Source organism: Bubalus bubalis, chromosome 2, assembly GCF_019923935.1.
Source record: "Bubalus bubalis isolate 160015118507 breed Murrah chromosome 2, NDDB_SH_1, whole genome shotgun sequence".
Classification (NCBI taxonomy): Eukaryota; Metazoa; Chordata; class Mammalia; order Artiodactyla; family Bovidae; genus Bubalus; species Bubalus bubalis.
This window is the reverse complement of record NC_059158.1, coordinates 181,681,594-182,243,315: the sequence shown is the minus strand read 5'-3', so window position 1 is coordinate 182,243,315 and position 561,722 is coordinate 181,681,594. Positions and strand designations below refer to the sequence as shown.

The window sequence follows — 561,722 nt, the reverse complement described above, 5'->3', positions numbered from 1 at the left end:
CCAGTCACGAAAGAATAAATAGTGTATGATGCCATTTACATGAGGCATCTAATGTAGTCAGATTCACAGAGACAGAAAATAGGGTATGGTTGCCAAGGGCTGGAGGGAGGGGGGAAGAGGGTTCCTGTTTAATGGGTACAGAGTTTCAGAGTTCTGGAGACAGATGGTGGCAATGGCTGCATGGCAATGTCACTGTGTTTAATGTCACTGAATCGCACACTTTAAAATGGTCAAAATGGTTAAAAAATTTTTGTTATGTATATGTTGCCATAGTTTAAAAAAGAAGAGTGGAGAACGCATTTGAGTCAGTTCTAATGAGGTTGATGAACCCAGAACCTATTATACAGGGTGAAGTAAGTCAGACAGAGAAAGATAAATATCGCATTCTAACCCATATATACGGAATCTAGAAAAAATGGTACTGAAGAATTTATTTACAGAGCAGCAGTGGAGAAACAGACATAAAGAATACACTTATGGACATGGGGAGGAGGGAGGAGAGGGTGAGATGTATGGAAAGAGTAACAGGGAAATTTACATTACCGTATATAAAATAGACAGCCAACGGGAATTTGCTGTGTGGCTCAGGAAACTCAAACAGGGGCTCTGTATCAACCTAGAGGGGTGGGGTGGGGACAGAGATGGAAGGGAGCTTCAAAAGGGAGGGGATATATTTATACCTATGGCTGACTCATGTTGAGGTTTGACAGAAAACAACAAAACTCTGTAAAGCAATTATCCTTCAATTAAAAAAATTAAATAAACGTTAAAGAAAAAGAAGAGTGGAGTCTCAAAAGTGGAAAGAGTTAGGAAAAGTGGTCAAGACAGAAGAAGCAGTGAGGACCCAGATTCTAACCCAAAACGGACTGTGGTGAAAGGCAGGCACAGCTGCCAGGCCATGCTCAGCCGCTTCTGAGCTGTGTGCTCTGAGCCTACTTTTTCCTATTTGCGAGGCAGAGACAATGCTGGTTATTTCTGTCTTCTTGCAGGGTAGTTGCAAGGGCCAAACGCAGTCATAATAACAGCTCTTCACTGAGCAATTACTGCATGCTCAGTACCAGGCGCTGAGTAAGCACTTTACACGTATTAACTTGTTGAGTTCTCGCAACAACCCTGTAAAGGTATGTTTTTATTGTCCCCATTTTACAGATGAGAAAACCAGAATGCCTGATTCACCTTACACAGCAGATGGAAGTAGAGGAACTGGGACTCAGACTGGAGTCGTGATGAGAGCCCAGAGTATCCAGAGGGAGCTACTGAGGCCTGCCCCCTTCCCCGCCCCTCCCCCGTCCATTTCCTCCCCCTCCCCCTCCCATTCCTCCTCTCCCCTCCTCCTCCTCCAAGAAAGTGTCCCAAGATTCCTGCACTGGGGTGACTTGTTTTACCCTCTGGGAGCTCCCACCTCCGGTATCTATACTCTCTGGCGCCTGATAAACCTCTTACTTTGGGAGTTATTTCCACGCCTGCCTCCCCACAACAGAATTTAAGCTCTCCAAAGGTGAATCTGATTATTTCTCATTTTAGAAACTCTGCAGCCCAGCCTAGACTACACAGAGCTGATGAAAGTCTGAGCAGTGCTAGAGAGTTCAGGTGGAGGACAGGACCCTGGACAGCTCAGTGGGCATAAGCGGAAAATGGTGCGGCCTGAAGGGTTCTTTGAGGGTGCTGTCATTGACAATGACAGCCTGAAAATGAAGAGGAGGAAGGTGATTCAGACTACGAGGCTAGCAACAATATTAACATCATATCATTCTGTGGCAGGCCCACCCTGTGCTGTATGCGCCAGGACAAGGCAGGCACACTAGAGGAACAACCCACACTTCAGCGTCTCGACAGCACCGAGGTTTACCCATTGCTCCTGCAAAGCTTGTCGTGGTCCAGATGATTCTCCAGGACAGGTGTCCTCCGTGCAGACTCTCAGTGAGCCAGGCCACTTGGACTCTGTGGCTCCAAGCATCGCAACACGAGGACTCCACAAGAGTGGCAGTGGGACAAGAGTGTGTTAGAGGCTTGCACCAGCAATGTCCCTTCTGCTCACATGTCACTGTACCGAACCGGTCCCAGATCCCACCCAACTGCTAGGATGAGGTCAGTTCAGTTCAGTTGCTCAGTCGTGTCTGAGACTTTGCGACCCCATGGACTGTAGCACGCCAGGGCTCCCTGTCCCTCACCAACTCCTGGAGTTTATCCAAACTCATGCCCATTGAGTCGGTGATGCCATCCAACCATCTTATCCTCTGTCGTCCCCTTCTCCTCCCACCTTCAATCTTTCCCAGCATCAGGGTCTTTTCCAATGAGTCAGTTCTTCGCATCAGGTGGCCAAAGTATTGGAGTTTCAGCTTCAACATCAGTCCTTCCAATGAATATTCAGGACTGATCTCCTTTAGGATGGACTGGTTGGATCTCCTTGCAGTCCAAGGGACTCTCAAGAGTCTTCTCCAGCACCACAGTTTAAAAGCATCAATTCTTCAGCACTCCATTTTCTTCATAGTCCAACTCTCACACCCATACATGACCACTGGAAATACCACAGCCTTGACTAGACGGACCTTTGTTGGCAAAGTAATGTCTCTGTTTTTTAATAAGCTGTCTAAGTTGGTCATAACTTTCCTTCCAAGGAGTAAGCATCTTTTATTTCATGGCTGCAGTCACCATCTGCAGTGATTTTGGTGCCCCCCAAAATAAAGTCAGCCACTGTTTCCACTGTTTCCCCATCTATTTGCCTTGAAGTGATGGGACCAGATGCCATGATCTTAGTTTTCTGAATGTTGAGCTTTAAGTCAACTTTTTCACTCTCCTCTTTCACTTTCATCAGGGGGCTCTTTAGTTCTTCTTCACTTTCTGCCATAAGGGTGGTGTTATCCGCATATCTGAGGTTATTGATATTTCTCCCAGCAATCTTGGGGAAGTGCAATTCCACATGTACAGAAGCCCTTAAATATCTCAGCGATATGTGACAAACATTTCACATATCACACCTCATATAACCCTCACGATGATTCCCGAGCACACACAACCCTGGGACAGTCAGTAGAGCCGAGCTCAAGGCCTTGGACTCTGGAGTAAGATCTGAGTTCAGATCCCAGTTCTACTGCCAAACAAGTGATGTCCTGGCTCCATAGGTGGTGAGCTCCCTGTCACACAAGGTATACAAGCAGAAACTGAAGGACCACCTTGATCATCATCATAATTGTACATTAATGTGAGATGTCTCCCAGAAGATACCTACATTTTATTTAATATAAAATTATGTTTTATGGAAATAAAATGTACATACAGTGAAATACACATAATTTAAATGAGCTATTTGGTGAGTTTTGACAAACACGTACACCTATGCCCCTGACACCCCAGTGTAGACATAAAACATTTCCATCACTCGGAAAATTTCCTCTTGCTCCCTCCCTGCTCCCCTCCAGAATCTCTTTGAAGGGTGAGGCTTAATTCTGAGAGAGGGCTTAACAAAGGTGGGGTCTCATCAGAGCCTGGATGAGGATGAGCTGAATCAAGTGCCCGGGGCGTGTTTAAGGTGGCGCTCACCCTCAGGGTCAGCTCTGCAATCACACCGTCTTGAGTGAATGCCTCCTTAAATTTTCTCCCACGAGGCCCTCACTCTCCTTACCCTAGTCCAGGTCCAGAATTTCAAGCAAGGCAGGGGCAATATTACACTGGCCAAAAAGTTCTCAAGATAGTTTTCAAAAACCCAAACGAACTTTTTGGCCAACCAAATAAGATACCTGGAAACAGAAGGGAAGGGCCATTCTTGAAGCCTTTCAAGTTACATGTCACAAGGCTGACTGCACCCCCTGAAAGGTAGACCAGGCACCCATGAGTCCCCCGAGGGGTCGTGGCCTTTACTCGGGAGCATGTGGCCCACATGGATCATGATGCTTTCTGATAAGAGTTCCCACTTGCTGAGCACCCAAGTGCCAGGCCAGGGTAGAGGCTTTATGTCTGTCCAGCTCTCCGTATGAGCTTGAAAAGTGTGTCTTTGTATCCCCATCTTTCAGTGAGAAAACTGAAGTTCAGAAAGGTTGGAGTGACTTGCCCGGGGTCACATGAGCAAGGACCAGTGGTGGATTCAAAGTCAGTCCTCCCAGAGCCTGTTTCTCCCTCTGCCTCCCCACAGAGCTCCAGACGCAAGGACTCAGGTGTGCAGGGGAGCCCCGAAGGCAAGGCCCCCACTCCTACGTTGACCCCTCCGATCTCCGTAAACTTGAGAGGCCAGGCCCCCCAGCAGCTGGGGGCAGCATCACCCGGTGCCTGTCCCTGCTTAGCAGCTGGGTGCCCCCGGCTCTGACAGCCTTTCCCTGGAGCCCGAGGGGTGGTTTACAAACTACCGATGTATTTGCATACTCCTTAGGAAAAGCCTGCTCTTTTCCCACCTGCAGCAAACTCCAGGCTGATTACTTTCTCCCCATGTTGGAGAGTTAATTACTCTCCCGTGTAGCCTGGGTGTTTATTTGTAATCAGCAGAGGGCTGGAAAGAGGGGGAGGGAACCGGCTGAAGCAGCTGTCATTTGCCCAGATTCCGAAGCCACCCCCCACAACAGACCCGCGCCCAGATCCCGGCTCTGCCTCCAGGCTTGACCCCCTGTTCAGGGAAAGGAGAAGGGAGATTGGACCTGAGGTATGGGAGTGGACAGTTGTGAGCTGCTGTGAGCGGCTGGTAGGACAGAGGCAGAGGCTCAGAACATCGCCATGAAGAAAGCAGTGTCTGGACCATAGGAGCAGGACATTGTCTACCCCAGACGCCTTCCAGGACTGCCTTAGGGTGAGGCTGGGGGACAGAATCCCACCCCCAGAGACCAGAGACTGAAGCAGCTCTGCTGGAAAAGTGAAAGTCGCTCAGTCGTGTGTCTGACTCTTTGCGACCCCATGGACTATAGTCCATGGGATTCTCCAGGCCAGAATACTGGAGTGGGTAGCCATTCCCTTCTCCAGGGGATCTTCCCAACCCAGGGATCAAACCCAGGTCTCCTGCATTGCAGGCAGATTCTTGAGCAGCTGAGCCACCAGGGAAGCTCTGCTGGGTGACACGGGAAACTGACTGCCCTCTCTGAGCCTCTGTCCGCCCATCAGCTCACTGGCGCTGACGACAGTAAGCTCACTGGTGCCCTGCTGGACAGTCATGTGACCCAGGCAGGCGCTGTGAAAAACACGCATCTCTACTCAGAGCTAAGAGATACTCCTGAAATCCCCAGGTTGGAAATGATCTCAGCTCGGGGGAGATTTGGTGATCTTCCCTCCCTCTCACCCTGGCCCAACCCAACAAACCTGGACTTTTCTCCTTTGTTCTCCTCTGATCGAGGTGTCTAGAGACCCTTCAGCACCTGATCCCCACGTGTCAGAAGCAGAAGACAGGCGCAGCCCACGTGTCAAGATGGGACAGACGCCCAGCTGCTGTCAGAGCTCCAGAAAGGGTCTGGACTGCTTGCCTCAGCTCATCCAAGGCACCTATGAAAACCACTGAATCTCTGGACCCCTCCCCAGAAATTCTGTTCAGGACATAGGAGTGCAACTTGAGTAATGGTCTCCTTAACCAGCTCCCCAATGGGACTCTGACCCAGGGAACTACTATTTTGGTTCAACTCCTCCCTCTTTTTTTTTTTTTTTTTTTTTTTTTTTTACAAATAGGGAAACTGAGGCCCAGAGGGGTGATCTGTCCAAGGACACCCACAGAGCTGGGAGTCCCCTGCCTCCAGCTCATAGTGGCCTTTCCTGATGAAAATCTAGGGCAGGAAGAGACGTGGTGATGAAGTGGGGAGGGGGGTCAGAGTGAGGGAACCTGACTGGGGTTCTTGGCTTGCCCACAGGAGCAGGGGTCTTGGAGACCCTAGATGGAGATGAAGGCGCCTCTTCCCCTTTGCCCTGGGAGGCAGACAGGTGCACACCTTCAGCCCACCCCTTCCTACCAAGACAGGCTTCCTTGTGAGCCGGGGAGTGGAGGGAGAACAGCCACTCAGGCTGCGTGGCCCCTGGAGGCTGCCAGATGAAGCGCAGGATGAATATGTATGTACTTAGTATAAGTATATCCTATGCATAGTGTTGTTTATCTGAAATCCAAACTGAACAGGCCATCCTGTGTTTTTGTTTGTTAAATCTGGCAATACTTTGGCCACCTGATGCGGAGAGCTGACTCATTGGAAAAGACCCTTATGCGGGGAAAAATTGAGGGCAAGAGAAGGGGGAGACAAAGGATGAGATGGTTGGGTGGCATCACTGACTCAATGGACATGAGTTTGAGCAAACTGCAGGAAATAGTGAAGGATCGGGAAGCCTGGCGTGCTGCAGTCCCTGGGGTCACAAAGAGTCAGACACAACTGAGCGATTGAACAACAAACAAAATCTGGCAAACCTAGACCCATGAGTCACTTAACCTCTCTGAGCCTTAGTTTCTTCATCTTGAAAAATGAGCCAATATACCACCCTGTAAGGACACTGTGTAAGTTAAGACGATATATGTAAAATACTTGGCACAGGGGAGGTATATTTGTGAAGCTGGCAAATCTTGCCTTCAGAGTCCCCATACCCAGCGTTTTCATCTCCACCATTCCTGTCTCCCTTCCAGAGTTCCTATTTTAGATCTGCAGGATTCCACTGAACATCTGCAGAAAGCTACCCGATGCAGTGGAAATTACCACCTTCTGGCTGTGTGACCTTGGGCGAGTTGCTTACCCTCTCTGAGCTTCATCTGTTAAAGGGTCTTTTCATAGTATTACCTCCTTAGGGTTGCAATGACTAAAGTGAAGTCGCTCGGTCGTATTTAACTCTTTGCGACCCCATGGACAGTAGCCTGCACCAGGCTCCTCCATCCAAGGGATTTTCTAGGCAAGAGTTCTGGAGTGGGTTGCCATTTCCTTCTCCAGGGAATCTTCCCGACCCAGGGATCGAACCCAGGTCTCCCGCACTGTAGACAGATGCTTTACTGTCTGAGCCACCAGGGAAGTCCTGACTAAATTAGTATATAAAACACTAGTCTTAAGTCTAGCAACCTTATAAATGCCCTAAGACACACCTTTAATTTTATCGTTTAACATAACATCCTTTATCCCTAGGAAAGAATGAGTCAAGGTGGAACTTCAGGCCCAGTGATAGGAAAACGAGGGAGATCGTTTCCACAGGGTGACTAGGGGTGAGGATCTAAAGGTGGGGTGGGGTGGAGGCTTTGCCCGGCCCCTCTCCTTGCAGCTGTGTGAACTTCTTGGAAGGTCGCATTAACCAGGCCTTCTGGGAGCCACATTCCCTGGATGTGGGATTGCGACATCCCTCAGGACCCCGACCCGGCCTCCACCAGGCAGAGGGGTGTCCTGGCTGGCTCCCACAGCCAGCACTATCTGTTTTCCAAACTCGCTCCTAATCCTCCTAATCTTTTTACATCTCACCTGCCTGCATGCCTGGTGGCTTCCATTAGCGCCTTTCCAGCCGGATCTGCAATCTCCATGCTGGGAACGTCTCCAAGAGCAGCTCCACCTGGCTCCCGGCTCGGCTTCTCCCTCCTGGGCAGCCAGGATGCTGGTCTCCAGCGGCAGCCAGCAGTTAGGGGAGCTTGTTCGCTTTTTAGCTTTTTTTCCTGTATTTTTCTTACTCTTCCCCACAAAATTATTTTTGCTGTGTTTGGTCTTCTTTTTACTTCCCCCCCACCAAACTTCTCAACTGGTCTCCTTGCATGGGCAGCCCTGAGTAGCAGGTGGGAATTTTGCTAAGTGCCTGCCATGCACCAGATTCAAACAGCACTGATCAGAAGCCTTATCCCAGTCCGAGGGGTCAATGTCATCCCCAAACACGGGCGTTCTTTCCTGCAAGAGCACAAGCAGCAGGAAGGGGGAAGATGCTGAATTTGAATCCACGCTGCCTCCATCTCCACAACAAATTATGTGTCGTTTTGCAAGCCCCTCCGTTTTTCATAAAACAATCCCCCGAAGCTCTTTTATCTGCTGAGAGAGGCAAAGAATAAAGTCCAGGCACTGAAGACGCGTGGCAGTTTCTGACAGTTCCCTCCCCAATTCCCAAACACTCCCCGCACTGAAAAAAGAAACCCTGATCTTACGGGTGGAGGGAAGGAGAATGGAAGGAGAGATTCTGAAGGCCCCCAGAGGAGGGGAAGGATTTCGCAAGAAAGCCAAGATTAAGACAATCTCCATAATAAAGAGCCAGCCAGGAGAAGGAGAAAAAGTGGATCGGGTAGAGAGTCTGGAGGTTTGTGTTTCTGATGGAGAGGGAGGTGCGGGGTAGCAGATGAGAGTGAAGGGGTGTCCATGTCAACGCCAGGTCCCCGTCTTGGGGTTCAGATAGTACCGTGGGGATTTGAACACATCCGTTCACAGGATGGCACGGGGAGGAGGATTGTATGAGAATGTTCTTAGTTTTTTTCATCATAACCGAAAATTTCCATGAAAAGGAGCGGGGCTACACGAAATGTGCTGCACGCACACCACGGAGTACTACTCAGCGATAAAACCGAACCGGCATGCAGCAAAAGCAAGGCTGACTCTCACGAGCATGTGAAATGAAAGAAGCCAGACACAAAAGACACTGAGTGATGCTATTTACGTGAAGTTTAAGAACAGGTAGAAGTAACCTGTGGTGAGAGAGGTCGAATCCCTGGGCTCTTTGCAGGTAGAAGGGAATACAGTCGTCCCTTGGTATCTGCAGGGGATTGGTGCCAGGACACCCCTGTATCCCCTTGGAGACCCAAGTCCAAGGATGCTCAAATCTCTTCTATAAAATGGCGCAGCATTTGCATATAACCTACACACATCCTCCTGTATACTTTTAATCCTTTCTAGATTACTTATAATACCTAATACAATGTAAATGCTATGTAAATAATTGTAAATACAATGCAAATGGTAGTAAATAGTTGCTGGGCGTGTGGCAAATTCAGGTTTTGCTTTTTGGGGAACTCGCTGGAATTCTTTTTCAAATATTTTTGATCAGTGGTTGGTGGGATCCGTGGATGCAGACACTGAGGACCAATGGTACAACAAGAGGCACGAGGCAAGCTGCTGGGGTGATGGGAATGTCCTGTGTTTTGATCTGGGTAAAGGGTGTCTTCATTTACATAAAAAGCCATTGAAAGGGGCATTTAAGTTTTGTGCGTTTTACTGTGTGTAAATAATACCTCTGTGTTTTTTAAATGCAATACAAGAACTTTAGAGTTAAATTATATACACATTTGGCTATCTGCGTTTTGCCTAATAAAATTCAGAGAGAAAGAACTAAAGATACCCATTAAAATACGGCAGGGGTTGCTGTCCATCCTTGCTGCTTCAGACCCTCAAGGAGCCTAATCTGTAGCGTGTACCTGTGGCCCCGGCCCCGACCCCACTACCTCCAATCCCCCCACCCCTAACTACTCCCCTCCACCCCGCACCACCCTTCCCCCAACCTCCTACCACCCGCTGCCTCAGATCCAGAGCCTCTTGTGGTCTAAACACCTCACCACTGAGTACAGCTCCAGTCTTTAAAGATTTAATTTTTTTAAAAGGGGGTATACATTAGCCAACTGATACTCCGCTGAAGGACTAGAAACCTGTTCTAATGTCAACGCTAAAAGTGACCACACAGAACTATCCCGAAACAGTAATAATGGTCTTCAACATGGTGCTTTCCTAAGAATTTTTTCCAGGGGTGATATTGACCATTGACAATTATTGCTTCATATGCTGATTTTGGAATGCAGCCCTTGAGTGGGAGGTGACGACTCCATCAGGAAGAATCTGAGTAATTTAGGAATTATTTCTCTGATTACCCCCAGACCCTCGACTGCTCTCTGGGATGGGGCTCCTGGATCCCAACCTCACAAGCATGACAAGGGATTTCCTCTCATCCCTCCACTCCCGCTTCCCCTCCAGGGACCTGAGCTCTGGAGAAAATGAAAAAGACACCCTCCTCTTCAGAGTGAAGGTGTCCCAGCTGTGACATTCATAGGGCTACTGCTGACCCATTACTTTTCACACTAATGATATGTTCATTATTATCGATGTCTTTCATTTCTTGGGAAGTGTTTATACTCTTGCAACAGCCTGATAAGTGAAATCATCTAACACTAGGAAATAAGGCAAATAGATAACTGGTGTCCTTTCAAAGTCAAATTAGAGTCATGTCTAACAAGCCCTCCTAAGGGTCACCTGACACTCCAGGGGAATGTCACTTTGCTTGACTTATTATTTACTATTGATTAGGGCCCAGGCTTTGTAAAGATAGCTGTTAGCTGGTAGAAAACTGATAAGTTGCCAATTATTTTTGTCTGGTAGAGATGCAAATGATTTCTTTCCAGTAGAGTAGATAACACCAACATGATGATTTTATTGCCCTAAAGAGCATTAACCAGTTTTGTAACTACCTTAGCAACCTATAAATATTCCAGAATTCTTGGCGGTTTTTTTGTTATAGCTATTTTCACTGAATCTCTCTCACCTTAATGAGGTATATATAATTTTTTTTCTCATATCCTTCATTGAACAAGCTTTGTTCCTTCGTTTATAAACTACAAAAGAAAACTAACACATGCTCCCTATGTATTTCTTTTAAAAAAAATATTTATGTATTTATTTGGCTGCATTGGGCCTTAGTTGCAGCACTTGGGATCTTTGATCTCAGTTGCGGCAGGTGGGATCTAGTTCCCTGACTGCTACTGAACCCAGACCCCCTGTATTGGGAGCATAGGGTCTCAGCCACTGGACTGCCAGGGGAGCCCCTCACTACATATTTCTGTATGAATTGTGCATTTAATATTTTGAAAGTTGTACTCTGAGAAGCCTTTCATAGTATTTGTTTTTTCCTCATGCCAACTCTGTCATTTACTATATGATCTTGGGAAAGTCTTTCTGTTTCTGATCTTCAGTTTCTTCATCTGTAAAATGGGAGCAATCGGGCTGACCATTCTGGCTCTGACACAGTATTTCTAACTCCTCTTGCAGGGAAGCAAGATTGACGCAATGCAGTCAAAGAAGACGATGCTGGAAGGGATGTTACAGACCAGCCTTCCTGCTTTCTCCCTCATCTTCTCCCACTTCTTGAGAAAGTGAGCTTAAGAGAGGTTAGGCAACTTGCCCAAGGTCACACAGATATTATTTATAACGATGACGTATTTTAATGTGGTATTTGACAGTATAAACTTCCTTATGTGTGTGCATGCATGGTAAGTCACTTCAGTCATGTCCAACTCATTGCAATCCTATGGACTGCAGCCTGCCAGGCTCCACTGTCCATGGGATTCTTCAGGCAAGAATACTGGAGTGGGTTGCCATGCCCAACTCAAGGGGCTCTTCCTGACCCAGGGATCAAACCCTCATCTCTTATGTCTCCTACATTGGTTGGCGGGTTCTTTACCACTAGCGCCACCTGGGAGACCCAAACTTCCTTATGTATTCATATAATCCCTTGGCAACCCACCAAAGGGACTGTATCCTTCCCATTTTACAAGTAAAGAAACTTGAGTCCAGAGAAGTGATGTCGCTTGCACAAGCTCATAGAGAGGCGCTAGAATCCTGAGGAGCAGGAAAGGGGCGGCGATAGGGGCTCTGGGGCCCCACCCTTAAGCCAGAGTATCCCCACCTGTACTTGTTGTGTGACATCGTCTGTCACACGAGGTTGCCAGAAAAAGGGAGTCCCAAAGGCTTGGAAACCCTGGTGCTAGACTGTCTTCTCCTGCCCAGGTGCAACAACCCTCCCTCTGCTCCTCCTCCTCCTCCTCGTCCTCTCCCCCTCCTTCTGGAAAAGGAAAGAAAGCAACAACAAGCAATGACAAAGCACGGCCATGGGAAGAAGCAGAAGGACGCGGCCAGCCCAGGCCTGAACACCCGGGCCTCCGCTCTGGGGGAGACAGAATCACTCAGTCTACAGAAAGGCGTTCTCGGGCTGCCACGACAAAGGGAGCTGGGCTGACAGGCAGTGGGCCCTGGTCGGTGGCCGCGAGCAAGGCTGGGCGATTCCTGCAAATGGTGGCAGCAGCTTTCTGGATGGGCGTTTATTGCTGATTTTTAGTTTTGATTTTTAAATGTTGATAAAAGCTGATTATTAAGTGTCCAGTGTTTTGTATGTGTATTATGTCACTAAAACTTTATACTGCAAAGTAGAATCTGTTGCGTCCAACTTATGAACGACAACCAAAAAAAGACTAAGGCCCCAGGAAGTTAAGTACAGTTCCAAGGACACGCAGCGAGGAAGTGGCAGTCTAGAAAGCTGATGACCGAGCCTCTCACCACTGCATCACTGTCCTTGTTTCTCTGTGCCTTTCTGTATTTCCAAGCTTCTGGCAATGAATACGTGCTGCTTCCGTGATCGTGAAAAAGTCTTACAAGTCACTGATTTGAGAGAAGTTTCCTTCTACCGTGCTGCTCTGTGCCTCCGGGAGTCTCACTGCGCTGCCGGGAACTCCTCCTCCGCCCCCATCCCGGCAGCCTCCCGCCTCGCTGTCCCTCTGCTTGCGCCAGCTGTGGCTGGGGTAGGATGTCCCGTGCTCCAGTCTTGCTGAGGTCTGCTCAAAATGTCCCTTGCTGGCCTCTGGCCCCTGGGGTGGTGCCAGGGAAGGAGAAGGAGAAGTGGGAAGGGATGTGAAACTTGGCCCCAGGCCAGCACCGCCCTGCTGGGTGTCCCACAGGGGTCCCCGCGTGAAGGGCCGGAGTATCCAGTGCATTGAAGACTGGACGCAGGTGAGGCCATGGCTGCATGGGGAAGGCGGCTGTGATGTTTAGCGAGCCAGGGGAGGTGGCCCAAGAGACTGGACTGGGCAGGGAGGAGGGAGAGTGCTGGTGGCTGGTTCTGTGCCAGGACAGGGCTGGGGGGCAGTGATCCAAGACCCAGAACAAGTAAATGGAGGGACCTTAACTCCAGAGGCTTGGGGGGAGGGTGGGAGGTAGCCACAGAGCCATCAGCTCTAACCAGAATTCCTGGATCCTGGCCCACCACCAAAACACAAGAGGCTGGGAAAAGGCTGAGGTGTCAGAGCCCAACAGAGGGGGCCCGCAGAGGGGGCCAGCAGGGGACAGTCAGCCATCTGTCCTCCAGTGGGTGCTAAGAGGGACCGCATGTGTGGGGGAATTGTGTGTTTGTGAATTCCAGTGTGGATGTACAACTCTGCCATCTGGGTGAGAGAGTGTTCATTAAACAGGGAGCGGACACTCAAAAAATATTTATTCAAAGGAACCGATCATCTGTAGGGAGCACATGACTGTGTGTCCATCGGAGTGTCCAGGGGTGTGTGGCGGACTTTTAAGTTTGCTTATTGTGTTGTGTAGGTGTGCAAGGGCTAGAAGCTGTGTTCGTGTGTCTGAGTGTGTAACCCTATGGGTATGGTCAGTTGTGTGTGTCAATCTGTGTGAGTTTGTGGTTCTGTGTGTATGCTGGGGGGTCCTTGGAGCTGGGTGGAGGGTGGACTTCAAAGGCCCTGGGTGGGGTATGTGTGCAATGGTCAGAGACATAAAGATGTCATGGTGGGGGGGTGGGGCGCTGTCCAAGCGTGTGAGTTGGGTGTGCACGAGTGTGTGACGTCCAGCCTGCCCAGGCCCTGCCCTTGTCTCCACAGTGGGACCATGGAAGCCCCCTGGGGCTGGCTGGTGATCAGTGTGCTGGCCATTTCCCTGGCCTCCTCCGTGACTGAGGACGTGTGCCGAGCCCCGGACGGGACACACGGGAGCGCAGGAATACCTGGCCGACCCGGACGGCCAGGTCTCAAGGGGGAGCGAGGGGAGCCGGGTAAGCCCTCCCTCAGGCCCCCGGCCCTGCATCCCTGGGCTGGGGCTGGATCCTGGAGGTGGTGGCTCAGGGTGGTGGTGAGAAACAGAGGAGTGACCTGGGCCCCCACATGAAGCCCCTCCAGTCTGTGCTTGGTCCCAGGGCCCAGCCTTCTCCCAGGGCTGTGTACACAGGCCCCCAGGGCCTCTCTGTATCCCCCTTAACTGCCACATCCTCTTTCTTTGGCCTTGCCGTCCCCCTCTGGAGAGTAGGCCACTTCAAGCAAGGCCTATGAAAGGTCCTAAAGCTGTGCCCAGCCTTGGTCTTTGTTCAATCACCAGAAAGACGAACGCCCTAGTCTCTAAATTTGAGAGCCCTGTCTTGCTGTTTGACCTTGAGTGAGTTACTCACCCTCTCTGAGCCTCAATTCCTCATCTGTAAAGGGAGAAAGACCCCACCTAGCATGTGGAGAAGAATCAATCCATAACAACTACCCTTTTTGCTTCCAGCTTCCCTGCAAGTCTGTCCCTGCTTCCCCCTTCCCTGCCCCTTCAGGCTTCAGAAACTCATATTCTAGAAAAAAGGCCAAGGGTGAAGGAGAAGGGAGGAGGGCAAGATCAGAGCTGGGAAAGATGGTCTCGTGTAATCGCCCTGAGGCTCCCAGTTCATAGACCACCAGAAAGATCTGCCTAGGCATTTGCAATGATCTGCACCCAGGCATCCTACAGGTAGTCCCTGAATCGGAAGAAGTCTAGGTCAATGGCCTGGCGGGGGACAGGGGAGGTGTGGAGTGCCCAGCTGTGGGCAGGAGTGCAGTGAAGCCAGGGGACTGCTTTTCCCAGAACCTGATCCTTCCCCCAGTGTCTGTTCAATTTCCCTTCATTTTTCAGACAAACAAGCTGGGGCTCAGAGAGGTTGAGACATTTGTCCAAGGTCACAGAGAACTAGCCAGGATCAATCAGGCCCAGACACTCCCCTACCGTCTTATCCCACAGCTATCTGGGGCCCCAGCCACCTGCCTGAGGTCTGGAGGATACCAGACTCTCACTCCCAACCTGACCTTTCTCCCCACAGGGGCCCCTGCCATCCAGACGGGCATCCGCGGCCTTAAAGGAGACCAGGGCAACCCTGGACCCCCTGGAAATCCAGGCAGAATGGGCTACCCAGGACCCTCTGGTCCCATGGGGCCCCCTGGCCTCCCAGGGTTGAAGGGCACCAAAGGCAGCCCCGGAAACATCAAGGACCAGCCACGGCCAGCCTTCTCGGCCGTGAGACCGAACTCTGTCTCGAGAGACAACGTGGTCATCTTCGGAAAGGTCATCACCAACCAGGAGAACGTGTACCAGAACAGCACGGGCAGGTTCCTCTGCTCTGTCCCAGGCTACTACTATTTCACCTTCCAAGTGGTGTCCAACTCGGACATCTGCCTGTCCATCAGGTCCTCTCGGAGGAACCAGATCCAGTCCTTGGGCTTCTGTGACTTCAACAGCAAGGGATTCTTCCAGGTGGTGTCTGGGGGCACGGTGCTGCATCTCCAGAAGGGAGACCAGGTCTGGATTGAAAAAGATCCCAGTAAGGGCCGCATTTACCATGGCTCAGAGGCCGATAGCATCTTCAGCGGCTTCCTCATCTTCCCATCTGCTTGAGCAGGGAAGACCCCCCTGCCCCCGGTCCCCACCGTGGCCTCTGCATCCTGTTGTGTGACCCTGGCCCACTCACTCCCCCTCTCTGGCCATCTCTGCTCTGCCCTACCAAGTGGGGGTTCTGTTGCTTTAGCTGCCTGAATGGAGATCATGTCTTGGAACTCTTCCTGGAATAAATATCTGAATCCACATCTGCTGAGCCTAAAGTTCACTGGTTACCTTGGGCACTGGGAGGGAGGCTGAAGAATGACAACAGTTATTTAAGTGCTTACAAGGCAGGCCCATATTTAGCATTTTACAGCATGTATTTAGGAGGTCCTGGGAGCCTCATCAGCCTGGACTCGAATCCTGGGCCACCATTTGCTTAAATACAATTATGTGCATTTTACGTTACTTTGGTGAATCTGTTTCCTGATCTGTAAAGTGGGAATACTGACAGCACCCACCTCAATGCATTGTTGAAGTGAAGTAAAGTGAAGTCGCTCAGTCATGTCCCACTCTGCGACCCCATGGACTGCAGCCTACCAGGCTCCTCTGTCCATGGGATTTTCCAGGCAAGAGTACTGGAGTGGGGTGCCATCTCATTCTCCAGGGGATCTTTCCAACTGTAGGATCGAACCCAGGTCTCCAGCATTGCGGGCAGATGCTTTACCATCTAAGCCACCAGGGAAGTGTTGTTGGGAGGATTAAATGACTTGATACATGAAAATTGCAGAGGAGTTCCTGGTGCATTAATAAGGGGCTTCCCAGGTGGCTCAGACTGTAAAGAATGTGCCTGCAATGTGGGAGACCTGGGTTCGATCCCTGGGTTGGGAAGATCCCCTGGAGGTGGGCATGGCAACCCACTCCAGTATTCTTGCCTGGAGAATCCCCATGAAGAGAGGAGCCTGGCAGGCTATAGTCCACAGGGGTCGCAAAGAGTCTGACACAACTGAGCGACTAAGCCCACACACATACGCTTTAGCCTTAATTGTATTTTGTTTAGTCTTTACAGTTGAACTCTGAGTTGGGTATTATGACTGACCCCATTTTACAGATAATGAAACTGAGTAAGTGTTAAGGAAAATTTAAAGCCCAAGGTTAGCTTGTAAGGCGGGGAAGGACACGGCAACCCGCCCCAGTATTCTTGCCTGGAGAAGCCCATGGACAGAGGAGCCTGGTGGGCTGCTGTCCATGGGGTTGCACAGAGTCAGACACAACTGAAGTGACTTAGCACGCATGCATGAATTGGAGAAGGAAATGGCAACCCACTCCATTATTCTTGCCTGGAGAATCCTAGGGATTGAGGAGCCTGGTGGGCTGCCGTCTGTGAAGTTGCAGAGTCAGACACGACTGAAGTGACTTAGCAGCAGCAGCAGCGTGTGAGGGGAGGGGGTGGGTTGACCCCAGGTCCTGCTGATGCCCAAACATGCGTGTTTACCTGTTCCCCTCACCAGCCTCCACAGCCACACGCCTGACACATGACACATGTCCCTTCCAAGGCTGAACCAGAAAGGCAGGGGCTCAGAGACAGGGAGCACTTGATCCAAGGGCATCCAAAAGTCCTCCCTGCCGGGTGTCCTGAGTCCAGCTCTGTACTTCTACCCTGGCAGGCGTGGAGGCTGGGCATACATCCCGCTTGCACTGGGGCCTTGGTGGGTCTGGAATGTTCCTGGTCCATTCCCAGGGCCCCACTTGGCCTGTCCAGGTGCTGCTGAGAAGCAAAAGCCCCATTGCGTCCTCTGTGCGTGAGAAGGATAAGGAGACCAGAAGTTCAGTCCTGGACATGCCCTGTGCTTTTCTCCAAAGGAAGCCAACTTTACCTTTGTGCTGCTCAAACTCTTGTGTAAACACATCACACACTCACACACACTTCCTGAGACGCACGTGGACCCACATTCCTGGACCAAGACTCATTCACTCCTCACCCACACAACCCACTCCCTGAGACCTGCAGGGCGCACCCCTGGACACACTACTTATGCCTTCAAACCCACAGACACACTAAGGGATACACACAGTCACACCCGGACGCCCCCACCGCCGATTCTCTGGGTGCTCCCATCGACCATCAGCAGTGCTCTCACTCACACGTGTCCCAGACGTAGCCCTAACACACAGGTGCACACTCACGCCTCACCCTCCCACGTGTGTGTGCCTTAGAAATGCCCTTGTTCTCTTGAGCGTTGACCTTGGAGTCCTCATGTACCCACAGCCCACCACCCCCCGCCTTCCCCACACACTTGGGACCCTCTGGGGGGCTGTCTGGCCCCATCAACCGTCTTGGGGAATCATGAAGAAGAGAGTGGGGCTGCAGAGGCTCTTCAGCGCCCCTCTGGCCTCCACTCTGCCCTGGTTTCCCCCCGAGCCCGGGACACACATACACATGGACTGGGAAGCAAAACAGATCTGTGAGCCCCTACTGTGTGCTGGACATCTCATAACCATCAATGCATTTAATCCCAGCAAAACAAATGAGGACCCTGAGGCTCAGAGGACGGAGGCATCTACCCAAGGCCCAGTGGCAGGAAGTGGCAGGGGCTGGATTTGAACTCTGCCTGACCCCAGACTGGAGGGCTTCGCTCATCGCAACAGGGCTCACAGACACCATCGTGGTGGAGGCCCCATAAGAAGCTGGAGACCTGGCTGTAAAAACGGTGGGTGCGGGGGAGTGCTACGTCACTGCCTTGTACCCTAAATTCCATCCACAGCCACCCCTCTTTGCTGAGGCAGATCATGGCCTCTCCAAGAGGAGGGGACCCAGCAGAGTCCAGCTGGCCAGGTGGGCGGGGTGAGGGAGGGCTGCGCGCGGGCAGAGGCTGCCACCTGCTGGACAAGCTGGACCAGGCGCAGAGGATGTGAGGGCCGAAGATGGGCAGGGGGCCTGGGCGCCCTCTGGTGGGTCCCCCACGCCCTCACGACGCTGCGGCTGTCCTTTCTGCTCTCCCCAGCCCTCCACCCTCCTGAGAATTCCAGGGCCAAGTGCCTTCACGTTCTCACTCTTGCTCCACACTCTGAAGCCCAGAGCCACAGGGTGGAGGGCCAGCTAGGGAGACAAGTCCTGAACGAGGCAGGGGCGGCCTTCCAAACTCAGCTCATGACTCGCACAGGGCTAGGCACGGCATGTGCATTAGCCCTACTCTGCATGGAAGCTCCTGGAAACCCACTTACAGAGCAGAAATTGACGCTTGGGGAGGTCAAACCACTCACCTACATGAGTGGCAGGCGCAGAGTCAGGGCTGGGACACTCTACTGCCCGTTACCTCCTTCTTCCCTGGAATTTCTCATGAGAAGGGGAGAATGGACCTCTCTCAGCTCTGCCAGCCTGGCCCCGAGTGGCAACCCCTCGCCAGCCATAATGGGCTCTGAGAGCAGAGGTGGGGTGCTGGGGATGGAGGTGAGGAAGGTGGAGCTGGCAGGGAAGGTAGGTTCACCTGGGGCCCAGCAGAGGAAGAAACGCCAGCACACAAAGCCTGGGCCTCCCCTCCCCCACCCCACCCCAATATACAGATGGGAAGACTGAGGCCTAGGGCCACCAGTGCTTTGCTGAAGGCCTTCAGGCAAGAGAGCAGCAGGGCTGAAGGGAGACCCCAGAGGAGTCTGTCCGCCACAGCAGGCTACCTTCTGTCAAAGCTCACCCCTTCTGAGTGCGCCCCCAAGTAGGGCAAATGGAAGGGGGCACATGGAAGACTGGGTTTCCCAGGTGGCACTTATGGTAAAGCACCTACCCGCCAATGCAAGAAGCATAAGGGACGTGGGTTCAGTCCCTGGGTCGGGAAGGCACGGCAACACACTCCAGTATTCTTGCCTGGAGAATCCTTGTGCATAGAGGAGCCTGGTGGGCTGCAGTCATGGGGTCGCAGAGTTGGACATGACTGAAGTGACTTAGCACGCACAGTATGGACGTTTCTAAGATAAGACCTGCCATTTGACAAGTGCATACAAGACTTGTTTCTGGGGTCAGGGCGAGGCTTTGGACCCAAGAAACCACTCACTTGTGCAGCTTTGGACAAGGGTTTCACCTTCCTCAGCCTCAGTTTCCTCATCTGTAAAGAGGAAGGTTATAGCTTCCTCCTGTGGATCTTGTGAAATAGCTGTCTCAGGCATAGTAAGTGGCAACAAACAGGGATGGGCATTCGCTGGGCTGAACTTGACTCTAGAAGCCTGCCCAGGCAGCTGAGGTTCATACACACACTGATACACACACACACACACACACACACACACACCCTTCACCAGATCCAAGGAAGTGGTCATTTCCTCATTTCAGACACTTAAGACCCAGGGGGCACACAGGGGTATCACTGTGGTCAGCCTAGCTCAGCACCCAGAATAAAGTATTGAGTCAGGGAAAATTATGGGAAAGGGGATGTGGTTTTGGGGGAAGGCAGGGAGGGGGCCGCCCAGTGTGCACCGGTCCTCCTGGCTGGGTCCACTCTGACACGGCGTACTCCGGCCTTGGAGAGGGGAAGCCGGTCCAAGGACTTCTCCGTGACCAGACCGGACACCTCCCACCTGTCCAGGTGAGGGCAGATGGCAGCTTTTCTCCGCTGCCACTTCCTGACACGTGGCCTCAGGGGCAGCCTGACTTGGGACAGGAAGGAGGGTCCTTGTCTCTGCTAAGCCGGGGGCCTGAGCTTGAAGCAGGTGCCCCACTCCCCATCCATCGGGCAGCCCCCAGAGGTGAGGGGCTGGGGAAGGGGAGTCGGCCGCCGAGGGCTGAGAAGGATGGTCTCCTGGGGAGAGAGAGGGTGAGGAGGGTGGGCCAGGGGCCAACTCAGCTCTCTCCCCATCTAGCTCCTTTCCCAGGTGGACATGGGGTCCGGCGCCTGGCCCCTCCTGGTACTAAACCTGCTGCTGCTCCTGCTGGCACGGCCACTCAGGGGCCAGATGGGCACATACTGCTATGGGATCCCCGGGATGCCGGGCCTGCCAGGGGCCCCCGGGAAGGATGGGTATGACGGACTGCCAGGGCCCAAGGGTGAACCAGGTGAGTCTTCCGGCCTGGCGGGGAGAGGTCACCTGGGGCCTGCGGGCAGGGCTTGAACTGTCCATCTGGGACCAACTCGGGGGAAGGTGGACAGCGGCTTGATGGTGAGGAGGGTGGTCCCTTTGGCCACACCAGCTCCCACGGCCGAGTTTTAACTCTTGTGGCAGGTCTGGCCCCCCTCCCCTCAGAGCCCAGGCCTCAAGTCTCCCTAATTCACCTCTTTGCCCCTCGGATTTCCCATCTGATATCAAGGAGAGACCTAGAGCGCCTGAGAAGGTGGCAGGAGGGTCCCGGGAGATAATCCAGGTGAAAGCTTTGGCAAACTTCTAAAACACTTTGCTATTGTTTTATTCCAACCTTTCCACCACTTGCCCTCTAACGTGGTTCCCAGTGACTGTAGCCCAGATGGTCAGGGTTCAAGTCCCAGCCCCCCTGCTTCCCTGCCCCCCACCCTCTGTGTGTACTTGCCCAACTTATGTAGCCTCCCAGTGCCTCAGTTTCCTCATCTGTAAAATGGGGAGATGGTAGCACTTGTTGCACAGGGGTGCTGTGATGATTGATAAGATTAAATAGAAAACAGATGTGGTAGGTATCTAAGTGCAAACTCTGATCATTGCTGCTCTTGTCATCCCTGTCTTTATCAGGGGTGTGTGCTCCCCTCCCTCCCTAGGGCTTTGGGTAGTTGGAGGGGTGAGGAGTGAGGAGTCAGGGTCGCACTCACAGAATCATCTGTCAGAGATTCGCAGGCAAGCCCCAGCATAAGTGAAGAGGGCTGAAGACATGAATGGGCGCTGGGTGCTGGGTGAGAGCTGGAGTCTGGGGGCACCTTGTCTGGCGGTGGGCACACATCTTGGGGGGTGGAGTGTGTCCAGAGTGGGTGTGAAGGAGACTGGGGCAGGGCTGGGCAGAGGTGATGGAAGTGGCAGAGGAATTGGGCGAGGGAGACCAGTGGAGACAGATGTCCTTAGGAATTTCACTGTCACTTGCCCTCCTGGAAAGAGAGTGGAATTATACCAACATTCCAGAAGGAATCCTCCAACTCAGCCTGAGTCAAAGGAAGCCCCCAGATCTGCCATTTTTCCAGGACCCTGAACTTCACCACTGCCTCTGGCTATCTCACTGCCCAGGGTGGTGGATGGGCACCAAGCTCCTAATTTGTGCCAGACATAGGTTCCAAGTGCTCTCCATAGATTCATCTTTCGGGACAGAAAAAACTAACTCTATTTTACAAATGAGAAAGCTGAGGCCAAAATCCTTTGAAGATGTGATTTACCCCCTTTTTACAAATGTCGAAGCTGAGGTTCTGGGAGATTGAGCCACTGGCCCGAAGTCACACACTGGGGTCCTGTTGGATTCCCGAGCCACACCCTCCACCACCACCGTCCACTGTCTCTCAAGCCTCCCTCCCAACGGGTGTGTCTGCCCCAACTGCCTGGAGAAGGAGGCACAGCCTTGCTCAGCATCGCTGACGGCCACCCCAGAGACCTGACATTACTGAGCACTACCTATGAGGTGCCCGGCACATGCATGCTCCCACCCCACTCTGCTAGCCACTCCGGGGGGATTATGCCTTTATCTCACCTGGGATAACAGAGGCTCTGGGAGGGGAGGTCACCTGCCCGGTATCACACAGCCTGAAGCCCAGGTCTGCTGGGTTCTGATTCTCTTCTCCTAACCTGGGATCTACACGGCTCACCAGTTGCAGGGAATTCTGTTACAGTGGGTCTCCACCAACACCCACTGTAAAGGCAGTCAGAGGGGGAAACAGCCACGAGGGCCAGCAGGGGTGGTCAGAGAGGGCTTCTTGGGAGAGGAGACTGGAGTCAGGCCCTGAAAGATGAGTATGGTTTGAACAAGGGGAGAAGAAGCTCACAGAAGCTCTGATAACCAGGGCGGCAACAAGCATCAGACACTCGGACTGGGACTCAGCCAGACTTGATTTTTTGAATCCTGACGCCACCTCCTACGGGTGGCATGGCCCTGGGCAGGTCTCTGGCCTCAGTTTCCCCATCCATAACTTGAAGGAAATTGAGTTGGGCCAGCTGTCAGAGGGGCTGAATTGGGCCGAGAGGGGGTGGAGGGGCTGGAGAGAGGCAGCCTGGAAGGCTCCATCTGGTGGACCCCATGTGCTAAGCTGGCCTGAGTAGTTCCAGCTCAGACATAGAAAGCAGTTTTGTGGAGCTCTGAATCTTATAAAATACCGAGGACCCTCTAAGAAAAATAGTACAAAATTAGGGATACATTTGATGCCAGGGATGGGGGGAAGGTTACACAAACCTCCATACACTACAAAACTGTGTTAGAACTGCACACACAAACCGTGCGTGTAAAAGAGGAGCTGTGGTCAATTTCTTGATTTTGATTTCATACTTTAGTTCTGCAAAATTGGGGAAAACTGGGTAAAGAATACACAAGGCTTCCTTATCCTTTTTTTTTTTTTTGCAACTTCCTGTGCATTTGTAATTATTTCAACATAAAAAGTTGAAAAACTTATATAAAATTACCCAAAGGACCTTGACAGGGTCAGTGCAAGTTAATAGGGCCTAAAGTTCAAGTTTTAGGAGCTTTCCAGAAAAATCTGCCTCTGACCCATCTTCTGATTTTTTTGTCAAGAAAAAGTAGGAACGTAGACTTTTAGGTGAGGAGGTATCTGAGGCTACGTGGTGTCCATGGGCTAACAGTCGTGGCCTCTGGCAAGCTCTCTGAGATCCAGCCCGGCTCTGACACCTCCTGAGCCGCCTGGTCGTACCCTCTCCATCACACTTGTGGGAAACGAGGCTGAGAGTTAGGGCCCAGCCTTAGCCAAGGTCAGAGGGCAAGACCAAGGGAAGGCAGGATTTGAACCAAAGTCTCCCTCCCCTCCTACTCCCTGCACAGTGCTCCCAGGTGGATAGGCAGCCATCTGGGGGAAGGAGAGTCCAGGGACGAAACCCTGGTGGGTGGCCCCTGGAGGACCATCGGGTCCCTCTTCCCATCCCCTGCCCCATCACTGCCTTCCCACCTGCTCTCTCCCCAGGAATCCCAGCTACCCCTGGGACCCGAGGACCCAAGGGCCAGAAGGGAGACCCCGGCACACCTGGCTATCCTGGGAAAAACGGTCCCATGGGGACCCCGGGGATTCCGGGGGCTCCCGGCACCATGGGCCCCCCCGGGGAGCCAGGTGTGGAGGGCAGGTACAAGCAGAAACACCAGTCAGTGTTCTCAGTCACACGGCAGACTGTCCAGTTCCCGGAGGCCAACAGCCTGGTCAAGTTCAACGAAGTCATCACCAACCCGCAGGGGCATTATGACAAGGACTCTGGCAAATTCACCTGCAAAGTCCCAGGCCTCTACTACTTTGTCTTCCACACGTCGCACACGTCCAACCTGTGCGTGCTGCTGTACCGCAGCGGCTTCAAGGTGGCCACCTTCTGCGACCACATGACCAGCGCCAAGCAGGTCAGCTCGGGCGGCGTGCTGCTGCGGCTGCAGGAAGGCCAGCAGGTGTGGCTGGCGGTCAACGACTACAACGGCATGGTGGGCACGCAAGGCTCTGACAGTGTCTTCTCCGGCTTCCTGCTCTTCCCTGACTAGGGTGGGCAGGTCTGCTCTGGTCCCCCGGGGGCCGCCCCATCTCCCTCAGCTTCCCCGCAAGAACCCGCTGTGCTGCATCCATGCTCCGGCCCCTCTTGCCACCGATGAACGCTGCCTCCTCCAGGAAGCCCACCCTGCCCTCCTGCCCTGAGTTCTCTCCCTTCTCCTCTGGTACTGTCGTTGGTGTTTTCCAAGTCCGGGAAGAGGCAGGAGGCACACAAATAAATAACTAAATCAACAGCTATGTGCGGCTCTGAATCCTCACTGCCAATTCCCTAAAAAGCGATTCCCTTCATCTCCCACTTTGCACCTGTCACAGCCATCTGTGGCCTCCGGATTCAGGCATCAGTACAGCTTGGTGCCAAGGTTGAGACGCTCGGCACCACTTGGCCATTTGAGAGAGAGCTGCTCAAATGTGGCCGAAAGGCTGCAAGGGGTCCCCAAGGGGGTGTCTGCTGTCACTTGTTCACGTGAGGGGCGCTACTGTCTTAAAGGTATCCATGCTCACAGGCGAAAGGGAAAGTGTTTGAATTCCCATCCTATGTTGACCCCTGTTGAATTTCTGGAGCACCCATCACAAGAGGGGTTTGGGGCTCAGGCGGGCGCAGCACAGACACAGACGAGATGTGCAGTGAATTTGTGCTGAATTAGTGAATGAGTTGGGGGTGAATGCATGAATGAACAGTGGGCAAATGAATGACTAAAAGCAGAGCGAGTGAGTGAGTCGCGAGAATCGTGATAGCTGACATCTATTGAACACTTACTGTGCACCAGGCGTGATGCTAACCCACCTATTAAACCATTTAACATCCATAACTATGCTCTGGGTGGGCATGGATGGGTGAGGGAGGATCTGACTCTTGGAGTCTGATTTCCCCTGAATAACTGAGACTCTGGGGGCCCCCAGGAGATCATCCAAAACCATAGCTTCCCGTAAGCCATCGGGGCCTCACTGTGAGATTCCTGAGGGTGGCCAGCTGGGTCGTCTTGTTGGAGAACCAGGAGGCTGGCCATGAACTGCTGCGCTTTCACTGTGCCGACCACAACGAGGGGTTGACAGCTCAGGTTCAAAAAGATAAAAAGTGTAACTTTCCTGCCCAGTCTGTGGCTCTGGCCTCAGAGCCCAGTGAGACCCGCGACTCACTCAGGCCAGGGAGAGCCAGTACAGCCCGGCTGGGGTCTCAGCTTGGTTCTGCGAGGCCCCGTGGAGCTCCCAGAGGCTCAAGACAAGCCATAACAGCAGAGGCTGGAGCCCAGCTTTCCACCCACCTCCATCCACATTGGCTCTTTGTTCCTGAAAGCTGCTGTCTCATACCTCCAGAGATTTACCCATGATGTTCCTTCATTCTGTAGAGCTCCTGCCCCACTCACACAATCCACTTAGATAATACACACTCAGCTGTCAGGAATCAACACAAGGATCACCTCCACCATGAAGCCTTCTCTGATTCTTCCCTTCATGTCCCCACAGCGTCCTCCGCCGACTTGGACCACAGACCCATGGCTTGTTAGAACCCAGGTTTCCAAATCTGGAGGTGCAACAAAATTACCCGCGGATTTATTTACAAAACAAAAAGCAGATCTCTGGAGTCAGACCTGTTATAGAAGTTTGAGAAGACTACTATTTCCAGCAAGTTCCAGGCTGTCTTGCATCTCAGGAGTGCGTCACAGAAGAGCTCTCGGAACCAGGTGAACCTGCATCGACCTGTTTCACCAATCAACCTATTCTGAAAAACTGAAAGCTACTCAAGGTTGATTCAAGGGCCACAGTGACTCCAGAGGCAGTAGCAGCAGTGTTGGGTTCCCGTGGAAGCGCTCCTAGGGGTGTTCTCCCGGGGGCAGTGGAGGCTCTCACCCCAGGGTCAGGACGGGTCAGGTTCAAGTTCTCATCATAGTGTGGGGACCCAGTTCAGTCCTTGTTAGCCCCCTGAGATCTCTCTCACCCTCCTCAGCATCGGAAAAATGGCTGAAGCTAGTAAGCCCGTGATGAAGAAAGCTTCACAATCTGTTCCTTTGGAGAGGGGTAAGAGAGAAAATGAACAATTCCGTAAACTCTTTATCGGTGACTTGAGCTCTGAGACCACAGAAGAAAGTCTGTGGAACTATTACCGGCAGTGGGGATATCTTACAGACTGTGTGTTAATAAGGGACCCTGCCAGCCAAAAATCAAGAAGATTTGGTTTCATCACATTTTCTTCCATGGCTGAGCTGGATGCCGCCATGGCGGCCAGACCTCATTTCATTGATGGGAAGATGGTTACGCCCAAACGCGCTGTCCCAAGAGAGGACCATGGAAAGCTGGGGGCTCTCATCACTGTGAAGAAGCTGTTTGTTGGTGGAATTACGGAAGACATGAATGAACATCATCTTAGAGATTACTTTGAGAAGTACGGAAAAATCAACGCCATTGAGATAGTTACTGATGGACAGTCTGGCAAGAAAAGAGGCTTCGGATTTATTACTTTTGAGGACCATGATCCTGTGGATAAGATCGTGTTGCAGAAAAATCATACCATCGATGGTCATCGTGCAGAAGTAAGAAAGGCCTTGTCTAGACAAGAGAGGCAAGAAGGCCAACATTTGAGAAGTCGAGGAGGAGGCGATGTTGGTTTGGGGTATTTTCATGGTGTTGGTGGAAATGTGGGAGCAGGACGAGGAAGGAACTTCAGAGGAGGAGCCAGTGGGTATGGAAGAGGGCGTCAGTTTGGGGATGGCTCTCACAGGTACGGAGGAAGAGCTGAAGGTGGCAGTTGGGGGGTTAGGCCTGGTTACGGGGGAGGACGAGGAGGATGTGGTGGTGGAGGGTTTTCAGACGGCTACCAGGATGAGGGCTTCAGAGCCCGTTATGACAACTATGGAGGAAGAAGTTACGCAAGTCGCAATGACAGCGATTCGGGCAATCAGAAGCAGAAACCTTCTAAGTACGATTTACTGAAGAGTGGAAAGTTGAGAGATAGCAGGAACATGGGCGGGTCATATACTGGAGGAAACCACGATCCAGGAGGCAGTAGAGGACGTGGGGGTTATGGAGAGACAAGACAGTGGGGGCCTTCTCAGTGGCCATGGGCTTGACGGTATACAGAGGAGGGAATTACCGCCCAGAGGGAAGAGAGGAGCTGCAGATGATCAAAATAACAGTGCCAAGGAAACTCTCACCTCAGTCATGCACAGACGCGCAGCGACACGGCAGAAGACCCCTGAGCCAGTACCGAGAGCCACTTTTTGAGTGGACTCAGTCATGTAGGAACACCATCTTCCTGTGGAGGAAAGACTTAAAGAAAATGCTTCTGAGATGGTTTTTAGCTTTTGAAATGTTTGTCTTTCTAGCGGTCTCTGGAAGAGTGTAGAATCATCCCTTCTTTGATAATGTCCCATTTCCAAGTTTCGGTTGACATGGGAAACCTTTTTCAAGATTTTTCTCGAAGATTTGAAAAACTGCTAGCCAGAATCAAGGGATAATAAGACATAATATCATTCTTCTTAAGAAATGTATTTCATGTGTAGACTTAAGAAGCTGTTGTACATTTAAGATTTAATAAAATAATTCTAAAAATAAAACAGTAGTGACTTGTCCTCTTTGAACGTTTTGCATTTTTACCTTTTAAATGTTTTCCTGTTTTAGGATATCAAAATTTGAAGTGTGCAGTGTAATGATATGACTTACATATATTATGAAATGATTACCAAAACAATTTTTTTTCTTATGATGATGAATATTCTTAGGACTTACTCCCTTAACAACTTTTGTAATATCCTACAGCTGTGCTGAGTTTGGTCACCATATCTTTTAAAATGTTGAATAACATGTCATGAACTTATTGGTCATTTGTATATATTTTTTGGATAAGTATCTATTCAGTTCCTTGGTCCATACCACAATTTGATATTTGCTATTGCGGTGTATGAGTTTTTGTTATACATTACATGTTTTGTGTTTATCTTATAACTGGAAGCTTGTACTTTTCAACAACCTTTATCCTGTATTTCCTTCCACCAGTTCTCTGCCCTTGGGAACCACAAACATGATTTTTTTTCTGAGTTTAATCTTTTTTTTTTTTTTTTTTTTTTGGATATCACAAATAAATATGGTCATACCAAAAGACAGGTTTAGGGAGGACAGAGATGTGGGTGGGCAGGCGGTTTGCCAGGTAAAGTCAACAGATATCATCCACCAGTTGGCTTTTATGCACTTATTTCCTTATAAGTCTGCCTCCCTACTGGACCATGAGCGTCCTAGAGGGCAGGTCCATTTGATACACACCTGGCTCATGCATAGGAGGGCATGCGAAATGGGTCGGATGAGAAGGAAAGAGAGAAGAAGACACACACATAAATAACAGAGGCCAGGGCCCAGGAACCCAGGCTGCTTCACAGGGTCTGAGAGCCTCTGGCAGGGACAAGGCGGAGGTCACCGGGCCAGTCCACTCACAGTGCACCTCCAGCAACCACTTAGCCATCTGCCCGGCAGTGCCTCAAGTGATACATCTTTCTTCTCGTTTCTCTTTTGTTTAAAAAATCAATACACCGTTCATGTAGGCCACGGTGTCAGATCAGAGACCTGTACTTTGGAAGCAACCATTTTGGTGCCATTTCTATTTTCCATAATTGTTTCCTTGTTGCTGTCTCTTTGTCAGGAGGGACTGGCCTTTGAAAAATGCCAGCTTGTCTGCTGGGCTTAGGGGAGCTGGTGAGGGCTTTCAAGGGCAGAGACAAGGGTGGGAGAGGAGCTGGAATGAGGCATCCCAGGGGGCAGGGGGCCTCTTTTAAGACCACGGGGTGTGGAGGGGTCTTAGGCTTCTTTTCCATCAATCCCTCTCTACCAGGGAGGAAAGTCAGTGATTTTTTTTAAAGATTTATTTATGTACTGGCTGTGCTAGGTCTTCTTTGCTGTGTGCGCGTTTGCTCTAGTTGCAGCGAGCGGGGTTACTCTCTAGTTGCAGTTAAGTGGGCTGCTCATTGCAATGGCTTCTCTTGGGCTCTAGGGCAGTGGGCTTCAGTAGTTTTGGTGCACAGGCTTAGTTGTCCTGCAGCACATGGGATCTTAGTTCCCAGAGCAGAGGCTGAACCCACGTCCCCCGCATCGGAAGGCAGGTTCTTAACCACTGCACCATCAGGGAAGTCCCAAAGTCAAAGACCAGCTGGGTTTCCCAGGTGGCAGTAGTGGTAAAGAATCTGCCTGCCAGTGCAGGAGACGTGAGATGCAGGTTCCATCCCTGGATCAGAAAGATCCCCTGGAGGAGGGCAAGACAACCCACTCCAGTATTCCTGGCCTTCCCTGGTGGCTTAGGCAGTAAAGAGTCTGTCTGCAATGCGGGAGACCTGGGTTCAAGCTCTGGGTTGGGAAGGCCCCTGGAGGGGGGCATGGCAACCCATTTCAGTATTCTTGCCTGGAGAATCCCCATGGACAGAGGAGCCCGGCAAGCTGCAGTCCATGGGGTCACAAAGAGTTGGACACAATTGAAGCAACTTAGCACGTATGCATACATGAGGCCAGCTGGCTCTCATTCAGGGGTCAAGGGTCCCCCTAGCCCCCGACTTCTAATCCAGGCATGGCTCCTGTGCATGCAGGCTCCAAGATTTCTGTCTTCTCTTCAGAGAAATGATACTACTCTCAACTTTGCATTGGTGCCTACCAAGGGCTGAGTGTTCAGCTAAGCCTTGACATGCAGGGCTACCTCAGTGGCCCCCAACAACCATTCCAGGAGGTAGGTACCCAGGTCCCTGGTTCATATGGGGGGAAGCTGCCTGAGGCCACATAGCTAGAAAGAGGTAGGCCTGGGATTCAAACTTGCAGGGGGCTGATTCCAACCCTCCTGGCCCCAAACCGTGCTGCTTCCTATTCTAGGCTCCTTCTGCGTCTACCTCAAGTTCAAGTTCACTTTTCCCATTGTCACCAGCCACCAAATTACTGGAGGGTCTATATTTGGTAGGGCCCTGAGACCCTTGGGTTTTATCAAATGGGTCTCTCACCCACTACAGTAAACACTTCATTTCCATCAAGCAGCATCCACAAGCAAAACGATTTTCTACCTCCAAGCACCGATGTCAAGAGAGCTCTCCTGACCTATGGCAGCTTCTGGGACTTGCTGGGCAAGCATCCCTGAGAGGGGCCTCACTGATGCAGCCTCAGTGAGAGGGCTTGCATCTCAGCACCAAGGATGCCTGGCTCTGAGTCCTGATCTGCCACGAACATGAGGCACGGGCTCCAGTAGCCACTTCTTGTGACATTCTTCACAGGAGCAATGAAACCATTGTGCCCCTTGATGTTTAATACCAGGGCTTCCCTGATAGCTCAGTTGGTAAAGAATCCACCTGCAATGCAGGAGATCCCAGTTTGATTCCTGGGTCAGGAAGATCCACTGGAGAAAGAATAGGCTACCCACTCCAGTATTCTTAGGCTTCTCTTGTGGCTCAGCTGGTAAAGAATCCTTCTGCAATGCAGGAGACTGGGTTTGATCCCTGGGTTGGGAAGATCCCCTGCAGAAGGGAAAGGCTACCCACTCCAGTATTCTGGCCTGGAGAATTCCATGGACTCTTTAGTCCACGGAGTTGCAAAAAGTTGGAGAGTCCCTTGGACTGCAAGGAGATCAAACCAGTTCATCCTAAAGGAAATCAGTCCTGAATATTCATTGGAAGGACTGATGCTGAAGCTGAAACTCCAACACTTTGGCCACCTGATGCAAAGAGCTAACTCATTTGAAAAGACTCTGATGCTGAGAAAGATTGAAGGTGGGAGCAGAAGGGGATGACAGAGGATGAGATGGTTCAATGGCATCACCAACTCAATGGACATGAGTTTGAATAAACTCCAGGAGTTGGTAATGGACAGGGAGGCCTGCCATGCTGCAGTCCATGGGATCACAAAGAGTTGGACATGACCGAGTGACTGAACTGAACTGATGTTTAATAGCAGTCTCCCCCGGTAGAGGAGACATTCCCTGGGGGCCAGACCCAGGGCTGATTTGCTTGTGGCTCCATCTCCAGTGTTCGTAGAGGCTTATGATAAATATTTGTTGAATGATAACTTTCTCCCCTCTGGGCGTCAGTTTCCTCATATATAACATGAACAGCAATGGGTGGGGTGACCTCCAAGTCCTGCTCTCCCGGAATCCTATGATGCCAGGACCAACAAGCAACAGGATCAGGTCCACTGGAAGAAGAGGGAGGGATATAAATAAATAATGACCACATTTAAAATTCACTTTTCATTATTAGATTACTTTCTGAGAATAGAAAAAGAGCAGGGCTGTAGAAGAGAAGCAAGGCAGAAGAGATGAGCCCAGAAAGGGGGGGCCTGGGACACAGTTTGATACTAACAATTAACATGTGCACTGCACTCCACAGTTAACCCTCCTCTTTCTCCTCCCCTATCCCATCTGAGCTCCACAGTGCCCTGTGCAACCTGGAAAGCAAGTGCAATTATGGTCCCGTTGCACAGCAGAGGAAATTGGGGCTCCCAAGGGTTCGCTGGTGGCTCAGTGGTAAAGAACCTGACTGCCAATGCAGGAGATGCAGGTTGGATCCTTGGGTCTTGCCTGGGAAATTCCATGGACAGAGGATCCTGGTGGGCTACAGTTCATGGGGTTACAAAGAGTCAGACACGACTTAGCAACTGAACAACAACAACAAAAAAAACTTATTTTTTTTGGAATCCTAATTCTGTAAATACAACCACTAAAATCCTCCTGCAATGCAGGAGATGCAGGTTTGATCCCTGGGTTGGGAAGATCTCCTGGAGAAGGAAATGGCAACCCACTCCAGTATTCTTGCCTGGAGAATCGCATGAACAGAGAAGCCTGGCGGGCTACAGTCCATAGGGTTGCAAAGAGTCAGACAGGACTGAGCAACTAAACAACAACAGATGTTTAGCTGCTAAGTGGCAGAGCCAGAATCTGAATCAGGGTTTCTGACTGCAAACCCAGCCCTCAGGCAGCAGGCCGGCCACATCTCCACTTCGTGGAGGAACACCGCAGTTCCTGCAGAAGTTCATGAGGTCAGGGCCCTTGGCAGGCTCTCCCCACCACCACTGTGGACATTCCCCTGGAACACCCTACTCCCCGCAACAGCTGCTGAGCTGGCGAAACCAAACTGGCCCCCCACCCATCCTATTTACAGTAAACCCCTCTCGATTGCAGAAGTGGGACCTGAAAGTGCCTGAGGACAGCAGAAAGCGTGAGAGTGGGGTCAACAGGGAAGGAGGCTGGCCTGCCGGGCCCGCGGAGGGTGCCGTCAGGGGCAGGCCCCTCTCTTCTCTGGGGCATGGAACTTCCGCTTTGGACGGAGAGCAGGAGGCTCCCAGCACCCGGTCCCACTCTGCCCAGCCCAGCGGCCTCAGAGGACACAGGCTCCCAGGTGAGGACGGGGCTTAGCAATAGGGGGACCGGCTGGCAGGACCAGTATGCCGGAGGGTGGTGTTTCCTGAGTAGAGGGCCCCACATCCTCTGTCTCTGAGCCACTTGGAGGGTTGGACTCTGAGGGTTCCTGCACCCCATCCCAGACCTCAGGAATCAATGCCTCTGGGGTGTCAGCTTGAGAGTCTGCTGCTACCTGGGGCCCCGGGTAATGGGGAGGCATCAGAGTAAAGGCTCTGGGGTCACCGAGACTGGAGCTGAGCCCCGCTGGCGATCTGGGCCCAGTGACATAACCTCTCTCAGCCTGGATCCTCTCGGGGGAAAACAGAACTTTTCAGGGGTGCTGTGAGCCCTAAAGGAGATCAGCTCAGCCTCTGCTTAGCACACTGCCTGGCTCAGGGTATGTCAGAAGTAGAGGTGAAACCAGAACCCAGAATCCCCTCCACCCACCCAGCCTTTCTCTGACACCTGCCTTCTCCTATTTCCTCGCAGTCTGGTGAGAAAGCTCTGCTAGCCTCTTTCAAGGAGGAGGTGGGATGATGGCAGGTGGAGTTGTGATGAGTTATTAGTTAGCGTTGACACAACTCAGCTATGCTTGTGCAGGTTAGAGGTCGGTCAGGCACCCTACTAGAGACAGAGCCCCTTCTGGGCTCCGTCTCATGTAATCCTCTGGCAGCCCTGTCAGGTGGAAATAAACTTTGCCAAAGGCTCAGGGAGGTTAACGTGCTTGCCTGAAGTCATGCAGCAAGGTAGCAGCAGAGGGGGAGTTCAAGGTCAAACTGGCCTGACTCCAAGTCAGGGCGAAAGGGGCTGTTGGAGCTGGAGGAAGATGGATGATGCCAGGAAAGATGTGAGGAGTGAGGCTGATGGTGGTGATGGATGCTGAAGGCAGAGGGTGGTCAGATCTGCTGAGGGTTAAGTCTTGGCCCAAGTCTAAGATTCAGTGGCCCCTGAAATAGGCCAGAACCCAGATCACCCCACTCCCCCACACCACCTCCAGCTTCCCCAAGAGACCTGAGTCTCATCATCAACCCCTACCCCACCCCACCGCCCTAGCAGCCAACCAGAGCTCCCCCCACTCCTGCGCTGCCTGCACGTGGGAGACCCCCTCCCTGAGCCCTGCCTCCCAAAGGGACCAAATTCTTTCTTTAGTCTTCCAAGCATCCTCTGCGGTGTCCTGAAACTTGGGGATTCCCGGATGATGGTGATAATTTAAAAATAGCTAATATTCATTACGCATCTCCAATACCCCAGGCTATTGTGAGCCCAACTCATCTGTCCTCCCACCAACCCCATCAGTCAGTGCTTAGCGCACTGCCTGGCTCAGGGTACATCAGAGGCAGAGCTGAAATCAGGACCCAGGACCCCCTCCACCCACCCAGCAATTTCTCTGACACCGGCCTTCTCTTATTTCCTCGCAGTCTGATGAGAAAGCTCAGCAGAGATCAGGCAGAGGTCAGGATTATCCGCATTTTACAGAAGGAGAAACTGTGGCCAGAGAGAAGCCACTTGCCTAAGGCCCGTAGCTAAGAAGGAGCAGAAGCCTGGTTTGGACCCTCTTGGGAGCAGTGTTCATCTCCTTGTGACCCTCCAGGCCTCTCACCTTTGGTGACACCCCCAACAACAGCAGCAGTAATAGTAATGATAATAACAGCCATCAGTGGGCACTGGCCCCACCGCCAGCACTGCGCTACGCACAGGCCGTGCTGTAGCTTCTTGTATCAGGCCGTTTGGCTCCAAAGCCTGGGTTTTAACCCCCAGGTAGAGAGGCCTCTGGGCTTCCCCAGTGGCTGAGCAGTAAAGAATCTGCCTACAATGCAAGAGCCACAGGAGATGCGGGTTCCATCCCTGGTTCGGGAGGATCCCCTGGAGGAAGGCATGGCAGCCCACTCCAGTATTCCTGCCTGGAGAATCCCATGGACAGAGGAGCCTGGCGGGCTACAGTCCACAGGGTCACAGAGAGTCAGTCGGACACGACTGAAGCAACTGAGCTTGCATGCAGAGAGGCCTCTTAATGTAACACCCCATGGGGTTTAGACCCTGCAGAAGTGGGTTTGAATCCCAGCCGCGTATGGCTGTGTGACCTTGATCAAGGTTCCCAGTCTCTCCACTGCCCAGTTTCTTCATCTGTGAAATGAAACAGCAGGGTGCTTTCTCAGGGGGCTGCTGTAAGGAGCAAATTAAATGAAAGGACGACCGGTAAAGCATTTGGCACAGAGCCTGGCACCTGCTAAGTGCCCAATGCATTGGTTATTAAGGTTGTCAAACTGTCATTTGTAAAACCTCAGGCAAGATAAATAGACTGTCAGCCTTTCTCAGGAGCATGACAGAGCCCAAGCTGGTCACTCATGGCCCTGGTCACATCCATCTTTGCAGTCCCTCTTTGCCTGGTACCCAGCACAGCTTCCGGCCTCACTCAGGAGTCTGAGCCATGAACTGATCAGGACCAGACCGAGGGGGCTGGGGCTGATTTTCTGCGCACACAAGCCCAAATCAGCAGGTTTTTCTGGTCTCAGGAAGGCCTCCAGGTGCCAAATCCTGTGTTAGCACAGGCACTGCAAGGCAAAGGAGACCACAGCCTGACCACAGCCCTGCCATTAACCAACTCACTGGGTGATTTAGGAAGGGTTGTTTCCTAATGTTTGCATCTCAGTGTCCTCATCTGCAAGATGGGAAAATAATCACAACCCACCTCTCCAGAGTGCTGTGAGGATCAGACAACAGCAGCTATGGGTCTGAACTAGAGCCCCCAAAGCCCGTGACTCTTTCCCAGCCATGGCCTTGCCTGGGTCCCCATGGTTATCCTGGGAGATGGCCTGGGACCACTCTGCTTGCCTCTCTAAGAGCAGGAGACTGCCCAGCTTTTGTGGGCTGAGCGGTAATGAGGGAAGGCTTCCTGGAAGAGAAAGGCTTTGACAGGAGCCTTGAAAGATGGGGAGAAATTGGATATGGGCAAAGGTGGAACGGGCTGCCTCGGAAGGTAATGAGCTTCCTATCACTGAGATGGTACAAACGTTGGATGGGAAGAGGCCTGGGCAGAGATGTTGTTGAGGAGACTTAACAGTAAGCTGAGGGTTCCTCAAGAAGTTAAACACAGGATTACCATAAGACCTAGTAATCCCACTAAGTATATACCCAAGAATTAAAAATAAGTATTCAGACAAATCCTTGTATGTGAATGCTCACAGCAGTGCTATTCACAATAAGCAAAAGGTGGTAACTTCCCAAATACCCATCAATAATAAATGGATTAACAAGATGTAATATGTCCATACAATGGAATATTATTCAGCCATTAAGAAGGAACGAGGTACTGATCCATGCTACAATGCAGATGAACCTCAGAAACATTATGCCAAATGAAATGTCAGACACAAAAGGTTACATAGTATATACAATTCTACTTCTATGAAATATCCGGAATAGGTAAATCCATAGAGTCAGAAAGCAGAGGAGTGGGTTCCCAGGGACCGAAGCAGGGAGGGGGATTTGGAGGTAACTGACTATTGAGAACAGAATGTTATTTGAGGGTTATTGAATTGATGGAAATAGTTTGGAACTGGACAGAGGAGAGGGTTATACAATACTGTGAATGTGCCAAACACCACTGAAATGCTCACTTTAAAAGGTTAAATTTGTGTTATGAGAATATCAACTCAATTTTTAAAAAGGAAGAATCCAAGGGTTGGACTAGAGAAGTTTTAAGGTCCCTTCTGTCCTGAGAAGTGATGCATGGGCATTGGCCATGGTGACAAGCTCAAGATGCCCCAGGGTTTCTGTCTCATTCCCCAGGATTCTCACCAGGGCCCAGAGCCTTTGGAGGGACCTGAGAATATTCTACCAGAAGAGGTGGCCTGCTATGCTGGCAAGGCCACTGGCTTCAGTGCCATGCAGGCCTGGGTTCAAGTCCTGGCTGCAGTCTTTCCTGTGTGACCCTGAGCAAGTGACTTGACCTCTCTGAACCTCAGTCTCCTCTTCAGTGTAGAAACATTGGTTCTTCTGTGCAGGGCTGCTCTGAGGATATAACTGTGGAAGAAACACAGGCAGCCCGAATTCAGAAGCTCTAATGACTGAGAACCCTTGGACCAAAATCTCAAACCACAGCAATCAAGACCCTGACCTCCCTGCCGGTTCTCAACACTCCAGACACTGTGCGGCCTCTGGGCCTTTGCCTTCTGTCTTTTCCTCCTGGAATATTCTTGCCCCAGCCCTGTCTGATCATTTGGGTCTCAGCCTAAACATCACTTCTCAGAGACGCCTCCCTTGTCTAGAAAACTTCCCTGGCAGGAGAACGCCCCTCACAAAACCAGCCCTCGGGGCCCCCTTTCATTTCATTTCAGCCAGAGCACTCCCCACAGCATATAACCAGTTCCATTGACTTGCATGTGACCTGTGTCTAGTCCCCCAGACCATCAGCTCCATGAAGGCAGGGACCATATCTGTCTTGTTCATCGTGGTATCCCCAGCACCCAGAACAGGGTCCAGGGTCTGGTGGATAAGACACTCAGGGAACACAGGAACAAGTGAAGGAATGAATGAACAGGTTGTGGCCATGACCAATCACAGCGTCTTGTCCCCCCACAGGGAACAGCTGAGACAGGGCCGTGATGAAGACCCCTCGGGGCAGCGTGTTGGTGCTGCTGCTCCTGAATCTGCTCCGTGTCTCCTGGGCCCAGAGCAACTGCATCAGGCCGTCCATCCCTGGCATCCCGGGCATTCCCGGGAAACCAGGCTCCGATGGCAAGCCTGGGACTCCAGGGACAAAGGGAGAGCAAGGTACTATGGATGCTGGGAACGCACGAGGGTCACTCCCCAAGGCCCTGTCACCCACCTCCCAAGTCAGCGGCCCTCCTTAGAGAGTGCAAAACACTTGCAAAGCCATCAGCTTGCTGAGCCCTTCACAATAACCTTGCAAGGAAGGGATTCTGATTCCCACTTTACAGGTGGGAAAACTGATGTCCAGAAAGGCTACTGACTTGCCCAAAGGAGCCCAGTAAATGTTGAAAGTGAAGTGTTAGTCTCTCAGTCGTGTCCTGACTCTTTGCGATCCTATGGACTGTAGCCCGCCAGGCTCCTCTGTCTATGGAATTTTCCAGGCAAGAATACTGGAGTGGGTTACCATTTCCTTCTCCAGGGGATCTTCCCCACCCAGGGACTGAACCCTGGTCTCCAGCATTGCAGGCAGACTTTTTTACTGTCTGAGCCACTGGGGAAGCCCAGTCAATGTTGAAGCCGAGGCCAAACCTTGGCTGTCTTACCACTAAATCCACTGTGGCCACAGAGTCCTGGGGTCCCTCCAGGGTTGGCGGCTTCAGCCCTCTGAACTGCTCTTTCCTCACCTGTAAAAGGAGGTCGGTGCTCCTTTGCAGAGTTGTCAGTGGATTTAAACGAAGCTGCCTGCCCCTCAACCCCTCCGTGAGATGTAGTTCACACGTCCATTTAACCACAGCCAACTGCTCTCATCGCACAATTTCATCGAATCCGCACGAGCCCACAAAATATCATCATTCCCATTTTCCAGATGAGGAAGCTGAGCCTTGTGGAACGTGAGTCAGTCAAGGGGACACGACTAAGAATGGCAAAGGTGATGTGAGAAACTCACCTGCCTGGCCCCTGAGCCCACGTTCACAGTAACCAGACTGCCGCTCTCCCGGAAGAGAAGGCTTTATATCTCGTGCCAAACCAAGGAGGGGTTTGGAGTGGTGGAGTGAGAAGGGTTCAAATGCCCACTTCCGGGTTCAGCAAGACACCACTCCCCACCCCAACGGCCCTCGGCCCCCATTACCACCAAGCACATCCCAGATGTGGAAAGCTGGGCTTTCTGGAAGGAGGCTCGCAGGCCTGCCCATTCTCGTGTTCACAGATGGGACACAGAGGCCCAGAGGGAAGCAGGGGCCTGTCTGAGGCTACCCAGTCAGGCTCCCTGCCTCCCAGCCCAGCTCCTTCCAGTCCCCAGCCATCTCTGGCCCCCTCATGTCTCTCATCTCTGCTTTTCCAGGGCTTCCAGGGCTCGTTAGCCAACTCAACGAGAATGGCGAGAAGGGAGACCCAGGGTTTCCTGGGATGCCCGGAAAAGTCGGCCCCAAGGGCCCCATTGGGCCCAAGGGTGTCCCAGGGCCTCCCGGAGCCCGCGGCCCCAAGGGTGAATCAGGAGACTACAAGGCCACGCAGAAAATCGCCTTCTCGGCCTCACGCACCATCAACCACCACCTGAGACAGGGCCAGCCCATCCGCTTCGACCATGTGATCACCAACGCCAACGAAAACTACCAGGCTCGGAGCAGCAAGTTCACGTGCCAGGTGCCCGGGCTCTACTTCTTCACCTACCATGCCAGCTCCCGAGGGCAGCTATGCGTGGACCTCATGCGGGGCCGGGTGGAGCCCCAGAAGGTGGTCACCTTCTGCGACTACGTCCAGAACACCTACCAGGTCACCACAGGCAGCATCGTGCTCAAGCTAGAGAAGGATGAGACAGTCTTCCTGCAGGCCACCGAAAAGAATGCCCTGGTGGGCATCGAAGGCGCCAACAGTATCTTCTCCGGGTTCATGCTCTTCCCTGATGCAGAAGCGTGACCTGTGGGGCCGATTCACCCCTGCCTCCACCAGCCAAGCTCTCTTTCTCCCCAACACCAACCCCCATATCCCGGCCAAAGCACACAGTAGGGCTCCACAGGCGTTGCTGAATGGATGAGTTAATAAAGTTTCGAAGGCCAAGGGACAGTGGTCTAATTCAACTCTGTGTCCCCACAAGTAGCACATAGTAGGTGCTTGGAAATGTTGCTTGAATGCTGGTTGAATGACGGAAAAATAAATGACCTCAGAAATGACCCTAAATGATTGAATAATAAATGACCTCTGAAAGCAGAGTGAGTGGAAGTTGCTCAGTCGTGTCAGACTCTGTGACCCCCTGGACCATACAGTCCATGGAGTTCTCCAGGCCAGAATACTGGAGTGGGTCACCTTTCCCTTCTCCAGGGGATCTTCCCAACCCAGGGATCAAACCCAGGTCTCCTGTATTGCAGGCAGATTCTTTACCAGCTGAGCCACAACAGAAACCCAAGACTACTGGAGTGGGTAGCCTATCCCTTCTCCAGCATATCTTCCCGACCCAGGGATCAAACTAGGGTCTCCAGCATTGCAGGCAGATTCTTTACCAACTGAGCTATCAGGGAAGCCTGAACTTCCCTTTCTGAGAGCAGAAACTCTATCTAATTGGTGGTGACTGGAGGGCCAGGCTTTGTGTCCAGCTCTGTGCCAGCCACACAATGGGAGATGGGGAGGGAACACCATCTGCTGAGCACCTATTGTGCTCCCAACACTGGACTAGATCCTTTCTTCCTTCTCTTGTTAATCCCCACACTCATCCTTGAAGACAGGCTAAATCATGCCCAATTCACAGAGGATAAAACTGAGGATTTGTAGGGGTAAAGGGATTGCTCTCAACCCCAGAGAAGCTGAGAGGCAGGTCTGTCCACTGATGACCTGAGACCTCTTTCAAGACAAGATATCTAGGCCCCTAAATGGGTTTTCTGCATGTAACGTTACAAACCTCCACCCAAAGAGTCAAAGAGCCTTTCTGTAGTCTTAACTGACCTTGGAATCACAATCCTTCCCCTTTTGATTCTCCTCACATGCTCTCCTTCCCAGTATCTTCCCAGCCTGACTCAGGCTCAGCCATCCAGTTAGAACACATAACATTCAATGGCTCCTCTGCTCAGTAACATTCAATGGCTCCCCACTGCCAACTGGACATAATGCCTGTCCATGAGCCTGGCATTCAAGCCTGTCTATGAATTGACCTTCTAGTCCCAATCTCACCTCTCCTGGACAAAGAATATCTTCACTCCAGACCAGCTGGGCCCTTTCTGTCCTCTAGGCAAGATGCAAGCTCTCCTGCTTCAATGCTCTTACATTCCCCGTTCACTCTACCTATCTAACCATCCTTTTAAACCTCATTCAAGTCACAGCTTCTCCCTAAAAGTGGACCATTTCAGCTCTCACAGCCCCTACTCGTCGGACCTCTCTAACCCCAGTTCTCAGTTGTTCAGGTCTGAGCACACACTGCCTTCATCTAGCCTTTACTCCTGCTCACCCCATCTCCCAGGCTAAGCTGTGAGCCCCTTACCCTGCTCATCACTGAACCCCTCCCAGCCCTGCACCTGCTGTCTACAGCCCCTCATACTAGCCCCACCCACCAAGATTCTCAACCAATCCTGTTGAGAGGTAGGAGGGATTTAAGGCACTTCAGTTCAGTTCAGTTCAGCTAAGTTCAGTCGCTCAGTCCTGTGTGACTCTCTACAACCCCACGGACTGCAGCATGCTAGGCCTCCCTGTCGATCACCAAGTCCCGGAGCTTGCTCAAACTCATGTCCATTGAGTTGGTGATGCCATCCAACAATCTCATCCTCTGTCATCCCCTTCTCCTCCTGCCTTCAATCTTTCCCAGCATCAGGGTCTTTTCCAATGACTTAGTTCTTCATATCAGGTGGCCAAAGTATTGGAGTTTCAGCTTCAGCATCAGTCCTTCCAGTGAATATTTAGGACTGATGTCCTTTAGGATGGACTGGTTGGATCTCCTTGCAGTCCAAGGGACTCTCAAGAGTCTTCTCCAACACCACAGTTCAAAAGCATCAATTCTTCAGCGCTCAGCTTTCTTTATAGCCCAACTCTCACATCCATGCATATGGTTTTCCACTGGAAAACCATAGCTTTGACTAGATGGACATTTGTTGGCAAAGTAATGTCTCTGCTTTTTAACATGCTGTCTGGGTTGGTCAGAGCTGTTCTTCCAAAGAGTAAGTGTCTTTTAATTTCATGGCTGCAGTCACCATCTGCAGTGATTTTGGAGCTCAAAAAAATTAAGTCTGTCACTGTTTCCACTGTTTCCCCATCTATTTCCCATGAAGTGATGAAACTGGATGCCATGATCTTAATTTTCTGAATGTTGAGCTTCAAGCCAACTTCTTCACTCTCCTCTTTGACTTTCATCAAGAGGCTCTTTAGTTCTTCTTCGCTTTCTGCCATAAGGGTGGTGTCATCTGCATATGTGAGGTTATTGATATTTCTCCCGGCAATCTTGATTCCAGATTGTGCTTCATCCAGACCAGCATTTCTCATGATGTACTCTGCATAGAAGTTAAATAAACAGGGAGACAATATACAGCTTTGACAGACTCCTTTTCCTATTTGGAACCAGTCTGTTGTTCCATGTCCAGTTCTAACTGCTGCTTCCTGACCTGCATACAGGTTTCTCAACAGGCAGGTCAGGTGGTCTGGTATTCCCATCTCTTGAAGAATTTTCCACAGTTTATTGTGATCCACACAGTCAAAGGCTTTGGCATAGTCAATAAAGCAGAAATAGATGATTTTCTGGAACGCTCTTGCTTTTTTGAGAATCCAATGGATGTTGGCAATTTGATCTCTGGTTTCTCTGCCTTTTCTAAAACCAGTTTGAACACCTGGAAGTTCACAGTACCCCTACTGTTGAAGCCTGGCATGGAGAATTTTGAGCATTACTTTACTAGCATGTGAGATGAGTGCAATTGTGCGGGAGTTTGAGCATTCTTTGGCATTGCCTTTCTTTGGGATTGGAATGAAAACTGACCTTTTCCAGTCCTGTGGCCACTGCTGAGTTTTCCAAATTTGCTGGCATATTGAGCGCAGCACTTTCACAGCATCATCTTTCAGGATTTGAAATACCTCAACTGGAATTCCATCACCTCCACTAGTTTCATTTGTAGAGATGCTTCCTAAGGCCCACTTGACTTCGCATTCCAGGATGTCTGGCTCTATGTTAGTAATCATACCATTGTGATTATCTGGGTTGTGAAGATTTTTTGTACAGTTCTTCTGTGTATTCTTGCCACTTCTTCTTAATATCTTCTGCTTCTGTTAGATTCATACCATTTCTGTCCTTTATTGTGCCTATATTTACATGAAATGTTCCCTTGGTATCTCTAATTTTCTTGAAGAGATCTCTAGTCTTTCCCATTCTATTGTTTTCCTCTATTTCTTTGCACTGATCACTGCAGAAGGCTTTCTTATCTCTCCTTGCTATTCTTTGGAACTCTACATTCAAATGGGTTTATCTTCCCTTTTCTCCTTTGCTTTTCACTTCTCTTCTTTTCACAGCTATTTGTAAGGCCTCCTCAGGCAGCCATTTTTCTTTTTTGCATTTCTGTTTCCTGGGGATGGTCTTGATCCCTGTCTCCTGTACAATGTCATGAACCTCTGTCCATAGTTCATCAGGCACTCTGTCTATCAGATCTAATCCCTTGAATCTATTTGTCACTTCCACTGTATAATTGTAAGGGATTTGATTTAGGTCATACCTGAATGATCTAGTGGTTTCCCCTACTTTCTTCAATTTAAGTCTGAATTTGGCAAAAAGGAGTTCATGATCTGAGCCACAGTCAGCTCCCGGTCTTGTTTTTGCTGACTGTATAGAGCTTCTCCATCTTTGGCTGCAAAGAATACAATCAATCTGATTTTGGTGTTGACCATCTGGTGATGTCCAGGTGTAGAGTCTTCTCTTGTGTTGTTGGAAAAGGGTGTTTGGTATGACCAGTGCATTTTCTTGGCAAAACTCTATTAGCCTTTGCCCTGCTTCATTCTGTACTCCAAGGCCAAATTTGCCTGTTATTCCAGGTGTTTCTTGACTTCATTCTTCTGCGTTCCTTTTCTGTAAAGAACCCAATAGGGATTACTTTAGGCTTGGGGGCTATGCAATCTCTACTGTACTTCTCAACTCTGCTCCGTAGCATGAAAACAGCCCACAGACAAGATAAAAACCAGTGAGCCCAACTCTGTTCCAATCAGTCATTAGGGACACTGGGATTCGAATTTTACATAATATTCATGTCACAAAATATTTTTCTTCTGATTTTTTTTTCAACCATTTAGAAATGTAAAAACCATTCTTAGCTAGCAAGCCACACCATCTCTGGGCTGGATTTGTCATTCTGCTTTAGCCCCAACTGTGTCTCTAGGCTTGGAAAGAGAAGAGCAGGAACTTGGACGCAGAGCTGCCTGATTCCCAAGCCAGTCCATATTCCATCAGGTTAGGTTCCTGCTAGGTTCCAACCTGAGGACATTGACAGAAAAACTCTCTGTGCCTCGTCGTCTTAGTAAAATGGACATTGCGGTTCCCACCCTGAGTGACCAAAGGCACTAACTGCCATGGGTGATGAAATCCCCTGGAAATGTGCTGGTGTCTAGCTCCCCCTCCTAGGGCTTCTGATTCCATATGACCTGGAGGCCCAGGAATCTACACTTTCCTCAAACACCCCAGGTGATTCCCGTGCAGGGGGCCCTCTGCCTCCACTGAGAAGGCTGAGCTGGTGGACACGAAAGCCGTGACCAGTAGCAGCCCAGCCTCCTCCCACAAGGATCCATGAGCCGTATGGGGTTGAGGGAAGAAGGGAAAAGGACATCTTTTTTAGGTGTTCTTAGCTCTAGAAGGTCTCGATACCCTGTCCTGTTGGAATTCCCTTCTGCAGTCTCCCAGCCTCTCACCTGAACACATCGGACCCCAGGCTCCATGTTCTCGAGCTTCTACCATTGGGTCTGTCTGCCCGTGGCCACACTTCACCCCAAGGGCAGATCTGGCTGCTGGCCATGCACGTTTAGGGCCCCCCAACCAGCCACAAGGATCCAGGCAAAATCAGCCATGGCCAAGGTAACAGCGGAGCTTGTCTCTGGTGCTGCCTCAGGCCGGCTGCCTCTCCTGCAAGACCCGCACTCCTCTGACTTCTAACCCATAAATCCTGACCCTGCCGCATTTCCTCCACCAGCCTCGGTGCAACAACAGCACTCTGAACAGTGCCCCTCTGGGCCTCCCTACCCAGATTCCAGACCCACCAGAAACCCGGGACTCTCACTGCGTGTTCAGCCATGCCCACTGCAATCAAACGTACCTTGCTTTACATAAGCAATGAATATATCGAAAGCCTTCACCTTTGTTATTGCTCTCTCCCACCCCCTGGGGAGGGTTCACTGCTTCAGCTCTCCAGGGAAACAGCTGAGGTTTCATCAAACAGGAACCAAAACCAAGTATAATGGGGAATTCTAGAGGTGACCCTAGATGGGTCTTGGGACTTCGCCTATTCCCTCACTGTCCGGACCTGCCTCTTCCCCTGTGCCCCTTCTCATGGGGGATGGGGTTGAAACTCAGATCTCCTGGATGGGCTAACGGTTGGGCAGGGGAAGGAAGGGAAGTGATCTCCTTGGGCCTGTGCGCCTTGACCTTCATGTAGCCACTTTGACCCTGACTCATAACCCTCGACATGCCAGAGTCCTTTTAGTTTCCAGGCTTCCAAGAAACCTCCTAGAAACAATAAGTAGAAAAGGATGGGCTTATCAGGAGAGGCCAGATTCCCCTACGGGAGCCAGGAGCAGGTGGGACAGCCCAGTCTCGGTGACATGGGAGCCTGACCTGGTTTTCCTCTGAGAGCTCGTGGATCTGAGCCTCTCTCTGCAGACTGGTCCTCTTAACTGTTAAGGCAAATGGAGAGAAATGCATGCCCCCAACGACAGCCTTGACTGCCAAGTCAGCCCGTACCCCTAGAGGAAGTAATACAGAGACTAACATCCCCAATCCCCAGTTCCCAGGAGAGGGGATAATCTGATTGACCTAGCTTGGAACAAGGACACTCCTTGCCCAATCAGCTGAGGCCAAGAAGGAGCAGGCCTATAATAGTGGTTCAGGGGACATCCCTGGGCGCCCAATGGCTAAGACTCCACATTCCCAACTCAGGGGGCCCGGGTTCAATCCCTGGTCAGGACACTAGGTCCTACATGTCACAACTAAGAGCTGGCACAGGCAAATAATAAATATTTTTCAGAAATAATAATAGTTCATGATTATTGACCTAAACGCCCAGCAAATATTCTCTCCTGCACTAGTTACAACAAGCCTAAGGAGCAAATCTTCTAATCCTATGGTTCTCAAACATCAGCAGGCATCACAATCACGGGGAGGGCTTCTTAGAACTGGCGTTTCCTGAGAGTTCCCACATGCTGCTGCTGCTACTGCCTGAGGACCACACTTAAAGAACCTAATTTAATTGTTCCCATTCTATAGATAAGAATGTTGAGGCTCACGGAGGGGATGTTATTTGCCCATGCCACACAGAAAATTTAGGACGTGGATCCAGGGAACCATGCGTTCCATGGAACCCAGGGAACCACGTGTTACACTCTGCGCCCTCCTACCCAGACTGCAGGGTGGGCAGGGCAGTTCCCAGCGTGGCATGGGTAGCCCTACCAGGTCTGCCACCTGGTAGGCACCTTGGTGCCCTATCCTTGCTTCTCCATGTCCACCCCAGTCCCTCTCAGGGACCCAAAATCTTTGAGCCACTTAAGGAAGGGAAAGGAGGGTAAAAGCAAAGAAGGAAGGTGAGGGCTTGATAAGCAATAATAATAACAGCTCACAGAGTGCCTGATGCTTGGTAAATTTTACAATCATGTCCCCATTTTACAGAGGGGGTCTTGGAGGCGTGGAGCAGAGGCGTGGCTTGCCTGACATAACACACTAGTGAGTAACACAACAAGGATTCAACACAGGGCCATTTGGCTGCAGAGTCACTGCTCCCCGGAGCTGGCAAGAGACCCTGGTGGGGCTGTGTGGGGTGGCAGCTGAGGCCACTGGCTCTCGAGTCAGACAGACTTAAGATCAAATCCTGCCTGAACATTTGTACCAGCTGTGCGAGCGTGTCAAGTGACTTCCCTGTTCTTCTGTGTTACCCCTTTACAGACAAATGATGCAGCGTACATCCTGGTATGCATCCGTGATTCTTCTCTTGAATTAAATTCCTAGAAGCGGACTCCCTGGGGAAAGGATATGTAAACTTTGAAATCTCTGAAATGTGTTTCCAAATGGAAGGATGGGCTGTCAAGGCTGAACAAGCCAGGCCAGCTCCAGGCTTGCTGCCACCAGGGGGGAGCAGACACCAGGAGAAGGACAGCTTGGAATAGGAGCTGGCGGGCGGCTGACATGGGACCTGAAGCTCCTGCCTTCTCCCTCTCTTCTCCCCAAGCGCATCCCACTCCCTGGGTGGGCTGTGAGCTTCTGGAGGGGGGCTGAGGGTCAGCTTTGAAGACCCAAGTTCCTCTAAACCAGGGTCCTTAAAGTGTGGTTCCAGCATCAGCATCAGCTGGGAGCTTGTTAGAAATACAGATTCTCAGTCCCCACCCCAGATTGAGTGAATCAGGAAGTCTGGGGATAGGGCCCTGCATTCTGTGTTTTTAAACAAGCCTTCCAGGTGATTATGATGCAGTTGAAGTCTGAGAATCACTGCTATGCACTGCTGCTGCTGCTGCTGCTAAGTCGCTTCAGTCGTGTCCAACTCTGTGCGACCCCATAGACGGCAGCCCACCAGGCTTCCCTGTCTCTGGGATTCTCCAGGCAAGAACACTGGAGTGGGTTGCCATTTCCTTCTCCAATGCATGAAAGTGAAAAGTGAAAGGGAAGTCGCTCAATCGTGTCCGACTCTTAGTGACCCCATGGACTGTAGCCTACCAGGCTCCTCCATCCATGGGATTTTCCAGGCAAAAGTACTGGATTTGGGTGCCATTGCCTTCTCTCTGCTATGCACGAGGGGCTGCCAAACCTTTTCTGTAAAGAACCCAATAGGGATTACTTTAGGCTTGGGGGCTATGCAATCTCTACTGTACTTTTCAACTCTGCTCCGTAGCATGAAAACAACCCACAGACAAGATAAAAACCAGTGAGCACAACTCTGTTCCAATCAGTCATTAGGGACACTGGGATTCGAATTTTACATAATATTCATGTCACAAAATATTTTTCTTCTGATTTTTTTTTCAACCATTTAGAAATATAAAAACCATTCTTAGCTAGCAAGCCAATCTCTGGGCTGGACTTGCCGTTCTGCTTTAGCCCCAACTGTGTCTCTAGGCTTGGAAAGAGAAGAGCAGGAACTTGGACGCAGAGCTGCCTGATTCCCAAGCCAGTCCACATTCCATCAGGTTAGGTTCCTGCTAGGTTCCAACCTGGGGACATTGACAGAAAAACTCTCTGTGCCTCGTCGTCTTAGTAAAATGGACATTGCGGTTCCCACCCTGAGTGACCAAAGGCACTAACTGCCATGGGTGATGAAATCCCCTGGAAATGTGCTGGTGTCTAGCTCCCCCTCCTAGGGCTTCTGATTCCGTATGACCTGGAGGCCCAGGAATCCACAGTTTCCTCAAACACCCCAGGTGATTCCCATGCAGGGGACCCTCTGCCTCCAGTGAGAAGGCTGAGCTGGTGGACACGAAAGCCATGACCAGTAGCAGCCCAGTCTCCTCCCACAAGAGTCCATGAGCCGTATGGGGTTGAGGGAAGAAGGGAAGACAAGCTTCTTGTCTGCTGGGACCTACACAAGAGAGAAACACAGTGAGCTCACCGATCGGAAGGACAGAGCAGCTGTATTCAGTTCCCACCCCACCACGCACAGGCTGTGTGTTCTCAGGCTGATCACTAAATTTACTGCTACCGTTGCTGCTACTCAATCTGTACCTGTTACTGTTACTGTTTCCTCAATCTGTACCACGAGGGTGATGATTGTAGACACCCTCGAAAGCTAATGGGGGCTAAATGGGATCCTATGGGCAGAGCCCCCGACACACACAAAGTTCTCCACAGGTATTGGCTATAGTTACTGCTGGTGAGTTGTCATTGGAACTGGGGTGCTGTGATGCTGCAAGACCGCTCAAACTCTCACGTGTTCAAACCCCACCCCAAGTCTTGATAAAATGCGTCTTCAAGAGCAGCAGGCCTGGGGTGGTGCCTGAGAGTCTGCTTTTCTAACAAGATCCCTGGGGAAGTTGATGCTGCTGGACTAGGGACCACCCTTTAAGCAACAGGGTTAGGGGCCCCGGTTCAGTCTGTTGATCCGCTGTCAACTGGAAGTCTCTTGACCACCAGTGGCAGTTAGTACAGGAGCTGGGAGCTGGCGAGCGCTCGGTGATGAATCTCGTACTGTTATTGTTGCCGTCATGGTGATGTGAAGATGTTCTGACGGTGATGCTGAGCGAGTTCACGGGCAGACACAGGCAAGCGCAAAGGACGGAGGGTCCATCTCCCTGACGCCGAGCACCCCTTGGCTCTGAGCACTGCGGGCCTAGCTCCTATCTCCACATGCCCGCCTTTCTGGTCTCCTGCTGACAACAGGCACCAGGGGCCCTTCCTTTACCCCCCTGCCCCCACGACCCAACACACACACACAAATACACGCCCTCCTCTCAGAGCAGGCTGAGAGCTGCATTTATTTTGCACGTAGCCAGGAGGGATTCTCATAGACAACCCTGTTGGCCAGATGTTCAAGAAATCCAGTAGGGCCCACCCAAGCAGGGACACCCACAGCGAGGGGACCTGGCAGAGCAGGAAGCACCCTGAGTGAGAAGTCAAGAGCTCCTAGCTCCATGCCAACCTCAGAATCCAACTCACTGTGTGACCTCAGACAAAGCGCTACCCCTCTCTGAGCCTCAGACTTCCCCACAGAAGGAAGGATTTGCACCAGATCAGCCGCATTAGCCTCACCTTGCGACAGAGATCTCAGGCCCTCCCCAAGTGTACTGATCAGGAATCTAGGAGGGCTTGTGTTCCCCATAGGGAAAGAAAGAAAATTTATTACCAGGTCACTGATCAGGGAGGATGCAAGTGTGCATATCCCCCGTCACACCTCACTTATCCAGTATCCTCACCTGTACAGACCGCAGCCAGGGCCCTAAGCCGTCCATGGGATTTTCCAGGCAAGAGTACTGGAGTGGGGTGCCATTGCCTTCTCCCCTAAGGGAACAAAGGAGGCTAGAAACAGACATGTCACAGGTCAGAGAGCCCGGGAGACTCATGCTTATCAGATGAATGAATGAAAGCAAATGTGTGTTTGTGAACAAATTAATCGGTAAATCTTTCTTACTCCAGAGAGTACAGGGTTTGGAGACAGATGCCCATAATACTAGGTCAGTAAATAGCTGTTGAATGGAAGGGAGAAAGGCAAGGTAGGAGGAATATCAGTATCAGGTCCTGCCCAGAATGAAAGGGAATGCGATGGTGTTTCCTAAGCCCATGGGACCATTTCCTTGGGAAGACCTGGCATGTCCAAGGGAAACAGACAGGAAGGTGGGAGAAACTTAGCTGAGATCATGAATGTCACACAGACACTGGCCCATTTAATGGGCTACCCGCCTCCCCAACCCCGATGTGGGCTTATCACCCTCACTCAGAGGTAATGAGACCAGGGCTTATTCCTCAATGACGCAAAGAGAGCTGAGCCCCTAGTGGCTCCCACGCAATGCACCAGAAGCGAGTGGGCACATCTGATGGAACATGTTTTCTTGGAAGCCTCCGTCCTCGCTTCCATTGCAGATCTTCCTGCCTCCCCACCCCACTTTCCCGTTGTCTTTTGCAGATTCTCCTCACCTGGGCCATCTTGCCACGTATTTGTCCCTACAAGCTCTTACAGCATCTGGGGGAGCAGGGAGAATGCAAACAAGCTGACGGCGAAAGAGGGCAGAAGGGGCACAGTCTACGGAGCACCTACAGGGCGTCAGGCACCGTGCCTGATGCTTTACGAGCCTTCCCTCATTGGCTTCTCACAAGAGCCCCACTTGGTCCCAGTCCAGCTTTGCCACATTCTGGCTGGGTGACCTTGGGGCAAGGAAGTCAGCTCGACCCTGAGCTTTTGTTTCCTCGGCTGCAAGACGGAGCTGTATCAGCTAGTATCGGTGCGCGTGCTAGATGAGCTAGTGCGTGTAAAATGCCCACCTGGTGTGCAGTATGCACACCACCAAGAGTGATTTGGGGGAAATTCCTTGGCAGTCCAGTGGTTAAAACTCCACCTTCCAACGCAGAAAGGGGTGCTCGTTCATTCCCCGGTGGGAAAGATCCCACACGCCTCCTGGCCAAAAAGCCAAAACATAAAACAGAGGCAATCTTGTAACAAATTCAATAAACCCTTTAAAAAGAGTCAACATTAAAAAATCTTTTTAGAAAAGAAGGGGGCACTCTCCATCCCCCTTCTGATGTCTTTGTCAGAAGCTTTCTCTGCCCCTTTTCACTGTAATAAAACTTCTGCCACACAAGAAAAAAAAAATCTTTTTAAAAAAGAGTGGTTTTTATCAAGAACCGCTTGCCACACCTGATACACAGTAGATCCACAACTATGAGCATCCTCATCTGAAAAATGAGATTGTCTGCTGTTGTGGGGTTCGGAGAACCTGCAAGAGGCAGACAAGCTTTGCACACAGAAGAGTCCTGAGCCCATCTTAGGACAAACTTCCATATCTGCCCCCAGCCTGGGTTTGCAGCGGGCATGTGGGCTGCCCCGCGGGGCGGGGTGGGCTACAGGCTCTGGTTCCTGAGTTCACACCTCTCTGGGCAGCCTTCCCCATAGGCACAGGTTTCCTTGGGAGAGACAGCTGGGCCCTCGTTAAAAAGTCGTGTGCAGACCTTGTTTGGAACACGTCAGCTAATGTGATTAAAGGCAGGACATAAATGTCAGCCTCGCCGGGACCGCCCCAGCTGGTTTCCGGAGAAGGAGATCTGAAAAACATGTCTTCATTCCTCCTGTTTCTCGGGGCTGGAAACCAGTACAGGGTCTGCAAGGGGTGGCGAGGGAGACAGTCTGCCCCCCGACCAGGCCAGTAAATGTGTGGCCTGGAGTCACCTAGGCCCTTTGAGCCTTTTTTTCTCACTTGCTAAAAAAAAACCAAAACCCATAATCTGAGTGCTGAGGGCTATTAAGAAGAAAAGGATAAAGCTTGTATGGTACCCAGCATAGACGACGGGGAATGGAGCTGCACACTTTGTCTGCAGAGATGCTCAAAGAATGTCCTGTGAATTGGATTCAAGCAGTAAGACTTTGAAATTCTTAGTGAAAGGACATTAAAGAGTTAATACGGGCAGAGTAGGATGAGGGTGTGCTGGCTCCAGAGTCACTGACTCACCGTGACCTCGGCTAAGTGACTCTACTCTTTGGGACTATAACAGGTGGTGGGGTGATCCCAGGCCTGGCCAGGCCCTACCTTCCAGAGCGCTGTCATGAGACACAAGCCTGCTGCCCAGGTCCTTGCTAGCCCTGCTGGTCAAGGCATAGAACTACGAGATTCTAGATGCTCCTGAGGCCTGGATTTCAGTCCCAGCCCCTCTCTGGACTGAGCACCAGTTATGGCCAGGCACTTCCAAAATCAAGTCGGTGCAGAGCAAGAGCCCTGGACAGGGAGCTAGAGACCTGGGTTCAAGTTCTGGCCTGAACAGCCATTTGTGTGTGGTCTCCCTCCTCCTTTTTTTTTTAAACTCTCCCTCTCACTTTTATTTTTTGGCTACACTGAGTCTTTGTTGCAACTTGAGACCTACTTGCCCCAAGGCTTGTGGGATCTTAGTTCCCAACCAGGGATCAAATCTGCACCCGCTGCATTGGAAGGCGGATTCTTAATCAATGGACCACCAGGGACGTCCCTGGCTTTCCCTCCCGAACCTCAGTTTACCCATCTGTAACATGAGAAGGGTTGGACCCAGGGAATCTCTGGGTCATCTCGGCTCGGGGACCTCGAAATCTCTTCCAGGAAGTGACAGAGTGGTTGGGACGGGGCTGTGGGAGAGGGGTGGTTTAATGATTAGCCAAAGGGCAGAGGTGTGGGGGGTTGACGCCCCTGGATGCTCTTGGAGTGCCCCAGCCAGGCTGAAGGAAAAACCCAGAGCAGGAAGCGAGCTCACCAGGCTGCAGCCCCAAACACCAAACAAAGATGGGACCCGCATGCCAGACCCAGGAATGGCAGGGTGAGGGGAGGGAAATGGAGACTCACTGACTGCTCCTTAACCTCAGAAGAAGAGAAGGATAGCAGCTGGCATTGGCTCTGCTCCTCCTTTATTCCAGGCTCCATTCCAAGCACTTTCTATATCTTAACGTGTATGAGCCCCATGAGGCACGTACTATTATTAAACCCATTTCATGGATATGGAAACTGAGGTACAGGGAGGTTACATAAGTTGGCTAAGACAGAGCTGGGACATGGACTATGCTAGCGTGGCCCTTGAGCTGTTCTCTTGAAGTATCAATGATGAAGAATCATTTAATGAGCAGCTAGCGTGTACCGGGCTCTCTGCTAGCTTCTGCACCACATGAACTCCCATTCATTGTTAACAGCCTCTTTACAAGGAAACTTTTTGGTTAATGTTTTGCAGATGAGGAAATAAAGGCCCAGAGTGATGAAGAGCTCCCCGCAAAGTGGCTGAACTGGGAATCTGACCCAGATCTGAGTCTAGGGCCTGCGGGCGCCCCTGCTAGGCCATCAGGCTGGACAGGACTCCTCCCCAGAAACCCCAAGGGGGTCCGAAAGCCGGTGTCTGAAGGAAGACACACCCATGGCGGTCTGGAATGTGACAAACGCCCTCCAGGCCCCACTCCGGGGCCAGAGAAGAGGGAGTCAGGGAGTCAGAAGCTAGCAGAGAGCCTGGAAACACCAGGTGCTCATTAAATGACTTTTCATCATTGACACTTCAAGAAAGCAGCTCAAGGGCCACGCTGTCTTAGTCCATGTCCCATGACCTAGTCAGGTAGGTCATGGGGACACCCCCTGAAAGGAGGCTTGGGAGCTCCAGAGAGCTGTTGTGAGCTTCACGGGGCATCGGAGTTGAGGGGAAAGGTCTCTTTATTGAGCACCTGCGGTGTCCCATGTACCACGCTGAATTCTTGTCTTTCTTGTCACCTGTGATGTAGGTTCCATCAATGATCATCCTCATTTTACAGATGAAGAAACTAAGGCTCAGACAGATGGAGTCACTGGTCCAGTGTGACTTGACTTAGGAGTCAAGTTCAGGTCCCTGGGTCTCAAAGCCAGTGTGTCTTCCACAGGGCGCACTCTCCCATCCGAGCTCAAGCGCTCAGCCCACAGCCATCCACGGAGGGCACACCCGGAGCAGAAGCCCGCCCCGTGCCCTCCTAGTTCGCTCCCGGGCCCTTAATGGGTTAACTTCCCTGAGGCCCTGAGCTGTCCCTGTCAGTCTCCCATCCTCTCCCGTGCATTATGAGGACCAGACCTGCTCCTTGCTCCGGGCAGCTGACGGGTTCTCTGCTCAGTGGTTCGTGCTCCAGATATTAAATTACTCATAAAATATTTGGCCTGTCCCCAAAGCGACTGCCGCCTCCTCCCCACGCCCGCTGCTTACCTCCCACTACAAGGTCAAGTTCTTCAGTGGAGGGTGGGGGTAGGGAGGAGGAGGCACTCAGAATATGAACCAAACTTCATCTGACATTAGCCTACAGTGGGTGTCAGAGAGCCCAGGAAAGAGGGCTGGATTTTCCAGAAAAAGGAAACCCATCTGTGACCACCCCCACATCATTCTGGGTTCCCCAGACCTGACCTGAGCCGCGGGACTGCTCCCCCAAACCCCGATCCTGCAGGCTATGAAGAATTTAGAATTCCTGACTTCCCCAAGGCCCTCAGGACAAGGCCAAGGGTGACCTGGAATAGGTTCCCATTGTTTGAGGGGCAAGTGGTCTCTCCTCGCCTCCTTCCCCCCCACCACTCGGTTGTCATGGCAACTGCAGTGGGGGGCGGGGGGCTGGACTGCTCAGCTCCTGGCCAGGCTACCCAGCATGCTCTGCTTTCACCCAGATTTCTCCCTCGCTGCCCTTCGGGTGGACAGGGGGGTGGGGCTGGCCTGCCCTGTCACTCGCCTGCCGAGGGTGCACATCCCAGGGCCCCCACCTCCAAGGTGGGAGGCTTTCCTGCACAGCTCTCAGGACTGGGACTTTCATGAAGATGGGTTTGACAGAGAATGATATGGGGCTCTTTCAGGAGCCCCCTGGAGTTAATGAAGTCAGTTAAGCCCTGGGATTAGAAGGTCGGGGTCATGGGTACAGCCCCTGTTTGCAGAGCATCTCACCCCACCCCTGTCTCCCACCAGCTGTTTCACAAATGCTGAATGCTGGTCGTCTAGGGAACTGGAGAAGCTGTGGGATGGGGTCTGGCAAGCCCCCTCCCAAGCACCCACAGTCACAGTCCTCAAGGACAGAGCCTGCAGGCTGGACTTTGGGAGCCTTGCCTCACTCCTTCCTGTCTAACAGAGGACACAGTTTCACAATTAGTAAGGCCTGTTTTAGCAAGCGCACATCACCCTGGCCTGGGGGTTCATAAATTCAGCACCCAAACAAACCGGGTGCGGCCTCTGTCACGGCTCCCCCTGTAGGCACAGTGCCGCCAGGTGGCAGCACGGAGAGCCCAGGTGCTTTTCCAGTTCGCATCCTTCTACCACAACCTATTAAATGTAATCTCTCTCTCTCTTTTTTTTACTTTTATATTAAGGTTACAGAAAATGAAAGTGTTAGTTACTCAGTTGTGTCCAACTCTTTGGAACCCCATGGACTGTAGACCGCCAGGCTCCTCTGTCCATGGGATTTCCCCAGGCAAGAATACTGGAGTGGGTTGCCATTTCCTTCTCCAGGGGACCTTCCTGCCCCAGGGATGGATCCCAGGTCCCTTGCATTGCAGGCAGACTCGTTACTATCTGAGCCACTAGGGAAGGTTACAGGGATTTATCAATAGCTGAAGTTCAGCAGACTTTAAACAAACTCTACATTTTGGCAGTAGATAGCACAGACTCTCAGAGAAGGCAATGGCACCCCACTCCAGTACTCTTGCCTGGAAAATCCATGGACGGAGGAGCCTGGTAGGCTGCAGTCCATGGGGTCGCTAAGAGTCGAACACGACTGAACGACTTCACTTTCACTTTTTACTTTCATGCATTGGAGAAGGAAATGGCAACCCACTCCACTATTCTTGCCTGGAGAATCCTAGGGACAGAGGAGCCTAATGGGCTGCTGTCTATGGGGTCGCACAGAGTCGGACACGACTGAAGCGACTTAGCAGCAGCAGCAGCAGCAGCAGCACAGACTCGGGGAGCACTAGACTGCCTGAATGCAAATCCTGGCTCGGCCACTCGCTTGCTGTATATCCTCAGGCAAGTTACTTACTCTCTCTGTACCTCAGTTTTTTCTCAGCAAAATGAAGATGGTAAAAATTATCTCCCTCATAAGGCTGTTTCGAGGGCTTAACGAGTTAACGCACACAAAGTGCTTAGAACAGTGCCTGGCACGGCATTAAGCTCTTAAAAAAATGTCGGTTATTAATATTTAAAGATGATGCATGAGAGCAAAGTTTCAAAAGTAATTTGCATCCTGAAATACACAGGCCTATCTTTCTCCGCTTGGTCTTTTATCTGCTGGCTCGTTTCAGGGCTGCCCTGCTTAGACACCCATAATCTGTCCTGACGCTGCCTCCAGCTCCCTCAGCCCTGCGTTCAAGCCCGTATCCTCATGTTTTACCTCCTAAGTGTCCATGGCAACCGTGTTCCCCCCACTCCAGCCTCCTGCCACCTTGATCTCACCCCTGCACCTCTCCAGCTGTCCCCCTGCTTCTCATTCTGCTCCCTGAGCGCCCAGTCTCCTCAGTGCAGCCACAGCGACTTTTCTAAAACAAGTCACCCCTGCTCACATGCCCTGTCTGGCTCCCCAGCACCTGCAGGTAAAGTCCAGCTCTTTATAACCGAGCCTTTCTCCGCCGCCTCTCGCTCGAGCCTCGTCTTCCTCCCCCCACCACCGTCAGAATGGGGTACTCTTGCCCTAGCAGAGCCCTAGCAGTGCCCCCAAAGCCTCGGGCGCTCTCAGGCTCCACCTCATCCCCCATCTCCTCCCCACCTGACCCCCACTCCTACCCACCCCCACCCTGTCTGCCTAGCTCCCGCCTGCTAAGACTCAAGATTTGGCTGCTGTCTCTCCTTCTCTGAGCAGCCCTTCCTGATGCCTCTGCAGCCTCCAGACAGGGTGGAGAAACTTCTTTGGATGCCCTGAACCCTTTGCATGCCGGACGGGGTCTCTTGCGGTCCATCAGTATCCCTAGAAGATGCCCCAATACAGCAGGTCCTCATGAACCTCTGCGGAACACATGCAGGATGGCTACTCTGTCCTAGTCAGCCTGCAAGGTCCTCTTCCGAGGTCCTCTTCTCCACCTTCTCTGTTCCAGCCCCTTCTATTCATCCTTTCAGGCCTGGCTAAATGCCACCTCCTCCAAGAGCCTTGGGTCACCCTGGCACCCCGTTTCAGCCCTGCATGAAATATTTCACTCCCTCCTCCAGCAGGCCATTGCTATGGGCCTGAACGCAACACCTAGAACACTAGGGCTGAACCCCCAGGCCCTAGAGCAGCATCCAGCACACACTCAGATCTCAAAACACATGTTGAAAGAAGAACAAACAGATGAGTGGGATTATAGTCTGGACCAGTGGTTCTCATCCAAGGTGATTTTGCCCCTGGAGGACTTTTGGCAATGTCTGGAAACATTTTTATTTGTCATAGCAGTGGGGAGGGGGTGCTAGTGCAGAGATAGGCCAAGGAAATGGTTAAACCAAGGAATTATATGTCCCAACATGTCAGTTTTGAGAGCCCCTTGGACAGCAAGGGAATCACACCAGTCAATCCTAAAGAAAATCAACACTGAATATTCCTTGGAAGGACTGATGCTGAAGCTCCAATCCTTTGGCCACCTGATGCAAAGAGCCGACTCATTGGAAAAGACCCTGATGCTGGGACAGACTGAAGACAAAAGGAGAAGGGGGCAGCAGAGGGTGAGATGGTTGGGTGGCATCACTGACTCAGTGGACATGAGTTTGAGCAAACTCTGGGATATAGTGAAGGACAGGGAAGCCTGGCGTGCTGCAGTCCCTGGGGCTGCAAAGAATCAACTACAACTGGGCAACTGAACGACAGTAAAGACACGTCAGTAGTGCCCAAACTGAGAAGCCCAGGTCTAGAACTTGTTACGTACAAATCTGTCCCCCATAAACCCTCAGAGCAGAATCTCAGCTTATTTCTGTCTGCTCAGCACCCACCAGAGAGGAGGCACTCAATCAACAATTTTTTAAATTGGTTAACTAATGTCTTTATTTGGTTGCACCTGGTCTGCATTGTGGCACATGGGATATTTCACTGCGGCATCCAAATTCTTAGTTGCAGCGTGTGGGATCTGGTTCCCTGACCTGGGATGGAACCTGGGCCCGCTGCACTGGGAACATGGAGTCTTAGCCAGTGGACCACCAGAGAAGCCCCAACAATTATCTTTTTAAGTAAACTCACTGGCAAGATCATTCCTGTCCTTTTCTCTGCCCAGCTACCACCTCTCACTTGTAGATGAGGCTATTCCTGGGTCTCCAGGCTTCAGTTTGCTACGTCCCGCCAGTTTCTCTTGGCCTCAGCCTTTCTTTTCTCGGGTCCTCCTGGTCCACACAGTCACTTGGAATAAGCAAGCAAGAAAGGAATGCCACATTTTTCAAGATCACAGGGAGTTTTGCCAGGCGATGGGAGTCCTGGAAGCAAAGCCTGGTTGGCCATCAAAATCTGGGCCTGGCCCCCTCACAGACTGCCTGAGGCATCTCCCCAGTTAGCCCCTGGGGTGCAGCCTGTAGCTCAGGACTTCCTGCCCTGCTTGGAGCCTGGGTGCTCCCAGCCCTCCTGCTCACACGGGGGTGCCATCGTCTCCAAGGGCGCCGTGGTGACCCCTGCTGCACCCCTAGAGGCGGCCAAACAAGCGGCCTTTGTGGTCCAGTGCGGGCCGCCGTGGGGAGCAGCACAAAGGGTGGGAAGAAAGGCGCCAATCCTCTTAGGACCCGCTGCGCGCTTTCCCACTGGGATCCATCTGCTCCCGGGGAGCCGGCAGAGCCGGCGCCTGGCCCGCCGCAGAAAGCAAGCAAAAGCTGCCGGGGAATGAAAGCCCGGCCAGGCCAGCCCAGATCCCCACAGCAAACACAGGCCTGGCCTGGGGCCTGGGAGGGGGCAAGGCTGATCCCAGGGGGAGAACACAGTTAAAAGTGCCGCCCCAGGAGGGGGACCCTGGGCTAATCCCCTCCTGCCCCTTGCCTTCCCTTCCCACACCCCTGCGCCTGGCTGGGATAAGGGATGGGCGGGGGAGGGACTGGGTCCTCTCCAGGGTCCTTTCTCCAGCTCCAGGCCCTCAGTGGACCCCTTTACATGCATCCCTTATCTTTTCCTTGCAGCACCCCATTTTTCTGAGTGGGCTCAGCTAGGCTAAGTCACCGAGCTGCTTCATGGCAGAGCTGGGATCTCAGCTCTGGGCTGAATCTAAACTCATTCACCCACGTGGCTCTGAAGTTTGCCGGGCCTCTCTGCACCAGGGCTCTATGACCATATCCATTTCTTACTGCAGCCCTTGGACATGTGGGGAAACTGCGGCCCGGAAGCAGGTGATTTACCCAAGGCCACAGCACAGGTAGAGCGTCCCTGGTGGCTCAGGTGGTAAAGAATCTGCCTTCAATGTGAGAGACCCAGATTCAATCCCTGAGTTGGGAAGATCCCCTGGAGAAAGGAACGGCTACCCACTCCATTCTTCTTGCCTGGAGAACTCCATGGACAGAGAAACCTGACAGGCTATAGTCCATGGGGTCTCAAAGATTTGAGCACAACTGAGCAGCTTTCATTTTAACTTAACCATCACAGACCAGTTAAAGTCCTAGCTCCACTCTGCTTTCTGGTCCCAACCCTCATAACTTTCTATGTGCGACCTTGGACAAATCAGCATCTATGAGCCTCAAGATCTTCATCTGGAAAATGGGCATAAGATTAACTACCTCATAGGGTTGTTGCAAGCATTCAGTTGATTAAGTCATAGTCATTTTTAAATTTATTTTCAAATATTTATTTATTTGGCTGCATCAGATCTTGGTTGCAGCATGTGGGATCTTTGTTCCATCATGTAGGATGTTTCTTTGAGGTCTACAGACTCTCCAGGTGCAGCAGGCTGGCCCAGTCAATCCATGGCATGTGGGATCCTAGTTCCCCAACCAGGAATCGAACCTGCATCCCCTGCATTGCAAGGCGGATTCTGGACCACCAGGGAAGTCCCGTTACAGTCGTTTAGAATGCCAAGTTCATGTTTACATGCTAACTTGTTTCAATCGTGTCCAACTCTTTGCAACACTTTGAACTGTAGCCCACCACGTTCCTCTGTCCATGAAATTTTCTAGGCAAGAATACTGGAGTAGGTTGCCATTTCCTCCTCCAGGGGACTTTCCCAGCCCAGGGATTGAAGACATGTCTCTTGCATCTCCTGCACTGCAGGTAGATTCTTTACTGCTGAGCCATCGGGGAAGCCCATTTCAAAGTGTAGACATAATATTTGTCCCATTTTACTTATAAAGAAATTGAGGTTCAGAGTGAAGAGGTGACTGGCTTAAGGATAATAGCTGAATGGGGACCTGAATTTACCTCTCTGACTGCTCATCCTGTAGTCCAGAGTTGGGGTGCTGCTGGGGAAGAGTGGGTCTTTAGACTCAGCAGGCCCGGCTCTGCCACCCTCTGGCTTCTAACCTCAGGCTCCTTACAACCTGACGTGGGCTGGCCACGTTACCCTTGGAGTCTTCCTTTCCTCCTCTTTAAATGGGCATCTGTGAAGAAGGTAATTCTGAGGGTTTGATAAGATAATCAATTAAAACTCGAGCTCAGGCCTGGCACATAGTAGGTGGCCAATTATGGTATTAGATAGCCCAGAGCAGAATGGACCCCAGAACAGGAAGAGGAGGAAACGGTGAGTTTCCGTCTATGAACAGCTGGCCCCAAACACTCATTTTTTCCATGGTTGGGGTTTGTCTGGCGGAGTGAGGAAGGGGCAGGGACCAGGGGGAGGGAGGCAGCAGCTGGGGCCTAGGTTGAACCCCTTCCAAGGAGGGGAACTACAAACCAGCTGCCCCTGTCCCCCATGCCCCATGTGAGGCCCAGAGCCTGGGTGTAGTGGAATTCAGAATATTAGAAAGCAGATGCTATCTCCTACACACACACACACACACACACACACACAGGCCAACTCTGACCACCTTACAGGTGCCTAAACTGAGGCTCAGGAAGGAGGCTGGGACCTCCCTGAAGATCACCCAGCCACTGATCGTAGCCCAGGCCCCAGACACCCTCTCCCCTCCCTCGAGGGGATCTGGCCCTGAATTCCCACCAGCCTCCCTCCCTGCCCTGCCCACCAAGGAGCCACGCGGAGTGCCAGGCGGCCTGAGTGAGCCCTCTGCCCCTTCTAATCCCCAGGATCCGGAAGCAGCAGACTCCTCTCAGAAGAGGTGAGTGAGCCCACGGTCTTCTCCTCTCTCTCCTCCAGCCTCCTACGCCCTCCCGTTTTTCTCCACTCACTCTCTGTTTCTCAGTCTCTTTTATTCTCTGAGCGTCTCTTTCTCATGCTCATACTATCTCTCTCTACATTGGCCTCCCTGGCCCAACCCGAGCCCTTGACACACTTTCCCCTCTGTGCGTCCCTCTCCATGCACCAGGGGCTCTCCTGGGGGCTTCCCCGTTGACAATCTCCCCGCTCTGGGGCACGGGGTGATGGTCAGGGCCAGCTCATCATCCGGGCTAGGTCCAGCTCTGTCACCGGGTCCAGGTGATCCCTGTCCCCCCGGGAGCCTCCGTCCCTCTCTGTGCGCACGCCCAGGGTGCAGGATGGACATGGCCCCATGCACGTTCCCGTCCCCAAGAACCGGAGTCACGGAGTGACTTGAGGAGCTTTATAAGAACTTTACTCACCTTTGAAAATGGTCCCTCCCCCAAATCTTGTCTCTCCCACCCCTCCCCCCTCAAACCTTCCCAGCCTTGAGCCCCCCAGCGACCCCTGTCTCAGCCCTCTGGTCAACCCTTGCCCAGACTCTCAGACTGCCCCCTGTAGAGCAGGGTGGGCCTGTGGATCCCTCTTCGGATTCACCCCAAGGGGTCATCAGATGACCACAGCGTTCATTCCTGGTTAACTTTTGGCCTTGAGGTCACCAGGAGTCAGACAACCTGGGTTCAAATCCCTCCTCTGTCCTGTAACTGGCTAAGGGTGCTGGGCATGTGACTTTTCTTCTCTAGGCCTTGTTTTTCTTCATCAGTGGGTGGAACATAAACTACGAATTTGTAGTTGAAATTTAAGAAAGGGACGTTAGTAAAGAAACCGGGGCTAGGGGGTCATGTGGCTGAATCTGTGGATTGCCTCATTTACATACAACAGAATGTTTGCTCTGCAAGGGCCCTTTGTACCTTTGGGGGAAACTGAGGCTGGGAGAAGGGAGACCACCTGCCAAAGGTCCGACAGCGAGAGGCAGGAGTGCGTGGGCTCGAATTCTGGCCTGGCTCTCAGCGGTTACTAGGTGCAGATTATCAAAGACAACCGATTCCAGAAGGGAGATCAAAGGCCTGCTTCTTTATTCACAAAGAGAAATCCTCATTAAAACATGGCCAACGGCTGAGGCAGCCAGGGAGACGGGCCACGTATGCACAAAAAGAGAATTAATGATCCCAGGCAGATGGCGCCGAGCGGCAAGGGAGCCATTCAGAGAGTCTGAGCTGGGGAGAGCTCGGGCCAGCACAGAGGTGGTCTGGGAGGGCTTCCTGCAGGAGGAAGGGACTCAGGCCAGCCCTGTGGGAAAAGACAGGATGTCCCAGGAGAGTTGACTACAGCTGCTACTCATTGAGCACTTACTGTGTTCCAGGCACCGAAAGGATGAGACTCCTATACCCATTTTCCAGAGGAGAAAACTGAGAGGTAAGGGGCCTAAGCGATGCCAAGGGCAAGCCAGGGCCAGATGTTAAACCATGTCTGGGCTCCCCACACCTCCAAGCTCATCACCACTGTGATGTGCTGCCCATGTTGGAATAGTATGTGTGCACGTGTGTCTCTGTGGATAAGAAGGGAATGAGGACATGGCCTGTCCCCAGAGCAATTTGTCAAAAGCCAAAAGTCTGGGAAGTGGGGGTGGAAGGGCCTGGCTAGAACAGCATATTAAGGCCAGTCTGAGACAAGGTGCTTTGAAAGTGCTGGTTGAAGTGTTCAGCAATTACCCATTCTTTGATTTGACCAAATATTTCATGAGCGTCTGCTATGCAACAGATATTGTTCCAAACGCTAGGGGCACAGCAGTGACAAAAATAGACAGTGCGTGGTCTCATGGAACTGATCCCTTGGGGGGAAGGATGGAGAATAAACACATAAATAAGTAAAATCATTTCAGATGTGTATTAGTCTCCCAGGGCAGCTGCAACAAACTGTCACAAACTGGGTGACTTCAGACAACAGAGATTTATCGTCTCGGAGTTCTGGAGGCCAGAAGCCTGAAATCAAAGTGTGGCAGGACGCTGAGTCTTCTGAAGACTCTAGGAAAGAATCCTTTCTTGTCTCTTCCAGCTCCTGGCAGCACCTGGCATTTCTTGGTTCAACACTGCATCAGTCTAATCTACCTCTGTCCTCATGTGACCCCTTCTCTGTGCCCTCTCGTCTTAATGATTCATCCCATTTTACAGAGGAGGAAACTGAGGCGCAGGGAAGAAAAAATAACTCACGGGAGGTCACCCAGCCAGGGGGTAAGGAGCCAAGTCCAACTGATCCCCAAGGGCTAATGTGGGGACCCCAACATTGTACTACATGTAGGGGGGCTTGGCACTCATTACTTCTATAGGAGGAAGGCTCTTAACTCCAGGGGTGTCCACACTGAGGGAAAGGGCTCTCACCTCTGTAAGGTCCAGCCCCTTCCTCTGGCAGCAGCCCCGTGCTTTTCCTTTGGGGACCCCCGGGTTCCTCACACTATCTGGGCAATTTGAGAGGGGCTCATCCATCCCACCTCCCACTCTAAGCTGTGGGTACGCATCAGGCCTGGCCAATCAACATAAGCCATTCTCCTTATGGCAGCAGTGATTGGTTCAAAAATGGGTGTGTGACTCATGTCAGGCCAATGAGAATCTACCCAGGAATTGCGTGGGTGTTTATGAGGGTAAAGGAGCCATCTTTCTACTGGGCTTGCTATCCAGGAAGCCATCTTGCCAACACGTGGACAGAGGACTTGGGGATCAAGTGCTTGAGGAGGAAAACAGAGGGAAGAGACCAGTGACTGACGGCGTAGTTGGAGGGCCTGGATCCAGCCCTGCCAGGGTGCTGCTAGCACATGCGCAGTGCTCACCCACCCGGTTGCCCGTGAAAGGACCAGAGCCGCCTGGGACTGGTGTTCCTGCAACCCAGATCAGACATAAGAGAACTCCCAGAACGGTATCAGAGCGCAGGACTGAGGTCCGGTCTGTGGCTTGATGTGCAAGAGCCCACATTTCAGTCCTCTGGCCTAGAACCTGCCTCTACTTGGCAGGCTGTCCAGATTGTCAAAACACAGCAGAGCATCTTTGGGTACCTTTCTTACTGAAGCCCTGAACGTGCCTCTCCCCTGAATCTCCCCCCATTGCCCCCCATCTGGGCATCTTGTGCACCCCCCTAGAACTCCCACCCAGCTCCTGGGCGTCCAGCCACCCGCTCCTCCCATGTCCCCAGTTCCCCTCTGGGCTGAGCCCTCGCTAAGCCTCTCCTTGGCTGCTCCTCCTTGGAGCTGGCTTGGATTACACTGTTTGCTCAGCAAGGCTGGGAGGAGACAGACTCCCACCCCCATCAGTTGGCTCCTGCCGGGCTAGTGCACAGCCTGCAGGCCACACACCCCTTCCCGGCTCTCTGTTGGTCTCACAGCAGTGGGGCGCGGGGGTCAGTGCTCCCACCTCGGGGATCTTCCCGGGTCCTAGCAGCCCTGTGCGCAGTGATAGTCTCCCTCCCTGACCAAGTCATCCCCTCCGCAGCCCAGGACCCAGTCTCTGGGTGCTGCACATGGGGTCCACATACATTTCACACTCAAGTAGTTCCAGACGTGATTTACCATCTCCTCCCCAAACTCTCCTCCACCAGAGCCTGGACTGGGCACTCAGGCACCTGAGTTGGGGCTGGAGCTGGAGCTGGAGCCTGCCTCCTAGCCCTGCAGCCAAAACCACGCCCATGGCCCCGCCTCTCAGCCCCACCAACACCCCTGGAGCCAGGCCCCAAGGCAGCTCAAAACCCAGCCTCCAGGGCCCACTCAGCCAGTTTACCCTCCTCACCGAGGGCTCTAGGGAGCCCCTTTCAGGGAGTTGGCGAGGTTGACATTTTTTTCATGAAAATAAGCCAGTCATAATGAGCAAAAGCAGAGACCTTACTTTGCCAACAAAGGTCCATCTAGTCAAAGCTATGGTTTTTCCAGTAGTCATGTATTGATGTGAGAGCTAGACTATAAAGAAAGCTGAACGCCAAAGAACTGATGCTTTTGAACTCTGGTGTTGGAGAAGACTCCTGAGAGTCCCTTGGACTGCAAGGAGATCAAACCAGTCCAACCTAAAAGAAATCAGTCCTGAATATTCACTGGAAGGACTGATGTTGAAGCTGAAACTCCAACAGTTTGGCCACGTGATGTGAAGCATTGAGTCATTGGAAAAGACCCTGATGCTGGGAAAGATTGAAGGTGGGAGGAGAAGGGGAAGACAGAGGATGAGATGGTTGGTTGGCATCACCAACTTGATGGATGTGAGTTTGAGTGAACTCCGGGAGTTGGTGATGGACAGGGAGGCCTGGCGTGCTTCAGTCCATGGGGTCATAAAGAGTCGGACACGACTGAGCGACTGAACTGAACTGAACTGAAAGAGATCTGTGGACTTCTCTGGTGGCACACTGGATAAGAATCTGCCTGCCACTGCAGAGGACAAGGGTTCGATCCCTGGCCCGGGAAGATTCCCTATGCCACGGAGCAAAGAGCCCTATGCGCCACATCTACTGAGCCCATGCTGTAGGGCCTGTGAGCCACGACTACTGTGAGCCTGTGTGATGCAAAAGACCAAGTGCCTAGAGCCTGTTTTCCACAACAGGAGAAGCCACCACAATGAGAAGCCCGAGCGCCACAGTGAAGAATAACCCCGGCTCGCTGCAACTAGAGAAAGCCCGCTTGAAGCAACGAAGATCCAGCACAGCCAAGAAATAAAATAAATAAAATTTTTTGAAAAAACAAAGACATCACAAGACAAAGAAAAAGAATTCTGCAAAAATGTAAAACAGTGACACTCTGCCCGCTAAATGTTTCTATTTTGGAAAATACAGTTATCTTTCATTAAAAAATGTATTATTTATTTTAACATGTGATGAGTTTATTACCATTACTTTGAAATGAAATAATAAATATTTTTTAAGTCTTCTCAGTCTGCTGGACTGAATCCAAACTGTGTTGCCTGTTCAAAGTTCCCTGAAGGTTGTGTTCCCTCTTTTGTCTCCAGATCTCTGCCCATGCTATTCCCCCTGCCCCAAATACCCTCTTTTTCCTCCTTAATCTATTGTCTCTTCAGGATCAGAGTCAGGTCTCACTTCCTCCAGGAAGCCTGCCCTGATGTCTGTAGTCTCCTCTGTGCTCCCACCACTCTCATGCTGCCCCCTTTCAGAGCTCCTTTCAGGTTTCCCTTGGTGCATCTCCCTTACCAGATTGCAAGCTTCTCCCTCATCTCTGTACACCCCACACCTGGCACAGAGCCTGGCACTTGGTAGATGCTTAGTGAATTTTGCAGCTAAGTGAAAAGCCTGTGGCAGATGGATAGATATTATTGGTGAGTTCAGAATCCCTACGTAGGACAAGTTTAAAGGTGGCTGTCTTGTCAGAAGGCATTTCCAAAGGTGGCTAAGGGGAGACCTGCAATGCAGGAGATGCAGGTTTGATTCCTGGGTCAGGAAGATCCCCTGGAGTAGGGCATGGCCACCCACTCCAGTATTCTTGCCTGGAGATCCCATGGAGAGAGGACCCTAGTGGACAACAGTCCATAGGGTGACAAAGAGTTGGACATGACTGAAGCGACTTAGCACGCATACATGCATGAGATGGTGTTAAAGACAAGACCTCCCCTCTATTTCACAGAAATGTTTTGTAAACCATAAGGGGCTATGCACATGTAAGATTTTCATTATAATTGTTAGAAATAGGAAGGAACTTGGAGATAGCAGGTAACCTTAATCTTAGAGCTGAGGAAGATCTAAGCAATTGACTCACTCAAGATCCTTAATTACAGGTGAGAAGACTGAGGTTTGGATGGGAGGACTTACTTGTTGTGGACAGGAGGGTCATCTTCTAATCTCCATTCCTAACCCTGAATCTCCCTCTGTCAATTCAAGGGGCCCCAGAATCATGGGAAACTTCCTCACCTGGACATCAACTACTTGCTTACCATTCTGGTCTGTCCCTAATTTGCTTGTGGAAGAAGCTCTTCCCCTGTTTTCATAGCTGTAAAAGTAAAGGGCTGGATAGACTAGCTCCAAAATACGTTTCAGTATAACTGATCAGTAAGGAAAACATGTCCAACATCTTACAAAGAAACACAAATTAAAACAACAAAATAAAAAGCAATAATACCCAGTGTCAGCAGGCATGAACTGAAATGAGCAATCTTGATACTTTTGAGGCACTGTTAGTACCGTCAAATCCTACAGACAAAGTATTTTAAATATGATATGCGTACCCTTTGGCCTAGAAAACTCCACTTCTAGGATTTTATTGTAAGGAAACAATGAAAACATTGAATGCTGTTCATTGTTTATAATAATGAGAGAAAGAGAGAGACAGGCAAAGATAGGTGTCAAAGGACACTGGCAATTACCAAAGATATACACAATGGAATAATTCTGTAACCACTCAAACTGATGATACACAGTGCATCTATGATGCAGAAAAATACTGACTAGGGAAGTTCAGTTCAGTTCAGTCGCTCAGTCGTGTCCAACTCTTCGTGACCCCATGAATCGCAGCACGCCAGGCCTCCCTGTCCATCACCAACTCCCGGAGTTCACTCAGACTCACGTCCATCGAGTCAGTGATGCCATCCAGCATCTCATCCTCTGTCGTCCCCTTCTCCTCCTGCCCCCAATCCCTCCCAGCATCAGAGTCTTTTCCAATGAGTCAACTCTTCGCGTGAGGTGGCCCAAGTACTGGAGTTTCAGCTTTAGCATCATTCCCTCCAAAGAAATTCCAGGGCTGATCTCCTTCAGAATGGACTGGTTGGATCTCCTTGCAGTCCAAGGGACTCTCAAGAGTCTTCTCCAACATCACAGTTCAAAAGCATCAATTCTTCGGCGCTCAGCCTTCTTCACAGTCCAACTCTCACATCCATACATGACCACTGGAAAAACCAAAGCCTTGACTAGACAGACCTTTGTTGGCAAAGTAATGTCTCTGCTTTTGAATATGCTATCTAGGTTGGTCATAACTTTCCTTCCAAGGAGTAAGCGTCTTTTAATTTCATGGCTGCAGTCACCATCTGCAGTGAGTTTGGAGCCCCCAAAAATAAAGTCTGACACTGTTTCCACTGTTTCCCCATCTATGTCCCATGAAGTGATGGGACCGGATGCCATGATCTTAGTTTTCTGAATGTTGAGCTTTAAGCCAACTTTTTCACTCTCCTCTTTCACTTTCATCAAGAGGCTTTTCAGTTCCTCTTCACTTTCTGCCATAAGGGTGGTGTCATCTGCATATCTGAGGTTATTGATATTTCTCCCGGCAATCTTGATTCCAGCTTGTGCTTCTTCCAGTCCAGCGTTTCTCATGATGTACTCTGCATATAAGTTAAATAAACAGGGTGATAATATACAGCCTTGACGTACTCCTTTTCCTATTTGGAACCAGTCTGTTGTTCCATGTCCAGTTCTAACTGTTGCTTCCTGACCTGCATATAGGTTTCTCAAGAGGCAGGTCAGGTGGTCTGGTATTTCCATCTCTTTCAGAATTTAAGCAGATGATAAACAATAGGTAGCGTATTCTTATTAGTGTTGTTGCTTTAAAATGTATGTTAAAAAACAAGCAAAATATTCACTAAATGTTAAAGATGGTTATTATTGGGTGCTGGGATTAAGGGTGATTCAAAAGCTTACATCCTTTTAGAGTTGTTTTGCAGTGAGGTTGCTGAGAGTCGGACAAGACTGAGCGACTTCACTTTCCCTTTTCACTTTCATGCATTGGAGAAGGAAATGGAAACCCACTCCAGTGTTCTTTCCTGGAGAATCCCAGGGACGGGGGAGCCTGGTGGGCTGCCGTCTATGGGGTCGCACAGAGTCAGACACGAATGAAGCGACTTAGCAGCAGCAGCAGCAGCAGCAGCATGTATTACTTATAAAATAGAATCCAGTTCCTTTCAGCTCTGGAATTCTAGAATACGGGGCCCCTCCCTGGTTGTGTCCCCATTAACATGAACTTGTCCCCCTCAGCCCTGGTGTGAATCATGGAAGACAAGAGTGACAGTCGACCAAAGAGGGACGGGGGTTAGATGTGGAAATGCTTTGGCCAGGAAAAGCCTTTGGCCAGGACATGAGAAATGGAAGTTGCCCGAGGGTGTCATCCATGAGAAGACCCTTCTGTGACTGCAGAGGCAGGAAACCCGGGGTCAGAGGAGACAAAATGTCCTCAGGGTGTGAAACGGGACTTGGAGCAGGGCCGGGGTGGGGACAGTGGGTGGCTGCCCAGCAGGACGGCCAGTCCCAACATGGAGAATTCCAACAACCAGAGCATTCCAGGGCAATGTGGCTGCAGAGCCTTCAGAGCATGGCTGCTTCATCATCCCTTTCTATCCTCAAGGAAATGGAGGTCCAGCAAAGCAAATCAGAAATGCCTTTAGGACCAAGTTCAACTACACATATTTGTTCCTATCTTTCCTCTACTTTCTTTACCTGACCATGTAAGCCAATAAAAACTGTATTTATGAAATCTATACAGAAAAATGTAAGATGAAGTGAGATAATAAAATAATCAACTGAATCCATAAAAAGCAAGACATGCCTTTAGAGACAACTGAGCAACTGCTCTCATACTATCTATTGCAGAAGACTGTTTGGCTTTTATAACTTCCAGTCCATTTCCAATCCATCGCAGACTGAACCTTTTATAAAAGACAGTAAAAATAAATTATTACTAGTAAGGTATCTAATTCATAAAAACAGAAAGTAGGAACTTCCCTGGTAGTCCAGTGATTAAGACTCCACCTTTCAATGAAAAGGATGCATGTTTGATCTGGGGTTAGGGAATAAGATCCCACACACCTCATGGCCAAAAGATCAAAACAAATACAGAAACAATATTGTAACACATTCAACAACGACTTTAAAAATGGTCCACATTAAAAAAAAAAAAAATCTCTAAAAAAAGAAAGAACTAGAAAGTAAAGGGTGGTTCCCAGGGGCTGAGGGTGGGACTCGGGGGATGAGGGGAGAGGGGGATGGGGAGTTGTTTAAAGGACACAGAGTTACCATTTTGCAAGATGAAAATCTACAAGAGATTTGTTTCACCACCCTGTGAATATACTTTACACTACTGAACTGTTCATTTAAAAACGGTTAAGATGGTAAATTTTATGTTATGATTTTTTTTACCACAATAAAAAAAGTCTCATAACTTGCAGGGCTATAGATGCCAATACATAAGGTTCTATTTTGAAGTGACAGTTGATGCTCCATAAAGCAACAGTGCTAAAACTGTGCAGGAAATGAGAGAAACATGCTGTATTTGTCTTAGAACATTTTATAAAATAATTACAAAAAGATGAATGACTCCGAAAATGAACATGAGATCGGATGCAGCAGCAATGCTGGATAGGGATGGAAGTTTGGCCACACCCTCCGTTTCTGCGCAACTCATGCACCAGCCGCGGTCCACCAGGCCGCACATGAGTCATCTGGAGGCCTGCGTGTCACAACGCAAACAATTCATTGAGGAAACCTGGAGCCTCGGTCAACCGTCGCAGCTCACTCCCGTGACCGTTTGGGCCCTGACCCTGTTCAGGCCCCAAGGAAGGAAGGGAAATGCTGTTCATCCTTTACTGCGTCCTCAACACAAAATTTGACTGCCTCCAAATGCCACCGAGGCTTGTGGAATGTATGGGTGCTGACATTGCTGATGCGCCCTGCTTTGGAGGACAGGGAGGCTTTGAGCAGTGCAGGAAGAGCCTTTGCTCAGGAACCTCCCTGGCGGTCCAGTGGCTGAGGCTCCCAATATAGGGGCCCAGGTCCAATCCCTGGTCAGGGACTAGATCCCACACGCTGCAGCTAAGAGCTCACATGCCACGGTGAAGATTCCAGGAGCTACAATGAAGGCTGAAGATTCCATGTGCCACAGCTAAGACCCAGTGCAGCCAAGTAAATAAATATATATATATATATATATTTTTTAATGAAAGAAAAGCCATTGCTCTTTGTTAAGAGAAAAGACAAATCAGTTGACTTGTTAGATCCTTCCTCTTAGCACAAAACCAGTAAATTCCCAGTGGTACCCAGGGTCCATTCCCTTGCCTCTTTTCATGTTCCAGTCTGTGCCTCCAGAGGTACTCAAAAAAAGCGCATATAATCCAAAAGAGTCGCACAGGGCAGCTGAGGAACATTTTGCAATATCAAATAATCCGTATTATTCTTAAGCTGGTATACATGTAGGTCCGGATGTAACAAGCTTAGAGCATGACACCGATCACTTACCTGAGTGTTAGATTTAGATATTGCTTTAAGAGACAGCAAAATTCAAGATACAGGTGATATGATTTATGTGAAGAACTTAAGAGAGTTTGTAATATTTTCCACAATAATCATAATTTATCATATGCAATCCCATTACCGCATTTAAGCTTGCTACGTGAAACTCACAGCTCATTTCCGAATCTAAATATTGCTTTTAGAGTGGTATTGACAATTTCTTCCTACATCCTCAACAGAGCAAGTGTTTGCCAATTAAAATTGATTAGAAACTATCTGAGAAATACAATGACTTGAGAAAGGTTGTCTAATTTCACATGACTAGAAACAGAATAGAAATTATAAGAAAACCTTGATTATCACAACACAATTATGGATTTTTGCCGAAATAAAGGCAGGGAAAACAAATTTGACAGAATGAATGTGTAATAACTTATGAACATGTCTGTCTTGATCGCTCACTCAAACATCATCGGCCCATCAAGAGACAACCGAGGCATGTGTGGTCATCGTTAATGCTTGGCTGACTTGCACTCATGTAAAAACCATCGCTTTAGACATATTTTGTATTTTGTTATAATGAACGTATAGTTGCCATAATTCACTTACTATTGATTAGCTTGATTCAAAACTTTAAAATATTTAGATATATAGTATGCAGAGCTCCTTTTGTATCTTGCCCTGTACCCCACAAATGTTTGGGTGGATTTGGCCAAGGGATCCGCCCAGGGCCACAAGTAATCCAAATGCTTTGTCTCTCCCATTCAAACATGCAGTTAATGAGCACCTATGGGGACTTCCCTGGTGATCTCCCGGCTGAGACTGCACGCTCCCAGTGCAGGGGCCACAGGTTCGATCCCTGGTGGGGGAACTAGATCCCACATGCTGCAACTAAGAGTTCAAGTGCCTCGACTAGAGATCCCACAAGCCGCAACGAGGATCGAAGATCTTGTGTGATACAACGCAGACCCAGCACAGCCGAATAAATAAATACATACATATAAATTAATCTTTTAAAATGAGCACCTACTGATTGCTAGGTGTGTGGATTCGGCCAAGCTATGTAATTTATAATCCCTGTTCTTGGGAGTGTACCAGCTCCTAGTGGAGCCAGAAAGACCTGTATCCAGTCATTGGATCACCTCTAGGATATGTCTGGCACATGGTTCCACACTGGCCAGTTAATTCAAATGGACTGGGACTGGGGTCTTGCTTGAGTCCACTGCATCCTTACTGAGTGGCCTTAGGCAAGTGTCATCTCCTAGCTGAGCCTTGGTTTTTTCCTCCGTAAGTGGGGATGATAACAATACCTACATCCTAATGTTATGAGAGTTAAATGAGATTATGTGTGTGTTTTAGTTATCTATTACTGTGTGACAAATTATCCACCAAACTTCATGGCTTAAAATAACAAGCACTTATTACCTCCCAGGGTCTGTGGGTCACTGGCATTGCTGGGTGGTTCTGGCTTAGGGTGTCTCGCCAGCCTGCAGTCAGAATGTTGGCAGGGGCTGCATTCGTCCAAAGGCTTGACTGGGGCTGGAGAATCTGCTTCCCAGCTGGCTCCTCCATGTGGCTGTTGGCAGCAGCCTCAGTCCCTTGCTGCCTACTTGCAGGAGGCCTTCACTCCTTATCACCTGGGCGTCCTGACACATACTTGAGTGTCCTCAACACATGGCAGCTAACTCTCCGCAGAGTGAGTGATCCAAGCATCTTGCTTGGAGAAAGCCACAGTGTTTTCTTTATGGCCAAGTCTTCGAAGACACGCATCATCACTTCTCCTTTATTGTATTAGTTAGAAGCAAGTCACTAAGCCCAGACCACCTTCAAGAGGAGGGAATTTGTCTCCACCTCCTGAAGGTAGGAGGAGCTTAGAATTTAGAGACATATTTCCAGACAGCATGAACCTGCTTAGCAGAGGATCTGGTAAGTAAGCGTTCATCGTGAGTGCCATGATTATTTCCCCTGTTTGTTCTTCGTTTGATGGTTAGCAGGGTTCTTTGCATTCTTTGCTGCATTTAATGTTCATAAGAACCCTGTGGTGTCATTATTCCCATCTTGCAGGTAAGGTAACAGGCTCAGAGAGAAGTGACTTACCTAGAGTCAAGCAGACGCTGGTGGCAGAGCAGGGCTGGAAGCCTGCCCACAGGCATGACAGCAACCAGCCTGGCTACCTCTCATATTGCTTCCACACAAGATGGGAGTTCAAGCTCTGCATTCAGCAGTACCGGGAAATCTGAGAAGCCATAGAAATCTAGCAGACCATGGCCAAGGGCGGCAACTCTTCCAGGAAGAGAGGGTGGGACAGGATGGGAGGGGTCTGGCAAGCACGCAGGAGACACAGGACGCGATGAGGTATGGCGGGCCTTCAAGCGCGAAGTGCTGGGCATGGGGGCAGGGGAGGGGTGACAGAGAGAGACTGGGCAGTGTCGACAGTACCAGAGGACAGACTGATGCAAGTGACCATGACTGGGGCTTTCTGGCAGGGTGACAGGGGACTGGATGGGCTTTGGGGTGGGATGGTGCAGCCAGTGTTAGCCTTGGAGTGGTTCCTAGGTGACAGTACCCCAGCCAAGGAGGCAGCAAATTTTGAGGACAAGTCTGGGGCTTGGAGACTTTCCGCTGTGGCCAAACTAAGTCTCTACCACCTCCAAGCTGTGTGCCACTGGGTGATCTCTAAACCTCTCTGAGTCTTTGTTTCCAGACACTAGTACCCACCGAAGTCCTTTTTGTGCCCCTGATACCTAGTATCAACACAGCTATCAGAATGCCTGTGGCACCCCGTGGGGCCTCATCGTCTTCATGGGGCAGAAAAGCATAATTGTCTGGAGCTGTGCTAGCCACTAGCCATATATGGTTGCTGTTCAGTCGCTCAGTCCTGTCCGACGCTTTGCAACCCCATGGACTGCAGCACACCAGGCTTCCCTGTTCTTTACCATCTCTTGGAACTTGCTCAAACTCATGTCCATTGAGTCGATGATGCCATCCAACCATCTCATCCTCTGTCGTCCGCTTCTCCTCCTACCTTCAATCTTTCCCAGCATCACGGTCTTTTTTAATGAGTTGGTTCTTCACATCAGGTGGCCAAACTATTGGAGTTTCAGCTTCAGCATCAGTCCCTCCAATGAATATTCAGGACTGATTTCCTTTAGGATTGACTGGCTGGATCTCTTTGCTGTCCATGGGACTCTCAAGAGTCTTCTCCAACACCGTAGTTCAAAAGCATCAGTTCCTCAGCACTCAGACTTCTCTATGGTCCAACTCTCACATCCATACATGACTACTGGAAAAACCATAGCTTTGACTAGACGGACCTTTGTTGGCAAAGTAATGTCTCTGCTTTTTAAATATGTGGTCCAGGTATGTAAATTCAAATATAAATTAAGTCAAATTAAAAATTCACTTTCTCAGTCACAATAGCCACATTTCAAGTTCTCCATCGCCACGTCGGACTTAGTGGCTACCCAACTGGACCAAGCAGGATGGAACACTTGTATCACTGAAGAAGGTTCTATTGGACAGCACTGATTTAGAGCAGCAGGTCCAATAGAGAGATAATACAAGTCATGTGTGTAATTTTAAATTCTCTGGCAGCTACTTTAAAGAAAAAGCAAAAATAAATAGATACATTAATTCTAACAAGATATTTTATTTAACCCAATATATCTTATTATTTTGACATATCACCAATTTAAAATATTAATAATTTGTATTCTTTTTCTTTTCTTACTAGGCCTTTGAAATCCAGTGTGAGTTTCACATTCAGGGCACATGTCAGTTCCCACTGGGCAGATTTCAAGTGCTGGTGGCCACGCATGGCTAGTGGCTAGCGCACTGAGCAGAGCAGTAGGAGAGCATGGACTCGGGGGCCGGCAGAGCTGGGATGAACACTCCCCCTTCACCTGCTGTAGTGCAGCATGACCTCGGGCAAGTCATTTAGCCTTCCTGAGCCTCAAGGTCCTTATCTGTAAAATGTCTGTGATTCTCTGTACGTAACATCATTATATAGGTGACACGACCATTTTCTATATGTAGAATTACTATATTACTAGATCACTATCTTCTATGTTATTATTATTATTATAGCAGCCAGTGCACTGACCACTGTGAAGATTCACAAAGAGACTGGGTACAAGCCTTTGGCATAATGAATACTGCGGGGTGAACTCCTGATGCAGGCCGCTTCAGCGCTGGTGGCGGTCACTGTCACAGGTCTGACTTCTGCACCAGACTGTGAGTTCCTGAAGGGCAGAGACCAGGGTCTGCTTATTCTCTGCCCTCGCCCCCAACCCTTTCCCCCACATCTGACCCAGAGCTTCCCTCTGACTGGGCCTCACTCTGTGGTCAGACAAGTACGAAGGCTGTTCAGCTTTCGAGTCAGCCCCTTCCCTCCAGGGCCGAGCTCAGAGCTCATGACTCAGGCTCAGCAAACATTTCAGCCCGTGAGGCAGTTGGTCGTTTAGAAATTCCCCCTTTGGTGAGTGGGGGCAAGGGGGTAAGAAAGCTCTGGGCTGAGAGAGAGGAGACCTGCTAATAACTCTCTCGGCAGTCTTGGGTGGGTGCAATTCCCTCTCCGGCCTCAGTTTCCCAACTGTAAAATGAGCAGATCAAACCTGATGAATGTCAGGGCCCTCCAGTGGCAGCTATACAGCTGGAAACAAGGCCCCTAACCAGCCAGGCTATGCTCAGAGGCAGCGTCCCTTCTGACACACACTCTCCTGGGGAACCCAGATCAGAATGCCCGGCCCCTACACTCTCAGGGAAAGTCAGGTCTGGCCCCCAGGTCTCCTGGCCCCAAGGTACCTACCAGCCTTCTCCCTCCACAGAGGAGGGTGAGGAGATGGCACAGCCCACACTCAGGAACCAGCTTGTCATCCTGGCTTGACCACTCAGAACTGTGTGACCTTCAGTAAGTTTCTTAACTTACCTCAGTTTCCTCATCCATAAAATGGGTATTGCTCCTTACCTCGTAGGGTTATGGTGAACCTTAAATGAACTGATGGGTATAAAGAGCTCGGAACAGTCCTCAGCTCTTGCAGGTTCTCTTCAAGTGTCAGTTACCTTATTTTTCACTGCTATATATACACAAGTGTGCGTGTGTGTGTGCATACATATAGTTTGATGTTACAGTATTATTTTATTACTGATACTATTATGTTACATGAACTATTGTGATAGTCATGCCACATGAAGCAGGTGGAAGAGGAGGCAGCACTGGCAGTATTGAGCCTTCCCGGTAGTTAGTAGACTTTAGTAGTTAGTAGACTTCTAGAGGGAGTCAGAAGGTAGGATTTCCCTACCTGAGAGGATCTTGGACTGGTCTCCGTATGGGAACTGAGCCATAGAAAGAAAATGTAAGTGAAAGTCATTCAATCATGTCTGACTCTTTGTGACCCCATGGACTGTATAGTCCATGGAATTCTCCAGGCCAGAATACTGGAGTGGGTAGCCTTTCCCTTCTCCAGGTTGAGATCTTCCCAACCCAAGGATAGAACCCAGGTCTCCCGCATTGCGGGTGGATTCTTTACCAGCTGAGCCACAAGGGAAGCCCGAGCTTAGTAGTAGTTAGTAGACTGCTCATTATTCAGTCCTTTTATCAGCTCCAAGAGGGTGCTCTCTGTGGCTCCATTTCACAGATGAGGAGACTGAGGCTTAGGGGTGAAACAACTTACCCAGGGTCACACAGCCAGCAAGCAACAGAGCAGGGATTTGAACTCAGTTCTGACTCCAAAGGCCTCAGCCTTTTTCCCATGCCTCTGTCTCCTTGGAGAAGAAGAACTAAGCTTGGACTTCCCTGGTGGTCCAGTGGTTAAGAATTTGCCTTCCATTGCAGGCATGTGGATCCGATCCCTGATCGGAGGTGTTCTGCCTGCCATGTGGTACAACCAAAAAAAAAAAAAAGGAAAAACCTAAGCTCTGGGTTCTATGGCTCGGGCTTCCCTTGTGGCTCAGCTGGTAAAGAATCCACCCGCAATGCGGGAGACCTGGGTTCTATCCTTGGGTTGGGAAGATCTCAATCTGGAGAAGGGAAAGGCTACCCACTCCAGTATTCTGGCCTGGAGAATTCCATGGACTATACAGTCCATGGGGTCACAAAGAGTCAGACATGATTGAATGACTTTCACTTACATTTTCTTTCTATGGCTCAGTTCCCATACGGAGACCAGTCCAAGATCCTCTCAGGTAGGAAAACCTACCTTCTGACTCCCTCTAGAAGTTCTGGCCCCCTGCTGGGCACTGATAAGTCAATTCAGTTCAGTTCTGTTGCTCAGTCATGTCAGACTCTTGTGACCCCATGGACTGCAGCACGCCAGGCTTCCCTGTCCATCACCAACTCCTGGAGCTTACTCAAACTCATGTCCATTGAGTTGGTGATGCCATCCAACCATCTCATCCTCTGTCATCCCCTTCTCCTCCTACCTTCAATCTTTCCCAGCATCAGGGTCTTTTCAAATGAGTCAGTTCTTCACATCAGGTGGCCAAAGTATTGGAGCTTCACCTTCAGCATCAGTCCTTCCAATGAATATTCAGGACTGATTTCCTTTAGGATGGACTGGTTGGATCTCCTTTCAGTCCAAGGGATTCTCAAGAGTCTTCTCCAACACCACAGTTACAAAAGCATCAATTCTTCAGTGCTCAGCTTTCTTCACAGTCCAACTCTCACATCCATACATGACCACTGGAAAAACCATAGCCTTGACTAGACAGACCTTTGTTGGCAAAGTAATGTCTCTGCTTTTTAATATGCTGTCTAGGGTCTGATAAGTCAGGGTGCCTCCAAATGCCTCCCCCATGGCCCTAGTCCCAGCCATGGCCTTGGGGGGTGTTTTCTTGACAGGACTTTACCGGAGATCAGAACAACCAGGGAGCTCAGAAATCTCCCCTTCCATGGCTTCATTTGCATAATCCCCACAAGCCAATGCAGACCCAGCTTCCCTTTGTGATATTAATTAAGTGGAGGAAAATGTCTTGGGTGAGGAAAACTGGCTCCTGATTTTCAGCCACATTCCCCCATGCCATCCATCCTGCTTGCCCCTCCCAAATAGATCAAGGGTATGGTGAGGAACTGGAACTCAGCGACAAGAGGTGTGAACCCGCTCTCTTGTGTCCCCTCATTCCTGCGTTCCCCTGGGCCTGCCTAAGCCCCCTGAGCCACTGGAGGAAGGAAGGCCTGGCCCCTGATCAGAGATCAGCCATCGGTGGATGTTAAGTGTTCAATTGTGTGATAAAACATGCCATTTGCATTTAAAAATTAATCCCAGAGGAAAATAATAGACTATTAGTTAATGGGTAGAATTGACAAGCTGGCTGCTTTCCAATGCCATCTCAGGCAGTTACAGTGCTGAGCTCCGCACAGCCTTCGAGATGGTCCAAGAAAGACGAAAACCACCTGCCCGGTCTCCTTGGACTCCCCTTGAGCCCGGTGTCCCAGCTCCATGGTTGGAAGTCTGAGGCCAGTTGCCAAGTCGGCTCTATAGCCCAGGGAATACCTCTCTGCTGTCACCCACTAACTGGCTGGCTGACCTTGAGTTAGTCACTTTCCTTCTCTGAGACTTGGTTTCTTCATTTATAAAAGGAGAGGGGTGCAGAAACTGACATCAGCCTCTTCCAAATTTAAAAGTTCTAGGGTCCCGGTCGTCACCAAAAGAGAACACTTGTACTGAGGCACGTCGTGTTGAAATCCTCTTCTCAGAAACAGTCTGTCCAAGAGAAGACTGAAAAGTTTGAGCCCACTACCGCCAGCCCCTTCTCCTTCCCTCTTCTTAGAACCTCTCCTGGACCCCAGACAGCTGTTCCCATCCAGGCACAGAGACAGAAAAGTGCCAGGAGACCTGAGTTCTCGTCCTGACACTGCCCCAACCCCCCCCACCCCAGGACCCTGGACAGAGCTGTTTCCTCTCCCATGAGACCCAAGAGCAGAGGATTTTGGCGTGACCAAGTGCCCATGGGGTGGTATGAGTGCTGTACCCATACCAGACTGAGATGCTGGCTGGACCAATCCCAGTCCCTCCCCCCCAAAGAGGCACACTACAGCCATCAAGGTGCACATGCAGAGCAGAGCAACCTGCAGAGAGAAGAAAGGGCATGGAAGCCTCATTCCAAGCATCCTGAGAGAATATCTCCAGGGGTGAATGAGACAACATTCATGAAATGTTCAGCACAGCCCCTGGCAGCCAATGTTATTACTATCATTATCTCAATGGTTAGAGATGCCTTCAGTTCAGTTCAGTCGCTCAGTCGTGTCCAACTCTTTGCGACCCCATGAACTGCAGCACGCCAGGCCTCCCTGTCCATCATTAACTCCCGGAGTCCACCCAAACCCATGTCCATTGTGTTGGTGATGCCATCCAACCATCTCATTCTCTGTCATCCCCTTTTCCTCCTGCCCTCAATCTTCCCCAGCATCAGGGTCTTTTCAAATGAGTCAGCTCTCCGCATCAGGTGGCCAAAGTATTGGAGTTTCAGCTTCAACATCAGTCCCTCCAATGAACACCCAGGACTGGTCTCCTTTAGGATGGACTGGTTGGATCTCCTTGCAGTCCAAGGGACTCTCAAGAGTCTTCTCCAACACCACAGTTTAAAAGCATCAATTCTTCAGCACTCAGCTTTCTTTATAGCCCAACTCTCACATCCATACATGACTACTGGAAAAACCATAGCCTTGACTAGACAGACTCTTGTTGGCAAAGTAATGTCTCTGCTTTTGAATATGCTGTCTAGGTTGGTCATAACTTTCCTTCCAAGGAGCAAGGGTCTTTTAATTTCATGGCTGCAGTCACCATCCGTAGTGATTTTGGAGCCCAGAAAAATAAAGTCAGCCACTGTTTCCACTGTTTCCCCATCTATTTGCCAGGAAGTGATGGGACCGGATGCCGTGATCTTAGTTTTCTGAATGTTGAGCTTTAAGCCAACTTTTTCACTCTCTTCTTTCACTTTCATCAAGAGGCTCTTTAGTTCTTCACTTTCTGCCATAAGAGATGCCTTAGATTCTGAATAATCACAGATCACGTTCAGGCCTCCTGAGGCTTTTGCTGAGTTCCATTAAGGCCTGATAATAGAGTAGAGCTTCCCATTTTTTGATTGCCAGGTGCGTCCTTCCAAAAACTCCTGAGTCCATGTCTTGTAATCCAGAGGGTTGTCACAGCTCGTATGTCACCACCACCTGGAAGCCTGCCTGCTTGTCTTCATCTTTCTTCCTCTCCATCCACCCAGCCACCCATTTGGCCAATGCCTCCGAAATACCTCCTTGGGCCTGGTCCTATGTAAATATGAAGCAGTTTTGGCAGGGCTTCGCTTCACTATTTGTCCTAATGGGGCTTCACTCTTATCCCAGAGTGCTCAGCTTTACTTGGTTCTATGACTTTTTCTTTTCATGGACAAGGGTCCTTAAGGAATGCCTTATCTTTCCATGGGTTTCCCCAACCCCAGCATCCATCCCACTTTAAGCTTCTTTGGAAGGAGGCAGCTCTCCTTGGCCTTTAATGCCTCCACACCCAGCTTACCAGCCCATCAACCCCACCCTGCTGCACCCCTGTTGCCAGGCACCTATCAAAACAGCTCTTTCAAACTCCGGGAGAGAGGCAAATTGGGAAACGGCCAGGCGGGTGAGCAGCCATAAAACCCCTGTGTACTCCCGGTGTGGTACAGAGATCAAAGCCTCATCTATCAGGCTCCAGAGTCAACTGTAACAACCTTTTACCTGGACATAACACTCCACAGTTTACAGAAGCAACTCCTATCTCCCGGCTCCTTTCAGCTCCCAACAGGGCCCCCTGCCACAAGGAAACTGAGAGTCAGGAAGTGACACAGCCGCTCAAAGCCCAGCAGAATGTCAACGGCGGCATTGGGATTTGAACTTGGTTCTCCTAAATCTAATGCCGCATCATATCTATAGTCTCAGAAGGGCCTTTATCTGGGGGTCAGGACCCCTGGCACCCAGCCCCACATTCGTGAGACTGTTACGTGACAAAGTTAGCAAAGTCTCTTCCCCTCTTCGGTGTTGTTTCCACCACAATAATACGGAGAGGGCCGCTAGGCTCACTAGACTCTTAGAAGGATCAAAGCAATCGTGGGTGTGAACAGGCTGTGGAAACAGGCTGCCCACTGCAAGCCAGAGGCCACCCGCAAACCTTCTAGGACCCTCAGCTAGGACAGGGATTATCCAAGCCCTCCCAGCTCCCAGGAAGAAGTGACTCTGGTTCTGGGTGGTAATTCCGATGGCTCACAGACACCGATAGCCTTTTACCGTGTGTTTCCAATACCAAGACATTTCTCCCTGCTGATGGCGGAGAAGTCTCAATTCACTAAAGCAAAGCACTTTTAGAGTACCCACGTGCCAGGCCCTCTGGGACTCCAAGGGGGACAGGATGCAGTCTGCCCCAGAGGGGCTTCCTGTCAGGTGGCAAGCGTTTTGTGTGTGTCCTGCCCTTCCACATTTACAACAAACCTGTAAGGATTAGGACCGTTTATACGGAAAAACAAAAAACAAAAAACAACTGAGGCTCCAAGTGGTTGAGTATGCTCCTTGCTCAAGAGCACACAGGATATGAACACATACCTCCCTTAGCCCCAAAGCCCAGACTCTCTCCATACCATGAGGCTCTTTACAAGAATCCAAGATGAAGGCAATTGACACATATGCCATTAGCATGCTGGGGAACTTTGGAAAGAGGACTAGGTCTATAGCAGGATTGCTGGAGGAGGTGGTATGTGATGAGGTCTTTGGAAGGTGGGGAGAATGTGGTCCATAGTGAAGCTGAGTATGAGAAGAATGCAGAGGTGGGAAATTGGAGGGAGCTCCTCGAGTCTCGGGCTTCCCAGTTGGCTCAGTGGTAAAGAGCCTGCAGGAGATGCAAGAGATGTGGGTTCAATCCCTGTGTTGGGAAGATCCCTTGGAGTAGGAAACGGTAACCCGCTCCAGTATTCTTGCCTGGAAAATTCCATGGATAGAGGAGCCTGCTGGGCTATAGACCATGAGGCCACAAAGAGGTAGACCCCGTTGAACACAGCACAGCACAGCACCTAAAGTCTTGAGGAAAACAGTTTGGCTGGAACAGAGGGGACCTAGAGGTAAACAATGGAAGATAAGACTGGGAAGGTGAGTTGGGCCCTGTTCTTGAGGGTCTTAAATGCCAGGCTAGGGCATCTGTATTAATATTTACTGCAAGGGAGCAGCCGGGAACCCCTGAAGACTTTTGAGCAGGAAATTGGCTCAACCGGAGATTTCAAGTTTCAGGAAAAGCTTCCAGGGGTTGGTTGGAAGGTTAGAAGCAGAGATCTAGAGAACGGGAATAAAACTAAAGAAGATCCACCCTCTATACTTTGCTTTTAGTTTCCATCTGACATCAAGGAGTTAAAAACATCCAGCATTTACTGTGGCCCAGCCTCAGAGCCAAGCATTTCACATACTATCTCATTTCAACTTTCCGACTCGATGAGACACACTCTATTATCATCCCATGTTACAAATGAGGAAACTGAGACACAGAAAGTGGACTGGCATCCCAAGGCCACGGGGCTCATAAGAGGTAGAGCTGGATTTGAACCTGGGCAGTCTTTCTCTCAAAGCTTCAGCCCTTCCGAATGAAAGCAGGCAGGAAATCCCTCTCCAGAATAAAAACTCAGATATCCTGCACTGTGGAAGGCTGGTCACAGAGTGACGCAGAGACCCAGCAGTCAAAAGTGGAAACCCAGGAGCCCAGCACCTCCTGCCATTGGCTCCCTGGGCGGTGCTGTGCTCCTGGAGGGTGCATCCCCTTCCTGGACCGCCAGGTGGCAGTGGGGAGACTGGCAACACGGAGCCACGGCCCAGCCCAGGCTTCTCCAAGTCACAAAAGCCCAGGGACTGGCAGTGAGGAAAGAGGTACAACGTGGCTTTCAGGGCACCTGGCCTTCTTGGTTGTTCCCCGCCCCAATCCCCACCCCCGCTGTGCTCCGCGGGGGCATTCAAAGCAGAGCTGGGCTTGCAGGCACCCTTAGGCGAGGCGGGAAGGCACAGAGGTTTCATGGCCAGTCCTCCCGTGGAACGCCCGCTTCCCTAGTGGCTCAGCCGGTAAAGAATCTGCCTGCAATGCAGGAGACCCGAGTTCGATCCCTGGGTGGGGAAGATCCCCTGGAGAAGGAAATGGCAAGCCACTCCAGTATTCTTGCCTGGAGACTCCCATAGACGGAGTTGCCTGGTGGGCTACCGTTCATGGGGTGGCAAAGAGTGGCCACCACTGAGCAATTAGCACTTTGTTCCCCCTGGAAGAGTACACAGCCTATAGCAGTACTGTTGCGTGAGGGTTTTGAACAACCCAGAGACATGTTAGCTCCACAGTGCTAGGTGGGGAAAAAAAGAAAAAAAAAGGATATAGCACTCTGCATACAGTAAGATTATAGTTGCATGCAAAATACTTGTGCCGGGGAAAATGCCTGCGAGGAAATGGGTAGGAACATTAACAATGTCTCTCAGGCTGGGGAAATTATGGGTTGGTTTTTGTTTCCCTTCTTAACTCTTCTATATCTACTTTATTTTTTACCAGTGAGTGTGTGCTACTTTTATCATGAGGTAGAAAATTTTTTCTTACGGGAGGTAGGGAAGATTTTACCCATCAATAAGATTTTTTTTTGTCTTTTAACTGTCACCTCCACCAGGAAGCCTTCCTTCCATATCTAGGAAGAGGTACTGACTTCCTTCTCTGTGCCCCTGGAAGGAATGAGCTGTCTTTACAAAAGGACGCTTTTCACTTCGTTGGGTAATTATTGATGTCAATGTCTGAATCTATGCTATTCAATATAGCAGCCAATTGCCACTTGCTACATGTGGTTATTGAGCATTCCAAATGTGGCTGGTGCAAACTGAGAGATGAAGACATATAAAATACACACCCAACTTCAAAGACTTAGTACAGAAAAAAAGGTAAAATAGTTATTAATTACATGTTGAAATGATAATATTTTGGATATATTGGGTTAAATAAATATATTAAAATTCATTTCACCTGTTTTTTTTAATTTTTTTAATGTGGCTGATGGAAAATTTTTAAATTGCATAACGGTCTTGTAGTGTATTCTACTGGACAGTGCTGAGCTTCATAAGCATAGATCTGTAACGTCCATTTCAGGCCCGGAGAGGGGAAGGATCCTGCTGAGGTCACACAGCAAACTAGCTCAAGAACTAGAACTTGAGGCAAGTCGACTACAAGTCTCTCCCGGCCTGGCAATGGCTGCAGGCGAGGTCTGAATCGTAACCGGCCACATGCGCTCATCAGCCCTGCACTTGAGCAGGCAAAGGGCATGGGATGGGAGTTGGAGACCTAGAAACACCGAGAGATGACCTCTAAGGTCTCTCCAGGCTGTCCCTCAGCATAGCACTTTCCTTCCAGAAGCCCTGCCTGAAGGCTTTTCCAGTTGGAAGGACTCATGGAAGGCTGAGCAGACCCAGAACGCAGTGGCATCCCTGGGCATGGCCGAGATGAGGACACAGGTCCTGCTGTCCCCACTAAACCCACAACATCAAGGGAGTCAGGGCTGAAAGTGGCCTCAGAGAAACCCCCATGGCCAGTGCCCTCATTTTCATTGGTGCCAAGTGGGGCCCAGTAGAGTGCCCTGCCAAGCTCACACAGAGTTAGGGGAGGCCTGGGACACACCCTGGAGTCTCAGTCTAGGGTATAGGGGCCGGGGAGCCCTCTAGACCAGGAGGATGGTGGCATGGATTGGCACCTGGGCTGCCCCCAGGCCCTGCTGAACCAGGCTCATACTTCTTCCTTTACCTCAGTGCATTCTCTACACATAACCCTTGATGGCTCCCCATTGCGCTTAAAATGCAATTATATTCCTCCCCCACCACATCATCCCCTCCACACTCCCATTGCTTGCCATGCTTCCGCTGCTGTTCCTAGAAGGTACCTTGTATATTCCCACCCCAGAGCCTTTGCATTTGCAGACCCTTCCACCTGGAACCCTTCCTCCGCACTTTTGCAGGCAGGACTCCCATCATCCAGCTTTCAGACAGGCCTTGTCTGATCCCCTTGGTTAGCATAGTCCCCTCCTCTCGGTCACTCACTGTCCCATCACCTTTGGTACTCTCTTCCTAGCATTCATCATAATTATCTTGTCCATGCATAGGTCTTACACAGCAGAATGTAGGTTCTAGAAGAGCAGAGTCTTGTCGGGCAGATCCACAGTTGGGTACCCTGCCTCCCCAGTAACTGGCATGTAGGAAGAGCCCAATGAATGTTTATTAATCAAATTTGACTGTAAGTGACATGCACAGATCACTTCACTGAAGCCTAGTTCTAGCTGCACCCCAAATTTGCCATATGTCCTTGGACAAGTACTTTTTTCGCCCTCTTTGAGCCCCGGTTTCCCCTTCTGAAAAATGGAGTTCCCACTACTGCCAGGCTGGCTGGCAGGATGGGCTGGTTGAATTAGCATCAGTCGAGTTGATGGGTGTGAATGCTGCTTTGTAAACTGTTAAAGCGTGATTGCAAATGCGAGTAGCTGTTGTCATTAGACAAATGAGGCTCAAAGCCGCCTCTTCCTCTGCTGAGGAGGGGACTGGGTCAGAGGTTCTCTGGGGCCTCCTGCCCTGAGTGCTTGTTGTTCAGAGCCCGGGCACTGCCTGCAGGCAGCTCCCAGTCTGAAGGGGTGGTAGAGACAAAATGCAGATCAGAAACAAACAAGCTGAGACACCAGTACTCGGCTGGCTGCGAGGGGCTGCCCATCTTTCAGGAAACAGATAACAGGTGCAAACAGTCTGAGGGGGGTGAGGCCAATGTCAATTAAAGCTCCTGGTGGGGGGCACGGGGCGGGGGCAAATCCAAGCCATTAGGGGGAGAGGGCAACCAGGTGGAGTGCATAGTTGGGACAAAGGCACAGCTGAAGGCAGTTGCCACAGAGACCAGTGAGGAGGGGCCTGGCCAGACTGCAAAACCCAGCCACCCTATGGGCTCCCAAACAGGGAGTAAGATAATGTGTAGGGAGGAGAAGATGAGAGAGAAAGGGGCTTTATTTTATTATTATCGCTATTTTTCTTTAGTCAGTTAAAGGCCCTGGACTGATCTCTAATTATACAGGGTTGCGGGAGTCACTTCCGTCTTTCAGACTCAGTTCTCTCTTCTGAGAAAAGGGAGGTGGGAAGTTGACAGATGACTCCCTGAATTCTTCGTGTCCATGAAAGGCACAAGGGGCAATCAGTGTTGGGGTTAGAAGGGCCTGGGGTTGAATTTAAACCCTGACTTGCTGTGTGACCTTGATCAAATCATCTGGTTTCCAATTTCATCACCTGAAAAGGTGAGCACCTACCTCATCGCGTTGAAAGATGAAGGTGAACACTGCATGAGCAGAGCTTAGCCCAGGGCCTGGTGTGCTCATCACATGCTCAGCTGCGTCCAACTCTGGTACCAGGTTCTTAATAAATACCACTGCTGTTTTTATTTGGCATCAGAGAAGGAGGTACCACTGGGGTGGGAAGATGGGGCAAGGGTCCCAGGGGCTAGAAACAGGCCAGAAGTGCTGAATCCCTCTTAGCACATAGCTTTCGTTGTTGTTCAGTCACTAAGTTTGTGTCCGACTCTTTGCGACCCCGCGGACTGCAGCACACCAGGCTTCCCTGTCCTTCACTATCTCCTGGAGTATGCTCAAATTCATGTCCATTGAGTTGGTGATGCTATCTAACCAGCACACAGTAGGTGCTCACAAAATATTTCTTGATTTGGGGAAGAGAGAGGGCTTCCCAGGTGGCGCTAGTGGTAAAGAACTCACCTGCCGATACAGGAGACTTAAGAGAGACGTGCTTCATCCCTGGGTCAGGAAGATCCCCTGGAGGGAGAGCATGGCACCCTGTTCTAGTATTCTTGCCTAGAGAATCCCACCGACAGAGGAACCTGGCAGGCTACGGTCCATAGGGTCACAGAGAGTCGGAAAGACTGAAGCTTAGCACACAGGCGCCTGGATGTTGACCCTGGCGAGGAGAGCAGCTTGGAGCCTCTTGCCCAGGAGAGGGAGTCTTGCCCCAGGATGGGCCAAGCTCAGGCTCTCTCAAACCCTGGGTCCCCTGCAAAGCTGAGAAGCAGGAACTAAAAATAAAAGCCAGCCACACCCCAGTGGATTTTGACCCTGGCCAAGGAGTCTGAAGCCTCCCAGGAGCAACCCCCCACCTCATTTCCTCTCTCTGCTCCCTTCGGCTTCGTCGCCTTCCCAGGCAGTCTCCGCCAGCCCTTCTGGCCTCCTTCCTCCTGGGGAACTTTCAGGATGAGTCCCATTTCAGTTGGACCCTGGAAGCCTCTGAAGATGACCCCACTTTTCCAAACCGTCAATGGGGTCTCTGAGTCTCTGGTGTCCTTTTCTTGGTATGAGCTGTAGGGTGCATCTGAAGGGAGGGGATCGCTGGGACATGCTGACCGTGCGTAGGACAAAGGGTTTGGAGAGGTCTGGATGCCTTCAGTCGAACTGAAACCCTGTGGCCTTCGCAGGGCCCTTACACGCACTCCACGGGGCAGGGAGCTCCTGGTGAAGTCTGGTTTTTCAGCAGTGTGGCTCCCAAAGGCCAGAGGCCCTGACTGGGTGATTCCTGACACCCCCCTGCAGCTCACCAACCATCCAGCCTCAGCAAAGCCCTTAATGATGATAGTGATGAAGGCTGTCAGAGCAGGGATGGAACCAGGGGTTGTGCCCTCCCTGAAGGGACACGCCACAGCACAAAACCACGGTGGCACGCGCAGGTCCATCCCACGGAGGGGTGGGGTGGTCTGCCCAGATACCCGCCCTCTGCACCACCCCTGAACTGCCCTGGGAACGAGATGAACAGAGAGGGAGAAATTCAGTGTATACAGACAGAAGGGTGTCCAGGGAGGGGCTCGCGGGCTTGCTCAGAACCAGGCAGGAAGAGTAGGCCTGGGGTCTGCCTGCCAGCGCCCGGCCCCCCGTGCCAGAGTGACCCCCACACCCCACCCACCCCAGGGCCCAGCGTCAGCGCCAAGGCCCGCTCTCCCAGGCGGAGGCCCCAGCCCAGCCCCAGCGCCTGGGAAAGCCGCCTGTTTTGTTCCCATCTCCACACACCCCCCCACCTCTTTTTTTTTTTTTTTCTCATTCATTGCAGTTCGGTCCCTTTCGGAGCTGCAGGGACCCGGGTTGCAGGGCTGAGGCGAGGGGGTGGCCCTCCCGGCCCTGACAGGTAGGGCCCGCCCCGCTTTGAGCAGCCCCTTCCCTCGCCCTCTCCCCCCACCCCTCCCCGGGTCCCCTCTCCCTGCCCCTGTCAGCCGCGCCAGACGCTCTCCGGCTTTGCAGCATTCAATAAAAATTCAGAAACATTTGGGCTGAAATCGCTGCTTTATCTGGAGGAGCCACAGCGCCGGGAGAGACCACTGCTGCGAGGGGGGAGCCCGGGGTCTCGGTGGCCGGGGCGCGGGGCGTCTCTGCGCTCCGGCGCGCGCGCGGCCCCCGGGTGACCCCCGCGGACGCCAGGGGCTGGGGGCTCCGGGGGCGCGCGCGGGCCGGTGGGGCTGCCGGGGCGCGCGCGGGGGCCCGCGGCCCGGCTGGGCTCCCCCCGCGCTCGCGGCTCAGGTGGGCCGCGCCCAGCGCTGGCGGAGCCCGGGTCCCCGTTCTGCCCGGGCTGGATGGCTCATTCTGCTGGCTGCGCGGTGGCGGCGGCTGTGTGTGTGCCGCGCCTCGCCGCTCCCCCCCGGCCCCCCGAGCCCGGGGCGCGCGCTCCCGCCCGGGCCGCCCGGGCCCCGCGGCGCCGCGGCCCGAGGCCTCGGGAAGCGCAGCCATGGCCCTGCGGAGGCTGGGGGCCGCGCTGCTGCTGTTGCCGCTGCTCGCCGCCGTGGAAGGTGAGCGGGCGGGCGGGCGGCCGGGCGATGGGGGCGGGGAGCGGCCGGGCACTGGCGGCCGCCGGCGCCCACCTCCGCCCCGCGGCCCCGCAAAGTTTGCCCCGGGGCTCGCGCCGGGCGCAGGTGGCCGCGGGGAGGTGTGTCCGGCCGCGCCGGGAGGCGCGGGCCCCGCGGGCGCCCGGGAGCGGCGGGCGCTGATTGACTGTGCCAGGAGGAGGCAAAGGGACCATCTTGCCGAGGCTTTGTAGCCAGCCCGGCGAGCGCCGCCCAGGGCCGGGGGGCTGCCCACGCGCGCTCGCCGCCCCCGGCCCGGGCACCCCCCTGCGCGCCGGCCTGGCCTTGCTCGGCACCGGGTAGAGGGGCGCCGGCCGGGGGGTGGGGAGGCCCGGAGTGCAGTCGGGGCTGGAAAGTTTGGCAGGGAGCGGAGGGAGGCAGGCACCGCGACTGGTCCGGGGTGGGGGTTCCCGGTCCGCGGCCCCGGGATGGGGTCGGAGCCCCGAAGAGGGGGGACTGGCAGAGTGGAAGTGAGCGCGGCAGCACCCCGCGCCGGTGCCTGCCCGTCGCCCGCGGCGTACAATGGGGTCCCCTCCCCTGGAGGACTGCGGGGGGGATGGGTCCGTGGGCATCTCTGGGCCGCGCGGGGTCTCCGGGCACCCCTGCCGGCCACCGCCCCGCTGGCGGCAGAGCTCAGCGTGGCTGCTGGAGCCCCGGGAACTCTCCAGCTGCCGCCAGGGCCGGACCAGATGCTCTTGCCATGTGTTGGCCTTGGCCAGGGTCGCTGGGCCCTCTCCCCCATGGCCTCGTGTGTCGGTCCCACCCGACCCCCAAGGAAACAGGGCGGCTGCCCAGACTCCCGAACCAGCTTGCTCTGGAGGGAAAGTTAGTGGGGTCTGGGTGTGTCCCCAGAAATGGCCGAGCCTGTGGGGCAAGAAATGAACGTGAATAATGGTTCTCATGTGTACCGCACTTTACAGCTTTCAACCCGCTTTACAGTTTATGAAGTACTTTGCACTATATGCAAAGTACTGTGGTTTACAACGTGCGGCACAGTTGACAAGGTGCTTGAAGCTTTACGAAGTGCTTTCCCACCCGCAATTTTGTTGGATTCCCCAAAATAAGCCTTCCAGGGAATCCAGATGGGTTAGAGTCTTAACTTCCTTTTACTAGGAAGGGAAATCAAGGCCCAGAAAAGCCAGTGCTTCACGCCTTGGCCCTTGGGTGATAAAAATAGAATGGGGGTCTGGAGTCTGGGAAGCTTGTGCTCTGTTCGTTTTGGTGGGTCTTCCCGTCCCTAAACAGGCTAACCCCTCCAGGATTCTGCCACCTTAGGCCCGAGGGGTACCCTCATCTTGGGCCATTTGGGGGTGATGCGAAGCACCTTTCCTTCTTGCAGCTCAAAAAAACCCAAAAAACCAAACCCCAAAATAACCCGATGGAACCAGGCATGGAGCCTGCAGACTCTGGGAAAGGACGGATGGGGGATCCCATGCGATAACTTTAGTTTCTGTCTCAGTAATGAGTGCTTTAGTGACCGCAGTTCAGGGGGTGGAGGGGGTGTCCCTGGATGGCAGCCATAGTTTCTGGCACGGAAGCAGCTGTCCCCAGGCTCCTGGAGGGTTTGACGGCTGCCTGAGGTTTCCCGGCGTGGGGCCCCTGGGGCACCAGGGTGCCACGAGCCCTGGGTGTGCAGGGCAGCCCTGAGACCTGGCTGCTGGCGGGAGCTCCCTGGAATAGGGCTGAGGTACCACTTATTAGCTCTGGCTTTGGGGAAATGACTCATGCATTGGCCCGCTATACGTTGGGATGTTTACAGTATTATGGGGAGCTTGGCATAAATATTGCTCTTTGGGTTGTAGTCAGCGGTGCTGGAGGGGAAGAAAATTGGCCCCTCTCGCGTTGGAAAAGGCCCTGGGTGTGTTTTTAATTACCGGGGTAGGGGGGGTAGATGGAAGGGCCACGTCTGTCCAGGCCTGGCCCTGGTGGGGGGCGGTCAGAATCTGGTGGGCTCTGGCCAGAGCGGACCCTGGGCCCTGGACACAGGGCTGATCAGCTGCTGACGTCCCAGGAGGGCGTGGCGGCGTGGGCTGCCACTTGGGGGCAGACTGGGAGGCGGGCTGCAGTGGGCATCCCGAACCTTGCTTCAGGCTCTTCCTTTGCTCCCTGGATACTCTGGAGTCTAGTCCATTAGGCGTTAAGAAGGAGCTGGCCTAACGGAGGGGGAGATGGTGTGAGGTGGAGGTCAGAGGCCTGGCTTCTCACTTACTCGGGGACCCCCAGACCAGCTCCCTGCCCTACAGGGAGCTCAGTTTCCCTGAGTCCAGAATGTTCGACCTAGCGTCCTAGGATTCACATGCACCCTCCTTGCCTTCCCTGAGCCTCAGTGTTCTCATCTGCCAAGTGAGGGTAATCATGCTGGTCCTGCCCGTCTCACAGGCATGTCTGTGAGATTCAGACCAGATAATGGATGGGAAGAAGTCACCTTGAAGATCTGTGTGGCCTCTGGGGGATGGAAGATGGGCAGTGCTGCTCGTGACACAACCCTGAAGAGACAGGAGCCTCCCGGGAGCAGGACAGTCTGTGGAAGCAGACCTGAGGCCCGGGGTGATGAGGGGGCAGCCCTCGGGTCTCCCAGTACCAAGACATGTGCAGCCGCCACTCCTGGCCCATCCCCCTCTTCCTACCCAGTAGTAACCATGCTGTCCTGAGTGTTAAGGTCTAGAAAATTCCCATCCTTTGAGAGAGGAGACAGGATGTGTGTAGTTTCTGGGGGTGGGGAGGGCGGCAGTAGTGGTAAAGAACCCGCCTGCCAATTCAGGAGACGTAAGAGACGCGGGTTTGATCCCTGGGTGGGGGAAGATGCCCTGGAGAAGGAAATGGCAACCCACTCCAGTGTTCTTGCCCGGAGAATCCCACAGACAGAGGAGCCTGGTGGGCTATGGTTCTTAGGGTCGCAAAGAGTCAAACACGACTGAAGTGACTTAGCACACAGCATGGGGGCTAGGTTAGGATGGCAAGCTTAGTATCTCCCCAAACCGTGAGACCCGCCCCCGCAAAGGAAACCTAAGTCTGGAGCATCTGGATGCTTTGAGGGGATGGTAGTGCCCCCGGGGTTGTGTCCAACAGAAGAGGCCAATGGTGGACCAGCTGCTAGTAAAAGTCGCTCAGTCGTGCCTGATTGTATAATCCATGGAATTCTCCAGGCCAGAATATTGGAGTGGGTATCCTTTCCCTCCTCCAGGGGGGTGTTCCCAACCCAGGGATCAAACCCAGGTCTCCCACATTGCAGGCGGATTCTTTACCAGCTGAGCCACCAGGGAGGTCTGGACCAGCCACTAGGTGGAATCCAAAAGTTGAAGTTTAGAGAAAATCCATCTCCTCTGTACATTTGTTCTTTTTTTTTTCCTGAAGATTTTTTAATATAGGCCACTTGTGAAGTCTTTATTGAATTGGTTACAGTATTGCTTCCACTGTACCTTTTGGTTTTCTGGCCATAAGGCACACGGGATCTTAGCTCTGCTCCCAGGGATCGAACTGGCACCACTTGCATTGGAAGGCAAAGTCTTAACCACTGGACTGCCAGGGAAGGCCCTGTACATTCATTCTTTTGGTTTCCAAATATTTATGGAGCGTGTTTTCTAGCTGGTGTGGTGCTGGGCCCTGGGGCGGGCAGGGAGACGGACAGACCGACAGGGAAGCTGTTGGCAAGGTGCAATGTGTAAGTGTGTCCCGGGTCCTGCCAGGAGGCAGTCATGTGCTGCCTGTGGGAGCAGCAGCCATGTAGGATGGAAGCCAGTTACTTTGTCATTTATAGCTTTATTCTTTGCCTCGTTTTCTTACTTCCCGTTCTCCCTGCCTCAAAACTTTCTCAGCCACCTGTCATATTAATGAACTGTGTTCCCAAAAAGCTAAGGAGGTTGACTTTGGGACTGAGAGGAGGCAAAGTCTTGGCCTGGAAGAAGGAACAGCGTGTGTAAAGACCTAGAGACACGATGATTGGTGTGAGATACTTGGGTGTATCTGAGGGAGACGGGTGTTAACGGCAGCAAGGGGGGATTAGGCTGAGAAGTTTGGGCTTGATGCTTAGGGCACTGGGGAGCCACTGAAGGTTCTTGAGCCACAGGGAACCTGGCCAGATTTGTTTTTGGAAAGATCACTGGCTTCCAGTGTGTGGGAATGTTCAGATGGGCTAGAACCTGTCCTGTACAGTAAAGAAAAGGCCAGCTTGTCTGTTCTTGGCTAGGCTGTGAGCTCCCTGAGGGAGCTCAGTTTTGTGTCCATGGTGGTAATAAAAAGAAAGTGAAGTCGCTCAGTCATGTCCAACTCTTTGCGACCCCATGGGCTGTAGCCCACCAGGCTCCTCTGTCTATGGAATTTTCCATGGTTGCCATTTCCTTCTCCAGGGGATCTTCCCAACCCAAGGATCAAACCCGGGTCTCCCGCATTGCAGGCAGATGCTTGACCATCTTAGCCACCAGGGAAGCCCAATAGTAGTAAAAAGATCTCTGTTCAAATGCTGCTCCCAGAAGCTTCCCTGATTACCTCCTCTAACACAGACTCAGTTCAGACACGTTCTATCCCTCCTGTTTTGTCGTACTTCAGAATACCCACTACCATCTGAAATGGTATCAGAGACTTGTTGCTTTCCTTGTTTAGTGTCCGTCTTGCCCACTAGACTGTAAACTCCAAGAGACGAGAGGGTTTTTCTAAATTTATTTTTTAAAATTTAAAAATTTAATTATTTTTTGGCTACACTAGACAGCCTACGGGATCTTTGTCTCCCCCACCAGGGATCAAACCCATGGCCCCCACAGTGGAAGCGTGAAGCCCTAACCTCTGGTCTGCCAGGGAAGTCCTGAGGTTTTTGTTTTCCCTGTTTGCTGAGGCAACTGGGTGCCCTGAACTGAACCCAGTCACCCGGTGCCCTGAACTGAAAGGAACTAAGGAACGCTGAATGAATGAATGAGTGCGGAGTGAACAAACGAATGAATACATTATATTGTGCTATACAGTAAGTGTCGGGAGAATGATACAGAGATGAAGGAGGGAGTCCCTCTGGCCGGGGAGATGAAGGAAATCTTCCCAGAGGGAGAAGCAGAGGGCAGATGTGAGCAGAGATACAGAATGCAGGAAGATGTGTGGGGATAATAACGAGATCAGTTCAGCCAGAGCTGAGGATTCAAATGGACCAGCGGCAGCTCTGTGCCAAGCAAGTCTGCTCCTTACAGGGGTCGAGGGAGACTGCCCGCCCCTTCCCCCCATACACGTCTTGTCTGTCCCACCCCCAGCCCAGCCCTCTGCTGGGCCCACCTCTCGGGCATTACCTATCTAAGATCCAGCGACCTTCAGTGGGATTAATTTAGAATTGGTTTTCCTTTTATGTTTATTTCTCCTGCTTCTCATTTTTAAAGGAGGCTGCTTTCATGTATTCGTCTTAGCCAGGAAATCAGGGCTTAGATTTAAAGCCCGAATGCTGTAGAATTCAAAAGCAAGTTGACTTAATTCATTTATTCCTCCATCCATCCATGTGTTTTAAAAGAGTCGCCAGGCACCCTCTTCATGTCAGGTGCTGGGTGGGGAGAAAGGATTCCGACTTCAGTGGGAAACAAGGGCGGCCAACTTCCAGGACCCTGTGGGGCAGAGAAAAGGCATGGCCTTTCTGGGCAATCAGACCTGGGTCCAAACCCCCCAGCCCTGCACAGTGTGTGTGCCCTGGGCAAGGAGCTGGACTCCCATTTCCTGAGGGGTTCCTGGGGACACCCACACAAAGTGTCAGGCACAGGACGGGGGAGGAAGAGGGGAAGGGATAGTGAGGGAGTTTGGGATGGACATGTACATGCTGCTTTGTTTAAAACGGATAACCGACCGACGAGGACCTACAGGGAGCTCTGTTCAATGTTACGTCACAGCCTGGATGGGAGGGGAGTTTGGGGGAGAATGGATACATGTGTATGTATGGCTGAGTCCCTTCGCTGTCCACCTGAAAGCATCACAACATTATTCATCAGCTATACCCCATATAAAATAGAGTCAAAAAAAAAAAGAAGTGTCAAGTACTTGTCTATGTAGAGGTTGTTCTCAGCCCCTCCAAAGTCCTTGTCTTTGGAGTGAGTGCCTGTGATCGGTGATAGCTGTGTCCTAATTCACTTCCCCTCTTTCTGGCATTTAGACTGTTCAGTCCACAAACCAAACTTCAGTGTCTCCCCCAACCCAGCACACAGACTCCCAACTGCTCCCGCCTTGGGATGGTGACCCCCCCAAGTGTGAGCAGGCCCAGAGCCCCATCTCTGCCTCTTTCTTCAGGGCTCTGTCAGGGGGAAATACTTGCTTCTTACCATGGCAGGGAATTGGAAGAGGGGCTCTCAATTGGGGTCCACAGGCCTTAGTTATGGGACCCTGGGATCACCCTGAAATTATAATAGAATGTTGGCTGTGACCATAGATTTTCCTAGGAAGCTGGGTCTTAGCTTTCAGAAGATTCTCAAAACAGTTGTGAAAACACAAGCCCGTACCCAGGCTCCCAGTGAGGGGGTTTGAATCCTTGGTTGGTCCTGAGACCCCACTGCCAGCTCCCTCTGCCCTGCCATGGCCCCAGACCCTCCCAGGGGGTGGGGGTTGTCCTTCCTAATGCCTTTGGCCTCCTCCACTTCATCAAGGTTTTGCATCAACCCCAAAGCCAGGGTGGGGGCAGGTTGTCTGGGCAGCTTGCTGGGGACTCCGCAAGGCCGAGGGTCACAGCTGGTCAGCTTGGCCTGCCCAGAGCTTACCTATGAGCTTAGGGTGGAGGTCAGACCCCTGCAGGCAGAGAGATCCATAAAGGAAGGGGCTGAGGATAGAACTGGCTGGTGACAGGAGGCCTGGGCTGGACAAGGGAAGGGGTACCCTGCTCCCTCTGAGGGTTGAGGGGTGAGACCAGGAGGGCCTCCTGGCAGTGGCGGACCCGGTCTGCACCTCTGACCAAAGCCCCATCCCATCCTGTGGCCTGGCCTGCTTGCCTGACTTTGCTGGAGATTTGATAGATCCAGCTGGAGCCCAGGGATCAGTAACTTTTAACTCACTTCCCAGGTCTTTCCGTTGGGCAGGTGGGGACTCCTGGGAAAGAGGAAGAGAAACCTCAGCAGGAAACTGGAAAAGGCCAAAATGAAGTGAAGTCAGTCTGAGTTAGTGCCCACCAGCCCAGGCCGCCAGCCTGCTGGTGAACGGAAGGAGGCTTGGTCGGGGGAGGGCAGGGCAGGGCAGGGCAGGGCAGGGCAGAATGTTTGCACACCTCTCAGGGATGGGGTGGGCCATTGATCTGACAGCACCTGGAAGCTTCCTGATTGGGATCAACTGTCTGATAAGGCTGCCTTGAAAGCATTTTAGGGTTTTAGGGCCTTTTAAAGCAGGTGCCTTCTGGAGGGTGGAGAGGAGACACCTGTCTCCCAGGTGCCTCTGTATCACCTGGAGCAAGGGGCTTGCTTAGACCACCTTAGCCTGGGCCGTGCTCAGTGAGCTTCCTGGAGCTATCTGGAGCCCTGCCGAAGCCCCCTCAGGATAGGGGTATCCTCAGGGAAGAGACCTTGTCTGCTCTGTGCCCTTGAGCAAGCGGTGTGCTGTCTGAGCCTCAGTTTGCTGATCCGTAAACTGGGGATACTGCCTGTCGGAGGCTCAGGGTGAGGGGTAAATGAGGTCCCGTATACAGCGGCCAGCAGAGCAGCCTGGTCTGCAGCCCTGCCGGTGTTTATGCATTGTCAGGACTGTGCAATGTCCACACCCTTGTTCCCCGCCGGACTACTTGCTCCTGTCTTTGAAATCCCGGAACCCTTTGGCCAAGCCCTGACCACTGTCTTGCTCTGTAAGCAGCAAAGCCTAGGGGTCACAAGGGTGTCTGGAGGCAGGCTGCCTGAGTGTCCTCTGGTCGCTTATTTAACCTCTCTGAGCCCTGCTTCCCTCACTTCTTTTTTTTTTTTAAGGGCACTTTCTATTTATTAAATAAATGCCTACCAAGCTCCATGCGTTTCACATACAGATATATCATTCAGTCCTCATGACTGCCCTGTGAGGTAGATCTTTTTGTCCCCATTTCACTGGAGCTTAGGTGATCCGCCCAAGCCCCCTCCCTTCTTAAGTAGTGAAGGATTTGATGTTGGGACTTCTGGAGTCCACTTGTCCCCTCTAGTTGAATTTAGGTGAGCTCTCAGAGAATATGTGTTTTCTTTTTTTTTTTTAGTATAAATTTATTTATTTTAATTGGAGGCTAATTACTTTATAATATTGTATTGGTTTTGCCATACATCAACATGAATCTGCCACGGGTGTACATGCGTTCCCCATCCTGAACCCTTCTCCCACCTCCCTCCCCATCCCATCCCTCTGGATCATCCCAGTGCACCAGCCCTGAGCGTCCTATATCATGCATGAACCTGGACTGGTGACTCATTTCATATATGATATTATACATGTTTCAATGCCATTCTCCCAAATCATCCCACCCTCGCCCTCTCCCACAGAGTCCAAAAGACTATTCTATACATCTGTGTCTCTTTTGCTGTCTTGCATACAGGATTATCGTTACCATCTTTCTAAATTCCATATATATGTGTTAGTATACTGATTGGTGTTTTTCTTTCTGGCCTACTTCACGCTGTATAATAGGCTCCGGTTTCATCCACCTCATTAGAACTGATTCAAATGTATTCTTTTTAATGGCTGAGTAATACTCCATTGTGTATATGTACCACAGCTTTCTTGTCCATTCATCTGCCAATGGACATCTAGGTTGCTTCCATGTCCTGGCTATTAGTTCTTGAGGTGGCTATGATGAATGAATGGGTTAGTCCATGAAAGATAAATCTGCATTTGTAACTGAATGTGTATCTTACATGTGATGAGTGCAGAGTAAATATTAACTGTGGCTGTTATTTCTCAAAACCAGTGGGAACCTGCATTCAGAGTAGGGGGGTGTGGTGCCGTTTTACTCGAGGACTCTGTCTGCAGCTCTCCCCCCATCCCTCTTCACTTCACCCCAGGAAAAAGCCAAAGATACAGAGTTGAGTTCTATCTGACTCTTGCTGAGTAGTTAAGAGCTCCCTCCAGCCTGCCTCTTTGCTTCCCATGCAGGTTTTGCACAAGAGCCCATCCCCCCTCCAAGTCAGCCTCCCTTAACCCCAGGAAAGGGACAGGATCTTCTATCGCTGCAACTTCATTCTTGACCCTTGGCCTCCCAGCCACCAACTTCCATGAAAAAGTGAAAATGTTAGTTGCTCAGTCGTGTCCAACTCTTTGCAACCCATGCACTGTAGCCCGCCAGGCTCCTCTGTCCATAGCATTCTCCAGGCCAAGAATACTGGAGTGGGTTGCCATTCCCTTCTCCAGCGGATCTTCCCAACCCAGGGATTGAACCTGGTCATTGTAAGAACCTGCATTGCAGGCAGATTCTTTACCACCTGAACTACCAGGGAATTCACACCAACGTCCATACATGATAATAAAAACAGCCAGATGCTCTGCTTAAAGACATTGTATTGGGTTGGCCAAAAAGTTTGTTTGGATTTTCCATTAAGAGGTTATGGAAAAACCCAAATGCACTTTTTAGCTAACCCCATATACGTCATCTCACACAACCACCTCAACAGCTGCCCTGGCGGTGTTATTATTGTGCCCGTTTTACAGATGTGGAAACTGAAACTCAGAAAGCAACTAGCCCAAGGAGGGAGCAGGAGGCAGGGATTCGAACCCAGGTCTGGAGGACTTTGAAGCTCCTGCTCTGCACCACCGCCTTCCAGCAGCCTCTGGAATGTACCTCTCAGCTCAGAGAAAAGGCTTGGCTCTGACGAGGGTCTCCAAGGCAGCCATCCAGCCTCTGACTCCATCAACATCCTGAGATAATGCAAGTGGGAGGGTTCTGGAACTCACAAACCTGCCATAAAAAAGCAATCGCTGTCATAATGGTCAGAATAATGTTGTTCTAACTTAGACAAATCAGGTGTTAACTCATTACATTGTGAGGGGTGCCTCCACAGAGAACAGAGTCTGTGGAACAGTCACAGGGCCATTTGTAGCTGATGTTTCTAAACCCATTAGCTCATTGGGTTTTCACAGCAACCCAATGAGTGGGCAGGAACCATGGGGCCCATTTTAGAGATGAGGAAACTGAGACCTGGGGGAATAAGGCGACTTGCTGGAGGGCAGTGGCCAGACCATGCCCAAAGCCCAAGGCAGGTCTCAATGGCTCAGAGATCCTCAATTCAATTTGAATTCCTAGCCAACATTTAAAAATCAGGAGAGTTTACAGAGAAATCCTGTTTCTGGCTTTGTGAGAAGTCAGACAATCTGGCTTCTCTAGGCCCACATTCCCACATGGCCACAGTTGGCTGGAGCCGAATAGTGACTGCCTCTTCAGACGAGCACGTGCACGTGGGCTGGGGGGCGGGGAGCTCTCCATCGGCTTGCGTCACACATTTGTGTTACTTGCCTGGGTCCTGCAGGGTTCAACTTTGCCTCCTAGATCTGCCCCGCCTCTCCTGTTGGTGGTGGTGGTGTTTAGCTTCTAGTCTCTCTTGCTATCAGGAGTAAATTGCTTCTCCTCCCCAGGCTTTGGCTACCTCTTCTCTCAAATGAGGGGGTAGGACTCAGTGGTTTCGGAGGCTCCTTCCAGCTCTGGGATTGCATGCCTGGTGGCAGGCTCCAGGCAAGGAGGGGAGAGCTAGACAAAGGCCAGGGCTCTGCCCCCAGGACGTGTATCAGTTATCCATTGCTGCCTAATAAGCCACCCCAAAACGTACTGTCTCAATACAACAGTGATGTATTATTCTTCCTGATTCAGTGGAGTGGCCGGGTGCAGCTGGGCATTTATTCTGCTCCATGTGGTGTCAGCTTGGATCACTCTTGAGCTTGCACTCAGCTGGGCTGTGCTGGAAGGTCTCCAGTGGCCTCTCCTACATCTCTGAGGCCCTGGTAGGGAGGGTGGGAAGGCCCCCCCGCCCCGCCCACACTCTTCAAGATTGCTCACCCGTCACTAGTCTAGACCGAGCTTTCCACAGCGGCTAGCTCCCAAGAGGGTAAAGAGGAAACCGGAAGACTCCTTGAGGCCTGGACTGTGATGTCACAAAACATCACCCCTGCAGTCAGAGCAAGTCACAGAGCCATCTCAGATGCATCCCAGGCCTCCTCATCCGGTTCAGAGACTGGGGGGAAATACGCTGGGCTCAATTTTCTGTTCAGTCTTTCAAAGGAAGCACCGTGTGCTGCGAACGGTTTAACACACAGCACTCGCCTGTGTGTTGCCCATGGTCCTCAGCGTGTCTTTGGAGGTGATGCTTGGCCCCCAAGCACCCCCTTCACCGTGTGCACACATCTCGTGTTCCGGGCCGACCTGTGGTCCAAACGTAGCTTCAGCAACCCCCTCCCTCCCTCTTTTTTTTTTTTGGCTACACTGGTCTTTGTTTTGGTGTGTGAGCTTTTCTCTAGTTGTGCTGTCCGGGCTCCCTAGTTACGGTGCACACACACTCTAGTTGAGACGCACGCGTCCTCTAGTGGTGATGTGCAGGCTCTCTAGTTAACGGCGTGCAGGTTCTCTAGTGGTGACGCTCAGGCTCTCTAGTTAACGGCGTGCAGGTTCTCTAGTGGTGACGCGCAGGCTCTCTAGTTAACGGCGTGCGGGTTCTCTAGTGGTGACGCGCAGGCTCTCTAGTTAACGGCGTGCGGGTTCTCTAGTGGTGACGCGCAGGCTCTCTAGTTAACGGCGTGCAGGTTCTCTAGTGGTGATGTGCCATCTGCTTGCGGTGTGCGGACTTAGTTGCCTGGTGGCATGTGGGATCTTAATTCCCTGAGCAGTGATCGAACCTGCGTCCCCTGCATTTGAAGGCAGATCCTTAACCACTGGACCCACCAGGGAAGTCCCTCAGCCCCTTAATGGGAGGCGGCTTTCTGTTTAGTGACAGCAGGTATAGGCCAGTAACCACACTGAGGGACAGTCCACCCCAGGGAGTTTCTAGTCCCACACAGGGTGTGGGTAACAGGGAGCCAGAAGCATCATGCCCTGCCTGCTCTCCGTCCTGTCCCACAGCTGCACTGACTTCCCATGCTGTCTGCCTCCCCTGAGAGGACAGGGACCCTCCACTTCACCATGTCCCCTGCCCAGCACAAGGCCTGGCTCATGATACGCACTGAATAGATGTTTGTGCCATAAAATGAAAGTGAAAGTCGCTCAGTTGTGTGTTCAGCTCTTTGCAACTCCATGGACTATACAGTCCATGGAATTATCCAGGCCTAGGGATACTGATACTGCAGTGGGTAGCCTTTCCCTTCTCCAGGGGAGTTTTCCCAACCCAGGGGTCGAACCCAGGTCTCCCGCATTGCAGGCGGATTCTTTACCAGCTGAGCCACAAGGGGAGCCATGGTAGCCCAAGTCATAGCTACTCAGGATCAGGCATGAGAAGGAGGCCCTGGGCTGGTAGGAATGAGTTTGGAGGATGGAGCTAAGATACCCCTGTGGCCTGGGGCAGGTCACTTCACCCCTCTGGGCCTCAGTTTTCTCATCAGTAAATAGGGGATCATGATTTAACCACCTCAGAAGGCCATGTCAAGGAGCACCTGTGTTCTTCATTCAACTATAAAAGAACAGGTAAACTAAGACCCTAGCAGCTGTGCAGTCCAAAGAAAAAAGAAATCCTTTGACACAATGCTGCAAGTCAACTATGCTTAAATAACATTTTATAAAGTGAAACAAACAAAAGAACCTGTAATGGGGTGACTGCGGTCTGTCACCCCCGCCCTGGCTGGGGGCCACTGCAGGAGCGGGGAAGCGCTGGAGAAAACCGAAATGTCTGAAGGCATTGGTTGGCCACTTGCTGTCAGACCTAAGTTGGGACCACAGGTTGGCACAGGGAGATATGTGCATGTGGTGAAGTGTTGAAGACCATAAGCAACACATAAGCGAGTTTTATTGTCAAACGGTTAAGCAGGAAATGGGGCTGCTGACTGAATAGGAATCAAGCCTACACATATAATACAGACACAGTCCTTCTGATACACCGTAGTCTCTCTTTTGTTTTTAGAAAAAGCTAAAAATGTGTTTGGCTACGTCTCTTGTTTGCACAAGGGAAGCTGAATTATTATTTGGGGCTCTAGTTTTGTTACTCAACGCCTAAGTCTTAGTCTTTTAATAAGTGAGTTAATCCTGCTCATGTTTATTGATGTAATGGATGTGTTGGGTCTCAACTCTGTTGTGATATTTTTGGGGGTTGGCCAGATGAACTTTTTGGCTGACCCAGTATGATGATATGTACTTTATTTGCTGCGCTTCTTTTTCTACAAGATGTGCATTCTTTACTCTGGTTTATTTAAATGTGCTTGGTATTTAGGAAGGTTCATGGTTTTGTTCCGGTGGTCACCTTTGTACTTATGCCTTCTTCCACAGTGTCTAATCTGCTGTTATAGCATCCAGTGTATTGTTTCTAGAATTTCCATTTATGTCTTTTTTATATAGCCCTTGTCTCTACTGACAGAGAAGGCAATGGCACCCAACCCCAGTACTCTTGCCTGGAAAATCCATGGACAGAGGAGCCTGGTAGGCTGCAGTCCATGGGGTTGCTAAGAGTCGGGCACAACTGAGCGACTTCCCTTTCCCTTTCCCTTGTCTCTACTGAGCAGATTCAGTCTTTTCCTTCTTGAACTTATTAAACAGAGTTATAGTAAAATAAATTAACAACCAACCAAATCCTAAGAGTCCTGGCCAGAGACCCTAGACTCTTGAGTTGGCCAGGTTGTTAATTGATATTTGACAGACAGCAGTGTGCCCAGGAGGGCACATATCTTGTCTAAAGAAAGCAAGTGGGACTTCCCTGGTGGTCCAGTGATTCGGATTCCACACTGCCACTGTAGTGGACATTGGTTCAATCCCTGGTCAGGGAACTAAGATCCTGCATGTCACGTGGCACAGCCAAAAATATAATAATAATAACATAAAGAAGGCAGATGCTACCCACTCTTGACCATCTTGCTGTGCGGGGATTGGGGCTCAGTTTTGCCAGAACTTCTGGTTTGCAAAGTTCTGATATTTATGGAAAAACTTGTTGTTAAATGTTTGCTCAACTCTAAAATACAGTCCTGGCCAATCTAAGTAATATTTGCTGGCTGAATTTGGCTCAGGAGCTGGCAGTTTCAAGCTCTAATTGAGGTGTTTTGGACAGAGAAATAGTAAGGGCATTGTTACCTCCATTTTACTGATGAAGAAGTTGAGGTTCAGAGAGCTGTAGTGACTTACCCAAGGCTACACAGCTGGTAGCCACAGGCTTCCCAGGTGGCGCAGTGGTAAAGAATCTGCCTGCCAATGCAGGAGATACAAGAGACGCAGTTTCGGCCCCTGGTTCGGGAAGATCCCCTGGAGGAAGAAATGGCAACCCACTCCAGTATTCTTGCCTGGAGAATCCCATGGACAGAGGAGCCTGGAGGGCTACAGTCCCATAGGGTCGCAAAGAGTCAGATATGACTTGGCGCGCACACACACACACACGCACACACACAGCTGGTAAGCAGTGGCATTGTCAGAAGTGCCTCTTAAACTGGAGAGTCTTCCTGGAACTTCCCTCCATGGCTTCTGTTTCCTGCCTTCCAGAACAATCCAGGAGCAGAAGCTCCTTCTGGCAGGCACCTACGCTATTTAAAAGCAGAGAGCATGTCTTCCTTCCATTTTCTTCTTCGTGGGCAGAGTTGGTACAGTGGGAGGTGTGTGTTCTTGAAGTAGAACCTCTGGCTCTAAAACTTACAAACAGCCTGACCTTGGCCCTTTTAGAAAAATTTAATTATTTTTGGGCGTGCTGGGTCTTTGTTGTAGTGTGGGGGCTCTCTCTAGCTGCACTGCACAGACTTCCGTTTGCGGTGGCTTCTCTTGCGGTGGATCACGCACTCTAGGCGTGCGGGCTTCCTTAGTCGCGGTCCACAGGCTCTAGAGTACATGGGCTTTGTTGCCCAGTGGCAGGTGGAATCTGAGTTCCCGGAACAGGGATTGAACCCACGTCCCCTCCAGTGGCAGGCGGATTCTTAACCACTGGACCTCCAGGCAAATCCCAGGCCTTGGCCCCTTTTAACTTAGTTACCTCTTTGTGCCTCAGTTTCTTCCGTGGTAAATTGGAGTTAGGCAAGTTTCATAGAAGGCGACTTCCACAATGCTTGTCGAGGAACAGCCAGGCGGAGAAGTGGCAAGGCAGGCAGGCATTCCGGGCAAACAGCAGGACAGCATCTGCAGAGATCCGAAGGGGAGGCCCCGGAGCGCGTGGTGTCTTTGGGAGCTGGAAAGAGGCCTGTGCGGCTGAGAACCGGGCACGCCAAGCACTGGGGCGGGGTGTAAGCTGCCTGGGCCCAGCAGGCAGAGAGCGTGGGGTCAACACCCCCATTATGGCGACGACATATGTCCACAGCACCAACTTGTCACTTGGCCTGAGTCCATGGGAAGCCGGAAGGACAAAAAGCATCTGAACGTGTAAGTGGGGAGAAAGCGGCTTAGCGCACAGTGGGATGCGTCCCGCCTGAATGGGGGCTTCTCCGCCTCTCGCGGGGAGGCAGAGCCTGGGAACAGCCCCGGCCAGAGCCTGCGGGGCCTTTCTGGAACCCACGAAAGGCCATGTGGCCCAGGGAGTCTGTTCGAGTCAGGGCCCCAGGGCGGGATGTCCTCGCGAGCCTGTCCCCGTCAGTGTCAGCTGTCACTCCCCACGGCTTCAAATGGCAGCTCCTGCCGCTCTCAGGAGAACAGTCGGACGCGCTCCCTAGATACCAAGGAGGCCCTGATGCTGGGTGTTCCGGGGCCGCCCCGAAGCTCAGCCCCACACCAGGAAAGCGCAGGGCTCCCTTCTGAATGGCCTCTGCTGGAGTTGAATGGGTTCCCATGAGGCCCGGCCCCTTTTGGCCTGGGTCCAGGGACGCAGGCGAGTCAGGAGATGCTGGGGTAAGATCCTGGACTCTGGAGATAGTCAGGCTGTCCCCATCCTGGCTCCTCCACTCACTAGCTGTGTCACCTTGGGTAGGTCATTTCCTGCTCAGCCTTGGCTTCTTATCTGGAAAATGAGGATAATATCACCTACTGCATCATGTTGTTTCAGAAATTAAAAAAAAAAAAAACAAAAAACAGGTGTTTTTGAAAAGCAAGTGTTTACCCAACCTCTCAGCCTCAGTTTCTCAGCAGTTCAATAATTGATAATAATAGCAGTAATTAAAACAGTGTTCAGTCGTGTCTGACTCTTTGCAGCCCCATGGGCTATAGCCCACCAGGCTCCTCTGTCCTTGGAATTTTCTAAGCAAGAATACTGGTGTGGGTTGCCATTTCCTACTCCAGGGGATCGTCCTGACCCAGGAACAGAACCCACATCTCCTGCATTGGCAGGTGAATTCTTTACCACTGAGCGACCAGGGAAGCCCATCCTTTACCTAGATTCAACAATGGTGAACATTTTGCCATGTTTGTACCCCTTTTTGTATGAGAGTACCTGTATGTGTGTGGTTTTTTTTTCTGAACCATTTGAACATAAATTGCTGATATGGGCAAAGAACTAATGCTGACTGAGAATAGATACATATAGGTCTAAGGCTGACTTTCTTAACCACCATCTTAGATCACTTTGCCTGGCACACAGTAGGACTTGAAAATTGGTAGCAGTTGGGAGGAATAGCTGGTATTACCTACAGCTGACCAGGGAATCCCCCTGCATTACCTCATTCAGTCCTCGCTGTAGCCTAGGAGGAAACTGTTAGCGGTGTCTTAATTCTCAAAAGAAGGAAGAGGGACTTCCTTTGTGGTCCAGTGGCTGAGGCTCTGCACTCCCAATGCAGGGTGCCCAGGTTCAATCCCTGGTCAGGGAACTAGATCCCACATGCCACAGCTAAGAGCTTGCATGCCGCAACTAAAGATCCTGCATGGTGCAGCAAAGATGCTACAGCGAACTTCAGAGATCCCACACGCTGCAACAAAGACCCAGCCCAGCTAGCTCGCTAAATAAATAAGACTCAATAAATAAATAAGACTCAAAAATTAAGTAACTTAGAGCAAAATGGGAGGTTGGGATTTACACCTGTGTCTGCTTGACAGCAGATCCTGCAGCACAAAACTTTAGGGACCCGCTTTCCTCCCATCAGGTCTGCCCTTATTGTAGCCACCAGGGCAGCACATGGCAACTTTGCTCCCAGTAGTAGATGAACACGGGCCTTTCTCTGTGGGAATCAAGAGGGCATTATTATAGAGGCATGTGGACTTGGAAAAACTGGGGACTGGCCCAGGGTCCACAGTTAACTAGGTAATTATGAGGACTCAGGCCTTGGGATTTCTAGAATCCAGCATATCTGTTGCTCCCTTGCCTGGATAACCTTTTCACCTTCTTTCTCTGGCTGCTTATTAAGACCAAGCTCGAGTGTCTCCTGTCTGAAGCCTGCTTTGACTTCTCTGACCCCTCCCCTGTCTATGTGTAGAGTTGAACTGTCCTTGTGTTCTCAGTGGCACCTTGATACATACCTCTTTTATATTGCCTCGGTTAGACTGTACAGGGCTTCCCTGGTGGCTCAGAGTTTAAAGCGTCTGCCTCCAATGTGGGAGACCCAGGTTCAATCCCTGGGTCGGGAAGATCCCCTGGAGAAGGAAATGGCAACCCACTCCAGTACTCTTGCCTGGAGAATCCCATGGACGGAGAAGCCTGGTAGGCTACAGTCCACAGGGTCGCAAAGAGTCGGACACGACTGAGCGACTTCACTTTAGACTGTACTGGGTACTGCGTCGGCATGTCTGGTTTACCGCCAACCGTCCTGGGAGATCCTCAGTCATACTGGTTGAGTAGAGTACAGTTGGAGAGGTAAATAGCTGAGCAGTTGGATAGGAGCTTGAGTGATTGATGGCTGGTTGGATAGAGGATGAGTGCATGGGTAATTGCATGGATTGGATGGTTGGGTCAGTAATGGGCACGTTGATAGATGGATCAAGAGAGAGAGTGCAAAGGATGGTTTTATGGCAGCTGAGTGGATTGGATGGGTGGAGAGATGGTGGGATGGGTGGAGGGGTTGGGATGGATGGATGGATGGATAATAGCAAAATTGTTGCACATTTTAGATAGTGGGTTGGATAAATGAATGGAAGAATGAACAAACCTGAAAACCCAGAGTGCATTTCTCCCCCTCAGACTCTCTTTGGCATCTAGATTGTGATATTTCCTTATTCTCCACTCTCGGGACTTAAAAAAAGAGCTGGCAAACTGCACACTCCCCAGGTTTGGAGGAACCTTCTGAGCCTTTGACTGTGGATTTGCCAACGTTTCTGCACTGGGGAGTTCCAAAGAAGTTGGCCCCCAAAGTGAATTTCTGTAAAATAAATCCTATTTTCCCATCGACTTGGCTCACACTTTTGGAGCTGTGTTCCTGCTGTCAGGGGCTGGTGCTCTTAGAGGCTGGTGACAGGTGGGGAAAGAGTTGGAACTCCCGGGGGCATCAGCTGCCCCAAGCTTCCACTTGCTCAACCTTGAGAGCAGCCTGATGCTGGCCAGGAGCACAGGAGCTTGGAGCCAGGGGAACAGATTTGGCATCTGTTCCCAGAAACCTCAGCTGCCAGTGGGATGCTGTGCTGCTAGACTTCTGGGAGAGCACGCTCAGTCTCCTCCAGGCTTATCTGTTTCCATTCATCTGTCCATACGTCCTTTCTTCTCACCCACAGTCCTAGCTTCTTTCCTTCTCCCCATCCATCCATCCTTTCATACTATCTGTTCATTCAGTAGTCATTTATGAAAGCCTCCAGTATGCTGGGACATAGAGAGGAATTAATCAGAACTGACATTCTCAGGCACTTCCCTGGTGGTCCAGTGGTTGGGGGCCCACTTAGCGGTGTGGAAGACGCGGGTTTAGTCCTTGGTCAAGGAGCTAAGATCCCGTATGCCCCAGTGAAAGATCTCGCACGATGCAGCTATGACTCGATACAATAAATAAAAATGTTTTTTAAAAAAAAAAAAAAAAGAACTGACATTCTCATGTCAAGGAGTGACATCCCAACAGAGGGATCGGTGACCTCTCCTTCCTATTCCTTCTTTTCCATCTTCTTTCCCTTCGCCTTCCCTTCTCTTTCTCTTCCGTCATCAGCATCGGGAGAAGGAAATGGCAACCCACTCCACTGTTCTTGCCTGGAGAATCCCAGGGATGGGGGAGCCTAGTGGGCTGCCGTCTATGGGGTCACACAGAGTTGGACACGACTGAAGCAACTTAGCAGCAGCAGCAGCATCATAGCAACTGCTCACCACTGAGTCCCTGTTGAGTACTAGGTACTATACTGGCTGCTCTTCTGACACATTCTTATTTATTCCCCTCAACAACCCTGGATCATAGTTATTAACACTGATTTTGCTGATAAAAAGGCAGGTTCAGAGATATTCAGTGATGTGATATATAGGGTGTGAGATGGAATATTGTTTACTGCAAAGGGGAAATGTCTTCCAGCCTGGGTTGGTGGAAGGCATGTTTAGCCCAGTAGGATTCGTGACACACAGTCAATGGAATGGAGAACATTCTTAGCAGAGGGGACAGCTTGAGCAGAGACCGAGAGGCTGGAGCAGGGCAGGTTTGTAGAAACCACGTGCTAAGCGCATGCTAAGTCGTTTCGGTTGTGTCCGACTCCTTGCAACATTGTGGACTGTCGCCTGCCAGGCTTCCTCTGTCCTTGGAGATTCTCCAGGCAAGAATACTGGAGTGGGTTGCCATGCCCTCCTCCAGGGGATCTTCCCGACCCAGGGATCAAACTCGAGTCTCTTATGTCTCCCACATTGACTGACAGGTGGGTTTTTTTTTTTTACCACTCACGCCACCTGGGAAGCCCTATAAAAACCAGTGAATGAAAATGTATAAAAGAAAGAAAAGGGAGAGGAAGCTCTGGGAGGAGGTTTGAGCCAGGGAAGCAGGGCCTCGAGTGACAAGCTGTGGTGTTTGAACTTGATACTGGAGGCAATAGGAAGCCATGGGAGGAAATCAAAAGCAGGGACGGGTTCAGGGGCCGTGGGGCTGATGTCGGGGACGATCGAGTACGGGAGCGGCGGGCAGGGAGGGGCTGCATGGGTCTGACCCGGAGGATTAAACCATACCCTGGGTGCAAGCGAATCTTGCCCAGCCAGCTCCTCTGGTTGTCCGAGGGGCCAGGATGTAAGGAACGCACTGGGAAGGGGGCCAGAATGGTGGGGCCCATGGCAGAGCGCGGGGCTTCCCTGGTAGCTCAGTTGGTGAAGAACCCGTCTGCAATGCAGGAGACCCCGGTTCAATTCCTGGGTCACAGAGATCCACTGGAGAAGGGATAGGCTCCCCACTCCAGTATTCTTGGGGTTCCCTTGCTGCTCGGCTGGTAAAGAATCTTCCTGCAATGCAGGAGATCTGGGTTCAATCCCTGGGTTGGGAAGATCCCCTGGAGAAGGGAAAGGCTACCCACTCCAGTATTCTGGCCTGGAGAATTCCATGGACTGTATAGTCCATGGGGTCACAAAGAGTCGGGCACGACTGAGTGACTTTCACTTCACTTCATGGCCGAGGGAACATGTCTGCCTGGCCCCTGCTCCCCTTCCAGAAGCCCTCCAGCTTCTCCAGAGAGCCGGTCCCAGCCCACCCACTTCACCCCTCAGTGCCAGGGAAGGGTTGTGGGCACCTTGCGAGGGCTCAGCAATCCCACAGAGCCTGTACAATCCAGGCAGCACACCAGGAGCCATCCCAGGATGCAAAATACTAGAGCCACACGTGGGGAAACTGAGGCCCAGAAGGGGCCTACCCTTGCCTGAGGTCTCAGTAGGCCCTTTGCAGGCCAGGAACTAGGTCTGTAGCCGCTAAAAGTCTTTCCAAGGGAGAGAAGACCTTTAAAGCCAGTGGTTCCCTTTTCTAGCTGTAGAGACTTGGATAAATTATTTAACATCTGCCTCTAGCCCTTCTGAGAATAACATGGGATAAAAATAAATAATGGACATCTAAAAAATGACTTAACCATTCCAGCCTTCAGCTTGCCCTTCTGTCAACTGGCAGGAATAATAAAGAGAAAAACAAAACATCATTTAGTCATTGTCCTCCTTGTAAGAATGTAAGCTTCATGAAGGCAGGATTTTTTTTTTAATTTTACGCAAATAATTTAAAAAATTTGTTACAGTGTTGTTGTGTTGGTTTCTGCCATAAAATGAAAGTCAGCCATAATTATACATACATCCCCTCCCTCTCGAGCCTCCGTCCCCTCCCCCATCCCATCCCTCCAATCATCTCAGAGCGCCTTAGTAGGTTCCCTGTGCGACTTTGGCTCTTGTTTGCAAGTACCCCCCATGCATCCTGGGAAATAGTGGTGCTTGGTAATGAATGAATGAATGAATGAATGAATGGAGGACTAGCCATCATGTATGAGCTTCCTACAATGCACCAGGCACATAGTCCTTTACATGTCAAATCCTGCTTAATCCTAACAACAACCCCATGGAGTGGGTGTGATTATCCCCACTCTACAGATGGGGAACTGAAGCTTATATGGGGGCTTCCCAGTGGCACTACACAACCACTGTAGGAGACAAAAGAGACGTGCGTTCCATCCCAGGGTCAGGAAGATCCCCTGGAGGAGGACATGGCAACCCATGCCAGGATTCTTGCCTGGAGAATCCCATGGACGGAGACTATAGTCCGTCAGTTCTGTTGCTCAGTTCCATCTGACTCTGTGTGACCCCATGGACTGCAGCACACCAGGCTTCCCTGTCCATCACGAACTCCCGGAGTTTACTCAAACTCACATCCATCGAGTTGGTGATGCCATCCAACCATCTCATCCTCTGCCATCCCCTTTTCCTCTTGTCTTCAATCTTTCCCAGCATCAGGGTCTTTTCCAATGAGTCAGTTTTTCGCATCAGGTGGTCAAAGTATTGGAGTTTCAGCTTCAGCATCAGTCCTTCCAATGAACACCCAGGACTGATCTCCTTTAGGATGGACTGGTTGGATCTCCTTGCAGTCCAAGGGATTCTCAAGAGTCTTCTCCAACACCACAGTTCAAAAGCATCAATTCTTCGGCACTCAGCATTCTTTATAGTCCAGCTCTCACATCCATACATGACTACTGGAAAAACCATAGCCTTGACTAGACGGACCTTTGTTGACAAAGTAATGTCTCTGCTTTTCAACATGCTGTCTAGGTTGGTCAGAGCTTTTCTTCCAAGGAGCAAGCGTCTTTTATTTTCATGGCTGCAGTCGCCATCTGAGGTGATTTTGGAGCCCCAAAATACGAAGTCTGTCTCTTTTTCCATTGTTTCCCCATCTATATGCCATGAAGTGATGGAACTGGATGCCATGATCTTAGTTTTTTGAATGTTGAGTTTTAAGCCAACTTTTTCACTCTCTTTCACTTTCATCAAGAGGGTCTTTAGCTCCTCTTCACTTTCTGCCATAAGGGTGGTGTCATCTGCATATCTGAGGTTATTGATATTTCCCCCAGCAATCTTGATTCCAGCTTGTGCTTCATCCAGCCCAGCATTTCTCATAATGTGCTCTGCAAATAAGTTAAATAAGCAGAGTGACAATATAGAGCCTTGACATACTCCTTTCCCAATTTGGAACCAGTCCATTGTTCCATGTCTGGTTCTAAGTGTTGCTTCTTGAGCTGCATACAGATTTCTCATGAGGCAGGTAGGATGGTCTGATATTCCCATCTCTTGAAGAATTTTCCATAGTTTGTTGCGATCCACACAGTCAAAAGCTTTGGCTTAGTCACTAAAGCAGAAGTAGGACTATAAAGAAAACTGAGCACCTAAGAATTGATGCTTTTGAACTGTGGTGTTGGAGAAGACTTGAGAGTCCCTTGGACTGCAAGGAGATCAAACCAGTCCATCCTAAAGGAGATCAGTCCTGAATATTCATTGGAAGGACTGATGCTGAAGCTGAAACTCCAATACTTTGGCCACCTGATGCGAAGAACTGACTCATTGAAAAAGACTCTGATGCTGGGAAAGATTGAAGGCAGGAGGAGAAGGGGACAATAGAGGATGAGATGGTTGGATGGCATCACCGACTCAATGGACATGAGTTTGAGTAAACTCCGGGGGTTGGTGATGGACAAGGAGGCCTGGCATGCTACAGTCCATGGGGTCACAAAGAGACGGACATGACTGAGTGACTGAACTGAACTGATCTGAACTGAGATGTTTTTCTGGAACTCTCTTGCCTTTTCGATGATCCAGCAGATGTTGGCAATTTGATCTCTGGTTCCTCTGCCTTTTCTAAATCCAGCAGGAACATCTGGAAGTTCTCGGTTCACATACTGTTGAAGCCTGGCTTGGAGAATTTTGAACATTACTTTGCTAGCATGTGAGATGAGTGCAATTGTGCAGTAGTTTGAGCATTCTTTGGCATTGCCTTTCTTTGGGATTGGAATGAAAACTGACCTTTTCCAGTCCTGTGGCCACTGCTGAGTTTTCCAAATTTGCTGGCATACTGAGTGCAGCGCTTTCACAGCATCACCTTTTAGGATTTGAAAGAACTCAGCTGGAATTCCATCACCTCCACTAGCTTTGTTCGTAGTGATGCTTCCTAAGGCCCACTTGACTTCGTATTTCAGGATGTCTGGCTCTAGGTTAGTGATCATACCATCGTGACTATCTGGGTTGTGAAGATCTTTTTTGTATAGTTTTTCTGTGTATTCTTGCCACCTCTTCTTAATATCTTCCATAGCTTTTCTGTCCTTTATTGTGCCCATCTTTGCTTGAAATATTCCCTTGGTATCTCTAATTTTCTTGAAGAGATCTCTAGTCTTTCCCATTCTATGGTTTTCCTCTATTTCTTTGCACTGATCACTGAGGAGGGCTTTCTTATTTCTCCTTGCTATTCTTTGGAACTCTGCATTCAAATGGGTATATCTTTCCTTTTCTCCTTTGCTTTTTGTTTCTCTTCTTTTCTCAGCTACTTGTAAGGCCTCCTCAGACAACCATTTTGTCCTTTTGCATTTCTTTTTCCTGGGGATGGTCTTTCTTTTTCCTGTCTCCTGTACAATGTCACGAACCTCCATCCATAGTTCTTCAGGCCCTCTATCAGGTCTAATCCCTTGAATCTGTTTGTCACTTCTACTATATAATCGTAAGGAATTTGATTTAGATCATACATGAATGGTCTAGTGGTTTTCCTTACTTTCTTTAACTTAAGTCTGAATTTTGCAATAAGGAGTTCATGATCTGAGTCACAGTTAGCTCCTGGTCTTGTTTTTGCTGACTTTATAGGGTTTCTCTATCTTTGACTGCAAAGAATATAATCAGTCTGATTTTAGTATTGACCATCTGGTGATGTACATGTGTAGAGTCATCTCTTGTATTGTTGGACCAGGGTGTTTGCAATGACCAGTGTGTTCTCTTGGCAAAACTCTATTAGCCTTTGCCCTGCTTCATTTTTGTACTCCAAGGCCAAACTTGCCTGTTACTCCAGGTATCTCTTGACTTCCTACTTTTGCATCCCAGTCCCCTATGATGAAAACAACATCTTTTTTTGGTGTTAGTTCTAGAAGGTCTTGTAGGTCATCATAGAACTGTTCAACTTCAGTGTTAGTGGTTGGGGCATAGACTTGGATTAGTATGATATTGAATGGTTTGCCTTGGAAATGAAGAGAGATCATTTTGTCATTTTTGAGATTGCATCCAAGTACTGCATTTCAGACTCTTTTGTTGACCATGATGGCTACTCCATTTCTTCTAAGGGATTCCTGCCCACAGATCAGATCAGATCAGATTAGATCAGTCACTCAGTCGTGTCTGACTCTTTGCGACCCCATGAATCGCAGCATGCCAGGCCTCCCTGTCCATCACCAACTCCCGGAGTTCACTCAGACTCACATCCATCGAGTCAGTGATGCCATCCAGCCATCTCATCCTCTGTCGTCCCCTTCTCCTCCCGCCCCCAATCCCTCCCAGCATCAGAGTCTTTTCCAATGAGTCAACTGTTCGCATGAGGTGGCCAAAGTACTGGAGTTTCAGCTTTAGCATCATTCCTTCCAAAGAAATCCCAGGGCTGATCTCCTTCAGAATGGACTGGTTGGATCTCCTTGCAGTCCAAGGGACTCTCAAGAGTCTTCTCCAACACCACGGTTCAAAAGCATCAATTCTTCGGCGCCCAGCCTTCCTCACAGTCCAACTCTCACATCCATACATGACCACAGGAAAAGCTATAGCCTTGACTAGACGAACCTTTGTTGGGAAAGTAATGTCTCTGCTTTTGAATATGCTGTCTAGGTTGGTCATAACTTTCCTTCCAAGGAGTAAGCGTCTTTTAATTTCATGGGTGCAGTCACCATCTGTAGTGATTTTGGAGCCCAGAAAAATAAAGTCTAACACTGTTTCCACTGTTTCCCCATCTATTTCCCATGAAGTGATGGGACCAGATGCCATGATCTTCGTTTCTGAATGTTGAGCTTTAAGCCAACTTTTTCACTCTCCTCTTTCACTTTCATCAAGAGGCTTTTGAGTTCCTCTTCACTTTCTGACATAAGGGTGGTGTCATCTGCATATCTGAGGTTATTGTTATTTCTCCCTGAAATCTTGATTCCATCTTGTGTTTCTTCCAGCCCACAGTAGTAGATATAATGGTCATCTGAGTTTAATTCTCCCATTCCAGTCCATTTTAGTTCACTGATTCCTAAAATGTCAATGTTCACTCTTGCCATCTCCTGTTTGACCACTTCCAATTTACCTTGATTCATGGACCTAACATTCCCAGTTCCTGTGCAGTATTGTCAGAGAAGGCAATGGCACCCCACTCCGGTACTCTTGCCTGGAAAATCCCACGGACAGAGGAGCCTGGTGGGCTGAAGTCCATGGGGTTGCTAGGAGTTGGACATGACTGAGCGACTTCACTTTCACTTTTCACTTTCATGCATTGGAGAAGGAAATGGAAATTCACTCCAGTGTTCTTGCCTGGAGAATCCCAGGGATGGGGGAGCCTGGTGGGCTGCCGTCTATGGGGTCGCACAGAGTCGGACACGACTGAAGCAACTTAGCAGCAGCAGCAGCAGCATGCAGTATTGTTCTTTATAGCATCGGACTACAGTCCATCGCAAAGAGTCGGACACAACTGAAGTGATTTAGTGCACACGCAAGAGGCTTATGTGACTTGCCCATGGTCACTGGGTTCCTGGGAGACAGAAGTGAGATTAAAGCTTTGCAGGCAGCAGGGCTGCACAGCTGCTGCAGAGCTGAGTGAATGCCGTGGTGTTTTGGGGACCTGTTTCAACAGCTGGCACAAAGCAGAGGTTTGCTGTACCGTGTCCCTCTCCCTGTTCTCCCCAGTCCCCTTCCCTGGACCTCCGTTCTCCTGTCTGGAAGCTCTGGATGTGGACTCTGACCTTCACAGGGTCCTTGCAACATGGACCACCTGCACTGAGGAGGATGCTCCCACAGTAAACAACTCTAGATTGTCCTATAGCGATCGTGACCAGTCCCCTCATCCCAAAGGGAAAAGACCTGGAGGTTTCTCCACGCTCCCTCCCCCTCCTGGGACTGTAGTGCCTCTGTGGTCTCTTGCACTAGCTTCCCAAGGGGCCCCAAAGTGGCGGCCAGACAGATCTGCCTGGATGGCATCACCCGGAGGCCTGCAGGGAGGGGCGTGTCCCCCATCCCCTGGCGGCTGTCCGTCCCAAGGTGTGAGGCTCCAGCTGCATGCGGCGGGCTGGGCTGCCGCTCTGTCTGGAGCACTACTCGGAGAAACAAACACAGCTGTGTTTATTCCAGAAATTACACATCCTGATAATCTGCTCACTCGGGGTAATGCCTCCCAGTTAGGATCACAGGGGGAGCCGTGCCGAGTTTCCTGAATTTCTGGGCAGATCTTCATTCTCTTAAACAACTGTGCTGTTGGGCAGACCTTAGCCAGTGGGTAGACCTCTGCCAGCAAGCACCTAGACACCATTGGAATGTTCAGTCCTGAGAATGGTCAGTGTTCTTACCTGGGCATGAGATGCTGGGAGGAGAGGACCTTTTGCCTTGGCATCTCCGAATTGGGAGACTTGAGCCCAACAGCCCACTACCCCTGGCCACACTGGGACAGAGAGACACATGGACCTCATTTAGGTGAGCATCACCTGTGACTGGATTTTGAATCTAATTATGCAATTTCTCTAAAACCTGTCCATGACTTCCTATTGCTTTAAGGATAGATCCCCCCTCCCCATAGGCCAGGGGCCCTGCTTAGGCTGGCTACTGCCAATTTTCTGACTCATCTCCATCACCCGCGTGGGTCTAGCAGTTCTACCCACTCCAGCCTTTCAATTCCTTATTCTCACTAGACTTCTTCCCAACACAGGGCCTTTGCACTGGCTGATTCCCCTGGACTGATTCCTTTGCTCGTCACCTGGATAACTCACCCATCCTCCACTCTTTTAGGGAACTTTTCCCTGAGCTCTCAACAGCTCCACTGGCTGATCTTTGACGGCATTTGTCAGTCATAATTGTAAAATTAATGTTGTTTCTTTGATCGTCTCTCTCTTTCTCTCCTACCTGATTATACTCTCCCTAAGAGCAGGAGCCATGATTCAATTGCTTCATCACTAGATTCCTGGGCCTGCTGTAAAGCCTGGTCCACTGTAGGTGCTCCGTAGCTGTGTACTGATTGGAAGAACAAGGGAAGGACGGAACGAATGAACAGTTCTCAGGATCAGTGAAAGGAGGATACGCTTCTGTTTGTTCTTTGGGGTGACAGTTGGCAGAGTGCTGTGACATCCGTCATCTCCCTTTAATTGAATAGACTGGTACTGAAGTCTGCGGGGGCTTGGCACAGGGCCAGGCAGGCCCCAGGGTGGGGGTGGGCTGGATTCCATTCGCTTGATTCCAGAGCGAATCAAGCATCACGGGTCTTGCCTTTGGGAGCTCTTACACTGGATCTGCACGGCCGCTTGGGAGGAAGGCCCAGTGGGATTGTTCTAGATGGTTGGATGAGGCTCTGATTCTCAGAGACGGGAAGTGGCTTCGTGGGGCCACTCAGTAAGTGGGGATGAATATACACTTATCTGGTGGACATCAAGTTGCTGACCCTTCCCCCACTTCTGTCTGGCACTCAAATGAGTAGTACCCTGGGGTCCTTGAATGGTCCAGGGGGCCGGCAGCCTGGTGCCTTGACATCCAAGCCTCTTAACCAGCCCTGTGATTGTGGACGAGTTCCAGTGGGCCATGCAAACTGCCCTGCCCTGTGGAGCTTTCCTTCCAGCGGGTGCAATATCTAGTGAGCAGGTTAGGTGTTGAGGATGTATAGGAGAAAAATGAAGTGTGGGGGCGGGGGTGGGGGGAGCGCGGGTGGACCATGGTCAGGACTTGGCTTCTGCCTCAAGCAGCATGGAAGCCACAGAGGGATTTGAGGAGGTGACAGGATCTGACCTGTGTTTGGAAAGCGTGACTCTGGCTGCAATGAAGGGAAGAGACTGTGGGGCACAGGCCACACAGGGGATGGGGCCAAACCCCTGCAGCACCCAGGCAGGTGGTGGTGCTGGGGCTGGGATGGTGGGAGGCTTTGGCTTGCTGGTTTGAGGGGAGAGGCAGGGGTGAGGAAGCTCCATGCCCGCCTTCTCACCCTGACCCTTCACCCCCTCCAGCCACCCAGGAGGCTCTGTTGGTGTTTGTGAGGTGGAAGCGTCTGTCTTTTTGTTTCTAACATAAAATAATAATTTATTGACAACTCCATATCCCGGCAGCCGTGTTGGCGACTGAGGCTGGATTGTTCTGGGGGCGGTGGCTTGAAGGAAAGGGGAAGGGCCTGGCCTGGGTCCAGGTCCAGTCTCGGTCAGGACCCTCTGGCTGACTTTGCACAAGTCCCTTCGCCTCCTCAGGTGATGGTTCATCCGTCTGTAGAATGGGGCGATGAGACCTGGCATCTTCTGCCCTGGCCACCATAACCTCCTGGTTGGATCTACATATATTAGGCTCCTGATGTGTGCAGAGTTCCTTAGAGCAATACAGAGAGGACGATGCCTTTTTGCCATCCTCAAGGAGGTCGGAGTCAAAGTAAGAAGACTGGGTTGAACAAAAGACGTGTATTGAGCCCAAGATGATTACATAATACATGACCAGAGGCAGTCGACCAAGGGGCTCTGCAAACACACTCGCTGGGTTCAAATCCTGGGGTCAGCTCTTACTAGATGTGAGCACCCTGGAGCCCCAGTTCCATATTTGTAAAATGGGTATAATAATCAGATCAGATCAGATCAGTCACTCAGTCGTGTCTGACTCTTCGCAACCCCATGAATTGCAGCATGCCAGGCCTCCCTGTCCATCACCAACTCCCGGAGTTCACTCAGACTCACATCCATCAAGTCAGTGATGCCATCCAGCCATCTCATCCTCTGTCATCCCCTTCTCCTCCCGCCCCCAATCCCTCCCAGCATCAGAGTCTTTTCCAGTGAGTCAACTCTTCCCATGAGGTGGCCAAAGTACCGGAGTTTCAGCTTTAGCATCCGTCCTTCCAAAGAAGTCCCATGGCTGATCTCCTTCAGAATGGACTGGTTGGATCTCCTTGCAGTTCAAGGGACTCTCAAGAGTCTTCTCCAACACCACGGTTCAAAAGCATCAATTCTTCGGCGCTCAACCTTCTTCACAGTCCAACTCTCACATCCATACATGACCACAGGAAAAACCATAGCCTTCACGAGACGGACCTTTGTTGGCAAAGTAATGTCTCTGCTTTTGAATATGCTATCTAGGTTGGTCATAACTTTCCTTCCAAGGAGTAAGCATCTTTTAATTTCATGGCTGCAGTCACCATCTGTAGTGAGTTTGGAGCCCCAAAAAATAAAGTCTGACACTGTTTCCACTGTTTCCCCATCTATTTCCCATGAAGTGATGGGACCGGATGCCATGATCTTCGTTTTCTGAATGTTGAGCTTTAAGCCAATTTTTTCATTCTCCACTTTCACTTTCATCAAGAGGCTTTTTAGTTCCTCTTCACTTTCTGCCATAAGGGTGGTGTCATCTGCATATCTGAGGTTATTGATATTTCTCCCGGCAATCTTGATTCCAGCTTGTGCTTCTTCCAGTCCAGCGTTTCTCATGATGTACTCTGCATAGAAGTTAAATAAGCAGGGTGACAATATACAGCCTTGACGTACTCCTTTTCCTATTTGGAACCAGTCTGTTGTTCCATGTCCAGTTCTAACTGTTGCTTCCTGACCTGCATACAGATTTCTCAAGAGGCAGGTCAGGTGGTCTGGTATTCCCATCTCTTTCAGAATTTTCCACCGTTGATTGTGATCCACACAGTCAAAGGCTTTGGCATAGTCAATAAAGCAGAAATAGATGTTTTTCTGGAACTCTCTTGCTTTTTCCATGATCCAGCGGATGTTGGCAATTTGATCTCTGGTTCCTCTGCCTTTTGTAAAATCAACTTGAATATCAGGAAGTTCACGGTTTACATGTTGCTAAAGCCTGGCTTGCAGAATTTTGAGCATTACTTTACTAGCGTGTGAGATGAGTGCAATTGTGCAGTAGTTTGAGCATTCTTTGGCATTGCTTTTCTTTGGGATTGGAATGAAAACTGACCTTTTCCAGTCCTGTGGCTACTGCTGAGTTTTCCAAATTTGCTGGCATATTGAGTGCAGCACCTTCACAGCATCATCTTTCAGGATTTGAAATAGCTCAACTGGAATTCTATCACCTCCACTAGCTTTGTTCGTAGTGAGGCTTTCTAAGGCCCACTTGACTTCACATTCCAGGATGTCTGGCTCTAGGTCAGTGATCACACCATCATGATTATCTGGGTCGTGAAGATCTTTTTTGTACAGTTCTTCTGTGTATTCTTGCCATCTCTTCTTAATATCTTCTGCTTCTGTTAGGGTTAGGGTATAATATAGGGTATAATATAATATAGGGTATAATAATATAATATAGGATATAATAATAGTCCTCACCTATTGACTTCCCTGGTGGCTCAGACAGTAAAAGCATCTGCCTACAATGCGGGAGACCCGGGTTCAATCGCTGGGTTGGGAAGATCCCCTGGAGAAGGAAATGGCCGCCCACTCCAGTATTGTTGCCTGGAAAATCCCATGGACAGAGGAGCCTGGCAGGCTGCAGTCCATGGGGTCGCAAACAGTCAGACATGACTGAGCGGCTTCACTTTCACTTTCTTTCACTTTTTCACCTATTGAGGTTGTGATGCATAGTAAGTGCTCAGGAAACGATCATCATAGTGTAGAGGACAGGCAGGAAAGGCAGAGCCGGGAATACCTTTTGTCCAGGCTGTGCCCTCAACCCACTCCCCACCAAGGAGAATTGGCCTGATCCTTGGTTCCAGCCGCCCTAGGATTCGCCCCTGGGCCTCAGGACCTACAGAGCCAGGCAGCAGTGGTCCCCGGGAGACAGTGCCCTCCAAAGGAAAGGACTCGACTCCAGGGCAGGACAGACCATTCCCAGGCTGTGTGACCTCAGGCTGGGGTCACAGCCTCTCTGAGCTCCAGAGATGATGAGTGTCCCCATCTGTGCCTCCCAGGGTTGCTTAGGGATAAATGAAGAAGCCATTTGGAAAGGGCTTGGAGGGTGGGACTCAGCAAGTTCTGGCTCCCTTCTACTCAGATGTGTGGGCCAGTTGCCTCCCAAGAGTGCAAGCCAAGAGCTGCAGGGGCCTGGGAAAGGTGCTGGGGTGTGGAGGGGGTGGTGAGCAGACCCCTGGAGGTGAAGGGCAGAAGGATTTGGAGGAGGGCCTGGGAGTAGCCAGAGGGCAGCTCTAACAGTTCTCTTTAATTTCTGAGAAAACCTTTCCCCCGTCTTCATATAATTAAGAGTATTTTTAAAATGCTGTGTTGAAACAAAAATAGCCCATTTCCATATGACCTCATTTCAGTCCACGCCCCCCCAACACACACACACGACTAGATTTTAAAGCTGTCTCTCGTGCCTCTTCTAAAGAGTTCTTATTTTTGTGTAACAGGTAAATAAGGGACCCCCCCCAACTCTAAATCTTCTGATTTGCAGCTGGAGGCCCTTTGGGGGCCTGTGAAAATAGCTGACACCGCAGCTCTTTGCAGGTTACCAGGCGTGTTCACTGGCACTATCTCTTGCTCCTCCAGCAGTCCTGTAAGAGGGGCTGCCCCCATGATCCACCACTGGAAGGTAGGACTATGGCAACTCCATGTTTTTAGCAGCAGCATCTGGCCCTGGACCTGGCACAGTCCGCATTCAAACCCAGCTGATGTCAATTGAATGCAGATGAAGGATCAGGCCCATTATACAGAGGAGGAAACTGAGGCTCAGAGTGGTGAACGGATTTGCCCAGGTGTATTTTTCTTCAGGTTTAAACCAGTACTGTCCTTCTTCTCTGTGTGTTCCCCTCCTCCGCTGTCTTTCTCATCAGCCCCATCATTTTGAGACTGGGAGACCAAGCCCCAAAGAGGCCAGATGGTCGCACAGGGATGATGCGACCCACAAAAAATGTTGACAAGGGGTTGACTTGACAAAGGAGGTTCCCATCCTAGTAATTCGCCTACTTGCGGCCTGACTCTGTGCTGATAATGTCGCCTTGTTGAATCTGTCACCGTGAAGCAGGACCATTAGCCCCGTTTGCCAGATAAGAGAATCTCTGAGAGGTTCAGTAACTTGCCCACGGCCACACAGCGAGGAAGTGGCAGGACTGGGGTTTGAATCCAGCACCTTCTGAGTCTGAAGCCCATGCTCCAGGCTACTACATCAGGCAGGCTGGACTTGGTGGGGACAGAGCCAGGAACCCAGGACGCTATAGACTCTTGGCCTCCTGGCCTCCAAAACCAGAATTACAAGCAAGAGGCCACCCCCATTGGGAGCTCCCGAGTTGGGAAAGACAGGGCCCCGCCCTGGGCCCCCCCCCGCACTCAGAGGCCAGCCTAGGGTGGGGTAAGGGGCTGGTGTCTCTCCCAAGTCCCTCGGTGAAGGGGCCTGGAGGCAGCTGACCCAGCTGCCCCTTTGGCAGGGTAAGATAGCCCTTCCCTCCCCAACGGCCACATACCCTTTCAGCTCCACAGTCCCACCTGAGCCTCACACCGTCCTCCTGAGACAGGCAGGGCCGGGGTCCCCAGTCTTCAGATGGAGAAACTGAGGCCCAGAGACGTGCACACCCCAAGAGAGGGCTCGAGAAACATCAGCTTTCTTTGGCTGTGGTTCTTCTTTGGGGTCATGAAGAGCCTGGAGAAGCTGACAAAAGCCGATGAACTCCCCACCTGCCAGAACACTGGCGACATGTGCACATGTGTAATTTCATATATAATTTCAAGGGGCTCACAGATTCAAGGGAGAAGGCAATGGCACCCCACTCCAGTACTCTTGCCTGGGAAATCCCATGGACTCCTGGAGGAGCCTGGTGGGCTGCCGTCGATGGGGTCGCACAGAGTCGGACACGACTGACGTGACTTAGCAGCAGCAGCAGCAGCACAGATTCAAAGCTTCCATGGTTTTGCTCTGGCAGGCCGATGATGGTGGTGACGACGTGCTACCCTGTGGCAGGCACGTGATGCTTCACATACATTATTTCACTGAATCCTCATCGCCTCCCTGCAAGGTGGTGAAACAGGCCCAGAGAGGGTAGTGCTCCCCAAGGCTGCAGCACAGCAGTGATCTGAAGGTTGTGCTCTTGCATCTCTGGCCTTGGGGGGCATGGTGTTGCGGCCTCCTTCGGAGGCTGTTACCCAGAACCTGGGACTCTGAGGAAGTTCAGAGTCCCTAGTGAGTTTCTGCCTCTGGGAAAGGGCCCGAGAGCCAAGAGAACCCCTGAGACCAGCTTTTCTAGCCCCTGGGAGCTCCTGCTTGGTTGCTTTCCTTCCATGTCCTAGGGCTTCCACTGGTGGACCTTGCAGGGAGCCCCTCTCTTGGTTGTAGGACTGGAAAAATCTGCAATTTAAACTGAACTCATTTGGCTTAAATTATAGGGAGTTTATCTTCCCCGAAACTGCCTCTCCCACCCGGGACAGCCCCATAATTGTCGTCGGGCACTCAGAGTTCTTTGGCAATGAGTCGGCCCTGAGGGCCAGGGGTTGATGAGGTCGCTGAACTTGGAGCAGCGCCTCTAGACCTGTTTGTCCTTCCCTAACGGCCTTGTGCGGTGTGAAGAGGTTGCTGGGCCCTGAGCTCTGGTGGACTTGGGTTTGAACCCTGGTTTTGCTGTTCACACGCTCTGTGACCTATAGGCCGCTTTCCCTCTCTGAGCTTCAGTTCACCATCAGTGGCCTGAAGATGATAAGACTGTCTGAAGACGCACGTTGCATGGTGCCGGGCACAGAGGAAGTGTTTGCTAAGGACAGCGATCACTGGGCATAGCAACTATTGCCGTAAGCCGGGTGTGTGTTTTTCAGGGAACACACTGCCCAGCCTCCGGAGGTGAGCCCCAGTGGGTCTGCAGGAGGCTGGCCAGGGCTTAGGCCTCTGTTTCCTTCTCGGCAAGACTGTACCTGGAGGGGGGTCAGGTGAGGAGCTTACAAACTTATGAGAGGTGGCGAGGTTGGGGGGAGGTTGGAGACAAGCAGGCCCCTCTTGCTTGGGCGGTGGGAGGAATGAGACCCCAGGGGCTGGGCCCAGGGGCACAAAAGCCTCTCCCCTTCAGCTTTCCTCCCAAATAATTCTGGAGGCTGGACAAAGAGCTCCTTGGGGCCCCTTCCCAGTGTACAAGCAAGGGCTCTATGGAGCTGCCCCCCACCCCACAGACCCGCCTTGGTCTCCATGCTGGCAGAACCTGATTCCTTGGGGGGTGGGAAGGGGCCTGGGAGCCTCAGCGAGGCCTGCAGGCCGCGGTCTGGTTCCCAGAGGCCCCGGGAGGAGGCCCCTTCACAGCGTCAGCGCCAGGCCCTTTGAGGGTGGGGGCGGCCTCTGCAGGCCGGCGTGTTTGTGCGGCTGACACTGCAGCAGGGTCACCGTGCATAAAGGCGCTGCCCAGACCCCGGGCCCAGCCTGGAAAGGGGCTTTCTTGTCAGAGAGGAGCTTTTCTTCCCAGCACACTGCGGGGCGGCGGCAGGGGGTCACCCGGCCCCGGAGGATAATGGAACTTCGTTGATGGAGACACAGGGCCCAGCCTGCCCCCCACCCCCACCCCGCAGCAGAGCCAGGGCTTGGGGGGTGGGAAGGGGAGGTTGGGGAAGCTGGTTGGCTCAGAAATCCTGGCTGCCACCTTGGCAATGGCTCTCTGGGTGGATTCCGAAGGGAAGACACAACGGAGAACTTGGGACTCCCCCCAGAGGCCTCCGGGTATCTGTGAATACAGCCGTAGGCTGCCTAGGAATCCTGGGCCAGTCATCCCGAGCTTCCGTCTCCTAGCCTGGCTGCCTTGTGGATGAGGGAAGAGGGCATCTTGGCCAGAGCCTGCGCAGTCCTTCTCATCTGTGCTTCCCTCTCTCCCTGGCCATTCCAACTGCTTCCTGACCTCTCGGCCTTCCCCTTCCTCTCCTGGACCATCTCGGTGACCTCTGACCTCACAGAGCATCACTACTGAGTCTTCAGGACTGCAGGTCAGATCATATTACTCCCCTGCTCAGACTCCTTGTCTGAGCTCCTTGTCATTTGAAAAATCAAAGTCAAACCCCTCCACCTGGTTTACTAACCCAGCTGCTTGGGGGCCCTGGCCCCCTGCAGACCTCCCTGCCTGTCCTTGTCATTCTCATCCATAAGCTTTAGGTTTCCTACATATGTGTCATAAACTCCTGTGCACCCAGACTTTTGTTCAGGCTCTAGTTGCTCCCTGGAGTGAACGCTCTTCTTTCACTTTTCAATCTAGTGAGCCCTTTTTTTTTTTCTTAAGCCTGACACATGTGGGATCTTAGTTCCCTGACCAGAGATCAAACCTGTGCCCCCTGTAGTGGAAGTGTAGGGTCTTCACCACTGGACAGAATTCTGAGTCTAGTGAACTCTTAATCATCCTTCATGGCCCAAATCAAATATCCCCTCCCTAGTACATTTTGCCTCCCCTAGTATATTTCCCTCACCCCTTTAGCAACAATTCTTTTGGGGGGGCTTCCCTCATAGCTCAATTGGTAAAGAATCCGCTTGCAATGCAGGAGACCCTGGTTCGATTCCTGGGTTCGGAAAATCTACTGGAGAAGGCATAGGTTACCCCCTCCAGTATTCTTGGGCTTCCCTTGTGGCTCAGCTGGTAAAGAATCTGCCTGCAATGCAGGTAGACCTGGGTTCGATCCCTGGGTTGGGAAGATTCCCTGGAGAAGGGAAAGGGTACCCACTCCAGTATTCTGGCCTGGAGAATTCCATGGACTCTATACTCCATGGAGTCACAAAGAGTCGGACACGACTGAGTGACTTTCACTTTCACTTTTAAAAAAAATATTGGGCTGCAGGGTCTCAGTTCCCTGACTAGGGATTGAACCCAGGTCCCAGGAGTGAAAGCATCGAGTCCTAACCACTGGGCCGCCAGGGAATTCCCCATTAGCTACAGTTCTTTTATAGATGACTTTAGAACATCAGGTATGGTTAATCTTGTCCGCATCAGCGTCCTCCACTAGACTGGAATGTGGACTTTCTGTTCTTACTCATTGCTGGGCTGCCAGTGCCTAGCTCAGGATCTGTTACCAGTAGGCTCTCAAACTGATGTTCAATGAATGAACGAATGAATGAATGCACTGTCTGCCCATAAAAATAACTTCTTCCGCTATCCTAGAGGCGTTTACAACTCAGCGTGACACCCTCTCAAGACCTTGGAAGTGGGAGGAAGTGATCGTAATGCACAGGCTGTTCTGATGCTTCTAAAACTGGGTTGAATCTGGAGAGAGAAGGGAGCTGGGTCTCGGGCCAGAACATGGTGGCTCTTTTATCGTCCCGCCTTGAAGCGATCTTTGAGTTCATGCCCTTGAGGCAGGCCCTAATGAAACTGTTTATAGGTGAAAAACACCAACTCATCTGAGATGAGAAATGCCCACTTCGGGGCTGGCAGGATTAGTGGGGGCCCAGCCTAGCTTTGGGGATGACTGATTCACTTGGGAGTTTGGTTTGAGCTTTGCTTTCTCTTTCCTTGATCATTTTCCTTATTCCTCAATATGCCTGGCTCTGTCCATGTCTGTCTTGACCATCTTTCCAAAGCCGGGAAACCTCAAATGTTCTTGGTCTCCAGCCCTCAAGTATCAGTTGTAAATAACAGTCATGGCCGTGAGAGGAAAGTCTCCATCTCTGGGCCTGCCCAAGTGCCAGGCGCTGTGCCAAGCTCACTTGGTACCTTAGCCTGTAACGTCTTCCTAACAACAACTCCTCGTGGTAGGTACGACCATTATCCCATATTGCACACGAGAAAACCAGGATCCCAGAAGCTAAGGAATTTTCCTGAAACTACACAGCTAATAAAAATGGCAGAACCAGGATTCAAATCTACTTATGAGTTTCTTATGCTTTCCTGTGCTAGGACTACTCTGCACCCATACATCCATTCATTTATTCATTCAGTAACCATTTATGGAATGCATATGCTGTTATTAGTTGTTTTGGTCATTTATTCATTCCTGGCATTCAATAAATGTCTGTTGAGGGCCCACTGTGTGCTAGGGCTCTGCTGTAGAGATGAGACTGGAGTTGGCACTTGCGGTTGGCCGAGAGGAAGAGAAGGGTTCTCAAGCTGTGACGGAGGAACCCCTAGGGCTCAGGTGCACCCACAGTCCTAGTAAGGTTGAACCTGTGGCTTAGAGGTCCTGCAGTCTGGCAGTTTGGGGTGATGGTGCCACGGGGGCATGGGCAATGAGCCGGCATGCTCAGGGGTCTTGGGCATATTGAGGCATGCTTGGGGTTTTGGAGCTTCTTGTCTTATCTGCCACGGTTCCCTTTCCACCACCTCATCACTCCCTGCACCTCATTTCTGAAGTGGCTGACCAGCCTCTAGCTCAGCTGGTTATCCCAAGGCCTCAAGGAGTTCATCTCTGTGGAGGGCCTGGCACGGTCGATCGGACCTAACCCCGTCTGGGCATTTCTGATGCCATGGGCAGATGACCCTTGAGTCCGAGTCAGCAGAAACTAGACTGAGCCCACCTGGCACAGCAGCCCAGCACCCGGAGCTGGGAGTGGAACTCGGGCCGCCCTCCCCCTTTCACCAGCCTGGCCCGGAATCAGACTCGGATTTGACGAGTGATTCATAACCTGACGCTGCAGAAAGTTGTGCCGGGCCGCAGAAGGGCTGCCCAGGGTTTGTGGTTTTGATTGCAGGGAAGAATTCCCTCGTCGGCTCAGGGTAGGATAACTTACTTGTTGAGAGAGACATTTTCACAAAATAAATCCTTAGAGAAACCAGGCGCTGAGGCAGGGAGGCCTGGGGAGGGATTATCTAAATAAACCCCAGTTTTGAAGCTTCAGGCCCTGATGAATTGCCTGAGCCTCTGGTTGCTTCCTGGCTCTTGAGGTCCCCAATGACCCTGAGCTCTTTTTCAGTGGCACCAGTGCAGCCAGGTCCTTTCCATCTGGGTGATGTCCCCACCATTTGGCCTCTAGAATTTTCTTCAGCTAGGGTCACTGGAGTATGTATGGGTCTTTTGCAGGCTGGGTGTCATGATTAGTCTAACCCAAGGGTCCCCAGCCTCCAGGACCTAATGCCTGATGATCTGAGGTGGAGCTGATGTAATAATAATACAAATAAAGTACACAACAAATGTAACACACTTGAATCATCCCGAAACCATCACCTCCCCGCTCCCCACCCCAGTCTATGGAAAACTATCTTCCACGAAACCGGTTCCTGGTGCCACAAAGGTTGGGAACCAACTCTAATCTGCCTTTATTTTTTTAAAACAAGATTGCTCGCTAGACTTTGCTCAGGATAATTCTGCCTTTTGTGGGACCGTCCTGCCCATTACAGAATGTCTAGTACTCTGGTCTCCTGCCCGTGGAATGCCAACAGCATCCCCCTCCCCCAAGGTCATTGTGCCACCCTGGTTCTCAGATGGTTGGATCCATGGCCCTGGGTTCCTGCGGCCCTGGGTTTCAGATGGCACTCCTGTGGTGTCAGCAAGGAGCAAGCTTGCCTGTGAGTCTCCATTGTCATGAAAATGATCAGAGTTGCCACTAGACATTTCTAAATGCCAACCCGGGCTTCCCCAGTGGCTCAGGGGTAAAGAATCCACCTGCCCGTGCAGGAGACACGGGTTCGATCCCTAATCCAGGAGGACCCCACGTGCCATGGAGCAACTAAGGCCAGGCACCACAACGACCGAGTCTGTGCTCTGGAGCCCGGGAGCCTCCTGAGCCCATGCTCTGCAGCAAGAGAAACCACCGCGATGAGAAGCCCACACACCCCTCCCCATTTACTTCTACTAGAGAAAGCCTGAGTCTAGCAATGCAGACCCAGTGCAGCCAAAAATGATAAATAAATAAAATTCTTTTTAACAAAGACCTCTCAAAAAGAATCAGTTTATGAGTGCCAGTGCGGCAGAGGGGCACGGTGCCGAGACCCACTGTCGTCACCGCCGCCTGTGTCTTCCACACCCAGTGTCTTTCCATTCCTTGCACGCACCCTGCTGCTTCTTCCTGACCTGCCTGCCTGCCTTTGCTCCTGCCATTCCCCAGCCTGGAGTGCCTTCCCCACCCCTCCATTCACTTCCCGAGACCCCACCCGTCTTAGTCCAAGAAGCCGTCTGTCAAGAGCAGGCGTCTCTATACTGGCTCCTCCAGCCTCACTGCTGTGGGGCCTTGGCCTGTTCCTGCAGCTCCCAGAGCCTCATTCATTCTCCTCATCGGTGAGATGAAGGCCAGGACAGAGCTTGCCTCCCCCCACAACCCCACCCTGTAGTAGCCTGGTTCCTGCAAAGCTCTTAACTTGGTGCTGGTCAAGGGCCTGCTGCGGCCAAGCCTTCCCCTTGTTCACCCCACTGCTCCGCACTGGCTCTGCTCCCAGGCCCTGGCCTCCCCTGCGGGGGTAAGGGGGTAGTCCCATCCTCCTGCTCAGCCACAGTGGCCTGGTCACACGGGCGAAGAGGCTGCCCTGGGGCTCAGTGGGGACTGGCTACAGGCAGACAGTGGAGACTGGCTCTGTCCTGGAAGACCCCTGCCCCACCCCCCCACTTCCCCACCAGTGTCTCCCAAGGACCTCCCTGCAGCGGCACCTCGGGAGACATCGCCTCTCTCCCCCTTGGGGCCGTTGGGACTTGTCTTCCTAACCTGACACCTCGATGTCCCCTCCGCTTTATCCTCCTTCTAAGTAAAACTCCCTGCGTTCCTGGAGCCGTCTGCGTTCCCTCCCTCCAGACACCTGGCTTTGCTCCCCCCCGTCCCATGACCGACCCTCCCACCCCAAGTCTCCCTCTTATCTAAATCCCAAGCCAGCTCCTCTCTTCTTGGGAGATAAGGGGATTCCCTTCCCCCGCCCCCACTGATACCGATGTCACCCCTTAGGTGCTCAGTGCCTGACATTTAAAGTAACTTCTGGCACATAGTAGGGTGCCTGAATACTTGTCAAGCAGGTGCCTGCACTATGTGGGCCGTCTGGTCCTCTTTGGGGGAGATTTAGAACGAAATCTAAAAGCCTGAGAGAAAGCAAGATGTATTTGCTCTGACAGCCTGGTTTTCTTTTCAGCAAGAAAACTCCATCTATTTCTCACATCCTCGGATCCATGCACTCTACCTTCCTTGAGCCTGCGTGAGCTCAAGGACCATAGTGGGCTTGCAAAACTCAGCTCTTGGTGTGGGCAAGTCACAGGGTGGCTGCCATCGAGACTGCCCGGCTGATCCAGGAGGGTGCCTGAGAGAGAGGCTGGAGTCAGACAGTGTTTCTGCAGCCAGGGTGGGCAAAGAAGTTCAACACCCAGGTTTGCTCGGGGGGGTCTTTTTTTTTTTTTTTGGCTATGCCACATGGCTTGCGGGATTTTAGTTCTCTAACCAGGGATTAAACCTACACCCCCATCTGGTAGTCCTAACCACTGAACTATCAGAGAATCCCCACGGGGTTGGGGAGCAGCTTATTCCTTTCCTGCTTTGACTATAGTTATATGCACTTGTCCAGGCTTCCCAGGTGGTTCTGGTGGTAAAAAAAAAAAAAAAGAATTCACCTGCCAATGCAGGAGACGTAAGAGACGCAGGTTCATCCCTGGGTCGGGAAGATCCCCGGAGGAGGGCATGGCAACCCTCTCCGGTATTCTTGCCTGGAGAATCCCATGGACGGAGGAGCCTGGCGGGCTACAGTCCACAGGGTCACAAAGAGTCAGACACGACTGAGGCAACTACGCATGCACGCGTGCACACTCTCTTGGCCATTCAGTTGCCAACAAGCCTCAACAGAGCACAGACGTTTTGCTGGGCACTGTACTTTTGGGGATGTGTTGGTTACTAATGATCACATCAACCCACAGCTCAGTAATGCCCGGGCCATTTCTCTGTCCTGATAGACTGCTGACCTCCAATACCAGGAGGCCACTCTGCATACACTTACTTATGTGAGACCCAGGCCGAGGCCTTTGCCTCTCTGAGCCTCAGTTTCCTCCTCTGTGAAATGGGATAGTCGTTACTGCTTCACAGTACCTTTGGGAGGATTAAAGGAGATGGGAAAAAAAAGCTCTGAGTACAGTACCTGGCACATAGTAGGCCTCTTCCTACACCTCCACAAATGATAATTATATCTGCTTCTGGACTGGGAGCCTGGTATCCATGTCACTTGTTAACAGAGCCACATTTATCTGAACCCCCAGATTGCCCATAGGAGATCTGACAAAGAGTTCATAATTGATTTGTGAATTTTTTTTTCTAATAGAAATCACCCAGTAATATTAAAAATAATCAAATCACATTTCATTATTAACACAATAAATTGCCTCCATCCAAAATATTAAAATCACCCCACATTATGATTTCCCTAAGAAAAGATTAGAGCAGTGACGTGAATAAAATCAGTCATATAACCCGTTTGGAAAACAATTTTGCAGTTTCTAATACAGCTAAACATATGCCTATCCCATGGCCCAGCAGTTCCACTCCCAGTTAAGTATGTACTTAAATGAAATGAGTACACATGTTCACTAAGGCAGGTACCAGACTAGAATGTTTACAGAAGCTCTGCTCAAAATAGCGCCAGACTGGAAAAGACCCAAATGCCCGTCAGCAAAGACCAGGCACATACATTGTGGTGAAGCCACACGATGGAATACCACACTGCAGTTAGAAAAAAAAAGCACAAACCAGGAACTTCCCTGGTGGTCCAGTGGTTAAGAATCTGCCTTCCAATACAGGGGACACCGGTTTGATCCCTGGTCAGGGAACTAAGATCCCACCGGCAGTGGGGTAGTTAAGCCCATGCACCCCAGCTTCTGAGCCCACTTACTCTGGAGCCCGTGCACCACAACTAGAGAAGCTAAACTTCACAGCAAAGACCCAGGCAGTCAAAAACTAAAAAAAAAAAAAACCACACACACACACACAAATTGCTGATAACACAAAGCATGATGGGTGAATCTCAAAATCATGGCACTGAGCAAGAGGCCAGGCACCAGAGAATCTGTACGGCATGGTTCTCTTTCCAAAACTTCAAAACCAGGCAGAACTCGTCAACGATGATGGAAGTCAGAACAGTGACTGCATGCGGTGAAGGGGGTCATTAATGAGGAAAGGATAGGAGGAACTTGCTGGGTGGCAGTTACTTGGGTCCATCCAGTTGAGAAATTCGCTGGACTGAACATGGATGGTTCTGTGCACTTTCGCTGTGTATACATTACACTTCAGTTAAAAAATGAAGAAATCCAGGGACTTCCCTGGCAGTCCAGTGGCTAAGACTCCAAGCTCCCAATGCAGAGGGCCCCGGTTTGATCCCTGGTCAGGAAAGTAGACCCCACACGCCGCAACTAAAAATCTCTCATGCTGCGACTAAAAGTAACCCCACATGCTGCAACAAAAATCAAAGATTCCGAGTGCTGCAACAGGACCTGGCGGAGCCAAATAACTAACTAAAACTACTATAAATAAGTGAAGAATCCAAAGCAGTCCCCGTCTCCAGTCTATAACAGTGTGACCTTGAGTGACCAACTTCACCTCTCGGAGCCTCAGTTTCCTTCATCTCTACAAGAGGGTGACCTTCCCCACATTATGGGGTTATGCGAAAGTAATGAGTAACTTCAGTCTGAGCAGGGCCTGGCGGGCAATGGGAGCCTATGTTGACATTGTCCAGAAGGGCCCCAGGCTGGGTCTCAGCTGGGTCAGCAGCTATGAGCATAGGAGGAGCCTGGTGTCTGTACCCACGGATGTGACCAGGGCGTCTAGCTGGCACTCATCTGGTTTCTGTGATAGTCTCTAGCTTATCTTCCAAAGTATATCTCCCCTTCTGCCCCCCACCCGCCACCCACAGCAAGCAGCCTGAAAGTGGTGATAAAGCGGGATCAATTTAAACTTCTCTGCAGTCTACCCAGGCTGGGAGAGAGAGACGACTAATCCTGTGATTGTCCACTCTGCTCTGATCAAAAATCTGGGAACGACCAAGTGCCTGCTAAGGGCTGGGCCACGGGCCAGAGTGGAGCCATGGGAAGACCACGCGAGGTGTCTGCCCTCAAGGAACCTGGAGGCTGGTTGCAGAACAGACAGTCGTCAAAGAACCTCACACACATGGGACCACCGCATGGACTCCAGCAGATTGGTAGGGAGGCCAGGGAAGGCTTACTGGAGGCAGTGACACACGGGGTGGCCTGAAAGATGAGTTGGGAGCTGACCTGGCTCAAAGGGAAAAGGAGGGTGCACCAAAGCAGGGGGATCAGCCAGGGCAAAGACCCAGCTGGAGTGTGGATAGCTGAAGGGACCTGGAGTGGCTGGAACTGAGAGGTAGGGAGGGCGAGGGGTGGCTGAGGCCACCCAGTACCTCCTCACACTTGGAGCCCCAGGAAACCCTCCCTTCCAGAGTTTTCTGCAGGGGAAAGATGAGACGGTGAAATAGGCCCTTTGCGAAGAAAAACAGAGCCATCTGACTGACTGCCCACCGAGGGCCGTATTCTGTGCTGGGCCCTCGGACCACGCTCCCGATCCTGACTGCCTCCTGCAAGGAACTCGCTCCCCGCTTTCAAGATGCAGAAGGAGGTCAGGGAGGTGTTAAGCGTTCTCTTCATGCGCTTAGAGCTGGGAGTGGAGGAGCTGGGATCCAAACCTAGCTCTGTGTGAGGCCGTGTACACACACTTCCCGTTGTGCCTTTCTGATCTACAACAGCCTCCGGGTGTGAGCCGACTTCCCTTCTCAGCCTCGCTTTCCTCATTTCCGAAAAGCTATTAGGGGCCAGCCCTGCCTGCCTCCTAGGGGGTGTTGCCAAGGCAGACGACATAAAGGATGAAGTGACACGTGGGCAGAGTGGGCAAGCCCCTGTGTCCAAGTCTCTCTCTGTGTCTCTCTTTTTTAATCCAAGCCTCTTAGAGAAGGGGAAACTGAGGCTCAGAGAGGAAGACTGGCTGGCCCCAGCTCACACAGCCGTTAGAGGCAGGGCTGGGATTGCAGCTCGGGTTTCTGCACCAGCTGCTGCGTACCAGGAACCCAGGTGGAGTGGCGGATGAGGCCTGTTGCTATGACCTCAGTCCCTGGGCCGGAGCCCCAGTAAGGCAGGCTCACGTCTGTCCATCGTGGTCAGAGCAGCTCTGGCCCACAGACAGGCCCAGGCCAGGTTAATTGTATTTTTGAGAGCTCACTTATTAAGCACGTTTTATGTGCCAGACACTGCACCCGGTGCTCTTATTGCCTTATATTATTTAGTCCTTGACATTGCCCCACTGCTGATAAAGTGACTCGCCCGAGATCAGGCTCAGTCAAGGTCTGTTGACTCCGGACCAACCAGGCTGTTCCAGGAACTCTCTGTTTTCCTGGCAGGACACGATGAGAGGGGCCTGGGGTCCTCCCAGTCCCATCTGTCCACACCTTCACACGGGCCCAGCAGAGGAGGGGTGGGGGTCTGAGATGACTCACCCATCCAGCGAAGCAGAGCAAACACCTCTGAGTGGCATGTGGCTGTGAGCTGGCATTGCCAGACCCCCAGTCATCAGGGACCTCTGCCAGCAGGGGCAGCCGCGGGAGAGTGGGCAGGCGGGCCGTCGGGATTCCACTGCCTTCGGGGAGCTCGGGCGTGGCTTGTCTCGTCCCCTGGAATGAACGCTTTGTTTCCTCTCGTCGGCGGCATGTGCTGTGGAGCCAAGCCTGTCTGCCAAGGGGAGGCGCGGGGAGGTTAGGCAGGCCCCTCTCGGCTATGTGACTTTGGGCAAGTCACCCCACCTCCCTGTGCCTCAGTTATGTGGCTGGGAGATGAAGGTAATAACACCACCTGGTAGACTGGCCTCCCTGGTGGTCCAGTGGCTAAGACTCCTCGCTCCCAAGGCAGGGGCCCGAGTTCGATCCCTGATCAGGGAACTAGATCCCACCTGCAGCCACTAAAGGCCCCCGCATACCATAACTAACACCTGGCACAGCCAAAAAGATAAATGTTAAAAAGAAGTCTACCTGGCAGAGTTGTGCAAAGCCAGCGAGAAAGCAGACCTTAAGGGCCCGGCAGAATGACATGATGGCTAAGCACTGGTATGGCTCGGGAGCCAAATTCCCTAGTTCAAATCCTGGCTTTACCGTTCTCTGGCCACTTGAGCAAGCAACTTGTCCTTTCTTGCCTCAGTTTCCTCATCTGTAAAATGGAGGCAGATAATCTTATCAGGGCTTCCCTGATGGCCCTGATACTTTGCGAACAAAAGTCCGTCCAGTCAAAGCTTTGTTTTTCCAGTAGTCATGTATGGATGCGAGAGTTGGACTATAAAGAAAGCTGAGTGCCAAAGAATTGATGCTTTTGAACTGTGGTGTTGGAGAAGAGTCTTGAGAGTCCCTTGGACAGTGAGGAGATCCAACCAGTCCATCCTAAAGGAGATCAGTCCTGAATATTCATTGGAAGGACTGATGCTGAAGCTGAAACTCCAGTACTTTGGCCACCTGAAGCAAAGATCTGACTCATTGGAAAAGACCCTGATGCTGGGAAAGATTGAAGGCGGGAGGAGAAGGGGATGACAGAAGATGAGAGGGTTGGATGGCATTACTGACTTGATGGACATGAATTTGAGTAAGCTCCAGGAGTTGGTGATGGACAAGGAAGCCTGGTGTACTGCAGTCCATGGGGTCGCAAAGAGTCGGACACGACTGAGCGACTGAACTGAACTGAACTGATAGCTCAGTTGGTAAAGAATCCGCCTGCAATGCAGGAGACCCCGGTTCAATTTCTGGGTCAGGAAGATCTGCTGGAGAAGGGATAGGCTTCCCAGTCTAGTATTCTTGGGCTTCCCTGTGGCTCAGTTGGTAAAGAATCCGCCTGCAGTGCGAGAGACCTGGGTTTGATCCCCAGGTTGGGAAGATCCCCTGAAGAAGGAAAAGGCTCCCCACTCCAGTATTCTGGCCTAGAAAATCCCATGGACTATATAGTCCATAGGGTCGCAAAGATTCAGACATGACTGAGCGATTTTCAACTCACTTCAATCTTATGTATTTTGCTGGGTTACTATGAACATTCAGTGTGTTTCCACACATAAAGCTCTTGATGCCCAGCTCAGAGTAAGCGTTCAGTAAGTTTTGCCTCTTGCTCTTATTTCCCTTCATCTTCCCATGTCAAGCTGCCTCTTTTCTCAATTAGGCTGCTGGGAAACTCAAAGCAAACGTGACGTACTGATTACAGTCTTTATCTCATCCCAGATTCATGGAACAGTTCTCCTTCCTTTACCTCTAAGGGCTTTCTGGATGTTCTTTTAACATAGGGCTTCCCTGGTGGCTCAGCAGTAAAGAATCTGCCTGCCAATGCAGGAGACTGTGGGTTTGATCCCTGGGTTGGGAAGAACCTCTGGAGAAGGGAATGGCCACCCACTCCAGTATTCTTGCCTGGAAAATCCCATGGACAGAGGAGCCTGGTGAGCCACAGTCCATGGGGTCACAAAGAGTCAATCACGACTTAGTAACTAAACAACAACAACAGCCTTTTACTTAGATGTAATTCAAATGTCACATATTTTTTAAAGTGATAAACTTCCCTGTAATTCTTTCTAGTAATAATACAGTATATGGTATTTTACAAGGAGGGCACGGCAACCCACTCCAATATTTTTGCCTGGAGAATCCCATGGACAGAGGAGTCTGGTGGGCTACACTCCATAGGGTTGCAAAGAGTTGGACACGACTGAAGTGACTTAGCATGCATGCACGTGGGATTTTATGAAAACCAGCAGGGGAAGTAACACACACGATCGAGCCTCTTCTCTGTGAGCCCCTGTCTTCATGCATTCCTTTGTACTCCTGACTTTGCTGGATATCAGCATCTATTGGTGCCCTGGAAAAAAAGGAAAGAAGAGCAGAGACTGAGGCGTGTGTGTTCCCTTCGGAATCTTCCTCCCTCTCACTGCCTAGCCCAGGGCTGGGCATGTCATAAACATCCAGCAGAGACCTCGTAGCTAACGGAGGAATTCAAGGTGTTCAGTTCAGTTCCACAGGTAACAACAGAAAGTGTTTTTTGGTTGTCTGTTATCACAGATCCAGGCTGGCATCAACTCCCACTGAGGAAAGCTGTCCCTCCTGGTTCCTCTTGGAAGGAAAGGAAGAGGAAGCTGAAGGGGTGGGGCCCCGGATGGAGAGGGGAAGGGACACTACTTCCTCCCCGTCTCAGGGTGCTTAGGTCCACCTGAGCCATTATTCCATTCATTCATTCAGTGAACACTTTTTCAGCCAGACCTCCGTGGGGCTCCATCCCTGCACAGGGGGCTGAGGGCGCTGACCAGAGTCAGAGTCCCTGCCCTCATGGAACCCTAAGAAAAGCAAACAGAAGGATGGGATGGGGAGAGAATGCGTGAAGTGGTCTAATTACTGTAATCAAGACACACAGCTTGACAAAGGACTTTTTTCTCAAAGTTTGAACTTATGTATAACAACAGCTCTCCTGTGTTAAGTGCTTGTTATGTGCCCAGAGCTGTAAGTAAGGAGTAAGTATTAGTTGCCCAGTCATGTCTGACTTTCTGCGACCCCCTAGACTGTAGCCCGCCAGGCTCCCCTGTCCATGGGATTCTCCAGGCAAGAATACTGGAGTGGGTTGCCATTTCTTTCTCTGGGGGATCTTCCCCACCAAGGGATCGAACCCGGCTCTTCTGCATTGCAGGCAGATTCTTTACCGTCTGAGCCACCAGGGAAGCCCAGAGCTGCGTGTGTTAAACCCTTAAGCTGCATTATCATGTTGACACGCTCACCAGCCCCCCACCCATTAGGTAGTTTTCTCCTTATTTGGCGGATGAAGAAAGGGAAGAGAGCAGGGATGTGACTTGCCCGAGGCAGGTCAGAAATGGAATGTGAGGTTCAGAATCCTTACTCTTAACCTTGACCGTGTACCACCTCCCAGTGCAGAGAAACAGAGTGGGATGGTTTAAATTGGAGCCAACAGAGCAAATCCAGGCCAGGTGGTGGCTGCGGCGGCGGGAGGACGGTTCTCAGCAGGTGGGGGAGAGGAGGACCGACCCTTCTGTGGCCTCAGAGCCCCGTTTCTTCCTGGAGCTCCAGGTCATCAGAGCCAGACTTTGGACGTGCTTCATCCCGTGCTCACCAGGGTGTCCAACAGGGCAGACTCTGGGGGGAACACGGAAATGGCATTAAATAACAGTGAATCACACGGTAAGAAAGTTCCCCTTCCCTTCCCCTCCATGCCTGCTGATTACTCACGGAGAAAGTCTCTGGTTCCTGCCAACATGTCTCTAACACCTCTCTGACAGCCCCTAATCTCCCTTTTCAATAGGAAAAAGCGGGCCTCAGGCTCAGCCCCGACCCGGGAGCTGGAATGCCGGGGCGCCATCTCACTTCACCGTGCCTGCTTTGTTTATGTATTTTTGTTTAACAAACACATGGACAGCCCTTACGGAGTGTCGGTGCTTTGCAGACACCAACTCCTTTCATCCTCATAATAACGTGATGAGCTCAGCATGGTTATTATCTTTGTCTTACTGATGAGTGAGCTGAGGCACAGAGAGGTTAAGTAACCTGCCTGAGGTCACACAGTTAGCAACGATTGGAGCAGAGACTGTGAACCCAGGCAGCTGGCTCCTTAGCCCCAGTTCTTAAACACTTCACCAGACTCTTTCTGGTAGAGGAATCAGTGCAACTTCCCTGGTAGCTCAGACAGTAGAGAATCTGCCTGCAATGTGGGAGACCCAGGTTCAATCCCTGGGTCAGGAAGGTTCCCTGGAGAAGGCAACCCACTCCAGTCTTCTTGCCTGGAGAACTCCATGGACAGCGGAGCCTGGTGGGTTACAGTTCATGGGGTCGCAGAGAGTCGGACACGACTGAGCGATTAACACTTTTTCACTTTCACAGTAGCAGCCTGATTTTTCCTTGACTAATGAATTTATTTCAGTAAAACTAGGTGAGTCCATTTAAAAATAAAAGGTATCAGTAGTTCAAGTGGTTATGTGCATATGGCCAAAGTCCTAAAAATCGTTCAGGAATAAGTGAAGTCTGAGGCACTCTGGTCAAGTCAGGGCCGTTTACATGCCAGATGGGAAGCTGAAGCCCAGAGAAGGACAGAACCAGCCCAGCATCACACAGCAAGTGAGTCTGTGAAGCACCTGGGCAGGTGGGGCTGTGTTGCCACCTGCAGCCCAGGCACGCCTCCTTCCTGCAGTCAGGGCTGATGGGTGCCAGATGGCTGGAGCCTGAGGGGTACTCACCTGGCCGGAGGTATCCAGAGCTGTAACAGGATTCCCATTATCTCTGCTGTTACCGACACAGGGAGACCGGAGCCCTGAGACCCAAGCCCACATCAGCATTTAGGTCATGGCTGAACTGACTGCCGTGACATTCTTTACCTTCTCTCTCAGGTCTAGTTACAGCCTGGGTGGGGAGCTGTCTTCTGCCTGCTCATTACCTTCATAACTTTCTAGAAAGTTCCACACCTCCACCATGCAGAGACAAGAGCTGTGCGTGCATGTGCTAAGTCACTCCAGTCATGTCTGACTCTGTGAACCTATGAACCGTAACCCACCAGGCTCCTCTGTCCATGGGATTTTTCAGGCAAGAATACTGGAGTGGGCTGCCATTTCCTCCTCCAGGGGATCTTCCTGACCCAGGGATCAAACCCAAGTCTCTATGTCTCCTGCATTGGCAGGCGGGTTCTTCACCACTAGAGCCACCTGGGAAGCCTGACATGAGCTTACCTGGGCTCAAATCCTGGCTCTGCCATGGACCCACCCTCAGCAGGACTGCCAGCCCCTCTGAGCTTTGCTGTCCCCGTATGTAAAGTGAGGATGAATGAGACCAGGGAGATGTTGGCTGGAGGATGCCTGAGGGGAGGTGTGCCTGCTGCACAGGAAGGCAGGCGCAGATACCTCTGCTCAGCTGCCCTTGGAGTCACCAGGCCACAGGGCCACCTCTGTGTCCTGGAGGAAGAAGAGTCCATTGAAGAGGAGAATGAGTTGGGGTTATCATGCATCACAGAGAGCAGAAAACTGAGATCCCACGTAGGGGGCCCAGCTTCTTCCAAAACCTGGCACTGCTCTGGAATTCCACCCCGTGGGCCATGGCTTCACTCCCAGGCTTTGGACGCTGGCTGACCACTGGCTCCGGTAGCCTTGGCTGGGTGGTTTCTCCTCTCTCAGCCTCAGTTTCCTCATTTGTCAAGTGAAGCCTACCATGCAGAGTTAATGTGAGACTTAAATGTGATGGATGTCGTTTGCAACGTCTGAGGCGCTCTCCAGATGTTATTTATGACTGGCTCTATTCCTTGTGTAGACAGGAAAATCACGGTACGACACTCCTACCGTGTAGACAGGACACGGAAGGGAAATAAAATCCCCTTTCTAGTGAGAGCCTCTGAGAGGGGCCTGGAGGAGCTGGATCTGGGGTCGTGTTTTATTTCCGATTCCTTCTTCCAGCCAACAATCTTTTCTCGCCCGCTACTGGGTATGGAAGACGGAGCAGGCGCTCCAAGGTGGGGTCGCCCTGGGTTTGCACCCTGGCTCCCCTACCTCCTGGCTGAGTGACCCTGGGCAAGTTGCTTCATGTCTCTGAGCCGTCAGGTTCCTCGACTATAAAATGGGAATGGCCTCTGCAGGTTGCACTGGGGATTAAAGGAGCCGATGCGTGTGAGATGCGTGGTGCACGTCCTGGCCCGTGGTGGGCACGTGAGACATAGTCGCCTGTCCATATCATACTGTCACCATACAATGGGCCCTCCCCCAGGCTCTCATGGCTGAGTCCTGTGGGTTCGGTGGGCATCCAGATGAGTTGGTCAGCCTCTGTCCTGGTGGAGGAGGCCTGGGGGCCATGCCCAGCCGGGGCAGTCAGAGTCAGGGAAGACTTTCCTGTGCAGGGTGTGGGGGAGACGGAGAAGACCCCCCTGGCAGACGGACCAGCTCGGGCGCAAGCTCAGGGTCCTGAGAGGGGCTGCACTTGGGCTGCGTGTTGGGCGGGGGGAGACGGGAGATGAGGTTGCTGAGTCGACGGGCCCCCCGGGGACGCTTTGTCGGGGAGCTTGACAAGGTTAAGGATCTTCCCCGAACATCCTTTCACTTCCCCTCAATAACCTGGCGCGGATCTATCATCCCTGTATTTATCTAAACCCTTGCTGGACCCATTTATATCTTCAGCCTCTTCGGCTTCACAGGGTAATGAGCTCCAGATGTGGGAAGGGGGGGCCTTCCCGAAACCTCTACCTTGGGCCCAGAGGGTGCCGGGATTGGGGGCCGAGGGGAAGGCCTCAGGGGCTGCTCCCCAAGCCTGGCTTCATCCTTCCATGGGCCTAAGACCCGAATTGAGGTGGGCATAGGGCCCCCTGGGGGGTTCCAGGCTACTGAGAGACCCCCCCAGTCCCAGGCCTGAGTGCTCTGCCTGCCAGGGCGTCTGTGGGCTCCTCTAGGGGCACCCACTCCAGGGGGGAGATGGCAGAGCCAGGAAGCTCTTTCTAGCCACAAGGAGAGCAGGAATGTCCCTAAACCAAACCAGAATGTTCGGGCTTTAAGGGGCTCAGAAACCTTTTGTCCTGTGGTTCCCACTTGTCAGTCCCAATTTCTGCTGTTCTCCACTTGTGGTCTCACTGTTCTTGAAATGACTCACTTTTCTCCTTACCGGAGTGAATGTATTAAGAAGGAAAGCCCGTCTTCCTGCCATAAATAAAACATCGATGTCTCTTGACACAAACAGAAGGTAACTGTGACTATAAATACAATAGAAGCAGCACGGGGTGATTACGGTCCATCTCGAGCCTGACACTTGCTGTCTTAGCTCGGCTCCTGCAGAAGGGAGAGGGGCCTGAGATGGGGCTCAGGGGGCCAGTGGGGCACAGGGGAGCAGGCAAAGGGGATGCAGGAGCAAGTAACGGGGCTGTCACTGCTGTGGGCCACTGGGGCTTGGTCTCACGGGGACCCGGTGTAGGATGGTGGAGACGGACCTCAGCCTCGCCAGCACCTTCACCAGCCAAGGTTACTCCTGGGGAGGTGTTTTCTCGCCCATCCCCGTTTGCTGTGTGCGAGGGGGTGAGGCCTCTGCAAACACCAGGGTGGAAGCGAGAGGGCTGGCAGGTGAGGAGAGGAGCAGGTGAGGAGTGAAAGCCTCCAAGGCAACTCTGCACCGGCCCCGAGCTGAGGCCCGCTCACCACTCTCGCTTAAACAGAGCAGCGTGTTTCACAGGGGCGTTGACGTCTCAGCAGCCCCCAGGTGAGACTGTCTCTTTGAGGGAGCAGGGGATTGGAGGGAGCTGACGAGGAGATGTTCTCCCTGCATAACGTCCTAGGATGCAGCCTCAGATCCCCCGAACGCCTCTCAGACTTGGCCACACAAGCGAACAAGCTCCCAGAGGAGAAGGGACTTGTCTAAGGCACGTCGGAGCTAGAAAGCTGGGTTCCCCTTTCCCTGCCCTGACCCGCCTTCCCTGAATTCATGTTCACTCACTTTTTTATATAACAGTTTTCTTCAAAGCAAACACCAGGAAATATTTTCAGACTGATACAAAAGAAGTGAAGTCACTCAGTCGTGTCCGACTCTTTGTGACCTCATGGACTGTAGCCTGCCAGGCTCCTCCATCCATGGGATTTTCCAGGCAAGAGTACTGGCATGGGTTGCCTTTCCCTTCTCCAGGGGATCTTTCCGACCAAGGGATCGAACCTGGGTCTCCAGCACTGCAGGCAGACTCTATTGTCTGAGCCACTAGGGAGTCCCGGTAGGTACAGGAGAGGGGATCCCCAAAACTAAATGGGCAGGAGGCTACTGTCAGCTAAACTGTGGTCTGTGGAAAGAACCAGAGCCTCAGAAAGGCCCGCTGTCCCAGCGGTCTCTCCTCCTCTTCACTGCCACCCCCACCCCAGCCCAGCGCCTTCAGGGTGATTTCTGACTTCCTGTCCTTAGAGAAATGACACAGGACAAAGAGGAGAGCTTTCTCTCTGGCTTCAAGAAGGCTTCCTGGGAAAGCTGGATGCATGGGGTTCAGATCTATCTTTCTGCTCCCAAATAGTCATGTGACCTTGAAAAATTACTTTCCTACTCCGGTCCTCAGTTTCCTCATCTGTAAAATGGGGGTAATACAACACCTATCTCATAGGAGTGTTTAGAAGATTATATCCGAGGATTCATGTAAACGCTAACTGTCCTGGCATAGCACTGCATGTGTTTGGTGATATTATTATTGTTATTAAGCACGAGAAGAAAGGAAGGAGACTAACATTTGTTTAGCCCTTTTGAAGGGTCAAGCACTGTGCCTGCGATTTGCATAGTTCATCCTCCACGATCCTCAGGATCATTCTAGGAAGGTAGTTCTTTGTCCGATGAGCAGAGAGCATAAGTGAGGTGCCCAGGGTCACACTGTTGTGGGGGTGCAGCCCGCATCTGTCTAGGTACCCGGATGTTCACTGCATGGACTCAGGCCAAGTGTGGACGTGGGGACCTGCAGTAAGAGGAGCTGAACTAGCATAGCAGGGGGCTCCAGGGTAGGGGTGGGAGACAGGCTGGACGAGGCAGCGGGGCTGGCTCAGGAATTCCTGGAGAAGCAGCTTGCACTCTCTCCCACGGGCGCTGAGGAGCCACCAGCAGGCCACAGGCAGGGAGTGACATGATAAAAGGGGTGTTCGGAAAGGCTCTGCGCCGCTGCGGTTTCAGGATGGATGGGCGGCAGAAGTGTCCAGAAGGGAGGCAGGAAGCCCAGGCTGGCGGCAGGACTGGAAAGGTCCCTGAGACGCTCACAAGGGACCCTTAGTCAGACTGACCCCGGGGGCCCTGGAGAAGGCCCAGCGAGGTCAGGGCTCGGGGCCAGAGAGGCTGACTGCGCCCCAGAGACTCAACCCTCCTTCCCTTTGCCAGTTTTTGGCTTTATCTGGGAGCCTCCGGAGGGCGTCCCAGCTGCCTGCAGATTTATGAGGTGTGGGGGAAGCTGGCGGGGGAGGCGGCATGGGAGACGGGCCAGAGGGGAGATCGGAGGATGCTCTCCAGCCTCTGACGTGCTTTGACCCCTCTGCCACCCCACCGCTCTGTCACCGTGACCGAGAGCCTGCCCTGGCCTGGGCCAGGCCCCGCGCCGGCACCTGCTGCCTCAGTTTCCCCTCACGGACACTCTGGGGTGGGGGTGAGTAGAGATGGACCACATATGAGAATCTTATTAGACGTGAGGAGGCTGGCCCAGCTAGATTCCCGAGCCGCCAGGAGGAAGCCGGAACCTTCTGTACCAGGGTCAGAAGATGTCTATGAAACATTAAGAGGAGGTTATAAACAGTATGTTGAGTATGATTCCGTTTGTGACTTTCAGGGGCATAAATATGCATTTGTGTCTCTCCGTATACATTTTATGCACAGCGAAATGTCTAAATGATATCTAATTGTGATTGCCTCCGGAGAAAGAGCGGCGACTTTTCACTTTCTACTCCTCTAAATATGATGTTTCACTGTCTTGTAATAAGCATGTATTTTTTTTTCCACTTAAAAACTGTGTTTTTAAAATTCAGAGTAATGGCGGGGGGCGGGGAGGGCGGTGAAGTCAGGGAGAAAAGGGAGGGGCTTCTCCGTGCTCATGGGTGGTGGGTGGCGTGTTCCATGCTCATTGCCAGGGCCTGAGGGTGCTCAGAGCTCAGGTCATTCTCTGCTGAAAACCCTGCGCCCCCTACTGCTAGAGACCCCACCCTCAGAGGGGAGACAGTGCTGATCCACGTGCGGACAGGTCCTTGGGAGTGTGGAGGTGAGTTGGGTCTGTTAAGAAGGGTGTCCCAGAGGCAGTAGACCTTGAAGTCTAATAAGATTTGACTAGATGGAAAAGAGAGCTGAGCCTCAGTTTTGTCATCTGTGTAATGGGAATGCTAAAGTTATTCAAAATCAGACTGTGCTCATTCAGTTCAGCTCAGTTGCTCAGTCGTGTCTGACTCTGCGACCCCATGAATCGCAGCATGCCAGGCCTCCCTGTCCATCACCAACTCCCAGAGTTTACCCAAACCCATGTCCATCGAGTCGGAGATGCCATCCAGCCATCTCATCCTCTGTCGTCCCCTTCTCCTCCTGCCCCCAGTCCCTCCCAGCATCAGGGTCTTTTCCAATGAGTCAATTCTTCGCATGAGATGGCCAAAGTATTGGAGTTTCAGCTTCAGCATCAGTCCTTCCAATGAATACCCAGGACTGATCTCCTTTAGGATAGACTGGTTGGATCTCCTTGCAGTCCAAGGGACTCTCAAGAGTCTTCTCCAACACCACAGTTCAAAAGCATCAATTCTTTGGTGCTCATCTTTCTTCACAGTCCAACTCTCACATCCATACATGACCACTGGAAAAACCATAGCCTTGACTAGACGGACCTTTGTTGGCAAAGTAATGTCTCTGCTTTTGAATATGCTATCTAGGTTGGTCATAACTTTCCTTCCAAGGAGTAAGCGTCTTTTAATTTCATGGCTGCAGTCACCATCTGCAGTGATTTTGGAGCCCCAAAAAATAAAGTCTGACACTGTCTCCACTGTTTCCCCATCTATTTGCCATGAAGTGATGGGACCAGATGCCATGATCTTCGTTTTCTGAATGTTGAGCTTTAAGCCAACTTTTTCACTCTCCCCTTTCACTTTCATCAAGAGGTTCTTTAGTTCCTCTAAACTTTCTGCCATAAGGGTGGTGTCATCTGCATATCTGAGGTTATTGATATTTCTCCCAGCAATTAGGTGTAAGCTATTATTTTTTAGGTGTAGAGGTCCCAAAAGCTGGGGGATGGCCCCAGAGATTTTAAAAGTACCCTGCCAGATATCTAGGACCCTGGCCTGAAAAGGCAGAGGGTTCAGGGAAGATTGTGTGAAGCAACATGCAGGGGAGGTGATTCCTCCTAGGAGGGGGCTTCCCAGGCACCTGGACAAGGGCAGGGAGACTGCAGCCCCTCATACGGGCACCAGGAAGCCCTTGGATCCAGGACCCCTCCCCCCCAAGGTCTGGGTTTCCAGGGGCAGCTGGCAGTCGTTTGCATGGGCACTGCCTCCCGAGTGGGGCTTGGGACATCCACAAAGCAGGCACCATGGTACCCATCCGCTGGTCGGGTAATGAGCAGAACAGAAGATGGACTCAGATAATGAATGAATGCTTGCTCTGCAGGGCCTTTGCACTTGCTCCTTCTTCTCTGTGGGACATTGTTACCTCCAGTTCTTTTCCTGGCTCACTTCCTCACCTGCCGCGAGGCCTCCCGAGGGACTCAGCACAGCCACTAATCACCTCGGGCCTTGAGCAAAACCCTCGGCCTCACTGAGCCCCAGTTACGTCGCCTAGAGATGACACCGATGCTGGTCTGCTTGCTGTGTGCCTCTGTGTGCCCCCTCGCCGCACCCCCTCCCCACCCCCCACACCTGTTACCTTTTACTGCACTTAGCGGTGGTCTGACTGCCCCTTCTTCTTCCTGTCCTCACAGGCCCCTCATTAGCTGCATTGCTCCGGGGCTGGATTTCCTTCCTCTGGCGTGAGGCCTCATATAGCACACGCTCAGCGAAAGCCTGATGAATGGAGGAAGGTCCCGGTTGCAGGATTGTTGTATGAAGGAGAAAGTGACATGCAGACTGTGAAGCACTGGGTTCTCATCTTCAAGGAACCTTGGCCCCTGTGGCCAGTGGCCACACCGGCCACACCCTCCACGGCTCTGTCTGGGTTGCCCTTCTGTGTGTCTCTGGGTCTTTGGGCAGAGGCTTCAAAGCAGTGCCCCCAGCCCTGCGCTGTGGGCTGTGGCAGTCTTGAGGGGAGGTGTGAGGGGTGTTGTTCTCACAAGCGGCGATCGGCTCACCTTCCTTGGTGACGGCAACTGGTGCTGGTGCTGGAGGGGTCCCCTCCCCATGGCCATGCTAGCCTGATGGTTCCTGCAGCCCACAGCCTACAAAGGTCATTCTGGGCCCAGCAGACAGCAGGTCTGCAGCTATGTGTGGGCAGGGAGCCTCCAAGGCCTGCCCCAAATCCCACCCATGCAACTCTCTCTCTCCAGCAGCCCAAGGCCTGTGCACTTTGTCATTCTCAAAATGCAGCCATATCCTCTAATTTGCTATACATGCCAAACCTCTGAGGCAGGTGAGACAGATAACACGACTACCCCATTTTACAGCTAGGAAGACTGAGGCTTAAAGACCTTCATGCTTGGTTTATTCAGACAGGGCATAATCTAACCCAACCCTGCCCTCCTAGACCCCACAGTTTGGTGGTGGGGGGGCACTCAGAAATAATCATATCCCGGGGAGGGGGTGGTGAAGGCTAGGGACACACAGAAAGGGGTGCTGAGGGAACCCAGGAGGTGACCTTTAAGCCAGGCCCTGGAGGCTGAGCAGAACTGGGGCAGGTAGGATGGGCTTCCCAGCTGGGTCCAGTAGTAAAGAATTCACCTTTACCACAGGAGATGCAAGTTCGATCCCTGGGTTGGGAAGATCCCTTGGAGAAGGCAATGGCAACCCACTCCAGTGTTCTCGCCTGAGAAATCCCATGGACAGAGGAGCCTGGCGGGCTACAGTCCATGGGGCTGCAAAGAGTCAGACACGACTTAGCAACTAAACAGCAATGGCAGGGGCGTGGAGAGGGGAGTGGGCAGGCTGTGGACCGAGACCATTTCTGGGCCTGGCCACCGGGGCTGGTTTTTAAGAACCAGAGGGGCTGGCGTGTGGACTAGGAGGGGCAGGCGGGAGTGAGCAAGGGAAGAGCAGGAGATGCATTCTGGAAGCCCGTCACAGTAAGCCCTGGAGGGAATGACCGTCAGTCTCGGTTGGACCTTCGCCTGTGGGTGGTGGGGCCATGCATGATTCTTGAGTGACAAGGTCTGACTTATGCGTGGAAACCTATCCCGGGGAGTCAGAGTCTTAATCAGCATCCACTGCGGTTTTGCTTCCCAAAGACCCTCCTGCCACACCTTGTGTCTTTTTTCCCAGGTGGCTCCTTCCTGTCCTCAGGGGGCAGCTCCTCACTCTTCCCAAAGCCCCCCCCAAGAATCTGCCTCCCGTCTCCCTGGCCTCGGGACCAGCAGGTGCCTGTGGTTCACGCATGCCCCGTGTCTCAGAGGGCAACTGGAACTGGGGCACGTGAGGCCGATGGAGACCAGGCCAGCTGAGCAAGGGGCCTGTGGTGCTCACTTCCCCCTTTATAACCCGCTTCCTCTCTTCTGGGGGCCCTCTCCACCGTACCAGCTGCGCCCCAGGAAAATGGCCTTAGGATCCTTATAATAGTGGCTTTGGGACAGTTATGATGACAGCCTTGGGAGGGTGGCAGCGTCTCAGGTGAGTGTAAAGTGTTACTTGGCCTTTTTCTCATTCAGTCCCTGGAATTCTCCAGGCCAGAATACTGCAGTGGGTAGCCATTCTCTTCTCCAGCGGATCTTCCCAACCCAGGGATAGAACCCAGGTCTCCCACATTGCAGGTGGATTCTTTACCAGCTGAGCCACCAGGGAAGCCCAAGAATACTGGAGTGGGTAGCCTATCCCTTCTCCAGCGGATCTTCCCGCCTCAGGAATCGAACCAGGGTCTCCTGCATTGCAGGCGGATTCTTTACCAACTGAGATATCAGGGAAGCCCTCATTCTCTTCACAACCCTACAAAAGAGCGTCCCATTTTTCCAGATGAGAAAACTGACGCTCAGAGAGGTAAATTCACTCACCCCAGGCCACACAGCTCAGCCTGTGGTCAAGCCAGGTGGCTCCAGCTGTCCCCGGGGTCTGGCCACGCACAGGTCTGTGGGCTGATCCAGGCTGGCTGCCTCGATGTCACCTGGAAATCTTGTAGAAAATGTAGATTCCCAGCTGCCACTTGCCAGCCCCCTCCCAAGACTCTGATTCTTCCCATCTTGTGGGGGAAGGGAGGCCAGGACGGGTGTTTTTAAAAGGCGCTTGAGTCCATTGTGATGCACAGCCAGCTGCTACCCCATGCCACCACCAAGCGGTATTAAAAGCATCACAAATTACATGAGGGAAAAAACAAAGAGCTGAAGGAGCATGCCAGCCAGAGCGTTAGCGTCGTCGTCATCATGTAGGGGTTAGGGGTGGCGGATGGTGGAGGTGGGGGACGGCGATTCTTTGGTACTTTCCTTCCTACTTTCCCACAGTTTCCAGATTGTCTTTAAAGAGCATGTATTGCTCTTACAGGGGCTTCCCAGGTGGCTCCGTGGTAAAGAATCTGCATGTGGGAGATGCGGGTTTGGTCGTTGGGTCGGGAAGACCCCCTGGAGGAGGAAATGGCAAACCACTCTAGTATTCTTGCCTATGGACAGAGGTGCCTGGCGGGCTACCATCCCTGGGGTTGCAAAGAGTCAGGACACGACTGAAGCGACTGAGCAGAAGCACAATGGCATTTATAATGAGGAAAATAAATAACAGCGTCAGGAGAGGAGCAGTTTGGAAAGGAGTGAGAAAGAGACTGTGTGCGCTTACACAGACCTAGTCAGTGGCCCAGCCCTGCGCCTTCTCTGCTACAGCACTCTCAGGCCGGGCATGAGATCTGCCGAGCCTCAGTTTCCTCATCTGTAAAACGGGAGCGCAAAAACCTTAAAGTGTGACCGGATGCGTTAAGTAAGATGATCTGCCCTCCCTCTCCTACGCTTCTCCCCCTGGCCGTGGTACCCCTTACCTGGCACATCTTTTCTGCCAGTGTCCAGTTGGAGCTGCGTCCCCTGGTCTGGTCTGGACCCTCATAGACTGTGGGGCTGGCAGAAACTCTGCAGGGTGGGGTTGGGGGGCGGGGGGTGGTGCAACCGCAGCGGATCCATTTTACAGCTGGGGAAACTGAGACTCAGAGCTGCCCCCGAGCTCGGCTGCCGCGCCAGCTCCCCCACCGCGGGAGAGGCATACACGTGCTCACTGCACATCTTTCTCCCTGTCGGCGCCTCGCTCAGTGTGTGTGAGGGGCAGCAAGTCACCATCTGTGTTTTCCAATAAAAGAAAATGAAAATTGAAGCACATTAAAAATAGCTCAATTGGGATTCCGAGCGGAGCTCTGAGGCCTGCTGTGGCAGAGACGCCCAGCCTGCCTCCTCCCACCTCCCAGCCTGGCAGCGATGCCACCGGGAAGTCATCTGAGGCGAATGTCTCCTGGGAAGGGGTCAGGGTGCAGACAGCATCACCCATAGCTCCAAGGGTCGTCAGGGACCCCCGGTTCTGATGTCCAGGCTCCCATCCTGCTCATGTCCAGAGGTCTTGGGGCCCTGCTGGAGGCTGCAGAAGATGGATTTAGAGCCATCAGGTGGGGGCTGAGGCCTCTGCCTCCCGAGGAGGTCTCACCAAGGGACGCCATGTGACTAAGAGGAGGGCGGACACTGGGGCCTGGAGACCTGGGTTCACCCCGCCCCCCACTACCCCTGCACTGACTTGCCAGCCCTTGAGCAAAACCCAGGAATCTCTAAGGGCTCGTCTCCTCCTCTGCTCAGTGAGGGTCTCAACAGGCTCAGAGGGTAGCCTGTGCCTGGGTTCCTAAACCCCAGTGGCTAGTTGGAGATGGGTCTGATTTAGGAGTTTCCTCCTGGGGATGCATGAGAGACCAGCAAGCTCTTAACTCAGTATGGAGGGGTCTCCATGAATGGCCACGATGACAGCTGTTCTCACTGTTTTCTGGGAAATGGGGTGTGATGGCAAGCTGTCGGAAGCCTGGGAGAGGTCATGCGGACGGCAGCGGGCTTGCTGTGCGCTGGCTGCAGCTGCTCACCACGAGGAAGGCCTGGCCTCCGTCCAGGAGCACTGGTTCCGTGATTCCCAGAGGCGCTCTTCCTTCTCCGAGAGGTCCAGCGCTCTCCAGGGCACCTGTAACCTCAGCTACTGTGCAGACCTCTGTGAGGCAGACAAGGAGGCTGGATCTTCACCCCCAAGGCCCAGAGAATGGGGGAGCAGGGGGTCATACCAGGTCCCCCAGCCCAGCCTGCAGCAGAGGTCCAGTGCCCACTAGGGCGGTCAGATTTGAGTGGCCTGGGGGCAGACAAAGCACTGAGAGGGGGCCAGAGCTGCCTGTGCTGGGCCTGTGCAAGCCAAAGCCAGACCACACCATGCTGCATAGCTTTGGGCAACTTGCTCTGAGCCTCAGTTTTTCCATCTGCAAAATGGGGCTGATAATAGTCCGCCTGCTTTGGGAAGACTGGATCCTGGGCAGTGCCTGGCACATGGTAAGCACTAGATAGATGGCGGCCCCAAGAGTAGCCCACCCGACCTGGTCTCTCATCTATCCAGAACAGAGCCTGTTGCTGGGCCCATGAGTCCCCAGTTACATGGGACCAGCACCTGCCCTGCCCGAGTCCCAAGCCTCTCCCAGCTCATGGGTCAGCAGAACCGGAAATGCTGGAGGAGAGGGGTCTCATCGACTGCAGCCCTGAACCCCCCAAACCCCCAACACTCCCCTCTCTCAGCACAGGGGCTTCTTCTCAGTGATAGGGAGTGAGCATGTTGCATTCTTGAGGGTGTGTGTGTTAGTCATTCAGTCATGTCTGACTCTGTGACCCTATATGGACTGTAGCCTGCCAGGATCCTCTGTCCATGGGGATTCTCCAGGCACGAATACTGGAATGGGTAGCCTTTCCCTTCTTCAGGGGATCTTCCCAACCCAGGGATTGAACCCGGGTCTCCTGCATGGCAGGCAGATTCTTTACCATCTGAGCCACCAGGGAAGCCAAACACATGCGTGCGTGCACACACACACACACACACACACGAGGCATGCTTGAAGGTGGAGTAATTGCTAGGGTGCAGGGAGTGATCACTTTTTTTCTGTTAAGGATGGTGTATCAGTTTCTGTTTGCTGCTGTGATGAATAACCACAAACTTCATGGCTTAAAACAGCACAATGCATTGTTTTCTTACAGTCCTGGAGGTCGGATGTCTGAAATGGGTGTCACTGGCTGACATCTGTGTGTTGGGGGCGGTGCCCTGTCTCTCTCTAGGAGAGAACCTGTCTCCTTGCCTTTCCCAGCTTCCCCCGGCTGACTGCATTCCTTGGCTTGGAGCCCCTCCCTCCGTCTTCAGAGGGCATCACTGCAACCTCTGCTCCCATCCTTGCATCTCTTCTCGTACTCTGACCCTCCTGCTTCTCTTAAAAGGATCCTCGTGAATACATTGGGCCCACTTGGATAATCCAGGATAATTGCCCCATCTCAAAAATCCTTACTTTAATCCCATTTGCAGAGTCCCTTGGCACCCCACTCCAGTACTCTTGCCTGGAAAATCCCATGGGCGGAGGAGCCTGGTAGGCTGCAGTCCATGGGGTCGCCAGAGTCGGACACAACTGAGCGACTTCACTTTCACTCTTCACTTTCATGCATTGGAGAAGGAAATGGCAACCCACTCCAGTGTTCTTGCCTGGAGAATCCCAGGGATGGGGAAGCCTGGTGGGCTGCTGTCTCTGGGGTCGCACAGAGTCGGACACGACTGAAGTGACTTAGCAGCAGCAGCAGCAGCAGAGTCCCTTTTGCTATGTAACATTCACAGGTTCTAGGGATTAGGATGTTGACAATTTCTGGGGTCATTGGTCTGTCTACCATGGATGGAAAAACTGGCATCTACCTCAACCTTGACCAGAGGGGCCTGGCTAATGTTGATAATAATAGCATCATAACCTCCATTTATTAACTGACTGAATGTGTTAGTCACTCAGCCGTGTCCAACTCTTTGTGACCCTGTGGACTGTACTCTGCCAGGTTCCTCTGGCCGTGGAATTCTCCAGGCAAGAATACTGGAGTGGGTTGTCATTCCCTTCTCCAGGGAATCTTCCTGACCCAGGGATCGAACCCAGGTTTCCTGCACTGAAGGCAGATTCTTTACCATCTGAGTCATCAGGGAACCCTATTTAGTGACTGCTTTGTGCCCAATTTGTATAGGAATTTGAGTTATAAGGACAGTCAGTATTGTACTGAGTGCTCTGTTTTGCCGAGCCCAGGGCCTGAGCAGAGCGCTTTCTGGGCATGCCCTCGTTAACCATCACCACCACCTGCAAGGCAGGTGCTAATGTGATTTCCCATTCTGCAGCTCATGGACCTGGGAAGTGTCCCCCCACCCCCGAGTCCCTGGGGTCAGGAAGTGGGGTTCAAATCAAGATGTAACTGCTGAGCCCATGCTCTCTGCTCCCCAGGATACACCTACGCTGCTTGCCTGGCATTTGGACCCAACCCCACCTGGGTTCCACCACCAGCACCCCCCACCCACCAGGCTCCCACTGTCCTGCCCAGTTCATCCCACCGCCAGCGTCTGCACCCCGCTCCAGCGGTGGCTGCTGGAACTGCTTGCTCGGTGTCACCCTGGCCAATCTGTGGTTTCCCAGCAGGGATCGTGGCTGCAGGCGCTCCATGAGCGAATGTGCTAAAATCAGAGCGGAGGAGGCGGGCAGGGGCGTTGAGGACTGTGTGTGGGACAGCAGAGTAGGCTCGCTATGCCTGAGTAATTCTGAGTCTGGGTGGGAGGTGGGGTACTGGGAGCCAGACAATCTGGACCCCAGTTCTGCCCACACTGCAGAGCGGCTGGTGCACCGCCAGAGCCCAGATCTCCTTTTCTGGGACTTTTCGCCTGTTGCCCTCTGTCCCCTGCAAGGCCTTCAGGAGGCACCAGCCCACTGAAAACCCCAGATCCACACCTGTGAGCACGATTACTCTCTACTGGGTCCCTTCACCATTTCCATCATTCTCCCTCTCAATGAGCTTTTGGGGGCCCTTCTCTAGGTCTGTGTCTAAGACCCCACACACTGCCACCTTGCCGTGGGATATTGGACCAATCCCCAGGATGCCTCAGTCTTCCCATCTTTACATTGGGCTCCATCTTTGTGCCTCGGCCCATGGTGTGATCCTTTTGCAGCCCCCGCCCACTGTGGCACAGCCCCTCTCAGCATCCCCCCACCCCAAGGCTGGCCTGGGCAGCTCCCCGGGCAGGGGCAGAGGGGAGAGAGGCTCAGGAAGGAAGAGACACGTGTCCTCCGTGCTCATTCAGTTTCAGGCTCAGGGAGGATCCCCTGGAAACTCCCCATTCCCGCCTTCTTCCGTCAGGGTCTTCCCTCATCCCCGGAGAGCTCAGTTGTAACCAGTGGGAAATGGGACAGATAATTGCAACTTTAAATAAGGCCAAGTGAGCGCTCCCTGCCAAGCCCAGCGCGGGGGCCTTCCTGAGCTTCCACGGAAGGCAGCAGGAAGCCCTCGACGATGACGCTGAGAAATCCCGGTGCTGCCACTAACTCCCTGGTGACTCCAGGCAAGTCACTGCCCTTCTCAGAGCCTCAGTTTCCTCACCTGTGAAATGGGGGCCAAATAGCACCGCCCATGAAAATGACCTATCACAGGGCCTGGCACAGGCAGTCGGAGGTGCCCAGCTGGAGGTCAGGATTCGGGTTATTAATTTTCCCAGTTTAAATGCAGCTGCCCAATCCTATCCCCCCACCCCACCAGAGGCTTCTCTGGGAGCTGTCCTCAGTCCCGTTGGCTTCTGGGTAGTGAAGGGTGATACTAACCTCTCCCGGGCTAAGCTGACTGTGCCAGGCCTGTGCGAGCCGTGCATCCCTACCTGCGTGTAAGCCTTGCTTAGTGCTCCCATTCTCCGGATGAGGTCATCGAGGCTGCAGACCTGGAGTGGGTCTGGGGAGGAGAGAAACAGGGCCAGCGGGGAAGGGGAACACCCATCATCATGAGGGCACAGGACCACCTACCACACACCTTAACCCCATCAGAGAAGCATCCTATCCCAGTGTGGCAAGATGCTTGAGGTTCCAGGTCCAATATCCTAATTAGAGCAGGAATTCCCGAGCCTGCTCCCAGCATCCACAGCTCTGTGGGGCCAACCCAGGCTGCAGCTATATGACCGTGGAATTCCTCAGGAGGAGGAGCCCTAGTGTGGGTGTGGGTAACTGAGGGCTGATCAGTCAGGGCAAGGAGATGGCCTGCCCACAGCCAGTGGTCCTGTGGTCTTCTCCAGCTCCCAGGTTCCCCAGCTGAGTGGCACAGCCCAGCCGCTTGAGGAGACTGCTCCTTGGCTCAGCTCTGAGGCAGGACCGGCCTATTGTGCTTGTGGTCTCAGCGCAGACCACCTGCTTGTCATCTGACATGGCCTCTGCTTATGCCGGGGGGAGCTGTGACCTCCTGGTCAGTGGACACCAGGGGCCACCACTTCCACTCAGCAGCCAGCAGGACAGGATTCCTGCCTCCATCCAAACACCAGGCTAGGAAAGGGCATCAGATACACTCTGCAGAATTGTTGCTCAGAGAAGGGGCGTCTAACCCAAGCTGAGAAAGTGGAGAGGTGTGGGTCAGGGAAGGCTTCCTGGAAGGAGAGATCCCTGAGCCAAGTGTTTAAGGGTAAAGAGGACTTTTCCAGGTGAGGAAGGTGAGCATCCCGGGTAGAGGAAGAGGCTTGGGCAGGAGCCACGAGGAGGTGTCGAATGTTGTCGGAACTCTTCTTTCCTGCCCTGGGTTTTGCTTCTGCTGCTCTGCCTGCCTGCCATGGCCCCATCTTTTCAGAGAAAGTGTTCCTGGCGGGGGTATAACCAAGAGCAAAAGCTTGACAGTGGAGTGAAGAGGGTGTGGACTCATAGTTAGCAGACTGGCCTGGGGTGGAGGGAGGTGCCGTCAGCATCAGAGGCCAGGGCAGCCCACAGAAGGCCTTCCAGGTCAGGCCAGTCTGGATCATCTCCCCAGGGCAGGAGATGGAAGAAGCTTCTCTGTCTAGCCCGCCGGCACCCGGAGGCCTGTAAAACCACAGGTTATCTGCCCTCCCGGGACTGTGGCTGACTCCCTGCTGGAAGCCTTCCGTGCTTTCATGGAATGATCTCTCGCACAGACAAGAAGTCTCCTCTGCTGTCCCCTCTGCCCTCCCCGGCACCGGAAACCCAGAAAAGCCCGTTGGCAGTCGATGTGACCGTCACAGCCCACCTCCTGGAGCTGGAAGTGCCCTCCTTCTGAAGATCTTCAGGCTACAAAGGACCGCCAGCCTGTGGTGGGAAGAGCTCAAGTCTGTAGCCTTGTCCCCTGCCCCCTGCCCCTCCCTGGGGGCAACCTCCCACCTCCGGATCAGATCATGCCTGCTCCCTGCGTCCATGCTGCCATGGAAGCCCCCCACCCCAACCCCAACTCCTTCCCGACCCCACCGCCTGCTTCAGTCCTCACCTGAGACTGTGGACTCCCAAAAGCCTTCTCAGGATTGTGGAAAGAGATGGGGTCATGCAGCCCAGAAAACAAACCCTGGCTTCCCCACCAACTTTCAGGGCCAGTTGGGCCCACTAACTTGTCCTCGTGTGTGTGTGTGTGTGTATATGTGTGTGTGTGTGTGTGTGCGTGTATGTGCGCACACACATGCACTTAGCCATGTCCAGCTTTTTGGGACCCCGTGGACTGTGGCCTGCCAGGCTCCTCTGTCCGTGGGATCCTCCAGGCCAGAATACTGGAGTGGGTTGCTGTTTCCTTCTCCAGACTTGTCCTCATTGAACCTCAGTTTACTAATCTGTAAAATGGAGACACTGTATGCCCCTTGGAGGATTTGGGGAGGCTCAGATGTGCTCCTGGATGTCCCTTGCATGGCTCAGTGCCTGGCGTAGCGTAGATGCTCAGTAAATGGTCTCCATGGTGATGGAGATGCAGGTGGCAGGGGTCTGTTCCCTCACCTCCTGGATAACCTCTTTCCTGACTCAGAGAGCCTCTTCCTCCATGTCTTCTCCATCCGAAGGGCCCCTCGTTTCAAGTCCTATCCCTTATCAGGCCTGTCCACTGTCAAGAACCTTCCATGCCATCATGTCACGAGCCCCAGTACTGGAAAGCTCTTGGACCCGCCTGGCTCCCTGTCAGAGGTCACCCCTCAGGGTGTTGGGGATGGTGGGGAATGAATGGTATGATGAGGGTGATGAACACGTGGAAGCTCCAGTCCTGGAGATGGTGATGGGGAGTACGGGCACAGGAGAAAATGCCCCAGCAGAGCTGCGTCTGCTTAACTGCCCGAGATGCCAGATGTGGTTGGCAAGTGGGCCCAGGGTGTCGGAGGGAGCAGGCGGAATCTTGCTGAGCGGAGATGGTGCCCCAGGGGTTCTGTCACTGCATGGCAGAACCACGAGGGCCACAGAGGCAGAGCTGGAGGCGGGTATTGGCACTGAGGGGGACACAGACTTTCTGTAAAAACAGCTCCTCTTGAGACAGAAGCTGCTTTCAGAATGAGCGGGGGCTTTGGAGCCATCACTCCTAGAGTGGAATCTTTGCTGTGCCCTTGACCAGCTTAACTGAGTGACCTGGGCCGCCCTCTGCACCTCTCTGATCCCTCGGCTGCAATGTCCATGCCTATAAAACGGATCAGTCACACCAGAGAATGCAGTGACAACTGAACCAGGCCACGCGCCTACGGCCTCGGGCTGGCCTGGGCCGACCGGCCTAACATTCAAGACTCTTGGTGGCGTCTGTTGTTCTCTTTCTCCCAAGACTTCCTCTTTCCTCGAGCAGCTCCCTGCAGGAGCTGTGCTCGTCCTCTCCTCCTGGCCTTTGCCCAGATTGCTCCTCCTGCCTGGAACACCCCCTTATCCTGCTCTCAGTTCTCCCTTTCTTTCCTTCCAGACTGGCTTGCCTCCCACTCGGAACCTTGGGGTTCAGGCCGGATGTCCCACATCTGAGAAGTCTCCACCGACTCCCCAGGCAGGGTTGGGGTCTCTCCTCTGCTCTGCAGTTTTCTCTTTACGCTCTGGCTCTCCTTCCAGACTGAGCTTCCCTGGTGGCTCAGTCAGTAAAGAATCTGCCTGGAATGCAGGAGACCAGGGTTCAATCCCTGGGTCAGGAAGATCCCCTGGAGAAGGAAATGGCAGCCCACTCCAGTATTCTTGCCTGGGGAATCCCATGGACAGAGGAGCCTAGCAGGCTATGGTCCATGGGGTCGCAAGAGTCGGACATGACTGACAGCAAAACCACCACCACCTCCTTCCAGACTGTGCAACAGGGGGTCGCAGTTGACGATGAGGCTGCATCTGGGCTCAAGTCCTCATTCATTGGCTCCTCTTTGGGGGTGGGAGAGGCCTCAGCCATATCCATGCCTGTTAGGATGGGGGAAGCCGGGTCTACAGACCAAAGGGGACCCCAGTGAAACAGGCTGCCTGGAGGCAGAGGGAAACCAGACTCAGAGGCAGCAGGGCAGAACTCAGGATGCAACCAAAGGGTGAGGGTTAGGGTTAGAGGGATGAATAAGTGAATAGATCAGCATGCAAATAGGTAAGCAGGGAGGTGAGTGGGTGGGTAGATGACAGGATAGTTTATGGATAATTTTGAAGACTGGGTGGTTGGAAAGAGATGGATGAGTGGGTGTGTGGGGTCAATGGGTGAATGAATGAGCAGGAGAATTCCATGTGACTAAATGTCTGACATCTTGCCCAGAAGCAGAGGGGTGTTCTGGATCCTGGGATTTGAGTTAATTGTCCTTCAGTGGAAGAAACCGGTGCCAATTAGGCAAATAGATCCAGTCCCAGCAGGTCTTGCAGCAGGCTTCCTAATTGACTCCAACCTGACAGACCCTAGCTTGGACTGACGCTGGCCTGTGCCTTATTGATCTGTAATTTACACTGTGTACACATCCAGAAGGATTTGAGGTGACTTGCAATACTAAACCTGCGTGCAACGGAACAGTTTGAAATGAAGAGAGAAAGTGAGAGGCCGCAGAGCAGAGTGGTTATCACCGTGTCCCCGGTTCAACCCCTGGATCTGCTGCCTGTTAGCTGTGTGATGTTGGGCAGGTGGTTTAACCTCTCTGAAGCTCCTTTCTCCCATCTATAGGAAGAAAAGGAGGAAGAAGTGAAAGAAGGAAAGAAAGTTGGTTTAATGGGGACAATGTATGCCTGATGACTGGATACTTAGGTGGGAAGCTTGATACCTGGGTGAGTGGATGAATAGGTGGTGGGTTATAGGGGGAGTGGAATGGTAGATGGATGGATGGGATAAGTGAGAGGGTGGATGGATGAATGGATAGCTGAATGGATGATGGGTGGATGGGTAAATGGGGACAATAATAATTCTACCTCATAGGGTGTTGTGAACTTCAAAGGAGCGACAGCACAGACGTGGGACTAAGTAAGTGCTTTGAATTATAGAGTGTGTGCTAAGTCGCTTCAGTCACGTCCAACTCTCTGTGATGCTATGGACTGTAGCCTGCCAGGCTCCTCTGTCCTTGAGATTCTCCAGGCAAAAATACTGGAGTGGGTTGCCCTTTCCTTCTCCAGAGAATCTTCCCAATCCAGGGATCGAACCCTTTCTTATGTCTTCTGCATTGGCAGGCCAGTTTTTTACCACTGGTGAAAGTGAAGTCGCTCAGTCATGTCCAACTCTTTGCGATTCCACGGACTGCAGCCTACCAGGCTCCTCCGTTCGTGGAATTTTCCAGGCAAGAGTACTGGAGTGGGTTGCCATTTCCTTCTCCAGGGTGCCACCTGGGAACTTCATAATACTGTATAATTCAGGGAAGCTTGAATTATATAGTATATGGAGCCATTTTGATAACAGTAACCGCCTTTCTTGGAGGCAAAGTCCAGGCACCCAGGTGGTATAAGTGGGAAAGGGCATTTGATGTCTGGATAGGCTGGAGGTGGGGGCAAGGTGCGGGTTCGATGGCTTTAACAGAAGCTGAGGGCTATGATGGTGATCCAGGCTTGGTCCTGCCCACAAGGTACTCACAACCCAGTTGGGCTGATGAGTAAAAGTCTCAGGGCAGGGTTACCAGGGTGACAATGAGAGGTACGCACAGGACCGTAGAAGCCCCAGTGCCAAGATCATGAGAAAAGGCTTCCAGGAGGGGGTGACTTTTGATACGGATCTTTTTTTTTGGCTGCGTTGGGTCTTAGCCGCAGCGTGCGGACCTTCACTGTGTCACGTGGGGTCTTTTGTTGTCGTGCACAGACCCTCTGGTTGAGGTGCTCGGGCTCCAGTAGTCGCAGCACATGGGCTCAGTTGCTCAGCAACATGTGAGATCCTAGTTCTCCGACCAGGGATAGAAACTGTGCCCCTTGCATTGCTAAGTGGATTCTTAACCACTGACCCACCAGGCAGATCCCTTGAAATGGAGCTTGGAGGATGCATATGAGTGTCCTAGGCAGGCTAAGAGGATGAGGATCGTTGCAGGGAGAAGGAACGCCTTGAGTGCCGAACTGCAGGGTGGGAGCTCTGTCCAGGGGGCTGAAGGGAGCTGAAAAAATGTTAAACAACCACTCAGAAGGGGTGCTGACTGTAAACAGCGGGGGTGGCTGAGCTCCTGCTTCCCTTAGCCAGCCCGAGACAGGTCCCAGAAGTAACTGCCTTCCTGAGTGTGCTTCCTCTTCTTTAAAATGGTTATCATGGGAACTTCCCTGGTGGACCAGTGGTTAAGAGTCCGTGCTTCCACTTCAGGGGACACAGGTTTGATCCCCGGTCAAGGAACTAAGATCCTGCATGCCTCATTGTGGCCAAAAGGAAAAAAAAAAAAAAAAGGTTGTGGCTAATGTTCCCAACTAAGCAGTCACTATCAGGGTCTCACCGGATAAAGCCAAAAAGTGCTCAGCACAGACCTGGCACATAGTAGGCACTCAGTAATGCCAGTCGCCGTCACTATATATATATTTTTTAACTTTGTACTTTATATTGGCGTATAGCCAATTATGTTGTGATACTTTCAGGTGGACCGCACAGGGCCTCAGCCACACATTTACATGTATCCATTCTCCCCCAGACGCCTGTCCCATCCAGGCTGCCACCCAACATTGAGCAGAGTTCCCTGTGCTATACAGAAGGACCTTGTTGGTTATCCATTTTAAATAGAGCAGTGCCATCCCTATGTTTTCATTAACTACTTAATAGGGGGGAATTGCCTATGGATTTATTTAAGTAAAAGGGCTTTAAAAATTTAAAACAGTGGACAAATGCTGGCTGTGAGAGGCAGCCTGGTGTGTCAGGAACGTCAAGGGCAATAGACTCGAGTTCAATTTCTGAGTTGCTGCGTGACTTGGGCCAAGTCGCCTCACCTCTCAGATCTTCATTTTTCTTTTGTTATAAAATGGGGCCAGCAAGAATACCGGGCGTCCCTCAGGGTTGTCCTGAAGACTGACAGGGCTCTTATGCGTGCAGGGCTATTCCCATCCCTGCCTCCCTTCTTCCCCTTCCCCAGCAGCCCTGGTGTTCATTTACCGCCCACCCCACCCCCAGCAACCCCTTCCCAGACCCCCATCCATCATCCTGTCCTTTGCGGAGGTTAAGTGGGTCCCCAAGCAGCGAATCCAAACTCTCCCGAAGCCCCGGCCGCACAATACGGCCCGCTGTTAGTGAGCACCCCGGCTGGCCCGGAGGATTGGATTTCAGCCGGGCGGCCGGCGCTGGCGGATGCCCAGGCCAGCGGCAGGCAGGCAGGAGGACAGAGCGGAGGAGCCCGGCGTCGCGGGGACTCCTCTGCCCGGGGCCTGAGAAAACAAGAACAGGCTCCAGGCAGGCAACCGAGGCAGAGGAGGGCCTCTGATGGCAAGAGGACAAGGAGGGGTGTGTGCTGGGAGAGTCGGCGGGCAGAAGGATTTTACATTAGCTGGGTCCTCTTTCCGTGAGCCTGAGGGCGGAGCGGGTGTGGGAGGGCCGAGCTGGAAAAACATCACACTGCCTCTTGGCACATTTCAGCCTGTGAGATCCACGGCCTGCCCGCAGCTGGCCCAGGGCTGCCCTGCTGGCATTGCCGCCTTCTACTTGGTTGCTTTGGACCAGCGACCCCAAGATGCCCTCAACTGATGCTTCTCGCCTGGTTTTCAGAGAAAGAGGCCACAGGAAACCCGGGGCTGTAGTTCAAATCCAGCATTGCTGCTGTGGGACTGTGTGGCTCCGGGCAGGTCTCTGAGCCTTTCGGAACCCAGGTTCCTCATCTGTACAATGAGGGTAATGTGCCAGCCTTGCAGGAGGTGTGGAGTGACGGCTCAAGGCTTGGCACCAAGAGCATGGTACCTGAACGCTCTGATTTTTTTCCCTCCCATTTGCAAATCAGCGTGACCTGGTGCCTTCTGGGGTCAGACCGAACACTCCCATCTGGCCTTGCCTCTTCTTGGCCATGTGGCCTCCGGGGAGTCCTCGATCTCTCCAAGCTTTGGCTTCTCCATTACTTGCTCTGAAGCGTCAGCAGGATGATGTCAGTGAAGCCCACACTGTGTCCTCCATGAGTGTCAGTGATTTTCGCTCTTGCTTCCGTAGGGCCCAGCCTTTGCACGTGATAAAGACCTTTTGCACCCAGTGCCTCCTTAGAGCCTCTCAGCAGCCCTGGGAGGTACATTGAGTGAGAATATTATGATCCCCATTTTATAGATGAAGAGACTAAGGCTCAGAGAGGTACAGTGAACTTTTCCAGATCACCTGGCTTATCCACGGCCTTGAACTTTATCTCCTGATCCTGACTGTTGCCTCCTCTTGGAATCCTATCATGGACCAGAGAAAGAATACTCTGACTCCCTGCAATGGCTAGCCCAGGTCTGGCCTCCAGACTGTGGCTAGCATCTGACCAGGCCGTGGCAGGGTAGATAGGCCTGTGTTCGAGTCACCTGAGCCCCATTAGCCCCAGCAGGGAGCAGCTAGAGCTGCTGGGAAGGGTTCGGAGTAGCATCTGCAGCTTGGGTCATGTGCCAGGCTGTTTGGTTGCCTGGGCTGAGGGCTGCTGGCCAATCTGGAGCAAAGATCCCAGGGAATCACTGCAAGATATCTGTCCATCTTGAGGACAGACCGTGTTCTCATGTCCATGTTCTTAAAATAGACCATATCACTACCGTCCTCAGGAACCCTCTATTGCCTCGTTTTGGATCTTCATGACAAGATCCAAACTCCTTAGCGCCATACTTGAGGCCCTACGGTCTGGCCCCATCCTGAGGTGACAGATTCATCCACAAAGCATCTTGCTCCCACCCCACGGCACAGACATGCCAGCCCAATGCAACGGTGAAGAACATGGGCTTTGGCGTGAGGCAGACGGAGCTCCACCGCTGCCTGGCCATGAAAACCTTGACCAATCTCTCCTAACTTTAGCTTTCCCATCTGTAAAGGGAGGTTCAGTAAAGTACCTACTTTATAAACAGTCACGATGAAATGAGATAACGAATGCTAAGCCTTTAGCCCAGAGCCCACCACCGAGACCCTCGGGTTTTACTGTGGCCCAGACTCCACTTTCACACCTCTGAGCCTTTGATTCTGCCATGCCCTTTATGTGGCATGCCCTTCCCCTCTCCTCCCAGCCCAAATGCTACCTCCTCTGAGACACCTTTGCTGATTTCCTGGTCACGGTTGATCCTTTCTTCCCCTGGGCTTCCAGGTTCGCAGCCCATATCAGCTGCTTCACTCTGCCTCTCTCTGTAGAGAGTTTACATCTTGGGCACTAGTCTGGAAAGCTCCTTGTGGGAAGGACTGGATCTGTTTTTTCATCCCCAGTGTTCAGCACAGGCCCTGACACACAAGAGGTAGAGACAAGTAGATGTTTGTTGAATCACCATGATCTTGTTTCTCAGACCGGGAGAATTCAGGGACAGCTGCCAGAAACTTAAGCTCCCTTGAGTTAAGTTTTGGAAGAGAAGTTAGCCAGGCTCCAAAGCTGGAAGGACATTCCAAGCAGAAAAATTGGGAACATTCAAGTTACCAAGGCCCAAGGAAACATAGCGCCTTCTGCACGCAGAAGGAAACTCAGGAAAGCTGGTCACGGCTGGAGGTAATTAAGCTGGCCTGCCTGACAGGGGCCTTGAATGGGTTGTTGAGGAGCTAGGACTTGACCTCGCTGGCAGTGGGAGTTCTGAAGGGCATTCGGTTCAGTTAAGACATGATCAGACATGGGCTTTAGAAACCTCACCCTTGTGTAAAATCAAATACATCTACTGTGTACCAGAATCATTTCTCAGTGCTAAAGTCACAGTGGTGAAGGAGGCAGACACAGAGCTCTCCCAGAATGAGGGCCTTCAGTTCAGTTCAGCCGCTCAGTCGTGTCCAACTCTTTTGACCCTGTGGACTGCCTTGGAGACTGCAGATCAACGGGACTCACCTATGTGATGCCACTTAATTCTCACATGACCCATTATACAGATGGGGAAACTGAGGTCCAGAGAGGAGCACAGGCTTGCCTACAGTCACTCACTAAAGGAGTGCCAGAGCCAAGGTTCCAGCCTGGACAATCTGTGCACTACTCCCCTGCTGCCCTCCCCTTTTTTTCCCCTCCCGTCCTTACACAGGCCCTTAAACAAAAAGAGCATAGCGTGTGAGTGTGTGGGGGTGTGTGTGTTTTAAGGCTATAGCTAGTCTCCTGAAAATAACACAGATGAAGAATGAGACAGATGGTGGTTCAAATCCCAGCCCTCCCTCTGAGTGCTTGTATAGGCCACTTCACCTCTCTGATGTCAACTTCCACATCTGTAAAGTGGGGCTGATGTACCCCACAGGTTGCCAGGAGCCTGAGTCCATGCTTAGAGCGCCCAACTCAATGCCTAGCACACAGTAGGCACTTAATAAATGCTTCTCCTCGTGTCTTTGGAACTCTCACCTGCTGTCATTAGCGCAGACGGTGTCTGTGGCCCTGGAGAAGTCTGATCCAAGAAGGGCTCAGATGGAGCTGACCAGGGCTGGGTCGGGGAGCAGAGGGTGACCCCCTCCACTCCAGCCTAAAAACAGGGCCCTGCACAGCCACCCTCCCGTCGGCCCAAACGCTAACGACTTCAGTGTGTCTCCTTTTTAGCGCAAATATTTCTGAAATGTGCACTGCTCATTCACACATAGCCAGAGGGGTCTTCGGGCCTCCCCAGCCTGTGCGATCAGGGCCTCCTGATTGCTTTCTTCTGTGCAGTCTCCAGGAAGCAGAGGGGGGTGTGTGGGAGCAGCGGGGCGAGGGCCAAAGCCACTCCCAGGGTCTGGACCCTGTTTTCCCCATCAAGTAAGGCACTCCGGGCTGGTGGCTGGGTGCTGAAAACCTTGTCCACGTACTCTCAGTTTCCCCATCTTTCCACTGGGATTTTTTTTTTTTAATGGTCACTTCAAACATCCAGGGATTGAGATCTGGACATTTCCAGGACTAACTGGAAGGTTGGGAGGGCCCAGAGGCGAGTGAAAGGGCAGTGGTTGGCAGGGCGGGGGTGGGTGGTACCAGGGGAGCCGGGAAAGATGTGGGCAGATGGGTGTGGTCCAGCAAGGGGGCCTTGGACAGTCGCTGGCCTTTGCTGGGCGGCCCCTGCTCTGGCTCTCCAGCTCAGCCCCCGGCCCCCGTCGGTCCCTGCTCCTCCCTCCCTCATGCCACACGCAAGCCATGCTGCTGTCACCTCCGTGCCTGTGCCTCTGTTGTCCCTTCTGCCTGGCGCACTCTCCCACTTAGCCTCCACGAGTCTCTCCTAACTCATCCTTCAAGCCCTTTATCTGTGTCGCTTCCTCCAGGAAGCCATCCCTGATTGTTTGTCTTCTTCCTCTCCTGCTGTACCCAGTGGCATCACGTACCGAACCCCCACACGCATTCCTGTTGTGGTTTTGTCTCATCATGTGGTGATTAATTATCTGTGTACAGTGAAAGTGGCTTCCCCTGCACGTGGGATTGTCATTGGCACGGCTGGCGGGGGTGGGGGGAGCGGGGCGGGGGAGTGGAGAGCACATTTCAAGCAATTGAGAGGCAGCTTGTAGAGCCTAGTGGTCCCCAAAGTGTGGGGAGTGAGATGATATTGGGTAGTTTGCAGGCAAACTTTTTAAATGGTAATAGTCTTATTTTGGTTTTCCTTCCTTTTATGGCAAGTGATATTGGTTTCCCATTTGTAATAATGATAACTTTTTCCTCTTTAAAATGCACTTGAGGAAAAAAAAAGAGTCGGAAGAAATTTTGTAATTATATAATAGTACAGGCTGTAGGTGGAAACAGACAAAGTCATGGGTGTTGTCCTGAAGGAGCAGAACACTGGCATGTTCGAGGCTTACAGTTTTAGGGAGGCAAGGGGAATGTAGCCTTTGACTGAAGACCTACTAAGTGCAAAGCCCTCTGCTGGGTCTTGGGGTAAGTAAATTACAGACGGGGTGGAAGGGGAGGAGATCAGGAGAACCAGTGTGCAAGACAGAGTACCAAACCGTGCGTGTAGCTGGAGCACAGCTTGTAAATGGAATAGTTGTGTGACCCCGGGCAAGTCCCTAAGCCTCTGTAAACCTCAGTTTTCTCATCTGTGAAATGGGACAGTATCAGTTATCTCTTGGCATCACTGTGAGAATGTTGGTGAGTTTTTCTGGCTCCTAATAGACAGGGTCTCTGGTCTTAGTGAACATGAGTTCTCTCCCTCTGTAGATTTTTGAGAACAGAGGGGCAAGGTCTGGGGTGTTATGGGGAGGAGGGAAGTGCTGGTGATGGAAATAGGGCATGGCTTGCTGAACCCACCCAGGTTCCCAGGGAAACTGAGCTTGAACTTCAGTACTTGGTTAAGAGGAACAAAGAGGAAACCAGGGCATTCCAGGAAAGCGGCATCAGACAGACCAGGAGGGGCTCCCTGGAGGCCTCAACCCTCGAACGAGAGGCTGATGTCCATCAGATGTTGGCAGGCGTGGTCTGGGGTGTGGGGGGAGCTGCTTGGACTCGCCTTCACTTGCAGGGGCCACCTGATGAGCCCAAAGGAAACGATGTGTGTACGCCAGCACAGGGTCAGCCAAAACGCACCATGCTGGATCTGAAAAAAGAATAGCCGCCACTTACTGATGATCTGCTTGGGCTGGGCTGCAAGCTAAGAACCCTCCCATCTCACTTAGCTCTCCTATTCTCCTCCACAAGGTATTATGGCCTTTCTGTAGGTGAGGAGACTGAAGCTTAGAAAGGTTGCAAGTCCAAGGTGGCAGAAAAGGTATTAGAATTGAAGTCTGACCTCCCAGTCCCAGTCCATCTGCTCTGCTTACCTGCCTTTTTTGCAGAGGGTGGAGGGTGATGTGGACATGGAAAGGCAAAGGCCAAGGGGAAGTTGTGGGGAAAGCACCCTGAGGGTTCCCTCCTGCCGTGGCTCCAGGGGGGTAACAGCCTTCCAGGCAGAGCCCAGGACCGGCTTGGTGAGAAAGGAGCGTAGGGGCCGCCTTCTGCGTCCTCCCCAGAGGACCTGCAAGCTGGCCCCTCCTCTTAGCCTCTTCCAGTCTATGACCAAACAGCCCGTTGACTTCCTTCTGAGATCCTCCCCTTGCTGGTTCCAGTTGTGGTGGGAGGCAGAGGAGAGGAACAGTGGAGCCCCAAACCTGAACTCCCTGGGAGCCCAGAGTTTGAGGACCAGCTTTTAGCGTGTGACTTTTGGCCAGTCCTTTGCACCTCTCTGGGCCCGAGTTTCCACCCAGGCGTGGAGGACGTCCGTTCGCAGTCCCTCCTCTGGGCTGTGGAATCCTCTAGCGCTTGGCCTCTGGGTCAGCCCAAGAATCCAGCCAAGGGGTGGGGCCACCTGCTTGGCGGGTTTGCCTCCCCCACCAACCCCTCTCTGGTCCCAAGCGCAGTCTCCTCTCTCCCTTGTTGCGCACAGCTCCCAGCAGCTGCTCCTCGGGCCCAGGCAGAGAGCCCGGCTTGGCGCGTCTCTGGCTGAGGCCGATGAGAGAAAACAGGTTAAAAGTTCAGCCCTTGTTCTCTCCAGGAAGAAAAATCTGTAGTATTCGGAGTGTGAAAAGGAACCCTTTTTTAAGCTCCAAAGCAGCACAATAGAACTTCCCTCCAGTTTGCCATCAAAAGGACGCCCTTGGCACTGGACTCCACCATCCCTGGCACCCTCCTCCCCGCCACCCACCAGCCCCCAGTGCAAAGGGACACAGTGACCGCAAACTCAAGCCACAGGCGGTCATGGGGACACTGCCGCATCCTCTCTTGTCAGCCCGCGGGTCTGACTGGGGTCACCTCTGGCTCAACACTTCCTTCTTTCCCACCCTCCCATCCGAAACGCCCCTGCCTGGTTCAAGACATTGTTCCTCCCATTTCGACCTTGACAGCAACCTGGACACTTCCCTCTGCCCCAACTCTCCTTGCCCTAGTTCATTCAACCCAGGTCATCAAACGAAGTGTCTAGAAGTTTACAGGGTAGGAGGCAGGGGACCCTCACCTCCCACTCTGCCACCAACTCCTGGGTGATCTTTAGGAAGCCTCTTCCCCTCTCTGTGCCTCAGTTGCCCTATTTCCAAAATGAGGCTGTTAGATTAGACCAGAGATAGGATCTCAGATGGTGGGTGGTGGTTTCCTGGAGCACTGTGGCGAGAAGCCCTGTGTACTCACAGAGTGTGGGCATTGATTAGTGATGTCTGTCCTGGGTGCAGGATGGGAGCTTAGCAGCAAGCATTGCCTCGCACTCACATTTGCTCACCTAGGGGGTGTGGAAGGTCCAGCTGTGATCCCCTAGGTCTCTCCGCCTACCCTCTGACAACTCTTTGTATTCACACCCTATCTCTGCCACCAGACTGTGAACTGCTCCCTTAGAAGGGCTTTGCTAGTCACCCTCAGGGTACCCTGAGTGCTTGGGTACATAATGTACATCAGGATATATTTGTGGATTGAATGCCCAAGCAATTTAAATCTACTCAGTGCATCACAGTTCAGTTCAAAAAGCATTTTGAATCCCCTGTGGCAGGAAAGGGGGGAGAGGGGAGGGGTGCTGAGCCCGATCAGGGAGTGAATGGAGATCTTTCTGGCCCTGTGGGTCTTCTTTGTCATTGACTGGATGGTTCCTTCCCTCCAGCTAGAATAATGGGAAGCAAGTAGGGCCCAGCTGGGTCAGAAGCTGATCTGAGTTTTCTGAACCCCCAGAGGGCAGGTGATGGGCTGGCCCCACTGGATGCGGTGTTCACCCCTGCCACCCCTCCATCCCCAGGGCCCTGTCCTTGGGACAGAGTTGGCTGAGCCCCGGGGGAGGGGGCCCAGGGATGAGGACACGATGGAGACTCCCAGTTCCTGGAGAAAGGGGAACGGTATCCCTGATGGGAGGCATGGGGCAGATGGCAAAATTGGGATAAATGAGACAGCTTGGCTGGGGCCCAAAGGAGGCCTCTATAAGGCCAGCATTCCAGTTGGTGAGAATTTGATGCACACAGAAAAGCAAACAGGACCCTCATTTTGAAGGAAAAATTTGAAATTTCTTGAGGACTCTCTGAAGCCCATCCAGGAGACCCCAGGTTAAGACCCTTCCCCAGTAAAGGAAGGTAATACCTAGATTGGAGGGATGTGATTGGCTGAGAGGGTGGGGCATGACCATGTGTAGAAGGGCTGGAGTTGGGTTTAAGGAGTGGAGTCTAGAGGAATAGACTCAGATGATTGGCTGGAGTGTGGGAGTGGGCGGGATCATGGAGTGAGAGGTAGGACCTCAAGGGAGGGTAGTCTACAGGGTTAGACCAAGTGCTTGTTTGGAGCAAGGAAGTAGGTGGCTCCTCTGTACAGACGGCCCTTAAGAGGGACGTTCTTGGTGATTGACCGTGCTTTGTAGGCAGCTCATGAGTGACTCTGCTGTCTCCACAGAAACACTGATGGATTCAACCACAGCGACGGCGGAGCTGGGCTGGATTGTGCATCCTCCATCGGGGGTAAGTCAGTGGTCCTCAAACCCTGCCTGGTCTCCAGGATACCTCCGGTTCTGCTGCGGGGCCTGGATGCCCTACCCCACCCCATTCGAGCCCCTTCCCCTCCTTCAGGTCCCAGGACCTGTGCTCTCATTGCCCCACCCTACTGGTCCCCTACCATTGATCCAGTACCAGTTACCGTGACAACAGGCTGGATGCTTTTAGCTCTTGTCCTATAGAATTCTAAGAGTGAGGCTGAGAAGTGGGTACTCACAACCCCTGTTTTACAGATAGGGAAAGTGAATGGTCAGTTCCTGAGTGTGCACTGGGTGTCATACTGTATCAAAGCACCTTTACACACATCATCTCCAGTCCTGTGGGAAGGAACCACCTCCATTTTACAGATGAGGAAACTGAAGCTCAGAGAGCTCTAGCCACCTGCCGGGGACCCTACAGCTAGTAAGTGATGAGAGCTCAGGTTTGTAACCAAGGCTGTGACCTAGTCCTCTGGGTTCCCACCACACTAGATTTCACCTTCCTGAGCTCCTACCATCACACTTCCTTGGGTCCTGTGGTCTGAGCCCATGTAGGCTATGAGCTTCCCAGGAACACAATCAGGCACAGGGACTTCCCTGGTGGTCCAATGGTTAAGACTCTGCTTCCACTGCAAGGGCACAGGTTCGATCCCTGGTCCAGGAGCTAAAATTCTACATGGCACGTGGCACATATGCCACCACCCCCCCCTCCCCTCCCCACCCCCCTGCCAAAAAAAAAAAAAGAATCCAGCGCAGTTTGAAATTCCTCTTTCTTCTCACAACAACCAGCCCAGCAGTTACCTATAGGCTATGGAGTCAGACTCCTGAAGAAAGAAAGTCTCTCAGTCGTGTCCGACTCTTTGCAACCTCATGGACTGTAGCCTACCAGGCTCCTCTGTCCATGGGATTTTCCAGGCAACAGTACTGGAGTGGGTTGCCATTTCCTTCCTCCAGGGGATCTTCCCGACCCAGGGATTGAACCCAGGTCTCCCACCTTGCTTCAACCACCTGAGCCCCCAGGGAAGCCATTCCAATTCTGCCACTTACCAGCTGTGTGACTGGGGGGCCAGTTCCTTAACCTGCCTGAGCTTTTAGCTTCCTCGTGTATCAAATGGTGGTGATCATGTCTTCCTCATAGAATTGTTGTGAGGTTTTTCTGCAAAGTATCCAGCATAGCGCCTGACGCAGAAGGGGCTCCCAGTGGCAAGTGGCTGTGGGAGCTGTCGCCGGCATCATCCTCATCACCATCCTTTCTGATATCAGCCCCTCCTCACCCCCCTGGTCTCTGGTGAGGGCTCGGGGCTTCCCCAGCCCCCGCTCCCCCATCCCAGCTCCTCCATGGGGACTCAGCTGCTACCCCAAGGAACTGCATCCTCCGCTACCCCCCTCAGGCCTGTGCTCTCAATAGGCAGGGCCCCAGGGTCAGGCCTCTTTCTGTGGCTCTTTCTTGTCACCAATTTTCCATCTGCGAAGGCGGCTGGGCCCACAGCCCCACCCTGCCAGTAATGAGGCCAGGCTGGGCTGCAGGGCCCCCGGACGCAATTATTTGGGGTGTTTAGGCTGCAGGGCCTCCGCATGTTAATTAGAGAGAGGGGAGAAAGGCAGAGTGCTCTAATTAAGTGCTCTAATTAAGTTCTGAAGAAGAGCAGTGATTGTAACAAGGGGCTGACTTTGTCACATGGTGCCACCAAAAAAAAAAAAATTAAATGCAATGTAGGGAGCTTCAGAGCCGCCACTGAAGGAGTGGCTGGGCCCGCTCGGCCTTGCTCACACATGCTCGCCCTTCACGGCAGCCACAGCCACCGCCCCGCCCCGCCCCGCGCAGGCTGGGCCCGGAGAATCTGAGGGAGGCAGAAAGACAAAGAGCACCCACGCAAGGGTGACGCCTCTCCGACTGCTTACCCTCCCCCCAACAGTCACTTCTGGCAGTTGGGGAAATAGAGGCCCAGAGCGGGGCAGTGACTTGCCTAAGGTCACACCCCAAGTTAGCAGAGCTGGAACAAAGCCCACTGCTGGGTCCTTGTGTTTCGAGGCAGTGTGGACAAGCATGCGCATATGTCTGAGTTTGGCTCTGTATGACCTGGGGTCAAGTGCCCGTGTGTGACTGCACGTCTCTGGTCTCTACTTGCTCATCTGTAAAATGGGGATAACTGTGCTTCCCACATGTGGTAATCATGACAAAGAAATGATATGCTATTACAGCGCCCACCCTGGGCTCGGCACGGGTTCACCCTGCTTGTTGGGGCCCTTTTTTGGGCCTGCCCCAGGTGAAGCCAACCCAGCACGAAAGAAGGGTGCAAGAGAAGGAGGGATCAGGGAACTGATCCCAGCAAGCTCTCAGACCCACTGGGGAAGACCAGACCAAGAGGGCTTGGGCGTGCCTGGCACTCATTTCAGCAGGCTGTCCCCAAAGGCCCAAGGGAGAGTTGGTGAACCTGGATACAGCGGCCGGAGGGAGACTCCGCTCCTGGAGGTTCCAGAAGGCTGGATAGAGAGGTGCTCGAGGGGGTGTGAAAGGGTGAACAAAGGCTCGGCCTGCGAGTGAGCATCTGTGCATGGAACACGGTCTTTGCCCTTCTGTTCCCAGCTTTCCTTGGCCCTGCCAAGCCCCCTCCAGCAGTGGGAGTGGGGAGCTCACAGCTGGGTGGGTAAGTGCCCAGGCCGGGGCCTGGTGAGGTGCCCAAGCAATGACCCCAGGCAGGAAGACGGGGAGGTCTCCCTCCAGTCTCTGTATTAACTACTCTCGCAGGGAAAAGGCCTCATGTTTCTGTTATGGGGGTGAGGGCTTATCGTCCGTTGGGCTGAGGATCCCCAAGGGCAAGGGCTGCGTCTGCCTGGTCAGACGGGGCGCTCCAGGCAGACAGAGCCCTGCCTCCTCCAGCAGACTGGTCGCTCCTCAAGCACATACCTCGTGCGCTTTCAGTCTCTCCCTGGTTTCCTTTCCGTTGGGAGCTTCCCAGGAACAGCGGGGGGGGGGGGGGGGGCGTGACTTCTTTACCAGGTTAGTTACCCCTGGGGGGTAAGGGTCACATCTCCCACGTGGATTAGGGGAATACCACCAAGAGCAGCATGTGTGCCCTTCCTGTCAGATTGGCGCATCTCCTGCGTAGAGCGGGGAATTCCTCAGGGCCAGAGCCAACTCTCCTGCTCAGTTTGGGGCTTTTCTGATGCTAGGCATCGTGTCTCCATCATCAAACTGGGAGATCCCTTAGGTAGAGTCTGTGCCTCCCCCTGTGAGATGAGGAGGCCCCTGATGGTAGGTGTCCTGCCTGCCGCCTTCACGGCTGGAGGATCCCCTAAGGAAAAGTCTGTGCCCTCCACCCTAGGATATTCCCTGGGGCTCAGCCCCTAGCTGCCCCACCTTACTGGCATTTCACCCACAGTGGGAAGAGGTGAGTGGCTACGATGAGAACATGAACACCATCCGCACGTACCAGGTATGCAATGTGTTTGAGTCGAGCCAGAACAACTGGCTACGGACCAAGTTCATCCGGCGCCGGGGCGCCCATCGCATCCACGTGGAGATGAAGTTCTCCGTGCGTGACTGCAGTAGCATCCCCAGCGTGCCCGGCTCCTGCAAGGAGACCTTCAACCTCTACTACTACGAGGCCGACTTTGACTCGGCCACCAAGACCTTCCCCACCTGGATGGAGAACCCGTGGGTGAAGGTGGACACCATTGCTGCCGACGAGAGCTTCTCCCAGGTGGACCTGGGCGGCCGGGTCATGAAGATCAACACCGAGGTGCGGAGTTTCGGGCCCGTGTCCCGCAGCGGCTTCTATCTGGCCTTCCAGGACTACGGCGGCTGCATGTCCCTCATTGCCGTGCGCGTCTTCTACCGGAAGTGCCCCCGCATCATCCAGAATGGCGCCGTCTTCCAGGAGACGCTGTCGGGGGCGGAGAGCACGTCGCTGGTGGCCGCCCGGGGCAGCTGCATCGCCAACGCAGAGGAGGTGGATGTGCCCATCAAGCTCTACTGCAACGGGGATGGCGAGTGGCTAGTGCCCATCGGGCGCTGCATGTGCAAGGCGGGCTTCGAGGCCGTGGAGAATGGCACGGTCTGCCGAGGTAAGGGCCGCGGTGGGACAGGTGCCCCCCACAAGCGCATGGGGCATTGGTATCGGCTGCAGCCTTGAGCCTGGCAGCTAGGAGGGCAGGCTGGTCAGGGCAGAGGCCTGGAGCTGAGCGGGAGGCCCTCTGCAGCCAGAGTTTCCGAATCTATAGCCACTTTTCAGCTTCTTGGAGGGAGGCGTTGAACACCGCTTCATGAATGGTGGTGCGTGCAGACACTGCAGGGGGTGTGCCCGCTGATTTTCGTTGGTATGAGGATAAATGTTTCTCATTTTAACTACTATGTGAATATTAATGATAGCAAGTGGTGCTTTGTTTCTTCATTCACAAAAGTGACGTGGTTTCCTTTTTAAGAAAACATGTACGCCGTAGTAAAAAACATCGATAAGATAATATGCATTGAACTTTTGTTGTGTCAGTCAATATAGGCCAAGCCATGCCGAAGTGACAAAGCAGTAAAAGTTTATATTGCGCTTAATGCCTCATGTCCACAAAGAGTCAGCTTGGGAAAATGTGTAAGTCGTAGTAAATGATATTGATAAGAGCACGTTCATTGAGCTTTTGCGGTATCAGTCAGTATAGGCCAAGCCATGCTGAAGTAACAAAACAATAAACGTTTATTTCCCACTTAATGCTGCATGTCCATCGTGAGTCAGCTTGGGATTCCTCCCTCTGGGAGCCAAGCAGATGGAGGAGCCGCTCTTTGGAATGTTGTGATCACCAGGCAGAGGGAAGGAGCAAGTAAGACAGATTGTATATAGGCTCTAAAGCACCCCCCACCCCCCAGAATGGCTCATATGTCATGCCTGTCCACATTTCAGTGGCCAAGTAATGTGATTACTTCCAATCCAGAGAAATGGGAAAGTACAGCCCCACTGTGAGCTATCTTTACTGTGTGCCGAGCACTTTACGTGTCGAACTCTTAATCCTCGCAACCACCCTGTGAAGGAACATCCCATCTTTTAGGAAGAAGTCAGAGCTCAGAGAGTTCATACAGGGAGTAAGCAGAGGCGGCCTGGGGGCTTACCAGGTCGTGTGATTCCAAACCACCCTTTTAACCACTGTGCCCTTTAAGTTAATTTAAGGAAAAATGTTAAGTCAACAATAGTACAGGTGGTATTTGATGACAGCCAAGAGTCGCAAAGCTGCTTTGCAAATGGAAGAAGTTGTAAAAGGTACTGTGTGGTGGTGAGAAGCCTATAAAGGTAGATAGAGCTGAGTACAAATCCCAGCCCTGCCAGTTACCAGCTGGATATCTTGAATCAAGTGTGAAACCCTCTCTCATAGAATAGTTGTGAGGATTCAAGACCTCAAAACATGTAAACCACTTATAATGACTTCTAGTAAAAACCTAATAAATGTTAACTAAATGGGATGCTACATATGAAGCCCAGCATGGCACAGATTCTCTGCACTGTGAGCTGTGGTGGTCGATGGTGACAGCATAGGAGACTTGAAGCCTACTTGCGCCAGTTCCTCTTGCCTTTCCAATTGGAATTGAATCCTGGAGTGTTCCACATGCTAGCCCAGGAGCCTTGAAAGTCAGTTAAAATTGAGCCTGGGGAAGCTATGGTGATCCTCACCCTTATGAAATTCTATCATATCCATCATCTCCGGGACACCTCCCTCCAGCCCTTGGAGGAAGCATGTTAAAGATCCCTGGGAGGAGAAGTGGGTCTGTGAGAGACAGGAGCAGTGGCCTCTGGGGAAGCTGCTGCAGTGATCTTAGGAGATGGTGACGCCTGACTGGGCATCCCCAGTGCTGGGGAAGAGGAGGAGTATAGTCGAAGGGTGTTTTGGCAGTGAACTGATGAGATGTGGAGACAAGTTGGAAAGAGAGCAGGGAGAGGACTCAGAGGAACCAGAAATTCCAGTTTACAGAGCCTTGATGATCTGGGGAAGGAAATGGGAAAATGGGGAGAAAAGGCTGATTTCTCGGGGAAGACAACGCATCTGGTTTTCTGTACTTGAGTGTGAAAACGCACCACCTTGGGAGATGGCGGGGGTGACAGGCCGTGGGGAACAGATTCAGTCCTCACTGTCCACCGGTTACTCACTCCTCCAACCTTCCCCGCCCCTCCTCTGTGTCAGACCTTGTGCTGAGCACCAGGTAAGACGGAAGAATCCAACTGTGGCCTTGCCTTCTAGGAGCTCATGATCTAGCAGAGAGGACCAGCTGTAAATGATCGAGAGTGAGACTGTGTCAGATTTGTTTTAATAGGAATAGTCCAGGCCATGATGGGCATCCAAAAAGGGAGGGCTTCTGAGAGGAGGTGGCATTGGAGCTGAGTCTTGGGAGAAGGAGGCATTGACCAGGTGGCCCCGACCTTCTGGAGGTTGGATTGCCATAAGTAAAGGCCGGAGGACATAAATCAGTGTGGCTCATTAGAGGGACTGGTCAGTTGTTTGGTGTGGCTATGGCTCAGGGCACAAGGAGGGAGGTAAGAAGAACCATGATTGGAGGGGTGCCTTGATGAGGAGGTATGTTAGTTATCGCTGCATAGCAAGTTACCCCCATATTTAGCTGCTTAAAGCAGAAAGCACGTGTTATCTCTCAGTTTCTTAGGGTCAGGAATCAGGCATGGATGGCTTGATGGATGGGTGCCTCTCGCTCAGGGTCTCTCCTGAGGTTGCATCTGGAGGTTTGACCAGGGAAGGATCTCCTTCCACGTTCCTGCCCATGTTTGTTGGCAGGCCTCAGCCCCTCCCACACGGGCCTCTCGCATGTGCAGCAGCTTCCCCAGAGTATGAGAGAGTACCCACGACAGAGGCCACAATCTTTTGATCCTCTCGCTTTCAGAAGGGACGTCTCATTACTTCTCCCAAGTTCTCTTCATTAAAAGTGAGTCACCCGATTCAGTCCTTGCTCCAGGGGAGAGAATTACATGGGGGTGTGAATGCCAGGAGGTAGGGTCCCTGGGGCCAAGGCAGAGGTTGCCTGTCACAGGATCATTCTGGGCTGCTTCTTGCAAGTGGTGGGGGCTCGAGGTAATACGAGGGCAGGGTGTGTCCAGGGCTGGCTTCCCCCTACCGCAACCCCCAGCCCAGGCCCAGCCTACCCCGCCGGCTGCTGGACGTGAGTGGAGGCCAGTCAGGGTGTGATTAATGAGCTCAGGGAGCCAGAAGGACACCAGCTGCTGCCATGGCCTGTGTGCAGCCACCCAGATGTGGGGCTGCTTCAGCCCAGGCCCCAGAGGCGCTGGCCCCACCAGCCCGAGACGTGTCGGAATGGTAATTACAGCTCCCATCCAAGTGGTCGGCAGAGTGCTCGCCCATCTCCAGCTCAGGGATTCTCCACCTTTTCTCTTCCTCCCTCCAGAACCATTGACAAGTCTCTTAAAATGCAGATTCCTGGGTCTGGTGCAAACTTCATCCCAGGTCTGGTTCTGTGCCTCGGAGCTGACGCCAAGAATCGGCATTTTTTAAAAACAAGCAGCCCTGATGCTTCTATAACAGGACTCTTAGCTCAGACATCGTGATGTGTTAACACATCCTTGGCCAGACCAAGCAGGACTCAAGGCCAGGCAATGACCACAGGCCCAGCCCCACCACCACCCCAGGGAGCATCCACCCTAAAGCGTGGGAGGGGACCTTAGCAGAATCTCTGGGAGGGTGTGGTTTGGAAAGATCCAGTTAAGGTTGAAGCATAATATGATGGGGAAATAATCTCTTGCTTTCTCAAAGAAATGCAAGTTAGAGAAAACTTGGCAGAGAAGGAGTAGATGAGTCCTCTTGGGGCGTGGCAGCGATCGCAGGGGTGGGCTGTGGTGAATAATGGTGGACTGGCTATTCTAATGCACTCAGTGGTTCCTGAAACTATGGGCTAAACTGATTCAATCAGACCAACTTGCTCTGGAGCCTATTGTGTGCCTGGCACAGTGGGGAGAGCAGGGGAGGGGCCCAGTTAACCCCTCAACCAGCATGTCCTGGGTACCTTCTGTGCACCAGTTAGCCTTCTAACAGGTATTTACTGAGTACCTTCTATGAGCCAGGCGTATGCCAGTCCTAGGGAACATCAAAGTGAACAAGAGGGCAAATTCACTACCCTCCCAGAGTTGTTGGCCCAGGTGGGTGGACAGAGGAAGATGGAGGAAATAAAGTAAATAAGCAAGTAAATAGTTACAAACTGTGAGGAGTGAAAAGAAAGATATAATGTGTAACAGTAGAGATTAAAAGGAGGATCTGCTTTAGCCGGGTGATTCAGAGAAGGCTTCTTGGACGAGGTGTGATTTGAGCTGACTAGGGCTGACCTGGGATGGTTGGAAGAGAGTGCCTGAGACTCAGGGTTTGGCCTCAAGTGGCTCCTGGGTGAGCAGAGGATTCAGACTCAAAGGAACAAGGCAGAGCATGGTCCTTCCAGAAATGAGATCTGTCCAGGCCAAGTACTTTGATGGAAGAAGGCCATCTTTTCTGATGGGACATCTGGGAGGGCTTCAAGGAGGAGGTGGCATTTGAAGTAGGCCTTCAGGAGTGAGTAGGATTTGGATGGGTGAAGGGAGGGAAGGAACTCGTGGTCAAGAAGCCTCATGAACAAAGGCCCATGGTGTGACAGTACAGGGCATGTTTGGTGAGTGTCCAGCACCCTACTGGGAGTGGGGCTTTCTCTCCTTGATTCATCTATTCATGGTTCGCTGAGTGCCGAATCTGAGCCTGCACTGGCCATAGCGATGGCGGGTGGGAGACTCCAGGGACTGTCTGCAGAAGCCTCTGCCTTCTCTGGCTTCCCTGGTCCCCAGCCCCCTTGGTAGCACAGTCCCCACTGGGGCCTGCCACCAGCGGATCTGCTGGGGCCGGGGTTCATGGGGCAGGAGGGTGACCCGGGAATCCGCCCCCCCAACCTCTTGCAGCAGCTGCTGCACCCCAACCCTGAGTCCATTCGCCTGACTCTTTCCAGATGTTGATGGGGTTGATTGGGAACGTGTCCCGGCCTCAGTTTCTCCAAGTTTTATCTTGGCCTCTCCTTCCCTAATGAAACTCCTACTTGCCCCTCCCTGCCCATGTGTGGGCACCCCCCCCTCCAGCCCAGAAACCACTGGGGACCCTGCCCTTCTCTCTCTCCCAATGGAAGACGTGCGTCTCGAAGGGGTCTGGAGAGAGTTCCACAGTGAGTGTGATCTCTGCGATGCTCTCAGGGTGTAATGGGATTTTTAATATTTAGCTTGGACAGGGAGAGGGGCTGTGAGCCAGTGGATTGCGGGGGGGTGGGGGGGGATGGTTGCACGCACATGTTGATCAGCTGGCTCCAGCTTAGACTTCCCAGCTCCCAGCTGCCCCGGGCTTCCCCTCTCAGCCTCTCCTTCTCCTCCCCCTGCCCTGCTTGGTAGCCCCTGGCCCTGCTCTCTCCCCCACCCGTGGCCTCTCCTTGACCTTGGTCTTGGAGACCTGGTTTCAAACCCCAGTCCTACCTCTTGCTAGCTGTGTGACCTTGGGCAAGCCATGGACCCTCTCCTGATCTTTGTTTTCTCATCTGCAAAACAGAATAAACAGATGGACTGCTGTGCAAAGTAAATGAGAAAATACCTAGAAAAGTGTCAGAAAAATAAGAACTTTTACAAACTTGCCTGAGAGCTTTTTTTTTTTTTCCTCCCAATGAGCTTTTTTTTTTTATTTTGAGGAAAAAATAACTTTTCCTTATCACAAAAGCAATACAGGTTATTTGCAGAATCTTTAGAAATTGCTGATAAGCCAAAAGGTGAAAATTAAAATAACACAGAGAGTAACCACTGTTAACAGACTGATGTGGATCCTTCGAGGTGTGTTTATGTGTATTTACACATATTGATTTTTTTTAAAAGAAAAAATAGATTCCTTTTGGGAATACATGAGAATTTTTGACTTACTAGTATTTTGTGGGCGTTTTTCAATGTCATGTTGGATCATGTGGGAAGGCTCTTAGAATTCCATAGGCTATCTGTACGATAATTTTTTTTTACCAATACTCTGGTGATCCACATGTAGATTGCTTAGTTTTTCACTATCTTAAATGCTGAGATGAATTTCATGGTCCCTCTGCCTTTCTGCACTGCTCCGGGTATTTGTGTAGGATATGTGTCCTGGTGTGGAATTGTGGGGTCAAAGGGTATGTACTTTTTTTTAGAGCTTTTGGCACACCCTCCAGAAACACTGGGCTGAGTTACCCTCCTGGCAGCAGCCTTCAGGAGTGTCTGTTCCCCACATACTCACCAGCATGGGATATTCTGCCTGTGGCTTTATTTTCTGTTTTAATTCTAGAATCCTGTGCTTCCCCAGCCAAGGTAGGGAGGGACCGGGGTCAGAGATCCTCTCTGGGCCCTCAGAGCTGGCTCCTGGGCCACCCTCAGGGTGGCCTCCTTCCCACCCTGCTCTCAGCTCCAGCCCTTCCCACAGAAGCTGGACCAGTGGCCCAGCTGTGTCTGGTGAGTCTGTGGGGGTGGGGTGCGGTCAGTCTCAGGGTGAAGAGGAGGCAGCGTTCAGCTGGCGAGGCCTGTGCTGGGAAAGGGGTGTGAGTGTTGGAATGCTGGGTGGGAGGAAAAGCCCAGAGCCCCTCCCACCCTGACAGAAAGTTCTGCAGCATCTCTTCAAGGGCAGGGTGGAGACACCCAGCTTGGGGAGGGGGAAGGGTCATAGATAACCCCTCCCGACCCCAGACTCAGGCCGGGGCTGAGACCACACACACCAGCCTTTGGGGAAGGGGATTGGATGGGAATCCTGGCCAATACACTCAAGCTATTCAAGTCTTTGCTTTTAAAAACTGGAAGTGCCTCCCTCTCCCCACATCCCCTTTCCTCTATGCTCTCAAAGCGTCTGTTTTTATTCACGACTTTCCATCCATCTCTCCATCCATTGATCTACCTGTTTCTCCACCTTCCCAGCCAGCCATCATCCATTCACTGAACTCCATTTTCTGATTTTTTTTTTTTTTTCCTTCTTGGAGAGTCTTTGTATAGAGGACCAAGAAGCTAACACACTAGTAAAATCACACTTCCCAGGTACCTGCTGTGTGCCCATCTCTGGATCAGGTATAGGGACTGCAGACACGAAGAAGGCCCTTCTCGCCCTCCTAACTTTCCAGTCTGGTATAGGGGATATGGCTCCATTTGTAACTATAGCCTTGGGGCACTCCAGAGAAAGTCAGGAGACAACTGGGCGGGGTGGTGGGGGGGTGGGGGGGGGCGGGGTGGTGGGGGGGTGGGGGGAGGCGGGGTGGGGAGGGGCGAGCTTCCTGGAGGAGGAGCCCTTTTCCCAGGGCTTTGGAGAATGGGAGGAGTCAGGGGCAGAGATTAGTCCAGAAAAAAGATAGTCAGAAATGATACTGATGTTTTTGTTTTTAACCCTGGTCTCCCACTGACCCTCAGCCTTCTGGGGGACAGGGGGCATGGGAGAAGTCTTCTTGGCCAAGGGAGAAGGCAGAGGGGCCGTCAGCACTTCAGTTTCGCTGTGTCCGAGGGCTGAACGAGGCAGAGGCTGAAAGGAGTCCAGAGGACTGGAGAGGGCCAGAGCTGAGGGTGAAAGGTGCCTCTGGGGTGCCCAGCTCTGTGCTATATGCCGGGCTCTATTGTCTCACTGAATCTTCGGTTGGTATGATGAGCTCCATTTGCAAATGAGACTGAGGTCCAGAGAGGCTCGGCAAGGCTTCCAAGGCCACACAGCCAGCAGCAAGAAGCAGAGGCAGACTGTGAGCCCAGCGTCCTCCAATTTGCTGGGACAACTGATTACCCGGGAGTGGGCGGATATCTGGAGGTACCCTTCCCTGCCCACCTTCCTGATTATCCAGGGGCCTCTGAGATGGCAGAAGTAAAAAGAGTTTGACAGATAACCAGCTTGGGGGTGGGGGTGGGGGTGGGGGTGGGGGGGTCACGCATGAGATTGTAAGACCTCATAGGAAAGAGAGGGCAGCTGAAGGGCTTCTAAGGGGAAGAGGGAAGCTCGTGGCTGGGCCGTGGAGGGCGAGTTGCTTTCACATCAAGAGGTGTTAGCAGGATGGAGCACACTCCCAGGGCAGAGGCTCAGGGATGGGGAAGCCCCCCATGGGCCTCCTCTCTTCATGCTGAGCCACGAAAGGGGCGCAGCCACCCCAGTTAACCGCTGGCCAGGGAGAAGGGGCCCCCACTGCCAGCCCCCACACAGCATTAACCAAGTGCTGTGTCGCGCTGCCTTCCTGCCTGTTACCTTCTGGAATCTCTCCATCAGATGAGGAAACCGAGACCGAGGGCCAGATCCCACCCCCTCGTAGGTGGCCGAGGCAGGTGTGCACTCTCGTGCTTCCTACTTCTGATATCCTCTGCTTCTTGGAGGTGTCAGAAAGGCTTGGTAGGGACTGCCCTGGTGGTCCAGTGGCTAAGACGCCACACTCCCAATGCAGGGGTCCCCGGGGTTCCATCTCTGGTCTGGGAACTAGACCCCACATGCCGCAACTAAACATCCTGAATGCTGCAACAAACAGCGAAGCTCCCAAGTGTTGCAGCTAAGACCCAGCACATCCAAGGATCTCCTGTGGACCAGGCAGCTCCCCACTGAGGATCTCACTGACTCCCAGTCACTGGTTTAGCATCCTCATCCCTGTTTTACAGAAGAGGAAACTGAGGCTCAAAGAGGTGAAGCAGCTTGTCCATGGTGACCCAGGAAGGGATCGGATTTGAACCCAGGTCATCTGACCCTGGAGCCCCAGCACTGCCCTCTCTCAGCCCCAGACTGACCCGGGACCCTGAAGGCATCAGGTTGACGGCTTTGGCCACAGGCTGCCCCAGAACACTCCAGCAGGACCATAAACAGCTGGGGGAAGTTCCCCTCCCTCCAGCGGCTGCCTTTTCATCTGGCTGGGCTTCGGGATCTGGCGAGAGGAGCCCGTTTATTGAGGAAGTTTATGCATTTAACAGTTTAAGCCTTTCTAAGCCTGTGGTACAACAGGATTTCAGAGCCGTTAACAATTCTGTGTGGTTAAGAGATTTTCATGGCTGTGCGGCAGCTGGCTCGGGCCCCACAGGCCCCGTTCTGGCCTCCACCCCTCGCCCTGCTGGGGCACCTCCTCTCTGGGGCCCTTTGTCCTCAGCCCCCACCCTGCCGCTTCTCCCTGCTCCCCTCACTCCTACTGCCTAGGGATGAACTTTGACCTCAGAGGGGAACTGAGGTCCAGAGAGGGGATGGGAGCTGCCCAAGGCCACACAGCAGGTGAGAGGCTTGAACTGAGTCCCTTCCCACACCCTGGACTGCCTTCCTTGGGTAGGGGAGTGTGGTGGGAGGATGGTCTATTGTTAATTCCCTACTGGCAGGACTTACAAACCGCCCCCCTCAAAACCAGCATCTGATCTCTACCAGGGCTTTGGGAACAGGGTGAGGGTGGGGAGACTTGCCCAGATTCACTCACCTTGTCAGCTATCGAGTTGGAATCAGAACTCAGGCCGAATGAGAATTCTTCACACAGTACAAAACGAGGTTTGTTATTTTGGTTTGTTTCCATTGCTTGTTGGGGGTGGGGAGGGAATGCCATTTGTAATTATAATGTATTACATATGTACAGTATTTATTTACTTACACTCTGCCTCATTCCAGAAAAAGATTAGAGGCTGCTTTTGTGTAGCATTTGGTCTCACCCTATGAGATACTTTGATCTGAATGATGCCCACATGAGAGAAACAAGGCGAAGATTATTAGCGCCATTTTAGAGGCAAGAAAATCTGAAACCCAAGAGAGGACCGGACTTTCCCAGGGTCACAGTGCCCTTGGTGGCAGAGACGGGACTTGAGCCCAGTGCTCCGGCCTCCTGGCCCAGGCTCTCATGGGAGCCCCTTGTTGTCCCGTGATGTCCTGTTAGATGGCCCCCACCCTTTACCTCCACCTCCGCAGGAACAAGACCCAGGGACCCCTGGAACCACAGGAGATCTTAGTCTCCACCCCACAAGAGAGGTACCCTGGCAGAGTTCCTCACGGCCCCTAGGACGCGTGGTTTATGTGAAGAGGAAGGTGTGGTGGGCCCCTGACAACCACACAGATAAAGGGGTCCCAGGGTCACCCTGAGGGGTGGACAGGCCTTCAGATTCCCACCCTCTCTGCTCCCTCGGGCTCTTTGCTCCTTCACCAGGCCTTCCCAGTCTTTCTCCGTGGAACCCCATCCGTGCAGGTTGGATGATACTGTTGTTTCCATCTCGAGGATTTATTTCCTGATCACGCTGACCCAGGAGAGGGTCACAAACTCACAAGGGCTCCCATGTCACTGGCACCCAGACGCAATACATGAACTTTGCCTGTTGCCCACTTGGCACCTCCTAAACAAAGGGGCCAAGGCAACTGCTCACCAGCTTTACGCTTATAAAAATGGAGGCCCCAAGACGTTAGAAAAAATGGCTTATCCAGAGACCTGGCAATCAAACTCAGGGTCCAGTCCCGCGCTCCCTATGCCTCCCATGGGGCCCTGATTGTAAATATCAGAGACAAGAGCCCAGGGAGGCAGGGAACATGCATTGGTTGAGCGCCCACTGTGTGCTAGGCCTTCTGCCTTAGGCTTGTGTAGAATTCTGGATCCCTGCAGTCCCTAGAAGTTGGGTACGGTTGTTATTTTCATTTTATAGAGGATGAAGCGGAGACTCAAAGAGGTTAAATAAATGAGCTCAGGATCACGCAGCTAATGAATGGTGGAGCCAGCACTGAAATCCAAAACCTGCTGTCTTCCCACTGGAGTATTTGTGCATTTCATTGTGAGTGAAATATTTTTGCAATCTTTATCTCATTTGATTCTTGACAGCCCTAGGGTGTAAGAGGGATCTTATCCCCGTTGTTGAGCTGAGGACATTAAGGCTCAACGAGGTGAGGTGCGCTGCCTGAGGCTCACCGCTAGGAAGGGTCAGGGCTGGGACTAGAGCTGGGTCACTGGGTTGGTTTGACTCTGATGCCCAGGCTGTGTGACCCTCCCAGCCTCTTGCTGATGACTTGCATGAGAGCTCTCATGAACACATTCATATCAGACCCCTGCCCCGTCGTTCCACTGAAACTGCTCATAATCAAGGCCATGTTGTTCTTGTTGTTCACTTGCTCAGTCGTGTCTGACTCTTTGTGACCCCATGGACTGCAGCACGCCAGGCTTCCCTGTCCCTCACTATCTCCTGGAGCTTGTTCAAACTCATGTCTATTGAGTTGGTGATGCCATCCAGCCATCTCATCCTTTGTCGTCCCCTTCTCTTCCCACCTTCAATCTTTCCCAGCATCAAGGTCTTGTCCAGTGAGTCGGCTCTTTGCATCAGGTGGCCAAGGTATTGGAGCTTCAGCTTCAGCATCAGTCCTTCCAGTGAATATTCAGGATTGATTTCCTTTAGAATGGACTGGTTGGATCTCCTTGCACTCCAAGGGACTCTCAAGAGTCTTCTCCAGCGCTACAGTTCAAAAGCATCAATTCTTCATCATAGAACCTTCTTTATGGTCCAACTCCCACATGAGTGACACCCATGTCACCAATCCATTGGTCAGTTCCCAGGTCTCAGCTTCCCCAGGGGCATCTGATAGAGAGACCACTGACTCCTGGTGTCCTTCCTGCTTTGCCAGGTGCTTTGTGGCCAGTTCCTGCTCACCTCCCACCTCTCTACCGCAGAGGACCTAGTGCTGAGTCCTTGGTCTCCTCTTCTCTCTCCCTCTCTCCAATTGATTTCATCCAGGCCCTCTCTGGCCAATCTCTAGCCTGGACCCCTTCTCTAATGTCCAGACTCACATACCCAACTACCAACTGGACATCTCCACCCATCCTCCTCCCTGCCCCCTAGTCTGTTCCCTGCCCTGAAGCTAGAGGTCCCTCTAAAACATAGGTCATGCCCTGCCTCTGCTCAGAACCCCCGAAGTCCCTCATCTGACGTAAAGCAAAAGCCAGAAGGGCCCATAGAGCCCTCCGTGATCTGTCCCTCGCCACCCCAGACAGATTCTCACTTCTTCTTGCCTCCTTCACTCCAGACCCACTCACTTCCATGGCAGTTTCATCTGCCTGGAATGTTCTTTCCTTGGGTGTCTACATTGATTGCCTTCTCATCTTCTTCAGGTCTCTCCCCACACTTCACCTTCTCACCAAGGTCCCCCATGGCCCTAGTTTCAAAAGGGTGCCCATGTGTTCACATGCACAAATGTGCAGTTACACACATGTGCACACAGCCTGTCCCTCTTCCCTCTTTATTTCTCTACATCACCCTTACTGCCACCTGACATGCTGTAGGCTCACTTCTTTATCTCTTAACTACTTGTCTCCCCAGCTGGAATGCAAACTCCAGGAGGGCAGATGTTTCTGTTTTATCCACTGCTGTCTCCAGCTTCTAGAGTGATATTTAACTCATAGAAAGTGTAAGTAGCGTTAGTTGATCAGTTGTGTCCGACTCTTTGCAACCCCATGGACTATAGCCCACCAGGCTTCTCTGTCCGTGGAATTGTCCAGGCAAGAATACTGGAGTGGGTGGCTGTTCCCTTCTCCAGGGGATCTTCCCGACCGAGGGATCAAACCTAGGTCTCCCACGTTGCAGGCAGATTCTTTGCCATCTAAGCCACCAGGGAAAACCTAGCTCATAGAAGCTACTCCATAAATGTTAGTTGCAGAGCCCCACTCACCCTAGTCTCACGCCCTGTACCCTCCCAACCCTGATGTGAGCAATGATGCTAACAAAGGCCCTTGGAGAGGCTGGGGGTTCTTTCTCCAGAGCAACCAGAGTGGCCAGGATGCCCAGCAGGTCTATCTGGGGTTGGGACAGGTGTTTCTAGACTTGGATTAAGGGTCCTTTTTCTTGACATGCAGTATTTCCTGTAAAAATCTTAAATCCTTCTTGGAGCTGGGCGCCTCAGAAAGCATCTCTCAGTATTCCTTGTGTCTTCACCATTAACAACCATAATTCCAGTTCTTGCTCCCTTGCCTGCACTGGCCTATGTGTTTAGACTCCACACATGGTGGTCCTTGACCAGGGCCTGCTGGGGGACCCATCTCTTAGCAGGAGCCTGCGGGAACCCACCAGGGGCCTGGGTCTGTACAGACACAGAGCCGGAGGAGGCGCCCAGCCCGCTGAGTCTCCAGCCTCAGGAGTCAGACCCCAGCCCCAGTGCCTGTCTCTCTTGAGGAAGTCTTTTCTGAGCCTCAGTTTCCTCATTGTTAAATGGGGCCTGTGGTCCCAGCCTCCCTGGGTTTAGAAGAGGCCCAGAGGAGTTATGGGAGCTCAGAAGATAGGCAAAGGATGGGGAGGGGAGGGGCGCCCCTGCTCCATCTGGGGAGGGGTGTTTCTCGGGTTGGGCACCAGGCAGTGCCCTGGCTGAGCGCCTGGAGGACAGAGCATGTGTACATCATTCAGGGGGCTGGCGGTTGCTGGTAATCCCCTCTCAATTACAAGCAAGCCTGAGTACACAGCAGGCGCTTAATACATGCTTGTGGCACAGATTGTTTTAGCCAGATTGAGCAGCGCAGGAGCAGCTCACAGATTCAGGGTGCCTGGGTCCGAATATGGGCTCTGTGCCCCCCACCCACTCACTCTAGAACCCTGGCAGAGTACCTCCCCCACCCCTCCCACCTCTGGGGTTCAGTGTGGCCACCTATAGAGCGACTCTTATGTACCAACAGCCTCTAGTTCTGTTCTTCCTGGTCCTCACAGTGCCGCCTGAGAGGCCAGCAGGGCAGCTGTGACCATTTGTGACCTGAGAATAGTGACCCCCTGTTACCTGCCACACCCTGGTGCCCTCAAGCAGGAAGGTTAAGGGGAAGAGCCTGCTGCTTTGATTCTCATACCGGTTCTGACATTTATGAGCTGTATGACTCCAGGCGTGTGATCACTTCCCAAAAACCTCAACCTCAACCTTCTCACCTAAATAATGGATGTAATATGAATGGAATGTTACAGGTGAGTTGTGAGGGTTCAATGCGATAATCAGAGTAAAGCACCAGGCACACGCCCAGCACGTGGCATGTGGTCAGTGCTGATCATAGCCTGGAACTAACTTATCTCAGTGCTCAAGGTTGTCATCATCCCCTTTCGCAGATGAGGAAACTGAGGTTCAGAGAGAGCGAGTGAGTTACTTGCTCCAGGCCACACAGCAAGTAAGGCCCCTTCACCCCTGTCCAGGCGAGCAAAAGCAGAGGCCTGGGTGGGACTTGAGGGCCAGTCGGAGCTATTTCCCGCCTCTGTCCCCTATGTCCCTGGCAAATTCTGGGCCCAGAGCCTCATGTTACCTTGGCTTCTTCCAGGGAACCAGACTCAGGCTTCATCCCTTAAAGGTGTCACCATCTGATTCAAAGCATTTTGAAGACCTGAGAATGGTCGCTCACCTTTTTAAGCTGCCTGGGCAGACCAGGCAGCCTCGGGGGCCCCACATCCATATCCCTGGCAACTGCAGCCCTGGGCTGCCTTGCCCCTACACCTGCCGTCAGCGCTGTCTGTCTGTGGGAACTCCCCGGAGTCCTGGGAGAGGTGTACACACACACGCGTGTGCTGGGTCAGTGCAGGGCGTCCCTAACATGGCTGCATGTATGTGTGCACGGGCCCTGGTAGACGTGGCAGAGTGTGCACGGGGCCTGATGGGAGTCTGTTTGTGTGCCTGTGTGTGTAGAAGCGTGCCCACTGACCCAGCATCCCTCCACATGTGCGATTGGAGCATCTCTGGACATAGGAACATGTGCGTACATTTCAGGGGCGGGCCTGTGCATGCCCTTGCCCACACGCTCACCCTGGGGCCCATCGCTAGTCACTGCTGCCCTTGTGCTCGTGTGTTCCTGTGTCCGCCTGACTTGTCCCAGTACATGTGTGTACAAGGAGGAGCATACTCACGCACATGCTGGCTCACTTGGACCAGTGCACGCAGAGGAACGTAGGTGCCACACAATGAGCGTGTGCACCCATCGTGGTGTGAGGGGATCCCTGTGCATGGGCATGTGTGTCCTGAGTCAAGTAGATGTGTGTATCTTTGTGAATATCCAACCACAAGGAAATCAAGCCCGAGTGTATATGTTCGTTTATATGTTGTATCAAACCACATGTACACATGCTTGGAAATGGGTATTTGTGTGCATGTGTGTTTCTGTGCGTGCAAGGGACCCCACTAGTGAAGTGTGTGTGTCAGGGAGGGATACACACACACACACACACACTTTCTGGGGGCCAGAATGTCAGGGTCATTGATTTTCTGTCTCTTAGAAGTTCCCTTTGAGGTCCTCTTCATGTCTCTTTCATGAACCAAACTCAGCAGTTCCAACGCCCTTAAAGCAAATCGGCCCGTTTTGCAGCAAGCCTCTGTCCCCGGCCTGCCAGCCTCCCCCGCTGGTTGTGTGCACAGCACATACACCCAGAATCTGCTTATGATTTACGGGAAAGCAGGAGGGCCCCTGGGGGGGCTTTGGTGACGGTGCTGGGCTGGGGTCAGCTCCTCACCAGGCTCTGCTGTTTTCTAGTCGGTGGTCTTGGGCATTCCCTCACTTCCTGGAGCTTCCAGTTTCTCAGCTGCCAAGGAGGCCTGAACGGTGGTACAGACTTGATGGCAAGGCCCCTGCCCAGGCTGGCTCGGTGTTTCTCTCACATTTGTGGGCTGTGTTTTGTTCACACAATGCTTCTGCCTTCTTCTCGGGGAGAGAGGCTGCATGTACATGAGGGCTGGTGGTGGACAGGCCGGCGGAGGAGCTGTCGTGCCTCCTGGAGGAAGGGGCAACTGTGTGCCGCCCCCCCCAATGCATCCCCACTGTGCTGTAAGCTGGCATCCCTTCACCCCGGCCTGCCCGCTGCCCTCTGTTACCCCCATTCCACAGAGGAGTAAACTGTGGCCAGAGAGCTGCAGGGGCCTGCCCGAACCTCACAGGAGGCAAGCCAGGATTGGGACCCAGATCCAGCTGACTCCAGGGCCTTCTCGAGCCTGCTAAGAACGCTTCCTAGAGCAGGCAGGAGAGAGAGATCAGGCCTCAAAGGACCTCCGTTCCCCAGAGCGCGGGCTGGAGGATATCCAAGCCCGAGGCGCCCCAGGAACAGAGGAGGGGAAGCCCCAGGCTGGAGGAAGGCAGGCCCTTCAGCCTCGGCCTCCTGCCCGTCGGCTCTCCGGGTCCCGGTCCCCTCCAGCTGGGCACCCCCTCGCTGGGGTCCCCTCCCATCTCTCGCGCTGCCGTCTTTGTGGCCCGGGAAGAATGCCTCTCTTTATCTCCCGGGCGCCCCTTCCCTTTGATTCTCCTCTCCCCAGCGTTTCTGCTGACCTCTGCGTGTTGGGAATCCAATTAGAGGCGCGGACAGGGAGAGTGACAGCCACGCTGAATCCCGCCTCGGCCCCTCCAAGCACGCCCGGCTGGAGCTTGCGGGCGATGCGGGGCCTGCTTGTCATGCCGGGCCCAGCGCGGGACTTTGTGGGGATTAGCGGCCCGGGCTGGGGTGGGGCCTCTCCACAGATGGGACCAGAAGTGCTGCTGGTGAATGTCACATCACGGGGAGAGTAAGGGATCCCCCCTCTGCTCTGTGGGGAAGCCAGCATGGGGAAGAAGCAGGGGGAAGGGGCAGGAGGCAGGATGGCCTTGGCATGGAGTGGGTCACCACCTTGGCCGATAGACAGGATGCTTGGGGAAGTGACGGCCCAGCCCATTGGGTTATGTGGTTCCAGAGCTAGATCCAAGCAGAGCTGGCAGCCAGCCTCAGGTCTGCCTGCGTAGGGGAGACGCTTGAATTTATTTCCACCTAGGAGGGGCATCGGGGGTTTAGGTGCTTGCAAGGGTGGGATATTATCTTGAAGCTTTATTCGTAAAACACTTTACTTATGACTGGGAGAGGCAACCCCCCAAATTGGAAAGGGGCGGCCACTTCATGATGGTGTCTGAAGACTTGCCCACCGCAACTACTCCTTGGCATGGCCACCAGCCTAAGGCCAAGACCCTGCCCTTCCCCACCCACCGCCAAGAAGTTATCCTCCTGGTTTACTGCCAAAGAAGATGAGGGTCCCAAGGACGGAAGGCCAGTCTGAGGCAGAGCTAGGATTCGTCTCCCCTCACCCCCTACTCCTATCCCAGTATCACCCTGACCCCGTCCCCCACCTCCTAAGTCAGGAGAGTCCCCGATGCCCCCTCCACAAGGAGGGATTTGGTGTGTGAAGAAGTGGATTTCTAGCCCTCAGGGAAAACCATCAGCCTCACCCCCAGCCCCAGGAGCAGCAGGCAGAATACGGGCCAACAAATGCCCCAGCCCCTCCAGAAACGGCTGGAGCCCACAGTGTACTGGGCCTGTCCTGGGCCCAAGCACCCAGGGAGATTTGGATCTGAGGTGGCTTCTGCCTCCAGGAGCTCACAGTGGTAGGTGTATAAAGGGGAAGCCCAGGACCTTGAGGACCCACAGGAGAAATGTGGATGGAGATGCGACCACACTTTAGGCTGGGAGTCCCAGAGGGCTTCCTGGAGGAAGCGGCACCTGAGCCGAGACTTGGAGGACAAGCCGAAATAGCTTGAGGAGGCCCCCCCACCCGAATATTCCAGGCATGAGAGGCAGGGCAGGTGTGGGGCTTCCCGGGGAGGGGCACCTGCCCACCCTCATCCCTGTCCTCATTCCGCAGCTGCCTGGGCTGGGCAGGGCTGACCCATCTCCTGTCCCAGCGCCCCAGCCAGGCTGCACAGCTGTGACTGCCTCCTGGGCCTGGAAGGGTTGGCAGCTTTGGATGCTCAGCATCTTCAGGAAGAATTGTCGCAGAGGTGGGACGGCAAAGGGCCGGAGAGCATGCGTTAGAGAACCGGGCCCCTTCCACATACCGCCTCTGTGGACCCCACATCAGCCCAAGAAGCAAGAAGTGCCACCCCATTTTACCAGTGAGAAAGTGGTTCAGGGAGGCAAAGGGGCTGCCCAGACTCAGCATGTTAATATATGGCCGCAGCATCTACACTCAGGACCCTCACAGGCCTTTCCTCCCGCTCTGGGCTCTCACAGCCAGTGCAGGTACGAGTTTATCGTCTTTATGTTTTAGGTTCTCCTGTCCCAGCTCAATGCCTGGCACACAGAAGGTGCTCAGTGGGTGAGTGGTAGACGGATGGATGGATGGATGGAGAAAAACAATCAATCGATTCCTTACCTTAAAAAAAAATAACAAAGTGGCATTTGTCCCCATCCTGCCAGCAAAGACCGTATTAATGATGGATTAATCTTTCAGCTCAGTTCTCATGAATACAAAACGGGAAGGTGTGTGTGTGTGGACCCAAGAGAGCCAGAAAAGACATCCTGGGCTGCTTCCCACACCTGTCTGGACCTAAAGACACACGCTCAGTCACCCAGACCCGCTCACACGTTCTCACCCACTCACACACTCTCGCACAGCCGACGCCCCCGCCAAGGGACCTCCACACCCCCTCACCCCTCCATCTCCCCAGTTCCGGGCAGAGGCCTCCATGGCCCTGCCCACAGGCACGCAGCCCCTTCCAGCCCCTCCCCTCCCTCTGAACCTGACTGCTCCTCCTCGCCTGCCTTCCTCGCCTCCTCCTTTCCTTCTTTTGTCTTCCCCTCCCATCCTCCTCCTCTGTTTCCTTTCTTCTTCCGTCTCTTGGTTTCTCTACCTTAATCGGGTTTCCGTCTTGGTTTCATCCTCCATTGTCTTGGCTTCATCCTCCACCTATCTGTCTGTCCATCCGCTGGGCACTTTCTCTTTGTCTCGCCCTTCCTCACCTATTCCCCTCAGATCTCCTCAGGCCTGAAGGAGACCCCTTGCCGCCCCCCACTGCACCCCGCATCCCGCACCCCGTCTTGGACTCATTTGGGGCCCAGGGGGAGCTGTGAACTGGAGAGTGAAGACTTTCTCCTCAACCCAGACACAGGGGTCAAGCTGGGGTCCAAAAGCAGCCCCCTTCCCTTCCGCCTCAGAAAGGGGCATGGTACATATACCTGGGGCGGCCGCCACAGTCTCCTCACCTGCTAACCCAGGGAGTCAGCGGGCCTGGCCATTGATTTGCTGCACACGTATCTACTGAGCCCCACCCCTGCGAGGTGGGGGAGAAGGCTGCAGACTCACACAGCCCAGGTCAGATTTTCTCCATGCCTCCGAGCCTCAGTTTTCTCATCTGTAAAAAGGGGACAGGAGACTTGCCCCGGAAGAGCTGTGTGAAGCTCGGATGTCCTGCCCGACACACAGCAGGCGCTCATGGGTGGCCTTGGAAGAGACAGGCTCTGCCCTCAGAGGACTCACTGCCCAGTGGAAGGCAGGTGGCCGGGAGAAGTCACCCCCCTCAGGCTCTGGGGAGCTGGTAGAACCATAATCAGAGGCTATTTGTCCTGGAGGTCAGTTTGAGGGGCCGGGGTCAGGAATCACAGGGAAGAGACAGGTCTCATCCTGAGTGATGCTGGACCACGTGCCTCAGTGGGAGCCATTGCCGGGAATTCAGCCTACGATCTGGCCGGCCTGGAGTTTGTCTGTCAGTCTAGGGGTTCTCAAGCACGCCTGGTTGGTCCCTCACCTTCTTACCAAGGCTAGAACCCTGCAGATTTGGGATGAGCCACCTACCTTCGCATCATCGACCCATCATCTCTCTCCCATGCTGGCCACAGGGGTCCTGGCTTGTTGATTTCCGAGAGACTTCGGTGGTGCCCCGGATTGGCGTGACCCCACTGTGCGTCCTTGAATCCCACTCATCCTCTCTTTGAGCCTCGGTTTCCTCATTAGGGCCCTTGAGGAACTTAGACAAGGGGCTGCAACCTCAGAGTGGGCGTGGGGTCACCATCTCTCAACCTCCCACCCAGGGTGCTCCCCATGCTGAAAATTCCAGACCTGCCCCACCCCTCGGGGGGCTCATCTCAGACCCTCCCTTTCAGGAACTGACCTCCCCTCCCACTGCCTGAGAAGTCTGGCCCCAGGACGCCTGCGCCCTCTGCCCCCTCCCCCCACCGCCCTGCGACCACCCAGCCCAGCCAGCTGCGAGGCAGGGGATCAGAGGCTGCGTGCTGCAATCCCCCTCCCACCCAGCCTGGACCCCGGGTCAGCAAGCCTTCGAGCGTGGGAGGGGATGGAGACCGAGGTTCTGCTGGGTGGGGGTGGGGTGGGGGCGGGGTGGGGGCTGGGTGGGGGCGGGGGTGAGCATAAGGCAGGTGCGTGTATGGGTGTGTGAGTGTGTGTGTGTGAGAGGGAGAGAGATCGCCAGTGCATATGTGCTGCTAGGGGGGCTACAGATGTGTCTGTGGACCTGGCAGGGTGAGCCCGGGGAGAGAAGACAAAAGAACGGCCTAAGCCGAAGAAGCCGCTGCTGCTGGGCGCGGGAGGCTGAGCCCGTTTGTATGCAGCAGGAGCGGGAGCCCAGCAAGGCCTGCTCTTCAGAAGAGCCTCCATTCCCAGGACACTGGAACAAGCAAGGCAGAGCCCCACCCTCACACACCATCCTGCCCAGCCCTCATTGTGCAGGTGGGGAAACCGAGGCTGGGGAGCCGCAGGGCAAGTAAAATGGCCACGCTGGGACTGGAACCCAGCCAGCCCCTCAGACCAGGGTTCTTCCATGTCTTGAGTGCCTCTGGGGCTGCAGCTGGGTCCAGAGTTGGACAAATGAAGGAATGAGTCACGACTGGCGATGTTTGTCAAATGCACTGGGCAAACCTTTGAGGCGAACTCAGCGAGCCTCACACAACCTCTAAAATATGTGCCGTTTTTATCATCCCCGTTTTACAGATGGGAACACTGAGGCCCAGAAAGGTAATTTGCTCCAGATCCTACAGCTCATAAGCAGCAGAGCCAGGGTTCAAGACCAGGCCAGCTGGTACCAGAGTCCATGCTTGCGGTCACTGTACCATGCAGCCTTTTTGAACATGGAGTTCTTGAAACATGGGGACCGTTAAGTCTCTGTCCTTCCAGTTCTGAGCACTGGCCTGGCACATAGCAAGTGCTCAGCGATGCTTGCTGAGTGGGTGAATGAGCAAGAGAGGACCTTCACCACGAAGACATCTTCCCAGGCCCCAGGAGCCCAGCTCTCGCAGCACAGTTCTACTGCATGTGCGTGGCCCCCGCCCCCGCCCCCAGCAGGCAGGTGTTGGCTGTGCCCTCCGCAGGGCCAGGCCCCACAGGGACAAAGCCGGGGGCGCGCCCGGGCGGCCCAGCCCCAGCGCAGGCTGAAGCTGTAACAGGCTGGAAATCTCTTTTGTCAAAGCCTGCGCTGCCTCCAACCTCCTTTAATTAAAGACAATTAGTGCTTTCAGCCCCTCTGCACAGCTCAGCTCCCCTGTTTGCAAACACACAGCTGCGGGAGCTTTGTGGGCGCCCCCCCCTCTGCCGCCACCGCCCCCAGTCCCGCTTCCCTAGAGACACACAGAGGTACCTTTATTATCAGCACCGAGGCTGCAGCACCAAGAGACAGGCGCCTCCGCTCAAGAAAGGGAAGGGAGCGCTTCCCAGCGAGGCTGGGGAGCGTGAAAAGCCAAGGATCCTGGGGTGGCCTGGCACATGTGGCCATGGGTCTTGCTTTTCGAGGAATCGCCTGTGGGTGCCAAGTCTAGTTGGGGCACCTAAGAGGGACTTGACACCTTCCTTTCTCCTCCTCTGCTTCTTAGAATTTGAGCCACCCATGTGTTTTCTCCCAGAACTCTGTGTCTGACCTGTGTCTGATCACAGATGCTGGCCCTGAGTACTCCCTTAAGAAGAAAGGAAAAGGGAGAAATGAGTTTTACTGAGCACCTGTTATATGCTGGGGCCCTGGCTAGACTCTAACTGCACAGCGTAATTCTATTATAGTAGACAGACGTGCCAAGGCTCAGAATGGCTCAGCAACTTGGCAAAGCACAGCTAGAAACTAGCAGAACCAGTAATCAAGACCAGGCCTTCTGAGCTGAGCGTACTGGTTGGATCCCAGCAAACTGGGAGCCCAGCCTCTTCTTAGACTTCAAACGGTCATCTGGTCTAGGTCTCCACTTGCCTCGGCCCCCAGGGACTGAGCCTATGCCAAGCGCCAGGCAATCTTGGGCCCCCTCTGGGTGCTGAAAAGAACATAGACACAGCCATGGCCTCTAGGAGCTCCCAGTCGAAGGAGAGCTGCTATGAACAGACCCGTGCACAGCGGCAGCACCCTGTGATAGCAGAGGGCTTTGCAGACTTTTCCAGCAGTGTAAGGGACCTGGGTTTGATCCTTGGTCGGGAAACTTGATTCCACGTGCTCCAACTAAAGATCTTGCATGCTGCGACGAAGCTTGACGCTCCCATGTGCTGCAACTGAGACCCAGCCCAGCCAAATGAATAAATATTTTTCAAAAGAGGACAGTGGGCAACAGCACTGTAGGCAAAGTCCAGGCATTAAGAGAGAGCCAATTTTAAGAAAGATGAGTGGTTCCGGCAGAAAAGGGATCACTAAGCCCACCATGGATAAGGGGACAGAGGCCCAGGCGGGCTGAGTGACCAGCCTAAGGTCACATGGCAAGCAAGTGTTGGGAAGGGAGCCTGACCTCTGAATGCAGTACTGCAACCAGCCCATGAAGGCCTTCCCCACCAGACTCTTGACTCTAGGGGGAGATCATGTCTGTTTTTGCTCACTTTTATAGCCTGGGACCTTGCTGAGTCCTGACCTGGGCAGGAGCTTAATAAATATCTGCTGAGTCAATGAAATGGCCCAGTGGAGGCATGTGAGAGACTTGCTGGCCTCCACTCTCCCTTCTGAGGTCCAGGACAGACAGCACCAATCCATTGCCACACTTTTCCGCTCAGTCCAGAAGGGCCGCAGGCAGACTCCTTGGAGCTGGTGTATGTGGTGAGATCACTGCAGAGTCAAGTCCAGGCTCACAATTTGCAGATGAGAATTTCCAAGTAGGATGTTTCCAAATGGGGAGGAAGGTACAATATTAATAATAGTTCAACATTTACTGAGTGATTTTCACATACTAGGCACTGTTCTAAGCTCTTAATATATACTTAAGTCCTACAGCACCCATGACATGGGTATTGTTCTTCTCGTTTTCCAGAGGGGGGAAGTTGAGGCACAAAGAAGTTAAGTAACTAACCCTAGAGCATATGTGGGTGCTAAGTCGCTTCAGTTGTGCCCAACTCTTCATGACACCTTGGACTCTAGCCCACCAGACTCCTCTGTCCATGGGATTCTCCAGGCAAGATGACTGGAGTGGGTTGCCATTCCCTTCTCCAGGGGATCTTCCCGACCCAGGGATGGAACCCAAGTCTCATGTCTCCTGTGCTGGCGGCAGGTGGGTTCTTTACCACTAGCGCCATCCTCAGTTCAGCTCAGTCGCTCAGTCGTGTCCGACTCTTTGCAACCCCATGGTCTGCAGCACGCCAGGCCTCCCTGTCCATCACCAACTCCCGGAGTTTGCTCAAACTCATATCCATCAAGTCGGTAATGCCATCCAACCATCTCATCCTCTGTTGTCCCCTTCTCTTCCTGCCTTCAATCTTTTCCAGCATCAGAGTCTTTTCAAATGAGTCAGTTCATCGCATCAGGTGACCAAAGTATTGGAGTTTCAGCTTCGGCATCAGTCCTTCCAATGAATATTCAGGACTGATTTCCTTTAGGATGGACTGGTTGGATCTCCTTGCTGTCCAAGGGACTCTCAAGAGTCTTCTCCAACACCACAGTTCAAAAGCATCAATTCTTCGACGCTCAGTTTTCTTTATAGTCCAACTCTCACATCCATACATGGCCACTGGAAAAACCATAGCTTTGACTAGATGGACCTTTGTTGGCAAAGTAATGTCTCTGCTTTTTAATATGTGATCTAGATTGGTCATAGATTTTCTTCCAAGGAGCAAGTGTCTTTTAATTTGATGGCTGCAGTCACTATCTGCAGTGATTTTGGAGCCCCAAAAAATAAAGTCTGACACTGTTGCCACTGTTTCCCCATCTATTTGCCATGAAGTGATGGGATCAGATGACATGATCTTAGTTTTCTGAATGTTGAGCTTTAGGCCAACTTTTTCACTCTCCCCTTTCACTTTCATCAAGAGGCTCTTTAGTTCTTCTTCACTTTCTGCCATAAGGGTGGTGTCATCTTCATATCTGAGGTTATAGATATTTCTCCTGGCAATCTTGATTCCAGCTTGTGCTTCATCCAGCCCAGTGTTTCTCATGATGTGTGCTCTGCATACAAGTTAAATAAGCAGGATGACAATATACAGCCTGGACGTACTCCTTTCCCTATTTGGAACCAGTCTCTTGTTCCATGTCCAGTTCTAACTGTTGCTTCCTGACCTGCATACAGACTTCTCAAGAGGCAGGTCAAGTGGTCTGGTATTCCCATCTCTTTCAGAATTTTCCACAGTTTGTTGTGATCCACATAGTCAAGGGCTTTGGCATAGTCAATAAAGCAAAAATCAGTGTTTTTCTGGAACTCTCTTGCTTTTTCGATAATCCAGCAGATGTTGGCAATTTGAACTCTGGTTCCTCTGCCTTTTCTAAAATAAGACTGGGAGCTGACTGTGGCTCAGATCATGGACTCCTTATTGCCAAATTCAGACTTAAATTGAAGAAAGTAGGGAAAACCACTAGACCATTCAGGTATGACCTAAATCAAATCCCTTACGATTATAAGTAAGTGAGATTACTTTACTTATACAATTATAAGGAAGTGAGAAATAGATTTAAGGGACTAGATCTGAGAGACAGAGTGCCTGATGAACTATGGACCGAGGTTCGTGACATTGTACAGGAGACAGGGATCAAGACCATCCCCAAGAAAAAGAAATGCAAAAAAGCAAAATGGCTGTCTGAGGAGGCCTTACAAATAACTGTGAAAAGAAGAGAAGTGAAAAGCAAAGGAGAAAAGGAAAGATATAAGCATCTGAATGCAGAGTTCCAAAGAATAACAAGGAGAGATAAAAATAAAAAGCCTTCCTCAGTAATCAGTGCAAAGAAATAGAGGAAAACAATAGAATGGGAAAGACTAGCGATCTCTTCAAGAAAATGAGAGATATCAGGGAACATTTCATGCAAAGATGGGCTCAGTGAAGGACAGCGCCACCCTAGAGCACACATTACTACTTTGCAAGGCCAGACTCCAAACCCAGGGAGCCTCGCCCCAGAGTCACACCCTCTGTTGCTATGCCTCACTGCCTCTCCTCCACTAGCGTGGGACCTCCTGGCCCTCAGAGCTGGCCGCCCCCAGGGCTGGTGTGCCTCCAGCCTCGCTATGAGGCCCTGGCTTCCTCCCCCACAGTGGAGACCCAAAAGCTTAGTCAGAGCTGGCAGCGCCAGGCCAGGCCTGGGATCCATCTGCCTTTCGGCAGCTCCAGAGCGGCTTCCTCCAGCCTGGACAGCTTCCCAGTGGTGCCTCTGCAGGCCCTTTCAAGTCCCCTGGCACCCCCAGCCCCACTTCCTGCGACCCCTGGCCCTGGCCTGACCCGCTCCACTCAATTTCCCAAGATGAGTTGCAGAAGCTGCGGGGTCTGTGTGCAGAGTCGGGGAAAATTAACGAGCTGCTCCCCGGCAATTGGCGGTTTCCAGGCACCAGCTGGCCTGGAGTATTTACTCGGCACCCTCAGAGCAAGACAATTAAGTGGAGCTTAGGCCGGGGTGCGGAGATGTCTACAGATCAGATGGAAACCCTCCTAAGATGTTTTTCCAAGGGATCAGTGCCTGAGAACAAGTTTCCAGGGAACTGGGGTCTTTATTCATTCTTATTAGTATATTACCTAGTAATATGTTTATATATAACATATACATATATAGTCATTCATTTTTTTCGTTACCTGGGTTGCCATGTTGAATCTTCACCTTTTCTCTGCAAGATAGACATGGTTATTGCCATTTTACAGATTAAGAGACTGAGGCTCAGCAAGGTTAGGGGACATCTCACAGGTCACACAGGGGAGGTAGGATTTGAACTCAGATCTGTCTGACTCCAAACTTCTGCTTCTTGCCATAGAATAGGTCTCTTTTCTGGTCTTTGAACATATGTAGCCCTGTATTAGGCACCAAGGTTGAGCCAGAAGCAAGAGTTGATCCAATGTGTGCTGTGTACCAACTCTGTGCCAGGCATAGAGAAGAGTAAGAATGTTAGATCCCTTTCCTGCCTTGGGGAGTGCCATGTGGGAGGTGTGTGTGGTACAGAGCGAGATTCCAGGAAGATCTGGCTGACTTGAGTCAGTTCTGATGATAGGGTAGAGCTTCATGGAGGAAACAGACCTTGTTTGGGGCTTTGAAGGCTGAATAGGAGCCTGACAGATAAAGATGGACCAAAGCGCGTTCCAGAGGGGAGAATTCAGCATGGACACCCCAGTGCTTTGTGTACTGGGGAAGTGTTCAGAGTTCAGTCTGGTGTTTGTTGAGATCGTTGAGGTGGGGCAGAAAGGGGAGGAGAGAGAGCAGAGAAGACGGTTGGGACAGATGACAAAGGACCTTAAAGGCCTGGCTGAGCAGGTTGGACCGGGCAGCTCTTGTGGTGACCGTGCTTAGTCGCTCTGTCATGTTCGACTCTTCGAGACCCCATGGACTGCAACCGACCGGGCTCCTCTGTCCATGGGGATTCTCCAGGCGAGAATCCTGGAGTGGGTCTCCATGTCCTCCTCTGGGGCATCTTCCCAACCCAGGGATCCAACCCAGGTCTCTCTCATTTCAGGCAGATTCTTTACTGACTGAGCAGTGACCTGGGTACCAGCCAAAGAGAAGAGGCACAGGAGATGGAGCGGGGGCCTGGTTGCCAGTGCCATCCTATGGGCACCCCCCGACCCAGTACCACATGGCAGGGTTTCCCCATTCCCCTGACCCTTTCTCCTGTTCCCTGGGCTTCATGGTGGTCTCATGGTGGCATGAAAGGGAGGGGCAGGAGAGGGGGGCAAAGCTGGTTGCTTGTCCACGGAGCCACCTCCTCCTTGCTCTCTTCCAGGACTTACAGACCTCCCTCCCTGTCCTCTCCCTCCTCCCCAAGTCAGGCAGTTGCTAACTCACTCTGTAACCTGCGGCAAGTCACTTCTACCTGGCCCTCAGTCTCCCCAAACGTCTAAGAAGGAACTAAATCAGAGGTCTCAGTGGCCTTTAACCTCTGTATCCCCGAGTTCCCTGAGAACATGGGCAAGGAAGCTCTGTCCCGTGGGAGTTGCCAGTGGATGGGGGTGGAGGCAGGGAGTCTGGGAACTTCCCGTGAGGACCCTCACCCGCAGAGCTGTCAGGGCAGGAAGTGTAACTTCCAACCTCTCTGCCTTCCTATCCCACCCCGACTCAGGCCCCTTCTTGGTCCTTGTCACCTAAGCTCCCCTGATGTGTCGCTTGGTCCCTGTCATCCACCTCAAGTCTCGGAAAGCTCCATGGGGGACATTCAGACATTCTGACACATCAAAGAGGGTGTGTATTTGGGCAAGGGCTCTGGCAACCCCAGGTTCCCCTCCCCAACCCCACTCAGCCCACCGACAGCCCCCGAGTGGCCTCTATGAAATGCCCTATTCTCGGCCTCTGGGGTCAAGTGACGGGGTCTAAACTGGGGAGTCAGAAGAAACAGGACCTGGCCTGGAGCTTGGAAATCTGCTTGCTGTGTGACCCTGGGTGAGTTCTCTGCCCTCTCTGAGCCTCTGTTTTCTCATCTGTACAATGAAGGGCGTTTGGATAACGAATGCTTCTTAGCCCCAAGAGTGTATGAGAATCACCTGGGCCTCTAAGCCCATTTCTGATACTGTTGGTCTGAGGAAGGGCCCAGCCACCCTGAGCTTGAACACTGCCAGCCTAGGAGATCCCTAAAGGCCAAGTTCGGCTCCAACACTTGTGAACTCTTCTTCTCCGTTTGCCTCAGGTCTGACTCCTGGCACCCTAATGACCAGGACCACAGAGCCAGGCAGTTTTGACCCCGTTAGCCCAATCACCCTTGGGATGTCCAGGCCAGAAGGTCATCTTTCCCCCTCACTTTCACTCTCAGCATGCCAGTCCCCAAGCCAGTCTGTCCTCGTGGGTGGCCTGGGCGAGATAGAGGCTGAAAATAACCCATTCTGGGCACTGAGAGTAGAGGGCAGAAACACTGTACAGGAGCCCAAGGGGGGTGAGCCTGCAGGTCAGGCTCAGGCTTAACACCTCAGGTCCAGCCCTGCTTAGCTGTGTGGCCAGGGACAAGTCAGTCCACCTCTCTGTACCCCTGGACATGGTTGTAAAACGCAGGCGTGGTGTCTGCCTCTCTGGATATTGAGGAGTTTGAAATAATGACAAATTTAAGCACCATCAGCGCTGCCTTGCTCCTGCTGTCCTGCCTGGCCAGGGAGAGAAGATAGCCTTGCAGAGAGCAATAGAGCCGCAGCCCTGCTGGGTGAGGGGTGGGGGGGTGAGGTGGGCACACAGAGCCACTAGGGGGCCCTCAGGCCCACCTGGGCATTTTCCACAAGGCTTCCACTCGTAGCAGCAGTAGTGATGTCAGTGAAATCATGGAACACATTTTGTAGGAAAATTAATAAGAAACGGTTGGAGATGGAAACTATGAGCTCTTGGAAGCCAAGGAGGCAGGGTGGGGGTGGAGATGCGGGGTTGGTACTCAGAGGTGCCGGACCCACCCGGCTGAGCTGCGGGGCCAAGGAGGGGGTCTTGCAGAAGGAAGGAAGTTGGGAGCAGGGGCTGTGGAGAGTGACGTGATCATAAAACACGTGAGATGACGTTGCCAGTAAGGCCAGAAGGGGACATCAGGGCCAGTCAGTGGAAGAGAGGGATGTGGCACCAAGGTCAGAAAGGTCTTCCAAGCTCCTGGATCTTGGTCCCAGCCTCCCTGAGCCTCTGCATCCTCACCTGTACAGTGGGTGGGTATGAGGATTAAAGAAGGCATCCTTGGGGCTCCGTGAAGAGAAGCTGGGATTGATCTCCTTTGTGGGTGGGAGTAGTGTGCTGCTCACCCCATCTGAGACTTTGCAAGCGCCCTGCTCTCAGCAGGAGTTTGGTGAGTGTAGGTAGAATGGCCGGAGTGACGGATTGGTGGGTGGACAGACTTGATGGGCAAAGGGATGAGCGAATAACTGCAGACCACACTCGCTGGGCTCAGGCGCTGAAATCTGCGTTATATGTTTTCCTTCTATCACCCGAAAGCCTGCACTCAGCTGCTGACATCTGGTACCCTTTTGATTGATTGTTTGTAATTCATTATAATTGGGCATATTATGTTACGTACTTAAGTTATGGTTCAATTCTATAATCCATTATAGTTCTTTAATTAAAGTCCACCAACTACCCAGTGCTTTTCTGTTTACAAAGCACATCCACACTCATCAACTGGCCGCCTCATCTTCACAACAACCTGTCAGACAGGTCCGCTTTTCCAGGAGAGGAAATCCAGGCTCAGAGAGGTTCGGTAACTTGTCAGAGTTACTGACATACAGCTCATAAGGGGCAGGGCCAGAATTCAAACCCTGGGTCTTTTGTCTTCAGGGACACTGCCTGCTGGAGTAGGTCATTCAGGGTGGGGCATTTCGGATCATTTGGAGCCTAACAGGAAGGTGTAAAGGAGGCATTGGGGGTTGTTGTTGTTAGTCGCTCAGTTGTGTCCGACTCTTTGCGACGCCATGGACTGCAGCACGCCAGGCTTCCCTGTCCATCAACAATTCCCAGAGCTTGCTCAAACTCCTGTCCATTGAGTCGGTGATGCCATCCAACCATCTCATCTCTATTGCCCCCTTCTCCTCCTGCCCTCAACCTTTCCCAGCATCAGAGTCTTTTCCAATGAGTCAGCTCCCATCAGGGGTGGGAGCAATAAAAATAGGGTGAAGTCGGGCATCAGAGATGAGAGGCCGGGGCTGGGGGGACAGCTCGATGCCTGTTCCAGGGTGCAGTCTGGCTGTTCGTGAGGGCATGAGGGGCCTGCACCCCACGCAAGTGACCTCCACACTGCATTTGAGGTGCATGCTGGAGGGGGAGTGACGGGAGGGCCGGCCAGGAGGCAAGGTCGGCAGCAGGCATCACAGGCCTTGGGGGCGGGTGGGCACACCCAGATCCTCCCGGATGAAGTGTGTGTGCCCACATCTCTGGCCCCTGACCGTGTCCCCCCAGCAAGTGATTCACCGCCCAGAAACTTGATTTCCTCCCCTGCAAAATGGAAGCTTCAATGGGAGAATGGAAGTTTTCATCCAGAGCCCTCCATGTGGAACTCAGGGCACCCTGGCTAGTCTTCCTGTCAGTTACCAGTCTTCTACCCCACCCCCCACCCGAAAATATGTCCCCAGCCGCTCCCCAGACCACAGTCCTGGACTGGAGGTTCAGAAATGATCATCACCACGTTTGTTTGTTCTTATTCATTTGCTGAGGACCTGTTGAATGCCGACCTTGAACTTGGCTCGGCAAAGATAGTGGAGCACAGTGTCAGTTACTCAAGCTTATCTGTGCTTTGTCACTCAGTCATGTTCAACTCTTTGGGACCCCATGAACTGTATAGCTCACCAGGCTCCTCTATTTTGGGATTCTCCAGGCAAGAATACTGAAGCAGGTCGCCATTTCCTATTCCCAGGGATCTTCCCCACCCAGGGATCATACCCACATCTGTGTCTCCTGCATTGCAGGCCAATTCTTTACCCACAGAGCCACAGGGGAAGCCCCCATCTAGGAAACAGGTAAATAGACTCTTGCAATTCACTGTGCTGAGTGCTGTAATGCAGAAGGCCATAGAGGATCCCGTAGGAACAGGGGGGAGTGGTCCCTGATGCTGCCAGGGGGGAGGTGACCCTGTGCCCCCACACATGGGTGATGCTGAAGGGCGGGGACCGGGAGCATGTGGAGGGGAACCAGCTGTACTTCGCACCTTGCTATGCCCTTTCTACCCATCTCAGTCTCCTTGCAGCGTGTCGTGGTAGCCTCCTCATGCCCACTTTACAAGTGAGGACACTGTGGCTCAGAGAGGTGAATGCACTTGCTCGAAGTCACACAGCCGAGAAGCTGACTGTGCCTCAGGGGCATCTGCTTCCACAATTACCAGGGAAGGGAGAGTGGGCCTGGGAGGAAGCCCGAGATCCACGCGTAGCGGCTCGGAAACCGTGTTCTCCAGGCCAGCCGGGGCCACTGGCAGCTGCGGTTTACGAGGCACAGGGCTGGCCTGAGATGTTTTGCTTCACAAATGCACGCCGGCTCATCTGGGGTAAGTTTGCGCCTTTATGAGCGTTCTTCAAAGGCCCGGCTCGGCTCTGTGCCCGTCACCATGGAGACGGCTCTGGGTGGCTGAGACCGGCCAGCCTCTGTGGCCACGCGTGAAGGCTGCCCGGTGCTGGGGGCGGGTGCCACGCCGGGTGCGGGGGGCTGGGTGGGCACCCATGGAGGCCTTTCCTGAAGAGATGCTTGTTGAGGGCAGGGCTTTAAACCCACCTCCCACGGAAAGTGAAGTGGTGGAGGCCGCTTCATTGTGGCAGGAGCGCCTGTCTCCACCCTCCTGTGTGCTCCCCCGCCCGCCCCTCCGCACCGAAGCAGTGCTTTTGCCCAGCCCGCCCCCGTTGGAATCTGGACATGCTAAAGCCGAGCGCTGGGAGGGCTGGATTTGAATCCCAGGAATTGGCTGGCTGCACACCCACAGCCCCCTAAAACTCACACGGAAATCCCATTCTGTACATGGCCCGGGAGAGAAGTGATTTGCCACGTCTATGGCCATGTACAGAGAAGCAATTTGCCCAAGGTCACCAGCAAGGCAGGGGCCAACCAGAGCCGGGTCGCCGCCTCCTCTGAGCCCAGGGCTCCTGGGCTGCCAGGAGGGTGCTCAGGCAGACCCAGGGAGTGGCGGGGCCCCCGCTGCAGGCCAAGTCTGGACGCAGCCAGCCCGAATCTGGAGGCGGGCTCGCTGGCTGGGAAGGCGGCCTGAGCCCTACCTTGGCCCTGGGCCTTCCTTGGCTCTCTGTTTTGGTCCAAGTCTCAGGGGCTGCTCGAAGATTCCAAAGGCATTTGAACATTTTGGAAGCAATTTGTCAGTCCTAGAAGCTGTTTGGAAGCTCCAAAAACTATTTTAAAGGTTCCCAGAACGTGTTGCATTTGCAAAGGCTGTTGTGCGTGGTTTCCAGAGAGGTTCAAGATCCCAGCTGACAGTCCCCCAAGGCAGTGTTGGGGTCTGGGGCACAAGCATGCTGAGAGCCCCGGGGAGCACTGGACACGAGGCTCCTGGCAACGGGAGCTCCCAGCTTTCTCCCCAAGGACTCAGCCTGGGGAGCCACCAAGCCCGTCAGGACATCTGCTGTTCTGTGGAGCAGAAGGTGTGTGGGTATTGGCAACAGGGGGACAGAGTTTGGATCCAGTTTTACGACTCACAGGCTGTGTGACCTGAGGCCAGTTGCTTAACCTCCCTGGGCCTCCTTTTCTGCCCTCTTCTGCAGGCCGGATTGTCCCCCCTCCCATCTCAGAATTAAGTCAGAGAACACCCCGCTCCAGGGCTGGTTAACACTTTCTTGACCACTTCTGGGTATGGACTTGGGGTGAGGGGTGGGGGGAGGTCTCTATTCAGGGTGCAGTAATTGGCCTGCCAGTCCTGCTTAGACCAGACCACCCTGAGCCTGAGGCCCGGTCCTGCCGTGTCCACTCCTGGAGGAGCAGCCATGGGCGGAAGGCCTTGGTTGACCAGAGTGCCCAGACCTGCCCAGGCCCCTGTGGAAGGTTCTCTCTGGTCAAAGACCTGTCCTGCCTTGGCCTTTTCCACACATCACTGGCACCCGTGGCCTTTTCCCTCTCTCTTCTTTATCGTTGGCCCAACTGCCCTGTCTGTGCCCATCTGTACCTTATATCTCAGGTTTGCTATTTGCTCTGCCCAGAATGTCCGTCCACACACACACACACACACACACACACACACACACATCACAGCCTTCCTGGACTCCCTCAGCTCCTTCTCTGGTCCCCACTGCCTTTTTCATGTCAGTGGCCAGAGTGATACAGTCAGGGTCTGTCACCTCCTGGGCTAAAACTCTTGCTACCCCAGTGATGCCCCACAGACTCCCGACAATTCTTGCTACCCCAGTGACTCCTCACTGTGTGGACTAGGCGTGGGGTGAGGAGTCAGACCCCAGGCTTGGCTAAGCCTCTGCCCCACAGTGTGACCTGGGGCAGGCTTGCGGCTGAGCCCTGTGAACCTCAGTTTCCCCCTCCATAAAATGGGAATGGTAAGTCACGCTCTGCCTGATTCCCTCCTTGTTGTGAGGGTTAAATTAGATGATGCGTGGGAACAAGGTATAGAAACTCTGAAAGTAATGGGGCTGAGGGTGGCTGAGTGATTTGCCTAAGGTCATCCTGGGGAGTTTGGGGGCCAAACCAGGACCTTAACCCTAATTTCATTTGTTTATTTATCTCTGGCCGTGCTGGGTCTTCGTTGCTGTGTGGGCTTTTCTCTAGTGTGGCGAGCAGGGGCCACTCTCTAGTTGTGGTGCCAGGGCTTCTCGCTGCGGTGACGTCTCTCGTTGTGGAGCGTGGGCTGTAGGGTACCAGGGCTTTGGCACTTGTGGCCAGAGGGCTCAGTAGTTGCAGCTCCTGGGGCTCTAAAGCGCAGGCTCAGTGGCTGTGGTACGCGGGCTTAGTTGCTCCAAGGCGTGAAGGATCTTTCCCAATCAGGGATCGAACCCGTGTCTCCTGCATCGGCAAGCAGGTTCTTTACCACTGAGCCCCCGGGGAAGCCCCCAGGACCTTAATCTTGATCCAAGGCTCCGATGAGAGCCCTGATGAAGACTTCCTCCCCCTGGAACCCCAGGCCATCCTGGGAGCCCCTCTGAGAAGTTTTACTTTTCTGCAACTCCCTGACCCACTTGCAGAGCTGCGGGCGGGCAGGCTGGCTCCCAGCTGAGATGATCCACCAGAAGCCAACTGATGCGCTAAATGCATCATGCTTTCCTGGGAGACGGGAAGATCGATACTGCAGTGGACCAGCGGCTTCGCTCAAAGCCACGGCCAACCCCCAAGGGTGAAAAACGGGCCAAGAATAAATATAACCAGGCCTGCTCCCTCTGTAGGGTCAGTCCGGGCCAGACCAGAATGATGTGGATTTTGATGTGGCCACCTGTGGCATCATCATCGTCATATCATCACGCCAAGCAACATCCATGTGCCAGGCTCTGTTTAAGTATTTTCAGCGTATGAACTCACTGGATCCTTCCAGCCACCCTATAAGGCAGGTTCTGATAATATCCCCATTTTATAGATGAAATGTGGCGGAGAGAGGTTTAGTGACTCGCCTAGGGTCACAGAGCTAGAAAGCAGCCCACCAGGATCAGAATCCACACCTACCTGACTCAGAGCCCGTGCTTTTGCAAGCATATTCTGTGGCTTTTTTAGTCGTACAGAACACTCTGTGGGCACTCACAGCCACAGGCTCTTTGCCTTTCAGAATGCCCACTTGGGACCTCCTTCCCAGCTCCCTCTGTGCCCTAGGCAGTGGGGCCTTGAGCCACATTTTCAATGCTTGGCATGTTCTTTGCCAGGCGGGCGCTCCTTGATAGGTTGGGGGAGGCCCCAACCCAGAGCTCAGAGCACGGAGGTCTAAGGTGCCCTGTGGTTACTCTGGCCAGGGGAGACCTCCCTGGCTGACTTGAATTCTCAGGGGCCTAAAGCCTTGGCCTGGAGTGGTCCCTGCCTCACTGCCCATTGGCCAGAGATGGCACGTCCATAGCCAAGGATGGGCCAGCCCGAGGTTTGGCCAGCTCCATACGTCACAGGCAAAGCAAGAGAAGCCCCAGCCCCTGATGGGGTTAAGTGAGGAGATGGGACAGATGCTCAGGACATGAGGTGTGGAGCTGTGAAGTAGGCCCAGCTCTGTGATCTTCTCCCTAAAGGGTAGCTCGGGTGGTAGGAAATGTGTGGGCTTTGGGGTTAAATTCAGCGTGTTGCCTCCTAGCCATGTGACGTTGGGCAAAAACCTCTCTGAGCCTCAGTCTGTCCCCTCTCTTTCACTTGTCTCCAGGCCACACGATCCATCCACACTCAGGATCCTTGCACACACACAACTGTTTCTTCCCTGAAGCCCAGTGTACCTGGCCGGTCCCCCCACAGCCCCCCTCCCTCAGGCCCACCCCTGAGTCCTCCTCCAGCCCTCCCGCACCTTCACCCCTTCCAGACACCGAACCCTGTCCATTTCCTCTCTAAATATCTGAGTGGTCACTTCCCCTTCTGGCCTCACGACCTCCCTGCCCTGATCCAGGCCTTCTTTCTCCTGAATTTATGCAGCAATCTCCTCGCTGCCCCCTGCCATGACCTGCCCATCAACCCATTCCCCTCTGGCAGTTCCAGAACCACGTCTCTGAAAGGGGAATCTGGTCATGTTGTGACGGCCTGAGACGCATCCTGATTGCACACAGGATAAACCTTCGCCTCCTTCCCATCCTCCAAAGCAGGCACACCCCTCTTCTTCCAGTCATGCTGGATGGATGCGCTTAGATCCACCTCTAAGCCTCTGCACACATTATTCTCTTAGCCTAGAATCCCCTTCTCTCTTCACCCTCCCCCTCCCCCTTTATTTCACACCCATCTGGCCTTCAGGTCTCAGTTTTGACAGCCCTCCTTCCATGAATCCTTTGTCGCCACCACTCGCCAGGATGGGAAGGTGGTCACCCTGAGAGCCCACACCCCCGTCAGAACAGCTTCCCCTCTGAACTGTTATCATCTTTTTTTTTTTTTTTTTTTTTTTTTTACTGTGCTGAGTCTTCCTTGCAAGCTTGCAGGCTTCCCTAGGTGCGGAGCAGGCTTATTTGCCCTGTGGCACGTGGGATCTTAGTTCCCTGACCAGGGATTGAACCCGTGTCTCCTGCCTTGGAAGGCTGATTCTTAACCACTGGACCACCAGGGAAGTCCTGTTGTCTATTTACATGTCTCCCTGCCCACTAGACAGGGGCCCCCATCTCCAGGCTCAGAGTTGGCTGTATAGTGAGTGAGAGCAAGTATTCCCACACCCGCACCCCAGGCCCTCCTGTCCCAGGTAACCTCACTTCCCAGCTCACTGGGCAGCCTGCCAGTATGTAGTCCCAGCCTCCCCAGGACCGCACTGTGAGGCTTCAGCCTAGCGCCTGCTCCTCTCTGTGCCTCAGCTGCCAAAGATCTCTAAAAAGGCAAGTCTGAACTAGACAGCTTCTCAAGGGCCTGCTAGCTCTACAGTTCCACAGCTTGGACACCCAGCAGAGGACCCCTCTCGGCCGATCTTCGTGCCTTTTCATTCTGTCTCGAAAGTCCGTCTCCAGCCACCACCTCTCGCTAGCTATCTGGGCCTCTCAGTGACATTTTTCTCTCCCTGTCTGCCCCCAGGCTTCCTGTGAGGACTGAGGCCTCCTTTATGCAACTCCAGATCCAGGTCGAAGGGCAGGCTTGGAAGCCACCCCAGCCCCTTACCCATCCTCCCGCCATGGGACCCGCCATCTGCACAGCCCCAGTAGGGCCATTAACTCACCATGAGTCAAACGATGCTATAAATAAGTAAAGGGGTGAGGGTCCCCAGGGGGCGCAACCCCAGCTGGCTGCCCTGTCTCTGGCCAGATCTGGGGTCTCGGCCGCCCCAGGACAACTCAGCCTGACAGATCTTGAGGTGTCATCACTGTTCCCCAGAGAGTGACGGGGAGATCACCAGGCCTCTCCGGCCCCCATTAGTCTCAGTAATTGCCAATCAATTTCCTGGGATCCTGGTGGGGAAAAGCCCCTGGGGTCTCTGGTGGGGAAGCCACCTCTAATGGCTTTTATTTGGATTGTTGCAAATTGATTGGTTTTTTTTTTTTAATGGAGCTTTGGTGGTTTGTTTTTTTTTTTCCCCTTGTATCCTAACTAACCCCTCAAGGCTTGTTAGGCCAAAAGTGAGTGATGGTATGATTTTACTCCTTGTAAGAACTGAGGCCAGGGCTGGTCATACCCACACCATTCATGTATCCTTCATTCAGCAGAAACTTCCTAAAGCCACAGCCACAGCTCCCTTTTCCTTGGCAGTCACCCCATCCCAGGTCCTTCCCAAGGTTACCAGATTGAAATTGTACAGTAACCCTCATGTGATGTGTTTCACCATGTCAAAGGCAAGGTGAGAGATGAGGCAGGCTAAGAAATATGGCAAAACTTGGCTAAAGTCACACAGCTGATAAATGGTGACGTTGAGATTTGAACCCAACTCTTTCTGGCATCGAAGCCTGGGTTTTCCTGTTCTTACTTGTACCTTTCAAAGTGTTACATGTAAAGTGACGGTGATTCCCCTAGAAGCTATAGCACTACAGGAGTTACAGCTTTCATGGGGCTCCTAGGGATTAGCTGATAATAATAGCGGCATCAATAATGGCAGCAACAAGGGCTTGTTTACTGAGCTCTTAATTATGAAACAGAGGCTATGCCAATAGCTTTACATCTGTATTTCATTTCCTCCTTAGAACTATACTGAGAAGTATATATTATTATAGCCATTTCACAGGTAGGGAAACTGAACCTCAGAGGTCAAGTGACTTATATAAGATCACCCAGATTAGTGGTAAAACTAGGATTCAAACCGGGTGTGTTTTAATCCATGGCATGCCTGTTTAACCAACTGTTTCAGTTTGAATTGAGAATGACAGAAAACCAAATAAAAATGACTTAAACAAGATAGGACTTTATACCTCTCTCAACTAAATGAAGTCCAGAGTAGTTCAAGGCTGCTATGGCAGCTCCATGATCACAAAGGTCCTAGGCACCTTCTGTCTTGACCTCATGATCTAGTTTGGCTGCAAGAGCTCCAGCCATCACATCTGCATTCCAGCCAACTGGGAAAAGGAAATGATAAAGACAGATATGCACATTTCTTCTAAGGACACTTCCCAGAAATTGCGCCTACCATTTTTGCTAATATCCACTGTTGTTATTGGGGCTTCCCTCATAGCTCAGTTGGTAAAGAATCCACCTGCAATGCAGGAGACCCTGGTTTGATCCCTGGGTTGGGAAGATCTGCTGGAAAAGGGATAGGCCCCCCACTCCAGTATTCTTGGCTTTCCTTGTGGCTCAGCTGGTAAAGAATCTACCTGCAATGTGGGAGACCTAGGTTTGATCCCTGGGTTGGGAAGATCCCTGAAGAAGGGAAAAGCTACCCATTCCAGTATTCTGGCCTGGAAAATTCCCTGGACTATAGTCCGTGGGGTTGCAAAGAGTGACTTTCACTTTCACTGCTGTTATTTGGTCACCAAGCCATGTCTCATTCTTTGCAACCCCAGGGACTGTAGCACACCAGGCTCCTCTGTCCTCTACTACCTTCCGGAGTTTGCTCAGATTCATGTCCATTGAGTCAGTGAAGCTATCTAACCATCGTATCCTCTGACTCCCCTTTCTCCTCTTGCCCTCAATCTTTCCCATCATCAGGATCTTTTTCCAATGAGTTGCCTCTTTGCATCAGATGGCCAAAGTATTGGAGCTTCAGCTTTAGCAAGTCTGTCCAATGAATACTTAGGGTGGACTTCCTTTACAATTGTCTGCTTTGATCTCCAAGGGATTCTCTAGAGTCTCCTTCAGCACCACAGTGTGAAAACATTAATTCTTCAACGTTCAGGCTTCTTTATGGTGCAGCTCTCATTGCATCATCTCACTGCAACATCTCACTGGCCAGAACTAAATCACAGGGCAAAGTCCATCTGCAGGACGGGAAGGAAATGTAGACTTGATTCCAAGAGGCCATGTGCCCAGCTAAAAGTCAGGGACTATTATTAAGAAATGAGGGGATATCAGATATTGGGACGATCATCAGTTACTTCCATTAGCATCGCTCTAAACTGCCCCCTAAATATGTAGATAGATGGATAAACTTTAAGGAGGTTTGTAAACTCACTAAGATTGTCCACAACGTGTTTTCTTTGTGTACATAGGTGCCTTTGGAGGAATAACAGTAAAAACTTTCATCAGGTTTTTTTTGAGGAGCCCTGCTGTAGACTGTGATGCTCTTATAGTTAAAAACTGTGTCTGTCACTGTATCTTTATAATCAGCAGGCAATACAATAAACGTTAATTTAATGAAATGTTGGATGAATAATTCGACGGATGACCTTAGGCAAGTAACTTCACCTTTTTTGATCCTGATTTTCTCATCCATAAAATGGGGATAAGTAGAGATTCCACTCAGCTGTCCCTCATTTCTATATTTCTCCTCTACCCTAGTATCCAGCACAGTGTCTGACACATAGTAGGTATTCTATGGATGGGTATGAGGGGAATGGACAGATGGGTAATTTGGTAGGTAGATGGAAGAATCGGTGTTTTTAAGAATGAATTATGGCGAGTGAGTGAATGGGTGAGTGGCTGGTGAATGTCAAGATTCAGCAGGTTCATTGGTAGGTTCATTGGCTAGATGGATGAATCAGTAGATAGGAAGACTGGTTGATCGATGGGTGAATAGAGTGAACAAATGGGTGAATGTCCAGGTGAATGACTAAATGAATGGATCAGCAAAGGCAAAGATTGATGTTTGGGAAGAGGTGGATAAGCAGGTGAGTTTTTATATAAAGAGTCAGTAGATAGGTGAAAATGAAAAATGCATGACTCGATGGATCATAGATGGATTTGTGAATGAACGTGTAGGTGGACAGACAGATGGGAGGGTAGATGGGTAGATGAATAGACAAATGGAGGGATGGATGGATGGAAATTGTACACCAGATTTTTATATGTGCATAAGGGATTATGGGCTTCCCTGGTGGCTCAGATGGTAAAGAATCTGCCTGCAATGCAAGAGACCCAGGTTTGATCCCTAGGTCAGGAAGACCCCCCTGGAGAAGGCAGTAGTCCATGAGGTCACAAAGAGTCAGACACAACTGAGTAACTAACACTTTCACTTGACATGAGGGATTTTGAGATGTTTGGATGGATGAACCAATGGACAGTTGGATGGCTAGACTGATGACTGGATGAACTAATGGATGGATGGATGATGTTTGTGTATGTTTGTGCACATGGGAGGTATAGTGTGTGACGATAGAGGGACTGAAGGGTGGACGGATGTGTGGACGGGTGAATAGAAGGAAGGAAGAGAGGGAAGGACAGTGGCCTCCATCTAACCCAGGCCAGAGAGTGATGAGGCAGGGACAGAGAGTTTCCTGCGCAGAAGGCTGGCTTGCAGAGCAGATAAGCCACCTTTCCTCCAAAGCCTGTGTAGCGGGGGCTCCAGCTGAGCTCTTCCTTGCCACGGGTCCAGGGTCTTGCTGGCAGGGCCAATGCTCAGAAACTGATGTAGGAGGGAGACAAAGGGAGTGGGCAGATACCAGGGCCAGAGGGAGGGAGGGTGGGAGGGGAGATGAGTGGGGGCTGGGGCTACCATTGGTCAGCCGCCCCTGTTTACTCAGCTCCGGAATGAAGCCCCGGAGAAGAGTTGTTCATATTTCTCTCTTGAACAGGGAGCTGACATTAATGAACAGCTAATTAACATCTTGGAGTGCGATGGTTCCAGTGTCAGTGTCCCTAATTAGTCTCGCGCTAATCTGCTTTAATTAACTGTCCCTGTCGTGGTTTTAATTTAATTTTCAGCTCTAGCCCAGGATGGCAGCCCTGTGAGCATTCTGTCCCAGGGTGCCTGCGGCCGGGGCAGGGTGGGCCAGCCAGTGCCCGGTTCTTGAGGGGCACTCCCAGGCAGCCCCAGATTGGGCAGAGCTGGTGAGAAACAGCCTGGCTCCTCCCGGGCCCTGGGGGCAGAAAACTTGGGGACAGGAGGCTTTCCTCCCCATCTCAAGGGAGTGTTCTCAGCCACCAGTTGCTCCCAGAGCATGTACAGGTCAGGAGCAGAGCCTGTGACTGCCCCTTGGACTCAAACAGGCCCCATCCACTGACCACACCTTCTGAACATGGACTCTGGGTTCAGAAGGATTCTTGTCCTAGTTCTGGAACTTTCTAGGTGTGTGGCTTTAGTGAAAGCACTTGCTCTCCCTGAACCCGGGTGGAATGGGGCGCTCATCTAGACGTGGCCCCCTGCCCCCGCCAAGGATGCAGGGCTCAGGGGGGTCCACACACCCAGCCCCTCATGGTCAAGGCAGAGTAAACACTGTGAGAGCCACCCCTGAGTCCGCAGTGGAGAGGGCTGAAGGGGGCAGAGCGCGGGGGCCAGAGGTCAGGACACCCAGGTCCCAGTTCCAGCTGTGCGAGCGCCTCTAAATCTCTCGGCCAGTCTGGGCGTCTTCCCCACTCCCACCCAGGAGTGGAAGAGACAGAGACAGGGGAGAACAAGATGCTTTCTGAGCACGCCGCCCACCCCCTGCTCGGATCAGGAGTGGAGAGTTAAAGTGCAGGTGGTGCAGAGAACCCAAATCTGAAACAGGAGGTCTAAGTGGGAACTGGACGCTCAGACCAGCCTGGGTGCCAGGTGAGGCCTCCACATTTTGAAAGGCAAAGCAGGTGCTACCAGGGAGGATACGGCTGACTTGGTTACAAGGTCCTGCTGCAGGTGGGAAGCAAATCAACATGCCTGCCCTGTGGTGGAAGCCAGAGAAGCAGCTGTCAAGATAGTGAGACAACTGAGGATCCTCCAAGGGGAAGCTGGCCAGTGGCAGAAGTTGGGGAGAGGAGAGCCTGGAAGCCAAGAGGGGACCCCTGGTCCAAGAGTGCAGGGAGCTGGGAACGTAGGGCAGGGGTGAGGACTGAGGCTCGAGGTGTGAAAAGGCCCTCTCTGAGGGGGAATGCCAGCTCAGGAGTTTACTCTAACCCTGAGGGCACTGGGGAGCCATGGCAGGATTTAGAGCAGGAGTGTGGCCTGATCTGGTGACTGAGCACTGGCAGACAGGAGTGCTTCCCTGATAGCTCAGTTGGTAAAGAATACACCTGCAAGGCAGGAGACCACAGTTCAATTCCCGGGTTAGGAAGATCCCCTGGAGAAGGGAAAGGCTACCCACTCCGGTGTTCTGGCTGGAGAATTCCATGGACTGTAGTGCATGGGGTCGCAAAGAGTCGGACAGGACTGAGTGACTTCCACTTTCAGAGATGAGAGAAGGGAAGTGAGGAGACAGGACGCAGGAAGGGCTGTGAGGGGGGCTGCTGTCTTACTCAAAGCAGTACAGTCTTGCAGAGTTGGACAGCTTCGGCGAGACTTCCAGAAGCAGTGAGCTAATGTACGTAAAGTGCGCGCTTTTTAGGAAAGGCAGGGTGCACCTCCCTCTCCCTGTGGCCCTGGGCTTAATGAGTATGTTTGGAATTTCTCTGTGACCCCAGCTCCAAGGCTGTAGCCCATGCTTTCTCAAACTGGGTCTACAAACCCCAGGATTTAGGGAGGTGTGGTCTCAGTAGTATTTTCAGGGCTCCAGGAATTCTAAGAGAATCTACAATTTCTGTGTTTAGATTTTACTGCTGATTCCAAAGAAAGAAACAAAAAAAAGGATTTTTTTTTTACCATCTCTGAAGCAACACTAATTTCACCTGGCTTCACAAAGGGGAGCATCCTTATTTCTCAGCCTGGCATCTGAGGTTTGGAGAGAAAGTCCGTAAAGATCCACAGAAGAACATTTCCCTCCCCTCAGGGCCCGAGCCTTGTTGGGCTCCAAGAAATGCTGTCAGACCCACCTTCCCCCAGGACGGCAGACCCTTCCAATGCAGGATCCATCTCTGGCTCATCTCCGCATCCCCATGGCCCGACACTGGTCTGAACCCAGAGAGGGCTTGTGAACTGAGGTGGATTCTCTCTCTGGAAGCCCCAAAGGCCCCCTCCCCCTGCCTTTGACCTTCAGTTGATCTTTGTTTTCTAGTCCAGCAGAGCCAAACCAGTTTTTCCTGAAATTCTCAGTAAATTAGTGTGGAATTCAGAGCTCCTGCCTTCCCCCTTCTCTTCCACCCACACACCGGTGCACAAAACTCCTCTGAAAGGAGAAAAAGCCTCACGTTTCTCTACACCTGTCCACCTCTCCATAGCAACCCTGCACAGTTGCCCAGGTCCCAGTCCAACCATGCCACCTCCAGAGAGCCCTCCCTGATTTCCCCAGCCAAATATGTCTGCTGGACCATGGAGCGCCCGAAGCACGTGCGCCTCCCTGGGTCGTCTTCTTGCCTTGAGTGGTCCATAGTCAGCCAAGAACTGGAATTTCTGGCGTGTGTCCCCTACTTCCTACTCAGTGCCTGGCTCACAGTGGAGGGCCCACAGAAGAGGTTTACCCATGACCCCTGGGCTGGTGGGCGGACACGCTCCCTGAGCTGTATTCTCGGCAGAGGGGCCAGTGGACGCCAGCCTGGCCTCTAGTACAGTACTCAGAGCGGCGCCCTTGTTGTCCATCAAGCCTGAGTTTCAACTGCAACGCCACCCCCAGTCAGCTGACGGCTTTGGGCTGCGTTGCTGGAAGTCTTACTCTTCTCATATGGAAAATGGGTAACTTACCCAGTGGGGGCTCTGTGAGGACTTAAACGAGGGACTCCATGTAAAGTGCCTGGGACACAGTAAGTGCTCAGTAAAATGAGCTAATGCTGGTGACGGTGGTGATGAAGTGCTAGAACCTTACGCCAGAGCCCCTGCGCTCCCACAGCTGGCGGCAGGGTGGTCCAGGGAGACGCGGCTCGGAGTTAGAAAAATTCTCAGTTTAGGGGTCAGGCCTGTGTGAGCACTGCTGACTCTCCTTTTTCCTCTCTCACTCCCACCAGGAAACAGCTGGGCCTGGGCTCAAGCTACTGCAGGCATGACCTGCGGAAAGGTGGCCAGACTCCTGGCTCTTGTCTCACGAGGCTTCCGCATCCACGCACATACAAAGACCCACACACCAGGGACATGCGTAGAGATACCCACATACCCACATACATGCACACACACACACACACACTCAGAATTAGGAAAAAGAGGCCGCTTTTGCTGACTCCCAGGCAAACGCAAACGTTGCAGAGCAAGAGTGAGGGGCCAACAGCTCTCCTGTTCTGCTTTCCCTGCCCTCCTGCGTGGGTTCCAGTTCAGTTCCATTGGAGACAGAGATCTGTGCCCATAGCCTGGAGCCGGGATACCACCCGGGTCTCAGCTCTGTGGGGAGTTGGAGGGACTGCATGGTGGTTTGACTATTTCTTTTTTTCTTTTAAAAAATATTTATTATTTTCGGCTGCGCAGGCTGTCTCTAGCGCAGGCTCTCTCTAGTTGCGATGGGCGGGCTTCTCCTTGCGGCGGCTTCTCTTGTTGTGGAGCACAGGCTCCAGGCGCGCGTGGGCTTCAGTAGTTGCGGCTCCCCAGCTCTAGAGCACGGGCTCAGCAGTTGTGGTGCATGGGCTTAGTTGCTCCACAGGATGTGGGATCTTCCCAGACCAGGGATCGAACCTGTGTCTCCTGCATCGGCAGGCAGGTTCTTATCCACTGCACCACCATCCCCTGACTAGTTCTGACTGGGGGCTCATCAGAGGGTGCACATGCCTCTCTGTGGATCCCAGTGGGACGTAGCTGCAGCAGAGTCTGGGCTGCTCCACAGCCCTCCCACCGGCTGTGGCCAGGCTGCAGCACAGGCATCCAGGAGGCCTCAGAAGCCCCCGCCCCCGCCACCCCGACCCCAGAGCCCCTGGGGCCCCTTCTACATCTGCACGGATGAACATTTAGTTGACCCAAGCTTTGCTCTGGCAGGATGAGGCCAGAGGGTCCAGACTCTACAGAAGGCAGAAGGCCTTCCTGAAGGAACCATGTGTCCTGCTAGAACCACCAGCAGCCAGTGGCTGGCGTTCGGGGAAGGTCATGAGGTCAGACAGCGCCTATTACGGCCATGGTATTGTGCAGTGTTAACATCACACTCAAGCAAGGATCTCAGAATGTTTCAGGCCCAGAAAGGTTGTAATCATAGGATGATAGACTGTTGCAATCATGTAATCATAGTAGCACCCAGAAGAATAAGCACATAGAAGACTGGGAAGCAAGAGTTGGAGAATGTTGCAGGCATAAAAAGGTAATAATCATAGAATTATAGAACTTTATAACCTTAGAATATTAAAATTTTAGCTTTACAAGCAGGAGTTTTAAATGTTGCAACCATGAAACTGTGGCCTGTTGCAGTAAACACACACACACACACACACACGCACAGAATATATACACTTGTAGACTTAAAAGCAGAAATTGTAGAATGCTATAGTAGCAGAATCGGAAAAGGCGATGGCACCCCACTCCAGTACTCTTGCCTAGAAAATCCCATGGACAGAGGAGCCTGCTAGGCTGCAGTCCGTGGGGTCATGAAGAGTCGGACATGACTGAGCGACTTCACTTTCCCTTTTCACTTTCATGCATTGGAGAAGGAAATGGCAACCCACTCCAGTGTTCTTGCCTGGAGAATCCCAGGGACGGGGGAGCCTGGTGGGCTGCTGTCTATGGGGTTGCACAGAGTCGGACACGACTGAAGCGACTTAGCAGCAGCATAGTAGCAGAATGGGACAGTCAAGAACTGTAGAATATTTCAATCTTCTTCAGGTGTTATAATGTCACAGTCAAGAATCCGAGAACGTGAGAGCTGGAAGAACATTTTACATGTATTGTTGCCAGAGCCTATGCAAATTATGTGACATCAACTAATTCATTACTCCTCCCAGCAGCCCATGAAGCGAACCCCTCTTAGACGGACAAGGAACTCTGGGGGCCTCGGAATCTCTTTGTTGCGGTTTTGGCTGTGCTGGGGGGCTTGCCGGATCTTAGTTCCCTGACCAGAGATCGAACCCACAGACTCAGCAGTGAAAGTGCGGAATCCTCACCACTGGACCACCAGGGAATTCCCAGCCCTGGAGTCTTGGCAGGAAAAAAGGGAGTAGTTGTTTGGGCCTGTCCTTGGCCCCTCCCCACCCTCAACACAAACCCAGAGGCGAGAACCATGGCCAGTGCTTCTCCTTTTGTTAACTTGTGGCTTCGGGGCCTGCTGGATCAGCTTCCAGTGTGTAGGCAGGAAGCCTGCGGCATCCTGGGGTCGGCCCTGCAGGCCCCACCCGGATTCCTAGCCTGGGTGTGAGGGGCCAGCAGTGCAGGGTTCCCAAAGGCCTTACCCCCCCACCCCCCGCCCTGACCTCACCTGCTTGTCTGCACGGATGACCATGCTGCTTTTCACCAAACACCCTTCAGCTCTTCCATCAGTTGCCACTTTCAGATCACCTTCTGAGCACCAGGCCCCATTCAGGGCCCTGAAACAAGGCCTCTGCCCTAAGGAATGGAATCGCGGGGCTATTTGTGGATACAGAGAAAGTGCTTATATGGGGCCAGAGCAGAAAGAAATGGCCAGGGCATCATGGAGCCCTTCTTGGAGGAGATGGGACCTAGAGGGAGGCAGAATTGGGATATACAGGTTTTCCCCTGCTCTCTGAAAGCAGAGGGTTCCTATGAAATCTTTCATAAGCTGAAATGACATAAAGACAAGATGCAATTTTCTTCATCATAAAAGTGAAAATCCTCCTCAGATTCTTCTTCATTTAACGAAAACAGTACTAATGTACTTTGTTTTTAAAAAAAAAAAAAAAAAAGTGGCTTTGGGGACTTCCCTGGCAGTCCAGTGGTTAAGACTCGATTGCTTCCAATGCAGGCGGCACAGGTTCAATCCCTGGTCGGAGAACTAAGATCCCACATGCCAAGTGACGGGGCCAAAAATAAATTTGTAAATTTTTTAAAAAGTGAAGTGGCATAAAGCACACTTTTGCAAAGCAGGAGTGGTAGGAAGGGGTGGTGGGAAGGGCATTCCAGACAGAGGAAGCAGAAAGAGCAAAGGCCAGAGGCAGCCACGTGTGCAATGTGTTCAGGAACCATCACTGAGCACTCATCGGGCAGTGCAAAAGCTGCTGGATGATGGATGTGGGGCGGGAGAAGTGGGCTGAGGTTTTGGGAGCCAGGCTAGGGAGGTCAGGATTGGTAAATGGCCAGGCAAGTCCATGATGACGCTTGAGTCTGCCTGGTAGGAAGAGGGGCTGAGGAGCTTGCAATTTGCTTTGCCTTCTTTAGAAACTAGAAACTGCAAATTCCTTCCCAGGACGGGTGGGCCAACCCTGGGCTGGGCTCCAAAAGCAGAGAAAAGGCTTTCGCGGGAATTCCAGGGCTGTGTGACGGGTGCTGGCCACATAGCCTTTTATCCAGGGATGCTGGCAGCCGACAAGGCTCTCAGGGCAGGGGCTCGGGAGATGCCCAGGCTCTGAGTGGGACCCACACGGGCACCATGCAATACCTTCTGGTTCTTGGCAGTCTCTACAGTCATCTTCTCGGAGTAGGAGGCATGAACACCAGGAAAAGGGCCAGAAAGGCCTGTGCTCAAATCCTAGACTGGCCTCCTGTTACTTGAGTTAGTGGAACAAGTGACTCAGTTTTCCCATCTGTAATATGGGACTGAAGACAAGGCTCCTGAGAGGGAGTGGATGCCTGTCCCCAATAGGCTTGCAATTCATTTTTGTTCTCTTTATGCAAACAGTCTTAGAATCAACAAGAAGCATTTAGTCCAACCGGCAACCACTCCAGTACTCTTGCCTGGAAAATCCCATAGACAGAGGAGCCTGGGAGGTTGCAGTCCATGGGGTCGCAAAGAGTCGGACACGACTGAGCGACTTCACTCACTTCACTTTTGACCCATTTTATAGGTAGGCAAACTGAGCCTCAAACGACCACAGACATCTGAGAGGTAGAATGGCCAGGCATTTGGTAACCTGGAGGTGGGGAGCTAGGTGAGCTCAGTGTGGACTATAAAGAGTGAAGCCCAGAGTCTGAACCTGGGATGACAGGATAGACTGTAAACCCAGGGGCTCGCGGGTAAGCGTGTCAGGCACTCAGTGTGGCTCCGCAGGTCCACGCCAGCAGCCTCACCACACCATCGAGGAATAGGGCCGCAGTTCCGCTGAGGGTGAGGGGCAGCTGCAGAGATGGTGAGGGGTATTAAGCAAGACGATTTCAGTAAAGCTCCTCCTGGTGTGTCCTGCATGCAGTAGGTGCCCAGGCTCTAGGACAGAGTATCAGCAGGCTGTGTGAGCACTGGATACAAACCAAAACTGGGATGGGAGTGACTGCCCCTTGCCAACCCCACCCAGCACAGTGGCAAGATTTTTGCACAAAAACTCAGCTGTAGACACTGCGTAACTTTTTAGACTAATAACATTTGCCTAAGAAATGGGCTTCCCAGGTGGCATTAGTGGTAAAGAACCTGCCTGCCAATGCAGGAGACATAAGAGACGTGGTTTCAATCCCCGGGTTGGAAAGATCCCCTGGAGGAAGGCATGGCAACCCACTCCAGTATTCTTGCCTGGAGAATCCCTATGGATGGAGGAGTCTGGTGGGCTACAGTCCATGGGCTCACAAAGAGTTGGACACAACTGAAGCGTCTTAGCACGCACACACACAAGAAATAGTTATTGAGTGCCTATGTGCCAGGCAACCTGCTAGACCCTTTGCACAGATCGTCTCATTTAAACCCATCAACCCTTATGAACAACTCCATGAAAAGCGAAAGTCAAAGTTGCTCAGTCGTTTCCAATTCTTTGCAACCCCATGGAATATATTCTCCAGGCCAGAATACTAAAGTGGGTAGCCTTTCCTTTCTCCAGGGGATCTTCCCAACCCAGGAATCAAACCCAGGTCTCCCACATTGCAGGCGGATTCTTTACCAGCTGAGCCACAAGGGAAGCCCAAGAATAATGGAGTGGGTAGCCTATCCCTTCTCCAGCAGATCTTCCTGACTCAGGAATTGAACTGAGGTCTCCTGCATTGCAGGCAGATTCTTTACCAGCTGAACTATGCCTGGGAAGCCCAAACAACTCCATTATCATTTCCTTTTGACAAAGGAAGAAACTGAGGCTCCGGAAGTGTTTTGCCTGTGATCAGACAGAGCAGGGCAGGAATCCAGGACTTCTGAACCCAGAGCCTTACCCCTGTGCCACACCACGCTGGCATAGATACCCAGAGCTGCTGCCTGAGATGTTTGAAAGGGAAGGTCCAGAATGAACACTGAAATCATTTCCCAGTGGAAGCTATTGGTGGGACATGCTTACCTGGCCTCCTTCAGAAAGGTATGAAATGCTGCCTCCCCCGGGGCTCTTCAAGGGCTCAGGCAGGGTTGTGTTAAGCTGGGCTGGAGACAGAGGGCTGTCCATAGTGGGTTCTAGAGGGGGGATACACCCGTTTCCTGCCCCCCGCCACCTCCTAGCCAGAGGCAGCCAGGATTCCATTAACCTGATTCTCTGCCCCACATAAGCCGGCAGAGGGAGCCCCGCGAGGGAGGGGCACTGGGGAGGGGAAGAATTGGGCTTCCCTAGGCTCCAGGTGGAGCTGCCAATGGCGCCAGTTTCCTTTTCTGCAGTCCAGGAGGGCCTTCAAGGCCCCTCCCTGGCTCTTTGAGGAGGGAGTAGGGAGAGGGATCCTGAGCCAGGAAGAAAGAAGAAGGGAATCCAGGCTGGGGAGCACAGCACAGGCCATCCGAACCCAGAGCCCCAAGCCGCCATGCCTATCCCTTCTGCACGTGGCCTTGGACAAGTCACATCACCTCTCAAATCTCTTGATTCCTCCTTGCTTGTAGTAAGGGCAAACCAATGCCAGCTCTTCCTGTCGCTGGGCAGACTAGCAACACTGTGCCTGACACACAGTAGGAGTTCAGGAATGGTGGCTGTTACCACTGCCATGGTTTTACAATCTTGACGCCTTTGCAGCTTGCCAAGCACATTCACATCCATTTTCTTCCTTCTTCCAGAAATGTGAGGATTCTTATGAGAGATTCAGTTCAGTTCAGTCGCTCAGTTGTGTCCGACTCTTTGCGACCCCATGAACCACAGCACGCCAGGCCTCCCTGTCTATCACCAACTCCCAGAGTTTACCCAAACTCATGTCCATTGAGTCGGTGAAGCCATCCAACCATCTCATCCTCCGTTGTCCCTTTCTCCTCCTGCCCTCAATCTTTCCCAGCATCAGGGTCTTTTCCAATGAGTCAACTCTTTGCATCAGGTGGCCAAAGTATTGGAGTTTCAGCTTCAACATCAGTCCTTCCAATGAACACCCAGGACTGATCTCCTTTAGGATGGACTGGTTGGATCTCCTTGCAGTCCAAGGGACTCTCAAGAGTCTTCTCCAACACCACAATTCAAAACATCAATTCTTCAGCACTCAGCTTTCTTTATAGTCCAACTCTCACATCCATACATGGAAAAACCATAGAGAGATTAAGGGACTTAGAATCACACAGATTCTAACTTTATCGTGATCATCACAATGAGCCACCCCAGCCAGGCCACTTATCTTTGGTCTGTTTCTCTGTCAGAATTCAGGTTAAGTGCCTCTTCCCCCAGGAAGCCTTCCTTGACCACATAGCCTGGGTAAGCACAACTCCTCTGTTTTCCTACAGCCCTCTGGACTTCCTCTGTCAGAGCACTTACTAGCTCTTGTCACAATCATTAGGTGCCCCCACCTAAGACTCTGAGGGCCTGAGCAGTGCTCTCTATAGAAGGAGAAGGAGCATAATAAATATTTTGGTAATGACTGCAGCTATTCCCACACAGAGGAATGTGCAGGTGGACACGGACTCACAAGTACACAGGTGGGCATGTACACAGTTGTGCACATGTGGGTTGATGAGTACACATGTGCGTGGGTAGAGGGCGAACTTTCTGGAACATGGTAGACTAAGCTGACATGGATGCCATCTTCTCCCCACACCTTCAGAAATACACAAAAATATTAGAGATGACATGGACATAGCTTGAAAGAAAGGAAAATCTTTGGGTGATTTTTAAAATAATAGGCAGTACAAAAATGGGGCTTCCCTGGTGGCTCAGATGGTAAATAATCTGCCTGCGGTGAAAGAGACCCAGGTTCAATCCCTGGGTCGGAAAGATCCCTTGGAGAAGGGAATGGCGACCCACTCCAATAGAAAATATGAGGATAAGATTGGAGGAAAAAAAAACAAAAACACATGCTAAGATCATTTGGAAGTAGATGGGGATGTCAATTAACTTTTGACTTGGTTGAGACAAATATGCACATTAAAAATCTAAGGAGTCAGGACTTCCCTGGTGGTCCGGTGGCTTAGACTCTGAGCTCCCAAAGCAGAGGGTCCATGTTCAATCCCTGGCCAGGGAACTAGATCCCACATGCTGCAGCAAAGACCCGGCACGCCAAATAAATAAATAAAAATAAATAAAAGTTAAAATGTAAGGGTAGCCGTAAAAGTCTAGAATATATAACTACTGAGCCAGTAGAGGAAATAAAAAGGCATACAGAAAATTTAATCAATTCCACAGAAGGCAAGAAAGGAGAAAAAAAAAAAAATTGTACATGGATGATAAATAAAGCACATAATGTAAGATAGTGTAGATAAGGTCAGATATATTTAGTAATCACAGTGCATGAAAATGGATTAAACTCGACTGTTGAAAATCAGAGATTCTTAGTTTAGCTGGGAGATAAATGTCCAGCTCTGTTGATGAGAGACACACCTAAGAGATAGTGATGCACCGAGGGTTAAGTAAAGGATGGAAAACGATGTATCAGCAGATATTCTCTATAATAAAGTGGGTGGCAAGATAAATATCAGGGAGAAAAAAGACTTTAAGGCAAGAAGCATTACTGGGGACAAAGGAGGTCACTATTTAATGACAAAGTGAATAATCCATCCAGAAGATGTAGTAATCCTGAGCTTGCATGCACTTACACCATCGTCTCAAAACACTTTAAAAAAAAACAATGACTTGCAAAAAGAAATTGTCAAATCCACATTCTTTTTGTTTAAGTCAAAGTATAGTTGACTCGATGGACGTGAGTCTGAGTGAACTCCGGGAGTTGGTGATGGACAGGGAGGCCTGGTGTGCTGCGGTTCATGGGGTCGCAGAGAGTCGGACACGACTGAGCGACTGAACTGAACTGAACTGACAGTTGGTTTACCGTGTTGTGTTAGCTTCAGGTGTACAGCAACGTGATTCGGTTCTAATCTCTATTCTTTTTCAGATTCTTTCCCATACTACAGGTTATTACAAGATACTGAATATGGCTCCCTGTGCTATTTATGAGGTCCTTGTTGTTTATTTTCTATATGTAGTATGTATCTGTCAATTCCAGACTCCTAATTTCTCCCTCCCTTCTTTTCTTCTTTGGTAGCCGTAAGTTTGCTTTCTATGTCTGTGAGTCTTTACATTTTTGTAAATGAGTTCATCTGTATCATTTGTTTAGATTCCACATGTAAGTGATATCGTATGATATTTGTCTTTCTCTGACTTCTCGAATCCACATTCTTAGTGAGATATTTTAGGATAGCTTTCTCAAAAATTGATCGACTAAGTAGACACAAATTACTAGATTTGAAGGGCCTAATTAATAAGACCCCTATTCCCAGCAAATAAAAACGGCACTTTTTTTTTCTCTGATTATGCACACAGAGAGGGTCATACAGACACACAAAACTTCTGCCAGGCGTGTAAGCGCGTAGGGACAGAGAATCCCAAGTGTACAGGCACAACTGCTGTTAACATCCACAAAGACACCAAGACGCGGGAGAGGGTCTGGTGGCCAGGTGTTTGGCTAACTAAACCCTTACCTGATGCATGACCTTGGATAGTCAGATACCCTGTTTAAGTCTCAGTTTCCTCATGTGAAAAAAAAACAGATTAGCAGTCAGCAGACTGTAAAGAGCCAGAGAATTAATATGCGGCTCAACCCAGCCGTTGTAGTCATAGTATAAAAGCAGGCACAGACAGTTCAGGCACAAATGATCATGGGTGTGATCCAATAAAACTTTATTCTCCAAAACAGGTGGCCGGTCCAGTTTGGCCCCTGGACCATAGTTTATCTACCCCAATGTAGATAATACCATTGGCCTTGCCAGGATTAATGGTGACATAAAGAATAGTCATTGAAATAAAGCATCTTACACAGAATGAGCTCAGTTAATGGTCTGTATTGTGAAACAAGGACATAGCATGAAGGTGTGGATACATATATGTGCGTGTGTATACAAAGACCCAGACACAAAGGTATGTTTGCATCTGGATGAAGAGAGAAAGGCTAACGTGTGGATATGAGCACGTTTTGTGCACACAACTAGACGTGCACATGTAGGAAGTCATCTAGAAAATGGGATCATAGAACGTAGACCTCAGGGGGTTACAAGGCTAAAATGAGGTGATGCTTGCTGTGCGGCCTGGCACGTGGCAGTCACTCAGAAGTTAGCTTTCATGATATATGGGAAGAGGTCTGGAGACACAGCAAGGGGTCCGTGACACCACACACGTTCACACACGTCCCCATAATGCGGTTTTTGCGAGTTTGTTTCTAAAGGAGAACCGGGCTAATGAGGAGGTCGTCTTCGTAGCCAGCAGGTGCCCAGAGCAGCTCTGACGGGGATGCAATTTAGCTTTCTTCTGAGATGTTGGGCAAATGAGGAGAAAAGGCGTTTTAATCCCTCGTCACGTCTCCAAGGGCTGGAGGACATGTGCTGAGTTGGAATTTTTCAACTTCAGCCTTTTTTTTTTTTTTTTTCCTTGACACATCCATCCCAGAAACATCTGTGAGATAAAACAGAGAAGGTCTTATGAATTCAGCTCATACTCGGCCCGTGCTCCCACCCTGGGCCAGCGAGACATGAATCACCAGCCCGGGGGCCCGGCAGCCCCGCAGAGCGGCCTCTGCAGCAGGGCCCCGGCCTTTCCTGAGTAGCTGCTTTTGATTTCCCCGAAGCCTTCTGATCGTCTACACTCCACAGAGCGTGTGTATCCTAGGGGAGGCGTGCTGAGAGCGCAGCCCATTCGCTGGGGTGGGGATGGGGGGATCAGTCTCATTCCCCCAGCTCAGCTAAGTCCTGCTCTGCACCAGCCACTCAGGGGTGCAGAGATGAACCAGACAAGGAGTCGAGGTCCCTTAATTGTTCTCATTTTCCCATTATTTGAAAAGACCGTGGAGGAGAACCACTATCTCCGTTTTGTGATAGGTAGCTGCCTGGTTCCTAGACTATTGTGCATTGGAAGTTTTTATCATGCATGCAGACAGGAGCGCGTGGTAGCCGCTGCTGGGTCAGAGATCAACTGGCTAATGTCTTAGAGCCAGCTGTTAATTGAACTTGACCTTCTAGTGGCCCTTATGCACCGCCCTGCAGCTTTGGATTCCAGGAGAGTTGAAAACCTGAGCCCTCTCTGCCCGAGGCTCTCATCTTGTCTCTCCTCTTCTCTGGGCACCAAGAAAATGAGTGGGTTTCAGAGCTGCATACCCCTCTTGACCTTCTATAGCTTGTACCCAGGGCCAGGGAGGGGTGTGACTGCCCTCATGCACATTTCTTCTGCCAAGTGAACAAACCCATACTGGGCACCTGCCATGCTCTGGGCCCTGTGCTGGGCACTGTGGCAGCTGAGTAGAAGACAGAGCCCTGGACTTCCCTGGCAGTCCACTGGGTAAGACTCCGTGCTCCCACTGGCAGGAGGCAGGGGTTTAATCCCTGCTTGGGGAACTAAGATCCCCCATGCTGCATGGCACAGCCTAAAAAAAAAAAAAAGAACCATGCCTTGAGGAGCCAACAGTCCCAGGCGTTTTGTAGTCTCAGAAAGGCAGACCAAATCTATAGGGGCATAGGAGGTGGGAAGAGAGGCTTATCGATCTTGAGGGTTGGGGCAAGACGAGGGGAAGCATAACACAGGAGGGGACCTCTAAGCTGGATTTGAAAGTGAGGAGACTGGGACACTGGGTAAGCAAAGGCATAGAGGTGGAAAGTGTGGAGTCATTCAAAAGATGTCCCAGTCAGGGACTTCCCTGGGGTCCAGTGGTTAAGATTCTGCATTCCCACTGCAGGGGGCTGGGTTTGATCCCTGGTCAAGGAACTAAGATCCCGCATGCTGCAGCTAAGACCTGGCACAGCCTAACAAATAAATATTTAAAGGAAAAAAAAAAAAATGTCTCAGCCAGAAAAGGCTAATTATCATCACCTCCCAGGTCTTACGAAGGAAGCAACTGAGGCCTGAAGACAGGAGGTGATTTCCCATTGTCAGAGGGGCCTTTGGGATCCCCGAGTTCCTATGTGGGACCATCTCCACAGTCGGGGTGAGAAGCTCACTGGTGTGATTCCCCTGCACACGCAGGCACCTGCTTTCTTGGCTCTGGTTGGCTGAGGCGTGGGGTGGAGACAATGTGATATTTATAATGTCATGGGTTTATAGGAGTTGCTCCTCCTAGAAGGACAGGGTCTCTGGAAAGAGGGTACAGATGGGGGAGGGGGAGGAGTTCCTCTAGTTCTGAATTGTTGGTCCCTAGGTCCATTTTACAGGTGGAAAAGTTGAGTCACAGGAGGCCAAGTCAAACACTGGGAGCTGCAAAGTGTTTAAGATGAAACCAAACATGTATGGAGCAGGAGAGAGGGAAGAGGGCGGATGCCAGACCAGATCCAGCCATTTTCTCATCTGTTTCCAGGTCATCTCTGTCATCCCAAGGACAATGCCAGGCCAGTGTGTGGCTGCTTCTGGTCAGCTTCCTGCCTTAGCTTTTCCCTGCCTCCTTCCCAGAATCCTTAGCAACAGACAGGCAGTCTGAGAGGGGCAGGAATGCCCCCCGCCCTTAGATGGGGCCGGTGCCTGTTTACCCAGCTGGTGTGAGCCCAGGCTCGGGTCATGGGGAAGACCTGGGAGGCCTGGCGTCTCGCTGGCGCCCCACTGCTCAGGTCTTCTGACCCCAACTCTCCCTTTCCAGGCCCCTGCTTGATGAGGTGGCCCAAGGTGGGGCTTGGCCTCCTAGGAGAGGGGAGCATGGCTCCTGTTACATTCCCTTCATGTCTCTGCTCTTTCATCTTTCCTGAAAAAGCAGAGGTGGCCATGAAGAAAGTGAGAGTGCAGTGGAATGTAGGAGCTGGTTAGTCAGGGGCAGGTGGCCAGAGTTGGGGGGTGGGGGGGGTGGGGGGTGGTTGGAACCAGGAGACCTGGGTTTGCATCCCAGTTCTGTGTGACCTAACAAATCACAGGCCTACTCTGAGCATCACTGTCCCAGTCTGCTGAATGAGGGCAATGGTCACCCCCTCTTCCCAGAGTCCTTAAGAAACTCAAGTGCAAGAATGAAAGTGAAAATCCTCTGCAGAGTGAACTGCAATATGGCTGCTGACTGGCACCATTATTTCATTGATTGAGAAAGGGACATGCCGCTGACTTGGAGCAGGAGCCCTGTGGCCTAGGGATCAGAAGATCTGGACACTAGTGTGGGCTCTGTGTGGCTCTGGGCCCGAATCTTGAGTTCCTCATGTAGAACTGGAAGGAAAAGTCCTTTTCTCCCTGCAGAGTCTCGTGATAACCAAGGAAGATTATTCATCCAACCAGCGTTTACTGAGCATCTGCTGTGCGCTAGGCCCTGGGCTAGGCCAGCATGTGGTTCCTGTCCCTAAAGAAAAATCATTCTAGAAGCAAATGTGGGGCTCAGTCAGAATCCTACAGTGTCAGATGTAAGTGAGTCTGGTCCCCTCGTTGTATAGCTGGGGAAAAAACAAAGCCTTAAAGAGAACCAGGACTTTGAAGGATATCAGAAATAAGGAGCCCCCGTCGCCACTGCTCTTGAATCCAGGGCGGGCATTGCAAATCACTCACAGCACTCTTTCCATTAAACCTGATACCACGTCGGGACCCTTCTCAGCACAACGCTCCAGGCAGCTACCAGCCGGTTGATTGAAGTTGGAGGGTGACACGAAACTATTTGCATACCAACCCTGAATCCTAGCCGTGGGCTCATCCAAAGCTGTTTGGCCAGAATTAGCGGGGCTGGCACTCAGAGCCAGGTTCTCTCACCCACTCTGCTTCTTCATTTATTCCTTAAACCAGCTTTTGTTGAGTAACCATCCTCTGCTCAGCTGTGTACTAGATTCAAAGATGAATAAGGCCTGCTTATAAGCTCCCAGTCTGGTGGGGGAAAAGTCAGAAGGAAAATAATGATGCTATGGAGGGATTTGGAAATATAAACAGGTTCCTGTGGGAACTCGGCGAAGAGAGGAAGCTGGTGTTCACAGATGGGGTTGGTAGCTGAGGAAGACCTCCCAAAGGAGGGTCTGTTGCAGTCAGCACTCAGCCACCAAACAAGTGACAAACGTGAGCTGCGGGACAGGGTTCAGATACACTGGGCTTCTCTGGGGATGAAGGCTGTCTGCTACCCGTGAGATGATGAGAGGTGTCGCGGGTTAGGCGGGGCGGGCACTGACCCTGATGAATGCTGAGAAGGGGCAAGGGTGGAGCCTGGGAGGAGTGGCTTAGGAGAAATTTCTAGGCTGCTTTCCTCCAACTCCACGCACTGCCAGGCCCCTGTTGAACTCACCCATCACACCCTGTATTCCTTCACTCGGACCCTCATGGCGCTGCTCATTGCTTCATGCAGGTCAGTCTTCCCTGGCTAGACCGGAAGCTCTGATAGCGTAAGGGCTGGGTATCTTTTGTTAGTGGCTGGAACTCAAACCTAGTGCTGGTACAGTGCCTGCTTGGCTCCTAGTGGACACTCAGTACATCTTGGATGGATGGATGGTCAGCCGTGCAGCCTCCCTAAGCCTGCTTTCTCCTTTGCAAAGTGGGAAATAGTGCCAACCTCATCGGGATGTTGTAGGGATTAAGTAAGATGATGTAGCTGAAAGTCCTAGAACAGTGTCTGGCATTCAGAAAACATGCACTGAAGGCATAATGATGACCGTTTGAGCACAAGTGTAAAGACGCTCCTGACAGACAGTTCCTGACAAGTGCATTTTGCATACTGTCTGCCAGGATGCTTAAAAGAGGAGGGAAGCTGGGACATGATTGTCAGAAACAAAACCGAACAGTTCCTATCAGGACAGTAAGAGCTTGCGTGGGAAATCCTGTACATCCATAAGAACCTGGAAGGACAAAGCTAAGCATTAACCCTGCAGACACACCTTTCTAAGTGTTTACCCGTACTGTTCACGCACCCCACCATGGCCTCAAGGGTCTGTGTGTGCTCAGTCACTCCGTGTGTCCAGCTCTTTGCAAGTCCATGCCCTGTAGCCCGCCAGGATCCTCTGTCCATGGAATTTTCCAGGCAAGAATACTGGGAGCAGGTTGCCATTTCCTACTCCAGGGGATCTTCCTGACCCCAGGGATGGAACCTGCGTATCTTGCGTCTCCTACATTGGCAGGGGGGTTCTTTACCACTGTGCCACCTGGGAAGCCCAACCTTGATGGTATAGGTGTTGTTATTATCCCCATTTGTCATCTGGGGAAACTGAGCTACAGAGAGGTGAAGTGAGTTGCCCGAGATCACACGGCCAGGATGTGGTCTCTAAAGACCACGCTCAAATGAACCCAAATTGGAAAAGAAGAACCAAAACTGTCCCTGTTTGCAGATGACACAATATGATACATAGAAAATCCTAAAAATGCTGTCAGAAAGTTACTAGAGCTAATCAATGAATTTGGTAAAATCATAGGATCCAAATTAATACACAGAAATCCCGAGACCACTCTCTTAACCACTTGAGAAGCTCCCAGTCCAGTGGAAAAGAAGAGCTGTACTATTGGGGAACAGTTGCCAAGGCCCTGTATCCAACATCTCTCTGTCCTGGCGAGGTGCCTGCCACATAGCAAGCTCTCAATCAGTGTCTGGGGAATGAATGAGTAAGTAAACGAATGAATGAATCTTAGATCAGGGTGCCAGGCTCTAATCCTGACATTAGTAGACAAATGACAGGGGCCAGTGCCTAAATCATCTGAGTGACTGTGTCATTCCTCACTGGATGTCATGGTCAGTTTCAGAGCTCGCCTAAGTCGCGTGCTTTGCTGTCCATTCCTGCCTGTCACTACCCATTAACAGCCTTGTCGGTTATCTCTCTGATCTTCACCAGAGCCCTCTGCTGTCATTTCTGTCCTTGCAAAGCAGGAGGGAACCTGGGTGGCAGAGAGGGCCTAGTGCCATGGTCAACTCAAAGTCTTAGGTAGAGGCCTTGACCCAGGCATCCGTGTGGCCCTGGGCGGTCACATCGCTCCCTGAGCCTCACATTCCGCATAGCACAAGGGGTACAATAATCACAGCCCATCACAGCTGTTGTGAGATGCACCCGTGACCACGCTCAGGCTGAAGCAGATTGTCCTGGAAGGTTGTGATTTACAGTCTAGTTTCGAGAACAGGTGGGTCAGTCTTGAAGATGAGAGCGGCAGGAGACCATTGGAGATGAAGAGCAGCCCAGTGTCCTGTCAGCCCCAAAGTCCGCCTCCCCTCCCTGAACTCAGTGCCTGAAGTGCCCCCATTTGATGCCCTCCCAGGGTGAAGGCCCGGTGTCTCCGGGAGCGATCCTGCATTGAGGCATCCAGGTACAGCGTGACATTTTGACTGCCTGGCAAAGATGCATCCTTGACCCCTTCCGCCATGAGCCGAGTGCAGAGGGAACAAGATGCAGCCAGGGGCAGAGGGTCAGATGCTAGGAGCTGCGCAAGATCTGAGACCCTGAGCCAGGGGTCCTCAAGGGCCTTGGAGTAGCTCGGGAAGCCCCATGCCCAAGGCTGGGGGAGGGCGACCGGAGGACCCTAAAAGCGGAGCCAGGAGCTGCCTGGAGCAGCTGTCTTCCCTTTCAACTTTCTGCCAAGGAACAGCGTGGCCACAGGCTCCACGCGGCCCAGAGAGGAGGCGCTGCCAGCCCCCCCCCAGCCCCGGGCACCTGTCCCACAAGCCTAATTACGGACTCTCGACGGGCAGTCTGCTCGCTGATTGAGCGTCCCTGGGGAGAAGGCGCTGCTGAAACAGTAATACCCGGAAGGAGACACTGCTATTCCTTCGCTGAACATGGAAACTCCCCTCTCACCCGCTCATGTCCGCGTGGGGCGCTCCCGGGGGCAGAAGAAACTGCTGCCAGCTCCTCATTAAATCCCAGCCTCCTCTCTCCACCCTCCCTGTCACCGCCTTGTCCATCCACCGTCACCTCCGCCTGTTCAAGTCACAGGCTGTTTCACCACCCTGCAGAACACCCTCCGGGGCTTTCTCGGCTTCTTTCTGTGCCCACGGGCCTGAGACTTGGTCTCCCACTCTTTCTGCCTCGTTAATGCCTCTCCAGCCACAAGGGCCTCTGCCCTCCTCAGACACGCAGGGCTTCCCTAGTCCCTCCTGAAGAAGGGCCTTTGCACGTGTGCTTCCCTCTGCCTGCAATCCCCTTCCCTGCGCTTTCCTCACCTCCAGCTCCTTCACGTCCTTCAGGTCACAGCTCACATGTCACCTCCTCAGGGAAGCTCTCCCTGACCACCCCAGCTAGAGTTGTTCCTCAACTCAGCGCGCTCCAGGACATCACTTTGTATTTGTTTGATATCTGTTTGTTGGCCATCTTCCTCATTTGATTTTAAGCTCTACAAGTAGGGACCTAGCTTGTCGTCTTTGCTGCTGTGTCCCCAGCAGCTAGAACAGTGCCTGGCACATAGTAAGGCTTCATGTCTGTTGAAATAATGATTTCTACCAGAAGAAATGAGTAATACTTACAGCCATGTAATGAGCCCCTGCAGACTCATGGCACTATCCGGCTGTAACCTCATTTTGTCCTCACAGGATAAGCCCTGCAGAGTGCTCCCATTTTACAGCTGAGAAAACTGAGGCCCCAGGGGTTCAAGCAACTTTCCTAAGGTCATACAGAGAGCTAGAAGCAGAGACCCAGGTCTGTCTAAGTCCCCACTCTGACCTCTGTGTTATTAAAACAGGGGTTATTACCCTTGTTTTCCAGACAAGAGAACAGAGACTCAGAGAGTCATGTTCCTGGGCCTGAAGGCCTCAGCCAGTAAGATCTGGGGCTGGGATTTGAACTCAGAATGCTGCTTTCTCTCCAGGGACAGGGCTGGCAGGAGGCTCAGGCGACTGGGAGGCTGGCCGGTCAGGGAGCAGCCTGTAATAACGTAAGGGGTGTTAGGGGTGGGCAGAGACTGTCTGGTTTGGCAAGTCTGGGGCTCAGGACACACGGAGAGAGGAGACCACAGTAATGATATTTGTTGAACACTTACTGCACGTGTTGTCGTTTGTCCCTCAGTCACGTCCGACTCTTTGTGACCCCGTGGAATGCAGCACGCCAGGCTTCCCTGTCCCTCACCATCTCCCAGAGTTTGCTGAAACTCATCCACTGAGTCAGTGATGCCATCCAACCATCTCATCCTCTGTCGCCCCCTTCTCCTCCTGCCTTCAATCTTTCCCAGCATCAGGGTCTTTTCCAGAAAGTCAGCTCTTCACATCAGGTGGACAAAGTATTAGAGATTCACCTTCAATATCAGTCCTTCCAATAAATATTCAGGACTGATCTCCTTTAGGATTGAGTGGTTTATCTTGCTGTCCAAGGGTCTCTCAAGAGCCTCCTCCAGCACCTCAGTTCAAAACACTGTGTGGAGCGTGTGGCAATGTTCTAAGTACTTTAAGTGTATTAACCGTCATCTCAGCAATCTTGGGAGAGAGGTAGCGTTATTATACCCACTTTGCAGGTGACAAAACTAACCGCAGAGAGGTTATGTGACTTCTCTGAGATCACTCAGCTAGAAGCGTTGCCTCTGGGTTAAGCTCGGGAGCTAACCACTGCACTCTATTTGCCCCTCTGAGGAGATAAAGCCAGGCAGGGCTTTAGAGCCCTCTGGTTCAGGAAGGGGCTCCAAGCCCAGCAGAGTAAATGAGGCCTGTGGCCCCTGGCCACTGAATTCCAGTCCTCAGGATCCTGACTGATCTCAGCCCCTTGGGGGTTCACAGATGGGTCCGACCCGGAGGCTCAGTCCAAACCTCGGTGCCAGGTGCCCAGGTCCGGTAGCCAGGCAGCAGGGGTGGGCCCGAGCTGTGCCCACTGCGTGCTCTTGGCTGGAGCACTCCACCACTCTGGGAGCACTCCACCACTCCATACCTTCCTCGACTGTGAATTGGGGCCGGGAGTTCATCGGGATGTTGGAATGGGAGGAGAGGAGGGGTAGACATGAGCCAGGCACTGCCCCCCCCCCCAGCCTGGAGCCTGACCCCTTGAATGATGAGCGAGCAGCGAGTGAGGAGAAGCACATGGCTCCCCTCTCACTTGGAATCCCTGCTCTGCCACTCGCTGAATCCATGATGTTTGACCAGGGACTTACTCCTCTGCCCGTATCCCCCGTAAATGAGGATAATTACAGTATAATTTGAGATTATATAAATTAATCCACATAAGGCTCTTAAAATAGTACCTGGCCCAGAATAAGCTCTAAGTGTGAGCTGTTATTTATTGGAAGATTACAAATGTTAAAATAGCAGTTTCGGCCTCTCTTGTAACCAAGGAGACTCTCTCCAACAGGGTTGAGCCTTGAGGTCAAACTAAGTAAGCCAGGACGCTACGTTCTCCAGCCCTCACTTGGTGACAGCGTAGGCTTTCCCTCCCCTTCTTCTCCCCTGCCTCCGCATTCTTCCTCTCCAGTCTTCTCAAGGATTAGAGTCCTTCCCTCTGGGTGCTAGAACTAAGTGCTTGTCAAGTTTATGAGCTTTCAGAGCTGCTTTTAGTGACAACCAGGCCTCCCCGTTTTTATAAGGACTGAGATAAGAGGCAAGTTTATGAGATTACAGGGTTGTCATCATCCCTTGCTTTGATGTCTGTCTCTCTGTTGGTTTCCTTCTCTTTTACAAAACTAGCTTGTGTTCCAGCACGAGCTGGGAGCAGCAGCTCCAGGCTCCATAAACACGCTGTTCAAATAAAGGAGACATTTAGAGGAAGGTTGAAGTACCACTTAGAGGTGTTCGCTCTTAAATGACCGCATCTGGGCAACTTGTCATGAGGTATCCCGGCTGTTGGCCAAAGATCACTTGTTCTGCAGATCTTGCTGTTGGCTCATAATTTTCAACTTTCGACCCTTTAAAACTGAGAAGGTGTGGGATTTTTGTAAGCTTCGGGGATAGGAGTGTTTCTGAAGAAACTGTTAAGGAAGCCATCTATCTTTGGGAAGGTTTGGGATCTGTTAGACTTGAAGGGCCCTGTAGAGGAGGCTAGGATCCCCGGGTCTCTGCTCAGCGGTGGGGGATTTTTTGATCCAAGAATGTTCCAGTCCAGGGACTGGGCAGGCTTCTTCCTGATTCTCTGTGGGTTCACAGGCTGTCAAGCTATAGGCAGAGCTGCTTGATCTGTAGGCAGTGCCACGGGGCACATGTGGGAGACTCAGTGCTGGCCACCCCTGCCTGCCTGCCTGGCCTCGTACCCCACACCCCCACATTCAGAGACTCAGGTTTCCAGCTGCAGGTCTTACATCTCCACCGCTTGGCACAGGCTGTTCCCTCTCTGCCCAGCTCACCCCTCCTTTCATTCTTTTCTCTTGTCCTTCTTTCTCTCCTAAGATAGCTCAAGTGTTAACACCTCCAGGAAACAATGTTAAGGTCCCCTTCTCTGGGCTTCCAGGCCCAGCACCTCCTCCCTCTACCCCATGCGTCCACTAACACTGGTCACACTGTTTGAAAACCACCTATATTCTTGGGCATCTTCCCCACCAGGCTGGGAGCCCACTGAGACTTAGGTCCCTGGGCCCAGCCCAGTCCCCAGCTTGGGAGAGGTGAGGCCTTGGAATAGAATAGTTAATACCTCTTCTTTGGCCTCAGACGTAGCACTCCGCGGCTCCTCTCCTAGCTCTGATACCAGCTCTGGGCAGGTTACTTATCCTCACAAAACCTTCACTGTCTCCTCTCTAAGTAGGATTGTCACTAGTACGTGCCTTTCTAGGACTCCTGTAGGAACTGCTGATGAATGTACACGCTATGGTATTGACTCTGAATTTTCCCTACAAGCTAAGTCCTATTGATAGACCCATTTTCCAGATGAGGATGTAGAAGCCCAAAGAAAAGTAACCTGCCGAAAGTCAGTGGGAGAGCCAGGGTTCAAGGCCAGTCGGACCCTGACCCCAGAGCCTGTGCCCCCAACCCCTGGGGTGCACAGCCCCGCCCCCCATAACTTACATGAAGCCATCAGTCCGGCACATGGCAGGGGCATGAGAGATGGTGTTAATGGTTGTTGTTAATCGCTCAGTTCATTTTTTTAATGACGGAAGAGGTGGAACTGGTTTCAACAAAGGAGGAAAGGCTGGGGAACTAGGGAAAACAGAGAGGAGATGGGTGAGAGTTGAGACAGGGGGGCTGTAGTGCAAGAAGGTGAGAGCCCAGGCAAGCGGCTGGGAGGGAAGGACAGAGGGCACATGACGACCATTTGAGCTCTGGCACAGGACCCCCACTGGCTTCGCTCCTCTTGGAGAATAAAACCCCAGACTCCATCACTGAGCTCATAAGGCTATTGTGACTTAACCCTGGGTCACCTTTCTTGCCTTGTATCCCCCGATTTCTCCCACACTGCTCACGTTCCAGCCACCCCTGCCCCCTGCCCATCTCCCCTCCATGCCTTTGCACACACTGTTCATCTTTTACCTCTTCAGGGCCTCACCGACTCCTACTCATCCTGTAACACCCAGTTCAAACGGCCCTTCCTCTGAAAAACTGCTTTGATATCCTAACTGATGGTATTCACTCTCCGATTCTAGACAGCGATCATAAGGCCAGGGATTGGCTTATTCCAGTCTGTGCCTGGTGCTGAACACAGGGCTGGGCACAAAGTCTTTATCTAGAATGCTGGGTTTGTTTTGGTTTTTTATTTTTTTAATGAAGTCTTGTCCTTAACCAAGGGCAGGCCATGGTGAGACCACACACGTGATCTCAAATCCCCAGTGTCCAGGAGGACTAGGACATAGAGACAGAAGCTGAGTGAGATTAAGGAGAGAACTCATACTTCTCAGAGATCCAGGCGAGGACGTGCTCCTGGGCAGGTCAGGCTCCAGAGCTCTGCTGTGTGCCTGAAAAGTGCTGCCGGGAGAGTTTGAACCTGGGACCCTACTCCGGGCCTCTCCAGCACCATCCAGAAATGCCTGCAGATAGACAACCAGCTGGATGCCTGAGATACCCTGTCTGCTATCACTCCTTGGCCCTCCTTAAAATGTGGAGCTCAACACTGACCTTCCCTGAGCAGCAGGGTGGCGGGGTGCGATGCTGGGCTGTCAGTCTCCGTCTACTCTTACAGCCTAAGACCACATTGGCTTTTTCAGCAGCTTTTGGCTTGTGGTCAACTCAAACCCCCAGATCTTTTTCACTGGGATAGCTGCCAAGCCACATCTTGCACATTTGATTTATGGCTTGAGTTCGCTGAGGCTCACTCCTGCTCCCCAGAAGCCGACAGGAGAAGGGGAATGGTTCCTGTACCCCTAGGAGGGAGAGCGATTGCAGGCCACCGGCGGCCCCCCCCCCCCACCAACCCGGGAGCCTCGGGGTGAAGCAGGCAAGCTCCCAGCTCTCCCTATTCGTGTTTCTTAATCCCTTTTCCTTGAGGCGCCAAATGCCAGGAGCTCTTGAGTGGGGTTTTCATTAGCATTCAAGTCACAGGCCACCGGGGCTTGAGCAGACCAGCCTTCAGGGTTACTGAGGGGGAGAGCAGTAGTTCTGGGAATCTCCCAGAAGGGCAGAGAGAGGCAGGTGTTGGAGGCCCAGGCTCCTGAACTTGGTGTCCAGGTGTCCCAGGAAGGCAATTCATTGTTCTGAGCCTCATTTTCTTGTCTTTTTTTTAATTTATTTATTTGGGGGGCGGGGGCAGGGTGCTGCGCTGGGTCTTATTCACAGCACGCGGGAACCTCAGTCGTCATTGTAGCGTCCGAGATCTTTACTTGTGACTTGTGAACTCTGAGTTGTGGCATGTGGAATCTATTTCTCCGACCAGGGATTGAACCTGAGCCCCCTGCACTGGGAACATGGAGCCTTCAGTCGCTGGGCCACCACAGAAGTCCCTCCTGTCCTCGTCTGTGGAATACGGGTGACAAATCCTGACCTCATGGCATTCTTAGACATAAGTGCCCAGGCTGAAAGTGCCTGCCAGGGTCAGAGTCAGCTGGGGCCAGGCAGCTGGGTAGCAAGCGCCTGTAATGTCCCGCTTCGTTACACGGAGAGGAACTGAGGCCCGGAACTGGTCCCATCTTTGCAAGTCCTGTTCCCGGTCATTCCTCTCCCCCAGGGATTGCCTTTTAAATGCCGTATTTCAGAGAAGTCTCTCCTGACCACAAAGTGACCCCTGTGGTCCTGCCTCGGCCTCCCTTGTCTCCTCTGTGGCCATCGCATATAGAGTATTCATGCTTATCCACTGCGCCTTTCCCTCTGTCCCTCTCACAGGACCCTCAGCTCTGCAAGGGCAGGAACCACATTTTCCTGGGACCCCACTGTCCCTCGCCCCCCAGCACATAGTTGAGACTCAGCTGTGCCTGGACAGCGACCATTGCGGACTTCAAAGATGCTGACTGCGGGTTCTGATTGTGGTCAAAGACCTCAGGGATCCGTACAGAACCCAAAAAAGCAGCACATAGATGTTTCTTCCACGAACAAGGTCACTTCCCCTCCCAGTGCCTCGGTTTCCCCACCTGTAAAATGAGGTATAAAATGAGAGGCTGAACTAATTCCTTTCTCTCAAGTCCTTCGAGCTCTAAAAGACCCTTAAGTCCGCACAGGAAGGAGGAGGAAATTGTATTGAATTGTATTGCCTGTTGGGTTGAAAAAAACAACTTCTGCCAGGAAATCTCTCTTACTCTGTCACTTTCTCCACTGGCCTGGAAAACACCTCCCTGCGCAGGCCCAGACCTGCGGAACCCACACTGCAGAAGTCATAGGCCCCCTCCTGCCCTGGGCCCGGGCAAGGGGGGCCCCTGAAAGGTGTATGGCAGCTGCTTCCCCGGGGGGGGTCTGGGGCTTTGTTGCCTTAACCGAACTCACAGAGCAGGTAAAAAAATTCCAGACATGTTCTGCGCTGACAGCTAATTGTGTCCTTTATTAATGACCATGGCTTTCTTGGGGCAGGTGGGAGGAGGGGAGGAGCCCAAGGGGGCTGTCTCAGGTGGAGCTGATGACCACGTTTCTGGATCCCATAAAAGGGGAAGTGCTCCATGAGGTGACCCCGAAAACACCCACCGCCCAGCTGGAGAGGAGAGGGGGCTTTCCCAGGCTCCCCAAGCCCCAGTACGGGCGGCCGGCGCAGACAAGATGAGGTAGGGACTTTGGAATCTGGTGGCCCAGGTTCTGGGTCCTAATTCAGCCTCTCAGAGCACAGCGTAAAGTCCAGTGGATGGCCTGAAGTGGGGTCTGAAGCGGCGACCCACAGAAGTCGATGGCCCTCGGGCCCTTGGGAGATGCTCCCAGCTCCATCCGGCCGTCACCCACCTCGTGATACGCGGACCGGACCTGACAGGCCCTTCCTCAGTGACCCGCCGCACCACCTGTCAATATAGCAGCCAGATGTGCCGGGGGACTCGGGCCTGCCCTGCCAGATGTGTCAAGCTCTCCCCACACATCCGGCTTCCCCCCGGGGCACATCGTGATTATTATTTAACACTCGCTTCTCCAGCATCTGTGAGTCCTGAGGATTACAGGTTAGGGAGCTCCACCGTGTTGCTCCAGCTTCAGCTCTGGGGGAGCCTGGAGCCCACAGCTCGTCAGAGGCGCTGTTTTCTCAAGGACCCAGTGAAGATCTTTACAAGCCCTGTTGCAGTGGTAGCCTTGAGATGGAGGGGGGCCTTTTGGGGAGCTCTATTTGTTCCCCATTTTCTCATCAGGATCCCATGTTAGCCTGGGGAGGAAGGCAGGGAGTACAACATTAACCTCAATTATAGATGAGGGATGTGAGGCTCAGGGGCGGAGTGAAGGAGTAGCTGAACGAGGGCTTGAGCCAGGCAAGGGAGACACCGTGTGCAAAGGCCCTGAGGCTAGAAGAAACCCAACAGACTCCAGGTCAGCCAGGAAACTAGTGTGGCTGGAGCAGAGTGGACGAGAGGGAAGGTTGTAGGAAGTGTGTTCGGAGAAGTAAAAGAGGACACAATTGCACCAAGAAAAATAAAATACCTGGGGGCAAATGTAACCAGAGAGGTAAAGGGGGCTTCGTAGACTATTGGTTTTCATTCCAAGTGAGGCAGCAGTTGGAGCAGAGAAGCGACACATCACAGATTCCCGTTCAGCAGGATCCCTCTGGCTGGTGTGTTGAGAGCCACGTGCAGCCAGCGGAAAGTAGGGAGGTGGGGGCAGGAGGCAAGGGCAAAGGCCAGGAGACCGGTCTAGAGGCAGCCACCGTGAGCCTACAGCCGCAGCTGCTTTGCCCCTCTCTCATCCCTTCCATTCTGGGCATCAGGACTCCTGGCTGCAGCCCCAGCTCCATCAGCCACTAACTTGCTGTGTGAGCTCAGGCACGTCACTGTGCCTGTCTGGGTCATGTATTCTGTAGCCGTAAAACGAAGAGCTTGGACAGAAGATGCTGAAGATCCTCCTGACTTCTGGTGACCCAGACCCCAGCCACCTCCCCAGCCTTACCTCCCACCCCTCCCAGACTCGAACTCCGTGCCTCAGCGACCCTGACCTATGCGTAGCTGCACACGTGCACCCACACACACCCTGTGTCTTCAGGCCTCCGTGCCTTGGCACAGCCTGTCCACTCTGCCTGCACGGCCCCCTCCCCACAGCCGCCCTGCCCAGGAAGAGCCCGTGTTCTTCAGCGGCTCTCAAGCTGGCTGGCACCTCCTGCCGCCAGCCTTGTTCTGGGGCGCTTTGACAGGCCATGCTTGCTGTTCTGTAAGAGACAGTTGATAAAGCAGCTGTGGACTCAGAACTGGCTTCAAATCCCGGCTGCATCTCTGGAGTTGTCTAAGCTTCTGCGTCCTCTGATCATTACACTTCCTACTCTCAGGGTCAATGTGGGGATATAGTAAAATTGTCAAGCACCTTAACCCAGCGCCTGGCACATGGTAACTGTCGGGAATCTGTGAAGCCAGATTCTAGCTGAAGAGAAAGGACCATTGCATGAATGTGTAGGTGGTGGGGAGTGACACTCCAGGATAATGTAGCTGCAGACCCCTGGAATAGCCCTGGTCAGGACCCCAGGACAGCCTCCCAGTAGCCCATGACCCCAGGGGTTTCCTATCCACCCCTCCCTCCCCCAGCTCCTCCCTCTGCTCACCTCCTCCATGAGGGTCTGGTCAAAGCTGCCTGCCGGCAGCCACACAACACTTGGAAATGTCCTTAATTGCTTCACCAGAGTGGGGAGTCACCCTGCAGGCAGATAATTAAAAAGTTCAGAGCTTGATTAATTGGGAGGAAATTGGAGGAATGGGGCTCCCTGCTGGGCGGGCGGGAGCTCTTGGGCCCCCACCGTGGGGATGGCGTGAAGGGAGGCAGGCCAGAGCCGGGCTGGGGGCCCCTGACAGAGGATCCCAGGGCCAGAGAGCTGGCACTGAAACGCTCTCACCCACCTCTGCGGCCACGGGGTTCAGGGTCTGCCTTCTCCAGGAGGCTGTGCGCTCTCCCCTTCCCCCGCTTGGGGCCTGTCATTCAGGGAGGTGTTACAGAGGGCTGGCCCTGAACAGGGAAGGCGTGGGGGAGCCCACAGCCTGGGGGAGGCAGAGAGACGGATGTCACCCAAATGCCAAGAAGGAGGAAGGTAGAGTGCTTTGAGAGCCCACTGCCCAGGCCCCAGATTAGCCCTGGGGCCACCATGGCCCAGAGGCCTTAGAGCCAAACCTCCAGTCCACGCACAAGCTGAGTGACCTTAAGTGCAAGATTCCACCTTTCTAAGCCTCCGTCAGTTGGTCAATCAACAAATACTTGCTGAGACCTCCTGTTCATCACCTCTCAGCCAGACCATGGGGCTGAGAGCTGCTGGTCACTGTGAGTTCCTGCCACCACTGGGCTTGAGGCCTTGGGAGGGAGGCAGACAGTCACACCCGTGTAATCGTGCAGGGACCATGGTGAGGGATTGGTGGTTCAGGAACACAAAACAGAGGCCCCAAACCCAGCTCTGGTGGGGGGTGGCACTCCAGGAGAAGGACCCACAAGGAACTGGAGTCGAGACGTGAAGGATGAGGAGGAATTAAGCCAGGCTGGAGCTGGGACCCATGTATCAGGCAGAGGGGACCCCGAGCACACCCGCTGGGGAGCGGCCTCCTGTGAGTGGAGCCCAGGGCGCCGCTGGGAGGCCATGGGAGCTGAAGATGGCGGTGTAGACTGTGCAGGGGAGGCTGAAGCGGGCACCACTTGCCACAGGCACAAGGGAGCCCGGACGGGCCTCGAGCTGGGAGAGGACGCTGCAGATGGCTGTGTGGGAGGCTGGCCTGGGGAGACCCTGGGTTCCCCCCTCAGACAGAGAGGAAGCTGTTAACACAACTCCCGCCGCTGCCTTCTGACTTCTGTAGTCCTGCCAGCTGTTGGCAGAGATCCAGAGAGCCAGGGTCCCAGCAGGGGCAAGCAGGGGGAGCCTGGGCATATGGGGGTGCAGGGGGCGGGGGTGTTGCAGGATGACTGACATCCCCTGGGTGGTCCCAGTAGGAGCCACCGCAGCAGGGGTTTGACCCTGAGTCATTTCTTGGATTTAACCTGGAAGGGCAGGGCCCTCACCTCCCGCCACCACCCTTGAGAGGGGAAGAGCTAGAAGGGCCAGAAGGGGCCCCCTTCATCAGATTGGAACACTGAGGGTCTCGGACGCCATTTGAGAGTGTGGACTCTGGGGGTACAGGCTCTGCTGCTATGTCTCTGAGTAACTTTGGGACAGACACTTCCTTCCTATGAGCCTCAGTTTCCTAATCTCTAGAATGGGGATAACACCTCCTGCCACACAGGGCCATCATGAGGATGGATGAGGTTAGAGGCTCCGGAAGCCCCTGGCCCAGCACCAGGCGGTGCCTGTAGACACACAGAGATCGGAAGCTCCTCCTTCCAGCCTGGGAGCTTGCCTGCCGCCCGCGTCCCATGTGACTTTGCCCCTGGCACAGAGGATCAGTGCGCTTCCCAGCCCAGTGCAGGGGCACTGGCTCCACGGGCTAAACTTCAGCAGCCAAAGCGGAAAGCGTGCAAAATGCGAAAGCCACTTTGCATGAGGGAGACCCCAGAACCCCGCCCACTCAGCCACAAGAACACCGCCGGCTCAGCCCCAACATACGCTCAGCATAAGCCCCTGAAAATACACAAATCAGTTCTTTCACAGTTCAGGGAGAGTGTAAGCCCAGGGTCGGGTGCCTGAGTGTGTCCACAGCCAGAGTCCCGTGGCTGGAAGAGGCCACAGCGATGGTCCCAACCACACCGAAGCAGGCCAGAAGTGGCCTGGGTTCACAGAGCAACGGGCCTGGAGCATAGCTGAGGCCTCCCTCCCTCCCTCCCTCCTCTGTGCCTGGGACTCTCGTCTCGGTCCAAACTCCCTTCCACTACCCAAACCCAGAACTTCCTGGAGATCTCAAGGCAGGAAGGTGGGCCAGCTGCCCTTCAAACCAGGCACTACTGAGCCCGGCACCACTCCCAGGCCCCTCTGCCCACAGCAGCCAGCAGTTAGCCCTGGTTAAAGGAAGACGTGCCAGCCTTCTGCTCAGTTGTGGCCTCTCATAGGCGGGACTTGGGCCTTTTGTCTCCATGACCCAGTGCCTGGTACACAACAAGGGCTTCAGTTCAGTTCAGTCGCTCAGTTGTGTCCGACTCTTTGTGACCCCATGGGCCGCAGCACACCAGGCCTCCCTATCCATCACCAACTCCCAGAGCTTGCTCAAACTCATGTTCATCGAGCTGGTGATGCCATCCAACCATCTCATCCTCTGTCGTCCCCTTCTGCTCCTGCCCTGAATCTTTCCCAGCATCAGGGTCTTTTCTAATGAGTCAACTCTTCGCATCAGGTGGCCAAAGTGTTGGAGTTTCAGCTTCAGCATCAGTCCTTCCAATGAATACCCAGGACTGATCTCCTTTAGAATGGACTGGTTGGATCTCCTTGCAGTCCAAGGGACTCTCAAGAGTCTTCTCCAACACCACAGTTCAAAAGCATCAATTCTTCAGCACTCAGCTTTCTTTATAGTCCAACTCTCACAGCCATACATGACTACTGGAAAAACCATAGCTTTGACTAGATGGACATTTGTTGCAAAATAATGTCTCTGCTTTTTAATATGCTGTCTAGGTTGGTCATAGCTTTTCTTCCAAGGAGCAAGCTGCAGTCACCAGCCATGAAATAACAAGGGCTTAATAAGTACCTATTGAATAAATTCATAACACACCATCTCCCCAACAGGACCCACACTCCTGAGCGCCGAGACTACATCTTCTTTGTCTCTGTATCCCCAGGTCTTATCACATAGCAAGTGGCAGGCCAAGAATGAACGTATATAATAAAAGTAAACGCTTGTATAGCCCTTCATATGAACCAGGCAGGCGCTATGGCAAGTGCCTTCTTTCCCTTAACTCATGTCATCTTCCCAGCAAATATAAGAGAGTGTCACCATTCCACCCCCGCATTATATAAACATGGAAACTTAGGCACAGAGAGTTAGGGAACTTACCCACAGTTACACTGTTAGCCAGAGGCAGGCCTGGGATTCCACCCTGGCAGCCAGCTCCATGGTTGAGGCCGTGGTTCGATTTCATCCATTTCTTAGGAGTGGGAGCTAGACTGTGGTGAGCCTGCCTCCACTCAGAACACAGAGCCTCCTGGTCTGCAGGATACCCCCGGAAAGATAGAGACACAGCTTCCCCCGAAGCCTGGCACACGAGGCCTGACAGCATTTGAGTCCCCTGCCCATCAGTCGTTCCGGGATTAATACGGAGTCTGGGCGGAGAAGGGGGAGCCGAGCGGTGGGCCAGCCAGGGAGGCTTCGAGGATCACTCCATGCCAATTAGCAGCCCCGCCGTGCCAGGCCCAGATGGAGCCCTGCCTCGGCCTGACTCAGGGCTCACTCGGTCAATTATCACCTATCCCCGGAGCCCAGGGGGCAGGCGGGGAGAAAATCTGTTTCCCCGTAATCCTCTCTCCTCCTCCCGGCTGACTGCCATCCCCGCCTCGGTTGCCTGGCTGAGGGCTCTGGGCGTCTGCAGAAGGCAGGTGCTGGCTGCCTACTTTGGCTCCAGGTCCTGGGTTTGGGGCCCAGGCTATGCCTCTCTACCTTGCTGAGTGACCCCAGCGAGACCTGTCCCCTCTGTCGGCCTGAAAAACGGTCTCCAGCCCTGACACTCCACCACTTGATAATTCCTGTAACCGATAGTACCTGGAACCACAAAGACCTAGAGTCAAACCTCAGTTCTGCCACTGAGTAGCTGTGTGACCTTATGACGTTCACTTACCCTCTCCGAGCCTCAGTTTCATCATCTATAAAATGGGGGTGATAATGATAACCTACTTCAAAGAGTGGTTGCGTGGATTCAGTGAGAAAACCCATGTAAATCACTTGCAGCGGACTTGTCACCCCAAAAGCACATAATAAAGGGTGGTTATTATTGTCCCTACATGCGGAATGAGTAATAACAGCTAAGGTTTATATAGCACTTGCTGTATGTCCTAAGCACCTTATGTGTGTTAACCTATCAAACCCACAGCCCCTAAGCAGTCCAGTTAGAGAGACAGACCTGCCTTCATTTGGTAGACTAAGTTCACTAAGCACCTTCTATGCACCATACCCTGTACTAAGTGCTCAAGAGGTAGAGATTAGAGCCCCAGCCCCTACCTGAACCAGGGCTCACCAGCTGGTGTGTGGTGACATACGGGTTGGATGGGCTGGTTTTGCTGGCTTGGCTCACGAGAGCTGACTGGGGGCATTTCTTCCTAACTCGGTGTTTAGTTGTCTCAGATCGGCAGCTTGAAATTTGCCCCAATGGGGGCATTTTCACCATAGCAGTTGGCAAACACAACAAATCAGGGCTTCCCTCCACCACCACCAAATAGGCGTTCGCCGGCACACCACTGTGTAACCTGAACCTGATCTGCTGTGGTGGAGTCTGAGTCATCTGCTGTAGACAGCGGAAGGCAGACCTCCCGGAGGAACACATGTCAGACGCACTGAGCCAGCGGGATAGGAGGATGGGGCAGGAGGGCATGCAGGTACAGGGACCGGTGCGTGCACACCCGGGGCATCCAGAGCACTGCAAACAAAGGAGAGAGGTGGCACACAGATGGGGCTGGGAAGCATCCAGGAGGGCTTGTCTGGGACGGCGGCTATTTCTGGGATGCAGAACTTCTGGTCTGAAAACCAGGGATGACTTGGTCTCCCTGGTGGACAGGCCCATGGGAGGACCCATGGGGAAAAGTGAGACGTGGAGAGAGATCTGAGCCTTGAGGCAGTTCTGGTGAAATTGACGTGATAACCGGGGTACCCATCCTGGCATTTACTAAGTCTTTTCTCTCCCACTTTCTCATGTGATTCTCACAACACCTTGTAAGGGGCATATCTGTTCCCTCAAGAAATGTATGTTGAGCACCTACTATGTTCCCACCACTCTGCCAGTTGCTAGGCAACCAAGGAGCACCAGACCAACCGGGTTCTTTTCCTCTCCGGGTACTTCCAAATGCAGGCAAAGGGCAGATGGCACACAAGTTGATAACCTAATTGCTAATATGATTACAAGTTGTGATGGGGGTCAGTGAAGGAAATAGAGATGAAGGGGAGAGTATCAGGAAGGGGCAGGAAGGCCCCAGAGCCGCCCTTCCAGCCTAGGTGCGTGCATTAATTCTAAGCACGTGGGGCGCCCCTGGTGAGTTTGAGCTCTGATTCCTTCTCATGAGATCACTCCAGCTACTGCGGATGATTGGCAGGGAGGCTGAGGTGGAGCGTCAGTTCCCTTTCCAGGGAGGAGACCGAGTCTCAGAGGGCAGGAGACTTGTCTGAACCCACACCTGTCCGGGGTGCAGCCGCCCACGCTTGTGACCTCAGCTGTCTCTGTTTTCTTCCCACTTCTGTACCCGAGACTCAGGTGTTGGCAGGAGGGTGCCTTCCCAACTGAGATGCTAGGAGCAGTGTGAGTCCTGGGCCCCTGGGCACCATGGACTGGGGGCTGCCTCCAACCCCTTCTCTGTACAAGAAGAGGTGGCTGGTAGGGGGCTAAGACCCCAGCACACCCCCATCACACAGTGCACCTGGGATCAGACTCTGCCTCTGCTGCTAAAGAGCCATGTGCTGTCTGCCCCTCTGTGGACCTGTTGACTCCAATGTCAAGCACAGTAGCTGGGCAGATACTCTCAGGCCCTCATTCCCTCCATCCATCACTTGCTAGGCACCCAACATCACACTGGAAGTTTGCAGTCGGACTTACAGATGTGTAAGTAATTCAGATAGGCCCCTCAACCCTTTTGGGGGGGCTTGGGGAAGACATCCCAGAAGGGGGATACCTGTGCCGTCCTAAAGGGGTGTAAGAGTTTGCCTGATGACAAAGGGAGGGCGTTCCAGGTAATGAGGGTAGGAGGGGCAAGGCGTGGGGGTGGGCTGGGGAGGGAGGGGCCACACGTGGTTGACAGTGGAGCATCAGGCTTGGGGCGGTGGGTGCTGAGAAGGGGCAGGTGCCAGCCCTGGGGTCCCGGGCACCCTGAGGAGTTTAGGGAGTGATCGTGGATTTTTCTTACATAGGAATTTTACTTTGATACCATTCACATCACCATAAAATTCACCTCTTTAAATTGTATGAGTTAGTGACTTTTTTTTTTAATATTTTCACAGAATTGTGTAACCCTCACAAAAGGGCTAGTCGGCTTTAGAACATGTTCATCACCTCAGAAAGAAGCCCCATGGCCATTAGCAGTCACTCTCCATTCGCTGCTCTCCCCAGCCCCTGGCAACCCCTCAGCTACTCTCTCTCTCTCTAGACGCGCCCCGTCTACCCATTTTCATATAAATGGAAGCATGCACTGGTGGCCTTTGTATCTAGCTTCTTTCACCAAGCGAGATGCTTCCAGGTTCATCCATGTTGTAGCGTGTATCAATACTTTATTCCTTTTTCTGGCTGAATAATATTCCATTGTCTATGCCATTGTGGATTTTCCAAGGATGCAAAAAAAGTCGGCTTTGGAGAGCTGGCTCTGGAGGGTGGGCTGGAGGTGGCCAGATGGCCATGAGAGGCTAAGGAGTGGGCAGGAGGGGCTTTCTGGATGCCCGCAGGGGTGGGGGTGGCTGAGGGGAGCCAGAGCCAGGCCCTGCTGAGGAGGGAAGACCTAGTAATTGACTGGCTGCAGGGGGTGGGGGAGAGGAGGAGGTCCCCAGAGCTCCTGGTGACCAGGTAGAGAGCAATGCCATTTCTCAAGACCAAAGGGCGGTTTTCATGAAGCCCAAAGATACAGAAAGTGTAGACTGTCCCGTAGGAGGGCTGAGGGGTGGCCAGGCAGGAAGCCTTCTGATGGAGGCAGACTGGGGAGTCAGAGAGGGGGCCTAGGACATGGCGATGCGGGGAGGCCAGCCAGGAAGGTGGTCCAGATGGAGGGGCTGGCACAGCCTGGAGCGGAAAGTGGGCAGCCACCCACTGGCCAGGCCCACAGAACCACCAGCAGATGGGAGAGGTGTGCTAAAGCTGGGCAGGCTCTTGCCTGGGAGGGAGCCAGGAGGATCCCAGTCTTGGGACCAAAACCTTTGGCCTCTATCAGGTGGCCCTCACGGGATCCCCATGTCCCCATTCTACTGCAGAACAGATAGAACCAGGGCTGCAGCCCGCGTGTCTGGATGGGACGGTACTGAGAGGCCAAGATGGCAAGGCTGTCCCTTCATCCACCCAGCAGGGGAAGGTTGGTGCCTGAGAGGGAGGGCGGGCAGGAGCTCTAGGACCAGCGCAGCAAAGTGCAGCAAGCCCTGGATGGGCCCCCAGAGCAGAAGCCGCCAGCCCCTGCCCAGCACGCGTGGACCACTGGCACAGTGCGAGTCTCTTACAGGCAGGACAGTGTGGCGGTTAGGGATGTGACCTCTGCAGTCGGACCACCCAAGATCAGATCCCAGCAGTGCCCCCGTAAGCCTCGGAAAACTACTTCACCTCTATGCTTTCTTTGCCTCGTCAGGAAATACTATCTCTGACATAGGGCTGGGTGAGGTTTGGATGAGTCCTATGGGTTAAGTCCTTTGAACAGGGCCAGCACTGAATAAGTACTCAATAAATGCTGTGCGTTTCATATTTACGCTCCGGAGCCCTGGATTTCCCCTCTGTATGATGGATGAGGCACTTCCGGCCGCCTTCCTCGCTGGTGTCGCTGTGGCCTGGTTGGTTGCTTCAAGGTACTGTCTCTCCCTTGTCCGGCAGCTCCTTAAGGACTGGGCTGAACCTGGTTCTTCTCTGAGATCCTGGCAGGGCCTTGTCAGGGTAGCACCAGCCAGAGCTTCAGGATTAGGGGGGATGCCACCTTCTGGAAGCTCCCCCGCAAAAGGCAGGCAAAGTAGGATGCCAGACGGAGGGAGGGTGCTGTGTTTTAGCACCCCCAGGGGAAGCGCCCTTTGCTTCATCACTGAGACTTCCCTGAGATTGGAACTGCAATGCCTCTCTGACCCTGGGCCAGGCACTGTTCATCACATGCAATCCTTCATGGCTACTTTCCAAGGTAGACGCTCTCTTACCAAGGAGAAAACTAGCTCAGAGAGGTCAGAGACCTCTCTGAGGTCACCCAGCAGGTCGGTACTTGAACCAGACACAGCTTACTAATGCCAGGAATTGGTTAGGCAGTTTTGCCTGAACTGACCCATGTAATCCTCACAACAACTGCAGGAGGTAGATGCTATTGCCCCCATTTTACAGACGAGGAGACAAGCAACTGGCTCCAGGCCAGATGGCGGGCACAGGCGGAGCCGGGGTTCACTCGGCAGCCTGTGCAGTAAGCACCATTCCTCCCTGCCTTTCAGCCTATATGATCCCCAAAGCCCAGGCCCTTTCGGCTTCAGCAGACAGCTTCAGGGAGTATTTATGGAGCAGCTGCTCAGCGCCAGGCTCTGTGCTAGGCACAGGAGAAGGAGCTGTGGATCAGACATGGCTGCAGTCCCGGGGGAGCCAAGAACAAGGCCAAGGGATTCCCCTTGATGAGTAATTATGACAGAGGAGTAAAGCACCCTAAACTCAAGTCATGTAAGGTGGTGATCCCCAATGTTTTTGGCACCAGGGACCAATTTGTGGAGGACAAATTTTCCACAGATCAGAGGAGGAGTGATGGTTTTGGGGTGATTCAATTTCATTACATTTATTGTACACTTTATTTCTATCATAATTACATTTTGATATATAATGAAATAATTATGTGTGTGTGTTTGACTCTTTTGGACCCCATGGACTGTAGCGAGCCAGGCTCCCCTGTCCATGAGATTTCTCAGGCAAGAATATTGGAGTGGATTGCCGTGCCCTCCTCCAGGCGATCTTCCCGACCCAGGGATTGAACCCTCATCTCCTGCATTGCAGGCAGATTCTTTACTGCTGAACCACCAGGGAAGCCCCTGAAATAATTATACAACTCACCATAATGCAGAATCAGTGGGAGCCCTGAGCTTTTTTCCCTGAAACTAGATGGTTCCATCTGGGGTGACGGGAGACAGTGACACCCTCAGTGTATTGCTGATGTCCAGTCTACTGCATCGTCTTGTTTGGCTGCGATCACTGCAGAAAATCCTGCTTCTCATACATAGGATGTTGGAAATGGAAGCAGGCTTGTCAGTGCTTTTTTGGCCATCTCAGGATATTCCACCTTGACTTCAATCCAGAATGTGTGGAGAGTGGAAGTTGTCTCAAACATACTTTTAAAGCCAGTCATTTGCAATCTCATGTGGTAATGCAAGCAATGGGGAGCCGCTGTACATACAGACAAAGCTTTGCTCCCTCACCCGCTGCTCGCCTCCTGCTGTGCAGCCCGCTTCCTAATAGGCCACAGACTGGTCCCAGCCCATGGCATGGAGGTTAGGGACCCCTGATGTAAGACTAAGGAGAGCAGTGTCTCTGAGGGGTTTGGCAGTAAGGCAATTGCTAAGACTTAAACTGGACTGGAAAAATGATTCAGGGAAATCTATGTGAGCCATTTATAACATATGAGGAAATTAATGCTTAGAGAGGGAGAGTTACTTGCAAAAGGTCACACAGCACATGGGCATGGAATGCAATCCAGGTGAGAGCCCCTGGCCTGTGGGCAGTTCAGCCACATTTCATCCCCAGGAAGAGCTTGCCCCTTGCAAAGCTCTTCCTGTTCCACGTCTCACTTACCCCTTGCTTGACCCCCCGACCTGAGGCACCATAGGAGAGTTGAGATTATGAACCCCAGAATGCAAAAGAAACTGAGGCCAAGAACTGGGCAGGACCTAGACCCCAGACCTCCTGATTTCCAGTCCAGGGCCAGGAGGAGGGTGGGGGGATGAGTTCGCACATAGGAACACACAGCAGTGGACACCTCTTGAAGAGTCTAAGCGCTGAGCGTTAGGCCCTGAATCCAAATCCTAAACATGCCCCCAGAGCAGGGAAGAATACCAAAGCCCAGGGGAAAATCCAGCTTGTTGAATGCCCACCAAGTGCAAACACTGCCCTCCTCAGGCTGTCCCTGGTACTGCATGTCCTCTTGACTCAATGGATCAAACACCTGCTGTAATAGCTACTATTCATTGGACGTCTATACTGTGCAAGGCCTCAGGCCATGTGCCTCGCATATTTATGCCAAATGCTCACAATGGCCTTCAGAAATGGGCCTTGGCATAATTTTTCTTCCTTAGTGGCTCAGCAGTAAAGAATCCACGTACATTACAGGAGATTCAGGAGTTGTGGGTTCAATTCCTGGGTTGGAAAGATCCCCTGGAGAAGGAAATGCAAACCACTCCAGTATTCTTGCTAGGAAAATCTCATGGGCCTGACGGGCTACAGCCCATTGGGTCACAAAGAGTTGGGTATGACTAAGCATGCACACATACATCATAATTTTACTAAAAAAGAAAACAAATCTCAGAATGGTTAAACTATTTGTCTGGGCCACACAGCTAGAAAAAGGGCCACACTGGAACTCAGACTCAGCCTGAGTTAGTTTCCCAAGCCAGCCTTCTTTCCTGCTCTCCCACATCACCTCTCTGCACGCCCTGTGCTGGGCTAGGATTTTTCTACTGCAATCTTATCCTCACAACCATCTAGAACCCAGGAATCTAGGTACAAGAATCAGAGCCCAGCCAGCCATAGTCAACAAGCCTGGACCATGGGCACTGCCCTAGGCTTCGTTCACAGTCTTCAGACTAAGTCAGGACTGGTCCTAGGAGCTGTGAGGCAGCCCACCTGCAGTAGGAAGGGATGGCTGCTAGGGGCCCCAGCTGAACTCATAGACAGCTTCAGAGACAAACTTCAGCTCCAGGGGAACCCCCTGGGCACAGCTGGCACTGCCATGTTGGGGCCTGAAGACCCTCAAGAGCTTTCAGAGGTGCGGTTCCCCATCCACCCCCACTGTGTGGCCCCTTTGGGACATTGCATGGCCTTTCCGTGGCTTGTGGCCTGAGTTCTCATTTGGTTTCCCTAGTGACTCTCCTTGTCTTCTCCCCAGGTTGCCCATCTGGAACCTTCAAGGCCAACCAAGGGGACGAGGCCTGTACCCACTGCCCCATCAACAGCCGGACCACTTCAGAAGGGGCCACCAACTGCGTCTGCCGCAACGGCTACTACAGAGCAGACCTGGACCCCGTGGACATGCCCTGCACAAGTACGTCCAGGGCCCCCGGAGGGGACGCCCGACCGAGTCCGAGTCCACCTGCAGGAACTCTCAGAGGGTGGGGTGGCTGTCCGGCCCCAGTAACCTTTCCTAACTGAGGGGCAGCCAGGTACCTGGGGGGAGGGGAAATGGAAAACTGGCTAGAAAGGACCATCCTGGGGTGGTCGTGCTGCCAACAGGCAGACACCGCAGAGCTGGCATCTGGCTCCTTACCCCCTTCTGCTAAGTCACACGCAGGATGAAGTCAAGGTCTTGATTCACAAAGGGACAGAGAATGGAAAGCTTGGCAGAAGAACAACCAACACAGGTGGTGTCTGTGGTAGAAAAGGCTTCCCAGTGTTCTTTTCTGGCCACGGTTGCCTGAATCACAGGCCAAGGTTCTCCAAGAACAGGGTGACTGTGAGGGCCATGTCACAACCCTGTATCAGACAGGAAAGGCAGTCAGCTGCCAGGAACAGAGAACGGACCCCTGTAACTTAAACCCGAAGAATTTATGCTTGGAAACCCAAAAATAGGCAACCCCTGGGTAATGTGGTAAATCCATGAAGCTCCCCGAGACCCAGCACTTTCTTGTGCTCTTCCAGCCACAGCACGTGGTTTCCACCCTTGGGGTCACATCATGGCCCAACATTGCTGCTGAAGCTCCAGCCATCACACACATTCTCAGTCGTGGAAAGAGGGGAAGGGATAAAGGGACCTACTATAGCTATCTCCTTTTAAGAAAAAGTCCTAAGTGTCAACTTCTGTATGTCAGTGGCCAGCACTTAATCCCAGGAAGCTGTGAAATAGAGTCTTTAGTTGGACATATAGCCACCTTGAATAAAAGTGGGTCCTGTTATAAGGAAAAAGGGAGAAATAGATATTTGTTGTTTGGTCACTCAGTCATGTCTGACTCTTTTGCGACCCCATGGACTGTAACCTGCCAGGCTCCTCTGTTCATGGGATTTTCCAGGCAAGAATATTGGAGTGGGCTGCCATTTCCTTCTCCAGGAAATAGATATTGGGTGGATATAATTCCAACACAAAAAGACTGTCCCTAGTAAGGAACACCGAGGAGGGTGGAGTCCAGGGAGAAAGGTTTGAGCAGATGGGTGCAGTAGAATGGAGCATTATATTCTAGAAGCATGTCTCTTGGGTGCAGAGGAGAAAGGATTTAGAGGAAAGCTTTGGGGAGGCCTAGGCTGGAGCCAGGGCAGTGGGCACAGAGTGGTCTCTTGGGGAATGCACCCCCACCCCCACTGACAGACACCTCTCCCCCTCCCCAGCGATCCCTTCCGCGCCCCAGGCCGTGATCTCCAGTGTCAACGAGACCTCACTCATGCTCGAGTGGACCCCGCCCCGGGACTCAGGAGGCCGCGAGGACCTCGTCTACAACATCATCTGCAAGAGCTGCGGCTCGGGCCGGGGCGCCTGCACCCGCTGCGGGGACAACGTGCAGTACGCCCCCCGCCAGCTGGGTCTCACCGAGCCTCGCATTTACATCAGCGACCTGCTGGCCCACACCCAGTACACCTTCGAGATCCAGGCTGTGAACGGCGTCACGGACCAGAGCCCCTTCTCACCGCAGTTTGCCTCCGTGAACATCACCACCAACCAGGCAGGTAAGCGGCTTCAGATGCAGGCTCCCTGGGGTGGCGCTGTGCCATGCCGTGCCAAACAGGTATCCTGCCAGCCGTCGTTAAAGACTCCCTCACATCTGCAGAGCGCTTTTCTCTTTTCCAAGGCTGTTTGTGTGATCCGGCCAGCTGGGAGAGTCAGTGTTAACTCTCGGCTATAGTGGCATTTGTCATAATCGCTGGCGTTTGTTGAGCGTGTGTTCTTGAAGCCGAAAGTAAAGCTGCTGTAACAAAAGGGCCCGGTGTTCAGTGGCTTCAAGAACAACAGAAGAGCCTTTCTCTCTCGTGTAAGAGTCCAGGGGTGAGCAGGCCAGGTCAGCGGGGCAGCTCTGATCCACCTGGAGATTCAGGGACCTGGCCTCCTTATCTCTTGTCTCACGAGCCTCCACGCTCCTCATCGGCCCGTTCGAAGCTGAGTCGAGAGTTTGTCTGCTCTCTAACCTGTACAAACAGGAGAGACAGAAGACCAGGGCAGCAGTATGTTTTAAGCAAGGTAGGCAGAAGTGGCGCCTACCACTCTTGTGCACGTTCCTCTGGAAGGAATGTGGTCTCATGGCCTCCCCAAGCTGCAAAGGAGGTCGGGAAACATCATCTCTCCCAGCCTAACATAACCCTCCATCACAACATCAGGTGAGGAGACAGACTTCAGTGGCCATCTAGCAGTTTCCACAGGTGCTTTTTCTGAACCTTCAGCCCCCTCCAGTCTAATTCCAGCAAAACTCTTCTCCCCAGGCTTACCTTTAATGATCCCTCTGTGACCACCATGTGCCCACCCCCATCTTCTGCCCTGGTTTCCTTTACAACAACAAAAAAAATAGATGCAAAGGATGCATCCCATCACCTCCCCTCACCTTCCCTCATCCCCCTTCACTCCATGGCACTCAAGCTTCCGGCCCCACCTCTCCACCAAGGCCGTTGTCCTCAGGGTCACCTGGGACTTCCAGATGGCCAGGTCCAGGAGACACTTCCCAGTCTTATCCCCATCCAAGGGACACATGAGATTTTTCAGGGTCTCATGGTTCCTGCAGTTCCTTTAGAAGACTGTGGTTGGCCCTCTGAGTGTGCGCCTTAGTAATTTACTCAGCAGCCTTTGCAAGGCCCTGCTGTGCGTGTGATCTGGGGCCCATCTAAGCGGGGCAAAGGGAGACCAGGCTCCAGAGTGAGTGGGCTGGGCATCCAGAGATGGAGGTCCAGGAAGCCTTCGAGGAGGGGGCAGAATTTGACCTGCAGTTTGAAAGAGTCGCAGAATTTTGATGGGCAAGATGGAAACAGATGGGATTTTGAGGAGGAGGAAGGGTATGCACAAGCACATGGAAGGAGAGGCAGCAGCCAGCTCCACCTGGTTGAGGGGTGTTTTTATACGTGACCTCACTGCCACCCACCCCCCGGCCTCCAGGATTAGGAGGCATCTGCGTCCCCATTTCACAGATGGTGCTCAGAAAAGTTGAGTCACAAAGCTAGGCAGGGTGTAAGGCAGAAATTGACTAGGTCTAACAGACTCCAGCGGAGAAGGCAATGGCACCCCACTCCAGTACTCTTGCCTGGAAAATCCCATGGATGGAGGAGCCTGGTAGGCTGTAGTCCACAGGGTCGCTAAGAGTTGGACACGACTGAGCGACTTCCTTTTCACTTTTCACTTTCATGCATTGGAGAAGGAAATGGCAACCCACTCCAGTGTTCTTGCCTGGAGAATCCCAGGGGCGGGGGAGCCTGGTGGGCTTCCGTCTATGGGGTCGCACAGAGTCGGACACGACTGAAGCGACTTAGCAGCAGCAGCAGCAACAGACTCCAGTGCTCAGCACCGTCTAGGGTGCCTCCAAGGAACCATGGACGGCGAGGGTCTGATGAGTGTCCATGTGTGAGCGTGCATGCTTCTGCCACGTCTGAGCTTGAGTTTGTATGCCTGAGAGTGGCTCAGCCCATCCGTGTGTTTGTGTCGTAGAAGGCGCGTGGTCTTGTTTGTGAATGCTCGTGGTATTGCTGGGCCGAGAGGGCGCGTTTATGAGCGTATACTGCAGCCCTTGTAGGCTCGTGGGTGCATTTAAGCCCGCCTCGGATGGGGTTCCGGATGGAGCTGACTCAAGGCGGGCAATCTGAGAAACCCCTCCAACGCCAGCAGCTGTCGACAAAGGCACGTGGCAGATTATGAAGCCTTGGTTCTGAGTCTCTCCAGCTTGACAAAGCCCTTGAGGTAGGGAAGCCCAGGCTCCCAGTGCGGGGTGGAGACGAGGGAACTCTTTTCAACTGGGAGAAGCTAGAAATTCCCCAGAGTCCCTGAAGTTCTTTCCCTAGGTGTGCAGGCCTCCCCTGCAACCATTCGGGATCCCCAAGAGTCAACCTGCCTACTTAACAAGGCTCAGCTTGCTAGCAGCAAGGGCTGCTGGAGTGGACCCCTCCTGTCTGGAGTGGGACATTTCCAGAGAATAGAGGCAGGGCAGAGTGGAAATGAGGGCCCCAGAGAGGGGGATGCTGGGGGAGCCCTCAGGATTGAAAGGCAGGAGCAGTAACAAGCCCTGGATTAGTCGCAGGGGGACCTGAGTTTGAATCCCAGTTTTGTCATTCCTTTGCTTTGTGACTTTACTATATTGGTCAGTTATTGCTGCGATAACGCTGTATAACAAAACCACTCCCAAACCCAGAATTTTACCATAATAACATTTATTTCCTCACTCACTAGTCTGTGCATCAGCTAGGGTTTATCTAATCTGCACCAGATCCTCTGAACGGGGCAGAGCTCCAGAATGTGGCTGAATTGGGTCAGCTCCATCTGCGTCCCCATTCTCCTTGGATTAGCAACTCCCTGGGCTTGTTTCTGTTGTGATGGTGGGAATGTAAGTGGCCAAGCGAGATATCAGGCCACATAAACGCATGCCACCACCTGTGGCACAGTGGTCCACAGTGAACGCAGCCTGCAGGGCTCCTTGGAAAGAGTGTGGGTGTGAGACCCTGTTACAAGAGAGGTAGAGCTGAGATCGGCCATCTAACCTATCGCACTCGGGAAAATCACTTCCTCCCTTTGGACCTCCATTTCCCCACCAAACTGTGTGTCAAAAGTCCACGAGAGGGACTTCTCTGGGGGTCCAAAGGTTAAGAATCTGCCTGCCAATTCAGGGGACACGGGTTCCATCCCTGGTCTGGGAACTAAGATCCCACGTGCCATGGAGCTACTAGGCCTGTGGGCCACAGCTACAGAACCTGCCCTAGGGCCCATGCTCCACAACCAGAGAAGCCACTGTAGTGAGCCCCAATGCTGCAGTGAAGAGTGGCCCCCACTGGTCACAACTGGAGAAAGCCCACGCACAGCAACAAAGACCCAGCTCAGCCAATAAATAAATAATATTTTTTAATCTATGAAAGCTTTTTCAGAACACAGGTCCCCTGACCCCACCCTAGACCTGCTGGATCAGAACCCCAGAAATAAGCCCTGGGAATCAGCACTTTTCACAAGTGGCTCAAGTGTTTCTTACCATTAGACAGATTTGGGAGAGTCAAGTTTAAGTGAATCCAAACCCCTGCTGATAAAGATCTGTATAGTCAAAGCTATGATTTTTCCAGTAGTCATTTGTGCATGTGAGAGCTGGACACCATCAAGAAGGCTGAGTGCCAAAGAAGTGATGCTTTCGAACTGTGGTGTTGGAGAAGACTCTTGAGAGTCCCTTGGACTGCAAGGAGATCCAACCAGTCTATCCTAATGGAAATCAGTCCTGAATATTCATTGGAAGGACTGATGCTGAAGCTGAAGCTCCAATACTTTGGCCACCTGATGCAAAGAGCAGACTAATTGGAAAAGACTCTGATGCTGCGGAAGATTGAGGGCGGGAGGAGAGGAGGGTAACAGAGGATGAGATGGTTGGATGGCATCACCGAACCAATGGACATGAGTTTGAGCAAACTCCAGGAGACAGTGAAGGACAGGGAAGCCTGGCGTGCTGCAGTCCATGGGGTCGCAAAGAGTTACATGACAGCAACTGAACAGCAACAGCAAAGCCCCATGAGCCCCTGCAGCCCTGGGGCTCTCCGGTCCATAACCACTCTTTCCCCATCCTCTTTGTTCCAGGCCCCGTGACAAGCCCCATTCTCTCTCAGGCATCCAAAGCCCAACTGGGGTCTGTGCAACCACACACACCCTCACCACATCCTCCCCTTCTGCCAGAGGAGGAAACAGAGGCCTGGAGAAGTGGAGCCATTTATGCGAAGTCCCGCTACTAAGTGGCCTCAACTAGGGTTTGAACCCAGAACTGTGTGGCTCCAAGTCTACACTGGAGAAGACATGGCTCCTGCCATTGAAGATTTCTGCCGTGGTTGGGAAGATGAGACCTGGACATAGCTTATGTACAATATGGTATGAGTGAGGACGCAGGAGGGATCTGGGGGTGAGGGAGAAATCCTTTCCTCCTAGGGAATGGGAGAAAGGCATGCCATGAAAGGCTTCCTGAAAGAGGAGGCGTTTGAGCTTATCTTTGGAGAATGAGGGGTCTTCCCTGGTGGCTCAGATGGGTAAAGAAGCTGCCTGCAATACAGGAAACCCAGGTTCGGTCCCTGGGTTGGGAAGATCACCTGGAACCCACTCCAGTATCCTCACCTGGAGAATCCCATGGACAGAGGAGTCTGCTGGGCTACAGTCCATGGGGTCACAAAGAGTCGGACATGACTGAGCTGCTAACACTTTTCCTTTTGTTGAAGAATGGAGAGGCTTCTAACAGACAGAGATGGACTCAGGAAGGTATCCCAGGAGAAAAAAGTACAGGAGGCAAACTGGAGGGGAATTCTCCTTTGTCTTCCTCTGAGGGACTAAGCTCCTCTGCCACAGGATCTTTGCACGTGCTGTTCCCACTGCTTGGAGTGCTTTGCCCCTTTCCCCCTTCCCTTTGACCTTAGCTCATCCTCATTGACCATCCTGACTCGGTCACATGCCCCCAGCACCACAGCCCTCATCTTCCTGTGGCTGGGATTTTAGCTTCGTGTCTGTGATCATCTCGTTCCTGTCTATCTCCCCACCATCGGTACTCAGCAGTAGACTACGGGTCTCCTTTCCCTCGCCATGGTTTTCCTGGTGCCTAGATGGGGGCACACCACAGCGTGTGCTTGGTGAGCAGCCAAGGGGTCTAGAAAAGCGTGGAGAGGCGTGGAGAATTCCGATGATGCTGGAAAATAAGGCCGGAGACTGGATTTCCAGACAAATGCATTCAGTGCTCGGTTTTAATCAGACCCTAAAATTCAATATATAAATAGCTAGTTCATGGCCTTAAAAGGAAAAAGTATTTCTTTGGGGCAAGTGATTGGGCCTGGCTTGCACTCCCTTGGCATTCACGGGGGCCAGAGCTGTCTTCTGACTTCATAAAGCCATCACACTGACTTCGAACCACACTCGGCCATTCCAGAACACCTTTCTGCCTGTGCTCACAAGTCCTCTTGGTGGGGAGTGGGGGGCCCAGAGGTAGGAGACTAGGCTTGGCTGCATATCCCCACTTGAAGGTTTAGGAAACAGCATTGGGTGAGGCACGTGCCTGGGCCCACTCAGCTGGGACAGAGGAGGACGCAGGGTTCACTCTGGCTGTGCAGAGTCCATGGTTCTCAACACAAAAATACAAGACAATACAGGGAAAGAGGGGGAGAGGGAGGGGGAGCCTTGGTGAGGGCATCAGAGGATCGGAGGAGAGCCTCTCCCAGGAAGTGGCATGTGAGTCGAGATCCAGATGACAGGGCGGAGACAGCCATACAGACCTAGGTGCATGCAGCCACGTGGGGCTGGTGTCTAGGCTGCCTCAGTACTCCCGGAGGCCCTCCAGGCTGCAGCGGGCTCACTGTCACCCCAAGCAAGCCCCGACAGGCTGCATCTCTGCCTGGCCCCGGGGGTGAAGAGAAGGGTCTGGGCTTTGCAATCAGCCAAACAAACCTGATTTTGAATCAAGCCTAGCTGCTCACCGGCCCATAGGCCCAGACAAGTCACTTCGCCGGCATCCGATCACATCTTCCTCCTGGATGTCACCACCCTCTCCTGTGGGGTGCTGTGAGCTCAGGCTCTCAAGGTGCCTCAGAGGCTGCCTGGGAGGGTCAGCACTCAAAAAGCAGGGATCAGGACTTCCCTGGTGGCCCGGTGGTTGGGACGCCACACTTTCAATGCAGGAGACGTGGGTTCGATCCCTGGTCAAGGAACTGAGATCCCATGGCCAAAAAAAAATCACACACACACACAAAGCACCCTATATTCACTCTAATCATTATAATGGGTCACACCTGGCAAGTGTTTCTTATTTGCCAGATACTAAGCCCTGGTTGATGAATCTCCCCAACCTCAGTGGATCCTGTTATTCTTTTATCTTACAGATAAGGAAAGATAAGAGTTAAATGACTTGCCCACCACTCAAGTCACTGGCAGAACCTGAATAATGACATCACTGCATACTCAAGGCTCAGTGTTGAAACTGGAGCCAAACCTTCTGCAGAGGTGGGGCAAGCCGTGTGCCTCGAGCTGCCACACCACAGCTTGGCCAAGCCAGTGCAGCCTTTGGGGCCACCCATACTGAATGACCCATTAGGAAGATTCCCCCATTGTCATGCCCTAGGGAGTCATGAGGGGGGGAGCTGGGGAAAGGCATCAGTGCTGGGCTTGACAAACTCCATCCTCACCTAGCACGCCCCCTTTCCAAGCTATGGGATCAGGCTGTCTAGGGACCCTTACTTCCTTGAGCCTCAGAGTCTTTGCCTTCCAAATGGGCATGTTTTCATCACCCCACCTTTCCGAGATGGGCGCCAGGTTAGTAATAATGTGGTGGAAGCCCTGGGCGCAGTACGTGATAGCTCGGCTTCAAATGAAATCAGAAGGAGTTAGGTTCCCATTGCTGCTGCAACAAGATGCCACGAACTTAGCAACGGAGAAAGAGACGTAGTTCTTATCTTACTGGTCAGAAATCTAGCCGGAATCTCATCAGGCTAAACTCAAGCGTTCACAGGGCTGTGTTGCTTGCTGGTGGCTTCACTCATTCGGGTGTTAGCAGAATTCAGCTCCCTGTGTTTGTAGCAGAGACATCTCTGTTTCCTTGCTGACTGTCATCTAGGAGATTCCCTAGCTCCCAGGGGACTCACTCTGGTCCTTGCAGAGACCCCACCCCACCCCACCCTACCCCCCGCCTCATCTCAGAAGCAGCAACAGGGCGTCAAGTCTTCCTCAAACTCTCACTGTCTGGCCTGACTCTCATCTGGGAAAGATTCCCTCCTCTTTTAAGGACTCAAGTGATTAGACTGGGTCTACCTGGATGATCCAGGATAATCTCCCATCTCAAGGGCCATAACCTTAATCACATCTGCAAAGTGTCTTTTGCCGTGTAAGATAACGGATTCACTGATTCTGGGATTAGGTCGCAGACATCTTCGGGAGCTGTGATCCTGCCTATCATGCCCAGGAGGTAACAGATCAAATTAAAAAACACATTAGTATCCATCCAGTGCAAACACCTCCTTTTATAGGGAGGAAAACTGAGGCCCTGGGAGCTTCCTAAGTGCCTGCCCAAGACCATAGAGCAGCAGGTCCTTGGCAGAGCTGGTCTCCCACCCCCTGGCCGGGTGTCACAACCTCTGTCCGTGACATCACTCCATGCGGCTTTCTCAGGGAAAAACTTTCAACTTTTCGAAGCCCTTTCTACCAGCCGTGTTCGCCTCTGATCCTTTCACCCTCCTGCAGAGCGGGCACAGAGTGGCTGGTCTCCAGAACTGGCATGAGCAAGTGCTCACCTACTTCTCTCTCTAGGGGTGGAGAGGATCAGAAAGAGACAGGACAAGAGAACCCCCAGCGAGGCCCATGCCTGGGGAAAGGAAGAGAGAGGGAGAGGGCACTTCCCTCCCCGGGCCGAGCCCTCTGCACGCATCAACCTCTTTCATCCTCTCAAGCGTTCTGCAGGGGGAGGCCTTGCCCGCCCAGACTCTCGGCTAAGATTGGTTTGGCTGCCTATGAGAGCAAGAAAAAGAATAGATAGCTGCTGCCACAGTAAGGCTGTTTAACAATCAACCATAAAGGCAAGAAGCACTTATCTAGCTCCTGAGTCCCCTGGCTGGATGGGTCTCGGCGGGGAGCTTTCATATGTTCGTGCTCCAGCTACTCCGGGTATCTCAGCAGTTCTTTGGATTTTGTCAGGGCTCTATTGCATGTTTGGGGTGGAGCACTGTGAGCTAGTCAAGAATGGTCCTGGCGAGGACCGCTGGGGCAACAAGTCTGCCCCACATGTCTCAGCCTCTAACAGGTCAGCCTGGGTCTGTTCTCACGGCCATCAGATACATGGGAGGGCTTTTTCAAGCCTCTGCTTATATTATATTTACTTAAATTCCACTGGCCAGAACAAGTCGCACAGCCAAGCCCAAAGCCGTTGCCAGAGGGGGATTATATAAATTCTAGGACAAAGGTTGTAGATACAGAGAGGCAATTAATACAACCAGTCTACATAGTAGCTTAGACCAAATGGAGATTTATTTTTCTTATGTGTAAAGGAGGTCAGAAAATAGGAGTTAGGGCAACTGGGTGGAATCATTAGAGAGTCAGACTCCTCAGCACACAGGTTCTTGTCCTTGTAGCCCAAAATGGCTGCAAGAGCTCCAGCTCTCACATCCATATGCCAGGCAGCAAGATGGAAGAAGAAAAGTGACAAGGGTAGGGCCCCTTCTTTTTAAAGAGACTCTCTAGAAGTCCCACACTTTAGCTTATCGCTCATTGGCAAGCACATTGTTACATGGCCACTTCTAGCTGCCGAAAAGCTTGAGAAAGTGTAAGCTTTTATTAAGGAAGAATGTGCCCAGTGAAGAACCAGGATTCTGTTAATTTGAGAAAGGAAGAATGGATATTTGGTAGGCAGTGGATACTGTCTGCCACAACCCATTTTACAGGTGAGATACCAGGGCTCAGAGAAAGGGGTAGCTGAAGTAATAGTGTCAGCTGAGCATAAGCGATGGGACCTGAACCCTGGCTGTTGCTCCTTCTCCCCTCTTCCATCATCGCCACCACTGTTCACGATCCTTTGCTAAGCACTCAGCTACTCACAGTGCTGTTTGAGAGTCTGAGCGGCCCAGACAGTGACACATGGCTGATGTCCCCCGATCCTTTACTCTGGGCCATGTCCTATGCTAAACACGTTAGATACAGATCTTTATTAACTTTGCCAGCATCCTTGCCACTGTCCCCACAGCAGGCTGAGTTAGGTCCCCTGATTCGAGGTCCAGGCTCTTCCCACCTTGCTAGTCCAGATGCTGGCATGGGACCGGTTCCCACTGAGTGGCCTCAGATGAGATCAGGGTGCTTGAGCAGCCCACTAGGGGTGGACCATTGGATGTTTCCACAACATGAAGCCCAGAGCTGGACCTCAGCCTGCTCAGATCACACTTGTGGAGAGGGCCAGACAACCAGGAGGAAAAAACAACCTGGGTTTCCAAGTCAGACAGACCTGGGTCCTGATCCCAGCCCCACTGCTTGGGAGCTGAGACACACCAGGCAGGAGACATTGATCTGAGTCTCTCTTTCCTCATCTGTAAAATGGGCTCTGTCTGATTGTGTGGCACCAGGTGGATACAGCTAAATCGACAGTGAGTCAAGGGAAGAGTGAATGAGCAGGTGAACTGCCAGCTGCCGCCCCAGACAGGAGGTTTTTCTCAGCTTTAAGAAAAAGAATAACAGTATCTCCTGGACCAACTTTTTTTCCCCTCCAAAATATGTCCCTCAGATTACCAGTTCCAAAACACAATAGCTATTATGTGAAAAGGGCTTCCTGGCAGCGCTAGTGGTAAAGAACCCACCTGCCAATGCAGGAGACTAAGAGATGCAGATTCGATCCCTGGGTCGGGAAGATCCCCTGGAGGAGGGCATGGGAACCCGCTCCAGTATCCTTGCCTGGAGAATCCTATGGACAGAGGAGCCGGCAGGATACAGTCCATAGGGTCGCAAAGAGTCGGACACGACTGAGCCACTAAGCACGCATGCCTCACACAAGCCATATTGCCTTCTCCTGGATGCTGACCTTGTACCCCAAGGTCAGTGGACTCACCCAGGCTGCTGAAGGGCTAAAAAATGAGAGCCAGCCTCCCCATCCTTCCTCCTCTCCTCTTCCTTCCTTTCTTCCTCCACCAAGTATTGACCGAGTGCCTGCTCTGAGCTACATACTGTTCCACGCACTAGGGATAGACTGAATAAGAGCCACTGGGCCCCCGTCTGCAGAGAAGATGGTGTTCACGCTATAAAGAAAAGAGCATGTGGCCTGGTCGGTGACTGAGGCCGGGCTGATGGTCAGGCAGGGCTGCTCTGAGAAAGTGATGGTTTAGCTGAGACCTGAATGACTAGGAGGCGCTGGTCATGGAAGAGCTGGGGGAGGAGGTTTCCGGGCAGAAACACTGTGAGGCCAAGGCCCCGAGGCAAGAATGACCTCAGTGTGATCAGGGACAGAGAGGCAGCCAGCGTGGGTGGCGCTTGGGAGCCCGTGGGTTTTATTCCCGGTGGAATCCTCGGAGGGCGTGTGAAGATATCAGGGAGGCAGTGGGGTCTGAGAGTCTGGGGTTTGGGGTGGCGTCTCTGACCCCCCAGTGCCAGCGACTCTTCCCCCGCCCCTCTAAGCTCATGGGGTCTTCTGGTGAAAGGGCAAAGGCCAAGTAGGGGTCTCCTTCCTTAGAGCTCAGCACTGAATGAGACCCAAACCCACACCCTCTCCCAGGCCTCCTGACCTCCTGCCTGTCAAAGGACGCTAGTCCCAGAAGACCCCAGAAACCCCCTCCTCCTATTCCTTCATGCCCTGGGGGAGAAAGAGGCTCGCGGAAGGAAAGGCTCCTTCTCCAGGTTTCGGCTGAGGAAGAGACTGGAAGCTTCCCCCAGGGCTCGCTGGGGGCAGCGGGGCCCCTGACCACCTGCTCCCACTGAGCAAGGCCCTGCCTGGCCGGCCTCCCCCGTCCCCTCTCGACCCCTGCAAGCCTCTTTTGTGCTTGCTCCCTGGGGCTCCATCTTCTTGCAGGGGTCACGGGGCGCCCCTGACCCCATCCTCCTGCCGGTGTGCCCGGCTGGTAATTGAAAATACCAGAATTCCCTAAAGAGCGACTCACAGGGCAACCTGACACCTCAGGGTGGGCGGCGGGCAGCCAGGAGGGACGGGGAATCGTCCAGCTGTTCCCTTTTCTCCACCGTTAATCCCCCAGATTCCAGGAGAAAGGCCAGCCCTCGCTGGCCCGCCTTGATCGTCTTCCCGGCGAATGCCTCCTCCCTGCCACACCCAGGGTGACTGGGCTTATGGGATCAGAGCCCGGGTTCGCTGCCTGTAACCCAAGCCTACCAGCTAAGCCCACCAAACCCAGACCCCCCTGGCCGTGGGCGACCTGCCTCCACTAACAGCTGAGCGCCCAGAGCCAGGGCGGCCGGGTGGGCAGTGGGCCATGCTGTCCTCAGAGGCCCGCTGAGACCCCCTGGCCTCCAGACCTCTGTGGTCAGCCTGCCTCAGCCGCAGCCAGCAGAGAGGGCAGGAGATGTTGGACGTGCGTGGGCCTGGGTTCACATCCCAGCTCCACGGCTTGGTAACTTTGGGCCAGTTTACCTCATACCTCAGTGCCTCCGCTTCCTCATCTGTGAAATGGGGATAGCAATAATACCGGCCTTATTGGGTTGCTGTGAATGTTGAATGAGTTAACTGATGTAAAGCATTTGCCAAAGTGCCTGGCGTGGAGTGAATAAGGCAGTGTCAGGCGTTAGCTGTGGGCCTGCCTTTTTGTATGTGTTGCTCCCTGCTGCAGTCCTATGGCTTCCCAGTGCCTTGGGGATAAAGCCACTCCTAAGTCTGGAGGTCTGGCCCCCACCTGCCTCTGCAGTCCCGTCCCTCTGCCTGGCCTGAAACTCTTTGTCCCACTGCATCTGGATTCTCCAAGCCTGCAGGCCCCAGAAGACTCTGGCCTGGGCAAATGAGAGGGCAGTCTTGGGAACAAGTCTCCAGACACAGCTCAGCACCTCACTAGCTGTGTGACCTTGAAGTCATCGTGCCTTTCTGAGCCTGTGTGTGTGTACGCACGCGCTCAGTCATGTGTGACTCTTTGCAACCCCATGGATTGTAGCTTGCCAGGATCCTCTGTCCATGGGATTCTCCAGGCAAGAATTCTGGAGTGGGTTGCCATTTACTTCTCCAGGGAATCTTCCCAACCCAGGGATCGAACCCACGTCTCCTGCCTCAGTTTCCTCTTCTGCAAATTGCAGCTATTAACCCTCATCCCGCACTGTTATTGAGAGGCTCGAACAACATGCAGGTCAGCTGCTCAGTGGCCAGTGCCCAGTGACACCCCCAAACACTCACAGTGCTGACCATGTGCCGGGCACCACGCTGAGCACCTGAAGTGTTTCCACTCATTCCTCCTCATAACAGCCCCCAAACATGTAACCATTAGGCTCACTTTGCAGATGAGGAAACCCAGACACTGAGAGCTCTGATCACACCCACCTCCCCAGGGGTCCATCAATTTCCTTGTTAATTTCCCGTGAGCATTTGCTTGGAATCAAGCTGATCTCATGGTAACCAGAGGCGCACTGGTGAAGAGCCTGAAGGCTAGTTCAAGGGCTAGTCCACCACTGCCTGGCTGCATGAGCCTTGAGCAGGTTACCAAAAAGCTCCAAGCCTCAGTTTCTCCATCTGTAAACTAGGGATGTTAATAGCCCCCAGCTCATGGGGCAGTTGTAAGAATTCTGTGTTACACTTGTGTCTGGTTCTTTAGGGGGTGGGAGGGAGTTGTTTGTTTTGTCATGTGGGATCTTAGTTCCCCAACCAGGAATTGAATCCATGTCCCCTACCTTGGGAGCACAGAGTCTTGACCACTGGACCACCAGGGAAGTCTCTGCTGCTACTGCTGCTGCTGCTAAGTCGCTTCAGTCATGTCCGACTCTGCGACCCCGTAGACGGCAGCCCACCAGGCCCCGCCATCCCTGGGATTCTCCAGGCAATAACACTGGAGTGGGTTGCCATTTCCTTCTCCAATGCATGAAAGTAAAAAGGGAAAGTGAAATCGCTCAGTCGTGTCTGACTCTGCAATCCCAGGGACTGCAGCGCACCAGGCTCCTCCGTCCATGGGATTTTCCAGGCCTGTGTTAATAGGTGTTGAGTGCCTGGAATAGGGCGTGGCACAGAATGAGCTCTCAGAAAGAGTTAGGTCAGCGGCTTTATCCTTGTTATGATTATACCCATGCACACAGCCCTGAAAACCCTTCAAGTAACTTCATGGAGCATGACTGTATGTTGCTTTGTCTGGCCGCTTACTATCTATGTAGCTTCAGGCAAGTCACTTTACTGTGATTCTCAGTTTTCCCATCTGCTAAATGGGCTGAAGAAGATCTGCTTCACAGGTAGCTGTGAGGATTAAATGGGTTCGTGAATGTCAAGGGCTTAACACAGCGCCCAGCTTGCTGCTGCTAAATCACTTCAGTCCTGTCCGACTCTGTGCGACCCCATAGACAGCAGCCCACCAGGCTCCGCCGTCCCTGGGATTCTCCAGGCAAGAACACTGGAGTGGGTTGCCAGGTGCTTAATAAACACTGGTTAGTGAGGCAGGAACAAGGAAGACAGAGTCTCCTTTTTGACTAAGGAGGAAACTTTAGGGAGTTCAGTTCAGTCGCTCAGTCGTGTCCAACTCTTTGCGACCCCATGGACTGCAGCACGCCAGGCCTCCCTGTCCATCACCAACTCCCGGAGCTGGCTCAAACTCATGTCCATCGCGTCGTAATGCCATCCAACCATCTCATCCTCTGTCATCCCCTTCTCCTCCCACCTTCAATGTTTCCCAGCATCAGGGTCTTTTCCAGTGAGTCAGCTCTTCGCATCAGGTGGCCAAAGTACTGGAGTTTCAGCTTCAGCACCAGTCCTTCCAATGAATATTCAAGACTGATTTCCTTTAGGATTGACAGGTTGGATCTCCTTGCAGGGAGCCAGGTCTCTAATCTTCCCAAGAGGACTGCTGCCCCCTGGCGGGACAAGAAGCTGAGCTGAGGGACAGATGGCCCTCCCTGGGGGGTAGGGCGGATGCAGAAAGAACAGAGGACTACAGGGACACCTGGGCCAGGGTCCAAGTCCCGTGAGTGGTGCCACCCCTTCTAGCATGTCTCGGGCCCATTTTTCGCAGCTCCTTGAGGTGCTGGAGGGAAGCCTGGACCTGCTCGGGCCCACGCTGGCCCCTCCTGGGCTGATGCAACTCCAGGACCAGGGTCAACCAGGAAGGACAGGCAGGGAGCATTTGAGCTGCAAGCTCTCTGGGATCTTCCAGCTGTGCCCACGCTGCAGAGAAGGAACCAGATCCAGAGAGGAGGGCCGCCTGCCAAGGTTGCCCCAGCCTGGTTGGAACCAGGCTGATCTCACGGTAACCGGAGCTGTGCTGGTGAGGAGCCTGAGCCACCAGTTTCAAGAGTCAGCCCTCCACTGCCTGGCTGCATGAGCCATGCATGAGCAGATCACTGAATAGCTCCAAGCCTCAGTTTCTCCATCTATAAACTGGGGATGTTAATAGCCTGCAGCTCATAGGGCAGTCAGTTAGCAGCCGGCCAGAGAGCAGGCCCTGAGTCTTCTGACTCAGAAACTGTTCCCTCCACCTGGGGGACAAAAGGGCAGAGACAGGGCAGGAAACAGGCGATGCTCATCCTCCAGGAGCCCCTACCCCTCCCTGGTCCATGCTCCTGTCATTGTGGCCACCCTGCAAAGCAGGATTTGGGTGGGAGAAGAGTCAGCCTCAGCCTCCTGTAGGAATTGCCAAGATGGTGGAGATGGCATCCGCTTGTCATGGACCCGCCCAGGAGCCAAGAGAGACTACAGGAGGTGCTCCCCAACCCCTGGCAAGTCCTCAGCCCCTCCTGGGACCATGAAAACCTCAGGCCCAGAGAGCCAAGGGGGCTCCCCACTCCAGCCACACCATAGGGAAGAACCAGGCCAGGACTCCTGGATGAACCCTGCTCTGGGAGCAGCAGGCCTGGGCTCAGACCCCAGCTCCCCCACAGACGGGCTGTGTGACCTCAGGAAGCCTTGTGTGGCTCTGAGCTTCGGGAGCTGCACCTGTTGGTGGGGCTAATACAGCCCCCTCGCCGACAGTCAGCTCAGGACACACGTGTGTGAAGGGTCCAGGGCCATGGCCATCACGACGTAGGCGTTTTGTGCAGGTTCATTCCATTTAAGAAGAAGGCAACAAGCACAGGTGGGGGGCATGCTCTGTGAGAGAAGGAATCAAGGAAAGGGCTGCGAGCTTGACTTCACTGTGACCCCAGGGCAGCTTACAGCCCTCTCCAGACCTCAGTTTCCACATCTGTAAAATGAAGGAATGGGACTAAATTATTTCTAAGGGTCCTTCTAGCGCCAAACACAACCTCCTGTGACTTCTTGTCTCCTTGATCTAAGCTCCCTCCGTGCGGGCACTGGCAGCGCTGCAGGGAGGGATGGGTGAAGTTCCCGTAACGTGCAATTAACATGTTGACGTGCACGGCTCGGTGACATCGCGGTACAGTCACAATGCGGGCGCTTAGCACCTCTGCTGCTGCTGCTGCTGCTGCTGCTGAGTCGCTTCAGTCGTGTCCGACTCTGTGCGACCCCATAGACGGCAGCCCACCAGGCTCCCCCGTCCCTGGGATTCTCCAGGCAAGAACGCTGGAGTGGGTTGCCATTTCCTTCTCCAATGCATGAAAGTGAAAAGTGTCCTAGCGACCCCACGGACTGCAGCTTACCAGGCTCCTCCGTCCATGGGATTTTCCAGGCAAGAGTGCTGGAGTGGGGTGCCATTGCCTTCTCCGAGCACCTCTACCTAGTGCCAAAACATTCTCATCACCCCAGAAGAAGACCCCATGCCCAGCACTGCCCATGCCCCCTCACCAACCCTTGGCAACCACAATCTACTTACTGTCTGTCACCTTATCTACTCCATACAATCGACATCTGCCCTTAGCACAGATTTGAGGTTCATCTTCATCATAGCATATGACAGTGCTTCATTCTCCTTTATGCTTAAGTAATGTTCTGTTCTATGTGAACGCCACAACTTGTTTATTCATTCCTCTGTTGATAGACTGAGCACAGCACACCTTTTGGCTGTTGTGAATAGTACTACTGTAAACATTTATATACAAATATTCGCTTTCAGTTCTTTGGGGTATGTGATTAAGACTGGAATAGCTGGATCATAGGGTAATTCTATGTTTAACTTTTTAAGGAACCACCAAACTTTTCCAGAGTAGCTATGAATTGATTGATTGGTTGGTTTTAACTTTTTTGTTTTTAAAATTAATTTATTTCTTTTCATTGGAGGCTAATTACTTTACAATACTCTGGTGGTTTTTGCCACACATTGACGTGAATGAATTTATTTTCATATACTTATTTTTGGTGGTCAGTTTTATTCCTCGATATATCCCGCCACCCAGGAGGCACTCGATGCAAATTTGTTGAAGGAATGAGTGAATCTCCCACCTTCTCTGCTTCCCTGTTCCGGAGCCCCATCACCATGTCTAGGGACTCCATAGACTGTGAGCTTCGAGAGAGAATGAATGACATTTAGTCCAACCCACTTGGAGCCAGATCAGAGAAGGACGCCTCTGTCTTGAGCTGATGTGGCTGAGCATCCACAGGTGTGGCTGGAGCTGCCGGCGTCTGTAACCTAAAGGTGCCCCGTGAGGGCAGCACCTGTGGCCCTGTACTGTTATCTCCTGCAGATTGGCTGTGTGACTTAGGCTGGATGCCTTTCCCTCTCTGGTCCCACAGCTGTCTATTGTCTGGGCACCTTTGAGGTTGGGTCAGAAGCTGCACCTTCTCATGCCTGCCCCGACCCCTGACTTCTGACCTCTCTTTCAGCTCCTTCGGCCGTGTCCATCATGCACCAGGTGAGCCGCACCGTGGACAGCATCACCCTCTCGTGGTCCCAGCCCGACCAGCCCAATGGCGTCATCCTGGATTATGAGCTGCAGTACTATGAGAAGGTACCTGTGTTCCTGGGTGCTGCCCCCACCCCGCCCACCTCATGCAGGCTGGTCTCTGGGCTTCTACCATCCAGCCAGACGAGGCAGGCCAGTGAAGCAGAAAGAGCCCTGGCCTCAGCTCCGCTCCTCCCTGGCTGTGAGACCTCAGGCGGGTGCCTTGACTTCTCTGAGTCTTGCTTTTCTGGTCTTGGGCATCAGGGCACAATCAGTTAAATGCAGTGGTCACGGCCCTTTCCCCACTGAGACCCCTTTCATCTGGACCCTGAAGGGCCTGATATTCTGAAAACTGGTTTTCCCAAAAGCTGCATTTCTGAAGTTCCAATTAGTTGTGTATCCATCCTGAAGCAGAGGTTTGGAACTGCTCAAGAGAGCTTCCATACAGGGGGAGAGGACGGAACCTTCTGCCCACGCAGCTCTGATTCCAGCTAACACACCTGTGTGCATTTGCCTGCGTGCCCTTTGTAGGGGGAACAGGGATCTCTCCCTGAGCTTTTAAATCAGACCCCCACGACTCCCTTAGGGACTCAGGGTTGGAAGCCAATGGTGTCGAAGAAAGAGCTCTGGACAAGGAATGAGGAACTGTAGGTTCAAACCGCAGCTCCATCCCTAAGCAGCTGTGTGTGACCTTGTGCAGGCATCTTTCTCTGAGCCTCAGTCCCCTCTCGTGTCAAATACAAATGAGACCACCTTTCTCAGGTAGGGGGTCGCTGTGCAGGTGAAGGAGAAAAGGCAGGTGTGGTGCCCAGCACGGTCTGGCCCTCAGCAGAGATGAGTACTGAGTATGCTTTCCCTTCCTCCCTTTCCTGCCCTGCCTGCCTCTTGGTGAGCAAGGGCTATATAAGACCAGGTGAGCTCAGCATATCTGAATGTGGAGGCTGCCCAGTACAGAGGCGGCGGGGGAGAGGGCAGCTGAACATCAGAGGCCCAGGGAACTCTTGACTGATGGCTTTCTTATCTGCCCCCTGAGGCCGTCCCAGGGAGCCACAGAGACGACTCCTGAGAAAGGGGTCACCGGGCCCTCATTCAGACTAAGGTGTAAATGACTATAGGAAGTACACTAGTTAAGAGTAAGCCCACTGGGAAATAGAAAAGGATGGAAAGGCTTTCCCTGACTGAAAGGAAGAGAGATGGAGGCAGTTTCAGCCAGCCAGGCTGGAGCCCCGCCTTCTGAGGCCCTGCCCAGCCCTTCCACTCTGTTAACTCCTGGCTCAGCTGAACTCTGGTGAGTCTCGGAGGTTCAGCAAACATCTGTCCAACCTCACCCAGCTGGCTTGTGATCATTGCCTTGCTCATCCCCTCCTCTCAGCACTGCATTCCAAGAGACCAGGGACCACAACTGTCCCGTTCACCGCATTCTCCCGGGGCCCTGGGGCTGCCTCCAAGGAGACACTTGATAAGTGTTGGGCAAATGAACAAGTGAGTGAATTCCTTCCTGCAGTCTTGGTGGAGGGTGGAGTCCTTGCCTTGTCTCTGCCATGTTCCCCTCCTGGCACACAGTAGGCACTCCAGGTGTTACTGGATGGCCTGAGCCCAGATGACGGGAGGCAATCAGCTTCTCCCTCGCTGGACCATGGAGAGGCTTGAAGGAGCTGGGCACCCAGCTCCCAGGGTGGCTGGACCAACTGCTCTCAGGCCGAGGAAGCCCCTGGCTTTGCACAAGCCAGCCTTCCCACCCCCTCTGGCAGAGTTAGCTTAACAGCCCAGAATTTAAAAAAAAAACAAAAAAAAAAACTAATTAAGAAGCTTTATGATTAAATGAAACTGAAAGTGTTTGTCCCCAAAGATGGGAGCGGAAATGAGAAATCCCAGTGCAGGTCCTGCCTACGACCCATTTCCTACCGAGACGGGAGGGGCTGGGGAGGCTGACGGAGGTATGAACCCGAGGCAGCTCTGCCCTACTTTCTGCTGCTGCCCAGGCATCCCCCGGCCCCTACCAGGGGTGGCAGGACCAGCAGGCCCTGCAGCCGCCGCAGTTATCACCTGCTCACCTTCCCTGCGCACTCACTATGTGCTGAGCATACCACCTCTGGTAACCCCATTCCTCCTCGCAGCAGTGCGATTCATCCCATTAGACAGGAGGGAAAACTGAGGCAAGGAGTTGTGTGACCTGTCCAAGAGCACCCAGCTGCTATGTGGCGGAGCAAGGATTTAACGCTCTGCTCTTACTATTCACCTGGCCCTCCTGCCTCCCAGTTTTCTCCCAGAGTTGTTCTAGGATGACTGTTAAGAAGTGGATAGGACCAGACTCTGATGGAGAATTCTAGGCACAAGTGATGAGAGCGGGGCAGACCTGAGGTACAGCTGTCAGCCCCTCCTCCCAGGGCCTGGGTGCAGAAAGAGGCAGCTTGGCTCTGCCAATGGGGAGACAGACGTTGGTTCACTCAGCATTCACTGTCATCAGCTTTGGACTGGGCCCTGAGCTGGATGCCGGGTTCACTCAGAGTAACCAAGCTTGCCTGGAGACCTGAAGACTTCACAGTTCAGTTCAGTTCAGTGGTTCAGTCATGTCCAACTCTTTGCACCCCCATGGACCGCAGCACGCCAGGCCTCCCTGTACATCGCCAACTCCTGGAGTTTACCCAAACTCATGCCCACTGAGTCAGTGATGCCATCCAACCATCTCATCCTCTGTCGTCCCCTTCTCCTCCTGCCTTCAATCTTTCCCAGCATCAGGGTCTTTTCCAGTGAGTCAGTTCTTCGTATCAGGTGGCCAAAGTATTGGAGTTTCAGCTTCAGCATCAGTCCTTCCAGTGAACACCCAGGATTGATCTCCTTTAGGATTAACTGGTTGGATCAGTCCAAAGGACTCTCAAGAGTCTTCTGTAACACCACAGTTCAAAAGCATCAATTCTTCAGCACTCAGCCTCCTTCACAGTCCGACTCTCACATCCATACATGACTACGGGAAAAACCATAGCCTTGACTAGACAGACCTTTATTGGCAAAATAATGTCTCTGCTTTTTAACATGCTATCTCGGTTGGTCATAACTTTCCTTCCAAGCATCTTTTAATTTCATGGCTGCAGTCACCATCAGCAGTGATTTTGGAGCCCAAAAAAATAAAGTCAGCTGCTGTTTCCACTGTTTCCCCATCTATTCGCCATGAAGTGATGGGACTGGATGCCATGATCTTAGTTTTCTGAATGTTGAGTTTTAAGCCAACTTTTTCACTCTCTTTTACTTTCATCAAGAGGCTCTTTAGTTCTTCTTCACTTTCTGCCATGAGGGTGGTGTTATCTGCATATCTGTTATTGATATTTCTCCCGGCAATCTTGATTCCAGCTTGTGCTTCATCCAGCCCAGCATTTCTCATGATGTACTCTGCATATAAGTTAAATAAGCAGGGTGACAATATACAGCCTTGATGTACTCCTTTTCCTACTTGGAACCAGTCTGTTGTTCCATGTCCAATTCTAACTGAGTTGTGGATGTGACTGGAGATGGAAGACTTCACAGTCCAGGGGGAAAGACAGGTGCAGACACAGCCATTAGACAAAATGTGATACAAGCCATAGAAAAGCCAGCAAAGTTTTCGGGGGGACACCAAGGAAATACCCATAATTCTGGTGTGGATGAGAGGAAGTCTTCATTTAAGTGACAGTTGAGCAGAAGCTTGAAAGATGCTAGGAGTTCACCAGACAAGTGATGAGGGTGGGGTTTTTCTGGGCAGCAAGAACAGCCTGTGCAAAGGCCCCAGGGCAGGAATGTGCTAGCAGCATTCAGCGAACAAAGAAGAGAGTGAAGAGTCACGGGAACAAGGGAGAGATCAGGAGGGGAGGAGCTTGGGGAGGGAGGCGGGTTGGGTTGTGGTGGGTCTTCCAGGCCTTTAGGGTCTGGATTCAATTTGATAGAGTCTGATAGGAAGCCATCAGGAGATTTTGGAATGATGTGATCTGATTCATATTGCTTTAAAGATTCCTATAACTTGCCACATGGAGAATAGACTGCAAGGGGTTCCCAGGGACACAGGTAGACCCAGCACAGGGCTCTCATGGGATACCAAGTGGGAGATGATCGTGGTGTGGAGTTGGAGGGTTGGCAGCAGAGGTATGAGGAGCTGACCAATTCAACCAGTATTTCGGAGCTCAGAGGACCAGGGAAGCGTGAAGGAGGACTCCTGGTGGACGGTGGTGCCTCTTCCTCGGGACAGATGCAGGTTTTGTGATTTGCAGGTATAGGTTCGGTACTTGCCAGGGGTATATGTGCTTAGTTGCTCAGTCGTGTCTGACCCTTTACGACTCCATGGACTGTAGCCCGCCAGGCTCCTCTGTCCATGGGATTCTCCAGGCAAGAATACTGGAATGGGCTGCCATTTCCTCCTCCAGGGATCTTCCCGACCCAGGGGTTGAACCCGCATCTCTTGCGTCTCCTGCATTGGCAGGAGAATTCTTTGCCAGGGGTAGGGAGGTGAAGTCAAGGACAGACAAGTGTGCAGCCAAGTGTGCAGAGGACACACGCAAGTGAAAGGTTAGGATCCAGGAGAATGGCAGGGTTTAAGGAGAGAAAGAAAAAGTTGTGGATGAACGTCTCAGAGGAGACACCAGCAGAAGGGTAGGAGGAGAATCAAGAGGGGTTTCTGCCCCTGGGCCCTCAGGTAGGGCTGTGACATCCCCGCACCACCTCTGCCTTCCCGAATCAGCCCCACTAGGGGAGGCGCGGCCAGTCTGCTGGGAGCGGGGGCGGGGCGGGGGATTTATTTCTAGGTAAGCCGGCTCTCACCAGCACTTCAGAGTCCTCCTGGTGCCTGCCATCGATTTCTTCCTCCCAGGTAGGGAAGTCCGAACCGAGCCCTGCCGTCCCGTGTGGGCCCCACCCCCCAGCCTTCCCCCTCCTCCCGGCCTTCTTCAGAAAGGGCTCTTTTGGAGCGGGTTCTCGCTTGGCCTTTCCCCAGCTCCACGGGGATTTCCCAGCCTGCCCGGAGCCCGGAGCGGACAACCGCTTCGCAGGAAGGCTTCTGGATGCCGCTGACGAATGGCGTTAGCCAGACCGGGGCGGGCCGCTCCCATTGGCTCCGGCGTCCCAGGGGAGGTGGCCTCCTTTGGCAGCCGCCCCAAAGCACACAGTTCACACTCCCCTCGGCTCCCCCAAGAGCTCAAGAAGGCTCATTTGTGAGGCGGATGGGCCCGCGTAGGCCACATCAATTTATGTGTTTATTCAACAGAAACTTCTACTTGGCAGAAGTGGAAGGGAAGGATATTCCAGAGACAGCGAGCAAAGGTGGGGGGAGGAGGGGGTGAACCATGAAAGGCCAAGCTGCACTCAGGTTGTTGCTGAGTGTACGTGGAGCAGTAGCGGCATGGAGATGCTTGTTCACTCACTCACTTTTGCATGCACTCATTCATTTAATGAACATTGGTGAAGGCTTATTCTATCACATGTTGATGATAACCATGATGGCGGTAGCCTCCGTTCACTCTTTTGTGTGTTAGGGGATGTTCCGTTGCCAAGTTGTGGCCAACTCTTTCCGACCCCGTCGACTACAGCATGCCAGGCTTCTCTGTCCCAAGTTCATGCCCGCTGAATCAGTGATGTCATCCAACCGTCTCATCCTCTGTCACCCTCTTCTCCTCCCGCCCTCAATCTTTCCCAGCAATCAGGGTCTTTTCCAATGAGTCGGTTCTTTGCATCAGGTGGGCAAAGTATTGGAACTTCAGCTTCAGCGTCAGTCCTTCCAATGAATATTCAGGGTTGATTTCCTTTAGGATTGACTGTTTTGATCTCCTTTCTGTCCAAGTGACTCTCAAGAGTCTTCTCCAGCACCACAGTTCAAAAGCATGATTCTTCGGCACTCTGCATTCTTTATGATCTAACTCTTGCATCTGTACATGACTACCGGGAAGACCATAGGCTTGTCTATGCTAAAAGCTTTGCCCATTTTTTCCTATTAAACTTCCACAGCCACTCTGTATAGTATATAGTGGTGTTATTCCACTTTAGAGATGAGAACGCTGAGACTGGGAGGGCTTAATAAATGTACCCGTGCCTCATTGGTCTACTGTGTACGGCCTCAAACTAAGTGCTAGTGAATTTCATACTAAATTTCTTCCCATAATCCATCGTTGCTTAATCTTTATTCAGATAATGGAACTTCAAAGAGCGAGAAAAAAGAGAGTGGGGAGAGGGGAGGAAATCGATGGCTCTAGACAGTATCTCCAGTGTGCCAAGCACTGCCTGATCAAATTTTATCTTCACAACAACCCTGAAAAATTGGCATTTATTGCTCCATTTTCCGGAACAGAAAACAGGGGCTCAGAGAAGTGAAGGGTTTCTCCCAAGATTATAATGCAAAGCAATGGAAGAACTGGCATCTGAAATGACTTCCAGTCCCCTGCATGGCTCAGACAGTAAAGAATCTGTATGTAATGCAGGAGACCCGGGATGGATCCCTAGGTTGGGAAGATCCTCTGGAGGGGGAAATGGCAACCCACTCCAGTATTCTTGCCTGGAAAATTCCAGGGACAGAGGAACCTGGCGGACTACAGTCCATGGAGTCGCAAAGAGTCGGACACAAATGAGCAACTAACAAACATACCAATCCCCTGCTCGGTCCTGTGTCTGGTTTTAGAGAAGGGATCCACTCAGGTTAGTGCCTCAGCTTCCCAAGGCAACTATGCCTCTAGCAGTTCCCTCCCATCTACCTCATATAATCAAAAACTTCTAGCCTCTCTTAAGTGGGGACCCACCTAGTATGCAGACTCCAAGCCCCTTTTCCGAGCCTGAGCCCATCCCATGTTGGACAACGACACCTACTGGCCAAATCTGGTACTGCGCCCTAGATTTCACAAATGAATCGTCTTAACAGTTTAATTAATATTCATTCATTCATTATGTCAGTAGTTAGTGAGCTCCTACTGTGTGCCCAGCCTGAGGGTCCCAGAGATAAGCCAGACAAGCTCTCTGCCCCAGAGATCCCACAGGCTTTAGAGAAGACACGTTTATATCAGAACGATGGGTAGGAGAGGAGACAATGGACCTGCAGTCTCTGACTGGGACATTTGGGAGGGCTCCCAGGTTTCCTTGATAGCTCAGTTGGTAAAGAATCCACCTGCAATGCAGGAGACCCCGGTTCAATTCCTGCGTCAGAAAGATCCCCTGGAGAAGAAATAGGCTACCCACTCCAGTATTCTTGGGCTTCCCTTATGGCTCAGCTGGTAAAGAATCTGCCCATGATGCGGGAGACCTGGGTTCGATCTCTGGGTTGGGATGATCCCCTGGAGAAGGGAAGGCTACCTACTCCAGTATTCTGGCCTGGAGAATTCCGTGGACACAGTCCATGGGGTAGCAAAGAGTCAGGCAAGACTGAGCGACTTTCACTTCCACTTTCCCCAGCCAAGGTAGTAACTGTGTTGAGTCTTGAATGATAAGTAAGAGAACTGCCGGACAAATGAGGAAAGTATAGTTCAGATGGGCAACAGCACTTGCAAAGGCTCAGCGTGTCCAGGGAAGGTCAGACTGGCAAATAAAATACAGGAATTTTCTTTTAACGTTTTAGTATACCTCAAAGAATGCACAGGACATGCTTTACTAAAAATTAGTCATTGTTTAGCTGAAATCCAGATTTAGCTGAGCATTCTATTTTGTTTTGTTTTTCTAAATCTGGCAACCCCAGCAGGGAAAGGGGAAGCAGCTACACATGTCTGGAGCCTAGAGGACCCTGGGGATGTGGCAGGAGAGACCAGCAAAAGCCGAGTCATGGAAAGTCTAGAATTGGGGAAGGACTCTGCATGCAGGCCCCTGTGCCTGGTCCAGGGGAACAAAATACAGCCCCTTCCCTCTGGAGCTTACTGTCAAGGGAGAGACATAAGCCTGGGCCCAGGGCAACGGAAGATGGCAGAAACCCCCTCCTATGGTACCAACAGCAAGTGTTCCAGGGCTCAGAGGAGGGAGACACATCTGGCTGGGAAATCAAGGAGGCTTCCTGGAGGAGGGGGCAGGCAACCTGGCCCGGGTAAAGAGACTTCGTATCTGCTGCTGCCCCCACATCCCAAGCTTTTTTGTACCTCCTTGCCTTTGTACCTACTGCTCCTTTCCAGGACCACCCTCCCCTTCTTTGCCTGGGTGACTTGTATTTATTAAGATTCCATTTCACTTCCCCCCACTCGTCAAGACGCTTTCCATGGCTTCATCTGCTATCCCCGACCCAGGCCAGGTCACATGCCCTTGGGCTCACTGTGCTTACCCCACCCGTGTAAGCCTTTCATACATATCAATTCATTTCTTTCTCTAAACAATCCTTTGAGGTAGCTATTATTATTATCTTCCCCATAATACAGATGAAGTAAAGGAGGCAGAGAGAAGTTAAGAACCTTGCCCAAGATCACAAAAGTCACAGAGTCAGGATTTGAACCCAGAAAGTCTGGCTCCAGTTTGTTGTTTTAACCTCTATATGATAATAACGCTGTAATTACAGTGTAGTTGTATAATTGTGTAATAGGATAGTAGTTACAATTATTATCTATAATAACATTGCCCACACCGAATTTGTTGCATGAGAGTTTTCAAGGGCTCTGTGTACCCAGACATATACATGCCTGACATGTACACTCAGGCACACATTTTTCTACATAAAGGTTCATAGCTTTTCATTAGTTTCTCAAAGAGGCTCATGATCCTCCAAGTGTTAAGACCTCCGCACCATTTGCTTTACTAAACTGAGCTCCCCAAGGAGGCCAGGGCTTTTGCTTTACCCACTGGGGGCCCCTAGTGCCCAACTCAGAGTCTAGTGCAAAGAGGGTATGTGGGGAGGGTTTTCTGGGTAGCTGACAGATACCTGAACAAGCACCATGGAGGCTGGTAAACATCTGCCTCAACTCAAGCACTCCTCCATTCTCAGTGCGCCAGCCAGATCTTTGTCTAGTCCCAGATTCCTCGGGTCACACTGGGCAGTGCTCAGATCAGAATTGGCATTCTGCATCTCTCAAAGGAGGGAACATCAGGTCCTGGGTATCCAAAGGCATGCGTATGTGAGGTGGTTCCATGCAGGAACCTGGTTTTAACTCCTAAGGCAGCCACCAACTGATATATGTGACCTTGAGCATCATTTCCCCTTTCTGGGTCTTAATTCTTGCCTTACTCAAATATGCTGAGGCTGAATGGGGGTCCTTCCACTTAATCCATTGAGGCATGGGGCAAAGAGGGGAATGCAGATGTGAATAAGGTGGACCCTCTCCCTGCTGTCTCTAAGAACTCACAGCCTCGTCTTCAGGGTCTGCACACAGTGGCCACTCAGTCTGTGTGTATTAGTCAGCTATTATTGGTATGATGCTGCAGAACAAACAGTTCCAACAATCCAGCAGCTAACGAGAAGTGGCTGTTTTTCCTGCTCATAAGTTTTTGTCTTTGGGTCAACTGAGGTGGTGCTGTTTCAGCCTAGGAGTTAGGTCAAGGATTTCCTCACATGTTTCCCCTTCTGGAAGTAGCGGTTACCCAAGTTAAGCCTCACCATGACAGATGGCAGAAGCCCAGGAGACCGAGTCAAATCAACAAGTGCCTGTAAAGCCCCTACTTGCATTACGTCCTCTAGCATATTCCAGCAGCCAAACCAAGTCACAGGAGCAAACTCGCCATCTGTGAGGCAAAGAAATACCTCCTGCCTTCTTTTGTGGGAAGTGTTGCAAACCATATGCTGAAGATGTGGGTATGTCATTCTGTTATAGGGAAGGAGTGAAGACTATGGAACCACAGAATTTGTCCAGTAGCCAGACCTGCCCCCAAGTGGCAGGAGGAGGTGGTGGACTCTGGGCACAGCCTCACTAACTGTTTTCTCTGTTCCTTGGCAGGAGCTGAGTGAGTACAACGCCACAGCCATAAAAAGCCCCACCAACACGGTCACTGTGCAGGGCCTCAAAGCCGGCGCCATCTATGTCTTCCAGGTGCGGGCACGCACCGTGGCAGGCTACGGGCGCTACAGTGGCAAGATGTATTTCCAGACCATGACCGAAGGTAAGCAGGGGCCAGAGCGCAGGAGGAGGGCCTTGACTCTACAGACAGAACAAGGGCTGCCGTGTCTATAAAGTGCCTTTGTGCGAATTAGCAGAGGCTCCCTCCCCTCCTCTAGATGTCATTCTCCCTCCAACCTGGGTGAGAACCCTCATGCACTATACCAACTGAACAGCCACATATGCAGGCACTGTTTCTGTGGCCCAGAAAGGATATGGACTCCTCCGTTACCATCATGTCCTTTCCCAGGACCCTTGGGAGCCCAGCCTCAACTTGCAAAGCTACTCTGAGCAAGCCACTTCCATTCCCTGGTCCAGTTTCTTCTCATCTATAAAAATCAGCGTATTATATTCCATCTGAGGGAGCAAACGTATCTTATCCATACATCACTCCAATGACACGCAGTCGGATTGAGAAGCATTCTGAAGCGACATCTGAACTCAACAGGGAGAAGTGCTGGGATGCATTAGTAATGTCTTCCCTGGGCAAGAGAGCGGGAAGTTGCAGCCCATGTGCCTTGTGTCTCCAAGTCTGGGACCACACGTTCTCTAAGCACCCTTCCTGCTCCAGTAACCTTTCAGAAGCCGCATCGTTCAAGAATGCAGGCTCTAATGCCTGACAGATGGAAATTACAGAGCTGATTGAGCTCTAGCTGTGTGGTCCTGAGTGATTCATCTTACCTCTCTGAGCCTCAGTTTTCCCATTTATAAATGGGGATGATAAGAGCTAACTCATTATCAGCATCATCATGAAACTAGTGTCAGGAAGAGGGTAAATGTACAGGTTCTAGCACAGGGTTGGCATTAGGCCTCACATGGTTAGTGCTCACCAAAGTAGAGTTAAGGTCATACTTGTCATTGCTGTGAGTCTGGGGGTCTTTTCCCCACCAGCCAAACCCCAGAGCAGAATATTTATGAGCAGACTGCAGCGTCCCTCCTTAGCATCTGCTTCAACCCCTGGACATAGGCCTCAGCCTGTGCCGAGTTAAACATTTCAGGGGGCTCCTGGACCCCTGAATTCTTGTCTTATCACAAAAATCCTCCCTTATAGCTCCACCGTCACTTCTAGTACTCAGCTCCTCTGTAAAATCCCCCTTCCTCATGGCCAGAGTTTTTCACCTCTCTAGGTCCTCTTGTATGTTGGTTGAGGGTCACTGACCTGGGGACTGGGGGACTGTCCCAAGATCCTTATTAATTCAACAAATATGTGCTTGTGCTAAGGATGCAGAAATGACCTAGTCCTTGACTTCAGCAGGCTCCTGCCTGGGAGGCAATGAGGAGTAATAAAAATAAAGTGTTAAATAATGAAGATCTTGATGCCATTGAGAATGCACTGAGGGGTTTCCAAGAGCCGGAACCAATGCTGAGTGCATTTTACACATTATCTCGCTTAAGCCCATGGCCTTGGGTTAAACAGACCTGGGTTCAAATATTGGCACTGGCCACTGTCTAACTGCGTAAACAGGCAAGTCACGATTTTGCCGAGCCTCAGTTTTCTGATCTGATAAATGGGATAATTACACGTAGTACGTCATAGAACTGTTCTGAGAATCACACAAGGTACATACCTACCCATGATAGGCTCTTAAAAACAATAATAGTTAATATGTACTGAGTACTTACTATGTGCTACAAGTTACTCTAAGTGGGCTTTTTTTTTAATGTATTTATTTATTTGGGGCTGGGTCTTTGTTGGTGCATTCGGGATTTCTCTAGTTGCAGCGAGCTGGTGGCTGCTCTTCATTGCTTTGTGTGGGCCCCTCACTGCAGCGGCTTCTCTAGCTGCGGAGCACCGTCTCTAGCGTGGGCAGGCTCCGCAGTGGTGGCACACAGGCTTAGCTGCCCCGTGGCACGAGGGGTCTTCCCACACCAGGGATCGAATTCATGTCCCCTGCATTGGCAGGCACATTCTTAACTACTGGACCACCAGGGCAGTCCCACTCTAAGTGTTTTATGCAAAAATCCTATGATGGGAACTATTATCCTCCCCACTTTACAAATGAGGAAACTGAGCCACAGAGATAAGTCCCTTTACCAGAGATCACACAGACAGCAAATGGCACCACTGGGACTGAAACCCAAGGAGTTTGGCTTGAGAGTCTGTGTTTTGACCTGCCTCTGTATATGTGTCAGCTTATTATTATTCAGTTCAGTTCAGTCGCTCAGTTGTGTCCGACTCTTTGCGACCCCATAGACTGCAGCACGCCAGGCCTCCCTGTCCATCACCAACTCCTGGAGTTCACTCAAACTTATGTCCATCGAGTTGGTGATGCCATCCAACCATCTCATCCTCTGTCGTCCCCTTCTCCCACCTTCAATCTTTCCCAGCATCAGGATCTTTTCCAGTGAGTGAGCTCTTCGCATCAGGTGGCCAAAGTATTGGAGTTTCAGCCTCAGCATCAGTCCTTCCAATGAATATTCAGGACTGATTTCCTTTAGGATGGACTGGTTGGATCTCCTTATTGATTTTCACATCTACATTGAGATGTAGGCATTATTATGCCCATTTTATAGATGAGAAGCTGAGTGCCAGAGCAGTTCATGGATTTGTCCGAGGTTACTTGTGAGGTAGTAACAGCCAGTTCTCCACCTGAGGCTCTGTCTGGAGTGGCAGAGAGTCTAGGGATCCCAGGAGACCCAGGGCAGTGGGGATGCAGGGGGTTGTGACCCCCGAGCCAGGCTGAGAACAGCGCGCTGTGCTTCCTCTCCAGCCGAGTACCAGACAAGCATCCAGGAGAAGCTGCCACTCATCATTGGCTCCTCGGCGGCCGGCCTGGTCTTCCTCATCGCCGTGGTTGTCATCGCCATCGTGTGTAACAGGTGGGTGGTGTCCCCCTGCCAGGGCCAGGCCTGGGTTCCGAGAGGGCTGCCCATCCATTCTGCCATCCCTGAACAGGGTCTATGACCAGAGGGGGCAGGAGGGGCTCAGGGAGGCCCGGAGACCCCCAAGTGGCCTCCCACCACCTAAACGGCCATAGTTGGCAGTCCATCCCTTTGGTCAGGTGTTGCCCTGGACAAGTCCACGCTCCACGGAGGTGGCTCACCGAGACACTAATACTTCAGCGCAAAGGGACAGCTCCGAACAGTGGGCAGGAAAGACTGCATGATGCAGGACGCAAAGGGACAGCTCTGAACAGTGGGCAGGAAAGACTGCATGATGCAGGAAGCCAGGGAACAGTGAAGGGGAGTACAGATCACCCCACTTTCTGCTCTAGCAAAAGCCCCTCCATGAACAGGGCCAGAAGCAAGCTGAGGAGCTCAGCTGGCTGAGGTAGCTGGAAAGAGAGGGGACACAGACAGGGCCAGGTGTCTGGCATCCAAGGGACTGGCACAGCACGTGCAAAGGCAAGCAGTGGGACTGGTTCCTGGACTTCTGCTGAACTTAATGCAGAGACTGTCCCTTCTTCCTTAGAGCTTTCTACTTTATTTATTTTTGGCCACACTACACGGCCTGCAGGATCTTATTTCCCCAACCAGGGATCAAACCTGTGCCCCCTGCAGATGGAAGGGCAGAGTTCTAACCACTGGACCACGAGGGAAGTCCCAAGAGCTTCCCACTATAGAATAGACTAGGTCTTAAGGTCAGATGGACAGAAGCCTCTGGGTTTCTGGGACCAGGGGCCACAGCCAGAGATGCCTTTGCTCTTTGAAAGGGGCTTGGCTGGAGAGGGGACAGGGGAAACAGTGAGCCTGGAGTTGAAGTTGGAGGAGTGGGAAGGGCTGGGGGCAGAGGGAACCAGGGAAGGTGAGGCTGCTAGGCAAGGGTCCGGCAGGGAATTCTCTGGCAAGGAGGTGGTTTCCAGGGCCTGCCCACCCTCTGCCTATCACCTGCTGTGGCTCCCATCTCCCCGGGCGCCTCCAGGTGGCTCCAGCCCTTTGCTCTTGTTCCAGAAGACGGGGGTTTGAACGTGCTGACTCGGAGTACACAGATAAGCTGCAACACTACACCAGCGGCCACAGTACGTATACCTCGGCGGGGCCGGCACCCTGGGATCCTTCACTTGTCAGCTCCGCAGCAACCTCTCCAGCCTCCTTTGTCTTCCTCCTCCCTTGCTGCATGCTCATGAGCATGCTGTTCCTTCTGCCTGGAGCACTCTCCCCTGTCTTGTCCTGGCTAGCTCACTCACTCCCTCAGGCTTCATCATATACAAACCCCTCTGAGAAGCCGTCCTTGATCCCCACTCTATCCTGGATGCACAGCGCCCCCACCTGGCTGCATGGTGATGGTCGTCTCCCTGTCCCTCCACCATTATAGTGGGGCCCTCGGGGACCTGAAATCGTGTCTGACAGTCACCACCACCTCCCCGGTGTCAGGTGGCTGCCCAGCACACAGCAGGCACCAGACAGATTGGCAGAATAAATATCAGGTATGCCAAAATGTTCGTTCAGGTTTTTCCATAAGATGGTATGGGAAATGAAATTTTGGGCCAACCCACTACATGATCTGAGTGAGACGATGAGGACCCCAGGCTCTGACCACAGAGGGGAGAGAAGGGAGCCTGGAGGCCCATTCTTGTACCACTCAGTGACTCCTTGGCTGCCTCTTCCCGACCCCTACACCGTGCCCCCATTTCCTTCACTGTCCCATGCCACCTTCGGCCAGGGCTGAGGGCACATGTGCCAGACACACCCAGAGCAGATGTCTCCTCCCAGGGGCACCAAGTAGAGAGAAGAACAGAGTGTAGATTCCTCTTCGTCTGATCTTGGCAGAACCAACAATCTGTATGGGGGAGAGGAGATATTGGATCCTCACTTTGGCTCACTTGGCAAATGGGAATTCCAAGTGGGTCCCCTATAGGCTCTCAAACTGTACTCAGTGGGGTGCCCTAGAGCTTCTCAGATGGTCCCCAAGTGAGGGGATCATCCACGCATCCCTTCAGTTGTCACATATTTGTTGTGGCCCATTATGTACATCAGGCTCTGCTCCAGGTGCTAGGGACACACAAGTAAACAAAGCCCATATTCCTGCCCTGGTGGAACTTATATTCTAGTGGGAGGGATGGTAAAACTACTACATTTAGAATGGATAAACAAGGTCCACATGGATCGGGCGGAGAAGGCAATGGCACCCCACTCCAGTACTCTTGCCTGGAAAATCCCATGGATGGAGGAGCCTGGTGGGCTGCAGTCCATGGGGTCGCGAAGAGTCGGACACGACTGAGCGACTTCCCTTTCACTTTTCACTTTCATGCATTGGAGAAGGGAATGGCACCCCACTCCAGTGTTCTTGCCTGGAGAATCCCAGGGACGGGGGAGCCTGGTGGGCTGCCGTCTATGGGGTCGCACAGAGTTGGACACGACTGAAGCGACTTAGCAGCAGCAGCAGCAGCATGGATCGGGCAGGGAACTATACTCAATATGCCGTGATACACCATAGTGGAAAAGAATCTAAAAAAGAATGTATATATGTGTATAACTTAGTCACTTTGCTGTACAGCAGAGATTGGCACAGCACAGTAAATCAACTATACTTCAATTTTTTAAAAGTGACAGGTATTTTTAAAATAAATGCAAAATATTGATAAACTTTAGAAAATAGGGCTTACATTTTCTGCAAGATTAAAAGAATTCTGAAGATTGGTTGTACATCAGTATGACTGTACTTAATAATACTGAACTGCACGTTTTGAAATGGTTAAAATTGTGTAGTTTATATTATGCATATTTTACCACAATTTTTAAAAAGAATATAATAAAAAATCCTAGGAAATTTTTTAAATACATGCAATAAATGAGCAAAGTGTATGATATATCAGAAGATGAAAGTGCTGTGGGAAAAAAGCAAGATAGGAAAGGGTGATTCAGAGCTGCAGGGGTTCAGTTTCATTTCAGTCGCTCAGTTGTGTCCAACCCTTTGCAGTTCCATGGACTGCAGCATGCCAGGCTTCCCTGTCCATCACCAACTCTCAGAGCTTGTTCCATCGAGTCGGTGATGCCATCCAACCATCTCATCCTCTGTCGTCCCCTTCTCCTCCTGCCTTCAATCTTTCCAAGCATCTGAGTCTTTTCCAGTGAATCAGTTCTTCACATCAGGTGGCCAAAGTAGTGGAGTTTCAGCTTCAGCATCAGTCCTTCCAATGAATATTCAGGACTGATTTCCTTTAGGATGGACTGGTTGGATCTCCTTACAGTCCAAGGGACTCTCAAGAGTCTTCTCCAACACCACAGTTCAAAAGCAGGCTCAGCTTTCTTTATAGTCCAACTCTCACATCCATACATGACTGCTGGAAAAACCATAGCCTTGACTAGCCAGACCTTTGTTGACAAAGTAATGTCTGCTTTTAATATGCTATCTAGGTTGGTCATAGCTTTTCTTCCAAGGAGCAAGCATCTTTTAATTTCATGGCTGCAGTCACCATCTGCAGTGATTTTGGAGCCCAAAAAAGTAAAGTCTCTCACCTTTTCCATTTTTTCCCCATCTATTTGCCATGAAATGATGGGACCAGATGCCATGATCTTGTTTTCTGAATGTTGAGTTTTAAGCCGACTTTTTCTCTCTCCTCTTTCATCAAGAGGCTCTTTAGTTCTTCTTCACTTCTTCATTTTGCAATGCCAAAGAATGTTCAAACTACCGCACAATTGTACTCACCTCACACCCCAGCAAAGTAATGCTCAGAATTCTCCAAGCAGGGGTTAGAGCAGTGTTTTTAATGTTAATTTGGGAATGCTGTGCTGGGTCTTTGTTGCTGTGCACAGGCTTTCTGTAGTTGCCAAGAGAAGGGGATCCTCCCCAGCTGTGGTGTGTGGGCTCTAGGTCTCGAGGGCTTCAGGAGTTGCAGCACGTCGGCTCAGTAGTTGTGGCACACGGGCTTACTTGCCCTGGGGCATGTGGAATCTTCCTGGGCCAGGGATCGAACTCATGTCCCCTGCAATGGCAGGCGGATTCTTAGCCACTGGACCACCAGGGAAGTCCGGGCCTTGGTTTTTATTCTGAGTGAAATGAGACGCCTCTGGAAGGGTCTGAGAAAAAGACGGACATGCTCGGAGTTACAGTTTTCACAGGACTTCTCTGACTGCCCTGTGGAACATGGACTGGGCGGTGCCAGGCAGGGATGGAGCAGGGGCCGGGAGGTGGCTGTTGGGATAATCCAGGGAAGATAGGATGGTGGCTGGACCAGGGTGGCAGCGAGGGAAGTGGTGGGAAGGCAGTGGGTTCGGACACACTTTGAAAGTAGACCAATGGATTCGCTGCAGGGCTAGATACGGAGTGTGCGATAAAGAGCAGAGTCAAGGAGTTCTTGATATTAAGTCTGTGTGTGTGTGTGTGTGTGCAGGCGCACACATGCTTTGCTCAGTCGTGTCCGACTCTTTGCAACCCCATGAACTGTAGCCCACCAGGCTCCTCTGTCCATGGAATTTTCCAAGCAAGAATTTTGGAGTGGGTAGCCATTTCCTGCTGTAGGGGATCTTCCCGACCTGGGGATCAAATCTGTGTCACTTACGTCTCCTGCACTGGTAAGCAGATTCTTTACCACTGCGCCACCTGGGAGGCCCCTCTGGGTAAGACTTAATTTGAAGTAAACGTTGCTGAGCTTAAAAATCATTTTTAGACATCACTGTAAAATTATTAAACCATTAAAATTTCCAGAAGACAATCTAGGTAACTATTTAATTGATACGTGGAGGGAAAAGCACTTTCTAAGCACAAAAGCAATGAAAGGATCATAAGACAAAAGTGGACAAATTTAACTACACAGAAATAAAAATCCACCTGTATGTGAAAAATAAAACTCATAAATTCCATCGCCCCAGCCTGTTCCCCAAGTAATAAAATCATGATGGTAGATATAGCTAAACATATTGTGTTCCATACTTTAATGCTCAACGTGTATTTCCTCATTTAACCCTGGTCATTTCCCACTTTGAATATGAGGAAACCAAGGCACAGAGAGGTCGCGCAGTTGTGCGGGGCAAACGCTAGGGTACAAACACAGTCTTGGCCACTCTGTGCTCCCTACACCCTTCTGAGTAAGACAGGCTCACACGCTCCATCACCTGGAGGCATTCAGGAGCATCACTGTTTAGAGCAGCAAGTCAGTAGCAAGGAAAACAGGTGACAGCAGGGATTTATTTTAAAAATAGACTCCAGAATAAAACGTGTTGTTCATAAATCAACACATTCTCAAGCTCATGCTCCTACTCTCTGCATCTGAGCAGGATTTTGTTGTTTTGTTTTTTTCTCAAAACACTGCCAGCCCCGTGATCACATATCGACCAGCAACCTTGTGTGGCTGGGACAGAGGAGGAAGCTGAGGCCTGGCTATGTGTGTGACCAACCCAAGGTCACCCTCATGGGCTCGTGTTTTCCATTGTCCAGCAAATGCTGAATGAGTGCTGACATCTATGGTGCCTGGACGTGGAGCCAGAGGGATGCACCGGGTTTCTCAACCCTACTTTGCTACCGGCCAGCTCAGTGTGACCTTAGGGAAGTCACTGGAAGCTCAGGAAAAACCATTCTGATCCTTGGCATCCTTATGTGGGAAGTAGCAGGAATGATGCTTCTTTCACAGAGTTTTGAGGAGTAAATGAATTAATGGATGTTGAAGTGCTTTGTAATAATAATATTTAATAATAACCAACTCCTCATGATAACAATTAACAATTATTCAGTGCTTTCTGGTTGCCAAATACTGAACGAAACCTTTTCAAAAGATTCTCATTTAATCTCTGCAACCCCCTTACAAGATAGGGGATTTGTTTATTATCTCCATTTTGCAGATGAAAAAAAGTGAGATACGGAGAGGTGAAGTAACTTGCCCAAGGGCACACGGCCAGATCAATACAGTGATTGATCCTGAATTCATACTCATAAAGCAACTTATTTGTGACCATTATTGCTGGCAGATCCAGAATGCAAATCCAGGTCTCTGGATGCCTGGTTCCTCCTCCCCTCATCTTGAATTTTCCACATGGGTTCAGGATGGCATGTGACCCTGTTGGTGACCCTGACAGTCATAAATCATCCAAACAGTAGCCTAATATTTTCTGAAGACTCTTGCCTGCCGAGGTTCTCATCCAACTGCAGTTCAGAAAATGTCCTTCCTGGGAGCCAAATGTCCTTCCTTGTGCAAAGCTCTGGCCACAAGGAGCTCACATTCTATCCCAAGACACAGGTGGGGAAGCACCCAAAATAAACCGGTAGCTTGGCATTTGTAAGTGTAGACTTTCAAGGCAGACAACCTGGATTCAATCAACACTTCTGCCACTAACTAGCTATGCCCATGTCCCCTTAGGCAAATTATTTCACCTTATTCATTCATTTATGGCTGCACTGGGTCTTCACTGCTGTGCACAGGCTTTCTCTAGTTTTGGTGAGCGGGGGCTACTCTTCGTGGCGGTGCCCAGGCTTCTCACTGCAGTGACTTCTCTCGTCTCGGAGCACAAGCCCAGTGGTTGCAGCGCACGGGCTTAGTTGCTCTGCAGCAGGTGGGACCTTCCCAGACCAGGAATCGAAATTGTGTCCCCTGCATTGTCAGGCAGATTCTTAACCACTGGACCACCAGGGAAGTTCCATTTAGCCTTTCTTATACCAGTTTCTTCATCAAAAAGAGGGGGACTGTTAGGTTGAAACCAAATGAAATGGCCATTTTTGTAGATCAGTTCAGTTCAGTTCAGTCACTCAGTCGTGTCCGACTCTTTGCGACCCCATGAATCTCAGTGCGCCAGGCCTCCCTGTCCATCACCAACTCCCGGAGTTCACCCAAATTCATGTCCATCGAGTCAGTGATGCCATCCAACCATCTCATCCTCTGTCGTCCCCTTCTCCTCCTGCCCCCAGTCCCTCCCAGCATCAGGGTCTTTTCTAATGAGTCAACTCTTCACATGAGGTGGCCAAAGTATTGGAGTTTCAGCTTCAGCATCAGTCCTTCCAATGAACACCCAGGACTGATCTCCTTTAGGATGGACTGGTTGGATCTCCTTGCTGTCCAAGGGACTCTCAAGAGTCTTCTCCAACACCATAGTTCAAAAGCATCAATTCTTCGGTGCTCATCTTTCTTCATAGTCCAATTCTCACATCCATACATGACCACTGGAAAAACCATAGCCTTGACTAGACGGACCTTTGTTGGCAAAGTAAAGTCTCTGCTTTTTATATGCTATCTAGGTTGGTCATAACTTTCCTTCCAAGGAGTAAGCGTCTTTTAATTTCATCCCTGCAATCACCATCTTCAGTCATGTTGGAGCCCAAAAAAATAAAGTCTGACACTGTTTCCACTGTTTCTCCATTTATTTGCCATGAAGTGATGGGACTGGATGCCATGATCTTTGTTTTCTGAATGTTGAGCTTTAAGCCAACTTTTTCACTCTCCACTTTCATCAAGAGGGTTTTTAGTTCCTCTTCACTTTCTGCCATAAGGGTGGTGTCATCTGCATATCTGAGGTTATTGATATTTCTCCTGGCAATCTTGATTCCAGCTTGTGCTTCTTCCAGCCCAGCGTTTCTCATGATGTACTCTGCATATAAGTTAAATAAGCAGGGTGACAATATACAGCCTTGACGTACTCCTTTTCCTACTAGGAACCAGTCTGTTGTTCCATGTAGATCAGGAGGAGTCAAATATTGACAGTTTCGTAGGGCTCAGTCTAATAGTAGTATTTACCCAGAAAGATTGTCAGGGAAGATTAATTGGGTTGATACCTATTAGTGCCTAGAACAGGGTCTGCTATGTGGTGAAACAATGCTAAACTGTGAGCCAATCATGTTATCAATGGTGAGGCGAAAGCAGAGTGTCACCGAAGCAGGAACTGCAGCACTCAGAGCCATATAGTCAAAAAGTATTTATTAAGTACCTACTGTATACCACCCTCAAATATACTCTAGAGAAAACATTTTAGAGCAAGGGCTCATAACTTGAGAGTTCATAACTCCTAGAGCTTCCAGGGCCTATAAACATTCCAAAATTGCATGCTGACCATGGGCGCATGCACACTTGTGTGGATTCTTGGCCAGGAAGCAGAATTCATAGCTTTCATAAAATTCCCAAAGGTATTTGTGACCCCAAACAGGTAGAGAGAGAAAACAAGGGCATGTCAATGAGTAAGGCTAGTGTTCTTCCAGTGAGCATTTATTGAGCACCGTCTATGTGCCAGGCCCTGGGATTTAGCAAGAACAAGACAGACATGGCCTCTGTGCCCCTGGGGGAGAGAGGGGCAAAGCCCTCACAGGCAAGAGAGTGTTCCAGAAAGGGGTGGTGGGGGACTGTGGGCCTGTGAATCCAGGAGCCCTGGCACGAGGTAGAAAAGTCATACAGACATCTGTGGGAGTGGGTGTGGGGACAGAGCAGTGGCAGCCTGAGAAGGCCTTGGCCCCCTCTGGAGGGACCCAGGCAGGCTGCACAGAGGAGGTGGCATTCGACCTGGACACAAAGGTAGAAGAGGGTGCTCCAGGTAGAGGGAACCACACAAACAGAAGCAGAGAGGCCAGAAACTGCGAGGCGTGTCCGGGACCTCTGGTAAGTAATTCCTTGTGCGGGCATGCGAGTAGCAGGGAGCTGTCAGTGGAGACCACTACGGAGGAAGGCCAGATGAAGGCACTCGCCTTTAAGGACCTCCTTTAAGCCAGAGGTCCCCAGGGACAGTTTCATGGAAGAGAATTTTTCCACAGACCAGTGGCAGGGGTGGAGGGAAGATTCAAGTGCATCACATTTACTGTGATTTCTATTATGATTTTTATTTCTATTATGATTATTAGTGTATGTTAATCACTCGGTCGTGTCCAACTGTTTGCAACCCTGTCCATGGAATTCTCTAGGCAAGAATACTGGAGTGGGTTGCCATGCCCTCCTTCAGGGGATCTTCCCAACCCAGGGATCAAACTCAGGCCTCCTGAATTGCTGGCAGATTCTTTACCATTCGAGTCACCAGGGAAGCCCTCTGTTATTATTACATTGTGATACATAATGAAATAATTCTACAATTCACTATAATGCAGAATGAGTGGGAGCCCTGAGCTTGTTTTCCTGCAACTAGATGGTCCCATTTTGGGGTGATGGGAGAGTGATCAGTTCAGTCGCTCAGTCGTGTTCAATTCTTTGTGATCCCATGGACTGCAGCATGCCAGCCTTCCTTGTCCATCACCAACTTACTCAAACTTACCACCCAGAACTTACTCAAACTCATGTCCATCGAGTCGGTGATGCTATCCCACCATCTCATCCTCTGTCGTCCCCTTCTCCTCCCTGCTCTGGGGAGAGTGATCGAGAGCAGCTCTAGATACAGATGAAGCTTTGCTCACTTGCTTGCCGCTCACCTCCTACTGTGTGGCCTGGTTCCTAACTGGTACCAGTCCAAGTGGCCCGAGGGGGTTGGGGACCCCTGCTGTAAGTGATGGAGCCCTCCTGACTAGCACTCCTGTCCAAGGCTTGGGGACAGCATCTGACTGGTTGGAGGCATCCAAGCAGGCTTTGAGCTCCCTGAACTGACCCATTCCTAACCTCCCTCCCCATTTGGCCCAGGAGGAAGAGCTTCCCCTAGTTCTGTTGTCAGGGAAGTGAAAAGTCAGTCACCAAGGGCCACAGCCCAGATGCTGAGTCTGGGCGAAAAAAGAGAGCCTCTCTGCGGGAGCTGATGCCCCTGTTCTGGGGAGGGCTGACTCGGGGGAGGAGGAATCACAGATGAATCCAGGAGGAGGAAGCATGGACCAGATCTGGGTGGGTTTCCTTCAGGAAGCAGTGAGCTTGGTGATTCAGAGCAGTGGCCCTCGACTCAATTCTGGCAGACCTGGATTCAAATGTTGGCTGTGCCAGTTGCTAGCCGTGTGGCCTTGGACAAATTACTTAGCCTCTCTGAGCTAAAGTTTTCTCTCATGTGAAATGAGAATAATGATCTCATTCAAAAAACTAAGATCATGGCATCCACTCCCATCACTTCATGACAAATAGATGGGGGGGGGAGTGGAATCAGTGACTGATTTTATTATCTTGGGCTCCAGAATTACTGCAAACGGTGACTTCAGCCACGAAATTAAAAGATCCTTCCTCTTTGGAAGAAAATCTATGACAAATGTAGACAACATATTAAAGAGCAGAGACATCACTTTGCCAACAAAGGTCCGTCTAGTCAAAGCTATTGTTTTTCCAATAGTCATTTCCTATCATAAATGACCATTACTATTGATGTGAGAGTTGGACCATAAAGAAGGCTGAGCGCAGAAGAATTGATCCTTTCAAATTCTGGTGTTGGAGAAGACTCTTGAGAGTCCCTTGGACTGCAAGGAGATCAAACCAGTCAATCCTAAAGGAAATCAGTCCTGAATATTCACTGGAAAGGCTGATGCTATAGCTGAAGCTCCAGTACTTTGGTCACCTGATGCAAATTGCCAAGACCCAGAACCTGATGCTGGGAAAGACTGAGGGTAGGAGGAGAAGGGGGCGACAGAGGACGAGATGGAATCACCCATTCAATCAATAGACACGAGTTTGAGCAAACTCAGGGACATGGTGAAGGACAGGGAAGCCTGACGTGCTGAAGTCCTTGGGGTTGCAGAGAGTTGGACAGGACTTAGCAACTAAACAACAACCTCTAGGGGCTGTTGGGTAGTGGAGATGGGATTATACACATAAAGAGTGTGGCACAGTGTTGGGCAGAGACAAAGGGATCAGAAGGTGGAAACTGGTGTTGTTATTCTTCCATGTCTATCATCCAGATTCTGTCAATCTACAGACACTGAGCGTCAACCGTGTGCAGTGTGCCAGGGAGGGAGGGAAGAGAAAAAAATGGGCACCCATCCCCCCTTCCCAGGCTCCCACGATGGTGGGGTTTTCAAATCCTCTCACTTAAGTACTATAGTTTTATTTTTTATTATTTAGGTTGTGCTGGGTTTATCGTTGTGGCACATGGGCTCTATAGTTGCAGCACACAGGCTTAGTTACCCCACGGTATGTGGGATCTTAGTTCCCCAATCAGGGCTCGAACTCGAGTCCGCTGCATCGGAAGGCAGTAACCACTGGACCACCAGGAAAGTTGCAAGATGGTGGTTCTTAACCTCTTTTGAGGTCAGAGGCTCCTCTAAGTCTGCTAAAAGTTTTGGATCCTATGCCCAGAGAAACACAAATGTACATATGTATGTGTATAAAATTATAAGGGAAATCCAGAAAAAAATTCTATATTCAGAGATAGATTTTTGGAGGACTTTTATTTTCAACCATATTTATTTCCATAATTTTAAATTATAAAGAGCATAAATTGTTTTTCTAATCCAAAAAGACAATAATAATGTATTCCATTTCAGCAGCCCCACTCAACCCATCCTGGGCCTGCCAAGTGGTTCACAGACCCAAATTAAGAAAACTCTGACCTAAAGGGCTAGGCAGACACCCACATAAATAATACAAAATAAAACTAATGTGTTAGAGCAGTGGTTGGCAAGCTTTTCTGTAAAGGGTCAGACAGTAAATATTTTAGGCTTTGCAGGCCTTATGGTCTCTGTTGTAATTGATCAACTCAGCCACTGGAGCGGGAAAGCGGTCACAGACAAAGGAATGTGTGTGGCTGTGTGCCAATAAAACTTTATTTATGACACTTTATTACAAAACAGGCAGTGGGCCATTTTGCCAACCCCTGTGTTAGAGGTTCCAGCTCTTAGATGACGGGAATGTCTGAACTAGAGGCTGAGAGTGGTCAACTAACAAGTCCAAAGTCACGGAGCTGAGCAGGGTTGTGGCCCCACTCACCAACCATCCAACCTTGCTATGGTCCAGGGACTCCAGCACCCAACTCCTAGAGCTGCTGCTCCCAAACTCATAGCTCCTGGAGCAGGGGGAGAATGCGGGCTGGGGACCCAGAGGAAGGCCCCAGCTGGGTGAGAGCCAGATGGTCTGGGAAGTGGAAGACTAGTCATCTGGGAGGAGGAAGGAGGGATCGTCTTTCCCTTCCTTCAAAGCACGTTGCTGACTCACTGCTGAGGTCAGAATTGGGTCTTTAGTATCCAAGTTACCATCTTCCTTTCTGCATCAAAAATAAAAATCCAGATCAGATCAGGAATTAAATTCATATGCCCCATGTCCAGCCTCCTGCTGATCACCAAGGAATATGAGATCCAGAAAAGTTTGAGACCTGGCTAGCAGAGGGACCCAGGAGGGGGGCCTAGGAGCTGTGGGTACTCAGATGCTTGTGAGGCAGCCCCTCCAGTGCCTGGGATGCCTGAGGCAGCCAAAAAGTCTCCTGAGCGGAGAGAAGGCTTGAATTAGGCCTTGAAAAGCAGGGAGATCACCTTAGCAAAAGACCAAGAACATGGTCTGTTGCCTGCTCTTTCTGTATTTTTGTTCCAATTCCCTCTGCTCCTTTCTTGTCTTCCTCTTCCTTTACTTTGCACCCCCTGATTCTCTATCACAAACGTGACAAGCCTATCTATCCTTTCATGCCCATGCTCGAACAGACGTTAATCAATCCCCACAGTCTTTTAGCTGCTGGAGGAAGCCCTTATTAATCAATTACAGTTGGAACAAAAACTAGAACCTATTTGCTATCCCTGCTGACCTTTCTGTTCCCCTCACCCTCTACTTAGCCCAGTGCCCACCTGCTCACTGAGACCCAGAGAGGTCAAGTGAAAATGCAAGGGGTTGCCCAGCTCTTCCTGGGGCCCTGTGGGAGAGTCCTTCCCTCCGCAGAAGGACTGGTTCACACTTTTGCATCTGTCCACCTCTTGAGTCTGTGCATGTGACTGAGCCTGACCTTCTCTCCCAGTGACCCCAGGCATGAAGATCTATATCGACCCCTTCACCTACGAAGACCCCAATGAGGCAGTGCGGGAGTTTGCCAAGGAAATTGACATCTCCTGTGTCAAAATTGAGCAGGTGATCGGAGCAGGTAGGTGACTGGTACCCTCCCAAGTACTATGGCCTCAGCTATGGGTGTTGGGGGGGCGGGGACCACCCCAATGTGTACTCCTGGGGTGGAGGGTAGGATGCCTCAGAGAACCCTCCAAGGCCTGAAGACTCAGAATATCCAAGGTGCAAGGGCTCCCAAAGATGTCCAGTAAAACTACCTCATCGTCACCTGAGGAAACAGGCCCAGGGAAGGAGCTTGCTCACATCAGAGACCGAGCTAGTTCTGGGACCCAGTACTCTGGACTCTGTCTAATGCTTTGTCCTTCCTGCCATTCATCCCAGGTCCTTTGCTCCATCTGCCCAGGTCCCCCTACTTCCTCACCCCACACCCAGCCAAACACCACGGGTTGGCCACGAAGGGTTTACCCTTCCTCCTGAAGGTGGCTGAGACTCTTTGAGGCCCTTGCATTCTCTAAAGGGATTCTGTGTCTGCAAGGATTAACTGGCCCCAGGGGCAGAGGTGAAAGGGAAGAGGGAGGCGGCGCTTCCACCTGCTGAGTGACATCCTGCCTCTTCGGTGTGCCTGTCCCAGGGGAGTTTGGTGAGGTATGCAGCGGCCACCTGAAGCTGCCGGGCAAGAGAGAGATCTTCGTGGCCATCAAGACCCTCAAGTCGGGCTATACCGAGAAGCAGCGCCGGGACTTTCTGAGCGAGGCCTCCATCATGGGCCAGTTCGACCATCCCAACGTCATCCACCTGGAGGGCGTGGTCACCAAAAGCACACCTGTGATGATCATCACTGAGTTCATGGAAAACGGCTCCCTGGACTCCTTCCTCCGGGTAGGGAAAGCCAAGAGTGGTGGGGCAGGAAGAACAGTGGTGAGCATAGCTTTATGCTGTCAAAGCCTGAAGGGTCTCGGAAAGATCATGGTCAAGAATGGCTTGCTCGCTGCCACTTTCTATTCCTTTATCCACGGCGTGCATGCGTGCTGTCACTTCAGTTGTGTCTTGACTCTTTGCCACCCTATGGACTGTGGCTGTCCAGGCTCCTCTGTCCATGGGATTCTCCGGGCAAGAATACTGGAGTGGGTTGCCAAGCCCTCCTCCAGGGAACCTTCCTGACCCAGGGATAGAGGGATTGAATTCATGACAGGCATTGCTAATAAATCCCAGACTCTCTCCCACTAAACCCAGAAGCAATCTCAGAATCTTTCTCTATCAGGGAAACCACAGCCAGTTGATCAGCGTTGGCATACAACCTGAAATCTGTTCCCTCCAAGCACTTAGCCAGCCTTCTCATGACGCCCAAGAGGAAAACTGAGGCTCTCAGAGAAGTAGAGTGTGCCCGAGGTTACCCAGAGGCTCGAGATGAGAGCCAGGACTGGATCCAGGTCTCCTGACCCTTAGTCCAGAGTTTTCACCAGGTTTGGATTTCCCCAAAGCTATACAGGGAGAGAGTTTGGAGCACAAGGCAACAGAGGAAAGCTTCCAGGCCCCCCAAGAAGTCACAGCAACCAGCTAGACAAAGAGCACTGACTAGGAATCAGAAGTATGCCATTGGAAGGGGAGGGATAAACTGGAAGATTGGAATTACACATACATACTACTATAAATAAAATCTTTTGCATCATCAGGGTCTTCTCCAGTGAGTCAGATGCTGGGAAAGATTGAAGGCAAAAGCAGAAGAGGGCACCAGAGGATGAGATTGTTAGATGGCATCACTGACTCAATACACATGAACTTGGGTAAACTCTGGAAGATAGTGAGGGACAGGGAGGCCTGGCATGCTGGAGCCCATGGGATCAGAAAGAGTCAGAAAGGACTTAGAAATGAACAACAACATATATATATATATACACACACACCTATAAGATAACTAATAAGGACCTACTGTATAGCACAGGGAATTGTACTCAGTACTTTGTAATGACCTATATGGGAAAAGAATCTAAAAAAAGAGTGGGTATACGTATAACTGATTCACTTTGGTGTACACCTGAAACTAACACCGCATTGTAAATCAGTTATACTGCAATAAAAAAAAAATTTTTTTTAAGAAGTATGCCATTGAACTACTTGCTATTTAACAAATATTTATTAAGCACCTAGTATGTGCCAGGAGCCCTTCATGCACCTTCTTGTTGAACACTGAGTACCCTAGAAGTTGGGCATTACTTATTCCCATTTAACACACAGTTGAGGAAACAGGGGCTTCCCTGGTAGCTCAGCTGGTAAAGAATCTGCCTGCAATGCAGGAGACCCCAGTTCAATTCCTAGGTTGGAAAGATCTGCTGGAGAAGGGATAGACTACCCACTCCAGTATTCTTGGGCTTCCCTGGTGGCTCAGCTGGTAAAGAATCCACTTGCAATGCAGGAGACCTGGGTTCGATCAGTGGGTTGGGAAGAGCCCCTGGAGAAGGGAAAGGCCTGGTATTCTGGCCTGGAGAATTCCATGGACTGTATAGTCCATGGGGTTGCAAAGAATCAGACATGACTGAGTGACTTTGACTGTCAAGACTCTGAGAGTTAGGTCACATGTCCAAAGTTGCACAGCCAGCAAGGGAAAAAGCCAGAATCCAGCCAGCCCCAGAGTCCATATTCTCTCCACCACCCTGAAACCAGCCTCTCCTGGGCCTCTGTAAGGCCCCTGAGCCACAGGGAGCCCAGGCCAGGGCAACAGGGGCCCAGTCTGGTGTCCCACTGTGAGAATGCTCCAGAGATCTGACGCACGCTCTTCCATTCACTCTGTGTTTCCTCCACTTCTCCCAAAGCAAAATGACGGGCAGTTCACAGTCATCCAGCTGGTGGGCATGCTGCGGGGCATCGCGGCTGGCATGAAGTACCTGGCCGACATGAACTACGTCCACCGCGACCTGGCCGCCCGCAACATCCTTGTTAACAGCAACCTGGTCTGCAAGGTGTCTGACTTCGGGCTCTCACGCTTTCTGGAGGACGATACCTCAGATCCCACGTACACCAGCGCCCTGGTAAGACAGAGGCAGGGAACAGTGGAGCCGCGGGGCTGGGAAAGAGGGCGGACATCCGTCTCGTCCCACAACACGTTCTCACCGACACTTGCTCATGCCAAGCGCTGTTCTGAGCCCTGGAGAGGTAGAGACATAAACCCCGACTTCTGCCCTCTTGGAGCTCACAGGCTGGTGGACACAGGTGTGCAGAGCACTACCGAGCAATGGGGCTAAGAGTCAGACACCAGACTTAGGAGGCAGAGGAAGGCTTGCTAAAGGGAATGATAGCTGAGCTGAAAGCCAAGTGCCAGTAAAAGTTGGCCAGATGCTGTATTCTCATGGGTGGGTATGACTGGCACACAAGCTGTCAGGGAAAGTGGTGGGCAACCATGCTGGAGAGGTAGGCAGGGCCACATCTCGGAGACCCTTGATTGCCCAAGCTCAGGACTCTCTCCTGAAAGCTGTTGGGGTTGTTGAAGAGTTGCAGGGAGGCGGGGTGGGGTGGGGGTGGCTGTTTTGATTTTGGCTGTGCTGGGTCTTCACTGAGGCACGCAATCGTGGCTTCTCTAGTGGCAGCTCCAGAGCATGGGCTCAGTAGTTGCCGCAGATGGGCTTCGTTGCCCCACTGCATGTGGGATCCTAGTTCCCCAGCCAGAGATCAAACCCATGTCCCCTGCATTGGAAAGATGAATTCTTAACCACTAGACCACCAGGGAAGGCCCTGTTGAAGAATTTTAAACAGAAAGGAATCAGACAGTACCTGCCCTCAAAGATCTCAGAGGTAGTTCAAGTGGAAACAGTGAAAAAGTGAAATGAAAGTGTTAGTTGCTCAGTCGTGTCTGCCTCTTTGCGAACCCATGGACTGTAGCCCGCCAGGCTCCTCTGTCTGTGGGATTCTCCAGTCAAGAATACTGGAGTGGGTTGCCATCCCCTTCTCCAGGGAAATCTTCCTGACCCAGGAATCAAACCCAGGTCTCCAGCATTCAGGTGGAATCTTTACCATCTGAGCCACCAGGGAAGTGGAGGCAGGCAAGCAGGCAAATGAGATGAGTACCGCTCTCCGGGAGACAAGTGCGTCCTGATGACCTCAGTCGTAGGAGTAACAGCATGAGCCACCCTTTGTGGACTTAGGGAAAGGTGTGCATAGGGACTTCAAGGATGAGGAGATTACCAGATGACAGGGTGGGAAAAGGCGCTTCATGCAGAGAGAAGGTCACAGGCACGTGTCCGCAGGTCCGGACCAGGAGGGCGAGTCTAGGGAAGCAGTAAGGCACTTTGTGACTGTGCAGCACGGGGCGGAGGGTCGGGAGCTTCGCCAGCAGAGGCCATTCGGCTCAGCCTCCCATCCATTGACACTCCCCGTTCTGCTCCCCAGGGTGGGAAGATCCCCATCCGCTGGACAGCCCCAGAGGCCATCCAGTACCGGAAGTTCACCTCGGCCAGTGACGTCTGGAGCTACGGCATCGTCATGTGGGAGGTGATGTCCTACGGTGAACGGCCCTACTGGGACATGACCAACCAAGACGTAAGTCTGCAAGGAGGTGGGCGCGGCCTCTCTGGCCAGCCAGGCAGGAGGGGAAGACCTAGAACTCTTGGGCTTTTTCTCGACTTTCAGCAGGTAGGACCGAGGTCTCTGAGATCCTGGGTCCGGGCAGCTCCCAGCACAGTGTTGGTTGATTCAAACATCTGCACAGGACCCTGGACTCTCCAGGGGGGTCAGCAGTAGAAAAGGCCCATGCATGCATGCTAAGTCGCTTCATTCGTGTCCAGCCCTTTGCGACCTGTAGACTGTAGCCAGCCAGCTCCTCTGTCCGTGGGATTCTCCAGGCAAGAATACTGGAGAGGGGCTGCCATTCTCTTCTCCAGGGGATCTTCCCAAGCCAAGGATCAAACCCGCGTCTCTTATGTTTCCTGCGTTGGCAGGCAGGTTCATTACCACTAGCGCCACCTGGGAAGCCCAGGAAAAGCCCACCCATCCACAAATAAGCAAATCTTCAGGATGCAGCCACCTGTGGCCAACCCTAAGCGACCATGTCTGCCCCTCAGGAGTTCACCACCCATATGAGGGACAGGACAGTCATTCAGGGAACCAGATGGAGTTATCAGGTGCTATGTATGGTCAGGTGGTAAAGTGAAGAAGGCAGGCATCAAACCCTGCAGGTGCTCAGGAAAGGGAACATGGGCACAATTAGCCATGAGGTCTACACCGACAGCTGGGACTCAAACAGTAGTGAGACTTGAAGACGTGAGGACTTCCAGTGGAAGGAACAGCCTGTGCCAAGGCCCAGAAGCGGGATGACAAGGGGTCATGTTGGGGAGCAGTGGAAAGTTGGTCAGAACGGTTGCTGAGGTTCAGTAATGGGGTGTTTGAAGGTCCCCCTCTAGGAATTCTGATTTGCAACAATGCAGAACAGGGAATACTTGAGCAGGGAAGATACCCACAGTCAAGCTGGGGAAGACAAATTTGGCCCTGTGGGCAGAACAGCTTGGAGAGGTGTTTGGGCTCCTTTCCCCTAACAGAGCAGCCGAAGGGGGTTGCTCACAGGAGGGTGGGCCTGGTGGACCCTGAGGCAGAGGGTATCTTGGGGTGCTGAGTGGAAGGGGAGCCAGACGCCCAGCTTCCAGGCCAGACTGAAGTCAGAGATGGTGGGAACCCAGGAGAGGCGCATACTGGGGCTGCCTCCAGGAAGTGGAGATGGTTGCCACGGCGCAACCAAATAAGCCTGTCCTGCAACGCACTGGGGGCAAGACCAGAGAACAGATGCTCTTACCTCACCCCCGCAACCCCTCCCTGCCCCTCCCCAGGTAATCAACGCCATAGAACAGGACTACCGGCTACCACCGCCCATGGACTGCCCGAGCGCGCTGCACCAGCTCATGCTGGACTGCTGGCAGAAGGACCGCAACCACCGGCCCAAGTTCGGCCAGATCGTCAACACGCTGGACAAGATGATCCGCAACCCCAACAGCCTCAAAGCCATGGCGCCGCTCTCTTCCGGGTACGCCCCCCAGCCCCGCCCCTTTCCCCAGCGCCGCCTGGCCCCGCCCACTCCTGGGATAGCTGAATTGGGATGGGAAGGACAGTGCTAGGGTTTTTTGGGAGGCTGCCTGCCTTGCCGTGCAGGGTGCAGGGCACAGGCTATCCTGAGGAGGAGAAGGAAGCCCAAGATGGGTGGTAGAGAAAGCATCTTTTAAAACGTGGTCAGAGAGGACAAGGTTTAAAGGAAATTATCGGTATCTTTTTGTAAAATATTTATTTGGCTGTGCTGGATCTTGGATGTGGCTTGCAAGATCTTTGGTTGTAGCATGTGGGAGATCTTGTTCCCTGACCAGGGGTGGAACCAGGGGACCCCCTGCATTGGGAGTTTGGAGTCCTAGCCACTGGACCACCAGTGAAGTCCCAGTTCTCAGAATCTTGGTGAATAGATTTACTCCTCACTCAGGTTCCTACTTCACACTTAAATCTGGACCCTCTAACTTGCATTTGCATCCTCCTCGACACAGCCATGCTCACACACACACACAGTCCTACACACATACATGAACGCACATTTGGGCACAAATGCTCATGCTTATGCTCACAATCTCACACACATAGATACACTCATTCCCAAGTTCTCACACATACACACAACCATACATAACTGAGCACACACATTCAGAAGTACTCACATACCACAGAAAACACAGGCACGCATGCCCCCACACTGGGGCTGCCTTCCTCATAGCAGAGACTGGCTCAGGTGCACAGGCGTTAGCTTCAATGATCCGGGTGCTTCCCTTTGCCCAGTGGTCCCAGAGCACCCTGCATCAGACCTGCAGCCAACCCTCGCTCTCCCTGGGTAGCTTCCACAGGCCGGTGCCAGCCCTGCACATCCTTACTCTTCAGGACCCTTGACCACACGGGCTGTCTGAGGGGTGTCTGGCTGGATGTCCTCAGGGTCCAGGGCTGGCTGTGTCCAGAGACTCCCTGGGCCCAAGTTCTTCACCTGCCAGGAGATGTCCGTGTTTGCCCCTTCCCATCCCTCCTCACCACAACCCTGCCTCAGCCACTCCTGATTCTCTGGATAAAAATTATTCTGAGCTTTTAGCCTCATGATGGTCACTTCACACCTTGCCTGCCCAGAAGTCATTCCCACCAGCCCCACCAGCTGTGTCTGGACTTTGGAGATGTGGTCCACAAGATCGGCTTCCTGTAGCATAGCCAGGGTAGGGGAGGACAGAGAAGGACATTGGGAGAGGAAATGACAAGTACTCCGCACAGTGATGGGACTTTCCTGGCAGTCCAGTGGCTAAGACTCTGCACGGCCAAATGCAGAGTGTCTGGGTTTGATCTCTGGTCAGGGAACTAGATCCCACATGTCACAGCTAAGAGTTGGCATGCCACAACTAAGACCAGGCATAAATAGATGATAGATAGATAAAATCAGCACAATTAGTCCAACTGAAACCCCTCCCCCAAAGCAGCAGCATGGAGACATGTCCCCGCCTCACCGCTGTGGTCCAGCCTCTCAGCAGTCCCCTAGAGGCTTCCCTAGACTGTCCAGATGGCCCCAGCTTTGAGACCTGCACACATACTCACTCTCACCTACTCACACATACACGTGTGCACATTTATGTGGGTTCAGACTCACACCTGCTCTCGCATAGAAGTGGTCACATGTATACACACTGTGTTCACACACATGGATGCACACGGGCAGGTACACATGCAGCCTGCACCTGTGCCCACGCCCACACTTACCCTCACCCCTAGGTCAGCAAATGCACTGACCGTACCTGTCGCCCACCCCACCCCCTAGAATCAACCTGCCATTGCTGGACCGCACGATCCCTGACTACACCAGCTTTAACACGGTGGACGAGTGGCTGGAGGCCATCAAGATGGGGCAGTACAAGGAGAGCTTCGCCAATGCCGGCTTCACCTCCTTCGATGTCGTGTCACAGATGATGATGGAGTAAGTGCCCAGCCGCCTCCACCCACCGCCGTGAGCCCCCCTCCCCACCCATCCTGCCAAGCAGGGGGGCTCTGGAGAGTGAGGAATAGATAGTGTCCCAGCAGGGATATGGGGGACCAAGGAGCAAGATGGCCAATGCAGAAATCACATTCTTATCAATACCCGGGTCTCCTGCCACCCACGGGCTTTTCAATTCAGTTCAGTTGCTCAGTCGTGTCCAACTCTTTGCAACCCCATGGACTGCAGCACACCAGGCCTCCCTGTCCATCACCATCTCCTGGAGTTTACTCAGACTCATGTCCATCGAGTCGGTGATGCCATCCAACCATCTCATCCTCTGTCATCCCCTTTTCCTCCTGCCTTCAATCTTTCCCAGCATCAGGGTCTTTTCAAATGAGTCTGTTCTTCTCAGATGGCCAAAGTATTGGAGTTTCAGCTTCAGCATCACTCCTTCCAGTGAATATTCAGGACTGATTTCCTTTAGGATGGACTGGTTGGATCTCCTTGCAGACCAAGGGACTCTCAAAAGTCTTCTCCAACACCATAGTTCAAAAGCATCAGTTCTTCGGCACTCAGCTTTCTTTATAGCCCAACTCTCACATCCATACATGACTACTGGAAAAACCATAGCTTTGACTAGATGGACCTTTGTTGGCAAAGTAATATTTCTGCTTTTTAATAAGCTTTCTAGATTGGTCATAACTTTTCTTCCAAGGAGCAAGCGTCTTTTAATTTTATGGCTGCAGTCACCATCCGCAGTGATTTTGGAGCCCAAAAAAATAGTCTGTCACTGTTTTCATTGTTTCCCCATCTATTTGCCATGAAGTCATGGGACCAGATGCCATGATCTTAGTTTTCTGAATGTTGAGCTTTAAGCCAACTTTTTCATTCTCCACTTTCACTTTCATCAAGAGGCTTTTTAGTTCCTCTTCACTCTCTGCCATAAGGGTGGTATCATCTGCATATCTGAGGTTATTGATATTTCTCCTGGCAATCTTGATTCTAGCTTGTGCTTCTTCCAGCCCAGTGTTTCTCACGATGTACTCTGCATATAAGTTAAATAAGCAAGGTGACAATATACAGCCTTGACATACTCCTTTCCCGATTTGGAACCAGTCTGTTGTTCCATGTCTAGTTCTGTTGCTTTTTGACCTGCATACAGATTTCTCAGGAGACAGGTCAGGTGGTCTGGTATTCCCATCTCTTTCAGAATTTTCCACAGTTTATTGTTATCCACACAGTCAAAGGCTTTGGCATAGTCAATAAAGCAGATGTTTTTCTGGAACTCTCTTGCTTTTTTCGATGATCCAGTGGATGTTGGCAATTTGGTCTTTGGTTTCCTCTGCCTTTTCTAAATCCAGCCTGAACATCTGGAAGTTCACGGTTCACATACTGTTGAAGCCTGGCTTGGAGAATTTTGAGCATTACTTTGCTAGTGTGTGAGATGAGTAAAGTTGTGTGATAGTTTCAGCATTCTTTGGCATTGCCTTTGGGATTGGAATGAAAACTGACCTTTTCCAGTCCTGTGGCCACTGCTGAGTTTTCCAAATTTGCTGGCATATTGAGTGCAGCACTTTCACAGCATCATCTTTTCGGATTTGAAATAGCCGAACTGGAATTCCATCACCTCCACTAGCTTTGTTCGTAGTGATGCTTCCTAAGGCTCACTTGACTTCAGATTCCAGGATGTCTGGTTCTAGGTTGAGTGATCACTCCATCGTGATCATCTGGGTCATGAAGATCTTTTTTGTACAGTTCTTCTGTGTATTCTTGCCACCTCTTCTTAATATCTTCTGCTTCTGTTAGGTCCATACCATTTCTGTCCTTTATTGAGCCCATCTTTGCATGAAAAGTTCCCTTGGTATCTCTAATTTTCTTGAAGAGATATCTAGTCTTTCCCATTCTATTATTTTCCTCTATTTCTTTGCATTGATCACTGAGGAAGGCTTTCTTATCTCTCCTTGCTATTCTTTGAAACCCTGCATTCAAATGGGTATAGCTTTCCTTTTCTCCTTTGCCTTTCGCTTCTCTTCTTTTCATAACTGTTTGTACAGGCTTCTCAGACAACCATTTTGCCTTTTTGCATTTCTTTTTCTTGGGGATGGTCTTGATCACTTCCTCCTGTACAATGTCACAAACGTCCATCCAAAGTTCTTCAGGCTGTCTGTCTATCAGATCTAATCCCTTAATCTATTTCTCACTTCCACTGTATAATCATAAGGGATTTGATTTAGGTCATACCTGAATGGTCTAGTGGTTTTCCCTACTTTCTTCAATTTAAGTCTGAATGTGGCAATAAGGAGTTCATGATCTGAGCCACAGTCATCTCCCAGTGTTGTTTTTGCTGACTATAGAGTTTCTCCATCTTTGGCTGCAAAGAATATGATCAATCTGCTTTCGGTGTTGACCATCTGAGTGACCTTGAGCAAATGACATGACTCCCCTTGGCCTCAGTTTTCTCTTCTGTGAACTGGGGTGTGGTAGGAAGATCAACAGAGATAAAAAGTGAACACGTGGGTACTTGGTTCTTGCAGGGTCATGCAGGGTCCCCTCTCCTCTCCCGCAGCAAAGGAGACACGGGCACCTAGGTGCCCCCACTCCCAGCCCCTTCTCCCCCATCTTAACACTGACTCACTCCCGCTCCCCTTCCCCTTCCCTTGCTCTCTCCAGTGGGAAACCCCTGGAATAGCCCAGGTGGTTCTACCTGGATGGAGTCCCTCCACCCTCGCATGTACCTAACACATGTGCTTCTCTCCCCAAAGGGACATTCTCCGGGTTGGGGTCACCCTGGCTGGTCACCAGAAAAAAATCCTCAACAGTATCCAGGTGATGCGGGCACAGATGAACCAGATCCAGTCGGTGGAGGTTTGACGTTCACCTGCCTCGGCTCACCGCTTCCTCCAGTCCCCGCCCCCTCCGCGCCCCCAAGCCGGCCCCCGGTTCTCGGTCCACCGCAGGGTCAGCAGCCACCTGCCAGGAGGCCACCGGCGACAGGAAGAACCAAGCAGCGCTCCAGCCAGGAGACGTCACCAAGAATATGTGCAACTCACATGATGGAAAAAAAGGGAATGGGAACAGAAGAAAATAGATCCTGGGAGGGGGCGGGAAATACCGAGGAATATTTTTTAAAGAGGATTCTCATAAGGAAAGCGATCATCGTTCTTGGAGGAAAAAAAAAGAAAAAAAAAAAAAAGGGCTTGGGAGATCCATGCAGTTTGTCCCATCGGAGATCAAAAGCAGTTTCTCTCCAACTCCCTCTGGGAAGGTGACCTGGCGGGCGCCAAGAAACACGTTCAGGAAAACAAATGTGAAGGGGAGAGACAGGGGCCGCCCTTCTCTCCTGTCCCTAGCGCTGCTCTTCCAGGTCTCGCTCAACAGCCACGTGCCAAGCGGATGGACAGGCGGACAGGCAGCCACCCCTGGAACCAGCCTGGGAACATCCAATCCCGCTGCTACCGGGCGCTCAGAATTTTTCTGTCTTTGGAGAATATTTTAGAAACTCCAATGAAAGAGACTTGTTTCCCCTGTCAGCTCCCGGGGCTGCGAAGGGACTTCTGTCCCCCTGGGTCAGGGAGAACATGGGGACACCTGAAAGGTCAGCCTTCCTGAGGCTGGGCACAGCACCCGCCACTGCCTCGATCTGAAGCTCCACGCCCAGATCACGGGCGCGGCGCAGCAGCCCCGGCCCAGTGGGGCACCCACTCCCACCAGCCCCCATCCAGAGGACTAGCTACGACTGCCACCAAGGACTGCTCCTGCATCTGGGTTTGTTTACAGCAATTCGTGGACTCGGGGGTATTTTTGGTCAGGGGTGGATTTGGTTTGGGTGGGTGGGGGGGGGGGCGGGACTTGTTGGTTGTTTTTTTTTTTTTTTTTATGACAATGAAGTGACACTTTGACATTTCCTACCTTTTGAGGACTTGATCCTTCTCCAGGAAGAAGGTGCTTTCTGCTTACTGACTTAGGCAATACACCAAGGGCGAGATTTTATATGCACATTTCTGGATTTTTTATATGGTTTTCATTGACATCCTTCCCTCCTCCCCACCCCTCCCCCACCCCGCAGAGAGTTTCCCACCTGCTGCCAGGCCTCACCAAAGCCAACTGCCTAGGGGCCATCTGGGCTGTTCAGAGACTGAGGTTTGGGCGGAGGGTAGGGGGCCAAGGTGGAGGACCAATCCCACCCCAGGACTGTCTCTGAGAGCAAGAGATTGGGAAGGGAGAGGAGGCCGCGGGGTCAGAAGTCTCTGCCTGCATCTCGGCGCTCCTTCTGGCCCAGACTATCCAGTACTTGGCAGGTAAATCGGCCCCTCCGAGGTTCCCGAGTGCCCTCAGATGGCCAGAACCCACTTTTGTCTCTGGAAAGCCTCAATCGGGCTGCACCAGAGGCCAGGACCCAGATCGTTCACTGTGATACCCCAGCCCTCGAGCAGGTCACCCTCAGACCAGGCTCCTCTCCGCTGGTGGGACAACCCGTGATTCTCTTCCCACACCCTACCCTCCACTGGACCCTTGCCCAGGCCTGAAGGCCTTGGCTGGGAGAAAACCCATCCGTCAAGGGGTCTGGCCACAGACTCTCTGCTGTGAGCAAATGCAGGTACCTGAGCGGAACAATCGGTTAGTGGATTGAATGGAAATAAAGGCTTTAGTTAGAAAATGACCCCTGTTCTCTGTAAGCAACGAGAGATCCTGGCACCCTTGGGACACGTCAAGTGACCCATGATGCTTTTCTAAGGGACTGTTCCTTCCTCCGGGTTCAAGAAGGCCCGGGGCTGAGAAGACGCATGAGGATGCCAGTGGCCCACGTGGCCTTCTCTGGCTTGTCAAAAGCACAGGCGATGAAAGTTGAGTTGGAAGCGGCTCAGAACTTGGGAGTCTGATGTCCTATGAATCAGTGAGCCGCTGCAGGATACATCAGGAGCAGGGAGTTTGACCACCGTGCCCTCGGCATTTCTGGGCCGGAGGAAGGGGGCCCAGGGAATTGAGTGAGCTGTGATGACAGCGTGAGGGTCCTGAAGGACCCGTGGACCCCTAGTCAGAGCCACACCTATTATCATCTTATGCTGGTCAACTCGGACAGCCTCTGAGCAGACGGGCTTCTACTCACAATCAGAATTCTGACTGTGCGAGGAGGCAGCTGGGGAGGGGAAAGCAAGGACACCGCATCTCAGGACCATTCCCTTTGTCCAGGAGACTGACCAGCTGAGACTGACTCAGGCCGCAGGTGGTCAACCAAACGCCCCTGGGGTTGAGCAAGCATCCAGCACGGACCGGCCTGTCGTCTGTCACTCACCTGTTCTCAGAGCCCAAGACGCAAGGGGAAGGAAGGGATTTAGAGGGGAGCACGGACCCCCAGGGGGAACAGCAGAGTGAGCCACAGGGAAGGCGTTGGCTGGCTTCCCACGAACCGGCCAGCCTTGGCCCAGCCAGCTGCCCTCTGTGCCCCAAAGATGTCCAGCACGGGTGGCAGCTGTCCCAGAACACAAGGTCACCTTCTGGAGGGAGCTGCCCCGATGCTCTTTAGATTAACTCCTGTCTTTCCAGCCCGCCCCCACCCCCACCCCCAGCCCCGCTGCTGGGGGCCCCACAGGGGGCTGGCATTCAGTGCTTCCTGTCAGATGGCTTCCTGTCCTAAGCCGCTAGGCTGGTGTCTGCTAGCCAGCTCATCTGCCCATCCACCCTTCAGGGCCAGAGTCCTCGGGTCCATGTGCCTGCTTCTCAAGAGCGAGGGTGCTACCCAGACCCTCTGTCCCCACTTCAGGGTAACAGACGGACGCCTCCGCGACTGTCCCGGGTGCAGGCAGATGCTTACCTCTCCCCGCGACTGGGGCAGCTTGCCCACCACCTCTAGCTTGCTTCTCAGTGGGGAGGGTGGGCCACGCTGCCAAGCGCCTTCCACAACGCTGCCCGCTCACCCAGACACACCGCCCGGAGCCACCCGCTGCCTGGTTACTAATCCTTGCCTGGCTCAGCCTCCTAAGTGCCAGCCCCCACCTGCCCAGAAGTGGGAGAGGCGTTTCCGGCTGCCCTGCATGCAGTTGGTACATGAGGAAAGCAAGCTGCCTTGTAAACAGGGGCAGGGGCACCGTGGAAATGGGGACCAGCTGCTCTAAGAGGGTGTGACCAGCAGATCTGCACAGGGCCAGGCAGGATAATAGAGCAATTGTGCCATCACCCCCACTCCTAACTGCCCTGGAAGTCCCCCACCCCCAGATGAGTTACTGTTGATGATCAGCAGGTCTCCTCCTGGGGGATGATATTCCAAATATCAATAAACTGGTTTAAGATGTGGACAGACCGATCAGAAGAGATGACAGCCTCAGGGCGCGACCCAAAGGCCCCAGAGGAGGGGCTGGGGTAGCGCCCGGGGAGATACTTAGGGTCTCGGGGCAGGGGCTATTTACTGCAGCCCGTGGTGCCTCCTGCCCAGATGGCATCAGTGTGAATTTCCCCATCGTTTCTGGCCGGTCCCTCTCGGGGAGCCCTGTGCCGCCCTCTTGTGTGCAGTCACTAGTTTGACAGCCCTCTCACATCAGGGGCTCATCTCCAGAATCCTCATCCCCCCAGACCACTGCCCACCCCGGTGCTGGGCCCTCAGCCGCGCCTGGCTCCCCGCTGCATCCCTTAAGTCCCCAGTGGCACCAAAGGCTGGAAGACTTGTCAGAGGACATAATGTACATGCATTCGAAGGTCAGGATGAGGCATGATGCTGGTGAAGATGCACGCTGCCGCCTGAGTGGCAGCTCTGTCTCTGTCATTAAGACACGGATCTGGGCAAGCCGGTGCCCCTCCTGAGTCTCAGGCTCTCGTTTGTAAAACAAGAGGCCTGGAATGCGTGTGCCAAGGGTGCAAAACGCTTTACACACCCCAGTCCAGTGAGGAGGGGCTATTTCCTTCCATAAACGGGGATGGACTGGGAGAGAATGGGCTGAGAGAGAGGAAGTAACTTGCTCAGGAAGGGGCAGACCAGGCTGTGCCTACCTGCTTCTAATACCCACCCTACCACGCTCAGTTAAGACAGCATGAAGCACCTGGCAGTCTGAACGCTGGTTGGTAAGAGAAGGGAAAGGTCAAAGGGGCTGGAGTGGTCAGGGAGGGCTTCGTGTAGGAGGCTGTCTTGACGGTCACTCCAAGTGGGAGGCACAGTGTACCCAAAGATGCAAAGGCCATACTGGTTAACAGTGAGGAGTCGTGTCTGGATGGGCCAGAGCAGTGCTGGAAGGTGGGGGGCTGGTTAGGGAAGGTTGAGGCCGCTTGGACAGGAGGGACAGTCCAGCCACAGCAGGTTCTTGAGCAGAAGAGTAGCAGCATGAGCATCAGGTTCTAGAAGGAGTAGTTGGTTCAGCCATTAGATGGGAGCAGGCTGCTTCACAGCTCCCCCTCCACTCCCCTGGGGGACAAGAGCCCCCTGGAGAAGCCCTCATTTATTCCTAGAGAATCCAGGCCCCGCCGGTTCCCTTCCCATCCTCGTTCACTGATGCAGAAAATCCAAAGAGTCGTTCCAGCTGCTTGAGACAGCAGGATTGGATTCTGTGCTACCTGATTTTTAATTCAGCTGCATCCAGCTGAGAGGCCCACGCCACCTCCAGGGCAGCCACTGAGAGAGCCGCCACTCACGGCCAGAGCTGAGTGTATGCAGGAGGTAGTAAGGGCACTGGAAGGCAGGCAGGTGGGTGGGCATTCCCCCGGGGGGGATGGAGCGAAGTGATGGAAGTGGACAGGGTTGGGGGGTGGGTAAGTGGCATGCAAACTGCTCAGGAAGCCCATCTCTGCACCCCAGCCCCCTCACCCTGGCCCTGGAAGAGATGACCCAGACACACTGTTGGAAGGGGGTGGGGGTCCTGCCCTTATCAATAGTGTGTTATGCTGGGGAACCCAGGGGCGGGTTAGGGGAGCCATGCCACCCACGCGCCTCCACCCGCCAGCCTTGACCCCGGGTCCCATGAAATGGCTCCTGCCATAAAAAGCACCAACTGTGCCCTCGAAGCTGGCTGCGCTCCCCTTCAAGGAAACCAAAGGAAGTGACTCGGCCTTTGTTCTGACACTGCAGGGCTCAGGGGACAGCCCATAGGAGGCTAGCCTCAGGAGGCTGACGCCACAGCGACTGATCGCTAAATGCTCCCCCTGGGCCAGGCCCGTGGGTGGGACCCTACGGGTGTTACACCCCCCAAGCAACAAGGGAGGAACTGGAGTCTCAGAGATGATTCCCACAGGAGTCCAGCCTGGCTGTCTGCCTGCTCCTCCCTGACCTCCTAAATCACAACAGCCAAGGTTGGGCTCAGGAGCCTATGTTTTTAACAAGCTCCTCCGGGAGATTGCTCCAGACACGGAAACCCTCTCTTCACTTCCCCCATGGTGAACTGTGCCCTGATGTCTACAGAGAGAGGGTCTGGCGTAGACAGGGATTAGGAAAAAAGCAGGACATCGGCAGATAAGATGCCCAAACTCAGACAGGGATTAGGACCCCTGAGGTGGGGGCAGGGCTGGTCCTCAGGAATGTATTCTGAGCTAAGCTTTCAGGAAAATTAGAAAGACCGCACCCCCCCCCAACCCCCCCACCCCAACCCCAGACCCCGAGTCTGTCTGAGTTTAGCTCCACAGCATGAAGGCTGCTTCAGGAAAGCTGATATAGCAAAGCAGCAGCAGGAACTTAATACTTCAGAGGGGCCCAAGAGCCCACCCAGGGCCACCCCATGCAGACCGCACAGACCTGGAAGCTATGATCCAGGCCTGGTCACTCAACACCTGGCCAGGTGGGCCAGGCAAATGCAGGGTGGAGCTTCCAGCTGGACCTGGGGCTTCCTATAACTCCCCTCCACCAGCCCTTGCTCCCCAGACTAGGGCTTTCCCTGGAGGAAAACGAGGGAGTGAAGGTTCTTGTCTCTACTCCTGGTCTAACGCCCCCGGCTGGAGGAGGGGAAGGAGACACAAGGGAGGTAGGAGGTCAGAGCCAGGACCACATACATTCTGGGGACCCTGCTGACCCTGCAAGAGTTCCCTGGGCAAAAGATGCCAAGATTCTAGGGTTGCAGAACCTCAAAATTCTAAGATTCCAACAGAAGGATTCCATGTTTTTTAAGATTCCACCATCATGCATCTTCAAGTCCCACTGTCCATCCCTGCTCCCCACCCCTGAGGGTCCCGGCAATGAGAAAGCACAAAAATAGACAGACAGACAGAGATGGCGAGACAGCTAAAAACAACACGAGCACCACCACCATCCTTCGAACCTGAGTCGTTCTGAGTGGGATGCTGAGTTTCTCCCCCTGGTAGAGGGGTAGAATTGCCCACCCCTGGCCCTCCTGGCGGCGAGGGGGCTGACTTCCCCAGGCTGCAGCAAAGCCCCAAGCAGGCCACAGGGCCCAGGGGCTGGGGGGCTGGAGAGCTCAGGTTAGGAGGCTGGTAGGGGCCCTAGGCACTCTGTTCAGGGAGGGACTCCTCTGGGGTGGACACTCTCCTGCTGGAGAGAGTAAGCTGCTGGCCAGGGATGCACTGAAGGATCCTCCCCAAGCTCGCCGCCTCCCTGTTCAGAGCAAGAGTCTTAACCCCAAGCAACCAGAGAGGCAGGTCCTGCTGCAAACCCTGGAGTCAGGGGACTTCCCTCCGACACTCAGGATGCAATTTCCATGGCCATGCAGCCCCGGCCCCCTCACATCCCAGTTGAGACCGCTGAGCCTATGGAATCTGGGAGACCAGCTGGAAGAGGTATCTCTGGATTGCTCGGAGCTCGGTCATCGGTCTGGCTGCTTTCCCCTCGGTGGACAGGGACTTGGGCGAGCAGGGGGCACGAAGCTGAGCCCCTGAGGCTGGCCCGGAGAAGCATGGGCAGGGACACTCACAGCCAGCCTCTCTGGAGCCCAGGAAAGAGCGATTCCTGGTTGGCCATGCCCAGCCCCCAACGCTCATCATCGCTGCTATTTCTTGAGTGCCAACAATGTGCCGGGTGCCGCGCTTCACTTTTTATACCCAGTGTCTTGCTTAACCCTCGTGCAGCTCTGTGAGACGGGGCCAATCCCTCCACAGGCTAGGGAACTCAAGAGACCGGCCTTCCCAGGTTGGCCGGTGGTCTCTGACCCAGCGCCTGCCCTCGCAGTCACTATGCTAAGCTGCTGCCTGTGGTTCCCACTCAGCCCCTGTCCACTGTCAGAACCTGTACCAATCAAACCCAGATCCCTGAGGGGCACCCTGTCTGCAGGCACTTGGACGCCTCCCCCGACCCTGACCTCCTGGAAATGCTGTCTGAGCCACAGGCGGTGGGGACGGGCCCTTGGACTGCCCCCCTGGACTTTCACTCTTACCTTTGGCCACAAAGGCCAGAGCTCCCAGCAGGGGCCCCTGGAGTCTGGTGTGGTCTCACGCAACCTGTTTCTTCTGGTCAAGAACATGGGTTTTCCCAACAATGCTGGGGAGTCAGGGAGGGACGCAGCTGGGGTTCTGATGGTTGTGGGTCAGACCTGGCTCCCTGAACAGCACCCCCACCCCATCATGACCGAGGAAATCTCACCAGCTGTGTCCGTGAGCTACCCTGACCCTGTTTCTCCAATGCCTTTGTAGGAGTATTTTTAGCAGATCCTTTTTTTTCCCAAAATAAATGTGAATTGCAAAAATTATCACTTGGACTTGCAGTGTATTTTCCCCCAGTGTTCCCCAGGGAACAAAGAGGAGTCCTGGGAGGTCTTCAGCTGGGTTCTGAAGCGTGACTAGGAGTTTTCCAAGGCTAAGAATGGAGTCAGGGTTGGGGCTGGGATTGGGTTGAGGCTGGGGTGCAGATTTGGCCTGGATGTTGAACTCGAGCAGTAATTCCTAAGTGTTCTAAGAACACTCATTCATGTTTAAGAGTTTGAGCTCTGCTGTGAGGAGTCCTAAGGATTCAAGTCCCAACTCGGACATTTGTCAACTATACATCCTTGGAGAGGACACATCATTGCTCGGAGCCTCATTTTCATGTCTTTAAGATGGGACAGTAACACCGAGCTCCTGGAGTAGACGTGAGGATGAAACGAAGCCTGTCAAGCACTCAGCGTCACAACTGTTAGCTCTAAGTCTTCTGCCGGGAGGAAGCAGAGCCCAAAACTGCCACACACTGAGCTGTGTTCTCCGAAACCAGGACACAGCCGGACTCACAGGAGGCTCTCGATGAATGTTTGCCGATTCAAAACAGGGTATTTGGGGAGGGCTCCATGGTCAAATACACTAGGCAAATTCTGGGTTTGGGCAGGCTGATCAGACCTCTTTACTTGGGGACATTGTAGAGCCTTAAATGTGCCAAAAGCACAATGTGAGTGCATGTGCTCACTCGTGTCTGACTCTTTGCGATCCCAGGGACCGTAGCCCACCAGGCTCCCCAGTCCATGGAATTCTCCAGGCAAGAATACTGGAGTGGGTTGCCGTTTCCTGCTCCAGGGGATCTTCCTGACCCAGGGGCGAATCTCTAAGAAGCTGTTATCATCTGCAGGGTTTCCCACCGCGGCAGGAGCATCTCATGGGACCAGCGTCCCTGGGAGCACACTTGGAGAAGTTCACCAGCATCTGGGTAACACCCTGGTGTTTAGAGGGAGAACAGGGCTGAGGCCGAAACGGGGCCTGTAAACATGAGGGGACAGAAATCAGAGGGTTGGATGGGGGGAGGTCTGCCTGATGGCATGACATTCAGGCAAGGAGAGCCTAACAGACTCCACCTTGCAAGACCTTTGTGAGGGTTAAATAGTTAATGGGCACCAGAGTGCCCAGGCAGAGAGCCTGGCACACAGCAGAGGCTCAGTAAGTAGTTCCTCCCCTTACTGCCCCCGGGAGCAGCCCTGCCAGACCTTATGGGATGAGGCCAGGAGGAGGAACTGAAGACTGAGCCAGGCCTTCCCTCCATGGAGCCACGCTGCCCCCTGGGGGCTGAGGCTAGAAACAGGTCAGACAGCCCCAGAGCAAGCTTGGCATTCTGGGCTGGGGGAAGGCGGGGGGTGATGAGCCCTCTGCTCCCCACCCTGGGGAAGGTCCAGGCCAGTGGGTGCGGACCCAGAAGCACAGCAACAGGGCAGGAGGCAGAGAAGCTGAACCAAAGGTTATCCCCTTACCAGCTGCCTTACCTAGGTGCCCCTTCCCAACTCCCTCAGTTCAGTTCAGTCTCTCAGTTCCTGACCCTTTGTGACCCCATGGACTGCAGCACGCCAGGCTTCCCTGTCTATCACCAACTCCCAGAGCTTACTCAAACTCATGTCCATTGAGGCAGTGATGCCATCCAACCATCTCATCTTGTCGTCCCCTTCTCCTGCCTTCAATCTTTCCCAGCATCAGGGTCTTTTCCAATGAGTCAGTTCTTCCCATCAAGTGGCCAAAGTATTGGAGTTTCAGCTTTAGCATCAGCCCTTCCAATGAATATTCAGGACTGATTTCCTTTAGGATGGACTGGTTGCTGCCCAAGGGACTCTTAAGAGTCTTCTCCAACACCACAGTTCAAAAGCATTAATTCTTCGGCGCTCAGCTTTCTTTACAGTCCAACTCTCACATCCATACATGACTACTGGAAAAACCGTAGCTTTGACTAGACAGACCTTTGTTGGCAAAGTAATGTCTCTGCTTTTTAATATGCTGTCTAGGTTGGTCATAGCTTTTCTTCCAAGGAGCAAGCATCTTTTAGTTTCATGGCTACAGTCACCATCTGCAGTGATTTCGGAACCCACCAAAATAAAGTCTGTCACTGTTTCCATTGTTTCCCCATCTATTTGCCATAAAGTGACAGGACCAGATGCCATGATCTTAGTTTTCTGAATGTTGAGCTCCCAACTCCCTACTCATGACTTAATGATAATACTGTGTCTCAGGTCCAGGCTGCTGACCTGAGAATGCCTCTACAGTAAGGACCCAGGAGCAGTCAATCTGGCTGAGATGAGGAACTAGGAAATTTTTCTGGAGGCTGTAATTACCCAACCACCTTGCTGTTTATCTGTAGCTTTCAAGTGTACTGGGAATGGCTCAGGGAGGAGGCAGCTGATGGAGACTGCTACCCCTTGGCACCACCACCCACATTTTATCCCTGAATGCCCACAACCATCAGAGACGCTCATTACCAGGGGTGCACTATTTAGTGTGTGCCAACCAACTTGCCAAGCATACTTCACAAATGCTGGCTGACACTTCCATTTGCGTCCACAGGTGAGACAAGAGTGAGACAACAGGACAGAGGGGTGGGGGGACAGACAGCAGAAGCAGATGAAGAGGCATGAACCACCGGGGTAAAACAAAGAAGACTGGTGGTGGTGGCGGTCACCAAATCCCGCCTGACTCTTTGCGACCTCACAGAGTGCAGCCCACCAGGCTCCTCTGTCCTCCGCTATCTCCCAGAGTTTGCTCAAATTCAGGTCCGTTGAGTCGGTGATGCTGTCTGACCATCTCAACCTCTGCCACTCCCTTCTCCTTTTGTCTTCCATCTTTCCCAGCATCAGGGTCTTTTCCAATGAATCAGTTCTTCCCATCAAGTGGCCAAAGTATAGGAGTTTCAGCTTCAGCATCAGTCCTTCCAATGAATATTCAGGGTTGATTTCCTTTGGGATGGACTGGTTTGATCTCGCTGCAGCCCAAGAGGTTCTCAAGAGTCTTTTGAAAGTGACGTGAAAATGTCAGTCGCCCAGTCCTGTCTGACTCTTTGTGACACCATGGACTGTAGCTCACCAGGCTCCTCTGTCCATTGAATTCTCCAGGCAAGAATATTGGAGTGGGTAGCCATTCCCTTCTCCAGGGGATCTTCCCATCCTAGGAATTGAACCCAGGTCTCCTGCATTGCAGGTGAATTCTTTACCATCAAGCACAAGGGAAGCATATAGGAGTCTTCTCCAGTACCACAATTAGAAAGCATCAATTCTTCAGCGCTCTGCCTTCTTTATGATCCAACTCTCACATCCATACATGACTACTAGAAAAACCACAACTTTGACAATACAGACCTTATAAAATAAATAAGATACAAGGAAATAATATAAAGCACAGAGAGTATAACCAATATTGTATAACAACATTAAATGGAGCATAACCTATAAATGGGGCTTCCCTGGTGGCTCAGAGGGTAAATCGTCTGCCTGCAATGCAGGAGACCCAGGTTTGATCCCTGAGTCGGGAAGATCCCCTGGAGAAGGAAATGGCAACCCACTCCAGTACTCTTGCCTGGGAAAATCCCATGGATGGAGGAGCCTGGTAGGCTACAGTCCATGGGGTCATAAAGAGTTGGACACGACTGAGTGACTTCATTTAACCTATAAAAACATGAAATCACTACCTTCCACACCTGAAAACAATATAACATTGAAAATCAAGTATGTTTCCTTTCTTTAAGCAAAACAACAAAGGCTTATGTTAGAACTTTGCTTGCTCCACAACGACATGGGCGACTTCTCTGCTGAATCAGGTAATAGTTTTCAAATACTGCAAGACTATTTCTTCAGTTTTTTTGTGCTATTATTCACCATGTCACATTTTTCAATTTAATCTGCCTTAACATGTCATCCATTACTTTCTTAGGCCTAGACAATCAACAAATGATAAATAAGTCAAGCCCTGATGTGTAGTAACGGCCATTTTCCACAGTATAAACGGCCAAAAAGGTCTATTTCAAAGTGTGAGTCACTAACAACAGACTTCGGAAGAGATGCTGGGTAGCATATCTTTTTTTTTTTTTTTTTTTGGCTTTTAAACAGCAGAAATGTGTTTCTCACAGCTGTGGAGGCTGCAGGTCCAAGATGAGGGTGCCTGCACGGCCGTGGTTCTGCAGAGGGCCCTCTTCTGGGTTGCAGATTGCCCTGGCAGAGAACAGAGCTCATCAACACATGGTTACATAATGTTCCCAAAATTCAGATAGGACAGATATAAACAATCTCAAGAACAGAGATCACAGCAGCACACAATCAAGTAGCCAGAAAAGTGAAGTGAGTGTTTGTACTGAATACACTTTATGCTATTGTAGATTTATATAATTTCATTTTTTAATGATGGCAGCTAACAACAGCTTCACAAAATTCCTAAAAATGTAGCAGCTGGCTCTTGCCAGCTGGTGGGGACTAGCTCTGGCACTACCCAGGGCCTTCTTCCCATTTTACAACAGTGGAAATTGAGGCTCAGAGAGACAGGGGTGATTAACTGCTCAAGGTCAAGATGAATGCGGCTTGGTGAGGTAGCACTCAGGTATATTTAACACTAAAACTGACTTTCAAACTCCCTGTTCGAGGAGACCTGGAATCTTCTCTGCCACCTCTTTTCTGCATCCCTCCAGCACTTCAGCACAATTTACAGAATTTCTTCTTCCTCCTCCCCTCTCTTCAAAATCAATCCTGAGACTGGACGCTTCCTTTCATTCCAGGAACACTAAACCCCAGAGCCTCTGATGCCGAAGAAGGAGCCCTTGGATCCAGGGAAAGGTGAGAGATACCCAGCCCAGCTAGCAAGTATTCGAGTGACCTGCCCCCCAAAAGCTCACCCTTGGTTCATATCTAAGTGGTAGGAAGAGCTGTGGGCCCCTGCAGAGACTCGGTGGAGCCCCACTGATACATTTCTGACCTTGGGCAAGTCACTTCACTTCCTGGAGTCCATGGGCTATCTGATCCCTACCCTCAGGGTTGCCAGGACCATTATCTAACTGCTGCCTGCCTTCTCTCCCAGTTTCCTTAAATGGTGTGAGGGTGGATGCCAGGGAGCCCCCTGATCAACCCTGAGCCTGGGATTCCACCCTAAAGGGTCTTACCTTGGGTTTCCAGCATTGCCCTCTTCCAACTGTTCTTTTTAATTCCATTAGGCTTGGAGGAACAGCTGATCAATTTAATCTTCAAGAAGGAGTTTGTTCGGGCTTCTTCCCTGAGACCCTGGGGTCTTCCCCTCTTCCCTCTTTCTTCTCCTGTAGGCAGGAAAGCTGTGGCCTAGCCTCCCCAGCCTGAGGCCCACAACCAGAGGCCCTGGCTTAGGTCTTCCCTTCATGAGTCTTGAGCTTGCTGGAAGGGAAACCCCACCATATTACCTGCAGTCCCTCCGGGTTATTCTGAGAGGTTCATGGTTCTCTGCAACCAGCCCTTCATGTGCCTGACCAGTCCTGATCCCCCCTCAGCTGCCCACAGAGGTCACTGTAGCCAGACTGATGATGGAAGATGTAAGATGACTTGACCTTCATCCTGGCTCTGCCCTACATGCCTGAGTGACCTCAGCAAGTTGCTGACCCTCTGAGCCTCATTCTTCTGTCGGAAGACATTTTCTGAGTGTGTTCTTACACCAGGCACTGTGCTGGGCACCGGTTACACCCAGAAGCAGGAGAGACAAGGCCCCTGCCTTTGTGAACTCTGCGGCCCTTACTGAAGTAAGAAAATGGAATAAAGGCAAATTGTCACAAGTCCTGGGAAGGAAACCAGCAGATCTCCGTGACACCAGCCCAAGAGGGTGACAGATTTTAGACAGAGCAGCAGGGAAAGGGGAGAATCTGAGTAGAGAGCTAAGGAATGAGAAGGGGCAGTCATGTGAAAACCAAAGGAAACAGACATGCATAGGCCCCCCAATTCCTCACCACGGAAGGAGACTTAAACACTGTACCTCGCAATCCTGGGTTCCAAGGAGGTGCCCAGTGGACCACGTACAGGAAAAAAGCGAGGACCTAAGCTTTGCCTCCCAACTCCACCTCCTCCAGAATAATTCTGCTTCTGTTTTAAAGATTGGATTTGGAGCTTCTCTGATGGTCCAGAGGTGAAAAGTCTGCCTTGCAATGGAGGGACCACAGGTACTATCCCTAGTTCCGAAAGATCCCACATGCTGCACAGCAACTGAGCCCATGTGCCGCTACTACTGAGCGAGTGCTCAAGAGCCTGTGCTCCACAAGAGAACCACCACCGTGAGAAGCCAGCGCACCACAAAGAGTAGCACCTGCTTGCTGCAACTAGAGAGAGCCTGCATGCAGCAACCAAGACCCATCACGGCCAATCAATAAATAAATCAATCTTAAAAAAAAAAAAAGATTGGAATTGGATGTTTTCAAAAGAAGAATGACAGCTGAAAGATGTTCAGAAACTACTAGAAACTCATCTCACTCACAATGAGATGATGGCTGAGGACTCCTCTCCAGCCTTGGGATGTCTCCCATCTCTCCTCCCAGAGATGCTCACCCCCCACCCCACCTGGCACAGGCTGTGCCTTTAAGCATCTTCTGGTTTTCACTTACCAAAAGTCCCAGACACAGAAGAAAAATACTAAATCTCTGGATTCCTTTTGAAAACTGGAGAGAAAAACATGATGAGCACAAACATAAGTTAATTTTTAATATATTACCCAGCCCCACACTCATGTCCACAAAAACAGAGAGGAGTGCAAAGGCTCAGTGCAGTTTGTATCAGTGTGTTTTCAAACCACGGCCATGATTCAGTTTCTCTTGGGTGCCTCATGACTCACTGTTCCAGGTACCTCTTGCTGTGCAACAGAGGGCTCCAAAACTTAGTCACTTAAAATAATTATTTGATTTTTAATTGACAATTCACTGTGAATATTATTTTATTGTAGTATTATGGATTTAATCAGTTATTCATTTTGTGAGTCAGGAATTCAGTTAGGGCTTTGCTGCAGCATTAAAGGAACTCATGCAGGGGTATTCAGCAGGTGTATCTGCCAGTTTGGAAATCTAAAACAGATTCACTCACAGCTCTTCTGGAGTCCTGGCAGGGATGGCTGGGAGCCTGGGCTTGGCTGGAAGTCTGAGCTCCTCTGGGACTCTAAACCCTACGTGTCTACATGTAGCCCCCAGTATGGCAAGTCTCAGAGTAGTCAGACTTTAAAAGCTCAAGGCCCCAAGAGAGAGTGTCCAAGAGAAGAAGAGGAAGCTGCTGGTGTCTCAAGCCTTGGTCCAGAAACTGGAATTTCATCACCTCTCTTACACTCTTCTGGGTTAAGCAGTCCCAGGGCCCACCTGGATACAAGAAGTAGAGACAGATCTCAGCTTCCAATAAAAAGAACAGCAAGGGATTTGTGCTCATCTTTTATTTGCTACAGTGACTTTTTTTTATTAATGTAACAATTTAAAATGACAGGATTTAGGACTTCTCTAGTGGTCCAGTGGTGAAAAATATGCCTTCCAATGGAGGAGACACAGGTTCAATCCCTGGTCAGAGAACTAAGATCCCACAAGCCTCGGAGTAACTCAGCCTCGAACTGCAACTAGAGAGCCCACATGCCATAGTGAAGATCCAGTGTGGCCAATAAATACATAAATAACAGGATTCCCAACTTAGTCTATAGATTCAATGCAATCTAATCAAAATCCTGGCACATTATTTTGTGGCTATCAACAAACCGATTCTAAAGTTTATATGGAGAGGCAAAAACTCCTCAATAGCCAACTCAATATTGAAGGAGAGAGACAAAGTGGGAGGACTGACCCTGCCCAGCTTCAAGACTTAATGCAAAGCTACAGTCATCCAGACACAGTGTGGTGCCAGCAAAAGGACAGACAAACAGATGAGTGGGATAGAATCAAGAGCCCAGAAACAAACCCACATACACACAGTCCGTGGGTCTCTGACAAAGAAGCAAAGGAAATGCAATGAAGACAGTCTTTTCAACAAATGATGTTGGAACAACTGGATACCCACATCCAAAAAAAAGAATCTAGACACAGACCTTACATATTTCACAAAAAAATAACTCAAAATGGATCACAAACTTAAATGTAATATGCAAGATTAGAAAACTCCTAGAAAATGATAATAGGAGAAAACCTAAATGACCTTGGATACGGTGATGACGTTCTTGATACAACACCAAAGGCACAATCCATGAAAGGAATAACTAATAAGCTAGACTTTATTAAAATTTAAAACTTCTGCTCTGCAAAACACAATGTCAAGAAAATGAGAATGCAAGCCACAGACTGGGGGAAATATTTGCAAAAGACACATCTGATAGAGGACTGTTACCTAAAATACACAAAAACCGTTAAAACTCAACAATAAGAAAAGAAACAACCCAATTAAAAAAATGGGCCAAAGACTTTAACAGACACCTCATCAAAGAAAGTATACAGATAGCAAGTAAGCATATGAAAAGATGACATCATATGTCATCAGGGAAATGCAAATTAAAATGACAATGAGATAGCACTATATAGTGGTTATCTATTAGAAAGGCCAGAATCTAGAACACTAACATCATCAGATGCTGACAAGGACGGGGAGCCACAGGAACTCTCATTCACTGCTGGTGAGAATGCAAAGTGGCACAGCCATTCTGGAAGACAGCTGGGCAGTCTCTTACAAAACTAAACATACTCCTGCCATACAATCCAGCAACTGCGCTCTTTGGTATTTACCCAAACGAGTTAAAAACATGTCCATGCAAAAAACATGCACGTGGATTTTTATAGCAGCTTCATTCAAAATCGCCAAAACCTGGAAGCAACCAAGACGTCCTTATTAGATGAGTGGATAAACTGTGGTACACCCAAACAATGGGGTATTACTCAGTGCTTTAAAAAACATCTACTGAGCTGCAAAAAGACATGGGAGAAACTTAAATGTGTATTACTAAGTGAAAGAAACCAATCTGAAATGGCTACATGCTATAAGATTCCAACTGTATTATGTTCGGAAAAAGGAAAAACTATGGAGACAGTAAAAAGGTAAGTGGCTGCCAGGATTTATGGCAAGGGAGGAATGAATGGGCGAAGCACAGAGGAATGTTAGGGCAGGGAAGATACTCTGTACAATACTGTAATGATGGATAGCTGTCATTATATATGTGACTTTACCCACAGAACGTACAATACCAAGAGGGAACCCTAAGGTAATGGACTTCGGGTGATAATGATGTACCAAGGTAGGTTCATGAATTGTTCACAAATGGAGCACTCTGGCTGGGGATGTTGATCATGGAAGAGGCTATGCATGAGTAGGGGCGGGAAGTAAATGGGAAATGTCTGTTTCTCCCTCTCAATTTTGCTCCTCTAAAAAAGTAAGTCTTAAGAAAAAATAAAAGAGCCGAAAAGATTAAACTCCAGCTGCATGTGACAAGAGTAAACATTGTTGCATTAAAATTATTTCAGTTATATTATTGTGTATGTGTGTAAATAAAATTTATTTTCCATTGAGGGTATAGGTCAAAAAAGTTGTAAAAACTGTGATCTAATCCGAATGTAGCATTCAAGCTAATGAGCACACATGAAAAGCTGCAAAAATATGCAAAATGAAAAATCACAAATCGAAAAGAGAAATAGACAAATTCACCATTGTAATTGGAGACTTCAACTTCCCTCTCTCAACAATGGACAGAACAGCTAGATGGAAAATGAGTGAGGGCAGAGAAGAAAACACCACCAACAGGTCTAACTGACCTCTACATAACATTCCACCCACAACAGCAGAATATACATCCTTTTCAAGTGCACTTGGAACAGCTATCAAAAGAGACTATATCCTGAGCCACACACACACACAAAAACTCAACAAATGTTAAAAAAAAAAACAAACTGAAATCATACCAAGTGTGCTCTCTGACCAAAGTGGAATCAAATTAAAAATCAACAGCAGAGGGACTTCCCTGGTGGTTCGGTGGTTAAGAATCCACCTGTCAATGCAGGGGACACAGGTTCGATCCCTGGTCCAGGAAGATTCCCACATGCTGTGGAACAATTAAGCCCTGCACCACAACTACTGAAGCCCACGCCCCCTGGAGCCCATGCTCAGCAACAAGAAAGAGAAGCCATGGCAATGAGAAGCCCCGTGCACCACAACTAGAGAGTTAGCCCCCACTCGCCGCAACTAGAGAAAGCCCAGGCGCAGCCAACGGAGACCCAGTACAGCCAAAAATAAATAAATAAAAATTTTTTTAAATATAAGTTAAAATAGAGACAATACCAAATGCAAGCCAAAATGTGCAGAAACCAGATCACTCATACAGTGCTGGCCAGAATATAAAATGGTACAACCACTCCAGAGAACACTTTGGCAATTAAAAAAAAAAAAAAAGGCATCATTCAACCTTCAGTTGCCCTCCTGGGCATTTATGCCAGAGAAATAGACTTACATGCAGACAACTACATGTAAACAAATGTTCCAAGCAGCTTTATTCCTAATAGATTAAAACTGGAAACAACCCTGATGTCCTTCACCAAGTGAATGGTTAAATAAACTGCGGTGCATCTATTCTATGCAAGCACCGCTCTGTGACACAAAGAAACAAACTTTTGATACTTGCAACAATTTGAATGAATCTCCAGAGAATTGGGCTGAGTGTGGAAAAAGAATCCCCAAAGACTACATACTGTATGACTCGTCTCTGTGGAAATAATCAATAACCAACATGTAAGAAGAGTAAAGGAGAGTTTTAATCAAGTCAAACTGAGAACCAAAGCCCAGGAGACAGCCTCACAGATCTGAGAAACTGCTCCAGAGAAGCATGTTTTCAGCACCACTTTTTTTTCTTGTCAGAACAAAGAACATCAAGCAGGACAGGGGTACCTTCCTTCAAAGTATCCCCCAAAATACAGATTTGCACACAAAGAGCAAGTTAGTATGGCCTGGGCACCTAGGGAGGGAGACTTACTGAAGTCCTAGTGGCGCTGACATCCCAGGAAGGGAGGCAAATATGTCTTCAAAACAGACATTTTTTAAACTTTCATTTATTTATTTACTATTTTGGCTTTGCTGGGTCTTCATTGTAGCACTCAGGCTCTCTAGTTGCCCCACAACATGTGAGATCTTAGCTCCTCGACCAGGGATCAAACCCAGGTCTCTTGCATTGGAAGGCAGATTCTTAACCACTGGACCACCCAGGAAGTCCCAAAACGGACATTCTTGAGGTCTAGACAATGCACCCATTTCTTTACCGCTTAGAGAAAAGCAACATTGTATGTTAGGCCACAAGGCAATCTGTTCTAGTTAGCACAAAGTTCAAGCTAAACCAGGTAATATAAGTAGAATGACTTCCCCATTCCTCATTTTGTGAAAATTTCTTCCATCGCTCCATTTATATAATATTCCTTGTTAAAATTTTTAATTGGAGGACAATTGCCTTACTGTGTTGCGTTAGTTCTGCTGCACAACAACGTGAGTCAGCTGTAAGTCTACATACATCCCCTCTCTCTTGAGCATCCCTTCCATCACCCACCCCCCCATCCCACCCCTCCCCTCTCTCTTGAGCCTCCCTTCCATCACCCCCCCATCCCACCCCTCCCCTCTCTCTTGAGCCTCCCTTCCATCACCCCCCCATCCCACCCCTCCCCTCTCTCTTGAGCCTCCCTTCCATCACCCACCCCCACCCCAGCCTCTAGGTCATCACAGAGCGCTGAGCAGAGCTCCCTGGGCTGTAAGCAGCAGCTTCCCACCAGCTAGTTCATACACGGTGGTGTATCTATGTCAATGCCCCTCTCTGTTTGTCCCACTCTCTCCTTCCCCTGCTGGGTCCACACTTCCATTCTCTACCTCTCCATCTCTATTTCCTGTTATATAATATTCCTGAGATGACAAAATTATAGAAACGTTGCCGGGGTCGCCAGGTGTTAAGGGCAGGGTGCACTGGTAAACAAGTGGGTGTGAGCAGAAACGGCAACAGGAGGGATTCTGGAGCTGATGGAAAGGCTCTGTATCTTGATGGCATCAATGTCAATAACTTGCATGTGATACTGAACCCTAGTTGTGCCAGATGTTTCCATGGGAGAAAACTGGGTGAAGAGTACGCTGATTATTTCTTACAACTGCATGTGACTCTACAATTTTCTCAAAAGTAAATGCTTAATTGTTAAAAGGAAAGGCAAGCCCAGATTCCGTATTCATTCAGATTCATCAGGCATAAAATTTATTAAAATTTTATAACTTCTGCTCTTCAAAAGACATCATTAAGAAAAGGAAAACGCAAGCCAAAGACTGGGAGGAAATCTTTGCAATATTTGTATCTGACAAAGGACTTCTATCCACAACATTTGGAGAACTTTTACAATATGATAAATACAATGCAATTAAAACTACGGTGAGAGAAGACTTCACAACTACTACCGCTAGCGTGACTAAGACTGAAAAGGCTGACAATGCTAAGTGGTAGCAAAGATGTGGAGACATCGCTGGTGGGAACATAAAATGGTACCAGTGCTTTATAAAACTGCATGGCAGTCACACCTAGATATTTACCCAAGAGATATGAAAGCATGTATTCACAAAAACAGACTTATACAGGAATGCTGTTTCATAAAGCCCCAATCTAGAAACAAGCCAAATACCCATAGAAAGATGAAAGGATAAACCAATTGTGGCATATCTGTACAACCCAATACTATTCAGCAATGAAAAGAAGCAAAATATTGATATACACAAAGACATGAATGAACCTCAAACACATCCTGCTGAGCAAAAGCAGGCAGACACGAAAGATTACCCTCTGTGATTCCACTTATACGAAATTCCAGGCTAAAACTAATGTAAAGTGACACAGTCGATCAGTAGTTGCCCAGGGCTGGGAGCAGGGAAGGAAGCTGACTGCAAAGCAGTAGGAGGGATGTTTGGGCAAGTGATGAAAATTTTCTATTATCTTGATTGTGGGGATGGGTATACATATCTGTCAAAATCAAACTGTACCCTGATAATGTGTTCATTTCCTTTTACATAAAATTATAACTCTATAAGGTTGATTTTTAAAAGATACAATGATACTCTGTCTCAGATTCCACACACACACACAAAAGTACTCTGTCAACTCGCTATTACAGTTTCTAAATGCTTACCTAACTCTTCCTCTCCCACAGATAACTTAACAGCTGGCAAGCGGCAGTGGTCCACGGACCACAACGTTGAGGGGCACTGCCCTACCCCACGCTGCCAACTCCTCGGGTTCTCCAGCAAACCTTCATGCAGCCTTACTTTGCAAAACTAGGTTGGACAGCTGGGAGGCAACAGCAGGGAAAACGGAGTCCAGGGTCACTGGGTCTTGAACACCGGCTTGTGCGACAGCCGCAACACCCTGTACGTGTTGAGGCCCGGCACGTCGAAGCCCGGGGACAGCCCGTGGCGGTCCAAGGGGTAGAAGTTGACCAGCTGCCCGTGCTGGGCCTCCAGGGACAGCCAGGAGTCACCGAGCGGCAGGGCGCACGGGAACTCGCGGGCCACGTGCAGCTGGAAGACGCGGCCGCGCACGTGGCGCAGCGTGAGCGTGCGGAACGCGGCGGGCACCAGCGCCTCCACGCGGGGCCCGAACTGGCGCAGGCGCAGCTCGCCCGCCGGCCCGGGGCGCACGTCGTAGAAGGTCAAGTTAGAGAAGGTGAAGTAGCCAGTGAAGGGGCGCGTGCTGGGCGGCGGCGCCGGGCTGAGCTCGGCCCCCCTCAGGGCCCTCTCCATGGCCGGCAGGAGCACGTCGTAGGCCTGCGCCACGAGGTCGGGCCCGGGCGGCCGCGGCCCGGCCAGGAGCAGCGTGAGACCCAGGCGCAGCGGCGGCACCAGGGAGAAGGTGGCAGCGTAGCCGTCCAGCTCGCCGTCCTTGCGCACCACGCGGTAGCCCCGCTGTGCATGGAACTCCCACGGCGTGCCCGTCTCGTTGGCGAAGTAGGCGCCCGGGCAGGCCAGCAGCGGCGCCAGCAGCGTCTTGGACGCGTCCGGCCGCAGGAGCCGCTGGGGCCCGCCGCCCAGGAGCACCATGGACAGCTTGGCCAGGTCAGCGGTGGTGGAGTACATCTGGCCCGACGGCCGGTACCAGCCCAGGTCGTACAGAGGTGCCGGCCGCCCACTGCCATAAAAGCCCACTGCCAACCGGGCACGCACAGGAGGCGTCAGGTCGAAGCCTGTGTCTGCCATCCCCAGCGGCTCCAGCACCTTCTCCAAGATCCAGCGCTGGTAGTCACCCTGGACGGTGTGGGCTGCCAGGACGTGGGCCAGAAGCGAAAAGGCCAGCGTGCTGTAATGGCATCTGGAAGAGGAAGGGTGGAAGCTGGCATGCAGCCTAGGATGGGCATCGTCAGGCCCCAGATAACCCCTTCCCACCTGCTCGGATTGTCTGAAAGCCTTCCGAGTTTCATTTCATCGGGTGGACAGGAAAGGAACCTGCTTCACGGCATCGGAGATGGTCAGACCTAGCAGAGACTTCAGAGATCATTGAATACAGCTCAGTATTTATTCTTCCTTCCGGAAAGAGGAAGGCCCAGAGAGAGGCAGAGAATTGCCCAGGGTCACACAGCAGATTGGCAAAGACCTAGACTTAGCAGTGCACCTGGGAAAGTGGTAAAACAAATCTACTTTACACGTTAGTATAATTTACTATATCAGGAAAACGAGCCTCAGATTGCTGGGATTGGGTGGCGCAAGTAACGATAGTGATCATATAGCTCAAGAATAGCAACTAGGGGGCAAGATCTCACCCCCTTCTTCCCAGCCATGGCAGACACCAATAATCAATAGGGAGTCGCTTTTCTTTCCCAAAGGGCAACCCACTCCAGTATCCTTGTCTGGAAAATCCCATGGACGGAGGAGCCTGGTGGGCTACAGTCCATGGGGTCACAAAGAGTTGGACACGACTGAGCGACTTCACGTCACTTTCTTTCCCAGAGCAGACGCTGTTTCAGAATCTCTAAAATAGTGCCTCAGGAAGGCATAGGAATGGGTGAAAATGCACAAATGCTATTAGACATTCCTGAACTTTAGCCCAGGCTCCTTTTTTTAAGAGAAGTGAAGTTCACAGAAGCAGATGCTTCCTCCAAGTTTGCTCAGGAAGTTAGTGTCAGAGCTGGAAGGAGGACTCTAGCCTACAGATGGCTAAGTCTTAGATCCTTCCTTCCTCAGGAGAGGTGGGCCCTGAGGTTCAGCATTTGGAGAAGCAGAGGGGCAAATTTGGAAAAAGGGCACTTGCCCAGGGCCCAGAAGGGGGCATCTGAGGCAGGCGAGTGCCCCCTGTCCTCTGTCCAGCTCACAGCCCCACTGCTCCAGGAGCCCAGCTTCTCTGTTCAGTGGCTACCCCAGCTTTCCACTCCCTATCCCATCAGCATCCCGTTTATTTTCCAGCACTTGGAAAAAAGCTGTATTTATGTTGTTTATCTGTTTAGCAATAAGAATGTTCACTGTTCACTGGCAAAAATGCAAACTCCATGAGGAGGCACGGAGTGGATCCGTTCGCTGCTGTTTCTTAGGTTTGCACATTCCAAGCACAGTGGTGCTCGATAAATGTTGAGTTGATTCATCGAAAGAATTTGAGATTCAAACAGAGCTGGATCTGGGCCCGGCTCCCCCACTGCCTTGCTCTGCCATCCGTCCATGGGCCTCAGTCTCCCCAGATGAGGAACAGGAGTTGTCAGTCATCCCTGAGGTCTTTCCTGGCTCTGACCACCTAGGATATGGTTACACGGGCTGTCTCCCAGGACGGGTGTGTGCCCTTGTGAGGTTCCTGGCATTGGCGGGGCATCAGGGCTCACCCCTCACCTGGTTCCTGGATCCGCCACCAGCACATCGTCCTTGAGCAGGCTCAGGGCCTCCTGGGTGCTGCCCCTCCACAACAGGGAAGTGGAGCGGAGCCTTCGGGGTAGCCCTAGGGAGGAGCCATGGTCAGATTTGCTGGGTCAGCTGAGGGTGGGGTGGGGGGGGCCGCTGGGTGCACCCCTCCCCCACCTTCCATGGGTTGAAAGATAACGATAAAATCAGCTTTGAAAAAAAAGAAAGCCTCTAGCATGGACTCTAATCCTGCCTGTGTTTTGTATCCTTTGGGTTGTTGTTGTTGTTTCTGCACTACAGCATGTGGGATCCTTAGTTCCCCAACCAGGGATCAAACCTATGCCCCTGCAATGGAAGTATGGAGTCTTAACCACTGGACCACCAGGGAAGTACCCTGCCAGTGTTTTGTTGGGCAAGGCACTTAACCTCTCTGAGCCAGAGTCCCCTCATCTGTAACAGGACGGAAATAATTCCCGTCATGGGGCTGGTGTGAGGATTCAGTGGAATAAAATGCTGAGCATGCTTATCATCAACCATAGACCTTCGATTCCTTAATATGTTTGAGGTTGCTGCCCAAATATGTCTTGTGGAACTGACTCCTCTGACTACTTGGGGTTTTCTGATTTTGGATGTGACAATACAGGAAGGCTCGCGGGATTAGGATTCTTCCCATCCATTCACTCAGCAATAGTGTTCAAGCATCTGTTTGGTGCCAAAGGCTGTTCTGGGTGCTGGGACTCAGGGGTGAGCCACACAGAGTCCCTGCCCATGCGGAGTCTGCATTCTAGCAGAGGAGACAGACTGGCAAATAATACTCGTGCTATGGAGGGAAATAATTACATGTGTGAAAGGAGGGGTTGTTATTTTATACAAAGTGGTCAGAGGAAGGCATCACAGGGAAAGCAACCCTTGAGCAGGTGAGACCTGGAAGAGGTGAGGAAGTGAGCCACACACTTCATGAGGAAAGAATGTCTCAGGCAGAGGGAACGGCAGATGCAAAGGCCCTGAGGTGGGAATGTTTGAGGATCAGCAGGAAACAGCCAGCGTGGCTGGAGAGGAGTGACAAAGGGGAGGCTTTGGAGATAAGAGAGATTGGAGGTGCAGGCACCAGACCTGTAGGGTACTATAGGATACTAGAAGGACTTGGTCTCTTCTCTAATTGGGACGGGGCTAAAGGGTTTGAGCAGAGCAATGATATAATCTGACATATATCGGGGTAGCTTGACTGCTATGTGACAGCAGACTTTGGGGGGCAGAGGCGGGTGGGCAATGGCAAACACAGAGAAACCTGTGAGGAGACTTGCAAAAGTCCATGTTTAAATGATGGTGGATTGGACAAGTGAGTAGGGGTTGGGTTCTGAACATATTTTGATAGTGGAGCCAACAGAATTTGGTACTGGAAGGGATATGGAGGGTATGGGAGTGAGAGGTTCCAGGGATAACTAACTCCCAGGCTCTTGGCCTGAACAACTGGGGGCTGAAGTCCCAAGTCCTGGGTTTAAATTCTGACTCTAGCACTTCTTGCTGTGTGACCACAAACCGTGTGCTTTACCTCTCTGAGCCTCTATTTGCTCACTGTAAAGTGGGCTGAAGCACCTGCCTTGATCTCCCTGGGAGTTGTTGCAGGGCCTGACTAAGAATGCCTGAAAAGCTCAGAATGCAAGAAAGCTCCAGACTAGGGTGAAGGTCACTCATAAAAGACACTGGGAGCCTATAAGTTATCCAGGCAGCCCTGTGGTCAGCTGGTCCCTTCGGGACTGAGAAAAGACATGTAGGGCATTTTTAAAATGACCGCAAACATGGAGCCCTGTGCTGGGTTCCTTGGCTATAGATGAAAAGTCCACAATGTACCCCTAGAGGGAGCCCTAGGTTCGGGTTATAACCAGGCGTGGATTTAACAGGAGGTTCATGGAGCAAAAGCCTGACTGACCCCTTCCAAGGCCTGTATCTAAGTTTGAATTTATAATATTGTGAAAGTGAAAGTCGCTCAGTTGTGTCCCACTCTTCACAACCCCATGGACTATGCAGTCCAGGGATTTCTCCAGGCCAGAATACTGGAATTGGGTTAGACTTGTCCTTCTCCAGGGGATCTTCCCAACCCAGGGATCGAACCCAGATCTCCTGCATTGCAGGCAGATTCTTTACCAGCTGAACCTCAGGGGAAGCCCAAGCTTACTGGAGTGGGTAGCCTATCCCTTCTCCAGCAGATCTTCTTGACCCAGGAATCGAACCGGAGTCTCCTGCATTGCAGGCAGATTCTTTACCAACTGAGCTATCAGGAATATTTTTAAAAGGACCCCAGAATTGCATCAGGCCCCAATAAACCTAGGTCTACCCCTGACTGTAATAACCAGAGCTACTTTGAAAAGTACCTGCTGTCAGCTAAGTGCTTGACATTCATTAGCACACTTAATTCCCCAAAATAGCACAAACTAGTCATTTTACAAGGAGAAAAACAAGGCTCAGAGAGGTTACATGACTTGCCCTAGATCACACAGCTAGGAGGCAGAGCTGGAATTTCAGTGCTTGTGCCCTTAGCCACTGGGCCACCCTCCCCTGATCCTCTCCTGCCTAGGCAATTTCAGGAGGTTCCATTCTCTGACTGAGCCTCAGGTTCACCCTCTGCTAATGGGAGCGAAAACCAGCCATGTCCATAGATTGAGACCTCAGGCCTGAACACACTTTGTCAAATGATGAAATAGTAGGCACTTGTGATGCATTCCTACCATCTAGATGGGTTGATGACTGAAAATTTGAACAATAGAAGGCATTTCGGGGTGGTGCATGTGGTGCCTGCCTTCTCCCCTTGGCTGGGGCAGTCGCCACAGATCACAGACTCCCTCCCACCCATTCCTCCCCAATTCCTGTCCACTGGCTTTTGTCTTCCAGCATCCCAGCCTGCCCTTGCCCTTCCACCATAGAGACTTCATCTTGTCTTGTTAGGACATCTTTTATCATTATTCATTTTATGTAGTTTTTAATAAATAATTCATTTACATGATTCAAAATCCCAAAGACACCAAAGGGTGGTGAAAATGAAAAATGATCCCCACCCCCCCGCCTCTTCTCCCCAGCCACCAAGTTCCTCTCCCTGGAGGCAAACCAATGGTTTAATTTCTACTTTCCTTCCAAAGATACGTGATGCACATTCATATATATACATAGACATACACACATAATATATGTGTATATGTATATATGTTGTATGATATGTACATTACATGTGGAAACAGAGCAGAGAGTGGGCCTAGCCTGGCTGGGTGAGAACATGCTTCTTGGTGCCCCCACCTGAAATGGTTTGGGCTAAGCTAGATCATTGGAGAAGGCAATGGCAACTCTGCTCCAGTACTCTTGCCTGGAAAATCCCATGGACGGAGGAGCCTGGTAGGCTGTAGTCCACGGGGTCGCGAAGAGTCAGACACGACTGAGCGACTTCACTTTCACTTTCATGCATTGGAGAAGGAAATGGCAACCCACTCCAGTGTTCTTGCCTGGAGAATCCCAGGGACGGGGCAGCCTGGTGGGCTGCGGTCTATGGGGTCGCACAGAGTTGGACACGACTGAAGTGACTTAGCAGCAGCAGCAGCAGATCAAGTTCAGAGCCACTCACCTGACAGCTGGCTGGCCATCCTTCGGAGGGTGACGGGTGAAGGCCTTGAGGCTGGGCCCACCTCCTCCAGCCCATCCACCAGACTCCTTTGTTGGGAGGCTGATGCCATACCCAACGGGTTGTTAATGGTGAAGGCGCTGGCATACCGCTCCAGAGGGTCATCTAGAGAGGCCACGATGCCCTCTTCCCATAGGCGGTACAGCATCAGGACAGGAAAGATCTTGGAGACGCTGGAGATCCTGGACAATGAGAGGCACAAGGGTGCAGTGGGCATCATTGGCTCCACAACCCACCTCCACCCTGTACCCCCAGCCTCCGACTTTCTGGAATAATCAGGAAAGCGTTGTGTGTATGTGAGCTCAGCCGCTTCAGTCGAGTCTCTTTGTGACCCCATGGGCTGTAGCCTGCCAGGCTCCTCTCTCCATGGGCTTCTCCAGGCAAGAATACTGGGGTGGGTTGCCATACCCTCCACCAGGGGATCTTCCTGACCCAGGGATCAAACTTGTGTCTTCTGCATCTCCTGCGTTGCAGCCAGATTCTTTACCCACTGAGCCAGCTGACAAGCCCAGGAAAGCACTGATCCCACCCGTATTCACCGTTTCAGGTGGAAATCCACAAGCCTCTGTGGAATGCCATCGAGATGCTTGAGAACATAGCACAGGCAATTAGGCAGGGCCAGATGGACACCATGAGTATCTCCCCGACACCAGGCCCTCACCAGGAACTCCCCACTCTGGGACAGACCCGGGTTGGGATCATACCTCTGTCTCTCGCCAGCTGAGTTGCCTTGGAAAAAATACTAGACTTTTCTGAGATGTAATTTCATTGTCTTGTTTCATGGATTTTAGAAAGGTTTGAACAAGATTATGCATGCAAGGTGCTTAGCAACATACCTGGCAGGTAGTAAGTGCCCAGTAGGTGATTTCTTGTTGTTTAGTCGCTCAGTCATGTCCAACCTGAGACCCCATGGACTGTAGCCCACTAGGCTCCTGTGTCCGTGGGATTTCCCAGACAAGAATACTGGAGTGGATTGCCATTTCCTTCTCAGTGGGATCTTCCTGACCCAAGGATCAAACCCGTGTCTTCTGCTTGGCAAGCAGATTCTTTATCATTAAGCTACCAGAGAAGCCCTCAATAGGTGATAGCAAATATAATTGTTGCCCCCTGGCTGGCACATAGCAGCTGCAGCCTGACTGGAACCCCTGTAATCCTCCCAAGTAACCCTGGCAGCAAATGTATTCACTTCGCGCTGTGAGGGCCGAGGATCCTACAGGCAGCACCCGGGAGGGGAGACTGCGGGTGTGTCCCAAGTTGCTTCCATCCGGGCCACTGCTGCTGGCTGTCTGAAACCTGGCTGGAGGACCCAGGAACTGGTTATAGCTCCTTTGTGTCACATAGAGGTGGGTAGGGTGGAACACAAGGGGGTCTTTTCTAGTTTGGGAGCTTTGGGGCTAAGGACTCTCCAGAAGGGATTCCTTCCTGACCTGTTACCCTGTGGTGTGATGTTAGGCACTCACTGGTCCACTCTGGACCTCAGTCTCCTCGTCTATGAAATTGCCAAGACTTAAGAAAGGGCCCTGGTAGCTCAGATCCGCACCACCCCCCCCACCCAGTCATAATTCTCATGAGTCCTCCTGCCTCCCAAGTCCCCCTCGTCGTCCCATCCCTCGGCCCCACCACAGACCCTGGTGGTCTCCCAGCTGACCGGTACATGGTGTACTCGTTGGGGGGCCCAGAAGCTGGGTCTGAACCATTCTTCTTCCCGAAGTTCCCAGTCCAGAGCACGGTGTCATTGTGGATCACAACTGCAGACATGGCAGCCAGGCCCGGGGCAGACAGGGCCTGGCGGAGGGTCCAGCCCACCTGGGGAGAGAGGAGCGGGCGGCTTAGAGCACACGTGTCCTTCTCCCCACCGGGCCCTTCCACCCCCTGCACACAGCGCCACCCCCTGCACACAGCACGCCCTGTCTCGCTCCCCTCTGTTCTCCCCGCCAGTGGCTGGAAGGGAGCCCTAGTGAGCCTCCAGACCTCAGGCTGTCAAACGATATCCCGTGGGGTTGGCCACCACCCAGCTGCAATCAGAGCAGATCCCCTGGAATCTGTTTTGTATGTAAGATTTCCTCATAAGACTTTCGTTCAAAGAAATATTTCCTTGGAAATATAAGAGGAAGGAGGGGTTAAGACCACTGATCTAACCAAACCCTTGTCTGATGCCCTAGAAAGCCTTCAGTAGGCCTCATCCAGGGCTTTCCCTGGTGGCTCAGCAATAAAGAATCTGCCTGCAGTGCAGGAGATGTGGGTTCGAGCCCTGGGTCGGAAAGATCCCCTGGAGAAGAAAATGGCAGCCCACTCCAGTATTCTTGGGAAATCCCACGGACAGAGCAGTCCATGGAGTCACAAGGAGTCGGATACAACTCAGCAACTAAACAACAGCAAAAGGCTCGTCTGACCCCTAGCATTGGAGAATTCAGTATTTGTAGAGGGCCCCTAACGCTCTCTTTGAACATTTGTTGGAAATATTAATACTTCATTATTTTCGGTGATGAAGTTTAATGATGATTAACTGCTAACACTTACTGGACATTTAGAATGTGTCAGACACAATACAAAATGATGTTCATACCTTGTCTCACTTAATCCTCATAATAAGTCAGTGCTGATTTCCGCCCCACTTTACAGGTGAGAAAATCTGAGATATGAAGCGACTTGCCCCAGTGGCTCATGGCTGGGGGAAATCGGGATTGGAACCCCATGCTCATTCCAGCATCTCCTGGCCAAGAGATCTGACATCTCCTGAACTGAGTTCAGTCTACCTATAGTTTCCACCCCTGGACTAACTTTTCCTCTAATTTATGTATTTTTGGCTGCACTGGGTCCCTGTGGCCGGGCGGGCTTTCTCTAGTTGCGGTGCTCCGGCTTCTCACTGAGGCGGCCTCTCTAGTTGGGGAGGATGGGCTCTAGTCACATGGGCTCTGTTGCTCCCGGGCCTGTGGGGTCTTCCAGGACCATGTCTCCTGCATTGGCAGGCGGATTCTTCACCACTGGACCACCCGGGAAGTCCACCTGTGCTAACTTTGCTGCAGTTTCCTCCTCTTTGGCTAGGGCTTCACAAGGTGATAACACAAAGGGAAGTTAGCAGGCTGCAAGGCATTTGCCAGGTTCTCACGAGAAGGCAGCTACAGTTATTATTGTTGCTGTATTGTTTCTAATTAGTATCACCCCTGGGAGGCAAATAGCAGCCTTCTGCTCTGTCTCCCTCACAAAAGCTTCTTGTGTATTTGCAGGCAGGGATTGTGTCTCTCTGCGCTGGCCCACGCCTGCTCTTACATGAACACGCCACCCTCCTTTCCTTCATCTGTCCCACAGACCTAATTTCAAACCCTTCCCCACTGCCACCACCCCAGACTGCTGCATATACACTCCTTTTTTAAAAAAAATTTTTATTAGGGTATAGTTGCTTTACAATGTTGGGTTAGTTTCTGCGGTACAGCAAAGTAAATCAGCCATACCTATACATGGGGCTGCTGCTAAGTTGCTTCAGTCGTGTCTGGCTCTGTGCGACCCCATAGACGGCAGCCCACCAGGCTCCCCCGTCCCTGGGATCCTCCAGGCAAGAACACTGGAGTGGGTTGCCATGTCCTTCTCCATATGTATACATATATTCCCTCTTTTTTGCATTTCCTTCCCATTTAGGTCACCGCAGAGCACTGAGTAGAGTTCCCTGTGCTATACAGTAGGTTTTCACTACTTATCTATTTTACACATAGTAGAGTATATATGCCAATGCCAGTCTCCCTGTTCATCCCATCCCCTTTATCCTCCTTGGTATCCATATGTTTGGTTTGTACTCAAAGTCTATATCTCTATTTCTGCTTTGCAAATTAGTTCGTCTGTATCATTTTTCTAGATTCTACTTTCTGATCTTTATGTCTGTTAAGGTGAGATCAAACCAGTCCATCATAAAGGAAATCACTCCTGAATATTCGTCAGAAGGATGATGCTGAAGCTGAAGCTCCAATACTTTGGCCACCTGATGCGAAATGCTGACTCATTGGAAAAGACCCAGATGCTGGGAAAGAATGAAGGGCAGGAGGAAAAGGGGGCGACAGAGGATGAGATAGTTGGATGGCATCACCGACTGGATGGACATGAGTTTGAGCAAGCTCCGGGAGTTGGTGATGGACAGGGAGGCCTGGCGTGCTGCAGTCCATGGGGTTGCAAAGAGCGGACACGACTGAGCAACTGAACTGACTGCTTGAAGATGTGTGACCCAAGTGAGTGGGGGCTCGATGGCACAGGCTAGACCTAACTGACAGCGCCCTCTAGTGTCGGCCATCCTGCAATGGTAAGTGTAATGTGGGGTTGTTCTTGTTCTTGTTCGTTGCTGAGTTGTGTCCAACTCTTTACAACCCCATGGACTGCAGCACACCAGGCTCCCCTGTCCTTCACTATCTCCCAGAGTTTGCTCAAATTCATGTCTATTGAGTCGGTGATGCTATCTATCTCATCCTCTGCCACCCCCTTCTCCTTTTGTGTTCCATCTTTCCCAGCATCAAGGTCTTTTCCAATGAGTTGGCTCTTCACATCAGGTGGCCAAAATATTGTAGCTTCAGCTACAGCATCAGTCCTTCCAATGAGAATTCAGGGTTGATTTCCTTTAGGACTGACTGGTTTGATCTCCTTGCAGTCCAAGGAACTCTCAAGAGTCTTCTCCAGCCCCATAATTAGAAAGCATCAATTCTTCGGTGCTCAGACTTCGTTATGGTTCAACTCTCACATCTATACATGACTACTGGAAAAGCCATAGCTTCGACTAGATGGACCTTTGTTGGCAAAGCAACATCTCTACTTTTTAATACACTGTCTAGGTTTGTCATAGCTTTTTTTCCAAGGAGCAAGCGTCTTTTAATTTCATGGAGTGTCTTTAATCACATTACAATGGCTCTGTGATCCTCCCCACCTCATTTTTCTCCACCTCCAGTTATGGCCCCCACTAGACTGAATTTCCTCGTAATTCTCTACGTGTGTCTCTTACTGACTCTGCTGCCTCTGGGCCTTTGCACATGCTGTTCCCTCTATCTGGAGCACACGCTTCACACCCCCAAGCTCCCTTACTATATACACACATATCCTCTGGGTATCTCCTACCTGCTCAGCTCTCAGTTTAGACACCACTTCCTCCAGAAGCCTTCCGTAACTCCAAGTCCTGTGACCCCTAAACTTGCCCTGTCCTGACTCTTGCTCTTGTAATAAATGTTTATTATATCGACTGTTCTCTTCACTCCAGACTAGTAGCTCCTTCAGAGCAGGACAGTGTCTTCTTTCTGCCATACCACTGGTATGTAGGACAGAGTGAGTGCTCGAGAATTGTATGTTGAATGAATGGATGCAACCACCAGTGTGGAGGGCATGCCCTCCCCCTCCTCAGCCTGGTCTAGCCCACGGTCAGTTCTCTTCTGGGCCATCACTGACCTTTTCCAGGGCCTCCTTCAACACGGGGAGGGGGTGGGCCAGGGGCACAGGCTCAGGGTGCTGGGGACACATCCTCACAGGGGCAGAGGTCACCTCTGGTCCCAAGGAACCTGGAGGGAACATCACAAAATGAGTGAAGGACAGAGATCAGGATAGGAGTCTAGGGGTCATCGTTGAAGACGGGGGAAGGTGGCAGCAAGTGCCAGGCTCATGCCCTAGGGCCAGCCCTCCAAGCTGGCTCCCTCTCACCACAAGGTACCAGCCCTGGGCAGTCAAGGGCAAAGGGCAGAGCCTGCCTGGGAGGAGACAGCACAGTCCCACACTCACCACCTGCAGCTTGGCCTTCGAGAGACCAGTCAGGCCACAGGTGCCCATTGGCAGCCCTTCTGTCTCATATATCCAGCCTCCTCCCTCTGTATAGTCAGCAGACTTAGGTCCCAACTCCAAGGGGCAGCCACAGCAACATCTCGATCTGTCTCCCTTTCTCCAGCTCTGATTATATATCTGAATGGAGAAGTGGATTCAGGGCCCTGCTGAGGCTCCAGGCTTAAACCACCAGGAAGGACTCATTCCATCCCCAAAGCAGTGCATCCGGGCATCCGGGTTTGAGTCCCATCCTGCTTTTGTCCTGGCGTATGCTTCCTTGCACCTTCAGAGGGAAGGTATGGAAGTTTGCAGGGCAGGATTCGGGCTTGAGACCATCTCTACGGCCCCCAGACCTCCCCGCATTCTTTAAGGACGGTGTGGGGTGGTAAGAGTGTGAGAGCCCCCCAAGAGTATAAGAACCACCTTTTCCTAAACCTTCTAGGGACTTCCCTGGTGGTCCAGTGGTTAAGACTGCTCTTCCACTGCAGCAGGCGCAGGTTCAAGCCCTGATTGGGGAACAAAGACTCTGCATACTGTATAAAGAAGCCAAAAAACAATAAAAATTATTATTTTTTTTAATGTCCCAGCAGGTCTTGTGTCTGGTGAGGTGCTTCAAAAAAAAAAGGTTCACTTAAATAAACCTTCCACTGCCTCCCAAGACCACCCAGAACTGGGAGAAGGCTCCCTGATGGAGGTTCACTGTGGCCACAAGCGCTTGAGACCCTCCCACCTCCTGAATCAGAGGGGCTGTGTGACTTGTTTTGGCCGAAAGAATGAGGTTGAATTGATTGTGCACCTCCCAAAGCTAGACCTTAATCCGCCTTTGCTGCTTTGGAACACTTCCCTCTCGTGGACAAGCCTGGGATAGGGACCTTGAGAGGGAAAATCCACATGGGGGAGAGGTCCACTGAACTTGCTTGCATTGGAGAACCCAGGTTAGACCAGCAAGAGAACTGCCAGCCAGTGCACAGAATCACAAGAAATGATCAATCACTCTGTTTGAAGCCAGTGGGTTTAGGTGGTTTGTTACCCAGCATCAGATGACATGGTCCCAAGCAGGAAAATCACAAACCCTACAGAAGATCTCTCAACGACTTCATCCGCATTGTTATTAATAACAACCTCTCAGGTGATGCCTATGTGAGGATGAGGACGCAGATCACTGTAGTCAGTGGACCCAGGAGAGTTCCATAAAGTGTTTCCCATTTGTGACAAATTACGTACAAAATTGGAAAGAAAACATTTAGAAACTTTTATAGCAGTTTCTCAGAGTAATCTTGTGAATGTTGAAACTAATTACTGAAAACCTGGGCTTCTATTTTGCAGTCTTTCTTTTTCATTTATTTCCCTAATATAATTCATTTTTTAATTTATTTCATAAGGCTGGTCTGCCACAAATTGGTAGTTTGATAGTTTGAGAAGCACAGCCCTGGAGAACAGGCCAACCTACCCACTTGGGGACTGTTTGCTAGAGGGACTAAGAAGCCCTTGATAAAGGAATTTACTCTAGAAAGAAAGGGTTGGCTGGGAGAGGAAGAAGCTGGCAGGAAAATAAAAGAAGGCATTTCTGCAAAAATCTGCAGGATTCTGGGAGCCCAAGCCACCTTGTTGAGCCATTGGCATCTGTAACACAGGATGACTCAGAGAAACAGAGAGACATTCTCCCCAACTGCAGCAGAGACCTGGGACTCTGGACCATCCGGGATCCCAGCAGGCCGATGGGCCCAGGGGTTGCTATAGCAACAGAGGGCCAGGATGTTACCTGCCCTGGAGGTTCATTTGCTGAGCCTTAACCAGCCCACGATGCAGAGTCAAGAGATGGCAGTTGCTGTCCATGTACACCGGCACGTGTTCCTCCCAAGGTCTTAGCTGAAGCTGGAGGAGTGCCTTTAAAGGGAGGTAGAGCCTGGAGATTCCACCCTGGGGGCTGAAGGCAGAGCAAGAGAAACCCTACACTTTATGGGGGGGGCAGACCCTGAGTTTTATGCCCCCAAGAGTCGGTGGCTTAAGAAAACCCCAGGGGCGTTAGGATCCTCAGGTTACACAGAAGGGCATCGAGGCACAGAAGGAGCACACGACCGGCCCAAAGGCGCACAGTTCATGAGCGCTAGAGTCCGCATGGAGGCCAGAGCTCCTCAGTCTGAATCTGTGGTCCTCCCTCAGGTCAGCAGTGGCGGCCCAAAGCCCACAGGGACCTCCAGGGACGGGGGGCAACTCAAGGAGGCTTGGCACTCACCGGTCTTCAGCTTGGGGAGGTAATACTGCCACAGGAAGCAGCCGGTCATGAGCGCAGAGAGCACGAAGAAAAAGCTGCAGGAAGCCGGCAAGAGCCACTTCTTCTTCACCTTCAGCAGACTGAGCTGCCGGCCAGCCTGGAAGGGGAAGGGCGAATCAGGCCCACACAGGGGGTCAGCAACCGGGAGGAGAGAGGGACTCCCCCGGCCTGGCCCTTCCTATGCCTTCAGTTCAGTTCAGTTGCTCAGTCATGTCTGACTCTTTGCAACCCCATGAACCACAGCGTGCCAGGCCTCCCCTTCCATCACCAACTCCCAGAGTCTACCAAAACTTACGTCCATTGAGTCAGTGATGCCATCCAGCTATCTCATCCTCTGTCGTCCCCTTCTCCTCCTGCCCTCAATCTTTCCCAGCATCAGGGTCTTTTCAAATGAGTCCTATACCTTAGGTTCACCCAGACATCAGAGGAGCCTACAGCTTGGGGTGAGTTTCGCACCTGTAAAACCAAGCACCTCCCCAGTACTGCCCCTTCGACAGTTCTGCCCCACAGACCTCTGTGCCTGTGCCTAGCCTGTTTCCTCTGCTGGGCATGCCCTCTCTCTCCTGTGCATTTAGCGAGATATCTAAGACCAGCTGAAATGCCACCTCCTCCATGAAGCCTTCCCCAGCTATCTTCACCCAGATCCCTCCAAGGGCACTCAGCCTAAGCCTCCACTGCAGTGCAAATCCAGCTCTCTCTCTAGGACAGCAGTTGTTCTACGATTATCAGTGCGATGGGGTTCGATCCCTAGGTGGGGAACTAAATCCCACATGCCGCAACTGAAAGAACCTGTGTACTGCAACTGAGACCCAGTGCAGCCAAATAAATAGAAATAAATATTTTTTAAAATGTTACAGTGAAAAGGGACCTGCCTGGAGAGCTCAAGGAAGGGTGAGGGTCAGAGAAACAGGGGCCTTTCCCTCAGACAAGTGTGGGGGCCGAGACATGCTTGGGAGGTGGGCGAGGGCTGGACACGGGGGTCGTAAGATGAGACCAAGGCTTGAAGACACACAGAGGGTGAGGAAGAGGCCTGGTGGGGAGGTGGGAAGGAATCTAAGGAGTCACTGTGTGCGGTGACCTGGCCCCAGGAAGAGCTACGTGTCCCTCAAGGCCACCTTAGTCTCCTGGAAACACTGCCAGTTAGTGCTGCAGGCACTGTGCCAAGCCTTTTAAGAGGCATATCACACTGCCCTGTTGAGGCAGGTGCCCTTAGTGCCCTGACATCACAGATGAGGCTCAGAGAAGTTAAGTGACTTGCCCAGAGTCACACAGCTAGGTGCAGAGCTACTCAACCAAAGTTCTTGACGAGCCTTCGCAAGCATTTGTTGAAACTTCTTAATTCCAGTGGGCAAACAGCAGTTACAGGAAGGAAAGGACTCGTCTAAAAAATGATAAACGTCATAGCTGACGTTATAATAATTCCTCTGGGAAAGAGATGTAAACAGATCATGCCACAGGGCTCTGGGGGCTCTGAGATGCCGCTGAGCTCGGCCTCAGGGTAGGAGCAGGAGGAAAGTTTCATTGAACAGGTGGCTGGGACTGAGTTGGGGACACTCCAGCCAGGGCCCCTGAGACAGGAAATATAGGAGGCTCCATTTCTGGTTTGTTTTGAGAATTTGATAAGTTAATACCCAGAAAACATGTGAAACGGTTCCCGGCCTGCGGTGCAAACTCTAGAAATGTGAGTGATGACAAGGAAGGTGATGTGGGGGTGATTTATGAGTTAGGTCAATATCTGAAGCAAGGCTTTGTGGGGCTATGCCTCACCTGGGTCTTCAGTCTCTCCATGGCGTGAAAGATTCCAGCCCTTGAGGAGTCAGATCTATAGTCCAGGAGACCCTGTGAGTGGGGAAATTGAGTCAGTGGAGAGAAGAGAGTTCCTAGAGGCTGGAAAAGAGAAGAGGGAGCCGAAGGAATACCAGAAGACGAGGAGGGAAGATGAAGACCCAGGAGCCCTTGCAGTTCCCAGACATGAATACGTCTCCCACGTTGTCTCCCCCGCCCACCAACACTATGAGGCTTTCCAGGGCAAGGACTGCGTCCCCATTTCATGAAGCTCCGCTTCAAAGGCAAGGGGAAACAAATTCAGGGAAAACCCTGGTTGCCCAGGTCTGCCCCCTCTGTCCTGATTTCAGCACGAAAGCCCCAAACCCCTTCTGTCGGGGGGGAACCAGGACAGTCGGTCGCTCTCCCTGCCACCGTCTCTACCTCCAGCTCCTCCTCCTGCTTCAAGCCTCAGAAACAAGCCTTGTCAGAGCCCTGGGGGCTTGCCCCCGACTCACCCTCTCCTTGCAGGCTCAGGAGGACGGGGCAGCTCCGACCTGCGCCTCCCGGAGCCCCTGTGTTCCCGGGTACGAGGGTGGCCCTGCACAAGCTCCCTGCCGGCTCCCCGGAGGCTGCCAGATGTGGCTCCGATTTCCCGGCACTAATCCCTCCGTGTGTCACACGCCAAGGGGATTAGTTTCTGGGGTCCCCGAGCAGCGGGGAGGGGGGCACATCTGTCAGGGAGACTGCGTGGCAGCACGTGACCCGAAATGCTCCTGGCCCAGGAATGCTCTCTCCAAGAGGAGTGTCTGCCCAGTCCCGTGTGGGGAGGAAAGCCAATGGGAACTGCCAGGAAACAGCCTCGACTCGACCCTAGGGCCTCCCAGAACTGCCATCACCCACACCAGCCCCTCCAGCGACCTCTGAGGAACCCTGGGCTCCGAGGAACACAGTTTGAAGGCCACTGGGGTCAGCCTCGCTGTTACATATTCATTTGTGTGTATGCGTGCTCAGTCGCTCAGTTATGTCTGACTCTTGGCCACCCCATGGACTGTAGCACCGGGCTCCTCTGTCCATGGGATTTTCCAGGTAAGAATATTGGAGTGGGTTGTCATTTCCTTCTTTAGGAGATATTCTCAACCCAGGGATCGAATCTCACCTCCTGCAATGGCAGGTGGATTCTTTATGGCTGAGTCACCTGCGAAGTCCATACATATTCACATAACTCTGTTCAAATCCCAGTTCTGTAACTACCTTGGGGCCCTCTTTGTTTTTCCATCTATAAAATGGGTATGATGTCTATGTTATTGTGAGGATTAAACTGTAATATGTGTGTGCAAAGGAGGTAGCCCAGGACCTGGCCCCTAGGAAGGGTTCCGTCAAAGTTACTTTCTTTTTATAACTTGGCTTTTATGCCACACTTCCTACCCAGCACCTGTGGCAGACATAGATCTTCCCCAGTGAATATTCCAGAAAGTTGCTACCCTTTGATTTTAGTTGGCACAAAAGAGAGAATGCGTTTGCCTTCTTTATACTAGATGTGGCTGCACATCGGAATTACTTGGAGAGCTTATAAAAACCACCAGTGTCTGGGTCCCACCCCCGATAGGTCCCTAGGGATACAGCCCAGGCATCACAGTTTTTGAAAAATCCTCATTGATTCTGCTATGTGGTCAAGGTTGAGAACCATTGCCCCAGAGCACTTTCCAATTCATTCTAAATGCAGGTAGGGGAATCCAGCAGGTGCTGAGTCAGTGGGTGGGGGTGGGACCTAAGGATCTCCATCTCTAACAAACTCCCAGATGACATTGCTGCTGGTCCGTGGACCACAGTTTTAGGAGCAAGGCTCCTCTGCAGTTCATGGATTGCACCAGTTTCCACATCAGTATCTCAATAGAACATCATAATTGCCTCCCAATCACCCCACGACTGGACAGGACTTGAATTATTCTGTTTGGCCAATGCTCAAGATCAAGTATGTGAATGGGTGGAGGCAAGCCTTCTGGATCTTCCTCTTTGGAGACTAGAATTCTGGGCTGACCCAGAAAAAGGGCTTGATAAATTAGAGTGAGAAGAGATCTGAGTTAATCTTGTCTGAGCTCCACGTTGTATGGCTGGTGAAACAGACAATGAGCGGGGAGCTGACTTGCTAAGGTCACATAGAGAACTCAGTGACAGCAAGGGACCTGGGACCCAGGATTTCTTTCTCCTTGTACCTGGCTGCTTTTTTCATCTTTATTGAGGCTCTGAGCAGGCTACACGCACAGGTGCTTAGTGTTTTCTGTGTTACGTCCGTGGTCTTCACAGCAATCCCACAAGGCAGGTTTTATTCCCCAGCGAGGAAAATGAAGCTCTGAGAAGTGATGGCTGCAGGAAGTGGCAGGACTGGGAATCGAACCCAGGAGTCTTCGCTGTTTCCCAGACACTAATGCCTCTCCCATGCTATCTCCCCATCAGACTATGAGGTTTTCTAGGGTAAGGATCTGGGCTTCACAGGTGGCCCTAGTGGTAAAGAACCCATCTCCCAATGCAGGAGATGTAAGAGACGTGGGTTCAATCCCCGGGTTGGGAAGATCCCCTATAGGAGGTCATGGCAACCCAGCAGTCTTGCCTGGAAAATCCCATGAACAAAGGAACTCGGTGGGCTACAGGCCAGAGGGTCTCACAGAGTCGGACACAACTGAAGCGACTTGGCACACACGCAGGGAAGGATCACTTCTCATTCCGGTTTGCGCTGGCAAACCAGGGCTCAATATCTTAATCAGTTAATCCAGTATTTTTGGGCTTCTCTTGCAGCTCAGCTGGTAAAGAACCCACCTGCAATGTGGGAAACCTGGGTTTGATCCCAGGGTTGGGAAGATCCCCTGGAGAAGGGAAAGGCTACTCACTCCAGTATTCTGGCCTGGAGAATTCCATGGACTGTATAGTCCATGGGGTCAAAAAGAGTCATACACGCCTGAGCGACTTTCACTTCACTTCACTTTAATTCACTCCAGAGTTCTGCATTTCTGCTGATAAAGACCCTTACCCCCAGGACACCAGCTCCTCTCAGGGAGCTCTTCCCTTGCCCTTTTAGTTCAGTTCAGTCGCTCAATCGTGTCCAACTCTTTGCGATCCCACAGACTGCAGCACGCCAGGCCTCCCTGTCCATCACCAACTCCCGGAGTTAACTCAAAATTCATGCCCATTGAGTTAGTGATGCCATCCAGCCATCTCATCCTCTGTCATCCCCTTCTCCTCCAACCTTCAATCTTTCCCAGCATCAGGGTCTTTTCCAATGACTCAGTTCTTCGCATCAGGTGGCCAAAGTATTGGAGTTTCAGATTCAGCATCGGTCCTTCCAATGAATAGTCAGGACTGATCTCCTTTAGGATGGACTGGTTGGATCTCCTTGCAGTCCAAGGGACTCTCAAGAGTCTTCTCCAACACCATAATAGTTCAAAAGCATCAATTCTTCGGCACTCAGCTTTCTTTATAGTCCAACTCTCACATCCATACATGACTACTGGAAAAACCATAGCCTTGACTAGACAGATCTTTGTTGACAAAATAATGTCTCTGCTTTTAATACGCTGTCTAGGTTGGTCATAAATTTCCTTCCAAGGACCAAGCGTCTTTTAATTTCATGGCTGCAATCACCATCTGCAGTGATTTGGGAGCCCAAAAAACCAAAGTCAGCCACTGTTTCCACTGTTTCTCCATTTATTTGCCATGAAGTGATGGGACTGGATGCCATGATCCTTGTTTTCTGAATGTTGAGTTTTAAGCCAAGTTTTTCACTCTCCTCTTTCACTTTCATCAAGAGGCTTTTTAGTTCCTCTTCACTTTCTGCCACAAGGGTGGTGTCATCTGCATATCTGAGGTTAATGATATTTCTTCTAGCAATCTTGATTCCAGCTTGTGCTTCCTCCAGCCCAGCATTTCTCATGATATACTCTGCATATACGGAGAAGGCAACAGCAACCCACTCCAGTACTCTTGCCTGGAAAATCCCATGGATGGAGGGGCCTGGTGGGCTGCAGTCCATGGGGTCTCTAGGAGTCGGACACGACTGAGCGACTTCACTTTCACTTTTCACTTTCATGCATTGGAGAAGGAAATGGCTACCCACTCCAGTGTTCTTGCCTGGAGAATCCCAGGGATGGGGGAGCCTGGTGGGCTGCCGTCTATGGGGTCGCACAGAGTCGGACACGACTGAAGCGACTTAGAAGCAGCAGCAGCACTCTGCATGCAAGTTAAATAGGCAGGGTGACATTATACAGCCTTGACATACTCCTTTTCGTATTTGGAACCAGTCTGTTGTTCTATATCCATTTTTAACTGTTGTTTCCTGACCTGCATACATATTTCTCCAGAGTTCTGTTCCCTTGCCCTTTGCCCCAGCCTTAAAGCAGTTTCTCCACCCGGACCATACCACCTCTAACAAATTTAGCCAGACCAGAATCCATGTCATGTCATACAGCAAAATGACCACATGGTGGCAGCAGATGACCACCTGTAAATTCTTCCAGCCCAACCTGGGTGCCCTGCATCTCTCTAGGCATTTGTCCACGAGCTTCCCATCCATGAACTAAGATAATCTCCACAATAACCCGGTGCATTCATCCTCTTTACAGATGAGAGATCATATTAGTCCTTTGCTTAAACAACTTTTCATGGCTGCCCACTGCTCTCTGGAAAAACAAAAATTCTCAACCTGCAGTCTAAAAACCTGCCCAGTGGACCCTTGCATTAGACTGCTGGGGGCTCAGATCCCAGCTCCACCACTTATCATTTATGTCACCTCGGTCAGATTCCTTGGCTATTCTTGGATCTCAGTGTGCAGGTCTGTAAAACCAGGTAACGGAATAGAACCTAGTCCTTCGTGGTCCAGGTGAGGATTACATGCAACACGCAGACAGCACATGGTTCTGTGCTGCACGTAGCAAGTGCTCAGAAAATGATAACCACTCGTTACCATCAGACAGGGGGGCTCCCCTCATGGTCCCTAGGGTCTCTTCTCTCTTTCCTTTTCTCCACTCTCCTTCTCCCCCCTTTTTTTCTGTTCTTACTCTCTCCTATTCCTTTCCCTTTATTCTAGTAGGGGCAGCATATTAAACAGTATATTAGAAAGTGATAAACGCAGGACTTCTCTGGTGGTCCAGTGGCTCAGACTCCGGACTCCCAATGCAGGGGAGGGGGCCTAGGCTCAATCCCTGGTCAGGGAACTAGATCCCACACGCTGCAACTAAGAGCCAGTGCAGACAAATAAATAATTTTTTTAAGTGATGCATGCTATGAAAAAGTAAGTAGAACCTAGTAAAAGGGGGTAGATTATAGTATTAAACTGGGCAGTCAGGATGGCCTCCTTGAGAAAGAAACATTTGGCAAGTCACCGAAGGGGAGTAAGGGCGTATTGACAACAGGAAGAGAGGCCATGGCAGAGCCTTAGTAAGAGTGTGCAGAACAGCAAAGAGGCCAGTGGCTGAGCAGGTTAAGTGAGGCACAGAGTAGAGGCGAGGTCAGAAAGAAAGAGGAGGGCGAGGTTATAGGGAACCTCACAGGTCGCAGGAGGGACTGTGATTTTCACTCTGAGTGAGATGGGAGTCATTGCAGAGTTTGGAGCAGAAGGGCGTGACCTGACACTTTTTTCAAAAGCATTTATTTTCGGCTCTGCTGAGTCTTTGTTGTGTAGTTGCGTAGATCGGGCGCTCCTCTTTGCTGTGGGGCACGGGCTTCAGCAGCTGCGGCACACAGGCTCGGAAATTGCAGCTCACAGGCTCTAGAGCGTGGGCTCAGTAATTGCGGCACATCAGCTTAGTTGCCCGCAGCATCTGGGATCTTCCTGGACCAGGGGTCATACCTGTGTCCCCCTGCATTGGCAGGTGGATTCTTATCCACTGTGCCATCAGGGAATTCCAACCTGACACAATTTTAAGGAAGCAAGCACTCCGGCTTCTGTGTTGAGAGAGGACTAGAGGGGAAGGGCAGGGGCAGGAAGACTGGGGTCTTATTCAGGTGAGAGATGGTGGTGGCATGGAGCTGCAGGGGAGGCGGTGAGAATAGAGACTCTGGATATGCTTGGAAAATGAAAGTGAAAGTCACTCAGTCGTGTCCGACTCTTTGCGACCCCGTGGACTATACAGTCCATGGAATTCTCTAGGCCAGAATACTGGAGTGGGTAGCCTTTCCCTTCTCCAGGGGATCTGCCCAACCCAGGGATCAAACCCAGGTCTCTCGCATTGCAGGCAGAGTCTTTACCAGCTGAGCCACCAAGCCCGAGAAAACTGGAGTGGGTAACCTATCTCCAACGGACCTTCCCAACCCAGGAGTTGAAGCCCTTGGAAGGTAGAGCCAATAGCACCTGCTGATGAATTAGAGCTGGATGTGAGAGAAGGAGAGAGGAGTCAGGACCAGCTCCAAACTTTTCAGCCTGAGCAACTGGAAGCGGAGGGCTGACTTTTACTATGAGATGGGGAAGCCCGCACGTGGTAGAGCGTTTGAGAGGAGGCAGAGAGTTCAGGATGGACTCTGTGGATTTTGAGATGTCCGAGTGAAGGTGTAGAAGCAGGCAGTTCGACGTTAGAGTCTGGGACTTACAAGTCTGTATCAAAGATAGAGTTTAGAAAATCACTGACATGTACCAGTAGATGATATTTATTTATTTGGCTGCAACAGGTCTTAGTTGTGGTGTGCCAGATCTAGTTCCCTGACCAGGGATTGAACCCGGGCTCCCTGCATTGGGGGCGTGGAGTCTTAGCCACTAGCCCCACAGAGAAGTCCCAGTAAAATGATATTTAAAACCACCAAGAGAGTGAGAAGGAGTAAAGAAATGATCTGAAGACTGAGCCCCAAGGTCCAGGAGATGTGAGTAGTGAAGGTGAAGGTGAATTCACAAAGTCACACAGCACAGATGCAAATCCGGCTTTACTGGGGAAACTTGGAGGCATTGGGTCATCAGTCCAACCTCTTGTCTTCGTGGAGAGAGACATGGGGGACGAGGTGTAGCTGGAAACCTCCTAGAGTGTGCTGCGGGAGATGGACCCCTCACCCCCATCCCCTACTCTACATTATTTTTGGCAAGTGTAAGATTAGTTTTGCAAGTAAAGAAAACATGATCTGAGCTCAGACCCCAGGGGAATTGTCTGCAGTGCTGAGGGTAGGAGCTGCCCGTGGGAAGTAGAGACTGTGTGGAATCATTTCTGCTTTGGGAAGGGAGGCCCCTCTGGAGCCCACCTGCTGCTAGAAACTTGGAGTGTGCTGCTAGGGTCTTCCAGTACAGTCCAAATTGTTTTTCAAAGGCCCATCCTCTGGCCTAGGGGCTCATGAAACATAAGCCTTCCAAAAGGGAGTAGAAATCAATAAGTACAGGGACTTCGCTGATGGACCAGTAGCTAAGTGTTTGCTCTCCCAGTGCAGGGAGTCCAGGCTCAATCCCCGGTCAGGGAACTAGATCCCACATGCCATAAACGAGAGTGTCCATGCTGCAATTTAAGCTGAAACTGAAGATTCTGGTTGCCGTAACTGGGACCCAGTGCAGCCGAACACATAAATAAATATTACCAAAAATAAACAAGAGTAGATTCAACTGAGCTGATAAGTCACTTCCAAACAGGCAATGATGGATTAATGCTGGAGGGAGGCCTGGAGCAGTAATCGTACAAAGCCCATCACAGAGGCCTGAGCCATCTGGCCATGGAGTCCATGCCAAGTCTAGAGAGAAAGCCCCAGGTTCAGATGGAGAAGTAGCCTGGGGACATTGGGCTTGCTGCCACAGTCGCTGCATGGGCTTCTTGACTTGGCTCAAAGTGTTAACCCAGAAAGAGCAGGAGATGTTGGCCGGTGTGGTTACTCCCCTAGCTGGCCAGCAAATAGTCCAAAGCTGTGTGGTTAGATCCTGAGCTATGGAGTGATGATAACCTTGACAGTGAGAGCCCTGGCTGTCCCCAGGGTGATTTTCTTCCAGAGAGGTTGTGGATCATTGGGCTCCAAAATCACTGCAGATGGTGACTGCAGCCATGAAATTAAAAGACGCTTACTCCTTGGAAGGAAAGCTATGATCAACCTAGATAGCATATTCAAAAGCAGAGACATTAACTTTGCCAACAAAGGTCCATCTAGTCAAGGCTATGGTTTTTTCAGTGGTCAAGTATGGATGTGAGAGTTGGACTGTGAAGAAGGTTGAGCGCTGAAGAATTGATGCTTTTGAACTGTGGTGTTGGAGAAGACTCTTGAGAGTCCCTTGGACTGCAAGGAGATCCAACCAGTCCATTCTGAAGATCAGCCCTGGGATTTCTTTGGAGGGAATGATGCTGAAGCTGCAACTCCAGTACTTTGGCCACCTGATGCAAAGAATTGACTCACTGGAAAAGACTCTGATGCTGGGAGGGATTGGGGGCAGGAGGAGAAGGGAACGACAGAGGATGAGATGGCTGGATGGCATCACTGACTCGATGGACGTGAGTCTGAGTGAACTCCGGGAGTTGGTGATGGACAGGGAGGCCTGGCGTGCTGCGATTCATGGGGTCGCAAAGAGTCGGACACGACTGAACTGAACTGATGGGAGGGAAACCTGCATAAAATGGTGAAAGCCATGTACTTAATGCCCAGAAACATGTTGTGTCAGTGGCACTGAGGCTGGTGCTGGAAAATGTTGCCTTGCCCACCAGTCTTGTGTGATCATGAAAGTTTGTATGCAGGTGCCATTAGGTCCAAGGAGAAAGCAATGAAGGACCGATATCCAGAATGCAGGAGAGTTTAGGGGTTACAAAGGGCACCATGGCTCAATATTCTTCTGGCAGGCCTCAGCATCATCCATGGGGGACTTCCCTGGTGGCCCAGTGGCTAAGTATCCGAGCTCCCAATGCAGGGGGCCTGGGTTTGATCCCTGATCAGGAAACTAGATCCCACATGCCTCAGCTAAAGATCCTGCATGCTGCAAATACGATCTGGTGCAGCCAAATACTCTTGCCTGGAAAATCCCATGGACGGTGGAGCCTGGTGGGCTGCAGTCCATGGGGTCACTAAGAGTTGGACACGACTGAGTGACTTCACTTTCACTTTTCACTTTCACACATTGGAGAAGGAAATGGCAACCCTCTCCAGTGTTCTTGCCTGGAGAATCCCAGGGATGGGGAAGCCTGGTGCCATCTATGGGGTCGCACAGAGTCGGACACGACTGAAGCAACTTAGCTGCAGCAGCAGCCAAATAAATAATTTTTTAAAAATCATCCACGAGGAGGATGAGAACACGGTTGTAAAGGCCCCAGGCACAGCAGGTACTAGTAGGCTGTGGGCTGCTGGGAGCAGGGCCCCTTGCCATCGTCAAAGAGTGAGACACCGATAAGGTTTCCCATAATTGAGCACGGTGAGAGCAGGTAGGAATGGTCTATTACTGTGACAGATTCATGCCCTGGCCTTGGCACGGGCAGCTGATTGAGGCTGTTTAGCATTGTCTGTTCAGGTCTGGAAGAAGAGGAGAGAGGGTATTTACCCCTCCACCCTGGTCTATTTCCTGAGCTCGCTGTGTATATTCTTCCTAGATTTGCTGGAGTCTGTCGTGTGCCTGGGATGAGGTAGTCCATCTGTCCTTTCCCGGAACCTTTACTTCTGTAAGCATCCAGGAGTCGCCACACTTGCCTGACCCATCGGGGTGGTTTGTCCACCTCCTCAGTGCCCACGGAGGATCCTGAGGGGATGGCTAATGTGATTGCTCCGCAAACCAGCCTTGCCAAGCCTCATTCGTACCCTCCACATGCAGGTAGCATGTGTGGAGGAGCAAGTGAATTCCGTGTGGACAGCTGGAAGGAGTGCCATCGAGATCATTTCATCAGCAGACTGTAGCATAGCAGGGAAGTCCTGCACGTGACTGAGGTACTCATCAGGGTCCAGAGAGTCTCGCTGCTGCCGGCTTGGTGGAAGAGAACTGCCACTCCATACACCTAAACCACATTCACGGTGGTCAGAACCCAAGACAACCGCTTTGCCAGTTGGTCAGATCCGGAGGCCACTGTGCCCCCTGGAGCCACAGGTCAACGTTCCTGGCAAATAATGCATATTCCCTGAGCACGAGCAACTTCATAAGTCAGACAGATCCTCGATGGGCCCTCCCAGACCTATAATAGTGGTTTCACTGTTACGGCAGGTCCAAATGTGGATCTAGTGCACCAAAGTGGATGTGATAGCCACACAATCTTTTTTTTTTTTTCAACATTTATTTATTTATTTGGCTCTGTTGGATCTTAGTTGCAGCACATGGAGTTTTTGTTTCATCATTCAAGATCTTCCGTGTTGCACATGGACTCTATGTGTGTTACCGAAAGAAGTGTGTGGGTCCAGCTTCTCAAAAGCCAATAAATAGGCCAGGCTGGCGGAAAGGAAAGCTTGCCTTATTTCAGATGCCAGCAACTGAGCGGGGAGGGGGGCAGATATCTGTCCAAAGGCCTCCGCCACCCCCTACCACCCCCAAATGCTCCAACACTCAGGGAGAGCTTTCATAGAGTGAGGGGGAGGGGCTACGTGCAGGAACAGCACAGTCAGCTGACCATCACCTTCAAACTGGTCATCACTGGTCTGACCAGCCTATTCTTGGTTGCTTTAAGTACAGTCAATGTTCAGTTCCAGGGGCCATTTGTTCCCATTTCTTTGTGGTCAGTTCTCAGAATTATGGCAGCTTATGTCCTGGGTACAGTCTGGTCATCATGCAGTTAACTTCTTCACCTGGTGTTTTAGTATTGATAAGACGTCTCACAAGATATGGCTCAGAATAGTATCTACAGCCTTTGAGATAAAACTAAAGGTTCTTGACTATATTTAATGACTACGTTATCATTATTATTATTTAGTCTCCTTTGACTGTTTTTCTTTCTTTCCACATTTCTCACTTTTCTGATTAAACTTGTTCTTTGACTAGAGTTTTCCACAGACAAAAGGCAGGCAGAGGACACAGTGGGAGAGGCAAGGGCCATCGGCTGTTGCTCTGTTTCACGTGCAGCACATACACTTTGTTGCTCCAAGGCATGTGAGATCTTGATTCCCAGACCAGGGATAGAACCTGCATCCCCTGGATAAAAGGCGGATTCTCAATCACTGAACCACCAGGGAAGTCCCCATGGCCACATAGTCTTTTAATCAGCATTTTCATTCCAGATGCTCTCTTTAAGATGCAGGGCCTTACTGTAGGTTCATTCATATGGTAATATTAGATTGAGTTTGTTGTTGCATTGTTGAATCGATCTCCCCAACAAGGGTTACCATATGGACATTCTCCTAATGGTCCAGTTCTGGGTGTCTCAAAGACTTGGCCCTACAGCAAAACCATTAGCAATGGGCCATGAAGCTGTGTAAAATGGACAATTTACAAAGACGTGAACAGGCTATAGAGAACCTACAAGGCGGTGCGGTACCCCTGGGCTGGTAACTAGGGGGATACTATTGCCCTTGGACCAGAAGGGAATGGGAAGAAGGTCTTGTCAAGAGAGCCTCCTCTGTGATTACCCAGCCAGCCCTAAACCAGCCCAAGGCAACCCCGCATGAGGCAATAAGCACCCCAAACCCCTCCTTCCCTCGCATCCTCTGCAGGCTTCCCTCTCAGCCGAACTCAACTGGAAGACAAGGAGCAAAGGAACCTGACGATGCAGGCTGGCTCCCTGGCAGAAAAGGGAGAAGGATGGAGAGCGGGCCTGCAGGGGCAAGTGGGACATGCCGACACACAGGGAGGGTGTGATTTTAGATCATGTGGCCTAGTCCTCACGAGGAAGGGGTCATTTGAGCAAAGACCTGTGATAATGCATCTAATCCTCACGACAATTGATGAGGCCGTCTTACAGCCAAGGAAACTGAAGTACAGCACTTAACTTACTCGTCGTCCAGAATCACACAGCGAAGAGTTGCTCGAGTTGGGATCTGACACCAGGGAGTTTAGCTCCAAGGATCCTGCTCTTAAACAAAACAGCATATAGGAAAGTCATCACAAAATGAAAGGGCAAAGAAAACGTCAGGACATGCACGGCTGTGATCAACAGTCATACTTGTTATATATTGAGCACTGACTGTATGCTAGCCACGGTGTTAGGTGCTATGGGTGGGTATACAAGATACACAAGTACTGTGCTTGCCTTCAAAGAGTCCATAATCCAGTTGAAGAGTGCTGGGGAAGTATAGCCATCTGTATGAGCAGGTTGTGATACATTCTATGGTAGAGATCTCGTCAAGAAAATTAGAGATACCAAGGGAACATTTCATGCAAAGAGGGGCTCAATAAAAGACAGAAATGGTAGGGACCTAACAGAAGCAGAAGATATTAAGAAGAGGTGGCAAGAATACACAGAAGAACTGTATAGAAAAGATCTTCATGACCCAGATGATCACGATGGAGTGATCACTCAACCTAGAACCAGACATCCTGGAATCTGAAGTCAAGTGAGCCTTAGGAAGCATCACTACGAACAAAGCTAGTGGAGGTGATGGAATTCCAGTTGAGCTATTTCAAATCCTAAAAGGTGATGCTGTGAAAGTGCTGCACTCAATGTGCCAGCAAATTTGGAAAACTCAGCAGTGGCCACAGGACTGGAAAAGGTCAGTTTTCATTCCAATCCCAAAGAAAGGAAATGCCAAAGAATGCTCAAACTACTGCACAATTGCACTCATCTCACACACTAGTAAAGTAATGCTCAAAATCCTCCAAGCCAGGCTTCAGCAGTACGTGAACCGTGAAATTCCAGATGTTCAAGCTGGTTTTAGAAAAGGCAGAGGAACCAGAGATCAAATTGCCAACATCCGCTGGATCATCAAAAAAGCAAGAGAGTTTCAGAAAAACATTTATTTCTGCTTTATTGACTATGCCAAAGCCTTTGACTGTGTGGATCACAATAAACTGTGGAAAATTCTAAAAGAGATGGGAATACCAGACCACCTGCTCTGCCTCTTGAGGTCAGGAAGCAACAGTTAGAACTGGACATGGAACAACAGACTGGTTCCAAATAGGAAAAGGAGTACGTCAAGGCTGTATATTGTCACCCTGCTTATTTAACTTATATGCAGAGTACATCATGAGAAACGCTGGGCTGGAAGAAGCACAAGCTGGAATCAAGATTGCCGGGAGAAATATCAATAACCTCAGATATGCAGATGACACCACCCTTATGGCAGAAAATGAAGAACTAAAGAGCCTCTTGATAAAAGTGAAAGAGGAGAGTGAAAAACTTGGCTTAAAGCTCAACATTCAGAAAACTAAGACCATGGCATCCGGTCCCATCGCTTCATGGCAAATAGATGAAGAAACAGTGGCAGACTTTATTTTGGAGGGCTCCAAAATCACTGCAGATGGTGATTGCAGCCATGAAATTAAAAGACGCTTACTCCTTGGAAGGAAAGTTATGACCAACCTAGACAGCTTATTAAAAAACAGAGACATTACTTTGCCAACAAAGGTCCATCTAGTCAAGGCTGTGGTATTTCCAGTAGTCATGTACAGATGTGAGAGTTGGACTATGAAGAAAACGGAGTGCTGAAGAATTGATGCTTTTAAACTGTGGTGTTGGAGAAGACTCTTGAGAGTCCCTTGAACTGCAAGGAGATCCAACCAGTCCATTCTAAAGGAGATCAGTCCTGAGTGTTCATTGGAAGGACTGATGTTGAAGCTGAAATTCCAATACTTTGGCTACCTGATTCGAAGAACTGACTCATTTGAAAAGACCCTGATGCTGGGAAAGACTGGAGGCAGGAGAAGAAGGGGATGACAGAAGATGAGATGGTTGGATGGCATCACCGACTCAATGGACATGAGTTTGGGTAAACTCCGGGAGTTGGTGATGTACAGGAAGGCCTGGCATGCTGCAGTCCATGGGGTCACAAAGAGTCGGACATGACTGAGTGACTGAACTGAACTGAACTGAATGGTAGCATTACAGATAAAATGCTGTAAGAGAGGCTTCCCTGGTGGCTCAGTGGTAAAGAATCCACCTGCCAATGTAGGTGACACAGGTTCAATTCCTGGCCCGGGAGGATCCCACGTGATGCAGAGCAACTGGGCCTGTGTGCCACAACTCCTGAGCAGCAACTACTGAGCACATGACCCACAGCTACTAAAGCCTGTGCCCCTAGAGCCTGTGCTCTGCAACAAGAGAAGCCTCCACAATGAGAAGCCTGCCCACTGCTGCTCCCGCTTGCTGCAACTAGAGAAAGCAAAGAAGACCCAGCACAGCTGAAAATAAATGTTTTAAGAATTTTTTTTAAATGCCATAAGAAGACTAAGGAAAGAGATTCATTACAGCTCGGTTGAGGGAAGCTTTCTGCAGGTGGCGACTGTGGAAGAAGCGTAGAATTGTAATAGCAGAAAAGGGAAGATAAGGGATTCCAGGGGAAGAAACCACGTGAGCAAAGATGTGACTGCATTTGGGGGATGGCTGGTCAACCGCAACTGAGGCGAGTACAAGAAACTTTCGGGGAGAGAGATGACTTATTGCATTGATTTATTTTTAACAACAATGTTTTTAATATTTCTTTATTTGGCTGTGCCAGGTCTTAGTTGTGACACACAGGATCTTTGATTTTCACTGCAGCATGTGATCTCTTAGTTGTAACAGGTGGGGTCTAGTTCCCTGAGCAGGGATTGAACCCGGATCCCCTGCATTGGGAGCATGGAGTCTTAGCCACTGGACCACTAGGGAAGTTCCAGAGAGATGATTTTAAGTGGGATACCCACAGGGCATTAAGTCACCCCAGATCCCACAGCAAGGTAGAGACTTCCTTCCTAATTCTCCTTTGTGGAGAAACGTCTCAGCTGAGGGCTACATATCTTTCAAGCGCTAACACTCGCTAAACTCCCTTTTTAACCCAAATTTTACTGATTCAGGCCTTCCAAGTGGACAACTAAGCTCTCTGGATGGAATTTCATAACATCGTTCTCTTTTTATTGTCTTTATTTTGATAGGCTCTATTTCAAGCAAATGGTACTGTTTTTTAATTTACAGATAAATTATTTATTTGTATTATTATTTTCCTTTACAGGTAAATTTATTAAGGAAAAAACAGTTGATTCAAAGGGGCAATATTGAGGTCAACATTCAGGTGGCTTACAGCTCTGGCAAAAATACAAAGGTAGCATACCAGTGATTGATGCTTAGGATACTCTGGTATAGGGAAAAGAACAGGCAAAAGGGAGAAACTGGGAAAGAAGGCTGGGAAGGGGGTCAGATCATGGGGGGCCTGAACACCATGGTGAGGAGTTCTGTCAACTGTGGCCAGGCATTGGCCCAAGACAAGGTAGTGGCCGTATCGGAGCTGTGCTTGGCAGGGCTGGCTGTGGCCTCTGAGCCCAGCTGGAGGGGTGACTGGAGGCTGGGACCGCACTGGGGAGGCGGTTATAAGACTCAAGGTGAACAGGAAGAGAGGGCCGTGGACCAGGGTGAAGGTGGAAAGAGAGGAAGGGCTGGATTTGAGAGCCCCCAGCAGGCAGTGTCATAAGGTGCGATCTGGCTGCCCTGGTGAGTACAGATTTCTTTTCTAGAGGCGACCGATCTCTCTGCCTCCAAATGTCCTGTCCACTGTGATTCACTAAGAAAATTCAGTAGTCTCTGATTGGGCTTTACTGAGGAAAGATAACATCAGAAGAGGCCAGCCCACCGCAGTCTCTGCGGCCTCATTAGGGGGAATCGGAAGTGCAATCAGAGAGGATGGAGAACAGAGATTCCCGCCTCCGCATTCTGTGTTTTCCTCCTGGAAAAGTCCGCCGTCGGCTTGACTGCTTGTGGTGATTCATTCTATTCCATACGATAAACATCTGATTTTCCAAGACCTTCAGCTTCATTTCACTGAACATAAGCCGTTCGAGGATCTTGTCCTGGAGGGCAAAGCAGGCGTGCAGTCTCTCCACTTCTTTAGTGTTTAGGCTGTTGCCATTGGTTTTGGCTTCACAAGTCCTGGATTGCCCGGCCTCTTCCTAAACTCCCCATGGCCACAAACAGAGAAAAAGTTTGTTAATAAGGGTCATCCTTTCCCATGCCAGGTGAGTTACAAACATGATCTTGGTCAATTTCATGACCAGCATCTAAGGACCTGCCTCTTTGCCTCCTCTCGTGAGTGAGAGAACAGAGGGAGGAAATGGCCCTTTCTCAGCATCACCCAGCCTGCCTGAGAGCCCCCAAACTCCCAGGACCTAGGGCTGCCTTTGGTTCATAGGAATAAGTGAAATGGCCCGCTAAGCTGTATTCACAGAGGATGTACAATCCTTAACCCAAACATGTCTGTCTCTAGAGCTGTGCTTTTCCCAACATGCCTCTTTAAAAAAAAAAAAAAACACTTTTTATTTTGTATTGGAGTATAGCCAATTAACAATGTTGTGATGGTTTCATGTGGACAGCAGAGGGACTCAGCCATACATATACACATATCCATTTCCCCCCAGAATCCCCTCCCATCCAGGCTGCCAGAGAAATAAGTGGAGTTCCCTGTGCTATTATTAGTTCCTTGTTGGTTATCCATTTTAAGGATAGCAATGGGTACTCGTCCATGCCAAACTCCGAAACCATCCCTTCCCCGACCCTTCCTCCCCACGGCCACCTTAAGTTCGTTCTCTTAAGTTCCAGCGTGCCTCTCTGAGAATTTAGTCGGGCCTGGTAAAACCTCCAAGCCTCAGTGTTTCATGTAATGCTCTGATCTCTGTCATCTTTATCTGTCCCGCCCCTCTCTGCATGCAGTTGATAAGAATACAATTTTTTTTTTCCTTTTAGTATTCAACTACAAATTCCTGGTCTTTAAAACCATTTAAGAATCAAGTACTTCAGACATGTAGAAAAAGTAAATATCACAACAAATACCCATGTTCCTACACCAGCTTAAGAAACACAATATCACAAAGGCGACTGAGGTCCCCTGTGGAGTCTGCTGCAGTGTTCCCTTCCATCCCTGAACCTCATCTCAACCGTAATCCTGAATCTGGTATTTATTTTTTCCAGGAATTTCTTTACTCCATTTGATACCAGTTCTCAATGGGAGGCTATTCTGCCCTCTCCTGGGAACAACTGGCTGCGTCTGGAGAACTTTTTAGCCATCACAGAAGAGGTGAGGGGTGCTGATGCCACCTTGTGGGTAGAGGGATACTGACAAAATTCCAGCATTGTGCGAGACAGTCCCCTCATCACGGAGAATTATCCAGCCCCAAACGTCAGTCATGCAGAGGTTGAGAAATCCTGCCTTAATGTACTTTCACTGTACACAGGCGTCCATACCCAAGGCAGGATATTGTTTTGCATGTTTTTTTAACTTTATATAAAAGCTGTCATAATCTAGATATATTCCTGCTGTCTTCATTATTCATTTTGAGTGATGTATCTATGTTACACATGTTTTTAACTTTACCCATTTTAATTTCCTCCCTTTAAAGTAGTTCTTAGATACTTCCCTGGTAGTCCAGTGGCTAAGACTCCATGCTTCCAATTCAGGGGGCCCAAGTTCCAACCCTAGTCAGGGAACTAGATCCCACATGCTGAAACTAAGAGATCGCATGCCACAACTAAGGATCCCATGTGCCAGAACTAGGACCCAGTACAACCAAATAAAATAAAAATAATTTAAAAATACATAAAGTAGCTGTTAGCTGTCAAAGCCTGTTGTCATTAAACATGAAGCAGGGGAGTCTGGGATGGGCCCTAGTTTTTAGTCGAGGCAACTGAAGCTTCATGAAGAAAATGCTTTTGTCCCCCATCACCCAAGAGGGAGCTACAGAGCAAGACTCTTAGACCAGAGTCGGATTTCTCCGTCTTGCCCAATTCTCCTGACACCTTACCTGTCTCCCCACCCCACAATCTAGCTGTGACTCTCCCATCACCCTCAGTGGAAGCTAAGGTCCCTCTCGCTCACCTGCTGGGGCTCTTGAAGAGTAGGTTTGAGTTCATGCTTGACCAGCCAGTTGCTAAGCAACAGCAGAAGGAATAGAAAGCCAAACAAGGCTGGCTTATAGCTGATCAGCCAAGCCATCAACGCTCCTATGGTGCCTGAGGAAGCAAGTATTCCTTGGAGACTCCAAAAAAGAGACATGAGGTCCCCCAGCATTATGGCTTGAGAGCACCCAGGCCCTGAGGTCCTGCCTCAGTCCCCCCATCAAGGACAGTTGCCCTCCATGACAGGAGTCATGGCTGCTCCCCTCTCTGAGTCATAACCGGCCCCTATCCCCAGCTGCCGCGTAACAATAATATTAACCCCTCTTATGTCTTAAGTAGCCAAAATGTGACAGACTTTGACAGGCAGTTTACAAGCATCATCTCATGACATCCACACACCAGCCAAGTAATGGGGGCCTCTGTGATACCTCAGCCATTCAGCCGTACTTCCGGGCCGCCTAGTCGCTGGGGATATACAGTGGTGAGCAGCACAGAGCCCCTCCCCTCACAGAGAGTGAGACCGCAAAGAAAAATCATCCAAACTTTGGAAATAAGGCAAAAAGATTTCTGCGGGCTTGTTCGCAGTCATACCAGGATATTGTCTAACTGGCCCACTTGTTGGTCACTTGCTGCTTTATTGGATTTAATATTGATTAGGGTCCTGACTCTCTAAAGTCAGATGGAAAAGTTGCTCCAGCAATTTCACTTGGATATATCCCAAAGAATCGAAACCAGAGTCTGACAGAGATACTTGTATACCTACATTCATACCAGTATTACTTATAATAGCTAAAAGGTGGAAGCAACCCCCAAATCCATCAACAGAAGAATGGATAAATAAAACCTATTTATGGTATAATAATAAAAAAAAGTTGTATATAACTACAGTGGGGTTAGATAAAAAGGAAGGAAATTCTGACACATGCTACCACATGGATGAACTTTGAGAACATTATGTTAAGTGAAATCAGCAAAAAGTAAAGGGTGTTTGACTCCACTTATGAGCTAAATAGTGTGATCAGATTTATAGAGATAGGACTTCCCTTGTGGGGCAGTTGTTAAGAATTTGCCTGCCAGTGCAGGGGACATGGGTTTGATCATTGGTCTGAGAAGATTCTTCATGTTGCAGGGAAGCTAAGCCCGTGCACCACGTCTACTGAAGGCTGCATACCTAAGCCTGTTCTCCACAACAAGAGAAGCCACCCAGTGAGAAGCCCATGCTTTGCAACTAGGAAGTAGCTCCTGCTCTCTGAAACTTGAGAAAGATGGTGAGCAGCAACAAAGACCCAGCACGGCCAAAAATTTTAAATTTATAGAGACAGAGGTAGAGGTTTGGTGGTTGGCAGGGGTTGCAGACAGAGGGGAATGATGAGTTGTTGTTTAATGGGTCCAAAGTTTTATAAGATGAAAAGCGTTCTTGAGACTCTTTGCAGAATCATGTGAACACACTTAGCACTAGTGAACTGTACACTTTAAAAAGCTTAAGATGGTGAATTTTATGCTATGTGCATAAAATAGTATATGCTATGCTATGCTATGTTAAAAATTTACTCCAATTTTTAAAAGTTGTTTTAAAATGAATTACAATTTCAAAATGAGTTAGTTATTTCTGGAAAAAATGGCTAATTTGCAAATGATTTTTTTGGTAAATAGATGCAAATGAATTCTGATAGAAAAAGTAACCTCAATGTTTACAGTTTTACAGCCTTGTAGGACTTTTTTTTTTCTTATTCAACTTTACAGTCTTATTCCAGCATTCTGTGTTCTAATGACCGGTGACTAGTTATCATTTTCTTATATTTTCCTTTGAACCAGCTTTATCAACCTGCTGGTCCTCTCAATAATTGGTTAAATACATCTTCGACATATGTTCACTATTTTGTATGAGAGTTCTTTACGTTCGAAAGTAAATTTTAGTGACTATATTATTCTAATAGTATATTCAGTTAGTTGCCACTTGTTGGGCCTGTAGGAACCTGAGATAAACACATTGAAGTTAAATCTTTGTACATATACTTAAACATTTTCCTAGAATGTTTTTCGGAAAGTAGGGCTGCTGGGTCCAAGGATATGCATATTTTAAAATCTAATTTTGTGTGTGTGTTAGTCAGTCAGCTGTGTCTGACTCTGCAACCCCGTGGCCTGTAGTCTTCCAGGTTCCTCCGTCCATGGAATTCTCCAGGCAAGAATACTGAAGAGGGTTGTCATTCCCTTCCCCAAGGGAATCTTCCCCACCCAGGGATCAAACCCAGGTCTCCTGTATTGCAACTGGATACTTTAGCAAAATCTAATTTTAAATTTTATCAAATGACTGGGATTCCCTAGTGGTCCAGTGATTAGGGCTCTGTGCTTCCACTGCAGGGGGCATAGGTTTGATCCCTGGTTGAGAAACTAAGATCTCTAAGCCGCTTGGCCTGGCCAAAAAAATAAATGTTTACAGGTACTAAGTTACTAAACTTGCAAGCTAGTCAGATAAAACTATAGGGTTTAAAACAAACAAGTTTCCATCTCTTATCTCACTCCGTCCCATCCGCACATTCCACACCTCAAACAACCAATTCCAATTTTTTTAGCTGTTTCTTGTGGTATTTATCTTGATATATCTAAATAGTAGACTTCCCTGGTGGCTTAGACGGTAAAGCATCTGTCTACAATGCAGGAGACCTGGGTTCGATCCCTGGGTCAGGAAGATCCCCTGGAGAAAGAAATGGCAACCCACTCCAGTACTCTTGTACTGGAGTTATGGCCAAACTAGATAGCATATTCAAAAGCAGAGACATTACTTTGCCAACAAAGGTTCGTCTAGTCAAGGCTATGGTTTTTCCTGTGGTCATGTATGGATGTGAGACTTGGACTGTGAAGAAGGCTGAGCGCCGAAGAATTGATGCTTTTGAACTGTGGTGTTGGAGAAGACTCTTGAGAGTCCCTTGGACTGCAAGGAGATCCAACCAGTCCATTCTGAAGGAGATCAGCCCTGGGATTTCTTTGGAAGGAATGATGCTAAAGCTGAAACTCCAGTACTTTGGCCACTTCATGCGAAGAGCTGACTCACTGGAAAAGACTCTGACGCTGGGAGGGATTGGGGGCAGGAGGAGAAGGGAACGACAGAGGATGAGATGGCTGGATGGCATCACTGACTCGATGGACGTGAGTCTGGGTGAACTCCGGGAATTTGTGATGGACAGGGAGGCCTGGCGTGCTGCGATTCATGGGGTCGCAAAGAGTCAGACACGACTGAGCGACTAAACCGAACTGAAAGGTACTTGACTCTGCTTAATGACTACACTATTGTTATTTGGTCTCTTTTGACCGTTTTCCTTTGTTTCTGCATTTACTCACTTCTCTGATTAAACTTGTTCTTTGGCTAAAGATTTTCCACAGACAAAAGGCAGGTAGAGGACAGGGAGGACAAGTACCATAGGGTCTTACTCGGTTTCAACATTATATACTATCATTTTATGATGGAAGATGGGAATTTAGCTTTGATGCAGAACCTCATCCATTCCCATTCTGACTCTTCTATAACCTCTCTCACCCCCTCCCTCCTCCATAAACTTTCTCCTTTCTCCATTCTCTCAATATAATTCTATCCCTTTGGTTAAAATCATTTTCATTGCTCATGTTATTTTGGACATGTGTCGCTCATGGCTGAACCATGTGCTGTACTATGATTTTCTTTCTGGCAAAGCTTTAGTTTCCCTGAACTTAATTTTCCTGAACTTGATTTTTTTTCTATGTACTTAGTAAAAAAAAAAAAAAAAATCAACTTCTTTAACATACAATCAACATAAAATAAAATATACCTATTTTACATGTATAATTCAATGAGTTTTGACTCATGCATACACACTCCAGTCAAGACATAAACCATTTCCATCACTGCCAGCAAATTCTTTACGGCTCTTTTGAAGTCAAACCCCACCCTCATCCCAGGCAACCACTGATTAGATTCTATCACTAGAGGTCAGTTGGACTAGTTCTTGAACATCATGTAAATGGAATCATTTTTTGAAAATTATACTTTGAAGACACAAACTTATAAGAAAAGCAATGATAACTCTGTGTCTTGATGGAAATAAGCTTGAAGAACACAAGGCCTGTTTCATTGTTAAGTCAGTGAAGTGTTTCTGGAAGAATTAAAAGAATACACCACCTCCACCAGACAGCATATTAAAAAAGCAGAGACATTACTTTACCAATAAAGGTCCATATAGTCAAAGCTATGGTTTTTCCAGTAGTCATGTATGGATGTGAGAGTTGGACCATAAAGACAGTTGAGTGGCGAGGAACTGATGCTTTTAAACTGTGGTTTTGGAGAAGACTCGTGAGAGTCTCTTGGACTGCAAGGAGATCCAACCAGTCCATCCTAAAGGAAATCAGTCCTGAATATTCATTGGAAGGACTGATGCCAAAGCTCCAACTTTGGCCACCTGATGCGAAGAACTGACTCATTGGGAAAGATCTTGATGCTGGGAAAGATTGAAGGCAGGAGGAGAAGGGGACGACAGAGGATGAGATGGTTGGATGGCACCACCGAGCCAATGGACATGAGTTTGAGCAAGCTCCTGGAGTTGGTGATGGACAGGGAGGACTGGAGTGCTGCAGTCCATGGGGTCACAGAGTCAGACACGACTGAGAGACTGAACTAACAATCTGGGCCGGCATTAGAATTAACCTGGAGTGGAAAGCTGTCCTGTGCAATGGGGATGGGGAGCATAGGAGTGTGAGGAGGTGCAACTGCGAAAGTGCAAATGTGGGCGGGCGGTCCACATAGAAGGAAGACTATGAGCAAAGTCCAGTAAGAAATGACAATTCCATTTGGACTCATTGTGGATTTCCTAACTTTTGTCCATTTTATTACCATGAAATTCATTTGCTCTCCAAGATTTTGCCAGTCCATCCAAGCAGGACAATTATGACTAGTAAATAAATTGATCTACCAGCTACATTTCAGTGTCTTCCCCTCACTAGACTGTAAACTCTTTGAAAGCAAGAACTTCATAATTAAACTCTTGTCACGTAGTAAGCATATTAATACTAGTTGAACTAATGAATGAGTAAATGAACGAATGATTTTATAAATACATGCAAGTCTCTGGAGGAAATGGTTGCCCTCGGATGTACGGTCTGGCCCAGAAGCCCTATAATGAGAACCGTCCCGGGACAGATCCCGAAAGCTAAAGAGACGCTCTAGGAAAGCTTCGCGCAATTTGCCGTGGTGCCGCTCTAGCCTCGAGGACAGCACTCTATGGCAGCGGGGAGGGCGGGGCCGGGGGCGTCCGGGACCTTATTGTCCGGGCGCGGCGGGGGCGCGCGCAGCGCGTGCGTAAGCGGCGGCGGTTGGCAGCGCGCGGACTGTGTGAAGTGAGGCGAGGCGGCTTCGGACCCACGGACCGACAGACCGGGCGGCCCCTACGGCCGTCAGCGGCCAGGCGGCCCGACATGTTGTCTGGGAAGAAGGCAGCGGCTGCAGCGGCGGCGGCGGCGGCGGCGGCGGCGGCGGCTGCCGGGTCGGAGGCCGGTGCGGGGGTAGCGGGTGGCGCGGAGAACGGCTCTGAGGTGGCCGCACCGCCCGCGGGCCTGTCCGGCCCCGGCGAGGCGGGGCCGGGGGCGGCTGGGGAGCGCACTCCCCGCAAGAAGGAGCCCCCGCGGGCCTCGCCCCCCGGCGGCCTGGCCGAGCCGCCGGGGTCCGCCGGGCCTCAAGCCGGGCCTACCGCCGTCCCTGGGTCTGCGACCCCCATGGAAACGGGAATCGCAGAGACGCCGGAGGGGCGACGGACCAGCCGGCGCAAGCGGGCGAAGGTGAGGCCCGACCCCCCACCCTCGACACAGAATCCCGGTGCCTAGCTCCCCTGAGGTTGTCCAGCCCGCGCTACCCCCGCCCCCACCTCCGCGAGCCCGGGTCTTGGGCCTTGAGCCCCACGCCCACCCCGACCTCCGGTCGCCGACCTCCACCCACCTCCCGGCCGGCTGACTGGGTGGGGTGAGCGAAGGGAAGGTGTTTGCCTGTGGTGAACGAGTCTTTGTGCAGGGACCCGGCCGTCCCAGGAAAAGGGGCATCTCGGATGGGAGTCTTTTCACTCATATACTTTTCGTCCACCTTTTCGTTTTCTTGACTGGGGAAAAAAAAAAAATGGCTCCCTGACGTGTTGTGGTTGGCCTTGTCGGGGACATTCATCCCTGTTTGTCCACAGATGTGTCTGGAAGCTGCTCGGCGGTATTTATGTGTTTCAGCTGGGAGCACATTGAGGCTGTAGGATGATGGTAAAGAAATTGTCTTAGCCGGAGAGATCGGGAGGGTGGGGGAAGGAACTTTTTTTTTTTTTTGAGCACTTTGCTCGGTGCTAGCGAGTTTTCCCCTTTTCATTCTATCAGAGATCTTTTGATGTGGATTTTTACACATGAGGAAGCTGATTAATATCAATTAGTCAAGGCACTGTTACAAGGACAGTATATACAGACAGTAGTTGCCTCACAATTCTGGATGCCAGATGCTGTGTTCAAAGCGTGACCAGCATTTTTATGTTTGTTAAAATAATAGTAACTGGCAGGTGTTGCTAGCCTCATTTCAGGAATGAGTAAGCTGAAGCTCCCAGTTTAAGCAACTTGTCCAGAGTCAGAAAGCTAAGTAAGTGGTGGAACTGGTATATAATCCCTACACTTACAACAGGGTAGGGTATCATCAACCTCTGAAACAAAGGACCACATGGGACACCAGTGAGCAGGGCACTGGGGCAGTGCGAGAGGCAGACTTCAGGCGTGGGCCTTTTCTGGGATTTCACGGTACAGTTGAAAAAACTGGAAATACATAGTTCTAAGTAACTAAATATGTAAATCGTGTAGCTTATGCCTATGATACCTATAATTTAAATGGGTGAGCCAGTTCAGTGTGCAGGAGGAGCTTCTTGAGTATTGCCCATACGGAGAGCCCTCAGAATAGATTGCCCAGTTTTGAGAGCCCTCTCACCAAGAATACCCTGCCCTAGGGATGTCTTGAGGGGAGAGGAAGGTTTAACCAAAGCACAGGTTGGCAACTTCCAACTCGGAAAAGAAATAGAGGACAGAAGCCCAATTGGGTTTTGATTTTACTATTTCAACAGATAATGTGGCCAGAAAACCAGAAGATGAGATTAAAAAATTTATTGAGGGAATTCACAAACAATAAATTTACCATTTTTGAGTCTATTCAGTGATTTTTATCATATTCACAAAGTTGGCAACCAGCACAACAGTCAGTTTTAGGATGTTTGTCATCATCCCCTAAAGACACTTGTAACAGCAGCAGGCACTACCCGTTCCTGCTTAACCGCAGCCCCTGGCAGTAACTAATTTCTGTCACTGTGGATTTGCTGTTTTCTGGACATTTTATGTAAATGGAGGCATATTTGGCCTTTTGTGTCTGGCTTTACCATGTTTTCAGAGTTCATCCGTGTTGTAGTACTTCCATTCAGAACTTAATAGTTCACAGGCCAAATAATATTCCAGTGTACGAATAGAGCACATTTTGTTTATCCATTCATCATTTTATAGACATTTGGGGTGTTTCCACTTTTTGACTATTAAGAGTATTGCTGCTGTGAACATTTGTGAAGTTTTTTCTGTGAAAATTTTTTTTTAATTAATTTATTTTTGACTCTGCTGGGTCTTCGTTGCCACACATGGGCTTTCTCTAGTTGCAGTGCCTGGGCTTCTTATTGTGGTGGCTTCTCTCTTGAAGCATGGTCTCTAGGTGCACGGCCTCAGTAGTGTGGTTCCAGGCTTAGTTGCTCTGAGGAATGTGGGATCTTCCTGGACCAGGGATTGAACCTGTGTGCTCTGCATTGGCAGATGGATTCTTAACTTCTGGACCACCAGGGAAGCCCTGTGTGAATGTTTTTGGTTCTCGGATTTGATACCTAGGAATGGAACTAATGGGTTGTATGGGATGCGACTTAGCAAGCATGGGTTGTTTAACTTTTTGAGGAGCTGCCAAACAGTTTTCCATAGCAGCCTCATCATTTTACATTCCAGCTACCGATATTTGAGAGTCCTAATTTCTCCAATCCTGTTTACACTTGATATTGTCTTTTTATTTATAGCCATTCTAGTGGGTGTGAAGTGGTATCTCATTGTGGTTTTTTAATATGTAAGCTAAAGATGTTGACTTGAGTATTTTCCCATATACTTATTGGCCATTTGTATATCTTTTTTGGTGAAAGTTGTCTTTCTATCATTGGCTCTTTTTCTGTTTGTTTCTTTAATTTATTTTTGGTTGTGTTGGGTCTTCATTGCTGGAAGGGCTTTTCTCTAGTTGCAGCTAGCGGGGGCTACCTTATGCAAAGAACTGACTCATTTGAAAAGACCCTGATGCTGGGAAATATTGAAAGCAGGAGAAGAAGGGAACGACAGCGGATGAGATGGTTGGATGGCATCACCAACTCAATGGACGTGAGTTTGAGTAAACTCCAGGAATTGGTGATGGACAGGGAGGCCTGTCGTGCAGTCCATGGGGATGCAGAGTCGGACACGACTGAGCAGCTGAACTGAACTGAGCGGGGCTGCTCTCTAGTTGTGGTGCACACGCTTCTCATTGCAGCAGCATCTCTTGTTGCAGAGCATGGGCTCTAGGGCACACGGGCTTCATTAGCTGCGGCACATGGGCTCAGTAATTGTGGCCCCCAGGCTGTAGAGCACAGGTCAGTAGTTGTGGCCCAGGGCTTAGTTGCTCCAGGGCATGTGGAATCTTCCAGGATTAGATTAGGGATTGAACCTGTGCATTCTGTGTTGGCAGGTGGATATTTTTTTTTTTTTTTTTTTTGCTGCTGAGAGTTTCCTGGTGGCTCAGACAATAAAGATTCTGTCTGCAGTGCAGGAGACCCAGGTTTGATCGCTGGGTCAGGAAGATCCCCTGAAGAAAGAAAAGACAACCTACTCCAGTTTTGTTGCCTGGAGAGTTCCATAGACAGAGGAGCCTGGACAGGACTATAGTCCATGGGGTCACTAAGAGTTGGATGTGACTGAGTGACTAACACTTCTTTATCACTGAGCCACCAGGGAATCCCTCCTTGGCTCATCTTTAAATTGTGTTGTTATTTTTATTGTTGAGTAGTTCGAGTTCTGTATATATGGTGATTACAAAAGTTTTAATTTTGGTTTCCAATTTATTAACATTTTTTCTTTTGTCCCTTTTGCTTCTAGTGTTCCATCTAAGGAACTGTTGCCTAATTCAGTGTCATAAAGATTTACTCCTGTGTTTTCTTCTAACAGTTTTATACTTTTAACTCTTTTAGGTCAATGATCATTTTGGAGTTAATTTTTATAGATGGCTTTAGGTAGAAGTTCAGCTTCATTCTTTTGCCTGTGTATATCTACTTGTCCCAACACAATTTGTTGAAGCTATTCTGTCTCCCTGTGAATGGTTGACACCCTTGTTGATTGACTATAAGTGTGAGTTTATTTTTGGACTCTCACTTCTATATTTCTGTTCTTATGCCAGCAACAGACTGACCTGATTACTGTAGGTTGACAGTATGTTTTGAAATCAGGAAGTATGAGTTCTCCAACTTTATTCTTTTTCAAGATTGTTTTGGCCATTCTTTATCTCTTGCATTTCCATATAAATTTTAGGATCGATATGTCATTTCTGCAAAAAAGGCAGCTGAAATTCTGATTGGCATCACGTTGAATCTGTAGATTAATTTGGGTCATGCTATAAGACTTCTGTCTTCGTAATTCTCCTGTGTTTGTTTTAATTTTCCTTTGTGATTAGCTCTGAAGCTCCTAAAAGAAAAATGAGTTGTGTGTGTATTTGGAGAGCACCTAGAAAGTAAAGAACTGGAGAAGCTGACCTATGTATTCAGAGCTAGTCTTGGGAGCCAAAGAAAACAGACTTCAAGGGATAGAGTGTCCAAAAAGGGGTAAAATGTAAGCTGAGTCCAGTGTAAATAGGCCTTGCTTCAAGAGTTCTGAGGTTTATCCAGGGGATATATACCCTTATTTTTTGCTTGGGAGTGTATTCAGTTTTTCTGGGGAGATTTAAAAATTATATATATAATATATAATTATATAAATAAGTAAATGTATATATAATTGTGTAATTGAAATTAAGTTTAGGGTATTGTATTGGAAGGAATCCAGGCAATTGAAGTTCCCTGATGCTCAGGTTTCATTAGTTTCAGAGTAAATTTACCTCTGAATGTGTGTGCTAACATTATGGCAAACTAAGGTTTGAAATTGTTGGGTTGGACTGAGGCTTTGGGAACAACACACAGCTTAAGGAATGGCGTCCTTGAGCTGAGCCTTGAGAAAGGACAGAATTTTTTATAGTAGTCTGGAAAAGGATGCACTTCTGGAATTAATTCATCCTCCTGTGATTGATTCCCTTTCCTCAGGAAAATAAATCCTATCTATAACATTATTAGGTTTATATATAATGAAAACAAAACGCTTATTTCAGTGTCTGGCACCCAGTGATTAAGTGCTACGAGCTGAGAGAAAGAGGTGAGAAATGCTTGGAATATAATAGGAAGTGGTCTGAAAAGCAGAAAGGAAATCCAGAGTGGACAACTGAATGTTGAAAACAGTGGGCAAAAGAATTTAATTGCAAATGAGATTTTTCTAGGAGCAAGATAAGTTGGAGGGATTGTAGTCGGAGTGTTGTATAGAGTTGTGTCTAGGTTGTAGAGATCTGTACTGTGCAGTATGGTAGCCACTGGGCAATTGTGGCTATTGAGCGCTTAACATGTGGCTAGTAGATTGCTGCTGCTGCTAAGTCGCGTTAGTCGTGTCCAACTCCGTGTGACCCCATAGATGGCAGCCCACTAGGCTCCCCCGTCCCTGGGATTCTCCAGGCAAGAACACTGGAGTGGGTTGCCATTGCCTTCTCTGGCTAGTAGATTGAGAAAACTGAATTTTTAATTTTAATTTAATCCTAAGTAGCCACATGGTGAGGGGCTTCCCTGGTGGCTCAGTGGTAAAGAACCTACCTGCCAATGTAGGAGGTGCAGGTTCGATCCCTGGGTCAGAAAGATCCCCTGGAGAAGAAATGGCAATGTACTCCAGTATTCTTGCTGGGAAATCCCATGGACAGAGGAGCCTGGTCACTACACTCTATGGGGTCATGAAAGTCAGACACTACTAAGCAACTAAACAGCAATAACAAGTGCTCAGTAGCCACGGTTAGTGCTACCTTATTGGAAGCACAGATGCACAACTTTACCATTATCACAGAAAATTCTACCAGACAATATTGCTAGATTATGAAGGGTAAGTACTATGAGAATTTAGAGAAGGGAAAGATATATTTGTGAGTGTGGAAGACTTAGGGAGTGATTTGCAGAGGAGGTGTTCCTTGAATTTTAAGCATTGGATTTATAGAAAAAGGTGAGGGTAGCTTTTAGGGAATTTAGGGATGATTTTGACTAGTATGTTAGAAAATGATTAGAGGTAAGTTTGACTAGCTAGAGCCAGAGAGTTCTTAAGCTGCTATGACAGTTTGGGCATTCATCTGTTAAACTGTGTGAAATATAACATATTTGGAAAAATTAATCTGGCAGTTGTGTCCTTAGGTGAATTACAAGAAAAAACTGTTAAAAGATGAGCTTTAAGGTGATTGGGAAGTGAATGAATCACTCTAGCGAGGGTGTGGAGGAGAGAAGAGACTAGAGATGTAAATTTGAGAGTCATGGGTGTACAGGTAAGAACAAGTACCCTTCTGACTCATATCTGCCTCTTGGGGCATCTTTTGTCCTTGATTATAAGTAGTTGTAGAACCTCTGAGGTTCTGTTGTTGTTCAGTCTCTCAGTCGTGTCCAACTCTTTGTGATCCCATGGACTGCAGCACGCCAGGCTTCCCTGTCCTTCACCATTCCCACAGCTTGTGCAAACTCATGTCCACTGAGTTGGTGATGTCATCCAACCATCTTGTCCTTTTCTGTCAGCCCCTTTTCCTCCTGCCTTCGATCTTTCCCAACATCTGTATTTTCCAGTGAGTTGGCTCTTCCTATCAAGTGTCTAAAGTATTGGAGCATCATCCTCAGCCCCTCCAGTGAATATACAGGACTGATTTCCATTAGAATGGACTGGTTGGATCTCCTTGCAGTCCAAGGGACTCTCAGGAGTCTTCTCCAACACCACAGTTCAAAAGCATCAAATCTTCGGCACTCATCTTTCTTTATGGTCCAACTCTCACATCCATACATGACTACTGGAAAAACCATAGCCTTGACTAGATGGACCTTTGTCCCCAAAGTAATGTCTCTGCTTTTTAATATGCTGTTTAGGTTTTGTCACAGCTTTTCTTCCAAGGAGCAAGGATCTTTTAATTTCATGGCTGCAGTCACCATCTGCAGTGATTTTGGAGCCCAGAAAAATAAAGTCTGTCACTGTTTCCAGTGTTTCCCCATCTATTTGCCATGAAGTGATGGGATCAGATGCCATGATCTTAGTTTTTTGAATGTTGAGTTTTAAGCCAGTTTTTTCACTCTCCTCTTTCACCTTCATCGAGAAGCTCTTTAGTTCCTCTTTGCTTTCTGCCATAAGGGTGGTGTCATCTGCGTATCTGAGGTTATTGATTTTTCTTCCAATAACCTTGTTTCCAGCTTGTTCTTCATCCAGCCCAGCATTTCACATAATGTACTCTACATACAAGTTAAATAAGCAGAGAATTTTACTTAAGGATAAAAGATTCCCAGTCCTTTGTGTTGAGAGCATTCAGTCTTCTGAGTTGGTGCTGCTGGTAAAGAACCAAACTGCCAGTGCAGAAGACTTAAGAGATGCGGGTTTGATCCCTGGGTTGGGAAGATTCCCTGGAGGAGGGCATGGCAACCCACTCCAATAATCTTGCCTGGAGAATCCCATGAACAGAGGAGCCTGGCAGGCTATACTCCATGGAGTCACACAGAGTCAAACAACTGAAGCGACTTAGCACAGCACACAAATGAGTCCCAATTGTTTGTGTTCACAGCATCCATTCTTTTTCTCAGGGTGATAGTTTTTATTTTTTAGAGTTTGTATGATTCTTTCAGATGGTTTTTAAACTTTTTTTAGCAAGTGGAAAAATCATTTTTTACAAAATAGAATTTTATGTTGTTGACCAGTTGCTCAGTCGTGTCCGCTTCCCTGTCCTTCATTATCTCCCAGAGTTTTCTCAAACTCAAGTCCATTGAGTCAGTGATGCCATCCAACCATCTCATCCTCTGTCCCCTCTTTCTCCTCCTGCCCTCAGTCTTTCCCAGCATCAGGTTCTTTTCCAGTGAGTTGGCTCTTCACATCAGGTGTCCAGAGTATCAGAACTTAACTTTAATCTTGTATTCTTTTTTCCTTCAAAGGGCTTGATGTCTTAGGCAAAAGCTGAACTACTGCAGTAGAGAGGATCTTACTGTTTGTCTTTGTCTCAGAATTTGCATATTGCCCAGTTCCATAGTAGGCACTTGTTAAGTGATTATTCATTGAATGTTTTGAACTGATACCCAGGGGGATTAAAGGGCTGAATTTTGGAGACAGTGGGGTCAAGCATTGTTGAGGGGTAAAAGGAGAAAGGAGGCTACATACTATAAACATATATTACATTTTCTAACCCCTTCCCTTTCTGAAACTTTTTTCCCTCCTTGCTGCTTTACCCATTACCCTGAGGTCTGTTCTGTAGTTTATCTCAGTCAAATAGGATAAAGTTTCAGTTCAGTTCAGTCACTCAATCGTGTCCGACTCTTTGTGACCCTATGGACCTCAGCACGCCAGGCCTCCCTATCCATCACCAACTCCCGGAGTCCACCCAAACCCATATCCATCGAGTCAGTGATGCCATCCAACCATCTCATCATCTGTCATCCCCTTCTCCTCCTGCCCTCAATCTTTCCCAGCATCAGAGTCTTTTCAAATGAGTCAGCTCTTCATATCAGGTGGCCAAAGTATTGTCAGCTTCAACACTCAGGACTGATTTCCTTTAGGATGGACTGGTTGGACCTCCTTGCTGTCCAAGGGACTCTCAAGAATCCAACACCGCAGTTCAAAAACATCAATTCTTCGGCACTCAGCTTTCTTTATAGTCCAACTCTCACATCCATACATGACCACTGGAAAAACCATAGCCTTGACTAGATGGACCTTTGTTGGCAAAGTAATATCTCTGCTTTTTAATATGCTGTCTAGGTTGGTTATAACTTTCCTTCCAAGGAGTATGTGTCTTTTAATTTCGTGGCTGCAGTCACCATCTGCAGTGATTTTGGAGCCCAGAAAAATAGTCAGCCACTGTTTCCATTGTTTCCCCATCTATTTGCCATGAAGCGATGGAACTGGATGCCATGATCTTAGTTTTCTGAATGTTGAGCTTTAAGCCAAGTATCTACATTTCTGGGAGATTTTACTGTAAAATCTCTATGAGATGTTTACCTGATCAAGTTTATTTTGTTTGCCACGAGAGTTTCAGCTTATTAAGGACAGAGAGACTCATTTACAATCATTTTCTCCACTGTGCCGTGTTCTCAATGTTTAGTGTTTGATAGATAAATTCATGTGTTAAATAAGATTCTTAAAGCACAACAAAACTTCAATTTATCCGTAATTGTTTCCATTTTCTAATCCAATCCATGTTTTCAGTAAAACTCTTATGTCTGCTCCCTTAGCTACTGACTCCCCAAATCTGTGGTCATGTCATTAAAAAAAAAAAATAATAGCAGCCAACCATCTGGAGCTATTTCAGAGATATTTAAAAATTAAAATAGATTATACTCTTTATGATCCACAAGATTTCACATTTCAGAAGCCTAATAAGTTAGCTTTGTTTATGTGGAAGCCATGTTGTCCTTGCCCTGTCTGTCTCAATAGCCAGTAAGTTGTTTATTTTATTCATTTTGTCTTTTCATTGAATCCAGGATAGAGAGCTGTTGTTTCTGTGGCTTCTTGAAATCTTTATTGGGATGGGAGTTGAAATGATGATTTGACAGTGTTCCAAGGTTTTTTCCTATTTCCTAAGAAATAGTAATTAGAAGTACAGATTGGCATTAGACAGACTTGTTATTCTAGTTGACTATATTTTTGTCTGACTGAGGACTATTTTAGTCTTTTTTCAAAGCTATGGTTTTTCCAGTAGTCATGTATGGATGTGAGAGTTGGACTATAAAGAAAGCTGAGCGCCGAAGATTTGGTGCTTTTGAACTGTGGTGTTAGAGAAGACTCTTGAGAGTCCCTTGGACTGCAAGGAAATCAAACCAGTCCATCCTAAGGAAATCAGTCCTGAATATTCGTGGGAAGGACTGATGCTGAAGCTGAAACTCCAGTACTTTGGCCACCTTATGCAAAGAACTGACTTATCTGAAAAGACCCTGATGCTGGGAAAGATTGAAGGCAGAAGGAGAAAGGAACAACAGAGGATGAGATGGTTGGATGGCATCACTGACTTGATGGACATGAGTTTGAGCAAGCTCCGGGAGTTGGTGGTGGACAGGGAAGCCTGTTGTGCTGCAGTCCATGGGGTCACAAAGAGTTGGATGCGACTGAACTGAACAAGGTTGATGACTGTTTGTAGTATCACATTACACATTTTAACAGAGAGATAGATCCATAATAATCTTTGCTATCCTAAGTTGCTCTACCCCACAATAAAACATTCAGTAGGACTGCTTCCTCTTTCTACTTGTGACTGGATTTCCTCTTTATAACCAGTGTTAATTAGTAGTAAGGCTTGTAGTCTCCATTTCCCCATGACTCTTTGCTGTAATCATTCAACTCTCTTCAGTCACCAGTGTTTTGTTTTCTTTAAGCATATGTACCTTTTTATTGTTTTTGACTATTGCCATTTGCAGCTTTTATTCCCTGCCCACCATCCTCACCTCTGATTTGGTTTCTGAAATTCTTTTGCTGTTTTCCTATTTTTTCCTATTTCCTATGGAACAGTAGTTAGAAGTACAGATTGGCATTGGACAGACTTGTTTCTAGTTGACTATATTTTTGTCTGACTGAGGACTATTTTAGTCTGTCGTTGAAACTTCCAGTATGTGAACATAATATATATGTACATACAAATGCACACACAAACACAGTTTTTAATTGTAGAGAGCCTCAGAGTCGTTAATTTGAATTTCAGTACTATGATGTGAAAGTTAGTTTGGGCTAAATCTGAACTGACAAAAGATTGTTTCATGAGTGATTTTGTTTTAACAGTTACCTGTTAGGAGCTCACCTGTTCTTTGTTATTTGCTTATTTCCTTTTAAAATTGAAGATAGAAAGCAATTCACATTTACTTACAGTTCCAAATTGAGTTTCTGACTTTAGACGTCCACTGTATTTAGCTTTTCCTGGTATAATCTCCATATAGGTAGAGTATAGAGAGATGGATGAAAGTTTGGCCAACCTCTCAGAAGATGAGTATTATTCAGAAGAAGAGAGAAATGCTAAAGCGGAGAAGGAAAAGAAGCTTCCTCCACCACCCCCTCAAGCCCCACCTGAGGAAGAAAATGAAAGTGAGCCTGAGGAACCATCTGGTGAGTTGTAGTAACTAACCACAGTTTTGTTTTATCTTAGCAATAAGAATACATGCATTTACTCCTATTCTGCAATGTTATTGATGTCTTTGGTTTATACTCTGATATTGGCCATGTGTATTTTAGTATGTGTATATGTGCATATACATGTTTACACACATACATATACGTACGTAATGGTACTGACATTCTTTTTGTGTGCATCTGTACATGTAGGAGGAAAGTAAAGAAGGAGGGTAAAAGGATAATGGCTATGTAAGGCAGTTGGAAGGTTGGAGAAAATGAACAATTGGAGAAAACATACAAAAGTCAAACCCAAAGAACCAAACCTCTCACTGGTAACTCTGATTCAGAATTTAGAGGTAGAATGGTTCAGAAATTATTCTAGCTAAATTGTGCCACTTACTTTATGGTTAGATACTTTCTGATAAAACTGTCATGGTGTGTATCAGTTTTGAAGAGGGTCTTTCTGGTGAACGAATGTAAAATGTAGTCTAAAGTCAAAAAGAAAAGGCCTGAATGCCTGTTGTTTAGTTATTGAGCCCTGTACTCAAAAGAATGTGGTGAGAAAAGGCTATGAAGAGATTCTAAGGTCACAGTCTTCCTGTGACCTGGAAAGATTGCTGGAGTCTATGGTACTGTTTTCAGAGCTACAAACATCTTTAAAAATTCTCACTAACATCCCTTCATGAGTCCTGCTGAAGATACCCAGACCAATCAGGAATACCCTTTTGTTTTGGAAGACCAGCCAAAGAAGAATCTTAGTTAATATTTCATATCTTCTGCCTTTAAAGGCATTTCATTAACTCCTCTTGACTTTGGATTTTTACTAGTTCTTCTCTTTAAAATATTTTCTGTATTTCCAGTACCAGCTCCAGGCCCACTCACCTCACCAATTCTTTTAGTTCTGCACCTTTTAAAAATAAAGTACTTGTTTCAGATCCCATCTGTTGTATGTTGCATCACTTTCATAGGTACCCTAATTAAGACATACTATCTTTAAGAAATTTTATCATTTTTTTTAGTTTTTTTATGGTTGGTGCTGTTTGTTTCTCTCCTCTATTATGTTATATAAATACCCAGAAATCACTGTATTTTTTTCAAGGGATTAATACTGATGTATCACTTGAGAGTGTAACAAATCAGGTGTTAATTTAAACTTAGAACTTATCAAACAGGTTCTGAGGTTAAAATTCAAAAATAAAAATTTATAATTTATAATAATTGTAAGTAAGTGTAATGAAAGTTCACAGTTGGAGTGCATTTAGAAAAAGATTCTGGGTTTAATTCTTCTTAAGAATCAAATTTTCTAAGAATGGTTTTCCTAAAACTTTCTTAAAATGACTTATCAATTACTTCCTAGGAGTGGCATATTATCTTTGGGAGTAATGTCCCTGTGGCGTATGTACCTCAGCAACACTGCCTCTCTTTTTGTTGATTTATTTTTCCTCTTCTTTCTAGTCTTTTACATTTAGCTCTCTCCCCTTCTTTCTGTCCTTACTCCCAGCTCTCCCCTTGACTCTGCCCCTTTCTTCTATAACTTTCTTTGATTCTTGCCTTTCTTTTCTTCTGCCTTTGCTGTAGATTTGCTTATGCAACACGTGGTAATAATCAGATAATCTGATATCTCAGATACTGCCTCCCTCTCTTTTTCGTGTGGTTGTCAGTGTCTCCAGGAAGAAGCTGATTTACTGGTTAAGTTGATACACACTTTGTCCTCCGAAAATTTTAAACCAAGTCTTAGTGTTTTCTTTCTTGTAAAAGAGGTTTTTTATTTTGCTTTCTTTTCCCATAAATGTCAGGTACTGTTTCTACAAAAAGTAAATATCTTAGCAGAGGGATTTAGGATCTGTGGAACTGTTGTTATGCCTTTACATTCTAGTTCGTTTTAATCCAGTGGTTTAGTTTAAATAAGTTTTAAACTGTTTAATAATTAGGAGAAAGTTAAAGTTTATTTTCTCAAGTTTAGGATATATTCCGTGCTCAGAAGTTTATTGATTACAGCCAAAACTTCTAACCATTTGTGCTTATGAAAATAGTTATCTTTCCTCTAAAACAACTTAAATTTTTTAAAACATTGTAGGGTGAATTAGCGAAGTACTTTCCTTGGGAAAGTAGTGGTAACTTACTGGCCTGCAGAATTTAGAAATAGTTTGAGTCCTCATGGTGAATAATTAAATATTATCAGGGGAGTTCAAGTACGTAGAAACTGCCCAGGTTTTCCATATCTCTTGTCCTATCTGAACTAGTTCTGTCACCTAAGTTTTCATTCAGGAATGAGTGGTGGCTTTGTCCTATGGGTATCTTAAAATCTTGAGAGACAATGTGGATTTGATTCTTTATATGTGTGTGTGTATATATATCTATATATGAAGATTTATTTACTTGTCTTTAGCTGTGCTGGGTCTCTGTTGCTGAGTGCCATCTTTTCTAGTTGTGGCAAGCGGGACTGCCCTTCACTGTGATGCGTGGGCTTATCATTGAGGTGGCTTCTCTGTTGCGGAGCACAGGCTTTAGGGCATACTTCAGTAGTTGCGGCCCATGGGCTCTGTAGTGGCTCCAGGGCTCTGGAGTGCTGGCTGAGTAGTTGTGGTGCGCCTGCTTAGTTGCCGTGCAGCATGTGGGATCTTCCCAGAGCAGGGACTGAACTTGTGTCTCCTGCATTAGCAGGTGGATTCTTAACCACTGTGCCACCCAGAGAAGCCCTAGGTCTGGTTCTATGCCGAATCTTTTCAGTCTTTTTAGGTGGTAACTAGACATTAACTTGGAGGAGGAAATGGCAGCCCACTCCAGTATTCTTGCCTGGGAAATCCCATGGACAGAAGAGCCTGGTGGGCTACAGTCCATGGGGTCTCAAGTGTAGGACACAGCTTAGCTACTGAACAACAAGACGTTAACTTAGTCTCTTAAAATATAGAAGGTTTGAATACATTTCATTCTTAGCAATTTTTAAACATGTTTAGAAAATTTGCTTTGCTTTCCATAGTGTTAATCTTTAGAATAAGCTATTTTGTTAATTATGAAATCACAATGCGATATTCTGAAGTCAGTGGGTCAAATGATTTGATTGGAGAAGATTCCTCTAGGAGAGTTCTAAGAGGAGGCTAGAAAGGGAGGTTGGAGCCTTGGGTACCAGGCTAAGGAATTTGAACTTAATGTCCTTTGAACTCTGGGAGGATGTGGTCAGAGGTAGTAGCACTGAGGTCTTTGAGTAAAGGATGTTTACCAAAAAACATGTTTTGGAAAAATCAACCTATCTGCTATTTAAAGGGGAAGTAAAGGAGTAAAGAGACTGGGATTGGAGAGATGATTTTTAGACTTTTTAGTAATTGAGTTTACTGGATCTTGATCAGAAGAAAAATGCTGTCAATATCAAAGTTGAATTTCTGTAGAAACAAGAGGTTTGGGTTTTGGGAATTTCCTGGCAGTCCAGTGGTTAGGACCCCACACTTTCACTGCCAGGGCCTGTGTTCGATCCCTGGCCAGGGAACTAAGATTCCACAAGCATGTGCAATGTGCCCCTTCCCCCCAACCAAAAAAATAAAAGTTTGGGTTTTTTTCTGTTTGAACTTACTTGGGAAAAAAGCTTTCTGTTCTGGGTTAAACATTGTTTGTAGATTTGTCAGTTTTTAATTATAACTTAATGTGGCATGTAGTTCCGTGTAGTTACTTGGGTAAATGTATTTTTCGTATTAAATATTGCTGTTTATATTTAAAATTCACCTAATTTATTTTCTTAAACATTTCCCATCTATTTTTACATTTGCTATACACTTCTGAATATATTTTAACAAACGATGGTTTTATTTGGTTTTCTAGAACCTTTTCTATCAAGATAAAAGTGGTTTGTTTTTGGGGGGGTCATAGCAACTCAGCCTGAACAGGTTGTCTCTGGCATTGCACGTTTGGTTATTAGTGGTGTCACGTAATAGTAGAGCTTTGATAAAATAGAGTGAACTCTCAGTTGGAGTTTACATACTGATTTAAAATAATTGCCCCTCTGTTAAAGTAGCTTTCTGTTGGAGAAAAGATTTCTTCCCCTCTTGAATCAATTGTTACCCTCTGTACCTTAGGTTATTCCTCAGTGAGGTTTTACTATGTTAACTAATTTGCTAGCACTTTGTTTTTTATTTTCGTACAAAAACATAATTTTTTTCCCCTTCACTGCTTTTCAGCAATTGAAATTTTCCAGGAAAATCTCACTAGTAGTTCCTGGATTTAAATTTTGTATTGGATTACTGTTTAGGGACTCTGGTTTGAGATTACTGTTTAGGAACTCTAACTCTTGAGGTTAGAGGTAGCTTAGTTGTATATAGCTTAAGACTTTTATTCCCCAAACCCAAACCCTTATATGGAAACGTATTCTAAAATAAAATGAAATTTAAAATATGTTATTAAGTTGCCTATCTTAAGATTTCTTCACAGTAATGAATTTCTCAATAGAAACATCAGAAGTATGTTTAAAATATATGTATGTGTGTGCATGTGTCTTTTGGGTACCATTTTTCCAGACTCAGTGCTACGCTAATACTCTATAATGAAACTCGAAGGCTTCCATTAACCATCGTTTAACTCTTTAAATCAATTTTGTTAGATATTGTTTGCTGGTCAGTGACTACTCTATAATATTCTGTTTTTTTAAATGACTGGGAAGAATCACTTTACCTCCTTGTTTAAGGATTCTGGTAAGAACAGGAATGAAAGTATTTCTCTTTATTGTACCTGATAATTTTGGATGTGTGTGGTGTATGTGTTTGAAAGAGATGTAAGCTATTAAGCAAATTATAAAACATTGAGATACGAGAGACTGGTATGACAGTTTTGTGTAGTTTTAATAATTTGAGGACCTTGATCTTGTAATAATCATGCTGTAGATTGAAAGTATATTTTAAAAATCACACAAAAGGAGATGTAACCTTAAGTAGTAAAAATACCCAAAAAACCCCACTAAATTTATAGAAAATATATCAAATGTATCTTTATGGGTTGACGAATTTAGCTTAAAACTGAGTGAAATTTGATCACAAGTAATAATATAATGAAAATATCCATATGACAAAAGATAGATGACCAAAAATTTGGTAAATTGCTTTATTTGGTTCAGCAAAAATCCAAAAGACAGAATCTTTTGGATCATGCTTTAGACCTTGATACAATTAAATTTGACCAGAGAAGAGCTGAAGATGGACCTTCCTTCAAAAGGAAAAATCAGTGATCAGTCCCAATATTTGTAAGTGGTCCCTATATTTTCATTCTTCTTTGTTTACAACATGCCCTGGCATCTTCTCTGTGAGGCAGTCACACTGATTGCAGTCAGTAAAAGTGCCGGATTCAGCAGCATGGATAGTTACGGTCAGAGTTCACGTGAATATTTCTGTTTTTCGTGCTGTAAGTGCTCTCTACTGGCTTATCCCAAGCTTCTCTCTGTCCATGCCTACAAATGCACAGCCCCCATACCCAGCAACAGACCCTCTTTTATAGATTTAATAGAAGTTGCTAGGAAATTCATTCCTGAAGAGTTATATATGTTGCCATTTTGGCCTGTAGTGTCAACTGAGTGCCTGAAATCATTTGATTTTTCTTATCATATGACGTGTGATGCATACATTTAGAAAACAGACCTAGGATTAATTTTCTTGCCTTTTTTTTTTTTTTTTGTATAGCATCATTTCAGTGTTCTGATTTGGAACTATGCTCCAGAATAACTTACTAGAGATCTGGGGGAAAATGTCACAGCCTGAAAAGGTAATCTAGATCAATTCATCCAAATTTTTATATTTTGAGAGATGACTAAAAATGGACCAACATGTATATTACTATCCACTACATGGTCCCCACTCTTAGATAATTTGTAGCTTGATATAAGATACAGCTGTATTATTGTCAATGGCAAAATACCCTTAAGTGTTACATTATAGAATAAGAATTTGGAGAGAGAGGCAGAAAGGGTGGAAAGGAAGGAAGTCTTCAGATTCTTCTTTACTTACTGGAAGAATTAAAAAACAAACAAAAAAAGAAACCCAACAAGGAAGGGGATTGGTAGTATAAAGGAGAAAAATTTATTACAGAGACATTTTCTACACAAAATAAGATTCCCTCAAATGTGCAACTGCTCATTCTCTGTATTTTACATACATTAATTGTAAAACTATAATGTTTTATTCCAGGCATGGTGCTAGATTCTGAGGGTTCAAGGCTGAAGACTAAGTCCTACAAAAAATTCACAGTCCAATTTAGGTTTATAGATATATTAATCGACAGTAATGAAGAAACAATACAGTAAAAGTGTATTCAAAGTTTGATGAGATCTCAGAAGTTGTTTTCAGATGTTTTTCCCAAAATTGGATTTTGGAAGTTGTACTTTAAACATGAAAGAATGAAATTAGGCTTTTATGAAGCAGTTTGAGAGCCTTGATTTTAACTGTTTACTGCTTTTGGCTGATAAGAACCTTTGAATGAGATGCTACCAAGTTATATTTGGTCTTTTAGAGATTGTGCCGCTTTTCTTAATGACTGATTTTATTTTATTATTTTGCTTTATTTTCTATTAATGCAAAACAGTAATTTGTTTAGTTGAACAACTTTATTTTTATAATCTCCTTGTATTCTTTTTGCTGCCATGGTTTATTTGGTGTGATCATGGATAATAGAAGAGCAGGATAGTTTGAGGATTTTGTCATCTGCAAAATGGGTCTTGATATGAGGATCAGATGAGAACATATGCACTCCACTTTTGTGTACAAACATCTTGAATTTATTAAACACAGAGTTGAACCAAGAATAAAGTGGATTGGTGGAGGTATTTTTATTGAAGTATAGGTGATTTACAATGTGTTAATTACTGCTGTGCAGCAAAGTGATTGAGTTATACGTACATATATATATATGTTTAGTTATATGTATATTCTTTATTTAGTATTCTTTTCCATTATGGTTTGTCACAGGATATTGAATATAGTTCTCTATGCTATACGGTAGGACCTTATTGTTTATCCATTCTGTATATAACAGCTTACATCTGCTAACCCCAAGCTCTCAGTCCATCCCGCCCTGAAACCCCATTCCCTTGGCAACCACTAAGGTTGCCACAGAAACCACATTGTTCTCAGTGTCTGCGATTCTGTTCCATAGGTAGGTTTGTGTTATAGTTTAGATTACACATATAAGTGATGGCATATGGCATTTGTCTTTCTGACTTGCTTCACTTAGTATGATAATCTCTAGTTGCATTGGATTGGCATTTTAATCAGGAGAAAATCAGGTGAGGTTATGGATTAGGTTGACATATATATTCTGTCACTTTTGGAAACTGGAAAGTGTTTAAGCCCATTTTCAGTAATGTGAATAGATCTTTCTTTGCAAGATAGATCATTCTTTAAGCTTTCATCTGTTAAATCATCAGAAGAATGGCAAGTCTTGACAATGTAAACCTATGTATCAACTATTGAGATATAACATGTTAAATTTTGCCATATTTGCTGATCACAGAGGTTTTAAACATTTGAAAGTAGGATTGTTTTTACTTTTGCTATTTTTTAGCATCTTCTGATATTTGAAGATAGAAGAGTACATATGATTAATTTATTTCTAAGAAGTTGTATGTTTTTCATAGTATCGTAGACTCAAATTATACTTCAGATGGAAGTATAATTTAATCTAATCATAACCCAGGAAGGTGCAGATAGCCAGAATTCTGAAAAACCTACCTGAGCAGGAAAAGGGGATTCTCCTATTGGGAAGTACATTCATGGTTATCAGTTATGTAAAGGTATAATGGTTCTTTTAATAGCAGGTCCAGAATAAAGTTCCATATTGGCCTTTTTAAAAGAGGTAAATAACTACAAAAATGAGCTTTGTTTTTAACTACTCACACATAGATTAAGCTTGGTAGTTGAGCAACATAGCATCCAAATTGTAGATTTTCCTTGCAACATTTTGAAAAGTAAACTACAAACCAAGATTTTGAAACAAAATAAGGAAAATCTGCTGTATGCAGTGTGGAGGGAAATAACATGTGAAGAACTCAGTTCTTGCAATTGGTTTCTAAAAGCTTTGCTTTCATCCCTAGCTTGTAGGGCTTTTACTTTCTTTTATGTAGGATCACTGCTGCTGAGCTTCTCAGTTGTGTCCCATGTTTAAGTTCTGGAGCAAATTTGTGCTACACCTTTTCTAGTGGTACAGTGAAAAAATTCCAGGCAGGCTCCTACCTCAGGCAGCAGTTTTCTTGCTTTTCAGACTTTAAGATTATCTATTCTTAGTTCATTAATTTAAATAACAGTATAACCCTAGAATTGCTGCTCTGATTGGAGATTTCGTTTTGGTTAATTTTGTTGGAGAGTATTGATCAGTGTTTTGTGTGTGATGTGTGTGTGTTAGTCGCTCAGTCATGTCCACCCCGACGGACTGTAGCCCACCAGGCTTCTCTGTCCATGGAATTCTCCAGGCAAGAATACTGGAGTGGATTGCCATTCCTTTCTCCATTGGTCATTGTTCAGTTCAGTTCAGTTCAGTCGCTCAGTCGTGTCCGACTCTTTGCGACCCCATGAATCACAGCGCGGCAGGCCTCCCTGTCCATCACCAACTCCCGAAGTTCACTTAAACTTGTGTCCATTGAGTCAGTGATGCCATCCAGCCATCTCATCCTCTGTCGTCCCCTTCTCCTCCTGCCCCCAATCCCTCCCAGCATCAGAGTCTTTTCCAATGAGTCAACTCTTCGCAGGAGGTGGCCAAAGTATTAGTTTCAGCTTCGGCATCAGTCCTTCCAAGAACACCCAGGACTGATCTCCTTTAGGATGGACTGGTTGGATCTCCTTGCAGTCCAAGGGACTCTGAAGAGTCTTCTCCAACACCACAGTTCAAAAGCATCAATTCTTCGGCGCTCAGCTTTCTTCACAGTCCAACTCTCACATCCATACATGACCACTGAAAAAAGGTGTTTTTAAATGCCTTTGATGTACTTCAAAAGAACCCCTGAGGCTCCTTTAGGCTAATTTAGATCTACCTTTCTGAGCCCTTACATTTCTTTCAGCTGCTATAGATCATTTATTCTTCTGCTGAAAATCATAGTAAAAAAGTTAGCAGAAAAGAGTATATACCATTTTTAAGCCACCTCTCACTAAAGCAAGGACAGAAAGGCAGCATGAAGTAGTTGGTGATGGTCACCAATAACTCAGTTTTTCCTCAATTTTTTTTTTTTTTTTTTTTTTTTGTCATTTACATGGACCAGTTCCTCTTGGAAACTGTGTCTTTCCTTATGAGATGAACATATAGCTGCTTCAGGCTCTTTTACCTCCATGCTAATTTGAAATTTCTTAGTCCCATTCTCACTTGTGAGCTCCAGTCTTTAATTTCCCACCATCTTTAGAGTGAAGTGAAGTCATTCAGTCGTATCCGACTCTTTGCGACCCCATGGACTGTAGCCTACCAGGCTCTTCCATCCATGGGATTTTCCAGGCAAGAGTACTGGAGTGGGATGCCATTTTCTTCTCCAGAAGATCTTCCCCACCCAGGGATTGAGCCTGGGTCTTCTGCATTGTAGACAGACGCTTTACTGTCTGAGCCCATTTAATTTTACTAAACTGTCTCCCAGATTTACTGTTTATACATTTTATTATTACTGAAGTCCATTCTCCTGAACTTTGGAAGCTTGCAGTCATCTTGAAATTCCCTTATCTCTTTCATCAAATCTCTTGAAAAGTCGTGTCTTCCTGTGCACAGTTTCTTCAACTTGTTATATGCCTCATCCATTTTTACTCTCTCCTTTTTAATTTTAGTGGATTTTGCTTCATATCCAAATTATTTCAGTAGTCTTTCTATTGAATCTCCTTCATCTAGATCACCTTTCCCCTCTGATCTATCTGGTACAAAGTGACCAGATTAGTTTAATTAAAATGTCACTTGTTTTATTGCTTTCTTGGTAAAAATCATACTGTTCTCCTGCATTACTAATAAGACCAAGTTTAAGCTTTGGCCCTGCAGGGGGTGCATTTTTGCCTATCCTGTGTGTTTCCCACTGCTCTTTGAGATCTTCTCCTTCATTAAGCAGCATGCTGTGTGTAGTTCTTTGCACATACCATATCTGTGCTTTTCTCCTTGCTTTTGTAAATGTTTCGGCCCATGCCAGTGGTTTCACTGCTCCCCCCACCCCCAGTCTCTCCAAATCTCTCTGGATTTGTTCAGAAAAGCTTCAATGATTCCCCCAAGTCTGTACTTGTTTCCTCTTAAAAAATAAAAGTTTCTGGGTATTTTTTCATCTTTCCTCAAGTAGATCATAAACTGTTTGAAAGTAGGCACTCAGGTCTTCCTGGGTAGTGTAGTTGTAAAGGATCTGCCTGCCAATGCAGGAGGCAGAAGAGACTCAGGTTAGATCCCTGGGTCAGGAATATCCCCTGGAGTAGGAAATGGCGACCCACTCCAGTATTCTTGCCTAGAAAATTCCATGGTCAGAGCAGCCTGGGAGGCTACAGTTCATGGCGTCACAAAGAGTTGGATGCAACTGAGTGTGCTTGTGCGCACGCGGGTGCACACACACACACACTATTCTACCTTTGATTTTGTGCATGGCAGTTTTTGTTTGGGTTTTCAGTAAACATTAAATTTGTGAGGTTATTAAGAAATTCAACTTGAGTGTTAATATAGTAGACACTTGTATATTCAAAGATGGTTTATTGAGATTTTTTTTTTCCTTTGCTAGTTTGATTGAAGTCAATCCTTGGCAGTCATTTTTATTCTGTAAATTTTGTAAAATTTTGATTAATTGATTTTCTGTTTAAAAACGATTGCTTCCTCTAAGATTTAGAAGTTTGTCAAAATGTTTATAAAAATTATCAATGTGTTTCCAAGAAACCAGTCAAAATATGATGAATATGTTGTTTAGTATGTTAATGGGAACAATAATCCAGTAATTCTCACTTCCATGCCTGGCTAAATGAAAATATTTGGAAGCAACAGACTTCCTCTGAAGATGTTGTAAGAGTATGAATTTTGAATTAAGAGTTTTGAATTAAGATGAGAGTTTGAATTAAGATGAAAAAATACTCAGTAGTGTGACTATAACTAAAATACCTCACTGTTTTTCAAGAATAACTTAACATATTTGCAGATTTACTAGAGGATGACTGAAAGACTGCTATGTAAAATAAACCAAAAAGATTTTCAACTTGGAGAAAATATGCACAAGTAAACTGTATTAAGAGTCTGTGCTTCAGACTTGAGGATTGTGTGTGTGTGTGTGTGTGTGTGTGTGTGTGTGTGTGTGGTGGAGGGAAGTGGGGTAAAAACAACAGGAAGTATTCTCACGCAGGAATGCCAAATTAAGTTAATATTTAAAAATTGGTTTGTATAATTCTGTCTTCTGTTTTGGATTTGAGCTCATGGAAAACAAAAACCATATTTGCCTGATGTTCCACGTCTTTGTACCACTGTAAGAAGAAAAGTTCTAGGCCCGAAAGACCCAAAGAACAAATGAATACAGCATTTTACGTGTTCTAGTCAGAGACACTACCTGGATGGAAAGTTAGCTGCAAACATTTTTCTGTGTGAAAGTGTTAGTCACTTAGTCATGTCCAACTCTTTGCGACCCCATGGGTTATAGACCACCAGGCTTCTCTGTCCATGGAATTCTCCAGGCAAGAATACTGGAGTGGGTTGCCATTTTCTTCTCTAGGGGAGCTTCCTGACCCAGGGATTGAACCTGGGTCCTCCTACTTTGCAGGCAGATTTTTTTTTTTACCATCTGAGCCACCAGGGAAGCCCCATTTTTGTGTGTATTTTCTTAATGAAATGATTAGTACTCTGTTAAAAAATAAAGGAAATTAATATGTAATTATAAAACTGTTTCTTATGCCAATTGTATTGCATGATTCTGTGCTTTAAATATTATAGCATTCTGGCAAAGTGAATCTGAGAGCTAGTAAAATGCAAAAAAAAAAAAAAAAAAAAAAAAGATGAAGAATCGGCCTAGAATACCACTAATAAAGATGGTGCTCTTTTCCACTGTCTTGGAGAAGTATTCACCATCACAGTGCTCAGGAGTGTATTGTGATTAGAGAGAAAACAGCAACCTTATCTTTACTTTCAAGCAGGTTATCAGTGTTTGTCAAGAAATATATTGTTCATTTACCTAATTTAAAGCACTTTTTGTTTTTCATCATTTCTTACATGTTTATATCACCTTCTGCTTGGTTTTCTCCTGTTTTTCTGCTTAAGTAATACCCCAGAGTTTCACTTCTTTTTTTTTTTTTTTTTTTGACTTCTGCTATAAGAGATACCTTTTAAAAATCTTTCCAGGATATTGAATATTTTCCTTGTTTCTCCTACAGTTTTTTTTTTTTAATCAAAGAACAGTCGCAAAAAAAAAAAAAGAAAGAAAACAGTGTCTTTATAAGAATTTTGTTAGTTCCTCTTCAAAACCAGAAGACAAAAAAGATTGCCTTACCTTGTTGACCTTCTGAGTATGTAAGTCAGGGGTAAGAACTCCATATTTCTATGAAGTACCATTGATAGAAAAAATTGGTCAATAAAGTACATAGCATGTTGTATGACATGTAGTGGGAGAAGAAGGAAAATCATAGAAATAGGATTAAAATAATTAATACTTAATGGCAGGCTTGAAGGTGTTTTTTGTTTTTACTTATTAAGAAGTGATCAGATGCCATCATGACAAGAGATGGTTATTTTCATTCTTTGTTAAGCCAGGAACATAATTTGCGAAAGAAGAGCTATATTATTATTTCTAATACCGAAATGTTCTTCTTGGAAATGATTTCATTGTTTTGAGCCCCTTTCCTCTCTTTTCTAAAATATAGTTTAATTTTCTGATCTAGTTTGGTTCTATTTTGGAACCAAACAAAATTATGACAATAATTTTTACTCAGAAACTTTCCAACCCTGAAAGTTTTTTAAATTAATTAATCTGTGTTTATTAAGAATGAACATTTTTTTACTTAAACTTTAAAATATTAAATGTAGAGCTTGCATTTTCAAGATAGGTTTACAGATTGGATTTCATAATTAGAGTTATCTCTTCATACGTATAAGCCCTTTTACAAAGGCTGTAAACAATAGATCACACACCTTGTAACTTGTCTGAGAAGCATAATCCTCTGGAACCTAAAGGACACTTTTCATGCAAGAGCAATGTAAAATAATTTTATAATGAGATTCTATTCTCCTTTCAGAGCAGATCATCTAGCAGCATATTATGACATGGTAAAAAATCATTTATGTCTGAATGCCTTCATACACTTAAAGATGAAAGTGTTATCACAGTCAGGATTGTTCTTACAGTAAGGGGGTAATGTTAGTTTTATTTTCCTGCTCTCTCAACTCAAATGATGGAATAATCAATCTGCTCTCTAGTTGAGATTCTTTTAAACTGTTTAATGAAGCTTGTCAAGTTTTAGATCTTTTGGGGATGGTGTCTCATATCTTCCAAAGATCACACTGTGGTTTTCCCATAGTGTATCAGGTGGCTGGAAGCTTAAGATGACCGTTACATCTGTCTTGGTGATTGACTTTGGAAGAGTCTTGAAGCTGATCTAACTTTCTCAGATTGAACTTTCAAGCTGTGATACTTTTCTTGAAGCTATTTGTACATTAATTAATACAGAAAATTTCTTAGCAGGCTTATTGTGTAGCTTGAGGTAGATGCTCCCCCACAATCTTCCCTGCTTCAGCCTTTCCCCTTGTGTCTCTCTACAGTACTTGGCATATAACCACAAGCTGTCTTATGTTGTGTTTTAAAGTTTTCTAAGGAAGCTCTGGCATGTTCCCATCTGGCACTGTGTAGTATGTATAGCGAATGAAACTTCTTGTGGAACTGAATCTTGTAGTTATTATCCTTTCTTTGAAGTCAAGGGGAGAATTTCTCATTAAAATTACATCTTTTGCTTGTTTTCTTATATATATGTGTGTGTGTATATATATATACTTTTTAGGTAGAAAGGTAAAGTTTAAGAGACATTGAGCGAATGCTGAATTGTTGCAACTCCAGATCCTAGAGCCCATACCACACCCACTCTCAGTCTAGCAATAAGTAGTAAGACATTTGGAAGCCCTTTTCCCCATCCAGTCTTGACTGTTAAGACTGACAGCAAGGATTTAGCAATGAGAAATACTACGTACTTTGTTCTGCTACCTTTCAACAAGAATCAGCATGCAAAGTTGACATTTCCTGACCAGAATTTGGAAGACTATAATGTGATTCCCTGGGCCTTGATTCCAGAAGAAAGAGCTCTCTGAATATGGGTTTACTAGTTGGTGGTGAAGTCATGAGTCACCAACTGTTAGGCCAGATATTATCCCAACTATATGTCCAGATATTATCTCAATTTATGGAGTAAGGTCCCTGAGTTCTCCTCTTTCCTTCCACAGGGCAAGCAGGAGGACTTCAAGACGACAGTTCTGGAGGGTATGGAGACGGCCAAGCATCAGGTGAGGGTGGCATTAGATGCTTGCCACTTAGCAAGAGCCGCCAAGTCAGGGATTGATGCTTGCTAGTGTCTTTGGCTGTGGTACCCACATTTTAGCCAGAAGCGCAAGGGAAGAACTATAAGCCACAGGATAGAGTAGTATAATAGAAAGTGTAGCCAGAACAAAGGCAAGCAAAATCTTTTGAAGTCCTCAGGCCGATCTCAGCCCTCCATTCTTCTTCATGTTTTTGAGGAGATGGCGGGTACTTTTCTCCCCAGCAGACTTTATAGTAACAGCAAGCATGATATAAAACATAGCTTAGGAATCATGGGACCTTTACACAGAACTATAACTTAATAATACACAGAGAGGGGAAGCCATAGACTGAAAAATAGGATGGAAAGGCATTCTAAGATTAGTCAAAGGAATTATGTGGGCAAGTGACTCTTTAGAAATGATTGTTAAGTGGTATTGGATACAGTTTTTTCAACTAACATTATTACATAATTAATTTTTCAGTTTTAAACATTTTGTTTCTCACATGAAAATTAATTTTTTAAAAAAGTCTGCTCAAAGTGCTCTTTATTTTCAGACCAAACTATGAGATTTTTAACTTCTAGGAAAAATTAAAGGGTTAAATGATTTATAGGGGCCCATTTGGAACAATTAAAGTTTGTTCCAGGAATCCAAAGTAGAGTTGTCTGGATTTCATCCTTTACCTCTTAAAGGATGTTATTGTATATGCCAGTGCTCAAAACTATTTTGCATGTACATTTTGATAGACTTGGAATAGGTATCACTTTTGGAGTTTGTCACTTTTCAACTCTTAAATCTACTTCAAAATTATTTATTACAATTTGTGTACAGCAGGTCCAGGGAATATTTGTATTTTACTCTCTTGGATCAAAGATACTTCAGTGGTAGTATCTAGGGGATCCAGAATGTTAGAAGTAGACTTCTTTAAATGCTGTCCAAAGAATTGAAGTTTGATAATCAGTACATGGTTGTCTTAGAGGAGTTAAAATTCTCATTTATCTGGCAGATAAATCTTCAACAATGCTTTTCGTCAAATGATGCATGATTGGATCTTCCATGGAACTGCCGAGGAGCAGGGATAGCTTTTAGAACTTTTAATCTTGAAGAAATAGAGTTTTCTTGTTGCTTTTTGTTTTTACATGAATAATTAATAAACTTATTCTTTCGCTTAAGAAAGTAAAAGCAGACTTCCATACAAAACTGGTGCTACTAATTTAATATTAGTAGAACGTGAGCTTTAGGTGTCCAGGAATGGTGGTGACTATTCTGAACCCGTCAAGGTCTCTTCAGATCTTCATCTTGTACAGCTTGTTCAGAAGCATGCATTTGTGATATGATCAGTCTGAGTTAGAAAAGTATGCTTATAAGTAATCAGTATTCTTCTCTTAACAAAACCATGTGACCCTCATGAGTATCTTGGGACCAGTATCATATCTTGACCTTAAAAAATCACATCAAGTTGGTATTTACATCCTAAACCTTAAAAGTTAGTGGGGAACTTGAGGTCATCTTACCTAGTTTTCTGCCTTCAAACATATGGTGTTTGTATCACCCCTGTTTTATCATTTAGGTCCTGAAACACAAAGTTAAATGACTTGGCCAGGAATATACCAGCAGTGGAGGAGTGAGAACCCAGGGGTCTTGTTTCTTATGCATATACTGTTCCTTACACTCTGCCTCATAGAATCATTTAAAGTGTGCATTTACCCTAAAAATTAAAAATCTAAAGCATAAGAAATGCTCTCCTTTTTCTTCCTTTTTCTGTCTTTTTATTCTTTTATTTTTAAGCTATTATTAGACTGGATATAGTGCATCAGGGCTTCCCTGATGGCTCAGACGGTAAAGAATATGCCTGCAGTGCAGGAGACCCAGGTTTGATCCCTGGGTCGGGAAAATCCCCTGGAGAAGGGCATGGCTACCCACTCCAGTATTCTTGCCTGGAGAATTCCGTGGTCACAGGAGCCTGGCGGGCTACGGTCCCTGGGGTTGAAGAGTCAAACCTGACTGACTAACGCTAACACGTGGTGCCTCCGCAGTTACTGATTTTAGGAAGTTTATATGTACTTCTTAGCAGGCTCTTGTTTCCATCCTTTAGCTAGAAATCTAGTTATAGGTAAATTTTATCTACTTTAATGAAGGTGGGAAAGCCAAGAAACTCTCATGGAGTTCTTCTTTTCTTTTCTGTTGTCATATCTCTGTTACTTTATTCAAGATGCTGCCTGTGTTCTAACAGAATTGGAGGGAAATGGTTTCATGGAATAGAGGTCCTAGAGCCTCACTTTCCCCCTCCCTTTTTCTGTCTAATTAATAGATCCGGAAAGGTCTAAGCCATTCCCTTAAATATGTAACTACTTTTACTTTGTTTTCAGAGAAAGTATGAGCCAGTCAGACCCTTAGACAGGGCAGTTAAGCTTTAGCATGACTGCATTTTGAAAGGTGATGCTGGAAATACCCTGTGTTGAAGTGGTAAGACAAACAGAGGGCAAGACTGGTATGTAGGCAACCTTGGGGCTTTTAAAAATGTCTTTGAAACATTCTGAATTTCCAGAATACCAGGCTCTGTTAAGTACACACAGACACCAAAGTATAAAACTATTCCAGAGCCAAGTGTAAATTACTTGTGAATTGTGTGTACTACTGATACTTTTAATAATGATGTTGTTAAAGACAATTGTATTCTGTAAGATTCTCCCCTTTAAAGGAGATAGTGGTCTGTTCATTTTGGAATATTTTTAAAAGAAAGAATGTTTTGATTTAGTGTCTGAGCAGTTTAATTTCCAAATTTTTTGTTTCTTTGGGGAAAAGTTAGATTTTTAAATCTTGTACTTTTCATCTTGATTTTGATAATGGTTTCCTTCTTTGAAATACTAGTCTCATCCTTAAAAGCTAGAAGGAAGTCAGTAATTACTGAGAATTTTTAGTAATTTAGTAATTACTAAAGTAATTTTTAGTAATTTAGTCCGTTTTTCATTTTTTAAAACTTTAATTTTAAGAATAATTGGGCTTTTTTTTTTTTTTTTAGCTATTATGCAGAAGTTAGGGATGGAGAATATTGTTATTCCACATGTACATTAATGTTACAACTTTGGGCTTCTTTAATTCCTTTTGTTAAACTTTTGATGTTTGATCAAAAGATAATTTAAAACTCGTGACTGATATAAAATTTCTTGTTACATTTTCTCCAGATTTCTCAAATTAGACAACTATATTAAAGTGATTTCTGTTGATAACACTTGGAATGAGAAACCATATATAATGTAAAATTTAGTGGGTCTCCCCCCCTTCCCCCCCCACACACACACATGGTTTTTCTGGCTGTCATGACAGTAGTATTTTGCAATGGCATTGATAGTCAGGGACCACTTATTAAACATATGTATAGAAGATATATAACTAAGAAAGAAAACTGCCCTGTTTTGGGGAAGGAGAAGTAAAGTTTATAGAGTTCATTGGTTTTCTTGTTAATAGTATATACTCATGAAATATACCAAGATATAACCTATATTTGGTTCAAATACTCAGGAGTAGATAATATTTCTTATAAATGTGACATATTTTTAGACTTGGCTTTATTTTTCGTTTAGTTTATTTATTATGATTTGGTAATACAGGACTGGGGACTTGGAAGCTGTAAAGTATTGGAAACTTTCAGTTTACAGAAACTATCAGTTTACTTCTGATAGTCAGCATTTCTTCTTTTCATGCCTTGATTTCCTGCTCTACCCTCCACAGTATGGCCGTTTTTTTTTGTTTTTTTTCTTAGAGAATAATTTCCCTGAGAGTCTTTAATTTTAGGTTGTGATTCATTGACTATGAGGATTATTAATTTGATCTAGTGTTGTGAATACATTATTTGTGCCCTCATTACTTACTGTGGATGAATGGGTTTTAATGTTTGTCTCCAAGAACAGCATTCCCTAAGGTAGAGTAGCATTGGGCATTTTTGCTTATCCTCTTGTTAATCATTGTTTTTTTCTAAATCGTGTTTAGACATCTTTACGGAAACAGAGCCTCAGTAGCTTAACTGTGGTTCTCTGAGCCCCACCTTGCCTGCTTTCTTCTTTTTGTTCTCCTGATCTCACTAATGCCTTTTCTTTAGTGTTGCTTCCATCATCAGTGCTTCCAACTTCTTGTTTTTTTGTGCTTTTAAATGATTAAATATGGATATCTGGTACCTATTTTATTACTTACATAATTACTTCAATGGTACTGAATTTTTAAACTCTTTAAATTGTGTCTTGATATGTGCAGAAGCTGATGGTTAAGTGTATATTTATAAGATCACCCTAGATAGAGAGCACCAAATCCTAACCCGTGGACTAGCAGGGGAAGATCATCTTAGAAATAAAAGTAAAATATATGAAATGTATTTCTTAGGACATCTTATAAAGATGTACTTAACCCCCAGCTTATAAAAATTTCAATTTAATACCCAATTTAAGACTTAAACTTGTTAAATACATTATATATATGTATATGTAGTACTTTCACTCACCTAGAGCCAGACATCCTGGAATGGGAAGTCAAGTGGGCCTTAGGAAGCATCACTACAAACAAAGCTAGTGGAGGTGATGGAATTCCAGTTGAGCTATTTCAAATCCTAAAAGGTGATGCTGTGAAAGTGCTGCACTCAATGTGCCAGCAAATTTGGAAAACTCAGCAGTGGCCACAGGACTGGAAAAGGTCAGTTTTCATTCCAATCCCAAAGAAAGGCAATGCCAAAGAATGCTCAAACTACCGCACAATTGCACTCATCTCACACGCTAGTAAAGTAATGCTCAAAATTCTCTAAGCCAGGCTTCAGCAATACGTGAACCGTGAACTTCCAGGTGTTCAAGCTGGTTTTAGAAAAGGCAGAGGAACCAGAGATCAAATTGCCAACATCCGCTGGATCGTCAAAAAAGCAAGAGAGTTCCAGAAAAACATTTATTTCTGCTTTATTGACTATGCCAAAGCCTTTGACTGTGTGGATCACAATAAACTGTGGACAATTCTGAAAGAGATGGGAATACCAGACCACCTGACCTGCCTCTTGAGAAACCTATATGCAGGTCAGGAAGCAACAGTTAGAACTGGACATGGAACAACAGACTGGTTCCACATAGGAAAAGGAGTACGTCAAGGCTGTATATTGTCACCCTGCTTATTTAACTTCTATGCAGAGTACATCATGAGAAACGCTGGGCTGGAAGCAGCACCAGCTGGAATCAAGATTGCTGGAAGAAATATCAATAACCTCAGATATGCAGATGACACCACCCTTATGGTAGAAAGTGAAGAGGAACTCAAAAGCCTCTTGATGAAAGTGAAAGAGGAGAGTGAAAAATTGGCTTAAAGCTCAACATTGAGAAAACTAAGATCATGGCTTCTGGTCCCATCACTTCATGGGAAACAGATGGGGAAACAGTGGAAACAGTGTCAGACTTTATTTTTGGGGGCTCCAAACTCACTGCAGATGGTGACTGCAGCCATGAAGTTAAAAGACGCTTACTCCTTGGAAGGAAAGTTATGACCAACCTAGATAGCATATTCAAAAGCAGAGACATTCATTACTCTGCCAACAGAGGTTCGTCTATCAAGGCTGTGGTTTTTCCAGTGGTCATGTATGGATGTGAGAGTTGGACTGTGAAGAAGGCTGAGCACCAAAGAATTGATGCTTTTGAACTGTGGTGTTGGAGAAGACTCTTGAGAGTCCCTTGGACTGCAAGGAGATCCAACCAGTCCATTCTGAAGGAGATCAGTCCTGGGTGTTCATTGGAAGGACTGATGCTAAAGCTGAAACTCCAATGGTTTTGCCAACTGATGCAAAGAGCTGACTCATTGGAAAAGACTGATGCTGGGAGGGATTGGGGGCAGGAGGAGAAGGGGACGACAGAGAATGAGATGGCTGGATGGCATCACCAACTCGATGGACATGAGTTTGAGTGAACTCTGGGAGTTTGTGATGGACAGGGAGGCCTGGCGTTCTGCGATTTATGGGGTCACAAAGAGTTGGACACGACTGAGGGACTGAACTGACTTAATATAGTATATACAGTAACATATTTTACTTGCAGTTAATAGTAAAGCATTTCTAGTGTTTCTACCAGAAAAGATGGATTTCTTGCTTTCTTTTGTCTCTTCATTGTAGTCGCCTTAGTTTCTCTCATTGCTTGCCAGCAGTTGAATTATGAGAACTAGTGGATGGTGCTGTTGATGAGACCATATGTTCGTTATTAAACGTTAGATCCTCTTCATGTTCCCTGTTGTTGTCCTAAAAAAAGTATGTGATTGTGTTTTTCATTCCATAGCCTCTTTTGCTTTCTTGTTAGTCTTTTCTCCTTTACTCTTATTCTTTAGTTTTAACATTTATTATATACTGTTAATAGTGCTAATTTTAGTTAAGAGTGTCCTCAAGTATTTTAAAGCTTTTTGTGGATGAAGAAGATTCTAAATGCCTTGTTACGTTTTTTTAACGTATATTGTTTCTCTCATTAGTAAACTGATTTTAGGAATGTTAAGCTCAAAAGAATGACTACTTTTTAAGGGTGTTTTCAGCTTTTGAGCAAATTGAAAGTTGTTTTTTTAAAAAGGAAGTGAGATCAGTCTGTGAACAAGCCAAAGCTCTACAGAAGTTCTTCAGGCAGAAAAGGAGTTTGAGGCATAATCATTATCCCTAGTTCTATATTCACTTGCATGTTTCCCAGAAACCCTTTGCTTTTTTTTTGCTAGGTGTGGAGGGTGCAGCTTTCCAGAGTAGACTTCCTCATGACCGAATGACTTCTCAAGAAGCAGCCTGTTTTCCGGATATCATCAGTGGACCACAGCAGACCCAGAAGGTTTTTCTGTTCATTAGAAATCGCACAGTAAGTTTCCTTGTTAGCTTTTTTCCACCTGAATTCTAAAAGGTACATATTACTTTATATAGAATACGGGGGGGGAAGTAGAGAGGAAAGAATTTTTAAGTTATCTATAATACTATTATCCAGAGATAAACACTGTTAAAAATTAGTTTTTTTCCTCTAGGTATTTTTTTAAATGTGTATAATTTTTCTTACAAAATTGAGCTCCTCTTTCCATGCATTCTTTGGATTCTTTTCATTCTTCAGTAACCTTATAAACACACGATAAGAATCTTTATAAGCTTTTTAAAAATATACTTTAAAAATAGTCACTTTGTCTTTCCTTCTCAGCATAAGAGAAGCCCTTATTCTGTTCTGCTCATCTGGGTCATCATCTTCCTCTGGCTAAATGATTGTTTTTAATATCTGTGTAATATTTATTTGATAGGTGGGTCATACTTTTAACTGTTGGGCAGTTAAATGTCCATTTTACTTATTAAAGTGAAGCTCTGAACAGCTTTATGCATTGTTGACTCTCATCTCTGATTATTTCCTTATGATAGAATTCTAGATAGAGTTCTAGAAGGAAAACTACTTTGTCAAAAAGTATGAACACTTTTTAAGATTTGATACATGTTGTCAGATTACTTCCCAGAGAACCTGACCCAGTTAATGCCCTCATTGAGTGAAAGTGAAAGTGTTAGTTGTTCAGTCATGTCCAACGCTTTGCGACCCCATGGACCGTAACCCACCAGGCTCCTCTGTTCATGGGATTTTCCAGGCAAGAATACTGGAATGGGTAGCCATTGCCTTCTTCAGGGGATCTTTTCAACACAGGGATCTGAACTCGGGTCTCCTGCATTGCAGGCAGGTTTTATGGTCTGATTGATGATAATCTTTGCTGCTGTAGTAGGCCAAGATCATTTCATTTATCTTCCATTTCTTTGATTACTTAGGCTGATTGCTTTTTCATATTTGTTAGTCATTCGCATTTCTTCTGTGAATTTTTCTTTTACGTTCTTTATTCGTCTGAAGGTTTTTTTTTTTTTTTTTTTTTTAATTTGGCTGCCCTGGGGTCTTAGTTGGCCTGTGGGATCTAGTTCCCTGACTAGGAATCAAACCCGGGTACCCTGCTTTGGGAACACAGTCTTAGCCACTGGACCACCAGGGAAGTCCCATCAGAAATTCTTTAACCATATACTGTTCAGAACATATTTGTTAAACTCTGAAAGTGAAAATGTTAGTCACTTCAGTCGTGTCCAGCTCTTTGCGACCCCATGGACATAGCCTGCCAGGCTCCTCTGTCCATGGAATTCTCAAGGCAAGAATACTGGAATTCTCAAGGCAAGAGCCATTCTTTTCTCCGGGGAATCTTCCCGACTCAGGGATTGAACCAGGGTCGGCTGCAATGCAGGCAGATTCTTTACCTGCTGGCCGAGCCACCAGGGAAGCTCCATTAGTTATACTCTGGTAAAACAGAGTAGAAGAAATTCATGTTGAATTTCAGCTATTTTGGATATAGCTGAATAGATACTCAGAGATGTCTTTTTATTCACCACTAACATCTTTATTTTGACCATTAGATTGTAAAACTACTGCTAAATTTGGATTGTTAGATGCTATTTAGCTAGAGTGATTGGTAGGTTTGTGTAGTAGTGAATAAAGGTTCTTTTTGTGAAGAAAAAATTGGGTGTTTTTTAAAAAGTGAATGGAAAAGTCTTAATGTGCATTTTTGAGGCTGATTTGTCTTATAATTGAATCAGCTTCTGTGTATAGCTTGTTAACATTTGTTCTAAGTAGATTTCAGACAAAATTGTCATTTTGTTGTTTCATCTGAGGGAAGTTTTCACTTTTTACTTGAACTTCAGTGGTAGATTTATAGCAATCGCTGTTTCCTCTGCTTCATTCCCTGTGACAGAAGTCCAGATTTGAGGAAGGACTAAGCGCAGGTTTAGAGTTGTGGTCTCTGGCTATAAAACAGAATTTAAGTCATTCTTTCCTATAAGAACTGTGTCACTTGTCTCATGTTAAATTGCATCCTTTGCTTCCAGATTTTAAAACCACAATTTTAGAATTATTCAACTAGAACTTGTGATGTGAGCTTTGTATTATAAGATGGAAGGAGGAAAAAGGCTTATGTTGAAATTTGATGGGCTTGGGCCCACGGCATGATTGAAGAATTCCATTTTCCTTTTGACAGTAGCCACAGAGAAAAGCAGAGGGTCCATATGAATTTGGTCATATCTCTTTGTAACTGAATTTATTTACACATTAACTCCTTTGAAATTTGATGGAGCAGTATTTATTAACTTTTAGCTAAGATTTAAATATGATAGTATTCCGCTGGTCTTGCCTTTTGTAGAAGAGAATTCATGTTAGAGGCCATTGATTGTACCTTAATATTTGTCATTCCTCATTTTACTGCTTTTCCAGCAGTATTGGAAATAATTGACTCCTTTCTTAAATACACAGCTTCCTTAGCTTAACACAGTATTCTAGTTTTTCTCTTGCTTCACTGGTTGTTGTCTTCTCTGAATGATTTGTAGGGTTGTCCTTAACAACAGGCCAACTATGGGAACTGGTTGGAAGTCCTTAAGGTCCTCTCCTCTCTCCCCTGTTCTTTCCTGCTAGGAACCCTTCTTCTGCACACTTGACTTCAGTTATACCCATAAGCAAGAGGCTCTAAACCTCAACTCCCTGAACCCCAGCTACGTATCTGGATGCCAGTCTTTCAGCTCCTCTTATTGTCTTTAAACTCAACTCATGATCTCTTATTTCAGTGTCCCTCATTCAGTAAATGGTATACCAATGCATTTAGTTGTGCAGGCTAATAACTGAGGAGTTACCTTTTGCACACACACATCACCACATATCTAATTGATCATTTAATTTTGTATCAACTCAGTATCTCTGGAGATATCTAATCCAGGTTTAAATCCTTGTTGCTCCCAAGCTGAATGATTTTGACAAGTTACTTGGTAGGCCAGATATTTCCCAGCTTCTTTAATTATTCACTCATTTGCCATGGTTTTGTGTTTCATTAGTTTCTTTGTCAGAAATAAAACCCTTACTGTTTCATTGAAAGGAAAATCCATATTTGAGGCAATCAAATAGTACATGTCTATTTGTATGTAACACGATTTTCTGTCATTCGATTACAGTTGCAGTTGTGGTTGGATAATCCAAAGATTCAGCTGACATTCGAGGCCACTCTCCAGCAATTAGAAGCGCCTTACAACAGTGAGTAGTATGTTCCATAGGACTGGTCTTGAACCGGATTGTGAAAATTGATATTTTCTTGCAGAAGCTCATGGCTCCTTGATATTGAATTTGTTAATTAATTTTCATACATATATTCATTTTATTTCACACCTGTGCTGTGCAAAAGTGAGCCTTTTAGCAAAACTGTTTTGTGTGTTTGTAATTGTTCTTCTGAATTTTTATTTGTGTTGATAGGTGAATGAGTTCAAGAAATTGCTAATAATCTCTCCAGACCTGTGTTCCAGCTTTAATCCACAGAGCAGTTTGGCGGCATTCAGTTGGCTGTATATTTGGCTTTTTCATTTGCCACTTGCCACCAATGGTCTTGTAAAGATTTTCCCAAAGTAAATGAGCACACTACTACTATTTAAAGGGTTGGTTTTGTCCTTCATTTCATCTGTATTGGGATGTCATTCTTAAAAATTGAAGATTATGTGACAGGCATTTTGGACTACCACACAGACTTAACACTTCTCACATCACTTTCCTAAAGGAGTCATATGACTTGAAGCTTAGGGAAAAGATGAATAGAATGACTTCATGATGGAGAAATAAAGAAGAATCAGAGTTTTCCATTTAAAGTGCTAAAAAGATAAACTTGTATTTAAATTCATTTTTCTGCAGGTGATACTGTGCTTGTCCACCGAGTTCACAGTTATTTAGAGCGTCATGGTCTTATCAACTTCGGCATCTATAAGAGGATAAAGCCCCTCCCAAGTAAGGACTGGCCAATGAATTTCATTGTTTTAGATTAGATTCCAGAAGGCTTTTACCATTTTATTTTGATTTCTGATCCATATTTACAGCCAGAATATTCCCAAGCTTATCTTCTTATAAGTCAAATTTAAAGTAAAATCTCCTTATAAATATGAATTTCCTATAATTTTTGGTTTGATAAATACTTGGTAAAAGAGATGAATTTCCAATTTAAGAAAAAATAAAAATAGTTTATTAAAAATGAAAAATCAGTTATGAAAGTAGGAGGTTTGTTTTCTCTCATTGAGCAGTTCTTTAATGCAGTGATAAGAGTTGCATTTTTATTTTTTTTAATGCTGTTTACCCCTTTAATGGTGTCTGGATAATGTCTGCCAGGAATCAGAAGATAGGGATAATCTGAGAATTAATACATCTATCTGTTTATTTGCACTTCCCTGGTGACTCAGATGGTAAAGAATCTGCCTGCAATGTGGGACACCTGGGTTCGATCCCTGGGTTGGGACAATCCTGTGGAGGAGGGCCTGGCAACCCCCTCCAATATTCTTGCCTGGAGAATCCCCATAGACAGAGGAGCCTGGCAGCTACAGTCCATGGGGTTTCAGAGTTGGACACAACTGAGCAACTAAGCACACGTATCTGTTTATAATACATTTATTTTTTTGCTTTAATAATTTTTTAAAATTTATATATTTATCTGGCTGTGCCTAGTCTTGGCTGTGGCATATGGGATTTTTAGCTGCAGCTGCAGGATCTTTAGCTGCAGCGTTCGAACTCTTAGTTGTGGCATGTGGGGTCTAGTTCCCTGACCAGGCATCGAACTCTGCATTGAGAACACAGAGTTCCAACCACTGGACCACCAGAGAAGTCCCCTCTGCTTTAATAATTTTTAAGAAAAGGAAAGACTGCAGAAGACAGCTTATAGAAAATAGCTTTAAGAATCAGTTGGTTGACTGCTCAAATTGTCCTAGTATAATTGTGAGGTAAATACGGGAGATTATGCATAATAAGTTTACCAAGGGTCACAGACACTGAAGCAAGCACGTGACTGAAGTAATGAGAAAGTAAATTTTAAGGTAAAGAATTCCATTTATAAATTTTAAACATTGAGTTAAAGTATAAGTCTCAGATATTTGTTAATTTGTATTCATATAGTTTCCTATTTTGAAAATAACTAAATTATTTGTGAGACATCATAACGTAAAGAATTTAGAAATTTTCTTGATAAAAAATGATAAAAACTATTAAAACTGTAACAGTGTTTTAATTCTTGCTCATTTTTTATTTTCAGCTAAGAAGACAGGAAAGGTAATCATCATAGGCTCTGGGGTCTCAGGCTTGGCAGCAGCTCGTCAGTTACAGAGTTTTGGAATGGATGTCACACTTCTGGAAGCCAGGGTAAGAATTTTAGTTTGGGTTTAGAAGCCCAACCTGATGAAAATATGGTAAAGAAATTATCTGTGGTAAATTAAGGAATCATACAAATTGAACTAAACCAAATTGATTTAAATAATACTCAAAAGTATTTTGATAGTGTTAATAACTACATCTAATAAAGCTTTTTTGACAATAAGACTTTGAAAAGGGCTCAGTGAGTATTTAGAGTTTATATAATCTATATAGCCCTCTGGTATATATTTTCAGGTCATTGTTTCCTACAATTAGCAACTTTCAGTTTGGGGGCTTTGTTGAAATACCCTTTATAGAATGCAGTTACTTTTAGTGGTGGCTGTATTCTGTTCAATAGTAAAGGGAGAGGAGTTGCTTCTCAGGCAGCAGCTGTCTTTTACAGCCTTGGTAAATCCAAGATTCTGGCTCTTTACCATTAGTCCAGAGAGAGGAATGGAAGCTGGAGGAGGACGAGGATGGTGGCACTGAGTAGACAAAAAGAGCATCCCATTAGAACATTACTATTCAAATCATTTTCATGAGTAATGTTTGAGATTTAATTATCTTTCAGTGGCTTAAAGACCTCTGTGGGCTCCTGCCACTTAAAATAGCAACAACAAAACACTTCTCACATAACCTAAACCATCTAAAATTTTATAAAAGCTTTCAAAATGCTTTGTGCAGTACAATCTAAATTTAATTTTTTTTAATGTTCTTTTCAGATAGTATGGGGAAATCAAAATAAACAATTCGTGATAGTCTTACTAAAAACAATATTTTATTCCTTAATTGGAAAATATCTGTGTGCCTGTGTATCCTATGTACTGAGAATACAGTAAAGAATAATGGAGGATCATTATGATTCCTACCCATGTGTATAGGTTTTTGTCTTGGTTTGCTTTTTTTCATTTGTTGGTCTGGAGTTTACAGAGTACTCACGTAACTCATGACTGAGGTTTCACTGCAGCTCAGTAAGATTTCCCTATATTTGAAAATCTCCAGTCAGCAAAGATAACACTTGGGCCTGTTTAGAAATGGGAGGTATTGTCAACGGTTCATGTTCAGTAGACACTGCCCTTGGGCATGAGGCTACATTGAAGAGGCATTTCTCAGAGAAGTTGTCTGTCAAGTCAGTCACACCTGACTTTGACACTGGGGGACAAGAGTCAGAACATGGTGGTAGAAAAATGACCTTAAGTGTTGAAATTCGTGTGCAGGTATTTTCTATGTGTGTGGCCCTTGCTCAGCCTGTATAATAAGTGGTATTAGAGACATTGGGGTTGAGAGCTAAATAGTACCTATAACTGATATCTTCTGGCTATTAAATTTTTTCCTATCTCATAGCACTTAATTCTGTTCCTTTTATGTGTCATTATCTCCCATTCCCTCAAATAGTTAAACTTCATTTCCTCTTTGAGCTAACATCATACTCCCATGTAAACTCTACACCTTTTTCTTTTTAAGTTATCAAAGAGGCCTGAGATGGTACTTTGCCAGGTTATCATGATTAAACTAGAATTAATTTTAGCCATTTAATTTTTAAAAAACAGGATCGTGTGGGTGGACGAGTTGCTACATTTCGCAAAGGAAACTATGTAGCTGACCTTGGAGCCATGGTGGTAACAGGTCTTGGTAAGTAGTTTAGTTCTGTGCTACGATTTCAGGGTCTGAGACTCACAAAATGGTTTAATCTTATAAAGTCATAGATTCAGTTTTTAAATACATTGCTTAGGATTCTGTTCTTAGTCTTATGTGTATGTGCTCAGTCGCTCAGTCATGTCCAACTGTTTGTGACAACCTGGAAGGTTCGTCTGTCTATGGAGTTTTCCAGGCAAGAATAGTGGCCTGGGTTGCCATTTCCTTCTCCTGGGGATCTTCCCCACCCAGAGATCAAACTTGTGTCTCTTGTGTCTCCTGCATTGGAAGGTGGATTCTTTACCACTACACAAGCTGGGAAACCTGTTCTCAGTGTTAGTGAAAGGTAAATTGGCAAACAGTTCTCTTAAAAGATATATCAGTATGTGCATAATTTAAAATGTGTGTAGATTTTGCCCTGGCAGATCTAGTTCTAGGAAATTAATCTAAGAAAATAGAGAAGTGAACCATATTGTGTTCAAAACATTTTCAGTGTGGGGTAACAGAATGTTAGAAACCGCAGATTAGAAGATTAAATTGTTATTCAGTGAGAACTCTCCAGCTGCTAAAAATTTGTAGCTCCATATTAACATGAAATTATGTCCACAATTTATTGCTAAGTTGAAAAATGATTAAAAAACAGTGCATGTGTTATGATCCTTTTGTGTGTAATGTCTAATCTTACATACATAAAGTCTAGAAGGATCTGTCAGTTCAGTCGCTCAGTCGTGTCCGACTCTGCGACCCCATGAATCGCTGCACACCAGGCCTCCCTGTCCGTCACCAACTCCCAGAGTTCACTCAGACTCACGTCCATCGAGTCAGTGATGCCATCCACCCATCTCATCCTCTGTCGTCCCCTTCTCCTGCCCCCAATCCCTTCCAGCATCAGAGTCTTTTCCAATGAGTCAACTCTCTGCATCAGGTGGCCAAAGTATTGGAGTTTCAGCTTTAGCATCAGTCCTTCCAAAGAACACCCAGGACTGATCTCCTTTAGAATGGACTGGTTGGATCTCCTTGCAGTCCAAGGGACTCTCAAGAGTCTTCTCCAACACCACAGTTCAAAAGCATCAGTTTTTTGGCGCTCAGCTTTCTTCACAGTCCAACTCTCACATCCATACATGACCACTGGAAAAACCACAGCCTTGATAGACGAACCTCTGTTGGCAGAGTAATGAATGTCTCTGCTTTTGAATATGCTATCTAGGTTGGTCATAACTTTCCTTCCAAGGAGTAAGCGTCTTTTAACTTCATGGCTGCAGTCACCATCTGCAGTGAGTTTGGAGCCCCCAAAAATAAAGTCTGACACTGTTTCCACTGTTTCCCCATCTGTTTCCCATGAAGTGATGGGACCAGAAGCCATGATCTTAGTTTTCTCAATGTTGAGCTTTAAGCCAATTTTTCACTCTCCTCTTTCACTTTCATCAAGAGGCTTTTGAGTTCCTCTTCACTTTCTACCATAAGGGTGGTGTCATCTGCATATCTGAGGTTATTGATATTTCTTCCAGCAATCTTGATTCCAGCTGGTGCTGCTTCCAGCCCAGCGTTTCTCATGATGTACTCTGCATAGAAGTTAAATAAGCAGGGTGACAATATACAGCCTTGACGTACTCCTTTTCCTATGTGGAACCAGTCTGTTGTTCCATGTCCAGTTCTAACTGTTGCTTCCTGACCTGCATATAGGTTTCTCAAGAGGCAGGTCAGGTGGTCTGGTATTCCCATCTCTTTCAGAATTGTCCACAGTTTATTGTGATCCACACAGTCAAAGGCTTTGGCATAGTCAATAAAGCAGAAATAAATGTTTTTCTGGAACTCTCTTGCTTTTTTGACGATCCAGCGGATGTTGGCAATTTGATCTCTGGTTCCTCTGCCTTTTCTAAAACCAGCTTGAACACCTGGAAGTTCACGGTTCACGTATTGCTGAAGCCTGGCTTAGAGAATTTTGAGCATTACTTTACTAGCGTGTGAGATGAGTGCAATTGTGCGGTAGTTTGAGCATTCTTTGGCATTGCCTTTCTTTGGGATTGGAATGAAAACTGACCTTTTCCAGTCCTGTGGCCACTGCTGAGTTTTCCAAATTTGCTGGCACATTGAGTGCAGCACTTTCACAGCATCACCTTTTAGGATTTGAAATAGCTCAACTGGAATTCCATCACCTCCACTAGCTTTGTTTGTAGTGATGCTTCCTAAGGCCCACTTGACTTCCCATTCCAGGATGTCTGGCTCTAGGTGAGTGATCCCACCATCGTGATTATCTGGGTCATGAAGATCTTTTTTTGTACAGTTCTTCTGTGTATTCTTGCCACCTCTTCTTAATATCTTCTGCTTCTGTTAGGTCCATACCATTTCTGTCCTTTATCAAGCCCATCTTTGCATGAAATGTTCCCTTGGTATCTCTGATTTTCTTGAAGAGATCTCTAGTTTTTCCCATTCTGTTTTCCTCTATTTCTTTGCATTGATTGCTGAGGAAGGCTTTCTTATCTCTTCTTGCTATTCTTTGGAACTCTGCATTCATATGGGAATCTTTCCTTTTCTCCTTTGCTTTTCACTTCCCTTCTTTTCACAGCTATTTGTAAGGCCTCCCCAAACAGCCATTTTGCTTTTTTGCATTTCTTTTCCGTGGGGATGGTCTTGATCCCTGTCTCCTGTACAATGTCACGAACCTCCGTCCATAGTTCATCAGGCACTCTGTCTATCAGATCTAGTCCCTTAAATCTGTTTCTCACTTCCACTGTATAGTCATAAGGGATTTGATTTAGGTCATACCTGAATGGTCTAGTGGTTTTCCCTAGTTTCTTCAGTTTAAGTCTGAATTTGGCAATAAGGAGTTCATGGTCTGTAATGTTAACTAATTTTTGGTAATAGGTTCAGTGACTGAGCACACACGCACACACTGTTTTGCTTTCTTCTTTATGCTTGCTTATATGTTTGTTTTACTTTGGGCATTTTTTTGGTATTACTTCACATACCCTAAGCTTTAATATTTTAAAATTTGAGTAAAAATATTTTTTCTTTGAAGTTTTTGTTGCCTTTTCATAAGGTATGTGAATTTAATTGTTGAAGTTTTTTCTAGGAGGGAATCCCATGGCTGTGGTCAGCAAACAAGTAAATATGGAACTGGCCAAGATCAAGCAAAAATGCCCACTTTATGAAGCGAATGGACAAGCTGTAAGTTGACAGCAAATAACTTTATACAATTTATTTGGTTCAGTTGAAAGCAATTTTGGGGAAATATGTGGATGAATATGCACACATACAAATATGAACTGAGGGTAGAAATAATGTGGCTTTATTCAGATTCTTAACTCTGAGCTATATAGGATGGAGTTATAATAGCTGCTTAGGTGTTTAAATACTTAATGAAAGTTAGGCTAGCCAAGTGATTAATTTTTTTATTTGGCTGTGGCCACCTGTACCCTAAGAGACCTGTAGAATGACCACCTGATTCTTCATTTCTTTGTGTTGTGCCTCCCATCATGTGCTTTAGCTTTGTGTGCTCTTCATGATTTCAGTTTTATGTTCATAGGATCAGGTTTCTGATGGGCTAATAGTGAATGGTAGTACTAAATTGATGCTTAGGTAGGTTAAATAAAGTATTTGTTTATCAGAGGCATTTGTTGTTGTTGTTTAGTCACTAAGTCACATCCAACTTTTTGCAACCCAATAGACTGTAGCCCGCCAGTCCATGAAATTTCCCAGGCAGGAATACTGGAGTGGGTTGCCATTTCCTTCTCCAAGAGATTTTCCCAACTCAGGGATCGAATACACTGGGCACCAGGGAAGCCCAGATAGGAGCTTCCTATAGTTAAAATGGCAGTAACACGAAAGTGATGTTTAATATGGGAGACTGGGAGTGTTTTAACAACTGCCTGATAGGTTATATGTCAGTTCTAATTTTTTAGGGGTCTGTGAAACTCAAAAGTTTGTTTTCAGTGGAAGTTTGCCGGCTCCCCTGTTAGGAGTAAAAGAGACTGTAGTTCTCAGGATATAAACACATTATCACCTTTATATTTCAAGGAAGAAAAGGTTTGCTATGTATATGGCAGTGTAGCTACTCTTATTGAAAGTGGTAATATTCCAACTCTAGGATTTTTTGTCATAGGTCCTATGGGACATCCTCGCCTTTTACTATCTACCTTTAGGAAAAGACTTTTTTATAGGGTTCATATCAGAGAAGTACAGACTTTCAGGGAATGCTTTGGTTCCCATCCCCACCATTCTGGATCCAAATTTACTTCTAGGGCTTTTCTGGGGGTGAGGGAAAAGGGGAAGCAGCCTTCTAACAATAAAATAGGAAAAGATAAAGTAGACTTTAATTCAGCAATTCTATAAACTTCTGTTACTTGAAAAGATCTGTTAAAAAAAAAAAAAATGCAGAGATGAATAAGACAGTCCCTGCCATATAAGACCCTACAGTCTGGTGGGTCTTGTACACAAATTTTCAAACTTATATAAATGTAGAAAGAGTACTATAATAGGCTCCCATTTTTCCAGTCTAGTTTCATCTATCCAGTCTTGTTGAGAGCGGGGGACGTGACATAACCAGATAGATGTTTTACGTAGACAGACAATAATTTAGAGAATTGAATTGCGGAAGCAAGGTCTTTGAAGTTGATATTATATCCTCAAGAAGTAATGGAATCCAAGCCAAAGATTATCACTAGTCTTTGAGACACTATCTTTTTCTTTTGACTTTCCTGAATGTAGAACAGGTTCATTTAGTCTTTCTAACAGTAAAATGTGAGGTTTTTTCCCCTAGTAGAGATATCCAGAGGAATGGTCTGCTTTTGTGGTATTAGATAAGCTGTAAAACATTCTAGAAAACATTTGTTTCCAAATAAATGCCCTTCTCCAGGGGAATCGTCCCAACCCAGAGAGCAAACCCAGGTCTCCTGCATTACAAGCAGATTCTTTACCATCTGAGCCACCAGGGAAGCCCATAGTATAGCAACATTCACTCAAATATGGCCTACAACCAGCTGCCAATTCATGAACTGTTGGTTACTAATATGGGATGAGAGAAATATCTTGTACCAGAATGTAAATAAACTGCATCCTTTTAACCACAGTGTTAGTTCAGATGGCTTTGGTAGCAGGACTTTTCTCAGTGAAAGAAATGTTGCTTTAGTTTATGTTCTGGCATAAGCTCCTTATCTCACCAGGACCGGCTCTTTGAGTAGCATTCTAGTAAACAGTTGTTAAGCTGGTGTGTGGTTTTCAGCATTTTGTTGTTATTCAACTCTGATCTTTATAGGATTTTTCTTGGTTGGTTTGTATTTGGTAATGCAGCTAAATGGTAAGGAGGATTCTTTAGGCATTACTAAATTTGGGGAAAGAATTTCTTTGTAGCTTTGAGTTCTGCTTGCCCTATTAATGTTTCTGTATCTTGCTGTTCCCAGTAATTTAGCTCAGAGGAGGAATGGATACCTATTGACTAGCAGACTGGCTTTTGGCTTATAGCCAAATTAATTTATACTCATAGTCAGATACGTTTCATGGCTTTAGAAATCTAAGGAATCTTACTCGGTTGCTTCCTTTCCTCATTTTGCGGGGGAAGAATCTAAAGCGCGCACATGTGTTTGCCTGACGTCACCATAGTCAATAAACTGTAGAGTCAGGTCTCTTGTCTGGTGTTTTAGCTTTTTTTTTTTTTAAACTTAAAAAAAAAAAGTTTTATTGGTATATAGTTGCTTTACAGTGTGGTGTTAGTTTCTGCTGTACAGCAGGGTAAATCAGCCACATGTGTACATGTATCTCCTCTTTTGGATTTCCTTCCCATTTCGGTCACCACAGAGCACTGATCAGAGTTCTCTTTGCTATACAGTTGGTTCTAACTAGTTATCTACTTTATACATAGTTGTGTCTATATGTCAATTCCAGTGTCCCAATCCATCCCACTTCCCCTGGTGTTTAATGCCGTTCTGCCTGGCTGAGAGCCCAGGGAAGGTTGGGGCAGGAGAGGTGTGCAGTTCTGTCAGTGTGACTGCATCAGCTGAGTCTCCTTCTTTTATTAAAAGAACTTTTTTTTTAATTGTTACTCTAAGGAGGCCCACCTAGAATACTCACTCAGCCATTGCTTTTTCTTTAGTAAACTATTGTACAAAACGGGATGCGTTGCTCCATTCTCTCTGTATAGCGTCAGTAGAAAAGAGGGTAATTAGATGGTTCTTTTGTTAGTACACAAAAATTAATTACTTCATCCTATACAAGGGCAGCAGCAAACTCAGTTATAAATACCACTTGTAATATTGTCTTAAGGGCTTCCCTGGTGACTCAGTGGTAAAGAACCCACCTGACAATGCAGGAGATGTAAGCTCGATCTCTGAGTTGTGACGATCCCCTGGAGAAGGAAATGGGAACCTACTCCAGTGTTCTTGGCTGAGAAGTCCCATGGACAGAAGGACCCTGCAGGCTATAGTCCATGGGATTGCAAAGACTCAGACATGACTTAGTGAGTAAACAACAGTGTTGTCTTAGGAATATATTACCATATCCAGGCATTTTGCTGCTATAGGAAAAACATCATGTAGTAAGTAGTTTTTGTTACATTACCTTGTTATTGTTTTAATCACAGTCACAAGAATCCCTGAAAGAGCTTGCCTCTCCCTTCTCTCTGGTCTTGCGCTGGCAGCTAGGATGTTGAACTAATAGAAGTATCTTCCAAGCCTATAAAAACAGTCAGAGCTAATGAAGCAGCTGCCCTGCTCATTGTCATTATTAATTGATGATGGAGTCATATTCTGAATTATGCTGTAATTAGTTTTGAATGGATAAGGTTGGAAAATAGGGTAATTCATGTTTTCAGTAGCATTTTGGGAGTCACCAGTGGGAGGTCTGGAAACCTAGATTGTCGGGGAGACTAGAGAAATGGCTGAGTGTTTTCTGCATCTCCTATACACCAGCTAGTAACTCAGGGGCTTTAGATTCTTGTTTTGTTTTCAGCTTTTTTTGAGTCATGAGTGTGAGAGAGAGGGGTATGTGTGTGTTGTTATTATCAAGTGAGATCCAAAGGCTCAGTAACTACTTGGAGAAACAGATCCTGATTTTCTACTTGGGAATGGCTCAGAGGAAGAAAGATAACTCTTGAAAGGTAATGCATACCAGGCTTCTTATAAATACCATTGATTGGGTACACTCAGTACCTATCGTAACTTACCAGGTATCCAGTTGTGTTCATATAGAGTGGTGTCTAGGTTATTATAGTTTTGACACAGGTGTCTTGGCCTTTTCAGTTTTCATCGTTTTTGGAAACATCTTTGGTATCTTTAAGGCAGTCTTTCTCTACCCTTGAAAATCATGACTGCCAGTCTCCGCTTTTTATGTAAAAATCTCATTCCCTCCTTTAATGTTTTTGAAGTTGCAAAATAGTTATTTTTCCCTCAAATATAGTTACAATACTGACTTTACTTTTCCAAACTATATTAATTTATTCATATAACAAGAATTTACTGAGCACGTATGTGCTAGAAATTGCTAGAGTGTACTCCTTAGACATGCCATGTGTTCCGTCTCCATATGGCTTACTTAGTCCCTGCTCTAGGAAGGTCAGTTATTTACATCCCCTAATCTTATGAGTTAGAACGGGAGGGAGGCAGCAGTCTCCATTTATAGAATCACATTGAATTTTATTCAGTTGGCCAAAAAGTTCATTTGGGTTTTTGTATGGTGTTACAGAAAAACCTGAATGAACTTTTTGGCCTACCCAATATTTAGATTAAGGATATACCGCTTTCCTTATTCTCCCTTTAGGGTCAACAACTATCTTTCATTTCCCTTAGCTATTTCAGAATCTGAGTTGGAAACCCCTCAGATGTAAATTTGTTCTTCCACGATTTACCAAAGGAACCAGTATTTTCGTTTTGTAGTTACAGAAGTGCATGGAGATGGGAGAGGTGGAGACTGACTGTAACCTCTGTTGGCCGGATTTGGCCATTACAACTTTTTTCAGGGTGTTACTTTGTCCTGAGAATTTCTCTTGCTGAATGTCAGAAATTTTAAGTACCTGGAACCTAGGTGTACCTTAACCCCATTCTTGCTCTGCTGCCAGAGAACTTATGCAAACTGGAAGTGTGACAGATGGGCAATGTTTTGAAGACCTACCAAGCTTGTAATGATAGAATGCAACCAGAGATAGAACTAAGAGCTATCTTTTCTTTGCGATGACTTCTTGCAGAATCAGGGACCCTGTCCAAAAAGTTGTTTGGCTTTCCCAAAATTTATTCTGCATGGGCCAGTCACATGGTCTCCCCAACCCATGACCATGTTCAGGGATGCTCCGTATAATCTACAGGACCAAAACAGTCAGGATTATAATCCATTTACAGGAGTGAGACTCACCAAATTTTTCATCTTAAAGGAACCATTTATTTGGAGACTTTTGTAGAGAAATAAATGGTTTTGAAGAATCGTAAAATCTGTTTCAAGTGATAGCATTTTTGTTTGAATCTTTGCTAGAAAACTGTATCCGTGATTCTTTCCCAAAACAACACATGGTTTGTTGTTTTGTGTTCTCACTGTGGTGTAATAGAGAAATCCAGCTGCCAGCAGACATTTTGCTAATAACTCTGGTAGTCATTTGCTGAGTTCCTTTCTCAGAATGCAACTAAGAATCTAGAATAGAATGTTCAAATTAAACTAAAATTATTGAGACTTGTATTTAAAGACTGCCAGTATTTCAACATCCTTTCATAATTATTTGTGAAACTAACAGAGTTCAAGGGTTCTCACCAAAAGGAAAGAAATGACGTGAAACAGTATTTAAGGACTGCTTAAGGTAGTCAGTTGCTAAAATTCTTTTCATTGTCTGAGTCAACTGGAACATAGGTAATTAGCTTAATTTTAGAAACAGATTCAAGGTTTAAATACATCAAAAACACATTTTGGTTTTCTCCCAGTGAGTATTAATTTCCTAATGGACAAATATTTTATTTACTCTTTTCCAAATAATTTATTTAATTTCAAAGTGGAATTTTTAAATTAATGGGAAGACAATCCAGGTATCAAAGGTATCCCTGGTCTCACTGCCAACATTCCAGTAACTGCAAGATAGCAGATAACGGCTGGGGCCTTACTGCTGACTGGAACCCTGAGTCAGAGAGATGCACTAGGGCTGTAGTCAGGCCATTCTGGTGTCAGTCAGACGTGGCAGTGAGCTTTCGGTTTGCTGTTTGTTTGATTCTGTGTTGTTCTTGTTACTGTTCAGTGTTTTTCTTTTCTCTTTTATTGAATTTTACTTTATTCTCTGCTTTCTGGCACCATCTCCCTTGACCTCCTTACCCTCCACCACCACCAAAAGTGCCTTTCTTTTGCCCATTTCTCTGCCTTGACTCGCCCATTTTCGTCTGTGTACAGTCTGTTCCTTGTTTCTCTGGTGGTTGCAGCTTCTGAGCTAACAATGCTTCTGTCATGCTGTGTGTTTAAAGCCTTGATTTTACAGCTGTCTCACAAAACTAAACTTGACGTGGCTGTTGGGCTGTTATTTACAGTTTATTTCTCTCTCTGCTGCACTGGTTAAAAGGACACTGTCAAGGTATTTTTTTTTTCATAATTTTTCAAGTCATTTTCCTCACTGTTTACAATAACCCATTAAAAGCTTGAAACTTAAATCTTTCGCTTCCAGAGATCCTCTCCATCATACATTCACACTGGTTTGTTGTTGTAGAGTTGCGCCTATATGTTGGACTGGTGCCATTTGAGTTTTCGTCATTAGAAGCGCATGTAAAAAGTCAAGTTTTTTGTGGTGGTGTGGGTGGGCTAAAGGGGAAAGTGTAATGAATCAAGTGGGCTGCTCAGCAAACAGAGGGAAGAAAAAAGGTCAAATTTGGTCCCTCTAACCTTGACAGTGTCCCTTTAAATATTTCTCTACCACACACCCTGGAACCCAGTTACTGAGCCTTGAAGTGCTGTGTACTTTTTCAGTATGAACTTCCCTATGTGACTGTCACTCTAGCCGTAAAGATTAAAGCTTGTCTCAGGCAAGCCACACAGTTGGCACTGGAAGAGCTTTAATCAGTACCATTTGCACACACATGTATTGGCACATTCTGCCCTATTGTAGTGGCATATGTGATCTGGCCCCCCTTGCTGCTATAGCATCCTCTTGCTAGGCATTTTAAAAGCCATATATAGAAATATCACCATTTGTACTCCAGGAAAAGCAGTCCTTCACATTGCATCTGTGATCAGTTAGGATTTCATAAATATGGAGGTTTCATATTGAAAATGTAATTGTTTCCTTTTTAAAGGAGCACCAGATTTAGAGTTTTTAGAATCATCTTTTGTAACATCATTGAGGGAATTAACACCAAGCAAAATTTCAGCTTTGCTTTGAGCTTCTCTGTATATGACCTGTATACACCCTTATGCCAGAAAGTGAAGAGGAACTAAAAAAAAGCCTCTTGATGAAAGTGAAAGAGGAGAGTGAAAAATTGGCTTAAAGCTCAACATTCAGAAAACTAAGATCATGGCGTCTGGTCCCATCACTTCATGGGAAATAGATGGGGAAACAGTGGCAGACTTTATTTTTGGGGGCTCCAAAATCACTCCAGATGGTGATTGCAGCCATGAAATTAAAAGACGCTTACTCCTTAGAAGGAAAGTTATGACCAACCTAGACAGCATATTCAAAAGCAGAGACATTACTTTGCTAACAAAGGTCCGTCTAGTCAAGGCTGTGATTTTTCCAGTGGTCATGTATGGATGTGAGAGTTGGACTGTGAAGAAAGCTGAGCACCAAAGAATTGATGCTTTTGAACTGAGAAGACTTGAGAGTCCCTTGGACTGCAAGGAGTTCCAACCAGTCCATTCTAAAGGAGATCAGTCCTGGGTGTTCTTTGAAAGGACTGATGCTGAAGCTGAAACTCCAACACTTTGGCCACCTCATGTGAAGAATTGATTCATTGGAAAAGACTCTGATGCTGGGAGGGATTAGGGGGCAGGAGGAAAAGGGGACGACAGAGGATGAGATGGCTGGATGGCATCACCAACTCGATGGACATGAGTTTAAGTGAATTCCAGGAGTTGGTGATGGGCAGAGATGCCTGGCGTGCTGCAATTCATGGGGTCACAGAGTCAGACACGACTGAGTAACTGAACTGTACTGACCTGCACCGTATCATGTCAATGAGGAAAAGTAACTGATGGGAAAGTAAATGAAATTCCTGACAAGAAGATCACTTCCATCAGCTCTCTGATAGCTGTAAAAACAGAACAAGTAGGGATGTCACCAAGAGCTCCTCTCTTTGGCTGTGGGATTGAATGGGTAGGTCAGATGTGTTTGATCCACCAAGTCCCAGGTACCACCCTGATACGTAAATGGTACCAAGCTCTAGAGCCTGATTCACAGCCTTGTTTCTCAACATAAACTAGAAGATTCTCCCAGGTATCTATTTCTTAGGCTCAGGGGGATTCTCTAATTCATAAAGATTTCCTGATGTTTTCCATGTGTAATCTTTTAGAACTTGATGCTTTAAAATATTATTTTGATTGAGTCAGTTATAGTGTCTTTCATATTTACAGTTTGAAAGGAGAATTGCCATCCTTTTCCCTTTGTTTTGGTGCAGATTATACTTCTCACCATATTCTTTTTGCCATACCGTGGCTCATCTGATAGAGTTACTTGTGTTGGCTCATCATTGAGAGGGCAGAGGCTAGTGCTTTGAAACCATCTGTTTAATTGTGAAGGGCAAAAGTGAAGGTGTTTCAAATGAGAAGCAAGAGTTTTACTGTGATGGTCTGGTCCATAATAGTTACCTCTATTCTTCCTCACCTTAGTAATTATTAGAACTTTCGTATTTTGTTCCGTATTACCAATTTTAGGTTGATTGTAAAGTGAAATTCCAAATTTGGAAACCCATTTCCCATGCCTAACTTATTATGGCAAGAGATGCTTTCCTTAGACATACTTTATTCTTCTTACTGTCCCCATGAATTCAGCAGTGGAACTGCAGATACAGTTTACTTTGGGGCTGAATTGAGCATTAGCAGAGGGATTTGTGTCAGCTAACTGATGGCATCACTACGCAGGGGCACAGCAGGGATTTAGGAGCATGTTCTTGCAGCTTAATGATCTGCTTTGCAATCTGTTCTCTTCCCCCACAGTAGTGACCCAGACTTGGTACCTCAGTTACTCGTAGTCTTAAGAGCTTTGGACATTCAACCTTGAACTTAATTGGTGCCATAAAACACTAGTACTCTGAGAATTAAGATGCTATTGTGTTCTTATTAATAGCCATGAATTTCACTTCTGTCTTCACTACCCCTACCTGAAACTGTTATCTTAGAGGGGAAGCAGATACCTTGTTCTTATTTTTTTCATCCTGCCCTTATTTACAAGGTGCTTGGGTGTGTTGACAGTCTTTGTTCTCCAGGACTTTTCCAGTGTGTTGTCTGCATGTCAGCCCGGCTTATCTCAGTGCATGTCAGCTCCAGGGCACCTTGTGCTCCACATGACTTCACTCACCACCAGTGTGAATCCTGTGGCTGTTCGTAGAGGTGGAGTTCCAGCTCTGGGGGCAAAATCATGAGAATAGGGAATATCCGGGCTGAAACATTTCATATCTCATTTAATGGAATTGACCACTTCATAGAAAAGATAGTTTGAATCATTGTCCTCAAAGGTTTCTCCTTTGAGATACATATTTTGACCTTTTAAACTGCAGAGCATTTGTGTTTTCATGGATGGCTATGTTTAATCTTGTAAGGACCAACTCTGCCCTACTTCGAATTTTCAGGTTCCTAAAGAGAAAGATGAAATGGTAGAGCAAGAGTTTAACCGGTTGCTAGAAGCTACGTCTTATCTTAGTCATCAACTGGACTTCAACGTCCTCAATAATAAGCCTGTGTCCCTTGGCCAGGCATTGGAAGTTGTCATTCAGTAAGTACTTTGATACTGCTTATTGTATTGTGGATTTCGTTTACAGATTGCTGGGTAGTGTTTTAAGTTTCCATTAAGTCTTATTTGAGCTAGTTTTCACTTATTTTCATATGATAGCTAAATCTAAAAATAAAGCTTTTTAAAATAAGTCCATACATGATCCATAAGGCTCTCTCAATTGTAAAATTCATATCTTTTATGGTATTGAATTGATTGTACTTAAATAACCTACAAAATAATTTGCCACCAGCCAACTTTCTTATTCCAAAGTCTTAGAAATTTTAGTGGGCCTTGATACCATCAAATGTTTTGGATGGGCACCTGTCTTACACAGCACGGGTAGCTGTGTGAGCAAAGCACATTTATTGCCTCTTCAGGTTACAAGAAAAGCATGTCAAAGATGAACAGATTGAACATTGGAAGAAGATAGTGAAAACTCAGGAGGAACTGAAGGAACTTCTTAATAAGGTAAAATTCTGTATTTTTATCTGTCAGTCTTTCAGTATGACATTATTGATAATTGTTGCTGGGAGAAATAGATCTTTGCTGTGACAGATTGCCTTTGACTGTTGCAAAGCTGGTCTAGTGCCCTCTGCTGGAGTCTAGGATGAAAAGGGAGATCAGCTGTGCTGGGTCAAGTTCCCACTGATGAAGACAAAACATGTCAGTAGCCAGGATCATAATTCGTTGGCCTAAGGATTTCACTTGAGGTACCAATATGAGGATATTCCTCAGTGGTACAAATAAGGGGGCCCTTCCAGAGCCCCAGCTCCAGACTGGGAAACTGTTTCTCCCCATCTTGCCAGCTGCAAACTTGGGGGCTTTATTAATTGCAAAATCTGGGTGCATCTTTTGGCTGGGCTCTTGGCCTCCCTCTTCGACTGTGCTTCATGTCTTCATCTTGTCAAAGGAAGAGGTCTCTGGCACATCTCCTTCACGAACTGTGGTGTGGAGGACACGAGAAGAGTGGCAGAGAACCAACGGCCAGAGCTGGTGTGGCGCTCCTAGTCTCAGGCTTTAACCTTCCCCTCAGAAACCTGGAAGAACTGACATTGGGAATGGTTCCTTAAGGTTCTTGATGTGATGATTTGACCTTTTACGTTTTTAAAAAACGAATCATGATAATTTGTTTCCCAAAACTGTTTTATTGGTGACAGTTTCTTTTACCTGGTAGTTAAATTTTGAATTAATTTTTATTTGGGGGACATTGTTTTTATTAATGGGATACTCCTGGTTCTTCCATTTGTTTTGGAAGACAGAGTCAATCCTGCCTATTTGATAGTGATGTGATGCCTCTGTGTTGAGCCATGTAGGATTTTTCCCTGTTATCCAATTTGGAAGAGGTACTTAATTCCATAGATGTTGCAGTGTAACCCTGTTTTGGTATAATAGCAGTTTAGGGGAGGAGCCAAAGTACATGCTTTGGTGATGAATTATGTAACTGTCTGCAATGGCAAATTTGTATTTTTCTCTCTTAGATGGTAAATTTAAAAGAGAAAATTAAAGAACTCCATCAGCAATACAAAGAAGCATCTGAAGTCAAACCACCCAGAGATATCACTGCTGAGTTCTTAGTGAAAAGCAAACACAGGGATCTAACTGCCCTGTGTAAGGTATGATGTACAAACATGCCTCCTGATTTTATTTGGAACCCTAAGTGATCGTATAGATCTGGGAAATTTTGGCCATTAGCCAGTGACAGGCGCCTGGAATAGTAAGAAGGGGGTTTGGTACACAGGAGCCCTGGAGACTTAATGGGTTAGTTTTGTCTGCTTTTTCTGCAGAATTCCTACCTTGTTTTCACAATATCATCCTTTAGCTTACCTACATCTCAGTTTAGCCCTCCGTGATAGTTTATCCATGACAGTTTAGAGTAATGTTAATGAAGGTGGACTTCAGAGTTATTGGAGTCAGTCCGTCTGGTTGAAATCTCTTAACTTAGTATCTCCTAGCCATGTGACCTTCAACTCCTTAGTCACCTCATCTGTGACATGGTCTTAAGTACTACCTTACTTGTAAAGGGATCTGAAGGGCTTATTCATACTAGAGACACAGTAAATGCATGAGAAGTGATAGTCACTATTCTTTTTTATCCTTACTGTGTAGCATACTAGTGTGTTTCTTCTTCATCCCCTTCCCCCACCACACCCCCCTGTTATGTTGCATCTTGTCTCCAAGAACAACTGTCCCTGCACCCTGACCCAGCCTTGGGCGAAGGCACTCTTGTAATTGACCTGAACGGGGGCGTGGTGCAGGCCTAACCCTCTGTGGTGCAAATAACTAGGTGCATCTCTGACTCATCCCGACCAACCCGGTTCTCTTAATTCCATCAGGAATATGATGAATTAGCTGAGACACAAGGAAAACTAGAAGAAAAACTTCAAGAGTTGGAAGCCAATCCCCCAAGGTAAATAAATGCTCCAACAGATAGCTTTTACTCTTCTCTCCATTAAATTTAGAAGGAAGATTACAAAGACCCTGGCCTCCTATGTATGCTCAGTGAATGTATTTTAGATTATTTCATGAATGGAAGGTGTCTGTGCACGCAGGACAGGGTCCTTAATACTCTGTTCTTATATGGTAATATTGAGAGTGTCCTAGATGCTTAAATCAAGGTATCTTTCTTAAAACAATAGCTTTTTCCCATAAGATTTGATATTTGAATGAAAATTGTCTTTGAGTGAGGTAGAAAGTGGTAATGCTTTTAATTTCCAAAATTCTGAGGATCAGAAAAGTGTTACACGTAATTTCTGACAGTGTACCCTTACATGGTGACAAGTGCTCCGTGTGGCATCTGGCATCCACATACATCTGCTCTTTTCTCCAGTCAGGGATGCCACCCGTCTTGCTTTTTAAAAAAATGCTTTATTCAAAATATAAAACAAACAAAAAAAGGATACAAGTAAGCTTTTATAATGCAAGGTAAATAGTATAAAGACTTTTTTTTCCAAACTAATTTTTTTATCCGAATTACAGTTAGGCCTTTGCTTTATGTAGGAAGCTTGGCACTGCTCCTAGGCACTAGCAATAAAGGGTTTAATAAGACAGATGAGATCCTGTTTTTGACTTAGAATTTCGTCACATAAGGCGTAGTCCCACTGATATCATCAACATCAGCCCATTGAGAATGGTAGTAATGCCCTTTAGTAACCTTGAGCTCCTTTGTTCTCATTTTGCAGTGATGTATATCTCTCATCAAGAGACAGACAGATACTTGATTGGCATTTTGCAAATCTGGAGTTTGCTAACGCCACGCCTCTCTCCACACTCTCCCTCAAGCACTGGGATCAGGTAAAAACTCCTTTGCCGTGTATTTTGTTGCACATGTCTCTGAGAGGCTCCTAAGAGAGACTGTTAATTTATCTGATGTGTGTTTTTAAACAGCTTTAGTTAGTTATAATGTATATACAATAAAACCTATTTTAAGTGAGCAGTTTGATATTCTGCCAAACTTAAATAATTATGAACCACCACCACATTTAAGATACAGAACGTGTCTGTCATCCTGAAAAGTTCTCTCTCGCCCCTTTGCAATCAGTCCCCAGCCCTTCAGCTCCTGGCCCTGCACAACCACCAGTTTGCTTTCTGTCGTTACAGTTTTGCTTTTCCTATAATTACATGTAAATTGAACCATACAGCACATAATTGCACTGTCTGTAGCCTTTTGTGTGTGACTTTTCATTTGGAGATTCGTTGTTGTATGTTTCAGTAGTTTGCTCCTTTTGTTGTTTAGTAATATTCATATCCATTGAATGGATATGCCACAGAATGTATCCATTCACTGGTACATATTTGGACGTTTAGGTTGTTTCGTTTTTGGCTATAAATAATTGAAGCTACTATGAACATTCATGTCTTTCTCTTGGGTAAATATCCAGAAGTAAAATTTTTACTGTGGGAAGTAGATTTTTAAAGTGTTTTCCAAACTACATTCTCATCAGTAGTGTAAGTTCTGTTGTTCTACACCCTCACCAGCACTTGATACTCTGTCAGCTTTAAATTTTTTAACTGTTTTAATGGTTGGTTAGTAATTTTTCATTGTGGTTTTAATTTGCACTTACGTGATGACCAATAAAGTGAAGCATCTTTTCATGTGCTTGCTGCTGCTAAGTCACTTCAGTCGTGTCCGACTCTGTGCGACCCCATAGACGGCAGCCCACCAGGCTCCCCCGTCCCTGGGATTCTCTAGGCAAGAACACTGGAGTGGGTTGCCATTTCCTTCTCCAATGCATGAAAGTGAAAAGTGAAAGTGAAGTCACTCAGTCGTGTCCGACCCTCAGCGACCCCAAGGACTGCAGCCTACCAGGCTCCTCCATCCATGGGAGTTCCCAGGCAAGAGTACTGGAGTGGGGTGCCATTGCCTTCTCCGTTTCATGTGCTTATTGGCCATTCATATGTCAGTTATTTGGTGAAAAGGCTGTTAGATCTCTTGCCTACTTTTAAAAAATCTAGTTGTTTGTTCTCTTGTAAGAGTTCATTATGTTCTTCAAATCCTGGATATAATTCTTTTGTCAGATTTATGGTTTGAAAATTCTTTCTTCCAGTCTGCAGCTTGCATTTTCCTTTTCTAAGTGATATCTTTCAAAGAGAAATATTTTTAATTTATAAAGTCCTATATTTGTCAACTCTTTCTTTTAGGCTTTGTCCTTTTTGTATCCTGAAAAATATTTGTCTAAACCAGGATTGCAAAGATTCTCTATCTTCTTCCTAAAGTTTTATGAATTTAGCTCTTATGTTAGGTCTATGACTCATTTTCAGTTAATTTTTGTATATAGTGGTGAGGGTAGTTCATAGTTTTCTATATGGTTATCTTATTAATCTAGCACCATCTTTTTTCTTCATTTGTCACATTTGTTGAAAATCAGTTCTTCATTCAACAGCTGTCTCTCCATGCGCCACTGTCACACCGTCCTGATCACGGTTGCTTTATTGGACAATTTGAAATCAAGTAGAATAAGCTCTTCACCTTTGTTCTCTTTTGAAAGTGTTTTGACTAGTTCAGATCTCTCAACTGCAGATCGGCACTTGCCATCTGCCTCTACAAGGATTAAATCTTGTGCTGCTGCAGCTAATTTTCAACACCCTCTGAAAGGAGTTTAGGGCAGAGAGCAGAAATGAGGCACTCTGTGCTCTGGGAAAAGCTGGCAGAACAGGTCTTCAGATAGTTAATATTTTCCAGAGCTGATTAGCCTACCTCTTGTATCTCTGGGATTCCCAGATGGCTCAGAGCTAAAGAGTCTGCCTGCAGTGCAGGTGACACAGTAGACGGGGGTTCAATCCCTGGGTCAGGAAGGTCCCCTGGAGGAGGAAACGGCAACCCACTCCAGTATTCTTGCCAGGAAAATCCCATGGACAGAGGATCTTGGCGGGCTACAGTCCGTGGGGTCCTAGAGAGTCAGACACGACTGAGCAAGCATGTGCACTTGCATCTTCTCGTATCTGAAGAGCACTGAATGCTTCATGGCAATGTCTGCTTCTTGGGACTCGCAGTAACGAGACCAGCAGTAACCTTCTGCAAAAAATACGTGCTTTGATTGCATGTGCTCACCAATTACCAGAATCAGTGTGTGCCGGCTTTCCTCCCTGCCTCTCTGGAGCAGTTTCTCAGAGCTGTCTGAAATGCTGCCTCCCTGACTATAATCCTCATTTTGCCTCAGATAAAACTTGCAGCTTGTGCATTTTTTAAGTTGACACCTCTATAAAATTTTAGAACCAGCATATCAGTTTATAAAAATTACCTTCTACGATTGTCATCTCAACAATAGTGAGTCTTGATAATCCTTGAACATGGTCTGTCTCTCCATTTATTTAGATTCTCTTTATCTCAGCAATATTTTATAGTTCTCAGTGTACCAGTCGTACACATCTTTTGTTAAGTTATTTTTAGGTGTTTTCAGTGTGATTTACTCTTGAACTTGTGACAAATCACAGCATTTCTTAGATGTTAATGAACCAGTCTCTAAATCTGAGACTTGGGCCAGACTTAAGGAGATCCAATCAGTCCATTCTGAAGGAGATCAGCCCTGGGACTTCTTTGGAAGGAATGATGCTAAAGCTGAAACTCCAGTACTTTGGCCACCTCATGTGAAGAGTTGACTCATTGGAAAAGACTCTGATGCTGGGAGGGATTGGGGGCAGGAGGAGAAGGGGATGACAGAGGATGAGATGGCAGGATGGCATCACCGACTCGATGGACATGAGTTTAGGTGAACTCTGGGAGCTGGTGATGGACAGGGAGGCCTGGCGTGCTGTGATTCATGGGGTCGCAAAGAGTCGGACACGACTGAGCGACTGAACTGAACTGAACTGAAGATTGTATAGGAGTAAATATTGTATTTTACCTACATATTTTCATTATGCATTTTCCTAGTAAAATTATTTTGACTTCCTCATCTTTAGAGCATGTCCTCGTAGTCTTTAGAATTTGAGTTATGTTAAGGATTGGACTTGTTAGTGGTACATATCTTGCAGAATTTCCAGTTTCCTTATGGTTTTTCATGTAAATACTGAATTACTCCTATCCTAGTCACTGATCTATCATTTGAAGTTTTGATATATATTCATTTCAAGTTGAATGTAGGTGATGATCCATGTGGAGATGAGTCCAGTCACTTAAGTAGTGAGTGTTCTGCTGCCAACCCAATATATTTTTATCTAATTCCTAAGAATTGTGGTATGTTTTTCCCAGAAGTTTAATGAAATTAGAAATATCAAATAACCTTCCAAAGTTTTTCTATTTGGAAGATTTTTCAGTAAATTCAGAGACATGAAATCATTTTGGGAATTCTTCCAGGCCAAATCTTGACTTCTTCACTCTATGGATTATCTTGAGCGCGTCTTTATAATCCTGTATGGCCTTCATCTAGTTTGACCAACTTAATAGTTTTGGAAGTTTTCCTCGAATTTAAAACTTTACGTTTAGGGCATGAAAACTGATTTCGCTGTTATGTAGCAGAAAATGTAATTAGGATGGTGATCCTGATGTCCTGCCACATGTGTAGTGCAGGCGAAAGTGGGAACTGTTGTGGTAGCTGATCATCTGCACTTCCTGAAGCCGCTTCCTTCCCTCTCCTGCCCTCTAGGGGCAGTCTGAGCTTGGTGGTGTAGGGCTTTGATGTTAGCAAGTCTGTCTCAGGAAAAAAGAAACTGCCCTAATTTCACTGCCCACAGTTAGCCGTAAGCGACATTTTGGCTTTTTTTCCCTTTTCCCTTCAGTTTCCTGGGGCAGCTGTAGTTAAAGACTGAGGGACTGTCCTTTAGTTTCTGTCTTAGAATATTAACTTTTCACAAGCTTGTGTTTTTCCAGTGTTGTTTTATAGGACTCAGTACAAATGACATGAGTTAGACTAAGAAAGTGTGAAAGAATGCCCTTTTCTGTCCTCCTTAGGATGATGACTTTGAGTTTACTGGCAGCCACCTGACGGTGAGGAATGGCTACTCGTGTGTGCCTGTGGCTTTAGCAGAAGGTCTGGACATTAAACTGAATACTGCGGTTCGGCAGGTTCGCTACACAGCCTCAGGTAAGTCTCTACTAGTAAGATAAATCTCTTACTCTGAAATACAGTACTGGTCTTCTGTTGAGTTTGACCTACTGAAAAAACATTAGTTACTTTTCCTGATAGAATGTTTTACAAGCTATGATTCCTGAATTAAAATTTTTTCATTTACAAAAGTATTGAGCCATTAGAGCCTTTAGAGGCTCTGACCCCATCATAGTACAAACCAGAAAATGGGGCAGTTTTCAGAGTCTCCGCTTTGAATGGATTAGCAGTTAGCGTGAATTTGTTTGTTACTGTTGTTCAGTTGCTAAGTCATGTCTGTTTGCGACCCCATGGACTACAGCTTCTCTGTCCACCATCTCCTGGAGTCTCCTCAAGGTCTTGGCCATTGAATCAATGATGCTACCTAACCATCTCATCCTCTGCCACCCTCTTCCCCTTTTGCCCTCAGTCTTTCCCATCATCAGGGTTTTTTCCAGTGAGTCAGCTCTTTGCATCAGTTGGCTAAAGTATTAGAGCTTCAGAACCTTTAGCATCAGTCCTTCTAATAAATATTTAGGGTTGATTTCCTTTAAGATTTACTGAATTAGTTTGGTATTTAGATCCAGTGAGTTTGGATCTAATTTTGCTAAGTAGATTCTTAAATACCAGGAATTGGGCCCCTAGGCTCCATTGAGAGCCACCCCTTGTATTTTACCATCTGCATCTTCATCTTTGGCTTTTCCTGTTCAGGTGGGCCAACTGCTTAGGCTGGTTTCTCGTTTTGGGAGCAGTTTTGCTGATAGGTTGACCTCGGAGCCTGAACTGCCCTTTGATTCCTATGGCAGTGGTCTCTGTGCTCATTTTTGCTGCTTTCAGGATACAGTTCATTTGGAGTGCAGAGAACCCGTCATTCCAACCACTTTTGGAATTTACTTGAACACCTTAGAAAAGCTTGTTGATCCCCCTCTGTACAGACTCTCATGACAAATGGAGATGTGGCCACCAATCTTGCCACATTTTTTTTTTTTTTTAACAACAAATGAAACAATTTTCCATTTAATTTTCTCTTCAGAGGCAGCTTCTAGCTGATGGTGTTAAGATCTGCAGCCTTTAAATAGCCATTTGCAGGCAGGTGGAGAATAGTGAAACTAGTTTTTTGTGTCATTTTCCTTAATTCTGCAGCCACAGAAGATGGGCACGTATGGAGCACTCACTCTTATTTTGAGCTGTTTGTGTATTTTTTGGAAATTATGTGAAGAGGCATTCATTGAGGAAAAAATGGAACACAATTGAGAGAAAACTACATTACCCGACTTACAGTACCTTTTCTGTGGTCAGCTTTGAGCTCGCTCACATCCTGGCAGGCTAAGCACCACACCCTGGTGCATCTCGAGAACAGCAGCTCTGGCTGCAGGCTGCACCCCCAGGCCTGCACAGCAGTCTTCTGTCTGCTGGCGCCACTCGCCTCCTGGTCCTCAGGAGCTCCTTAACCGCAGTGGAGAGGCATTGCTTCTGCTGGAATAGGCATTTTACTCTTAATTTTGGTCTAAATTTATAAAACTTGGTAAATGATAAGGTCTTGTTAGTACAGAAGAGCACTAGGGTCAGTCAGGAAGGTGTGGGGTGGTATGGTGGTGAAGTTCGAGGACTCTGAAGTTGACTGTTGGGTCTGAATCCTGGCACTTGTTACCTATATGGCTTCAGACAAGTTACTTCACTTCTGCCTCAGTTTTCTTTTGTAAAAAATGAGTAGAACTGATGTCATAGGCAGGTAGTAAGAGCCGCCTGAGACAGCATGTGGAGGCCGCTGTGCACGAAATGTTCAGTGCCCTTGTCAGTCTCATCCTATCACCAAGAAAGCCTTTTCCCTCCAATCTCTCTAGGGTGCGAAGTGATAGCTGTGAATACCCGCTCCACAAGCCAGACCTTCATTTATAAGTGTGACGCGGTCCTCTGTACCCTTCCCTTGGGCGTCTTGAAGCAGCAGCCACCAGCTGTTCAGTTTGTGCCGCCTCTTCCTGAGTGGAAAACATCTGCAGTCCAAAGGATGGGATTTGGCAACCTCAACAAGGTAACTGGGCACCTCTCTACATTCCCAGTGCACAAGTACCACTCTGATGTCAGGGTGAGGGCTGTCCGTTCACTCCCTTTACTTCCTAATTATATATCAAAGTATCCACGAGAACTGTCTTCTGAGGTCACTTCTCAAACCCAGGCCTAGAGAAAGAGAGCGCTAAAGGTCCTCCTGAGTAGTTATTTATAATAGGGATTTCTAAACTTATATTGAGAGTAGATTAGGGGAAACTTTCTGAGGAAGAAGTACTTCCCTGTTGGGACACGGCTGTGCTTACAGCCCTGTTCTCTGGATTCCACCACCAGCTCACGTGCTTCTCTCTCACCACAGGTCGTGTTGTGCTTTGACCGGGTGTTCTGGGACCCAAGTGTCAATTTGTTTGGCCATGTTGGCAGCACAACTGCAAGCAGAGGTGAACTCTTCCTCTTCTGGAACCTCTATAAAGGTAACTGCTTTCCAGTTTTCATCTTTTTCACATCATTATAGGAATAGAGAATCAGTAATATTATACTCGCCTTCAAGGAGTGCACAGCTTAGTGGGAAGTATGCATAGTAAGGAGGCAGGCAGCCTCAGGAAGGGGCAGTAAGGAGAGGAGTGAGGGTGCGAGCCCCGGCGCCGCAGGAGGAAACGTAGGAAGGAGGACTCTGCTCAGCCAGGGGCCAGCCCCGGGAGAGCTTCTGGGGAAGGAAAACGTGAACTCCTCATGCTCAGGCGCTTGTGTCTGACCTGCCCCTGAATCTTTGATCACTTCTTGTTTTATATTCTTATGTAATTGGGTTGCTCTTAGCTTTATTTAGAACTTCTTTAAAAAAAAGAAAGAAAAGTATATTTAGATACTACCTCATCCTAAGAAAAAGGTGTAAGACATTCTGTGCAGCAGTTTCAGGAGGCCTGGCCTTGACGGTGCAGACACACGGATTAACCAGTTTGACTGCCACCCTGGTTCTTGCCATCACTCCTTACTGCCTGATACCGAAGCATCCTGCACGTGGCCATCCTTCATCCTTCATTTGCTCCCTGGGCACGGCGCTTCCAGCGACCACTGAACACTCTCTCTTTCCACTGCCCACCTTCCAGTCCAAGCCACTCTTAGCTGTGCATACCTGTCCAATCACCAGTAACCACTGACTGCTGTCCCCGCTTCTTTTTTTTTTGATGGTTTTCATTTTCATGGCCAGCATGAAGGGTAATTAATCTAACCCTTCCTTTCTATCAGCTTCCTCATTGTCCATCCCTTCCCCAGCCTCCAGGCACACTTGTCTGCTCCCCCGGAACCGAAATGCACCATCCTGTCTGCTACTTCTGCATTGTACTGGGGCCTGGGCCTGGGCTGCTTTTTTTCTTCTCCTTTTGTTTCTTGCCAGCCTGGCATACTCTACCCAGCCTTCAGTCTTGACCTAAAAGACTCTTTCAAAGAGACCTTCCAGGATACATCTGTCCCCACGGCCTCAAATGTAAATGATGTCCTGTGTTCTTTTCTCTCTAGTCTGTGTTTTCGCAGCTTTTATCATAGTTCGTAATTACATATCTGATTTTTTGGTTGCCCTTTGGGGTCTATAGTTTTTATATCCCCAGCATCTAATACTGTGCCTATCGCATAGCCTGTTGCACACAGCGCCATGAAATGGGTGAGGAACGGTAATGGTGAGTATGACAGCTAAGAGGCTGCAGCCCTGGTCATGGAGATGTCTTGAAGGATTCTGTGCCTAAATAAAGGGCCACTTGTTAGCAGGGTCTGAAGTGTATCATCAGGACTTCGGTATTCTGCCAGGTTACATGCAGTGAAGTACATGAGTCACATTTCACTTACAGCTCCCTTCAGGGGGCGGATTCAAGTTGCTAGTTCAGAAACACGTCTAGTCTGTTGGCCGTCAGATTTCAAACAGCCAAGAGTAATGTGGGACCTGACAAGGAAGTACTTGGAAAAAGTCTGTAGGACTCTAGAATTGTCCTTTGTTTCTTCAGCTCCAATACTGTTGGCACTCGTGGCAGGAGAAGCTGCTGGCATCATGGAAAACATAAGTGATGATGTGATTGTTGGCCGATGCCTGGCCATCCTCAAGGGGATTTTTGGCAGCAGCGCGGTGCCCCAGGTGAGTAACCAGGGCGGGGCAGTCAGGGATCTGGGGCCGTAAGACTACAGGAGGGTTCGACGGATCTCCAGTCGCAGCATAGATTCTTGGTCAGGGCAGTTTCAGCCAGAATCAAGTGTGTGCTGGGTTTACTGTGTAGAGTTCATGCCCCAAGTAGTTTTGAGAAAAGCCCCCCCAGTGCATGGGCCCGGGGATTGAGAAGGCTGTGTGCTGCCTTTGCTCACTTGTGTTGTTTGTTGTCTCTATGTGTGAAGTCACACTCCTCACCTGCCCCCCAACTTCCCCAACCACCTTTTAAAGTGGCCAAACTCCCTTAAGGAAGTTTTAAGAGATTATCTTGATACTTCTTTCCTATTATTAAGTCCATTGAAACACTCTTATGATTCCTTTGAGATAAGGCATATTAATGCTTCATGTGAATTTTAGAATCAAAGGGGAATACAGGTCAAGCCCTAGGTGGATCTCTGGATTCATAACGAAGGCAGCCTGGAACCTCCTCTCAGCCTAAGAAGGCATTTGTGTTTTGTTTCCGAGCAGCCGCATTCATCACTTGGCCAGCACTCATGTCTCACTGTATCCCAGCCCATCACAGCTTTTCCACCTTTCAGAAATGCATGATTTGTCCTTGGTGTCCAGTAATAACTTCCACTCTTATCTTTTTCTTTAGCCCAAGGAAACTGTGGTATCTCGCTGGCGTGCTGATCCCTGGGCCCGAGGCTCCTATTCTTACGTAGCCGCAGGATCATCTGGAAATGACTATGACTTAATGGCTCAGCCAATCACTCCTGGCCCCTCAATTCCAGGTGCCCCACAGGTGAGAAACTGGCAAACTCTACCTGAGCTTATTTGGAAATAGGCCAGTATCCCAGGATTTCGGGGTAAAAATAGTGCTACTGGTTTGGTTGTTTTGTTTTTTCGTGTGTGTTCTTTAAGATTTTAATTTTTTTAAAAAAGATTTTCTTCAAATTTTTAATCTGTTCTCGAACCTTTCAAGAGCAGAGGGGAAGGGAGGAGAAATATTTTGTGTGTCTGATCTGTTACTTATTGGCTTTGTCTAGTCTTTGTTCAGAATGGAAGAGTCCAAGTATAGACCAGTTACTTTTTCCTCATTCAGATTGTGTGTTTTAATCGTGCCCCATTTTGTACTGGCTCACAGGATTGTTGCAGCATCCCAGTTACTTAGGGGCCTCCAGGAGATGCCCCTGAGAAATAACCTGAGGTCTTTATGAAGTCATGGTTTCCCAGAACCCTGTGGCGAGTCAGGTCTGCTCTAAACTGAGGCAGGTGTCCCAGAATAAGAACAAGTACTGTGTTCTCTGTGGTACAGAGTAGTCAGGACACCATGCCCCCAGTACACGCTACCTCAGGCGAAGGAAGCTATAAATAAGTCCAGCTGCATCACCCTAGAATAAGGCTGCACTGAGTTTTAGTGCCCCATCTCTACCTCTCTGTGCTTTAGGGAGTTGCCTGCTAAGAAGGGAGAGACCCTTTTTGGTAGGATGATGAACCAGTAATGGAACGGAGGTAGTGAGCCTTCAAAGGCCAACAGGAGTTTGGCAGTTCAAATACAATAAGGCGGCATATTTGCAGCCTGCTGATTTTCTCTAACTTTTTTTCCTGAAATAGCCTATTCCACGACTCTTCTTTGCTGGAGAACATACAATCCGTAACTACCCAGCCACAGTCCATGGTGCTCTGCTGAGTGGGCTGCGAGAAGCAGGAAGAATTGCAGACCAGTTCTTGGGGGCCATGTACACACTGCCTCGCCAGGCCACACCCGGCGTCCCTGCACAGCAGTCCCCGAGCATGTGAGACAGACGTGTTAAGGGAAGAAGCCTGTGCGCGTGTCGTGTCTTTGGCTGCATAAGCAAAGCTCTTCTAGCAATATAGATTCCACTGAGAAACTCACCCCGCATCTGGGCTCCAGCTCAGCTGCTGAAGCAAAGCCCATGATGGTCAGGTGGCTGAGGAGGTTGCCTCCTCTAAGTGACTTAGAGCCAGGGAGGCACTTGTTGCATTAGTATGAGAGTCTGTGTTCTTCATTAGGACTGAGGGAAGCAAGTACTGGGAGAGAACGTCTTTGTCTGTCTGTGGTGGTTTTTTATATTTTGAGAATAAAACTTCATAGAAAATCAGGACTGATTTTTGTTTCCCTTGGGGTTAGAGTTCTATCTAAAGCTGTTACTCCTTTGAAAATGCCAAGTTTATCCATGTTAAAATGAGATAAATGAGAAAATGGTTTGCTGTGATCAGAAGACAGGACCTACGATTTTCACATGGGAGCAAAATGCTTATCTGTGGGGCTAGACTCGCCCACCACCGGGACTGTGGGGTGACCATGTGCCAGGGGTATGAACCTGCAGGTCATGCATATGGGTGTTAGGAAGCTGAATGAATTGTCAAGATAAAACACAGGCCATGACACAAAGTTTGACTAGGCCTCTGGCAGACCGTTCGGGCGTTATTCCCCTAGATTCACTCCCATGGGTATGCTAACTTTCCATGTCTCTCCAAGGCGCTGATACAAAAGTTTAAGATCAAGGGTTTAGATAACAGCTACGCAGACTGTCAGGATATTCCATTTCCTTGCTCCTTCAGCTTCTACTGACTGTATTCCTTGGCTTGTGGCCCCTTCCCCATTTTTTTTTTTTTTCCTTTTTCTTTTTCTTTTTTTTTTTTTCCCCCTTCCCCATTTTAAAAACACATTACCCCAATCTCTGCTTCCATCTTCACGCCATCTTGTTCTGGTCTCCCTCTTATAAGGATACTTCTGATTTAAGGGCCACCCAGATCACCTCTCCTGTGTCAGAATGCTTGGTCATATTTGCAAAGTCATCTTCGCCATGTAAGGTTAAAATGTTTTTACAAAAAAGGAACTGCACCTGTTTCTTCCAAAGGGCTCCTAACAAACTATGTTACCCTAAGTGTAGGTACATAATCTGCTTCAATAAGTTGGATTTTACTCCTGTTAGTCAATTCTTTCCTAAAAATAGTTTAAATGAGATTTTATCCTTAGTAAGATTTAAGGACATTATAGTCTGACTAGAAGGTGGAGATGGAGAGGGCATTTTTCCCTCGTTAGAATGAATGACAACCATGGGAGAATTTGCACACCAAGATTAGGACAAGTGGGGTAACCATGACGTAAAGCTGAGAACATGGAGGAGAAAGTATACTGACTTGGGAACAAACCTATGTTTGAACCCTAGCTTTGCCATGAACATCTGTTACCTCAGGGGCTTACGTGTCTGATGTAGTGATACATGCTTTTTAAAGAGTTTGTGTTATTTAATGACACAGGCAGCCTGGGAGATACAGATGGTGGTTTTGTGTGTATGTGATGACAGATAAGCCTGAAAGTAAAATGCAGCAATGAAATAACTGCTTTATGATTCTAACTCCACTTACATGAGTCTGAGGAAACATCTATAGCCTCAGCTGTTTCCAGTCCTTAATGACATCTGTAATTGGCTGAGTATTTTCAGTAAAACACAGTGAAATATACTAGCTGCACCAATGCATAGCAACAGTTGTACACAGAGATGACATCAAGGAGAATGGCATCACTGACGCACACTCACACAGAGCATGTGGAAACTAGGGAGCTTTATTGGTTACATATTGTGCTGCAGAGCCAACAGACCGCATTAGAGCCAGAGGATACATGCAGACAGGCAGCTTCGACTATACACATGCACCCCAGGAGCCCTGAGTCATTGCTCATGGCTTTGCCCTGGTTTCCAGCGACAGGGTCTGGCCTCCTCGGTCCCGTGCTTGGAGCAGGAATGTAAGAGAAGCTGCTGCACCCAGCCTCCAAGGGGCAAGGGAGCGGCCAGAGGACCTGCCTGAGCGAGTAGGTGTAGACCGCCACACTGATGTGTCCCCAGCGAGGGGGCCTATAAGGTAATAACAGTTTATTTGAGGGCTACTTCCCTAGCCCTCCCATCTTTAAAATACAAAAAAAAAAAAAAAAAAAAAAAAAAAAATAGACTTTATTCTCTTAAAAATACATTCCATTCAGTACATGTTCTGAGCTGTGAAGCAGCAGGAAAATAGGGCCCCTTTCCTATGCTCTTGGCTGTGAGGCTGTGAGAACCCTGTTCCCAACCTGGGGTACTTAAAAGGGAATCCCTAAAAGCAGCTCTTCCAAAGCAGTCTTGTCAGAGTAACAATAAGCCCACACCAACAAAGGCAGCTGGGGACCCAGACAGGGGGTCCCCAGTCCTTTCCTGGGAAGTGGAAGCACTTGGCACTAACCCACTGAATGTAAAGAAGTAAAACTACCCCGAGATGACAAGTCCAAGATCAGTACAGACGCCCCCACCCCCATGAGAGGATGATGAGTTATGTGCAAGCTCGCCTGTGGCTGAGGTTGGAGTCCTTGGCCCCACTGCAGAGCCCTTCAACCCACCCTGTAACTGTTTCCTTGCCGCACAAAAGCAGAACAGCCACAGCTTCCTTGTCCACCATCCCCACCCTTGCTTTCTCTGGTTGTTTCGCATGTCACAAGGGGTGAGACAGGCGGCAACAGGTGGCGGAGACCAGCTCCTTGCGTGTAGCCAGCTCTGCCTCCAGCGCCCCTTCCTCCAGCCGAGCAGCTCTTGGAGTGCCAGGTTCCCCGACCCTCCTAGGAGCCCTCCCGCAACCACACATCTGCCAGGAAAAGTCCGAGTCAGAGCCAGGCTGTGGAAGAGACTGGTTGTACAAAGTGGGTGTGTTGGCTGGGACAGTGGGAATATTTGGCTTGATGAGACAATTATTCAACTCCTAGGTCTCCCACTTGGAAGTTTCCTCCAGGACCTCTGATGGTGAGGTCTGGGGCCAGACAGTCATGCCTAGATTTCTTTTTGGAAATGGGCCTTCCAACTTTGGAATCTGAGAGCCAGCCTTGCCAGCCATTTGAAGCCCAGAGGAACTGTGCCTCTAGCCTTCACTTGCTATTACAAATAGTATTTTCTGCAATGTTGAGGACATTTAAAAATAAAATATATTTTACAGCGGGCTCTAGAAAGTGTGCAGGATAAGGAAACAATATTTATCCTGAAATAGTTGTACAGTCAAACCCTATTGCACTCAAGAGTTGAAGTCAGCAGCCCCAGCAAGAGGGCACCACGGCTGTCCCTCTCCCACAGAGCATTCGGGGCGGTGGCAGATGCTGGTGCTGCTGAACTGTGGAAAGATCCAGACTTTGGCACCAGGAGCTACAGCACCAGAATCCAGGGCTCCAGACGCCCAAAGAGACAAGAATTATTGCCGAGACCTTTGCCGGCATGGTCTGGCGCCTGTTTCCACCCATAGAGAGCCACAGACCTAACTTCTGTAGTCTCAGTTGACTACCACAGAGGTCTGTTTCCTCTGGACTCTCAGGGTTGCTGACCAGTGAAGAGTGGCAGGGAGGCTACAAGTGAGGGGCTGCAGCCTTGAGCCAGGAAAAGCAGCAGGAAGAGATTCTGAAAACAGCATCTTGAGCATCTGAGGCAGCGATGAGGAGAAAAGGCAAACCACATTACAACCCTTGGATTGGCAAACCTCCGGGAAATGGAAGTATGAGCAAAACACTCCTGTCCGTGAAAGTCAGGTAGGTGCTCCCCAAGCCTCCTCCAAGATCGCCAAACCTAATGCAGACAAGGGAGGGGTGAATGCTGGTTCCCACCCTGAGTGGAGGCAGAGAAGATTCGAGAAGCACTGGAACCGGGGATACACCAACTTGTGTCATGGAAAGCACGTGGCCTGCTGTGCAGCACTGGGCAAGGTTGGTGTTGAGAAGGGCCACAGAAACCATCTAATCTAACCCTTCCATTTTACAGACTGGAAAAACAGGGCCAAGGTAACTTCTCTGAGTTCATCCTCTCGACATTGAAACACAGGAAACTGAAAAGAAATAAGGCCCAGAAAAACAAAGGCAGTGGGAAGGACACATGTAAACCCATTTGGACAATACTTTCCAACAGTGAGAATTAACCCCCTACAGGGTGGAAACAAAACTTACAATACCATGTTTTAGGACCCTTAGAGACCATCCATTTTAAAGAACTAATTTTATAGATAGGGGAACTGAGGCCCCAAGAGGACAATGATTTGCCCAAGGTCACACAGGAGGAAGTATAAAGCCATGAAGAAAATAGCTTTCTCAAGTTCTACTCCAATGCCATCTTTCATTACGAAGGAACACTGTCAGCTTCATAAAGGTAGCCTTTGAAAAGGGATCCCTTTGAGCTGATAGAATGCTATAGAAAAAGCAGTGTGAAGAACATATGGTTCTTCCCCAGGGGACTGGTACAAGGATGTACCAGGTTTTTTTCGGTTTTTCTTTCCGTGGCTTCCTGAAAGGCTGGCTGCTTTCTGAACCGTGTAAGCCTGGGGCTCTCGATGGGCATGTTTACCTTTCCTCCAAAGTCGTCACGACGATCGCTGGTTTGCAGCGCTCACGGGCCCGCTTCTGGTAGGATGCATCAGCCTGGTAAAGTGCGATACCTCCTCCTCGGGGGACCAGGAGGAGGAACAAAGTCCACGCCTTTTTCATGGAGCTATTGCTTTATGGAGTGACTGAAGGGAAATCGCTTCTTCCTGTCCGCTCTCCCCCACGCTGGCACTTCCTAGAAGGCAGAGGATGCTGGGTCTGGCCCAGTGGAGTTTGGGAATATTCCAGAGGAGATGACGCAGTCAGCCTGAGGTCTCCAGAGAGCTCTTCCTGCAGAAGAGCAGGCCAGGCCAGCAGCACAGTGGGTGCCCAGGGAAGGAGACACATGAGGCTCGTGCGCTCCCAGGTGCCTTAGGAAGGTGAGCAGAGAGCCAGGGTTGGTGACGAGGGACGATGCCATTCCAGTAGGTAGGTAGGGTACCTGTGTGCTCTGCCCCTGGAAAACGATGGTCAGCCAGGGGGACAAGTCAGAGAAATGTCAACCTAAAGGGTAGTTCCGTAAACCCTTAGAGGCAATACAGATCTCTTGCTGTAAAAGTCTGAGGAATGCCACAGGGGAAGAAACGGAGGCCCCCCAGATGGAGCTGATGGCTGGTGGGTGCACAGGCCCCTAGGGCGAACGAGTGAGCTGGATGTGGTGAGGATACTAAGGAATCAGAATGTTAACCACACAGAACGGGTTGCCCTACAACACAGACCCCACCGAGGAGCTGGGAAGAGATTTGGCTGCTGTTGTGTGGTGGGGATCCAAGGGGTTTTCTAGGTCTTTCCTCATTTGGGGGCCGGACTGGCCCATCCTACCTGGGGGACGGGGACAAGAAGAGAAAACTCATGCATCAGGGAAGGCTGGGCCCGGGTGGCCACGCACAGCTTGTAGTTTCTGATCCCCTCTGGCCAACTGGCAAGCAAGGGGCCACACCCAGGCTCTCCGCAGTCTCCCAGCCAAGGCCTGGGGTCTGGCCTGGCTCTTCCTCAGGGCGGGAAGGTGGACAAGCTGAGAAACAGGGGCAGAGGAGACGGCAGGTGTCGCCCGCCGGCTCAGTTGTCCTCGGCACAGGGCCTGGTGGGCCGCAGCCGCTGCTCAGCCCGCGCGCGCCCGGGCTCCGGCAGCCCCTGCGTCACGGACAGTTCAGACCTCTCAAGGGAGTTGTGCAGTCGTCTGTAGATGCTGAGGGTGCAGTCGTCCCCTTCCTCCTGTGCCAACAGGACAAAAGTCAGCTGCGCAGGACAGCCCAAGTGAGGATCGAGATGCCCGCACGCCCAACCCCATGGTCCTTCCCTGTGGAGGGAGATGGGGTACAGAGAGCCAGCAGCAGAGCTGGCAAGGGAAGGCCGGCAGACAAGCTCCTGCGCCAGTTCTGAGCTGCTCAGGGCTCCCGAGGTAGACTGGAGGCCCACAGCTGAAGGGAACCCCAAGATGGACAGCGCCGGAAGCAGGGGCACTGAGGCGGTGCCCCCAACAGGGGCCAGCAGTCCTGGAGGGCTGCACGTGCAGGCGGCCTACCTCTCGGGATCAGAGCCAAGTGCTCGGTGGACAGGCAGGGAGGTGTGAGAAGGAAGACGGCCAGCTCTTATCCGACTTCCTGCCCACAAACCACCAAAGGCTCACGTGCCTTTCCTGCCGTATCCCGTACGTGCCCCTCACCCTACACTTTTCAGACAACCAAAGCTTCAGCTTCATCCAACTTTCTCCACTCCTTGCAGAATTCTGCCTTTGGAATGTTCTTGTTGGTCCTTCCACCCAAGTGAATGCAGATCAGAGAATGCAAGTGTGAGTGAGAAGGTCCAGTTGGCAAGGTAAACGAGCGCTGGGTTTAGAGGTCAGAACCGTGGATTCAGATCTCAGCTCTTCCAGTAATTCACCTGGGTGGCCTCGGGTGAGGCACCTTGTGTCTCTGACCCTCAGCTTCTGTGTCTAAAATAGAGGAATAATATCGCCCCACACACACCCCAGGGCTGTGGGAGAGAATGAACAAGACGCTGGGCGGAGAAGTGCTTTGTCCGGTATTGAGTACCCTGTAAAGACTGCCAGGGCTTTTAAACTCAATACAGTCACCCCCTACCTTTTAAAAGAACAGAACAATATCTTGGGTCGAAGATGTCTTTCTTCATCACAGGACTCACATCTGAAAGACTCCCAGGGGGTTCCCACCACATGCTGATCTGGTGCTCTGACCCTCAGGTAAGGGGAGATTCTGGATCTGTGTTCAGTAACAGGCCACACGGAGCCGACCAGCTCTGCCCTCAGACTGGTGGTGTAATGGGCTAGACAGATGCGGGGGACAGTGATGCTCGGGCATAAAGCTTATCACCGTAGGCCCAGTGGAAGCCCTAGCTCTCCTCAGCCCCTACATACCAGCGGCTGGCAAAACTCTGTGGTCTAAACGGAAGAGGCAGCCAAAGACCTCCCTGCCTCGGCCCACCTCAGCCTACAGAGAGGACGCGGGGCTTTCCCCGTTTCACCAGCGCCTCCCTGCAGCCCACGTGCTCCTCTGTGGGGCCAGGAGCCCGGCGCCTCTGGCTGCTCCAGCAAACCACGAGAACAGGCCACACCTCTCCTTTCCTGTACCCTTCATGTACGGAGGCAAACAGAAAAGACAAATTGGGAAAGAGGATTTTGGAAATTCATGCTGCTCTCTGCCAAATACCTTCTTCGAGGTACTTCCCTCTTCTTTCCGGCCCAATCCGCCCTATGTTCAGCAGTCCTCTGGACCACTCAGGTCTTGCTCAGTGTTTCCTAACCCCAAAGTCTCCAGCATCCCTTGTCACACAGGCCGGGGCAGAGGAGAACCAAGAAGAAAGCACAGAAGGAAAGGGGGAAGGTGGGAGGAGAAGGGGGCAAGGGGGAGAAGCGGGACCTACCGTGCCTGCCAAGTGGTTCCAGACCTCGGGCGGAATGGTGTCCCCTGCCCGACTCCGCCGCGTGAACACCTCCGACACGGTGAGGCTGCTCTGGGTCCTTCTGGAGGCGAGCTCGGGCGCATCCCCCGAGGTTCCGCCCCTTCGAGTGCCCTGCTCAGAAAGGTACGAGCCGGGCTGTTCAGGGTCTGAACAGTCTGTGGACGATCTCTGGGTGTGGGGGTTGGGAGACTCCACGTGTCTCCCTACTCGAGCTGGGGAGTCTTCTGAAGAGTTCAAGTCTCGCCTGCTCTTCCAGGCGTTGCGCACAGTGATGTGCCTGGCATCCGAAGGGCCTGCTTCTAAAGGGGCACTATGGCTTTTCCACCTGATTGTCTCCGCTGTGGGTGCATGGCTGTTCCTCTCCACCGGATCCGATGGCTTGATTATAATGCTGCTCCGAGAGACAACAGTTTCCGGCCTGTTCTTCAGGGACCCATCTCCCGTTCTCTCCGCTTCGCTGAGCTGCAGGGTGATGTCATGTTTGTGAATGGAGAGCTCAAAGGGGGAGCTGACATGGCTGCTCACCGAGGCGAGCTCCGGCAGCCCGAGCTGGACGTTGCTGGTGGACGTGTGCCTCTCCCGCGCCGCCTCGCCCGGAGCGGCTCGCGGGCTGCCGCTGTCCGAGGGGTAGATGGTTATGCTGCTAGTCACTTTGTTTGGCCCTGGTTTGGAAGCACATTTCTGTTTTTCCAGTGCGGCCTCGGTTCCAGATCCTCCCATGATTTTCTTCACATCCTTATCAATGATGACAGGTTTGATGACGGCTCTAGAGCGCAAGGCCTCTCTGGGGCTGAAGGGCCGCTGGCTTTTTGCCCCGGAGCCATTGGCCTCTGGGAGCTCCATGGCATTGGCGGAGGCTCTGACAGCTTTCCCAGATTCATTTTCTGTTCCAATATCCTTATCATTCTCAAACAGGGAGGCTCTAACCGCTCCTCGGGATTTGGCCTTTTCTCTCGACTGGGGCTGATGTGGGGGCTCTGGCTCTGGAGTGATGGTCGTGTTCACCAACTTGGCAGTAACAAGAGACACCATGTCCATGTCGTCGTCCGAGTCCGGCTTCTCCCTGCCACTGGACTTAGCAACGCGACACCTCAGAGCCTCGTGCTGACTACTATCTTCCATCACAACCACCACAGGCTGTTCAACTCCTTCTTTATTTGGGGTTGAAAAGCCCTGAAGGATGTTCTCTTGGCTTCTGGAGCTATAAGGATACTTTGATAGAGGTGGAGTCTTGGAGCTGGGGAAACTGGTGTCAGCCTCCAGGCCACTGGTGGCCTTTTTCCCCTTAGAGAGCCCTTCTGAGGAAGATCGTCGAGATGTGGCCAGGGCGCCAACAGCTTTAGAACTGCCAGCATCTGCAGCCTGAGTTATGTGACTTCCACTGCCAGGCACCTGCCCCCTCTTGCCCAAGGGGGCCTCAGTGGAGGTGTCAGAAGCCTTGTCGCCTCTCCCCGACACGTCACTGGAAACAGATCCATGGGTGTTATCACTAAACGTTCGCGTTGCCTTCTCTACTTTTCCCTTCAACCCACTCTCAGTACCTGGCTTGGGAGCGCCCTTCCAGACCTTACTGTGCTCCTGAGCGGCAGGCGGGTAGCGGCTGAGCACCGGCGGTTGCTCCCTGGACTTCTTCCCTTCGCTTTGCGAGGAGCCAGCTGTGAACCGGTCTTCGGTTCTCCTCGTCTCCTGAGCCCCACTGTCGGCACCTGCCCCTGCGTGGGAAGCTTTGGCCGTCCTCCTGTTGGTAAAGCTGGGAGAGGAGACCTGCCTGTTGTTCAGAGGGTTTTCATTGCTGAGGGCCAGTTCCCTGTTGCGGTGCCTTTCCCGCTTATGCTGGGGGGACAGTTCCCGGGCCGTGTGCTTCGCTGATGCCTCATTCCCGTGGCCTCTAAGCTTAGTCCTCTCATGCCTGCCTCTGCTGGACAGGAAGGCTTCTTCCCCTTCCACCTCCCCGTTCTCTAATTCTTTTTGTTTCTTGATTTGTAGCTTTATCTCTTCCAGCTGGCTGGCTAAGAGTTTGTTTTTATTTTGTTCACTTAGGTAATTATCCTGAAGATCATTATTTTTGGCCCTCATTTTCTTAAGCTCTTCCTCTAAGGATTCAAAATGTTTGATTTGTGTCTTAAGTTTCTCAATCTCTTGGGTAAGGTCTTTTACTTTGTTGTCTTCCTGATTGCGGTTCTTTTCGTTTTCTGACTTGTTTCTTGTTTCATTCTCTGCCAGCTTTAGATAGTCCAGAGCACCCTTCCTTCTTGATTCTTTGGACGGCAGTGGGGAAGAGATACCATCCTCAATTCGCAGGTCATTCCTTTCCAGAAGGTTAGAAGCATTCCTGGTGTAATCTCGGTTCATTTTTTTGTTCTGCTCCAATTTTTGAGTAAGCTCTTTTATCAGTTTCTCGTTTTCTTTCTCCTTTTCATTCAAGTACTTTCTCTCACTTACAAAGCTCAGAGTTAGTGATTTCAGCTTTTCTAACTCTGACACTAAACTCTGCTCAGTTTTATCCAGGCGGTCCTCGGAAGATTCCAGTTCTTTCACTTTGATCCGGAGCATTTCCAGCTCAGAGGAGATTTTCTTCGTCAGGTTTCTCTCCTCGTTCAGGCTCAGACAGAGCTGGGTACAGTCATTCTTACTCCTGCTAAAGGCCTCCTCTAGCTTTTCCAGTTCTGCCATCCGTTTCTGAAGCCGCTCAATCTCAGATTTCAGCTCCCGGGTGAGGTTTTCCTCCTCTTCAAGCTTCTCCTTCATCAGCTGACAGAGGTCCTCTGCTTTCTTAATTTCCTCGTCTTTGCCTTCGATTCTCAGCACTCGCTGGCGCAGCACTTCAATCTCAGCTAACATGCTGGAGTTGCTGCCTTCCGCCTGAATCACCTTGTCCTGGAGGTCCAGGAGCTCATCCTCTGCTTTCTGGAGGTTTTTTGTGGCTTCCTCCAACTCATCAAGGCGGCGGCTTAGACTCTGTAACTTGAACCGCAGGTGGCGGCTGGAAGCAGTGTCTTTGTAGCTTGTAAATTCAGCCATGTCTACTGCCAGCCAATGTGGGCTCCCAGAGGCAACCAATTCCACTCGAGGGGATGAGAAACGGTTACCTTTCTCTTGGCATCCACAATCTTCTTTGGCAGCTGGAGACCATTCTCAGTCTACAGAAGAAAAGCAGAAAGCATGTTAGGCGGCAAATCTAAAGTCTCCACCTCAGCTCCCAGTTGCAAGAGTTCCCATATGTAAGTCTTGAGCCTAGAACATGGTAAGTATTCAAATTTACTGAATGACTAAATCTGACTAACCCTGCAGGAAAGCACTGCTTCTTTATGGCTGATGCCTAGTTTCACCCTAATGAAGAATGCCACCAATGGCAGCATAGCAAAAAGACATAGAAAAATGCCTCGTTCACATGACCATTTGTTCCATATTCAGGAAGCAAACTCCCAACCTAAGAAGGATAAAAATACAATCTGCACTTACACATCATAAGGATATGGCAGAATACCACCAAATCTTTTAAAAAGCAATAAGTTGGGGGGAGAAAAGGGAAAATATTCTATGAAGAAAGAAATAACAACTGAACTGGATTCTCAGCAGAAACTTTTAAGTGGGTGTCAAGCAGAAGATCGGAGAAGGCAATGGCACCCCCACTCCAGTACTCTCGCCTGGAAAATCCCATGGACGGAGGAGCCTGGTAGGCTGCAGTCCATGGGGTCGCGAAGAGTCGGACATGACTGAGCGACTTCACTTTCACTTTTCACTTTCATCATTGGAGAAGGACATGGCAACCCACTCCAGTGTTCCTGCCTGGAGAATCCCAGGGACGGGGGAGCCTGGTAGGCTTCTGTCTATGGGGTCGCACAGAGTCAGACACGACTGAAGCAACTTAGCAGCAGTACCAGCAAGTAGAAGATAATAAGACATGATAATAATATCTTTAAAAACTTGTAAGAGAAAATAACTGTAGCCTAGAAGCAAATGGCACCCCACTCCAGTACTCCTGCCTGGAAAATCCCACGGACGGAGGAGCCTGGTAGGCTGCAGTCCTTGGGGTCGCTGAGGGTCGGACATGACTGAGCGACTTGACTTTCACTTTTCACTTTCATGCATTGGAGAAGGAAATGGCAACCCACTCCAGTGTTCTTGCCTGGAGAATCCCAGGGATGGGGGAGCCTGGTGGGCTGCCGTCTATGGGGTCACACAGAGTCGGACACGACTGAAGTGACTTAGCAGCAGCAGCAGCAGAAGCAAATACCCAGAGGAACTATGAAAAAAAGATACAATTAGAGACAGTTTTTGAGACTAAGAGGAAAATAAAGCCTTAAGTGTTTATTATTAACAGACCATCACTGAAAGATCGATTTATGGATATACTTCAAAATATAGAAACTGATCGCTTAAAGAAGGCATGGGATGCAAGACAGAAAAGACATTAACCTGAACAAGCACTGAATCAGTAAAACAATAAAGATCACCTGAGGGTGGGGAGAAGTAACAGGATAAAACCAAAGTGGAACTAAAACACTAAACAATAACAACATGAGAGTCATAAAGACAAATCAGAACTCAGGTGTTCTTAAAATGTTACATCTTGGGGAAGAGGACAGTGCTGCTACAGCTAACCTGAGAACCTTATTAAGAATAGACAGTAACCACATATCTGATAAGGCATTAATAAGCAGAAGATATAAAGAACTCCTACAACTTAACAACCAAAAAGAACCTGAATTTAAAATGGGCAGAGGATTTGCATAGACATTTCTCCAAAGATGATATCCAAAGACAGCTACTATCAAAAAACAAGAAGTATACAGATGTGAAGAACTGGAACCCTTATACACTATTGCTGGGAAACTGTTATATGAAAAAAAAGGATGGCTCCTCAAAAACTTAGTAGAATTACCATATGATCTAGCAATTCCACTTCTGGGTATATATTCAAAAAAATAAAAGAATCATCTCAAGTATTTGCACACGTGTTTTTTGTTTTTTTCCCCCCTCTTGGTGGCACCATACCACATAGCTTGCAGGATCTTGATTCCCCAACCAGGGATCAAACCCCAGGCCCCCCCCAGTGGAAGCACAGAGGTGCAGAGTTCTAACCACTGGCCCACAAGGGAATTCCCCATACCTGTGATCCTAGCAGCATTTTTCACAAAAGCCAAAAGGTGGAAGCAACCTAAGTGTGCACCACTGGATGAATGTATACACAAAATGTATATACATACCATGAAACATTATTCAGTCTTAAAAATGAAGAAAACTCTGACACATGCTACAACATGCAACACAGATGCACCTGGAGGACACTGTACTAAGTGAAACAACGCTGTCACAAAAGACAAAACAGCATATGATTTCACTTATACGAGGTATCTGGGATAAGTCTTCCCCAGTTGCTCAGACAGGAGAGAATCTACCTGCAATGTGGCAGACCCAGGTTCAATCCCTGGGTCAGGGAGAGTCTCTGGAGAAGGAAATGGCAACCCACTCCAGTATTCTTGCCTGGAGAAACCATGGACAGAGCAGCCTAGTGGGGTCACAAAGAGCCCGACACGACTAAGCAACTAACACGTTCACTTCACTGGAATAGTCAGATTCATAGAAACGAAACAGAATGGTGACTGCCAGAGGCTGAGGGAAAGAGGAAAGGGACTTGTTCAATGGGTATAAAGTTTCAGTTCTGCAAGATAAAAAATGTTCCAGATATTGGCTGGACAACAATGTGAATATATCAGATCAGATCAGTCGCTCAGTCGTGTCCGACTTTTTTTTTTTTTCGTGTCCGACTTTTTGCGACCCCGTGAATTGCAGCACGCCAGGCCTCCCTGTCCATCACCAACTCCCGGAGTTCACCCAGACTCACGTCCATCGAGTCAGTGATGCCATCCAGCCATCTCATCCTCTGTTGTCCCCTTCTCCTCCTGCCCCCAAATCCCTCCCAGCATCAGAGTCTTTTCCAATGAGTCAACTCTTCGCATGAGGTGGCCAAAGTACTGGAGTTTCAGCTTTGGCATCATTCCTTCCAAAGAAATCCCAGGGCTGATCTCCTTCAGAATGGACTGGTTGGATCTCCTTGCAGTCCAAGGGACTCTCAAGAGTCTTCTCCAACACCACAGTTCAAAAGCATCAATTCTTCGGCGCTCAGCCTTCTTCACAGTCCAACTCTCACATCCATACATGACCACTGGAAAAATCATAGCCTTGACTAGACGAACCTTTGTTGGCAAAGTAATGTCTCTGCTTTTGAATATGCTATCTAGGTTGGTCATAACTTTCCTTCCCAGGAGTAAGCGTCTTTTAATTTCATGGCTGCAGTCACCATCTGTAGTGATTTTGGAGCCCAGAAAAATACAGTCTGACACTGTTTCCACTGTTTCCCCATCTATTTCCCATGAAGTGGTGGGACCGGATGCCATGATCTTCGTTTTCTGAATGTTGAGCTTTAAGCCAACTTTTTCACTTTCCACTTTCACTTTCATCAAGAGGCTTTTTAGTTCCTCTTCACTTTCTGCCATAAGGGTGGTGTCATCTGCATATCTGAGGTTATTGATATTTCTTCCGGCAATCTTGATTCCAGCTTGTGTTTCTTCCAGTCCAGCGTTTCTCATGATGTACTCTGCATATAAGTTAAATAAACAGGGTGACAATATACAGCCTTGACGAACTCCTTTTCCTATTTGGAACCAGTCTGTTGTTCCATGTCCAGTTCTAACTGTTGCTTCCTGACCTGCATACAAATTTCTCAAGAGGCAGATCAGGTGTTCTGGTATTCCCATCTCTTTCAGAATTGTCCGCAGTTTATTGTGATCCACCCAGTAAAAGGCTTTGGCATAGTCAATAAAGCAGAAATAGATGTTTTTCTGGAACTCTCTTGCCTTTTCCATGATCCAGCAGATGTTGGCAATTTGATCTCTGGTTCCTTTGCCTTTTCTAAAACCAGCTTGAACATCAGGAAGTTCACGGTTCACATATTGCTGAAGCCTGGCTTGGAGAATTTTGAGCATTACTTTACTAGCGTGTGAGATGAGTGCAACTGTGCGGTAGTTTGAGCATTCTTTGGCATTGCCTTTCTTTGGGATTGGAATGAAAACTGACCTTTTCCAGTCCTGTGGCCACTGCTGAGTTTTCCAAATTTGCTGGCATACTGAGTGCAGCACTTTCACAGCATCATCTTTTAGGATTTGGAATAGCTCAACTGGAATTCCATCACCTCCACTAGCTTTATTTGTAGTGATGCTTTCTAAGGCCCACTTGACTTCACATTCCAGGATGTCTGGCTCTAGGTCAGTGATCACACCATCGTGATTATCTGGGTCGTGAAGATCTTTTTTGTACAGTTCTTCTGTGTATTCTTGCCACCTCTTCTTAATATCTTCTGCTTCTGTTAGGTCCATACCATTTCTGTCCTTTATCGAGCTCATCTTTGTATGAAATGTTCCTTTGGTATCTCTGATTTTCTTGAAGAGATCCCTAGTCTTTCCCATTCTGTTGTTTTCCTCTATTTCTTTGCATTGATTGCTGAGGAAGGCTTTCTTATCTCTTCTTGCTATTCTTTGGAACTCTGCATTCAGATGTTTATATCTTTCCTTTTCTCCTTTGCTTTTCACTTTTCTTCTTTTCACAGCTATTTGTAAGGCCTCCCCAGACAGCCATTTTGCTTTTTTGCATTTCTTTTCCATGGGAATGGCCTTGATCCCTGTCTCCTGTACAATGTCATGAACCTCATTCCATAGTTCATCAGGCACTGTATCTATCAGATCTAGGCCCTTAAATCTATTTCTCACTTCCACTGTATAATCATAAGGGATTTGATTTAGGTTATACCTGAATGGTCTAGTAGTTTTCCCTACTTTCTTCAATTTCAGTCTGAATTTGGCAATAAGGAGTTCATGGTCCGAGCCAGTCAGCTCCTGGTCTTGTTTTTGCTGACTGTATAGAGCTTCTCCATCTTTGGCTGCAAAGAATATAATCAATCTGATTTCGGTGTTGACCATCTGGTGATATCCATGTATAGAGTCTTCTCTTGTGTTGTTGGAAGAGGGTATTTGTTATGACCAGTGCATTTTCTTGGCAAAACTCTATCAGTCTTTGCCCTGCTTCATTCCGTATTCCAAGGCCAAATTTGCCTGTTACTCCAGGTGTTTCTTGACTTCCTACTTTTGCATTCCAGTCCCCTATAATGAAAAGGACATCTTTTTTGGGTGTTAGTTCTAAAAGGTCTTGTAGGTCTTCATACAGCCGTTCAACTTCAGCTTCTTCAGCGTTACTGGTTGGGGCATAGACTTGGATTACTTGATATTGAATGGTTTGCCTTGGAAACGAACAGAGATCGTTCTGTCATTTTTGAGATTGCATCCAAGTACTGCATTTCGGACTCTTTTGTTGACCATGATGGCCACTCCATTTCTTCTGAGGGATTCCTGCCCGCAGTAGTAGATATAATGGTCATCTGAATTAAATTCACCCATTCCAGTCCATTTCAGTTCGCTGATTCCTAGAATGTTGACATTCACTCTTGCCATCTCTTGTTTGACCATTTCCAATTTGCCTTGATTCATGGACCTGACCTTCCGGGTTCCTATGCAAGACTGTTCTTTATAGCATCGGATCTTGCTTCTATCACCAGTCACATCCACAGTTGGGTATTCTTTTTGCTTTGGCTCCATCCCTTCATTCTTTCTGGAGTTATTTCTCCACTGATCTCCAGTAGCATATTGGGTACCTACTGACCTGGGGAGTTTCTCTTTCAGTATCCTATCATCTTGCCTTTTCATACTGTTCATGGGGTTCTCAAGGCAAGAATACTGAAGTGGTTTGCCATTCCATTCTCCACTGGACCACATTCTGTCAAATCTCTCCACCATGACCCGCCCGTCTTGGGTTGCCCCACAGGCATGGTTTAGTTTCATTGAGTTAGACAAGGCTGTGGTCCTAGTGTGATTAGATTGACTAGTTTTCTGTGAGTATGGTTTCAGTGTGTTTGCCCTCTGATGCCCTCTTGCAACACCTACCGTCTTACTTGGGTTTCTCTTACCTTGGGCGTGGGGTATCTCTTCACGGCTGAATATATATGTGAATATATACATAACACTAATAAAGCATACATTTAGAAATGGTTAAGATGACACATTTTATCCATTTTTTGACAAAATAAAAAATATTTTTTTAAAAACGTTAAGGCACAAAAGAAGTAAAAAGCATAGAGAAGTAGGGTAGAATTTCAGTTTGGGGCCCAGCATGCAAGGAGCTTCTTAAACCATCAGTTCTTCCTGACAATAGAAAGCTGAACAAACAACATCAACAACTCTTCTCAGATCCATCAGAGAACTGAGGTCTCAGAGAAAACTGCTTCCCCCAAGTTAGACAGACACGCTGATACAGAGAATCACAGTTTACCGGAGCATAAATGCATAGGTAGAAACCTCCATGGGAACTAGTAACAGAGTAGGAAAACCTAAACTGCATGGACAGTCTGCTGGAGGCTCAGTGTGGACAGCTTTGGGAGTCAAAACCAACAGGCAGTTTGTCTCAGTTTTTTTTCTTTTTTTTGGGGGGGTGCCCAGTGGGGAGGGATGCACCACACGTTGTGAGCTGTACCTCCAGGAGCTGTACCAGGTTCCACAGTGAAGATGGGAGAAAAAATCCCCTCGTGCCGCCAGCTGGAGGAGGGGAAATTTAACCATTGTGCAACCAGCGTCACAGCTACTGGACTCTTATCCAAACCTAACTGACCTGGGGGAGGGAAAATACCTAACTCCAGCTCTAACCTTCTACATGGAGGAAGGACCATGCCCAACTCCAGCCACCCTGTATTACCCAGGGAGTGGGGTAGGGAGAGGGGTGGCATGCGGACCTGACAATGAGAAGCACTTGTGAAATTCACAGCCAGGGGGCCTCAGGCTCACTGAAAACTGTCCCACTAATCATGGAACAAGAGAATACGTCCCCTATACCTGACCACCACATCATTAAAGGCCTACTCACCTAAGTGCTTTTTCCCCATCATGTTCAGCTTTCAACAAAAATTACAAAAAACTAAAAATACAGTTTTTAAAGAAGCAGAGCAACAATCAAAACCAGACTCAGATATGGCAAAGCTGTTGGAATTAATAGACAGAAATTCAAAACTATAATATGCTCAAGACTCTAATGGAAAAAGTAGACAACATCCAAGAACATATGGGTAAGGTAAGCAAAGAAATGGAAATTATAGTAAAGCATCAAAAGGAAATGTTAGAGGTCAAAATCACTAAAGAATGAAGAACATCCTTGACTGTCTCATTAGTAGACTAGACACAGCTGGTAAAGAGTCTGCACTTGAGGATATGTCAGTAGAAACTTCTAAATCTGAAAAGCATAGGGGGGCAAAAAATAAGTGTGGGATAGCTACAAGAAGTTTAACACAAATGTAATGGAACTACCAGAAGAAGAAAGGAAGAGAAGAAAAATCTGAAGCAATAGTGACATAACTTCCTAAAATGGTCATACAGCAAACCACAGATTCAGGAAGCTCAGAACACCAACCAGGATAAATACTAAAAAAAAGCACCAAGGCATATCATATTCACACTGCAGAAAATCAAAGATAAATGGGAAAAATCCTGAAAGAACTCAGAGAAAAAATACCTAGCCTATAGAGAAACAAAGATAAGACGTAACACCTGGCTTCTCAGAAATCAACCCCATGAGAAGAGTGTAAAGTAAAATGTTTTAAATGTTGAGAGAAAAACACCACCAATCTAGATTTCTGTACCCTACAAAATCGTCCTTCAGCGATGAACATGAAATAAACACTTTGGAGGAAAAATAAAAATTGAGGGGATCTGTTGTCAGTAAATCCACCTTACAGAAATGTTAAAAGAAATTCTTCAGTTCAGTTCAGTCGCTCAGTTGAGTCTTACTCTTTGCGACCTCATGAACCGCAGCACGCCAGGCCTCCCTTTTCATCACCAACTCCCAGAGCCCACCCAAACCCATGTCCATTGAGTTGGTGATGCCATCCAACCATCTCATCCTCTGTCTTCACCTCCTGCCCTCAATCTTTCCCAGCATCAGGGTCTTTTCAAATCAGTCAACTCTTCGCATCAGGTGGCCAAAGTATTGGAGTTTCAGCTTCAACATCAATACTTCCAGTGAACACCCAGAACTGATCTCCTTTAGGATGGACTGGTTGGATCTCCTTGCAGTCCAAGGGACTCTCTAGAGTCTTCTCCAACCCCACAGTTCAAAAGCATCAATTCTTCAGCGCTCAGCTTTCTTTATAGTCCAACTTTCACATCCATACATGACCACTGGGAAAACCATAGCCTTGACTAGATGGACCTTGTTGCCAAAGTAATGTCTCTGCTTTTTAATATGCTATCTAGGCTGGTCATAACTTTCCTTCCAAGGCGTAAGCGTCTTTTAATTTCATGGCTGCAATCACCATCTGCAGCAATCTTGGAGCCCAGAAAAATAAAGTCAGCCACTGTTTCCATTGTTTCCCCATCTATCTGCTATGAAGTGATGGGACCGGATGCCATGATCTTAGTTTTCTGAATGTTGAGCTTTAAGCCAGCCTTTTCACTCTCCTCTTTCACTTTCATCAAGAGGCTCTTTAGTTCTTCTTCACTTTCTGCCATAAGGGTGGTGTCATCTTCATATGTGAGGTTATTGGCATTTCTCCAAGCAATCTTCATTCCACCTTGTGCTTCCTCCAGCCCACAGTTTCTCATGATGTACTCTGCATAGAAGTTAAATAAGCAGGGTGACAATATATAGCCTTGACATACTCCTTTTCCTATTTGGAACCAGTCTGTTGTTCCATGTCCAGAGGAACTAAAGAGCCTTTTGATGAAGGTGAAAGAGGAGAGTGAAAAGCTGACTTAAAAGTCAACTTTCAAAAAACTAACATCGTGGCTTTCGGTCCCATCACTTCATGGCAAATAGATGGGGAAACAGTGGAAACAGTGAAAGTGAAAGTCGCTCAGTCATGTCTGACTCTTTGCAACCCCATGGACTATACAATCCATGGAATTCTCCAGGCCATAATACTGGAGTGAGTAGCCTTTCCCTTCTCCAGGGGATCTTCCCAACCCAAGGATCGAACCCAGATCTCCCACAATGCAGGTGGATTCTTTACCAGCTGAGCTACAAGGGACGTTCAAGAATTCACTAGAGTCGGTAGCCTATCCCTTCTCCAGCAGATCTTCCCAACCTAGGAGTTGAACCAGGGTCTCCTGCATTGCATGGGGACAGTGACTGACTTTATTTTCTTGGGCTCTGAAATCACTGCAGATGGTGACTGAAAGTGAAGTCGCTCAGTCATGTTCAACTCTTTGCAATGCCATAGACTGTAGCCTACCAGGTTCCTCCATCCATGGAATTTTCCAGGCGAGAGTACTGGAGTGGGTTGCCATTTCCTTCTCCAGGGGATCTTCCCAACCCAGGGATTGAACCCAGGTGTCCCACATTGCAGGCAGACGCTTTACCTTCTGAGCCATCAGGGAAGCTTGCAGATGGTGACTACAGCCATGAAATTAAAGGACGCTTGCTCCTTGGAAGAAAAGCTATGACAAACCTAGATAGCATATTAATAAGCAGAGACATTACTTTGCCAACAAAGGTCTGTCTGGTCAAAGCTATGGTTTTTCCAGTAGTCATGTATGGATGTTAGAGTTGGACCATAAAGAAGGCTTAGTGCCAAAGAACTGATATTTTTGAACTGTGGTGTTGCAGAAGACTCTTGAGAGTCCCCTGGACTGCAAGGAGATCAAACCAGTCAATCCTAAAGGAAATCAGTCCTGAATATTCACTGCAAGGACTGATGCTAAAGCTAGAAGTTCTGATACTTTGGCCACCTTATGTGAAGAACTGACTCATTTGAAAAGACCCTGATGCTGGAAAAGATTGAAGGCAGGAGGAGAAGGGGACGACAGAGGATGAGATGGTTGGATGGCATCACCAACGCGATGGACATGAGTTTGAGCAAGCTCCAGGAGATGGTGATGGACAGGGAGGCCTGGCATGCTGCAGTCCATGGGGTTGCCAAGAGTTAGACACGACTGAGCGACTTAACAACAACAAAATGCATGCTAAGTCACTTCAGTCATGTCTGACTCTTGGACATGCAGCCCACCAGACTCTGTCCATGGATTCTCCAGCCAAGAATACTGGAGTGGGTTGCCATGCCCTCCTCCAGGGGATCTTCCCAAACAAGGGACTGAACCAAGGTCTCCCACTTTGCAGGTGGATTCTTTACCATCTGAGCCACCAGGTAACCCCAAGAGGGATTTGAGGAGATGACAAATGTTACTACCTCTCTCCAACCCCAAGATCTCCCCCATTAATTATACTTAAAGCCTACAGCCACCAGGTGGAGCCCATGTTCAGCTTTTGCAAACACTAAGGTCAGAGTGTTGGAAATGGTCTCCCTCCCTGGGCCTCTCAGATCATGCCCACTCCAGGATTATCCTTCCCTCTCCACCACTTGGCTCCCCTGTATATTATCTTTGTCTTCTCACTTTTGGTTCTTTCAGTCTCCCCTTCTCCTTTCCCCAAGCTTACAGGCTTCCTCATTCTCAAGAATGGAGAGTAAAACACCCCTTCAGTGGTATTTTTATAAGAAAGAAACCTCCTTCCTTATTCCCATCAACATTTCCACATACAAAAGCACTTGTTTTTGGACCTCTCTAGTGGTCCAGTGGCTGAGATTCCGAGCTCCAGTGCAGGAGGCCCAGGTTCAATCCCTGATCGGGGAACCAGACCCCGTGTACCACAACAAAAGAGCTCCCATACAGCAACGAAGATGGGAGATCCCACACGCTGCAACCAAGGCCAAGCACAACCAAGTACATTAATGTAAACACACACACATGTCGTTTTCATACTTCCCTGGTGGCTCAGCAGTAAAGAAGCCACTTGCCAATGCAGGAGATGCAGGGTCGATCCTTGGGTCAGGAAGATCTAGAGAAGGAAATGACAACCCACTCCAGTATTTTATTTTTTAAAACTGGTGTGGAAGAAGAGAGGGAAGAAATCCCACATGTACATGGGAAGAGTGGCAGACTATGAATGAACAGGAAGGCAGGCAGGGGGCTGACCGCCTTAAAGGACCTTATAAATTATCTTTGGGCCACTTCAGTATTCTAGACTGGGAAATCCCATGGATAGAGAAGCCTGGCAGGCTACAGTCCCTGAAGTCTTAAAGACTCAGATGTGACTTAAGAGACTAAACAACAGCAGTTAAAAAAAAACACACAAAGCCTCTTAATAAGGGTAAAAGAAGAGAGTAAAAAAGCTGTCTTGAAACTCAACATTAAAAACACTAAGATCATGGCATCCAGTTCCGTAACTTCAGGGCAGACAGAAGAGGACAAAGTAAAAGCAGTGACAGACTTTATTTTCTTGGGCTCCAAAATTACTGCAGATGGTGACTGCAGCCATGAAATTAAAAGATGCTTGCTCCTTTGAAGGAAAGCTTTAACAAACCCAGACAGTGTATTAAAAAGCAGAGACATCACTTTGCTGACAAAGGTCTGCGTAGTCAAAGCTATGGCTTCTCCAGTGGTCATGTATGGATGTGAGAGTTGGACCATAAAGAAGGCTGAGCACCAAAGAATTGATGCTTTTGAACTGTGGTGTTGGAGAAGACTCTTGAGAGTCCCTTGGACTGCAAGGAGATCAAACCAGTCAATCCTAAAGGAAATCAGTCCTGAATATTCACTGCAAGGACTGATGCTGAAGCTCCAATACTTTGGCCACCTGATGTGAAGAACTGACCCTGATGCTGGGAAAGACTGAAGACAAAAAGAGAAGGGAGGCAGCAGAGGCTGAGATAGTTGGATAGCATCACCAACTCAATGGACATGAATTTGAGCAAGCTCCGGGAGATAGTGGAGAACAGGAGCCTGGCATGCTGCAGTCCACGGAGTGAAAAAGAGCTGAACACAACTTAGAGACTAAACGACAGTAAAAAAAAAAAAAAAAAAAAAAGAAAGAAAGAAAATTACAATTTTTAAAAATTTATTTTTAATTGAAAGATAATTGCTTTATGAATTTTTTAACTACCAATTTTATACGAAGGGTGGAGGGACAGGGGACTGAACTAAGTATGGGCCATAAATCACTTTTAAGTGAATAGATACAAAGGATCTATATTGGCATAGCAGTTATTGGAGGACAAATGATATATGATGCTTCAACAAAATGCTTTAAAACAACTTATCCTCATAAATATGATAGACAGCCATTGAATTGTATTCTTTAAAGACAGGAACTTCATGAGAGGAACTGTTCAGCTTATCCCAAACTGAAACATTCTCCTCAATATGTCTTATTTATACTAATTTATACTACATTTTTCATAAACAAATCCCTTTCTCAGAAGAGGGAAATGTTAAACTTAAGTACAGTCCCATCTATAAATTAGAATTCTGAATTAGTAGAGTCCAGGAATAACTGATTTTTAAAATTGATTTGGATTTAGTGTTAATTCCACCTACATGTTTTGTTCAAGACTCTGATATGAATCAAAGAATGAAGAAACTAAACCCATGAAATATATCGGGCTTCCCAGGTGGAACTAGTGGTAAAGAATCGGCTTGCCAATGAAGGTGACCCAAGAGTTGTGGGTTCGATCTCAGGGTTGGGAAGATTCTCTGGAACAGAAATGGCAACCTGCTCCAGTGTTCTTGCCTGGAAAATCCCAAGGACAGAGGAACCTGGTGGGTTACAGTCCATGGGGCCGCAAAGAGTCAGACACAACTACGCAGCTGAGCACACACTGCTGTGGCTGTTGTTCACTCAGTCGTGTCCAACTCTTTGCGACCCCATGGACTGCAGCAGGCACTGATTATACAGCAAATATCAACAGAAAGTTATCACACACCACTACTCAAAGTCCTTTTAAACAGCCTTATTGCTCTCAGGGCAAAGCCCAAACCCAAACTCCCCAGCATGGCATGTGAGTGAATCGCTCAGTTGCGTCCAACTCTTTGCGACCCTGTGGACTGCAGCCTGCCAGGCTCCTGTCCATGGAATTCTCCAGGCAAGAATACTGAAGCGGGTTGCCATTTCCTTCTCCAAATGGCATGTGAGGTCCTTCACAATCCACCTTGCCTATCACTTCAGCCTCATCTTAAAACTCCACACAGCCTCTGCATTCTCCAAGTTCCACAAACCGTGCACTCTATCTCACCTCTAGGCCTTCACTAGGTTGGTAATCATTCCTTCTTATTTGCTTCAAATCCCACCGTAGGCACCTCCTCCTGGAGCATGTCCTTCCTGAAACCCTGAACGAGATCGGGCTCCACTTCCATGCACTTTAGTCTGCTGTGCTGGTCCCACCACAGCACTCACAATGCATTCAGGTTTTATTTACTCATCTTATCTCCCCAACTTGTTCCTTATTCATCACTGTATTCTCAGCACCCAGCAAGAAGCCTAGCACGTAATTAATGCTTAAAATTTGATGAATGAATGGCTGAATGTGCCCCCTAATTATTAAATAGCTGATCAGTCCTTTGGCACTAACCATTAACAGAAAATAATAATAATAAATGATGTCAAGGAGTCAGTTACTCGTGAATTACAATGCAGAAAACAACAGACAAGAACAGACGCAGCCAGCACAGATACCAGGTCCTGTGGTGATCCTCTGGAAGCTCTCCTTCCAAGCCCCAAGCCACCTGCACAGTGCTCCTCCCTGCTGGGCAATGACCCATCTGGCTTTCAGGTCTATGCCATGGAAACGACATAAATACCAGAAAACCACACCATTCACACAGACTCTCACTACTGGAGAAAGCTGAAGCAAAAAATACTTTTGGATCTTCTTCCTCTCCTTAGAAAGTGATTTCAGAGCCAAAATTCAGCTAAAATATCATTTAGTCCATTGACTTTCAAACTGGACTCGGCAACTCCCACCCTGGGGTCCACCTCAGGGAAAAGAGAGGGGCACAGGTCTGAGCAGGCTGTCAGGGCCCTCTCTCTTGTCAACCAAAGAAGCTGATTTTAGTTTCTTAACATATTGAAAGTGAAAGTGAAAGTCGCTCAGTTGTGCCCGGCTCTTCGCGACCCCATAGACTACACAGTCCATGCAATTCTCCAGGCCAGAATACTGGAGTGGGTAGCCTTTTCCTTCTCCAGGGGATCTTCCCAACCCAGGGATTGAACCCAGGTCTTCCACATTGCAGGCAGATTCTTTACCAGCTGAGCCACCAGGGAAGCCCAAGAATACTGGAGTGGGTAGCCTATCCCTTCTCCAGCAGATCTTCCAGACCCAGGAATCAAACCAGGGTCTCCTGCATTGCAGGACTCCCACAATGGCAGGAGTTGCTAAGACTCCTCTTTACCAACTGAGCTATCAGGGAAGGTCCTAACATATTGGGCTTCGGCCACATGACTGTAACGAAAGAGTTCTACCGCTTTTATTTAAAATAAAACTGCTCGTTTGGCCTAATCCTCTAATTTTAAAAATGAAAGAACTGAGACTCAAGATCTCTCCAGCAACTTAGCAAAAATCAAGGATTTTAGTCTCCTGACTCTACCCAGAGCTCTTCGCACTGGGTTAAATCACTTCCCTATAAATTCTTCAGCATTTTTACAAAGTGAGGAGTTCTGATTATATACAGACCAGTAACAGGTATAAAGGGAACAAATACAGGACAGTCTCAAACTGAGCACGACTATACTACAGACAATATATTAAGTAGTTACTGTACGGGTCACTAAGACTCGGACATGACTGAGTGACTTCACTTTCACTTTCCTGCATTGGAGAAGGAAATGGCAACCCACTCCAGTGTTCTCGCCTGGAGAATCCCAGGGACGGTGGAGCCTGGTGGGCTGCCGTCAATGGGGTCACACAGAGTCAGACATGACTGAAGTGACTTAGCAGCAGCAGCATACAGGCTTTCTCTAGGAATCCCTAATCTATCTACTTGAATAAATTAGTTCTCTGATGTTTTTTCATCCATCCAAAGACAATATGGTAATCCCCTGGCATGGGACGCACTTAGCACTTAGCAGAATGCCTCCCACACAAGTACAACAAATAGTAGCTATTACTATTACTTGTGACTCAGATGGTAAAGAATCTGCATGCAATGCTGGAGACCCCCGGTCAATCCCTGGGTCTGGAAGATCCCCTGGAGAAGGGAATGGCAACCCACTCCAGTATTCTTGCCTGAAGACTACCATGGACAGAAGAGCCTGGCCCGCTACAGTCTATGGGGTTGCAAAGAGTTGGACACAGCCCAGCAGCTAACATTAACCACTCAGCTTACGCAATAACCTTTTGGAACAGGGACCCTCAAACCTGCCCAAGGTCACACAGCTAGTAAGCAGGACAGCTAGATGGTGAACCCAAGTTCCAAAGACCACATTCCTTTTAGAATGCTACCCTGTTTGGCAGACTCATTTTTCTTCTCCATGCCTTATCAACCCCACCTACCTCACAGCAAAAGTTAAGGTCAGCAAAAGCTCTTTGGGAAGTCCTATGCATACCTAAGGTAAATTTCACTAGGCAGAATCCTCCTAAAAAGAGCAACTAACATCAGCCCTCCACCCTGGGAAAACAAGGAAATGGACTGAAAATGGGGTTAGTGTCACTTATCTCTGACCTTTCAGCCCTACAAATAGCCAGAGAAAGAGATGCTTTGCTCTTCCAGGACCATCCACAAAGGGAAGAGACAGATGCCTTTCCTTCCAGTCCTACTGCATTTCCCATCAAGTATGTGTCTCCAGTTAAAATTCATTTATTTTGGAGACATCTATGGAACATCCATGATGAACCCACCATCTAGCCAAGTGCTAGAGAGAGATGGTTAAAACTCAACCCCTGCCTTTAAGGAATCAGAAAACTAAACCTAACTATAAAACAAGAATAAAGAGGCCTCCCTGACCATCTCACAAAACACAGCACCCACTCTTCTGGATCCTTGTTCTCTTTTCTTGTTTTTGTTTTTTGTTTTTTTTTCACTTAATACATTTCACCACCTGATAAGTGTGCTGGGAGCTTAGAAGAAGCAATTGATTGTGCCCAAGGGTGTGGGTCTGGGAAGGAAATTATGTATATTGAGCCTCAGAAATCATGGGAAAGGGAGGAACAGGACAGGGAGACCATTCTTTAATGCCAACTTCCCCCTCCCTACTGGTGTCTCCCTCAGCTCCAACTCATACTAGCAAGAGGCCCCACCAACTGTCTCTCATGAGCCCCTTTCTGCCAAAGGTTTTGAATCTAGTTCCAAGTGGCTCTATCCAGCATTCTGGAAGCTGGCTCTTTTTCCTGTCCTGGTGGGCCAGGAAGGTCTGAAATAGTACGTCGTCAAACTTGGCCTGCCCTTTCCCCCAACACAGCTGCCATGATTCACTTCCTGTTCCCAACAGTCATTTAAAGTAGAGGATCTGCAAATTTTTTCTTTCAAGTTTGATGGTATCCATATAAGTATATGACTTAGCTTGACAACAAGTATTTTAGGCTTTGTAAGCCCTAAGGTCTCTGTCCAACTACTCAACTGCCATCGCAGTGTGAAGCAGCCATACACAGTACATAAGCAAATGATGTATCTGTGTTTCAACTAAACTTTATTTACAAAAACAGGCAGTGGTCCTGTTGGACCACAGTGGGCCTGTGGACCAGTTTGCAAGTCCCTGATCTAAACGAAAATGTGAGAACTATTTTAAAGCAGCTTCCTCCTGACAATTCCTAGTTACCTGTCTTAAAACCTTCGGCTATCCACATCTCGCCATCACTTCCTGAGTGTTTCTATTTAATTACTGAACTTAATTAAATTATTTTTCCCAGAATCATAAATTCATTTTAGATAGGCATTTTTGGATTTTAGATTTAGATATGCATATTTTAGACATGCAAACCTTGGGGTTGGGAGCCCAACTAGCATATAGAGATTCTCCGGGTTGGATAGGATTTAGAGATCATCTGATCCAACCTCTCACTCAATGAAGAAATTATCTAGCGAGTAGTCATTCAGCTCCTATTCAAACAATTCTAATGACAGGAAGGATACTCATTTCCTCCCAAGGCAACTCATTTCATCTTCAGACAGCTCTAAGGCAAGATACTCTACCTGTTTCTTCTCAGTACATTTTACCACTTAATTCTTTGTGTATTTGCTTACTGTCTCTTTACTAGATCGTATGAGCTACGAGGTCAGGAACATGGTTTTGGGGGTTTTTTGGCGGGTGTACCTCTTTTTTACTGTTGTCTTTCTAGCAGTTTGAACAGCGGTACAAAAATGGTATAAAGTAATCATTTACAGAGAGGAAGGAAGGGAGGGCAGGCAAGTAAAACAATGATGCACTTGGGGGACTTTAAGTGACTCGGCAATTCTGACATGCCAGGTGCAGGGGAGCAGCAGGGCAGGTGAACTGGCATCGCTGGCACGGCACAGAAGTCCCTGCAATCTCACAGCAAGTGCAGAGGCTGGAGTGGTAATGTTTGAAGAGCACATGTAGAATTCTCCCCTTTCCCTCTGCCTCTTTCTTCCAAGCCTCCCCTGCTCCATTCTGATGGTTGGTAATCTCTCACTGCAGTTTTCTGAAGTCTGTTCAGACAGCCCCTCCTCCAACAAAAGTGCACAGCCCTAAAACTTGTAGATACAAAATTGCCCTCTTATGCACAAGTGATATGTTTCAAGACCCCTGGTGGACGCCTGAAACCACACCCAGCACCAAACCCTATATGTACTATGTCTTTCCTATACACTTGACCCTGGAATAACGTGGGTTAGGGGCAACGACCTTCTAAGCACTCAAAAATCTGTGTGTAACTTACAGTTGGCCCTCCATATATTCAGCTCCTCTGCATCCTGGGTTCTGGGTCTATGGATTCAACCAACTGCAGCCCATGCTGTACTGCAGTATTTACTATAGAAAAGCATCCACATAAAAATGGACCCACACAACTCAAACCTGCACTGTTCAAGAGTCAACTGGATAAAGGCTGGGTCAAGGATTCATTCACATTACTCAGAACAGCAGGCAACTCAAAGGTATAAATTCTTTATTTCTGTGCATGTGTTATTAGCTGTGTCCAACTCTTTGTGACCCTTTGGACTATAGCCTGCCAGGCACTCTGTCCATGGAATTTTTCAGGCAAGAATACCGGAATGGGTTGCCATTACCTCCTTCAGAGGATCTTCCTGACCCAGGGATCAACCCTGCTTCTCTGGCGTCTCCTGCACTGCAGGCAGATTCTTTACCTGCTGAGCCATCAGGAAAGCCTCCGTTTATTTCTGGAGTTTTCCACTTAATATTTCTGGTTGACCTGATCCATCTTACAGTTACATTATTTACTTTTTTTTTTTTCATTTCAACCTGAAAGTTAGTTTCAATCAATAGTTTCAACTGTCTAAATATTTTCTACACCTTCCAATTTATAAGCATTCACTGTTTATCTAACAAGTACATCTTTTCTGTATCTTCATCCAAATTGATTTTCAAATTGTTAAATAAAATATAACCAAGAAAAGCCCTCCAGAATGCCATTAAAAACAACCCCTCTAGATAAACATCAATCTATTAACCAGTACTTGCACATCACCTACATGCAAGCCAGCCCCAAATTCTGTCTTGGGGTCACATGAGAAAATGTTAAATACCTAATTTCAGCACTTGAGACACATTACGTTTTTAGCACATTTCTGAACCCCCAGTCCAGCCTAGGAGCCTTTTCAAAAAATGAACTGCCCTGATATACATCAAAGTGCTGGATATATGGTTAATTATCCCTGGATGGTGTGATTTCCCCCCCAATATTTCAATAAAAAAACTTGTGCTGATTTTACAATTTACACAAAATCATGGCAAAACCTAAAGGAAAAAAAAAAAATTATCAGTTTGTATGAGTTAGTGACTTTCAGGGTCCTCTCTGTGCTCTCATCCTTTGCTTAATCTGTTTTAGAATCCTACCAGGGATCACTGTCAAGTTTCTAATGATACTCTCAAGCCCATGTGACCCAAGGGTTAACTCCAGATAAATCAGACATATGTACAGCGACAGTCAGAATTTGGCTCTGCCTCCAAACGATGCCCAGAATCCATTCCTTTCTGGCCACGCGGCACTGCCACCCTCATCCCTGTCCTGACTACCGACAGAGGCGGAAGCCTCCTACCTGTCTCCTTGCTTCCGCCATTGCCCATTTCCCCCATCCTCCACAGTCTATTCCCCAGCAGGAAACAGAGTAAGCCTTTTAAAACGTAAGTCAGGACTTCCATGGTTGTCCAGTGGCTAAGATTCCGCGCTCCCAATGCAGAGGGCCCAGGTTTGATCCAGGAACTAGAGCTCACATGCCGCCACTGAAGATCCCACATTCACAATCAAAAAAGACCCTGAGTGCTTCAACTAAGACCTGGCACAGCCAAATAGATAAGCATTTATTAAAAAGAAAAACAAAAAACAAGTCCAGTCATGTCTCTCTTCTGCTGTCCACTCCTCAGTGGCTCCTATCTCAGAATAAAATGCACTGAGTGCAAAGGCCCTTCCCCAGCTCTCAGGCCCGGGGTGAGCTGCGGCTGGCTCTGCTCTGCTCCGGTCCCCTATGCGCTCTCCCAGCTACTCCTCTCCAGCCCTGCTGGTCCTGCGACAGGCACACTCACGCTTGTGTCTCAGGGCTTCTCCATCTGCTCTTCCCTCTGCCTGGAATGCTCTTCTCCCTTGTAATTCCTTGGGTGTGTTTCTCACTTCTTTCAGATCTTGGCTTAAAGTATCACCTCATCAGAGACCTTTCCAGATGACCTGACAGAAAGTAAGTCTCTCAGGTCCTCATCAGCTCCAACTGCCACCTTACCCCGCTCTTGTTCTTCTGCGCACCTATCACATATAGGTGTTACTTATTTACTGTATCTAACTTTTCACTTTTTTAATGTTTCGACCCGTTAGAGTATACTCCCTGAGAACAATAATTTTTTTGTTTTGTTCAATGCTGAATACTTAGCTCTAGGCATATGGTTAAGTGGTACCCTCAGGACATAAGCGCAGTATATGGCAAAGTATGTATGACAGGTACGTGTAATAAATTTTATTGATGAAAATGATTACTCCCCCCTCCAAAATTCACCAAATATATTTAAAAAAAAAAAAAAGGTGCTCCAATAAAGAGAGACTAAAGCACCCTCAGAAAGATAAATGAACAAATGAATACTGACTGCCACTCCACCCAACCAAAAATGAATTTCATTACCTACCCAGTTCCCTGAGGGAGGAAAAATGCTCCAGGGAAAGGAACAGAACAAGAATCCTGAACCAATTAACAGATCAAGAATTTGTCTTCAAGTTCCCCACTCTCTCAAGAAGAGCCTGTCCTGTCCATAACTGTGCCTGCTTCCAGGAGCTCCCGTGAGACTGAGAAGTCTCACGAAGATTCCTTTCCTATGTCCAACCACTCCTATTCATAGAACCCATTTCCCAGACTCACCCTCTGGTTGCCCCATTGCCCCACCTTCCAGAGAACCCTACTCTAACGAGTCCACAGCTACCACAGGGACCAAGACCACGAGGTCTTCTGGCCACTCTGCTCAAGCGTCTTCTGTTTCGTCAGTACCCTCCACTTCCTTATTCAACACCACTAATAAGACACTGGCACACAGAATCCAGAAAGGGCTAGGAAGGAACTAGCTGTCAGTCACTCCCTCAACCAAAAAGTGATGTGCTCAAAAGAGAAACTTAGTGAAATGAAAATAACCAGGTTTAAAATCTAGTTCTGCCATCGGCTACTTGTATGAACTTAGAGAAATTATTTAACCTCTCAAAGCTCATTTGTTTGTGGTGATCATAACAACACTTACCTCACAGGGTTTTGGTGTAAATATTAAGGGAGATAATGTCTGGCATATAGTAAGTGTTCAATAAATGGCAGACTGGCTGGTAGGCTGAGTGAGAAAACATGTGAGGTGCTTAGCACAGAACCTGGTTCAGAAGGGATCATCAAGAAATGCCTCCCTCTCTCGCAACGGTGGAAAAACTGTACAGACTACAGAAACTACTCCCTCGCCCCGCGTGGCTGCGCACACTGTGTCACACTTACCATTTAGGTGACTGAAGTTTCCTGTCAATGCTTCTGGCTGCTCCCCTGATGCTTGCTGTCGTGGACACAGTCACGCACTACACTGCAATGGCAGCTGCCTCTTGACCTGGAGAGAATATAAATAGAAGGGCAGAGATAGGTAAAATGTGAATCGCACAAGACTGGGCTGAGCCTGTCTCCCTCCTCAGGGAAGAAGGGGCATCTGGCTCTGGAAACTTCCCCTTTCCTATCGGATGGCATGGTCTCAAGACTACACTGTCATTCCTGAAATTAACAAACCTATACATTCCCCAATGGTCTAAACATTCATATGACAGCTTACATCCAGAAGGGATCTCAGAAATCTAGTTCAATGCCCTCATTTTAAGGAAGGAAACTAAACTTGGAAAGAGTGAGTCACACAGCTGCTTAGGGCTGAAGCTGGGATTCCACTAAAAATCAGATGTTCTGCAATATGGGCAAGGAAAAAAACCCAAACATCTGTGGAGTATCCACCACACCCTGGACAATATGTTTTATGTTTTACACCAGACAATACCACAATAATGTTACTCCCTTATAGACAAAGAATCTAAATTTCAACAAGACAAGTGACTTGTCCAACATCTTAGTTGTGAGTGAAAGAGACTTTAAATCCAAGACTGTCCAATTACAAAAGTCATGTCACCATGCTGACTCTCATTGGGGTACCTTCTAGACTTGGTTCTCAAAACAGCCCTGAACCAGCCAATATCAATCAGAACAAAAACAGAGCCTCTTGAACTTTCCTGGTGGCCCAGTGGTTAAGAATCGGCCTGCCAAGGCGGGGGACACGGGCTTGATCCCACATGCCTTGGGGCCAGTAAGCCCATGCGCGGCAACTACTGAGCCCGCCCACTGAGCTACTGAAGCCCATGTGTCCTAGGGCCCACGCTCCACAAAGAGAAGCCACTGCAAGGAGAAGGCTGGGCACCAAAACTAGCGAGCTGCCCCTACTCACAACTAGAGAAAGTCCGTGCAGCAGCCAAGACCCAGAGCAGCCAAATAGAAAATAAAACAAAATTTAAAAAATAGAGCCTCTCTGTCTGCAAACTTTACCCCCAGTTTTGTAACAAACCTTCTACAAGAGAGTTGAAAAGCCTCCTAACCCACTGAATCTTACCCCAACTCTGGAGAAGAGTAAACGAAGGTGGAAGATCTAGGTTAAACATCTGTCGATCCCGGTCTTAAGGAAGAATGGAAAGATGGCTTCTAAGCTAGTGGCAAGCTTAGAGGTTTCCGTACGTGGTCCTGCACCCATGGCACCTCCTTTCATCACAGCTGCCCATCCCTCCCTTGCATACCCCCACAGACCACCCTGTGACCTCCCTGTGACCTCCCTGCAAGGTTGCTGCTGCTGCTGCGTCGATTTAGTCGTGTCCGACTCTGTGCGACCCCCATAGACGGCAGCCCACCAGGCTTCCCGTCCCTGGGACTCTCCAGGCAAGAACACTGGAGTGGGTTGCCATTTCCTTCTCCAATGCATGAAAGTGAAAAGTGAAAGTGAAGTCGCTCAGTCATGCCCGACTCTAGCGACCCCGAGGATTGCAGCCTACCAGGCTCCTCCGTCCATGGGATTTTCAAAAGTACTGGAGTGGGGTGCCATTGCCTTCTCCTGTTGCTAGGTCCCCTTTAATCCAATTTCCACACCTCTACTACCAACCCCATAACACATTCACATATACAGAATCTGCCTGTACCTCCATCCTCCTGGGGAGAAAGGCTAGAATAAAGATGGAGTAGTAATAAAATGATAGCTTTTCCCAAATGGCCTTTAAAAAGACGAAGGCTTGAAGTCTCAAGCCAATAAGACCTAAGAGAGAATTACTGATAAGCGATGAACACAGCTAGAAAAGAAGAAGAAAAAGGACCTGTACTAAGGGCAGCACCCGAGGGACGGCTTGGGCGGGCAGGCTTCAAAAAAAGAATCAATCTAAGCAGATTAAGTGTGGTTGCTATTCAAACAGCAGGACTGGCCCACAGACCTTCGGTCCTGCCCCCTCCACCCTTTTTACACACATACACATCCCTTCCTTTGCATAGCCTAGAACCTTTCCTACATAAAAATTCTAAACTCCAAGAAATGGCCACATAAATCTGGTCTGTCACCCCCATGGTCTCTGCAGCCCTAACAGTGGCAGCAGCGCCTCTACTGAAGCCGCTGCCCCACCTCCAGCCAAAGCTGCTGGCCTATTAATAAAGCCTGGGAGCCCGTCTCTTCAGGACAGGATAGCATACCCTGCCAAAAAGCAAGCAAACAGGAACTCCAGATGATCCTCATTTGTTTTCCACTGACACAGTCTCTCTCCTTATTTCTAAGGGCAAATGATTTCTTTCCTTTGCTCCTGAATGTCACTTACTTCTTGCATCCTCGGTGTACTGGTCCTCTGTCCCCAGAAACAAAGGATAACTGTAAACATCCTCCAACTCTTCAGCGCTGCCTCTTCAGAGCCTTTCGGCCCTGACAGATCTCGCCACGCCACTTGCCCGAGGCACTTCTTCTGGTGCTTTGTGCTGTTCCTGTTGGTGCTAATGGTGGTGGTTCTGCGTGCACGCGCTATCTGTCTAGGAAAGGAGATAAAAGGGCCCTTACAGATCACGCGGAGTCCAACTGCCTCATCTCCCAGAGAAGAGGAGTCCAGCAAAGGAGAAGAAACCGGCCCAAGGTAGCAAAGCTGGCTGAAGTGAACACATTGAGTCCACCTGAGATAATTAACAAGCCACAGAAAGGAAACGCATCAGTCCATCCTCATTTGATTGCTGAACGTAAAGTTCTCTTACTCTCTGGGCTCAGACCTAGGTTGCGGTGACATGACTAAAGGCACCAGGTCAGAACCGTGGGTAAACGCAGGGCCCGCTGTAGTATTAGTAACTGCGTCAGGGGAATGGTGACGCTGGAGTCAGCCAGCACACCAGGCACGCTTGCTCCTTCTGTGGCAAAACCAGGACGAAGAGCCGGTCTGTGGGCCACTCGCCCTGTGCTTCTGCGCGAAGCTGTAGCTGGTGCTGTGATGTGCGGACCTACAACACTATTCCCGCTGTCCCGGTACAGCCAGCATCAGAAGCCTGAAGGGACCGAAGGGCCAGGAGAAGCACCACCACCTGAAATGCTGCTGACCTATAATACATGAGTTAATCCACGCAACAACAAAACTCTCTTAAGTGTGTATCACCTCTGTCCCCAAACACTTTAATAATGGCTAAAATGCCAGTGGGGAGTTCTGCTTCCAGTACACTCCTGTCATGGGCAAACAACCAAACACTCTGAACACAATACAAAAAGAAAGGACTATCTGAAGTGCACAGTGGCCAGCAGCAGAATTTAGAGAGTTGAAAACTGGAAGAAAGGACTGGCAGGGCATGAATTCCCCATTTTTGGAGCTTTGACTTGAGGGCTGTCCAGCTGAAGTTCCAATTAAAAATCAAACCCAAGGCTTTCTGTTCATGGGAACCGGAGGACAGGGAGACCAGGGCAGCCGCAGACAACGAGAAGAAGACAGCCAGACATGGAGAGCCCAGGTTCTGCCTGATGCTCTGCCCAGCCTCCAGCTGACCCTGAACCACAGCTGCATGGGGCAGAATCCAAGGACCTCCGCTAAGGACAAAAGGACCGGGCTGAGACGCGCACAGCCACCCGCCACACGTGAGACAGAATGTGCAACTGAAGTCTGCCCAAGGCACCTGCCTGCCGAAATAAACACAGCAATGGAAATCAGCCTCTATAACATAACATTCACATGCATCCATGTCAAGGACACAATCCGAATCACACGAAGAACTAAAAGAAGTAAACCCATCTGCAAGAGTTAGAAAACAACAACAGCAAATCCACAGAGGCCAACACTAAGATGACCCAGATGTTGGGATCATCAAACAAGGATAGTAAAGCAGCTATTGTAACAGCTATTAAAAGCAGAGAAATTGGTGGTGGCGGGGGGAGGGGGGCCAGGGATGGGGGGTGGAAATTTTAGAATAGAAATGCAGGATCGGAAATTTTAAAGTTCTCTGAATGAGTGGGCTTAAGAAGAGAATGGAGATTATACAGAAAAGACTCGATGAAACTTGTAGGTCAACAGAAATTATTCAAACTGAAATAAATGGGTCATCCACAGTCTCTAGAAAATTCACCCTCAGGCCTTTCACCTAAGTGTATGCGGTGATTACTTTCTGTTATCAGAAAAACAGGTTATCAGAGAGAACCAGAATGACTAAGGATCACAGAGAAACCATTACCTGCAATTCTTTGGACCATCTACTAATTAACCTCCTGTGGCCTTTCAAACATAAGCAAAGAAGAAAGTATAAAGGTGGAGAATGAGAAGGCAGGGGAAAAAATGTAAACCTGAGACAACCATACTATTCAAAGTCCTAAGATTCAAATCTAATGCTCCACTGTCTGTACTGAGAAGCCAGGAGATAGTCATGTTTTCCCCTATAACTGCTGAGGTGGCATTCTCAGGATTATTAGTGAAAAAAGTCAGGAGGGATTTTAACCTTTCTCTGCCCTGTGTGGTCTCTTCAACAAAATCCAACCTAGGAAACAGGCTCCTAGCAGGATGGGGTGGGACCAATCAAACGGCAGTCGGGGAGCTGAAGAGAGCAACTTGGCGACAGCCAGCGACAGCCAGCCTCGTGCCAGCACCCCACTGAGGTCATCGCGTTGGAGTTCAGCTGCAAGACTTGTCAGCTTCCGTAAGCCCTGCCCTCCTACCTGGGCCACCTGCCCGCAGGGAAGAGAGTCCAGTGCAAGTGCTCTGTTCTCAAGCGCTGTGATTAATTCTTAAATTGTGTTAATAACAGAGATTTCAACACTTATCTCTGATGGAGGATAATGTCTGCTCGAATTATCTCTACTCGAATAATGTCTTTCCTTTTCTGCTCCTCCCAGGATAACTTATTACTCCTGAAACTCTTAAGATGAGAAGAAGATACTCTCTTATCCTCCATATGACAGATGAGCAAACAGACTGAGAGCTGTGTGACCCTTTTAGGAGACCTTTTAGGAAACAGAGACAGGACTAGTATCTAGTAATCCCACCTCTGAGCTACAGGGTTTTTCTTCAGTTCACTAAAGAAGCTTTGCCCAACAAAGGGTCAAAAATACAGACTGGAATTGAAAAGAAAGGTCTTAGGCTCTTAAGACCTTATTACTAACAAACAACTGGTAAGACTAGCTTGCGATTAGCATTTCTGTTTAAATGCAGGCCCTCGAGAATGCCACCTGGCTCTTCTGCTTCCTTCCCTAACTAGTAGGTTATAATTGAGACTAGGCCTCCTTGCAATTAGCCCATGTTTGTGGGGTTTAGCAACCGAACCACATGCCTGAAATTGTTGGTTAGTCACCTGCTTTAACAAAGTTGGCTGCTTCAGAAGAACATGCTGGCTGCCTTTAACCTCTAGAAGTCTATCATTAGGGTATCAAGGAGCCATAAGGACTGTAACAAGTAATGGCAAATGGGCTTCCCTGGTGGCTCAGTGGTAAAGAACCTGCCTGCCAATGCAGGAGATGCAGGTTTGATCCCTGGGTTGGGAAGATCCCCTGGAGAAGGAAATGGCAACCCACACCAGTATTTTTGCCTGAGAAACCCCATGGACTGAAGGAGCCTGACGGACTACAGTCCATGGGGTCACAAAGAGTTGGATGTGACTGAGCAACTAAACAACAACGGTGAATGTAGTTAGACAGCAAGTCACAGAAACCACCCTAAGAAGCAAGGAACCCAATGCTTCTGTCACCTAATTTAATCCTCACAGTAACCCTATCAGGAAAATACCATCATGCTTATTTTATAAATGAGAGGAAATTAAAGGTTCAAAGTCATGGAGCTAATAAGTGGTAACTGATAAGTGGAGTCTCACCTAGCTATTTCTGTCCCAAAATTTGCTTTCTCCTCTCCTTTATAACTCTCTAAGCAATCAGCTCTCAGATCTCACCCAAAGAAAAGTCAGTCCTGATCCACAGTCCAAATGTCACAAACCTTCATGAGGTTGATGGGTACTTTGTTCATTCATTCAAATATTGGCTGGTAATGCATTAGGCTCTGGGGCAAGCACTGGGAATAAAACAGTGAGTAGAAACAGATTGTCTTCAAGGCATTTACTGTTTAATACGATACTTTTCTAAGTTCTGACTGGACTTTGCAACCCCATGGACTGTAGCTCACCAGGCTCCTCTGTCCATGGGATTCTTCAGACAAGAACACTGGAATGGGTTTCCATGCCCTCCTCCAGAAGATCTTCTCAACCCAGGGATCAAACCCATGTCCCTTATGACTCCTGTCATGACAGGCAGATTCTTTACCACTAGCACCACCTGGGAAGCCCAGAAAGTTCTTCCTTCCCACACTGGGAGTCAAACCCTGGCCGTCTAGGTGAAAACCAAGAATCCTAACTGCTAGACCATGTGGGACAGGACTAAAGAATCATATAAAATACAAAATACATGAAATACCATTAATAGAAAGTGACCCGCTGGCCTAGGTCTACAAAAGCTCCAACCAGGGTGAGAACGTTCCAAGTAGAAGAGGGAGCACAGTGAGCTAGCGGAACTAAAGTAAGTCGATGTAACCAAAGAGGGAGAAACATTAAATACAAGAGACGCAATGAGGCGGGAGACATTTGGAGAGAGTCCTATCATGTAGGCCCCTGGAGCCCAAATTATGGGTTTGCGTCTTTATCCAAACAGCTTAAGTCATCTAAGTGTTAAAAAGAGATAACTTTTGAAATATGTACACATTTCAAGAAGATCACTTTGACTTCAGTATGAACAACAGATGGAAGGAGGTAAAGATGGTGCCAAGAGATCAGAAAGGAGGCGGGTCCTGTGGTCCAGAAGCAGCAGTAACAGGGCACATCACTGATGCCCCAGCGCACCCGCGATGTACCAGGCCCTGCTCGCCTGGTACATACCATTTATATCAACGAACTTAATCCTCACAGCAACTCTGTGAAACAGATACTATATTCAGTACTAAACAGATACGACTTGATTTAAGGTTAAGTAACGTAACGGAATTACACCCCTCCCCGTTGTGCCCTCACTTCCCTCACGGCTGGTCCTGTGCATTCCTTCTTCATATTCAACCAGTAAAACTTCAGCCCTTGTTAAACCAAATTAACAACCTCTCCAGGCCAACACCAAAGCATCTAAATTATAACCTAACTTGTATCTCTAGAGAAAATATAACCATATTGACTGATAAGATTTTAAATTGATCACCACAAATTTCCAACAATTTTCTCTCAAAGCTGCCAGCAATCCTGCTACATTTCCCTTAGTAGGTTCACTTTTCTACTCCCCAAGATGATTCACATCTTTTTTCCTTCCCGATAAACCTCCAGCCCCCAGCAGCTAATAACCCTGTCACCAAGAGGAAACATTCAGTAGTATCCAGTTCACTATGTTCTTTATCTGATATGCATGTATCCTTGCTGAAATGGAACTTTTGTTAAATACAGGTTGACATCAAGGTGGCTCCCCAGTCAAATCTGAAACAGTATCAAAACCAAGAAGCAACAGTCAGACCATCATTTTTCTAACTTCAGATCTAACCACACACCAGCATTCTGCTTCCCCTACTGTGATAATGAAGAGTCTCCACTGGTATATAAAGTACAACCTTTCATACCTACTATGGCTCTAGTTTCCTCTTAGCTTCATATACAGTTATCCCTACTCCCTCTTACATCATTGTTTTCTCTCTTTAAAGATTCGCGTCCACCAGCATACAAACATGCTCAAGAAATTAGCTACTTGAAGTCTGATCCACAAACTTGGCACTGGCTCACAAACTGTTACCAGGATGATGTCATTGTTCAGTCGTTCAGTCACGTCCACCTCTTTGCGACCCCATGACTGCAGCACACCAAGCATCACCATCTCCCAGAACTTGCTCAAACATATGTCCACTGAGTCAGTGATGCCATCCAATCATCCTGTCCTCTGTCGTCCCCTTCTCCTTCTGCCTTCAATCTTTCCCAGCATCAGGGTCTTTTCCAATGAGTCAGCTCTTTGCATCAGGTGGCCAAAGTCCTGGAGCTTCAGCTTCAACATCAGTCCCTCTAATATTTATTCAGGATTGATTTCCTTTAGGATTGACAACTTTGATCTCCTTGCAGTCCAAGGGACTCTCCCACACCACAGTTGAAAAGCATCGATTCCCTGGCACTCAGCTTCATTATGGCCCGACTCTCACATGCATGCATGACACTGGAATAACCATTTCATGACACTGGAATAACCATTTGACTATTTCTGTACCACTCCAGGTACAGCAATTGAGAGGCCGGATGTAGACGTTTGTGCGGCAACGTGACACTGCTGTGACATCCAAGCACACGATCCGTGGGCTTCTCAAATGGTAGACCAGTAAGGGTATTGGTGAGCTCAAATAGTGAGTCATGTGTGAAGTGAGCTATGTACAGATCATACACAGTACTACCATATATGGCTTCCCTGGAGGCTCAGATGGTAGAGTCCGCCTGCAATGCAGGAGACCTGGCTTTGATCCCTGGGTTGGGAAAATCCCCTGAAGAAGGAACTAGCAACCCACTCCCAGTAGTCTTCCCTGGAGAATCCCATGGACAGAGGAGCCTGGCAGGCTACAGTCCCCGGGGTCGCAAAGAGTCGGACACAACCAAGCGACTAGCACTTTTACTTGCACACTTTCAGGTCCGAGGCCACATTTGAGAAGCAAGATTCTAGAATTTCTGATCTTAAAAAACAAGACCAAAAAAAAAAAAAAAAAAAAGAATAAACTCTCTCTCGAGCTCACTTCCTCCACCACTCCAGCTCCAATGTCTCTTCTCTTGAAAGGTTGTCTACACTCTCTGTTCCTCCTCTCTCCTCCTCTCAGTTCACTCCAGTCTTCTATCCTCAGCACACCAGACTGTTCATAAGGGTCAAAGGCCTCAATGTTGCCAAATTCTAGACCATCTCTTTGACGTCTAAACAGCATTAACACAAATAACCACTCTTTCGCCATCAAAACACTTTCTTCCTTAATTGCAGGACAGCATACTTTCCTGAACTTCTGCCTACTCCACTGCCTCGCTGTCACTCATTTTTGTTGGCTCCTCCTCTACTCGACAAGCGCCGGTCCTGGGCCTCTTTATCTGCAACCTCATTTCTTTGGGTAACCTCATCCAGTCCCAGCACTTTTGAAGCCCAATGGCTGCAAAAGCTTTCCTCAGCAGTGACCGCCCCCCACCCCAAACTCCAGTAGCATATCCAACAAGTTACCTGACATCTCTACCCAGACATCTAATCAACATCAAATCCACAGTCTCATGTATTTTTTAAATTTACTGAAAACTTTTATATGTGGAATTAGCCAGCTCAGTTTAGATGATCCCAATTTTGTTGGCAACAGCCAAAGCACCATAGTCAGAAGCCAATCAAACAAATGGCTTCTCTCCATCAGGCCTGATCGGGGTGTTGACCTTAGTCGCATCAGTGTCCTAGAGCTTCTCACAGCCGTTTAGTTTGGTGCTGGTTGGTCCCGACATCCACAGTGAACACCAGTGTGTTGCTGTCTTCTATCTTCTCCATGGCTGATTTGGGGGAGGGGGTGGGGAGAGATTTGATGATGGCATAGTGAGTGGTCAAGTTTGTTCCTCCAAGGGGCGGCTCTTCCAAGAACATTTGGGCTGCCTCCTTAGCTGCAGTGTTTTGGGCCACTGGAAGGTGGGCAACGTCTGGATCTTCTATTTTTGTGGTTGTAGACACCTTTTAACACTGCTTTCTTGGCCTTAAAAGCCCTTGCTTTGGCTTTGGAAGGGGCAGGGGCTTCCTTCTTCACCTTTGGTGCCATTTTTGTGAAAAGCTTCTTATACTCTTGTTGGTCTTCACTGTCCACTCTTCTCTCCCCAACGCCATTCCTCTTTCCCCATCTCAGTTCACAGCCACACCATCCACCCAACTGTCCAGGCCAAACACCTGGAATCATCCTGGATTCTTCTTTCCCTCACGTGCCACATGCAAATCCACCACCAAGTCCCATCAACTCTACTTTCAGATTTTCTGGAGTCTGTCCCTCTACCCTCTACACTCCAAATAAGCACTCTGGTCCAAACACCTAGACTCTGACCCTACCAACTGCAATAGCCTTTCCTTAAGTCTCCCTGCTACTGGCTGTCCCCATTCACCAAATAATGGTGAATTAAATTTCTAAAAATTTAATCAGATCAAGACTCTAATCTCTAATGGCTTTCCCTTTCACTTAGTATAATACAAAGTCCTCACCACGGCCTACAAGACCCTACATAATCTGGCCCCTACATCTCCGACCTCATCGCCCACCAGGTTCCCCCTCACTTTCTGTTCCTTGCACACACATTGTACATTCTCGTCTTAGGGCCTCTGCACTGTTCCCTTCCCTTTGTACAGCTAGCTCCTTTTAGTCACTGAAGAGTCAGCTTAAATTTCACCACCTCTGTGAAGACTTGACCAGCCGATTTAAAGTAGCTCTCACCCTCTAACCTATCACCCTAGTTATCCTCACCTTAACACTCAACCCTATCTGACACTTTGTCTATTTGTTTATTGCTTGTCTCTTCCTCCCCACCCCTACCATCGCCTTCTGTTAGCCCTTCACGGTATCCCCAAGGTCTAGAACAGAGACTGACTGACAATAAATCAGCACAGGGAAGTGATCTAGGCTGGAGACATGCGTTTATGAGTCATGTGTAAGAGGTGTGGCTACTAAAGTCAATGGGGCAGATGATATCGCCCAGGGAGAGTGTCCACTACAAGGAGAGAGGAGGGCCTGGGACAGCAGAGCATTTAATAGCTGAGGAATGGAGGATGCGCCTGCAAAAACAACGAGGAAGACAGTAAGTCACTGGAGCCAAGAGAAGAGAGGGTTTGTTTCCGGAAAAGCTGGGTGGTCAACAGTGTCATCTTGACTGAGAAAATTAAAGACGGAAAGTGTCTGTTGAATTCAGCTTCATGGAGAACATCAGTGACCTTAGTAAGAGGTGTTGCACTGAAATGATAAGCGCAGAAGCCAGACCGGAGCTGAGTGAGTAGAGAGAGGCAGTGAGTATAGACAACTTTTTTTGAAAAGTTTGGCTATTTGAAAGCAAAGGTGATGGATTAAAGAGAATGTGGGGCTGAGGAAGAAGAGTTGTTCTGCTTCTGTTTAAAGAGTTGCTTTGCTTTGTTTCTTGTGTCACTCGTCCAAGCAGCACCGCTGCATTCACACGCTGCAAGTCACCCAGAAGTTTCACGCCCTCACACCCAGCTCAGGACACCGCCTAAATGAAACTTTGGACTGGTTCCTAAATGCACAGAGTCTCTAGAAGTTTTTGTTTACATGTACATCTCATCTGCGCTTCTATATTCTTTCACTAAGTGCTGTCAGGAACAGAATACTGGGCTTTCTTACTAAAAGGCCTGCGTTTAAAAGGTTTTCTGCTGCCATTTTAACTTCAAGGCACAACTGGGGGTCATTATTTCTACCCCAACAAGAAGTCTGTTTCCATTCTATAGCCCCGAGAGCACTTCCCTTTGTCTTTCTTCCACACTCCCTCTCCACCCTGCCTGCTCCCCAGGCAACACACTATAATGGGAAGAGCACACTTAGTCTTAGGAGCTGGGAATCTGGGTTCCCACTATAATTCAGTCTCCTATCAGGTCAGGGGCTAAATCTCATGATCTTAGTTGTTTTCAAGTGGATACAGAAATGATAATATCCAAACTTCATGGCAGTGTTTGTTGTAAGAGTTATATAAGTGCCTAAGCACACAGGCCTAGCATCAAATACATGCTGCTAAGTCGCTTCAGTCGTGTCCGACTCTGTGTGACCCCCTAGATGGCAGCCCATGAGGCCCCCCGTCCCTGGGATTCTCCAGGCAAGAACACTGGAATGGGTTGCCATTTCCTTCTCCAATGCATGAAAGTGAAGACGCTCAGTCGTATCTGACTCTTAGTGACCCCATGGACTGCAGCCTACCAGGCTCCTGCATCCATGGGATTTTCCAGGCAAGAGTACGGGAGTGGGGTACCTTCGCCTTCTCCGAAATACATGCTACAAATGTTAATTCAATTTTCTTCTCATTAGCATTCTGATTAAACCTTACATCCCCTGCCCAAGTTCATTTAGTTTCTCTTTTCCTCTGTCTATGCGCACCAAGAAAAGGAGAAGAAGCTTGAGAAATTTACTTGCCCAGTTCCAACCTAAAGAGTTTTAAAGTAGTACTAAAAAAGGTGGGTGGGTGGGGCCAGAGGTGTAACCAAGCAACATCTAAAAGGGCAGGGAGGATCCCTGAGTGAGAAGAAACAGGTCAGGCTCCCTGCCAGGGTCTCCCATGACCCCCTCCAAGCTCCTTCTTGCAGTTGAGGCTGTGTCTCTGTATCATGCTCTTTTAGTAAGTCATGCCTGCCAACAAGTCTCAAGCCAATGCCTTCAGTATTAAAAACAAAACACTCATATACACACACTGGGATGTACAGAAGGTGATGGGATCCTAGGTCCTAGTCTTTCTCCAATTTATTAGTTCTGGACCCTTGTAGAGAATTATTCTAATTCTCTTACTCAGAAAAACTTTACTCAAAGTTTCCTCATTTGTTAAGACAGAAACAACAATCTGCCATGCCTACAAGAGTGGCAGTATCACACTCGACAGTGCATGTGACAGTGCTCTGCACGCCTAACACGCGGTTACTGGATACGACAGGTCCACAAAGCAGTTAGAGCTTACCTTTGGCCAGGTTAGGTGTAAGTCTGACTGACAACGTCCCCAGTTCCGGTGTACTCTGTTCTATGACCCAAGGCTACCTATCTCCAACCCAAGTCCCTCTGTCCCTGGCACCTGAAAAACCTATATTCTTTCTAAATCCACATGATTCCCTTATCTTAGCAAGGTTTCTTGAACTTCTCTGACTAAATTGCTCCATGTCCCCAAAAAGGTAAAGACATTAGACTTGATCTCAAATGGCTTGGATATTCTAAGCCACTCCATCTTATCTTTCAAAGCATTTCATCTCTCTACTTGAGCAACTTCCAGTCTGCTTTGCATTATAGCTTTATCTTATATCATCTCCTAAGGAGAGAGCAGAAGCTTGTCTCACTGAGTTTAATATTCCCCATAGCACTTAACATAGAGCTCTGTACACAGAAAGCACTCAAAAAGTACTGGCTGAATTGACTCCATGCTGATTTCTCATTTTTAGCACTTACTGTCCATTCCACACAATAAGTATATACTATCTTATCCTTTCATATTCCTTTTGTAGCTCCCTAAGCCTGGTACAATGTGAAACACAGTCAGTATTTTCTTAAGAATTGGTGACTAGTTCATTTCTTAAGATTTTTTACCTTGATCAACCTCTGAGCCAATCAACCTATCCTACTTGTGATTTTTAACAACTGCTGGTTACTAACATAAATAAACACGACATTTATCAGACTATCATAGAAGGAAATTGCATAACAGAGTTATTACATGGATAGAAGCAAGTGGAATGCAGGGGTTAGAGGCACTTTTTCTCTCCAGTGGCATCAATAACATGGTCAAAAGGCAGAGTCAGCAGACCTGGACTCTAAGTTCATCTCTAGAAGGGAAGTGATCTTCCAAATTGGCTCCCAGTGATCTCCACCTCCTAGTATCCATGTTCTATGGGGGCTCCTCCCCTTGAGTGTGGGCTGGACCTAATGACTTGCTTCTAATAAACAGAATATGGCACGAGTTATGAGACGTCATTTCTAAGATTAGGTACAAAGGACTGAATTCTTTCTTGCTGCCTGTCTCTCTCTCCTTCTCGCTCTTCACTCACTCTCTCGCTACCTCTTGTCTGATGAAGCTAGTTGCTACCCTGGACAGGCCCATGTGGAAAGGAATTTAATGTCTGCCTGCAATGTACGAGACTCAGGTTTGATTCTTGGGTCAGGAAGATCACCTGGAGAAGGAAATGGCAATCCATTCCAGCATTCTTGCCTGGAGACTCCCTTGGACAGAGGAGCCTGGTGGGCTACAGTTCATAGGCTCACAAAGAGTCAGATACAACTGAAGCGACTCAGAATGCTCACAACTACCCACCAACCAACAAGGAACTGAGGTCCTCAGTCCCACACCCCAAATGAATTGAATCCTGCCAATGACCACTGAGAGAACTTTGAAGCTGGCACATGACGAAGTGACTGCAGCCCTGGAGGACACCCTGACTGCAGCCCTGGATGAGATCCTGAAGCAGGGGACCCAGCTAAGCCCGGCCCAGGCTCCTAACCCACAGAAGTTGTGATATAATAAATGCATATTGTTTTATGCTGTTAAATTGTGTTATGTGGCAACATATAGCAAAGACACTCTGGTATTAAACAAAAACAGGGTGGGTGGGTGGAGAGAAACTATGGATTAAAAGATTCTTAAATGGCATATCAATCACAAAGTACGGACCACATTAAAACTGTAAAAAAACAAAACAGAATCATTACATTGATGAAATAATTAGAAGTTGAATGACTAGATATCTGATGATATTAAAGAATTCTTATTAACTTTTTGACATGAAATTAAAAATGTGGGTTTGCTTGGTTGGTTTTTTTGTTTGTTTTTTGGATTGTACTCTGCAGTTTGGGTGGGGGGCGGGCGGGGGGCGGGCGGGGGGTGTGTCTCAGTTCCCAGACCAGGGACTGAAACCAGGCCCTTGTCAATGAGAGTATGGAATTCTAACCATTGGACCACCAGGGAATTCCCAGATTACTTTTTTTTTTTTAAGTTAACTTTTATTTAAGGATACACACCGAAATGCTTACAGATGAAATGATTTGATGTCTGGAATTTGCTTCAAAATAATACAGGATGGGGTTTCAAAATAATACAGGATGGGGTCAAGTGGATGAGGGTATAAATTATAAAAATGAAACAAGATGGCCATAAGTTTTTAACTCTTGCAGCTGTGTGGGTACATGGGAGTTTGTTATGAAGTTTCCTTTTGTTTAAGTTTGAAACTCTCTGTAACAAAAAGCCTAAGAAAGAGGCAGAGATGGGTAAAATCCAAGACCCAAGGGTCCTCCTAGTTCCAATAATCTGGGCCACAGCACCTCAGACCCTATGCTGTAACCTTCCCTGGGTTTCCTGAACTGGATTTAACATTTCAGTCCATGCCAGTGACCTACATTATCACTTTCCCACAAAAACTCCACTGAGCACCTACAGCTGAAGAGTTAGTTAAAATAATTTAAACAACGCAGCCCTGGTGGGTGGAGTCATGTGATGGCTAATTGCTAGAAGGTCCTTGAGACAATTGTTTGAACTGTGGTGCTGGAGAAGCCTCTTGGTCCCTTGGACTGCACGGAGATCAAACTAGTCAATCCTAAAGGAAATCAACCTTGAATATTCACTAGAAGGACTGATGCTGGAGCTGGAGCTCCAATAATTTGGCCACCTGATAGAAAGACCTGACTCACCAGAAAAAACCCTGATGCTACAAAAGACCGAGGGCTGGAGGAGAAGAGAGTAACAGAGGATGAGATGGTTGGATGGTATCACTGACTCAACGGACATGAGTTTGAGCAAACTCCAGGAGATAGTGAAGGACAGGGAAGCCTGGTGTGCTGCAGTCCATGGGGTTACAGAGAGTCAGACACAACTTGGTGACTGAACCAGCCACCTGGCAAAAACTAGGAGGAACCACCCTAGGGCTTCCTCATGTAGGAAACCATTACCTGCTGTACTTTATTTTGTCCACCCTTAGGGCACATCAGTCTCTGGCCAGTATAAGTATTTTAACATTTGCTCCCTATGCTGTGCGCAAATTTAACTTTTTAATCCCTTACAGTTTTCTTTCATTACACCTCAAGTATCTCAACTGGTATGACCTACTTTCTAATCTTCAATTTTGTTCAGCTAATTAAAAAAGAAAATCTCAGGTCTACAATTCCCCACAAAAAAACTTCAACAAGGAAGTGATCATATCTGCTTTTTCTTGTCAGAGTCTCTGATTCTTAGGTTGGAGAATCAATCTTTGAAGTTCATATTGACACTAGTAAAGTAATGCTCAAAATTCTCCAAGCCAGGCTTCAGCAATACGTGAACCATGAACTTCCAGATGTTCAAGCTGGTTTTAGAAAAGGCAGAGGAACCAGAGATCAAATTGCCAATATTTGCTGGATCATTGAAAAAGCAAGAGAGTTCCAGAAAAACATCTATTTCTGCTTTATTGACTATACCAAAGCCTTTGACTGTGTGAATCACAATAAACTGTGGACAATTCTGAAGGAGATGGGAATACCAGATCACCTGATCTGCCTCTTGAGAAACCTGTACAGTTAGAAGCAACAGTTAGAACTGGACATTGAACAACAGATTGGTTCCAAATACGAAAAGGAGTCGTCAAGGCTGTATATGTCCACCCTGCTTATTTAACTTCTATGCAGAGTACATCATGAGAAACGCTGGACTGGAAGAAACACAAGCTGGAATCAAGAGTGCCGGGAGAACTATCAATAACCTCAGATATGCAGATGACACCACCCTTATGGCAGAAAGTGAAGAAGAACTAAGAGCCTCTTGATGAAAGTGAAAGAGGAGAGTGAAAAAGTTGGCTTAAAGCTCAACATTCAGAAAACTAAGATCATGGCATCCGGTCCCATCATTTCATGGCAAATACATGGGGAAACAGTGGAAACAGTGGCTGACTTTATTTGTTTGGGCTCCAAAATCACTGCAAATGGTGACTGCAGCCATGAAATTAAAAGACGCTTACTCCTTGGAAGGAAAGTTATGACCAACCTAGACATCATATTTAAAGCAGAGACATTACTTTGTCAACAAAGGTCCGTCTAGCCAAGGCTATGGTTTTTCCAGTGGTCATGTATGGATGTGAGAGTTGGACTATAAAGAAAGCTGAGCGCAGAAGAATTGATGCTTTTGAACTGTGGTGTTGGAGAAGACTCTTGAGAGTCCCTTGGACTGCAAGGGGATCCAAACAGTCCATCCTAAAGGAGATCATTGGAAGGACTGATGCTAAAGCTTGAAACTCCAATACTCTGGCCACCTGATGTGAAGAGCTGATTCATTTGAAAAGACTCTGATGCTGGGAAAGATTGAGGGCAGGAGGAGAAGGGGACGACAGAGGATCAGATGGTTGGATGGCATCACCAACTCAATGGACATGGGTTTGGGTGGACTCCGGGAGTTGGTGATGGGCAGGGAGGCCTGGCGTGCTGCGGTTCACGGGGTCACAAAGAGTCAATGATGACAGAAGTCAGAATACGTGACTACTTGAAAGCGTGTTAGTCGCTCAGTCGTGTCCTACGTTTTGCGACCCCATGGACTGTACCCCACCAAGCTTCTCTGTCCATGGCATTCTCCAGGCAAGAATACTGGGGTGAGTAGCCATTTACTTCTCAAGGGAATCTTCCTGACCCAGGGATCGAACCCAGGTCTCCTGCATTACAGGCAGATTCTTTACCGTCTGAGCCACAGGGAAGTGATTACTTAGGCAGCCAGTAATTGATAAGGAAGAAGCATCAGGTGGGTGAGCACTTCCTGCCCGAATGCTGAGTTCGTGTTCAAGGGCAATGATGATGTTTTTGTGAACACCCATCATCTCCTGAATTACTTGAATAGCTTATCCAGGAACAAAGCCAAAAATTTGTTTATTGGTGACGTGATTTATAATGCTGGACCTCATCGGGATAAGAAACTCAAGTACTACATCCCGGAAGTTGTTTACACTGGCATCTACCCACCTTATGCAGGAGGAGGCGGATTCCTCTACTCCGGCCACCTGGCCCTGAGACTGTACAATGTAACTGACCAGGTCCTTCTCTACCCCATCGATGATGTTTATACTGGAATGTGCCTTCAGAAACTCGGCCTCGCTCCAGAGAGACACAAAGGCTTCAGGACATTTGATATAGAAGAGAAAAGCAGGAGTAACATTTGTTCCTATGTAGATTTGATGTTGGTACATAGTAGAAAACCTCAAGAGATGACTGATATTTGGTCTCGGTTGCAGAGTGCTCATTTAAAATGCTGAATTATGTGCAAACTACATTTTGCACAGAAATGTATCTCAAATAGTTTCCATTTGTGTTCTCTTCCATTAGAGGTCATTTCTATGTAAAACCATCAAAATTGCCTTTATAGGTCATGTCCATTTGACGGCCTCTAAACTCTTCAGTTCAGACAGTAAAGCGTCTGCCTGCAATGTGGGAGACCTGGGTTTAATCCCTGGGTTGGGAAGATCCCCTGGAGAAGGAAATGGCAACCCACTCCAGTATTCTTGCCTGGAGAATCCCATGGACGGAGGAGCCTGGGGGGTTACAGTCCAGGGGGTAGCAAAGAGTTGGACACAACTGAGTAACTTCACTTCACTCACTCAATTGATAAGGAAGAAGCATGAGGGAGCCTTCTGGAGTTTTGAAAATGTTGTGTATTTTGATCCAGTGCATATCTTGATGTGAGTGGTCCTTACATGACTGCTTACACATACAAAAATCATTGAGTATTTTTGTGTACTTCAGCATAGATATATTCAATAACAAACAAATATTGGAGTAAAAACCAGAATCTTAGGTGTCGTATTTTATAAAAGCTCTAGGAGCAATCCTAATGTGCGACCAATGGTAAGAAACATTCTTCTACTTCAACAGTCAGTCACTCAGTCATGTCCAACTCTTTGCGACCCCATGGACTGCAGCATGCCAGGCCTCCCTGTCCATCACCAACTACGTGATCCACTTCAACAAGCTCAAACTTAAGACTCCCAGGTCTTCCTAATTCTATTTCAATAGTAACTGTGAGAAAAGGTAATAAAAAAAAACAAAAAACTGAAGCTTGGAAAGATGGTGGTACAGGGAGTGGGCAAGGGGTACTTTTTGAAATTTAAAAGTAAGAATTCAGAACAAGGGAAGAAAAACCGAAGTCAGTGCTGACAGAGCTAAAAAAAAAAAAAAAAAATACAGCTGAAAGAGATAGTGAGCATGACAACTCAGATTCTAGTTCCAGCTTCATTTCTGACTAGCTATGGCCGTGGCCTTCCACAAACTGCTTCCTTTCTCTAGGCCCCGCTGCTGCTGCTGCTGCTAAGTAGCTTCAGTCATGTCCGACTGTGTGTGACCCCATAGACGGCAGCCCACCAGGCTCCCCCGTCCCTGGGATTCTCCAGGCAAGAACACTGGAGTGGGTTGCCATTTCCTTCTCCAATGAGTGAAAGTGAAAAGTGAAAGTGACGTGTCCGACTCTAGCGACCCCACGACTGCAGCCTAAGCTCCTCCATCCATGGGAGTTTCCGGGCAAGAGTACTGGAGTGGGGTGCCATTGCCTTCTCCGAGGCCCTGCTAAGATCTCTTAAATTTTTAAGCAGTTTGGAGAGGAAGGTGAGAGGGATCGAGTAAGAACAAGCCTTTTTGAAGGACCCTAGGTTTATCTCTAGCATAGCACTTATCATTCTGTACTATAATTACTTACTGGTGGGTTTATCTCCTCCCACCAAACCTAGAGCTCCTGAAAGGCCAGGATTATATATTTTGTTTCTGAATCAAAGCATATGTATAGAATCTGGCACACAATAATAATTCATTAAATGTTCAATAGTTAAATAGCTGCAAATTATGAGTGCATATACTTTTGTTCTTGTAAGTATACATGTACTTACATAGCTCAGAATCTGTCGTGTCTGACTCTGCAACCCCATGGACTCTAGCCTGCCAGGCTCCTCTGTCCATGGGATTCTCTGAGCAAGAATAATGGAGTGGGTTGCCATTTCCTCCTCCAGAGGATCTTCCCAACCCAGGAATCAAACCCATGTCTCTTATGTCTCCTGCATTGGCAGGCATTTTACCAATAGCTGGCACACCTGGCAAGCCCCAAAAGTTCTTCCTTCCCACACTGGGAGTCAAACCCGGGCCACATGGATGAAAACCAGGAATCGTAACCACTAGACTTATAAGAATGATTCATCTCCCGCATATAGACCCCTTTCAAAAAACACTGAATAATATTATTTTCCTTATTGATACCAACTAAAGAAAGTCCAGATTCTAAAACAACCCAAAGGCTCCCTAGCAATGTCCTACCAGAAGGCCTCAAAAGTCCAGGACTACTCCTCCCCCCCAAATAATATACCTAATAATTTCTAATATTTATACTTTATTTCATAGCTCAAAGTACTTTCACTTCCATAATCTCAATTAGTCCTCATAACAAGTCTATAAGGAGGTTATTATCAAATCCATTTACTATAATGAGCAAACTGAGGCTCTTATCTTAATTCTCTAACCCAAGGTAAACTGAAATCAATGAAAGGAGGGCTTTCTTATGTGGCCTCTTTCTTCAGTGCCCGGAAGGAGGAAAAATAGGAGCATCACCACTCTGCTCCCCGGGCCTCTCCAAATGAGCGCGGTATCAGTCCCCTAGCTGCTTTTGCTTTATGGAGCTGACTACCTTCTAAATTTTCCTTGTCCTTATGAGACTCAGTCATATGGATTATTTTTATGTTTTAAGAAAAAATAAATTGAGTCTAAGGAGAAAAATCTCATGTCTACAAACAGCCATACTCAAAAGCTTCTTGCTAATGTCCTTGTGTGTAAAGCTCAAGAGGTAAGAGCAAAGCTTGCTCCAGCATGGAGGTGTAAACCTACTAACCAAACACCCCTGCAAATCAGGCAGCAATGCACACCGGATTTAGGCTGTACTTGTTTTTATATTTTCTTCAACAATTTGAACTGTCTACGTTTTCTCCTCACCACAGCAAATTCTTCAAGAGCAAAGGTCACCTATTCCAGTTAGGAAGGTCTGTCTCCTATAAATGAGCACACAGTACCCAAACCAAAAGTGGACCATTGTTTTTCTGACCTTGTAATTTACATAAACTGCCTTTCCCAAAATTAAAAATTTAAACTTTTTAAAATTACTTAAGATATTAAATACTTTTAAGTAATTAGCAAGTTGACATTCTAAACAGAATAACATATAAAATCTAGTCTCTAAAAAACAAACACCAAAGGACACGGCACCTGCAATGAACCCAGGCACACATTTGAGTGGGAACTCGATAACAATGAACTGAGTGAATGATAACTGAGAGCTCAAAACCCATTAAAAATCATTTAAAGCAGGATAAAGTAACCAAGAACCAGAGAAATGGAAACAGAATGCCAAATTGGGAAAAAAACAAGTTAGATTCTAAGTCAGTCCCACCCAAAGTCATAGTTGGGGGTCTCACAAGGAATCACTGGTTTTAAGCACTGCATGCCACCCACAGCTGACACTCCATAGCCCAAGAGCTTGCATTAGGGCAGGAAGCTACCTCACAATTCTCTCTCCTCTACTAGCAGCTAGATCAGCAGTAGCTGTCCCTCCCCCTGGTTCCACCCGACAACCACTGTCCTGAAGTCCAGACACAGGACTGCAGGAGTTAAACCTGGCAACACTAGAAGTGAGGAGGAAATGAGTCTGCCACCTGACACTTTTCTGGCACAACCTAAGCCGATTAGTTTAGGTTATAAACACAACTGCAAGATTCCACTACACTGATGAAATTACTTTTTCAGCAAACTAAAAATAACCTATTTATCAAATTGGGAGCATTCCTCAACTATTTTTGCCCTGTCAGCAACCCAAAATTCCATGTCCTCAAATCCTTCATCCAGAGTGTTTTACTGGATCCAAGTCTCCCCATGTCCTCCAGCTTCTCTCTTCATCCTAACCTTGTGACTGCAGCAAGAGACCTAAACCCTTTTTCCAACTCAAGCTTTTAAAGTTTCTTTTCTAACAACAAGCATGTACAAAGCTTTGTGGCCCCTGCCTTGTGTTGAGCCACAAATGGACGATGGGCTGAGCTGCAGCTAGTAATGAAAAGCAAAGAAAAAATGAAGGACAAGACAGGGCATGATCAGGAAGTTGGTACATGCTTTTCATTCAGGCAGAAATGGAAGGAACTCCACCCACTTAGAAAAATAAAGCTTAAGGGTGAATGGTTTCCAGCACAGAGTAAGGCTGTACCTTATCATCTGACAACATAGCCATCAAGCCTCCTCTGGGGACAAATGCATACCCAAAGAGCCCTGAGTATCCCACAAGAACCATTAGTCGGTCCTAGGTTGAAATGACATTTTTAGGGGAAACAAACTTCCATAACTTAAACCAAACAAGTCAGGGTTAAACTACAGACTTTCTAGTCATAAAGTGCTGAGAGGTGGTGGTTTAGTCGCTAAGTCACATCTGGCTGTAGCCCACCAGGCTCCTCTGTGCATGGCATTTCCCAGGCAAGAATACTAGAATGGATTGCCATTTCCTTCTCCAGGGGATTTTTCCAACCCAGAAATCAAGCCCAGGTCACCTGCACTGCAGGCAGAATCTTAACCAACTGAGCTACCAGGGAACTACAAAGTGCCGAGAGAGGGGCTCGAATCATCAGGAGCTCTGCTCCTCTCATGTCCTGGAGATAAACCAGCACTCCTTTTCCAAGTGAAAGTTGCTCAGTCATGTCCGACTCTTTGTAACCCCATGGACCATACAGTCCATGGAATTTTCCAGGCCAGAATACTGGAGAGGGTTGCCTTTCCCTTCTCCAGGGGATCTTCCCAAACCAGGGATCAAACCCAGGTCTCCTGCATTGCAGGTGGATTCTTTACCAGCGGAGCTACAAGGGAAGCCCAAGAATACTGGAGTGGGTAGCCTATCCCTTCTCCAGGGTATCTTCTCAACCCAGGAATCAAATCGGGGACTCCTGCATTGCAGGAGGATTCTTTACTAGCTGAGCTATCAGTGAAGCCCTGATATCAGGGAAGCCTTTTCTAGAGGTGGAAACTAACATGGACTTTGAACTTCCTTATGGCCCCATTTTCCCTGCAATAGCATCAGGAGAACGCCACAACACTCAGCCACCCTCTATGGACCTAACAAAGCATCTGTTGTTGCAGAACAGTTACTTTCCAAAGATCCAACTTTTAAGACTTCTCTATTTTTTTATTTATTTGTTTTTGGTTGTGTTGGGTCTCTGTTGCTGTGAGAGGGCTTTCTCTAGCTGTAGTAAGTGGGGCTACTCTTCACCGCAGGGCTCAGGCTTCCTACTGCGGTGGCTTCTCTCGTGGAGCTCTGGCTCTAGGCACACAGGCTTCAGCAGCTGCAGCACGTGGGCTTAGTAGCTACACCTAGGGCACAAGCTAGGTAGTTGTGGCATGTGGGCTTAGTTGCTCTATGGCACGTGGGATCCTCCTGGATCAAGGATGGAACCTGAGTCCCCTCAACTGGCAAGTGGATCCTTAACCACTGGACCACCAGGGAAGTCCTCTAACTCCTATTTTTAACATTTTACTATCTCTTCCCAGGTGGCACTAGTGGTAAAGAACCCACCTGCCAGTGCATAAACGTTAAGAGACGCCAAGTTCGATCCCTGGGCTGGGAAGATCCCTTGGAGGAGGAGGAGGGCACGGCCACCCACTCCTGTATTCTTGCCTGGAGAATCCCATGGACAGAGGAGCCTGGTGGGCTACAGTCCATGGGGTCAAAAAGAATCGGACACGACCTAAGCGACTTGGCATGCACACATCTCTTTAAAACAAAACAAAAACTGGCTTATCTATAAAATGTATACTCTCAGAAACATTATTCCTGAAAAAACAAAAAGAAAAAGCCTTCACTGTGGTAAAGCTCCAATGCAAAATCCTATGTTGTGAGAGCAAAGTACAAGTTGTGGCCCTTCTAGGATTCATGAAATCAAAGAATTATCAGAGCTGGAAAGATCTCTGGGGGTCAATTATCCAGTCCTGATTTTCACTTTATTTATTTATTTTTTGGCCGTGCTGTGTGGTTTGCAGGATCTTAGCTCCCCAACCAGGAATGGAACCCGGACCCCTGCAGTGGAATTGCAGAGTCCTAACTCCTGGACTGCCAAGGAATTCCCTGATTTTCATTTTAAAAATGGGAAAAATAAGGCCAGAGGAAAGGAAATAAGAGGCTTGGAGCAAAGTTGAACCTAAGACCTAGGTGTCCAGACTCCCAACTCAGGACTCTTACGCCACACCATACCTCTGCTGAAGACTGAGTTTATGGGAGTCAAGTGGCTATGGGAAAGGAAAGAAAAAAAAAAGGTGCCAAACAAAGAGACCAACTCTGAGAATTCTCCTCTGCTGCTGGAGCAGGACAATTCGCAGGGCCAGTTACTACTCCTCCAAACGCCTTTAATTTTAAGAGCTTGTCTCTTAAACATTAAATTTCCATGCTCTGTGCTCTGTGCTCAGTCACATCCGGCTCTTTGCAACCCTTTGGACTGTAGCCTGTCAAGCTCCTGTCTATGGGATTTCCCAGGCAAGAATACTGGAGTGGATTGCCATTTCCTCTTTCAAGGGATCTTCCCAATCCAGGGATCAAACCTGTGTCTCCTGCATCTCCTGCACCATCAGGTGGATTCTTTACCACTGAGCCACTGGGGAATTTTTACTAAAAGCCACAATATGTACTGCCATTCACAACACTAACAGGGCCTCCTCATCACTGGATGGGCAAAGTCAAAAATCAACCAAGGGCCTTCCCTGGTGGTCCAGTGGCTAAGCACGCCAATGCAGGGGAGCCAGGTTCGATCCCTGGTCAGGGACCTAGATCCCATGTGGCGCAACTAAAGAGCATGCGGGCTGCGATGAAGACTGACGATTCCACACACCACAACCAAGACCTGGCTCAGCCGGGTACACACACGAATGTTTTTAAAAATCAGCCAAACACAGGGATGGAACAGCTACAAGAACCCTTAAAGAGAAAAATAAAATCCTCTGGGGGAAGAGGGCATATTTTTACAAGACGACTTCTAAAAGCCTGTAGCCAGCCAGGGTCCTCTGTCCAAGGGATTCTCCAGGAAAAAATACTGAAGTGGGTTGCCATTCCCTTCTCCAGGGAATCTTCCTAACCCAGGGAAAGAACCTGGGTCTCCCACATCACAGGCAGATTCTTTACTGTTTGAACCACCAGCAAAACCCTATTTATTGAGTGTCTACCATTAGACGTATTAAACACTTTCTCAATATCCTCACTCTGTTTTTCTCTTTCATTCAGCATTTTGCATATTAGAGATTTAAAGACCTATGAAAGAAATTCTAAAAAAACTTTAATCACAAATAAATAATTAGAGGGACTTCCCCAGTGGTTCAGCAGCTAAGAATAATCTTTGTGATGCAGGGGACATGGGTTCGATCCCTGCACAGGGAACTAAGATCCCACATGCCTCAGAGCAACTAAGCCCACATACCACAACTAGAGAGTCCACGCACCACAACGAAAGATCCTACACGATGCAACTAAGCCCCAATGCAACCAAATAAAATTTTAAAACTCTAATGTTCAATTAATAAATGAAAACACTATTGAGTGTAAGCAAGCTTTGTTCTAAATCATATCAGTCTACATAGCCAACTCAGTGTTCTCCTTGCTCAGTGGGTGCTCCTTCCCAGGGATGTGGCTGATGGTGAAAATGCCAAAAAATATAAGCAAAGAGGAAAAGAGTTTCATTTTCTGCTCTCTCATCAACATATCTTAATATGGAAGTTATAGTCTATCAGAGATTTGACAAGAATTAAATCAATATAAAAGGAAACAGAAACTCCAGCATAAATTATGAAAAGTAATGAATCTTAACTAAGCAAGGACTTGCCTACCCACCCACTAAGCCGGAAATAAAGATGATTCCTATCAACAAGGTAACAAACAGTAATTTTCAAATTTCAGTATGGATATGGAACTACTTGTTAAAATTGCAAATTCCCAAGTACCATCCACATAAACTCTGGTTAACTGGACCTGTTGTGGAGGTCCAATTTCTATTGTCTGTTCCCATTTGCATCCTGATTCAGATGATACAAATACTATACTTTTAAAAATACTATTGGGGGGGCAGTGGGGGGAATTGTTAGGTCTCCTAGACACCAAAGTGCACATTTTCTTAAGCAGTGCAACCTACAATATATATTCCAAAGACAGCATGCAGGCTGGTTTTCAATAGAACTGAAACTGCTCCTTCCCTTCAACAGGTTCTTGAGAATAAATACAGGTTGATTTCAATCACTTAAGGTCATTCTACCTTCGAGTTCCTAAAGCAACTTCTCAAGTCAGTGCTACTTCCACTCCTTATATCAAAGAGCCTCACTCCGTATTGTAGAGGGTCACTCACTGGCTTCATTCTGAGACCTCTCCAGGAAGTCTTCCATGACACCCTATCTAAACCTGGGACTTCCCCGTCGGTCCAGACTCTGAAATCCCATTGCAGGGGGCCTTGGTTCAATCCCTGGTCAGGGAACTATATCCCACATGTCACAACTAAGATCCAACAAAATAAATAAATAATAAACAAATCAATTTTAAAAGTCTCTTAAAAAAAATAGAGATCCTATCTGAAAATAGGCACCCCTTCTCAAACCTGCAACCTGTTTCTCCTGCTTTATTTCTCTCGACAGTACTTAGCATCACCTAAGATTCACTGCACTTCATATATAACATTTATTTACACTCTCCCTCATTGGAAGGTAAGCTCTATTAGAAAAGGGGGTGCCCCACTCCACTGTATTCCCTGTACCAGAACAGTGCCTAGCATATAGTAGGTACTCAATAAATGTTTATAAATGCAGCACCATTTCAGAAAACAAAGCAGGTTTTTGGTCTTTCATCCTATTCAATTTACTCACGGTCACAGGACTTTACAGCCTGGGTGATAATTCTTCTTCCTTTCGATGGTTACATCATTCAGAAAACTGAATCTAGGTGTCAGCCCAGGGAGGCTCCCCATCATGTGACTTTCACTACCCAATGGTAATGTGAGATTTTTTTCCAGCTAAACTACAATAGAGTTTTCAAAGGTCTAGGCTACAGATGTTTCCAAATGACTTACACTCCATAGGAATGACTTGACTCCTATCATGTGAGAAGTCAAACACAGTGCTGGCAAACACCAACGTGAAAGCTGCAAGTTTCGACAAGCAGAACATAGTATGCTGGCGGCCAAAATCACCTTACTCTATTACATTAAGTCAGCCAAACACTTTCTGTCAAAACTCAGCTCTCACCACACGTTCGTCCATTATGCGCAACAATATCCTATAGAGCACATACTTTATATGCCCTATAAGCATCACCCTAATCCAAAAACCCTACAAAATAGGTCTCTAATTATCCTCAATTTATAGACTAGAAAATGGATATTCCAAGAAGTTAAGCAATTTGCAACTAAAAAGTTAAGCAATTTGCAACTAATAAGTAGCAGGCTGGGATTTGAATGCAGGTCTACCCAACTTTTTACTGTATTTCTTATTTTTGGCTGTGCAGGGTCTTCGTTGCTGTGTGTGGGCCTTCTCTAGCTGCAGCAAGTGGAAGCGTAGCTTCTTCACTGCCATGCACAGGCTTCTCAAGGAGATGGCTTCTCTCGTTATGGCTCACAGGCTCTAGAGCGCAGGCTCAGTAGTTGTGGCCCACCAGCTTAGTTGCCCAAAGGCATGTGGGATCTTTTGGAACCAGGGATGAAACCCATAACCAAAAAGGGAAGTTCCTCTACCTGACTTTAAATTCTTGCTTTCTTCATTCTAACACTTTGACTCTTTAAGCCCCACCACACCCCTCCCCACACCCACACACACTATTATCTCCCTCGCCCTGTACACATATGAGCCTGGCACATAAAAGACATGTGATACACATTTGCCGAATCCATGAGTGTTAAATAGGATATTTTAATTTAAACTCAAAAAATCACCTAAGATAAATTCTTCAGTCCTTCAGCTTTTAAAAACCAAAATTATCAAGTTCATTCAATTCCCTTTGAATAATTTTTAAAAATGGAATGGAAAATACAGCTTTTTCGGTTTAAAAAATATTGGGTTGGGGCTTCCCTGGTGGCCAAGTGGCTAAGACTTCAGGTTCCCAATGTAGGGGGGCCTCGGTTTGATTCTTGGTCAAGGAACTAGATCCCACATGCCGTTACTAAAGATTCTGCATACCACAACTAAAAGAGCCAACATGCTGAACAAAAATCAAAGATCCCGAGTGCTGCAAGTAAGACCCAGTGCAGCAAATAACTTAAATAAATAAAAATATTGGATTTACTCCAAAATGGAATCAAAACATAATTCATTACTATGGAGAAATGTATATAAAGCAAGTGAAATCACAGAAGCAGTGCACTTTCCAAATTCTCTTGCCCCTCCAACAATGGTGCCCTAAAATGAAAACATGATAATGCCTATAGAAACACTTCAAAAACTATAACATGTTCAGTTCAGTTGCTCAGTCGAGTCTGACTCTTTGCGACCCCATGGACTGCAGCATGCCAGGCCTCCCTGTCCATCAACAACTCCCGGAGTTTACTCAATGTTCATTGAGTCGGTGATGCCATCCAAACATCTCATCCTCTGTTGTCCCCTTCTCCTCCTGCCTCCAGTCTTTCCCAGCATCAGGGTCTTTTCAAATGAGTCAGCTCTTCACATCAGGTGGCCAAAGTATTGGAGCTTCAGCTTCAGCATCAGTCCTTCCAATGAATATTCAGGACTGATCTCCTTTAGGATGTACTGATTGGATCTCCTTGCAGTCCAAGGGACTCTCAATAGTCTTCAACACCACAGTTCAAAAGCATCAATTCTTCAGCGCTCAGCTTTCTTTACAGCCCAACTCTCACAACCACACATGACTACTGGACAAACCAAAGTTTTGACTAGATGGACTTTTGTCAGTCAAGTAATGTCTCTGCTTTTTAATATGCTGTCTGTCATAACTTTTCTTCAAAGGAGAAAGCATCTTTTAATTTCATGGCTGCAATCACCATCTGTAGTGATTTTGGAGCCCCCAAAAATAAAGTCTGTCACTGTTTCCCCATCTATTTGCCATGAAGTGATGGGACCAGATACCATGATCTTTGTTTTCTGAATGTTGGGTTTTAAGCCAGCTTTTTCACTTTTTCACTCTCCTCTTTCACTTTCATCCAGAGGCTCTTTAGTTATTCTTTGCTTTCTGCCATAAGGGTGGTGTCATCTGCATATCTGAGGTTATTGATGTTTCTCCTGGCAATCTTAATTCCAGCTTGTGCTTCATTCAGCCCAGCGTTTCTCATGACGTACTCTGCATATAAGTTAAATAAGCAAGGTGACAATATACAACCTTGATGTACTCCTTTCCCGATTTGGAACCAGTCCGTTTTTCCATGTCCAGTTCTGTTGCTTCCTGACCTGCACACAGATTTCTCAGGAGGCAGGTCAGGTGGTCTGGTATTCACATCTGTTTAAGAATTTTCCATAGTTTGTTGTGATCCACACAGTCAAAGGCTTTGGCGTAGTCAATAAAGCAGAAGTAGATGTTTTCCTGAAACTCTCTTGCTTTTTCGATGATCTGATGGATGTTGGCAATTTGATCTCTGGTTCCCCTGCTTTTTCTAAATTCAGCTTGAACATCTGAAAGTTCATGGTTCACATACTGCTGAAGCCTGGCTTAGAGAATTTTGAGCATTATTTTGCTAGTGTGTGAGATGACTGCAATTGTGCAGTAGTTTGAAAATTCTTTGGCATTGCCTTTCTTTGGGATTGGAATGAAAACTGACCTTTTCCAGTCCTGTGGCCACTGCTGAGTTTCCCAAATTTGCTAGCATATTGAGTGCAGCACTTTCACAGCATCACCTTTTAGGATCTGAAATAGCTCAACTGGAATTCCATCACCTCCACTAGCTTTGTTTGTAGTGATGCTTCCTAAGGACCACTTGACTGCATTCCAGGATGTCTGGCTCTAGGTGAGTGATCACACCATTGTGATTATCTGGGTCCTGAAGATCTTTCTTGTAGTTCTTCTGACTATTCTTGCCACCTCTTCTTAATATCTTCTGCTTCTGTTAGGTCCATACCATTTCTGTCCTTTATTGTGCCCATCTTTGCATGAAATGTTCCCTTTGTATCTCTAATTTTCTTGAAGAGTTCTCTAGTCTTTCCCATTCTAATGTTTTCCTCTACTTCTTTACATTGATCACTGAGAAAGGCTTTCTTATCTCTCCTTGCTATTCTTTGGAACTCTGCATTCAATTGGGTATATCTTTCCTTTTCTTCTTTGCCTTTCGCTTCTCTTCACAGTTATTTGTAAGGCCTCCTCAGACAACCATTTGGCCTTTTTGCATTTCTTTTCCTTGGGGATGGTCTTGATCCCTGCCTCCTGTACAATGTCAGGAACCTCCGTCCATAGTTCTTCAGGCACTCTATCAGATCTAATCCCTTGAATCTATTCATCATTTACACTGTATAATTGTAAGGAATTTAATTTAGGTCATACCTGAATGGCTTTCCAGTGGCTTTCTAGTGGCTTTCCCTACTTCTTCAATTTAAGTCTGAATTTGGCAATAAGGAGTTTATGGTCTGAGACACAGTCAGCTCCCAGTCTTGTTTTTGCTGACTGTACAGAACTCCATCTTTGGCTGTAAAGAATATAATTAATCTGATTTCCGTATTGGCCATCTGGTGATGTCCATGTGTAAAGTCTTCTCTTGTGTTGTTTGAAGAGGGTGTTTACAATGACCAGTTCGTTCTCTTAGCAAAATTCTCTTAGCCTTTGCCCTGCTTCATATTATGTTATACATATATATATAAAACATGTTATACAAAGATAATTACTAGTATAATTTGAACCTGATGACAAGATAAACACCTGATATAAATAAGACTATTAACCAATAAGGCCAGCATTATTAAAAGTCCCACTATAGCTAGAGTGCAGAAAGAGGTAAATGTCCTAAACTCCAACTAGTTTATCCTTAATAAAGAAAGGATATGGCTTACCCATTATTAATCTTTTTATGTCTAAGTCTTGGGCTTCCCTGGTGGCTCAGACAGTAAAGAATCTGCCTGCAATGCAGGAGACCGGGTTCGATCCCTGGGTTGGACAGATCCTCTGGAGAAGGGAATGTCTACCCACTCCAGCATTCTTGCCTGCAGAATTCCATGGATAGAAGAGCCTGGTGGGCTACAGTCCATGGGGTTGCCAAGAGTTGGACATGACTGAGCAACTAACTCTTTCATGGCTCTTACCCACTGTTAATCTTTTTATGTCTAAGTCTTATCTCTTCGGCTGCCATTTTAATAACAGAGAACTAGGATGTGAACATCAATATCTTGCTATGTTTTGAGAAGGACCAACAATGACTTCATTACAATGCACGGAGGGGAGGGGAGAGACAGGCTCCTCTATATCCAAATAATAATTCCCTCCTTCCAGATAAGGAACAACAGTTGTCAGATCTATAAAATGCAGTGAAAAAAAGAGTCCAGATGATTTCTTCCAGCTATGAAAGCTATAATTCTTAGGAAAGCCAATAAACACTATCAGCATATGCTATATTGGCTCAGTGCTGCATAAGCTAAAAAGAAAATATACAAGACTCTCAATAATATTAAATAAGAGACTATAGCAATGGTCCTAATTAATGCCATAAAGTGCATTTATCAATGACATCACTGCAATTGGTAAGGAATGATAAATGCCTTTTTAAAGCCCACGGGGCTTGGGTAAGAGATATGGGGAGAGGGAGAAGGAAAAGGAGAGGGAGAGGGAAGGAATCAATTAGATCAGGAGCTATTGGGACTGCATGTTTGTTACACATGGTTGTATTTTTTTAACATTTATTCATTTGGCTGTGTCGGGTCTTAGTTGCAGCCCGTGGGATCTTCGTCGTGTCATTCAGGATCTCCCAGTGCAGCGCACAGACTCTTCAGTCGTGTCATGTAGACTTAGCTGCATGTGGGTTCTTAATTCCCAACCAGGATTTGAACCTGTGTCCCTTGCATTGATTGCAAGGCAGATTCTTAACCACTGGACCACCAGAGAAGCCCCTGTGGTTGTATTTTAAATAACGAACAAGATAAGAAAGTCTCATCATTAGGCTCACCATTCTCTTATTTTCAGCCCCTTAAATGTTAACAACCATTGCTCTATCAAGATCCAGAATATAAAGATAATAATGAGATTTGGAATCTTGCAACATATTTTTACATCGGCATAGCCTTCTTATACTTTCAACATTTCCCCCAATCCATCACTCAATAAAATCCTGTAACTAACTCTTCAGCACTTACTAGTGATACAAATCCCACTCCATCAAACTTGCCTATGGAAATAAGATCACTTAAAAGTATTTTTTTCCTGGTTCATTCATTTTTCTGCATGTTTCTCTATCTATGTACCAGAATCACAACTCAATTTTATATCTACAAGTGATCAAGGCTGTTACAATTTTATAGAATACAAGTGCAAACAGAAGACCATAAATATTAGTTGAATAAACAGCAAACAAGTGACTAATGCACAAATCAGATTTGTGAAGTACGCCCACTACAACAACAGATCACAGTCTAAATTCCTTAGTATGTTATCCCAGGCCCTAAGCATGCCACTACCTTTTTCCTTCTCCAGAAGAGTGACCTACTCATTATTTCCTAAGGACCAACTGCTCACATCACATCTTTACTCAGACATTTCCCCTGCCTGGAATTACCTCCACCTCGGTCAAATCTATTGTAGAAACAATCCAATACCACCTCTTCAGTGCAGCTCTCCCACACCCACTGCACCTTAACCCTCCCTTCCTGAGCACCTTCTGCTGTTCAGCATATATGCATATATATGACAGATGTACTGTTCTCTTATACACTACATAGACATATTTTTTGCATTTACACCCTATTACTCCAACTACAATGTAAGTACAATGTCCAACTAAGATGTAGTATGGACTTATTGTTTCTTTGCATTTCCACCAGTACCATGTTATAAATGTAAGCGTTTTTCAATAAAGGAAAGTAGAGGGCAGTATCCTCAGGATATATCAAGTTAATATTAAAATCAGGCCATTATCAATGACCTAAATCCTTCAGTTATTTTATACAGTACAATTTGTATTTCTCAATGGTTTCCTATCACCTAAAATAAAAACCCTACACAACGTGGTCATTGCCTTCATCTCCTATCATATTCTTCCAACACTCTCTCTGATCCCTCTCTGCTCCCTACACACCGGCTTCCTTGGCTCCTCACCAAGGCCAGCTCAATTACAACCTTAGGATCTTTGTACCTTCAGCTTCCTCTGCTTCTACCAGAAATTCCCATGGCTGCTGCCTCCTTGCAATTCTAGTCAGAGTTCGAATGTCACTTCCTCGGGACACCTTCCTGACAACCCTAGTTAAACGTATACTCCCTTCCTCCCATTACTTCCTACTGTATCAAGCTATTTTCTTTTCCTTTATGTCTATCTGAAATTATTTTGATGACATAGGTCTACTACTCATCTCTCCCAACTAGTACATAAACTCCATGAGGGCAAGAACTTTGCCAGTCTTGTTCACACTGTATCCCAGTGCCTAAAAAACTACCCAGCACACGGAAAACAGTCAATAAACATTAACCAAAAAAAAAAAAAAACTAGAGAGCTTCCTCTCAGCTAATACTGTAGTTCTCAACAGTGTGAATACTGTTTTCTACGTCTTTATCTCCCACAGCACCTAACGGACTAAATGCACTAGAATCACTCAATAAATGATTGCGTACACACGCCCTTCCATTTATCTTTAAGTCAACAGATTTTAAGTACTTACTATGAGCCAGGCACCAGCATTAGGATGAGGTATCATCCTAATTTCTTACTTTCCTAATTCATCATGTTCATGACTGATGTTCTCAATGATCCAATACTTGATCATAAGCTAAAGACCTGAATCCCCTCCCTGACAGTCAGATGACCTCATTTTTTTGATCAATGAAATGTAACTTATTGTAGCTACCTGCAAAACACCATATAAACTTAGTACATTTGAACTTGGACTGATATGACACATTAGAAACATAATTTTTTAGGTGTAATAATGGTATGGTGACTATGGAGTGAAGTGTCCTTATTCTAGAGAGTTACATATCTGCAGGTATCAAGTAATTAAGGAAAAAATGGATATATATACAGATTTACAACTACTATGGCACCCCACTCCAGTACTCTTGCCTGGAAGGTCCCATGGACGGAGGAGCCTGGTGGGCTGCAGTCCATGGGGTCGCTAAGAGTCGGACACGACTCAGCACCTTCACTTCCACTTTTCACTTTCCTGCATTGGAGAAGGAAATGGCAACCCACTCCAGTGTTCTTGCCTGGAGAATCCCAGGGACAGAGGAGCCTAGTGGGCTGCTGTCTATGGGGTCGCACAGAGTCGGACATGACTGAAGCGACTTAGCAGGTATAATAAAACCAACAGTTAATTAATGAATCCAAGTAAAAGATATGAGTATTACTTAGACTATTGTATTAGCTTTCCTTTTATATATATATAATTTTACTTATTTATCTATTTATTTTTGGCTGTGCTGGGTCTTCATTGCTGCGTGAGTTGTTCTCCAGTTGCAGTGAGCAAGGGCTACTCCTCGCTGTGGTGCACAGGGCTTCTCACTCACGGCAGTGGCGTCTCTTGCTGCTGAGCATGGGCTCCAGGGCGCTTGGGCTTCAGCAGTTGCAGCTCCCAGGCTCTAGAGCACAGGCTCAGTACCTGTGGTGCATGGGCTTAGTTGCTCTGCAGCATGTAGGATCTTCCTGGACCAGGGATGGAACCCATGTCTCCTGCATTAGCAGGCAAATTCTTCACTACTGAGCCACCAGAGAAGCCTAGCTTTTCCATTAAGTTTGAGATTTTTCCTAAGAAATTGATGGGGAAAAAAATGTTTCTCTTAAAACATTAATATGTGCATTTCTCTAAGCTATAACTACTGGCTGGTTTTCAATACAAGCTTTAACATATAATTGGTCCAGAGAGTACCATAAGATTCACAACCATTACATCACAAGAAGTAATGACAAAAGAGGTAAGGGAAAGGAAAAACTACCCTAAGCAAAGACAATTTCTAGTCTAGACTAGACCATTCCCTTCTTCTTAAGCAGCCGTGGAAGAAAAAAGATACTTTGAAATCCTGTTTCTAGAAGGCAGTTGTTCAGCAAAACACATGCAAACCCAATCTTTCAGCCTCACTCTCCCACAGATAGTCTATGATGTCACAGAACCACAAGAACAATATACATGAATAGGGCTTTCTAAATAAGCTCATGAGAAGTTTGAAAATACAATTTGATCTTTATCGCTGTTGTTACTTAAGCAGTTATTAAGAACTATAATCACAACCACCATAGTAATAACTGATTCAGGAAATTCCCTGGTAGTTCAGTGGTTAGGACTCAGTGCTTTCACTGCTTGTAACCCAGGTGCGATCCCTGTTCAAGGAACTAAGATAAGATAGCACAGCCAAACAGCACAGACAAATGACAACAACGAAAACAAAAAGACTGATTCAGGCAATCCTCAAAAGTGGATCCTAAAACTATTTGGTAGAAGAAAAGATATTCACATTGCCTCAAAGTCACCCCACAGATGACTTACAAAAGGGATTAAGTAGGTCCCTTTACAATGACGAGATCACACTTATCATCAATGTGCCTCCCAATATGACGCAAGGGGAAGTGGACAGCATCATCCATGTAATACTTCTCACCAAAAATGTTTACCCTGAATTTAAGCATGAGAAAACAATAAGAAAAATCCAATTTACAGGACACTATAACTGGCCCTGACTCTTAAAAAGAAAACTACTGTTAAAGACATATACAGAAAAAAAAAGAAGAGTGGGGCTGTTCTAGATTAAGGGTCTTCAAACTAAAGTTTTATTGGAGTACGATCATACCCATTGATTTACACAGTTGTCTATGGCTGTTTTTCTCTTGCAAGAGACAGTATGATCCACAAAGTAAAAAATACTTAATCACTAAAAAATTTAAAATTTTACATAAATAAAAAAAAAAAAATTTTACCATCTGGTCCTTTACAGAAGTTTGCTAATCTCTGCTCTAGACTAAGAGACACAACAATAAATGTAACAAGAAATTCTTAAAGTGAATTCTGAAGGGGAGGGAAAGCTACAAAGAACATTTATGGACCAAGGGAGAGATCCAAACATGAATTAATCATGATTAGACATTGCTGAATGTTGAATGCAGAAGTATTTTGGTGTTGTAAGTCATGATGTACTTGTTTTCAAGTGTTTCAGAAAAAAGCAAAATATTAACTGTGAATCTGAGTTAGTGGTTCTCAAACTTCTTCATCTCAGGGCTCATTTACACTCTTAAAGACTGCCAAAGATCCCAAAAGACTTTTGTTTATATGAGTTATATCTACGTATATTTGCTGTCTAAGAAATGAAAACTGAGACAGTGTTTAAACATGTGTCAATTTTAAAGTAACAATAAGCTCATTCATTATATGTTAACACAAATAAGATATTTTTATGAAAAGTAACTACACTTTTCAAAAACAAAAAACTTAGTAAGAGTTACATTGGCTTTTATACTTTTGCAAATTTCTTTGAATGTCTGTTCCATTCTCATCTGCTTCTGCATTCAGGCCTTAAGGTATTTTGTTTGAAGTATATGAAGAAAATCCAATTTCACAAAATATGTACCTGCAAATTGAGTATTTTAAGTCTTTTAAGATGATTAGAGATAATTCTTCTTTGATAACACCATTTGACAAGTGGTATTTTCTTACACATTAGTTGCAGTGTGGAATCTGAAGCCAAATATACCAGCTATTCATACTTTGTTACATTAAAATCCATTGGGCTATCCTGCAGTTTGAATGGATCTTTTACCCAGGCATGATCTTAAAAAACCATGCATTGATCATTTGGAAAATACTGGTTCACTAAATTGACAGATATGTAGATCTCTTGGCACATTTCATCGTACAACATCAAAAAAAAAAAAAATCACTTTTGTTATTATCACCATCAATCTCATCAAAAAAGACCTGAGCACTGGACTTCTCTGGTGGTCCAGTAGTTGAAAACCCACTTTCTAGTGCAGGGGACATGGGTCCCATCCCTGGTCTGGGAAGATTCCACATCCTGCAGGGCAAGTAAGCCCATGTGCCACAACTGAATCCGCATGTTGCAGTACTGAAGCCCATGCACCCGAGCGCCTGTGCCCTGCACCAAGAGAAGCCAGCTCACTGAGAAGCCTGCACACGCACCTAGAGAGCAGCCCCTCACTCAGTGCAACTGGAGAAAGCCCACTCACAGCCACAGAGCAGCCAAAGAAAGAGAACAGACTAAGGACTGGGAAGCTGCCGAGTTCACCAAGGCAAAAAAAGTTACACCAATTCTAATTTTTGCTTGAAAGTTCTGATCTTATCATTGACAACAGATACTGTCAGTCATTTTCCTTGAAGCAACAAGCATCATTTCATTCATTCCCAAGAAAATGTCTGCCAAATACCCAGATCTGAATAACCAGTTAATCTGTCAATCATTATTTCAAGTAAAAATGATGTTTCATGAAAAAGGAGGTTAGTTTAGCTTGCAACTCAAACACTCATACTAGTATTTTTCCTCAAATAATCACACTATCTTGATATGCAAGGAAGTACTTCTCATTTCATCACATAGAATATTAAAAAGATGTTTACTCAAAGTTCAAGATTAATCATTTTTACTGCTTCAACAAGGATATTCTTAAGTGAAACCAGCATTTTTGTTTTACAGCAAGTATGTTACAAACACAATTATTACTATTACAATTTGATACTGCTACACTGATTTGTGCTGATACACAAGCAGCTTTATCCACCGACTGCTTTTGCATCATCAGCACAAATGTCACCACAGTGAAAAATGCAAATTATATCTTAGTATTATGAAAATAGTTTGATTTTGCAAACCTCCTTAAAGGGTCTTGGGTGCCTACTGACAACCTGTGAATAACCTTCCAGAACCACCAGTGTAGGTGGAAAGACACAGGAGTGCTCATAATACTAACTACCCAACTGAACGCAGAGTTCCAACAATAGCAAGAAGAGGTAAGAAAACCTTCTTAAGTGAACACTACAAAGAAATAGAGAAAAACAATAGAATGGGAAAGACTAAGATCTCTTCAAGAAAATTGGAGATATCAAGGGAATATTTCATGCAAGGATGGGCATGATTAAGGACAGAAACACTAAGGACCTAATAGAAGAGATTAAGAGGTTGCAAGAATATAAAGAACATCAAAAAAAATGGTCTTAATGACCTGGATAACCATGATGGTGTGGTCACTAACCTAGAGCCAGACATCCTGGAGTGTGAACTCAAGTGGGCCTTAGGAAGCATTACTATGAACAAAGCTAGCAGAGGTGATGAATTGCAGCTCAGTTATTTCAAATCCTAAAAGATGATCCTGTTGAAGTGCTGCCCTCATTATGTTGGCAAATTTGGGAAACTCAGGAATGGCCACAGCCCTTGAAAAGATCAGTTTTCATTCCAATCCAAGAAGGGTAATGCCAAAGAATGTTCTAACTACCATACAATTGTATACTTATTTCACATGCTAGCAAGGTAATGCTCAAAATCCTTCAAGTTAGACTTCAACAGTACATGAACCGAGAACTTTACAGATGTGAAAGGATCCAGAAAACATAGAGGAAGGAATCAGAGATCAAACTGCCAACATTCACTGGATCACAGAGAGAGCAAGGGAATTCCAGAAAAATATGTACTTCTACTTCATTGATTACACTAAAGCCTTTGACTGTGTGGATTACAATTAGAAAATTCTTAAAGAGATGGGAATACCAGACCACCTTACCTGTCTCCTGAGAAACCTGTATGCAGGTCAAGAAGCAACAGTTAGAACCAGATATGGAATAATCTTATGTGAAAGTCACAACAGACTGGTTCAAAATTGGGAAAGTAGTATGTCAAGGCTGTATACTATCATCCTGCTTATTTAACTTAAAGGCAGAGCGTATCATATGAAATGCCAGGCTGGACAAATTACAAGCTGGAATCAAGAATGCCAGAAGAACCTCAGATATGCAGATGATACCACTCTAATGGCAGAAAGCAAAGAGGAACTAAAAAGCCTCTTGATGAGGGTGAAAGAGAAGAGTGAAAAAGCTGGCTTAAAACTCAACATTCAAAAAACGAAGATGGGGGCTTCCCTGATGGCTCAGTGGTAAAGAATCTGTCTGCTAATGCAGGAGACACAGGTTCAATCCCTGATCTGGGAAGATCCCATGTGCCACAACTATTAAGCCTGTGCTCTAGAGCCCGGGAGCCGAAACTGCAAGAGAAGCCACTGCAATGGAAGCCCATTCACTACAACTAGAGAAAAGTCCGTGCAACAACAGAACAACCCAGCACAGCCAAAATGAATGAATAAAATTCAAAAAACAAAAACAAAATGAAGATCATGGCATCTGGTCCCATCAATTCAAGGCAAATAGAAGGGGGAAAAGAGGCAGCAGTGGCAGATTTTATTGTCTTGGGCTTCAAAATCTGCAGATGGTGACTGCAGCCATGAAATTAAAAGACGCTTGCCCCTTGGAAGAAAAGCTATGACAAACCTACACAGTGTATTAAAAAGTAGAGACATCACTTTACCGACAAAGGTCTGTATGGTCAAAGCTATGGTTTTTCCAGCAGTCAAGATTCAAGATTAAAACTATGCATCAATGTGCATCTTAAATATGTAACAAATATGCCAGTTCTATTTGATACTACAAATTATTTGGGTTTCCCTGGTGGCTCAGACAGTAAAGAATTTGCCTGCATTGCAGGAGACCAGGTTTCAATCCCTGGGTCAGAAAGATCCAAATTAATTAGGAATCAGAATTCGGAGACAAATTATTGTAGACTTAGTTGAAATACTAACAAATTCCTGATACTACATCTCAACTAAATTCCAATTTAATTATCCATGACAAAGTAGTATACTACAAACAGTAGTGAACTGGAGTCAGGACACCTCAATTCTCATCTCAATTCTGCCACTAACTAGTCAAACATCCTGAGCCAGGATAATAGTAAATACCCAGCAAATGGGGTGTTAAAAACATAAACCTAACTTTTTTGAACCTCTAATTCATTTGTAATAGAGAACACTGGATTAAAAAATCTCCGAAGGTCTCTTTTAAGCTATAAATTCTTTAACGAAACCTAGGTTTATTAATACGACTGGAGGTGGTCAGAATTAATTATTACTAATTTTAAAGAAAGAGAGGGTCCTGAACAAAGAGAAAAAAAGTCTTCCAGCAAAAGTAACAACATGAAGAAGAGTTATGTGTTAACAAATGAGATAAAGGGAGATCAAGACAGTGGAAGAGGACAACGTGGAGCTCAGCACCCCCATGAAAACATGAAAAACACACCTAACTATGGAGCAGGTCTCACTGAAAACACACTGGTAAGTGGCAGAAAGCAACTATTACCACAATAAACACGAAGTGATAAACATGAAGATATAAAATATGACATTAAAAACATAAAACAGGACAGGGATGTAAAAACTTGTAGATCTTTTTAAGAGCAAGTGAGATGGAATATAGTTTGACTTACAATGCATGTGCCCCCAAGGACCTTATCAACTCAAACTTTAGTGGTGATCTTAATTCAGTTCAGTTCAGTCGCTCAGTCGTGTCCAACTCTCTGCGACCCCATGAACCGCAGCACACCAGGCCTCCCTGCCCATCACCAACTCCCGGAGTTCACCCAAACCCATGTCCACTGAGTCGGTGATGTCATCCAACCATCTCATCCTCTGTCGTCCCCTGCTCCTCCTGCCCTCAATCTTTCCCAGCATCAGAGTCTTTTCAAATGAATCAGCTCTTCACATCAGGTGGCCAAAGTATTGGAGTTTCAGCTTCAGCATCAGTCCTTCCAATGAATATTCAGGACTGATTAATAACTATCATCTAATCCAAACCACCTTAAAATGAGAAAACTGAGACCCAGAAAAATTACATGATGTGCTCAAGGTCATATTATCTGGGTGTGGTAATGCCAAGACTAAAACCCAAATTTCCCCAGTTTCCAGTCAAATGCTATCTTTCCTGTAACCCAAGGCTTCTAGAACTACCTAACTGCAGTGCTACCTGTAGTATGGCAACCACTTCCATCAACATATGCTCTTTCAGGACCTCTAGTTCTACTATATCATATGTATGTATGAGATGGGCAAAGAATTCTAGGCAAATAAATCCAAAAACTCCCAGAGAATACTTGCAAATATGTGATAAGACACTAGTACCCAAAGTTTAGAGAGAACTCTTATAATTCAACAATTAAAAGGCAACAATAAAACGGGCAAAGGATTTGCACAGGCATTTCTCCAAAGATACACAAATAGCCAATAAGCACATGAAAAGATGCTCCAACATCATTAGTCATTAAGGAAATGCAAATCAAAATCACAATGAGACACCACTTCACACCCACTAATATAGCTATAAGCAATCAAAAAGGAGGACAATAACAAGTCTTGCGAGAATGTGGAGAAACTGGAACCCTTGCACATTATTGGTGGGAACGCAAAATGGTGCAGGTGCTGTGAAAAGAGATTGGTAGCTCTGCAGAAAGTCAACTGCTGTCACCACATGACCCAGCAACTCTACACCAGGCATATACTGAAGAGAAAAGACAGCTTACACCCACATAGAGACCTGTACCATAACACTCATAACAGCCAAAAGTTAAGGCAATCAAATGTCTACTAACTGATGAACAGATCAACAAAATGTGGTATATTATACAACAGGATACTATTCAGCCCTAAAAATTAATGAAGCACTGATACAAGCTGGAATACAGATGAACCTTGAAAACACTGTGATAGGTGAAAAGAAGCCAGACAAACAAAGTCTACAGGTTGTATGCTTTCATTTGTACGGAATGTCCAGAATAGGTAAATCCATAAAGATATAAAGTACATTATGGCTGCCAGAGACTGGAGGTAGAAAAGAATGGACAGTGACTGCCAATGGGCATGGGGCTTCTTTTTGGAGTGGTGAAAATATTCTGAAATTAGATAGTGACGACGACGGCACAAACTCTGTAAATATACTTTTTTTTAAAAAAGTGAATTGCGTGCCTGCAAATGGTGAATTTTATGGTATGTGAATAAAATCAGTATATGTTTTTGTTTTGTTTTAAAACAGAGAGAAACATCAAAGTGAAATCCCCACTCATTCCCTCTTGGGTTGTGAAAAGAAAAATACCAACACAAGGTTAATGCATCAGTCTCAGTAGTTACTGAGCAAGGCATGTGTTGTAAATGAGAATTCAGGGGCTTCCCTGGTGGCTCAGTGGTAAAGAATCTGCACACCAATGCAGAGACTGGAGTTCAATCCCTGATCCAGAAAGATTCCAGATGCCACGGACCAACTCAGCCCATTGGCCACAACTACTGAGCCTCTGGGGCTAGAGCCCAAGAACCACAACTCTCGAGCCTACTTGCCACAACTACTGAAGCTCGGTGCCCTCAAGCCTGTGCTTCGCAACAAAAGAAGCCATTGCGAAGCCTGAGCAATGCAATGAAGACCAGTCCCCACTCACTGCAACTAGAGAAAAGCCCGTGCAGCAACAAAGATCCAGCGCAGCCAAAAATAAATAAATTTTTTATTTTTTTAAAAAGGTGGGACTTCAGAAATATTCTGTTCTCAGGATGTTCATAAGACTTTAAGTATACAAAGGTAAGCAAATAATTTCAACACAACAGGATACAACCACAACAAAAGGTGAAAAAAGTACAGAAGATGATTTATTATGGAGTCAAGAAAGATTTCGTAGAAGAAGTCTAAACTAGATTATCTCCAGACAGATAATGGAAGCAAAAATGCTATATATATATATATATCAGTCCAAGCTGTGTCATAAAGGCATTTAAAAGTGGGACAAATCATTTCTCTGGAGTGATCCAAAAGAGTTTCATAGTGAAATCTAAGTTGATCTTTGAAAATGAGTAGAATATGATTATGTATAAAAAAGAAGGGACTGGGCTTTGAGACAAACCGAGGAAACAATGAATCAAGGGCAAAATACCATTAGAAATGCACATATTTAGCTCAGCACAGCAAAAGAATCCTAAACAGACCGCTAAAGTAGCACTGACTAGGTGCTCGTGTTGGTATGTCCTGGGCAGCATTTTAATTTGTTTCTTCCAAAGAAATACTGCCTATAATAAGTATTTCAGTTGTTTCTTACACATGTAAAATCTATGTCAGCTATCTATCTTTCTGTCCTCATTTAATCTTTACAACAAACTTGAACTAATGATGTCAAAAGGAACTCAACTTCAGAAAGTTAGTAACAGCTCACAATACTATACCTATGCATTCTGCTCAGTGTCATAAATTCATTCTCTCAATTAATCCTGAAAACAACCCTAAGGGGACTTCCCTGGTGGTCCAGTGGTTGAGACTCCACACTCCAATGCAGGGGAGCCAGGTTTGATCTCTGGTCAGGGAATCTGAACCCACATGCTGCAACTGAAGATCCTGCATGCTGCAATAAACATGGAAGAGCCCATGTGCCACAACTAAGACCCCGTGCAGCCAAATAAATATATCAAAGAAAAAAAAAACCCTCAGGACCACGTATTACTAGTACTTCTGTTTTGTATATAAGAAAACTAAGATTCAAGGAGTTAAAGCAATTTGCCTGGAGTAGCACTGGTAATAAAAAGGCAGAACTGGGAATTAAGTCCAGGCCTGCTTGATCCTAAAGCTTTTTTTTCCCTAGATATATTGCTTCATCTAAGCATATATACATGCTAAGTCACTTCAGTCACGTCTAATTCTTTGCAACCCTATGGACTGCAGCCCACCAGGCTCCTCTGTCCATGGGGTTCTCCAGGCAAGAATACTGGAGTGGGTTGCCATGCCCTTCTCCAGGGGGATCTTTCCAATACACAGATCATCTGCTTCATTTATCCTTAATCATTATTCAGTCTAATTCAATATGCTTCAATGCTTATACTCTGTACTTCTAGTGACTAGGAGCAGTGGTCTCTTACATGAACAAACACAACATACATCTGCTGAAGACACTGTTTCTCTGTATTCAGTTCAGTTCAGTCGCTCAGTCGTGTCCGACTCTTTGAGACCCCATGAACTGCAGCACACCATGCCTCCCTGTCCATCACCAACTCCCGGAGTTTACTCAGACTCATGTCCATCGAGTTGGTGATGCCATCCAGCCATCTCCTCCTCTGTCGTCCCCGTCTCCTCTTGCCCCCAATTTCTGTATGAGACCTAAGTAAAGGTTAACAGGAGAAATCCTAGCCATGAAACACCACCAAACAAGGTGACTTCTCCAAAATTCTTTTCTCTTCCGATTTTTCCAAGAGGTAGGAAACAGCCTCCAAAGCTACAGCAGACCCCTGAGTAAGAGATGCAAAGAAATCTTTTCATCAAAAAGATGGAAAGGGCAAGCCTGACCACGATCTGGTTACAGCAATGCAGAGCTCATGTGGTACACACTGCAGCAAAATCAGGTGCTGACAGCTGAGAGATAACAAACCGTGTAAGGCAGAGGGAAGGGAAACACAGACGCCCTTAAAGATTTAAACCAGAGCAGGAAACTGACGCAGACAGAGGGTGGGATGTGGTATCAAGCTGAAGCAGTGCAAGAGTTAAGCCGGTGAAAACAACTCACCACAGTCAGCAGCGCCTGCTGGCGACTCCCACTCATTTCACCTTGTTTTCCCTCATAGAAAAGGTAAGCTGTTTTCTCAGCTCGCAGCAGATCGGATAGTTTCTCAGCTCGCTAAACGGCTAGACGAGGACCGAGGAACGACACAGCAAAATCCTCCTCAGCTCCCTTCTAACAGCAGAAGACAGCCAAGGACCAGAAGGAAAAAGAGTAACTGGGAATGATTTTCTTTCCCATTCCGAACACCTCAGATCTGTCCAACCTATATAAAAGAGGTGACTATTGGGACACTCGTTTCAAACCAATTTCTTGGTCAAATACTCTTTTAAATTTTATTCCATTTAATTTAGTTATCATACCCTTACACAAGTTTCTTCATGAATTTCTTATTTGTAAAACAGGACTAAATATGCTTGACTCCATATGTTTACCCCTTTTATAGTAATGTGTGAAGGAAATGTTATTTAAAGTACTTGGAAAAGTTAAAAGCATAATATAATAACAATAACTAGCATTTACTGTATGTCTACTTAGTGTCAATCTAAGCCCCTTGCGTGAACTCCTTTCTCACAACAATGCCATGAGGCAGATGACACTAACCTCATTTTTTAGATGAGTAAACTGAGGCACAGAGGTGGAGTTCTTTTCCAAGTTTATGCAAATATAATATGGTAGAACTACAAACCGAGGTTTACTGGTTAACAATTGTGAGTATATATTTCTATACTAATGTAACATGTAATGAAAAGTATGTTAGAATATTATAACACATGGCTTAAGGAAGCAACTCAATGACCTAGTCAAATACGCAACAAATATCTGAATTCTACCTTGTTCTCAGCACCATATGCCATCATCTGTATGCATTATAAAATAAACATGTAACAGAGACAGCTATGCAGAACACAGGAGCTGGTCACAGACAATATGTCACTCTGAAGAGGAGCACAGACAAGTTACTTAACTGTGCCTCAAAGTCCTCATGTGTAAGACAGCTATACTACCTACCACAAAGACTTCACGCTACACTGTATTTCTTACATGTCAAACAACATATTGCAAAACTCCTCAAATTAAATGGCAGTATCTTCTTAGAAATTAATTATTCCAGCTTCTCATTTGACAAATCTGAAGTCCAAACTATAAAGTAACTTGCTCAAGTTTGTAGAGCTAGATAATGACAAAGACTCAGCCAAAACCTCCAGACCCAGTCCAAAGTTCTTTATCATCTCTCTGGGCTAAATAATTCCATTTCCTGTCAGGAAAAGGTGATAAACATCAGAGAACAGAGAATGACTCAAAACCTCTAAGGATAAAAAAAATACAAACAAACAGGATGCAAGGCTTCAACGTTCATTTAATATAGCAAAAAAAAAAAAAAAAAGTGGCATTACTCAGTACTGTTTCCTTCTCAAAAAAATCATATCATCTCAAAAAATTTACTCTACTATATTTGTGTTCAGTTCAGTTCAGTCGCTCAGTCTTGTCTGACTCTTTGCAACCCCATGAATCGTAGCACGCCAGGCCTCCCTGTCCATCACCATGTCCCAGAGTTCACCTAAACTCATGTCCATCGAGTCGGTGATGCCATCCTGCCATCTCATCCTCTGTCATCCCCTTCTCTTCCTGCCCCCAATCCCTCCCAGCATCAGAGTCTTTTCCAATGAGTCAATTCATCACATGAGGTGGCCAAAGTATTGGAGTTTCAGCTTTAGCATCAGTCCTTCCAATGAACACCCAGGACTGATCTCCTTGAGAATGGACTGGTTGGATCTCTTTGCAGTCCAAGGGACTCTCAAGAGTCTTCTCCAACACCACAGTTCAAAAGCATCAATTCTTCGGTGCTCAGCTTTCTTCACAGTCCAACTCTCACATCCATACATGACCACTGGAAAAACCATAGCCTTGACAAGACGGACCTTTGTTGACAAAGTAATGTCTCTGCTTTTGAATATGCTATCTAGGTTGGTCATAACTTTCCTTCCAAGGAGTAAGCGTCTTTTAATTTCATGGCTACAGTCACCATCTGCAGTGATTTTGGAGCCCAGAAACATAAAGTCTGACACTGTTTCCAGCGTTTCCCCATCTATTTCCCATGAGGTGATGGGACTGGATGCCATGATCTTCGTTTTCTGAATGTTGAGCTTTAAGCCAACTTTCTCACTCTCCTCTTTCAGTTTCATCAAGAGGCTTTTTAGTTCCTCTTCACTTTCTGCCATAAGGGTGGTGTCATCTGCATATCTGAGGTTACTGATATTTCTCCCCGCAATCTTGATTCCAGCTTGTGCTTCTTCCAGCCCAGCATTTCTCATGATATACTCTGCATATAAGTTAAATAAGCAGGGTGGACAATATACAGCCTTGACGTACTCCTTTTCCTATTTGGAACCAGTCTGTTGTTCCATGTCCAGTTCTAACTGTGTTAGGCTAACCCATATGTACTCAGGTTACTCGTTCCCAGCTGTTTCTGCAACTTTCTGAAACTGTCTTGGCAAAGTCAGGTCAAAATCCTAATAAGCTCCAGAGAACAGCACAGTGTTACTATAGCAAATACTCCTGAAAATATTAATAAGCAGGGCTTAGAAACTCTACTGACATTCTCAGTATAGTTATTTTTGCTGTGATAGAAGCCAATCTGTTTTTCTAGAAATAACTTTTCATGAAAATCATTCTCAAGTAAGAAAGAAGACAAAATTTTTCTCATTCATTCCATTAATTTTCATTCAATATTCCCAAATTTTCTGGAGCATTTCAAATCTCACATGAGTTTATCAGAGACCTCAATTCATACCACTCTTTCCAAAAGTCTGCTGTAAAAGAGATATGTTTGTTTTGGTATTATAGTATAACCAGAGTCAAGACTAGAATCCATTTTACATGCAAGCAGAATCAGGGAAAGAGAAAGAGACAGGATGACTGGCAAGTCAAATCAATTATTTATTTAAAAGTCCACAAGGTACAGAGCTCTGCAAGGTGCACAGTGCCAATCTGCTCCACCCCTTCTCTGCTAGTCAGTAGAGGCTGCAAGATGAACACCGGAGTCCTCAACAAGCAGCCAAGTTCTGAGTAAAACGGGCCTACCAGGCTCGATGGGGTAGGTTCAAGGAGGAAGATGATCAATATCTTAAATACTGCAGAGAGATTAAGGATCAAGAGATTAAGGTTATGAAAATGCCTGAATATAAGGACAATGGATCTTCTGAAAGGGTCTTTACAATAAAATGTTAGGGACAGAAACAAGACAGGAAAGATGTTAAAGAATAAGCAAATGAACATAAAAGAAAAAGCTGCATACAAAATGCCCCCTTTTTAAAGATGTTTCAGAGTGAAAGAAAAAAATCCCAGTAACTGTAAGAGATAGAAAGGCAAAGGGACTTTTATTTCTCTGTTTTAGGATAGCAAAGACCTCAGTGTATTTATAATCTGAAAGGAAAGACTCAATAAAGAGTGAAGCCAGACTTCCCTGGTGGTCCAGAGGTTAAGAATCCAACTGCCAATGCAGAGGACATGGGATTGACCCCTGGTCTGGGAAGATTCCACATGCCACGGGGCAAATAAGCCATGGGCCACAACTACTGAGCCCACACGTGCCCTGGAGCCCACACTCCACAGGAGAAGCCACTGCCGCGGGAAGCCCACGCACCACAATGAAGAGGACACCCACTCACAACTAGAGAAAGCCCAAGCGCAGCAAAGACCCAGAAGTAAACGTCTGTTTGTTTGTTTGTTTGTTTTTAAACAGTGAAGCTAAAAATACAAGAGAAAGAGAGTAACTGCTAAGAGGGAGGTACTAAACAAAGTGGATACTAGGGACTGGAATGGAGAGGACAAGTGATTCATGTGGATCCTAAGAGTCACCAGACAAATGCAAGGAAAATGGAGAGAGCAGACGGTAGGGGCTTTGAAAAATCAAAAGCCACAAGTAATGGCAAAGTGAAGAGCCAGAAATACGTATAGTAATCTATCCCCGTATTCAATCAGCAAAAATAGGAATAACTCTTCTCATCAGAGAGAAGAGTTTTCAGTTCTGGGTTAGGAGATGGAGAAATACTGGGAGAAAAGATGAAGAGCCTAGGACTCAGCTCACATTTATGCACAGGTTTTACCAGATTCTGAAGAAGCAGCTCGTAAAGGAGCACCAGAAATGAAGTGCAAATGGATAAAGCTTAGATGTATAAAGTTGAGGAGACAGTAAAAATAGAATTTTGAAGTAATTATCAATGGCAAACATGAAGAAAAGCAAGCTAAAGAATTTTATGGCTGCAGATGACAGAGGAATGAACAGAGGAACGACCAAAAAAGGACCGAGGGTCACTGACAGTGTGTCTCCGGCACTCACTACGCTTCCGAATAGAATGATCTTCAGTCCCACTCTCCCAGAAGCTGGACCCTGAAACTTCCTTTTATTTCATTTGCCAAGATTAGCAATTTGCTGAACTGTTTCAAAAGTTTGGGGTTTTTTTGTTTTCTGAATTGAACATTTGTTCTTAATAAGGATTTCCTAAGCACTCTACAAAAGGACCTGAGGAACATTATCCAAGATGTAAGTGAGTACGATTGACTAGACCCTATTTGGTCTTTTAAGCTGACTCCATTCATTTTGATATTTGGCAAATCTAATACAGTTATGTAAAGTTTAAAAATAAAATAAAATTTAAAAAAAAATAAAAATAAAAATAAAAGAGTGATGGCATGTAAAAAAAAAAAAAAAAAAAAAAAAAAAAGCTGACTCCACCCCACCCCACCCACACAGACAGGATAGAAAAGGGTAGATAACAACAGTTAAATCTGGGGAGCACTTCACTAATCTGAATCACTACCTAATCAATTATCTCAACCAACCCACGCTTTATTTTTATTCTTAAGAGGTCTGTCTAATTCAAGAACAGAATAGTATAAAGGACACAAAATACCGAAATCCGACTGATTATATTCTTCATAGCCAAAGACAGAGAAGCTCTATGCAGTCAGCAAAACCAAGACCGGGAGCTGACTGTGGCTCAGATCGTGAACTCCTTATTGTCAAATTCAGATTTAAATTGAAGAAAGTAGGGCAAACCATTCAGGTATGACCTAAAAATCAAATCCCTTATGATTATACAGTGGAAGTGACAAATAGATTCAAGGGATTAGATCTGATAGACTGCCTGAAGAACTAGAGACGGAGGTTCTTGATACTGTACAGGAAGCAGGGATCAAGGCCATCCCCAAGAAAAAGAAATGCCTTTTGGCAAAATGGTTGTCTGAGGAGGCCTTACAAATAGCTGTGAATAGAAGAAAAGTGAAAGGCAAAGGAGGAAAGGAAAGATATACCCACTTGAAAGCAGAATTTGAAAGAGTAGCAAGGAGAGATAAGAAAGCCTTTCTCAGTGATCAATACAAAGGAGTAGAGGAAAACATTAGAAAGGGAAAGACTAGAGAGCTCTTCAAGAAAATGAGATACACCAAGGGAACTTTTCATGCAAAGATGGGCACAATAAAGGACAGAAATGGTAAGGACCTAACAGAAGCAGAAGATATTAAGAAGAGGTGGCAAGAACAGTCAGAAGAACTATACAAAAAAGATCTTCATGATGGTATGATCATGGTATGATCACTCACCTAGAGCCAGACATCCTAGAATGCAAAATCAAGTGGGCCTTAGGAAGCATCACTACAAACACAGCTAGTGGAGGTGATGGAATTCCAGTGGACCTATTTCAAATCCTAAAAGATGATGCTGTGAAAGTGCTGTACTCAATATGCCAGCAAATTTGGAAAACTCAGCAGTGGCCACAGGCCTGGAAAAGGTCAGTTTTCACTCCAATCCCAGAGAAAGGCAATGCCAAAGAACGCTCAAACTACCACACAACTGCACTCATCTCAAATGCTAGCAAAGTAATGCTCAAAATTCTCCAAGCCAGGCTTCAACAGTACATGAACTGTGAACTTCCATATGTTCAAGCTGGATTTAGAAAAGGCAGAGAAACCAGACATCAAATTGCCAATATCCACTGGATCACTGAAAAAGCAAGAGAGTTCCAGGAAAACATCTACTTCTGCTTTATTGACTATGCCAAAGCCTTTGACTACGTGGACCACAACAAACTCTGGAAAATTCTTAAAAAGATGAGAATACCAGACCACCTGACCTGCCTCCTGAGAAATCTGTATGCTGGTCAAGAAGCAACATCTAGAACTGGACATGGAACAACAGACTGGTTCCAAATCGGGAAAGGAGTACATCAAGGCTGTATATTGTCACCCTGCTTATTTAACTTATATGCAGAGTACATAATGAGAAATGCTGGACTGGATGAAGCACAAGCTAGAATTAAGATTCCCAGGAGAAACATCAATAACCTCACATATGCAGATGACACCACACTTACGGCAAAAAGTAAAGGACTAAAGAGCTTCTTGATGAAAGTGAAAGAGAGTGAAAATGTTAGCTTAAAGCTCAACATTCAGAAAACTAAGATCATGGCATCTGGTCGCATCACTTCATGGCAAATAGATGGGGAAACAGTGGACACAGCGACAGACTTTATTTTGGGGGGGCTCCAAAATCACTGTAGATGGTGACTGCAGCCATGAAATTAAAAGACACTTGCTCCTTGGAAGAAAAGTTCCAACCCAGACAGCATATTAAAAAGCAGACATTACTTTGTCAACAAAGGTCCATCAAGTCAAAGCTATGGTTTTTCCTGTGGTCATGTATGGATGTGAGAGTTGGACTGTGAAGAAGGTTGAGCACCGAAGAATTGATGCTTTTGAACTGTGGTGTTGGAGAAGACTCTTGAGAGTCCCTTGGACTACAAGGAGATCCAACCAGTACATCTGAAAGGAACTCAGTCCTTAATATTCATTGGAAGGACTGATGCTGATGCTGAAACTCCAATACTTTGGCCACCTCTTGTGAAGAACTGACTCATTTGAAAAGACCCTGATTGTGGGAAAGATTGAAGGCGGGAGTAGGAGACGACAGAGGATGAGATGGTTGGATGGCATCACCGACTCAATGGACATTAGTCTGAGTGAACTCTGGAAGTCGGTGATGGACAGGGTGGCCTGGTGTGCTGCAGCCCATGGGGTCACAACAAGTCGGACATGACTGAGCGACTGAACTGAACTGAACGAACACGTGTTTTCTGTCATGGTGATCTAGAGTCCTAACCCTACCAGTCCCCCAGGGATATTTCTTAAGCCCTTATGAGTTTCAGTTTCCCCCTCTATAAAGTAGAATAACAGTACCTATTTCATGAGGTAGTTGTAAAGAATTAGACAGCAAGTATCTGTTACACCGCAGATGCTAAAGAAATATCAGGTAATACATTCTACTAAAACTTGTTGCAACAACAGAAACTGGAAGACTATTTCAACTAATATTATTATAAAGTAAGCCATCCAAGGTGAACAAGTTTATTGCTACTGTGCTAATATACACAGGACAAATTCTGTTTTAAAAAATTCTAAAGGAAAAATGTGTTCCAAAAATTCTGTTGCACTTGATAATCTAATGATGATGTTATTTTGGGGGTATAATGTCCATAACTAAGAACTTAGTGTTTTGAAATGTACCTTCCCCCCACCCCCAGTAATTACTACTTCCATAATAGAGGAAACCTTCCAATTCAACCCCAGGGCAATATCAGAGATTCTCAACATATCTCAAATAAATGGAGTTGTAAAAACACATAGATGTAAAGTAGCCTGCAGAAAATTCGAGGCAAAAGGCTACATCCTGCCCCTTTCCCCAACATCAGAGTTAACATCACAAATGTTCCTCAGTTTTACCAGTCCTATCATCTTAGAGTTATCATTTCTTTCTTTCTCTACATCAGCAGTAAGTCCTATCTCTTCCTTCTTCAAAACTTCTCTCCAACATATCCCCCTCTTTCAGTTTTCACTCCCAAAATTCAGGTCTCAATAGTGTTCACAGATGAATTTCTAAAACAATTCTCAACTAGCCTCCTTTCTAACAATCTACATAATGAAAGTGAAAGTCACTCAACTGTGTCTGACTCTTTTCCACCCCAAGGACTGTAGAGTCCATGGAAATCTCCAGGACAGAATACTGGAGTGGGTAGCCTTTCCCTTCCCCAGGGGATCTTTCCAACCCAGGGATTGAACGCAGGTCTCCCACATTGCAGGCGGATTCTTTATCAGCTGAGCCACAAGGGAAGCCACTCCTGATTAATCAGCCTATAATTCCAAGTTTATCAAGTCATGGTCCTATTCAAAACTTTCAATGATTCCCAAATGTTGGCAAGATCAAGTCCACATTCCTCAGTATAACTGTCAAGACTGTTCATAATCTGACTGAGCATTACACCTCACTAATCTTATCTCCTCCCCGTCCATAATCTAAACTCTATTATAGGATCAAACAATAAATATTACAAGTTTGTTCCAATCTCAGTGTCTTTGCTCTTGCTTTGCTGAGGCCTGGAAACCTATCCCCTTCCTTTCTGCCTATTCAAATCCTATCCATCCATCACTGTAAGTGAAAGTCATTCAGTCATGTCTGACTCTTTGCAATCGGGAATTCTCTAGGCCAGAATACTGGAGTGGGTAGCCTATCCCTTCTCCAGGGGATTTTAACGACCAAGGAATGGAACCGGGGTCTCCTGCATTGCAGGAGGATTCTTTACCAACTGAGCTTCAGGGAAGCCCTTCCATCACAGTAAACTCTAGTCTAACTGCCTCCATGAAGCTCACTGACCACTTCAGCCCAGACTCATCTCAGTAAACTAAGACCTATCATTTCGATATGTTAGTAGCATAACTACTCCTCCTAGAGCAGTGCTGTTGTCCAATAGATCCAATGGCATTTTCACACACACACACACACACAAAACCCACCAAAGTAAACTTTTCATGAGGCTAAATTATTCAATATAAAAAACTCCTTTCATCTGAGATGATGCCCTTTCATTTCTGTTTTAAAATGTTTCATCTTTTACAAAATGGTGGTATTAGATGAGAAAACTGTTTTTCATTTTCATGTCCTTACTTGGAAAACAAAAACCTCTTTTGAAATATGACTGGTTTTATGAAACCCAAGCTCTGGAACCACAAGTCTACATCCCCCATTTTGGCATTTATATATGCTCCAAGACTTGCAGAACTATTTTAAAAACTACATACTGTCTCCCCAATGAGATTTCTTAATTCCTTAAGAACACAGGCTACATTCTGCACTTCCTTTGTCTTTTTGTTTTCTCCACATTAATTAGGCCTGGATCAAATATAACACCAGAACTATAAAATGAATAAAATTCACAAAATTCCTGGCTTTTAAATTTAATGTGAAACTGGCCAAAAATGTAACTGAAACCTGTGTTCTTTGTCTCCTCTCCATTCCTCTTCTCTAAAGGTTCTCTGCAACCCTGTGGATTGCAGAACGACTATTATCTTCCAATATTTCTGCTCAGATCCCACCCCTCTTACCTCTCTTTATAATCTGAAATTTTATCCCTGTTTCCTTATTATTTCTCCTTGTTCCATTAACTGCCTCACTACCCACCCATCTAGTTTTCCAACATACTACTATAAGATCCTTGGGATGGAGACTTAAAAACAAAAGTCTAACATAATCACCAGTCCTCAAGTTCCTACCCCACCCCAAAAAATTTAGCAAATGTTAAGTACATCGGAGAAGGCACTGGTACCCCACTCCAGTACTCTTGCCTGGAAAATCCATGGACGGAGGAGTCTAGTAGGCTGCAGTCCATGCGGTCACTGAGAGTCGTGTCACTTTCCCTTTTCCCTATCATGCACTGGAGAAGGAAATGGCAACCCACTCCAGTGTTCTTGCCTGGAGAATCCCAGGGACGGAGGAGCCTGGTGGGCTGCCGTCTGTGGGGTCGCACAGAGTCGGACACGACTGAAGCGATTTAGCAGCAGCAGCAGCAGCAGCAAGAAGTACATAATGTTATCAAATTATATTAAAACCATCCCATACTGCACTCCAGGACAGCTGTGGTAGAAAGCATTAAAATTGGTATTCCTGATATAAACTTACCAGGGTCTGTTACTTTGTTACACAAACAGCCTGACTACATTTGTTATATCTTCTATCTTTAATTAGCTTCTGTATATTCCATAACAGTCTTTCATGTTAAAGACATTTACTGTATCTTTAAGTTTACCAAGACCTAAAAACGGTATTCTTCCTATCCTAAGGAACATAAGTCAAAGCTGACCTCATTTACTCAGGGAATAACGATCTGAAATGCACACAGTTCATACAATCATCTAGTCTTCTGGTTTAAGCAATGTTAATTTTCAAGAGCAAAGACAGAGGCAAAACCTAGATTGGCATTCACCAGTTGTGTTGACTTTGGGCAAACTGAGCTCATATCTTAAGGCTTTTTCATCTATTAAATGGGGATAATTAACAGTATCTACCCCCAAAGGGTTATTAAGAGGAAGATTAAATAAAGATATTAAAAGCACTTAAGTACAGTGGCTGGAACAGTCAACAAATGCAAGGTTTTATTATTAGTCCTCAGTAAGAAAGAATCCTTGGAAAAATTTTCAAGTATAAGACTTAAATAGCTGCTGATTCATTGATATTAGATATAAATCACTCAGATGGCCTAAACCAGATAAATTATCCCAGGTAATTAGAAATAGACAGTGTATTTGTGATAAATCTGTTTCAAGGTTTAAAGAGTCAAAAACTGCTTCTATTATCTTGTTCAGCATTGAACTTTTCCAGTTAAATGCTTGAAACTGGATGAAAGTAGAGATTTCATTTTTAAAAACAGGAAAATGCTGTCATTTTTCTATCTGAACTCTGCAGAAAATCTATACAAATAATGCCTTGCTAAGTGGGAAAATACCTTTCACTTTTTTATTGTTCAGTTCAGTTCACTCAGTCGTGTCCGATTCTTTGTGACCCCATGAATCACAGCACACCAGGCCTCCCTGTCCATCACCAACTCCCGGAGTTCACCTAAACTCATGTCCATCGAGTCGGTGATGCCATCCTGCCATCTCATCCTCTGTCATCCCCTTCTCCTCCTGCCCCCAATCCCTCCCAGCATCAGAGTCTTTTCCAATGAGTCAACTCTTCGCATGAGGTGGCCAAAGTATTGGAGCTTCAGCTTCAGCATCAGTCCTTCCAAAGAACACCAGGACTGATCTCCTTGAGAACGGACTGGTTGGATCTCCTTGCAGTCCAAGGGACTCTCAAGAGTCTTCTCCAACACCACAGTTCAAAAGCAACAATTCTTCGGTGCTCAGCTTTCTTCACAGTCCAACTCTCACATCCATACATGACCACTGGAAAAACCATAGCCTTGACTAGACGGACCTTTGTTGGCAAAGTAATGTCTCTGCTTTTGAATATGCTATCTAGGTTGGTCGTAACTTTCCTTCCAAGGAGTAGGCATCTTTTACTTTCATGGCTGCAATCACCATCTGCCAGTGATTTTGGAGCCCAGAAAAATAAAGTCTGACACTGTTTCCACTGTTTCCCATGAAGTGATGGGACCGGATGCCATGATCTTAGCTTTCTGAATGTTGAGCTTTAAGCCAACTTTTTCACTCTCCTCTTTCACTTTCATCAAGACGCTCTTTAGTTCCTCTTCACTTTCTGCCATAAGAGTGGTGTCATCTGCATATCTGAGGTTATTGATATTTCTCCCAGCAATCTTGATTCCAGCTTGTGCTTCCTCCAGCCCAGCGTTTCTCATGATGTACTCTGCATAGAAGTTAAATAAGCAGGGTGACAATATACAGCCTTGACATACTCCTTTTCCTATTTGGAACCAGTCTGTTGTTCCATGTCCAGTTCTAACTGTTGCTTCCTGATCTGCATACAGGTTTCTCAAGAGGCAGGTCAGGTGGTCTGGTATGCCCATCTCTCTCAGAATTTTTTATTGTAAGTAATTTCAAATCTGTTCCCATATAGATTTGACTCTCAGCACACTAAAGATGTTCCTTTTCCCCCTTTTCAAAAACTTTCTTTTTTAGTTAAAAAAAAAAAAGATTAATTTTTAAAAGGCTACAAATAAAACCATGTTAATATTAATACAAGATAATGCTTTCATTAGAGAGAGTTTCCACTCAATGATAATACAAGTTAAATAAGTTCATGTAATTATTTTTATTTTTAGAGGGTCAAAATGAGTAGTAGTATACAAGTCATCTTAGGAAGCAAGTTTTGCTTTCAACAATGCTACCAAGGCTCAAAACCTTTTTGAAACTTCATTTCTAAGATTCTTAAAGACAAGCCTCATACACACAAAAATTCCTAGTCTCCACCTTGAGAATTACATCTCATTTATGACCAACATAATGCTGATTACTCACTTCATTCACCAGACTTATCTCCAAAAATTAAGTATAATTCACCCAAACGAAGACTTAACAGGATTAAGACATGCAATATGTTCTATAGATAAGTTCAAAAGAAGTATACCAAATATTTCAGTTTGGAAATCTCATTAAAATAAATATATAACTATTCATTTTGGAAACTGTTTTTAAAAAGCAGTCATACTCCCTTACACATACCCTTCAGACGGACTTCCTGGTGGTCCAGTGGCTAAGACTCCATGCTCCCAATGCAAGGAGCCCGGGTTCAATCTCTGATCAGGGAACTAGATCCCACATGCCACAGCTAAGACCCAGTGCAGCCAAACAAATAAAAATTAATATTTTTTAAAAACTACATAGTAACAAAACTAGAAATCTGAATTAGTACTGGATCTATGTAAAGCAGGAAAATAGTACTGTGGATAATGACTAAAGTTTGTCAGTTTGAACCATTAAACTATCACGCTTCCGTATTTGCTCCCTTGAGTGCCTCTGAAGGAACAGCATTTAATAAAGTTATTAACATCCATTTCTCTTGAAAATTTAATTTGGTTCACACCAGTCTGGGTAAACTGTGTGCGTGTTAAGTTGCCTCAGTGGTGTCTGACTCTTTGTGACCCCACGGACTGTAGCCCACCAGGCTCCTCTGTCCATGGAATTCTACAGGGAAGAATACTGGAGTGGGTTGCCATTCCGTTCTCCAGGGGATCTTCCCAACCCAGGGATCAAACTCAGGTCTCCTGTACTGCAGGCAGATTCTTTACCATCTTAGCCACCAGGGACCCACCCTAACATTATGATCTAAGTGTTTTTATCCATTTGTTTTGTTTAGTTACTAAGTCTGTGTTCAACTCTTTTGCAACCCCATGGACTGCAGCCCACCAGTATCCTCTATCCATGGGATTTTCCAGGCAAGAATTCTGGAGTGGGTTGCTATCTCCTTCTCCAGGGATATTCTCAACCCACAGGTCTGGATCAAACCCGTGTCTCCTGCATTGGCAGGCGTATTCTCTACCATTGAGCCACCAGGAAAGACTTTTATACATTAAATTATTTAATCCTCACAACCACTCTCACCATCTTAAAAATGGGGAAATGAAGGCTTTCTGAGGCTACAGAACTGAAATCATAGAGTTTTACATAATCTTATTATAAGGTAAGGTGCTATTTAACGAAAACAAAGTATGAAAATAAGACACAAATGAATAATCTGTCAAAGAATCAGAAAACAATAAACCACATTAATAAAGCTTTATTTGAATAAAATCTAATGATTCAGAAATGTACTTCAAGATCTCATGATGCTTAGAAACCGTTACAAACAATTCTACAGTGAATGTGTAAAGTGTAGGAGATTAGGTTGAATATATACTAACTTTGTAATATATTCTGAAAACAAATTTTTTTTAATGAATTCACCACAGCTTATCATTTGCTTCTTCACACTTCAAAAGAAACTTCTGATTACTGAAGTTTACTACTGTTTTGAAGTATGGATAAATGTAAATGCATTTCACCTATACTTATTATCTCGACCTAATTGGAGTAAAAGATAAAAACCAATAAACTGATTTCATAAAATATTCCTAAATTGCTAAAGAATAATGTAACAGTGAGAAGATTATGAAAGTTAAAAAAATCACTCCAATGCCTCAAAACTTCCTAAACATCTCTGTCCAATAACTCCATAAAAACAATTATTAAGCTACCCTATAATCTTCTAATATAGTTCCATCAGAAAAGTCAAATGATCATTGCTTTAAAACACGTAGTATCAGGAATCCCCAAGTGGTCCAGCAGGTTTAGGACTGTGCTTTCACTGCTGAGGGCCTGAGCTCAATCCCTAGTCAATCCCCAAAGTCCCACAGGCAGCCAAAAAAGAAGAAAAGAAACTTAGAATACACAGTAGGTATCTCTTAAAACAGATTTATATTTATCACACAATTGTGTTACACTTATATTAAATTAAACTCTCCCAGTTACTACTAATTCAAATTTGCACTTAAACTGGCTTAAAGTAAATACATAGGAAATTCATACATACATTCTTCTACCTTTTTTCCTTTTTTTGGCCACACCAAGAAGCATGTGGGATCCCCTTGAATTGGAAGCATCTTAACCACTGGACCAACAAGGAAGTCCCCCATTTTTCTACCTTTAATAAAAAAGAATAACTACTGAGAGAGCTTATTGGCAAGTCAGAGAAGGTGGCTTTAAACAGATTTAAGTGGCTTACATTTTTCTTTGTTGATATCAAAATTAAATGTTATTCAACAAAGTAATTCAAATGAGGTGTATACCCAGTATCTCATTTCAGTTAAGAGCTTAATTTGAGCATTAGACAAACACTTGATTAAGGGTCATTCCAAGAAGAAACTGTACACTTCTTTGCCAGTGAGATTCCAAAGAAGGAGCTGCACCATGAATGGACTCCTGTACCTTCTCACCTGAAGCAACTGGGGCATCTCAGCCTTTTGATTAGAGAAAACACTAAGCAGAATTCTCATTAAAATGTTAATAAGCCTAAGAAACTAAACTGTTACCTATACATAAGCATCATTATGATCAATCACCTAAAACTCTACTGAGGGTCTAGTATGTCCAAAACTCAGTGAAAGGAATTGAGGTGAGTACCAGTTAAGACAAACCCCGCTTCTGATCAAGAACCTTATGATCAAATTAATTAATTAAGATACGAACTAATCAGATTAACCAAGAATACGAAGGGTACAAGCATTACAAGCCACAAGATTTTTGAGAAAGTAAGAAGCTTCTGACCTGACTAAGGAGATACAAGCTAGTGTGACTTAACTAAGAACTTGAGGAGTATCAGCAATAAATGTCAAAATTTTAGAGAAGAAACACTACTGCAAAGTCAGGACAGACTTCAAAGATGAGGAACTGAGCTGAGCCCTGAAGGATGGAAAAAATGAAATAATTAAACAGCAAAAGAGAGAAAAGGACAAAAGATAGTGGAAATAAATGTGCTAAATTGTGAATATGGTCATTAAATATTTATTAAATACTTACTACATGTCAGTCACTGTGTTACGTACTAGGTGAACAAAGCAGATGAGTTTCCTGGCCCTGTGAAGTCTACTGGGGAAGACAGATAATAATCAGGCAAGCAGATATATCATTATAATTGTAACAGGTGTTATAAAGGGAGGCAACAGATGCCAGTAACAGGGAATAACGGGAAAGGACTAGCAAGATAAGATGATGAGGGAAAGTATCTCTGAATCATAAGCTGAGGCTGGAAGGAGACAGCCAGGCAAAGTGCAGGGGAGAGAGTGTTCAGGAAAGAAAGAGCCACATGTACAAAGGCCCTGAGACAGGAAAAGAACTTGTGTTTAAAAATAAATAAGCAGCTAGTGTGAGAGAAGCATAACAGATCATGAAACTAACATAAGATGAAGTGGTACCCAAGGGCCAGGTTATACAAAGCATTACAGGCCAAGAGAGAGTTCAAATTTGGATTTTATTTAAGTCTCAAAGAAAGTTAAAACCATTAAAAGTTTCTGCAGGACTTCTCTTGTGTGCCAGTGGTTAAGAATCCGCTGGCCAACGCAGGGGGACATGGGTTCGATCCCTGGTCCAGGAAGATTTCACATGCTGAGGGGCAATGAAGCCTGTTCCCCACAACTACTGAGCCCACCTGCCACTACTACTGAAGCCCGTGTGCTCTAGGGCCTATGGTCTGCAACAAGAGAAACCACTGCAATGAGAAGCCCACACACAACTAGAGAGGAAGCCCTGCTCACCCCAACTACGAAAGCCCTTGAGCAACATGAAGACCCAGAACAGCCAAATAAACAAATAACAAAAAAACAAATAAACAAACAAATTCACATACTGCTGAATAAAAGGAGGCAGACCCAAAAGGGTATATGCTGTACGATTCCATTTTCACAAAAGTACAAAACCGGATCTAACAGAAGTCAGGATGCTGATTACCCTTGGTGGGTGGAAGGGCTGCAAGAACCTGAAGGGAACTCAACAGGGGCTTCTTCTAAGTCCCTGTAACACTGTTTCTTGATCTGCGTGCTGGTTACATAAGTATATTCAGTTTGTGAAAAAATCATCAAGTTGTACTCTTAAATGTACTTTCCTACATATAAATACTACATACTTCAATCAAAACTTGTTGTAATGTTTCAATTTTTTTTGCAAGTTTTTAGTAACTTTTTTTTTTTTAGTAACATGTTTTAAAAATATTACTCTATCCAGATAAAATGGCAACAGAGGAGCACATGCAAATACTTGGAAGGACTTGACTGACAAATTAACCTGGTGGAAGTTTTCAGAAACACATAATACAGGGGAAAGGGTAAGTCAGGCAATCAGTGAATACAAAGTACCATGTTCATAAAGAATAAGGTCTAGAAAGGGAGTTATGCAATAAAAGATAAGCTATAAATTCCTTAGAATGTAAGGAGGTACCTCTAGAAATTAAAACAATTTAAAAAGTAATAGATGAAAATAGCAATGCCTAAAAAGTTTAGCAATGCTTGTTATCTTTTCACTTTTATTTTTATACGGTATTTTTAAGCTCTTCTCTTGCTGTCCCAACTCCAAACCAACAGTGTGATGAAACAGAAAGATTCTAAACTTGAGCATCAATCATATCTGAGCTGAAATCAAGTCTGCCCCCACCAGCTCTGGCAGTACCTGCTCTGAGCTCAGCTCCCTCATGTACAGAGGATAATGACCACCTCATAGTTATTATTTTCTATCACCACCTAAAATGTGGAGTTGGTAGACTGGTATTTTAATTTATCATTTCCTAATAGTATATGGCTGAGTGACTAAGCAGCAGCAGCAATGGTATATGGAGGGTCAAATGGGTTTCCATTCTCAAGATTCAAAGGTGGGAGAAGAGAATTATATAAGAGTCAACATAGAGAAACAGCATGGATAAGGAAAAACAAGAAAGGAACTTCCCTGGCAGTCCAGTGGTTAAGACTCTGCAATTCCACTGCAGGGGGCACAGGTTCAATCCCTGGTTGGGGAACTAACATCCTGCATTCCCATGCTGTGCAGTGGGGAAAAAAAATAATACAAGGGGAGTCAAAGATAAACATGTGTCTTCTAGCAGTTCAGATAAAGTGGTTTCAAGCATTTTCTAAGACAGCTGCTGCTGCTAAGTTGCTTCAGTCGTGTCCGACTCTGTGTGACCCCATAGACGGAAGCCCACCAGGCTCCCCCGTCCCTGGGATTCTCCATGCAAGAACACTGGAGTGGGTTGCCATTTCCTTCTCCAATGCAGGAAAGTGAAAAGTTAAAGGGAAGTCGCTCAGTCGTGTCCAACTCGTAGCGACCCCATGGACTACAGCCTATCAGGCTCCTCCATCCATGGGATTTTCCAGGCAAGAGTACTGGAGTGGGGTGCCATTGCCTTCTCTGTTCTAAGACAGAGACTTGTCCTAAAGCAGATTGGGACAGGTGCAGTGACTTGAGAAATTAAGAGAAGAAAAAGACACTCTATGTTTCCCCAGCAAGATGCAATTCCTACCTAATGTATTCCCTTTGTGGAATTAGCTAAAACAAGTTAGAGATTAACACTAAGGATATTCTATCACAGGTAGAAGGGCAAGGCCTTTAATCATTTTATGGCATCCCCACCCTTCAGAATTATTTGAACAACCATAATGTGTAAAGTACTCCTTAAGTATAGCCAAAGATGCTAAGTTTCATATTTCAAGAGCTACCATTTCCCAAAAGATACAAAAATAAAAGTTCAAGTCATTAACAAATTTTCAGGTAATTTTTATTTTCCCCACAGTGTACCCCCATCCTAAAAAGTAATGAAAACCTGGTTCCTCATGAATTCATCTTTCTGCTGATCTGCCAAGTGTCCCCATCTCTGCCTCTCACTCTTCTCATCCACCTCACCATTAAACACTTAGAGTTCCCGCTGTTTCCTACAAAGTTGGCACGCTGACTGACTAGTATTCACTCTGATCTCACCAGTATTGATTCTAAACATAGAAACTTCACAACATTCCCAACTGATCATTCTGCTAACCAATAGCTAAGAGATAACACACCATTTAAACAAACAAAGGCGGTCCTGGTGATTACCCAACTGTATGTGTTTATCAAAGCTCATTAAACTGTACATTTCAAACTGGTGAATCTTATTGTATGTAAATTATACCTCAATAAAGCTGACTTTTTTTAAACAAGAGAATGCATGCATTCATTCATCCAGCAAATACTTACTGAGCACCTACTATGTGCATCAAAGTTTATATCACATCTTTCAGCTTGACTATCTGGGTCCTACCTGTATGTAATGTGTATGCTCTACTCATAAACTAATACTGTCCTCAAAAGCCATGGTCCATGAAAAATGGCTCCATTTTTTATTATGAATGTCACCTTAATGATGGCCTCTACAGCACAAGGGCCATTAGCTATCCATCATCTTCCATCACATCAATGAAATCTATGCTATTTATAATACAAACGCTTCCATCACAAGAAAAAAATTAAGCACCTACTGCATATATCACCACCACAGCCTTATGTTTATCTATCAAAAAAAAAAAAAATCTCAAAACTTACTGACAACATTGCCAGAAGACAGTATTATCAGGGAATAGACTTAATTGACTCATTCTAGGATCCATGGTGACCCAGCAGCTGACTCAAAGGCCAAGAAACTAGGCCTCCTGGCTCCCAACTCCAACTCCCAATATGCACAGTGGACCTTAGAAACAAACTTGGGTTTGAATTCCAGCTCCACTTCTTACTAGTTATATGCACACACTTAGCAAAGTCAGCTTCAGTTTGCTCATCTGTGAAACAGGGATGCCAACTACCATCTCACAGCATTGTTGTGAAGACTACAGGAGACCAATATCACCCAGTACAATTACTGGGCACATGATTAGTTCCCTTTCTTGGTCTTCAATTATTTAAGAGTAAGAAAATATCTATTAATCAAAGTTAATTTACAATTCCTATTTTCTGCCTTGTTCATACTTCCTTCCCATCCCACCATTTCCAGTTCTTCAAACTTCAGTTACTATGTTTAGAAGTGATTTAATTTTAGAAACCTGGAAAATTCTTCTGAGTAAATTGAGCAAAACCTTCATCTGCCCCAAGGGGAATTCTGAGCAAAATAATTATTTCTAACAAGAAAAGAATTTTTTCTATGGGGGTTATTCATTTTAACCACATGAATGCCACCAAGGCTGCACACAAAATAACAGAAAACCATCTGGAACATACTGTACAGATCCTCCGAAGGGAAACATCCCCCTAAAATCCAAACACCTCCCTCCCTAATCTTAGGTAGTAAAATCTTAACAGGCGATCTGAATTCCCCTGGCTCTGACACCAGTTCAACTCCTTAAGGCCAGAAGTGCAGCAGTGTGTAAAATGCCCTGAACAAAACCCCACCTCTCGAAATATCCCTAAAAGGCAGGGAGGTCCAGAGAGTATTTTCTCCTTCTTCGACAGATAAAGCACTAGAGGCACAATTCCTTTCATTCAAGGTCATTCAAGTCAGTGGAGGTGCGACGGGGAATCTGCAGTCTCTGTGGCTTTCTGGAGATCACACTGCAGGGAATTTTTTTTCTTTTTCTTTTTCTTTTTGGAAGGGGGTGGGGGTGGGCTGCCTATTCTCTTCCCCTCTCCCACCCTTCAAGTGTGAGCACTGGTCTCGGCATTTCCGAAACAAGCCACAACAAGCTCTGCAGCGTAAGGAAAGGGGCTGACGCGATGAAGAAACAGATGCTCCAAAGCAAGATGGTCTTTCTCGGCTCGCAGAGCCTCCTCCAAGGTTATTAGCAGAAACCGCAGGCACCCCAGGGAGCTCTCTACTCCCGGCTCCAAACACCCCCAGCCCGGCCGCCCCGGGGACGCCGAGCTTCCTTCAGCAGCCTTCGCCGCCCGAGGCCACCGGCCCCAGAAACCGCACTTCATTCCTGCGCTCCGGGAAGCCATGGCTCCTTCCCCGCCCCGCGCGAGGCTGGAGGGGGGGCAGTGCGCGGAGAGGCGGACCGCGCGCGCTGCGGAAAGTTCACCGCGGCGGCCGGCCGGCCGGCGGGCGGGCGGGCGAGGGGCGGCCCCGGCCCGGCTCGCCCGCGTCCCCCAGCAGATTCCACCATTAATTAGTCCTGAGGACTGTCTACTGGCAACTTAAACAAAGCGAATGCCTCGAATTCCTTCCCGGCCCAGCGGTCTGGCCGCGAAAGCAGCATCGGGCCGGGGCGCGCGGGGCCGGCGCTGCGGGCCGACCGACGGCTGCGGCGGAGCCCTTCCCCCGCCCGGCCCGCGCCCCCGCCCCCGCCGCCGGGCCCAGCAGCCCTGCCCGCAAGCCGGCCCGCGCGCTCCCAAATCTCTCCTCCTTCTCCTCCTCCTCCTCCTCCTCCTCGGGAGCTCCCGGGCTCTTCCTGTAAGATCACTTCCTTCCTCCCCGGGTGCCCGCGGGCCCCGCGCAGCCCCCCTCCCCGGCGGTCCCGGCTCCCCCCCACACCCCTCCCGGCCGAGCCGCTCCCCGCCCCCCACCGGGCCCCTGCGCCCCGCGCGTCTCCCCACCACCAACCCCCCACACACACAACTCCCAAACTCGACCCCCAAACTCCTCCTCTGCCCCTCAAACACGTTCCCCTCAGCTCTTGGCCCCAAACATTTTTTTTTAACCTCAGATTCTCGCTCTCCCACCAAGAAGTCTCTCAAAACCTTCCCTCCACCCCCCCCCCCACCCACCCTCCAAAGGAGAAAAAAAAGAAAAAAAAAAATCTCTCAACTCGAAAAGAATTCTCAAGGTCTGGCTCCAGAGATATCCCCTTCGGAGCTCTTTCTCCGAAATGCCGCTCAAACTCTACCCCCCACTTCAACTCCACACACCTCACCCGCGCCCGCCCTCGCCGGGGTGCGCCCGCCGGTTCTGCCCGGTCACCCCTGGGTGCCCCGACCCCCTTTGGCGAGGCAGGCCGCCCCCTCTGAGCGCTCTCCTCTCTCCGCCCGCCAGCCCGGCCGCCCGGCCTCCCGCGCCGCCCTCCCGCCACTTCCCCGCGGACTCCTCACCTCAGCGGCTCCGGCCCGCACTCCCGCCCGCCACGGGATCCGGCGCTCAGCTCCCGGCGGCCGGCGCCTCCTCCGGCTCCCGGGACTGACAATGAGGGGCGGGACTATCTGGTGACGTCAGGTCCCTGGAAGGCGTGGCTTCGTTGAGGGGCGGGGCTGATCGACGGTCCCGCCCCTTCATCTTGCCTTTTCCCCCCTCTCTAGGACTTGAACTATTCCAAGTTTTTACTGCCGGTCTAGCTAGAGTGCCCAGCGCCTGTGCGAGGCGCGGTGGCAAATCGAAATGGAAGACAAGACTTGTTTCAAGAGGGGCATTCTCAGGGGATTGTGGGATTAAATGAGATAATCCATGTAAAGGTATTTAGCCCAGAGCCTGGTATGGAGTAATCTCTCAACAAATACTATTTCTATTACTCAGCAAAATGTAGAAAAGGAACTCAGCTTGAACTCAGAAGGCATGGTGGGTTCCAGTCCCCACCTCCGCTATTAATTCCTTGTGTGATCCTAGGGAAGTCCTTTGCTGTCTGCGTTCCCTCCTGTTGCCTTTAAAATGGGAGGGGGCCATGACCAGATGGTCTCAAAGGGCCCTCCAATAATACTGTGACATTTTCCTGTGGAACTATACTATGTGCAAAGCACCTTGGGGGCCCAGAGAAGTGGGGAGGGGGGCCTTTGAAGGGAGTTCAAGACCTAGCCCCAGCATGGTACAGGACACAGCTCTAGACGCTCTCCTGGCTGGTGCCCTCCCACGTACTGGCACAGAGTTGCATTCACAAGCCGGGACACAGATGCACGGAGGCCCTCTTCCTCTCTGACTGCAGCAGATAGCTGGTCTCTTGAGACATCGGTTGTGTAAGCTCCTTATTGCCTATGGAATAAAGGCCAAATGCCTGGCCTGGTCTGATCTCTTCCTACCTTTACACACACACACACACACACACACACACACACACAGAGTTTATCCAAACTTCCTAGCACACCCACTGCTTTCCCATATCTGCCTATTGCTCATGCTCTGCCCTTACTGTCTCATCTCAGTTTACAACTCCTCCTAGTCTCCCCCAGCCAGAAGCTGACTCTCTGTTCCCTGAATGCCCATGGCATTGTGTTAACTCTCATGTGAGTACAAACACATTTTAACTTCTGTCAAACTGACCTCCCCTTTGTTTCTTAGCACTTCCTCACTTCCTTGAGGTCAGAACCCACACATAAGTTTGTGGAGCTCAGGTTCTAATGTCAGAAAACCTTGGGATGATATATCCATGTTCTGGCCCATACTACCTCTCTTTGAAACTCATTCTCCTCATCTGTCAAATGGGCATATTAAGACAGTCACTGTGGTGTTTGGTTTAAAATCATAGAAGACACTGTGTGGAAAGCACCAACCACAGTGCTCCACAAATGATGTAGCTGCCATTCTTATTTATTATTGTTGCTGTTATTATTATTCTCAGCAATACTGTTTCTAGTTCCTAACACCAGATAGCATCCCTAGTGATGATACACTCAATCATTTCATAGTGGGAGACTTTAAGGAGCTGAGAAAGAAATAGACTCTCTGAGAGGGGCCCTCCCCAGTATGGCCACTGGGATAGGAACTCCAGTTTCTAGACCCCCGGTGGATTCTGCAGAGTCACAGCTGATACCCAGGGGTGTCTCTGTCACTCAGCACCCATCCAGGTTGGGGACTCCTTTGAGTTCTCATCTTTGGCAGCAGAGCTGACCTGGTTCTCCCTCATGCCTCTCTCCTCTCATTTTCCTTACAGAGAGATGGATCTGTGTTAAACTGCCCTTGACACCCCCCACAGTCTTCTAGCAGAGCTGTAGCAAGGCACTGGGCGTTTCCAGAGTGCTGGCCTGTGGGAAGAGGGAAAAGGCTTTGGGGTTCTGATTAATTTCCTGCGAGGCTGACAGGCAAATGGCTGTTCTGAATTGCCTGGGCTGGTCCTCAAGGGCTCCTAACAAATTGCAGCTTATTTTTAGAATAAGAGATTCAAAAATGCCACTTCCCATGAAAGGAAGGCACAGCCACAGGATTGCTGCCGGCAAAGAAAGGGCCTTGACTAAGTCCCTCCTATGTGCTGATTCCAAGCATTGCAGACACTTGAAAGTGAGAACCCAGGACATACGGGGAGGTTCTGAAGATAGAACTTTCTCTCCGGCCACCTATTCATTCATTTGAGCCTTGGCACAGGACAGATCAGGATTCAAATCTCAATTCTACCACCTACCAGTTGTGTGACCTTGGGCTTTCAAGTGTCTGCACCTCAGTCTCTCATCTGAAAAATGTGGATAATAACAGTACCTATTTCATACAGTGGCACAGGGGCTGTAAGGATCAAATGGCATAACGTGTGAAGGAGCTGAGTTCAGAGCCTGGCATCTAGTTCATGTCAGGATATGGCAGCTGCTGTTACTACTCCAGCAGGACCTCCCGGTAAGGCCTCTCATGTGCTGGCGTGTGGACTGGAAGTAACAGTCCTGACCATGAGAAGCTCATTTGGTAAAAGGAATGGAGGAGATTTTCATGAATAACCAATAAAAGGTGACTACTGGATATTGTTAAACAAACAAAAGTTGCAGAATTACAGGTGTAGCAGGATCTCATAATTATAATTATATACTTAGTACATGCACTAAAAAGGAGAATATTGGGGACTTCTTTGGTGGTCCAATGGTTAAGAATCTGCCCTCTGATGCCGGCGATGCAGCTTCGATCCCTGGTCGGAACTAAGATCTCACATGCTAAGTAGCAACTAAGCCCACGCAGCACAACTACTGAAGCCTGTGTGCCCCAGCTAGAGAGTCTGTGTGGCAAAGAAGATCCGGGGTACCACAGCTGAGACCGGACACAGCCAAAGACGAAAGAAAGAAATTTTTTAATGGAGAATATAAAAAACTAAATAAAAAATCTTCACCTTTTCTCCTTGCTTTTTGCTTTGCTTTCTTTGTATCTGTGCCTGTGTGTGTATATAGCAGGAATTTTCAAAAAAGACTCTACTGAATGCTAAGAGAGGGGAAAAAGGATGAAGACATAGCTACAAGGTGTATCCAGCAATGGACATCTGGGCCAACTCTTCATAAGCCATAGAAAATTCTACAGTTTCCATCTCATTCTTCATGGCATTCCAAGGAAAGCCCCACCCAGACAATTCTCACCTTCTCCATCTCCCCAGCCCTTAGCTGCAGTTGAACTTTTCAATGCTATAGTCAGAGGCAGGACTCTGAACAGAATTCCCAGGAACCATGGCAAGGCCAGGAGGAGAAACCTTTACGCGGGTAGAATTTTTCTTTTTTTTGCTCCCTGTCCTGCGCCCCATTCCCACCTCCCAAGGAATAACAGTCAGTCAGCATCTTATACCCTCAGTGCCTAAACCTGTCTGCATTCTAATTTCTCTCATTATATCTTTCTGTAATTTAAATTTTTTACAAGGAGGATGTATTACTTGGTCATCAGAAAAGAGGCAGTAAAGATGCGTAAAAAGATGCGTGTAAAAAGATGCGTAAAAAGAAAGCTACCCAAGCCCAAGGCTGTTCACTTCTGTTGGTTTGCAAACAATACATTCGAACAATGTGGTTGAGGCCAGTGCTTAAGTCTCACAGGATCATAGAAAGTGAGAGTGGAAAGGGATAAAATCACCCTCAGTTTCTCCTACCACCCCTCAAATGGCATGCTTTTAAGTCTCCTCACATTTCAGACCACGCATCAACACATGCATTTGTTGAGTGAACACATTCACTCAACAAACACCTATAGATCCTTTACTATAAACCAAGCACCATACAGGTTATGAAAGTCATTATTCCCACCTTGCAGATTAGAAAAACAAGGCTCAAGGAAGTAAACTAACTTGCCCAAAGTCTCACATCTGCAGGAATCTAAAGGAAGACCTTCACAACATTAAAACCCAATTCCTAAAGTAGGAGGACTGAATTCCAAAGTGAGTGAGCCTCTGTGGTGGCCTGGGTGGCTTCGGGCAAGTCACTGAACTCTTCCAGGATCAGTTTGCCCATCTCTCGGGAGTTAGGGCATACCTGGATATTTTACGTAAGTTAAGTGCTTTTGCCAACATCCGATGGATCATCGAAAAAGCAAGAGAGTTCCAGAAAAACATCTATTTCTGCTTTATTGACTATACCAAAGCCTTTGACTGTGTGGATCACAATCAACTATGGAAAATTCTGAAAGAGATGGGCATACCAGACCACCTGACCTGCCTCTTGAGAAACCTGTATGCAGGTCAGGAAGCAACAGTTAGAACTGGACATGAAACAACAGACTGGTTCCAAATAGGAAAAGGAGTACATCAAGGCTGTATATTGTCACCCTGCTTATTTAACTTATATGCAGAGTACATCATGAGAAACGCTGGGCTGGAGGAAGCACAAGCTGGAATCAAGATTGCTGGGAGAAATATCAATAACCTCAGATATGCAGATGACACCACCCTTATGGCAGAAAGCGAAGAGGAACTAAAGAGCCTCTTGATGAAAGCGAAAGAGGAGAGTGAAAAAGTTGGCTTAAAGCTCAGCATTCAGAAAACTAAGATCATGGCATCCAGTCCCATCACTTCATGGCAGATAGATGGGGAAACAGTGGAAACAGTGGCTGACTTTACTTTTCTGGGCTCCAAAATCACTGCAGATGGTGATTGCAGCCATGAAATTAAAAGACGCTTACTCCTTGGAAGGAAAGTTATGACCAACCTAGATAGCATATTAAAAAGCAGAGACATTACTTTGTCAACAAAGGTCCATCTACTCAAGGCTACGGTTTTTCCAGTGGTCATGTATGGATGTAAGATTTGGACTATAAAGAAAGCTGAGCGCAGAAGAACTGATGCTTTTGAACTGTGGTGTTGGAGAAGGCTCTTGAGAGTCCCTTGGACTGCAAGGAAATCCAACCAGTCCATCCTAAAGATCAGTCCTGGGTGTTCATTGGAAGGACTGATGTTGAGGCTGAAACTCCAATACTTTGGCCACCTCATGTGAAGAGCTGACTCATTGGAAAAGACCCTGATGCTGGGAAAGATTGAGGGCAGGAGGAGAAGGGGACGACAAAGGATGAGATGGTTGGATGGCATCACCGACTCGATGGACATGGGTTTGGGTGGACTCCGGGTGTTGGTGATGGACAGGGAGGCCTGGCGTGCTGTGATTCATGGAGTCGCAAAGAGTCGGACATGACTGAGTGACTGAACTGAACTGAACTGAACTGAAGTTATATCACAAAGAGAAGTTGTTACATCAGCTCTTCTGGGAATGATTCCGCTTGGCACATTCCTGTTTCTGTGTATCCCCATGAATGTTTTACTCCCCGTTAACACATTTAGGACAGTTTTCCTCACATAAATGCATATGATTCCCACCACTAGCCTGGGACCTTCTCAAGGAGGGAAACGATGCTTATTCATTTCTGATCCCTTTCTGCCTCCAGGACAGGGTCTGGTGTTTCCTCCGTTCCTTCATTCTTTTCTTTATTTCATAACAAATGGTTGAGAGCCTAACATGTGTAAGACAGCAAAGGTCCCTGCCTTCTTGGACCTTAAGACTGATGAAGGGACTTCCCTGGTGGTGCAGTGGTTAAGAATCCACCTTGCAATGCAGGGGCTGCAGGTTCAGTCCCCGGTTCGGGAACAAAAATCCCACATACTACAGAGCAACTAAGCCCATGCCACAACTACAGAAGCCCATGTGCCACAGCTAGAGAATTCATGAGCCACAGTGAAAGATCCTGCATGATCCAACAAACATGTCCTATATGGCAACTAAGACCCAAAGCAGCCAAATAAGTAAATTAAAAGGTTTTTTTTTTTTTAAAGCAGTGCTCAAAAAAAAAAGTTTCAAAAACCAAAACAAACAAAAAAGACTGGTGGGTGGAGGGACAAGAAAATATTAAGCACAATTAATTACTTCATAACAACTGCATTAAATCCCACAGAGTATCAGGCCAGGTGCAATGAGAGCTTGGGGAATGTGGAGTGGGGACCTAATTGAATTCTGGACACAGGGAAGGTTTCCTAGAGGAGGTGGACTTGAGGCTCAGAGAGGTTAAGAAATTTGGTCAAGGTCACACAGCTGGTAAGTGGTAACGCTGGGATTTTAACCCAGAAGGCCTCACTCCCAAACACATATTCCTCTGCTAGACAACACCGCCTTTTATCTCCTCTCTCCTATTTTTTCCTGACTCTTACTAGGGAGAGGGAACAAGGCCTGTCTAACATAGGATCCTCCAAAGCAATATTTTCCCCAGATTGAGGGGTCAGAGCCCTCTTTGAGAATCTGGTGAAATCCATGAAACCTCTCCTAGGAACTACATGGACACAGACCCACAGAATCTTGCCTGCAATTTCAGGGGGTTCATAGGCATCATGAGGCCCAGGTTTAGAACTCACACCATGGGAACATTACAGTGAGATTCTCAGAACCTCAGACAAGACACCAGGGCCCCATGGGGACCTCACATTCAGAGACAGACCCCGGAACTCCATAAAAAGATTCTCAAGATCCAGGAGAAAGATCCTGGGAACCTTTAGAGATCCCAAGCCCCTCCCCTGCAGAGACATTCTTAAGATGCTACAAAGACTATAGAGGAGGATCAGGCCCTCAAAAACCCAGCATCAACCCCTGCACCTTGGAAAGCTAAGACCGTTTTGGAGTCACAGACACTTTGAGGGGAAAAAAAAATGCAACCTACAACAGGCTTTGCACAAAATCCAGGCGTTCACAGACCTCTAGGAGGTCATCAATTACCCCCAGAATCAGGCCTCCTGTTCTCGGGCCTCCATAAAACCTGGACCCTCCCGAGCCCCTCACCAACCTGGACAAGGTCCACAGACTAAAGACACAAACTTTAGAGTCAAGCAGCCCATGGGTCGAATTCCGCCCTATAGTTTACTAGCCATGACCTTGGACCACTCACCTACAAACCCTGGGGCCTCAGCGTCTCACCTCCGCAAAGAGAGGCTCGGCCACCTCTCCCTCCCCAGTCCGGCCCCCCGCGGCGCGGGCTCCGTGCCGGGTGGGCGCTGGCGCCCGCGGGACCCAGGCCGCTGGGCTCGGGCGCCCGTGACCGGGGCTGCGGCTCTTGCCTGCGATCCTGATGGACCGACTGCAGCGGGAGCGCGATTGGCGAGGGAGGCGGCGCGCCTGCCGCAGTGACAGCTCCACGCCGCCGCGGGCCTGGGAAGCCGGCGAGGCCGTTCCCACCCGCCGGGCAGGGCGTTCCCGCCGGCCGGCTTCCTGCAGTCGGGGGCAGCCGAGTGGGGGAGGCGCAGAGGGGCCGCGGGGCCCGGCAGGCCTGGTTCCTGGCTTTCTCTCCGCGTTTCCTGAGGCGGACCGGCCGGGGGATGGGACCCAGCACAAACGTCCTTCCCGGGAGCGCAGCCAGGAAATCGCGTCCTGGTTCGCTCAGGTTCCTGCTATGTCCCAAGACGATGCCGGTTGTGGTCCATAATCTTCTCGTCCTGACATAATGAGCACGATGCAAGAAGAAACGGCAGACCCCAGACCCCACAGCCCAGCGAGATTCCAATCGCGTGATGGAAGTTGGTTAATTTCATTCTACGGATGAGAAACCGAAGGCTGGAAAAGTGAAGTGACATCATAAAAACATTGCTACTGATAAAAAAAGTGCTCACTACCTACCAGGTGCTATGCTACAAATGCGCTAAAGTAACTGTGTCTCTGAGCGCTCAGAATCTATGAAGATAACTATTGTCCCTATGTTATAAATGAGCAAACTGAGAACCAGAGAGGTCAAGTGATTTCTGCAATGTCACACAGCTAGGAGTTCAATGCCAGTCTCGTGTTTCTGGAGCTCAAGCCATTCCACTGTCCTGCTTCCCAGATGTCCTATTTCAACTCATTACAGTGAGTAACCTGAGAGTCAGAACCCCGTCTCCTTTGTTTCTGGGTCCCCCAAATGCCACTTGGAACTTGACACAAAATAAGTGCTCGGAGGTGACTCTGGAGCCTAGTGCGTTGCATACATGCTCAGTCGTGTCCGACTCTTTGCAACCCCATGGACTATATAGCCCACCAGACTCTTCTGTCCATGGGATTTTTCCAGGCAAGAATACTGGAATGGGTTGCCATCTTCCCTACCTAGGGATCAAACCTGCATCTCTTGCCTCTCCTTTACCACTGCACCACCCAGGAAGCCCCCTGGAGCCTAGTAGAGCAGCTCAAAGTTAGCAGGGCTAGTAGGAGGCGTCTTATCTGACTCCTTCTAGACCCTTCATCATAGGGAAAATTCAGCCTCTGCTTCAATAGTTCCTACCATGACGAACTTTCTCTCTCCCACCATAATCCTTTCCTCTGTTGAACAAATATGTTTGGTCTAAAATGTGAATACTTCATTTTGCTCATGGTTCCTTGTAAACAGAGGAAGACCATTGCCCTTCTCATGACCATAGTATACACCGCGTGGTATTCTTAGCCATTTTATAAAGGTTCAATAATTTTAAGTCTTTGTGAACTGAAACAACACCAGCTATTCACCAAAGATGTTCCTCTTCCATGTGTAGAGTTGCTTCAGAGAAAAGCAGCCCAGACTACATTTTCCAGCACCCCTTGCAACTAAGTATGTGACAATGGGCTATGGGCAGGACGATGTGTGCCGTGTCCAGGCCAAATTCAAGTTAAAAACTACGTATGCTTTCTCAAAGCTCTGTCTTTTCTCTCTGTCTGCCAACTGCATGGGCTTCCCAGGTGGCGCTACTGGTAAAGAAACTGCCTGCCAATGCAGGAGACACAGGTTCTATCCCTGAGTCAGGAAGATCCCCTGGAGGAGGGTGTGGCAGCCCATTCCGGTATTCTTGCCTGGAGAATCCTGTGGACAGAGGAGCCTGGCGGGCTACAGTCCATAGGGTCTCAAAGAGTTGGACACGACTGACTTAGCACACATGCACGCCAACTGCATGCCAACACAGGTGAACTTGGGAAATCATGTGTTGAACACAGGAGAACCTTGGTCAGCCCGGGTTTCACTCAAGTCGCTTGACTGAATGGTACCACGTTGAACCAACTTCTACTTAGTGTTCAGACACTGATCTCTCAGGATTTCTCTATTTCAGCAGTTAGCATCTCTTTAACAAACACTGGGACCAACTTGGGTTCATTGTTATGACCTCCATTTCACAAAGCAAGGTGTTGGTCATAGAAAAGCTGCTTAAAGACGTCCATTTGGTACTGACTGTGTCCAGCTGGATCAGTTGGGCAAGAAATAGTCTCTGTTCATCTCACTGATTCACTTCATCCTTTCTATTCCCACAAGGGTTTTGAGATGGTTTCCATTGTAGCCACAAGCCTATTTGATGGTTAATTAAAGAGCAAGAATCAAGGAGTAATGAAAGCCTGGACCAAAGGCCAGTGGAGAAGGAGGCAAGAAAAATGAAACATTGACTAATTATAGCAGAAATGCTAGGTCAAGTTTTCTAAGAATAGCAACTGTGACAGAGCAAAAAAGAAGCCACAGCTCTGAGTTTCCTGGCAGTCAAAGCAAAGAGGGAAAGAGGATGCTACAAATTATATAGGAAGCAGTAAATGTTTGATTAGCCACACAAACCCCAGAACCAGATTGTGTTGCTTTGAAGCCCAGCTCTACCACTTACTTAGGCAGTTACTGAACTTCTGTGTGCTTCTTTTTTTTTTTTTTTAATTTTAAAAATGGGGAAGATATAAAATAAAACCCAACTCTTATAATACAGGAGCCAAGGCTTATTCAGATCTCATAACAGGCCTATCACATGTGGTGAATTCTGTATAAGAATTAGCTATTGCTACAGTCTGATTGGAAGAATCAGGTCAGTGATTTGCAAAAGACAATTTTTTTCCCTTTACTAAACTCTCAGAGGAATGTATTCTATGCTATGCTATGCTATGCTAAGGCGCTTCAGTCGTGTCCGACTCTGTGCGACCCCATAGAAGGCAGCCCACCAGACTCCGCCGTCCCTGGGATTCTCCAGGCAAGAATACTGGAGTGGGACTAATACAATGAACTATGCCTTAATCAGATTTATAACAACTGCTGGGCCCTGTATCACACGGTCATTTCTCTTATTGGCTTTTGGTCCAGACAAGCCTTAGCATTCTATTCATTAGATAATCTGGGGGGGCAGATTGTTGGGGTGCCCTAGGTGCCTTATGGATAACCCGCCCCCAAGGCAGGTTAAGTGTTGTGGTGATGAGCAAAGGGGCTGGTATCAGACAGACTCAGGTATGTTTGTTAACCTTTTCAAGCCTCAGTTTCTTATCTATAGAGCAGAGACAACAAGAAATAGTATCTACCCAAGAGAGTAGAGAAGGTAATGGCACTCCACTCCAGTACTCTTGCCTGGAAAATCCATGGACGGAGGAGGCTGGTGGGCTGCAGTCCATGGGGTCGCTGAGGGTCAGACACGACTGAGCGACTTCACTTTCACTTGTCACTTTCATGCATTGGAGAAGGAAATGGCAACCCACTCCAGTGCTCTTGTCTGGAGAATCCCAGGGACGGGGGAGCCTGGTGGGCTGCCGTCTATGGGGTTGCACAGAGTCGGACACGACTGAAGCGACTTAGCAGCAGCAAGAGAGTTGCTACAAAGACTACGGGAAAGGATAGATACAAAACCATTGCCACAATGACTGGGACTATGGGCAGACTGTGCTGCACTGACTCGCACAAAATAGGGAAGAAACTGCCAAATTTAAAATAGGGAACCTCACCTGAGACCCCTGGAGTAAGGAGAATCTTTGTTTTTTTAAGGTTTATTTATTTATTTATTTATTGGCTATGGGAGGTCTTTGTAGCTGCACTCAGACTGCGGGGAGCAGGGGCTACTCTTTGTTGCTATGCGCGGGCTTCTCCTTGCGATGGCTCTTGTAGTGGAGCACGGGCTGTAGGCACACAGGCTTCAGTAGCTGCGGTGTGTGGGCTCAGTAGTTTTGGCTCTCGGGCTCCATAGCGCTGGCTCAATAGTTGTGACACACGGCTTAGTTGCTCTGCAGCATGTGGGATCTTCCCAGACCAGGGGTCAACCAGGTGTCCCTTGCATTTCAAGGCTCTTCTTAAACACTGGACCACGAGGGAAACTTTTTTTTTTTAATTCAAAAAATGGGGATGATATAAAATAAAATCATGCTCTTATGATAAATGAGCCAAGGCATATTCAGATCTCATAACAGGCCTATCACATGTGGTGAATTCTGTATAAGAATTAGCTATTGCTACAGTCTGATTGGAAGAATCAGGTCAGTGATTTGCAAAAGACAATTTGCAATTGCAGGTGTCCCTTGCATTTCAAGGCACTTCTTAAACACTGGACCATGAGGGAAGCCTGAGAATCATTTTTAATGCTTCAAAAAGCAGAACAGGTAAGACTCTGAGTTTTCACTACAGGGGGCTCAAGTTCTATCCCTGGTCGGGGAACTAAGATCCCACATGTCATGCGACGAAAATAAATAAATAAATAAATATAAAAATTTAAAAAATTGAAACAGAATTGGTACATTTCCCCCAGGATGTGTCCCTGGGGCTAACCAAAGCATTACTTTTTCGCTTGTGGCTGGAATTCCCTTGGCCTAATTTGGTGTGTTGTGCAGCACAAGCTGGTCTGGTTTTGGAGCCACCTCTGCCCGGCGAGGCACTGCAGAGCCAGAATGACCACCGTGTGCTCCGTTGCTCAGTTGTGTCCAACTCTTTGTGACCCCATGGACTGTAGCCCACCCTCATGGGGTCGGACAGGTGACCCCACGGACTGTAGCCCACCAGGCTCCTCTGTCTATGGGATTCTCCAGACAAGAATCTTAAAGTGGGTTGCCATGCCCTCCTCCAGGGGATCTTCCCAACCCAGGGATCAAACTCACATCTCCTGGATTGCAGGCGGATTCTTTACCACTGGGCCACCTGGAAAGCCCAGAATGACTACTATGCTACAGCAAAAGACTGTCTTTGAGGGGAAATGAGAACTGACCCGTCATAGCACGTGTTAGGTGCTTCACATATTATCTTGCCTAACCGCCACAACAGCTTCAAAGGGTAAACTGTGTCGGCAATCACATTTTATGGATGAGTACATTGAAGGACTTCCCTGGAGGTTCAGACTATAACGCCTCTGCCTACGAAGCAGGAGACCCGTGTTTAATCCTTGGGTTGGGAAGATCTCCTGGAGAAGGAAATGGCAACCCACTCCAGTATTCTTGCCAGGAAAATCCCATGGACCCTCCCCTCCACCCTGGGCCAGGATCTCCTCTCTCCCATGAACCTAAGCTGTTTGTTTTTCTCAAGGATCTTCTAGGAAACATATGCTGTAGGAACCAACTTATTCCTCCTGTCGGGGCAGTCCCTTCCCCTGTGAGAACCATCTCCTGGGTAAGACACGCAGTGTCAGTGGAGTGACTCAAGCTGGTTGTAAGTTCTGAGTGGGTGGAAAGCCAGCCACCAACATCATCACCACGTCCAGTCTCATCTCTCAGCCTCCTGGTTGGTCTCCTTTTCAGTCTCAAGGCTCCCCCACCTCCCTTCCTCCTCTCACAGCTCTGGTGATGGTTTTCAACACTGATCTAACCAAGTCATTCCCCTGCTAAATAACCTTCAGTAGCTCCCTGTTGCTCCCAGGATAAAGTTTGAAGTCAATTGTTTGCTGTGGCCCTCAAGGTCCAGCCTACCTCTCCAACCCTCCCTTTGCTCTCAGGCATGCTTGGCCCCCATGGACCCAAATATCCATGGTTTCCAGCCCCGGGGCCTCTGCGCCTGCGGTTCTGTGTGATGCGAGGTGAGCGAGCTGCCAGCCTGAGCTGGGCATCTGTCCGATTCTGTCCGTCTCACCTTCGGCCTGCCCTCGGACGTCTTTGCCAGGAGGAATTGCTAACCATCGACCTGGAAAAGCGACCAGTCGGGAAGACAGCACCGGCCACTCAGGCGCTGTGGAGACCCCTGGGAAACGAGGACATTATCCTGCATCCATTCTCTGTGTCTGAAGCTAATTGTCTGGGAGGTGACATGATAAAGCGGCGAAGGGACGCTCAATTTCCTTCCAAGTCTCCATGATGCCTGTGCCCAAGCCTTTAACAACTCCCTTATGTGGTCTTCTTGGTGAAGGCAGAATTCACCCCCCTGTGTATGTCCATAATGTACACAGTTGCCTGATGCTGTCCCAGAGCACGCAGTCTTCCCACCTCATTATTCCCTCCTGCCAAAGAGAATTGCTCTGAATGAGGAAGGCACCCGCCCGCCCTCGATTTCTGTGCGTTTCTCTGGTGCCTTTCCGCCCCCTGGTGGTCATACCTGGAATAGAGGGATTTCTGCTCTGAGGATGGAAGGGCGTTAAACAAATTCTCCAGGGTAAAAGCATTTTCATCTCAGTCTACATTCCCCTCCAAGAACCCGGGGCTCACCTGGACCTGAAATTCGGAGAAATGCAAACGTTGATTCCATCTCACTGTGGAATCTTGGGCCTGTCACTTCCACTCTCTGGGTTCAGGATCCTCATTTATAAAAATGGGCCTAAAGAGATTGAGCCCTACCAGCTCTGATATTCTAGGATTATGTCTGAAGTTCACTAAGTGACCTGTGACTCTGCCTCCTTCTTTAGCTCAGTGGGAAGAACGTAAATTCCAGGAAGTCAGGGAAGTTGCTGGCTTGCTCCCTCTCTTTCACAAGCGCACCGGTCAGTGCTTCATACATAGATGCGTTCCTGGGTTTGCGGCTGCATTCATAGAAAGACTGCATATGCCACGTGGGGCTTCCCTGGTGGCTCAGTGGTAAAGAGCCCACCTACCAATGCAGGAGCCACAGGAGACGCAGGTTTGATGCCTGGGTCGGGACGATCCCCTGGAGAAGGAAATGGTGACCCACTGAGTTCATGGGGTGATGAAAGAGTGGGACTTGAAAGAGACAGATAGGACTCAGCCACTAAACAACAACAGCGATATGCAGTGAAGGAGGTGAAAGTCATTCTGCCCATGTCTGAGGTCCCATTTGGGATCAGAGCTTGGAAAATGACGTGGAGAAAGTGTAACTCATTCATGGGAGGATGAACAAAATAATAGCTGTAAGAGGGATCCCCCAAAGCCACATTATATGGGGGAACAGTTGAAGGGACCAGAATATTGACTCTGGTCTAAAAAAGACTCAAGGGGCACACGTGTTTTCCTTCAACTATCTGGAGAGGGCATCTGGGGAAAAGAACTGGGAGAACTAGGAACAAGGGCTGCTGCTTCAAGGGGACAGATATTTCTCCCCGTTAACCAAAAGAAGTTTTCAGTCTGAGCTAGAAACAAAGAACAGACCTGAATTTGAATCCCAGTCTGTCCCTAACTAGCTATTTTTAAAGAAGAGAGTATAGATGCTCTACAAGGTTGTGGCAGCCTCTGCTGTACGACAAGGTGAATTAGTTACATACACACATATATCCCCTCACTGTTGGATCTCCCTCCCACCCCACCCCCACCCCATCCATCTAGATCACCGCAGAGCGCCGGGATGAGCTCTCTGTGTTATGCAGTAGGTTCCCACTAGCTGTCTGTTTGTGACCTTGGACAAGTTTCTTCATCATGTTAAGCCTTGGTTCTCTCATCTGTAAAATGGGTATAACGTGGAGTACACAGGACTGTTGCAAGGAAAGAATGATACAAAATATTTTTTAAATGCCTAGCGCAAGGCCAAGTACCCAGTTGGTGCTGGGTGAGTATAGCTGTGGTTAAACACAGAGAGGGAGTGAGCACCCTGTCACTGGACGTGTGAGCAGAGGCTCAAGGATGACTTGGTAGGAATGGGAAGGAGTCCAGCAGCTAGCAGCACTGTGGCTCGGGGAGGCAGTGTAGGCTGGTAGTTAGCGGTACGGGTTCTTGGTCACACCGACTAGATGTTTATCCTGGCTTGGCCATTTAATTGCTGTGTAAATCACTTCACCATTCTGAGTCTCAGTCTCCCCAGCTGCAGAATGGGGATAAGTAGTTCCTGCCTCACCAAGTTGTTGGGGGATGAAGAAGGTCAAGCAATCAAAACGTGCACTGCTGCTTTGATGTTAGTGCTCTGATTGGGGTAGTCCTGGATGACCTTGAAGGTCCCTGCCCGTCTGATACTCTCCAGGTCTGGATTCTCTGCCCTTGCCCCTGGCAGCAGAATGCAGGGGACCCTGGGGAAGGAGGTAAATGCACTGTCCTAAGACTCCAGAGGCATTACTTTGTCAACAAAGGTCCTTCTAGTCAAGGCTATGGTTTTTCCAGTAGTCATGTATGGATGCGAGAGTCGGACTATAAACAAAGCTGAGCTCTGAAGAATTGATGCTTTTGAACTATGGTTGCAGAATACGCTTGAGAGCCCCTCGGACTGCAAGGAAATTCAACCAGTCCATCCTAAAGGAGATAAGTCCTGGGTGTTCACTGGAAGGATTGATGTTGAAGCTGAAACTCCAATACTTTGGCCACCTCATGTGAAGAGCTGACTCATTTGAAAAGACCCTGATGCTGGGAAAGATTGAGGGCAGGAGGAGAAGGGGACGACAGAGGATGAAATGGTTGGATGGCATCACCGACTCAATGGACATGGGTTTGGGTAGACTCCGGGAGTTGGTGATGGACAGGGAGGCCTGGCGTGCTGCAGTTCATGGGGTTGCAGAGAGTTGGACACGACTGAGTGACTGAACTGAACTGAAGACTCCTAGAGGAGTGCTTGCATCTGCTCCTTGCCAGGGGCATGTAAACAGGGCACTGTCCCTTCCCCTCCTCCACAAGCCAGCCCTTCCTGTGTTTGAGTTTGGCATCTGAGGAAGCTGAGGGGGCAGACACAGGATGGGCTATGGGACAGTACAGCGGTGAACAGGCTGTCTGGCTTTCTAATCTGCTCATGCACTTTGGTCCCCAGATAAACCATGAGCCCTGTGAGCGATCCAACGGCTGTCCAGGGTACAAAAATTAACCAATAGCTGGGGGGAGGATTGGAGGTTGCCAAATGGTGGCCCAGGGGCCAGATCGGGCTCTCAGGTTTGATTTGTGGTCTGGATAGTTGCACAGTGGTTTGTTTTTAAACCAGTTGTCAACATTTAAAAATAAGGGAATTGCATAGAAAATCCCAATTCCTTACTCTCTTCAAAGTCAATAGAGCTGGTATATTTCTGCCTGGGAGAGTTCTTAGGAGATGAGTAGAGGCTGCCACCTTTAGTCAGGGCGTATGAGCTCCAGTCACCAGAATCCCCATATCTCCTAGTTGTATCACGCCGGTCAGCTTCACTCACTTATGACTGCGCAAATTACTTAACCATTCTGAGCCTTAGTCCCTTGAGTTTATGATTCTTGAGATTCTTTGTGACCCTGGGAGCAGAATGCAGGGGACGCTGGGGAAGAGCATTGGCTTTGTAATATCTCAGGACAACGGGATAAATCCCAGCCTGGTATGTGACTCACGAGTGCTCTGAACTCCATTTCCTCATCTGTAAGAAGGGGGATAAAGACACAGACTCCTCCCAGAGCTGAGGTGAAGATTAAATACGAAAATGTATGTAAAGCATCTGGAACATAGCAGGTGCTCAACAAAAATTCCTCATGAGTAAACCATGGCCCAGCCTCATTCAGTGTTCTCCCTGCTGCTGTTTTGTTTTACATGTTTATTTATTTGGCTGTGCGGGGTCTTAGTTGCAAAGTGCAGAATCTTTTAAGTTGTGGCATGTGTAATCTTTAGTTACGGCATACAAACTCTTTATTGAGGAATATGGGTTAGTTTCCTGATGAAGGATGGAACCCGATCCGCCTGCATTGGGAGAGTTTTAGCCACTGGGCCGCCAGGGAAGTCCCAATAGTCTGCCTGGTTTTGAATGCCACAGTCCTGGACACCATGTCAGGTCTCAACCACCCTATGAGGCCAGCATTATTGTTATCTGTGTTATACAGAAGAGCAAATTGAGGTACAGATCAGATCAGATCAGTCGCTCAGTCGTGTCCGACTCTTTGCGACCCCATGAATCGCAGCACGCCAGGCCTCCCTGTCCATCACCAACTCCCGGAGTTCACTGAGACTCACGTCCTTCGAGTCAGTGATGCCATCCAGCCATCTATCCTCTGTCGTCCCCTTCTCCTCCTGACCCCAATCCCTCCCAGCATCAGGGTCTTTTCCAATGAATCAACTCTTCGCATGAGGTGGCCAAAGTACTGGAGTTTCAGCTTTAGCATCATTCCTTCCAAAGAAATCCCAGGGCTGATCTCCTTCAGAATGGACTGGTTGGATCTCCTTGCAGTCCAAGGGACTCTCAAGAGTCTTCTCCAACACCACAGTTCAAAAGCATCAATTCTTCGGCGCTCAGCCTTCTTCACAGTCCAACTCTCACATCCATACATGACCACAGGAAAAACCATAGCCTTGACTAGACGAACCTTTGTTGGCAAAGTAATGTCTCTGCTTTTGAATATGCTATAGATATTAAAGAAGTACATGGAAGAGCTGGCTTATGTAGCCCCATCTGTGTGATTCTCAAGCCTGTGCTTCCCCTCACAACCACATGCCATTTTGGCCCTGGACACATGCACTGGGGTTGAGTGTGAACTCTAAGTTATAACTATAGAGCTAGAATTCAGGCTCCACCACTAACTAGCTTCCCAGGTGATGCTGTTGGTAAAGAATCTGCCTGCCAGTGCAGGAGATACAAGAGATGTGGGTTCGATCCCTGGGTTGGGAAGATCCCCTAGAGTAGGAAACGGCAACTCACTCCAGTATTCTTGCCTGGAAAATTCCATGGACAGAGGAGCCTGGTGGGCTATAGCCCACGGGGTCACAAAGAGTCGGACACGCCTGAGCACACATGCACTTCAGTTGGCACTAACGAGCAGTGTGACACTGGGCAAATTATCTAACCTCTCGGGACTTCTGGTGTTTCATCCAGAGGATAATAAAAGGACCATCTGCATGCGGGTTAAATGAGTTAAAGCTCATAAAACACTTAGGGCTGTACCTGGGTACACAGTAAGAGCTCAATAAATGCTAGCTATTGTTATCATCAGCTGAGCACTGGCCGTGTGCCAGGTACTGAAAGTGCAAAGATCAGTTAGAGGCCCTGTGGGGCTCAAGGTCTGGTGAGAGAACAGAGGTCAGAGTGACTGCTGTCAGGGAGCCTGGCTGTGGAAGCAAGGCAGGTGGTGGTTAACTCTACATGTCAGCTTGTCAGGACCACAGTGCCCAGGTATTCAGTCAAATATTGCTCTGGATGTTTCTGTGAGGCTCTTTTTAGATGAGATGGACGTCTAAGCCAGTGGACTTTGAGTAAAGCAGATTGCCCTCCATAATGTGGGTGGGCCTTATCCAATCAGTTGAAAGCCCAAATAAAACAAAAGCAAGAGCGACTTCCCAAGAAGATGGCCTTTGGACTTCATCAGCAACGTTGGCTCTTCTACAGCAGACAGCCTTTAAACTCAAGGTGGAACTTTCTAAAGAAAAAGTGTTTATTTATTTACTTAGTTGGCTGCACTGGTTTAGTTGTGGCCCACAGGAAATTCTATTTTCATTGCAGCACATGAGATCTTTCAGCTGAAGCATGTGGGATCTGGTTCCCTGACCAGGGACTGAACCTGGGCCCCCTGCATTGGGAGCACAGAGTCTTAGCCACTGGACCATCTGGGAAGTCCCCAAGGTGGAACTCTTTTGTCTGAATCTCCAGGCTGTTGGCCTCTGCATCAGATTTTGGATTCATCAGGCCTCCACAATTACATAAGTCGATTCCTTGAAATAAATCTCCTCTTATATAAATGCATGCTCTATTTGTTACATTTCTCTGGAGAATTCTGAAAGAGGAGGGGTCGTATCAATACCTTTGCCAGAAGAGTTATCCTTCTTATGTTTAGCTATCCTAGCCTGAAGAAGGTCGTCCAAGGGCCTTGACCCTGTCCCCAGTAGATATAACGGTTTGTTAATATTTGGGATGCATTTACTACAAGGATCACACAAAGCTGGGAGAGAGAGCAAATAGAGGCTGAAATAATCAGGATTCAAAACCCACTTAATCTTCAGAACAGTGTGTAGGAATCTACAAGAAGAAATGTAACACGGATCAGTGAAAAGTCCTCCCCTTGGGCTCTATTATGCAGAGATAGAGTCAGGGGTCGGGGTGGGAGGGTGCAGGCAGGTGAAAAACTCTAGGTGTGTGTGACACTTGGCACTTTCAGGAACTTCCCTGGTGAGCCAGTGGTTCAGAATCCACCTTGCAATGTAGAGCACACAGATTAAATTCCTGGTCCAGGAACTAAGATTCCGTGTGCCACAGGGCAACCGAGCCTGGGCACCATGGCTGCTGAGACCGCACTATGGAGCCCATGTGCACAGCTAGAGAGAGCCCTTGTGCATGCCACAACTAAGACTCGGCACAGTCAGGTACATAAATATCAAAAAAAAAAAGACTTGGGACTTTTAGTTTGACTAGCAGTCAAACTTCAATTCCTTCCTGGGTGAAGTCATGATGAGATATGAGGCTGATCGGCCTGAGGAGACACATCTCTGGCCTCCAGGTTTCAGAAAGTCAAGATAGGGACAGAAGGGCTTCCCTGGTGGCTCAGTGGGAAAGAATCCGACTGCCAATGCAAGGGACATGGGTTCGATCCCTGGTCCAGGAAGATCCCACATGCTGTGGAGCAACCAAGCCCATGTCCAACAACTGTTGAGCTCTTGCTCTAGAGCCTGGGAGCCAAAACTACTGAACCCATGTGCCATAACTACTGAAGCCCGAACACCTTAGAGCTTGAAACAAGAGACAATACTTCAATGAGACACCCATGGGCCTCAACTAGAAAGTAGCCCCCATCACCAAAACTAGAAGAAACTGCTCGAGCAGCAACGAAAACCCAGCACAACCAAAAATATATAAATTAAAAAAAAATTTTTTTAAAGGCACAGGCAAATGGAAGTTACCAGAAATCATATTTGGGCCAGAGGGAAGAACAGTCAGTGCTGACCAAGATGGCCTGGGTGTCTCATGGGCACTGATCTCCCTGTCACCAAGAATGTTCTAGGAGGTATCCCTTCTTGGAGATGTAACCAAGACAGTGTTGTGAAGAGAAAGAAAAGAGTATGCACTTTGGATGGGACAGACATAGATTCAAACCAGTTCATGTGAATGTGACCTCAGATGAGTCATCCTCTCTGAGCCCGTGGACCTCAGAGAGTACTCGTGATGCACTGGAAATCCCTGGGTCGCCTCTCAAAGCAGCCAGTGAACATTAGCTGTTTACCCCCACAGACTGGCTCACACTGACAAACATCCTCTGGCTATCCCCAGATCCTTGCTCAAGACATCAACCCTGTGCCAACCTGAGAGTGCCTCATGCTGCCCAACCTTGCTGCCATCCAACTTCTGGGAGGACCAGATAGCAAGAAAGAGGTATGTCCTCCTGGTGTCTGTCTGGATGCAATCAGAAGCAAGTCACAGAAAAATCCAGCGAACAGTGTTACTGTTACAGGATTGTTACTACTCACTTAACAAGTAATCTGAGACAGGTGGTCCCAGGGATGCTTTGGTACCTCAGTGATTCAGTCAAGGATGTTGCTCTTTCTCCTGTGCCATCTTCAGGGCATCCGCAGTGTTTTCCTGCAGGATCACAGGATGACTGCCTAAGCTTCCCATCCTCACCAGACAGCATTCAAGCAGGAAGAACCTTTTTCCCTTGCATGTCTCTCTTTTCCTGTAAGGAGGATCTTTCCCAAAGCCACTAACAACTTCCCCTTAAGTCTATTTATTTATTAATTTTAAAAATTGAGGTAGAGTTGATTTACAGCCTTGTGTTAGTTTCTCCTTACACCTTGCATAATCAGTTTGTCCCAGTTTGCCAGGCACTTTTCCATTTTTTACCTAAATTCACAGATCCTGGGAACCCCCTCCTCCCTGGCAGATCTGACCAGTTGGGTGTCCCTACTTATATCCCATTGGCCAGAACTGGGTCAATGTCCATCCCTTGACCAATCACTAGTAGAGACAATGGACGTATTCCAACTGGTTTAAACCAATCAGGATTTACTTCCTGGGGGCAATGGCATGTTGCCAGTTGACCTGCTGTGAGGTTCTATGAGCAAGGAAATAGGATTGGCTGCTAGATGGGCATCTGCAGTGTCTGCCACACTTGTGTGCATCAGAAACCAGCAAATTCCTGTCCTAGACTAGGCTCTGCTCTCCCCGGCATCATCGCCGCCATGCTGTGTGTGTGTGTTTGTAACTAAGTGTGCAAGAATTAGGAGCATGACAAGGATGTTGGGGGAGGGGAGACAAGAAAGGCTCCCAAATACAGGCTTCCTCTGCGGTCATGGAAAACAAGTTTATTTTTAATCTGACCTAATTAGTGTGCAATTCTCCAGGCATGATTTCTAAATGGGCAACTTTCAGGTAATACTAACAAACCCAGAAAACAGTTGATTTTTCTCCTAAGCTGGACTTTCCTTTGACTGTCCCTGGGTAGAGACTGGAGGAGGGGACATCTGAGCAGGACAGAGGGGCTGGGCTGAGTGCAGGCTAAGGGGTCAGCCCCCGCTCCAGCTCCAGTGGGATACTTGGGTCACCTAGCCTCCTCCCTCGCCTCTTACCTTAGCTACACTCAGGACAGAACCACCCTGAGTCTGACTGACGTTTACCTGACACCAAAGCTCATGATTTGTGAGGTTCCGGCCACAGGAACCAGTCACCATCTCTTAAAACTTTAAAGACAAAGACTTTGAGAATAAGTCATTTGTAAACCTGGAAACGACATTTCATTCATTCAAACAAACAAATGTTTATTGAATACCTACTACGTCCAGGCACTGCAGTGTGTTGGAGATCAAATTATGATACATAAAGACAGACCCTCACCCTTATGAAGCTGACATTCTAGAGATGGCAGACAGACAATAGGCAAGAACTAATATGTATCATCATCAGTAATAAATAAAATAGAGAAAACCAGAGAAGGGGGTAGAGATGGTTAGGTAGATGAAGGAAAGGGGTGCCTGCTTTTCTGGATCAGAGGTCTTCTTACCTATTTTAGTAAATAACATTTTATTGGAATACAACCAAGCTTATCAATTTATGTATTGTTTATGACTGTTTTCATGCTACGGTGGCAGAGTGGAATAATTACAACAGAGGTTATATGACCTGTGAAGCTGAAAATATTTACTATCAGCTCTTAAAGTTAGCCATCACAAGGAGATAGCATTTCACACCCACTAGAATGGCTATCATAAAAGACACTCGGTGACAAGTACAGATGAGGATGTGAACAAACTGGAACTCTCACACACTGCTGAAGAGAATGTAAAGTGGTGCAGCCACTGTGAAAACAGTCTGGCAGTCCCTCAAAGGGGAGACACAGAGGAACCATATGACCCAGCAGCTCGACTCCTCGCTATATGCTTAAGAGAAATGAAAGTACATGTCCACACAGAAACTTGTACCATAAATTTCAGAGCAGCGTTATTCATAGTAGACAATGATGAATAAGTGAATAAATAAAAAGTAGTTTAGCTATACAATGTGATATTATCTAACGATAAAGAGAAATGTAATAGTGATATATGCTATAACATGGGCAAATGTGAAAAGATTATGCTAAGTAAAAGCAGCCAGTCACAAAGTGACATAGTGTATGATTCCATTTATGAAATATCCAGAAGAGTCCATCTATAGCAAAAACAAACTACGGATTGCTTAGGACTAGAGAGACTGGGCAGTAATGACTAAAGGGTGAAGGGCTTCTTTTTGGGGTGATGAAAGCTGAATGTGTCATAGTTCCATAACTCTGTGAAAATACTATAAGGCCTGGAATTGTACACTTTAAATGAATGAGTTATGTGGTATATGAATTATATCTCAATAAAGCTGTTTTTAAAAGGTTTACCAGAATTCCCTGGTGGTCCGGTGGTTAAGAATGGACTTCCACTACAGGGGGAACAGGTTGGATTTCTGGTCAGAGAACTAAGATCCCGTATGGTGCAGCCTAATGCCAAAGCCTTTGACTGTGTGGATCACAATAAACTGTGGAAAATTCTGAAAGAGATGGGAATACCAGACCACCTGACCTGCCTCCTGAGAAATCTGTATGCAGGTCAGGAAGCAACAGTTAGAACTGGACATGGAACAACAGACTGGTTCCAAATAGGGAAAGGAGTACGTCAAGGCTGTATATTGTCACCCTGCTTATTTAACTTATATGCAGAGTACATCATGAGAAACGCTGGGCTGGAAGAAACACAAGCTGGAATCAAGATTGCCGGGAGAAATATCAATATCAGATATCAGATGACACCACACTTATGGCAGAAAGTGAAGAAGAACTAAAAAGCCTCTTGATGAAAGTGAAAGAGGAGAGTGAAAAATTTGGCTTAAAGCTCAACATTCAGAAAACTAAGATCATGGCATCTGGTCCATCACTTCATGGCAAATAGATAGCGAAACAATGGAAACAGTGGCTGACTTTATTTTTCTGGGCTCCAAAATCACTGTAGATGGTGACTGCAGCCATGAAATTAAAAGACATTTGCTCCTTGGAAGAAAAGTTATGACCAACCTAGATAGCATATTATAAAGCAGAGACATTACTTTGCCAACAAAGGTCCATCTAATCAAGGCTATGGTTTTTCCAGTGGTCCTGTATGGATGTGAGAGTTGGACTATGAAGAAAGCTGAGCGCTGAAGAATTGTTGCTTTTGAACTGTGGTGTTGGAGAAGACTCTTGAGAGTCCCTTGGACTGTAAGGAGATCCAACCAGTCCATCCTAAAAGAGATCAGTCCTGGGTGCTCATTGTAAGGACTGATGTTGAGGCTGAAACTCCAATACTTTGGCCACCTGATGGGACCAGCTGACTCATTGGAAAAGACCCTGATGCTGGGAGGGATTGAGGGCAGGAGGAGAACGGGACGACAGAGGATGAGATGGTTGGATGGCATCACCGACTCGATGGACATGGGTTTGGGTGGACTCTGGGAGTCAGTGATGGACAGGGAGGCCTGGCGTGCTGCAGTTCATGGGGTCACAAAGAGTCAGAGATGACTGAGTGACTGAACTGAACTGAAATAAATAAAAACTTTTGTCCTAGACAGTTGAAGAAGGCTGAGCCTCTTTTGGAACTGGCTCAGAGTTCTCAAATAGTAACAGGTAGCATTTCACTGAGCACTTAGTGTCAGGCACAGTGCTCAGTGTGAGAAGCATTTTGCAAATCACTGCCTCATCTAATCTTCACAGAGATCTTATGACTTAGATACGGACAACTCCATTAACCAATGAAGAAACAGGAGCATGGAGACATTAGGGACTTGCCCCCAGGTCACAGAGCTGATAAATGGCAGAACTGGGCTCCAACTGCAGGTATTTCTGACCTCACAGCCTGTGCCCTTAACCACTGACACATACTGTGTGTACACAGATCCCTGTCCAGTCTTTGGTTTCCTAATCTTTCCCGGATCAGAAAGATGGCCCTAGATGACACAGAGCTGGTGAGGAAGAGTACAGCCTTAAAGGAAAGTCAGGAAGGGCATGAGGGAGCAGAGGAGAGGAGTGAATGTGCAGAGACGTGTCTCTGGGCTCAGGGAGCACTCCCACGGGGTGACCTAGACAAGGATGCAATCATTTTGGAAACTTTAGAAAATTGGAAACAACCTAGTGGATAGAATTCACCTGATGCAAGAAGTGAAGAGAGGTTTATTTAAAGCCCAATTCCTGAGTTTAACTGCCAGAGATTCTGATGTAGTGGGTCTGAGTTGGGAACCAGAAATTCAGGGTTGACAGAATCTCCCTGGGAGATTCTGATGCAAATGGTCAGCAAACACACTGTGAGATGCCAAGCAGAAACTTAAAGGTCAGCACAAGACTCCCTTGGGTGCTCCCCCTACACCAATCTTGGCCTCCCTGCTTATCTCTCCCTTTCTGATATTCCATATTCCTGACTCTCCTCCATGTTCCCAGAGATCCCAAGGAGCCTTACAGGCCTCCTAGGCTCTGTCCTTGCTCTTTTCTCCATCTGGCGTGACCTTCCCTACCTCCCTTTTGCTCTGAACCAACTTCCCCTGAAGCTTTGTCATACCTCCCCTTTCTCAGTTTCCCATTCCCTGAAAGTTCATCAGCTCATGTGTCACCTTCTTATGAAACCTTCCCTAATCATAGGCAAGTTTCTTTGTTGCATCTGTAAAACGAGGATGGAAAGCAAGACAGAAATTGTATGTGAGGAGCATTGCAGGCACTCAGTACATAGTAGCTATTATTTTTATGTTGCTTAATCTTGGGCAGGTGAGTTTCTGCATCTCTGAAATGATAAGAGCTCTTGTGCCAACCACTGTGTTAAAATATACAATAACCACCATTATTTTCCTCATTTTACATTTGAGGAACATGAGGTAAAAAGAGATTAAGAAACTTGTCCAAGGTCATTCATCCAGGTAGAAATTGGTAGTACTTGGATTTGAACTGAGGCATCAGGTCGTCAGCTCTAATCATCACGTTATATTGACTTCCATTGTTATGGGACTTCCCAGGTGGTGCTAGTGATAAAGAATCCACCTACAATGCAGGAGATGTAAAGAGATGGGGGTTCGATCCCTGGGTTGGGAAGATACCCTGGAGGAGGGCATGGCAACCCACTCCAGTATTCTTGCCTGGAGAATCCCTTGGACAGAGGGGCCTTGTGGGCTACAGTCCATAGGGTCTCACAGAGTCGGTCACAACTGAAGTGACTTAGCATGCACCGTTATTATCAGACTCCAATCAAACAATAAATACCAGGATTCTGGCACAGGGACCAGCGTGTGGTAGGTGCTCAGTAAATGCTAGAGATTAAATTGAATTGAAAAGTCCCTACATCCAGGGAGGGAGTAAAAACTACTCAAAGACTTTACTGATAATGATGTCTCATGCTTTTTATTTGACAAGACTCAACACCTTAAGATCTCTAATGAGAATGGGATGTAAAAAAATAATTCAGGAAAAAAGTTCAGAATGGTGTTCCATTGAAAGCCTGGTAGGTGCAAATTCTGTCAGTCTGCTTCAGTGGGGGTAAATTGTGGGTTTTCACTTCAGAACATTCAGATGGTGCAGGAGGAGGATGGGTAGCTGATCTGGTCCCAGCCATCCACTCCCCTGCCCCTGGCTTCTGAATCTCTCTCTGTCACTCTGTATCCATCACTCTATATCATTGGCACTTCAAATGCTGACTCCTTCCTCATGAACAACTAAGGGAGATTCAATCTAAGAAGGACTCAGTGGAAGAAATACTTGGGTGTTATTTTCCAACTAAGGCACTGCATGGAATGGAAACCCTCCATCCAACTCCAATTCTGTTTCAACTCAGGTCATTCATCTCACGGACTCTCTTAAGTGGTGGTGGTGGTTTAGTTGCTAAGTCATGTCTGACTCTTGCGATTTAGAGCTCCACGCAAAACTTAAGTAGACCAGAAAGCCTCCCGTTTTGAACTTGGGGTCTTTCTACAGAGTCAGCCAGCTTTCTGCCCACATAGCATCAATGGGGAAACCTGTAGGTCACATTCTTTCCAACACAGATGAACCATGAAAATATTACACTAAGTAAAGTCTTGCCCCCTTTCACACAGCTGCCCAGCTTTTGGTGGCTCAGAAGTCAAGACAACAGCAAAAAAGAACACTGGACAATTCTATCAACTGGACCAAACCCCAAGATAGCGGAACCAACCCAACTCTCAGGAAAAATAAAAAAGACAATTTCCAGTTGGTTTTCAGGACATAAAAGATATCAAGAGTCACCATCAAATAAGACTAAGAGGTTTTCCTGAAACGGACAACTTTCTGAAACGCTTGCCGAAACTCTTCGTTAAACACAGTATAGATTATTGGATTGATGAGGGAGTTCAGATAGCCTAGCCAAGTGAAAAAGTCAAAAAGTGCTGGGTGGATCCAGCAGGAGTCTCTGCAGATGGGAAGGACCAGAGATGCTACAAAGAAGGGCAGCCAGCAGACGATAAAGGCCCCCAGAATGATCCCCAGGGTTTTTGTGGCTTTCCTTTCTCGGGCAGCAGAAATCTTCTTGCGTTCCAGGACACTATTGGCAAGCTTGATTTTCACGTGGTTAAAAAAGAGAGGGGAGCCGGCGGAATGAGAATGCCCCTCGTGAAGGCTGGGGTTGAGCGAGCACAGCGAGGACCCTGCAGAGCCTGTTATGAGGTGCGCAGTGGTGAAGCGCTTCCCATAGAGGGACGGCGGGTTCAGGATGCGGTTTCTGGCGGCCATGTAGATACGGCCATAGAGGATGATGAGCAACACGGACGGGATGTAGAAGGCCCCACAGGTGGAGTAGATGGTGTAGGAGATCTGAGACGTGTTCACCAGGCAGTCCGACATCTCTTCGTGAGTTCTGGCCTGCCGCCAAAAGAGGGGTGGAATGGAGATGCAGACCGAGATGGCCCAGACCACGGCGATCATGGCGGCCGCGTGGCCCACAGTCCGGCGTTTGCTGTACTCCAGGGCATCCGTGATGGCCCAGTACCTGTCCAGAGCAATGACACAGAGATGCAGGATGGAGGCCGTGCAGCATGTGATGTCAGAAGACAGCCAGATGTCACACAGGAGTTGGCCGAAGCTCCAGGTGTGGGTGGTGGTATAGGCGATGCTGATGGGCATGACCAAGATGGAAACTAAGAGGTCCGTCATGGCCAGGGAGCCAATGAGACAGTTGGCTGGGGTGTGGAGCTTCCTGGTCAGGAAGATGGTGGTAAGCACAAAGGCATTGGAAAGGACTGTGGCCAGGGTGATGATGGAAAGGACCACGGCAAGAGCAATCTTGAGGGCTTGGAGGGTCCCTGGGTCCCAAGCCCCTGGAGTTTCTGTGGCATTCAGGGATCTGTTGGGAGCCCCCTGCAGAAGACCTTCTACTGACTGGTTTGGGGGGAACATTCTAGGTGGCTCTTTCTTTCCACAGACTTTCACATACACAGCTCCTTCTTTCACAGTTGTCCTGCTCACAGAATAAGGTCATCCTTCTGTTTCACGCTGGTGGGAGGCAGCCGTCAGAACAGAACCCAGCGAAAAGCCCTCAAAACTCCACCGTTGAAAAGAACACTGAGGTGACTTCCACCTGGTAGTTAAAGGTCTTTCCTAAATCAGATGAATCCCAAGAGGTCTCACTGTTCTGGAACTTTGCCCAGCAACTGATCAGGCGTTGAGGACACATGCTGGATTTGTTAGACATTTACCAGGATATCAAAACAGTCTCTGCAACGCTCTGGAATTCTTGCTTTTGGCATTCTGGCTCCTTCCAAAGCTTGAGAGATAAATGTGTTTAATGAGAACTTAAGAATTTCCTCCATTCTATTCTGAGAAGATTCTGGATTTCAGGTCACCCCTGGGGATTTTTTTTTTTTTTTTTTTAACCAGAGACAAGAAGAAGTGCCAGCTGATTCAGAGAGACAGCACAGTCAACAGCTCACAGTTTTCCCAGGTTCGTCTGCATGTGTCATGAGGTAGTTAACTTTGGTCCCTGTCCCACTAAACGTCTGGAGCCTGAACAGACAGACAAAACATTCCAGTTACCAAGACTCGAAGAATGCCTAAGCTGGGAGAAGGCAAAACAAAGAGATCACTGTGGGTTCATCCCGAAGGCCACGTGTTCAGAAGTTCTGGGGGTTAAGGAAAGACAAAAAGTAGAGTTAGGTTCTAGAAGGACAATTTAGACGTTTGAGATTAACTATAAGATTAAAAGGATACTGCTTAGCGCTGGCAGTCGTGCAGCCAAACCGGCATTTCCACACAGGTCTGGAGAAGACAGGGGCGGGCAAGGAGCCCCACCCCCACAGTTCTCAGAGGGGGCACAGTATCACAGCTGTTGGACGTACCACAGGTTTCTTACAGGTACATGAAACTAGCTCTGTGCATTGTGAATCAGAAATCATCCTATTTATTCAGCAACAATGGAACCTCAACAAAAATAACTGTACACACACACGGGCCACTGGGAAACATACCAAATCGTTACCATGTACTTCTCTAGGAATTGGGGAGGGGGTGGTGACCTTTTTCCTATCATACGAGTTTTCCAAATTTCCTAGAGTGGGCATGTATGACTCTTAAAATCAAACGTGCAAACAACACCTTTTCGTTAAGCAAAGAAAGTGAACTGCAGGGAACTCCCTGGTGGTCCAGTGGTAAAGACTCCTCACTTTCATGACTGTGGGCCCGGGTTTGATCCTTGGTTGGGGAACTAAGATTCCACGAGCCATGTGGCCAAAAAAAAAAAAAAATTAAGTGCAAAAATAAAAATCCTGTGCTTTTTTTCATGGTGAAAGTTGAAATACAAAAATAAAATTGGCTTTGCAAATGAGAATTGGAAATTAAGTCACAAAACAATCTTGAAGAATCATTTTCTTTTCTTTGTGTCTGTGGACTTGAATCTGGGTTTCAGTATTTGGGACACGGGCAAGTCCTGGTATCTGAAGTCCACAGGGTCTGGCAGGAAGCCCCTGGGTGTATGGGGTCGGCAAGAAGAATGCTAAGACCCCTTAGCCCCATCAATAACCTTACTGCATCTCCCCCCGTCTTGTGTGGAGTGCTACAACTCCACCAGGAATCCCTATGATTCATTTATCATTATCTCTTCCAGCTCAACTTAGCAATCAGGTCTTGCCCTGAGAGCATTCACAGCCCAGGAAGGGAGGCAGACATGTAGTGTCAAGGACCCTGGGATGGAGCTGGCAAGGCAGAATATATATTATACATACATGCTTTTCTAAAAAATGTGATATCACTTTCTTTACTGGCGGCACTGAGCAGCTGGTGGGATCTTATTTCCCCTACCAGGGTTCGAAATCCGAGTCTCCTGCGTTTTGCAAGACAGATTCTTAACAACTGAACCACCAGAGAAGTCTCCACAATTTCATTATTAAGGACTGCATATTGTTTCATTGGTTGCCTACATTAAGGAGAAGGGTCTCAGTAGTCAAAGTCGAGAGGGATGGCATTCCTGGTAGCTGGAAAGATAACAGTAAAGGCCTGCAGGCTGGAGTGCAGAGAGTAGAGGATCAGGCTCTAGGCGTGGGGGGTGGGGGTGGGGGGCAGCAGGGCACGGGGTAAGAGTTTCGCTTGGACTGGGGCAGTCTAGGCTCTAATCCTTGTTCTACCCCAGCCTTCCTGTATGACCTTGGGCAAATCCTAACGTCTCAGATTTCTTTCCCAAAACAGGAGCCAACCCACCTGCCAACCAGAACTGCTTCGGGGCTTTCATTGCTCCTGGCAAGGTCAGCCTTTGAAACCCACTAAAAGCCCGAGAGATGCCAAGAATCATTGTCATCCTACTTCCTTCCTTCTGCTCAGCCCAGGGCTTTGTTGGAAAAGTTCAGTCTACGGCTGTTGATTGGCTTTATTTTTGATTTAATTAATTAATTTGGCTGTGTTGGGTCTTTGTTGTGGGACACAGGGTCTTTGTTGTGTCACGTGGGATCTTTTGTTGCAGTGCAAGAATTCTCTTGATGTGGCCCATGCACATAGTAGCTGTATGCAGGCTTAGTTATTCCTCGTGACATGTGGGATCTGAGTTCCTGGACCAGGATCGAACCCACATTCCTTGCACTGGAAGGCGGATTCTTAACGGTTGAACCACCAGGGAAGTCCCTATTGATTGATTTTAAATCATTAAGAAGCTAAACGTGCAAAATGGTAGTTTCCCTCTCATGCCCCAAAAGCGTGCTTTGTCTTTAAAAAAAAAAATCTGCCTAGAGGAGGGAAAACAGCCTGAGTTAAGAAAACCCTTCTTAAGCTACCTGTTCTGAAACATTCCCTGAATTTGAGGAATATTATCATCACAACTTTGATGGAGCTCTTGGTATGTTCCAGGGTGGGACCCACTCCACCTATGGCCCCCAACTGACAAATGAACCAATCAGCACTCAGAAAGGTGATGTCACCTGCCCCAAGGTGACCAGGTGGAAGTGGAAAAACCGGGTCCAGGGTCAGCTCTGACATTTCCACTCCTCTCCACACTGCCTCAGTCCAGGAAGAAAAGCCTTCTGGCATGTTTGCTTCTAGGCATGAAGCTGGTTTGGGATCTCCTGGAGATACAGGAAAATGGTGATTCCTTCACCCTACCCCACCCACCTCCTTACCCCATCCTCCACCCCCAAAGGCCTCTGGCTGAAGCTCTCCTTTGATTCACAGGGAAAATGTGAAGTCAGGTTGGACTGTTCAGAATTTTCTTCCCTCCAGACGGTCTGGGTGAG

At 48.6% G+C, this 561,722-nt stretch overlaps 10 protein-coding genes, 1 long non-coding RNA gene and 1 pseudogene across 22 annotated transcripts; 6 read left to right on the top strand and 6 right to left on the bottom strand.

Annotated features, from left to right (window-relative positions):
• Window positions 1-12,509: 12,509 nt before the first annotated feature.
• C1QA (complement C1q A chain) lies at window positions 12,510-15,514 on the top strand. The gene is made up of 3 exons (XM_006063784.3): window positions 12,510-12,659; window positions 13,532-13,701; window positions 14,755-15,514. The coding sequence occupies exons 2-3, from the start codon at window positions 13,539-13,541 to the stop codon at window positions 15,324-15,326; spliced, it is 735 nt and encodes a 244-aa protein (XP_006063846.1). The 5' UTR covers window positions 12,510-12,659; window positions 13,532-13,538; the 3' UTR covers window positions 15,327-15,514.
• A 4,149-nt stretch (window positions 15,515-19,663) lies between these two features.
• On the top strand, window positions 19,664-24,109 carry C1QC (complement C1q C chain). 3 transcript variants are annotated; one of them, XM_044938134.1, is made up of 3 exons: window positions 19,664-19,825; window positions 20,100-20,292; window positions 23,309-24,109. In XM_044938134.1, the coding sequence occupies exons 2-3, from the start codon at window positions 20,118-20,120 to the stop codon at window positions 23,863-23,865; spliced, it is 732 nt and encodes a 243-aa protein (XP_044794069.1). In that variant the 5' UTR covers window positions 19,664-19,825; window positions 20,100-20,117; the 3' UTR covers window positions 23,866-24,109. The 3 variants fall into 3 exon arrangements, with proteins under 3 accessions (XP_044794069.1, XP_006063847.1, XP_025134545.1); XM_006063785.3 differs by having other exon boundaries at window positions 19,669-19,825; window positions 20,112-20,292; XM_025278760.2 differs by lacking the exon at window positions 20,100-20,292 and having other exon boundaries at window positions 19,685-19,825.
• Window positions 20,154-27,928, top strand: LOC102405428 (heterogeneous nuclear ribonucleoproteins A2/B1). The gene is made up of 2 exons (XM_044938133.1): window positions 20,154-20,292; window positions 25,337-27,928. The coding sequence occupies exon 2, from the start codon at window positions 25,828-25,830 to the stop codon at window positions 26,935-26,937; it is 1,110 nt and encodes a 369-aa protein (XP_044794068.1). The 5' UTR covers window positions 20,154-20,292; window positions 25,337-25,827; the 3' UTR covers window positions 26,938-27,928.
• A 4,102-nt stretch (window positions 27,929-32,030) lies between these two features.
• C1QB (complement C1q B chain) lies at window positions 32,031-39,082 on the top strand. The gene is made up of 3 exons (XM_006063788.3): window positions 32,031-32,217; window positions 36,801-36,992; window positions 38,215-39,082. The coding sequence occupies exons 2-3, from the start codon at window positions 36,824-36,826 to the stop codon at window positions 38,787-38,789; spliced, it is 744 nt and encodes a 247-aa protein (XP_006063850.1). The 5' UTR covers window positions 32,031-32,217; window positions 36,801-36,823; the 3' UTR covers window positions 38,790-39,082.
• Window positions 39,083-88,239: 49,157 nt separating this feature from the next.
• On the top strand, window positions 88,240-315,041 carry EPHB2 (EPH receptor B2). 3 transcript variants are annotated; one of them, XM_025278758.3, is made up of 16 exons: window positions 88,240-88,387; window positions 168,085-168,149; window positions 171,544-172,228; window positions 252,083-252,238; window positions 253,513-253,848; window positions 270,678-270,802; window positions 280,582-280,744; window positions 283,452-283,560; window positions 284,635-284,699; window positions 296,425-296,547; window positions 297,100-297,347; window positions 299,279-299,494; window positions 300,849-300,998; window positions 302,279-302,472; window positions 304,276-304,431; window positions 307,194-315,041. In XM_025278758.3, exons 1-16 carry the CDS (start codon window positions 88,327-88,329, stop codon window positions 307,300-307,302), a joined length of 2,961 nt encoding a protein of 986 aa, XP_025134543.1. In that variant the 5' UTR covers window positions 88,240-88,326; the 3' UTR covers window positions 307,303-315,041. The 3 variants fall into 3 exon arrangements, with proteins under 3 accessions (XP_025134543.1, XP_025134541.1, XP_044794067.1); XM_025278756.3 differs by having other exon boundaries at window positions 284,632-284,699; XM_044938132.2 differs by lacking the exon at window positions 88,240-88,387 and adding an exon at window positions 136,679-136,894 and having other exon boundaries at window positions 284,632-284,699.
• Window positions 93,750-95,645, bottom strand: LOC123332237. The gene is made up of 3 exons (XR_006549049.2): window positions 95,443-95,645; window positions 94,720-94,791; window positions 93,750-94,014 (listed from the first exon to the last, which is right to left on the bottom strand). It is a non-coding gene; the product is annotated as an uncharacterized LOC123332237 (long non-coding RNA).
• A 12,161-nt stretch (window positions 315,042-327,202) lies between the features above and the next one.
• Window positions 327,203-342,710, bottom strand: LACTBL1 (lactamase beta like 1). The gene is made up of 6 exons (XM_044938131.2): window positions 342,515-342,710; window positions 339,913-340,022; window positions 336,146-336,303; window positions 334,441-334,679; window positions 330,822-330,927; window positions 327,203-329,319 (listed from the first exon to the last, which is right to left on the bottom strand). Exons 1-6 carry the CDS (start codon window positions 342,561-342,563, stop codon window positions 328,338-328,340), a joined length of 1,644 nt encoding a protein of 547 aa, XP_044794066.2. The 5' UTR covers window positions 342,564-342,710; the 3' UTR covers window positions 327,203-328,337.
• Window positions 342,711-358,510: 15,800 nt separating this feature from the next.
• Window positions 358,511-362,382, bottom strand: TEX46 (testis expressed 46). The gene is made up of 2 exons (XM_044926230.2): window positions 362,156-362,382; window positions 358,511-360,137 (listed from the first exon to the last, which is right to left on the bottom strand). Exons 1-2 carry the CDS (start codon window positions 362,345-362,347, stop codon window positions 359,940-359,942), a joined length of 390 nt encoding a protein of 129 aa, XP_044782165.1. The 5' UTR covers window positions 362,348-362,382; the 3' UTR covers window positions 358,511-359,939.
• Window positions 362,383-367,469: 5,087 nt separating this feature from the next.
• Window positions 367,470-433,559, top strand: KDM1A (lysine demethylase 1A). 2 transcript variants are annotated; one of them, XM_006056545.4, is made up of 20 exons: window positions 367,470-367,977; window positions 378,468-378,633; window positions 393,007-393,066; window positions 399,793-399,926; window positions 403,064-403,142; window positions 403,788-403,880; window positions 405,169-405,275; window positions 406,817-406,898; window positions 409,975-410,069; window positions 419,633-419,775; window positions 420,153-420,243; window positions 421,254-421,388; window positions 422,109-422,182; window positions 422,955-423,066; window positions 427,163-427,295; window positions 429,140-429,327; window positions 429,661-429,775; window positions 431,297-431,424; window positions 432,092-432,238; window positions 433,051-433,559. In XM_006056545.4, exons 1-20 carry the CDS (start codon window positions 367,618-367,620, stop codon window positions 433,234-433,236), a joined length of 2,628 nt encoding a protein of 875 aa, XP_006056607.4. In that variant the 5' UTR covers window positions 367,470-367,617; the 3' UTR covers window positions 433,237-433,559. The 2 variants fall into 2 exon arrangements, with proteins under 2 accessions (XP_006056607.4, XP_025134540.3); XM_025278755.3 differs by lacking the exon at window positions 393,007-393,066.
• A 1,454-nt stretch (window positions 433,560-435,013) lies between these two features.
• On the bottom strand, window positions 435,014-537,628 carry LUZP1 (leucine zipper protein 1). 7 transcript variants are annotated; one of them, XM_006056549.4, is made up of 5 exons: window positions 537,491-537,628; window positions 467,136-467,340; window positions 464,758-464,863; window positions 440,708-443,886; window positions 435,014-439,039 (listed from the first exon to the last, which is right to left on the bottom strand). In XM_006056549.4, exons 4-5 carry the CDS (start codon window positions 443,765-443,767, stop codon window positions 438,884-438,886), a joined length of 3,216 nt encoding a protein of 1,071 aa, XP_006056611.2. In that variant the 5' UTR covers window positions 443,768-443,886; window positions 464,758-464,863; window positions 467,136-467,340; window positions 537,491-537,628; the 3' UTR covers window positions 435,014-438,883. The 7 variants fall into 7 exon arrangements, 6 of the variants coding, with proteins under 6 accessions (XP_006056611.2, XP_006056609.2, XP_006056613.2 ...); XM_006056547.4 differs by lacking the exon at window positions 537,491-537,628 and adding an exon at window positions 530,569-530,696; XM_006056551.4 differs by lacking the exon at window positions 537,491-537,628 and adding an exon at window positions 530,569-530,696 and having other exon boundaries at window positions 435,014-439,036.
• Window positions 472,807-476,653, bottom strand: LOC123465477 (annotated as a pseudogene).
• A 19,646-nt stretch (window positions 537,629-557,274) lies between the features above and the next one.
• HTR1D (5-hydroxytryptamine receptor 1D) lies at window positions 557,275-558,691 on the bottom strand. Its single transcript, XM_044938130.1, has one exon. The coding sequence runs from the start codon at window positions 558,406-558,408 to the stop codon at window positions 557,275-557,277; it is 1,134 nt and encodes a 377-aa protein (XP_044794065.1). The 5' UTR covers window positions 558,409-558,691.
• Between the last annotated feature and the right edge of the window lie 3,031 nt (window positions 558,692-561,722).

Coding starts and splice junctions, on each gene's coding strand:
- C1QB (XM_006063788.3), top strand. CDS start 36,824: ATGAAGACCCCTCGGGGCAGCGTGTTGGTGCTGCTGCTCCTGAATCTG. Junction 36,993..38,214: donor AGGGACAAAGGGAGAGCAAG/GTACTATGGATG, acceptor CTGCTTTTCCAG/GGCTTCCAGGGCTCGTTAGC.
- C1QA (XM_006063784.3), top strand. CDS start 13,539: ATGGAAGCCCCCTGGGGCTGGCTGGTGATCAGTGTGCTGGCCATTTCC. Junction 13,702..14,754: donor GGGGGAGCGAGGGGAGCCGG/GTAAGCCCTCCC, acceptor TTCTCCCCACAG/GGGCCCCTGCCATCCAGACG.
- C1QC (XM_044938134.1), top strand. CDS start 20,118: ATGGGGTCCGGCGCCTGGCCCCTCCTGGTACTAAACCTGCTGCTGCTC. Junction 20,293..23,308: donor AGGGCCCAAGGGTGAACCAG/GTGAGTCTTCCG, acceptor CTCTCTCCCCAG/GAATCCCAGCTACCCCTGGG.
- LACTBL1 (XM_044938131.2), bottom strand. CDS start 342,563: ATGACCGGCTGCTTCCTGTGGCAGTATTACCTCCCCAAGCTGAAGACC. Junction 340,023..342,514: donor CCTCCCCAAGCTGAAGACCG/GTGAGTGCCAAG, acceptor TGTTCCCTCCAG/GTTCCTTGGGACCAGAGGTG. Junction 330,928..334,440: donor GATGGCCAGCCAGCTGTCAG/GTGAGTGGCTCT, acceptor GCTCCTCCCTAG/GGCTACCCCGAAGGCTCCGC.
- LOC102405428 (XM_044938133.1), top strand. CDS start 25,828: ATGGCTGAAGCTAGTAAGCCCGTGATGAAGAAAGCTTCACAATCTGTT.
- LUZP1 (XM_006056549.4), bottom strand. CDS start 443,767: ATGGCTGAATTTACAAGCTACAAAGACACTGCTTCCAGCCGCCACCTG. Junction 439,040..440,707: donor GGAACCACTTGGCAGGCACG/GTAGGTCCCGCT, acceptor CTGTTGGCACAG/GAGGAAGGGGACGACTGCAC.
- TEX46 (XM_044926230.2), bottom strand. CDS start 362,347: ATGCTGGGGGACCTCATGTCTCTTTTTTGGAGTCTCCAAGGAATACTT. Junction 360,138..362,155: donor CTCTTCAAGAGCCCCAGCAG/GTGAGCGAGAGG, acceptor TTTGCCCTCCAG/GACAAGATCCTCGAACGGCT.
- KDM1A (XM_006056545.4), top strand. CDS start 367,618: ATGTTGTCTGGGAAGAAGGCAGCGGCTGCAGCGGCGGCGGCGGCGGCG. Junction 393,067..399,792: donor TGGAGACGGCCAAGCATCAG/GTGAGGGTGGCA, acceptor TTTTTTTGCTAG/GTGTGGAGGGTGCAGCTTTC. Junction 419,776..420,152: donor GCATTGGAAGTTGTCATTCA/GTAAGTACTTTG, acceptor TTGCCTCTTCAG/GTTACAAGAAAAGCATGTCA.
- HTR1D (XM_044938130.1), bottom strand. CDS start 558,408: ATGTTCCCCCCAAACCAGTCAGTAGAAGGTCTTCTGCAGGGGGCTCCC.
- EPHB2 (XM_025278756.3), top strand. CDS start 88,327: ATGGCCCTGCGGAGGCTGGGGGCCGCGCTGCTGCTGTTGCCGCTGCTC. Junction 253,849..270,677: donor CATCACCACCAACCAGGCAG/GTAAGCGGCTTC, acceptor CCTCTCTTTCAG/CTCCTTCGGCCGTGTCCATC. Junction 304,432..307,193: donor GTGTCACAGATGATGATGGA/GTAAGTGCCCAG, acceptor CTCTCCCCAAAG/GGACATTCTCCGGGTTGGGG.